Source organism: Pan troglodytes, chromosome 7 (genome assembly GCF_028858775.2).
Source record: "Pan troglodytes isolate AG18354 chromosome 7, NHGRI_mPanTro3-v2.0_pri, whole genome shotgun sequence".
Classification (NCBI taxonomy): Eukaryota; Metazoa; Chordata; class Mammalia; order Primates; family Hominidae; genus Pan; species Pan troglodytes.
The window spans coordinates 62,270,417-62,847,132 of record NC_072405.2 but is presented as its reverse complement, the minus strand read 5'-3'; the positions used below and the strand labels follow the sequence as shown (position 1 = coordinate 62,847,132).

Sequence of the window (576,716 nt, the reverse complement as noted above, 5' to 3'; positions counted from 1 at the left end):
CTGCGCATCTGGCTAACTGGCCAGCCTCCGCTGTTGCCAGAGCAGTTTGGCCCAGGTCTCTCTGGAAATCTCCCACTGTGGTGCCTGCTGGCTGAAACCCCATTTCTGATCCACACCATCAGCCAGAAAGGTGAAGCCTGACCCAGGACTCAGGTGGTGTGTCACCTTGTTGTTTGTGGTATGTTTTAATTGACTAAACCAGGTGACTCGAGCATCTTACATTGGCTGTGAGCCTTTCTGTTGCAAAATCACAGAGAACTTGGCTCATGTAGGTGGTCATTACAGTCTCATTAGTAAATTTTCCAGGCAACATGACTTAAGAGAAGGTACAGCCACAGGTAATGGGTAAACCTTGATTGGGTTCTGAATTGGAAAAAATAGCAGCTTGAAAGGACATTTGGAAGACAAGTGAAGAATTTAAAATATGAATCATAGATTAGATAAGATTGTGGAATGAATGTTTCTTCTCTCAGGTGTAATGATATTGGGGATGGGCGCGGTGGCTCACGCATGTAATCCCAGCACTTTGGGAGGCCAAGGCAGGCAGATCGCCTGAGGTCAGGAGTTTGAGGCCAGCCTGGCCAACATGGTGAAACCTCATCTCTACTAAAAATACAAAAATTAGCCAGGCGCGGTGGCGGGCGCCTGTAATCCTAGCTACTCAGGAGGCTGAGGCAGGAGAATCGCTTGAACCCAGGAGGTAGATGTTGCAGTGAGCCAAGATCGTGCCACTGCACTCCAGCCTGGGCAACAGAGCAAGACTCCGTCTCAAAAAAAAAATGGTATTGGGATTTGCAGGAAATGGACTCATTTCTAGGACATGAATGCTGAAACATTTAGGAGTATGGGAGGGGGAGAGAGAGCAAATGTAACAGGGCATTAACAACTGGCGAATCTGTGTAAGGGGTATACGGATGTTCATTGTATCACTCATGAAAACTTTCGTGTAATTTATGGCTTTCAAAATTAATTTGTAGAAACTGGCCAGGCACGGTGGCTCATGCCTGTAATCCCAGCACTTTGGGAGGCTGAGGCAGGAGGATCACAAGGTCACAAGTTCGAGACCAGCCTGACCAACATGGCGAAACCCCAGCTCTACTAAAAATACAAAACTTAGCTGGGCATGGTGGCTTGCGCCTGTAATCCCAGCTCCTCAGGAGGCTGAGGCAGGAGAATCGCTTGAATCCAGGAGGCAGAGGTTGCAGTGAGCCGAGATTGAGCCACTGCGCTCCAGCCTGGGTGACAGAGCAAGCTCCGTCTCAAAAAATAATAATAATAATAGTAATAATTTGTAGAAACTGTCATCCCAAGGTTTGCGTCCTTCAACCATTCTACCCATGGTTTGTCTTGAGTAAATCTCTAGTTAAGTCTAAACATCTAAGCACTTCTCCTTCTTTCTAATTTCCTGTCCCTTGTAAGAAGTAAAATTTCGGTAATGGCATATTTATGTATAGCTGGGATTAATTCAAGTAGCATCTTTATATATAAGTTCATGGCTTTGGTTTCTCACAAGCTATTCATCAGAAATTTCCCATAGTTTGGAAAATAATGGATTTCTTTGCCAAAGTTGAGCTTTCTTATTTTGATGTTACTCAGTCATTATTATGTCTACAATAGCAATTGGTTCATTTACAAAATTAGAAAATCTTGAAGTCCTTCACTAAATAAGTCTGGCTTACTTTTAGGAAATGTGAAGTGAAAAATGGATCAAAAGACTACTTGAAGTGCTCCCAAAAGAGGCATAGAAGCTAGAGTACTGTCTAAATTCTTTTACTTTATTGGGGCACTGTTGCATCAACCATAGTTCCAAGAAATTAAAACTTTAGAAATTAGAAATTTAACATATAGAAGGTGTGTTGCTGTTAGACTTTGCTGGTATTCTGGCAGCTACAGTTAAGGAACACCTGATAAGTATCATACCACAAGATTTACCAAGCCAAGTGTTGCTCAATGCTGGCAGGGAGACATTGTATGAAAATGTAATGCTAACAGCACTGGGCAGGTCCATTGTTCAGCCCCAGCTGTAACACAGCGGAGAAGCAAACAGCAGGATCAGAGAGCTTTGGAAATGAAATCAAGTGCACAATAGCTGTGAAGATAGGAAAAGTCACAGGAACACATCAGAAAGAAAGAGAGATGATTTCTAGCTCTGGGGAGAAATAAGATGGCTTATTTTTTGAAGTAAGTCTATACTTACTTTGAGTAATTCAAGAGTTGCTAACAGTGGAATGAATGGCTTTTCATGCCCTCTGTTTTAAATTTAATGATTTTAAATGCAATTATTTTAATAGGTAATACTTGCACATAGAACAAAGTTTGAAAGAAAGAGCAAGATAAACTGCGAAAAGTCAGTTTCTTTCCTTTTTTTTTTTTTTCATTGAGACAGGGAGTTTCGCTCTTTTCACCCAGGCTGGAGTGCAATGGCACGATCTCAGCTCACTGCAACCTCCACCTCCAGGGTTCAAGTGATTCTCCTGCCTCAGCCTCCCCAGTAGCTGGGATTACAGGCGCCCACCACCACACCCAGCTAATTTTTGTATTTTTAGCGGAGAAAGGGTTTTGCCATGTAGGCCAGGCTGGTCACGAACTCCTGACTTCAGGTGATCCACCCACCTTGATCTCCCAAAGTGCTGGGTTACAGGCGTGAGCCACCACACCCAGCTGTTTCTTTCTTCTTTCACCTGTCCAAACCCACAGTTCACATGGCTGTGAAGGCAAAAATATGTTTACATCTTTGTAAGTCCTTTGTAAAGTTAAGGAAATTGCCCTTATACATCCTTGCCCTCTCCTCCTCCCTCGGGCCCTATCTGTCTGCCTAAGATCCTCTCTCTCCCTTCCTTTCTCCCTCTCCCTCCTCCTCCCCAACACCTGCCCTAGTGAGTGCGTCTCAACTGAAGCTCCCTCTGGCTCCTCTCCAGCGTACTGAGACCCACTGAGATAAATTAAGGAAGGTGCCAACATTTGTTGAAGTAAGAAAAGGGCTAGGGATAATGCGCATAGTACGTAAAATACACCATGACTAATTTCTTCACAGGTCCTAAGATTTAATCCAAAATCAGGTCGCCCATGGAAGGAGAATAAGACTGAAAATTGTAGACTCTATTTTTAAAGGCTGGGAGGCCTGAAAACCCTTACTCTCCCAGTAAAAAAAACTTTTGGACCCCTTAAGCCTTCAAAAATCAGGTTTTTGTGACATTTTCCTTATTCCCTATGATATATGCATTTTTGTAAGAATTTTGTTCACCCCCAATTGTATTCATTGTATTCCTTTAAATTGCATTCTTTTAAATGGAAAAATGTAGCTTTCTGATTAAAAGAAGAAGGAAAAATAAAAAGAAAGTTGTCAGCTGGGTGCGGTGGCTCACGCCTGTAATCCCAGTACTTTGGGAGGCCGCGTCAGGTGGATCATTTGAGGTCAGGAGTTCAAGACCAGCCTGGCCAACATGATGAAACCCCATCTCTACTAGAAATGCAAAAATTAGCCAGGTGTGGTGGCACACGCCTATATTCCCAGCTGCTCAGGAGGCTGAGGCAGGAGAACCACTTGAGCCTGGGAGGCGGAGGTTGTGGTGAGCCGACATCACGCCACTGCACTCCAGTCTGGGCAAGAGAGTGTCTCAAAAAAAAAGAAAAAAAGAAAATTGTCTTTTAAGCAGAGCTGCCTAACAGACATTTCCTTGATGACAGTGTGTACTATGCTTGTGATGTCTAACATTGTAGCCACTAGCCATGTACAGCTACTGGGCACTTTCAATGTGGCGAGCATGACTGAGGAACTGACTTGTAAATTTTATTAAAATTTAATTATTTACATTTAAAAAGCCATATATGACTAGTGTCTATCATCCTGGACCATGCAGCCTTGGAGTGCTAAGAAAGAGCTACTGGGCATTACAGTTTAACAAGACAACTGGTTTCAGTGGGGAAAAAAATGGCTTAAGAACAGATGAGATATAATTTCCTTGAAATATTGAAGGTCTTTAGTATCAAGGGGAATATGACCCTGGAAAAACTTCTCTTTAAAAATGTTTTTCAAGGCATTTTGCTTAAGTGCCTGGAATACTGCCAGCCTGGTTGACTCCTGCCTGCAAAGGTAGTTGTGTAGAAATTGTTCTGTGAACACACTGGAGATCATTTTGGAAGGCATTGTATACACTGCACAGTTATGATTATCTGTCTGCACCAAAGGCTTCCCAATAAGAGGTTTGCAATTAACACAGGTATGGATTAATACTGTGCAACTGACATTTGGGAATGGTCTCCAGGAAAAGGATTACCCTCTCTCCCAACTCTGTATATGGGTCCAGCAGAGCTCCCCAGATAAACAATAAACAACATAAACGATGTTTCATTCTACTTAGTTTTCTCTACAGCTGTCTCTCTCATCCAGCCTCTAAGATCTTTAAGAACAGGGATCTTAAGTACAAATATTAGCTGGGTATGGTGGTGTGTGCCTGTAGTCTTAGCCACTTGGGAGGCTGAGGCAGGAGGATCACTTGATCCCAAGAGGTTGAGGCTGCAATGAGCCAAGATCGTGCCACTTGCACTCCAGCCTGGGCAACAGAGCAAGACCCTGTCTTAAAAACAACAACAAAAAGCAGAAATCTTATCCCATTGATCATTATAAGCCCAGTAAAGATCAACCAACTATGCCAGCAAGGGAGCAGTAAAGAATCAACCAAGAAACCGACTACATAATTTACTGAACACCTATTTGTGCCAGAAACAGGACCAGTGCTGGATTCTGGAGCAGCAGATTGATTAAAATAATCCAGCCCCACCCTCCAGGAGCTCTTAAGTGGATATTTATTTTCTTAAATCTGATTTAAAGTGTGATAGGAACTCATTTAGTAGGATTCTGCTCTGCTAGGGGAAGGAAGAGCATTCCAAAATAAAAAAGAGTTTTTAAAATTAATATATTGAAAAACAAGAAAAGTCTGAGAAATCGTTACAGCCAAAGGGAGCCTAAGGGGACATGACAACTAAACATAGTGTGAGATCCTGCATGATCCTGGAACCAAGAAAGGATATGAGGAAAAACTAAGGAAATCTGAAGAAAGTATAGACTTCAGTTTGTGATAATGTGTCAATATTAGTTCATTCATTGTGACAAATGCACTCTACTAATGTAAGATGCTAACAATGAGGAAACTGGGGTAGGTGTATATGGGAACTCTCTGCATTATCTTCACAACATTTCTGTAAATTTAAAACTATTCTAAGATTTAAATTTTCTTAAAGAGGCCAGGCGCAGTAGCTCATGCCTGTAATCCCAGCACTTTAGGAGGCTGAGGTGGGTGGATCACAGGAGGTCAGGAGTTCAAGACCATCCTGGCCAACATGCTGAAATACAGTCTCTACTAAAAATACAAAAATTAGCTGGGCGTGGTGGCAGTTGCGTATAATCCCAGCTACTCAGGAAGCTGAGGCAGGAGAATCACTTGAACCCAGGAGGTGGAGGTTGCAGTGAGCCGAGATGGTGCCACTGCACTCCAGCCTGGTGACAGAGCAAGACTCCATCTCAAAAAAATAAAAATAAAAATAAAAGTTTATTAAAGAATAAGTTAATATGCTTATCCCTCAATAAATTCTATTTCATCTTCGTGAGGAAAGATGAAAGACATGGACTGATGCTATTGCAGGAAATTCATGGAGCTAGAAGTCACCAAGGTTTCGTGTCACCAATCGATGCGTGTCCAGATCCTGCCTGTGGACCTTGACCATCCTGTGGTTATACCATGCAGTCCTTCGCAAGGACTCAAGGTGTGGTGTTGAGAAGAGGCTTTGCTTTCTGTGTGGAAATTATTTTCTCGTTTTCAACATTTTTTCAACAATTCACAAGAGGCTATTAGAAATTCAATATTGGGCCTGGCACAGTGGCTCGCACAGCATCTTGGGAGGCCAAGGTGACAGATCACTTGAGCCCAAGAGTTCAAGACCAGCCTGGGCAACATGACAAAACCCTGTCTCTACACAAAATACAAAAATTAGCCAGGTGTTGTGGCGCAGACCTGTGGTCCCAGCTACTTGGGAAACAGGTGGAAGGATCATTTGAGCCCAGGAGGCAGAGGTGGAAGTGAACTGAGATTGCACCACTGCACTCCAGCCTGGGTGACAGAGTGAGACCCTATCTCAAAAAAAAAAAAAAAAAAAAGAAATTCAATCAATGAAAAGGTATTGAGTATTGAAGTAAGGAGTTACTGGACAAAATTTCAAGTAAAGTTAGTAAAATTGGGAAAATCTTGGCATCAAATGAAGCATGCTTCTTACAATTTAAGGTGCTCTTGAATCACCTGGGGAATCTTGGGAAGATGTTGGCTCATCCAGTGGACTTTGGTGGGGCTGAGAGTCTTCAGTTCTAACAACCTCCCAGCTAATGCTGATGCCACGGGTCCTCAGACTACACTTTTCTCAGCAAGGATGGAGGTAGAGGAATTTTAAAGCAAAGGAGCGCCCCCTTAGTCTGCAGGCTGAGACATGCGTTGTCTGCCCTCTTGCCTGTGTCTGCGGGAGCCCAGTACAGCTCACTGGAGTAGTCATTCCCAGTGAACAAGAAGCAAACTTTTTCCTCTCCCCACACACATGCACACACTTGCAAATTCCTTCTGCAAGTTCCTTTTGCTATTCTTCTTGCCTCCCCAGCCACACTCCATCTACAAAAGTGTAAGTGTTCAGTACCAGGTGCTGGGAACACAACTGTCTGCAAGACCTGCCACAAGGAGATACAGTAATGAGGGCTGATTACAAGGCAGGATGCTGAGCCACGCAGTGGGACAAGCAGGGGCTCTAGAAGATTCCATACAAAACTCCCCTGACATTTCAGAGAGTGTTAATCTATGCTAGATGTCATTTCTCACCTTCTCTCACAAAGGTTTACTGGAAATCCATTTCATGTCATGGCTCAGAGCTGTCCCTTCAGCTACACCATGGAGATGCAGTCACCCACGGTAGATAGGGGTTCTGGACACCCCTTACACCACGCATGGTTTACTAAGAGCTGAGGAATCAGCATATCGAGCCTTCCCTTGCATTGCCTCAGTTGTGGGTCTGTAGTTCCATAGTACACTGGCAGATATGGTTGGTTGGTTGGTTGGTTGGTTGGTTGGTTGGTTGGTTTTGAGTCAGAGTCTTGCTCTGTCACCCAGGCTGGATTGCAGTGGCACGATCTCGGCACACTGCAACCTCCACCGCCCTGAGTTCAAGAGAGTCTCGTGCCTCAGCCTCCCGAGTAGCTGGGATTATAGGTGCACTCCACCACACTCGGTTAATTTTGTGTTTTTAGTGGAGATGGGGTTTCACCATGTTGGTCAGGCTGGTCTCAAACTCTTGGCCTCAAGCAATCCACCTGCCCTGGCCTCCCAAAGTGCTGAGATTGCAGGCGCGAGCCACCGCGCTCAGCCTGATATGTTTGAATTGAAGTGAATAAAGATACAAATACTCTATTTGGCTGGCATATGTTAAATTATTTTACAAAATGGGGGAAATGCCCCTCACTAAGTCACAGGTGGTCACAGAGGCCCCCAGAAAAGTTGGCATCAAAGATGTTTAAAGGTTGCAGAGCAACCAGCCATTAGCCACCCAGAGACCTTTCTCTTGGTTGAGGAAGAGCATTCCAAGGAAATGATTTGCTGCTATCAGGCTGCTGGGAGATACAGTGTGACCTGCATGAGGACACATGTATTTCAGCACTGCTACGCATAGAGTCTAGGGTGAGGATGAACCAGCAACCAGGCTCCAGAAGCAGAAAGACCAAGACCCAAAATCGGAGCCTCCCTCCCATATTTTCACTGGCCATCTTCAGCTTATGGTTGTTTCTTCTTCCACTGAATTCTAGAACACCTATTAAAGAGATGGCAGGAGAATGAGGAGGGGGCACTGGGAGTGTGTAGCCTTCCTTGACCCTCATAATAGGATCAAACTTTACTTCTCATCACATGCTACTTTGATGTAGTGATTTTTACAATGTCTCACTTAGATGGAAAACTCTGGAGGAAAAGGGTGGTGCTCGATTTTTCTTTGTAATATTTTAATGCCATCTTTCATAGAGTTGGTGCTCAATAAATATTGAATGAATGGACAAATAAGACAATTAGATCAGGATTTTATAAGAACACTAGGTTTTGTCTTCTATTAAGAGTTCCCTGGGCCAAGAGTGGTGTCTCACGCCTGTAATCCCAGCACCATGAGAGGCTGAGGTGGAAGGATTGCCTCAGCTTAGGAGTTCGAGACCAGCATGGACAATATGGCAAGACCTCATCTTATTAAAAAATATATATGTAAATAAATAAATAAATGAAATATTAAAAATTAAAATTAATAAAAGACTTCCCTGATTTATTTCAAATGCTTGGTACAGCCTACACATGTGTTGATTGATTTTCTCTACATCCTTTTTCCGTGTTTTTCACAGTATTGCTTACAGCAGTATGTCTTTCAAGTGCATCATTATTTCCTATTCCTGCAGTCAGTCTCCTGATGAGTTCTTCCAAGGTATTCTGGGCAGATTCCTATTCTTCCAGGTTGCAATGATGCATAAATTGCATATCCCAGCCTGAGCCCAACCCAGCAGGATGGGAGTGGCTGGTGGGTCAAAGAGGGCTGCACATTCCCAATGCCCCTCCTCCATCTTCTGCCATCTCCCTCTTCTGGCTCCCCAAATCCCTTGCAAGCTTCACACTGTGACCCCAGATGATCTCAGTCCTTGGGCCAGCCAAGCCCCAGCTCCTGGTAGAATCAGCTTCTGGTGGACCCATGCCAAGGAATCTCAGGACCCTATACCAGAGTTCTATTGCTCTCAACAGAGATTTTATTTATTTATTTATTTATTTATTTATTTATTATTTATTTGAGACAGCATCTCATTCTGTTACCCAGGCTGGAGTGCTGTGGCACTATCATACCTCATTGCAACCTCAAACTGTCTCCCGAGTAGCTGGGAATACAGATGCATGCCACTGCACCCGGGTAATTTATTATTATCATTATTATTATATTTTCTAGAGAGGAGGTCTCACTCTGTTGCCTGGGCTGGTCTTGAACTCCTGGGCTCAAGCAATCTTTCTGCCTTGGCCTCCCAAAGTGCTGAGATTATAGGCGCGGGCCACTATGCCCGGCCACAACAGAACATTTTAAAATCAAAGGTGTTGTACTGTCCTTTACAGGTAGTGCTAACTATGTAACCCATGTTGTTTTCAGCACTTTACAGTAACTAATTCAATCTTCCTGGAAATTCTTTAAAGAAAGTGTTATTCTTACACTCTTCTGCTATTTACCAGGAAGGAAATAAAGTCACAAAATGGCTCAGAATCCAAGGGTAGACTATCTCTTACTTTTGCTTACTAAGAAAAAGTTTCTTCTTCTTTTCCTTTGTTCCTAAAAGTAACATGTACACATATTCATCTCTTCTTTTTCTTTTCCTTTTTTTTTTTTTTTTGAGACAGGGTCTTGCTCTATTGCCCAGGCTGGAGTGCAGTGGTGTGATCACAGTTCACAGCAGCCTCAACCTCCTGGGCTCAAGCGATCCTCCCACCTCAGCCTCCCGAGTAGCTGAAACTACAAGCACACACAACCATGCCTGGCTAATTTTTGTATTTTTTGTAGAGACGGGGTTTCATCATGTTGTCCAGGCTGGTCTTGAACTCCTAGGCTCAAGCGATCCTCCTGTCTCAGCCTCCCTCACTAATCCTTCCCAAAGTGCTGGCATTACAGGTGTGAGCCATGGCATCTGGCCACATTCATCTCTTCTTTATTCAAAAACCCTGCCAAAGTGACAGTAAAGGAATAACATAAGATATTGACTCAAAATTATAAAAAGAAGGGAAGATGAGACAATCAAAGTTAAAAAAAAAATTCAGTAAACTGCGTAGGCACAAAGTGGAAGGAGGCACGGTAGCTGACTTAGCCCAATCTAAACATGTGCCTGAGGGAGCTGAGAGGCCAGCAATTCATTCCCAGACTCTCAAGGACAGCGTATCCTGGAAGGAAGGAGGAGGTGCCATACAAACCAGAGAATCGTGTGAAACCGGACAAAGAAGACCTAGATCCTAGGTCAGCCCTGACATCACCCACAGCTGGCAGCAACTTCCTTTCTATCCCCATTCTCATCCCCTCCCTCTTTTCCAAGACCAGAGCCAGAAGAGGGCAGGATTGAGAGGACAACTCACACAGGATACTTCCCTACTGGTCCACCTATGCACCTTTGGAGTCTGGCTCTCTGTCCTGCTCAGAGGTACCAGCAGCCACCTCTACCTCCTCCCCCATCAGGTAGAAAATAGAGCATTATTGTTCACCCAAGAAAGTCCCAGAGAAAATACATCCAGATGGTGACATCTGAGAGTTCCCCAGTGAAGCGATTGTCTGTCCTGCATGTCTTACCGTGAAGCTTGCCAGGTAGCAAGCCCCTGCAACATGCCAGGGTCCCAGTGAGCATTTGACTGCCTCACTCTTAGATGCAAAGACACAGCTGCAGATCATTCTACATTTGAAGAAAGCTTCTTACATGAAAAAGAGTATGAGCTAAGGTTCTGAGAAAAATGGCCGGCATACTAAAACTTGGAAATTTAAAGTCAGTTTACTGGAGGAACAGTCCACAAAAGCAAGCAGTGCTCAGAGGCTAGCAACAAAGTCTGCTGAGCCACAAGGAGCAGCTGCCAACATCTGCAGAATGTCACTGTGGAGAGGCCACTCACCTGGAACACTGGCCTGTCAAGGAAGAATCTAGCTTCCCTGGCTAGGAGGAGCCTGGGGGAACCCATACTCTGATCCCCTCTCCCCTGTCCCACTCTGCCACAGGCACAACCCAAACACACTAGAGGCAAAAGAAGCTGCTAGAGGCAAAAGTCACCATGGCAAAAAGCAGAAGGGTGGGGCCGGCGGGGCTGGAGTGTAGACTGGGAGGACAAATGGAAGATATTCATCAGCAGACCAAAATAAACAGAGAAGCACAGGAAGCGGGGGACAAGAAGAAGCAAAGACAGTGCAGAGAATAGAAGGAACCATAACACCTTCAAAGAAAGACGATGGGAAGTTTGTGTGTGTATATATATATGCACATATACATATCTGAGATATGGAAAGGATTAAAGAAGAAAAAGGCCATGGGTCGCATGAATATCAGATTTGAAATTTTAAAAATCAATGGAATGTTGAATATTAAAATCAAATAAATGTAGATTATAAATAGGAAATAAGTAAAATATTTAATAGGTGGATCCAAAAGTTGTAACATCTGATAAATAGCATTCCATATAAAGAAACCAGAAAAAATGAGGGAGTTTGATCGTAACAAATAATATCTGAATAATTTCCACAATAAGTGGAATTAGATATTATTTAGCAGTTTGAAAAAATCCACCAAATACCCTCCACAATTTTTTTTAATTCATGCAAAGACATATCATTGAAAATTTTGTCTCCCTATATGTGAACAGAAGGAAGAAAAGTAAGCCAGGTGACAAACAAAGGAAAAGGAATCCAAATGCCATCAAATTTCTTAACAGCCAAGCTGGATGTTACAGAACTTTGAAATTCAAAAAGAATTTTATACCCAGTCAAGCAATTAGTGAATTGTGAGGATAGAATAAAAATGTACAAAGAATCAGAAAACTGAGCTCTCATGTAAGCCCTCTTGGTGCTATCAGAGGGTGCGTTATGCAGAAAAACAAGGGGACGAACCAAGAAAAAAGGGCATACGGGAGCCCACTACAATTGAAATGTAATATACACAACGAATCCTTCAAGGAACAGCAGCATGCAGAGCCAAGGGAGGAGGCGGACCATTGCCCCGCCTGGTGTGGCTCGAGTGCCATGGGTAGGGACAGACGCGATTCCCACGTGGTGGCTTTCTCCTGCTAGCCTACCTTGGTCCTCTTTGACTTCCCTGGCTAGTGGGCCCACTTCCTGCAGATGCAGAAGGTCAGGTCGGGGCCATTGGCCGTCACCACAAGCAGCAGGAGCAGAAGAGGAACCAGTCACAGATAGATCATATTTTATTGATGATAAGATGTACACCTTTTCACACCCTAGCATGTCTAGTACTAGACTTCATCTCCCAGCTGATGACATTTACAGTGGATAAGGTGGAGGTGGATGCTGCCCTGATCCCCCTCCAAGTCCGTCTTCCTGGAGTGTTGACAGAGGACAGCTCTTAGCTGGGTGCCGCTTTCAGAGAGTTGCCTGCTGTTGGAGAAATCCGCGCCCCACATCCAGTGACAAGTCTGTGCACGGGTACAAAGTTCTGGCTCCCGAGCCCTCGTGGCAGACATCTTTGAAGCGCTCCGACTGCAGCGTCCCCGTGGCTCTGCTGAGGCCCCTCCCTGTTCAGTGCAGCTCACTCCTCCCGCTGCCCTGCCCTCTGCCCTCACTCCCATCCAGGCATTGTTCTGGGGTGCTCTTCCCTATCAACCTGCACTCAGATCACCTAATCAGAGGAACCGGCTTAAGTCAGCATGTCACAGTTTGATTGGGAGTCCATTTTTCTTTCTTAATTTTCCCTAAAAGAAAGGTGTGACACACCATCAGATTCCATAGAATAAGCCAGGAGTTAGCCAAGAGCAAGGGTCAGGAGGTGGGGAAACAGCCTGGAGCAGCCAGTAGAGACTAGATCACAGCAGCCAATACAGACTAGATTGTAAAAGGCCTTGGATGCTGCTCAATTGAGCTCAGACTTTGTCTTGAAGGAAAGTAATGTAACCAAATTTCGTTTTTGGAAAGATCAGCCTGGTTGAAGGGTGGATTATGCTAGCAGAAGATAAGCTTTGGAGCAGAGGGAAAAGAACAAGGCTGCTGAAATCGCTTGCCGTAGGGAATAGTGGTTGTAGAAATGCAGAGGATTGTGTTATGCAGGTGGAATCTGTAAGATTTGGTGACTATTAGGGCTGTGCAGATTTCTGGAAAGGGCAGGCTCTGGCTTGGGCACCACATTTGAACAAGCCCAAGGTGCATCATTATTTTATGCACCACTGACAAAGAAAAAATGCACCCAGCCACACAATGACTTACCATGCACTGTAAGACACATCCTGATGTCAGAGATGTAAAAAGGTAGAAAAGCATACATATTAGCATTGAAAAAAATACAATACTTGTACTTTTGAGTCAGCTTCAGTCACCTACTTTGGGAAGTTTTCTGGCATCCCTAGGATTGATTCAGATGCACTTTGAGTGCTTTCAGAGCAACCTGGGTGCTCAGTCTTGTCAAAGAATTAGTCCTGTTATCCTCTCAATGCTGTTATTATCTTAATCATTTTTAAGCGTGCAGTTCAGTGGTTTAGTACACTCACATTATTAAGCAACCGTCACCTCTATCCATTTCCAGAACTTTTTCATCTTGCAAAACTGAAGCTCTGTACCCATTAAACAATGACTCCCTGTTCCCCTTCCCCCAGCCCCTGGTAACCAGGAGTCTAGTTTCTGTACCTGTGGAATTGACTGCTCTAGGAACCTCACATACATGGAATCATACAGTATTTGTCTTTTCATGTTTGGCTTATTTCACTTTGCATAATGTCCTCAAGGTTCTTCCAGGTTGCAGCACATGTCAGAATTTTCTTCCTTTTTAAGACTGAATCACATTCCTTTGTATGTCTATACCAGATGTTGCTGATCCATTCATCCATCTACAGACACTTGGGTAACTTCCACCCAGCTCTTGGCAATTGTGAACAGTGCTGCTGTGACCATGGCAAAGATCTCTTCAAGACTCTGCTTTCAGTTCTTTTGGATATATACCCAGAGGCAGGATTGTGGGATCACACAGTGGTTTTATTTTCAATTTTTTGAGGAAACACTGCACCGTTTTCCATAGCTGTTTTCCACCATTTCACAATCCATCAACGGTGTATAAGGGTTCCAATTTCTCCACATTATTGCCAACACTTATTCTCTGTCGTTGTTTTTTAAAGTAGCCATTCTAATGGGTTTGAGGTGATATCTCGCTGGTTTTGATTTGCATTTCCCTGACGATTAATGATGTTGAACATCTTTTCATATGCTTATTGGCCATCTGTATTCTTCTTTGGAGAAATTTCTATGCAAGTCTTTTTCTCTTTTTTTTTTTTTTTAAGAAAATAAACTTGTTCTTTAATGGGGACTGGGAAGGACTGTCCAGACTGGGAATGAGGTTAGGGTATCAGAAGCACAGCCCCCTGAGGGCTGGGTCATCTGGGGCCTCCTGGATCTGTTCTGCAGTTTGAATGTAGCCTTCTCAGCAATTGTGGAAAGTGGTCACATGATAGCACCCAGCGCCCAGGGTACAGCAGCTGGCAGACACCAGCAAGCAGGCAGGCAATTGCCACAGGACCTCCCAGCAGGATGAGGGCAGCTCCAGGCCTAGGGGTCCCATGGTCCGGTCCACCCAGGTGGAGCCCAGGAGTGCCAGTCCCCAAAGCCACTGTGCTAATTTCATCATGGTCACTCTTTGCTCCACGTCTCCCCTTCCCCGTGCAGCCCTGATGTCAGTGTCCAGAAGTCCTCTCTCTTCCCATTTTTTAATTGAGGTTTTTTTTTTAATTGTGGTTGAGTTGTAGGATTCCTTTATATATTCTGGATATAAACCCCTTATGAGATACATGATTTGCAAAAATTTTCTACACTTCTATAAGCTGCCTTTTCTCTCTAGTAATAGCGTCTCTTGATGCACAAAAGGTTTTAAGTTTGATGTAGTGTCATTTATCTATTTTTGCACTTTTTTTTTTTTTTTTTTTTTTTTTGAGGCAGGGTTCACTCTGTCACCCAGGCTGGATTGCAGTGAAGTGAACTCAGCTCACTGTAACCTCTGCCTCTTGGGCTTAAGCAATCCTCCCAGCTCAGCCTCCCGAGTAACTGGGACCTGTCACTATACCCAGCTAATTTTTTGTATTTTTGGTAGAGACCAGGTTTGTCATGTTGTCCAGGCTGGTCTCAAACTCCTAGGCTCAAGCAATCCTCCTGCCTCGGCCTCCCAAAGTGCTGGGATTACAGGCATGAGCCACTGTGCCCTGTCATCTATTTTTGCTTTTTATTGCCTATGCTTTTGGTATCAGATCCAATAACTCATTGCCATATCCAATGTGATGAAGTTTTTTCCTATGTTTTCTTCTAGGAGTTTTATGATTTCAAGTCTAATGCTTAGGTCTTTAATCCATTTTGAGTTCATTTTTACATATGGTGTAAAATAAGGGTCCAACTTCATTCTTTTCCACATGAATATCCTGTTTTCCCAACACCATTTATTGAAGAGACCTTTCTTTCCCCCACTAAGTGGTCTTGGAACCCTTGTTGAAGATCATTTGGCTATATACACGAGAGTTTATTTCTGGGCTCTCTATTCTATTGCATTGGTCTATAGGTCTATTCTTTTGCCAGTACCACACAGTTTTGATTACTGTAGCTTTGTAATATGTAATACGAAATCAGGAAGCATTCACCTCCTTTGTTCTTATTTTTCAAAATTATTTTGGGTATTTAGGGTCCCTTGAGCTCTTATATGAATTTTAGGATGAACTTTTTTCTATTTCTGCAAAAAACACCAAAGGGATTTTGATAGTACACCCAGTTTTTGTGCACATCAAGTTTGCAGTTTCTGTGAGATATCCAAGTCCAGTAGGTAATTTATATAGAACTCACAGGCACCGAGGGCAGAATCGGTCACCTTACATAACAGGTCTGCCTTCCCAAGAAGCTTCAAGTGACTGGTGCCTTTCAAGATGGCAGCAGGAAAATAAATCACAAAAGAAAAGAGGCGTTTTTGTTGTTGATATTTTCTTGCAAGTACTGCATCTCTATTCATCCATGGAGTCTACACACAGTATTTTAAAAATAAAGTAATTTGGCCTGATTCTCCTCAAAGAGAAAAACAAGACTTTCCTAAATTTGAGGGAGGACACACTCTGTAAGCCAAGGAGGAGGCTATCACTCACCCCTCTCCTTTCCTTTGACCCATATGCAGCAGCCCAGTGCCCAGTAACAGCTTGGCAGGGTAGCCCAGTGGCCGGGCAGCCGGCTTGCCCAGGCATTCCCCGTCCCACCCGGCCGGCACCACAGCCCCACCACCACGTGCAACTGCTTGGGAGGATGGACAGCAAGGACACAGAGCTCAACAGGGAAGCGCTCCAGACCAGACGCAGAATCTTGGAGCACACACCTAGATTTGTTCTCAGCAAATTCCAGGCAGGAATTTTTATTATCTGCTAAATGGATTTCCAAATACTTCTAGACAGTATACTAAGCTCTACAAAGAAATCACTATTCCAGGGCTTCCCTTCTCTTGAAACTGTATTTCTCTCTGGGATGCTAGAAGTTGGAGTGAAAAAAAAAGGTTTTTCTGGGCAGGTATTTCATAAAGCTTAATTGCCATAGGCTTTCTTATTTTTCCTTCATTTTCTGTCAGTGCCCAGAGGGTGGCTAAGGAGGCTCCTTCTCCACAACCATCTGCATTGCATTGGAATCGCTGGGAGCGCTTATTTAATTCCTATTCCTGGGGCCCACTCCATACCTACTGAGGTCTGAGGATGTGATCCATGAATTTGCATTATGAACAAGCTCCCCAGGAGATCCTTAGGCATATTAACATTTGAGAAGCACTGAACTAGAGCAAATAAATATCACAATCATAGAATAATAATGATTCTTGCATAGTTTCCAACATAGAGTTGGATATTCATTCAGATGGTAAGGCATTTTATCCATTTGGTGTATGTTGATTCTCCATTAGAACCTATATTTCTGTTTAAATCTTTTAAACTTGAAGCTTTTTATTTAAGAAATACAAAAGTAAAGTTTGCTTTCAGCTGTGTTACTGACTTTCTCTTTAAGATTAAATAAAATCCCAACGCTCCTTCCCATCCTGATTCTCATACTTGGGAAATCCTTTACACTAGCTGTTAAAATCATTAAGCCAATGTCCCCGATTTAATCTTTAAGGTTGACCAGCCAGCATTGAGTCACTGTAATCTTCTGGGTCAGGCAGGAAAAGAATTGACGTCGTTACAAAATACCACTGCGTAAGTGTCTTTGAGAAAATGGCAGCCAAGTGTACACGGCTGGGTAAGGAGAGGCGAAGAGCAGTGGGCCTCGAGCAGGGGAGCAGGGAGGCCCTGGCACTCACGCTGCGCCGCTGAGAGGCCCCGTGGGAGCTGTCGGGGATCCATGGCACACTTTCTCTGACATAACACATCTCAGTGAGTTATCAAGGTGTTTCCTCTCTCCAGAAAGTCAAGCAGCCTGTGAGAAATGATCATTTGGCATGGGTTGTGCTCCCGGGTCAAATGCAGTCAGGGATGTCTCATACAAAGGGGCTTCCACCGTGAGCCAGCAATGTGGATGTGCAGCTAAAAACAGACGCGTAAAAATAAACCTTCAACTCCTCACCCCGTGCACTGAAGATGTTTTCCAGAAAACCACACACAATCTAAATAGCCTTGGACTTAGCCAGCTCCTTTCTCCAGCTTTTACTTTTTAAAAAAGGAAGAATAAAAAAGTGGATCAGCTGACCTCGTTGGTTGATCTCACTAGACTGTAATATCGTCCCAAAGAGAGTGACACAACCATGCCCAGTCTCGCTGGCTTGTTTCTACCTTTCAGAAACAAACAAAAAAGTTATTATTAGCCATTAACCTAATATCTTAAATTAATACAAGTCCTCCCATGCCAGAAATTAATGTTAGCATTGAACTCAACTTTATTTATCTTTTTTTCTTACACTGAGCCTTGCTCTGTCGCCCAGATGGGAGTGCAGTGGACGATCTCAGCTCACTGCAACCTCTGCCTCCTGGGTTCAAGCAATTCTCCTGCCTCAGCCTCCCTAGCAGCTGGGACTACAGCCACCCACCATCACATCCAGCTAATTTTTGTATTTTTAGTAGAGATGGGGTTTCACCATGTTGGCCAGGCTATTCTCGAACTCCTGATCTCAAGTGATCCGCCCCCCTCGGCCTCCCAAAGTGCTGGGATTACAGGCGTGAGCCACCAGCGCATTCAACTCAATTTTAAAGAGATATGGAAAGATCCAATCACACATTCATTCTCTCTCCCTGTTTCTATTTCTCTGTCTTCCCCAGCCCTCTCTCAACTTAAATCAAAGGGAGGAAAAACTCGAGATAATTATCTGAAGATGGAGAGGTAGAAAATGAGGTCAATCAGTTTAAATTGCCCGGGGCCTGTGATGGTGTGGACAAGCAACTTCAGGAACTACTGCACCCTACAAAGAGTCAAGCATTAAAGCAAGGCAAATCTCAAGATAATTCACATCAAAATTAAATTTTTTAAAAATCCTGTGGTTTCCTGGAGCGTTGTGTCTATCGTCTATTTCACTGTCGCCACAGGGTCCTGCTTAGTAAGACAGGACAGCGAAGGCCATGCCAACTCAGTGAGTCTGATTCCCCGGGAGAACCAGAGTTTTGCCCTAGAGATCATCGCATGAGGAAGACTGTAACTGAAGACACTGAGCCTCCCCAGAGCCCGAAAGACCACAGCCAGGAAAGCTAGGGGTGGGGCAGATCAGGACTGAATGTTCAGAGCAGTGGGCCTGTTTATATACTGTCCTTGACCATCTTCCTCTCCCTGCCGCCAGACCAGCCTATTTCCCCAGTCCCTTCTAACTTCTAACATCCTCATTTAAAGGCCTGCAGTTGAAGCTACATTCTACTTGGGTCTTTTTTGAATGACAGCCAATCCAGGCGAGTATACTCAACATTCGAGTCACAGGGATGTATGTGGACATGAAGTCTGTTCAAGCCCTTCCTCTATGACGTGTGTGATTGGCCCCTGGAGGACTCTGCATGTCACTTAGTTCCTCCTGGTCCATGTCTCTCCATCCTGCCCAGTGAGTGCCTCCATCCTGATCTTCAAAGCCCTTTTCAGCCTGGGGGAAAGGCGAAGTAGTTCCTATTTCACTTCCTCCAACCATGAATCCACTTACCCATCCATGCTCCCATACTCATCCCCAATGTAAAAAAACACACACCAGTTCTTCTCACTTCTCCCACCCCCACGGTTGGGCTCTGGCCAGATGTAGGGGGAAGGAATAGAGGAGACAGCAACAATTCAGCCCCATCCTGAGTGTCAACAGAGTGCAAATTCTGGCAACTGCTCAATGGCGCATCTGGACAGGAGAACAAGGGCCTCCCCCAGAGTCATTCATCCGAATGGAACTCCATCTACCCAGCAGCAGACAGCCCTGGTGGAAATCTGAGCACTGCCCAGCTATCAAGGAAGCCAGGAAGGGAAGAAGAGAGGAACAGGGACCCTGCGTGGAAATTCTAGGAGAGCAGGACCTTGGGGCGCCCCTATGCAATGTCCAGTTTGAAACAATGGTTCTCATCATTATCAAGAGCAGTACTCAAATGTTCATGTCAGCTTTCATCCACCCATGTGTCATCCAGAGTGCTTGCTCCAGACCAAATGGGCACTGCACATCCACACAGCACCCCAGGTGGCATCACAAGCCTCCTGTCAGGCACAGCACAGTCAGCACCAAAGATTTGCACCTCTGCAGCCTGAGTGTCAAAAATGGACACTCATTGCCAACACCAGCAACTTATTAATTATCATGATGAATCCTAAAAGTGAGCTCTTACTGGTAAGAATAAAGGCAGTGAAGACAGGGGAAATCGGCCTGGTGTGGTGGCTCATGCCTGTAATCCCAGCACTTTGGGAGGCCAAGACAGGTGGATCCCCTGAGGTCAGGAGTTCCAACATCAACCTGGCCAACATGGTGAAACCCTGTCTCTACTAAAAATACAAAAATTAGCCAGGTGTGGTGGCACATGCCTGTAATCCCAGCTACTTGGGAGGCTGAGGTGGGAGGACTGCTTGAACCTGGGAGGCAGAGGTTGCAATGAGTTGAGAATGCGCCACTGCACTCCAGCCTGGGTGACAGAGCAAGACTGTCTCAAAAAAAAAAAAAAAAAAAGACAGGATAAATGGTTCACAAAGTTCGCAGTTTGAGAAGAGAAAATAGTTCTGGAAGCCAATGGTGGTGGTAATGGTTGCATACAATGTGAATGTACTTGATGCCACTGTCCTGTACACTTGAAAATGGTTAAAATGGTAAAATATGTGTTATGTTTATTGTGGTAAACCACAATTAAAAAATTTTTTTAAGGTTTAGACATGGCCCATCCTTGCACAAACAGGGAATAACAGTAAACCTTGTCCCCAGCACCCTTCAGAATGGCCCCTGAGGCTCCTTCTCTGCTCTGTTCTCCCCTCCCCGTTGCTTTAGATGGATTCCTGAATGCTTCATGTCAACAAGCAGACTCCAAGTTAGGCTCTAGATCAGGGGTTGGCTGACTTTTGCAGTAAAGGCCAGAAAGCAAATATTTTAGGCTTTGTGGACCACACAGTCTCTATTGCAACCACCCAACTCTGCCAGTATGTCAGGAAAGATGTGACAGACAACACCCAAATGTTCCAACATTTCATTTACAAGAATTTGGCCCACAACTTAGTCTGCCATTCCCTGATGCAGATCCTCAGAATGTGCTGTCTCCCTTGAGTAGTCTTCTCAGGCCAGCTGAGGCCAGAGATCTGGAGCTTGCTTTGCTTAACGTCTACATGGGAGACACTCTGGCTAAGGGTCCTTCCCTCACAATCTGGAAATGGAGTGGGGCTGGGGCAGGAGCCCTCACACCTCAGACTTCTGGGTGGTACCAGCATCTGCCTCAAAGAACCCAAGAGCTGTGTGTGGCCACATGGTCTGAGGTCCCTTCACAACACCGAGAAGTAATGGAGAGCAAACCCCACAAAGGTTCTGCCCCCAGCCTGGGATACAGGAGAGAATGCACGCAAAATGTAAATAATTGCTCAAGAACTTATAAAGTAATAACTGTGATAGGGTTATAAAGGAAAGCTATTTGAGACTGGGCAAAAAAGGTAACCTATGGATTAGAATCCCTGGGTGCAGAAACAGATCTCTGACCCAAGCAGGTCTTTAGTGCACTTCAACCAGCACTAACTCAGCAGTGGGCACACCTGTTGGGGGAAAAGACTTGAGGGAGGAACTGAATTGACGTAGGCCTCCAAACCGCGGCTTTCCAGAAGGACACCTTGGCTGCTTATGTCCGTGTGTGTGTGTGTGTGTGTATGAGACTTACCAGGCTTGCCAAGGACTGCCCAAATCTACACAACAAAGCAGTTACCTTTCGCCAGTGACTATGGCAGAGGAAGAGCTCAGGACTCAAGCCGGTACTTCTGAGCAAGGTACTGCAATGCTCAGAGCTTGACTTCACACAATATTTTCTTCCCTCTGCAACCCTTGATCTCTCTTCTGGGTTTGATCTCTCTATGACTATATCAGCACACATCCTGAATAGCTGTATAATATGGAAGGATATGATCAAGTTTTAAAATCAGATGAAACACTCTTCAAATATGAACTTCACTGTTGCCTCAATGTACTCATCAATACAAATTCCTCCCCGACAAGGTTACTATAAAAAGGAAAGAACATATTTGTTAAATAACACATTCTTTTTCCTGTAATTTTCTTGAGTTCTTACTAGGTGGAAGGCACCGTATAAAAAGAGTCGCTGTTTTATTTTTTATGTATTTATTTTTTGAGATGGAGTCTCACTCTGTCACACAGGCTGGAGTACAGTGGCATGATCTTGGCTCATTGCAACCTCTGCCTCCCAGGTTCAAGCAATTCTCCTGCCTCAGCCTCCCAAGTAGCTAGGACTACAGGTTCGCGCCATCATGCCTGGCTAGTTTTTGTATTTTTTTTGGTACAGACGGGGTTTTACCATGTTGGCCAGGCTGGTCTTAAACTCCTGACCTCAGGTGATCCACCTGCCTCGGCCTCCCAAAGTACTGGAATTACAGGCGTAAGACACTGTGCCCCGCCAAGAGTTATTGTTTTAATGTGTTTGCCCTTTTAAATCTCACAGCTCTTCAGGATGGGCTTTTTATCCCATGTCACAGATGAGAAAATTGGGGCTTATGATAGTTTAATTGAAATAAAATTTTAGAGCATTTGGCATCTAGTTGGCATTTAATAAATGGTAACTTCTACTGTTTCCAGAAATAGCCTAATTTCAAATATGCTGTGTTCTTTCTTCATAGAGAGATATGTTGACAGTGGTGAAAGATATGTTATAGCTTCCACCTTGGGTGGTATTTCTTTCCATATACTTAAATTATCTGCCATTTATTTAATATCACTATTTAATGTCTGTTATATATTTAAATACCTGTCATGGTATTTCGCTTCATATAAATTTACATCTTCTTTTCCTTCCGCCAGTAAAATTTTGTTCATTCTTCACATAAGTCTTATGCACTTTTTAGCTTTCTTTTTAGTATTTTACAAGTCTGTGGATATTATTAATGGAGTTTTTAATAATATTTTCTAATCAGTCATTGCTGCTATATAACAAAGCTATAATGTTGGCCTTGAGTCCACTTATTGTGCAGAACTCTTATTAGTTCTAACCATCTTGCAGTTGATGTCTGCAAAAACTTGTATCTCATGTCTTTGTATTGACCAGAACCTCCAGAATAAATATTGAATACGGCGGCAAGAGCAGCATTCTTTCCTTATCTCTATCTTCACCTTAACGATTCTGTCATAGATGCCTCTTATCTGGGTAAGTCAGCTTTTCTGTACTGCCAAATTACTATTTTTTGTTTTTTTGTTGTTTGCTGAATTTTATCAAACACTTTTAAAGCAAAACCTATTGAAATGATTATGGCTGTTTTTCCCTTCAATTCCATGACTAAATTTCTTCATGTTTCCTTCGCCTCATACACTCAGGCCATACGGTATATTTTATTAACGTCACATGGTTGGATTTACTAGTATTTTGCTTAGAAATTTACCACCTATAAATAAGATATTCCTGCAGTTGGCCGGGCGCGCTGGTTCACGCCTGTAATCCCAACACTTTGGGAGGCCGAGGCAGGCGGATCACGAGGTCAGGAGTTCAAGACCAGCCTGGCCAACATGGTGAAACCCCGTCTCCACTAAAAATACAAAAATTAACTGGGCATGGTGGTGCGTGCCTGTAATCCTAGCTACTTAGGAGGCTCAGGCAGGAGACTTGCTTGAACCAGAACCCGGGAGGTGGAGGTCGCAGTAAGCCGAGATCGTACCACTGCACTCCAGCCTGGGCTACAGAGGGAGACTCTGTCTCAAAAAAAAAAAAAAAATCCTGCAGTTTTATTTTTGTGTGCTCTCCTTCCCTTCTTTTAATATCAGGATATGTTAGCCTTGTTGGAACAATTTAAAAGCGTCTCATTTTTTCCCATCCGTTGAAATATTATACATAACATGGGGGTCATCTACCCTTTACAGATTAGCTAGATTCTATCCATAAAACTATGCAGGCTAAATCTTTTGGTGGGGCTGATACTTGATCACCATTTCAAGCTTTTTACCTTTCCATGAGTTAATTTTCCTGGGTGATCACACATTTCATCTATGTTTTCAAATTTAAAGGCATAAAATTTTTACATAGTGTATTAGCTTCCTGGGGCTGTCATAACAAACTGGGTGGCTTAAAACAACAGAAATTCATTCTCTCACAATTTTGGAGGCCAGAAGTCCAAAACCAAGGCGCCCCTTAGAGGCTCTGAAAAACAATCTGCTCGATGTTTCTCTGTAGCTTCCAGTGCTTGGCGGCATCCTTGGTGTTCCTTGGCTTGTAGACTCGTCACATCACTTCCATCCCTGTATCTGTCTCCACATGGTGATGTGTGTGTGTGTGCGTGTGTGTGTGTGTGTGTGTGTTGTCCAAATTTTTCTCTTCTTTTAGGGACACTAGTCACAGTGGATTTAGGACCACTCTAATTTAGTATGACCTCATCTTGATAACATCTGCAAAGATCCTTTTTCCAAAATAAGGTGACATGCATAGCTTCCAGGTGGACATAAATTTGGGGAGGGGGAATATTCTTTGACCTACTGCACTTAGTATTTTAAATAATTTTATAATTTCTTCACTATCTGTATTTGTGTTTCCTGTCTTATTTCTACTGCTGTTCTCTAATGTCTTCTCTCATTTTTTTCTTAATCAAAATTGTCAAATATTTATATTCTTTTTGAACTTGTATTGATCATCTACTTTTTTCTTCTCTATTCATTAATTTCCGCTTATAGCTATAGCAATTCCTCATTCCTCTGTCCTTTGTTTTATTTTGTTGTCCTTTTTCTAGATTGTTTGCCCATTTTAAATGTTTATTGTTTTCCACCAATTGAATTTGAAACCAAAACAATTTCCTCTGGAGCTGCTTTGGTTGAAATTTAATATTAAACCACTCTTTATTATTCATTTGTAAATTGTTTAAATTATATTTTAAAATTTCTTTTTTGACTCAAGAGTGATTCAAGAGTATTTTTGTTTGTTTGTTTGTTTTTCTTTTTTTTTTTTTTTTTGAGACAGAGTCTCACTCTGTTGCCCAAGCTGGACTTCAGTGGTACAATCTCAGCTCACTGCAATCTCCGCCTCCCGGGTGCAAGTGATTCTCCTGCCTCAGCCTACTGAATAGCTAGGACTACAGGCACGTGCCATCACACCCGGCTAATTTTTGTATTTTTAATAGAGACAGAGTTTCACCATGTTGGCCAGGCTGGTCGGGAACTCCTGACCTCGGGAGATCCACCTGCCTCAGCCTCCCAAAGTGCTGGAATTACAGGCGTGAGCTACTGTGCCCAGGCTTAAGAGTATATTTTTTAAATGTCCTAGTGATTGGGTTTTTCTTTTTTTCTCTTAACTTGCTTTTATTGCTCATTTCTAACTTCGTTGCACCATTGATTGATTGTGACCTGCATGGTTTCTGCTTTGGGGTCAAGAATGTCTTCCTGGCCAGACCCAGTGGCTCATGCCTGTAATCCCAGCACTTTGGGAGGCCAAGGTGGATGGATCACCTGAGGTCAAGAGTTCAAGACCAGCCTGGCCAACATGGCGAAACCCCGTCTCTACTAAAAATGCAAAAATTAGCCAAGTGTGGTGGTGCACACCTGTAGTCCCAGCTACTCGGGAGGCTGAGGCAGGAGAATTGCCTGAACCCGGGAGGCAGCGGTTGCAGTGAGCCAAGTTTGTGCCATTGCACACCAGCCTGGGTGACAGCAAGACTCCATCTCAAAAAAAAAAAAAAGTCTTCCATATACTGTACGTCTGTTATATCAAGCATGTCAAGAAGAATTTTCCACTTCTCCACAGTTTTAATTTTTTTATCTGACTAATTTGCCTATTAAGAGATATGTTGGTCTCTCCAAATAATTAGAACTTTGTCCGTTTTCTTCACGTTCTTAGCCATTTTTGCTTTTTATTTTCCAAATGTATGTGACCAGGCACATAAAGATCTATGACACTTCGGCCAGGTGCAGTGGCTCACACCTGTAATCCCAGCACTTTGGGAGGCTGAGGCAGGCAGATCACTTGAGGTCGGGAGTTCGAGACCAGCCTGACCAACATGGAGAAACCCTGTCTCTACTAAAAATACAAAATTAGCTGGGTGTGGTGGCACATGCCTGTAATCCCAGCTACTCAGGAGGCTGAGGCAGGAGAATAACTTGAACCCAGGAGGCTGAGGTTGCAGTGAACTGAGATCACGCCATTGCACTCCAGCCTGGGCAACAAGAGTGAAACTCCATCTCAAAAAAAAATAAAATAAAATCAAAGATCTATGACACTTCTATTTTCTTGGTCACTAGTCCCACTGATCCATATTGTCGAAGGCCCATGGCCCCTGGATGAGAGCACTACCTGGGCCAATGCCTGCGTCTATATGGCTCTGCCACTCATGGCTCTGTGGCAGCTCCTTCCACTCACTGGGCATCGGTGGCTTCATCTCTAAAATGGAGATCCTGGTGACTGTCACCTTCTGGGGTGGTTGGGAGATCAAGTATCATAATGTGTAAGGAGCTGAGACTAGCCTCTGACACATTATACGTTCTCAAAGAAATTATCTAGGATGATGATGTCAACAGCGATGACGATGATGAAAACAAGAAATGCCCATCTTTGATCTGTTTTATACTTTTGGCTACAAAATCTATGTGTTTAATATTTATATTGCTAAATCTGCCTTATTTTTATATGGATTTGCCTGCTGTGTTTTTTTCTATCTCTTTTTTTTTAATGAGTATCTCTTTTTTTTTTCTTGAGACAGGGTCTCACTCTGTCACCCAGGATGGAGTGTGGTGGTGCCATCATACCTGTCTGCAGCCTCCACCTCCTGGGCTCAAGCAATCCTTCCACCTCAGCCTCCAGAGTAACTGCAACTACAGGAGTGCACCACCACACTTGGGTAATTTTTTAAAAATTTTTTGTAGAGACAGGATCTCACTATGTTGCCCAGGCTGGTCTCAAATTCCTGGTCTCAAGCAATCCTCCTACCTCAGCATCCCAAAGTGCTGAGATTGCAGGTGTGAGGCACTGCACCTGGCCAGGAGTGTCTCTAGACAGAAGAATAAAGCTGGGTTGTGCATGATTGTCTCCGTGTCTTGGAAGTGATAGTGTGTCATATTCCATCATTATTACTTCTTAGAAAGTAAACATAAAATGTTTTAGGTTTAATTAAACCCAGTATTTATATGTTTGCAATTCCTGGCTTCACCTACACTTGACATGCTTTTGACTCTCACATCGGTATCTCCAGCCTGCTCTCACCCGGCCCCGTGTGACCCATGTTCCTGAGCATGTTCTACCTCCAGCTGCCTTTGAGCATGTCCACATGATTGTCCTACAGTCACGTCAAACCTAACACACCCAAATCTGACCTTATTAGTCTCCCCCCAAATCTCCCTCCTTGTTCAATTTCTCCTTCTAATTTTGGTTAATTCTGCTTTAATTATCCATCCAGTTTCCCAAATTAGAATTCTCCATGACTCCACCTTCTTCAAAGCTCTCACCCAAATCCTATCAACTCCACCCTGGAAACATCTCCCCAGGCAGTCGTCTCTTTCCAGTCACTACACGCTGCCTTTGATGGGGCCAGCATCGTGATTATCCAGCAACTAATAGTTACAATATCATTGGCCCAGCTGTTCTATACCCCAGGCCAAGGGTCAGCACACTAAGATCCACAGGCCAGATCTGGTCACCTATTGATCATTGTATCACCCACAAGACAGGAATAGTTCTTATATTTTTTTAATGGTTGAAAAAATCAAAAGAAAGCCAGGCACGGTGGCTCACACCTGTAATCCCAGCACTTTGGGAGGCCCAGGAGGGCAGATCACCTGAGGCCAGGAGTTTGAGACCAGCTTGGCCAACATGGCCAAACCCTCTCTCTACTAAAAATACAAAAATTAGCTGGGCGTGGTGGCAGGCGCCTGTAATCCCAGCTACTCAGGAGGCTGAGGCAGGAGAATCACTTGAACCCAGGAGGCAGAGGTTGCAGTGAGCCCAGATTGTGCCATTGCACTCCAGCCTGAGTGACAGAGTAAGACTCTCTCTCAAAAAAAAAAAAGTAATATTTTTGACACATAAAAATCATGTGAAATCAAAATTTCTGCATCTATTAATAAAGTTTTGTTTGTTTGCTTGTCTGTCTTGAACCCAGGAGGCAGAGGCTGCAGAGAGCCAAGATCACGCTACTGCACTCCAGCCTGGGCAACAGAGCGACACTCAGTCTCAAAACAAACAAACAAACAAACAAACAAAACACAGCACACACATTTGCCAATCTTTGTTCAGTAGATCCTTCCACCTTGAATTATCTTTCCCTCTTCTGAACCTCAAAACCTCTGCTTGTTCTCAAAGACCCAATTTACTTTTATTAAAGTAAATTTTCCATACAATAAAATGCACAGATCTTAACTGTACAGGCTGATGGGGTTTGCAAGAGTACACGCTGTGTAACCAACACCCAAATCAAGACATAGGATGTTTCTCATCGCTGAGGAAAGTTCCCTCTGGCTCCTTTCATCCAGCTTCCCTCACCAGGCTGCCACTATGCTGACTTTGATCACTTCTGATTTGTTTTTGTCTCTTTTTGACCTTTGTATATATGAAATCAGGCCATATATATTGTTTTTGTATCTGGTTTCTTAGCTTAACTTAATGTTGTAGGGGCCAAGGAAAAATGCACACATAGGAGACAACAGGGTGCTTCCCTCAACTCCCAATGGGGCGCAGAAGATTACAGGCCACCCCGAGGTTACAGAAGGAATAGGGCCCAGAGCATAGCCAAAAACAGGATATGGTGGAAATCAGGTTATTTTGGCAAGACAGATTATGAGAGGGAGAGAAGAGGAGACCTGGCTAGCAAAGGTGGTCTTGCTACACAAATAAAACCACAGAGGTAGCAGCCCTCAAAGAGAACAGATGGTAAATGTTTCTTTCAGACCTTTAAAAGTATCAGATTCAGCAGGGCGTGGTGGCTCATGCCTGTAATCCCAGCACTTTGGGAGGCCAAGGCGGGAGGATCACCTGAAGTCAGGAGTTCGAGACCAACCTGGCCAACATGGTGAAACCCCCCGTGTACTAAAAATACAGAAATTAGCTGGGCACGGCGGCCGGGGGGCAGGGGTGGGGGTGGGGAGTGGGGTGCCTGTAATCCCAGCTACTCAGGAGGCTGAGGCAGGAGAAGCACTTGAACCTGGGAGGCAGAGTTTGCAGTGAGCCGAGATCATGCCACTGCACTCCAGCCTGGGTGACAGAGTGAGACTCCATCTCAAAAATAAATAATAAATAAATAAAATATCAGACTCTCAGATAATCTTTCCTGGGTCCAGACAATTGAACGCCTGGTTGCCTCAGTACAGATTCGCTACAGATGTAAATCATCCCCTTGAAAAACAGTTTTGAGGGCTCCTCTGTTGGCACTCTGAACAGCCATCTCAAAACATGTCAAAATATGTATTATAAGCTAAAATATTTTAATTTCCTTCAATATTTAAGATATTTGTCCATGCTGTGCTTATAGGTGTAGCTCATTCATTTTCATTGTTGTCTAGTTGAATCATTGTGTGATTAAACTACCATTTGTTTATCCATTCTCTTGTTGCTGGCCATTGGGTTGTCTCTAGCTTGGGGCTATAATGAATGAAGCTGTTATGCACATTCTTGTACAAGTGTTTTTTGTGGACGTAGGTGTTCACAGTTCTTGGGAATTGCTGGGTCATAGTTTGCATGTGCATTTAACTTTATAAGGAGCTGCCGGACAGTTTTCCATAGTGGCTGTACCATTTTACACTCCCACCAGCAATGTCTGAGACATCCAGTCATTCCACACCCTGGCCAACATTTGGCATTTTCATTCTTAATGGGCATGAGGTATACTTCATTGTGGTTTTAATTTGCATTTCCTGATAACTAGTAATGTTTAGTAGGTGCACAAAGCATGTTTATGCGATGAATGAATGAATGAACGAGTTTTCTGGGATATGGCTTAATCCAAATATTCTGTTTCTTGCCCTAATAAGTACACATTCTATGGTCCCATTTTAAAATCAAACAGTGGGCCATGGAGCTGGATATTCTGCCCAGTAACAATAAAGAATTAAAAGTGATCAATTCTGCCTGGAAAGTAGAAGGTTGGTAAGTTTCACATCCTGTATTTTGCAGACGACTTGACAATGTTACATGTATGTGTCTCATACCCAAATTGCACACTTCTTCTTTCCTTCCTTACTCAAAAATAGCTACAACCACAAAAACTTATGTATTAACATACGGCGGGATCCATTATTGACAATGTTGCATTCTTAAGGGGATAATGTGTAGAATCAGGAGAAGTAGAGAATCCAGGGAGTATAGGGAGCGCAGGTAGTGAAAGAACCCATGGTTCTACCAAGACCGGACCTTAGAGAATTTACCCCTGAACTTCAGCTTTCTCATATATAACCCAGGTTTGGGACCAGGAAATTCTCATGGCCAAAAAACCAACTCATTACTTAGCAAATGTTCTGTGTGTCTCTACAATGAAGGAAACTTTCCCTCATAAGCAGGTACTCCCTAAAGACAAGGCAGCTGAGAGGCACCCATCCCCTTGTAGGACATAAGAGCACTAGTCGATGTGATGAATGCTTCCTGTTTCCATCCAAGGAGAGTTTCCACTCTTCTTCCTTGTAGCAGGCCAGAGATAGGTGAGTGTCCTAGCTCATAAAAAGTCTGGGCTGACGTTCTCACACAGTTTGTTTCCCCATTTCCCTGAACATAGGACTTGTGCCTTCAAACAGCTCTGGGTTCTACCAGGATCCTTGTACCTTATTATATCCAACAAGCTCAAAGGCCAGCTAGTCTCACTGAGTGTTTGATAGAGAGAGAAGAGAAAGGAGCCACACACTCTGCAATGCAGAAAGTTCTCACCCAACCTGGTGAAGCTGTCAAAGATATAAGTTATGGTAGAACAGCTCCAGAGCTGAGCACATCTTAACCAATGAATAAACAGCCAGTAGATATGAAAGTGGAGGGGATAGCTCTGGAGATGTGTGTTTGCGGGCACAGCTCTAAAACTTGTCTGTGAGAACCTGAAGTTAAGGTTCCTAACTTGAGTTTTCAATCCATGGATCCTGCAATCAATTTAGAGTTATAAACAGAATTATTTTACTATAAAATAAAAATATATTGGATTGGATAAAGACAGATTGTGTCTTATGAAACTGTGATTTCAACTGTGTGTTTGTTTGTTTATGTTTATAAGGGTTATATAGAAGACAGATTTCAACTGCGGGTCACATGCAAAAGTTTAAATGTCTCTGCCATAGACTATGGTTCTTTTCATTTGAAACTAAAACAAGGCATTCTACTTTAAAAAGGTAACAGCTACATGAAGGGGGAAACAGGAGAATTCGTTTTTCTCAGGGAAAAGTTGAGGGAGGGTTAACCTTGCATTGCTAGTGGTCACTGGCAAATCTAGAGTAGGTAAGCTTCAATCTCAAGGAAAGCCACCATTAGCTTATTTCCCTGATAAGTTCCAGGTACTTCCCTCAGACAAGGGAAGTACTCTTTAACACCTTCTTTGGTGAAACAGAGCTGAAAAAACTAAGGAAGTATATATATTTTGAGATCAGTCTCCCTCTGTTGCCCAGACTGGAGTGCAGTGGCGTAATCTCGTCTCACTGCAACGTCTGCCTCCCGGGTTCAAGCAATTCTCCCTGCCTCAGCCTCCCAAGTAACTGGGATTACAGGCACCTGCCACCAGTCCCTGCTAATTTTTGAATTTTTAGTAGAGACAGGGTTTCGCCATGTTGGCCAGGCTGGTCTCGAACTCCTGACCTCAAGTAATCCACCTGCCTCGGCCTCCCAAAGTGCTGGGATTACAGGCGTGAGCCATCACGTCCGGCTGGAAGTATATATATTTTTAATGTTTCTTGATTATACCTTTCTCCTCTGATTTACCTTAGATCAGATTTGCCTTAGATAGATTGCAGAAAATGTATTTTACAGGTATTTTTTTTAGCACCTCTGGTATTCTGTTTTCAAACATTCAAATCTTGGCTCTGCCATTTATAAGCTCTATAACTCAGCACAAGTTGCTAACTTCTCCTGGAAGAAAACTTCCGGGAGAAGAAAAAAGAAAAAAGAAGGAACTTCTCAGTTTCCACTCTAAAATGAGGACAGCTAAATTGTGAAGACTAAAGGAGGATGCATGTGAAGTTCTTAGAATAGCAAGCACCCTTGATTAGTACTCAGGCTGGCACAGCCCTGGGGCTGGGGAATGTGCTGTTAAAGGAGTCCTCTGTGGTCTAGTGAAGTTACATGCCATTTGGGAAATAGGAAGGCTGCTCTTAGTAAACACCATTTTCAGCAGTATAGTGGTGTCCTGGGAAAGAATAAGGCCTCTGGATCCTACCCCTGGGCTCACACTCAGATCCTATCTATTGACTCTCTGAGTGACCTTGGGCATTTTAATTAACATCTGAATCCCAGTTGCCCCTTCTCTGAAATGAGTATCAAACACTCTTTGGATAGGAGGTTGTGTTTGTAAGGCATTAACTGGGATGGACTGACTCCTGTTAATTTTCTCCTTTCCACTTTATAACAACTTCACAGGAAGGAAAAAGGGTAGCCTGGTTCCAGGGCCCCTCACTGCACACTCCAGGCATCCTTGAGACTACTTCAAAGCCAGAACATAACCCACAGTTCTGACCATCGCTGAGAATACACCACAGGCAAATGTAACTTGTAAGACAAAGTATCTCCATGCAATAAACCACATACGGATCCATGGAACAAACTGTCATTCCCACAGGAATTGTCCTATTATTGTTGGAAAGTTTTCCTTAACAAAATTATTTAAAATGTAAAAATGTGGCCAGGTGCGGTGGCTCACGCCTGTAATCCCAACACTTTGGGAGGTCAAGGCGGGCAGATCATCTGAGGTCAGGAGTTCGAGACCATCCTGGCCAACATGGCAAAACCCCGTCTCTACTAAAAATATAAAAATTAGCCAGGCTTGGTGGCACGAACCTGTAATCCAGCTACTCGGGAAGCTGAGGCAGGAGAATTGCTTGAATCCGGGAGGCAGAGGTTGCAGTGAGCTGAAATCATGCCATTGCACTCCAGGCTGGGTGACAAGAGAGAAACTCCATCTCAATAAATAAATAAATGTAAAGTTTGAAAAATAAAAACTTAGAATAAATAAGAGCTAGTATTTTATAGCACAAGAGGTGTCTAAAGTCAACAATAATGTATTGTACATTTAAAAATAAGTAAAAGAGTAAAATTGGAATGTTTATAACACAAAGAATGATAAATGCTGTAAGGGATAGATACCCCATTTACTCTGATGTTATAATTACATATTGCATGGCTATCAAAATATCTCAAATACCCCATAAATATATACACCTACTGTGTACCCATAAAAATAAAAAAATAGGCCGAACACGATGGCTCATGCCTGTAGTCCCAGCACTTTGGGAGGCCGAGGCAGGTGGATCACTTGAGCTCAGGACTTCGAGGCCAGCCTGGGCAACATGGTGAGATCCCGTCTCTATATAAAAATAAAATTTTAAAAATTTTGAAATAAAATAAAGACTGTAAAGAGCCATACTCTCCCAAATCCCCCAAACATTACAACTATTTTTATTTTTAGTTATTACTTTGCATCATTTGTCCATATGCAGAAATGGTTTCTTATAGTTTTATATTCTACTTTTTTATGCGGCTTTATTTTTTGCCAGTACAGCTCTCATGTTATACTACAAAATGGCTCTAGGATAGATCACATTGTAAAAGTTGTATAACACTGGATATTAATATTCTATTCAGGTTTTTGCTACAACAAGCCTTTTTATTAGCAGGCTTTTATTCTTTTTCACTTTTCTCTTTGGTGGGTTATATCTTTGAAAAAATTATGAAGGCTTCAATGGTTTGTATTTACAATGCATTCCACTATAAAAAATGAGCATGGTCCTTCATTAATAAATAGTAGATTCTTCACCTAAAACACCCAGTGATTTAGCGTAGGGATGGATTACACTCTTGGAGAATTTGGGGTACAGACACATTTGAACGAATGTGTGCTTAAAATCCATTCACGCGATGTGCTCGTCTCATTTTGAAATGGCCAGGAAAAGCAGTGGTGTGGATTTCGGCAGTGGAGAGCCCTGTGGCAAATCCCCAACATTTCCAGAGAGAAAAGCCCTCCTGGACTTACTGGAAGAGTAGAGCAGAAGTTAAGTCATGGGGGAGGGAGAACAGGAAGAGACTTAGGCCAAATAATCTGTAACACACACATTGTGTGCAGCAGTTGCAAATTCAAAGGGAGCTCAGTGGCCCAAGAGCTAGGATGTAAAGCTGACCTCTGAATGGGTATTATGTCCTATCGAAGTCTATTGTTTCATGAAGCCCAGGCCTAACAATGTCCCATTGTGGCAGATGCAAGGGCGAGTTGGTTAAATCCCAGTTTTCCACATTTTCCCTTCATTTTCAGTCTCCAGGTCTGTCCCCCTGAAGATGGTTCCTCTCACCACCTGGGCTGCCACCACGCTGGCCATGTAAGTAAGGATGGTTTACAGGCTCCTCCATCTGATTTGGGGACACTGGAAATCTCTTGTCTTTTCTCTGATTTTTATTAAGTATATATAAAACCTATGGCTCCTATTTCAAGAGAGAAGGCCCAGGACAAACTATCTTTGGAACTGCCAAGCCAGAGCTACTGCCTCCCTGCAAAGCCACCTTTGGAACTACAAGGACACTCTATACACATGGAAGATGCTCTTAAGGCTTTTAAGTATATCAGTGGATGGTTTGATACTTTCATTCTAAAGGGAATATAAAGGCCAACTTCAACTGCAAGAGATTGTTTTGCTGTACATAAGCCTGGAATGGGCATTAATCACTAAGTGGATTTTTAAATCCCTGGAGTAAAACAACAAAAACTCTATGGCTACCAAGGGTTCTTGCTACACACGGATTTCTGGGTCACATGACATCTTTGTATTGGCACTGTCTGCACCAGGATTGAATAACCAGGATTGGAGACAGTTACTAAGAAGGCCCTGGGATGATGGAAAATTACATGGAAATCATCTATTTCACATCTCACCTCCTACACGGAGCTGGTAGGAGGTTTTACATAGCTGGGTGTTTTCTACTGAGCAGCAGGGAAACGAAAACCCAAACCCAGATGTTTCCAAGAAGGAAAATGTGGTGGTTGCCAATCTGTTCTGTGATCAAGTTCTCTGCCTTTCCCTTCCTCCTTGGGTCAGAGGACCTTGATACAGACAGATCTTGGTACTGATGCCCTGAGACAAGAAAGCCTCTGAGGTGGGGGCACTCAGAAGAGAAAAGCTGGGTCTCTTAGGCTGACCCCTTCAAGTAGGTGTCTAAGTACTTGCAGTGTTTAACAAGTACTCCTATGTCTGGACAGGAGCCCATAAAGTGTAACTGGAAGAAAAGAACACCAGCCCTGACATTCACCTTTTGTGGGTGACCCCAGGCCAGCTGCTCAACCCCTCTGTGGTCTCTTCCTCCACCTATGGAATAGGGAAAATAACTGTCTTATTTTTCTCACTGGAATGTCATTGAGGAACAAAGAGACAGACCTATGTAGGTGGGCATACTTTATGCAAGTAAGTTATCTGTATTTTGTGTTGATAACCAGGTATGGAGGGAAGGATGGTACTGAACATGTGCCATAGCCTAGGTCTTTCCGGGCTGTTACTGATAGGTGCACCTCTTCTTGGCCTCTCCTTTTTTTTTTTTTTTTTGAGACAGAGTCTCGCTCTGTCACCAGGCTGGAGTGTGGTGGTGCGATCTCGGCTCACTGCAACCTCCGCTTCCCAGGTTCAAGCGATTCTCCTGCCTCAGCCAACCAAATAGCTGGGACTACAGGCAGGTGCCACCACGCCCAGCTAATTTTTGTATTTTTTTTTTTTTTTAGTAGAGACAGGGTTTCACCATGTTGCCCAGGATGGTCTCAATCTCCTGACCTTGTGATCCGCCCACCTCAGCCTCCCGCAGTGCTGGGATTACAGGTATGAGCCATCGCGCCCGGCCAGGCTCTCCTTTTTACACTGACTAACAGAGAGCTGCTTTCCATATTTGCAAAAGTTGTATTTCTTCCTTTCCTCATTGGGGTGGGGCGCTGGGGACATGCTGATTGCTTACTCCAGCCCAGCAGGGACCTTCTAAGTCTAAGGTCTGGGTAAAAGGTGGAAATAGGCTGAGGGAGGTGGAGCCCTGGTTGGTAAACGAGCCACAGTAAACATCTCTCCTGTTAGGTCTATTCAGTCAAACCTAGTTTTGGAGAAACGAGACTAAGGTGGCATTTTCTAAGTTGTGGTAGGATCTTAACTGAAAGTGTCTGTTTTTTAGGTGTCCAGCTATGTCATGTATTTTTAAGATTCTTTGAGTCCCAATTCTTGAGATCTGGACCCAATCCCCTGATTCATTAAAATGTTATCTTCTTTTCTATCTAATTATAAAATAATAGAAACATGGCCAGGCCTGGCAGCACTCACCACTACTCAGAGGCTGAGGCAGGAGGATTGCTTGAGCCCAGGAGTTCAAGGCTGCAGTGAGCTATGATCGCACCTGTGAATACCCACAGCCCTCCAGCCTGGGTAACACAGTGAGATCCCATCACAGAAAAAAAAAACTAAAAAGAATAGAAATATGTATGCTATCTCTGTAAGCGTGGTGGACATTTAGGTGGTATTCATGGCTGAATGTCACATGGAACGTTCCTCGTGATGTAATCTTTCTGTGTGACCTTGTTCAAGCTCTGTTTCCCCATTGATGAAATAAGAAGTTTGGATGAGATGCTCCCTTCCAGTTCAGCACTGGAGTGAACATCTTTCAGCTGTGAGAATGTTCGCCTCTGCTCTGCCCCACCTGCCTGTCCTCTTCCTCCCCTCCAGGGTTTTAGTAAATAGTCAACCCAGCCTCCTGGGGTCTCATGGATTCCTCTGATCTGCTCAACCCTCACCCACCTTTCCAGTATTCCCCAGTGGGAAAAGCCCAGGTTTCTCTGATCAAGTATGTGGGGGCTGACTCTTAGAAGACAAAATCCATGCTAGGCTCCAGGAACACAAAATAAGCAAGTGCCTGTCTTTCAAGGGTCTTCCAGTCCAGTGGGGAGAGAGGCAGAGAAACAGAATTGTAATGTAATGAAGTCAGTGCTTTGCAAGGCACATGCTTCAGGGAGGAGCACAGAGCAAGCAGTGGAGAATGTGAAGCCAGTCAATGCATCACCATTCGAGCCCTGGGGATGGGTCCCATGCTACTGGAGGTTATTTGTGGGCTCCCAGGCTAGTGTGTAACAAAGGGAATAAATTATAAAGTGTTGAAAGTCTAAGGAAGATGGAGCTACTATGTAAACATTCTAATATAATCAGACTTCATTCTGTTGGAGGCGCAAGACCAGTGGCTAGAAGATCCAGGTCTCTATTAATCTTCATACAATAGGGCTGATAAAGCCCTCTCTTCAAACAATGTCTTGGCAATCACTTTATCAGATGTAATTACATTTCCTAATCTTACAGTGGCTTCTTGCAGGTATGAAGGGAGTCAGGTTAAAGATCTTCCCAAAGCTTATCTGTGTAGGTTCTGTCCAGTTTAGGGTTGCAGGTCTCAGCTTTCCTAAGCATTGTCCCAACTCTGCAGGTGGCATCACAGCAAAGCAACCCTCTAAACCTGGACAGATTGACCCCCAGTGTTAGGGGCCACCTAATCAATGCCTGTCTCTGAACAAAGTCATCACTATGCCTATGTCCCTCCCTCTGCCTGTGAAGCCCGAGACTGATGCAACCTCAAAGGCACTTGGTGAAATTCAGACTGTGAAGGGTGCCTGCATTGTTCACTGTTATCACCCAAGCTCCATTCACCTCCCAGGTGAGGTCTGAATTACATATAGTTACTACACTGATGGTTGCTGCTAGGAGGCTATCAGTGTGATGACATGATTAAAGACAAGTGGCATTCAAACCTACCCTTGTCTGACAATGTGTCCAAAACCCAGAGCTAGATGAGTGACCCCATGCAGGTACATGGAGTGACCCAGTGCAGGTACCTGCCTGGTCGCCTTCCAGCACTTCCTATTGTGAGGTGATTAAAGAGAAGGAAAACCTTGGGGGATGGGGAACATACTGGTATGTATAGCACTAACCCTAAATATCTTAGTTACCCACTTCTTTTGGTGACTTCCTCTCTTTTAATGGACCTATTTTGGATGTTATCTAGCTCTGATCATGCTGCTTGCTTGGCACTAAGTTAATTACAAGAGCTTTTACCCTCTCAGTAAACCACAAGAGACAATACTCTCCACCACACCTGATGCTACGAGCTTTAAATGCTCAGTGTTTCTCTCATTTGAACTAAGAAAGAATACCTGTTTGGTTAAATCCTGTGAACTAGCAGATCTATGCTTTAGAAACAACTGCGATAACTTTCCTTTCTGATGCATGGGTCTCTGTTTTCCACCACGGAGCCATTGTCCTCATCCTTTACTGGCAGAGTTGTTAGGATGGGGGACAGCAAAGGATCCTTAGGAAAAAGTCCCCCTGGGTTTCTGTTACAAATTTGTCTTTTCAGAAATGATCAATGTTTCTGACATCCACTTAATTCGAGGCCCCAGGGGATGATAAAAGGTGATATGGGGTAAGATAGCACCTGGTCTAGTGTGAGCAGGGAAGTCATGCCCAGTGCAGATGGGAAGCCGGGTGTCGTGGGATAACACGGTACCCAAAGAGCCAATCACAGCTCTGCCACCAAGCCAGCTCATGACCCAGAGCCGCTGGACCACTGCTGTCACTCCCGGGTGTAAAATGCATGTTGCAAGGGTCATCTTGGTAAAGCAGAGAGTCCATGTGACACCAGGACTTAGACTTGGACAGGAGACTTTCTGTCTTGTGCCATCACTTTTTTGTTTGTTTTTGAGACAGAGTCTTGCTCTGTGGCCCAGGCTGGAGGGCAGTGCCATGATCATTGTTTACTACAGCCTTGAACTCCTGGGCTCAAGCGATTCTCCCACTTCAGCCTCCCAAGTAGCTGGGATTACACGCACAGGGCACCATGCCTGGCTAATTTATTCATTTTTCTATAGAGACGTGGTCTTGCTGTGTTACCCAGGCTGGTCTTGAACTCCTGTGCTCAAGCAATCCTCCCTCCTCAGCCTCTCAAAGTACTGAGATTACAGGCATGAGCCATTGCACCCGGCCTCTTGTGTCATCTTTGATTTATGAGAACTATTTAGTCTAATCTCTTTAAAAAAAAAAAAAAAGTGGCATTTCTAACATCAAGATGAAGGCCCTGCCAGAAAAAAAAAAATCCTAGCCACTTTTTTAAAGTTAACATTTATTAAGTGCCTATAAAGAGCTAAGAAAGCACTTCACAAGGCACTTAGTTAAATCTCACACCAACCTCTGAGATAGACACTATTATCCTATCCGTTTCTGAGACAAGGAAACAGGGGTACGGAGAGGTGAGGAACGTGCTCAGGTCACACACTAGTCAACAGCAGTGCTGGGATTTGAGTGAATCCAGGTCTTATGTTCATTGCTAGTATTTATGGTGTCTAATAGCCACAGCTGTTTCTATTCCATCTGTACTGTGAGCATCTGGGATTGCACATAGCAATAGATTGTTACGCAGGGCTCACTTTGAGACTGACCTAAAATTCTCCTTTAGTTACATGAATTTGGGTTTTTGTTGATATGTATTTGATAGTCCTCTAAGATAAAATCTGTAAGTTCTTGTACAAATCAGAATAAATAATGTTAAGGATGTTTGTGGGGGAAGGGTGAGCATAAAATATAATTAGAGGGTTGAAGGAAATGATCAGCTTCAAGCTGCTTTGACTAATCAGCTGAACCGCTCTCTATCGGTTATACAAATAGAATGGCGTGATCAAAGCCAATTTGTATTCCTATCTTTGGGGAGTGATCATCGTGATTGGTGCAGTTCCTGAAGAGGTTTTAACAACCCCTCCCTGCCTCCACCCCTTCCACCCCCAATTAGGCAAGTCAGACCTGGAGACCTGAGGCCCCCACCTCTTTGTAATATGTAGAGATGGAAGAAAGTTGCAAGTAAGCAAGGAAGTTATGCCAAGAATGTGTAAGGACACAGAAGTTCACAAATGGAATGGCCTCCAAGGTCCCCAAAGCATCACATTTCCAATCTTTCTTTGTATTAGAGGACATGGTCTGGAACCACAGCCAGCCAGAATGAAAAGACAAAGCCCATTTTCCATGGGGGAGGGTAGCCCTCACTCCTCCATGTAACGCCCTTCCTCTCATATTCTTACAAAATGATGATTTACTGGTCCTGAAAGTGTGGAATCTCCCTTGAACCTCCCTTTAGTCTGCCCTGCCCCACAGCTAACACTGAACTCTTTGATAGCCTCCCCTTTGAGTTCTGTGGACAGGTAGCCAAAAAAAGTAGGTGGGAAAGGACATCCAGGGTGAGAGAGCAGCCCATGCGAAGGCCAGGAGATAAGAAAGCACGCAAGCTTGGGCCACAGTGAGCAGTTCACAAAGGCTAAGCAGAGCTTCTCCACCTTGGCTGCACAATAAAATCCCCATGCTCTTGTGGCACCCAGATTAATGAAATCAGGACCTCTGGAGTTGGGACGCAGCCATCCATGGTCCCGAGCGCAGCCCATGGCCTGGTGGGCAGAGTGAGCACAAAGGAAGGTGGGCAATGAGGCTGGGGGGTGGCATCAGGAAGTATGTTAAAGAGACAGTGGGGCCCCTAAGGAATTGTTTGGTTGGTTGGTTTGTTTTTGGATGGAGTCTCGCTCTGTTGTCCAGGCTGGAGGCAGGAGTGCTGTGGCACAATCTCATCTCACTGCAACCTCCACCTTCCAGGTTCAAGCCATTCTCCTGCCTCAGCCTCCCGAGTAGCTGGGACTACAGGCACGTGCCATCATGTCTGTTTAATTTTTGTATTTTTAGTGGAGACAGGGTTGGGCCATGTTGGCCAGGCTGGTCTTGAACTCCTGTCCTCAAGTGATCTGCCCACGTCGGCCTCCCAAAGTGCTAAGATTACAGGCATGAGCCACCGCGCCCAGCCAGGAATTGTCTGTTTTTTAGTCAGGAGGAGCATGACCAGATGCTGCAGGCGGATGGATAGTGAGTGGGAAGATAGCAAGGGTGAAGCAGGAAAGGCATTGAAGAGGCTGTCAAGGCAGCCAAGAGGGAGACTGCAGAGTCTGCAGGCCTGTGGATACACAGCAAGCATCCAGAGCACACAGCGTGTGGGGCTGAGATAGTAGAGGATGTGACGTGGGAAGTCAGGGAGTCGGGAAGGCTTCATGACCAAAGGCGTGAAGAATGAAGAGCGGGTGATGGCTTGCAAAAGCAGCCTTGTCGGCATCTCCCGCTGCCCTTCAAGATCTGCTAGCCAGGACAAGCTGACAAGACTGACAGGCTGTGAGGCTCTATGCTACACTGTAGCCCTGGCCTCAGGAGCCACTGCCCCCATGTGTGAGGCACAGACCAGAGAGCAGGAGCAAGAGCCCATGCCTGCATCTTAGAGCCCCAGGCAGCCTCCATCAGCATAACGGAAGGGCTGTAGACTGATCATCTTCTCCAAACCAGGAGCTGAAACACAACAGCTGATTGTGCATTTTATCAAATTTTTGCTACAGTCTGGGAGATATCACTTGGATATCAAAGTAGTCAAATTTCTGGGTCCTTTTTATTTTATGTGAATATAAAGATAGGATACATAAAATAGGACTATTGAGCTGGGCAGCATGGCTCCCACCTGTAATCACAGCTACTCAGGAGGCTGCGGCGGGAGGATCCCTTGAGGCCAGGAGTTTGAGATTGGCCTGAGCAACATAGGGAACCCCACCTCAATCTGTAAATAAAGAAATAAAAATAAAATAAGACAGCCAGGCGTGGTGATTCTTGCCTCTAATCTCAGCACTTTAGGAAGCTGAGGCAGACAGACCACCTGAGGTCAGAAGTTCGAGATCAGCCTGGCCAGTATGGTGAAACCCTGTCTCTACTAAAAATACAAAAATTAGCTAGGCACTCTGGAGCATGCCTGTAATCCCAGCTACTCGGGAGACTAAGGCAGGAGGATCGCTTGAACCCGGGAGGCAGAGGTTGCAGTGAGCTGAGATCACGCCACTGCACTCCAGCCTGGGCAACACAGTGAAACTCTGTCTGAAAAAAAAAATAAAATAAGACTACCCCAGAAAATTCCAAATATATAATCTCCATAATCATGTACTGCATGTATTGTGTAGTTGGTTTAAAATGTTTTGAAAACATCCACCAAAAATGCAGGCATCAGAGCAGAGGGAGTAACTGGCTTCCTCATTCTTACAAACAACACCAGAAGTGGCACTTAAGGCAGCCACCAATTTAATTCAGTTCTCTGTGCTATCCCAGCTGGGTCATTTTTAATTGTTGGTTCAGTTTTACAAAGTGAACGTGAGTGTCAATCTTTCTAAAGTCTTTCATGACTCAAATCTACACGAAATTGTTTTGAGTAAAGAAGGAGGATCCAAGAAATAAAGGCATTTTACAGAAATGACACAAAAAAATAAGATCCTTTGATTACGTTGGTAGAAAAAAACTAATTTAAATTATGAGATAAAGCTGAGGAAGAAACCAACCGTGACTGCAAGTAGCACTAAGTACTCAGCATCCAGTGCCTTCTTAGATTTATCTCGGTTAGAGCACCAATAAATCATAGTGTCTAATGCAGATTCCTGAAAGGGGGCTGGAGAGCCCTGGTCCGGTCCTCACACTCTGTGGGAGGCGGCAGCCACTCCTTCCTGCCATCTGTCTAATGAACCATATGAATAAATGGCTGTTTCTCCACTCTGCTGCCCATTAGAATCACCTAGGGAGGTTTATAAACATGCCAATGCCCCAATCCTCACCCCTCAAAAATTCTAGAACAATTAAGCTGGACCCTGGTGGTAGATCTTGGGCATCAGTATTTTTAAAAAGCTCCCCGAGTGACCAAGGTGTTGCCAGAATTGAGAATTCCTAGAGGAGCTCAGTGATTTCTGTGTTCTTTTTTTTTTTTTTTTTTTTTTTTTTTTTTGAGACAGAATCTCGCTCTGTCGCCCAGGCTGGAGTGCAGTGGCATGATCTCAGCTCACTGCAACCTCCGCCTCCCAGGTTTAAGCGATTGTCCTGTCTCAGCCTCCCAAGTAGCTGGGATTACAGGTGCATACCACCACACCCAGCTAATTTTTGTATTTTTAGTAGAGACGGGGTTTCATCATATTGGTCAGGCTGGTCTCAAACTCCTGACCTCAGGTGGTCTGCCCACCTCGGCCTCCCAAAGTGCTGAGATTACAGGCATGAGCTACCGCGTCCAGCACGTTCTTTTTAAAAGTCTTAGATCTCTATTTCATGGGCACCTCTCCCTTGGTCTCCCAGTCCAGAAAGAAACTCCAGAAAGTCAGGAGCCTCCTTTCGTTTTCAACTGTGAAACATACAAGGGCAGAGACACCACATGCGAAGGCAAAACCAACATTGACAAGGGAAAATGTGATGTTTTTGTTTGTTTTAAAGGGGAATTCTAAATTGCCTCTTAAAGTGTGTTTGGGGCTTCAGGTGCACTGGAAGGTCTTCCCTGGAGCAAGGAGCAAGGAGCAGGGACAGAGCCCCTGGGCAGGGGTGAGTGCTCTGCCTGGAGGCAGCCCTCAGCACTCACGTGGGAAACTGCTCAAGGCAGCCCAGAGTCCCTGCAACAAACTTCATGCCCAAGGAGTGAGCAGTTTCTCTAAATACAATAGAACCTCTGCCACTTTGAAGATAAGCTCTCACAGGCTGCTTAAAACAATAATTCTGTACTTTCTTTCCTGTTTCTAGATTTATTTTAAGTATTAGTATAAAATGTCAGAGCAGCTGATAGCAGCCAGATCAGTTTGTATAAAGCCTGACTGCCTGTTTGTAGTATATTACAGCTATATTTGACACAGGAAAGCACTTAATCATGCCTGCTATCAGCACACCACACCCACCTTTGTGAGGACCCTCAGGGGCTGTGAGATTTATCACTGTGAACTTGAACTGGATGGACAGGCCCTAATGGATAATGCAGGCTGCTTCTGAGAACTTCGGGCTAAAAGTGTACCATCCACAACCCCAGTGCCAAGAGAAAGGTCAGGAACACCAAGCACCTCCCAGGACTGGCCTCAATAGATCCAACCTATGCCCTGAATTTTATCTCAAGCAGTTGAAGTCTGACGAGTATAAATCTGATGACATGGTAAGAAACTCCTTCTGCTCCATTTTGCCCCAAAATTGCCTCTCCTGAGGGCCCATTAGCCACGTTTTTGTCTTCACACCAACTGATAAACACTAGTGCTCAGATAGAAAAGGCTAGTAGCATTTCTGCAGGGTTCTTGCAGTTAGCCAACCTCTTCACCAAGTCCCTCTGCACCTCGAGGGGCCCTGGGAGGCTGGTGCAGCAGAAGGGGTGGTGCTGTCCAATTCACATATGGGATATTTAAGGCCCACAGAGCTAAGGGAGCTGACCAAGGGGGACTGCAACCCAGAAGTCCTGTCCCTAAATCCTTCCTCTTAAATGTGATGCCATTGGCCCACTGGGTCTGCTGTCGGCATTTTACTAGAAGTTGAGAAACTTCGGTTCCACTCTTGGTTTCAGCATTCTTTAGTGAATACCTGACCTCTCTAAACTTCTGCTTCCACCTCTGAAGTGGGGATGATGTCGCCCCTGCATATCACAGAGGATTGGTGTAGAAAGGAGAGGTAAGCGTTATCACTTTGCCGTTAATATTAATATTTTAAAATGCCTATTTGGAATTACATTTTGAATTCAGACTGACTGGTCTCAGCTCTTCCAAGGCATTTACCAGACCTCTCTGAGCCCCAGTTTCCACATCTGTAAAACAGCAATAAAAGAATCCCATAGGTTTTCTCATTTTTTATGGAAGCTTTCAAACTTGTTTTTAGTGTGTTTTTTTATTTTAAAATATTTAATTGACAAGGATTATATATATTCAGAGTGCACAACATGATGTTTTTATATGCATACGTACTGTGTAATGATTACCACAATCAAATTAACACATCCGTTACCACTATGCTGTATATTAGAGCCCCAAATCTTTTTCATCCTATAACTGAAAGTTTGGACCCTTTGAACAACACCTCCCCACTCATTTCCCCCTTCTCGAAGCCCCTGGTAACCACGGTTCTACCCTCTGCTTCTATGAGTTAAAGCTTTAGAGCATATTTTTAAAAGTAAGCAGAATAGTAAGCTGCCATGTATACATCACCTGGTCCCAAACACTTTTTTCTAGATTCCTTGAAAAAATTCTCAGGCATCATGCCATTTCACCCATCGCTGATAATTAGGATTGCATTTTTTTTAACGTGACCACCATGCCACTGTCACACCTAGCAAAATTAACAATCATTCTTTAACATCATGTCACATCTAGTCCAAAGCCAATTTCCCCAGTTGTCTCAAAGATGTATTTTTACAGTTGGTTTAGTCACATCAGAACGCAAATAGGGTCTGGATATTGGATGTGGTTATTGTCCCTTTTTTTTTTTTTAAGTCATATCACTGTTTTGTTGGAGAAACCACATCATTTGTCTTGTGGAATGTTCCACATTCTGGATTAGGTTGATTGCTTCCTTCCAGTGGTGTTTAACTTTTTTCTTCCATTTCCATATCTCATAGGTTGAATTGTAAGGATTAAATGAGTTAATACATGTAAAGTGCTCAGCAGGTATATTAATTTGCCAGGGTTGCCAAAACAAAGTACCGCAGACTAGGTGGCTTAAACAACAGAAATGTGTTGTCTCACAGTGCTGGAGGCTGGAAGCCTGAGATCCAGGTGTTGTCAGGGCTGGTGTTGCCAGGGCTGGGAGAGAAAGGTCTGTTCCAGGCCACTCTCCTTGGCTGAAAATGCCCATTGTCTCCCTGTCTTCCTATCATCTTCCCCCTGTCTCTGTGTTGAATTTCCCCTTTTTATGAGGACATCAGTCACATTGAATTAGGACTTACATTAATTAATAACAATTTTATTTCCAAATAAGGTCACATTCTGAGGTACAAAGGGGTAAGAATTCAACAGATGAATGGGGGACAGGTGACAATCCAACCGCCGACAGCACTACACACGTCCCATGGTAAAACTTCTATAAATATTAGCCGTCAGCCTTCAACCATTAACATGTTATATTGTTACTTAAGGATTAAAAGTTAATATATGTAAAACCCTGAGCACAATACCTAGCACTTGGTAAAATTTCTATATAAATATTAGGTATTGGCTGGGCATGGTGCCTCACGCTTGTAATCCCAGCACTTTGGGAGGCTGAGGCAGGTGGATGACTTGAGGTCAGGAGTTCGAGACCAGCCTGGCCAAATGGCGAAACCCTGTCTCTACTAAAAATATAAAAATTAGACAGGTGTGGTGGTGGGCGCCTGTAATCTCAGCTACTTGGGAGGCTGAGGCAGGAGAATCGCTTGAACCTGGAAGGCAGAGGTTGCAGTGAGCTGGGATCGTGTTACTGCACTCCACCCAGCCTGGGCAACAGAGTGAAACTCCATCTCCAAAAAAAAAAAGAAAAAGAAAAAGAAAAAAAATTAGGTATTACATTGTAAAATGTTACAATGCTATTTTGTAATTGTTTTAATACTAATTTATATTCATGTTAGACTTTAGTAATTTTTAAGTACTAATTTAAATTCATAAGACTCCTAAGAAAGAGCCACAGCAGTGATCACTTTTGCTAGGTGGGGAGACAGGAGTAGGTCTGCAGATTGGGAGGCCTAGAGAGAGAGCGGAAGCCTGGGTGGGCGCTGGAGCAGCCCGGAGCCCCAGCTCAGGCAGGGCAGGATCCTGGCTCTCCTGGGTCACCAGCGACACAACACCGGGAAAGTCACTGTTCCAGACTGGGGATTCCTTTTCTCTAAAATGACTATACAATAGGTATTCTCCAGCCCCCTTTTCACAACTAAAATTCTAGGTTCTATAAAGAAAAGGACCATGAAAGGCACAGCATGTGACTATCAGTTAAACAATAAGAAAGTTATTTCACATTATTTGTAGTATGTCCAAAAAACTTACAAAAACATTTACCAAGCAACACATCATTCTTTTTTTTTTTTTTTTTTTTTTTTGAGACAGAGTCTCGCTCTGTCACCCAGGCTGGAGTGCAATGGCACGATCTCAGCTCACTGCAAGTTCCGCCTCCCGGGTTCTGCCATTCTCCTGCCTCAGCCTCCCGAGTAGCTGGGACTACAGGCGCCTGCCACCACACCCAGCTAATTTTTTTTTGTATATTTTTTAGTAGAGACGGGGTTTCACTGTGTAAGTCAGGATGGTCTCAATCTCCTGACCTCATGATCTACCTGCCTCGGCCTCCCAAAGTGCTGGGATTACAGGCGTGAGCCACTGCGCCCGGCCTCATCATTCTTAAAAAGGACTAGGAAAGAAGGATTTTCGTAAAAGCAGCCAGGTTGTCATGTGCCAGCCTTCTCAGATTACACCACTATCTACTTTGATTTATCCCTAACTTTTTTATATATATATTTCATGGACCATTTTGACTTTCTTTTTATATGTGAACTATTTTTTGGTCTCAGAGTTGTTTGTGGTTATTTCTGTCTTCTTGTTTAAGCCTCTTACCAATAGCTTTTTGTTGTTGTTGTTGTTGTTTTGAGACAGGGTCTCACTCTGTCATCCAGGCTGGAGGGCAGTAGCATGATCACAGTTCACTGAAGCCTCGACCTCCCCAGGCTCAAGTGATCCAACTGCCTCAGCCTTCCGAGTAGCTGGGACTATAAGCACACACTGCCATGCTCTGCTAATTTTTGTACTTTTTGTAGACACAAGGTCTTGCCATGTTGCCCAGGCTGGTCTCAAACTTCTGAGTTCAATCGATCTGCCCGCCTCAGCCTCCCAAAGTGCTGGGATTACAAGTGTTAGCCATTGCACCCAGCCCATTTTGTCTTTCTGCTCCAGTTTTTTCACCAAGCACTTTTTCCTGACTTGTTATCTCTTTTATTCCCCTCATGGTACACCTGTTTCTTCCTCTTATTTCTTTTTTCTCGAATCTGGATGGAAAACACAAAATTTCTCAATATGGAGATGGAATCACTTACAGCATCCCAGTGAGGCTTCACCCTGAAAACCCTGCCTACTTTGTTCGGATGAGAACAGCCCCCCAGGGGAGATGTCGTGGCTGGGAATGAAGACAACAGAGCTCAGTGTGGACTCACAGCTTCTCAGAACTCTGCAGGTGCACAAGTCCCCTCTCCAACAGAATGTCACTTGTCCCAGCTGGAACATTTCTCCCTGGGGGCCGCTCTATCAAGAGTGCTCATTGCCCATCAGCGCACTGGGAAGAATGATGATGGAGGGCTGTTAAGGGGGGGAAAGGAGATCCTGTTGTTCGGGGCAGGAGAGAACACAGGCTTTCATGCTGTTGAGCATTGGGAGAAGTGAGCTAATACATTTTCAGATCATCAGAAAGGATTACTAATCATAAAGAAACCCTAGAGTCTGCCAAGGGTCCTTAACATTTTCATGTTGCCCATCATCAGAATGGAGGGTCTGAGAGGGCAGCCACGGCTGGGATGTGGAGAGAAGGGGACACCGGTCTCCAGCAGTAAGGAGGGCAGAGGCCTTCACACCAGAGGATGACGTCTAGAGGACTGGGGACTTGGAGCCAATTTCTATGGTGCCTTCATGTTTTTCCATCCATTCTCCAAGCAGCTTTTTTTAAAAAAAAGCTGTGGGGTCCCCTTCTGTTGCCTGGTCTGGAGTGCAGAGGTACAGTCATACCTCACTGCTGCCCCCAACTGCTGACTGAGTTCAAGCGATCCTCCTGCCTCAGCCTCCCAAAGCACCGAGATTACAAGCATGAGCCACCCTGCCCAACCTAAACAGCTTTTTTATCTTCATATGGCTTTCCTAGTAGACTTCCCTCCTGAAAAGACGCAGTTCCTGTTCAAAAAAATTACATGGCCTTTCTGTCTCAGACCAATGTCATTTGCTTGAACAGTATAAAACAGTTTTCTCCCAGATTTCTCTAATTACTTTGGATAAGCTGAAGAGTCAAGATAATATGACTAGAACTTGGCAACTCTTCGGATATGAGGAGTTGACAATGAGAAAAGAGTCAATGGTAATATCAAATTTTGAGGTCAGAGTTCCCAGAAGAAGGATATACCACATATAGAACACAAAAAGCTAGACTCTATCGCAGTACTGATCATCTTCAGGTCTCCTCTCACCACCAACCCTCTATCTTAAAATCTTGGGGTGGAAGCTCTGTTGGAAGCAAGCTGTCATTTCAAGGGCCATATTTCACTTTCATATATATTTATAAATTCCATGTTAGTGCTTTGTATGTGCAAGATGGTAAACCAGGTGTTAGGAGATTGAACAAGGGAGAAAGATACAGCATACCACCTAAGAAGAACAGAGGGTTGGCTGGGCGTGGTGGCTTATGCCTGAAATCCCAGTACTTTGGGAGGCCAAGGAGGGCAGATCACCTGAGGTCAGGAGTTCAAGACCAGCCTGGCCAACATGGTGAAACCCTGTCTCTACTAAAAGTATAAAAATTAGCCAGGCATGGTGGTGGATGCCTGTAATCCCAGCTACTCGGGAGGCTGAGGCAGGAGAATCACTTGAACCCGGGAGGCGGAGGTTGCAGTGAGCCGAGATCACACCACTGCACTCCAGCCTAGGTGACAAGAGAGAGACTCCATCTCAAAAAAAAAAGAACAGAGGGTTAAGTAGAGAATATAAGACACATATAGAAATAACTAGAATGCAAACATATTGGTTATTTGTATTAGAAATCATTTAGGAGACTGTCAACTATAAATAACAGAAAAATCTTACTTTTAATTGATTTTTTAAATAAAATAAATTTATTATCTCACCAAAAGTCTAGAAATAGAATGATTCTAGGGCTGGTTAACATAACAGCTTGAGGATTTCATGGAGCCAGGTTCTTTCCATCTTTACCCTCTGCCATCTGAGCATGTTGGCCTTGGTCTTCAAGCTTGTCCCCTCATGACACAAAAGGGCCACAGGTTCAGTCATTCCACAGAGGCACAACCACTCTGGGTGAAAGAAGAGGGGCCAATGTCTCCAATTGTTTTTCTTTTATTTTTATGGGCAGGAAATTGTCCTTGGAACTACCCCTCCCCCACTTCCTCTATGTCTCACTTATCACAAGTACATCACGTGACTATTCTTAGATGAATCACAAGCAAGGAGAATATTAACCCAATTGCTTGGACCAATAAAGAGTCAACGTTTCTTTGGACCTGGAGAGGGAGTCCTGGACACCAGACACCTAAACAATCTGGATTCTGTTATAAAGGTAAAGAAGAGGGAATGGCTTTATGGGGATAAAGAAGAGTATTTGTTGCAACATGCCTGTTGTAGCTGGCACATTCACTTGAAGCTGTTTAGTCCCATCTAACAATGTTTAGACAATGAAGTGTCTGAGATCCTTCCATTGTTTTCCAAGGGAAAGGGTAAACACCATGTTCCGCCAGAACTGAGGATGGCTCTTGAATAAACACAACTACTGATTTCTGTGGCACCAGTTGTATGCCAAATGCCACATGCCCGGCACTGCACTGCGCTAAGCATTTTAGCCCATAGCTCATTTTGTAAAGTAGATGCTATTACCCTCATTTATGCAAATGAAAGAAAACAGACAAACACTTGCTTCAAGGAAAGTTAAGTAACTTGTCAAAGTCACAAGCTAAGCCATGACAGAGGTGAGAGCCAGCCCACACCTACTTCAGGCCCAAGCTCCTTCTCTTCCAGCATATATCTCCACTGCTTGATTCCCAAGACAAGCGTGCGGGGAGCAGGAACTTGTGGTGATGGTGATGGAGGGGTGTTAAGGGGGGGAAAGGAGATCCTGCTGTTTGGAGCAGGAGAGAACACAGCCTTTCATGCTGTTGAGCATTGGGAGAAGTGTGCTAACACACTTTCAGATCATCAGAAAGGATTACTAATTGTAAAGAAACCCTAGAGTTTGCCAAGGGTCCTTAACATCTTCATGTGGCCCATGATCAGAATGGAGGGGCTGAGAGGGCAGCCACGGCTGGGATGTGGAGAGAATGGGACAGCGTCTATGTATGACAGCGGGGGCAGAGGAAAGATAGCTTTATGCCCTCCCAAAGGTACTATGCTGCTGTAGAACTGGAGACCGAGAGTCAGGATAAAAAGGAGTCCCTGAGCTTATCCAGGAGGAGGTGTTGATTGATTGAGGACAGTGGGAATCCAGGAGTTAGAGAGGACAAGAATTTTACTCTCTTTCTGCCCAGAAAAGGTGGGTTCTCAGCACTGCTGATTATAATGGAAAAAAAAATAGGGCTGACTTAGAAAACCATTCAACAGATACACCAAAAGATTCAGATTATTTCATAAAGCTTTTCATTAGGAACCTGGAATCCACTTTGCATCCATCCAAATGACAAGTCAAGGCTGACAACAAGGCTTGTGTTGCACCTCATAATATGCAAAGTGTCTGTACGTGCACCATCTCATGCGACATCTGAGGTGCCTGTCACTCCCCTCTCAGATGATGAAATAGGCGCTGATGGAAACATTCTGTATCTGCTTGCTCTATGCCGTAGCCACAGCCACATGTAGCTTTCGGGCACTTGACTGTGACTAGTACAATTAAGGAACTAAATTTTTAATTTTAACTAATTTAAGTTTTAATTGAAGAAGCCACCTGTGGGCCAGGCATGGTGGTTCACACCTGTAATCCCAGCACTCTGGGAGGCTGAGGCAGGTGGATCACCTGAGGTCAGGAGTTCAAGGCCAACCCAGCCAACATGGCAAAACCACATCTCTACTAAAAAGTGTAAAAATTATCTGGGTGTGGTGGTGGGCCTCCGTAGTCCCAGCTACTTGGGAGGCTGAGGCAGGAAAGTCACTTGAATGCAGGAGGCAGAGGTTGCTGTGAGCCAAGATTGTGCCACCGCACTCCAGCCTGGACAACAGAGTGACACTCCGTCTCAAAAAAAAAAAAAGAAGAAGCCACCTGTGGCCTGTGGTTCTGTATTGCCGGTGCACTTGTAGATGTTGAGGACTTGCCCAAGTTCATGGCTCCAGTCAGCTGCAGTGCGTTACTCCTCTATTTCCAATAACAGATTGCAACAGAAATTTTTTCTGGGTTCCTTAAGTTAATCATTAACCTGATTTAAATGTCAGAAATTTGATTCTGTTGTGGAAACTTCTCAAGGATGAATGCTATAAGGGGAAAGGACCAATAATAGTTGAAATGAACATTCCCTTATGTCAGTTAGGTCTGGATTTGATGGGCAATGGGAGCATAGCATATATTCCAGCACCTGAGTGAAGTTTTCCACTCAGGTTGTAGGGAAACAAATGAGCTTCTGCACCCAGTAATGCCGGCAATTGTCTAAAAGAGACTACTCAGTGAGAGGCATGACCATAACTGTCCTTCACCTTCTGGGAGGAAAGTCTCTCTTGTGATTTACTGGTAGCCATAAATCTTGGAAGGTCCTAGGCACCCAACAGAAATCTTACATTATTCCTGACATCATGATCTGACACTATTTCTGCTCATCAACACTGTTAGGGCAATTGAAGGGACATAGCAGCGGCAAGGGCCAAAGAAGGAGTGCAGGAAGGGAGGAGCATTCATCAGTGTAACCTCATGCTTTCATGGAAAAGAGGGACAAGGGGAGTAAGAATTACAGCAAGTTCCCAGGGAAAATATCTAATCTGTTTTGAGGGTGTATGTACAGTCCTCTGTTAATCTAAACAAAGATTCCCATCTGCGCTGGGATGAGGACCATCATCTCACTCTCAGTGTGGCCCCAGGTACTGTTTCCCTATCTCAACTCTTTGCCTACTAAGGGATTTTGGACTTGGTTGGGAAAATGTGCCAATGACAACACTGACCCCTCCCGCCCAAGCCTGACCTTCGGGAGGCTTGGGTTGCCCTGTTGCGTGAAGTCGAGGGATTCCCAGCATGTTGGACATTCCTATCTCCTTAGCCTGCCTCCAGATAGCTCCCTTCCTTCCTGGATAGATAGAAGTATAGGTTAGCCAGGCAGGCAGGTGACCCTCACCTCCACCCCGGATTTAGTCAGAAATTTCATTCCATCATCATTATTAATAGCTGGGTGTGCTAATGTTTCCTGAAGAACATGATAAGAACCACACAAAATCTGAAGGAAACAAATCCATGACTCGGCACTTTCCCTCGTACTCGACAGCAATGGAGAGTTCCTGGTTGACCCAAGAATATCTGTGAGGCCTGGGACTCTTGCCCAATGTCTGCGTGAAAATCTAATCTTATGTGGGATAAGGGTGTGCAGCCACTGAAACTTAGAAAAATCATAGACAGACTCTGTGTAATGTCACCCTCGAGCCCTGCAGCTGCCCGAAGTCAATGAACAGAACCGCCTTCTAACTACAGTGCCAGTTGCTGCTTCCTGAATTCCAATTAGTTTGCTAAAGGGAGGAAACCTAAAGTTTACTGAGAATTGTCTTCAAGGTTTTTATATGCATCTCAGATTAGTCCCTCCATCTCCCTGTGAGATAAGAAATATGGACTGATTGTAGAGGTGGAGAAGCTGAGGTTCAGAGAAGTAAAGTGATTAGCTCAAGATCACACAGCTAATTAGAAGAAGAGCCCAAATCCAAACCTGACCTGTTCGTCTCTCAGCACCGAGCTCCTACCCCAGGCAGCATGATCTGAATGGGGGCTGGGTACCCACTGGTATGGACTGAATTGTGCCTCCAATACAAAATAATTTTATGTTGAAACCGTAACTCCCAATGTGACTGCATTCAGAGGTCAGGCTTTTAGGAAGGTAGTTAAGGTTCAATGAGGTCATAAGGGGGTGCCCAAAGCAATAGAACTGATGTTCTTATAAGCAAAGGAAGCCTGGGCAACACAGTGAGACCCTCTTTCTATAAGATAAAAAAAAAAAATTAGCCAGCCATGGTGGCACACACCTGTGATCCTGGCTACTTGGGAGGCTGAGGTAGGAGAATTGCTTGAACTCAGGAGTTTGAGGCTCCAATGAGCCATGATCACACCACTGCACTCCAGCCTAGGTGACAGAGTGAGGCTCTGTCTCAGAAAAGAAAAAGAACTGGCACCATGACTCTCTCTCCAAGTGAACACAAAAAAGAGTTCATGTGAGCATCCAGTGAGAAGGTGGACATCTGCGAGCCAGGGAGAGAGGCCTCACCAGAAACCTACCCTGCAGGCACCTTGACCTTGGATTTCCAGCCTCCAGAGCTATGAGAAAATAAGTGTCTGTTGTTTGGGCCATCCAGCCTTAGGGATTTTGTGATGGCAGCTTGAGCAGACTAGTACACCCACCTTGGTGCCTTTAAGACTTTCTCTTCAAAACACCTCATATAACACTAAGAAAAATGCCATGCTTACCTAATCCCACATCCCACAGCGCCTTCCTAACCCCTACTACCTCTCCAGCAGGGCCAGGGCTGGGTAAGGTGGGGAGGTACTTTCTTTCCCAGGGCACAAAAATGACAGGGATACCAAAAACTCAGTAATTAAATAACATTTTAATTAAATGTTTTAAAAAATCAAAATTAGGCCGGGCACAGTGACTCATGCCTGTAATCCCCGCACTTTGGGAGGCCAAGGTGGGCAGATCACGAGGTCAAGAAATAGACACCACCCTGGCGAACATGGTGAAACCCTGTCTCTACTAAAAATACAAAAATTAGCTGGGTGTGGTGGCGTGCACCTGTAGTCCCAGCTACTCGGGAGGCTGAGGCAGGAGAATAGCTTGAACCTGGGAGGTTGCAGTGAGCCAAGATCATGCCACCACACTCCAGCTTGGTGACAAAGTGAGACTCCATCTAAAAAAAAAAAAAAAAAAAAAAGTCAAAATTAATGCAAAAACTCCATAAGACTTTGGCTACTTCACAATTTTGCCCACAGCTAGTCATGGTTTATTATAGCTATTTCTCCCTTGGTTTTTTTTTTTTTTTTTTTTTTTTTTGGAGATGGAGTCTCGTTCTGTTGCCCAGGCTAGAGTGCAGTGATGCAATCTCAGCTCACTGCAAACTCCGCCTCCCAGGTTCATGCCATTCTCCTGCCTCAGCCTCCCAAGTAGCTAGGACTGCAGGTGCCCGCCACCATGCCTGGCTAATTTTTTTTGTATTTTTAGTAGAGATGGGCTTTCACCGTGTTAGCCAGGATGGTCTCGATCTCCTGACCTCGTGATCCGCCCGCCTCGGCCTCCCAAAGTGCTGGGATTACAGCACTGTGAGTGGAACCCAAACTTCATGCTTGAGATAAAGGAACTACCCTTTTTTCCTCATTACAGATTATTAAGATGTTAAGGTCAGGCACAGTGGCTCACACTTGTAATCCCAGCACTTTGGGAGGCCGAGACAGGCGGATCATTTGAGGCCAGGAGTTAAAGACCAGCCTGGCCAACATGGCAAAACCCCTTCTCTACTAAAAATACAAATATTAGACAGGCATGGTGGCGCACACCCGTAATCCCGGCTACTTGGGAGGCTGAGACATGAGAATCGCTTGAGCCCAGGAGGCAGAGGTTGCAGTGAGCTAAGATCATGCCATTGCACTCCAGCCTGGGTGACAGAGCCAGACCCTGTCTCAAAAAAAAAAAAAAAAAGATGTTAATAATAATCAACAAGCACGGGCTGGACACTGGCTGTGTTGTAGGCTTTGTCCTGGGTGCAGAGTATTCAGTAGTGAGCAGGGCAGACGAGGCCAGCCTCATGGAGAGGGCAGTCTGCAGGGGAACAGAAACAAGTAAGGGGCTACAAGAGTCCACAGCACTGGGGCCACATGTGGTGCTTGCAAAGGAGAGTGGATGATAGAGGCATATGGAGGACACCTAAGCTTGAGTGAGAGCATCAGGAAGGTGCCCCTGGGGAAAGAGGCATCTTTGGCAGTTTAGCAAGTGACAAAGGTGGGAACACCCAGATCTAGGCAGAGAAGAAACATGTAAGAATCTTCAAATTGCTGCTGTTTACTGAGCACTGACAGATTACAAATATCGTGATGTTGAAAGCTCATGACATCCTGTAGGATAGGTGAGCTGCTTCCTCACACACTCCCATCTGATCCATCGACAAATTCCATTGGTTCCCGTTTCAAAATAGGTAAGAGAGTCCGACCACCTCTCCCCAGATCCATCCCTACCACCCCAGTCTGAGCCTCCTAAATGGTCCCTGGCTCCCACCTTCGGTTCGGTTCGGTTTGGTTCGGTTCGGTTTGGTTTTGAGACAGGGTTACACTCTGTCATCCAGGCTGGAGTGCAGTGGTGTGACCATGGTTCACTGCAGCCACAACCTCCCTGGGCTCAGGTGATCATCCCACCTCAGCCTCCCAAGTAGCTGGGACTACAGGCTTGTGCCACCATGCCCAGCTAATTTTTATATTATTTGTGGAGGTGGGTTTTCACCATGTTGCCCAGACTGGTCTTGAACTCCTGAGCTCAAGTGATCCACTTGCCTCAGCCTCCCAAAGTGCTGGGATTATGAGGATGAACCACCATGTCCACCTCCTGGTTCCCCACCTTTGCTCTCTTCAGTCATTTATCAATGTGGATGCCAGAGTCATCCTGCTAAACGATAAAGCAGATCATGCCACTTCTCTGGCTCAAGCCTTCCAATTGCTTCTCATCCTTACTCAGAGTAAAGTCAAATAAATAAAACAATCTGCCCTGCAAAGCCTCCTCCCCATGAGCCCTCTCCCTTCATCTTGTTATCACAACTCTATAATTTATGTATCTTGTTGATACGGTTTGGCTGTGTCTTCACCCAAATCTCATCTTGAATTCCCATGTGTTGTGGGAGGGACCCACGGGGAGGTAATTGAATCATGGGGGCAGGTCTTTCCCGTGCTGTTCTCATGAGAGTGAATAAGTCTCATGAGATCTGATGGTTCTATAAGGGGGTGTTTCCCTGTACAAGCTTTCTTTTTGCCTGCTGCCATCCATGTAAGATGTGACTTGCTTCTCCTTGCCTTCCGCCATGATTGTGAGGCCTCCCCAGCCATGTGGAACTGTAAGTCCAATAAACCTCTTTCTTTTGCAAATTGCCCAGTTTCAGGTATGTCTTTATCAGCAGCGTGAAAACAGACTAACACACTTGTTTATTGTTGTTGACTACCCAATCACCAGAAAAACCTGTTAGTCAATCAAAACTGGGTTTATGAGATTTCCTGCAATAAAGAAGCAGACCACTTTGACAGAATCTTAGTAGTGTTTCAAAATGAGAAGTTAGAGCAGAGTCTTTGTGGGGATTTAAGGCTTCAGCTAGGTGATGCCAAGGATGATCTTGTAAGGAGGAGAATTGGCTGGAATCAGATGATGTATGACATACCAGCTTTGAATTGGTGGGAGGATTGAGGTGAGGGTCTTGTAGGGTTTAATACGTAAACTGTTAGTCTTGATAAACAAGCACCATTTCCTAGTATTGTTTAATACATCAATTGAGAATTATTTCTGTTTCAGTTCTCACACCACTAGAATGTAAGTTCTACGAGGGCATGGATTACTTTTTCTGTTTTGTTCACCTGTATCCCATCTCATAGAATAATGCAGATATTGAGAGTAGATATCAATAAACATTTGTCAAATAAAATAATTAGTGTGTTATTATTTCCATTTTTTAAATAAGGAAACTGTAACTCAAATAACTTCCCTTAGTCACATACTAGATGAACACAGGGCTATTTGATTCTAAAAACAAACTCTCCAGCACCACTGTGCTGATGGTAACAAATGGTTACAGAGGCACTATGTATTAAGTGCTTTGAATATAGTCATTTAACTCAATAACTCTACAATGAAGGCACTATCATTATCCCCCTATTAAGGATGAGGAAACTGAGGATTACACAAATTAAGTTACCCAAAGTCCAAAAGCTCACAAGTACAGAAACAGTTCTCAAAATCAGGTTTTTGTGACTGAAAACACTGTGCTAATATCCAAAAGGTGGGAGCAACACAAGTGTCCATTGATGGATAAATGGACATAGAAAAAGTGGTCTATACATGCAAAGGAATATTATTCAGCCATAAACAGGAAGGAAAGGCTGATACTTGCTATAACATGGATGAATCTTGAGGACATTATGCTGAGTGAAATAAGCCAGTCACAAAAGGACAAACAGTGGATGATGCCACTTATATGAGGTACCTGGAGTAGTCAAATTCATAGAGATAGAAAGTAGAATGGTGGTTGCCAGGGACTGGGGATAGGGGAAAGTGGGAAATTATTGTTTAACGGGTACAGAGTTTCAGTTTTGCAGGATGAAAGGACTTCTGGAGATGGATGTTGTAGTGGTTCACAACTAAGTATACTTAATGCCAGTGAACTGTACATTTAGAAATGGGTAAGATGGGCCAGGCATGGTGGCTCACGCCTGTAATCCCAACACTTTGGGAGGCCGAGGTGGGTGGATCACCTGAGGTCAGGAGTTCAAGACCAACCTGGCCAACATGGTGAAACCCCATCTCTACTAAAAATACAAAAATTAGACAGGTGTGGTGGTGAGCACCTGTAATCCCAGCTACTTGGGAGGCTGAGGCAGGAGAATCACTTGAACCCAGGAGGTGGAGGTTGCAGTGAGCCGAGATTGGGCCATTGCACTCCAGCCTGGGCAACAAGAATGAAGCTCTGTCTCAAAAAAAAAAAAAAAAAAAAAAAAAAAAAAATATATATATATATATATATATATAAAAGATGGTAAATTTTATGTCATATGTAATTCATCACTATCTTTAAAAGCTATACTAAACAAGCGTATTCTTCAAAATTGGATAACCTAGATGACATGGACAAATTTCTGAAAACACATAATCTATCAAAATTGACTGATAAATAATTAGAAAATCTGAATAGACACAACTAGCAAGGAGATTGAATCAATAATCAAAACCTCTCAACAATATCAACAACAAAAAGCTGAGGAACAGATGGCTTTACTGGTGAATTACACCAAATGCTTTTTTTTTTTTTTCCTGAGATAGAGTCTTGCTCTGTCACCCAGGCTGGAGTGCAGTGGTGTGATCACAACTCACTGCTGCCTTTACTTCCTGGGCCCCAGCAATCCTCCCACTTAAGCCTCCCAAGTAGCTAGGACTACAGACACATGCCACCATGCCCAGCTAATATTTTTAAAAAATTTTTTGTAGAGATAGTGTCTCCCTACATTGCCCAGGCTGGTTTTGAACTGCTGAGCTCAGGCGATCCTCCTACCTTAGCCTCTCAAAATGCTGAGATTACAATCATTAGCCACCATGCCTGGACTATACCAAATACTTAACAATGAATTAACACCAATCCTTCTGAAACTCTTCCAAAAACTTGAAGAGGCAGTAATACTTCTTAAGTTGTTCTCTGAGGCCAGCATGACCCTGATACTGAAGCCAGACAAAGATGTTGCCAAAAAAAGAAAACTGTAGGGTAATAACCCTTGTGAATATTAATGCAAAAATCCTCAAAAAAAATTAGCAAACCAAATTCAACAGCATATTAAAAGGATTAAACACCATGACTAAGTGGGATTTAATCTCGGAAAGCAAGAATGGTTCAATGGAGCAAGATGGCTGACCAGAAGCCTTTAGTGCTTGTCCCCCTCACAAAGACATCCAGAACAATGAATAAACTGCAGTAAAAATAACTGAAGGAGAGTGTCATTGTGCATCAGAGGAGCAGAAATCCGGGTGAGCACAGAAAATTGGAATGGCCACACAGAGAACCAAAGGAAACACTGAGCCTCCACCATCCCATTCCCTAACCAGGATGGGCTGGGAATGAGGAGAGACCTTCTCCTTTGGCAATGAGGTAAGAAAGAGGATCATGCAACCTGCATGAACACCTTGGACACCTACAGGCCTCACCACTGGGGTCTCCTGCAGTCCTCACAGGAACTAAGCCCAGTGAGGGAACTGCCTGGAGACCACATAGCTGTGGTCCCACTAGAGAAGGCACCAACACTGTGCTCCACCTCCTGGGGCCTGCAAAACTACTGTGCTGTGCCATCTTGGATTTGAAACTATGGATGGAGAATGTCTTGTCCAGGAAGTGAGTACCCTTGGCTCGCCTTCATCCTTGAGGCTAAGCCACCACTGAGCTACTCTAGCTCAGTGGCCCAACATCCCCAAGCTCAGCTGTGAGCAGCTATTACACCCTTCCCTACGGAACCAAGCGGGGCAAAGGTCCTCCACCTACTCCTCCTCAGCCCCTCAGGTCAGAGCTGAAGTGGTACCCTGTCTCCTGGGGAAAAGAGTACCTTGTACACGTATGGCACTCATGCTTCTCTGGTACCTAAGTTGAAGCAGCACCCTGCATCCTAGGAAGTGGTGCCCTGACCACCCAGAGCAGTCACACACACACCAGTACCTAAGCCGCAGGGCATCCTGCATTCCAGGGAAATGGTTCCTGGGCCACCCAGAACAGTCCTGCCTTTCCAGGCCTGAGCTGAAGTAGCACATTGCCCCCTAAGGAATTGGTGCCCTGGATGAGCTGAGCAGCTCCACATCCCAAGGTTGAGCTGAAATAGTATCCGGTGTCCCAGAGAAATGGAGCAATGGCTAAGCTGAGACACTCAGCCCTACAGGCCAAACGGATCTAGTATTCTGCTTCCCTGGAGCTGGACTAGCCTACTAAAGTCTTAGCTGCTGAAACACCCCTCTTCCTGGGGAGTAGACTTATCACTGTGCTTTCTTCTGCCCTACTCCTCAGGGCCCAAATGATAGCTGTGCTCTGCCATTCTGGGGTACTTACTGCCACTGCACTTGGCCTCGCTGAGTCTGAGATACTCCCAACCCTGACCATCTCAAGGCCTAGAGTCACTACTACATAGTACCTCATCCAATGAGACCTGAGTTATCACTGAGCCCTACTGGCTCAGCTTCCCAAATTGCAGCCATACCCTGCTTCCCAGGCTCAAACATCTAAAGCATCCCTTCTTCCCCAAACTCAGGCCAGGGTTGTGCCCTCCCCCCAGAGGTATAATCTCAGCAACAATTCCGCCCCTGGGCCTGAGCTACTAGGGGGTGCCATAGAGTCACAGATCCTGGCTCTGTGGGCAACCTACATCCAACCCTGCCACAAAGAGCAAACCTGCACCCCAAGACCCAGGTGCCATGATAAGTTCATGAGACTGTAAACCTAAGACCACAATCCCACAACTGCTTAAAGCACTTGCACCTGTAATCCAGTGCCACTGCAGATGCTTGTAGGCTATGTCAGGCCCAACACCAAGAGAGAGCCCCTCAGCTAAGTCCCCTCATTGACAAGAAAACAATAGGAGGACCACAAAAGTCCTTTATACTGAGGATATTAACAACCAATGCCACCATTGCCCCGTCACAAATTTTTACAGCCTAGGCCACTGAGATGTCCACAGTTATTACTGACATTGAACACAACAGAAGAAGCTGCATAAAGAGTATGCTAATGCACCTATCCAGAAATAGGGTCACCACATCCATCACAAATGGCACTCTAAAATCCAACTGCAGATGAAAGTCTTTCTCTATGAAAGCCACTCTAAAACATTTGGAAGAGGCAATTGTTCTGTCAGATGCATAGACATAAATACAGGGACAGAAGAAACATGAAAAAGTAAGGAAATATCACACCATCAAAGGTACATAATAACTCTAGTAACAGAGTCCAGTGAAAAGAAAATCAATACATTGCAGGAAAATGAATTCAAAATAATGATCTTAAGGAAACTCAATGAAATATAAAAAATACAGATAGACAATTCAACAAAATTAGAAAAACAATTTATGATATGAATGAGATGTAAAACAAAGAGATAGAAATTATTCAAAAGAACAAAACAGAAATCCTGTGGTTGAAGAACTCAATGAATACAATTAAAAATACAATAGCTCAACAGCAAGTCTGCTGCTGAAGCTCAGCAGACTTGATCAAGCAGAAGAATTTCTGAACTTGAAGATGCGTTGTTTGAAATTACTCAGTCAGAGAGCAAACAAATTAGAATGAAAAAGAGTGAATAGAACACAAAGAAGGAAACAATAGACACTGGGGTCTATTTGACAGTGGAAGGTAGCAGGAAGGTGGGGATCAAAAAACTACCTACTGGTTACTATGTTCATTATCTAAGTGACAGAATAATCTATACACTAAGCCCCTACAACATGCAATTTACCATACAACAAACCTGCACATGTACCCACTGAGCCTAAAATAAAAGTCAGAAAGGAAAAAAATAGAGCCAATGAAGCCTACAAGATTCATGGGACACCATTACAAGATTCATGGGACAATTTTTATAGTATGGAAACTCCAGAAGGAGAAGAGAAGGGAACAGGCATAGAAAACATATGTAATGAAATAATAGCTGAAAATTCCCAAGTCTAAGGAAATATACAAACATTCAGATCCAGAAAGCTAAAAAGTCTCCATATAGATGCAACCCAAAAAGATCCTCCTTTAATGAGGCACATTATAGTCAAATTGTCAAAAGTCAAAGACAAATGGAGAGTTCTAAAAATAGCAAGAAAAAAGTGCCAGGAAACATATAAGGGGAATCTTTATCAGACTAATGCAGATTTCTCTGCAAAAACCTTACAGGCCAGGAGAGAATGACATGATATATTCAAATTGCTGAAATTCAATTTAAAAAAATGTCAGCCAAGAATACTATGCAAAGCAAAACTATCCTTCAGAAAGGAAGGAGAAATAAAGTCTTTCCCAGGCAATCAAAAAAGTGAGGGAATTTATCACCACTAGACTAACCTTACAAGAAATGCTCAAGATGTCCTACATCTGGAAGCAAAAAGACAATAATCACTATTATGAAAACACACAGAGGTATAGCACTTACTGGTAGAGAAGATACACAAGATACACAAAAGAGAAAGCGAAAAGAATCAAAACGTATCACTACAGAAAACCACCAAACCACAATAATAACAAGAGAAGAGACAAGAAGAATATACAAAATGACCGACCAGAAAACAATTAACAAAACAACAAGAGTATGTCCTCACCTGTCAAAAATAACTTTGAATGTAAACAGATTAAATTATTAAAGATACAGACTGGTTGAATGCATTTTAAAAATCATGACCCAAATATATGCTGCCTACAAGAAACTCACTTCACTGTAAAGACATACAGACTGAAAATGAAGGGATATTTCATTCAAATTAGAATCAAAAGCACACAGGCATAGCTATACTTATGTTAGGTAAGACAGACTTCAAGTCAAAAACTGTAAAAAGAGACAAAGAAAGTCATTATGTAATGATAAAGCTTTCAATTCACAAGAGAATATAACAATTGTAGGCCAGGTGTGGTGGCTCACACCTGTAATCCCAGCACTTTGGAAGGCTGAGACAGACAGATCTCTCAGAGCTCAGGAGTTCAAGACCAGCCTCGGCAACATGGCAAAACCTTGTCTCTACTAAAAAATACAAAAAATTAGCTGGGCATGTTGGCACATGCCTGCAGTTCCAGCTACTCAGGGGGCCAAAATGAGAGGATCACTTAAGCCTGGGAGGTGGTTGCAGTGAGCTCTGTTTATATGCCACAGCACTCCAGCCTGGGAGACAAAGTGAGACCCTATCTAAAACACAAAACAAAACAAAACAAAAATTGTAAATATACATGTACATTCAATATCGGAACACCCAGATGTATCAACAAATATTATTAGGTCTAAAGGAAGAGATACACTCTAATACAATAAGAGTTGGGGACTTCAACACCCCACTGTCAGCATTGAATAGAGCACCTACACAGAAAATCAACAAAGGAAGATCGAATTTAAACTGCACTCTAGACCAAATGGACCTCACAGACATTTACAGAACGTTTCACCCAATAGCTGCAGAGTAGACATTCTTTTCACCAGCACATGGAACATCGTCCACATATTAGGCCACAGAACAAATCTCAACAAATTTTTAAAATTTTAAATCATATCAAGTATCTTTTCAGATCACAATAGAATAAAACTAGAAATCAATAACAAGAGGAACTTTCAAAATTGTACAAATACATGGTAATTAAACAACATGCTCCTGAATTACCAATAGGTCAGTGAATAAACAAAGAAGAAAATTTAAAAACTATTTGAAACAAATGAAAATAGAAACATAACATACCAAAACCTATGTAATACAGCAAAAGCAGTATTAAGAAGAAAGTTAATAGCAATAACTGCCTGTATCACAAAGGTAGAAAGATTTCATGTAAATAACCTAATGATTCATCAAAGGAACTAAAAAAAGCAAGAAAAACCAAACCCAAACTTAGTAGAAAGAAAGAAATAATAAAGATCAGGGCAGAAGTAAAATTGAGACAAGAAATAAAAAAGATCAACAAAATAAGACATTGACTTTTAAAAAGATAAATCAACAAACCATTAGCTAGGCTAACCAAGAAAAAAAGGAGAAAAGACTCAAATAAATTCAGAAATAAAAAATGAGATGTTTCAACTGATACCTAAGAAATACAAAGGATCATTAGAGATTATTACAACTATACTTCAACAAATTAGAAAGCCTAACAGAAATGGATAAATTCCTAGACACATACAACCCACCAAGGTTGAACCAAGAAGAAATAGAAAACCTGCACATACCAATTACGAGTAATGAGATTGAATCTGTAATAGAAAGTCTCCCATCATCTCTTCACTGCAGAATTCTACTGAACATCTAAAGAACTAATATCAATTTTCCTCAAACTCTTCCAGAAAATTTAAAAGGAGGGAATTCTTCTAAACTCATTTAATCAGGCTAGCATTAAACTTATGCCAAAACCAAACAAAGACACAACAAAAAAGAAAACTATAGACCAATATCCCTGATGAATAAAAATGTAAAAATCCTCAACAAAATACTAGCAAACTGAACCCAGCAGTACATTAAAAAGATCATTCACTGTATTCAAGTGGGATTTATCCCATGGATGCAAGGATGGTTCAACATACTAAAATCTATAAGTGATACATCACATCAACAGGATAAAGGACAAAAAACCATACACTCATAACAACAGATGCAGAAAAAAATTTGATAAAATGTAACATCCCTTCATGATAAAATCTCTTAACAAGTTACATATAGAAGGAACATACTTCAAAATAATAAATGCCATATGTGAAAAACCCACAGCAAACATTATGCTGAATGGGAAAAGTTGAAAGGTTTTCCTCTAAAGACTAGAACAAGACAAAGATATCCACTTTAACCACTTTTATTCAACATGGTACTGAATATCCTAACCAGAAAAATCAGGCAAGAGAAAGAAATAAAGTGTATCCAAATTGGAAAAGAGGAAATCAAATTTTCCTTGGTTGCAGATGACATGATCTTATAGTTTTTAAAAAATTGTAAGTGCTCCACCAAAAATCCCTTAGAACTGACAAACTAAGTTGCAGGATACAAAATCAACATACAAAAATCAGTAATTTTTCTATACACCAACAACAAACTAGTGGGAAAGGAATCAAGAAAGCAATTCTATTTACAATAGCTACAAAAAAGTTAAAAATATCTAGGAATAAATATAACCAAGAAGGTAAACAATCGCTACAAGGAAAACTATAAAACATTGATGAAAGAAATTGAAGAGGACACACATACACACAAAAAAAATAGAATGACATCATTCCATGCTCATGGATTGAAGGAACTGATATTGTGAAAATGACTATACTACCAAAAATGATGAACAGATTCAATGCAATCCCTATCAAAACATCAATTACAGTCTTCACAGAAATGGGAAAAACAATCAGAAAATTCATATGGAACCAGAAAAAACCCAAATAGCCAAAGCTATCCTGAGAAAAAAAGAACAAAGCTGAAAGTATCACATTAAAGACTTCAAAATATACTACAAAGCTATAACAACCAAAACAGCATGGTACTGGTATAAAAAACAGACACATAGACCAATGGAGCAGAATAGAGAACCCAGAAATAAATCCACATATTTACAGCCAACTGATTTTTAACAAAGTTGCCAAGAACATTCACTGAGGAAGGAACAGTCTCTTCAATAAATGGTGCTGGGAAAGCTGATATCCATATGCAGAATGAAACCAGACCCATATCTCTCACTATATACAAAAATCAATGCAAAATGAATTAAAGACATAAACATAAGACCCAAAACTATAAAACTACTAGAAGAAAACATAGAAGCAATGCTCCAGGACATTGGTCTTGGCAAAGTTTGTGGTTAAGACCTCAAAAGCACAAGCAATGGAAACATAAATAGACAAATGGGACTATATTAAACTAAAAAGCTTCTGCACAGCAAAGACAACAATCAACAAAGTGAAGAGACAATCTGATGAAAGGGAGAAAATATTTGCAAACTATTCATTTGACAAGAGGTTAACATCCAAAATATACAAAAAACGCGAACCACTCAACAGCAAGAAACAAAACAAAACAAAAAACTCAAATTATCTGATTTTAAAATGGGCAAATGAGCTAAATAGACATCTCTCAAACAAAGATATACAAATGGCCAACAGGTATATGAAAAAATTGCTCAACATCACTAATCATCAGGGAAATGCAAATTAAAAGCACAATGAGATACCATCTCACTCCAATTAGAATGACTACTCTCAAAAAGACAAAAAAGGCCAGGCACAGTGGCTCATGTCTGTAATCCCAGCACTTTAGGAGGCTGAGGCAGGCAGATCATTTGAAGTCAGGAGTTCAAGACCAGCCTGACCAACATGTGAAACCCAATCTCTACTAAAAATACACACACACACACACACACACACACACACAGCTGGGCACAGTGGTGCACACCTGTAATCCCAGCTACTTGGGAGGCTGAGGTAGGAGAATTGCTTGAACCCGGGAGGCAGAGGTTGCAGTGAGCTGAGATCGCACCACCACACTCCAGCCTGGGTGACAGAGTGAGACACCATTTCAAAAAAAAAAAAGCAACAACAACAACAAAAAAAACAGATGCTGGTGAGGATGCAGAAAAAGGACAATTCTTATGCACTGTTGGTGGGAATGTAAATTAGTACAGCCACTACGGAAAACATTATGGAGGTTTCTCAAAAAACTAAAAATAGAACTACCATGTGACCCAGCAATCCCACTGCTGGGTATGTATCCCAAGGAAAAGAAACAGGTATGTGAAAAAGATATCTGTACCCCCATGTTTACTGCAGTACTATTCACAAGATATGCAGCCAAGATATGGAATCAACCTAAGTTCCATCAACAGATGGATGGATAGTCAGTGGATGAGTGGATAAAGAAAATGTGGTACATATACATAATGGAGTATTATACAGCCAAAAAAATGAAATCCTGTCATTTGCAATGACATGAATGGAACTAGAGGACATTATGTTGAGTGAAATAAGCCAGGCACAGAAAGACAAATATCATATTTCTCACTCATATGTGGGAACTAAAAAAAAACTTAACGCATGGAAACAGAGAGTAGAATGATGATTCCCAGAAGCTGGAAAGGGTGGTCAGGAGGAGGAAACATACAGAGGTTGGTTAATGGGTACAAAAATATAGTTAAATAGAGGCAATGAGATCTAGTGTTCAGTAGCAGAAGAGGGAGACTATAGTTAACAATAATTTACTGTATATTTCAAAATAAGTAAAAGAGTGGCATTAGAATGTTCCTAGCAGTTTGGCAAGGTGGCTTACACCTGTAATCCCAGCACTTTGGGAGGCCAAGGTGGGCAGATTGCTTGAGCCCAGAAGTTTGAGACCAGCTTGGGCAATATGATGAAACCCCATCTCTACAAAAGAAAATTACAAAAATTAACTGGGCATGGTGGTGTGCACCTGCAGTCCCAGCTACTCAGAAGTCTAGGCTGGGGGCTTCCTTTGAGCTGTGAGGTTGAGAGAGCAGTGAGCCACTCCAGCCTGGGCAACAGACTGAGACCTTGTCTCAAAAAAGAAAAAAAAAAGAATGTTTCTAGCACAAAGAAATGATAAATGCTTGAGATGATGGCTATCCTAATTACCCTGATTTAGTCATTACACACTGTGACACTTGGATCAAAATATTACATGTACCCCCATAAATAAGTAAATATGTACAACTATTGTGTATCCCTAAAAATTAAAAATTTTAAAACAGATGAATGCATAAAGAAAATGTGATATGTATACACAATGGAATACTATTTAGTCATAAAAAGGAATGAAATTCTGTCATTAGCGGCTATATAAGTGAGCTTGGAAAATATTAAGTGAAATAAGCCAGGCATAGAAAGATAAGTACTGCATGTTCTCACTCATATGTGAAAGCTAAAAAAAGTTGATCTCATAGAAGTAGAGAGTAGAATAGTAGTCACCAATGCCTGGGAATGGTAGGTGGGAGCAGAGGATAGATAGTAAAGGTCAGTTAATGAATACAAAAGTACAGCTATATAGGAGTAATAAGTTCTAGTGTTCTATAACACTATAGGAAAACTAACAAAAACTTATTGTATATTTTCAAGCATCCAGAAGAGTAGATTTTGAATGTTCTGAACACCAAAAAAAGGAAATTTTTGAGATGATGAATATACTAATTACTATGATTTGATCATTACACATTGTATAAGTGTATCAAAATATCACAATTTACCTCATTAATATGTACAATTATCTATCAATTTAAAATAGAAAAGCAAAAAATGAAATAAGAACAATGAAAAAAGAATGCTTCAACAAAAAAAATCAATCAATATAGTACACTACATTAATAGAATTCAGGGGAGAAAAGCACATGATCAACTCAACTGATGCAGAAAAACACCTGACAAAAATTCAACCACCTTTCACGATAAAAACACTCAATATACTAGGAATAGAAGGAAACTTCCTCAAAATGATAAAGGTCATATATGAAAAATCCACAGCTAACATCATACTCCAAACACCTTTGCATATATGGTCAACTGATTTTTGACAAGAGTGCCAATACCATTCAATGGTGGAAAGACAGTATGAAACCTTTTTCTCTACAATCATTAACAAGACAAGGCTGCCTGCTTTCACTATTTCAATTCAACATAGGATTAGAAATTCTAGCCAGAGCATTTAGGCAAGAAAAAGAACAAAAGTAATCTAAATTAGAAAGGAAAAAGGATAATTAATTATCACTGTTCACAGAGGGCAAGATCTTTTATGTAGAAAACCCCAAAGATTGTGCGACTGCACACACACAAACTTTAGAGCTAATGAATTCAGCAATGTTGCAGGATATAAAATCAACACACAAAAATCAGTTGCATTTCTATATACTGGCAATGAATAGTCTGAAAAGAAAATTAAGAAAAACATTCAATTTACAATAATATCAAAAAGAATAAGTTGACCTCCTGCATAGTCAAAAGTCCACATACAACATTTGACTCTCCAAAAGCTTAAGTACTAATTGCCTACAGTTGACCGGAAAACTTACCGATAACAACCTGTCAATTAATACATATTTAATGTTATATGTATTATATACTATATTCTTAGAATAAAGTAAGATAGAGAAAAGAAAGTGATATTTTAAAAATCAGAAGGAGTCTCAACAATGTCTGGATAATTACAAAAAGAAGGAAAGAAAAAATAAGAACAAAATAAAATCATAAGGAAGAAAAAATATATTTGCAATTCATTAAGTGGAATGAATTATCATAAAAGTCATCATCCTTGTCATCTTCACATTGAGTAGGCTGAAGAGGAGGAGGAGGAGAAAGGATTCGTCTTGCTGTCTCAGGGGTAGCAGAGGTAGAAAAGGTAGAGGAGGTGAAAGGGGAGGCAGGAGAGGCAGGCACACTTGGTGTAACTTTTATTGCAAAAACTGAGTGTAAATGAACCTCACAACTCAAATCTATGTTGTTTAAGGGTCAACTGTACTTAGGAATAGATTTAACTAAGGAGGGAAAAGATTGGTACATTGAAAACTACAAAACATGACTGAAAGAAATCAAAGAAGATAAATTAATGGAAAGACATTTCCATTTTATCTTAATATTGTGAAGAGGACAAAACCACCCGAAACAATCTACAGATTCAGTGAAACTCCTGTCAAAATACCAATGGCATGTTTTGTAGAAATAGAAAAATTGATTCTAAAAGTTATAGGAAATCTCAGGAGATCCTAAATAACCAAAACATCTTGAAAAATAACAAAATTGGAAGATTCACATTTCCTAATTTCAAAACTTACTACAAAGCTACAGTATTCAAAAAAAAAGTGATACTGGCATAAGAACAGCTATATAAACCAATGGAAAAGAACAGAAAGCCCAGAAATAATCCCAGAAATATGGGGTCAAATGATCTTCAACAAGGGTGCCAAGACCACTTAATGGAGAAAGGACATTCTCCTTAATGAATGGTGCTAGAAAAACTGACTATTCACATGCAAACAAGTAAAGTTGGATCCTTACATCATACTTTTTTAAACTCAAAATGAGTCAAAGATCTAAAGTTAAAAGCTAAAACAATAAACTCTCAGAAAAAACGGGGAAATCTTCATGAGATTGGATTTGACAACGATTTCTTGGATACGACACCAACAACACAGTCAACAAAAGTAAATATTAAAGAACCATTTTTTAATGAAAGTTTAAAACTTTTTGCATCAAAGGACACAATCAACAGAGTGAAAAAACAACCCACAGAATGACAGAAAATATTTGCAAATGACATATCTGATAAGGGATTTGTATCCAGAATAAACAACTCCTAAAACTCAGTGACAAAAACAAACAACTCAATTCAAAAATGAGTATTACCAAATGCTGAGCCACCGTGCAGCTAGTATGCCACGTGGAAGCCGAAGCCACACCTCCTACAGGGCCCCTCCCACCAGCCGGGCACCTCAGATGAGAGCTACACCCAGGCTAGCACCAGCAGCTCAGCCGCCAGCAGTGGCACCCCCATCTGCAGTTGGCTCTCCTGCTCCTGCACCCTAGCAGCCAAGTCTGATGGCCCAAATGGCAACCACTGCAGCTGGCGTGCCTGTAGGCTCTGCTGTGGGTCACACACTGGGTTATGCCCTCACTGGGAGCTTCAGTGGAGGAAGTAATGGTGAGCCTGCAAAACCTGACATCACTTACCAGCAGCATCAGGGAACCTGGCCAGCACAGCAGCTGCAGCCTTGTTTCCATGAGATCAAACAGTTTTTGGAGTGTGCCCAGAACCAGGGTGACATCAACAAGCTCTGTGGGGCTTTCAATGAGGTTCTCAAACAGTGCAGACTTGCAAACAGATAGGCCTAATCAAGAAGTTCAAATTGGAGAAATGGAAAATCAGCTCTCCAAGTTAATTCACTATTAAAATAAAATTGATAGTGAAGGTATAAAGTATAACCATCAGTTAAACCTCTCGTGTGTCATCTATAGCTTCCTTGCTTCAGAATTGAAATGGAAGAGGGTGTTCTAACTGTGTAGAATTTCATTAAGATGGTGTAGAATGTGGGGCTGGGCAAATGTTTGTGTGGCCTCCTTAAACTGGCTGTTATGATTTTATTCTTTGTGAGTCAATTAGAATGAGATGATTTTCTTCCAAGAAAATGAATATTTCTCTAGAAGATAAACAAATGGCCAATAAATACATGCCTTAGTCATTTGGAAAATACAAATCAAAACCACAGTGAGGTACCACTTCACACAAATTAGGATGGCTGTTTATTTTTCATGAAAATAACAAGCATTGGTGATGATGTGGAGAAATTGGAACCCTCATGCATTGCTGGTGGAATGTAAGATGGTTCAGCTGCTATGGAAAACAGTTTGGCAGTTCCTCTAAAATTCAAAACATAAAATTACTATATAATCCAGCAATTCCATTCCTCAATATATACTCAAAAGAATTGAAAGCAGGGACTGAAACAGATACTTGTACAACAATATCCCTCAGGTTCTGTAGGGGATTGGTTCCAGGACCCTCTTGGATACCCAGATCTGCGGATGCTCAAGTCCCATATATAAAATGGTGTAGTTTTGCAAAAGCAATCAGTAGATATAAGGGAAAAAATGGTGTAGTATTTATATAAACTGATGCACATCTTCCCATATACCTTAAATCATCTCTAGATTACTTATAATACCTAATATACTGTAAATGCTATGGAAATCATTAATACTATATTTTTAAATTTGTATTATTTTATTATTGTATCTTTTTTCCAATTTTTTTTTTGAGACAGAGTCTCACTTCATAGCCCAGGCTGGAGTTCAGTGGTGTGATCTCAGCTCACTGCAACCTCTGCCTCCCAGGTTCAAGTGATTCTCATGCCTCAGCCTCCCAAGTAGCTGGGATTACAGGCGCGCACCACTATGCCCAACTAATTTTGTATTTTTAGTAGACACAGGGTTTCACCATGTTGGCCAGGCTGGTCCTGAACTCCTGACCTCAGGTGATCCACCTGTCTCGGTTTCCTAAAGTGCTGGGATTACAGGCATGAACCAGCACACCTGGCCATTCCAAGTATTTTTAAATCCATGATTGGTTGAATCCATGGATGCAGAACCCACAAATACAGAGAGACAACTGTATTATTCATAGCAGCCAAAAGGTAGACAGGAATGAAATTTCAATACATGCTACAACATGGATAACGCTTGAAAATATTATGCTAAGTGAAATAAGCAGACACAAGAAAAGACAAATATGGTGTGATTCCACTTGTATGAGGTATATAGAATAGGCAACTTCATAGAGACATAAAGTAGAATGGTGGTTACTAGGGACCTGGGGAGAGGGGAGAATGAGGAGTTACTGTGTAATGGGTAGAGTTTCTGTTTGATGTGATGAAAAACTTCTGAAAACAGATAGTGGTGATGGCTGCACAACATTGTGAATGTACTTAATATCAATGAATTAATCGTATTCTCCAAAATGGTCAAAATGATAAATTCTTGTTATGTTTATTTACCACAGTAAAATAAAATACTCTAAAAGGGATTCAGTCCTTAGCAGAGGCCCTATCTGCATTTTTCCTGGATCAACCATGGCTCAATTGGGTTTCAGAGCCTTATTCATTTTTTTTTTTTTTTTGAGACGGAGTTTCACTCTTGTTGCCCAGGCTGGAGTGCAATGGCACAATCTCGACTCACCATGATCTCAGCTCACCGCAACCTCCGCCTCCTAGGTTCAAGCGATTCTCCTGCTTCAGCCTCCTGAGTAGCTGGGATTACAGGCACCTGCCACCATGCCCGGCTAATTTTGTATTTTTAGTAGAGACAGGGTATCTCCATGTTGGTCAGGCTGGTCTCGAACTCCCGACCTCAGGTGATCAGCCTACCTCGGCCTCCCGAAGTGCTGGGATTACAGGCATGAGCCACCGCACCCGGCCTCAGAGCCCTATTCTTGTATGAATGCTATTCTAGCCTGAAAATAAAATCTTCCTGCAAGTATCAATCACCCTTGAGCCTGTTCACGTGCTGAGAAATAAAGGAGACAAAAAAATAATAGGGAACATAGAAAGATGTAGAGGGAAAATATAAACAACACAGGCAAACAGGCTGTGTTAACCAAACAAACACCTACTGTACTTGTTTCAAGTACTTTGGGAAATTTAAGAAAAATATGTTAAATGCTCAATAAGGACCAGGGGTTTTAAAATTTTTTATGTTACAGAAGAAAGTCCTTGTAGATATGCACTAATTGTTTCCTTCCCTCTCTCCAATCCATGATTTATGGAATACTTAATGGTCATTTACTACTCATCTACTCACAGGAAACTGGCAGATCTGATATTTTAACCTACTTAGAAGCTGATAAATTGGCCTGTTACCGTTTGCTTCATGGATGCTGGCAAAAGACAGGAGACTCATGGGTCAGAGACAAAGAATTTTATTACTTCCTATATAGCAAGCAACATGGGTACCAGAATGTTGCATCTTTCTTGCCCCCAAATCCCGTGGGATGAATGCAGTTGGCCCGGGGGGGCACCTGAACGCACCATGAATTGCCTTACAGTACAGAGGAGGAACTCTGGGCTTCAAAAGCCCAAATCATTCATAACATGCAGTAAGCATACCTGTTCTTTGCTCCAGAGGGAAATATTTCTTTCAAGAAAGTCTGCTATATAAACATCCTTGAAAAGATAGTCTAGGCTGGGCATGGTGGCTCACACCTCTAATCCCAACACTTCAGGAGGCTGAGGTGGGCAGATCACGAGATCAAGAGATTGAGACCATCCTGGCCAACATGGTGAAACCCCGTCTCTACTAAAAATACAAAAATTAGCTGGGCATGGTGGTGTGCACCTGTAGTCCCAGTTACTCGGGAGGCTGAGGCGGGAGAATAGCTTGAACCCGGGAGGTGGAGGTTGCAGTGAGCCGAGATCATGCCCCTGCACTCCAGCTTGGGCAACAGAGTAAGACTCTGTCTCCAAAAAAAAAAAAAAATGAAAGAAAGAAAGAAAAGAAAAGATAGTCTAGAACAAAGGGCTGTCAGTGCCTCTGTTATTAATATTTGCTGGAACTTGAGAGACCCACGGAGAATTGTTTCCCCATAATATCCACTCCTCACTTCTACTTTGTGGCTAAGCTCATCCAATTTGTCTTATATGGCATTTAATTAAGGCTACTGCCTACAGGACTCCAAGCAGCAGGATAGGCCAACCTACAGTAGGGACCTCAGCCACGCCTCTCAGGGTCCTGTATCCAATCAGCAGAACACCTCACAACCCATCAAGGTCTACCTCAGAAATCCAGGTGGCTTTCTCCTTCACTTTCTGTATTGATTTTTTTTTTTTTTTTTTTTTTTTTTTTGGACACGGAGTCTCGCTCTGTCGCCCAGGCTGGCAGTGGTGCGATCTCGGCTCACTGCCACTGCCTCCCAAGTTTAAGCGATTTTCCTGCCTCAGCAGCTGGGATTACAGGCTCCTGCCACCATGCCCAGCTATTTTTTTGTATTTTTAGTAAAGTCAGGGTTTCACCATGTTGGCCAGGCTTGTCTCCAACTTCTGATATCAGGTGATCCGCCTGCCTCGGCCTCCCAAAGCGCTGGGATTACAGGCCTGAGCCAAGGCACCCAGCCTCTGTATTGACTTTTTAACTTCACTCTAGACATTAATCCAGGTACAGAAGGAGGAAGTCTAGGGCAATCCCATCAACCATAACAACCCTAGCCAGTGGGTTTAGACTGACTTAAATGGCTTTAGGGGGAGAATGTCATAGCTGTGATCACTTCAGCTAAAAGCAGTGGCAAATTCCAAACCACCTTTTCTCATTGGATGCTTCCCCTCACAGAAAAAAACTGCCATAGGACTTACATAAATAACAAGTCAGTTATCCTATCCCTCCAAGACACAAGCCACAGAACCAAGAGCAGCTGCTTCTGGAGAACTCTGCACAATCATCTGAGGCTGCATGGTCTCCTGGTGCTGTTTCCTCAAACCCTCAAAGGTCTGTTATGGCCATCCCCGGGGTACAAGTCCCCATGAGAAAGGCTAATTAACACCTGGCTTCCAGACTAAAAGCAAATATCAAGGGTGCACACGCTGCCCCTGGAAAGAGAGCTTACAATTGTTGCAGCCAACAAATGAGGTCTACATCATTCAGCAGGGATGGAGTGCAGAGGGATCTGTGTGAAAAAAAACTGACAATGCCTTAGTGGCCTCCTGGCCAGCTGATACACCTAGGGTTCCTAGCTCAGTTTAAATAATTGAGTCTAGACCTTGATTTGGAATGACGGCCTAAAGGACAGACAATCCACTTATCCTGTCTATACGAGGACTAGTACACCAGGGGAGGAGCATTCATTCACCCCACAAAACGACGGAGCCACAGCTGTGAGAATGGGTGTGGAGAAGGCAGGAGACAAAGGAGAGTCCGCCTTTGCTACTTCCAGCAGATTTATCAGCAAGGGTAAGGGAATGGCAATCAAATCACAGTGAAAGTCATCTGGAGGAGGATGGCAGACCTAGAAGTCTTAAATTTCAGGTACTTGCAACAGCTTAAGAGAGCTACTGTGAGTGATTTTCCTTTTTGAGAAAGGCTGCAAAGAAAGATCACTAATATCGCTCACTCCCCTATACCTCCTGAGGTCTAAGGGGTTCCCTTTCCAAGTGCCAGGGTTGTTCCTTTTCCTCTACTACCATAAAATCATTGTTGTCCATTTCAGTAGCTATAAAGTCACCCTTTGTCCAATTATTCCCTTACCCATACCAAGACCTTTCTTTGGAAGGGTCAAGTACAAGAGGAACAAGGAACTTTTATTAAATGGACAGAGAACACTTCTATTAGTTTGCTTGTGCTGCCATAACAAAGTGCCACAGACTGAGTGAGTGGCTTACACAAAAGAAATTTCATTTCTCACAGTTCTGGCGGCTGGAGGTCCAAGATCAAGGTGCCATGGGTGCTTTCTGATGAGACCACTCTTCCTGGCTTGTAAATGGTGGCTTCTTGCTGTGCTTCACATGGCCTTTCCTCTGTGCTTGAGTGGAGAGAGAGAGATATCTGGTGTCTGCTCCCCTTCTTTTAAGGACACCAGTTTTATTGGATTAGGACTCCTAATTACCTCTCTATTCTATTTCCAAACACAGTTACTTTGGGGATTAGGGCTTCAACATGTGAATTATAGGGGAACACAGTACAACTCACAACAACACTTATTTCCCCACTTTGGCCTGTGCAGACCCCCATAGGAGGACTTGGTAAGCAGTCTATTCAAACATATGTTCACTATTTTTAGGACCTAAGGCCATGTTAATCCAACAAGAAAATCTAGGTGGCTTAACCAGAATGAAGTTTGAATTCCCTAGGGTTCCCTTTTGGCTGGGTTGTTACCCAGAGGGTGCCCCACAAAGCAAACCTGGAACTGCCACTTGAGGAAAGAAGAGAGCATTGTCCCAAGTTTTCATAACAGCAGAAACCCAAATTTTCAAAATAGGTTTGTTGCAAGACCATCCCCCAGGGCTTCTCCCTGCACATTTTAAGGTCAAAGACACTGACTCCCTATGTTTTAGACTCTTTTTTCCAGAATGTTTGTCTGGCAAACAGCCTTGGAGGATAATCATGTCTCCCTCTAGAGCAAAAGCAGTGTTGTTAAATTTTCAGTGTAATAATGTTTTATTCTAGAGCAAAGATCAGACACACTCATTTCCCACTAATGGAGAATTGGGATTCTTAAACTTGGAATTCCTTTCTTGTACACAACCTAATGAATGCTCAGATTTCATCTGCCCCCCATCACATTACCCCATGGGAACTGGGCTTGGGGAACTGGTGTAAATATGCTAAACTCTGGCTACTACCGCTATTCCATGAGACATAAAGTCCTTTGTCTCTGAGCCAAGTGTCTCATGTTTTCTGCCAACACCCTGAAACTATAGCAAGCTCACTTGTTAGCTTGCAAGTAGGATAAAACCTCAGATTTTTCATACTTTTTTTTTTTTTTTTTTGAGCCAGGGTCTTGCTCTGTCACCTAGGCTGCAGAGCAGAGGTGCAATCATAGCTCACTGTAGCCTCAATCTCCAGGCTCAAGTGATCCTCCCACCTCAGCTTCCTAAGTAGCTGGGAGTGTGTCCTGGCATGTCACCATGCCTAGCTAATTTTTTAATTTTTTGTAGAGATAGAGTCTTACCATGTTGTGCAGGCTGGGCTTCTCATTTCTTTTTTTTTTTTTTTCCTACAGAATCTCCCTCTGTCACCCAGGATGGAGTGCAGTGGTGCGATCTTGGTTCACTGCAAGCTCCACCTCCCAGGTTCAAGTGATACTCCTGCCTCAGCCTCCTGAGTAAGTGGGAATACAGGTATGCACCACCACACCCAGCCAATTTTTGTATTTTTGGTAAAGATGGGGTTTTGCCTTGTTAGCCAGGCTGGGTTCAAACTCCTGACCTCAGCTGATCCACCCTCCTTGGCCTCTCAAAGTGCCAGGATTACAGGCATGAGCCACCGCACACAGCCATTTCACACTTCTTGATGATCACTCTCACATCTTTTGTCCTGATCATTACCAAGGAAGCAGCCAAGAGAAGATAATTCCTTTCTGAAGACAACCAAATTCAGTGACCAAACTGCCTTACTACGGTGCATGGACCAGGACAAGGTGAGAGAGTAGAGTGAGAAATATTTTTCAGTCAGTTTTTGAGGAGGCAGTTTCAATACTCAACACAGGAAGCTTGTGAATGGTAGGGAACTGTGCTGGTCCACTTGTGTTGCTACAAAAGAATACCTGAAACTGAGTAATTTATAAAGAAAAGAGGTTTATTTGGCTCGTGGTTCTGCAGGCTGTATAAGAAGCATGGCACCAGCATCTGCTTCTGGTGAGGACTCAGGAAACGTACAAACATGGCCGAAGGCAAAGGGGGAGCCCGTGTATCACATGGTGAGAGACAGCAAGAGAGATAGCAGGAAGCTCCAGGCCCTTTTAAAAACTCAAATCTTGCATGAACTCATGGAGCAAGAACTCACTCATTACTGCAAGGATTGCACCAAGCCATTCATGAAGGATCTGCCCCCATGATCCAAACACTTCCCACCAGACCCTACCTCCAACTTCGGGGATTACGTGTCAACATGAGATTTGGAGGGGACAACATCCAAACCATATCAGGAACACATAAAAACTCCATCAAATACCTTGATTACTAGGCCACGGTTGACTCCCCTTTGAAAAAATGTTCCTCATTGTCAGAATGCAAATGGTCCAGAAAACCAGACACATGACATGGATCAGTTTCACAGGCTACAGTGGTCTGACAGGAGTTGGCTGATCAGACTAGAACAATAACGCTGTAGCCTGAAGGAGTGTCAACAATGGTGAAGTACCACTGATAGCCCTCAGAGGGGTCAGGGATCCAGTGTAGTCAATCCACCAGGAGCAGTCAAGGGCAGTGTCCCATGCAACACGGTTTCCCATTCTGTGAGGGGAGGAAGGTTGGATGGCTGGAGTATGGAGACTACGGAATGTTCTGAAAAAGTTTCAGCAAGGGTAATGGAGGGTCCTAGAGCCAAAGTGACCTGTTAGAGACATCCAAGAACAGATCTTAGGATACCTGCTGTATTCAACCATTCTCTGGAAGCAGCCATGAGCAGTGTGTCCTCTGCATCCACGTAGTGATAGATATCAGAACTTGCCATCTAGAACCGTGTTCAACCACACTCTCTGCAAGTAGAAAACCTAAAAGATTCCTTCTCATGGCCACCACAACCAGCTATGGTTAACAAAAGGATTCCATAAAATGGGTACCAAAAGAAATAGAAAGAATAATAAGACCTACTATTTGATAGCACAATAGGGTGACTAGTTTCAGTAATAGCTTAATTGTATATTTTAAAATAACTTAAAGAATGTAATTGGTTATGTGCAGCTCAAAGGATAAATGCACATTGCATGCCTATATCAAAACATCTCATGTGCCCCATAAATATGTACACTTACTATATACCCACAAACTTTTTTTTAATGTAAAAAAAAGGTACCATAAGAAATTCTATTAAAGGCCAGGCATGGTGACTCACACCTGTAATCTCAGCACTTTGGGAGGCCGAGGCAGGCAGATCACCTAAGGTCAGGAGTTCTAGACCAGCCTAGCCAACATGCCAAAACCCCATCTCTACTATAAATAAAAAAGTAGCTGGGTGTGGTGGTGGGCACCTGTAATCCCAACTACTCGGGAGGCTGAGGCAGAAGAATCACTTGAACCCAGGAGGCAGAGGTTGCAGTGAGCCCCAAGATCGTGCCACTGCAGCCTGGATGACAGAGTAAGACTCCCATCTCAAAAAAAAAAAAAAAAAGAAAAGAAAAAAAAGAAATTCTATTACAAAGAACAAAGCAGGCGTGGTGGCTCACATCTGTAATCCCAGCACTTTGGGAGGCTGTGGCAGGCCATCACTTGAGTCTAGGAGTTCAAGTCCAGCCTGGCCAACATGGCAAAACCCTGTCTCTACCAAAAATACAAAATTTTATACAAAAATTAGCCAGGTGTGTTGGCACACGCCTGTAGTCCCACCTACTCTGGAGGCTGAGGTAGGAGAATCACTTGAGCCCGTAAGGGAGAGGTTGCAGTGAGCCAAGATCGCACCACTGCACTCCAGCCTGGGTGACAGAGTGAGATGCTGTCTCAAAAATAAATAAGTAAAAATAAAAGAACAAAGGAAGTAAGATTCTTTGGAGTCTTATTTAGAATAAGTCTATTTAGAATAATGTGCTAACGGACATTCTATATATATATATACGAGTATTTTAAATATGTAAAAGGAAAGGAACTAAGCAGAGTATCATAGGTAGTGTCAATTTCTAATACAGAAATATTTATAATTTATAAAAAGATTATTTGAGGTACTAAAAACATCTCTAAAGCTCTGGAGAGAAAGGTACAATAAAAGGTATGTAATTTTTTCAATGTGTAGATTATCTTTTTCTTTTCTCTGTAACTAAAAACAGCCTGAAGGATTTTTTGTTGTTGGCCTCTTTTCTGTCTGTGGAAATCAGACAAGTAAGAGGAAGGAGTAGAGAAACAGCTCCCTTCCTATCTCACAGCCCAGATGGACGAGGCCTCCCTTTGACTGTCTGGAACAGGGATCTGGTGAGAGGGAGAAAAGGCAAGTGGGAGTTGCAGCAGGCCTAGTAAGGGCATCATAATGTCTTATTACCCCCCTACCCAAGTGTCAATTCTTCTAAAAGATGTATTTAGATATAAAAACACCCCATTACAGTATACAATTTATTCCCAAAGTATATTCACAGGGTTGTATAACACCATCACCACAATCTGAGTTTAGGATATTCACATCATCCCAAATAGAATCCCACTGGTAATGACTCCCTCAACAACTACATACACACACACACAAACACACACACACCAGCCCTAGAAAACCATTCACTATTTTTTTTTTTGAGACAGGGTCTCCCTCTCACCCAGAATGGAATGCAGTTGTGTGATCTCAGCTCACTGCAACCTCTGCCTCCCGGGTTTAAGCAATTCTCCTGCCTCAGTCTCCCGAGTAGCTGGGAGTATTGGTGTGTGCCACCAGGCCCAGCTAATTTTTGTATTTTTAGTAGAGATGGGGTTTTGCCATGTTGGCCAGGCTGGTCTTGAACTCCTGGCCTCAAGTGATTTGCCCGCCTCAGCCTCCCAAAGTGCTGGGATTACAGGCATGAGCCACTACATCCTGCCATTCATCTACTTGCTATCTCTATAGATTTGCCTATTCTGGACATTCATATAAAGAGAACCATACAATATGTGGTCTTCTGTGGCTGGCTTCACTTACTTAGCTTGTATCAGTACTTCATTCCTTTTCATTGCTGAACTGTACTCCACTGTACTGGTGGATATACCAAATTTTGTCTATTCATTCATCATTTGATGGACATTTGAGCTATTTCCACTTGTTGGCTATTATGAATAATGCCACTAACAACATTCTTGTATAAGTCTTTGCGTGGACATGTGTTTTTAATTTTCTTGGGCCTATATGTAGTCATGAAATCGCAGGCTCATGTGGTAACTCTATGGTTAACATTTTGAGGAACTGCCAAACTGCCTTCCACAGCAGCTGCCCTATCAAAAGTGTGCAAGGGTTCCAATTTCTCCATAACCTGCCCAACACTTGTTATTGTCTTTCTTTAATATAGCCATCCCAGTGGGCTTGCAGTGGCATCTCATTGTGGTTTTGATTTGCATCTCTCTAATAACTAATGATGGTCAGCATCTTTCCGTGTGCTTATTGGCCATTTGTATATCTTCTTTGGATAATTGGCTACTCAAATACTTTCCCATTGTTTAACTGGATTACTTATCTTTTTGTTGTTGACTTGTAAGAGCTCTTTATATATTCTGGATATCAGTTTCTTATCAGGTATATGATTTCCAAATACTTTCTCCCATTCTTTGGGTTATCTTTTCATTTTCCTCATGTACCATTTGTAGCACAAAAGGTTTAAATTTTTATATAGTCTTATTTTTCTATTTTTTACTTGGTTTCTTGCACTTCTGATGTGATAAATAAGCACTGAGTAATCCAAGGTCACATTTACTCTTATGTTTTCTTCTAAGAATGTAATAATTTTTGCTCTTTCATTTAGGTCTATGATCTATTTTGAGTTGCTTTTGTATATAAGAAAGAAGTTCAATTTTATTCCTTTGCATGTGTCCACTTCTTCCAGGACCATATATTGAAAAGGCTAATTTTTCCCTCATTGAACTGCATGCCCATTTTAGCAAAAAAAGATTGTTTTCTATGACTGCAGTCCGAGAGAAGGATAATCAGGCTCATTGACTCAGTCTTCTCACATCCCAGAATTTCTAGCACTTGCTATTTTGTGACATAAACCTCCTCCAAACACATTTGTTACCTAAACAAACACAAGAACTGTACTTAACCTTGCTGAACTACATAAGAATTTGAACCACTTCTGTTTGCTATAAATACGCAGTGCTGTGAAAGAGGCTGTTGGTTTCTATTGAAACTCAATTCTAGAGTATTTGTCTGGGAAGCTAGGGGACTGATTTTCCTGTTTTACCCATGACCTCTCCCAATAAATGCATTTATTAATTTCCATGAATTGTTGTGGCTGGTGGGAGGTATGCAGCAGCCGCCAGTTGTATGGCTAGAACACGCAGGCTGCCAACAGAAGGCCACAAAGACTATTGAATCTCTCTTCCCAATTTCATCACTGCCTTGGCCCCTGTGAATTCATGCCCCTCCTGGGCCTCCCACCTTACTGCAGAGAGAATAACGGGGACATAGAAGGATTCTTCAGGCTAATCCCACTGCAGCAGTTCTAAAACATCAGATGAGATTGTTGCCCTCACAGTGGTTCACTGAAGACCAGAGCTGGACAATAGTTAAATAGAACTGTGCTCAACTCCAAACACAGCAAGAGAAAGTAAGGATTTTATAGCCAAGGACCAGGGTGAGGGTCAGTGGATGGAAAATTATTAAGAGGAAATATCAGAGGTAAGAGGGAATCTGGCTGAACCAACATGAAAGGATTCTGGCCGAAGGCGGGCCAGGGTGATCAGACATCAATGGGACAGTAGGGCGTGAGGAAGCTGATGAGATACTGAGAATGATTAGATATCAACGGTGACCAGATATCGATGCTGGGGGATTCTGGCTAAACCAACTTTAAGGTATTCTCTCTAAAGCTGGGCAATGCAAAAATGGACAAAAAGTCCAAAAGTCAAGGCCTTGTCAGGAATAGGAACCAGAGGAGGCTGAGATGGTCAGGGAGAGACCCTCTGTCAGTGGACCAACTCACACAAGCGACTTGGTGCATTAAAGGCACTCAAAAAACAAAAAAAAACTACGATAGAAAACATTGAAGATTTAACTCAAAGCCTAGATTTGTTGCATGGGACTCCAGAAAAAAAAAATCTATTGAAATGGATTTTTAAAAGCCTACAAACAATCTCAGATGAAGAGTTATCATTATTTTAGAGAAGTCAATCTCTATTTCAACCTCTACTGATCTTTCAGACTGCACTGTTCATTCTAATTCTTATAATACAAAGTCAGAGCAGCAGATACTCTAGGGAAAGAATGCTTGCACCGTGAAATCCACAAGTCCTGGGCATGGCCTGGAGACACAATGTCCAGGTCCCCCACCCAGTCAGGGTGCCAGATGGTGCCTGCTCCTCCCTAGGTAGAGACATGGAAAAACGTAGAATGCCAGGATCTTAAATCTGTAAGAGTAAAGATTCAGGAAATTCCCTTATTTACAGATAAGACAACTAAGGCCCAGCGTATTAAGGGGTTTGACCTATGCCACACAGGGATTTGAAGTTGATGCAGAAATATCTGCAGTGTACTGTTTTTCATTTAAATCACAGATGTAAGATGGTTTTTCATTCAAAATCTGATACTTCAAGCATGCCACTGCCATATCCAAACTTTTAAGCTGACGTTTTGATAATGAATATTAAGTGCTAGGTAAGATGGGGCAGGGTGGTGTTTAGTTACTACAGCTTCAAACCAACCAAATCTAAATATAATTTCTAGCTACCTTGTTGAAACACAAAAGACATCCTCCAGTACCTTTGTCTCTGCATTACATGCATTACAATGAGAGGTCAGTTGACCTTTGTTCCTTGGATTATTCTGACATTGTTCAAAGAGCCTCCCAGTTTGCAGCTCACACAGCCCAGGTGCCAGCCACCCCTGAACACAGATCCCCAGACCTTACTGTCAAATTCGGCAATTATTTTCTGTCTCTCTCTGCAGCTGCACTCAGAAGACTGCTTTTGTGGACCACCAGGAATTTCCTGTGATAGAATATCAGAAAGCTACTGGTGACTCGGAGGAGGTGACTTCACAGGGCAAAAGTTCCCTTTCTACAATAAACATTCTCAGTGTGGCCATGTGGGAGACTTCCTACACAGACCCCACACCTCCCAGCCACTTGTCATCTTGACACCAAATAGCCAGAGAAAGAAATAGAACCATTTGTAAGAGGTCATCTTTTTTTAAAATGAACTTGCCTATGGGTTCTGAGTATGTTATATCATCACCAAAACCCATGGAAAAAGCTTACCTGAAAATGATTTTAAGAAAACATATGGGCTTTTTAGGGGCCGGGCATGGTGGTTCACACCTGTAATCCCAGCACTTTGGAAGGCCAAGGCAGGCAGATCACGAGGTCAGGAGATCAAGACCATCCTGGCTAACATGGTGAAACCCCGTCTCTACTAAAAATACAAAAAATTAGCCGGGCGTGGTGGTGGGTGCCTGTAGTCTCAGCTACTCGGGAGGCTGAGGCAGGAGAATGGCGTGAACCTGGGAGGCAGAGCTTGCAGTAAGCTGAGATTGTGCCACTGCACTCCAGCCTGGGCGACAGAGCGAGACTCCATCTCAAAATAAAGTAAAATAAAATAAAATAAACATATGGGCTTTATAAGGCAAATAAGCAAGCCAATTCACAGTTCTAAGTGAGGGATGAGGCTGCCAAATGATTATAAGGCCCTTAAGCCTCTTGAGGCACCTTGCAAGATGTTTGAGAGAAAGTGAGGCTTTGCTCCCTCCCCAGCACATGGACTTCTCAGTCACAGGACCCCGCAGGAAGCCAGATGCACTCAGCCCTTTACTTCTCCAACAGCCGTTACAAAAGGCACCATTTGGAAGAAAGTCATTGAAGAGAGAAGCCAGGTTGGGCGCGGTGGCTCATGCCTGTAATCCCAGCACTTTGGAAGTCCGAGGCAGGCGGATCACGAGGTCAGGAGATCGAGACCAGTCTGGCCAACATGGTGAAACCCTGTCTCTACTAAAAACACAAAAAATTAGCCGGGCATGGTGGCACACGCCTGTAGTACCAGCTACTCAGGAGGCTGAGGCAGGAGAATTGCTTAAACCCAGGAGGCAGAGGTTGCAGTAAACCAAGATTGCACCACTGCACTCCAGTCTGGGCAACAGAGCAAGACTCTGTCTCAAAAAAAAAAAAAAAGAAACAAAAGAAGAGAGAAGCCAGAGCACGTGGTGATCAACCATCAGAGCTGGTGCACACTTAAGACACCTACAGTCCTCTTGCATCAGGTAAGGGCATGGTCCGGGGGAAGAGGAGCCAGCACCTACACGCACAGACACCATTACCAAAGGAAAGACAGCACAGCTGGCAAAACTTTGACTTTCCTCCTCAGTCTTTTAAATAGAGCATTCTACTCCTTAATTTATCCTGTTTTTGTTGTTGTTGTTTATTTTTGTTTGTTTTTGTTTTTTTGAGATGGAGTTTGCTCTTGTTGCCCAGGCTGGAGTGCACTGGTGCGACCTCAGTTCACTGCAAGCTCTGCCTCTCGGGTTCAAGCGATTCTCCTGCCTCAGCCTCCTGAGTAGCTGGGATTGCAGGCATGCGCCACCATGCCTGGCTAATTTTGTATTTTTAGTAGAGACGGGGTTTCTCCATGCTGGTCAGGCTGGTCTTGAACTCCCGACCTCAGGTGATCCGCCCGCCTCGACCTCCCAAAGTGCTGGGATCACAGGTGTGAATACGCTCATCCATATTCTAAGCAAGGGCTCTTGCCCATACACCTGGCTGCCCCTTCTACCTAGCTTATGGCTTTGACCTCATGACTTTCACTTGTCCCCTTTGGTCAATGTTTCCCATTCATATGATCAGTCTCCCCAAGGAACTAATAAGCTCCTCTCCCTTTTGTAAAACAGGACCTAATGCTTTGGTTAGACTTGAGTTTTCCCAGGTTCGTGTGTGTGTGTCTGTGTGTGTGTGTGTATGTATGTGTCTATGTACGGGTTCTCTCACACACACACCACAGTGGGGGGTCTAGAGCCCTTACCAGGCTTTCTGTAAAAAGCTAATGGCTGACCGGGTGCCGTGGCTCATGCCTGTAATCCCAGCAATTTGGGAGGCTGAAGTGGGCTGATCACCCGAGGTCAGGAGTTCCAGACCAGCCTGGCCAACATGGTGAAACCCCATCTCTACTAAAAATACAAAAATTAGCCGGGTGTGGTGGCACATGCCTATAATCTCAGCTAGTCGGGATGCTGAAGCACGGGAATCGCTTGAACCTGGGAGGTGGAGGTTGCAATGAGCTGAGATGGCGCCACTGTGCTCCAGCCTGGGCAACAGAGCGAGACTCAGTTTCAGTTAAAAAAAAAAAAAAAAAAAAGGTCACGGCAGCTAGGACCAGCTGCAGTTGGAGCAGGCAGCTGCCCTCCCAGGGCCATTCCTGTTCCCTACAGCCCCACAGGCCCTCTCTCCCCTAGGGGTCGAATAGGAGACCAGTGCTATAAGCAGGAAACAGAGTTACACACATCTTTGGCACCACCCATGACAGAGCCCGGACTGGATTCATCACAGTTCTCCTAACGGCTTCCGCGTATGAGGCGTGAACTTCACCATCTCCATCTTGATTCTGACCTGTTTCTACGGGAACTGGGATCACGGGCAGGACTTTGCAGCACAACGCTGGCACCGATTTCACCTTTTCTGGGTGAAATACAGGTTTGGTTGAACGACGGTCGCTTTCACTGCCTCCGGCTGAGGATTTGGCAGGGGCTCCTTTCAAGGCCACAGGTGTGGGTGACCCAGCCCCACCTCAAGCAGGCATGAAAGTACAGGCCGTGGAACGCGTCCGACCAAGGGTGATGAAAAGGGAAGTAGTGGGCACCATAGACACATGATTCCAGACCCCTCTTCATCCAGATTGTGGCTTGAGCCCTCAGTAATGATGTGGTTCCCATTCCTGCATCCCACACCGCAGCCCCAGGGCTCTCCCTGCCCAGGCAGCGCCGTCTGTGGCAAAGGCACACAGCGCAGGGTTTGGGGCTGGGCCAAGACCTACCAGGCTTCGCAACAGCGACTGGCGGCGGCTCCCTGCTACACCGGGCTTACTCCCCCAGCTCTGCCGGGGGCTCCACTCCCGAGCGGCTGCCCGTTTTCCTTCACTCACGGTATCTCCTTTCCCCGGATTCCTGGGTTCAACCTTGATTTTCATCCATTGTCTCGCTTCCTCCTAGCCAGCCTTCTAACCCCGCCGAACTGCTGCGCATTGACATTTACAAACGCACGCTTTAGGTAGAATAAACCGGCACCGCCCTATTCCCTACAGAATGTTCAGGAAGGATCTAGACAAGGGGACCCAGGCAGTCCCCAGGCCTGAAGGACGCAACTGGGAACTGGAGTGGAGTAACCCGGGTGCAGCGCCAGGCCACAGCCTGTAAACCTTTCTAAAATTACTCTCTCATCAAGGGTCTCTGAGGCCCTCACCTTCGAAAATTTCAGGTCAACAAGATGGCGTCTGAGCACTTACTTGGTGCCAGGCATAAAATAGCCCAGATCCCGGCCCTGGTGGACCCCGCATAACGAGGACGGCAGGCAGAAATCAAATAACTATAAAAATAAACTTTAAAGTGTCTGAAGTGCTCCAGAGGAAAACTCAAAGGGCTCTAAAAGCAAATAACACAGCCTGGGTATGTGATGGCATGAACTTTCCCAACAGCCCGGGAGTTTAGCCTGGTTAAGGAAGTGGCACCGTTATGCCTGCGGGGAATCGCCCTGAAGCGTGGGTGCGGGCGCAGCGGGGCTGCGGGAGGCGCCGGCATCACACAGCCCACAGGCTCGGGAAAACGCAAGAGCGGAGGCGACCGCTTAGGCTCCGGCTCTCACCCCTGTCCTGGTAAATTGATGCAGCCCTGCCTGCTGCCACCATTCAATACGCCTGGTGTCTTCCGCAGCAGCAGAAAAACTGACCCTGGAGAATTTAAGCAGAAAAGTATTCCCTGCATTTCTCAAACAACCTGGAAAAACGCGAGAACTGCGCTTAGAAAACTGCAAGAAACGCGGCAGCCCAGGTGGGAGGAGTCCAGCCAAAATCACAGCAGAAGCGGAAGCCGGTGAGTAATGCTCGCGGGGCCCCCTAGCTCAGCGCACAGGCCCCAGGGTCAGCCTGTTTCCTTCACTTCTTAGTTTTTTTGTTTGTTTGTTTTCTTTTGATTCGCTCTGTCGCCCAAGCTGGAGTGCAGTGGCACGATCTCGGCCCACGGCAACCTACGCCTCCTGGATTCAAGCGATTCTCTTGCCTCAGCCTCCCGAGTAGCTGGGATTACAGGCACCCGCCACCACGCCCAGCTAAGTTTTGTATTTTTAGTAGAAAAGGGGCTTCACCACGTTGGCCAGGCTGGTCTGGAACTACTGGCCTCAAATGATCCGCCCGCCTTGGCCTCCCAAAGGCCTGCTGGGATTACAGGCGTGAGCCACCGTGCCCAGCCTTCACTTCTTAGTTCTATCACTTACTGTGAATAGCTGTGCAACCTTGAGCAAGTTTATTAACCTCTCTGTGCCTCAGTTTCCTCATCTCCAAAATTAACCTTTTAAAATGCCTCATTTCAACAAATCTAAAGTGCTGTCAATTTTATGATGTACTAATACTTTATAAGCCACTAAGAAGAAAAACACTGCCAGTTAAACTGTGACACATGCTTTCACATCGCTTCAAATTTTTATCTTATATATCATTAAAAATCCTTAATTAGGCGGGGCACGGTGGCTCACACCTGTAGTCCTAGCACTTTGGGAGGCCGAGGCAGGCAGATCACTTGAAGTCAGAAGTTCAAGACCAGCCTGGCCAACTTGGTGAAACCCGTCTCTACTAAAAATACAAAAAGTAGCTGGGTGTGGTAGTGCACACCTGTAATCCCAGCTACTCAAGAGGCTGAGGTAGGAAGATCACCTGAGCCCAGGAGGTTGAGGCTGCAGTGAGCCGAGATCATACCACTGCACTCCAGCCTGGACAACAGAGCAAGACTCTATCTTAAAAAAAAAAAAGAAAGAAAAACAAAAAAGCCTTAATTAGACTTTATTTAGATACTGGTTTTCATCATGTCATTCTTATACACACACACACAAAGGAGCATATAATTTTTAAAACCAGTTAGGATAGTTCTAGATCTTTTTCAATTCAGAGTCCAAGTATCAAAGGGCGAGAACCGTGTATTAGGTGTCGAGGTCAGAAGCAGAATCCAGCATTCCAAATTCTACCACCTGCGGCCTGTTCATTGCGGTCCATGAGTTTCCACTCAAAGGTCTTTGCTCTGTGCCATGAGGACACCGGCAGCATTTTCTCCTGGACCTTCATCAAGCCTCAGACACCTCTTCTGCAAGTTTTGGTGTGCTGTTTTCTTGACCTTACGTGGGATGTCAAGAAGCTTTCAGAACACAGCCACAGTCCCTTCCAAATGATCCTTCTGGGGTTGTTATCTGAAACAGCGGAGACTGGCATCCTTTTATGCCAACAAGAAGACAACTAAGTGTGTGCATCATGGACAAGGATGACCATGGGGCTGACGGCCATCTGATCACCTAGGAGGATCACAAGATGCTCACTGGGGCTGAGCCCCATCTCAGCACCGACCACAGACAGGCATTCCTACCAGCCCCAGGAAGAGGGCTGCGAGGGGTGAGTTAATTTACATAAAGAACTTAGACCTAGGCCTGGCACACAGAAAGCACTCAATAAATGTCAGTTATGTGTGTGTGTTTGAAGAAATACTGTAGTAAATTATTAGTGTTTTATAAAGTTGAGATTTTCGTTTTGTTTTGTAGATTGAGCAGGGCTTATGCATACCTGCAAGATAAGGAAAATGAGCTCAACTACTACACCATTTACATGCTTTCAAAAGTATTGTATAATTTGGGGAGGGCTATGAGGGAGAGGAATAGATAAGCAAAATAATCTTTCTTTAGTTTTGCCAGACAGCCAGGCTGTCCTGTTGATGAAAATGAAATGTACATAACCACATAGCTAGGATTCAGACCAGCTCGAAGAAGTCACAGCACACAGAGATATTCCTTATGGTTCAGCCCAAGTGTCTAAATAAACTTTGCGGCCATGCGCGGTGGCATACGCCTGTAATCCCAGCACTTTGGGAGGCCGAGGCAGGTGGATCACCTGAGGTCAGGAGTTTGAGACCAGCCTGGTTAACATGGTGTAACCCCATCTCTACTAAAAATACAAAAATTAGCCAAGCATGGTGGTGGGCACCTGGAATCCCAGCTACTTGGGTGGCTGAGGCGGGAGAATCACTTGAACCTGGGAGGCAGAGGTTGCAGTGAGCGGAGATCACGCCATTGCACTCCAACCTGGGCAACAAGAGCGAAACTGTATCGAAAATAAATAAATAAATAAATAACTTTTTCCCCAATTTTCTCCACTTCCAGTGATTTAAATGTATCTCAGTTATCATATAGTGTACTTAGGAACTAAAAACAGCCTTGTTGGTTTTCTTTGTGTTATGATTTGGAACACTGGATTCTGCTTCTGACCTTGACACCCAATACACAGTCCTTGCCCTGCAAGAGCTCATTTAGAGATGGAAAAGATTCTCCCCATGGAGGAGCTGTCAGAATAGGGAGTGGGAACAAAGACCAGGACACCCTCTCCCAGTTCCTGCTGCATGAGTAATCAGAAGCCGCAGAAGGCAGTGTGGCTCAGCTGGCCCAGGCTGGTGCTCTGCTCAACTGGAAAAGCCTTTATTTCACAATCCTTTTTGAGTAATAGAAAATATTTTAACCCTTAAACACCATCACTCCTTTATCCATGCATTTATTTTCAGTGCAATTTGGTATTTTTAAGACTATTTGAAATCTGGATTTGGCAACTCACTGGCTACAGGGATCAAAGTTCTGCTCTCTTTGGGTTTACCTATAAAATAAGAATAAATAACTGGGTGCAGTGGCACATGCCTGTAATCCCAGCTACTCAGAAAGCTAAGGCAGGAGGATTGCTTGAGCACAGGAGTTCAAGACCAGCCTGGGCAACATAGCAAGACCCCATCTCAATTTTAAAAGAAAAGAAAATACTGTTGCATCACGAGGGAAAAAAAGAAAAAAAAAGTTATCTCTTGAGCTGCCAATGTCTGTGACTGATTTCCAATTAGAATCAACTAAAATGGCCAGGCGCGGTGGCTCACGCCTATAATCCCAGCACTTTGGGAGGCCGAGCAGGGCAGATCACTTGAGTTCAGGAGTTCAAGACCAGCCTAGCCAACATGGTGAAACCCCGTCTTTAATAAAAATACAAAAATTAGCCTGGTGTGGTGGCACGTGCCTGTAATCCCAGCTACTCGAGAGGCTGAGGCAGGAGAATCACTTGAATCCAGGAGGCAGAGGTTGCAGTGAGCGAGATCACGCCATTGCTCTCCAGCCTGGGCAACAGAGTGAGACTCCATCTCAAAATAATAATAATAATAATTAACTAAAATGAGAATGAATAGCATAGACCCAGGTGGCAGGTGCACAGGGAGCAGCAGTAGTTTGGGGCATTTGCCAACTCTCCCCATTTGCAGGCCGTTTTGTCAGGCTTCCAACCTTAGAAAACAATTGTTAGCTTAGAACATGGTTTTGGGCCAAAATATAAGGATTTTTTACTTTGACAAACACTGTAAAGTTGCCCTCAAAAAGGATATGCCAAGTATAGTCCCAACGATGGTGTAAGAGGGTACCCAGTTCCAGATATTCTCGCTGACACTGGATTCTGCAATTATGATTTCATTCTTGGTAAGGTTGTGCAGACTCCGTATGCTTATGGACTACTTTTTTGGATTTCTCATTTCCCTGTTGGGGTGTTTCATCCATCCACAGTCTTTGCACCTTACAGCAGTAACCTAACAGGTGGACATCCACTCAGACTGAAGAGGACCATGAGCACATAAGCTGGTGCAGTGGAAAAAAAGGGAACTCCAATTCCCAAGGTCATTAGGCCCATCACAAGCTGGGACCCTCTCCCAGAAGCCTGCTCTCAAAACCTCCAGGCAGAGAGGATAAAAGTGCTTCAAGGAACGCTTACTGTGTTTCGCCCTTCATGAAAAGAGTCAGTGGGCTGTCACTGTGTGGAGACAAAGCCAGGAGGGTGAGGCCTGTGGCGATTTGGTGCAGCCCAGAAGTGCAGGGCGAGCAGCTGCGGCCAGTTCTCCCTCCTGTCACTTAGCCTCTCGCCTTGGAGTTCCCGTAGCTGTAAGCTTGAAGTCTCAATTTATAGATTTCTTTGTTTATTCTAAAGTAAAGCAGCAGGAAGTTCATTTTTACCATGACCTTGACTAGATGTCTTTGATGATCATGTTTAATGGGTTAAAGATTCAACATCGTTTATTTATGTCATTATAACATGACGCCATCCTTGTTGTTATATTTTTCACATTTCTTTAATGAGCGTGCTTCCTGAAATAAAGTATACACACACACACACACACACACACACACACACACATCATGTCCATAGTTTAAAGCAAAAGTTTTTCAACTTAATTTACTTAGTTTTATTGCTGCTGCATCGCAATCTACAATACAAGTAATGTGATCTCATTCTTCAATATTTACCTGGACTTTTAAAATAATTGTTTGAGTCTTTCTAAAACTTTTTAGACTTTAATAGAGAAATTTTTAAATTTTCTTTTCCACAATCATTCATCAGATATAATCTGTATATCAGAATAGCTTTTTTTTTTTTTTTTGACAGAGTCTCACTCTTGTCTCCCAGGCTGGAGGGCAGTGTCATAATCTCGGCTCACTGCAACCTCCACCTCCCGGGTTCAAGCGATTCTCCTGCCTCAGCCTCCCGCGTAGCTGGGACTACAGGCGCGTGCCACCACGCCTAGCTAATTTTTGTATTTTTAGTAGAGATGGAGTTTCACCATCTTGGCCAGGCTGGCCACAAACTCCTGACCTCAGCTGATCCACCCGCCTCGGCCTACCAAAGGGCTGGGATTACAGGCGTGTGTTTTCTCTTCCTTTAAATAGCAAAATGTCATGTCAATGGGAAAAAAAAGAATTGCAAAACAACTTACAGCGGCAGTTCTAAACACCCTTAAGAAGTAGCCAAAATTTGAAGAAATAGCTCCACCTATTGTTCAGGATATGGTACTGCAATAATAATATAGGCTCCTTAACTTCTATCAGTTTTTCAACCTTTTATGTGCCCAGAAATCATCTGGGGATCTTGTTAAAAAGCAGAACCTTGTTCAGAAATTGAAGGGTGAGAACTGAAAATCTAACTGCTAACAAGGTCCCAGGAGGTGCCAATGCTGCTGGTTCGTAAACCACTCTGAGTAGCATGGACTTAGTTTTTATATATGTAGCACATTTTAGTGAGTTTGACTATTAAGCCTAATTGCCTAAAAAGAATTCGAAAGTTTTTATTATGTGTAAAGATCATTTTAGATGCTAACAATCCATAAATCAAACTCATTTTCTCCCTTTCTACAAGGGATTACTTGAGATGAATTGGTGATGTTGAATTAACTATTATTAAAAAAAAATTGCCCAAAATCAATCTACTTGAATATTCAACCCTTACTCTATTTTTTTTTTTTTTTTTTTTTGAGACGGAGTCTCTCTCTGTCACCCAGGCTGGAGTACAGTGGCGCGACCTCGGCTCACTGCAACTTCCATCTCCCAGGTTCAAGCAATTCTCCCGCCTTAGCCTCCCAAGTAGCTGGCATTACAGGCACCTACCACCACACCCAGCTAATTTTTGTATTTTTAGTAGACAGGGTTTCATCATGTTGACCAGGCTGGTCTCAAACTCCTGACCTCAGGTAATCCACCCATCTCAGCCTCCCAAAGTGCTGGGGTTACAGGCGTAAGCCAGCACGCCCGGCCTATGACATTCATTTTAGGTTCAAGGGGTGCATATGCAGGTTTGTTATGTGGGTAAATTACATGTTGCTGTGTTGTGACAGTTCAATATACAGATTATTTTGTCACCCAGATCATCAGCATAATCCACTATAGGTAGTTTTTCTATCCTCTCCCTCCTCTCACCCTCCAGCCTCAAGTAGACACCAGTGTCTGTTGTTCCCTTCTTTGTGTCCACATGTACTCAATGTTTAGCTCCCACATATAAGTGAGAACATGCAGTATTTGGTTTCCTGTTCCTGCATTAATTTGCTGAAGATAATGGCCTCTAGCTCCATCCATGTTGCTGGAAAAAAAAAATAGATTTTCTTTCTTTTTTTTTTTTAATTTATTTGAGACAGTGTCTCTGTCACCCAGGCTTGAGTGCAGTGGCGCAATCATGGCTCACTGCAACCTCTACCTCCTGGGTTCAGACAATCCTCCTGCCTCAGCCTCCCAAGTAGCTAGGACTACGGGCATGCTGCACCATGCCCAGTTAACTTCTGTATTTTTTTGTAGAGACAGGGTTTTGCCATGTTACTCAGGCTGTTCTCCAACCCCTGGTCCAAGTGATCTGCCCACTGTGCGTAGCCTATTCTTTTTTTTTATGACTGTGTAGTATTCCATGGTGTATATGAACCACATTTTCTTTAAGCAATCTACCTTTGATGGGCACTTAGGTTGATTTCATGTCTTTGCTATTGTGACTAGCACAGCTATGAACATATGTGTGTGTGTTTCTTTATGATAGAATGATTTATATTCCTTTGAGTATATACCCAGTAATGGGATTGCTAGGTTGAATGGTAGTTCTATTTTAAGTTATTTGAGAAATCTCCAAACTGCTTTCCACAGTGGCTGAACTAATTTACATTCCCACCAGCAGTGTAGAAGCATTCCCTTTTCTTCACAACCTTGCCAGCATCTGTTTTTCTTTTCTTTTCTTTTCTTTTTTTTCCAGACAGAGTCTAGCTCTGTCACCCAGACTGGAGTGCAGTGGCATGATCTTGACTCACTGCACCCTTTGCCTCCCGGGTTCAAGCGATTCTCCTGCCTCAGCCTCTCGAGTAGCTGGCATTACAGGCACAGGGTACCACACCAGGATAATTTTTTGTATTTTTAGTAGAGATGGGGTTTCACTATGTTGGCCAGGCTGCTGTCAAACTCCTGACCTCAAGTGATCCTCCCGCCTTGGCCTCCCAAAGTGCTGGGATTACAGGTGTGAGCCACCGCACCCGGCCTATTTTTTTATTTTAATCATAGCCATTCTGACTGGTGTGAGATGGTATCTCATTGTGGCTTAGAGTGTTAATAGCCCTCTTGGGTAAGTGGCCAACTTGGAACATAAACCCAGGACCAAGTCATTCCAGAACTCTTTCTTTAAACCACTTTGCTACCTTGCTAGCTTGTGAGTGCACACCTCTTTGGGCTTCTCTTTATTAAATAATATGCAGCTTTCAGATACATATGTATAATATATAGTCGCAAGGGACTTTTTAAAGAGTTTGCCTATTCTGTATTCTTAAGATGCTAGGAGGTACTATAAATGCAAGTTTAGGAGACTTAAGAAAGTCGACATCTAAAAACAGAGAGATAATGGTATCCAACTTTAAAGTGTTTCTGAGAGGGTCAAGTGAACATCACGGTAAAAGGCAGTGTTACTACTTTTGGTTTGGTTGCTTTTTCTTTTTGTTTTTTTTTTCTTTTTTGGTCACCAACTTCTCCCAATAAAGAACTTGGGTTTGTGGTACCCAGATTTAGGTTCCAATACCTTTAAAATTGAAGGTGAACCAGAGTGTTGGGAGGCAGATTACTTATAGCATAGCACCACACTGTATTTTAATGATTTGTTCCTTTAATTACCTGTTCCCTTCTCCTGGTCTCTGTATGCCCATGGGGCAATAACTCTACCTTTCTAATTTTAATATCTCCTGGCCGGGCGCAGTGGCTCACTCCTGTAACCCCAGCACTTTGGGAGACCGAGGTGGGCTGATCACGAGGTCAGAAGTTCGAGAGGAGCCTAGCCAACATGGTGAAACCCTGTCTCTACAAAAATACAAAAATTAGCCAGGCGTGGTGGCGTGCATCTGTAATCCCAGCTACTCAAGAGGATGAGGCCAGAGAATCGCTTCAACCCGGAGGTGGAGGTTGCAGTGAGCTGAGATGGTGCCATTGCACTCCAGCCTGGGCGACAGAGCGAGACTCCGTCTCAAAAAAAAATTTTTTTTTTTATTATCTCCAGTGTCCAGCATTGTGTCCTGTGTGTATTTCAGGTTTGTTGAATTATAAATTCATGAATAACTAATTATCCCAAATAATTGTAGGGCAAAGATCAAACCTAGAAATTCCCTGAGGAATGTTCCCATTTGGTCAGTAGGTGGCAGTCTTGCCTATTTTGAGCCGGCTACATTCACTTTGTGATAACAAAACCTACTTTTCCACTCGAGGGAAAAGGAGGATGATTTGGAGCGCTCCAGAGCTGGAAGGCTTCTCAGGGGTCATTGCTCATGACTTCCGTGGGTCCCTCACTCTAGTCTGTCAAAGCAGAAGTCAGCATTTCACTCTCGATAACTACTGCATACAACTAACCAAGAGACTACTGGCTCAATGAGGAAAAAGGCGTGGACACCCCTTCAACTCAGCATTTGAGAAAAGTGAGACAAGTGCCTGCTCAAAGGCGCTTGGTGTGCAATAGTGTGTCCCAGGCTATCAGCATGCAGGAAGTGATGGCAGATACACGCCCTGAGAGTGAAGCCACAGCGAAGCTTCGACAGCAGGGGCCAGCGGCGAGTCATGAGGGGAATATAATGGCAGCTTCTCTAACTCCGGACAATATCCAGCAGCAGCTAACACTTTCTCATTCTCCAGTTAATGCAATAAAATTGCAGAGATGCTACATACGGTATTAATAGGAAGCAATAAGTATGCATTAGAATAACTCCCTTCCCAGTGTCAGGTTATTCTGACCAATGTGACTCCAGAGAGGAACTAGGCTCGCTATCAGCAACACTGAGCTACAGCTGGCTGGACTGGGCTGTGGCCTAAAATTCTCTGTCACATCTCCCTGTGCAAGACAGCAAATTTCTACCTCTGCCTCCAGCAACTTTTGTACACAGAACAATGACCCAATCCTTCCTGAGAATTGTCCCACCTACATACGGGAGAAGCAATAAAAAGAGACCCAGCCTCCCCAGGAATTTCTCTGGGCCAGAGTCACTCCTTATATTTAAGACAGTCAGCAGTTTATAACACCTGCTGCATTATAAATCTTAGTCCTCCAAACCAGTGGTCTTTCATCTTAAAATCAGTTGAGTGATGATTTGATGTCAATGTAATATTGAAGTCAGGGAAGAGAAATAACCACAAACCTCTGCTTGATATGAGAAGGCACTGTGAAGGAAAATGTTTAGGACTTACAGAAAGTACACAAGAAAAATGTATAGAATCCTTATGTTGGCAGACTAGATGTCAATTTATGGCATTTGCACATAGTATGTCTACTATTCTAGTTTTATTTTAAATGTAAGTTTCTTTACATTAAAAAAATGTTTTGGGGAGGGCACGGTGACTCATGCCTATAATTCCAGCACTTTGGAAGGCCGAGGCAGGCGGATTGCTTGAGGCCAGGAGTTCAAGACCAGCCTGGCCAACATGGAGAAACCCCATCTCTACTAAAAATACAAAAGTTAGCCAGGGGTGGTGGCATGTGCCTGCAATCCCAGCTACTCGAGAGGCTAAGGTGGGAGAATTGCTTGAACTCAGGAGGCAGAGGTTGCAGTAAGCCAAGATCACACCACTGCACTCCAGCTTGGACGACAGAGCGAGACTCTGTCTCAAATTTTAAAAAATTTAAATATTTTAAAGTTTTGGTTTATAAATATTCTCATGGAATATAAAAGGTATCTTTTACCACGTGCAGAGCAAATGACTAAATCAGAAATGAATAAGACAACAGTCCCAACCCAAAATAAAAAAGGCTTATAACAGGCCTGGCATGGTGGCTCACACCTGTAATCCCAGCACCATGAGAGGCCGAGGCTGGTGGATTGCTTGAGTCCAGGAGTTTGAGACCAGCCTGGGACACATTGTGAAACCTCACCTCTATTAAAAATACAAAAAATTAGCAAGTCATGGTGATGCTTGCCCATAGTCCCAGCTACTCGAGAAGCTGAGGTGGGAGGATCACCTGAGCCCAGGAGGTTTAGGCTGCAGTGAGCTGAGATGGCACCACTGCACTCCAGCCTGGACAACCAGAGTGAGATCCTGTCTCAAGAAATATAAAAAATAAATAAAAGAATTATAAGAGAACACTGTGACCAGCCTAACCAACATGGTGAAACTCCATCTCTACTAAAAATACAAAAATTAGCTGGGCATGGTGGTGCATGCATGCAGTCCCAGCTACTCGGGAGGCTGAGGCAGAAGAATGGCTGGAACCCGGGAGGCAGAGGTTGCAGTGATCCCAGATCATGCCACTTGCACTCCAGCCTGGGTGACAGAGCACGTTTCTGTCTCAAAAATAAAATAAAATAATAAAAATAAAGAGAACACTGTGAAAAATTGTGTGCCAACCAATTAGATAACCTAGTTGAAATGGATAAATTACTTGACAGACACAAACTACAAAAACAGACTCAAGAAGAGTAGAAAATCACAGAAAAAAAGAGAAATAAAAAAGAAGAATAGAAAATCTGAAAAGATGTATAACAAGAGAATTATTAATCAAAAACTTCCCACAAAGAATAGCCCAGGGTCAGATGACTTCACTGGTGAATTCTACCAAATATTTAAAGAATTGATGCCAATCCTTCAAAAATTCTTCAAAAAAAAAAAGAGGAGGAAACACTTCGAAATCATTCTATTTGCCTAGTATAACACATACCAAAGACATCACAAAAAACTACAAATATATTTTAAATGATACATGCAAAACTCAACAAAATACAAGCAATCCAAATTCAGCAACATATAAAAGAGGATTATATACTATGACCAAGTGGAATTTATCCCAGGTATACAAGGTTGGTTTAATATCTGAAAATCTGTCAATGTAATACACCAAATTAATAGAATAAAAGACAAAAACACATACTGATAAGAGATAGCCCATGTTCATGGATTAGAAGACTTTTTTTTTGAGACATGGTCTCACTTTGTCACTCAAGCTGGAGTACAGTGGCACAATCATGGCTCACTGCAGCCTCAACCTCCAGGGCTCAAGGGATTCACCTTAGCCTCTGCCTGTCCCTCAGGTACCTGAGACTATAGGCATGTTCCACCAGCTAATTTTTTATTTTTTACTTTTTTGTAAAGATGGGGTTTCACTATGTTGCCTAGGCTGGTCCCAAACCCCTGGGCTCAAGTGATCCTCCCACTTTGGTCTCCCAAAGTGCTGGAATTACAGAAGTGAGCCACCATGTCTGGCTAGAAGACTTAGTATTGTTAAAATAGCCATATTCTCTGAATTGATCTACAAATTTAAAGCTTGCATTTATCAAAATGCAAGCTGCCATTTTTGCAGAAATTGGCAAGGTGATTCTCAAATTTGTATGGAAATTCAAGGGGCCCAGAGGAGTCAAAACCATCTTGAAAAAGAAGAATAAGGCTAAGATTTCTTATTTTCAAAACTTACTACAAAACTACAGTAATCAAGACTGTATAAGACTTTATGTATCAAGTATATAAAGTTAGACATATATAGCTCAATGGCACTTATGGCCAACTGATTTTCTACAAAGATACAAGACAATTCAATGGGAACAGAATATTTCTTTTCAGTAAATGTTGCTGGGACAACTTGATACCACATGCAAAAGAATAAAGTTGGACTCTTGCCTCACATCACATACAAACATTAACTCAAAAGTATTAAATGCTCAAATGAAAAGCTAAAGCTAGAAAACAGAGAATTTTAAGACCTAGGAGTAAATCTGCATGACTTAGCATTAGGTAATCATTACTTAGATGTGACAACAAAACCATAGGCAAAAAAAAAAAAAAGAAAAAATAGATAATTTAGACTTCATTGAAATTAAAAACTTTTGTTTATTAAAAGACACCGTCAAGAAAGTGAAAAGACAATACACAGAATGAGAGAAAATATTTGCAAATAATATATATAATAAGGATCTAGTATCCAGAATACATAAATATTATTATAATTCAATAAAAAGAAAAATGGTACCATTTTAAAATAGGCAAAGGACCTGAAAAAGACATTTATCCAAAGAAAACATACAAGTGGCAAATAAGTTCATGAAAGTGATTATCAATACCGTTAATTACTAGGGAAATGCAAATCAAAACCACAATGAAATACCACTCCACACCCACTAGAAAGGCTACAATCAAAAAGACAGACAATAATAAATCTTGGCAAAGATATGGAAAAATTGGAACCTTCATGAGCGGCTGGCAGGAATGTAAAATGGTGCAGCCACTGTGGAGAACAGTTTGGCTGTTCCTCAAAAAGTTAAACATGGAATTACCATGTGTATTAGTCCGTTTTCACACTGCTGATAAAGACATACCTGAGACTGGGAAGAAAAAGAGGTTTAATTGGACTTACAGTTCCACATGGCTGAGGAGGCCTCAGAATTATGGTGGGAGGCAAAAGGCACTTCTTGCATGGCAAGGGGCAAGAGAAAAATGAGGAAGAAGCAAAAGCGGAAACCCCTGATAAACCCGTCAGATCTTGTGAGACTTATTCACCACCACGAGAATAGCATGGGAAAGACTGGCCCCCATGATTCAATTACCTCCCTCTGGGTCCCTCCCACAATACGTGGGAATTCTGGGAGATACAATTCAAATTGAGATTTTGGTGGGGACACCGCCAAACCATATCGTTCCACCCTTGGCCCCTCCAAATCTTATGTCCTCACATTTCAAAACCAATCATACCTTCCCAACAGTCCCCCAAAGTCTTATTTCAGCATTAACCCGAAAGTCCACAGCCCAAAGTCTCATCTGAGACAAGGCAAGTCCCTTCCGCCTATGAGCCTGTAAAATCAGAAGCAAGCTAGTTACTTCCTAGATACAATGGGGGTACAGGTATTGGGTAAATACAGCCATTCTAAATGGGAGAAATGGGCCAAAACAAAGGGGTTACAGGGCCCATGCAAGTCTGAAATCCAGCAGGGCAGTCACATTTTAAAGCTCCAAAATGATCTCCTTTGACTCCAGGTCTCGCATCCAGGTCACGCTGATGCAAGAGGTGGGTTCCCATGGTCTTGGGCAGCTCCCTCCCTGTGGCTTTGCAGGGTACAGCCTCCCTCCTGGCTGCCTTCATGGGCTGGCGTTGCGTACCTGCATCTTTTCCAGGCACATGGTGCAAGCTGTTGGTGGATCTACCATTCTGGGGTCTAGAGGACGGTGGCTGTCTTCTCACAGTTCCACTAGGCAGTGCCCCAGTATGGACTCTCTGTGGGGGCTCCGATCCCACATTCCCCTTCTGCACTGCCCCAGCAGAGGTTCTCCATAAGGGCTCCACTCCTGCAGCAAACTTTTGCCTGGGCATCCAGGCATTTCCAAACATCTTCTGAAATCTAGGCAGAGGTTCCCAAACCTCAGTTCTTGACTTCTGTGCACCTGTAGGCTCAACACCACGTAGAAGCTGCCAAGGCTTGGAGCTTCCACCCTCTGAAGCCACAGCCCGAGCTCTACGTTGGCCCCTTTCAGCCACAGCTGGAGCGACTGGGACACAGGGCACCAAGTCCCTAGGCTGCACACAGCACGGGGATGCTGGGCCTGGCCCACGAAACCTCTTTTTCCTCCTGGCCTCCAGCCTGTGATGGGAGGGGCTGCCATGAAGGTCTCTGACATGGCCCGGAGACATTTTCCCCATGGTCTTGGAGATTAACATTAGACTCCTTGCTACATATGCAAATTTCTGCAGCCGGCTTGAATTTATCCTCAAAAAATGGGTTTTTCTTTTCTACTTCATCATCAGGCTGCAAATTTTCTGAACTTTTATGTTCTGTTTCCCTTTTAAAATGGAATGCTTTTAACAGTACCCAAGGTACCTTTTGAATGCTTTGCTGCTTAGAAATTTCTTCTGCCTGATACCCTAAATTATCTCTTTCAAATTCAAAGTTCCACAAATCTCTCAGGCAGGGGCAAAATGCTGCCAGTCTCTTTGCTAAAACATAACAAGAGTCACCTTTGCTCCAGTTCCCAACAAGTTCCTCATCTCCATGAGACCACCTCAGCCCGGACTTTATTGTTCATATCACTATCAGCATTTTTGTCAAAGCCATTCAACAAGTCTCTAGGAGGTTCCAAACTTTCCCACATTTTCCTATCTTCTTTTGAACCCTCCAAACTGTTCCAATCTCTCCCTGTTACCCAGTTCCAAGGTCACTTCCACATTTTCAGGTATCTTTTCAGCAACGCCCCACTCTACTGGTACCAATTTACTATATTAGTCCATTTTCACGCTGCTAATAAAGACATACCGAAGACTGAGAAGAAAAACAGGTTTAATTGGACTTAATAGTTCCACATGGCTAGGGAGGCCTCAGAATCATGGCAGGAGGTGAAAGGCACTTTTTACATGGCAGCCACAAGAGAAAAATGAGGAAGAAACAAAAGCAGAAACCCCTGATAAACCCATCAGATCGTGTGAGACTTATTCACTATAATGAGAATATCGTGGGAAAGACTGGTCCCCATGATTCAATTACCTCCCCCTAGGTTCCTCCCACAATGCATGGGAATTCTGGGAGATAAAATTCAAGTTGAGATTTTGGTGGGGACACAGCCAAACCGTATCACCATGTAATTCCATTCCCCAGCATATACCCTAGATAACTGAAACCGGGGACTCATTTCTTGCACTCTAATGTGCACAGCAGCTTTATTCACAATAACTCAAAGGTAGAAACAGGCCAAATGTTCATCAACAAATGAGTGGATAAACAGTTGTGATATATACATGCAATGGAATATTATTTAGCCATCGAAAGGAATGAAGTACTGGTTCATGCTACAACATTGGATGAACCTTGAAAATATATTAAGTGAAGGAAGCCAGACACAAAAGACCACATAGTGTATGATTTCATTTACATAACATATCCAAAATAGATAATTCTGTAGAGATAGAAAGCAGATTAATAGGCCGGGAGTGGTGGCTCATGCCTGTAATCCTAGCACTTTGGGAGGCTGAGGCGGGTGGATCATCTGAGGTCAGGAGTTCGAGACCAAATTGGCCAACATGGTGAAACTCCATCTCTACTAATAATACAAAAATTAGCTGGGCGTGGTGGCAGGCACCTGTAATCCCAGCTACTTGGGAGGCTGAGGCAGGAGGCAGGAGAATTGCTTGAACCCAGGAGGCAGAGGTTGCGGCGAGCTGAGATCACGCCATTGCACTCCAGCCTGGGTGACAAGAGCGAAACTCCGTCTCCAAAAAAAAAAAAAAGAGAGAGAAAGCAGATTAGTAGTTCCCAGGGGCTGGAGGCAGGGAGAGATGAATACAGACTGCTTAATGGGTATTAGTTTCCTTTTGGAGTGATGAAATGCTTTGGAACTAGATGGAGGAGGTGGTTGCACAACACTGAGAATGTATGACATTCTGCTGAATTGTTTTCAGTTGTCAACTTTATGGTATATGAATTTCACCTCAATGTTTAAAAAACTTCTGTGAAGATGAAATGTCTTTTACCTTGTTTCCTGCAGCCTTTCTTTGCTTTTTTGTTCCAAAAAGGTCTTTGAGATCTCTGTAACGCAATGCTTCCTTCAGGCACAGCATCCTGACGCACGCTGCTCCCTTTGCACAGAAGGATTGCTCTCATCGCCTCACTGGGCTCACTCTCAACCCTTGTTTTGTCACTTCTAAAGGAAGCCTTCCCTGATTTCACTTACTAAATCAGATTACCTTCTTGTATGCAGTCATGTCCCACATAAACACCATTTCCAGCACTTATCTTCATTGCAATTTTATATTCATTTGCGTGAACAACTCTGCTTTTAGACTATCAACTGCATGAGGGCAAAGACCATGTATTTTATTCACCATGGAAGACCCAGAGTTTGGGACTTAGGAGGTACTCAATAAACAAGCCTTGGAATGATTAATCAAATAAATATTTGAAAATTATCTGCACAGTGCCTTGTAGGCCAAGCAGGGCAGATAATCTGAGGTCAGGAGTTGGAGATCAGCCTGGCCAACATAGTGAGGCCCTGTCTCTAATAAATATATAAAAATTAGTAGGGTGTGGTGGCACACACCTGTAATCCCAGGTGCTCTGAAGGCTGAGCCAAGAGAACTGCTTGAACTTGGAAGGCAGAGGTTGCAGTGAGCTGAGATCGAGCCACTTGCACTCCAGCCTGGGCAACAGTGTGAGACCCCATCTCAAAAAAAAAAAAACAGTTCAAACATAGAATAACCATATGACCCAGCAATTCCACTCCTAGGTATGTACCCAAAAGAATTGAAAGCAAGAATTCATGGCCAGGTGCGGTGGCTCATGCCTGTAATCCCAACATTTTGGGAGGCCGAGTCAGGGGGATCACCTGAGGTCAGGAGTTCGAGACCAGCCTGGCCAACATGGTAAAACCCTATCTCTACTGGAAAAACACAGAAAATATTAGCCGGGCATGGCAGCACATACCTGTAATCCCAGCTACTCGGGAGGCTGAGGTAGGAGAATCGCTTGAACCTGGGAGCTAGAGGTTGCAGCAAGCCGAGATTGCACCACTGCACTCCAGCCTGGGTGACAGAGTGAGACTCCATCAAAAAAAAAAAAAGCAAGAACTCAAACTTGAAAACCAATGTTCAGGGCAACATCAACCACAGCAGCCAAAAGATGGAAACAACCCAAATGTCCCTCAACAGAGGAGTGAATAAATAGAATCTGGTATATACATACGATGGAATATTATTCAGTCTTAAAACGGAAGGAAATTCTGACAGGTGCTCAAGATGAATGAAGCATGAGACATTATGCTAAATGAAATAAGCCAGTCACAGAAGGACAAATACTTATGATTCCACTTAAATAAGGTATCTAAAGTAGTCAAATTCATTGAAAAGGAAAGATGAATGGTGGTTGCCAGGGACTGGGGGAGGGGAGGAAGAAATAGGGAGTTGTTGGCCGGGTGCGGTGACTCACGCCTGTAATCCCAGCACTTTGGGAGGCTGAGGCAGGTGGATCGCCTGAGGTCAAGAGTTCAAGACCAGCCTGGCCGACATGTTGAGAACCCCGTCTCTACTGAAAATACAAAAAATTAGCCGGGCATGGTGGCAGGCGCCTGTAATCTCAGCTACTAGGAGGATGAGACCAGAGAATCACTTGAACCGGGAGGCGGAGGTTGCAGTGAGCCGAGATCGTGCCATTGCACTCCAGCCTGGGCGACAGGGCGAGAATCCGTCTCAAAAACAAAAAAAAGAAAAAAAAAAAAAAGAAATAGGGAGTTGTTTGTTTAAAGGGGTATAGAGTTTCCATCTTGCAAGATGAAAAAGTTCTGGATATCTACTGCACAACAGTGTGAACATACTTAACACTATTGAACTGCACACTTAAAAATGGTTAAGATGATATTTTTTGTGTGATTTTGTTCGTTTGTTTTGAGACAGAGTCTCCTTCTGTCTCTCAGGCTGGAGTGCAGTGATGCAATCTTGGCTCACTGCAACCTCCACCTCCCAAGTTCAAGGGATTTTCCCGCCTCAGCTTCCCAAGTAGCTGGGATTACAGGCGCCCGCCACCATGCCCAGCTAATTTTTGTATTTATAGTAGAATCGGGGTTTTGCCATGTTGGCCAGGCTGGTTTTGAATTCCTGACCTCAGGTAATCTGCCTGCCTCAGCCTCCCAAAGTGCTGGGATTACAGGCATGAACCACCACATCCGGCCTTGTGTGATATGTATTGTACCATAATTAAAATTTTTTTTAAGAATGAAATTTTGATACATGCTGTCATATGGATGAACCACATGAACTAGGTAAAATAGGCCAGACACAAAAGGACAAATATCATATGGTGCCACTTATATGAGATACATAGAATAGACAAATTCATAGACAGAAAGTAGAATAATAGTTACGAAGGGCTGGGGCAGGAGAAAATGGAGAGTTACAGTTTAATTGAATGGAGTTTAGGTTTGGAATGATGAAAAAGTTCTGGAAATGGATAGCGGTGATTGTTGCATAACCTTGTGAATGCCCTTAATGTATATCATGCACTTAAAGTGACTTAATGTACACTTACGAATGGTTGAAATTGTACATTTTGTGTCATGTAAATGTTACCATAATAAAAACATTTAAATCATTTTAATGTACTATGTGTATATAACAACTGTTTGTCTAGTATCCAAGAACATAGGCCAGGTGCAGTGACTCACACCTGTAATCCCAGCACTTTGGGAGGCTGAGGCGGGCGGATAACTGAGGTCAAGAGTTCGAGACCAGCCTGACCAACAAGGTGAAACCCCCATCTCCACTAAAAATACAAAATTAGCCAGGCATGGTGCATGCCTGTAATCCCAGGTACTTGGGAGGCTGAGGCAGGAGAATCGCTTGAACCTGGGAGGCAGAGGTTGCAGTGAGTGGAGATCGTGCCACTGCACTCCAGCCTGGGCAACAAGAGTGAAACTTCATCTCAAAAAAAAAAAAAAAAAGAACATTGTCTCTGGAGCCAGTTGACTTGGGTTTAAATCTTAGCCCTAATACTTCTTTCGAGCTAGATGTCCTCATACTAAATACTTGACCTCTCCGTGCCTCAATTTTTTTCAACTATAAAATGGCATAAATAAAAGGGTCTGGTGAGGATTGAATAAGATGAACAGATAAAGCTTTTAAAACTTCCTACATATATGGATGCTCGATAATCATCAGAATTATCTTTATAAAATTTCAAGTACATAGAAGAATATGAAGTCTCTTACATACAAATGGCCAAGAAGCTATTCTCATTCCACATGTTCCACATCATTATTAGTGAAATGCAAATCAAACCCACAATGAGAAACCATTTCACGCCCACTAGAATGGTTATCATCAAAAATGCAGATAATAACAAATGTTGGCAAGGATGTAAGAAACAGGAACATTCATTTCTTGTGGGGGAGTAACATGGTGCAGCCACTTAGGAAAACAATTTGGCAGTTTCTTTAAAAGTCAAACATGGGCCAGGCATGGTGGCTCACACCTGTAATCCCAGCACTTTGGGAGGCTGAGGCAGGTGGATCACTTGAGGCCAGGTGTTCGAGACCAGCCTAGGCAACATAGTGAAACCCCATTTCTACTAAAAATACAAAAAAATTACGTGGGCTATGGAGGTGCGCACCTGTAATCCCAGGTACTCAGGAGACTGAGACATGAGAATCGCTTGAACCCGGGAGGCAGAGGTTGCAGTGAGCCAAGATGGTGCCACTGCACTCCAGCCTGGGTGACACAGTGAGACACTGTCTCAAAAAAAAAAAAAAAAAAAAGTTAAACATAAATTTGCTAATCTACTCAGCAATTCCACTGCTAAATATATTCCCAAGAAAAAGAAAAACATGTTCACATAAAGACTTGCAAACATGTGTTTACAGTAGCATTATTTATAATAGCCCCACCATGGAACAATCCACATGTCCACCAACTGATGAATGCATACACACTCCACACGATGGAAAGCTAGTTGGCCATAAAAAAGAATGAGGTACTGGAACATGCCACCACATGGATAACTTTCAAAACATTATGCCAAGTGAGGTCGAGCATGGTGGCTCACGCCCATAATCCCAGCACTTTGGGAGGCTGAGGCAGGTGGATCATCTAAGGTCAGGAGTTCAAGACCAGCCTGACCAAAATGGTGAAACCCTGTCTCTACTAAAAATATAAAATTAGACGGGTGTGGTGGCAGGTGCCTGTAATCCCAGCTACTCAGGAGGCTGAGGCAGGATAATCACTTGAATCCAGGAGGCGGAGCTTGCAGTGAGCTGAGATCACACCACTGCACTCCAGCCTGGCGACAGAGCGAGACTCTGTCTCAAAAAAAAAAAAAAAACTTGATTTATGAACACTTACAGAGGCACTTATGTGTCAGGCATTATGGTAAGTGCTTTACAAATATTGACTTCTTTCAATCTTCATACCCATATGCATTAGGATTAATCATCCCCCATTTTTCAGATGGTGAGACTGAGGCAGAGACATTAAGTAACATATCAAGGTCACACAGCTAGTCTTGGCATCTGAGCCCAAGTAAACTGCTCCAGGTGGCTCTGCAAACTGGCTGAGCTTCGTGTCTCCCCGCAAATAACCTCACTGAGTCTCCCAAACACAGAAGCACAGAGGCGGGTATGATTATCTCCATTTCACATGTGAGATAGATGAGAGCACAGCAGTTATGTGATGTGCCCGAGGTCACACAGCTGCTGTCAGAGCCTGGATTCAAATCCAGGTTTGGTGACATGGAAGCTGTGCTACTTCAACCATGCTATGTCTTTTCAGTAAAGCATCAAAATGCAGCCATTCTGGAATCTGTACGAACATCAGAGAGCGCAATTTTTTCTCTGACACCAACTAAATTGGGTTACACTGCTGTTATCTGACATCTTCCCCGGCTATGGTAGAGCCACTCTCATTGTCAAAGAACAGAGAGTAGCATTTTTAAAAAAGAAAACCCGGGAACTCAATAGACAGGAAATCCCTAGCAATTATTTCTCTAAGGAGTTAAAAAAATATTTTAAAATCCATATTAACTCAATGGATTGGATGCAAACTAGCCACATATACTGGAAGCCACATACCACGAGAGGACTAAAATCTAGACTGAAGCATTCTTACTTTTATTCTTAGATTTCCAAGTAATATGAACCCTTAACAAGATAACAATACCATCTGCTAGCACACTCTCTGCCCCATTATCCTTGTACATGGCAGAAGGGCCATGGTATATCAGCATCATAGAGCCCAGTATTGCTGCGTAGTTACAATGAACTTGAGTCTCCCGGCTATACAGCAATTTGAGGATTAACTTTATTAAACAGAATAGACAGATTTTGTGGAACGTGCCTGTTTTGGCTGAGAACTTATCTGCACGATTCTAATATTGAGACCAGGATACAGCTGTTTGTGACTAAGCCCATGCTCACTGAGTAAGTGCTATCTGAGCATTATTCATCACCAGACATCTGTTTCCTGTTTTCTTTCTTTCCTTTATCATTCTATCCCAATTTCCTTTCACCTGTAGGCCACCTAAGACAACCGTGAAGTAAGTCTAATGTTTGACTGTCTCTTTTCCCTTCCATAACTGTTGTTAGGATAGTGTAGTCATTCTACTTGGAGGATGGGTGAGGGAACCCAAGGGTCACTCTGAGCCTGGAAGGCTGTTGCCTGTGCAGTCTATCTTTAGGTGACTAACTTCCTCCCTTGTTCCCCATTAAGAACTTTTCCTGTTGAGGCAGTACCAGCCCCTCCAAACATACAATTGTGAACTGAATCACAAATGGAAAACCTCCTGTGGCACAAATAAGGCAAGGCAGTAACTTACCTAAAGCAAAGCCAGTACACTCTGATATGAAAAAAATGGAACCTCTTACATGAATACAGAACACAGGATGTGTTTAAATTTAAGGAAGTTCATTTCTATGCAAATAGGTTGAGGTCAGAGAAGTTTTCCTCAGCCCAAGGGAACATCTTTATCATCAGTGTATTACAACAGACTTTAGAGGTCACTTTACACAGTCCTCATATTTTACAAAGCTTGTCATTGTATTTTACAGTCTAAAAGATGAAGTGATTTGTCTAATAGATTCCATTTTAAATGGCTTAAGAATAAGAGAGCTCAATTTAAATACCCCAATAATGAATATTCAGAAAATGTGTTGTACGAAAGGAGAGAAGGTTAGCCCTCCCCTTAACAAAGACAGAAGAGGCCCTCAGGCCTAATAACACAGAGTTCCTGGCATCTCACTATGTTTTTATCTTCATCTCACTGTACTCTAAGAATTCTTCTTTTTTTTTTTAATTTCAGCTCACTGCAACCTCCATCTCCCAAGTTCAAGTGACTCTCCCACCTCAACCTCCCAAAGTAGCTGGGATTATGGGCACGCACCACCACACCCGGCTAATTTTTGTATTTTTAGTAGAGACGGGTGTTTCACCATGTTGGCCAGGCTGGTCTCGAACCCCTGACCTCAGAGGTGATCCGCCCACCTCTGCCTTCCAAAGTGCTGGGATTACAGGCATGAGCCACCACGCCTGGCCAAAAACACATTCTTTGTACCTTGGCGCTTTTCTTAGCAACCTTCTTTGTATCTTATCCTCTCTTTTCCTCCCTATGTTATATGCAAATAGGACTTTTGAAATATTTAAGGCTGGGCATGGTGGCTCACGCCTGTAATCCCAGCACTTTGGGAGGCTGAGGTGGGCGGATTACGAGGTCAGGAAATCGAGACTATCCTGGCTAACATGGTGATACCCCGTCTCTACTAAAAATACAAAAACAAAACAAACAAACAAACAAAAATTAGCCGGGCGTGGTGGCGGGCGCCTATAGTCCCAGCTACTCGGGAGGCTGAGGCAGAATGGCATGAACCTGGGGAGGTGGAGCTTGCAGTGAGCTGAGATTGCGCCACTGCACTCCAGCCTGGGCGACAGAGCGAGACTCCGTCTCAAAAAAAAAAAAAAAAAAAAAAAAAAAAAAAAAAAGACACTTTGTAAGATATTTAACATAGGAAGATGGCTTTATTATTAAAAATGTTTATTAAAAGCAGGCGTAGAACAAAGTGAATGCTTCTTCTCAGATGGTTTCCTGTGCTTTGTCATTGTTACGGGAAAGGGGTCCCGATCCAGACCCCAAGAGGTTCTTGAATCTTGGGCAAGAAAGAATTTGGGGTGAGTCAATCCATAAAGTGAAAGCAAGTTTATTAAGAAAGTAAAGGAGGCTGGGCACGGTGGCTCACGCCTGTAATCCCAGCACTTTGGGAGGCCGAGGCAAGCGGATCACAAGGTCGGGAGATCAAGAAAACATCCTGGCTAGCACCGTGAAACCCTGTCTCCACTAAAAATACAAAAAATTAGCCAGGCGTGGTGGCAGGTGCCTGTAGTCCCAGCTACCAGCTACTCAGGAGGCTGAGGCAGGAGAATTGCTTGAACCTGGGAGGCGGAGAGTGCAGTGAGCTGAGTTCGCGCCACTGCTCTCCAGCCTGGGCAACAGAGCAAGACTCCATCTCAAAAAACAAAAATAATAGTAATAATAATAAAGGAATAAGAGAATGGCTACTCCATAAGCAGAGCAGCAGCATGGGCTGCTAGCTAGCTATTTTTATGGTTGTTGATTATATGCTAAACAAGGGGTGGGTTATTCATGAGTTTTCTGGGAAAGGGGTGACCAATTCCCAGAACTGAGGGCTCCTCCCCTTTTTAGACCATATAGGGTAACTTCCTGACGTTTCCATGGCATTTGTAAACTGTCATGTTGTGGTGGAAGTATCTTTTAGCATGCTAATGCATTATAATTAGTGTATAATGAGCAGTGGAGACGACCAGAGGTCACTTTCATCATCTTGGTTTTGGTGGGATTTCGCCAGCGTCTTTACCACAACGTGTTTTATCAGCAAGGTCTTTGTGACCTGAACCTCGTGCCAACCTCCTATCTCATCCTGTGACTAAGAATGCCTAACCACCTGAGAATGCAGCCTAGTAGGTCTTTTACCCAGCCCCTGTTCAAGATGGAGTCCTGTGGGTCAAATGCCTCTGACATCATCACTCTTCAAAAATACTTTGTAAATCAAGATTAATAATCAACTTATTGGCTGTTATATAACTTAACTGAACCTAGCATTCTAGATGGTATAGAATTAAATAATTCTGCACTTTTCCTGTGTTTGTCTGATGTTAAGTCAATTAACTTCAGAGTTGAGGTTTCAATACCAACACAGGTGACAATTACCTTGCCGGCTGTCTAATACATCTACTCTCTTATGCACCCATTATAATAGAATTTTTCAGTTCAGCTCAGAAGCGGCCAAAGTAAAGGCTTCAACCTCCTTTGAAATAATGGGACTGCATCCAAGTTCTGGCCAATGGTATATAAACAAGAATTTTGTGTGGAAACTTCCTTAGGAAAAGCAGGCTTGCTCTTTGCCTGCTTGGATCATGAAAATGAGTATCTCACTCTAGGAATGAGGGTGCCTCGGGCTGAGACTTTGTGAAGCAGATCCAGCAACCAGCCCTCAACTGATCGCAGCTCTTCGTGCACAAGAGAAAAATAAACTATCTCATTCAAGCACTATGATTTGGGGATCCTATCAATGGATCCAAAATGAATGCTAACATGTTACACCAGCTCCGTCACTTGGGTCTCTGAAAAATAAAAGCATGTTTTAAAATTTTTGCCTGTCCTTTGAAATTCACAGGATTTCGTGTTATTATAGATGGTCGGCTGGGCGCAGTGGCTCACGCCTGCAATCCTAGCACTTTGGGAGGCCGAGGCGGATCACCTGAGGTCAAGAGTTCAAGACCAGCCTGGCCAACATAGTGAAACCCCATCTCTACTAAAAATACAAAACATTAGCCAGGTGTGGTGGCGGGCACCTGTAATCCCAGCTACTCGGGCTGAGGCAGCAGAATCATTTGAACCCGGGAGGTGGAGGTTGCAGTAGCTGAGATCACACCAGTGCACTCTAGCCTGGGCAAAAGGAACAAAACTCTGTCCCCCCCCGCCAAAAAAAAAGATGGTCCCAGTCATGATTCTTTACAAGTCCTAGGTTCTAAGGAATCGTTTAATAACAAGTCAATTATATAATCCTGGATAAAAATTGAAAGACGCCGGGCACTGTGGCTCACGTCTGCAATCCCAGCACTTTGAGAGGCCGAGGCTGAGGTCAGGAGTTCAAGACCAGCCTGGCAAAACACCGTCTCTACTAAAAATACAAAAATTGGCCAGGCGTGGTGGCAAATGCCCATAATCCCAGCTACTCAGGAGGCTGAGGGAGGAGAATCACTTGAACCCAGGAGGCAGAGGTTGCAGTGAGCTGAAATCATGGCATTACTCTCCAGCCTGGACAACAGAGAAACTCCGTCTCAAAAAAAAAAAAAAAAAAATTGAAAGATAATCTTGGTACATAAATTATTTTGTAAATAGAATCTCAGAAGAGCAATATATGAGATCAATAAGCAAACAAAACAAATATTGCATTGTTGAGGTTTTCAAATTTTTTTATTTTTAAGAAAATAACTAGCCAGGAATCATTTTATTTCTACTGTGGAAGAATTATGAATTATTCAAGATCAATCTTTAATTGCTCAATGTAAATTAAGCCTTCATATGATTTGGATATAAAGTATCTTTCAGAAGCTAAATAATCATACTAACTGCTCCCTTGAGCCCAGGATGCAGAGGTTGCAGTGAGCTAAGATTGCACCACTGCACTCCACCCTGGGCAACAGAGGGAGACTGCCTAAAAAAAAAAAAAAAAAAAAACTTACTAACTGCTGAATCTTTTACATTAACTAAGCTTAATTCTCACATTATCAATTGTTTGTATTGCTCATATAATATTTGAACCATTTTTTCAAAATCAGTTGTAATGACTGAAAGATAAAGGTCTCCAATGTCTGAGATAAGTAAAAGTATATCAATTAATACTAGAACACTTACCTTCTTCAAGAAAAATATGTTAATGGCTTAATCATGATTGTCTACTTTTGAGAGACAGGACTCGCTGGATTTCCTAGGCTGACTAGGAATTCCTAAGCCTAGCTGGGGAAGGTGACCACACCTACCCTTAAACACGAGGCTTGTAACTCAGCTCACACCCGACCAATCAGGTAGCAAAGAGGGCTCACTAAAATACAAACTAGGCTAAAAGCAGGAAGTAGAGAAATAGTCAAATCATATATCACCTGAGAGTACAGGGGTAGGGACAATGATCGGGATATAAACCCAGGCATTTGAGCAGGAAGTGGGCAACCCCCTTTGGGTCCCCTCCCATTGTATGGGAGCTGTTTTCATTCTATTAAATCTTGCAACTGCACACTCTTCTGGTCTGTGTTTGTTACAGCTCAAGCTGAGCTTTCGCTCACTGTCCACCACTGCTGTTCACTGCTGTCCCAGACCCACCATTGACTTCCACCCACTGGATCCAGCAGGGTGTCCGCTGTGCTTCTGATCCAGAGAGGTGTCCATTGCCGCTCCCAATCGGGCTAGAGGCTCACCATTGTTCCTGCATGGCTAAGGGCCCAGGGTTCATCCTAATTGAGCTGAACACTAGTCACTGGGTTCCACAGTTCTCTTCCGTGACCCATGACTTCTACTAGAGCTATAACACTGACCACATGGCCCAAGGTTCCATTCTTTGGAATCCGTGAGGCCAAGAACCCCAGGTCAGAGAACAAAAGGCTTGCTGCCATCTTGGGAGTGGCCACCACCATCTTGGGAGCTCTAAGAACAAAGGCCTGCCTGTAACACTTTTACCACAGAATTGAGAAAATAAATTCATTTGTAATTTTTGTTTCTCTCACCTTCAATGTCACTGGCAAACATACTGCCTACCAGCTACTCCTCAGCCTTACACCTTAAGCATACGTCCTGATCTTACTCTTCGAGTTGAGGGTTTACCATCTTGACATTGGGTAGCCGTGTTTCCCTGAGGCTACAGATTAAGAGGGGTCACCAACTCATTCCATCTGCTCTCATCTCGGCAGAGCAGGCCTACAGGTCAATCCCATTCCACTTGTGCATTCATTCTGATCTGTAACAGTAACAAGGCCTGGATGAAAAGATCATTGAAAAAACAAACTAGAAATATTCTAAAATAGTTGTCATTTTCCTTCCACAGACTATCAGGGAGTTTGTATCTTTGAGACAGAACCCACACAGACTCAGTTTCTCTATGCAGTCCTTGTTTCCTGCCATTTAATTTTAGATGAAAATGAGACATATGAGTACACTGAAAAGTAACATCACCATCTGGAAAATTATACATAAGGAAAATGCAATGAGGGAATATAGATCCTTCAGCCCCTATTCCAGTACTCTTTAACAACTCTGCTTCCTTGGGCGGGAATTCATGAGGTATAATACTTAAGGAGATTTTCATCTGTAGGTTTTAGGATTTTCTTATCGGCCATATTCACCACCCATCCTGGAGCAAGACCAAAGAAAATCTGCCTTGGATCCTTCCTAGTACACAGCATTTTGAAGAGTTCATCTTTAGTGATATCAGGTAAGATATAACCATACTTCCTGGCGAGTTCAAGTCGTGCTTCAGGAAATTTGGCAGGATCCGCCAGGTACCCACGGTTCTTTGCATCAGTGTAATATGGTACCAGTTCTTCTGGTGGAAGCATTCTTTTTGGAATGGGTTGTCCACGAAGAAAGAATGGAACAGGTTTGCATACAATGTCTAAAAGAAAATTTAAATTTAAAAAGTGAGATGCAAATATTAGCTCGTAGACATACCTAGAGATGTAACTCTAACATAGAGATGTTACAGAGTTTCTCTTGATTATTAATTTTTATTATTTTTTTTTTGAGACGCAGTTTCACTCTTGTTGCCCAGACTGGAGTACAATGGCACCATCTCGGCTCACTGCAACCTCTGCCTCATGGGTTCAAGCAATTCTCCTGCCTCAGCCTCCCAAGTAGCTGGGATTACAGGCACATGCCGCCACACCCGGATCATTTTGTATTTTTAGTAGAGACGGGGTTTGACCATGTTGGTCAGGCTGGTCTGGAACTCTCGACCTCAGGTGATCCACCCACCTGGGCCTCCCAAAGTGCTGGGATTACAGGCATGAGCAACCATACCTGTATCTGGAAAACCAATTTTACTAAAATGAGTTATCTTAACTAAAGAGCAGGCAAAGAAATCTTATGTGAAACAAACCAAGGAATGCTGCATAACCCCAGTTGTTTTCAAACATTTTAAAGGACCCGAGACACGTGTTCTGAAAGTGAGATAGTGAAAAAAAGGCCTACGCACAAGATATCACAGATGCCACAGGGCCTTTAGATAGCTTAGAAAGCAATTACACAAATAGATAACTGTATGAATACAACTGACACTCTACTCATCGTGTTAGCAATGCAACCTTAACCAAAGCTGGTTACAGAAATCAAAACAGTACTAAGGAAATTACTGAGAACCTCAAAATAATAGTACATATGTCACAGAGCAGTTACAAAGTTTACCTGATGTAATCCACAGAATCCATTCACACATGTATAGTATTTGGTATACAATGAGACAGATGTTAACTATCACCCACCAGGGCATAAGCTCTGTGAAGGAAGGGACTTTTTTTTTTTTTTGAGACAAAGTCTCGCTCTGTCGCCCAGGCTAGAGTACAGTGGCATGATCTCGGCTCACTGCAACCTCTGCCTCCCAGACTCAAGTGATTCTCCTGCTTCAACCTCCCAAGTAGCTGGGATTACAGGCATGCACCACCATGCTCAGGTAATTTTTGTATTTTTAGTAGAGATGGGGTTTTGCCATGTTGGCCAGGCTGGTCTTGAACTCCTGAACTCAGGTGATCCACTTCACTTGGCCTCCCAAAGTGCTGGGATTACAGGCGTGAGGCCACTGCGCCCAGCCAGGAAAGGACTTTTGACTCTTGCACTATCGTGTCTCCATCAGCTGGAACAGTATCTAGCAAACACTAGCCTCTGGCTGTTTGCTGAATGCAAGAATCTGACAGCTGTTTTATACAGCTCTAATATATTGCATTACCTAGCAGTATCTCCACACAGGGCAAATGAGAAATGGTGATTAGGAGGTACTCCAGGCAGGCCACTCACAGAAATGAGAACTGGAAGCTATCTGCTAAGGGTCAAGACCAAGAATTAGAAAGCAGAGCCACCTAAAGCCAGGTCATGCTCTGGATAAACCATCCTACCTACTTCACCTACAACAGAGGGTAAGTAAATAGTGGATGTCCTTGAATCATCAAGAAAGTATCTTCAAAATATATTTAAGAAAGAAATTTGTAGACCAAGCACAATGGCTCATGCTTTTAATGCCAGCACCTTGGGAGGTAGGAGAATTGCTTGAGCACAGGAGTTCAAGACCAGCCTAAGCAACATAGTGAGTCCTCATCTCTACAAAACAGAAAAAAGTTAGCATGGTGACATGCACCTGTAGTCCCAGTTACTCAGGGGGCCTAGGTGGGAGGATTTCTTGAGCTCAGGAGTTTCAGATTGCAGTGAGTGGAACTGCACTCTAGCCTGAGAGAGCAAGACCATCTCAAATGAAAAGAAAAAAAAAAAAAATTTCTGGCCCGGCATGGTGGCTCACACCAAGGATCACTTGAAACCAGGAGTTTGAGACCAGCATGGGCAACACAGTAAGACCCCTATCTTTATAAAAATCAAATTAGCCAGGCATGGTGGCACACACCTGTAGTCCCAGCTACTCATGAGGCTGAGGTGGGAGGATCACTTGAGCCCAGGAGTTGGAGGTTGCAGTCAGCCTTGATCACACCACTACATTCCAGCCTGGGTGACAGAGTGAGACCATGGTGCAAAAAATTTTCTATAACTTGGAAAACTAAAGTATAACAAAGTAAATTATTCAGAGGCAAAATTACTAATAAGTGATAAGCCTGTGATTGGATTTGTTTTATTACTTTTTTAAACAAAAAGCTCCTGGGACAACCTGCAGAGCTGCTGCAGAGAGCCACGCACAAGAGCATCAAGGCTGAGGGTGCCTCTGAAGATGCCAGCTCAGTGTGGCAGAGGGCATCTGGCTAGAGAACAAACTCCACCACCACATTCTGTGGTAACAATCACTGAAAAACACACTAACGCCAAAGTCCTTCCAAAATGTCTGTGACTCTTTTAAAAATGCTGTTTTTCATATTTGAGGCAGCTTACCCTAAAAACTGAGTGATGGACCAAAATAAGAAAAGATGCTCATCTATAATAAACTAGAGGGAAAACGGAATCATCATGTTGGCAAATTTTTTTTGGTTTTTTTTGAGACAGTCTCACTCTGTCACCCAGCCTGGAGTGCAGTGGCGCGATCTCAGCGATCTCAGCTCACTACAACCTCTGCTCCCAGGTTCAAGGGATTCTCCTGCCTTAGTCTCCCGAGTAGTTGGGATTACATGCGCCTGCCACCACACCCCGCTAATTTTTGTATGTTTAGTACAGATGAGGTTTCACCATGTTGGCCACGCTGGTCTAGAACTCCTGACCTCATGTGATCCATCCATCTCGGCTTCCCAAAGTGCTGGGATTACAGGAATGAGCCACTGCGCCCGGCCTTTGATGAATATTTTTTAAAAGCTTTCAATTATGGGAAAAAGGAAATGGTAGTTATTTGTTTCAAACTCTACATACAGACGACACAAATCCTTCCCTTTTTCCCTTTTATATACTAATTTTCAAAGAATTTTCTTCTAATCATGCAATTTGGCCAGGAAATGTTTAACTCCCATTTGAATGTAAAAGCATCAAAGAATCCTTTGTAAAGCATTTAGTCAACAAGTTACATTTGGTTGTCATCTCTGCAACTTGAAAAATCCAATTAATTTATTCAACAAAATTTAAGTGAGCCTCTTCTAGATACCAGGCATCGCTCTATGTGCTGGAGATACAGCAGGAAGCAAAAGGTCTCCATCATCCTGAGAGATGGGAAAGAAAGAATGAACAGAGAAAGAGAAATGAACTTATACTTTGTCAGCTGGTGATAGCTGCCAAGGGCAAACACAATGCAGGGCAAGGGGACAGGATGTGACTGTGCGTGTGTGCGTGTGCACACCATGCATGTGCATGTGTGTACATATGCTCTTTTATTTAGTACAGGTGAGAAAGATCTCCTAATAAGCAGAGACCTGGAACAGTGGGGCCCAAAGCCATGAATATTCCAAGTGGAGGAAGCTCCAGGCAGGAGGAACAGCAGAGGCCGAGACTGAAGTACACAGTACACAGGGCTCGGTGTATGGAGGAAGGCCAAACCAGGTGGCCAGTAAGGGAATGGAGGGAGCAGGGGAACACCAGGAGGGACAAGAGCTGGTGCAGATCACAGCCAGCCTTGCAGGAGCAGCACGAACACCACTGTAGGTTTTGTGCAAAGGAGTGACAGTCCATGCTTTAAAAGGAACCTTGTGCCACGTCACTCCACTGCAGATGGAAGCAAAACAGAGAGGCAACCTGAAGGCCCACAGTCATCCAGGCAAGAGGACAGTGGCTAGGACAGACTGGCAGTAGCTGGAGAAGTGGTCAAATGTGGACACAGTTTGAAGAAACAACTCAAAAGATTTATGAGGGCATAAAAGAAAAAGTTTAGGACTCCAAATTTTGGATGGACTTGTCATTTACTTACATAGGGAAGACTACAAGAAGAGCCAGGCTGAGGTAAAAGAGAAAAGAGGGGCTGGGCGTGGTGGCTCACACCTGTAATCCCAGCACTTTGGGAAGCTGAGAAGGGTGGATCATTTGAGGTCAAGAGTTCAAGACCGCCTTGACAACATGCTGAAACCCGCCTCTAGCCAAAATACAAAAATTGGCTGGGTATGGTGGCAGGCACCTGTAACCCCAGCTACTCCGGTGACTGAGACAGGAGAATCGCTTGAACCTGGGAGGCAGAAGTTGCAGTGAGCAGAGATTGCGCCACTGCACTCCAGCCTGGGCAACAGAGCAAGACTCTGTCTTAAAAAAAAAGAGAGAAAAGAGACATTTCAGACATGCTATATTTGAGGTCCCTGCTAGACATTCAAGAGAATTGGCCAGGCAGGCAGATGCAGGTCTACAGTTCAAGGGAGGGGCTGAGAGCCTTTTTTGCCCTTGGGGTATGTGTCAGCAACAGGCTGTATTCTTTAAATCATAATAATCCATATGGTAGATGTAGATCAATACTACATCCAAACTACTACCAACATTTGCCATTCACTAAGTAATTTAAAAGTAGTAGCCAACATGAGACAAAGAGAGAAAGAAGAAAATGACCGTGGAACAAACTTACCCAGACTTCTTGGATCATAGAAGGCTGTAGTAACAACACCACCATTTTTTTCAATGGCAGCAATAGCTAGTTCTGAAGCCAACTGTACTTCAATATTAACTTTTGCCGTAAAGGTGTCAGCACCCTGAAATATGTCAAAACAGTCTGTTGGTAAACAGCTTGGCTAAAAGTAAATTAATTATGTCAAGCTTCCTTTTTAGACAGTGTTTTTCCCTCCAAAGTGCCTATAACGTAACAATACAGTTAGTCCTCCATATCTGTGGGTTCCACATCTGTGAGTCAACCAACTTGAATGGATAATTTTCGGAAAAAAAGTAATAATAAAAAATAAGGCTGGGCACAGTGGTTCACGCCTGTAATCCCAGCCCTTTGGGAGGCCAAGGTAGGTGGATCACCTGAGGTCAGAAGTTCAAGACCAGCCTGCCCAACATGGAGAAACCCCATCTCTACTAAAAATACAAAAAATTAGCTGGGTGTGGTGCCGCGTGCCTGTAGTCCCAGCTACTCAGGAGGCTGAGGCGGGAGAATCGCTTGAACCCGGGAGGGGAAGGTTGCAGTGAGCCGAGATCACGCCATTGCACTCCAGCCTGGGCTACAAGAGTGAAACTCCGTCTCAAATAAAAATAAAAATAAAATAAGGCCAGGCATGGTGGCTCATGCCTGTAATCCCAGCACTTTGGGAGGCCAAGGCAGGAAGATCACCTGAGGTCAGGAGTTTGAGACCAGCCTGGCCAACATGGTGAAACCCCGTCTCTTAAAATACAAAAATTAGCCGGGCATGATGGCAGGCACCAGTAATCCCAGCTATTTCGAGGCTGAGGCAGGAGAATCACTTGAACTCGGGAGGCAGAGGCTGCAGTGAGCTGAGATCACACCACTGCACTCCAGTCTGGGAGACAGAGCAAGACTCCGTCTCAAAAAAAAAAAAAAAAAAAAAAAAAAATCAATACAACAATAAGAAAGCAATTCTTTTTTAAATACAGTATAACAACTATTTATATAGTATTTACATTACTTTCAATGGCAAAAGCCACAATTACTTGTGCACCAACCTAATATTAGGTATTATAAGTAATCTAGAGATGATTTAAAGTATATGGGAGGATGTGGCAGGTTATATGCAAATACTAGGCCATCTTAGAGACTTGATCATCTGGATTGTAGTGAGAGGAGGCGGTCATGGAACCAATCCTAAGGGACGACTATAATTCCTATTTTAAATATCTCTGCTTTGAGGTCCTATCACTTTTTTTTTAACATTTTATTTAGGCTACCTTGTTTTACTAATTTTCAATCCGTGTAAGTAAGACTGACTACATTTCCATTTTATGTACGCCTACTAAGCATTCATTCCTGACTTCATTAATAGTAGGCTGCTTAATCCTCATAACAACCTTATGATAGGATTATTGCTATCCCGACTTCATAGATGGAAATACCAACTTTCAGAGATCGGAAATACCGACTTTCATAGATGGAAATACCGACTTCATAGATGGAAATACCAACGCACAGAGGTTGCGTTGCCCAAGGTCACAAAGCAAGTATTCTAATCCAGGGAGTTTAGTCACAGCATCTGTATTCTTAACCACAACATTATGCTGTCAAACATAGATTAAAAACTAATCTTCCTTATCCCTAAGTAAGCAAGAGGCCAGCAGGAGGTTAAACAGGGGAATATGCAGGCTGGAGCAGGTGGAAGAACAGAAAATCTGACAAAATCTGAGCTTTGGAGAAGTTGGCCTCACTAGGGAAAAAAAGACAATAGAAATTTCAGTTTGCATTCACTATTGACTTTATTATAGCCTCTAAGCTGGAAAAAAAAAAAAACCTCCAATTTTTCCTAGAATAGTCAACACTAGAAAATGTAGTTCTAGGCCGGGCGCAGTGGCTTATGCCTGTAATCCCAGCATTTTGGGAGGCCAAGGCGGGTGGATCACGAGGTCAGAAGATCAAGACCACCCTGGCTAACACGGTGAAACCCTGTCTCTACTAAAAATACAAAAAAAAATAAATTAGCCGGCCATGGTGGCGGGTGCCTGTAGTCCCAGCTACTCAGGATGCTGAGGCAGGAGAATGGCGTGAACCCAGGGGGCGGAGCTTGCAGTGAGCCGAGATCGCGCCACTGCACTCCAGCCTGGGTGACAGAGCGAGACTCCATCTCAAAAAAAAAAAAGAAAAGAAAAGAAAAGAAAATGTAGTTCTAGGCCGGGTGCGGTGACTCAATCCTAGCACTTCGGGAGGCCAAGGAGGGTGGAGTACTTGATGTCTGGAGTTTGAAACCAGCCTGGCCAACATGGTAAAACCCCATCTCTACTAAAAAATACAAAAAGTAGCCGGGCATGGTGGCATGTGCCTGTAATCCCAGCTACTCGGGAGGCTGAGGCAGGAGAATGGCTTAAACCCAAGGTGGAGGTGAAGGTTGCAGTGAGTCGAGATTGTGCCATTGCACTGCAGCCTGGGCAACAGAGCGAGACTCCATCTCAAAAAAAATAAAAAAGACAGAAAAAAAAGGAAAATGTAGCTCTGAACTCTGAAAAGTTAAATTTTTGGTCACAGTCAGGATGTGCTATATTTTTCTTTAATTTCAAAGCAGATTCTGATAAAAGCAAAAAGATGGCAGCATTACCACTCTATGGCAATAGAAAGCTTTCATGAAGCTGAAAGAAAGTGGCTCCCAGTTTAGCTCCTTCTATTATTAATTTTTCATGTATTTCAAAAATATTCCATCAATTCTAAGATGCATTTTCACACTTTTTTCATATCCAATACTGGTATATGTTTAAAATCAACAGTACCTTTGATTCAATAAAACAGGGTCTTGCTGTATCATTTGTGATTTTTAAGCAATCCATAGTTTGCTTAACCATCTCCCTATTTGGGGGCATTGGTGTCAGTTCCAGTATTTTCAGTAGTATAAATAGCATTTTTAGGACTATCTTTATATCAGGTTTCTTTCATTTTGCTTTTCCTTGAGAACATATGTTTCCAAATTGATAATTTTGTGCTAAAGGATCAAAACTGTCTTATTATTCACTATTTACTGCAAATCTGAAATCACAGAAGTAAATCAGTTAACAGAGCTATAAATAATGTGTCATTGCAATTACTTGACCAGTGCCCTGGGGTAAAGTTTTCAGGGTTATTTTTATTAATCTAATAGACAACACCTAAGGATGTTGGGATGTGCAGTTTAAGGGCTGATAAGGTCATGGATTTCCATATGTTAAGTTACATGTGTATTTCTTTATATACACTCAGGGTAGAATATTGAGGCTTAATCTTGTATTTGGTTTTCTCTTTTCAAATTACTTTATTTGGAAAGTTTTTATCCATACAGTTCACTTTTTCAAAGGAATCTGAAAGGTTTTTTCATAAATATATGCTTCCCTCTAGTGGACACTAACTTACTTATACAACTGTATTATTGGCAAACAGTAGTTGATTAACAATGTACAAAAAATTTGGCCAACGGGTGGCTCATGTCTGTAATCCCAGCACTTTGGGAGGCCGAGGCAGGTGGATCACCTGAGGTCAGGAGTTCAAGACCAGCCTAACCAACAGGTGAAACCCTGTCTCTACTAAAAATACAAAATTAGCCTGGCATGGTGGCACATGCCTGTAATCCCAGCTACTTGGAAGGCTAAGACAAGAGAATCGCTTGAACCCGGGAGGTGGAGATCGCAGTGAGCCGAGATCGTGCCACTGCACTCCAGCCTGGGTGACAGAGTGAGAGTCCATCTCCAAAAACAAAAAAAAAGCAGAAAATTAGCTGGGCCTGGTGGCAGGTGCCTGTAATCCCAGCTACTTGGGAAGCTAAGGCAGAAGAATCACTTGAACTCAGGAGACAAGAGGCTGCAGTGAGCTGAGATGACACCACTGTACTCCAGCCTGGGCCACAGAGTGAGATACTGTCTCAAAAAAAATAAAGAAGAAAGTAAAGCAATGAATCAAAGCACCTGCCCTCAAGGGAGCTTATATTCTAGTGAGGAAGACAATGAAAACAAATGCATAACTTGGTAATAAATGTCAAGTGCTCATATATATTCAAAGAAAAATACTTTGGGCAGAGTAAAGGAAACACTGTGACTCCTGAAGCAGGGCAAGTGCTCTTTTAAAAAGACTCTCAAAAAAGACCTTCCTGGCCAGGCGGGGTGGCTCACATCTGTAATCCCAGCACTTTGGGAAGCTGAGGCGGGCAGATCACCTGAGGTCAGGAGTTCAAGAACAGCCTGGCCAACATAGCAAAACCCCACCTCTACTAAAAATAAAAAAAACTAGCCAGACGTGGTGGCACGCACCTGTAGTCCCACCTACTCGGGAGGCTGAGGCACGAGAAAAGCTTGAACCTGGGCAGCAGAGGTTGGCAGTGAGCTGAGATCACGCCATTGTACTCCAGCCTGGGAGACAGAGTGAGACTCCATCTCTATTTAAAAAAAAAAAAAAAAAAAAAAGATCTTCCTGATATGTTGACATTCAAGCAGAGAACCAAAAGAAGGGGGCGCCGTGGGCGGTGGCTCACGCCTGTAATCCCAGCACTTTGGGAGGCCAAGGTGGGTGGATCACGAGGTCAGGAGTTCAAGACCAGCTTGGCCAATATGGCGAAACCCCATCTCTACTAAAAATATAAAAAATTAGCCGGGTGTGGTGGCGCACGACTATAGTCCCAGCTACTCAGGAGGCTGAGGCAGGAGTATTTCTTGAACCCAGGAGGCAGAGGTTGCAGTGAGCCGAGATCGTGCCACTGCACTCCAGCCTGGGCAACAGAGCGAGACTCCATCTCAAAAACAAAAAAAAAAAAAAAAAAAAAGAAGGCAAGCTTTACAGATATGCAGAAGAGCAGCATTCCAGGACCAAGGGACAGAGCCCTGCCATGATAGCATGACAGCTTTCCAAAACCACAGCAATCACCACTACATAACAGTTACAAACACAAATGGGCTAAAAATAAAGGGGGTAGAGTACTGATTATCTGGAAATCAAAACTATCTCCTACGGGCCAGGCATGGTGGCTCACACCTGTAATTCCAGCACTTTGGGAGGCCGAGGTGAGCAGATCACTTAAGGTCAGGAGTTCAAGATCAGCCTGGCCAACATAGTGAAACCCTGTCTCTACTAAAAATAAATAAAATTAGCTGGGCATGGTGGTGGGTGCCTGTAATCCCAGCTATTCAGGAGACTGAGGCAGGAGAATCACTTGAACTTGTGAGGTGGAGGTTGCAGGAGCCGAGACTGCGCCACTGTACTCCAGCTCAGGCAACAGAGCAAGACTCCGTCTAAAAAAAAAAAAATCCTCCTATATAACACCAAAAGATCTAATCAAGACTTACCTCCTCAACCAGCTGGACACCATAATCCCTTTTAAGTGGCTGGATGGTCACACCTCTCCCATTGACAAGCTGGGTTAAGTCAATAGGTTGACTAGGATCAACACGACCCAAATCAATAAGATACTGCAGTCTATTGAGACTCAAAGGCTTATACTGGCGTCTGAAACTGTAAAACAAGAATGTAAGAGTTGGAAAACTCTCATCTTCCTGTAACTTCTCGAAATCAACTCAAAGCTTTGTCTTGTGTTTTCCTCCACCAATTTTAATTATTTAACTAAACAAAACCCTCTTGAGTGTAACACAAACATGTAATATTGCTTGGTTTCGGGTAATGAAAAGAAACCTGTACCACCTTTGTTCCACTAAAAATTATTTCCCTCTCTAAGCATTTACTTCACTTATTTACACAAATAAATCTGTGGAAAATTTAACTTACTATGGAGCTCAAAGTAATAATGGTAGTTATCATTTATTAGGTGACTACAGTGGGCCAGATTTTTATGTATACTGTCTATTATTGCTCACTCTTTTAATAACCATTAGAGCTGGCATTAGAATCTCCATTTTGCAGGTCTAAGTGCAGTGTCTGGGCCTCTTTTCCTTTTAATAATCCAGGCAAGATTTCATTACCAAAAAATGGTTCAGGGGAACAGTAGCAAAAGTTTGCTTCAAAGTGAATTTACAATTTCCACCAAAATTTCTACCAAACTATTTTTAGGTGCTTTTTAATGGAAATTGGGGACCTGTACTTTAAAAAGCAAAGCAACCTTACCTATGTCCTTCGTTAAACCCGTATTTTGGGATTCGGATGTAAAATGGAGTCTGGCCTCCCTCAAAGCCCAAGCGGGGCCGGGTTCCTCTTTGCCTTTCTCCTTTATGGCCTCTGCCACATTTTCTACCTCTTCTCCGACCTCTTGGTCTTCTCTCCTGCAAGGAAAAAAGAGAATTTTATGAATTTCAGATGCATTTCTAAAAACTGCATTTCAGCTCTTCACTTTTTGTTATGCTGTTCATTCATCCAGCCCACCAGTGCTAGCTAACACTATTGTGTCAAGCATGTCCTAGTTGCTCAAAGGTCCACACACTCTGTTAGCATCTTTGCCTCTAAAGACATAGCTAATTCTTGTAACCAAAGTCCAAGTGTGTTTCAAAAGCAAAAAGTAAAGGTTAGGATGGGGATAAGGTTTTTATAATAGGTTGAAACCGAAAAAAATCCTAGAATTAAATATTCACAACATTTTAAATGATAGGCAAGAATTTATTTTGAAATTAATTGTAAATATGCAAATGTTATTCATAAACCTGTAATTTTATTTGAAAACTGATCTGTTGAAGAAAATCTTTTCCTTAATTTCCTGTCATTTCACGAAAGCAATGAACTGACTGTTAAAATGACAGTACATTGTCAACTAACAGCTTTTCTAGCTCTATTTAGTCAACTGCAGAAGGGACAGCTGCAATTCAGATCTTTCCAATGAACATAGATACACGGGGAAAACATTTCATTTTAAATCCAATTTTGAATGACACAAAGACTTTGTAGTTTCAGCGAGTCGGCTTCTCCGCCTGGTATCTTTACACTTGTAAACATAATCTTATTAAGAACTGGGTGCGGCCGGGGGCGGTGGCTCACGCCTGTAATCCCAGCACTTTGGGAGGCCGAGGCAGGCGGATCGCGAGCTCAGGAGTTCAAAACCAGCCTGGCCAACACGGTGAAACCACGTCTCTACTAAAAATACAAAAATTAGCCGGGCGTGGTGGCGGGCGCCTGTAATCCCAGCTAATCGGGAGGCTGAGGCAGGAGAATTGCTTCTGGGCGACAGAGCAAGCCTCCGTCTCGGAAAAAAAAAAAAAAAAAAAGAACTGGGTGCATGTGGAAAGATTTCCCTCTGGGCAGTAAGGGAGAACAGGCATGAGGCAATCCTATTTTCATCCCAACACCCTCCCAGAAAGGGCAGTTCTCCTAATGACAGGGAGAGAAGGGCCGCTTTCATCGCCCGGGTCCCCAGCGCTTCCCCGCACCGCCACCACCCATTTACCGGTTTCTTGGAGCCGGGATTCGGCTTTAAGTTGGCCAGGCTCACACGCGGCAGGCCCCGGAGTAGGTCCAGGGCCCGGGCCCCACCGCCCTGCAAGGGACCGGCCATAACCCGCAGATCCAAGAACTTTCAAGGGCGCCCTGAGGTGCTCGGAGGCCACGTGGTCTCGGGGGCTGCTTTGTGGCCGTGGCCCCGCCCCTGTCGCGCTGCAGCAGCGCGCGCAAGCCCGGGACTCGGGCAGAGGCGTGGGAGTCTGCAACCATGTCTCGGTTGTCCTTTTAGTTGTTTGGGGATGTGATCTTATTTTCCGAGATCCTGCTTTGTCCTCGGGGTCCCTTTTAATATTCTGAACGTAAAACCTTCTCTTTCGCCAAACGAGAGCATGCACTAAAAACACTGCGTTAAATAAAGGATCTTTTTTGAGTCAGTGTTGGGCCTTGCCTGTTTGTCTAGGCCGTGTCTTCTCTGAGGTCAATGCAGAACCCAGAGTAAAGCAAAGTGAGCTGTCAATTATTAGCTTTTGAGCTTGCGTAATTATATACCGCGAGGTACGAAAATAAAACTGAGTGCACCTATCAAAATGCCTGGCTAATAACCAATCTTTGAATAAGACTCAAAGTGTGAACTCTCATCCGTGTGCATCTGTATTGTTTTGAGTGAATCGCAGTTAGTAACCACCTATTGTTAATGACTGGCGCCATACTGAATGCCTGGTGTATGCCAGACGCTGTATTAAATAAGCCTTACTCGATTTACAGCCATTCTAGAGGTAAATGGTGTTACTACATTTTACAGTTACAACAGGGAAGGCTTAGCAAGGTCCGATAGCTTGACCAACTTCTTGCAACAAGCGGCAGAGCCAGGATTCAAACGTACACTGCTTCCTAATATAAAAGTAGTATTTTTAGAATGTAAAATTGAGTATCTGCATCACAAAATACGAACATTATTACTCGAAAAATACCAGCTCTTCTTTTTTCTCTCAAGTGACTTAAATATAGAAAAGACTGTTCCTTTTTCTTTCTTTTAGTAGTGGTTTGACATTTCACTTGCTGGGGAGTTTTTTCTGCTAGCTCTAACTAGTAATCACAAATAATGAAGGTGAGACAATTTTTGGAGGGCGTCTGTCTCTAGGTTTAACTGCGTCTTTTTTAAGTTCCTTTAAATCAAGTGTAAAATAACCACATAAAGAAAAAGTTGTATTCATTCCTTCAAGTACTATTTATAAGTAAGACACTGAACTTGTTGGAAATACACATGGATGAACTCAAATAGGATTTCATTCCCAAGTTGTTTGAAATCTAGTAGGGAACAGTTTCCAAAAGTGAATTATTATTATTATTATTTTGAGACAGAGTCTCGCTCTGTTGCTTAGGCTAGAGTGCAATGGTTCAATCTCAGCTCACTGCAACCTCTGCCTCTCTGGTTCAAGCAATTGTTCCGCCTCCGCCTCCTGAGTAGGTGGGATTACAGGCGTTCACCAGCACGCCCCGCTAATTTTTTTTTGTATGTTTAGTAGAGACGGGTTTTCGCCATGTTGGCCAGGCTGGTCTCCAACTCCTGGCCTCAGGTGATCCCCCTGCCTCGGCCTCCCAAAGTGCTGGGATTACAGGCGTGAGCCACCGCGCCTGGCCCGTGAATGTTTTTTAAAAGTTAAAGATAAAAGTAGGCCTCTTGTAGACTAATTAGCAAAAACAAAATATGTGAGTTCGATAAAATGATATGATGGTAAAGTCTAGACTCTATTTAGAAGCAAAGAAGAAATAGAATGGGGTGTGGGGGGCAATAGAACCTATTTTCTGCCTTTAATGATTTTTGGTTTGTTTGTTTGAAATGGAATCTCACTCTGTCGCCCAGGCTGGAGTGCAGTAGTGCCGTCTCGGCTCACTGCAGCCTCCTCTCCCAGGTTCAAGCGATTCTCCTGCCTCAGCCTCCCCAGTAGCTGAGATTACAGGCATGCACCACAACGTACAGCTTTTTTAGTTTGTTTGTTTGGTTGGTTTTTTAGTAGAGACTGGGTTTCACCACATTGGCCAGGCTTGTCTGAAACTCCTAACCTCAAATGATCCACCTGCCTTGGCCTCCCAAAGTGCTGGGATTACAGGTGTGAGCCACTGAGTCCAGCCTGCCTTTAGTGATTTTTAATTCAGTAGTTTTCATTGTGTTTTTATTAAACTTTCCTACCTTTGGGAAGAAAATTGCAAAATATAATTGCAAACTGTACCCTAATCTACAGAAAAGTGCACAATTATTTTCAATCCCCAAAAAATCATTGTTTGCATTAAGTAATGAACTTCTTGATTAAGTGTTAATGCCAGTAATGTTTTTTATCATGGAAAATTTTTTTATTGAATAAATAAAATACAAGAAATATGCTGCACTTCTTGGAAGTAGAAGTCGTATGGGTTATATAATGTTATTGGTGGACATCAGTTAATAATAATGGGAATAACAATTGTTGACAGTTAATTGTAGGCTACGTGTTTGTTTATCCCATATCCAACATGTTGATTAAGCATATAAAACTGTCAAAATAATTTGATGAGTTTCGTTTGTGTTGTAAGAATGTAAATTAAGGGTGTGTGGTCAATAAGTCAACAATCCTTACCTTAAGTATATAGTAGTTTTATGTCATCCTCATAATTGCACAAGTCATATTTATTACCCACCTACATGCTTGGGATGTGCTAAATCCTGTTTAAATCAAGTTAACAAGAACTTGTAATAAAAACATTAATATCTCAACAACTATTTAAGGTCCATCCTGATTCCAACCCCAGTTGATAATAACTGCTGAATCATTACATAATAACAATGAAGCCGGGCGCGGTGGCTCACGCCTGTAATCCCAGCACTTTGGGAAGCTAAGGCAGGCGGATCACCTGAGGCTGGGAGTTCGAGACCAGCCTGACCAACATGGAGAAACGCCATCTCTAATAAAAATACAAAATTAGCTGGGAGTGGTAGTGCATGCCTGTAATCCCAGCTACTCATGAGGCTGAGGCAGGAGAATCGCTTGAACCCCGGAGGCGGAAGTTGTGGTGAGCCAAGATCGCGCCATTGCACTCCAGCCTGGGCCACAAGAGCAAAACTCTGTCTGAAAAAAAAAAAAAAAAAAAAGAATGAAATGATACAATTTGAACTGCTTTGGAAGACTTCACACACTGCCACGAAATCTTCCCCAATCTATATATATATCAGCACCTGACAGTGTGTTAACATAGATTAATTCCTTTGAGTTAATTATTTTTCTAAAAAAAATGTTCTTGCCGGGCGCGGTGGCTCATGCCTGTAATCCCAGCTCTTTGGGAGGCCAAGGTGAGCAAATCACGAGATCAGGAGTTCGAGAACAGTGTGACCAACATAGTGAAACCCCATCTCTACTAAAAATACAAAAATTAACCAGGCATGGTGGCATGAGCCTGTAATCCCAGCTACTCCGGAGGCTGAGACAGGAGAATTGCTTGAAATCCCAGGAGGCAGAGGTTGCAGTGAGCCAAGATCAGCCTGGGCAACAGAGTGAAACTCCATCTCAAAAAAAAAAAAGAAAATTTCAGGATTAGCAGAGAACGGGACTGGGAAATGAAAATAAAAGGGAATAGGCTGGACACAGTGGCTCACACCTGTAATCCCAGTAATCACAGAAATTTGGGAGGCCCAGGTGGGTGAATCACTTGAGGTCAGGAGTTTGAGGCAAGCCTGGCCAACATGGTGAAACCCATGTCTACAAAAAATACAAACATTAGCTGGGCATGGTGGCAGGTGTCTGTAGTCCCAGCTACTCAGGAGGCTGAGGCAGGAGAATCACTAGAACCCAGGAGGAGGAGGTCGCAGTGAGCTGAGATTGTGCCACTGTACTCCAGCCTGGGCAACAGGGCAAGACTCCTCTCAAAAAAAAAAAGTTGAGCAGAAAACAACTGGAGAAGCAATATTCCTAAGTGAAGGTGGGAGAAAGCCAGAGGCAGGAGAACAATGAATCCCTTTGATATTGGGAGAAAACTAATATTGAGAGAAGGCTATGAAGAGGGCATGGAAAGGGGCTGGAAATAAATGTCCCCTTGATAAAACTTAACTAATTTTGCCTTGATAAAACTTGGTTCCAACCTAAAGGTCTTTATTCACACCTAAATAGGTTTTAATTTTATTAAAGTATTGTAATGCCTACATATGTTGAAAAAATCAGATAGTACAGAAGGGCTTATAATGAGAAGTAATTGTTTCCTATTCCATTTCTAGTTTCACTCCCATAAGCAATCACTTTTAATGTTGTTTTTGTTTCTTCTAATGATTGCCTCCTTGTTTACAAATTAATAAAATGTCTACTTCACTAATTTTTTTATCATTTCTTTTTTTTTTTTTGAGATGGAGTTTTGCTCTTGTCACCCAGGCTGGAGTCCAATGGCACAATCTCGACTCACTGCAACCTGCGCCTCCTGGGTTCAAGTGATTCTCCTGCCTCAGCCTCCCACGTAGCTGGGATTACAGGCACCTGCCACCATGCCTAGCTAATTTTTGTACTTTTAGTAGAGATGGGGTTTCACCTCGTTAGCCAGGCTGGTCTCCAACTCCTGAGCTCAGGTGATCCACCTGCCTTGGCCTCCCAAAGTGTTGGGATTACAGGCTTGAGCCACTGAGCCTGGCTCATTTTTTTTCCTTGAGACGACAAGTTTCGCCCTATCACCCAGGCTGGAGTGCAGTGACCTGATCACAGCTCACTGCAACCTTGAACTCCTGGGCTCAAGTGATCCTCCCACCTCAGCCACCTGAGTAGCTGGGGCTACAGGTATCCGCCACCATGCCCAACTAATTTTTGTAATTTTTGTAGAGACGGGTTTTTGCCATGTTGCCCAAGCTGGTCTTGAATTCCTGGGCTCAAGCAATCCTCCTGCCTCGGCCTCCCAAAGTGCTGGGATTACATGAATGAGCCACCACACCCAGCCTTTTATCAATTTTTAGCATTGTATATTCACTTGTCTTATGATAAATGAAGATTTAGGTAATTTAAGCTATTTCTTCCTAAAATTTTTCTTCTCTCGTGGTAAACTTTGTAATTTAAATTATGTAATCTAAGTACTTTAAATATCTAATTCTTGGATTTTCAACCTTCAAAAATATACATTAACTCCTCACTCTGGGTAAGATAAAGATATTCACACCCCAACCTCTCATACTTCTTCACTCCTTCTACTTTCCAGTTTTTGTTAGCTGTATCTTTCTTCAACATTGCCATGTATTATATTATAACTATATACTTTAAATGATTATTTAGTGTAAATGAGCTACAACAATTACCATATTTGCTCTCTCTAGGGCAATTTTCAGTGTTTTCCTCTTTACCAGCTAAAACAACTGACTTTCAGGCTGTTAGGCTTACTTTATTTTATATGTGTGTGTATATATATATATATATATATTATTTTTTGAAAAAGGGTCTTGCTCTGTTGCCCAGGCTGAGGTGCAATGGTGTGATCTCAGCTTCATCTGACTCCCAGGGTCAAGCAATCCTCCCACTTCAGCCTCCTGAGTAGCTGGGATTATAGGTGTGCGCCACCACGCCCAGCTAATTTTTGTATTTTTTGTAGAGATGGGGTTTCACCATGTTGTCCAGTCTGGTCTTGAACTCCTGGGCTCAAGTGATCCTCCTGCCTCAGCCTCCCATAGTACTGGGATTACAGGCCTGAGCCACTGCACCCGGCCTGATAGGCTTTAAGTTCATGATTAGGAGTCTCAAATTGGTCATCCTATTCCAGTGTTCAAAGAACTTTGTATTTTCACTCTCCAAGATGACTATTTTGTATCCTCTTTTCTTCAGTTAGTGATTTTTTTCTTATTCTTTTATTTATTTATTTATTTATTTATTTATTTATTTATTTAATGGAAATGGGATCTCACTAAGTTGCCCAGGATGGTCTTGAACTCCTGGGCTCAAACTATCCTCCAGCTTTGGCTTCCCAAAGTGCTGGGATTACAGGAGTGAGCGACTGCAACCAGCCTGACTTTTCCTTATTCTTTTGTTTTATTTTGATTTGTTTTTTGAGATGGGGTCTTGCTCTGTCACCAGGCCAGAGTGCAGTGGCAGGATTTCAGTTCCCTATAACATCCATCTCCCAAGTTAATCCATTATCCTGCCTCAGCCTCCCAAGTAGCTGGGATTAAAGGTGCCTGCCACCACACCCAGCTAATTTTTGTATTTTTAGTAGAGATGGGGTTTCACCATGTTGGCCAGGCTGGTCTTAAACTCCTGATCTCAAGTCATCTGCCCACCTCGGCCTCCCAAAGTGCTGACATTACAGGTGTGAAGCACTGCACCTGCCAAGATTTTGTTGTTTTGGTGATTCCTTCTCTCTCCTGTATCATCCAATCTCTCCTCACGCTGGATGGTCTCATCAGTGTACAAAAATGCTGTAACACAAGCTTGTTCTAATATGATTCATCTTTAAAAAGTAAAAACATCTGTAATCCCAGCACTTTGGGAGGCCGAGGCAGGTGGATCACGAGGTCAGGAGTTCAGGACAAGCCTGGCCAACATGGTGAAACTCCATCTCTACTAAAAATACAAACAAAATAGCTGGGCATGGTGTCATGTGCCTGTAATCCCAGCTACTTGGGAGGCTGAGGCAGGAGAATTGCTTGAACCCAGGAGGCAGAGGTTGCAGTGAGCCAGGAGCATGCCACTGCACTCCAGCCTGGGCAACAGAGCGAGACTCAGTCTCAAAAAAAAAAAACAAAAAGTAAAAACAAAATAACACTTTTCTTACCCCCACCAACTCTGTATCCCTCTAGCTGTGCCCATTTCTCTGCTTGCTTTCACAGTGGGAAAGGAATATAAATCTTGGGACCCCAAAATCACTAAGCCAAAGAAAAAAGTCAAGCTGGGAACTGCTTAGGGCAAACCTGCCTTCCATTCTATTCCTAAAAAAGATGGCTACTAAGATTAAAAAGTTACATACCTGGCTGGGCATGGTGGCTCACGCCTATAATCCCAGCAGTTTGAAAGGCCGAAGTGGTGGATCATTTGAGGCCAGGAGTTCAAGATCAGCCTGACCAACATGGCGAAACCCAGTCTCTACTAAAAACACAAAAATTAGCCGGGTGTGGTGGTGCACATCTGTAGCCCCAGCTACTTGGGTGGCTAAAGCAGGAGAATTGCTTGAACCCGGGAGGCGGAGGTTGCAGTGAGCCGAGATTGCACCGTTGCACTCCAGCCTGGGCAACAGAGCAAGATTCTGTCTCCAGAAAAAAAGCAAAAAAAAAATTCTGTCCTCTTACCTTAGTTCTTAGCAGCATTCAAAACACTTGACCACTCTATCCTTGAAATATTTCCCTTGTTTAGTTTCTGGGATTGCCCACATTTCTGGTTTTCTTCTTCCATCCCTAGTTGATCTTTCTCCGTTACTTTTGGGGGCTCCTCCACACCTGTCTGACCTTTAAATGTTTTTATTTTATTTTTTTGAGATCGAGTTTTGCTCTTGTCATCTAGGCTGGAGTGCAATGGCATGATCTTGGCTCACTGCAACCTCCGCCTCACAGGTTCAAGCAATTCTCCTGCCTCAGCCTCCGAGTAACTGGGATTACGGGTGCCTGCCACCACACCCAGCTAATTTTTGTATATATATATTTTTTTAGTAGAAACAGGGTTTTACCATGTGGGCCAGGCTGGTCTCGAACTCCTGACTTCAGGTGATATGCCTGCCTTGGCCTCCCAGATTGCTGGGATTACAGGCGTGAGCCACCGTGCCCAGCACTAATGTTAAAATGTATTTCGGTATACAGATATTCTCCAAAAGTGATCATAAATGACTTAAAAATTCTCAGATTTATATCTGCTACCCCAAATTGATATACATATATCAGAATGTCTTCTTAATATACTCAAAAGGGAATTCTAGATTTCCAGCCCTTTGCCACAACCTTTCCCCAAACTGTTCGTCCCTTACTATTCCCATCTTAACAAATGGAACCCCTGTTTACCTAGTTATTAAAGAGAGAAATTTGGGAGTCATTCTTGTTTCCTCACTTTCCCCATTTCCCACATCAACAAGACCTATATCTTTGGTCCACAGACACCACCCTAGTTCAAGCCACCATCATCTTGCCTAGGATAATGCAACAGTCTATTGACTGATCTATTTTCACTGTCACTGTTGCCCCATTCCCATGGCCATTCTCTGAAAGTAGTCAGAGCCTCATTGTCCTTCAGTGGCTTCATGTTGCACTTAGAATTAAATGCAAACTTAGGTGCCAGGCACAGTGGCTCACACCTGTAATCCCAGCACTTTGGGAGGCCAAGGCAGGTGGATCACTTGAGGCCAGGAGTTCTAGACCAGCCTAGCCAACATGGTGAAACCCCATCTCTACTAAAAATACAAATGTTAGCCAGGTATAGTGGTGCGTGCCTGTAATCTCAGCTACTTGGGAGACTGAGGCAGGAGAATCACTTGAACCCGGGAGGCGGACTTTGCAGTGAGCCCAGATGGCACCATCGCACTCCAATCTGGGTGACAGAGAGAGACCCTGTCTCACAAATAAAAGAGGAAAAAAAGGAATTAAATGCAAACTTCTTGCCATGGCCTCTAAGTATCTGGCTGATCTGGTCCCTACTTGTCTCTATCCTCAAAGCATTAGGGAGACTTCTGTGAATGAAGTAAGCAGCAAATTTTCTGTTTTAAAGAGGGGAGGCGCACACACACACACACACACACACGAAGTGCTAATAAATAAAAAACTATTTCAGGGAGTAAGGAGTACCATGAAGACAATTAAACATGGGAATGTGTTAAAAAAGTAACCGATATCCTTGAGGACTTTTATCCTGAGTGGTCAAGGATTGCCTTTCCAAAGGGTCATTTAAGCTGAATGATACAAAGGAACTTTTAGCGCTTTCTAAGCAAAGGTTTATTTTGGAATTACATAGTAATCCCATGAAGGATCAGCTGGGGGCTCTGCTCCTTATCTGTCTAATTAAGACTCAAGCTGAGCAAGCAGGCACCCGCTTGAAACTTGCATGTTGTCGTGACAGATGAAAAGAGAATCTGGAGGATCTCACACCAACAATGGAAAGCTCTCAGCCAGGTGCAGTGGCTCATGCCTGTAATCCCAGCACTTCGGGAGGCCAAGGCGGGCGGATCACCTGTGATCAGGAGTTCAAAACCAGCCTGGCCAACATGGTGAAATCCCATCTTTACTAAAAATAGAAAAATTAGCTGGGCATGGTAGCAGGTGCCTGTAATCCCAGCTACTTGGGAGGCTGAGGAAGGAGAATCGCTATAACCCAGGAGGCAGAGGTTGTAGTGAGCCGAGACCGCACCATTGCACTCTAGCCTGGGCAACAAGAGTGAAACTTCGCCTCAAAAAATAAAAATAAAATAAAATAAAATAAAAATAAAAAAGAAAGAAAAGCTCTGGTCTGGAAGTGATGCTTGTCTCTTTCACTTACAACTCACTAACCAGAACTACTCACATGGCTTCATCCAAATCAAGCCTAGGAAATGCAATCCTACCATGTCCTGGAAAACAGAGAATCAGGAATATTTAGAAAACATAATTAATGACTACCACAATCCTTCAAACCAAGAGGAAAAATAAGAGGGAAAGGCCGGGCACCATGGCTCATGCCTGTAATCCCAACACTGTGGGAGGCCAAGGCGAGTGGATCACCTGAGATCAGGAGTTCCACACCAGCCTGACCAACATGGTGAAACCCCACCCTACTAAAAATACAAAATTAGCCAGGGGTGGTGGCACATGCCTGTAATCCCAGCTACTTGGGAGGCTGAGACAGGAGAATCACTTGAACATGGGAGGCAGAGTTTGCAGTGAGCTGAGATTGGACCATTGCACTCCAGCCTGGGTAACAAGAGTGAAACTCCCTTGCAAAAAAAAAAAAAAAAAAAATAGGGAGGGAGGGAAAGACATAGATACATGCTTGGCAGTGGCAAGAGTTCTGTTAACTGTACAGGGGCATCAGTATTGCTAGGTCTGGTCCTTCTGGTAGGCACAGGACAGAAGGTGATCTGGTGAGCTTCCCCAAGTCTTTCTGCTATTTCACTCCTCTAAAATTGGGGAAATGGTTTCCTACTGTTTTACAGAGCTGCAAGAAAGAGCCCTTAAACTGTTACCTCCTTCTCCCTACTAATGATTTCAGTTTCCTAAGCTTCAGCCACACGGCCTTAAAATTCTCTAAAAGTAAAGAATAGTGTGGAGACATGTATATTCTCCATACCAACTTCACAGAGCAAAAATCAAAGAAATGGGCACAAGACTGGCTCAATTATTTCATAAATGGTTGATCATTGTAATTTTTTTTTTTTAAGATGGAGTCTCTCACTGTTGCCCAGGCTGGAGTGCAGTGGCGCAATCTTGGCTCACTGCAACCTTCACCTCCCGGGTTCAAGCGATTCTCTTGCCTCAGCCTCTGGAGTAGCTGGGATTACAGGTGTGCACCACCACACCCAGGTAATTTTTGTATTTTTTGGTAGAGACGGTGTTTCGCCATTTTGGCCAAGCTGGTCTCGAACTCCTGACCTCAAGTGATCTGCCCGCCTGGGCCTCCCAAAGTGCTGGGATTACAGGCGTGAGCCACCACACCCAGCCTGATCATTGTAATTTTAAGACTATTTCTTATATATTACACACACATTTGTTTTTTGTGTTATTGTTGTTGTTTGAGATAGAGTCTCACTCTGTCACCCAGGCTGGAGTGCAATGCCGGGATCTTGGCTCACTGCAGCCTCCACCTCCTGGGTTCAAGCAATTCTCCTGCCTCAGCCTCCCGAGTAGCTGGGATTATAAGCACATGCCATCACACCCTGCTAATTTTTGTATTTTTCCTAGAAACAGGGTTTCACCATGTTGGTCAGGCTGGTCTCGAACTCCTGACCTCATGTGACCCACCCACCTCAGCCTCCCTAAGTGCTGGGATTACAAGCGTGAGCCACCACACCCAGCCTACACACACATTTGAAGGAGAAAGTAAAAGGTTCAGTCAAGGTCATAGATGCTCCTAAGACATACACTTTTTTTCTTTCAGTGTTGTTAGAGTGTCTTTGTCTTTTTAATAACTTAATCTTCTGTTCTTTTGGGAATCTATTTATTGTAAGATATTTTCAGTCTGATTCTGATATTAAATATAACTAATAGTAAACTGAATATCTGTGTGCCCACCACCCAGCTTATGAAAAAAATATTACATATACAATTATAGGCCCTTTTTCACATCTTATCACATTCCTCTTTCTCACAGCTTCCCCAGAAGTAACCAACATTCTGAATTTGGAATTTATCTTTCCCATGCATTTATTCATACTTTTATTATATGTGTATATATATATCCATTAACAATATATTGTTCAGATTTTTGCTTTTATTTATTTATTTATTTTGAGACGGAATCTCATTTTTCACCTAGGGTGGAGTGCAGTGGTGTGGTCTTGGCTCACTGCAACCTCTGCCTCCTGGTTTCAAGCTATTGCTATTCTCCTGCCTCAGCCTCCCCATAACTGGGATTATAGGCATGTGCCACCACACCTGGCTAATTTTTTTATATTTTTAGTAGAGATAGGGTTTCATCACGTTGGCCAGGCTTGTCTCGAACTCCTGACCTCAAGTGATCCATCTGCCTCAGCCTCCCAAAGTGCTGGGATTACAGGCATGAGCCACTGCGCCCACCCAGATTTTTGCTTTTAGTACAGCTGGATTTTCTTTTTTGAAAAAATGAGATTTGGCCGGGCACAGTGGCTCACACCTGTAATCCCAACACTTTGGGAGGCCGAGGCAGGCGGTTCACGAGGTCAGGAGATTGAGACCATCCTGGCTAACACAGTGAAAACCCATCTCTACTAAAAATACAAAAAAAATTAGCCAGGCTTGGTGGCGGGCACCTGTAGTCCCAGCTACTCGGGAGGCTGAGGTAGGAGAATGGCAGGAACCCAGGAGGCAGAGCTTGCAGTGAGCTGAGATAGCGCCACTGCACTCCAGCTTACGGAGAGAGTTTCAAAGGAGAATTGATCAGCACATTGTGTGAGGAAACTACCAAGGCCAGTAAAAGCCCACCAGAAAGATTCTGGCAGAGCCAGTCTCAGAACTCACACAAGGTTGGGAAAACTTCATGTTCCCATCAGCCAAATCAAAAGATCTAACAGAAGGGGCATTATCACAAGGGTGTTGTACCAATACTGAGACCAAATTAGTCCTACACTAAAGGCTGTAGTGGGCCCACCTAACAAAGCAAAAAAGCAAGCCTCAAAATAACAAAGTTGATTTTAAGTGACTTAATTGTATCCCAAAACAAGGCCCCCAAATCAGAAAAAAATACAAAAACTTCATTAATCAACAAAGTAAAATTTACAGTATCTGTCATTTAGTAAAAAGTTGCCACTTATGATCAGGCAGGAAAATAAGATCTATGATGAAAAAAAATCACTCAATATAAACAGACCCAGAAATGGCAGAAGCGATAGAAATTGTTGTCAAGAAAGTTAAAACAGTTAATATATGGGTCATGTGTTCAAGAAGGTAGAAGGATGAGCACTTTAAGGAGAGATATAAAAAAAGTTTTAAGATTCATGACAATGTGAATATACTTAACACTACAGAACTGTATACTTAAAAATGTTTGGTCAAGTGCGGTGGCTTACACCTGTGATCCCAGCACTTTGGGAGGCCAAGGCAGGCAGATCACGAGGTCAGGAGATCGAGACCATCCTGGCCAACATGGTGAAACCCTGTCTCTACAAAAATACAAAAATTAGCTGGGTGTGGTGACATGCACCTGTAATCCCAGCTACTTGGGAGGTTGAGGCAGAAGAATCACTTGAACCCAGGAGGCAGAGATTGCAGTGAGCTGAGATCACACCACTGCACTCCAACCTGGCGACAGAGCGATACTCCATCTTAAAAAAAAAAAAGTTTAAGATGACAACTTTTATGTGACATGTTTTTACCATAATAAAAAGAACACATCTGCTAATTAACAGACAAAAACAAACCTACAAGTAGACATGTAGAGATGAAAAATACGATGTCTGAGAGGAAACATAGTCTGAAAAAGATCATCAGCAGGTTAAACACTGTAGAAGAAATAATTAATACACTTGGGGACAACATAAATCATCTAAAATGAAACAGAGGAAAGACTGGAAAAAATAAACATAACATCAGTGAGCAGTGGAATAACATCAAGTGGCCTAGTACAGGTGTCATTGAATTCCCAAAAATTGTGGAGCAAGAATGGACAAAAAAAATACAAGAAATAAAGGCTAACTTTTTCCAAATTTAATGATAATTATAATGACAATTATAAGCCTACATTTCCAAGGAGATCAATGAACCCCAAGCAGGAGAAATTTTAAAAACTATTCCAAGGCACATGTCTTTGTCAATTTGGGCCAATACACAAATTATCATAGACTGGGTAGTATAAGCAACAAATATCTATTTTCCACAGTTCTGGATGCTGGAAGTCCAGGACCAGGATGCCAGCATAGTCAGGTTCTGGTGAGGGGTCTCTTCCAGGTTGCAGAGAGCTGACTTATTGTTGGCAGAAAGAAGGCTGGAGAGCTCCCTGTGATCTCTTTCAAAAGGGCACTAAGCTCCCTGCAGTCTTTTTTATAAGGGCGCTAATCGCATCCATGAGATCTTCACCCTCATGACATTATGACCTCCCAAAGGCCCCACCTCCTAACAACATCATATTGAGGATTAGGATTTCAACATATGAATTTGGGGGAGAACACGCTACTTTAGTCTACAGTAGCACATCATAATTATACGCCTAAAATCAGTGGTAAAGAAACAATTTTAAAGCAGCCAAAAAATAAAAAAAACACACATGTACAGAGGAACACAGATAAGAATGGCAGCAGACTTTTGTTTCTTTTTTTCTATTCTCAAGCTAACTTGTAATAGACGTCTTGAAATGAATGAAAACCAGAAGACACTGAAGCAACATCTTTAAAGTACTGGAAAAAAAAAAAAGGCTGGGCGTGGTGGCCTACACCTGTAATCCCAGCACTTTGGGAGGCTGAGGCAGGCGGATCACCTGAGGTCGGGAGTTCAAGACCAGCCTGACCAACATGGAGAAATCCCGTCTCTAATAAAAATACAAAATTAGCTGGGCATGGTGGCAGGAGCCTGTAATCCCAGCTATTCAGGAGGCTAAGGCAGGAGAATCACTTGAACCTGGGAGGCAGAGGTTGCAGTGAGCCAAGATCGTGCCATTGCACTCCAGCCTGGGTAACAGAGCAAAACACCATCTCAAAAAAAAGAAAACCACCAGAACGACCACCTAGAATTCTATATATAGTGAATATGTAGTGGCTGAAAACTTCCCACATTTGATGAAAAACATTTATTCACACATCCAAGAAGCTCAATGAATTCTAAGAAGGATAAATCAAAGAAGAGCCACATCTAGACACATCAAAGTCAAATGTCGAGAGCTGAAGGTATATATCCGGATAAATTAATGGCAGGGATCTAAGCACATCCTTGTACTCCAACTATCAATCAACAAATGGATGGATAAATGAAGTATAGTATATACATATGATGGGATATTATTAAGTCTTAAAAAGGAATGACATTTGGGCCGGGCACAGCAGCTCATGCCTGTAATCCCAGCACTCTGGGGGGCTGAGGCAGGCAGATAATGAGGTCAGGAGTTCGAGACCAGCCTGACCAACATAGTGAAACCCCATCTCTACTAAAAATATAAAAATTAGGTGGGCGTGGTGGCACATGCCTGTAATCCCAGCTACTTGGGAGGCTGAGGCAGGAGAATCACTTGAACCCAGGAGACAGAGGTTGCAGTGAGCCAAGATCACACCACTGCACTCCAGCCTGGGTAACAGAGTGAGAGTCCATCTCAAAAAAAAAATACAAAAAAATTATCCAGGTCTGGTTGTATGCACCTGTAATCCCAGCTACTCAGGAGGCTGAGGCAGGAGAATCACTTGAACCCGGGAGGCAGAAGTTGTGGTGAGCCAAGATCGCGCCACTGCACTCCAGCCTTGGTGACAGAGTGAAACTCCATCTCAAAAAAAAAATTGTTACTAAAAATAGAGAAGGACATTGTATAATGATAAAGGGGTCAACCTATGAGGAAAATATAGCAATTATAAACATATATGCACCTAACACCAAAGCACCAAAGTACATAAAGCGAAAACTGACAGAAGTGAAAGAAGATATAGACAATTCAAAAACAGTAGTTGGAGACTTCAATTCCTCAAATTCAATAATGGATTTAAAAAATAGGCAGAAAATGTCTAGGTTATAGAAGATTTGGACAACACTATAAACTAGTTAGACCTAATAGACATCTATTGAATACTCTACCCAAAAACAGCAGAATATATATTATTCTCAAATGCAGATGGAGTATTCTCCATAATAGATCACATGCTAGGCCATTAAACAAGCCTTGATAGATTTTAAGTGACTGAAATAATGTAAAGTACATTTGCTAAAAACACTGGAATTTGTGAAAGAAATTTAGGAAATTCACAAAAATATGGAACTTTAAAAACGCAATCTTAAATACCATTGGGTTAAATAATAAATCACAAAGGAAGTCAAAAAATACTTTGAGATGAATGAAAACAAAAACACAACTAAAACTTACCAGATTCAGGTAAAAGCAGCACTTGCAGGGAAATTCATGGCTATAGTTGCCTATATTAAATGAGAAGACAGCTCTCAAATTAATAACTAACATTCCACTTTGAAAACTGAAGAAGAGCAAACCGAACCTAAAGAATAAAATAGTAAAGATATAATGAAAAGAAATAAAATAGAGGATAGAAAAATAATAACCAAGAACCCAAAAGTTGGTATTTGAAAAGATTAACAATATTGATAAGCATTTAGCTGCATTGACCAAGAAAAAATGGAAACAACTCAAATATCTATCAACTTATTAATGTAAATAAAAGGGTATATCCATACAATGGAACATTACTTGAAAATAAGAAGGAATAAAGTATCAATACATGCTATCACATGGATGAACCTTGAGAACATTGTACTAAGTGAAAGAAAACCACATATGTATGTCTAAAACAGGCAAATCTATAGAGATAGAAAGTAGATTAATTGTTGCCTAGGGGTAGGGTGGGGGAATTGGGAGTGATTGCTAATAGATAGAGTTTCTTTTGTAGGTGATCTAAATACAGTTATGCATCGCTTAACAACCAGGATGCGTTTTGAGAAATACATCATTAGGCAATTTTGTCATTGTGTGAACATCATAGAATGTACTTACACAGACCTAGATGGTATAGCTTGCTATATACCTAAGCTATATGGTATAGACTATTGCTCCTAGGTTACAAACCTATACAGCATGTTACTGTACTAAATACTCTAAGCAACTGTAACATAATGGTATTACAGTCATGCACAGCATACTGACATTTTGGTTAACAATGGACTGCATATACAACAGTGGTCTCATAAGATTATAATGGAGTTGCCCTACACAGGTATACCATTTTTTCACTTTGGGAGGCCATGATGGGCAGATCACTTGAGCCCAGGAATTCAAGACAAGCCTGCACAACATGGAAAATACCTGTCTCTACAAAGAAATAGAAAAATTAGCCAGGTGTGGTGGTGTGTGCCCGTAGTCCCAGATACTAGGGAGGCTGAGGCAGAAGGATCGCTTGAGCATGGGAGGTGGAGGCTGCAGTGAGGTGAGATTGTGCCACTGGACTCCAGCCTGGGCAACAGAGTGAAAGTGTCTCAAAACAAAAAAAAGTATACCATTTTTTAATCTTTTATATTAGGTTGGTGCAAATGTAATTGCAGTTTTTGCATTGTGGAAATTTGCTGTTTGATATTGGAATACATTCTTAAATAAATGTGGTTCTGTTATACATCATTTTCATGAACATTTCTCACTTTATGTATTTTTGCTAATGACTTATTACTTGATGTTTATTTTATATTTATTTTAGAATATGAAAATGATGTTCTACAAAAAGCAAATTCAAACGATTTTCTTATTCAAGTTCAAAATAGGTCGTAAAGCAGTGGAGACAACTTGCAACATCACCAACGCATTTGGCCCAGGAACTGCTAACGAACATACAGTGCAGTGGTGGTTCAAGAAGTTTTGCAAAGGAGATGAGAGCCTTGAAGATGAGGAGCATAGTGGAAGGCCATCAGAAGTTGACAACAACCAATTGAGAGTAATCATTGAAGCTGATCCTCTTACAAGTACACAAGAAGTTGCCGAAGAACTGAACGTCAACCATTCTGCAGTCATGCGGCACTTGAAGCAAATCGAAAAGGTGAAAAAGCTCGATAAGTGGGTGCCACAAGAGCTGAGTGAAAATTAAAAAAGTCGTCTTTCTGAAGTGTCATCTTCTCGTGTTGCAGGCAACAACAATGAACCATTTCTCAATTGGTTTGTGACGGGCGACGAAAAGTGGATTTTGTACAACAATCAGCAATGACTAAGTCAGTGGCTGGACCCAGAAGAAGCTCCAAAGCACTTCCCAAAGCCAGACTTGCACCAAAAAAGGTCATGGTCACTGTTTGGTGGTCTGCTGTCGGTCTGATTCACTGCAGCTTTCTGAATCCTGCTGAAACCACTACATCTGAGAAGTATGCTCAGCAAATTGATGAGATGCATTGAAAACTGCAATGCCTGAAGCCAGCATTGGTCAACAGAAAGGGACCAATTCTTCACAACAACACCCAACCGCACCTCGCACAACCAATGCTTCAAAAGTTGAATGAATTGGGCTACAAAGTTTCGCCTCATCCACCATATTCACCTGATGTCCCGCCAACCAACTACCACTTCTTCAAGCATCTCGACAGTTTTTAGCAGGGAAAATGCTTTCACAACCAGCAGCATGCAGAAAATGCTTTCCAAGAGTTAATCGAATCCTGAAGCATGGATTTTTACACTACAGAAATTAACATACTTATTTATCATTGGCAAAAATGTGTTGATTTTAATGGTTCCTATTTTGATTAACAAAGATGTGTTTGAGCCTAGTTATAATGATTTAAAATTCATGGTCTGAAACCACAATTACTTTTGGACCAATCTAATACCATATTTTGACTGTATCTTTTCTATGCTTAGATACACGAAATACCACAGTGTTACAATTGCATACAATATTCAGTAGAGTGACGTGCTGTACAGGTTTATAACCTAGGAGTCATAGGCTATCCTATATAGCCTATGCGTATAGTAGACTAGAACATCTAGGTTTGTGTAAGCATACTTTATGACAATTGCACAATGACAAAATCATCTAATGATGCATTTTTTAATGTATCCCTACCATTAAGCAATGTACTTGTACTCCACTTGTACATTAAGCAATGTACTTCTACTCCACTTGTACATCTTGTGTATCTTAACATAGTATGTGCTATACTATTATACAGCTGGCAGTAGATTTGTTTACACCAGCATCACCACAAACATGTGAGTAATGTATTGTGGTACAACATTATGACAGCTATGACATTACAAGGCCGTAGGAATTTTTTACCTCCATTATAATCTTACAGGACAACTGCCACATATGTGGTCTGTCATTGACTGAAATGTCATCATGCTGTGCATGACTGTATTTTGAATTAGATGATGGTGATGGTTGTGCAAATTTTAGATCTCACACTTTACATAGGTATACGGTATGTGAATTATAGCTTTATAAAGCTATTTTTAAAAAGATTTTTTAAAAAAGAAGACATAGATAAAATAACTAGCTTTATGCCTAGGAAAAGGAAATTAATTTTAAGTTAAAAACCTTTTCCCACACCAGGTGTAGTAGCCCATGCCTGTAATCCTAGCACTTTGGGAAGCCAAGCAGGAGGATCACTTGAGACCAGGAGTGTGAGACTAGCCTGGCAACGTAGTGAGACCCCATTTCTCCAAAAAAATTAAAGAAAAAAATGAACAGGGCATAGTGGTGCATGCCTGTGTTCCCAGCTACTCAGGAGGCTGAAGTAAGAGAATGGCTTCAGCTTTGGTGGGGGTCAAGGCTGCAGTGAGCTGCGATTGTGCCACTACACTCCAGCCTAGGTGACAGAGTAAGACCCCATCTCAAAAAAGAAAGAAAGAAAAGAAGAACAAACAAGATAAAACAACCCAACCTTTTCCACAAGGAAAACTCCAGGCCTAAATGGCTTTACTGGTAAATTCTAGCAAACATTTAAGAAGAAATAATACGAGTTCCATACACTCTTTCAGACTTTTGAAGAGGGTGGAATACTCCGACTCATTCTGAGGCCAGCACTATCCTGATATCAAAACCAGATAAAGACATTACAATAAAAGAGAACTACAAACCAATATCCTTCATGATAAAAAATTCTTAACAACTTTTAACAAATTAAATCCAACTAAATATATAAAAGACAATAGGTAATGACCAAGTGGGGTTTATCCCAGAAAGGCAAAATTGGCTTAATATTTTAAAAATTAGTCAATATAATTCACCATATTGACAGACTTAAAAATTATTTTAATAAATGTAGAAAAAGCATTTGTCACAAAAGGTTCATTTATTGCAATAATTCTCAGCAAATGAGGAATGAAAGGGAACTTCCTCAACCTGATAAAGTGTATGTACAAAAAACTTACAGGCTGGGGCCGGGTGCAGTGGCTGACGCCTGTAATCCCAGCACTTTGGGAGGCCGAGGCAGGTGGATCACCTGAGGTCAGGAGTTCCAGGCTAGCGTGGCCAACATGGTGAAACCCCACTCTCTACTAAAAATACAAAAAAGTAGCCGGGCGTGGGAGTGGGCATCTGTAATCCCAGCTACTCGGGAGGCTAAGGCAGGAGAATTGCTTGAACCGGGGAGGCGGAGGTTGCCGTGAGACCAGATCATGCCATTGCACTGCAGCCTGCACAAGAGCAAAACTCCATCTCAAAACATGCACACAAACAAAACCTTACAGGCTGGGCACAGTGGCTGTCACCTGTAATCCCAGCACTTTGGGAGGCTGGGGCAGGTGGATCACTTGAGGTGAAGAGTTCGAGACCAGCCTGGGCAACATGGCCAACCCGTCTCTACCAAAAATACAAAAATTAGCTGGGCGTGTCCAGGCGTGGTGGCTCACACCTGGATTCCCAGCACTTTGGGAGGCCGAGGCGGGCAGATCACTTGAGGTCAGCAATTCGAGACCAGCCTGCCCAACCTGGTGAAACCCCGTCTCTACTAAAAATACAAAAATTAGCCGAGTGTGATGGCGGGCACCCGTAATCCCAGCTACTCAGGAGGCTGAGGCGGGAGAATCACTTGAACCCAGGAGGCGGAGGTTGCAGCGAGCTGAGATTGTGCCATTGCACTCCAGCCTGGGCGACAGAGCAAGACTCCATCTCAAAACAAACAACGACAAAAAATTAGCCAGGCGTGGTGGTGGGCGCCTCTAATCCCAGCCACTCAGGAGGCTGAGGCAGGAGAATCGCTTAAATCTGGGAGGCAGAGGTTGCAATGAGCTGAGATCGTGCCACTGCACTCTCAAAATACAAACAAACAACAACAACAAAAAACCTTATAGGCCACGTGAGGTGGCTCACACCTGTAATTCCAGCACTTTGGGAGGCTAAGGTAGGAGAATTGCTTGAGCCCAGAATTTTGAGACCAGCCTGGGCAACATAGTGGAACCCCCATCTCTACAAAACATAAAAAAAATTTGCCGGGGGTGGTGGCTCAGGCCTGTACTCCCAGCTACTCAGGAGGCTGAGGTGGAAGGATCACTTGAGCCCAGGAGGTGGAGGCTGCAGTGAGATGTGATTGTGACACTCTACTACAGCCTGGGCGACAAAGTGAGACCCTGTCTCAAAAAATAAAAAAACTTACACTTAACATTATACTTAAGGGTGAAAGGCTGAATACTTTTGCCCTAATATCTGGAATGAAGCAACGTTCATTCACAACTTCTATTGGAGGTCCTAGATAGTGTGATAAGGCAAAAGAAAACAACAGACATAATCACTAGAAAAAAGGCAAAACTGTTTATTTGCAATTACGTAATTGTCTAAAGAATCCTAAGAAATCTACAAAAAGAGCTACCAGAACTTTTATGTGGGTATAGAAAATTGCAAATACAAAATCAATGTGCAAAGTTCAGTTCAATTTCTATATCTAGCAATAAACAATCAAATTGAAATTTTAAATACCATGTAAAGTAGCATGGAAAATATGGAATTCCTGGGGACAAATTTAACAAAAGATATGCAGACCTATACATTGAAAAGTATAAAATAAAGCTGACAGAAATCCAAGGTGACCTAAATAAATTGGGAGATATACTAGTTCATGGATCAGAAGACTCAGTTTTCTTCAAATTGGTCTATAGATTTAAGGCAATCTCAGTGAAAATCCTAATAGGCTTGTATGGAGGAATAGGCAAGCCAATTCCAAAATGAATGCAGAAATGCTAGAATAGCCAAAGTAACTTCAAGATAGAAAAACAAAGTAGGAGGAGTTACAGTCATTGATTTTAGGCTTATAGAACCAGACCAGTCCAGATGAGGTGGTATTGGCATAGACATACAGATCAATGGAACATCGTAAAGAACTCAGAAGCAGATTCACAAATTTATGGACGACTGATTGTTTAACAGCTTTATTAAGATACAATTCACACATTTAAAATGTGCATTTGAGGGACTTTTAGTACACTCAGAGTTGTGCAACCATCACCACAATCTAATCTTAAAACATTTAGGTTACCCACAAAGAAAACCCTATATTGATTAATAGTCACTCCCCATTTCCTCCCAAATCCCCCCAACCCCCTGTCCCTAGGCAATCACCAATCTACTTTCTGTCACTATGGACTTGCTTGTCTGGACATTTTACATAAATGGTATCATGCAGTATGGGGTCTTTTTCCCTTCTGGAATTGCCCAAAATTTGGTGGGAGGAACCAGCTAAATTGTCTCCCAACTGTAGCCAGTTATTCCAATACCATTTATGGAAAATTTTCTTTTTTTTTTCCCACTGGTTTGAAATGTTAATGAAATACCCTCATCATGTACCTATTTCTCCCTCATATGTGTGTTTTCCTCAGAGTTTAATTCTGTTCTAGAAATAAATCCAAGTCACAAAGAATATTCAGTAAATGATCTGATTTGCTTTTTTCTCTGTGCTGGTAATTTGCTATTGCAATTTCTGTAATTCTAAATGATGTCATACATTTGGGAAGATTAGTGCCACATCAGTACTCTTTTTCATTTGTTTGTTTGTTTTTGAGACGAGTTGCCCAAGCTGGAGTGCAGTGGCACGATCTCGGCTCACTGCAACCTCCGCCTCCAAGGTTCAATTGATTCTCCTGCCTCAGCCTCCTGAGTAGCTGGGATTACAGGCACACGCCATAATGCCCGGTTAATTTGCGTATTTTCAGTAGAGATGGGGTTTCACTGTGTTGTCCAAGCTGGCCTCGAACTCCCGACCTAAGGTGATCTGCCTGCCTCGGCCTCCCAAAGTGCTGGGATTACACGCGTGAGCCACCGCATCGGGCCCTATTTCTATTTTAATATTAATGAATATTCTTCTATGTTTATTCTCCCATGTTAATAAATTTTATAAGTAACTAAATTAAAAAGTCTTATTGGGGTATTTAAATATCATGTTTATTAAAGCATAATATTTTGAGATTTTAATGGGGATTACATTGCATTAGTAGATTAATTCTAAGAAAATTGACAACCTTACAGTATTAGATTTTCCTATCCAATTATGTCTTTTTTTGTACTTTGGTAGCTTTTTACTTTTCCTGATATAGGTCTTGTAAATTCAAGTTTTGCTTGTGTAAAGTAAAACTGTCTCTGTTGACTGATATCATAATCTTATTTATAGAAAATCCTAAAAACTCCACCAAAAAACCTGTTATAACTAATGAACAAATACAGTAAAGTTACAGGATACAAAATCTACATACAAAAATCAGTTGTGTTAGTTACCTTAAGAACAAACTATTCAAAAACATTTTTTTTTTTTTTGAGATGGAGTTTCGCTCTTGTTGCCCAGGCTGGAGTGCAATGGTGCGATCTTGGCTCATCGCAACCTCTGCCTCCCAGGTTCAAGCAATTCTCCTGCCTCCCAGGTTCAAGCAATTCTCCTGCCTCAACCTCCCGAGTAGCTGGGATTACAGGCATGCACCACCATGCCCAGCTAATTTTGTATTTTTAGTAGAGATGGGGTTTCTCCATGTTGAGGCAGGTCTAGAACTCCTGACCTCAGGTGATCCGCCCACCTCAGCCTCCCAAAGTGCGGGATTACAGGCGTGAGCCACCGCGCCCGACCTATTCAAAAAAAATTGTTAATCCCATTTATAATAGTATAAAAAAAATACTTAGGTATAACTTTAACCAAGAAGGTGAAAGCTCTATAAAACTGTAAAAACTGTAAAGCATTGATGAAAAAGATTAGACAACAATAAATGGAAAGGTATCTCATGTTTATGGATCGGAAAAATTAGTATTGTTAAAAATGTCCTTACTACCCATCAATCTATAGATCTACAGATTCAACGCAATCCCTGTCAAAATCCCAATGGCTTTTTTTACAGAAATAGAAAAAAAAAACCTAAAATTCACATGGAACCACAAAGACCCCTAATTGTCAAAAGAATCTTGAGAAAGAACAAAGCTGGAGGCATCACACTTCCTGAATTCAAATTATTGTATCTTACAAAGCTATAGCAATCAAAGCAGTATGGGGTTGGTATAAAAATAAACACATACACAAGTTGAACAGAATACAAAGCCCAGAAATAATTCCATGCATATAAATCAACTAATTTTTAACAAGGGCACCAAGAATACTCAATGGGGAAAGGATAGTCTCTTCAATAAATAGTGTTGGGAAAACTGTTTATCCATGTGCAAAAGAATGAAATTGGACCCTTATCTATACACAATACACAAAAATAAACTCAAAATGGATTAAAGTCTTAAACATGAGACCTGAAACCATAAAACTCCTAGAAAGAAACATAGGAAAAAAATCTCCTTAACGTTGGTCTTGGCAATGATATTTTGGATATGATACCAAAAGCACAGGCAATAAAAGCAAAAATCAACAAGTAGGATTATATCAAATTAAAAAGCTTCTGCACAGCAAAGCAAACAATCAACAAAGTGAAAGGGCAATCAACAGATGGGAGAAAATATCTGCACACCATGTATCTGATAAAAGGTTCATATTCTAAATATACACGGAATTCATACAACTGAATAGCAAAACAAACAAACAACTTGACTAAAATATGGGCAAAGGACCTGAATAGACATTTCACACAAGAGGACATGCAAATGGCCAGCAGAAATATGAAAAGATGCTCAGCATCATTAATCACCAGAGAAATGCAAATCAATACCTCAATGAGACATCATCTTACACCTGTTAAGGTGGCCATTATCAAGAAAGCAGAAGACAACTGCTGGCAAGGATATGGAGAAAAGGGAACCCTTGTACACTGCTGGTAGAAATGCAAATTGCTGTAGCTGTTACGGAAAACAGTATGGAGCTCCCTCCAAAAATTATAAATAGAACTATCAAGTGATCTCACAATCCTATTTATGGGTATATAGCCAAAGGAATTGAAATCAGGAGCTCAAAGATATATTTGCATTCCCATGTTTATTGCAGTATTATTCACAGTAGCCAAGATATGGAGACAACCTAAATGTATACTAAGAAATGAATGAATACAGAAATACAATGGAATATTATTTAGCCTTAAACCAAAAAAAAATCCTGCCATTCAGGACAACATGGTAGGACCTGGAGGACGGTATGTTAAGTGAAATAAACCAGACAAAGAAAGATAAACATAGTATGATTTCACTTGTATGTGGAGTCTCAAATAGTCAAGCTCATAGAAGCAGGGACTAGAATGATGGTTGCCAGAGGCTGAGGAGAGGGGTAAATGGAGAGGTGAAGGATGAGGAGTACAAAGTTTCAGTTATGCAAGATAAATTCTGGAGATCTATACAACACAGTGCCTATAACAATATTGTATACTTAAAATTGCTAAGATGATAGATCTTCTGTTACGTGTTCTTACCAAAACCAACCAACAAAAACAAAAGCCTCCACAATATGTTTATTTTTATTTTTGATACAGGGTCTCGCTCTGTCACCCACCCTGGAGTGCAGTAGCACTATCATGTCTCACTGCAGCCTCAACCTCCTGGGCTCAAGCAACCCCCTGCCTCAGCCTCTCAAGTAGCTGGGACTATAGGTGCACACCACCACACCCAGCTAATTAAACAAATTTTTTTTTTTGTAGAAACAAGGTCTCCCTATGTTGCCCAGGCTGTTTTCTAACTCCTGGGCTCAAGAGATGCTCCTACTTCTGCCTCCCAAAGTGCTGGGATTATAGGCATGAGCCACTGCATCTGGTTAAAGAACCCTACAATAATATTAATAAAGAGGATGGGAGGAAACTTTGGGAGGTGATGGATATGTTTATGACTTTTATAGTGGTGATGGTTTCATGGGTGTATGCTTGTCCCTAGACTTATCAAGATGATGTCAATCATACCTCAATAAAGTGGTTTTTAAAAAGTTTTGCCTGTGTGTGTGTTTATATATATATATATAATATATATATGCCTGTGTGTGTATTTTTATATATATATAACATGTATTTATTTACATACACACACACACACACACACACATATATATATATATATTTTTTTTTTTGAGACGGAGTCTTGCCCTGTTGCCCAGGCTGCAGTGATCTCTGCTCACTGCAACCTCCACGTCCCGGGTTCAAGTGATTCTCCCTGCCTCAGCTTCCCAAGTAGCTGGGATTACAGGCACCTGCCACCATGCCCAGCTAATTTTTGTATTTTTAGTAGAGATGTGGTTTCACCATGTTGGCCAGGCTGGTCTTGAACTCCTGACCTCAGGTGATCTGCCCACCTTGGCCTCCCGAAGTGCTGGGATTACAGACGTGAGCTACTGTGCCTGGCCCTTATTTTTTTTTTTTTTTTTTTTTTTTTTTTTGAGACAGAGTCTCACTCTGTCACTCAGGCTGACCTATGTTGATATTTTTAAATTTCTATTTTGAACATTTTTCTTCCATTTACATATTCTAACCAGCTATTGTTTGTAGCTAGAATAACCATTCCTTTTTGTATGCTGATTTAATAATTGGTTATATTACTGAATTTTCTTGTTAATAATGTTTATTTTGGGGGGGCACAGGTGGGGACAGGGTCTTGCTCTATCATCCAGGATGGAGTGCAGTGGCATGAACACGGCTCACTGCAACCTTGACCTCCTGGACTCAAGCGACGCCCCTGCCACAGCCTCCTGAGCCCAGCTAATTTTTTTCTTTTTAAATTTTTTGTAGACAAGGTCTCGCTGTTGCCTAGGCTGGTCTTGAACTCCTGGGCTCAAGCAATCCTCCCACCTCAGCCTTCCAAAGTGTTGGGATTACAGGTGTGAGTCACCACACCTGGCCTTATTAGTAATTTTTAAATGCTCTTACTGTATTTTTGCTTTGTACAATCATATCCTCTAAAATAAGAATAATTTTGTCTTTTTCAATTATTATATTTATTTCATTCCCTTACCTGGGGAAGAGAGAGATCATTTTCATAGAAAGCTCCTTGGAGGATACATAACTTGGGTAAATGTTGCAGGTATAGTAGCGTAGACACCTCAACCTGAACTGTCCTACTCCCCACTAATGGAGTAAATTAATAAATGATTGGTGGCCCTTAGAATTCTCTACTTCTTACATCATAGAAAAACTCAACATAATAGTGATTTGGAACATGTTCACAGTAAGAACTAGAGAGTTTTATTTTCTCAATTAACGTCAGAAGCATTAGAACCAGAGCGACTTCCTTCTGAATGGAGGAAGGTAAAACGAGGCCGAGACCCGCTGGGCTGCATTCCCACGAGGTTAGGCATTCTTAGTCACAGAATGAGATTGGAGATCACAGGACTGGTATTACAAGACATAGGTTATAAAGACCTTGCTGATGAAACAGGATGCAGTAAAGAATCTGGCCCAAACCCACCAAAACCAAAATGGCAAGGAAAACGACCTCTGGTCATCCTCTCTGCTCATTATACACTTACTATAACGCATTAGCATGTTAAAAGACACTTCCACCAGCTCCATGACAGTTGTAAACTGCTATGGCCAGGTAGGGAATCTACCCTATATGTTCAAAAGAGGAACCCTCAGTTCCAGGAAATCCCTGTCCCTTTACCAGAAAACTCATGAATAATCCACCCCTTGTTTAACATATAAACAAGCAATAACTATTAGTATACTCAGTGGAGCAGCCCCTAGCCCTGCTCTGCCTACGGAGTAGCCATTCTTTTGTTTTTTTGTTTTGTTTTGTTTTGTTTTTGCTTCTCTAATAAAATTGCTTTCACTTTATGGCCCCAAATTCTTTCTCGCCAGAGATCCAAGAATCTTCTCTTGGGACTGGGATCCCTTTCCAGTAACACTGATATCACAACTAAAGGACTTAAAAGCCTGATAAATGTACCCAAGTACATGAAATGTGAATCCCACTATTATCATTTTCAGTAAATTGTCATCAATTTAAAACTTTTGGCGAATCCACAAAATTCTCATTGTCCAAATCCAATCCACAAGAATGATTAAAAACAGTGTGAATAAGACCCCAAATCCTTCAGAACGCTGGTATTACAGGAAAGGGGTCCCAATCCAGACCCCAAGAGAGGGTTCTTGGATCTCACGCAAGAAAGAATTCAGAGCAAGTCCATACAGTAAAGTGAAAGCAAGTTTATCAAGAAAGTAAAGAAATAAAAGAATGGCTACTCCATAGGTGGTTGCCCATTTTTATGGTTATTTCTTGATGTTATGCTAAACAAGGGGTGGATTATTCATGCCTCCCCTCTTTAGACCATATAGGGTAACTTCCTGACATTGCCACGGCACTCGTAAACTGTCATGGCGTTGATGGTGTGTCCAGAATTGGTGGGTTCTTGGTCTCACTGACTTCAAGAATGAAGCTGCGGACCCTCGCGGTGAGTGTTACAGTTCTTAAAGATGGAGTGTCTGGAGTTTATTCTTTCTGGTGGGTTCCTGGTCTCACTGGCTTCAGGAGTGAAGCTGCAGACCTTCGCAGTGAGTGTTATAGCTCTTAAAGGCACTGCGGACCCAAAGAGTGAGCAGCAGCAAGATTTATTGCAAAGAGCAAAAGAACAAAGCTTCCACAGTGTGTAAGGGGACCCGAGTGGGTTGCCACTGCTGGCTCTGGCAGCCTGCTTTTATTCCCTTATCTGGCCCCATCCACATCCTGCCGATTGGTCCATTTTACAGAGAGCTGATTGGTCCATTTTGACAGGGTGCTGACTGGTGCATTTACAATCCCTGAGCTAGACACAAAAGTTCTCCAAGTCCCCACTAGATTAGCTAGACACAGAGCACTGATTGGTGCATTTACAAACCTTGAGCTAGACACAGGGTGCTGATTGGTGTGTTTACAAACCTTGAGCTAGACACAGAGTGCTGATTGGTGTATTTACAATCCCTTAGCTAGACATAAATATTCTCCACGTCCCCACCAGATTAGCTAGATACAGAGTGCTGATCGGTGCATTTACAAACCTTGAGCTAGACACAGAGTGCTGATTGGTGTATTTACAATCCTTTAGCTAGACATAAAGGTTCTTCAAGTCCCCACCAGATTAGCTAGATACAGAGCGCTGATTGGTGCATTTACAAACCTTGAGCTAGACACAGGGTGCTGATTGGTGTGTGTACAATCCTCTAGCTAAACATAAAAGTTCTTCAAGTCCCCACTACACTCAGGAGCCCAGCTGGCTTCACCTAGTGGATCCTGCACTAGGGCCGCAGGCAGAGCTGCTTGCCAGTCCCACGCCATGGGCCCGCACTCCTCAGCCCTTGGGCGGTCGATGGGACCAGGTGCCACCGAGCAAAGGGAGGTGCTGGTCGGGGAGGCTTGGGCCACGCAGGAGCCCATGGCGGGGGCGGGGGAGGCTCAGGTATGGCAGGCTGCAGGTCCCGAGCCCTGCCCTGCGGGGAGGCGGCTGAGGCCTGGGGAGAATTCCAGCACAGTGAGGGCGGGCCCACAGTGCTGGGGGACCCGGTGCCCCCTCCGCAGCTGCTGGCCCAGGTGCTAAGCCCGCCGAGCCCACGCCCACCCAGAACTCGCTCTGGCCCCGGTTCCCACGGACACCTCTCCCTCCACACCTTCCCACAAGCAGAGGGAGCTGGCTCTGGCCTCCGCCAGCACAGAGAGGGGCTCCCACAGTGCAGCGGCAGGCTGAAGGGCTCCTCAAGTGTGGCCACAGCAGACACCGAGGCCGAGGAGGTGCTGAGAATGAGCGAGGACTGCTAGGGCGTTGTTATCTCTCAATGGGAGTGCAGTAGTGAGGACGACCAGAGTTCACTCTCATTGCCATCTTAGTTTTGGTGGGTTTTGGCTGGCTTCTTTACTGCATCCTGGTTTATCAGCAAGATCTTTATAAGCTATATTTTGCGCTGACCTTCTATCTCATCCTGTGACTTAGAATGCCTTAACCGTCTGGGAATGCAGCCCAATAGGTTTCAGCCTTACTTTACTCACCCCCTATTTAAGATGGAGTTGCTGTGGTTCACACGCCTCTGACACTGGTTACCGTGTGAAAGAAATGGAGTGTTGTTTTTTTTACAGCTTCCTTCCCAACCTTACTCTCTAAGGATGGTATCCAGTATGTCCTTTTTTTTTTTTGAGATGGAGTCCTGCTCTGTTGCCCAGGCTGGAGTGCAGTGGCACTATCTTGGCTCACTGCAAGCTCCGCCTCCTGGGTTCATGCCATTCTCCTGCCTCAGCCTCCCGAGTAGCAGGGACTACAGGCAACCACCACCACATCCGGCTAATTTTTTTTTTTTTTTGTATTGTTAGTAGAGACGGGTTTTCACCGTGTGAGCCAGGATGGTCTCAATCTCCTGACCTCGTGATCCGCCCACCTCGGCCTCCCAAAGTGCTGGGATTACAGGCTTGAGCCACTGCGCCCGGCCTCCAGTATATCCTTCACTGAATTGTAAACTTCTGAAGGTCAGGGCATTTTGGCTTTAAGTGTTTCTATCTTGTGCTCTCTTCCAGATTCTACCATGTATTTGATATGCAACACATTTGTTGAGTAACTACATTTCAGGCCATAAAGGCACCTGTGCAGAAAAGGGCAGTCTAGTCTCATGCTTATGTGTCCAGAGTTGATTCCTTCCGGTGGGTTCATGGTCTCGCTGACTTCAAGAATAAAGCTTGTGACCTTCGTGGTGAGTGTTACAGCTTTTTTTTTTTTTTTTTTTTTTTTGAGACAAGGTCTCACTCTGTCTCCCAGGCTGGAGTGCAGTGACGTGATCTCAGGTCACTGCAAGCTCTGCCTCTCGGGTTCATGCCATTCCCAAGTAGCTGGGACTACACGACCAGCCAATTTTTTTTTTGTATTTTTAGTAGAGACGGGGTTTCACCGTCTTAGGCAGGATGGTCTCGATCACCTGACCTCATGATCCACCCGCCTCGGCCTCCCAAAGTGCTGGGAGTGTTACAGCTCTTAAAGGTCCCACAGACCCAAAGAGTGAGCAGCAGCAGCAAGATTTACTGTGAAGAGTGAAAGAACAAATTTTCCACAGCGTGGAAGGGGACCCAGGGCTGCCGCTGCCGGCTAGGGGAGGGGGGGCGTGGCCAGCTTTTATTTCCTTATTTGTCCCTGCCCACGTCCTGCGGATTGGTCCACTTTACAGAACACTGATTAGCCCATTTTACAGGGTACTGATTGGTGCATTTTACAAACCTCTAGCTAGCCACAAAGTGCTGATTGGTGCGTTTTACAATCCTAGCTACAGAGTGCTGTTGGTGCATTTTACAATCCTCTTGTAAGACAGAAAAGTTCTCCAAGTCCCCAACCGACCCAGAAGACCAGCTGGCTTTACCTCTCACTTAAACCTGTACTGTGTCAATATCCGTACATCAATAAGTGTTGTCGATCAAGTTAGGGAAGTAGTGGATTTCTGGTGACAAATGTTACCCTTTCCAACTAAAGTTTAAAGAAGGTAAGTTGAACCCAAATCTACATACTGCTGTAGCCCCAAACGGAAATACTGCAAAAGCTCCATCAACGTCTCCCAGTCCATCCAGACTTTTACAAATGAATAGACCCCGGCCGCAGGAAACCAAGGAGCACCTGGGGTTGGGTGAATTGGCTCTGGGGCTCATTCTTTTCACTACAGCGCCAGAAAAGCAAAAACCTAAACCAAGACCCAAGAGACCAGCCCTCAGCCTGCACCTGAGAGCACATTTTCCCCAGCTAGCACTGAGCATGCGCAGGCTGCGTGGTGTGGCGAAAGCGCAGCCAGGTCCGCGCTGCCGCCGCAGCCAATCGGAGGGAGGGAGCCGCCCGGACATTGTGAGGCGCCGAGGGAGGGGCGGCGGGCGAGGGGCAGGGCAGGGCGGACCCTGGACGCGCGGGCGCGCGCGGAAGGTAGCGCGGGGCCGCGTTGGCGCGCACGCGCCTAAGCGTGCGCCCGGTGGGGCCGGCCGGGACTCGCCGCTCGCACGCCCTTGGGCCGCGGCCGGGCGCCCGCTCTTCCTTCCGCTTGCGCTGTGAGCTGAGGCGGTGTATGTGCGGCAATAACATGTCAACCCCGCTGCCCGCCATCGTGCCCGCCGCCCGGAAGGCCACCGCTGCGGTGAGTGGCGTAGGCGTGGGCTCGGAGGGGTCCACTGGGCCAGCCACCGGTGATTGCCCCTCGCGCGGTGTGGGCGTTGCGGGCGCGTGGCGGCCTGCGGACGAGGACGCTCCTCCCGGCCCGGGTGGGGTGCGAATGGTCCGCGCGGCCGGGTCCGCGGGGGGCGGGGGCATCCGGGGGGTCACAGCCGGCGCGAGGGCCAGTCCCCAGCTCCTTCCTGCATTGCGGAGAAAGTGCGGCCCCGGGACCCCCGCGGGCCGGCCTAGGGCACGGCGTCAGCCTCTGCAGCGTGTTTCTGCCTGGTGTGTGGGTGAGGGAAACCTAAGTCTGCCAGGAAATCGCCTTATTGTCACCTCGCACTCTTATCCTCAATGAAAGAAGTTTGAAGATTGAGTGTCCTACAAGGTCAGACGTACTGTTTTTTAGAAAACTCGTGTATGAAAAGTCAAACTTATTTTTGCCTCCGGAAGCTTGCTTTTGCAATGGAAAAATTCTACAGGATATGTGAGATGTTCCTGATTTGACTTGAAAGAGATAAACTGTTTTTCTTAGAATGTGATCATTTGCACTCAGTGTCTAACTGGGACCTCTCAGTGCTACCCCCCCCCCCATTCATTATCTCAGGAAATAAAGGGAGAAGTTGATCAGAATTTTTGCCATTTAAAAGAGGTCATTAGAGATTAAGTCGCCGAAGATAGTGTTGTGTAATTCTCTCGTAGGTTTCGTTCCGTTTTCCACCTTAAGCAAAGCTAGTGTGTAACAATCCTGTGTGGGCTTATTTAGGCATTGCTTATTAATTTTCCTCTTCTCTTATAGGTGATTTTCCTGCATGGATTGGGAGATACTGGGTAGGTACCACTATTATTAATAGTAACAGTAATGAAACTGGGTCATGCAACTTTTGTTTACGCGTTCAAAGGTTTAATGTTTAAGGGCGCTAAAATGGTATTTTAAAAGATTGCCAGTTAATGTATCTTACAGTGCGGTGATTTTATGTTTTGAAAACCCTCAGAATTTTCCCCTTATCATCGTGGGTTTATTGATTTTTTAACTCTGGTTTCTGGAACATATTAAAATTGCAAATTCCTCATTAGTTGCTTTGGGTATTGGATACCAGAGATCCGTGGAATGTTAGTAGGGACGGTGTGCAATTGAGAGCTCTCCAGAGCAGTTAAAATTTCAGAGCAGATTGAAGAGAAGAACTAGTTGATTTTGATAAGAGAACTAGTGGCAACATAAGGCATGCAGCATTCTGAATAGAGGGATTAGATGTTCACTCTAATGAGTTGAAAGGCAGGGGAGGCAACTCAAAGATTTATTTGGAGGCTTATCAAACAATTTGTTGTACTAACTACTTATTTTTATTTTATTTTTTGTTTGTTTGCTTTTTTCTTTTGTTATTATTTGTAGAGACAAGGGCTCTCTCTGTTGCCCAGGCTGGAGTGCAGTTGCAGGATCTTAGCTCACTGCATCTTTGAACTCCTGGGCTCAAGTGATCCTTCAGCCTCAGCCTCTCAAAGCACAGAGATTAGAGGTGGGAGCTGCCTGAGCCTGGCCTGTTGTACTAACTTTAGATACATGATTTATCTTTTACTCAAACTTTTTCTATATTGAGATGTTTTTGTTTTTATGTTTAAATTGGTGATAATCTGTGAAACTTAAGCAAAATATGAATGTTGTTGAAAAATTGCAGAAATAGAGGAAAACTGAAGATAAATAAATTTTGATAAAGTAGCCCCAGAACGACTAAATTTTCTTTAAAATGAACCATTGGGGCTGGGCGCGGTGGCTCACACCTGTAATCCCAGCACTTTGGGAGGCCGAGGTGGGTAGTTCACTTGATGTCAAGAGTTCAACACCAGCTTGGCCAATATGGTGAAACCCCATCTCTATTAAAAATATAAAAATTACCCGGGTGTGGTGGTGCATGCCTGTAATCCCAGCTGCTAGGGAGGCTGAGAGAAGAGAATCACTTGAACCTGGGAGGCAGAGGCTTCAGTGAGCCAAGATTGCATGACTGCACTCCAGCCTGGGCCACAGAGTGAGACTCAAAAAAAAAAAAAATGCCATTAGGCTAGATTTTTGTTTGTTTGTTTGGAGACAGGGTCTGCTGTGTTGCCCTGGCTGGAGGGCAGTGGTGTGATCTTGACTCACTGCAACCTCCACCTTCTGGGTTCCTGGGCCTCCCGAGTAGCTGGGACTACAGTTGCTTGCCACCATGCCAGCTAATTTTTGGATTTTTAGTAGAGACAGAGTTTTGCCATGTTGGTCACGCTGGTCTCGAACTCCTGACCTCAAATGATCCGCCCGCCTGAGCCTCCCAAAGTGCTGGGATTACAGGCGTGAGCCACCACTTAAAAGTGATTCCTATTTTTTGCCTAATAAGTCGAGTTATGTAATACAAACTTTGTATGGAGTTACAGAAAAGGTTGCAGCACTCTTTCTGGCAATCCAGTGGTCCTGTGAAAATGATGAACTTATTTTACCAAATGAAACTCGAATAGCAGAATCTCTATTTTATGGCCAAACCTTTCTTGATGTTGCAAGTCAGGGAGAAGGTTGCTACCCTCTAACTTTGCCAATAATGAGCACTTCTATGCCTGAATTATTAGTTCAAGCAAAAAAAAACCCTTCAGTCTAGGCAGATTCCACAGACTGAAGCTAAAAGTAAAAATGGTGAAGACTATTAGGATCAAAAATACCAAGAACATCCATTACATCTTGACCAAAAGTTAAGTTTATATTAAAAAAGTATCCTCCTTTTTAACCTGTTGTGATGAAAGAAAAAGGTCTCCAGTTCTGAAATTATTTGGTGGGATAATGCTAAGGAAAGGCTGACTCTAGACTGGTTCCATGAGTGCATGATGAAACTTTGAACCTGTCAGCCTGACAAGTGGCAATTTAATATTTAAGATATTGTAGTCTCCCCTTACCTGCAGTTTTGCTTCCCATGGTTTCAGTTACCCGTGGTTAACTGTGGTTTGAAAATACTAAATGAAAAATTCCAGAAATACTTTATAAGTTTAAAATTATACACCATTCTTTTTTATTTATTTTATTATTATTTTTTGAGATGGAGTCTCACTCTGTCACCCAGGCTGGAGTGCAGTGGCACGATCTCGGCTCCCTTCAACCTCTGCCACTCGGGTTCAAGTGATTCTTGTGCCTCAGCCTCCGGCGTAGCTGAGATTACAGTCGCGTGCTACCACGTCCAGCTAATTTTTTTGTATTTTTAGTAGAGATGGGGTTTTGCCATGTTGGCCAGGGTGGTCTTGAACTCCTGACCTCTAGTGATCCACCTACCTCGGCCTCCCGCAGTGCTGGGATTACAGGCATGAGCCACCATGCCTGGCCTGAATTGTACACCATTCTGAGTATTGTGATGAAATGTCATTCCGTCTCACCCAGGACACGAATCATTCCTTTACCTAGCGTATCCATGCTATATGCATTCACCATCTGTTAGTCACTTGGTAGCCATCTGGGTTATCAGGTCAACTGTTGTGGTATTGTTTTGCTTTTTTTTTTTGAGACAGAGTCTTGCTCTGTCACCCAGGCTGGAATGCAGTGACACGATCATGGCTCACTGCAACCTCCGCTCTCCAGGTTCAAGCAACTCTCCTGCCTCAGCCTCCTGAGTAGCTGGGACTACAGGCGTGCACCACCACACCCGGCTAATTTTTGTATTTTTAGTAGAGACGGGGTTTCATCATGTTGGCCAAGCCAGTCTGGAACTCTTGACCTCAAGCGATCTGCCTGCCTCGGCCTCCCAAAGTGCTGGGAATACAGGCATGAGCCACCTCGCCCAGCCTGTAGTGCTTTTATCCAAATAAGCCTTACATTGCTTAATGATGGCCCCAAAGTGCAAGAGAAGTGATGTTGGCATATTGTTATAATTGTTTTATTATTGTTAATCTCTTCCTATGTCTAATTTACACAATAAACTTTATCACAAGCATTATGTATAGGAAAAAACATAGTATATATAGGGTTTGGTGTTATCCATGGATTCAGGCATCCACTAGGGGTTTTAGAGCATCCCCCACTGTTTATTTCTGGAATTTTCCATGTAATATTTTCGAACCACAGTTGACTGTGGGCAGCTGAAACCATGGAAAACAAAACTGTGGGTGAGAAGGACTAGGGTATTTTAAACATTATATAATCACAGAAAAGTTATCCCATTAAATTTGACGTTTAGTATTATCTAATATATTATGCATTCAACCTTTGCCAGATTGTTCCATTAATATCCTTTATAGCTATCTCCTCCCTAGTCATACATTATATTTAGTTATCACATCTCTTTAGTCTCTTTTGTCTCTTTTAATCTGGAACAATTCCCTAGATTTTCTTTTGTCTTTCACGACATTGACACTTCTGCAGAGAACAGGCTAGTCCTTTAATTTGGGTTTGTGTATTTACTCATGATTAGATTCAGTTTATGCATTTCTGGTATAAATACCATGTAAACAATATGTCCTATTCATTGCACGCATCAGTAGACTAATGATGCTGAGTCCTTTTATTGTTGTAACTTCGATCTTTTGATTAAGGTGGTATCTTCCAGGTCTCGACTGCAGTTACTTTCCTTTGTAATTAAAAAGCAAGTTGCGGGGGGATACTTTGTGACTATGCAAGTTGTTCATCAAGCTTTCACCCAATATTTTTACCATCCATTGATAATTGCTTGAGTCAATCATTTCTACAGTGTGATTTTCCAATTCTGTCATTCCTTTTTTTTTTGTCATTCCATTTTTTTTATTAATCTGCTACTCCCCATTTAGTTAGTATGGACTCAGATTTATTTTCTATTTATTTATTTATTTGTTTGTTTATTTTTTGAGACAGAATCTCGCACTGTCACCCAGCCAGGCTGGAGTGCAGTGGTGCGATCTCGGCTCACTGAACTTCCACCTCCCAGGTTCAAGCAGTTCTGCTGCCTCAGCCTCCCAAGTAGCTGGGACTATAGGTGTGTGCCGCCACGCCCGGCTAATTTTTTTTTTTTTTTTTTTTGAGACCTTGTCTCGCTCTGTCGTCCAGGCTGGAGTGTAGTGGCGTGATCTTGGCTCACTGCAACCTCTGCCTCCTGAGTTCAAGTGATTCTCCTGCCTCAGCCTCATGAGTAGCTGGGATTACAGGCACGCACCACCATGCCTGGCTAATTTTTTTTGTATTTTTAGTAGAGACGGGGGGGTTTCACCATGTTGGTCAGGCTGATCTCAAACTCCTGACCTCATAATCTGCCCTCCTCAGCCTCCCAAAGTGCTGGGATTACAGGCGTGAGCCACAGTGTCCAGTCAGATTTTTGTATTTTTAGTAGAGCGGGGTTTTGCCATGTTGTCCAAGCTGGTCTCGAACTCCTGACCTCAAGTGATTTGCCCACTTTGGCCTCCCAGTCCCTCCCTGGGATTACAGGCATGAACCGCTGTGTCATGCCTGGACTCAGATTTATTTAATAGGTTATGTTCTATTCTGTTATGTTTTAAACTTTTTAACTTTTCATTTTAAATAACTTGAAATTTACATAAAAGTTGCAGAAATAACATTTATAGTTCCTTATACCTTTCACCCAAATTACCCAATTGTTAATATTTCTGAACTATTAAAGAATAAGTTGCAGGCGTGTTGCCTCATTACAGCTTAATTCTTCAGTGTACATTTTTAAGTACGAGGACACTCCAGTACAACCATCATTAAGAAGTTAACACTGATGGGATACTACGGTCTAATCCACCAGCTCCATTCACATTTCATTGGTTTGAGCCAATAATGTCCTTTATCAGTCCAGGATCACATATTGCCTCTACTTATCATTTCTCTTTAGTTTTCTTTATTCTGAAACAGTCCTTGTCTTTCATGACCTTGACACTTTGTCAAGAATACAGGCCGGGTATGGTAATACCAGTGCTTTGGGAAGCTGAGCATGAGAATCGCTTGAGCCCAGCTGTTTGAGACCAGCCTGGGCAACAGCCAGACCCTGTCTCTACCAAAAAAAAAAAAAAAAAGTGTAAGCCAGTTACTTTGTAGAATGTCCCTCAGTTTGGGTTTATCTGATGTTTTGTGATTTATACCTTTTTGACAGTAACACTATAGGGGTGTTGCTGTGTCCATAACAGTGCATCATATTAGGCAGACCTCATGATGATTTTGTTGTTATTGATGTGTTTTATCACTTGGTTAAGATGGTGTCTGCCAGGTTTCTCCACATTAAAATAATAAATATATGAAATATTTAAAATATTGAATATGTAATTAAAATATTAAAAAATATTTTGTGGGGAGATACCTTGATATTATAACATATTCCTGATCCCCACCATATGTTCACCCATGGATTTAGCACCCATTAATGATTATTGCCAGAATCTATTGTTGTGGGAGTTGCCGAATATCTTATGATATTTAAATGTTTAAAGTTAAAATATGGTCTTTTCATTAAATTTCCTTTGTTCTGGCTGGGTGCAGTGGCTCATGCCTGTAATTCCAGCACTTTGGGAGGCTGAGGCAGGAGGATCATCTGAGGTCAGTAGTTCAGTACCAGCCTGGCCAACATGACGAAACCTCGTCTCTACTAAAAATTAAAAAACTAGCTGGACAGGATGGTGCATGCCTGTTGTCCCATCTACTTGGGAGCTGGAGGTTGCAGTGAGCCAAGATGGTGCCACTGTACTCCAGCCTAGGCGACAGTGAGACTCAGTCTCAAAAAAAAAAAAATTCCTTCATTCTGGATTTATTATTTAGCAGTCTACTGTGGGGTAGAGCTTTCCTTTCTCCTTTATTTATTACTTATGTAGATACTCATTTGTTGCAAAATTTTAAATCAGTACAGACTCTTGGATTCCTATTGTATTCAGAGGATAACAATCTAGTTATTTATTTTGATGTCCAAATTGTCCTTTAGTTGGCCACAGTAACCCTTTCAAGCTAGTACTCGGTGTCTTTTGGACATATCCTCATTCTTACTTGATCACTTCCTCACTTTATGGTACAAGATTTTTTCTAGGATTGTGTTATATGTTTCCTGCTCTAGTCCTGGACTCAGCCATTTTTCCAAGAACCCTGGTTCCTTTTAGTAGACAGTGAGATCTGGATGCTATGTGTGCTCCCAGATCTAGACCCTTGCAGTGGACAGAGCTAAGAATATATGCAAATACATACATATGTACACACATATCAGTTTTAGTATTTATAAGTATTCAAAATCTTGAGTTTATAATGATTCTTCCAATTGCAGCCCAGCACCACAGGGTTTATTATAGCCTTCTCCCTTTCCATATTTGTAATTCCGTGAGGAACCTGACTTCTGTTCTTGGGGGGTTCTGGCCAACAGTGCAACTGTGGAGTGCGCCCCTCCAGTTACACCAGCTCACAGCTATGCTTCATTCATGGGACCTCTCCCCATCTGCTGAATATCACACCTGAAAGCTCAGTTCCAATTAAGGGGAAACAAGGAGGAGGAAAGACCTGGTGGAAAGCTTGGTTCTCTTCATGTGTCCCCCTCCCTGCTACTCCCCAGCCCCGATGTATTCCAGGAATTACTTATCTGTATTACCAGTCCCTGTGACATTTCCTAGACCAAGGAGATTATAAAAGTATAGAGAAGAATGTTTGAAAGATAAGTGGTTGACTGGATCAGATTTTACTGAGAGGTCAAACAAGGTGAGGATTTAAAATAAATTGGCAACATGGATATGTTTTGTGACCGTAATAAGTTTGCAAGTCTTCCTGTAATCAAGAACTGTTAATAATAGAATTATAGAATGTGATTTGGAGATCATTTAATTACAAGGAATAGAAAACTGTTCAACTAGCTTAAACAAAAATTAGAATTTGTGGAAGGATAGAAGGGCAGCCCACTGGCATATAAAGTCCATGAAGGCAAAGGTTTCTTTAATAAACTTTCATTAAGATAAAATTCACATACCATAAAATATACCTCAGCACAGGGATTTTTTGTGTTTTGTTTAAATTAATACTGTATTCCCAGTGCTAGAATAGTATAGGACATGTAATAGCACTAAGTATTTGTTGGACAAATAAATGAATAAATAAAGAATTAAAGGGCGAGACATACGAGGAACATCAATCACCACATGTATTAGTCTCCTAAGGCTGCCATTATAAATAACCACAAACTAGATGGATTAAAAACAACAGAAGTTCATTCTCACAGTTAAACAGGCCAAAAGTCCAAAACCAAGCTGTCAACAGGGCCACATACATTCTCTTTAACGGAAGATCCGTCCTTGCCTCTTCAGTTTCTGATAACTCCCGGCTTTCCTTGGCCTCAGGCACCATACCCCCAACCTCTGCCTCTGTCTTCATGTGACCTTTGCTGTGTTTCTGTTCTCTCCTCCTCTTAGGAGGACGCCAGTTATTGGATTTAGGGCTCACCCTAATCAAGTGTGATCTCAACCCTTAACTAAGGAAATCTGCAAAGAGCCTATTTTTAAATAAAGTCACATTCCGAGGTTTCAGGTGGATGTGAATTTGGGGGGAACACTGTTCAACTACACCATTATTCTCACTACGTTTCCCTGGTCTTATGGTCTCTCACTTGCTTCTTTCTGTAGATTTGCATAATTCTCAGTGTGGACACACTCGTGTTATCCAAAAGTGAACGATCCTAGCTCTGACTTATATCAACCCTACTTCTGGTGTTCAGTCAAGAATCTGATCTGTCTTAGGTCATTTTTTTTCTTGTCTAGTTAGTTGGTAAGACTGATTGGGACTGATAGGAGAGTTCATAAGAATAACGTGCTACATGAATGGGGTTGGGGATGAGTGGTGTTTCTTTTACAAACCCAGACAGAATCTCTGTTCTACACCCATATTACTACAGGATAATGAACAAATGGAAATAATATGTGTGCATGCCACCACACAGGTCCTGATTTTGTTTTGTTTTGTTTTGTTTTTAAGTAGAGACAGGGTCTCATTATGTGGCCTAGGCTGGTCTCAAACTCCTGAGCTCAAGCAGTCTGTCCACCTTGGCTTCCCAAAGTGCTGGCATTACAGGTGTGAGCCACTACACCCAGCCAGAATTCTTAAATCTTGAGTTTTTCATTGTCATTGAAAATTATCAAAAGAGTTGGCTACAGCTTGGCCATCCTTTTTATATTAATATGGTTGGAGTCAGATTTTTATAACCTGTATAGACCTTTGAATCATCCAGTACATCTAGCTCCTGATTATGGATGGGAAAACTGAGAACTAGAAAGGCATGATTCTCATACTATAGCATGCATCAAAATCACTTGAAAGACTTGATTCTTGGGCCCCACTGCCAGTTTCTGATTGAGTGGGTCTGGAATGAGACCAAGGAATTTGTCTGCATGCCTCCTCTTCTTCTTTCTTCTTTCTTCCTCCTCTTCCTTCTCTTCTCCTTCTCCTCCTCTTCCTCCTTCTCTCTCTGTCTCCTCCTTCTCCTCCTCCACCTTCTCTTCCCCCTCCTTCTCTTCCTTCTTTCTCCTTCTCCTCCTTCTCCTTCTCTTCCTTCTTTCTCCTTCTCCTCCTTCTCCTTCTCTTCCTTCTTTCTCCTTCTCCTCCTCCTTCTCTTCCGTCTTTCTCCTCCTCCTCCTCCCCCTGACTTCGACAGGGTTCTCCTCCGCCGCCGCCTCTGCCTCTTCCATCTCCTCTGCCGCCGCTGCCTCCCCCTCCTCCTCTTCCTCCTCCTCCTCCTCCTTGCTTCGACAGGGTCTCTCACTCTGTTGCCCAGGCTGGAGTGCAGTGGCGTGAACACAGCTCACTGCAGCCTTGACCTCCTGGGTTCAGCCTCCCAAGTGACTGGAAGTACAGCTGCATGCCACCATGCCTGGCTATTTTTTAAAGTTTTTGTAGAGATGAGGGTCTCAGTATGTTGCCCAGGTTAGTCTAACTCCTGGGCTCAAACTGTCTTCCCATCTGGGCCTCCCAAAGTGCTGGGATTACAGGCATGAGCCAGTGTGCCTGGCCAGAATTTGCATTTCTAACAAGTTCTCATTGGATACTGATAGTACAGGTCTGGGGGTCACACTTCTGAGAACCACCAGACTGACGGAACTGTCTGTGACCACACTTTTAGATAGTGGCTGAGTGGGGACTAGAACCCAAGATTCCTATTTCTTTTTCTCATATAAGGGTTCTTAGTATTTCTCCTTCCTTCCTTCCTTTTCTTTCTTTCCTTCCTTCCTTTCTTCTTTTCTTTTCTTTTCTTTTTCTTTCCTTTCCTTTTCTTTTCTTTTCTTTTTCTTTTTTTGAGACAGTTTTGCTCTTGTTGCCCAGGCTAGAGTGCAGTGGCGTGATCTCGGCTCACTGCAACCTCCGCCTCCTGGGTTCAAGCGATTCTCTGCCTCAGTCTTCTGAGTAGCTGGGATTACAGGTGCCCGCCACTGTGCCCGGCTAATTTTTGTATTTTTAGTAGAAACAGGGTTTCACCGTGTTGGCCAGGTTGGTCTCAAACTCCTGACCTCAGGTGATCCGCCCACCTCGGCCTCCCAAAGTGCTGGGATTACAGGCATGAGCCACCATGCCCTGCCTGGTTCTTAGTATTTCTTATGTAGAATGGAGGTTGGAGCCAGGCATGGTGGCTCACACCTGTAATCCTATCACTTCGGGAGGCTGAGGTGGGAGGATGGCTTGAGCCTAGGAGTTTGAGATCAATCTGGGCAACATGGCAAAACCCTGTGTATTAGTTCTCTTGCTGCTATAAATAATTACCGAAACTGGGTAATTTATAAAGAAAAGAGGTTTAATTCACTCACAGTTCTGCATGGCTGGGGAGGCCTCAGGAAAGGTGGAAGGCACCTCTTCACAGGGTGGCAGGAGAGAGAAATGAGAGCTGAGCGAAGGGGGAAGCCCCTTATAAAACCGTCAGATCAAATGAGAACTCACTGTCATAAGAACAGCATGGGGGAAACCACCCCTGTGATTCAATTATCTCTACCTGATCCCACCCTTGACACATGGGTATTGCGGGATCTGGCCAGCAGCCCGCAATGCAATGGGGCTCTCTCTTTGTTCCCAGGCAGATCGGTAGGTTGAGAAATAATAGACACACACAAGATAGTGAAAGCTGGGTCCAGGGGGGTCACTGTCTTCTGGTCCCGCGGTGCCAACAATGCACTGGATATACCAGCATTTATTAGTTTAGTGAGGGCGGGGGTAGGTTAGTGAGGGATTTAGGGTCATTTGATTATGAGGTGAGATGGTCACATGGGGATGAAATAATTCTTTAGCATAACATTTGTATGTAGAAGTATAGTACATTTGTACGTAGAAGTACAGTATACAGAGATAAGAATTTACAATATAGTGTGTGCATCAGTAATTTCTAATAGAGCCTTAAAACAGAAACACAGTCTTTCCATAACCTATGATTAGCAAGATATTAATCAGCAGTAACAGTTGCAGCAAAAGCTGGTTACAAACAATCCATAGAAACAGGATGTGAAGCTAGACAACTGGTTAGACCAGAAATTCCCAGAAGGGGAGTATGTCTTAACCCTAAAGAGGCCTAGAAGAGCCGTGGCAAGATGAGGGCGTTTATAGCCCTATCTTATCCATGTGGACAGGCATCCCCAATGCGTCCGTTTATAGGCTCTCCACAAGGGTCGCATTCTGTTCCCAGAGCTATGAACATCTGCTTTTCTGGGATAGGAATCTTGGTGATGTGAATCCTCCGTGATTGCACATCCATTCATAGGCTCTTTGCAGGGGGAAGCACATCACACACTGTTGGCTCGTTCTGGCAGTCCAACCTGGCATTGTCTTTACACAATCCTGCATGCAATTTTGTATTTACAATAATCAGGAGCATTTCATCTTTTATTCCGTAGCAATAGTTTCAGGGGGTCTCCCTACACATGGGGATTATTACAATTCGAGGTAAGATTTTGGCAGGGACACAGCCAAACCGTATCATCCACCTTCTACAAAGAATACAAAAAATTGGCCAGCCATGGTAGAGTGTGCCTGTAATCCCAGCTACTTAGGAGGCTGAGGTGGGAGGATCGCCTGAGCCTGGGAGGTCGAGGCTGCAGTGAGCTGAGATGATGCCACTGCACTTCCACCTTGCGCAACAGTGAGACCCTATCTCAAAAAAAAAAAAAAGAGGTTGGCAAACAAGGGCCCATGGTTCAATTCTGGCCTGCCACTTACTTATTATTACAGTATTAGTATATACATTCTAATATATACATATTAGTGTTAGTATTGTTACATATGTTCAAAGACCCCCCCCCCCCCCCGGGGATGTCTGAAACCACAGAGAGTACCAAACCCTATGATACTATGTTTTTTCCTATGCATGCATACCTGTGATAAAGTTTAATTTATAAATTAGGCAAAGAGGTGAACAACAACAATAGAATAATTATAACAACATACTGTAATAAAAGTTATGTGAATGTGATCTCTCTCTCAAAATATATTCTTGTTCTGTACTCACCTATTTTTCGATGGTGGTAACTGAATCCACAGAAAGCAAAACTGTGGTTGATGGGGAACTACTGTACTTATTGAGATATAATTCACATACCAAAAACTTCACTCTTTTAAAGTATACAGTTCAGTAGTTTATTTACAGAGTTGTTCAACTATTACCACTGTCTTAATTCCAGAATATGTTCAACATCCCCAAAAGAAACCCAACATTCATCTGCAGACTACTTATTCCCCTCCCTGGCAACCACTATCTTTTTCTGTTTCTGTGGATTTGCTTATTCTGCGTAGAAATGGAATCAGATAATATTTGGTCTTTTGCATCTGGCTTCTTTCATTTTATAACATAATGTTTTTCAGGCTCATCTATTTTGTAACATGTACCAGTACTGCTTTCTTTCATTGCCAAGTAAATAATTAGCTGAGCATGGTGTCATGCACCTGTAGTCTCAGCTACTTGGGAGGCTGAGTCAGGAGGATCCTTTCAGGCCAGGAGTTCAAGTCTAGCCTGGGCAATATAGTGAGACTCTGTCTCTTAAGAAAATTCACATAAAAATAATTCATTCATCAATTAATGAACATTTGGATTGTTTCTACTTTTTGACTCTAATGAGTAATACTACTCTGCACATTTGTGTACAAGACTTTGTATGGACATATGTTTTTAATTCTCTGGGGTATATACCTGGGAGTCAAATTGCTAAGTCAATGGTAGCTCTATGTTTAACCCTTGAAGAACTCCAGGACAGTTTTCATAGTAGCTGCACTTTTTTACACTTCTGCCAAGATAAATGGCCAGCAGTGTGTGAGTGCTCTGATTTCTCGCCATCCTCGTTAACACTTGTTATTGTCTTTTTGATTATAGCCATCCATTTCTATGTGAAGTGGTGTCTCATTGTGATTTTGATTTGCATTTCCTAATGGTTAATGTTGAGCATCATCTCATGTCCTTGAAAAAAGTAAAATAGACGTCCCTCTTCAAAGATTTTCCTCCCCATCTAATTAGGAATAAATAGTAACTTCTCTTAAAAGCAAAATTTATTCAAAGACCGGTGCTAACATTCTTAAATATCTGCTAGCCGTAATAAAGAAATCAATGTACTTTATGTTCTTAGCTCCCTCAATTTAGCCTAAATATTTGCCCTGGCATGCTTATACTGGTCCAAGCAAGCATTAGGTCGTAGCCTGTTCCTCTTCCTTATTTAAAAGTGTTTTTATCTTTCTCAGCATTCCACAAGTTAACTTCCTCCTTCCTTTGTTCTCCTCTACCTTTGCCTCTTTTAAAAAGTTCTAAGTTGCTAGCCAGTTGGGACAAATAACAGAATGTGAGGTCCCGTTCCAGCCAATGGAAACCAGACACAGCAGTAGGGTGGACTTGTCAGATTATAAATGACTCTGTCTCCTTTGTTCGGTGTACTCTCGTGACACAGCTACTGGCAAGTGTACCCTTTCTGCAGAAAGTAAAAATGGCCTTACTAAATAAATTAAATTTATGTTCAAGTGCTGTTTCTTTACGGCACCAGAGAACAAGCATTTCAAACATCCTTATTGGCCATTTGCATATTTTCTTTGGAGAAATATCTGTTCAGATCCTTTGCCGTTTTAAAAATTGGGTTGCCTTTTTGTTGTTGATTTATAAGAATTGTTTATATTGTCTGGACACTAGACTCCTATCAGATACATTATTTGTAAATATTGTCTCCCATTGCGTGGGCTGTCTTTGCACCCTCTTGGTAGTATGTTTTGCAGCACAACAGTTTTTCATCCTGATGATTTTTATGTTTGTTTGTTTGTTTCAGACAGAGTATTGCCCTGTAGCCCAGGCTGGAATATAGTGGCGCGATCTCGGCTCAGTGTAGTCTCTGCCTCCCCTGGGTTCCAGCGATTCTTCTGCCTCGGCTTCCCGGGTAGCTGGGATTACAGGCATGCCCTGCCATGCCTTGCCCAGTTTTCAAGTCCTTCACTTATTTTGTTAAATTATTCCTCCAAGTATTTTATTCTTTTGTATACTATGACGAATGGAATTGTTGACTTTATTACATTTTTATATTGTTCATTGCTAGTGTATAGAAATATACCTTTTTGATAAGTTTTTTATATCCTGGGATCTTGCTGACCTCATTAGCTCTTAGGATGTTTTTGTAGATTTCATAGGATTTTCTGTATATAAGATCATAAGATACTCAGCTCACAAGATCATGAGAGGGAATTTTACTGATTCCTTTCCTATCTGAATGCCATTTATCTTGCCAGTTTCCCTGGCTACAATCTCTGGTAAAATGGTGTATTGTATTTATTAAATTTTTATGTTGAACCACCCTTGCATTCTAGGGAAGATCTCTCCTGGTCATGGTGTATAATCCTAATTATATGTCGATAGATTTGGTTTGGTAGTTTTTAGGATTTTGTATTTATATTCCTATGGGATAGTCTGTGATTTTCATTTTGAGACAGGGTCTCGCTCTGTCACCCAGGCTAGAGTGCAGTGGAGTGAACACAGCTCACTGCAGCCTCAACCTTCCAGGCTCAAACCATACTCCCAAGTATCTGGGACCACAGGTGCACACCACCATGCCTGGCTAATTTTCTTATTTTTTGTGGAGATGGGGTCTTACTATGCTGCACAGGCTGGTCTTGAACACCTGGGCTCAAGCAATCCCCCCACTTCAGGCTCCTGAAGTGTTGGATGACGAGCGTGAGCCATCACACTTGGCTGTCTTTTTTTTTTTTTTTTTTTTTGGTACCCTTTGGTTTTGATGTCAGAGTAATAATGGCCTTCTAAATGAGTAAATGTTCCTTCTTTTTTGGGGGCGGGGGGGATGAGGAGAAGGATTCTTTTTTTTTTTTTAATTTTTTTAGTATTTATTGATCATTCTTGGGTGTTTCTCGGAGAGGGGGATTTGGCAGGGTCATAGGACAATAGTGGAGGGAAGGTCAGCAGATAAACATGTGAACAAAGGTCTCTAATTTTCCTAGGCAGAGGGCCCTGCTGCCTTCCTCAGTGTTTGTGTCCCTGAGTACTTGAGATTAGGGAGTGGTGATGACTCTCAACGAGTATGCTGCCTTCAAGCATCTGTTTAACAAAGCACATCTTGCACCGCCCTTAATCCATTTAACCCTTAATGGACACAGCACATGTTTCAGAGAGCACGGGGTTGGGGGTAAGGTTATAGATTAACAGCATCCCAAGGCGGAAGAATTTTTCTTAATACAGAACAAAATGGAGTCTCCTATGTCTACTTCTTTGTACACAGACAGTAACAATCTGATCTCTCTTTTCCCCACATTTCCCCCTTTTCTATTCGACAAAACCGCCATTGACATCATGGCCCGTTCTCAATGAGCTGTTGGGTACACCTCCTAGACAGGGTGGAGGCCGGGAGAGGGGCTCCTCACTTCCCAGATGGGGCGGCCGGGCAGAGGCGCCCCCCCCAACCTCGCAGATGGGGCGGCTGGCCGGGCGGGGGCTGCCCCCCCCACCTCCCGGACGGGGTGGCTGGCCGGGCGGGGGCTGCCCCGCCACCTCCCTGACGGGGCGGCTGGCCGAGCGGAGGGGCTCCTCACTTGTCAGACGGGGCGGCTGGTCAGAGATGCTCCTCACCTCCCGGACGGGGTGATGGCGGGGCAGAGACACTCCTCAGTTCCCAGATGGGGTCGCGGCCGGGCAGAGGCGCTCCTCACATCCCAGACGGGGCGGCGGGGCAGAGGCGCTCCCCACATCCCAGACGATGGGCGGCCGGGCAGAGATGCTCCTCACTTCCTAGACGGGATGACGGCCGGGAAGAGGTGCTCCTCACTTCCCAGACTGGGCAGCCAGGCAGAGGGGCTCCTCACATCCCAGACGATGGGCGGCGGGGCAGAGACACTTGTCACTTCCTAGATGGGGTGGCGGCTGGGCAGAGGCTGCAATCTTGGCACTTTGGGAGGCCAAGGCAGGCAGCTGGGAGGTGGAGGTTATAGCGAGCCGAGATCACGCCACTGCACTCCAGCCTGAGCAACATTGAGCACTGAGTGAGCGAGACTCCGTCTGCAATCCCGGCACCTCGGGAGGCCGAGGCTGGCAGATCACTCGTGGTCAGGAGCTGGAGACCAGCCCGGCCAACACGGCGAAACCCCGTCTCAACCAAAAAATGCAAAAACCAGTCAGGTGTGGCAGCGCGCGCCTTTGGCAGGCTGAGGCAGGAGAATCAGGCAGGGAGGTTGCAGTGGACCGAGATGGCGGCAGTACAGTCCAGCCTCGTCTCGGCATCAGAGGGAGACCGTGCAAAGAGGGAGAGGGAGAGGAAGAGGAGGGAGAGGAGGGAGAGGGAGAGGGAGAGGAGGGAGAGGGAGAGGGAGAGGAGGGAGAGGGAGAGGGAGAGGAGGATTCTTTAAACATTGGATTGGTAGACTTCACCTTGAAGCCATGTGGTACTGGGCTTTTCTCTGTGAGACTTTTGATTACTGATTCAATTCCTTGTTACAGGCCTATATAGATTTTGTTTCTTGAATCCGTTTTTGGTAGTTTGTGTCATTCTAGGAATTTGTCTATTTAGTCTAGGTTATCTAATTTATTACCATGTAATTGTTCATACTATTCTCTTATAATCTTTTCTATGTGTCAAGTTAGTAGTAGTCTGTTCTTTGATTCCTGATTGTAATAATTTGAGTCTTCTCTGTTTTTTTTCTTTGGTTGATCTAGCTAAAGGTTTGCCATTTTTGTTGATCTTTTCAAAGAACCAACTTTTGCTTTAGTTGATAGTCTCTCTCTTTTTTTTTGAGATGGACTCTCATTCTTTCTCCCAGGCTGGAGTGCAGTGGCTCAATCTCGGCTCACTGCTACCTCCGCCTCCCAGGTTCAAGCAATTCTCTTGTCTCAGCCTCCTGAGTAGCTGGGACTACAGGCACGTGCCACCACACCCAGCTAGTTTTTGTATTTTGGGTAGAGATGGGGTTTCACCATGTTAGCCAGGCTGGTCTCTAACTCCTGACATCAAGTGATCCACCCGCCTCACCTTCCCAAAGTGCTGGGAATACAGGCGTGAGCCACCGCGCAGGCCTTTGTTGCATTTATTTCCACTCTAGTTTTTATTATTTTCTTCTTTCTGTTTACTGTGGATAAAGTTTTTTGGTTTTGGTTTTTTTTCAGGTAGAAGATTAGGTTGTTAATTTGAGGTCTTTATTTTATATATATATGTGTGTGTGTGTATATATATATATATATATATATATAATTTTTTTTTTTTTGGTCTCCCAGGCTGGAGTGCAGTGGCGTGATCTCAACTCAGTGCAACCTGTGCTTCCGAGGTTCAAGTGATTCCTCTGCCTCAGCCTCCCAAGTAGCTGGGATTACAGGCATTCACTGCCACACCGGGCTAGTTTTTGTATTTTTAGTAGAAACAGGGTTTCACCACATTGGCCAGGCTAGTCTTGAACTCCTGACCTCAGGTGATCTGCCCACCTCAGCCTCCCAAAGTGCTGGGATTACAGGCGTGAGCCACCGTGCCCGGCCTGAGGTCTTTATTTTTAAACACAGATGTCTACAGCTATACATTTCCATTTGAGCATTGCCTTTGCTACATCCTATGCATTTTTGCTGCTGCTTGTTTTTACTTTTTCTAAATGGTTAGGAAAAAACTTAAGACTTAGTGACACATGAAAAGTATATGAAACTCAGATTTTATTGTACATAAATAAGGTTCTGTTGGAACAGAGCCACATCCTTTTGTTTACATGTTGTCTATAGTTAATTTTCATCCTAGAGTGGCTGAGTTGAGTAGTTGCAACAGAGACCTTCTGGCTGGTAAAGCCTAAAATGTTGACTCTTTTGGTCCTTTGCAGAAAACAATTATTGACCACTTTATCTGAGGTGTCTTCAATTTCTATCTCTGATTTTTAAGTATTCTTCTAGACAAATTTAACAGTATATGTGCAAAGGCCTAATTTTTTAAAAGATTTTTGTGACATTAATGTTTTAAAGAATTTTTTCTAAGGAAAAAATGATGTCTGCGAACATTCATTTTATAAGACTGTACGATGAGACCGGGTGCGGTGGCTCATGCCTGTGATCCCAGCACTTTGGGAAGCCGAGGCGGGCGGATCATGAGGTCAGGAGATCGAGACCATCCTGGCTAACATGGGGAAACCCCGTCTCTACTAAAAATACAAAAAATTAGCCAGGCGTAGTGGCGGGTACCTGTAGTCCCAGCTACTTGGGAGGCTGAGGCGGGAGAATGGCGTGAACCTGGGAGGCGGGGCTTGCAGTGAGCCGAGATCGCGCCACTGCACTCTAGCCTGGGCAAGAGAGCGAGACTCCGTCTCAGAAAAAGAAAGAAAGACTGTACAATGAGAAATCTGTGTGAAAAAAATTGAAATGCCAAAATGTTTAGAAAGAAGAATATTTGATAAGTTAGAATTCCAGCAATTTAAGTGGAAAAAGTGTATCCTGGGCAGGTGCAATGGCTCACACCTGTAATTCAAACACTTTGGAAAGCCAAGGCAGGAGGATCACTTGAGGCCAGGAGTTTGATACCAGCCTGGGCAACATAGTGAGATCCTGTCTCTACCAAAAAAAAAGTACATTCTAAAACTGTAGATACAATATAGTCTCATAACAAATAGGAGCTAAGCTGTTAATGATTGTTTCTTTTTTTAAAAAAAGGATTAGTTCTTGATCGCACCAGTCCAAATGCTTTTCATTTTCTACTTTTGTCTTTTCTCCCCTAATTGTAATATGGAATAAAACATACTATGGTGCGTATGTATGTGCGTGTGCGTTGTGGGGAAAACCTGTCCTCTGTCTTACTGCTCCTGCTGTATAAATTCTTTTTGATTTTCGTAGCTGAAACTAATCTTTTCCTTCTCTTCCACATTTTGACATTCTTTGTAACTTGTTTGTAGGGCTTAACTTTTGATCTGTGTGGTGGTATGTTTATATCTTGTTTCTCCTACGGGACTGCAGTTTCGTTGAGGATACAGTCTTTATCTCAATCTTTATCTTTCATGCATGTAGAATGTTTGATTTTTAAATTTCTCTCCTCAGATGCAGTGGCTCATGCCTGTAATCTCAGCACTTTGGGAGGTGGAGGCGGGCGGATCACCTGAGGTCAGGAGTTCAGGACCAGCCTGGTCAACATGGCGAAACCCCGTCTCTACTAAAAATACAAAAATTAGCCAGGTGTGGTGGCACATGCCTGTAATCGCAGCTACTTGGGAGGCTGAGGCAGGAGAATCACTTGAACCTGGGAGGCGGAGATTGCAGTGAGCCAAGATCGCGCCATTGCACTCCAGCCTGGGCAACAAGAGCAGAAGAGCAGAACTCTGTCTCAAAAAAAAAAAAAAGAAAGAAAGAAAGGCTGGGCGCAGTGGTGCACGCCTGTAATCCCAGCACTTTGGGAGGCCAAGGTGGGCAGATCACGAGGTCAGGAGTTTGAGACCAGCCTGACCAGCATGGTGAAACCCTGTCATGGTGGCACGCTTGTAATCCCAGCTACTCGGGAGGCTGAGGTAGGAGAATCGCTTAAACCTGGGATGCGAAGGTTGCAGTGAAGAGATTACAGGCTGCACTCCATCCTGGGTGACCGAGCAAGACTGTGTTTCAGAATAAAATAATCTTCCAGTTGTTTTTTTTTTTTCTTCAACATGTCTTCTGTTATTTAAAAAAGACATTTTCTTGAGCTCTTTCATTGGACGAGAGCTGCTGGCCAAAAACTGTGTATATAGTAGGGAAAACGAGGGTCTATGTGGTTAAGACATAAACACAGTTAAGAGAAGTAGCACAAAATATAAATAAATAATATTAATAATTATAGAATTACAATTTTGAGCACAAATGGGGCAGAGCCACAAATAGTCAAAATTTACTGTGAAATATTGTTGCATTGTCTGTATATTTGGGGTGAATAATTGAGAGGCAACTCTTCAACAGCCTGTTACTCCAGACAGGGGTAGAAACTAGTGAGTACAGCAAAAGGCCTTTGAACTATAAAGTCCATACCTTAAAGCTATTGTACTTTTCTGTGTGAACTCCAGCATTTTTATTCTTTGGCAAATGTCTAATACATACAAAAGATTGTAAGTATTCAAAAAGCCAGTGGTATAGAGTTCTTTGGTATGGAGAAAATAGCCAATGTTTTATTGTATTAATAACAATTCTAAAATTCATGTTAAATTTAAATTTTTGGCCAGGCGCAGTGGCTTACACCTGTAATCCCAACACTTTGGGAGGCCAAGGCAGGTGGATCACTTGAGGTCAGGAGTTTGAGACCAGTCTGGCCAACATGGTGAAACTTTGTCTCTACTAAAAATAAAAAAATTAGTCGGGTATGGTGGCACAGGCCTGTAGTCCCAGCTACTCGAGAGGCTGAGGCAGGAGAATCACTTTTACTCAGGAGGCGGAGGTTGCAGTGAACCGAGATCACCCCACTGCACTCCAGCCTGGGCAACAGAGAGAGGCTCCATCTCAAGAAACGTAATAAATAAATAAATGTATTTACATTTTTTATTCTGTTTCTATAGTCACCATCAATTTACATATTTCTCAATATACTTCATAAGTGTAAAACATAAAGGAATACGGCTGTCATCTGCCTTAGCCAGCCATGATATAGGTCAAGCTTTTATTATATGTAGTAATGTTTTGAGGAACATAATTGAAGCTTTATTTTATTTTGGACTCAAATAGGTGGAAGATTGTTATTACTATGTTTTGAGACAGAGTCTTGCTTTGTTGCCCAGGCTGGAGTGCAGTGGCATAGTACGCTCGTGGCTCAGTACAACTCCCACCTCAGTCTCCCGAGTAGCTTGGACTACAGGTACGTGCCACCACACTTGGCTACTTTTTGTAGAGACAGGGTTTTGCCATTGTTGCCCAGGCTGGTCTTGAACTCCCAAGGTCAAGTGATCCACCCACCTCAGCCTCCCAAAGTGGTGGGATTACAGGTGTGAGCCACCACGCCCAGCCTGAAGATTATTTTATAAGTGTGATTTTTTTTAAGTGGCTGTGTAGTCCCAAAGCTATAATTAGCTGAAATAATACTGTAATGTTTAAAACTTATTTAGTTATCCCTGAGGTCATCAGCACAAATCCTGAAATAGAAAATATAGTAACGATATACTTAGAAATTGAAATAGAAATAGAAAAAGCTTACAGAAAATCAGCATTGGCAATAACCATGGAAAACATTTTATAATGTGGTTATACTGTTATCTTTTGCAGAGATAACAGACAGGTTTAAATTTTATTTATTTATTTATTTATTTATTTCAGGGGGAGACGAGGTCTCAGTCTGTTGCCCAGGCTGGAGTGCGGTGGTGTGATCTCCGCTTACCGCACCCTCTGCCTCCCAGGCTCAATTGATCCTCCCACCTCAGTCTCCTGAGTAACTGAGACTGCAGGAGCGCTCCCAGCTAATTTTGTATTCTCAGTAGATATGGGGGATTCGCCACATTGCCCAGGATGGTCTCGATCTCCTGGACTCAAATGATCCGCCCAACTCAGCCCCCCAAACTGCTGGGGTCAAAGGCTTGAGCCACTGCACCCAGTCTAGTTTTTTATCTTATATGCTGCTTGGATACCTTTGCTGGTCAAGGCTCTGTGACAAAGAGTGCCTTAATTGCTTGGTAATGTCTACTCTGGGCCCACGATCTAGGAATGGTAGCCCATATGCCAGGTATTTATTATTGCTGCAAAATATTGCTTATTATACACATTAAAATCTATTTGCAAAGCTAACTATGCACGTTAAGTTTATTCCTAATTCTACTGAAATTATCAGACAGAAAACTGGACGGGCACGATGGCTTAGGTCTGTAATCCCAGCACTTTTGGAGGCTGATGTAGGTGGATCACTTGAGGTCAGGAGTTCAAGACCAGCCTCGCCAACATGGTGAAACCTCATCTCTGTTGAAAATACAGGAAAAATTAGCCAGCCTTGGTGGTGGGCACCTGTATCCCAACTACTCAGGAGGCTAAGGCATGAGAATTGCTTGGACTCGGGAGTCGGAGGTTGCAGTGAGCCATCCCTGCACTCCAGCCTGGACGACAGAGCAAAACTGTCTCACAAAAAAAGAAGAAAACTTAGTGGCTGTTAACACTGAAAATACGTACATTGAAATAGTGTATCAAATTCAAGTGAATAGCTTGTAATAAAGTGTTAAACATAAAAAGCAAAAAAAAACAAGGGGGGGGGGTTGTTGAACATAGACTTGCATAGACCTGTAATATGTACTTGAATCAATTGATATAGCTCATAACTTACATTTCTCTTAGCAGATGGTAGAAGATGTTTCTATCTACAGAATCTATAATCTTGTCTCAAAATGATTTCCCAAATGTTTTCAGACTTACCTCAGGGCAAACAGCTCATTTCCCTCAACTTCATCTCTCTCTTCCTGCTTATCCCAAAGTCACAAGTCTAGATCAGCAGTGAGCAGCGGGTAGCCCAGAAAAGGCCACACTCAGCCAAATCTGGTGACCTTTAGCTGAATATAGATGCGCCTTGACTTACAATGGGGTTACATCTGGCAGAGCTGGAAAGTTGAGCAGCGTACGGATGTGTTTTGCTTTTGTGCCATTGTAAAGTTGAAAAATCTTGAGTCTAACCGTTGTAAATTGGGGACCATGTATACTTTAGTAGTTGAGTCTGGTGGGTAGAGAATTTATCAGTTGCTTTGCTTTGCAACTATTATGCAGTTCTAAACTCAGATTGGTTTGGTGTAAGAACTTTTTTGAGTTGGATTTGCTATTTTTGAAAATTATTTTGAAAATTGTATTGGATTATGATATAGTCAAGTATTCAAATCTTAAATGTTCAGCCAGGCTGGGTGCGGTGGCTCACACTTGTAATCCTGGCACTTTGGGAGGCTGAGGAGGGCAGATCACTTGAGGTCAGGAGTTGGAGACCAGCCTGGCCAACATAGCAAAACCCCGTCTCTACTAAAAATACAAAAAATTAGCAGGGTGTGGTGGTGCACGCCTGAAATTCCAGCTACTCAGGAGGCTAAGGCACGAGAATTGCTTGAACCTAGAAGGTAAATGTTGCAGTGAGCTGAGATCGTGTCACTGCACTCCAGCCTGGGTGACAGAATAAGACTCTGTCTCAAAAGAATAAAAAATAAATGTTTAGCTGGATAAATTTTTACTTACACCCATGAAACCATCAACCTGATGAAGATAGAGAACATTTCCAGCTCCCCAGGAGTATTTTTCATTCTCCTGGAGTTAGTACCCTCCCATCCCAGAGGCGACCATTATTCCGACTTCTATTGCTATACCATACTTTTGCCTGTTCTAGACCTTCAGATAAATGGTATTATATGTATATCTTCTGTGTCCAGCTCTTTTTAAAAGTTGGAACATACACTTTACTATCTCATAAATCTATTCCTTTTATTTTCAGAAGAATAAACTTTTTATTTATTTATTTATTTATTTTTAGTAGAGACGGGGTTTCGCCATGTTGGCCAGGCTGGTCTGTATCTCCTGACCTCAAGTGATCCGTCTGCCTCGGCCTCCCAAAGTGCTGGGATTACAGGCGTGAGCCACCGTGCCCGGACGGTTATACAAGTTACTTTGTAACTTGTATTTAGATTCAGGAGTACATCTGCAAGGTAAACTGCATGTTCTGAGGGTTTGATGTACAGATAATTTTGTCACCCAGGTAATAAGCATAGTACCTGATAGGTCTTTTTTCTGATCCTTTCCCTCCTTCCACCCTCCACCATCAAGTAGGCCCCAGTGTCTGTTGTTCCTCTCCTAGTATCCATGTGTTCTTGTTATTTAGCTCCTACTTACAAGTGAGAACATGTGGTATTTGGTTTTTGGTTCCTGTGATGGTTTGCTTAGGATAATGGCCTCCAGTTCCATCCATGTTGCTGCAAAGTACATGGTCTCATTCTTTTTTTAATGGCTGCATAACATTTCGTGGTGTATATGTACCACATTTTCTTTATCCGGTTTGCCGCTGATGGGTATCTAGGGTGATTTAATGTCTTTGCTGTTGTGAATAGCAGTGCAATGAAAGTAAGTATGCATGTGTCTTTATGGGAGAACTGCCGAGACCAGCTCTGTCAGGGAGACCCTAACCCAGCGGCGCTAGAGGAATTAAAGACACACACACAGAAATATAGAGGTGTGAAGTGGGAAATCAGGGGTCTCACAGCCTTCAGAGCTGAGAGCCCCGAACAGAGATTTGCCCACATGTTTATTAACAGCAAGCCAGTCATTAGCATTGTTTCTATAGGTGTTAAATTAATTAAAAGTGTCCCTTATGGGAAATGAAGGGATGGGCCAAATTAAAGGAATTGGTTGGGCTAGTTAACTGCAGCAGGAGCATGTCCTTAAGGCACAGATCGCTCATGCTGTTGTTTGTGGCTTAAGAATGCCTTTAAGCGGGGCCAGGTGTTCCTTGCCCTCATTCCGGTAAACCCACAACCTTCCAGCGTGAGCATTAGGGCCATTATGAACATGTTATAGTGCTGCAGAGATTTTGTTTATGGCCAGTTTTGGGGCCAGTTTATAGCCAGATTTCGGGGGGCTTGCTCCCAACATGTCTCCCTTCTTTGATTTGCAAAGAGATAAAAGCAAAGGCAGCTTTGTCATGGTGAGCTACTTCTCGCAGGAGTCAGGATCCGCATCTGCAGAGTATACAAAGACAAATAACATAGATTAAAAGCACAATCATCATTGAAATCACAGAGCTTCCAAGTGTTTTTATCCATTTTAATGGGTTACTAGCTGCTAATTTGTCTGCAGCTCCTTTAAGCACTCCAGTTCCTGGCATTAAGGTCAGGTGTGCCTGGGATGCTTTAAATATTTGTTCTTTTAATTTTGCAATATCCAAAGACAAGTTTGTAGAGTGTCCTAGATGCTTTTTTATTCTTTCCCAAATTTTGATCTTATTAAGAGCATTTAATAGTTTCCACAAATCCTTATGTTAAGCTCCTAGAGCAGGCCATATCATTTGAGGTTGAGATGCCACTATACTGCTGTGGTTCCAGATAATAGGAGCTCTTGCCATACTTCTTAACATTTCTACCATCTGACCGTTTTGTTCAGATCACCTGAACATAGTGTGACCGTGGCACACAGACTGAGAGGTGCAGTTCAAGCTAAACATCCCCTTAGGGGACCAATCAGTAATGATTCCATAGGAATCATTGTGCCGCACCTCTGCCTGTTCTGCAGTGCAATCTTCCTAAACAAGTATGTTCATTATTTCTGGCCAGGTCCAGTCCTTCTTAGAAATAGGTTTTTGAGGGTAGTATGCCTCAATAATAGGAGCAGATTTATTATGGTAAATACTGAGATCAGAAAGCATATGTAACTGTGTCAGAGTGATTACATCTAGGCATTATTGCCAGCCAAGATTGATGAATATGCCTAATAAGTATAATTGTTCTCTGTGTCAGCCCTTATTGAAGGAATACTCAAGGCAGTGGTGATAACCACTATCATAGCTACCTTTAAATTATTCATTGTGACTGGTTGTCCCGCTTTCCTCAGGTTTTCTTCCACCATCTGTGACAGCTTCTTGATCTGTCCCCAGGTGGGTGGCTGTGTTCGGGTGTTGCTCATGACAGTTGGGATCCTCCTCAGCGTCCGTCTCGACATGGCTGCAATCAGGGGGCCCTCGGGATGCTCCTGGGTCTCTTACTCGGCATCTGGCTCATCTGATAAGGTTTCAGGTGTCTTGATGGTATCCAAATCGGCTGTTGATTTTTGCCTGGAGAAACACAAGCATAACCTCTACCCCAAATTATTATTTTACCTATTTACCAACTTATTGTAATCGGATCTCTCCACCAAATCAGTTGTTCTGCTTCTGTCTTTGCAGCTGGTTTCTGTAGATGCTGTTCAGCTGCTGATAACATCTGGCCTTTGGGCAGGCTCAAAAAATTTAAAGTTAATAATGCTAGGTTCAGTTGCATCTGTGGGGTTCCATATTCTCTGTCTCCTTTCTGCTTTTGCAACTGCTGTTTTAGGGAGAGATTCATTCTTTCCACTATGGCTTGTCCTTGAGAATTGTATGGGATACCAGTAATGTGTTTGATATTCCACATACAGAAAAATGTAGCTAGAGCTTGGCTAGTATAGCCTGGGGCATTACCTAATTGTTTTAATAGAAGTTGGAATGCCCATCACCGCAAAACACTGCAAAAGATGATGTTTAACACAGGCAGAAGGCTCTCCTGATTGGCATGTAGCCCAAAGTGAGAAAAGGTGTCCACACATACATGTAATAAGCTAGTCTCCCAAATGAGGGAATATGTGTGACATCCATTTGCCAAAGAGAGTTAGGTTCCAATCCTCGATGATTAACTGCTCCTGTAAAAGATGAGGACTGTACCATTTGGTAAGTTGGGCATCGCTGGATAATAGCTTTAGCTTCTTTCCAGGTAATGCTGTATCTGCGTTTGAGACCAGAGGCATTAACATGGGTTAAATCATGAAAGTGTCTGGCATTAAATAATTGCATTAGCAACTAGGCGATCAGCCATTTGATTCCTTTCAAAGGTCCTGGAAAAGGTGTATGAGCCCTAATGTGGGTGATGTAAAAAGGATGCATTCTACTCTTAACTGCTGTTTGCAGTTGAGTAAATAAAGTCATCAGTTATTCATCTGCATGAAATTGTAAGTGAGCATTTTCAATTAACTGTGTGGAATGAACCACGTATGAAGAACGCTTAGCAGGCTGCAGGTTGTTTACTGCAGGAATTGTAAATGTAAACCTTTCACAGTCTTGCTCAGCTAAGGGGATGGTAAAGAAACAGTTTTTTAAATCTATGACTATTAAAGGCTCTGTCGCCCAGGCTGGAGTGCAGTGGCACGATCTCGGCTCACTGCAAGCTCTGCCTCCCGGGTTCCCGCCATTCTCCTACCTCAGCCTCCCAAGTAGCTGGGACTACAGGCGCCCGCCACCACACCCAGCTAATTTTTGTATTTTTAGTAGAGATGGGGTTTCACCATGTTAGCCAGGATGGTCTCAATCTCCTGACCTCGTGATCCGCCCACCTCGGCCTCCCCAAAGTGCTGGGATTACAAGCATGAGTCACCGCACCCGGCTGCTTTCTTTCCTTTTAAAGAGACTATTTTAATTGATTTTGATCAACTCTACTCAAAACTATCCTAAGGTCCACATTAGGATTAGTCTCTAATAATCTGAAGATATAATTCAATTGTTTAAAAGAACATATTAAGAAGACTTTGGTAGAATTACATGTATCAAGAAACACTGGACTTGGGCACAATGGAGATATGGCTGACTTTTGAAAAAAGAAGTAGTTTTTTGGGGGAGGGCAGGGCAAAGAGGTAGGAAGTAGTTGGTACTATAAGGAAATGTTAGAGACCATTTTGGAAATGTATTCATTATTTTAAGGCAACTAACAAATGATCATCTTTCTGTTAGGACATTGTAGCAGCAGCCTTTACTGGTCATGAAATTTGCATGATATCTAAAATCATATTTCTGTAAATAGGTCAGTGTCGATTAATAGTAACTTTGTATAGAAAAGCAGATGCCAGCTAGCATAGAAGTGGCAGTGTAGATGCTGGTAATTCTGGAGTCCTGGAAGCCATGAGATGCCATACATCACAAGGCCATCACAGCCAGGTAGATAAATGGCTGAGGAAAGCAGGGGAGCTGGCCGTGCCAGCATTTACAAATGGAACACTTCTTGGGCAGCCAGGTGTCATGGGGCACAGACCCACAGTTCTCTTTGCACACATCATGCTCACAGTTCCGTCCATAGAAGGAGAGGGGGCAGGCACAAAAGGACCCCAGCATGCAGGTTCCCCCATTCAGACAGCAGGTTCTGTTTAGTTCCTTACTGTCCTGTATCTCCCTGGGCGGCACAAGTTGGGAAGACCGAGGATGAATTGCAGGCTCCTCCTGGGGCTGAATGCTGTCATCTCTGAAAGCCAGGTCTCCCTGAGATGGACGCGCAAGTTCCTGATGGCCCAACCCTTAACGACCTTTTTTGACTTTTTAATGATAGCCATTCTGCCTGCTGTGAGATGGTATTTTGTTGTGGTTTTGATTTGCATTTCTCTAATCATTAATGATCTTGAGCATGTTTTCATATGCTTCTTGGCCACATGTATGTCTTTTTTTTTTTTTTTTTTTGATTCAGTCTTGCTCTGTCGCCAAGCTGGAGTGCAGTGGTGCGATCTCTGCTCACTGCACCCTCCACCTGTGTTCAAGCAATTCTCCTGCCTCGGCCTCCTGAGTAGCTGGGACTACAGGCACGCACCACCACACCTGGCTAATTTTTTGTATTTTTAGTAGAGGTAGGGTTTCACTATGTTGGCTAGGCTGGTCTCGAACTCCTGACCTCAAGTGATCCGCCCGCCTCGGCTACACAAAGTGCTGGGATTACAGGCGTGAGCCACGACCACGCCCAGCCTGTCTTTTGAAAAGTGTCTGTTCATGTTTTTTGTCTACTTTTCAATGGGGTTGTTTGATTTTTTTTTTTTTTAACAGTAAAGTGGAAGCAAGTTTATTAAGAAAATAAAGGAATAAAAGAATGGCTACACCACAGAACAGCTAGGTGGTTTGTTTTTTACTTGTAAATTTAAGTTCCTTATAGATTCTGGATATTAGACCTTTGTTGGGTGCACAGTTTGCATATATTTTCTTCCATCTGCAGGATGTTTGTTTACTCTGTTGATAGTTTCTTTTGCTGTGCAATAGCTCCTTAGTTTAATTAGATCTCATTTGTCAATTTTTGTTTTTGTTGCAGTTGCTTTTGGCGTCTTCACCATGAAATCTTAGACAAGTCCTATGTCTAAAATGGTATTTCCTAGGTTGTCTTTCGAGTTTTTATAGTTAGGGGTTTTACATTTAAGTCTTGAATCCATCTTGAGTTGATTTTTGTATGTGGTGTTAGGTGGGGGTCCAGTTTCTATCATCTGCATATGGTCACCCAGTTATCCTGGCACTTTTTATTGACTGGGGAGTCCTTTTTCCCATTGCTTGTTTTTGTCGGCTTTGTTGAGTATCAAATAGTTGTAGGTGTGTGACCTTATTTCTGTGCTGTCTATTCTGTTTGATTGGTCTATGTGTCTGTTTTTGTACCAGTACCATGCTGTTTTGGTTATTGTACCCCTGTAGCATAGTTTGAAGTCCAGTAACATGATGCCTCCAGCTTTGTTCTTTTTGCTTAGGATTGCCTTGTCTGTTTGGGCTCTTTTTTTGGTTCCATGTGAATTTTAAAACATTTTTTCCTAATTCCGTGAAGAATGTCATTGGTAGTTTGATAGGAATAGCATTGAATCTGTAGATTGCTTTGGGCAGTATGGCCATTTAACAGTATTGATTCTTCCTATCCATGAGCATGGAATGCATTTCCACTTGTTTGTGTCATCTCTGATTTCTTTGAGCAGCGTTTTGTAATTCTTGTTGTAGAGATCTTTCACCTCCCTGGTTAGCTGTATTCCTAGGTATTTTATTCTTTTTGTGGCAATTGTAACTCACACTTTTAAAATAAAATGTGTGCTTTTTGTACAAAAAAATCTCATATCGCTGTCATGGAGCTTCCTTGGTTCATCTTTTACTGCGTGTGTTCCATTGTGTGTGTACTCAGTCCTGTGTGTGCTTGTCCATGCCCCCACCCTGTATATATATGTATGTATATATAGATAAGTCTTTTTTTAACTCTTGAGATAAACCTGCAAACATGATTTCCTATCACCTCTAAATACTCTCATGTGTATTTCCCATGCACAAGGATACTTGTACATAACCAACATACAACACTCCAAATTAGGAGATGAGCATTGATTAAACACTATATCCAGTCCACAGACTCCATTGAAGTTTTGCCAGCTTTCTCAGCTGTGTCCATTTCCTTCCTGGCCTGAGATCCTTTCCAGGAGTATGTGTTCATTTGAGCTGTCATGTCTTGAGTCTGAAACTGTTTATCAGTTCTTCTTTCATTTCCTTTACAGTTTTAAAGCATATAGCCACAGCCTTCAGTTCTGCATATTCTGCAGAGTGACTCTTCAACTTGAGTCTGTCTAATGGTTCCTCATGACTGGGTCCAGTCATGCATTCTTTGTCTTTATTTTTGGTACCAGTTTTATTGACATATAATTCATATACCACACAATTCACTCATTTAAAGTGTGTAATTCGATGGTTTTAGATGTATTCACCGTAAGTTTTGCAACCATCACCACAGTCAATTTTAGAACATTTTCATTGCCTCAAAAAGAAACCCTATACTCTTTCATTTGTGTTCTATTGTAACTGGCTTCTTTCACTTAACATTGTTTTCAAGCCTTATCCATGCTATAGCATGTCAGTACTTCCTTCTCATTGTTGAATCGTACTCCGTTGTATGGCTGTGCCTCATTTTATTTTATTTTATTTTATTCTTTATTTGAGATGGAGTCTCGCTCTGCTGCCCAGGCTGGAGTACAGTGATGTGATCTCAGCTCACTGCAACCTCCTCCTCCCGGGTTTGAGTGATTCTTCTACCTCAGTCTCCCGAGTCACTGGTACTACAGGCATGCGCCATCAAGCCTGGCTAATTTTTGTATTTTTAGTAGAGACAGGTTTCACCATGTTGACCAGGCTGGTCTCGAACCCCTGACCTCAGGTGATCTGCCAGCCTTGGCCTCCCCAAAGTGCTGGAATTACCGTATGAGCCACCACGCCTGGCCTCATTTTGTTTATTCATCCATCATTTGATGGACATTTGGGTTGTTTGCACCTTGGAGTTGAGTAATACTGCTAAAAAAGAACATTTGTGTACAAGTTTTTTGTTGTTGTGTTTTTGTTTTTGTTTTGAGACGGAGTTTCACTCTTGTTGCCCAGGCTGGACTGCAGTGGCACGATCTCGGCTCACCGCAACTTCCGCCTCCCAGGTTCCAGCAATTCTCCTGCCTCAGCCTCCCGAGTAGCTGGGTTTACAGGCATGAGCCACCACATCTGTACTGGACATATTTTTTCACTATTCTTCGGTATAGACCTAAGAATAGAATTGCTGGATATGGTAACTTCATATTTATCCTTTTGAGAACCTAAAGGTTTTCTAAAGTCGCTGCACCATTTACATTTCTACCAACAGTGTATGAGGGTTCTGATTTCTCACCATACCCTTTAACACTTGGCTATTATTTGTCATTTTTACGATAGCCATTCCGGTAGGTATGAAGTGGTATCTCACAGTGGTTTTGGTTTGCATTTTCTAATGACTAATGATGTTGAGCATCTTTTCATGGTGTATTAACCATTCATTTGTCTTTGGAGAAATGTCTATTCAAGTCTTTTGCCTATTTTTTTATTGAGATGTCTTTTTTGTTTAATTCGAGGTAAAATTCACATGACATAAAACTAACCCTTTTAATGTGAACAATTCATGACATTTAGTATATTCCGTTTTTTTTTTTTAAACGAGACAGAGTCTCACTCTGTTGCCCAGGCTGGAGTGGAGTGGCACAATCTCAGCTCATTGCAACCTCTGCCTCCCAGGTTCAAATGATTCTCCAGCCTCAGCTTCTGAGTAGCTGGGACTACAGGTGCGCACCACGCCCAGCTAATTTTCGTAGATTTAGTAGAGACGGGGTTTCACCATGTTGGCCAAGCAGGTCTTGAACTCCTGGACTCAAGGGATCTGCCTGCCTTGGCCTCCCAAAGTGCTGGGATTACAGGCATGAGCCACCATGCCTGGCCAAAGTTTTTTTTAAAGTATTTTTTCTTTTCCTTTTCCTTTTAGTTGATACATAATTGTTCATATTTATGGGATACTGAGTGATATATTTTGATACATGTATACAACATGTAAGAATCAAATCAGGGTAATTAGCATATCCATCACCTCAAACATTTATCGTTTCTTTGCATTGTGAACATTCAACATCCTTTCTTCTAGCATTTTGAAAATATACACTGAATTGTAGTTAACCATATTCACTCAACAGTGCTACAGAACACCAGAATTTATTCCTTTCATCATTATATTGATAGCCATCCTAGTGAGTATGAAGTGATGTATCATTGGGGCTTTGATTTATGTTTCCTTAATGACTAATGATGTTCAGCATCTTTTCCTGTGCTTTTTGGCCATTTGTATATCTTCTTTGGACAAACATCTCATCAAGTCTTTTGCATATTTTTTAATTGGGTTGTCTTTTTGTTTGTGAGTTGCAAGTTTTTTTTATTATGGATACTAGACACTTTAATTAGATGTGATTTGCAAACATTTTTCCCATTGTGTAAGTTGTCTTTTCATTTTCTTCATAGTGTCCTTTGAAACACAACAGTTAATTTTGATGATTTCTAATTTATCTATTTTTTTCTTGTCGGTTGTGCTTTTGATGTTATATCTAAGAAATTGCCAGATCTGAGGTCACAAAGATGTATGTGTGTTTTCTTCTAGTTTTATAGTTTTGTCTCTTACATTTAGGTATTTGGTCAGTGTTTACATATGGTATGAGGTAGCAGTCCAGCTTCTTTGTATTACATGTGGATATCCACTTGTCCCAGCTACTTTTGTTAAAACGACTATTCCTTCCCTGTTGATTTGTTTCAGAAATAAGATGACAGTAAATGTGAGGTTTTATTTCTGGATTTTCGGTTGATTTATATGTCTGTCTGTACTCTAGTACTAGTCTTTCTGAATGTTACTTGGTAGGAATTTTTGAGATTAAGAAGTGTGAGTCCTCTGATTTTGTTCTTTTTCAAGATTTTTGTTGTTGTTGTTACTCTGGGTCTCTTGAGTTTCCATACAAATTTTAGATCGGGTTCTAATACGTGCAAAGTCAGGTGGTATTCTGTTAAAGATTGCATTGACTCCATAGATCAATTTGAGAGTACTGCCGTCTTTAAAATATTATATCTCCCAGTCCATGAAAGTGGGATATCCTTCCATTTATATAGATTTTCTTTTATTTCTTAATATGTTTTATAGTTTTCAGAAAAAAGTCTTTAACATAGCTATTTACACATATACACATGTGCATATACACAAAACTCCTATATAATATCCTGGTTATAGTTAATGTTATGTAAGTATTGCAGTTAATACTGTTGTTACTAATCTTTTTATATGTCTTTAACACTTTGGGGGAAGTGGGTTGAAACAGAAAAATAGTTAATAGAAAAGTATTTAACAGGGGGCTGGGCATGGTGGCTCACGCCTGTAATTCCAGCACTTTGGGAGGCTGAGGCAGATGGATCATGAGGTCAGGAGATCAAGACCATCCTGGCTAACACAGTAAAACCCCGTCTCTACTAAAAATACAAAAAAAAAATTTAGCTGGTGTGGTGGCGGGCGCCTACTCGGGAGGCTGAGGCAGGAGAATGGTGTGAGCCCGGGAGGCAGGGCTTGCAGTGAGCCGAGATCGCGCCACTGCACTCCAGCCTGGGCAACAGAGCAAGACTCTGTCTCAAAAAAAAAAAAAAAAAATTAACATTCATCTAGACTCTTTGATGTAAGAAAGGCTGAAATTACTGGTACTTTATTCTTTAGTAGAGATAATATGTAAAAAGCATCAAGTATATGGCCAAATGTAAATAAGCAGGAAACTATATGTATAACATGATCCCTGTTTTGTAAAATGTACATCTATTCCTTAATTGACATGCATGGGAAAAATCAGAAGGAAATGCATCAGAAAATTAACTGTTTATTCCTGGCTAGAAGGATTTGATTATTTATAATTTTTCAATTATTCCATATTCTGCTTTGAACGTGTATGTATGTGAACATGTATGCATGAAGAAATATTAAAGTTGCTGGATTAAAAAAATTTTTTTTTCTTAAGTTTTCTGTAGAGTGGGTCTTACTATATTGTTTAGGCTGGTCTTAAACTCCTGGTCTCAAACTGTCCTCCTACCTCAGCCTCTCAAAGTGCTGGTATTATAGACATGAGCCACCATGCTCAGCGAAAGTTGCTGTTTTTATTTTATTTACTCACTTATTTATTTATTTTGAGATGGAGTCTCACTCTGTTGCCCAGGCTGGGGTGCAGTGGTCCAGTCTTGTGGCTCACTGCAACCTCTGCCTCCTGGTTCAAGCGATTCTCCTGCCTCAGCCTCCTGAGTAGCTGGGATTACAGGCAATGCACAAAAACGCCCAGCTAGTTTTTGTATTTTTAGTAGAGACAGGGTTTCACCATGTTGGCCAGGCTGGTCTCGAACTCTGGACTCAAGTGATCCGCATGCTTCAGTCTCCCAAAGTGCTTGTAAGCATGAGCCACTGTGCCCAGGTGAAAGTTACTGTTTTTAAATAGTGTAGTAAGCATGTAGAGATGTTAGACAACTGATTTAGTTTATTTATCTGAGGCTTTTTTCTTTTTCTTTTTTTTCTTTTCTTTTTTTTTGAGATGAAGTCTCGCTCTGTTGCCCAGGCTGGAGTGCAGTGGCGTGATCTCGGCTCACCGCAGCCTCCACCTCCTGGGTTCAAGCAATTCTCCTGCCTCAGCCTCCTGAGTAGCTGGGACTACAGGTGCACACCACCATGCCTGGCTAATTTTTGTATTTTTAGGAGAGATGGGGTTTCACTATGTTGGGCAGGCTTGTCTTGAACTCCCGACCTCAGGTGATCTTCCTACCTCACCCTCCCAAAGTGCTAGGATTACAGGCGTGAGCCACTGCACCCGGCCAAGGCTTTTTTTCTTTGTGTAAAATGTTAATTATTTGTCTTGCCTACTTTATAAACACATCGTATAAAGACATTTTAAAAATATATCTATAGTTTGGAAGTTGTGAAGCCCTGTGGAAATATCTGAAGGGGCACACATTGCTGTTCAGAAATCTGAGAAATCATCCTTATCCCTAGGTAAAACTTAACAGCTGCTGGGTTCTTTTTAGATTCATGGTGTTGTTTTAATAGTATTGAGGGCCCACATTTTAAAGATATTTTTAGGCTGGGTGTGATGGCTCACGCCTGTATTCCCAGCACTTTGGGAGGCCGAGGCGAGCGGATCACGAGGTCAGGAGATCAAGACCATCCTGGCTAACATGGTGAAACCCCGTCTCTACTAAAAAATAGAAAAAATTAGCCGGGCGTGGTAGCGGGCACCTGTAGTCCCGGCTACTTGGGAGGCTGAGGCAGGAGAATGGCGTGAACTCGGGAGACGGAGCTTGCAGTGAGCCGAGATCGCGCCACTGTACTCCAGCCTGGGCGACAGAGCGAGACACCATCTCAAAAAACAAACAAACAAACAAAAAAACCCATATTTTTAGGATTTAACATTTATCTTCACAGTTTTTTAAAGTTACTCTTCTGCTACTTACTTACTGGGATTTAAAACAGTGTCTAATAGCATTATTCAATGATTTTTCCACCAGGCACGGATGGGCAGAAGCCTTTGCAGGTATCAGAAGTTCACATATCAAATATATCTGCCCGCATGCGTGAGTATTTCTGATCTTCAGGCTTGTGATTCAGAGTCTGGAGAGGAGCAATTGTGATTGCTTTACCCTTCCAGAAAAGTATTTGAATACAGTTAATTTTTACTTTTTAAATATTGTTTAAAAATAAAGATTAGTAGAATTCCTTAAAACTAAAATGGTTTCTTAGGTAAATTGATTTTTTTCTCTTTTTCTCTTTCGTTAAGCAATTTAAAATATTGCTGTCTTGGAGGTCAGCTGAACTTAAGACCAGAAAAATTATTTTATTTATTTATTTATTTATTTTTGAGACAGAGTCTCACTCTGCCACCCAGGCTGGAGTGCAGTGGCGTGATCTCGGCTCACTGCAACCTCCACCTCCTGGGTTCAAGCGATTCTCCTGCCTCAGCCTCCAGAGTAGCTGGGATTACAGGTACGTGCCACCACGCCCAGCTAATTTTTGTATGTTTAGTAGAGGTAGGGTTTCACCATGTTGGCCAGGCTATTCTCAAATGCCTGACCTCAAGTGATCGACCTGCCTTGGCCTCCCAGAAAAATTATCTTAGATATACAAATATCTATAAAGTTCTAGGATATCCCTAGGGTATCTCTGAAGGGGATTTACCTGTTAGATTTGTGAGAACTCTTTATTATGTTGAAAACACTCTTTAATTTTATCGTTTGGGGCAATGTTGATGTACTGTGGAAAGAGCACAGACTTTGGAATATGATAGGTCTTGTTTTGAATTCTGGCTCTGAAAGTTTTGAGCAAACTTAGAAGATCAATAAGATTGGCACATTAGGTCAAGCTTATCCAACCTGTGGCCCAGGTCAGTTTGAATGCAGCCCAATACAAATTAGTAAACTTTCTTAAAACATTATGAGATTTTTTTTTTTTTGCGATTTTTAAATATTATTTTATTTTATTTTTTACCTCATCAGCTATTGTTAGTGTTCATGTATTTTTATGTGTGGCCCAAGACAATTCTTCTTCCAATGTAGCCCAGGGAAACCAAATGATGGGACACCCTTGATTTAGGTCAAAAAGTTGCTGAGAAGCAATAACCGTGGAGAAGACAAGAAGGGATTGGACATACTCATGTCTGTTAGTAATTCATCCCCAGAAGTGGTAGTAGCAGTAGAGTTGGGACAGATACATAAACATGAAAGAGGGAATGGGAAGAAGAACAACAGCTGAGAAGATTGGATAAGAAAACATTTCTTCCTCTTTTTATCCTGAAATACAGTCTGTCTTACCTCTAGGCTACAGTGAATACTGTGGCTAGGGTTGCTATGTCCTCTATCATTCTGCTCAAGCAAGAGACAGAATTCTTTTTATTCTTTTTCTTTTTTTTTGAGATGGAGTCTCTCTCTGTTGCTCAAGATGGAGTGCAGTGGCATAATCCTGGTTTACTGCAACCTCTGCCTCCTGGGTTCATGCGATTCTCCTGCCTCAGCCTCCCAAGTAGCTGGAATTACAGGCGCCTGCCACCATGCCCGGCTAATTTTTTGTATTTTTAATAGAGACAGGGTTTCACCGTGTTGGCCGGGCTGGTCTCAAACTCCTGATCTCAGGTGATCCGCCCGCCTCGGCCTCCCAAAGTCCTGGGATTACAGGCGTGACCCACCCCGCCTGGCCCAGAATTCTTAATTACGTTGGAATGGATATTGATATTTGCCCCAAGTTGAACTGCTTTAAAAGGCTGTTGCCCAACCTAGGAAGTTTGTATTTTCAAAGAAATTTTGATACAGTTTGTAACCTCTAAGGTGGACTTACTTCATGAATCAGGAGGAAAGTGGTGAGATGTAGTTAGAGTGTGCTTATTTTTCTTTCCTTTGGATGGAGCTGAATTCAGATTATCTAGCATATTTTTAATCACAGACTTGAATTGGCTATAATGGACACTTAGGCAAATTTTGTGTTTCCCTTATTTATTTAGAGTTCTCTTAAGCAAGTACATAGCTAAGAACTAGAAAATTAGGAAAAGTGTAATCTGAGCATATGAGAATTGATGCTACAGTATCAGTGTAATAAATCACTCATTGTCCTTAACCCTATACCGGAATCTCGTGTTTTATACATTTCCAACTGTCTTGGTTTCTGGTTTCTCTTCTCGTGTCTGAGAAGTCAAAAGTAGTAAGTAAGGGTGTTGAGAAGGGAAAATGTATCTGTCAAGCTTCGTCCTTTGTTGCTGTTGCTCTGTCTTCAGAACACATTTGGAGGGACGTGGAAAGCAGAGTTGTACAGGTGTGGATGAAATAAAACAGTTCATATGTTAAAACTGTAGCATATAGTTTTGTGTAGGTCTCAAGCAATTATCTGTTTTTGATTAATGGAATTTATCAGTTTTTATGCGTTGTTATTCTGATTTTGTTGTTTTTTCTTTTCCATGTAGGCCTGTTAGGCCTGTTACATTAAATATGAACATGGCTATGCCTTCATGGTAAGTAAGAATTTACTTATTGAATAAGAACATTATATTACTTATTTAATGTTATCAGAAATGCTTTTGTGTACAGCAGTTTTTATTTAGCTGTTTTTTAAATTGCAAAGTTGCATAGTTAACCTCTATTTACATTTTTATACTCTAGATTTAGGGGTAAACTTAAGGAGCTGTACATACAGGTAGAGGAAATAGGAGAGAGTGTTTGAATAAAAATCATGTGGGAGAATATCTTCTGCTGCTTGATAAACCTTTGTTGGTTTTAGTAACCCAACATTCGAATGACCCCTATTAAACCACAGCCTCTTCCTCTTTCCAATTTCTTGCCTGTCTGGGTTGTTTTTAAGGAAACCGCTTCCCTTCCAGCCCTCTGAAGATATCCTCACATTCCCTCTGCACTTTACTGTCAGAAAGTAGGGTCAGTTTTTTGTTCCTATATGCTACTTCCAGACTATGATTTTTCCTAACTGTTCTCTGAGACTCCTAACATCAGGTCTGTTAAAAAACGATGACTTTAGCCGGGCATGGTGGCTCACACCTATAATCCCAGCACTTTGGGAGGCAGAGGCAGGCTGATCAACTGAGGTCAGGAGTTCAGGACCAGCCTGGCCAACATAGTGAAACCCCGTGTCTACTAAAAATACAAAAATTAGCCGGGTGTGGTGGCATGCACCTGTAGTACCAGCTACTCAGGAGACTGACACAGGAGAATCGCTTCAACCTGGGAGGGGGAGGCTGCAGTGAGCAGAGATCATGCCACTGCACTTCAGCCTGAGCAACAGAGTGAGACTTCATCTCAAAAAATAAATAAATAAATAAATAAATAAATAGACTTCGTCTCAAAAAATAAATTAATTAAATAGATAAATAAATAAAATAAAATAAAATAATATTTCTGGTTAGCCTTTTAATCCAAGCTACCATGAATGTAGTAAAATATACTTACTACAATAATAGATTTTTCTTAGAATCAAAAGATTTTGCCTTATTTTACAGGTTTGATATTATTGGGCTTTCACCAGATTCACAGGAGGATGAATCTGGGATTAAACAGGCAGCAGAAAATAGTAAGTACAGAAAATGTTTATAAAGCCAAAAGTGTTCTTAAATGTTTTTAGTAGATTTAGTAATCATATCGCTACTGGTTAAAAATTACACATTTGGGCCCGGCACGGTGGCTCACGCCTGTAATCCCAGTACTTTGGGAGGTAGAGGCGGGTGGATCACCTGAAGGTCAGGAGTTCAAGACCAGCTTGGCCAGCATGGTGAAACCCCATCTCTACTGAAAATACAAAAAATTAGCTGGATATGGTGGTGGGCGCCTGTAATCCCAGCCACTTGAGAGGATGAGGCAGGATAGTTGCTTGAACCTGGGAGGTGGAGGTTGCAGTGAGCTGAGATCGCCCCACTGCGCTCCAGCCTGGGCAACCAGAGCGAAACTTCGTCTCAGAAAAACAAAAACAAAAACAAACCAAAAAAAACCACATTTATATAATCTCAGGAGGTACTGCTGTTTCCTTCCTTTTACCCCCTGCCCCCCAGAGAGGGTCTTGCTGTGTCACCTAGCCTGGAATGCAGTGGCGTGATCAAAGCTCACTGCAGCCTTGACCTCCTGAACTCAAGCGACCCTTCCACCTCATCCTCCTGAGTAGGCTGGGACCACGGAGGCGCACACCACCATGCCCCGCCAGGTTTTAATTTTTTCTTTTTGTAGACACAGGGTCTCCCTGTGTTGCCCAGGCTTGTTTTCCTTTCTGGTCACTCTGTTACTTGTTTGCCACAGTGTCCACATGGACTCACTTGAGTATAGGCAATGGAGATGAGGTGGATGGGGACAAATGGCATTTATCAACTTTAAACTCTGTCAGACATATAATAATTTTTCTTTGATTTACATAGGAAAATGGAGAAAACAGCAGAATGTTTATATAGTTTTGGCCAGCCGGGCGTGGTGGCTCACGCCTTTAATCCCAGCACTTTGGGAAGCCGAGGTGGGCAGATCATCTGAGGTCAGGAGTTCGAGACCAGCCTGGCTAACCTAGTGAAACCCCGTTTCTACTAAAAATTAAAAAATTAGCTGGGCGTGGTGGCGCACACCTGTAATTCCAGCTACTTGGGAGGCTGAGGCAGGAGAATCGCTTGAACCCAGGAGGCAGAGGTTTCAGTGAGCCAAGATTGCGCCATTGCACTCCGGCTTGGGCAACAAGAATGAAACTCTGTCTCAAAAAAAAAAAATAGTTTTGGCCAGTTATCTTCATTAAAGAGACTTGGAATAACAGTGAAAATAATGATATAATGAGTATAATGATAAGAAACAGTGAAAATGTGGTCAAGTGCGGTGGCTCACGCCTGTAACCCCAGCACTTTGAGAGGCCAAGGCAGGCAGATCACCTGAGGTCAGGAGTTTGAGACCAGCCTGGCCAACATGGTGAAACCCCGTCTCTACTAAAAATACAAAAAAATTAGCCAGGCATGGTGGCGGGCACCTGTAATCCCAGTTACTCGGGAGGCTGAGGCAGGAGAATCGCTTGAACCCAGTAGGTGGAGGTTGCAGTGAGCTGAGGTTGTGCCATTGCACTCCAGCCTGGGTGACAGAGGGAGACTGTGTCTCTCAAAAAAAAAAAAAAAAAAAAAAAAGGAAGAAAAAAGTTGTTAATGTTAGTGCGGTAATAGTAACAAGTGCCACTGATTGAGCACATAACTGTTTACAAGCTAGGTGTTTCTTACAGGGCACCTCATTTGACACCCCTGTGAAGTATTAGCTCTGCTTTACAAAACCTCGAAAGCCTGGTCTCTGGTTAGGAGTCCATCTTCTTTATGATTATGGTAATTCTAGTTGTTCGGAGGGAGAAACAGAATACTAACTTACTGGGACGTGTCTATTTTTAACAAATGCACAGGAGGCTGGGCACGGTGGCTCACACCTGTAATCCCAGCACTTTGGGAGGCTGAGGCGGGTGGATCGCCTGAGGTCGGGAGTTCGAGATCAGGCTGACCAACATGGAGAAACCCCGTCTCTATTATAAATACAAAATTAGCCGGGCATGGTAGCGCCTGCCTGTAATCCTAGCTACTTGGGAGGCTGAGCCAGGAGAATTGTTTGAACCTGGGAGGCAGAGGCTACAGTGAGCTGAGATCCCACTGTTGCACTCCAGCCTGGGCAACAAGAGTGAAACTCCGTCTCAAAAAAAAAAAAAAAAAGAAAAGAAATGCACAGGTGCACAGGAATGTGCTTTTCTTTTACACATATGTACTGAAATATTGACAAGTATAATAATGTGAGGACTGGGATTGCCTTCAGGAAAATCTGGTTGGTGACTCTTGAGTGTGGGTGGGTGTAGGTGGGTGTGGGCAGCAATGGCAAGGCAGGCTGGCTGTGAATTGTTTTGCTTTTTGGTAATTTTTTATTTACATAGTTACTTAGAGACTGTCGCCCAGGTTAGAGTACAGTTGGTGATCATATCTCACTGCAGCCTCAAATTCCTGGTCTCCAGCAACTCTCCCGCCTCAGCTTCTGAGTAGCTGGGACTACAGGCATGTGCCACCATGCCTGGCTCATTTTTAAACTGTTTTGTAGATATGAATTCTCATTATGTTGTCCAGGCTGGTGGGAAACTCTTGCCCTCAGGTGATCCTCCCCAAAAGTACTGGGATTACAGGCACGAGCCACTGAGCGCAGCCCTTTTGTTTTAAAATAACTCTTTAAGGTCTTTAAAACAGGGAAAATACATTCAAAATATGTGAGATATTTGGGAATGTCAAACCAACAACACTGACTTATGGGATCATCAAAAAGTAGATTAGAGTTAGAATCCTAGAGTTGGGATTTTGTCTGAAAATAATAGATGACAAAAGTATGAGGGTAAGTGTTAGATGCTATGGAAAACAGGGAGGGCCTGGGCCCTGTGAAGAAGATACGTGGGCCTCATGAGGTCCAGAATGAAAGATTCTGTCCTAACAATAGAGTTGGCCTACGAAATACTTGTTACTTCTTTCCTCTCTGAAGTGATGACTTACTGGAGAAAATTAGAATCAGACTCAGCCAGGAAAGAAAAAACAAAAGAGAGTGTGCTACTGAACAAAGAAGACAGTGCTCAGGTTACATAGTTGGGGGTACATAGTGCCCTTACCCTTAGGTGAAAGGTGATTGAGGCCAAGGGATGTTGCTCATACCTGTAATCCTAGCACTTTGAGAGGCTGAGGCAGGAGGATCACTTCAGCCCAGGGGTTCAAAACCAGCCTGGGCAAGAGTCTCTACAAAAAATAAACAAAATTAGCTGGGCGTGGTGGCGCATGTCTGTGGCCCCCTCAGCTGCTTGAGAGTCTGAGGTGGGAGGATTGCTTGAGCCTGGGAGGTCAGCAACAGAGTGAGACCCTGTTTTGAGAGAGAGAGAGAGACAGAGACAGAGACACAGAGAGAGAGTGTGAGCGAGCAAAAGAGATTTATTCTGGGTTTTTTTGTTTGTTTGTTTTTGAGATGGAGTCTTGCTCTCTTGCTCAGGCTGGAGTGCAGTGGCGCGATCTCAGCTCACTGCAACCTCCACCTCCTGGGTTCAAGTGATTCTCCTGTCTCAGCCTCCCAAGTAGCTAGGACTACAGGCCTGTGCCACCATGCCCAGCTACGTTTTGTATTTTTAGTACAGACGGTGTTGCACCATGTTGGCCAGGCTGGTCTCAAACTCCTGGCCTCAAGTTGATCTGCTGGCCTCAGCCTTCCAAAGTGCTGGGATTACAGGCGTGAGCCACTGTGCCTGGCCAATTCTGTGATTTTTTAAAAAACAATAGAATGAATGGTTTTAAACACTTTTTAAACCATTAACTTAAGTACGTACAACACTTAACTACGTACAATTTTAAACACTTAACTACGTACAATTTTAAAATGACAACTTTTAGGTACAAATGCCTATGGTTCATTGAAGAGAGAAACATGGAATATATATGAGCAGAATTAACTATTAATTTTTTAAAAATCCATCTCTTGATGAGAGAAAGAACTGTTGTTAACAAAATATTTAATGGGAAATTATTGAAGTTTTAATTAAAATTTTATTTTTTTATTTTCAATTTTTGTGAGTACATAGTAGGTGTACATATTTATATGTATGTGAGATGTTTTGATACAGGGATGCAATGTGAAATAAGCACATCATGGAGAATGGGGTGTCCATCCCCTCAAGCATTTATCCTTTGAGTTACAAAGAATCCATTTACACTCTTGTAAGTTATTTTAAAATGTATACTAAGTTACTATTGACTATAGTCACCCTATTGTACTGTCAAATAGTAGGTCTTATTCTATTTTTTTTATACCCATTAACTAGCTGCACCTCACCTCCAGCCCCCGACTACCCTTCCAGCCTCTGATAACCATACTTCTACTACTGTCTGTGTCTGTTAGTTCAGTTAGTTTTAGATCCCACAAAAAAGTGAGAACATGCAATGTTTGTCTTTCTGTGTCTGGCTTATTTCCCTTAACATAATGATCTCCAGTTCCACTTGTGTTGTTGCAAATGACTGGATCTCATTCTTTTTTATGGCTGAATAGTACTTCATTGTGTATATGTACCACATTTTCTTCATCCAGTCATCTGTTGATGGACACATAGGTTACTTCCAAATCTTGGCTATTGGGAACAGTGCTACAACAAACATGGGAGTACAGATATCTCTTCAATATACTGATTTCCTTTCTTTTGGGTATATATCCCAAAAGATATATACCCAAATATAGTTAAAAGAAAGATACTTTCTTTTGAGTATATATCCAGTGGGATTGCTGGTTCATATGGTAGCTCAATTTTTAGTTATTTGAGGAACCTCCAAACTGTTCCCCATAGTAGTTGTACTAATTTACATTCCCACCAACAGTGTATGAGGGTTCTCTTTTCTCCACATCCTCGCCAGCATTTGCTATTAACTGTCTTTTGAATAAAAACCATTTTAACTGGGGTGAGACGATATTTCATTGTAGTTTTGATTTGCATTTTGCTGGCGATCAGTGATGTTGGGCACCTTTTCATATGCCTGTTTGCCATTTTTATGTCATCTTTTCGGAAATGTCTATTCAGATCTTTGGCCCGTTTTTTTGTTGTTGTTGTTTGTTTTGAGACAGAGTCTTGCTCTTTCGCCAGGCTGGGGTGCAGTGGTGCAATCTTGGCTCACTGCAACCTCCGTCTCCCGAGTTCAAGTGATTCTCCTGCCTCAGCCTCCCAAGTAGCTGTGACTACAGGTGCGCACCACCATGCCCAGCTAATTTTTTAATCTGTAGTAGATACGGGGTTTCACCACGTTGGGCAGGATGGTCTTGATCACTTGACCTCGTAACCCACCCTCCTCGGTCTCCCAAAGTGCTGGGATTGCAGGCATGAACCACTGTGCCCGGCCTGGCCCATTTTTTGATCAGATTATTAGATTTTTTTCCTACAGAGTTGTTAAAGCTCCTTATATATTCTGGTTATTAATCCCTTGTCAGATGGGTAGTTTCCAAATATTTTCTCCCATTCTGTGGGTTGTCTCCTCACTTTGTTGATTGTATCCTTTGCTGTGCAGAAGCTTTTTAACTTGATGTGATCCCATTTGTCCATTTTTGCTTTGGTTGATATGCTTGTGGGGTATTTCTCAAGAAATTTTTGCCCAGACCAATGTCCTGGAGATTTTCCCCAATTTTTTCTCGTAGTAGTTTCATAGTTTGAGATCTTAGATTTAAGTGTTTATTGTGATTTGATTTTTGTATACAGCAAGAGATAGGGTCTAATTTTATTCTTCTGCATATGGATATCCAGTTTTCCCAGTACCATTTTTATTGAAGAGACTGTCTTTTCCCCAGTGTATGTTCTTGACACTTTGTCAAAAATGAATTCACTGTAGGTGTGTGTGTATAGATTTGTTTCTGGGTTCTCTATTCTGTTCCTTTAGTCTATGTGTCTGTTTTTATGCCAGTACCATGCAGTTTTGGTTACTATAGCTCTGTAGTATAATTTGAAGTAAAGTAATGTGATTCCTCTAATTTTATTCTTTTTGCTTAGGGTAGCTTTGGCTACTCTGAGTCTTTTGTGATTCCATATAAATTTTAGGGGGCCAGGCACGGTGGCTCATGCCTGTAATCCTAGTACTTTGGGAGGCCGAGGCGGGCGGATCTCGAGTTCAGGAGATCGACCATCCTGGCTAACATGGTGAAACCTCGTCTCTACTAAAAATACAAAAAATTAGCCGGGCATGGTGGTGGGCACCTGTAGTCCCAGCTACTTGGGAGGCTGAGGCAGGAGAATGGCATGAATCCAGTAGGCGGAGCTTGCAGTGAGCCAAGATCGCGCCACTGCACTCCAGCCTGGGTGACAGAGCGAGACTTTGTCTCAAAAAAAAAAAAAAAAAAAAAATTAGGATTGTTTTTCTATTTCTGTGAAGATTGTCATTGGTATTTTCATAGAGATTGCATTGAATCTGTAGATTGCTTTGGGTGATTTGGGGAAAATATTCCATGGTCATGGATTAGAAGAATTCATGAACAATAACAATCAATATTGTTATTGGTTCTTCTTATCCATGACCATGGAATCTTTTTTCCATTTTTTGGTGTCCTCTTTCATCAGTGTTTTATAGTTTTCATTATAGAGACCGTTCACTTCTTTGTTTAATTCCTAGGTATTTAATTTTATGTGTGACTATCGGAAATTTTATTTTTTTAAAATTTCCTTTTCACATTGTTCTCCGTTGGCATATGAAAATACATTCTAATTTTGTATTTTAATGAAGTGCTTTGAATTTTTCACTCATTTCCACCTTAAAAGTAATTGCACTTTTCTATTACTAATTTTTTCCTAATTTAAATTTTATCAGTGGGCTTAACTCTGAAAGTATTGCTGACTAACTTTCATGTTGTTTTTAGTAAAAGCTTTGATTGATCAAGAAGTGAAGAATGGCATTCCTTCTAACAGAATTATTTTGGGAGGGTTTTCTCAGGTAAGATAAAATTTGAGTGGAATGTCAGTACCATCAGTATACTTATCTAGAAGTCTGTGCATTAATCCTTTCTATAGAGTAGTCTTTTTTGATGTTATAGAATCTTGACTGATACACTTACCTTTGATGTTTAATTAAGTTTCAGTGTACTGGAACTAATTAATTTCTTCTTGAAAGAACTATAATACACATGTACACATGTAATTAAATTTCTAAGTTAACACAGTGTATCCTTTTAATTAATTAAAACTGATAACACAGGCATGAGTCCCCTCTATAGGAGGAGACTACTGATAGGAACAGTAAAGTGGAAGACAAGAGAATTTCTTCCCTTTACCTTCACGTATTACAGGTTTTAGGTATGAATATGTGGTGTTTATTTTAGGCATTTTTCTTTGTCTCTGTACTTTTTCCCCTGCTTTCTGTACTCCCTCCACAGACATAGCTTCCTCATACGGACCTTTCTTTCATGGCTACTGCGGCATATAAGCTGTTTGCCATGGAACCAGTCCCCAGATGCTCTAACTTATCATCTGTAAATCTTCTAAGTTAGCAACTTAGTGTTTGGATTACCTTAATTAGGGAGATGTTTGGATTACCTTAATTAGGGAGATGTCAGAATTCTGAAATTATTTAGAAGATAGAATTCAGTAGAAAGATTTGTTGATACAATATAGTGAAAAGGTGTTACTGATTTCGTGTTTGTTGAAATTCACAGATAATGTATATTGTAATACACATTGTGACATAAACATAGGGACAGAAATTAATGATCCAGGCCAGGCGCGGTGGCTCACGCCTGTAATCCCAGCACTTTGGGAGGCCAAGGTGGGCGGATCACTTGAGGTCAGGAGTTCGAGACCAGCCCAGCCAACATGGTGAAACCCCGTCTCTACTAAAAATACAAAAATTAGCCGGGCATGGTGGTGCGCGCCTCTGTAACTCCAGCTACTCCAGAGGCTGAGGCAGGAAAATCACTTGAACCCAGGAGCCAGAGGTTGCAGTGAGCCAAGATCGCACCACTATACTCCAGCCTGGGCAACAGAGCTGAGACTCTGTCTCAAAAATAATAATAATAATGATCCAGAATAACAAGTTCATGTGGGAGTCTGTATATTCGATATTCATTCATTACAGTATATAGAAACCAACTCAATACCTCAAGCAAGGAGTAAGCAGTGAGTCTGTGGCATCCTATCAAGGAAACTGAGGAGGAAAATGAGGCAAGGCCTCAGGAAGTAGCTAGGAATTGAAAAGCAGTTGGGCCTTGCTCACCATCTCTCATCTCTTGTTTCTTTGCTTGTCTGTTTCATTTACCTTTCCATAAACAATTGGCCATCTTGGCTTTTGCAGCCTATAGCTTTTCCAGCTCTTGAATTTACATGTTACAGGTGTAGCCACACAGAGAGTGACTGGTGGTTATCGAATCCCATTTCCACAGTGCCAGGAGAAAACATCACTGCCTGGGATGTGAAAGGCTCACGTGTACTCATGTGTTGCAGTAACCCATGGGCATGGTCAGAGTGATGGGGCTCCTGGATGCTGGCAGGAGTACAGCTTCCAGAATGCGGGATGTTGTGAGCTGGGTAGGCAGATACTCTGAAGGTGTCTGCTAAATAGTTATTATTATCTTAAATTCTCATTTAGAAAGTAATACCAATTTAAGGGCCAGGCACGGTGGCTCACACCTGTAATCCCAACACTTTGGGAGGCTGAGGCGGGTGGATCACCTGAGGTTGGGAGTTTGAGACCAGCCTAACCAACATGGAGAAACCCCATCTCTACCAAAAATACAAAATTAGCTGGGTGTGGTGGTGCATGCCTGTAATCCCAGCTACTCGGGAGGCTGAGGCAGGAGAATCGCTTGAACTCAGGAGGCGGAGGTTGTGGTGAGCCAAGATTGCACCATTACTCTCCAGCCTGGGCAACAAGATGGGCAACTCCATCTCAAAAAAAAAAAAAAAAAAAAGTAATACCAATTTAAGACCAGATTGGATTTTATGCCTAAAACTCTGCAAAGGAGAAAATATAAATTCAGAATATTCGTAAGGCATGTTGTAAGTGCAGCAGTTTCCCATGGTACAAACTATGTCTCGTCGGAAAGGAAGTCTGTATGTTCTCTGGTGTAGAGAACCGCATCCTTTAGGACATGGTGGGGTGTGTTTGTATTTCCGCTATTTGCCCGATTTGATTTGACACCAGCCACCGAGTTTGATTTTTTTATGGATATCATTAGTAACAAGAAATTCCCTAAATTGCTGTGGGCAAGCGTGTGTGTTCCATTGACTTTCCCTGCTTGTCTTTTCAGGGAGGAGCTTTATCTTTATATACTGCCCTTACCATGCAGCAGAAACTGGCAGGTGTCACTGCACTCAGTTGCTGGCTTCCACTTCGGGCTTCCTTTCCACAGGTAACTTGGTTGATGCACTCAACATGAGATTACTGAGCTAAAGGTAGCTAGTAGATAATGTTGGAGATAAAGTCATCTTATTTTTTTTTTATTAATAAACTTTATTTTTTGGAGCAGTTTTAAATTCACAGCAAAACTGAGCAGAAGGTACAGAGTTACTATCTACCTCCTGTCCCCACACATGCACAGCCTCCCCACCATCAGCATCCCCACCTCCACAGCCATGTCTTTGCTGCAGTCAGTAATGCTGCACTGACACATCACCATCACCAAGTCCTCCACTTACAGCACTCATCCTTTTTTAAAAATAATTTTCTTAGACTTTTGTGATATATTACTAGGCCTTATTTCTGTACGCTATACTGTCTGTATTGTGGAGTACATAGAATGGAATTAGAAAGAAACCTTATTGTCACAAATCTTATATTAGAAGGATTTGATACATTTTAGGATATATATGAAAATTAGGACTCTTTTTAACATATGGAAATCATACTTATTTTTAGACCAGGTGCGGTGGCTCATGCCTGTAATCCCAGCACTTTGGGAGGCTGAGGCGGGTGGATCACCTCAGGTCAGGAGTTCAAGACCAGCCTGGCCAACATGGTGAAACCCCATAGCTACTAAAAATACAGAAATTAGCTGGGCATGGTGGTGCACACCTATAATCCCAGCTACTCAGGAGGCTGAGGCATGAGAATCACTTGAACCCAGGAGGTGGAAGTTGCAGTGAGCCACGATTGTGCCACTTCACTCCAGCCTGGGTAACAGAGCAAGACTGTCTTTGGGGGAAAAAAAAAAAAAAGACAGCTGAATAAAACAGCAACTCAAAATACTAAAACAACCAACCAAACAAACAAAAAAAAGCTGAAAATATAAAGATGGATTAAAATATAATCTGCTTGGCTGGGTGCAGTGGCTCACGCCTGTAATCCCCGCACTTTCGGAGGCCAAGGCAGGTGGATCACAAGGTCAGGAGATTGAGACCATCCTGGGTAACACAGTGAAACCCTGTCTCTACTAAAAAATACAAAAAAATTAGCTGGGCATGGTGGCACATGCCTGTAATCCCAGCTACTTGGGAGGCTGAGGCAGGAGAATTGCTTGAACCTGGGAGGCAGAGGTTGCAGTGAGCTGAGATCACGCCACTGCACTCCAGCCTGGGCAACAGAGCAAGACTCCGTCTCAAAAAAACTAAACGAAACAAAAAAAGTATATATAATCTGCTTCAAGGAACTCATTCATTGGGAAGATATATATTATAATATGAGGCAAGGTGATCATACATCCTATAGAAGTCAAAGGGATGTGGTGAGTATATGGATGAAGGAATTTTATTTTTTTGGCCAAATATAACTTCTAATATGTTATATATATGCATATTTATGTACAATTTTAAATGCCTGGCATAGTGTCCTATACTTTTACAAAAATAATACTATTTCTTCTTTTGCTTTTTGCAGGGTCCTATCGGTGGTGCTAATAGAGATATTTCTATTCTCCAGTGCCATGGGGATTGTGACCCGTTGGTTCCCCTGATGTTTGGTTCTCTTACGGTTGAAAAACTAAAAACATTGGTGAATCCAGCCAATGTGACCTTTAAAACCTATGAAGGTATGATGCACAGTTCGTGTCAACAGGTAGGTGTCTAGAAGCAGTGATCAGCGCCATATTTGTAACTTTTTTCATGTGATATTTTCAAGAAAAGTAACATTTGAATGGGGATTTAAATGAGTTAATTCATATTGAGTCATAAGTTAGCAGTCATTAGATGAGTGTGTATTCAACTTAATTCAACAAATATTTACTGATTGGCTATTATACATAGCATTGTACATAATTCAAAGATGAATAATAAACATTCCCTTTCATTAAAATTTAAGATAACATTTAATAGAAAGATGCATGTCTAAGTAACTGTATGGATAGCAGAATGTGATATACATTGTATTAGAAGCTTTAAAAAGTTCCCTTGGAAAATAACAAAAGGTGCCCTGAAAAACTGAGAAGAGATTAATTTTATCTTAGGAGGCACTGAGACCATGATGAAACAGCTAGATTTTGAAAAACGGTGGGATTTGGATAGCAAATGTGCAGAGAAAGAACTATAGGACAGGAAAAGCAAGCCATTCAGTCTTAGGAAAAGCTGGGCGTGATAGGACAGAAGACATAGGGAACAGAGACTGTTTGTGCTGAGAAGGGACTTACTGGACTTACTCTCTAGGCAGCAGGAAGCTGTCAGTGTTTTTGGTTGAAGTGAGATGTGATCTGATCTACATTCTAGAGACAGGTGATCCAGTAGGATTTAGAGATTAATTATATGGGGTGTAGTAACCAAGGAAGTATCAAAAGGGCCTGAGATTTCTAGCTCTGATGCCATCATAAAAAGTAGGTGCAAGAAACAGTTTTAGAGTAAAGGAAGGAGATAATACTGAGTTTAATGTATTGAGATCGATGTGCCCCCACAGTATCAAAATAGGATATTGGAAATACTTGTCTGAAGTTCAAGCCTGGAAATGGAGATTTGAAATAATTACTAATATAATTGATCAACGAAGAATTATCTTGAGAAAGCATTATAAGAAAAAAAGCTCAGGGATAGAACTTTGGGGGACACATTACAGTTTAGCCTAATGAGAAAAGGAGTTAGGTGTTGAGAGTATGGGTGGAGAGAATTTCAGAGTGGGAAGGAGATGTGTAATGTGTTCCAGAGAAGGATTAAGGAGAAATAGGAAGAAAGTACCCAATATTAAGCCACCTGTGACCTTGGATGTTTGGGTAGATAAAGCCAAAATGCAAAGGATTGTGTGATAGAGGCATTCTCAGAGGGATCATAGAATAGAATTAAGTCCTGAGATGTATAGTGCTTGCCTTAAAAGAGGAGAAAACCATTTTCAATCAAGATAGAAGAGGACAGGCCGGGTGAGGTGGCGGGCACCTGTGGTTCCAATTACTCTAGAGGCTGAGGCGAGAGGATTACTTGATCTCCAGAGGTTGCTGCTGCAGTGAGCCATGTTGGCACCCTGCACTCCAGCCTGAGTGACAGAGTGAGACCCTAAAAAAAAGAAAAAAAGAAAGGATGGATGAATATAAACAGGAGATGGAGAGAGAAGAGAGTGCTTGGGAGCTCATATTAGATGTGCTTATCTTTTCAGTCAAGTAGAAGGTGCGATCACTTGATAGAATGAAGGAGGCCGGAGGCCTGGATAGGTCTGGCGGCTTGAGAAGACCTAGAGTAAAAATTGATTCCTAGTGAGATAGTCACACTGACAGTTTTACAACCACTCAGCCTGGGTTAAATAATTTAGGGATGGAGAAAGAGGTGGTAATATGATTTATCCAGAAAGACAAGGGTGCCTGGGAACCTGAACCTAGGGTGTTCCCCTACTGATATAGAGTATTACAGTGTTGAATCCAGAAAAGAGAGGGCAGGGGAAGTCCTGGAACCCTTAATGTGTGCAAGAGGGACTGAAGGTCTCTAGAGCAGCTGTTTTCTTCATGGGCTTTGTATCACAAATACCCTGGAGCTTCATAAAAGCTCTATAGATGAGTCTACAACAACTCTGGGCTGAATGAGGAGGAGCAGAAAATGAGGAGAAGTAGGATAGTGGGAGGTGATCTCACAGGAAACTCTTTGGGACTTCAGAGTATTGTGAAATAGAACACTTTCATGCTGGGGCTCTTTTCTGAGTGACTAAATTACAAGGCTGAAAGTTAGCTGCATTGCTACTATTTGGCACTGTGAGGCTAAGTAAGGCCTTGAAATATAAGAGCTGATAGCAGGAAGTGAGTTTGAGGGAGGTGAGAAAACTGAGCCAAATGCAAGAGGCTAAGAGGAGAAAGTTTCTTCTATGATAAATCTTTGGTATATTAATGTTCATATCTTCCCAGGAACATCTTAGGTACATGCTCTCTATCAAATGGTTAGTTGTATGTAATTCTTTATGAAAGACACAACATAGTTAATGCTATGGATTTAGCGCATAATTCAGTTTGAAGAATGGTAGAAGCTCTGCTTTGTCACTCATACTTAGTTGTCAGTAATTGTTCACTTACTGAGACTTCTCAGTGTAGGCACCATCGCTTCTAAACTTCCCTGCTCCCCAGTGTCTTATATTGTTCCAGTATAGGAAGATGCAGAACTAGATACTGGATGGGAGCTGTCATTTCAGTGTACAATAATCATGATAGGAAATGTCCTGAAATTTCTGTTGGAGCCTCATTTCTCTTTTGTCTTATTTAATTTTAGTAAAAATGTGATTTCACCTTTATGCATACCATAGATTTGATTAGTGGCATTTTAGTGGGAATTTAATTTCTGACTTACATAACTACCTACCTATTAAATTACTTTATTCCAAACAGGAAATGATGGATGTCAAGCAATTCATTGATAAACTCCTACCTCCAATTGATTGACGTCACTAAGAGGCCTTGTGTAGAAGTACACCAGCATCATTGTAGTAGAGTATAAACCTTTTCCCATGCCCAGTCTTCAAATTTCTAATGTTTTGCAGTGTTAAAATGTTTTGCAAATACATGCCAATAACACAGATCAAATAATATCTCCTCATGAGAAATTTATGATCTTTTAAGTTTCTATACATGTATTCTTATAAGACGACCCAGGATCTACTATATTAGAATAGATGAAGCAGGTAGCTTCTTTTTTCTCAAATGTAATTCAGCAAAATAATACAGTACTGCCACCAGATTTTTTATTACATCATTTGAAAATTAGCAGTATGCTTAATGAAAATTTGTTCAGGTATAAATGAGCAGTTAAGATATAAACAATTTATGCATGCTGTGACTTAGTCTATGGATTTATTCCAAAATTGCTTAGTCACCATGCAGTGTCTGTATTTTTATATGTGTGTTCATATATACATAATGATTATAATACATAATAAGAATGAGGTGGTATTACATTATTCCTAATAATAGGGATAATGCTGCTTATTGTCAAGAAAAAGTAAAATCGTTCTCTTCAATTAATGGCCCTTTTATTTTGGGACCAGGCTTTTATTTTCCCTGATATTATTTCTATTTAATACTCTTTTCTCTCAAGAAAAAAAAAAAGTTTGTTTTTTCTTTATTGTCCTTCATAGCAGACCAAGTATTGCCTCTCTGCAATAGACAGCTACTGTCAATACATACTGTAATTTGACATTCTGGGTCACAGATATAAGGTATTTAAAATCTATTTATGCTTTATAGAGAAACCAGACATTAAAACTTCATGCACTACTTATTTCGAATTACTGTACCTTATCCAAATTTACACCTAGCTATTAGGATCTTCATCCCAGGTAACAGGAATAATTCTGTGGTTTCATTTTTCTGTAAACAACTGAAAGAATAATTAGATCATATTCTAGTATGTTCTGAAATATCTTTAAGACTGATCTTAAAAACTAACTTCTAAGATGATTTCATCTTCTCATAGCATAGAGTTTACTTTGTACACATTTGAAACCAACTACTGTAGAAGATGAGGAATCTATTGTAATTTTTTGCTTTATTTTCATCTGCCAGTGGACTTATTTGAAATTTTCACTTTAGTCAAATTATTTTTTGTATTAGTTTTTCATGCAAACATAAAAATAGCAATCATTTTAAATTGTCAAAATTTCCAGATTACTGGTAAAAATTATTTGAAAACAAACTTATGGGTAATAAAGGCTAGTCAGAACCCTATACCATAAAGTGTAGTTACCATACAGATTAATATGTAGCAAAAATGTATGCTTGATATTTCTCAACTGTGTTAATTTTTCTGCTGTATTCCAGCTGACCAAAACAATATTAAGAATGCATCTTTATAAATGGGTGCTAATTGATAATGGAAATAATTTAGTAATGGACTATACAGGATGTTAATAATGAAGCCATATGTTTATGTCTGGATTTAAAAATTTTAAACAATCATTTACTATGTCATTTTTCTTTACCTTGAAGAACATAAACTGTTATTTCACTTCTACAAATCAGCAAGATATTATTTATGGCAAGAAATATTCCATTGAAATATTGTGCTGTAACATGGGAAAATGTAAATGTTTTTCATGGTTTCTATCAATGTGAAATAAAATTTAATTCTGACTTTTCTGTGACTTTGAGTATTTTAATATTTGGAATGTTAACATTTGGAATGAATGTCTATAATGCAATGGAGGAAAATAACAATGTACTTAAAAGAATATATATTCAGAGAGAGAAATTTTGATGATGGTGTGGTTGACTTAGAATGGAACCAGGCATAAGAAATAATCTCATGTTATTCAGTTTTAATTGGCTAAAAAAAAATTTCCCAAATTTGGTTTTCAATGTTTCTACCTATTTAAGAAGTTTTATTTGGTGTTTATCTTTTTCTTTTGTCTTTTTCTTAACTCTTTTTAAATTTTATTTTATTTTATTTTATTTTATTTTATTTTATTTTATTTTTTTGAGACAGAGTCCTATTCTGTCACCCAGGCTGGGGTGCAGTGGTGCGATCTCGGCTCACTGCAACCTCTGCCTCCCGGGTTCAAGTGATTCTCCTGCCTCAGCCTCCTAAGTAGCTGGGATTACAGGAGCCCACCACCATGCCCAGCTAATTTTTGTATTTTTAGTAGAGACAGGGTTTTGCCACGTTGGCCAAGCTGGTCTCCAACTCCTGACCTCAGGTGATCCACCCGCTTCAGCCTCCCAAAGTGCTGGGATTATAGGCGTGAGCCACTGTGCCCGGTCTTTTTCTTTAATGTAGTATTCACTGGGTTTTTTAAACTAGTGTCATAAGTCAGTTATCCAAGTAGTTTTTCTCCTTTATTTCAACACTGACTTCTGACTTTTCCGAATATAGGAATTCCTTCTGTTCTGTTAAGCAGTCCTTCGCTTTCTGCTTTTGGATACTTAAGTGACCACCTCACTTTTTTGTGATGCGGCTTGTTCAATTTTTGGATAGTTCTCGTGGTAAGAAAATTCTGGACCAAATATGTTGTCTCTAACTTCAGTTCGTTTTATAAAATGTTCATCTTTCACATCAGCACTGTATTTCATATGATAATCTTTAGTTCATGATCCTTTTAAAAATAATTTTGTTAACTACTAAATGCGGTCAGAGCTTGGTACTGACTGTTATGATCTAATTACCAATGGGTAACAATAGTTGTATCTATATGTAAATAGTTGGGTGATTTGCCTACTGTTGCAGCCACTCTTACTGCTGCATTTTGAAAGTATAGTTTTAAACCCTCTTAACAAGTACCATTTTATTTTGTAGAAATTACTAAAAAATGAAAATGTAATTATTTAATATATGCTGGGCACTATACTAAGCATTTTATATCCTTTAAGCATATAGTCCTCTGATCAACCATCTTGATTTTACAGAAGAGGAAACTCTAGAGAGGGAAACTATTTACTTAGGATTCCAGAGCTATTAATGTGCAAGAGCCAGGATTCAAATTCATGTGCCTAACTTCATGGTCTTTACAACCTTGCTCTGTGCCCCAGTGGGGTAATTTAAATGCTTTGAAACACACAAATGATGTGTATTTCATATAATACAGGACACATGGAAATGCTGAGTGGAACTATGATACAAATCAGCTCACCATAAAGTACAATCTCCAGTGGCCGGAGAGAACTAAAAGGGAACTAAAAACCCGCATGACACAGTTAACTTTGGGGCTTAAGATGAGATAAGGTATGTAAGTAATTCACCCTTATTTTTTTTATTTTAAAATGTTTTTGTAGAGATGGGGTCTTGCTATGTTGCCCAGGATGGTCTCGAACTCCTTGGCTCAAGTGATCTCACCGCAGCGTCCCAAAGTGCTGGGATTACAAACAGCCACCATGCCCAGCCAAGCCAGGACCCTTTTAAGGGCAGTGCACATAGGTGAACTAGGAAAAAAAAAATCTGGCCCCTTCCACCCCGTCACCCCCCAGCATAGGGAAGTGGAGGGAAACTTGCCTGTTTTGGTCTGGGCAGTGGACTGGGAGAGATGAAATCATCCCTCAAAACTTTTTCACCAGGAGTTTGTGTTCATGTGCATTTTGATTTTCAAGGTATATACCATTTATGTGGTCTGTCAACACACGAAGTTAAATATTAACGTCAAGAATCTCCCTGGACTGGCTTTACTCTCAGGTACCTGGAAGAAGCAAACAAATACTTTATGAAGACCGACAGCCTCAGAATTTAAATTCTGAGGTTGCATAAATTTAACCTTGTCAAAAATGAGCTCAGAGCCCCCACATTTCAAATCATAAGAGGGAATGGTTTACCTACAGCTGAATACCAGGTGACCCGAAAGATAAAAGGAAGGCTGGGCACGGTGGCTCCCTCACACCTGTAATACCGGCACTTTGGGAGGCTGAGGCGAGTGGATCAGTTGAAGGTAGGAGTTAGAGACCAGCCTGGTCAACATGGTAAAACCCCATCTCTACTAAAAATGCAAAAATTAGCTGGGCATGGTGGCGTGCACCTGTAATCCCAGCTACTTGGGATGCTGAGGCAAGACAATCACTTGAACCTGGGAGGTGGAGGTTGCAGTGAGCCAAGATCATGCCACTGCACTCCAGCCTGGGTGACAGCAAGACTGTCTCAAAAAAGCGGAAGAGTAAGTGAAAAAGAGTAACAGTATAAAACGCAGATTTGAGGCCGGGTGTGGTGGCTCACACCTGTAATCCCAGCACTTTGAGAGGCCAAGGAGGGTGGATCCCTTGAGGTCAGGAGTTCGAGACCAGCCTAACCAAGGTGGTGAAACCCCGTCTCTACCAAAAATATGAAATTAGCCGGGAGTGATAGCACATGCCTGTAATCCCAGCTACTTGGGAGGCTGAGGCAGGTGAATTGCTTGAACCCAGGAGGCTGTAGTGAACCGATTTTGCACCATTGCACTACAGCCTGGGCAACAAAAGTAAACTTTGCCTAAAAAATAAATAGGGTCAGGTGCAGTGGCTCATGCCTGTTTTCCCAGCACTTTGGGAGGCTGAGGCAGGTGGATCATGAGATCAGGAGTTCAAGACCAGCCTGGCCAGTATGGTGAAACCCCATCTCTACTAAAAATACAAAAATTAGCCAGGTGTGGTGGTGCACGCCTGTAGTCCCAGCTACTCAGGAGGCTGAGGCAGGAGAATCATTTGAATCCGGGAGGCGGAGGTTGCAGTGAGCTGAGATCACACCACTGACTCCAGCCTGGGCGACAGAGCGAGACTCCGTCTCAAAAATAAAAAATGCAGATTTGAAAAAAGGTTCAAAAAATGAAAAACAGCCTTTTCAAATGAAAATTTTCATCTAGGAGTGATGGCGCTTGCCAGTAATCCCAGCTATTCCAGAGGTCAAGCTGGAAGGATCCCTTGAGCCGAGTGCGAGGCTGCATTGAACTATTACCACACCACTGCACTCCAGCCTGGGCAACAGAGTGAGACCTCATCTCTGGACAAGTGTTATTTGTGACAGCACAATGTTTGATGCAACCCAAAGTTGAATGAAAGTGGACCAGCTAAATAAACCATGAACATTTACGCAATGGAATGTTAGGCAGCTATTAAAAAATAAGGTGCACTGAATTCGTTAGGAAAGGATTTAGGTTATCGGATGAAAAAAATGTAAAAAACTGAAAGGGGTGGAGGAAATAAGACCATATACTTGACTTGGCTAGAATTTGCATTTAAAAAAACACTGAAAGGACATTTGAAGAGTGTAATAAAAGTAGTTATATCTATGGAGCGTGAATAGGGAAGGAATGAAGTGAATAAGGATAGGAGTGGGAGAGAGGAATCCTGCCTTTGGGATACATTGTTTATTCTAACACAGATTTAAAAATCTGAATACATAACAAAATTCACCATTTTAACTACTTTTACCTGTATGCTTCAGTAGCATTAAGTACATTCACATTATGCAACCATCACCACCATTCATCTCAAGAACTTCATCTTTCCAAACTGAACCCTGTACCCACGCTTTAGATTTTAAATTGTGTTAACCTGTGACCTATAAACAAGATTCAATGGCCAGGTGTGGTGGCTCACGCCTGTAATCCCAGCACTTTAGGAGACCGAGGTGGGCAGATCACGAGGTCAGGAGTTCGAGACTATCTTGGCCAATATGGTGAAACCCCATCTCTACTAAAATTACAAAAATTAGCTGGGCGTGGTGGCATGCGCTGGTAATCTCAGCTACTCAGGAGGCTGAGGCAGGAGAATCACATGAATCCTGGGGGCAGAGGTTGCAGTAAGCCAAGATTGTGCCACTGCACTCCAGCCTGGGCAACCAAATGAGACTCTGTAAAAAAAAGGAAAAAGAAAAAAGATTCAATGGATGAGTTAAACTATATTAGAGACAACAGATTTTAAAGGTAGTTCTGAGGAATTTACTCAAGCGCAGCAAACAAGGGAGGGTAAGAGACTACAAAAATAAAGTAAAAAGGTCCAATACAGGCTTTAATAGAAGTTGCAGAAGGAGAGAACAGAATGGAGAGAACTATAAAATGGCTGATGTTTGCAGGGTGCGGTGGGTCACGCCTGTAATCCCAGCACTTTGGGAGGCCGAGGTGGGCAGATCACGAGGTCAGGAGTTCGAGACTATCTTGGCCAGTGTGTTGAAACCCCATCTCTACTAAAAATACAAAAATTAGCTGGGCGTGGTGGCGCCTGCCTGTAGTCCCAACCACTCGGGGGGCTGAGGCAGAAGAATCGCTTGACCCCAGGAGGCAGAGGCTGCAGTGAGCTGAGATCCGCGCCACTGCACTCCAGCTTGGGCGACAGAGTGAGACTCTGTCGCAAAAAAAATAAAAATAAAATAAAATGGCTGATATTTTTCCAGACTTCAAGAAAGGTAAGAAACCCCAAATTCAGGAAGCAAAAAATGAGTTACTAACAAGATAAGTAAGTGAAATCTCCACTGAGACACATGATGGTGAAGAGCAAAACAGAATACCATAGAAAAAGAATTTGTTTTCTTTTTTTTTTTTTGAGACGGAGTCTCGCTCTGCCGCCCAGGCTGGAGTGCAGTGGCGCGATCTTGGCCCACTGCAAGCCCCGCCGCCCGGGTTCACGCCATTCTTCTTCTGCCTCAGCCTCCCGAGTAGCTGGGACTACAGGTGCCCGCCACAACGCCCGGCTAATTTTTTGTATTTTTAGTAGAGACGGTTTCACTGTGTTAGCCAGGATGGTCTCGATCTCCTGACCTCATGATCCACCTGCCTTGGCCTCCCAAAGTGCTGGGATTACAGGCGTGAGCCACCGCACCCGACCAGAATTTGTTGTCTTTAGAGATGGTCTCTTGCTCTCTTGCTGGCAGTGCAGTGGTATGATCATAGCTCACCGTAGCCTCGAATTTTAGAAGCTCAAGGAATCCTCCCACCTCAGCCTTCCAAGTAGCTGGGACTACAGGCATGTGCCACCACGCCCAGCTAATTTTAAAATTTTTATAGAAACATGGGGTCTCACTGTGTTGCCCAGGCTGGTCTTGAACTCCTGGCTCTGGCCTCAAACCATCCTCCCATTGTGGCCTCCTAAAACCCTGGGATTAGAGGCATAATCCACCACTCCAGGCCAGAAAAAGATCTTAATGGCAACCAGAGAAAAGGAAACTACTTAAGCTGTCACATTTTTTTTAAAAAAAAATGGCAAAAACCTCAATTACTTTTGCACCAACCTAATATAAAAGTTGAGGAGATGTCAATGTGGAATTTTCTGACTGAAGGCAAAAGAAAACCATTTTTAAATACATAGTTTATGAGAAAATGACTACTGGCAGAACTTTTTAAAGGTGTTTGTTCTATGAGAAAAAGAAAAGTGAATGAGAGGAAAAGAGATTCAGAGAACTGGAAACAGTGATAAGCATTTGGGTAAGTAAACAAGCACTGATGACTGTGAAACTAATAATGCTAATCTGGGGGCTAAAATACTGGATAAAGGTAAAACACACGCAAAAATCAAGTGCATTTTATATACTAGCAGTGAGCACATGGAAATCAAAATTTTAAATGCAATACCATTTTCTCTTGCTAAAAAATAGTACTCTGGGCTAGGCGCAGTGGCTCATGCCTGTAATCCCAGCACTTTGGGAGGCCAAGGCCGGGGGATCACCTGAGGTCAGGAGTTTGAGACCTGCCTGGCCGACATGGTGAAACCCCGTGTCTACTAAAAATACAAAAATTAGCCGGGCATAGTGGTGGGCACCTGTAATCCCAGCTACCTGGGAGGCTGAGACAGGAGAATCACTTGAACCCGGGAGGCAGAGGTTGCAGTGAGCCAAGATCACGCCACTGCACTCCAGCCTAGGCGACAAGAGTGAGACTGTCTCAAAAAACAAACAAAAATAGTACTTTGGGATAAATCTAAAAAATCTTTTTATAGGATTTGGAGGCAGAAAACTACAAAATGATGATGAAAGACATCAAAAAAGATCTGCATAAATGGATACATATACCATGTTCACAGATTAGAAGGTTCAATATAGTAAAGATGTTTATTCTGTCCACACTGATATACTAATTTAATGCAATTCCTATCAGAACCCCAGCAAAATTGTTGTCGTTATACACAAGATGATTCTAAAACATATAGAAAGGCAAAGGAACTACAAAACTTTAATGTTAAAAAAGAAGGCCCAGGCGTGATGGCTCACACGTGTAATCCCATCACTTTGGGAGGCCAAGGTGAGAGGTTGCTTGAGTCCAGGAGTTCAGACCAGCTGGGGCAACATAATGAGATCCCATCTATTATATTAAAAAATAATAATAATTAGAAAAAGAACATGGAGGGGGGTGGTCTCTGTACCAGATTTCAAGATTTACTAAATTGAGACAGTAATCAAAAAGGTGTTGGCAGAAAGACACATAGATGAACAGAACAAAATAACACAGAAATAGTCTCCTCACACAAGTGCAGCCAACTGATTTGAAAAAGTTACAAAACGGTTCAATATGGCAGGGCGAGGTGGTTCACGCCTGTAATCCCAGCGCTTTGGGAGGCTGAGGCGGGTGGATCATGAGGTCAGGAGTTTGACACCAGCCTGGCCAACATAGTGAAACCCCGTCTCTACTAAAACCACAAAATATTAGCCGGGCGTGGTGGCGGGCGCCTGTAATCCCAGCTACTCAGGAGGCTGAGGCAAGAGAATCGCTTGAACCTGGGAAGCGGAGTTTGCAGTGAGCTGAAACCGCACCACTACACTCCAGCCTGGGTGACACAGCGAGACTCTGTCTCAAAACAAAAAACAAAAAAACAGTTCAGTAGAGGAAGGATAGTCTTTTCAGAAATTGTGCTGGAGCAATTGGCTATCCATAGGCAAAAGAAAAAAAACACACGAAAAAATCTCCATCTAAATCTTACGTAGAAACTAGCCTAAAATGGATCATAGATTTAAATGTCAAATGTAAAGCTCTAAAACTTAGATAAGAAAACAGAAATCTTGGGGACCCAGGGCTTGAAATGTTTCCAAATATGACAGCAAAAATGTACTCCTTGCAAGAAAAAAAAATGAATTGGACTTCACTGAAATTAAAAACCTTTGCTGTTTTCAAAGACCCTGTTAAGAGGATGAGAAGACAGCTGAGACGGGGAGGAAATATTTGTAAACTACATATCCTGACAAATGACTAGCATTTAGAATATGTAAAGAGCTCTCAAAATTCAACAGTTACAAAAAAAATCCAATTAGAAAATAGGCAAAAGACATGAAGAGATATTTTGCTGAGGAAGCTATAAGAATGGCAAGCACATGAAAAGATGACCAACATCACTAAGCCATTAAGGAAATGAAACGTAAAACCACAGGCAGGACATCGTGGCCCATGCCTGTAATCCCACCACTCAGAACTTTGGGAGGCTGAGAGGGGGGCGGATTGTTTGAATCTAGGAGTTTGAGCCCAGCCAGGACAACATGGTGAAACCCCGCCTCTACAAAAAAAAGCTACAAAAATTACCCAGCCGTGGTGTCGCATGCCTGTGTTCCCAGCTACTGTGAAGGCTGAGCTGGGAGAATCGCTTGAGCCCGGGAGGCGGAGATTACTTACAGTGAGTTATGATCGCTGCCACTGCACTCCAGCCTGGATGACAAAGTGAGATCCTGTCTCAAAAAAAAAAGTAAAATCACAATAAAATATCACTATATATATATTAGAGAATATCTAAAATAAAAACAGTGACAATGCCAAATGCTGATGAGGATGCAGAGAAATGGAATCTTTCCTTGCTGGTGGGAATGTAAAATGGTACGGCCACTTTGAAAAAGTTTGGCAATTTATTTAAAATCTGACATATGCTGATATAACTTCATAATTGCATTCTTGGGCATTTATTCCAGAGAAACAAAAACATATCTACACAAAAACCTGTACAGGATTATTTGTAACAATTTTATTCATCACAGCCAAAAACTAGAAACAAGCAAAAAGTCCTATGGCTGAAGAATGGTTAAACAAACTGGTGCATCAATACTATGGAATAGTACTTAGGAATAAACAAGAACGATGTACATAATGACTTAGATGAATCTCAAGGGCATTATTCTGTTTTTTTCCTTCTTTTTTCTTTCTTTTATTTAAGAGATGGGGTATCACTCTGTCATCCAGGCCAGAGTGAGCACAGTGGCATGATCATGGCCCAGTGCAGCCTCGAACTCCTGGGCTCAAGTGATCCTCCCACCTCAGCCTCCAGAGTAGCTGGGACTACAGGCACCTGCCACATGCCTGGCTAATTTTTAAATTATTTTTTGTAGAGGTGGGGTCTGGCTTTGTTGCCCAGTCTGATCTCAAGCCCCTGGCTTCAGGCAATACTCCCACGTTGGCCTTCCAAAGTGCTGGGATTACGGGCGTGAGCCACCACATCCCACCTGAAGGGCCTTATTCTGAGTGAAAAAAGCCAGTCTCCAAATGTCATGCACTGTATATAACTTTTTCAAAATAACTAAATTACAGAGATGGAAAATGGATTAGTTGCCAGGGGCTAGAGATGGTGTGGGAGAGGGTAGTAGATGTGACTACAAGGGAATAGCATGACAATGATCTTTGTGGTGACAGAATAGTTCTATATTTGATTGCAGTGGCAGTTATATGAATCTACACATGATAAAATGATAGTGGACTATACATATTTTTAAACGATGTCAATGTCATGGTTGTGATATTGTACTATATGTATGATGTAACCATTGGAGGAAACTGGATGGAAGGGGACACAGGACCTCTATGCTTATCTTGACAATTCCCTGTGAATCTATAAAATATTTCAAGATAAAAAGTTTTTAAAAATGTACAATGGGAGGGCTGATAGAAGTTGAAATATTCTGTGGTTCTTCCATTTTGTGTGAGTAGATAAGAAATATTTATTCCTTTTAAAGCTAAGTGTTCACAGTGTAGGCTAACTAAAAAAATGAGAATAAATAGATGTAAATTCCAAAGTAGTGGGGATGGGGATGTTTTTATTTATTTATTTATTTTGAGATGGAGTCTAGCTCTGTCACCCATACTGGAGTGCAGTGGTGCGATCTCGGCTCACTGCAACCTCCGCCTCCCAGGTTCAAGCGATTCTCCTGCCTCAGCCTCCTGAGTAGCTGGGATTACAGGCGCCTGCCACCACTCCCAACTAATTTTTGTATTTTTAGTAGAGACAGGGTTTCACTATGTTGGCCAGGCTGGTCTCGAACTCCTGACTCGTGATCTGCCTGCCTCAGCCTCCCAAAGGGCTGTGATTATAAGCGTGAGCCACTGTGCCCGGCTGAGGGGATGAAATTTTTAAGGTTCCATTAAAAAAAAAAAAAGATGAGAAAGGAGAAATAAAGCATATAAAACATAGAATAAGACATTTCATACTATGATACATACAAATCCAAAAATAACAGTTATTTCCACTGTGATGGACTAAATTTGTCAGTAAATGACAGAAGCTAGGCTGAACAAAAGAATGATCTAAAGCTACACACTCACACACACACGCACACATTTTGGTTTTTGAGACAGGGTCTCGCTCTGTTACCCAGCCTAGAGTGTAGTGATGTGATCACAGCTCACTGCAGCCTTGAACTGGGCTGAGGCAATCCTCCTGCCTCCGCCTCCCAAGTAACCAGGACTACAGGTGTGCACCACCATGCCCAGCTAATTTTTAAAATTTATTTTTATTGTTTCGTAGAAAGGGTTTTAGTACGTCACCCAGGCTGGTCTCTAACTCTTGGCCTCAAGACATCCTCCCACCTCAGCCACCCAAGTGCTGAGATTACAGGTGTGAGCCACCACACCTGGCCGAAAGCTGTATTTTCATTACAAGCAATATCAAACACATAGGGCACAGAAAGTTTGAAAGGGATGGGAAATTATAAGCAAATACTACCCAAAGTAAGCTGGCTTGGCTATATTTGTATGAGGTGAAATAGACTTTAAGGCAACAAATATACGTCCACACAAAAACTTGTACACAAATGTTCATAGAAGCATTATTCATAGGAGCCACAATGCAGAAATCACCCTGACGTTCATAACCAACAAGTGGATAAATAAGACGTGGCATAGCCATAAAATAGTATTCAGTAATAAAAAAGAATGCTGGCCAAGTGCGGTCACTCACACCTGTAATCCCAGCTCTTTGGGAGGCAGAGGCAGGTGGATCACCTGAGGTCAGAGTTCGAGACCAGCCTGGCCAACATGTGAAACCCTGTCTCTACTAATAATACCAAAATTAGCCAGGTGTGGTGGTGCACGCCTGTAATCCCAGCTACTCGGAGACTGAGGCAGGAGAATTGCTTGAACCTGGGAGGTGGAGGTTGCAGTGAGCTGAGATCACACCATTGTACTCCAGCCTAGGCGAGAAGAGTGAAACTCAGTCTCCAAAAAAAATAAAATTAAATTTAAAAAGCTACCACATGGATGAACCTAATTTTATCTAAATAAAGCTGTTAAAAAAAAAGTTTAATGCCTGGTAGGAAGGCTTTGTGTCATTTTTACTTATGTTTAATTATCCCTTCCAGTCATGGTGATGCTGTTGAAGATAACAGTTCACATTCCTGTGGGTTCCAGATATTGGAGGAACCAAAGTCAATCTTGTTTTCAAAGAATCGTGGTTGTCTCTCAGGTGGCTTTTTGAAGGAGTAATACAAAGACTGCCTTTATCTGCTCTAACTCAGAACTCTCTCAGGGTGAAGAAATAGCTCAGAACTCTCTGAGGGTGGAGAGTTGACCAACACAGAGGGTGTTGGTCAAAAATATTTAAAGTCAAATGAACCACTCACTACCACTTAGGGCAAATGACATAAGTTGGAGCAAACAATAGACACACCAAAAAGCCTGGGAGGAAAGGCTGAGGAGTGAGATGCTTTGGAGAAATAAAGGTTTTCAAGTGCTTTCACGTATTTCTGGATATCCAGACCATGTGTATGAACAGGGCAGGGTGCAGGTTCAGAAAAGTGGCTGAGTGGCTGGTTGTGGTGGCTCACACCTGTAATCTCAGTATTTTAGGAGGCCGAGGTGGGCGGATCACTTGAGGTCAGGAGTTCAAGACCAGCCTGGCCAACATGGCGAAACCCCATCTCTACTAAAAAATACAAAAGTTAGCCAGGCATGGTGGCCCCAGCCTGTAATCCCAACTACTTGGGAGGCTGAGGCAGGAGAATTGCTTGAACCCAGGAGGCAGCGGTTGCAGTGAGCCAAGATTCCACCACTGCAGATTCCAGTCTGGGCGACAGAGAGACTCCCTCTCAAAAAAAAAAAAAAAAAAAAAAAAAAAAAAAGATTTGAGAAATTCCTAAGCTCTCACCTCTGGCTGACCTTGAAGTCCTGGGCCAGCAGGTCATGAAGGTTAAGGCAGAGTTGGAAAGTGACCAGCTGAATATTACAAGTGTGCCCAACACAAAGAGCTCTACTGCAAAGTCTGGGAGATTTTTTTTCTTGCTCCAGGTGTTTAAAAAAATGAAGTATCTGTCAAAACATTAGGTGGACACTGAGCTAACAAAACAGATACTTTAGTGACTACACATGACAGAGTTTAGATATGTCATTAAACATATAAACTAAAAAACTCACATAACTCTAACAATAAGCGGCAACAATTCTGATTTTTAAAGTTACATTATAATCTTCAAAATGTTCAATTTTCAGCAAAAATTATGAGGCATACAAAGAAACAAAGCCTGGCCCATTCATAGGGTGAAAAAAAGAAATGAACAGAAACACTGTCCTTGAGGAAGCTCAGATACTGGACTTACTGAGCAAAGACCTTATTCAGCTGTCTTAAATATACCTCAAAAAGCTAAAGGAAACCATGGAGAAAAAAATTAAAGCAGGAGGACAATATCTCAACAACTAGAGAACATCAATCAATAAATAAAAATTATAAAAAGGAACCAAATACATATCTAGAACTGAAGATAACAATAATTAAAATAAAAAATTCACTAGAATTGCGCAGCAGGTTTGAGCAGGCAGAAGAATCAGCAGACTTCAAGATAGTACAATTGAAATTATCCAGTCTGAGGAATAGAAAGGAAAAAGAAAATAAAAATGAACATAGCCTAAGAAACCTGTGGGTTTCTTAGAGTAGCAACATACACATAATGGAATTCCAGAAGGAGAGAAAAAAGAGGAACAAAAGGAATATTTGAAGAAATAATGGCCAAACCCCAAATTTAGCTGGGTGCAATAGCTCGTGTCTATAATGCTAGCAATGAAAGGCTGAGGCAGGAGGATCACTTGAGGCCAAGAGTTTGAGACCAGCCTGAGCAGTATATTGAGACCCCATCTGATATAGTTTGGATGTTTTCCTCTCCAAATCTTATGTTGAAATGTGATCCCCAATGTTGGTTGTAGGGTCTCATGGGAGGTGTCTGAGTCATGGGGGCAGATCCCTCATGAATAATGGCTTCGTTCCCTCCTCACAGTAATGAGTGAATTCTGGCTTTATTAGTTCATGCAAGAGCTAGTTGTTTAAAGAGCCTGGCACTTCCTCCCTGCCCTGCTTGTTCCCTCTCTCACCATGTGACATGCCAACTCTCCTTCTCCCTTCTGCCATGAATAAAAGTTTCCTGAGGCCCTCATGATGCTTGCACCGTGCTTTTTTTTTTTTTTTTTTTTTTTTTTTTTGCATTTTTTTCTTGAGACAGGCTCTTGCTCTATTGCTCAGGCTGGAGTGCAGTGACATGATCTCAGCTCACTGCAACCTCTGCCTCCCAGACTCAAGCCATCTTCCCATCTCAGCCTTCCAAGTAGCTGGGACTACAGGTGCTCACCACAATGCCTGGCTAATTTTGTGTTTTCTGTAGAGATGGGGTTTCCCCATGTTGTTTGGGCTGGTCTTGAACTCCTGAGCTCAAGCTATCTGCTTGCCTCAGCCTCCCAAAGTGCTGGGATTACAGGTGTGAGCCACCATGCCTACCCACCGTGCTGCTTGTACAGTCTGCAGAACCATGAGCCAAATAACCTTTTTTTTTTTTTTTTTTTTTTTTTTGAGTCGTAGTCTTGCTCCGTTGCCAGACTGGAGTGCAGTAGTGTGATCTCAGCTCACTGCAACCTCCGACTCCCTGGTTCAAGTGATTCTCCTGCCTCAGCCTCCCGAGTAGCTGGAATTACAGGCACCTGCCATCATGTCCAGCTAATTTTGGTATCTTTGTGAAGATGGAGTTTCGCCATGTTGGCCAGGCTGGCCTTCAACTCCTGACCTTAGGTGATCCTCCTACCTCGGCCTCCCAAAGTGCTGGGATTACAGGCGTGAGCCACCATGCCCGGCCGAGACCCAGACTTTTGAAAAAAAATCCCTGACTTTGATGAACAACATAAATCTACACATCAAAGAAGCTCAATGAACTCCAAGTAGAATAAACTTGAATATATTCACACCAATCCAATTATAATCTAACTGTAGAAAGACAAAAAGATTACTGATAGCAGCAAGAGCAAAACAACTCATCACGTCCAAGTGTTTCAATGAGATTAACAGCCAATTTTGCAGCAGAAACCACAGAAGCTAGGAAGTAGTGGGATGATACTATTTAAAATGCTGAAAGAAAAAATACATGTCAATGAACAATTCTGTATCCAACAAAACTATCCTTTACTTGAGCCCGAAGTCTGAGACCAGCCTGGGCAACATGACAAAAATACAAAAATTAGCATGGTGGCATGCACCTGTAGTCACAGCTACTCCAAGGAAGGAGGGTGGCTCAAGACTTGGATTTTGAGGCTATAGTGCACAATCACACCTGTGAATAACCACTGCACTCCAGCCTGGGCAATGCAGCAAGACTTCTTTTTCGATGACTTTGGCTGGATACCACAGGTGGTTTGAGACCTGGATTTTGAGGCTATAGTGCACAGCCACACCTGGGAATAACCACTGCACTCCAGCCTGGGCAACGAGCAAGACTCCTTTCTCGATGACCTTGGCTGGATACCCGTGGGTGCCCTTAGACAAGTGACCAAAACTGAGAGGGCACCAATGGATGTGGAGTAGGAGGCAGCAGGCCCGGGGCAGCCAGAAGTGGGGAGAAGCCTCTGCTGCAGCCAGTTGGTGGGGGTTCATGGCCCCCACAGCATGTGGCAGACCCATACGCTCCCTCCTGTGAACCCAAGCCTTAAGAATCTAGCTTAAATAGGCCGGGTGCAGTGGCTCATGTCTGTAATTCTAGCACTTTGAGAGGCCAGGGCAGGTGGATCACTAGGGGTGAGAAGTTTGAGACCAACCTGGCCAACATGGCGAAACCCCACCTCTACTAAAAGTACAAAAATTAGCTGAGCATGGTGGTGGGCGCCTGTAATCCCAGCTACTCGGGAGGCTATGGCAGGAGAATCGCTTGAACCCGGAAGGCAGAGGTTGCAGTGAGCTGAGACTGTGCCATTGCACTCCAGCCTGGGCGACAAGAGCAAAACTCCATCTCAAAAAAAAAAAAAAGAAAGGAAATAAAAAAGAATCTAGTTTAAATAATCCCAACTTAGCTTCAGCAGTATACAAATGCTGTGTTCCTATTCAATTTCATCCTTCCATCTTCATGTAGTTGTTGTTACAAAGGAAACCTTTACACAATGTATGCCCATTAACATAGATTTATAACTTATGCTTCTATGCACTTGTGTTTTAAATGGCAAATTCAGCTCCTAATAGGATTAAAGTATGCAACCGAAAGAGATTGGTAAAATAAAAATTTAAAAAAGAGATACAACTATATGTCTTGAAGAGACTCATTTTAGATCCAAGACAAATATATTGAATGTAAAAGGATGGAAAAAGGTGTTCCATGAAAACAGTAACTAAAAGAGAGCTGAGGTGGATATACTAGTATAAAAATAGAGTGCAAGTAGGCTGGGCACGGTGGCTCACGCCTGTAATCCCAGCACTTTGGGAGGCTGAGGTGGGCGGATCACAAGGTCAGGAGATTGTGACCATCCCGGCTAACACGGTGAAACCCTGTCTCAACTAAAAATACAAAAAAAATTAGCCAGGTGTGGTGGCGGGCACCTGTAGTCCCAGCTACTGGGGAGGCTGAGGCAGGAGAATTGGTGTGAACCCGGGAGGCGGAGCTTGCAGTGAGCCGAGATCGCGCCACTGCACTCCAGCCCGGGCGACAGAGCGAGACTCTGTCTCAAATTAAAAAAAAAAAAGTGCAAGTCAAAATTTGCTACAATTTGCTACAAAAGAACACTATATATGGATAAAAGGGTTAAACCATCAAGAAGATATAACAATTCTCCCTTTCCCTCTCCCTCTCCCTCTCCCTCTCCCCACGGTCTCCCTCTCCCTCTCTTTCCATGGTCTCCCTCTAATGCCAAGCCGAAGCTGGACTGTACTGCTGCCATCTCGGCTCACTGCAACCTCCCTGCCTGATTCTCCTGCCTCAGCCTGCCGAGTGCCTGCGATTGCAGGCGTGCGCCGCCAGGCCTGACTGGTTTTCGTATTTTTTTGGTGGAGACGGGGTTTTGCTGTGTTGGCCGGGCTGGTCTCCAGCTCCTAACCGAGAGTGATCCGCCAGCCTCGGCATCCCGAGGTGCCGGGATTGCAGACGGAGTCTCGTTCACTCAGTGCTCAATGGTGCCCAGGCTGGAGTGCAGTGGCGTGATCTCGGCTCGCTACAACCTCCACCTCCCAGCAGCCTGCCTTGGCCTCCCAAAGTGCCGAGATTGCAGCCTCTGCCCGGCCGCCACCCCGTCTGGGACGTGAGGAGCCCCTCTGCCTGGCTGCCCAGTCTGGAAAGTGAGGAGCGTCTCTGCCCGGCCGCCATCCCATCTAGGAAGTGAGGAGCGCCTCTTCCCGGCCGCCATCCCATCTAGGAAGTGAGGAGCGTCTCTGCCTGGCTGCCCATCGTCTGAGATGTGGGGAGCGCCACTGCCCTGCCGCCCCATCCGGGATGTGAGGAGCGTCTCTGCCCGGCCGCCCCGTCTGAGAAGTGAGGAGACCCTCTGCCTGGCAACCGCCCCATCTGAGAAGTGAGGAGCCCCTCCGCCCGGCAGCCGCCCCGTCTGGGAAGTGAGGAGCGTCTCCGCCCGGCCAGCCGCCCCGTCCGGGAGGGAGGTGGGGGGGTCAGCCGCCCGCCCGGCCAGCTGCCCCGTCCGGGAGGTGAGGGGCGCCTCTGCCCGGCCGCCCCTACTGGGAAGTGAGGAGCCCCTCTGCCCGGCCACCACCCCGTCTGGGAGGTGTACCCAACAGCTCATTGAGAACTGGCCATGATGACAATGGCGGTTTTGTGGAATAGAAAGGGGGGAAAGGTGGGGAAAAGACTGAGAAATCGGATGGTTGCCATGTCTGTGTAGAAAGAGGTAGACATGGGAGACTTTTCATTTTGTTCTGTACTAAGAAAAATTCTTCTGCCTTGGGATCCTGTTGATCTGTGACCTTACCCCCCAACCCTGTGCTCTCTGAAACATGTGCTGTATCCACTCAGGGTTGAATGGATTAAGGGCGGTGCAAGATGTGCTTTGTTAAACAGATGCTTGAAGGCAGCATGCTCGTTAGGAGTCATCACCACTCCCTAATCTCAAGTTCCCAGGGACACAAACACTGCGGAAGGCCGCAGGGTCCTCTGCCTAGGAAAACCAGAGACCTTTGTTCACTTGTTTATCTGCAGACCTTCCCTCCACTATTGTCCTGTGACCCTGCCAAATCCCCCTCTGCGAGAAACACCCAAGAATGATCAATTAAAATAAATAAATAAATAAATAAAATAAAAGCCCCTTATAAAATCATAAAAAAAAATCATAAACATGTCCATACTTTACAACAGAGCCCCCACATATATGAAGCAAGAACTGACATAGTTTAAGGGTGAAATTGGTGGTTCTATAATAATAATTAGAAACTTAAAAATACACCCCTTTGGCCAGGCGTGGTGGCTCATGCCTGTAATCCCAGCACTTTGGGAGGCCGAAGCAGGTAGATCACCTGAGGTTGGGAGTTCGAGACCAGCCTGACCAACGTGGAGAAACCCTGTCTCTACTAAAAATACAGAATTAGCCGGGTGTGTTGGCCTGTAATCCTAGCTGCTTGGGAAGCTGAGGCAGGAGAATCGCTTGAACCCGGGAGGCGGAGGTTGCAGTGAGCCAAGATCACGCCATTGCACTCCAGCCTGGGCAACAAGAGCAAAACTCCATCTCAAAAAAAAAAAACAACAACAACAAAAAAACAACCCCACGACTTTTATTAATGGATAGAACAGTTAGAGGATCAGTAGGAAATACAGAACTTAAACAACATTATAAACCAACTAGACATAATACATACAGTACACTCCACCCATAAGAATGCATATTTTTCCAAAGTGCACATGGAACATTCTCCAGAATTGGTCATTTGTTAGACAAATTAAATGTCTCAATTTTTTTATTTTCAATTTTTTGGCAGAGTCTCGCTCTGTCACCCAGGCTGGAGTGCAGTGGTGGGTTCTCAACTCAGTGCAAACTCCACCCCCTGGGTCAGATGATTCTCATGTCTTAGCCTCTCAACTAGCTGAGACTACAGGCGCGCCACCATGCATGGCTAATTTTTGTATTAGTAGAGACAGGGTTTTGCTATGTTGGTTGGCCAGGCTGATCTCAAACTCCTGTCCTCAAGTAATCTGCTCGCCTCAGCCTCCCAAACTGTTGGGATTACAGGCATGAGCCACTGCACCTGGCCTCAATAAATTTTTGTTTTTTTCATTATTTATTTATTTATTTATTTATTTATTTTTTCTTGAGACAGAGTCTCACTCTTGTTGCCCAGGCTGGAGAGCAATGGCACGATCTTGGCTCACTGCAACCTCCGCCTCCCGGGTTCAAGCGATTCTACTGCCTCAGCCTCCTGAGTAGCTGGGATTACAGGCGCCCACCACCACAACTGGCTAATTTTTAGTATTTTTAGTAGAGACAGAGTTTCACCATGTTGTCCAGGCTTGTCTCGAACTCCTGATCTCAAGTGATCCACCCGTCTTGGCCTCCCAAAGTGCTGGGATTACAGGCATGAGCCACAGCGCCCGGCCTTGTTTTTCTTTCTTTATTTATTTTGAGACAGGGGTCTCGCTCTGTCGTCCAGGCTGGAGTGTAGTGGCACAATCATAGCTCACTGCAACCTCTGTCTCCCAGACTCAAGTGATCCTCCCACCTCAGCCTCCCCAGTAGCTGGGAGTACAGGTACGTGCCACCATGCTTGGCTATTTTTTTTTTTTTTTTAATTTTTAGTAGAGGTGAGATCTCACTATGTTGCCTCCCTATGGTGTTTGATCTTGAACTCCTGAGCTCAAGCAATCCTCCCAACTCAGCCTTCCAAAATGCTGGGATCACAGGTGTGAGCCACCATGCCCGGCCAAAGAATTTTTAAAAATCATAATCATACAAAGTATTTCTTTAACTATAATGTGATGACGCTAGATATAAATAACAGAAGAAAAAAGTAATTTCACAATTATGTTGAAATAATACATTCACACAACTTCAAAAAGAAATCAGAAAATAGAACAATATTTTGAGACAAATGAAAACAAAGCTACGATATACTAAAATTTATGAAATGCAGTGAAAACAGTGCTCAGAGGGAAATTTATAGCTCAAAAAGAATAATCTCCACCAGGTGCAGTGGCTCATGCCTGTAATCCCAGCACTTTGGGAGGCTGAGGCGGGTGGATCACCTGAGGTCGGGAGTTCAAGACCAGCCTGACCAACATGGAGAAACCCCGTCTCTACTAAAAATACAAAATTAGTTGGGCGTGGTGGCACGTGCCTATAATCCCAGCTACTTGGGAGGCTGAGGCAGGAGAATTGCTTGAACCCGGGAGGTGGAGGTTGCAGTGAGCAGAGATCACGCCATTGCACTCCAGCCTGGGCAACAAGAGTGAAACTCCGTCTCAAAAAAAAAAAAAGAAGAAAAATCTGACATTAATTACCTAACTTTATGGCTTAAGGAATTGGAAAAAGAGAAGAAAAGTAAACTCCAAAATGTCAGAAGGAAATAATAAAGATTAATTAGAGACAAAAGAAAAGATTAGGGCAGGGAACCATGGCTCATCCCTGTAATCCCAGCACTTTGGGAGGCCAAGGTGGGAGGATCTCTTGAGCCCAAGACATTGAGGCTGTAGTGAGGTATGATTGTGCCACTGCACTCCACCTGAGTGACAGAGCAAAACCCTGTCTCAATAAAATAAAAATTAATAAAAGATAATATAATATAAATAAATAACAAAATAAAATACCAAGAATAATTTTAGCCAATAAGGTGAATTTAGCCAAGAGTTGCACACTGAAAATTATGTTATATTGCTTAAAGAAATTAAAATAGATCTAAATAAATGGAAAGATATCCCGTTGTAATGAATTGATAGACTTAATGTTGTTAAAATGGCAATGGTCAATCTTCATGACCTTGGATTTGCAACTCTTTCTGAGATTTGACACCAAAAGCACAAGTAACAAAAGCAATATATGAATTGGACTTTGGTAAAATGTAAAGTTTGTGCATGAAAGGTCAATATCAAGAGACTGAAAAGAGGCTGGGGGAGGTGGCCTACATCTGGAATCCCAGCACTTTGGAAGGCCGAGGTGGGAGGATTGCTTGAGTTCAGGAGTTTGAGACCAGCCAGGGCAACATAGTAAGACCCTCTCTCTACAAATAATCCAGAATTAGCTGGGCATGGTGGTGTGTGCCTGTAGTCCCAGCTACTCAGGAGGCAGAGGCAAGAGAATTGCTTGAACCCAAAAAGTGGAGGCTGCAATGAGCTGTGATCACGCCACAGGACTCAGCTTGGGTGACTGTGAGACCCTGTCTCAAAAAAAAAAAAAAAAAAAAGACTGAAAAGATAACCCACAAAATGGGAAGGGAGACAATGATTGCAAAGCATATTTATCTCAAGGCTCTAGAGTCCAGAATTATATAAGAACGTTTACAACTTAACAACATAAACACAACTCAGTTAAAAATTGGGCAAAAGACTAGAATAGACATTTCTCTAAAGAAACCATAGAAGGCCAGGGGAGGTGGCTCATACTTGTAATCCCAGCACTTTGAGAGGCCGACGTGGGTGGATCACCTGAGGTCAGGAGTTCCAGACCAGCCTGGCCAACATGGTGAAGCCCCATCTCTGCTAAAAGTGCGAAAATTAGCCGGGGGCGTTGGTGCTCCCCAGGAATCCCAGCTACTTAGGAGGCTGAGGTGGGAGAATTGCTTGAATCCGGGAGGTGGAGGCTACAGTGAGCTGAGATTGTGCCACTGTAATCCAGCCTGGACAACAGAGTGAGACCCCATCTCAAAAAAAAAAGAAACCACAGAAATGGCCAACAAGCACATGAAAATATGCTTAACATATTAGGAAAATGCAAATCAAAGCCACAATGAGATACCATTTCATACCTCATCAGATAATTAGAATTCTAAAAATGAACTAAACAGGCTGGGCACAGTGTGTCACTCCTGTAATCTCAGCACTTTGGGAGGCCAAGGTGGGCAGATCACCTGAGGTCAGGAGTTCAAGACCAGTCTGGCCAACATGGTGAAACCCCGTCTCTACTAAAAATACAAACCATTAGCTAGGCATGGTGGCAGGCACCTGTAATCCCAGCTACTCCGGAGGCTGAGGCAGGAGAATCACTTGAATCCGGGAGGTGGAGGTTCCAGTGAGCTGAGGTCACGCTATTGCACTCCAGCCTGGGCAATAAGAGCGAAACACTGTATCAAAAAAGAAATAATAAAAATAAAAATAAAGGACAACAACAATTGTTGACAAAGATGCAGAGAAGTTCGAGCCCAATGACGTTTCCGATGGGTATGTAAAAATGGTGCAGTTGCTGTGGAAAACAGATGGACAGTTCCTCGAATTTAAATGTAGAATTACCATGAAACCCAACAATTCTACTCCTAGGTTCACACCCAAAAGAACTGAAAACAGGTGTTCCCACAAAACTTTGTACAGGCATGTTCATAGCTGCACTATTCACAAGAGTGAAAATGTGGAGTAGTGAAAGGTGGGTTGAAACAATGCTTATGTCCATCATGTGATGAATGAATTTTAAAAATGTTATCTATATGCAATGCATATTATTCAGCCATAAAAAGGAATGAAGTACTGACACGGCTACAACACAGGTGAACCTTGAAAACATGCTAAGTGAAAGAAGCCAGTCAGAAAAGGTCACATATTCTAGGATTCTATTTATTAAATATATAAAATGTTCAGAATATTCAAGACTATAGAGATAGCCAATTAGTAGTTGCCAAGGGTTGAGCGGAGAAAGGAATCAGGAGTGACTGCTTAATTGATACTGGGTTTCTTTTTGAGGTGATGAACATTTTTGGAAAACTTTTGGGAACTATCGAGTGGTGATGGTGGCACTATATTGTTATCATTAGAAATGCCACTGAATTGTACACTTTTTTATTTTATATTTACTTATTTATTTATTTTTGAGACGGAACCTTGCTCTGTCACCCAGGCTGGAGTGCAGTGGCGCAATCTCAGCTCACTGCAACCTCTACCTCCTGGGTTTAAGCGATTCTCCTGCCTCAGCCTCCCGAGTAACTGGGATTACAGGCGGCCACCACCAGGACCAGCTAATTTTTGTATTTTTAGTAGAGACGGGGTTTCACTGTGTTGGCCAGGCTGTTTTCGAACTCCTGACTTCAGGTGACCCGCCCACCTTGGCCTCCCAAAGTGTTGGGATTACAGGCATGAGCCACTGCGCCCAGCCAGAGATCTTTATGTTTAAACATAGGTATCTACAGCTATACATTTCCATCTGAGTGTTGCCTTTGCTGTATCCCATGCACACTGGGTATGCACACACCAGGCCTTTACACTTTAAAATAGCTAAAACAGGCCAGGTGAGGTGGCTCACACCTGCAATCCCAGCACTTTGGGAGGCCGAGGTGGGCAGATCACCTGAAGTCAGGAGTTTGAGAACACCCTGCCTAACATAGTAAAATCCCATCTCTACTAAAAATACAAAAGTTACCAGGGCGTGGTGGTGGGCACCTGTAATCCTAGCTACTTGGGAGGCAGAGGCAGGAGAATTGCCTGAACCTGGGAGGCAAAGGTTGCAGTGAGCCGAGATCACGCCACTGCACTCCAGCCTGGGTGATAAGTCGAGACTCCGTCTAAAAAAAAATAAAAAATAAAATAAAATGAATTAAAATCTAAAAAAATAGTTAAAAATGGTCTTAGACAAGGTAGCATGAAAAAAGAAGAAAAGTAGTTAAATGGATAAATTTTGTGTTATGTGTATTTTACAGTAAAGAAAAAAATCAACTGATTCTTTGGGAAAAAAGAAAAATGACAGAATTATTAGAATAAATGTACAAATCCACATTGTAAAGGGAAATTTTTACATACTCATTAATTGAGGCATGAAGCAGACAGCAAACAGGGATGTGTGTATTTTACAGTAAAAAAAATCAACTGATTCTTTGGGAAAAAAGAAAAATGACAGAATTGTTAGAATAAATGTACAAATCCACATCATAAGGGGAAATTTTTACATACTCATTAATTGAGGCATGAAGCAGACAGCAAACAGGGATGTAAATATTGCAACATTTTCTGTAGAAAACAATTTTTTTCTGTGTGTTCTTTTTTAGAACACATAGATATGCATAAACATTGACAAGACAGGCCGGGCGCAGTGGCTCACGCCTGTAATCCCAGCACTTTGGAAGGCCGAGGTGGGCAGATCACCTGAGGCCAGGAGTTCGAGATCGGCCTGGCCAACATGGAGAAACTTCGTCTCTACTAAAAATACAAAAAATTAGCCGGGTGTGCTGGTGGGCGCCTGTAGTCCCAGCTACTCAGGAGACTGAGGCAGGAAAATCGCTTGAACCCGGGAGGTGGAGGTTGCAGTGAGCCAGCCGAGATGGCACCACTGCACTCCAGCCTGGTCAATAAGAGCAAAACTCCGTCTCAAAAAAAAAAAAAAAAAAAAAAAAAATTGACAAAATAAATCTCAACAAATACTACAATTTAAGCTGGAAATCAATAATAAAAAGATAATTTAAAAATGAAACAAAATAGGGAAACGATCCCAATACTTCTCCCCCAAATGAGTGAGTCATAACCAGGAAAAATCTGTCATCTCAGTATAGAAAGAACATTATTAGGCGGTGTATTTTGATGAATGATAGTTACGTGGTGTGGGAGTTATACCTGCAAATAGCATGAGTTGGTAGTGAAGGGTTTAAGTTGGGAAAGACTTTTTGGAGGAGCCTGCATTCTCCACTATGAACCCTGTCACCACTTAATTCACCTTCCTCTCTGATCCTCAGAAGCTGGTGGGATGCCTTGTGTAATTTCTGACCAGAAGGTTTCCGTCAACTGTTCTTCAACTATTCAAAATGCCATGCCCAAGACTGGTTCTTAGTACTCCAGGAGCTCACGATTTCACCTTTATTTATTTTTTATTTTTTTTGAGACGGAGTTTCGCTCTTGTCGCCCAGGCTAGAGTGCAATGGCAGTCTCGGCTCACCGCAACTTCCGCCTCCCGGGTTCAAGCGATTCTCCTGCCTCAGCCTCCCGAGTGGCTGGGATCACAGGCCACGACGCCCGGCTAATTTTGTATTTTTAGTAGTGACGATGTTTCTCCATGTTGGTCAGGCTGGTCTCGAACTCCTCACCTCAGGTGATCCGCCCGCCTCGGCCTCCCAAAGTGCTGGGATTACAGGCATGAGCCACCGCGCCCGGCCGATTTTTTTTTTTTTAAAAAGGAACGCTTAGCCGGGTGCAGTGGCTCAGGTCTGTAATCCCAGCACTTTGGGAGGCCGAGGCGGGCAGATCACTAGGTCAAGAGATCAAAACCATCCTGGCCAACATGGTGAAACCCTGTCTCTACTAAAAATACAAAAAATTAGCAGGGCGTGGTGGCGGGCGCCTGTAGTCCCAGCTACTCGGGAAGCTAAAGCAGGAGAATCGCTTGAACCCGGGGGGAGGAGGTTGCAGTGAGCCGAGATCGCGCCACTGTACTCCAGCCTGGCGACAGAGCGAGGCTCCGTCTCAAAAAAAAAGGAACTCTTAAAACGAGTAACTCCGTAACCTAATTTAGAGGACGCGGGTTCCATTTTTCCCCGTAGCAGTCTCCTATGGAGAAAGTGCTTGGCTTCCCACAGACTTTAAAACCTGCCAAAGTTCCATGCTCGGTATCTGCCCCCGTTTCGAGATACTTGGGCCTCCGCGAGTTCTAAAACTCCGGGATGTCCCGATGCAACAGGGGGCCGAAAACCCGCCCCGTGAGGGGGCGGGACCGGAGGTGAACGCGCAGCAAAACCGGGCGCCTTCCACGACCCTCTAGCCGGAAGCCACGCCTGCCCACTAGCCCGACGCCCGCCTGGCGGGAACATGGGCTCGCCCCTCACCAGCGATCTGCAGTCAATTGGTAGCGCCTGCACGTCGCGCGCGGTGTTCGATTGTCGCTGCCTGGGGAGGAGGAGCCGGAGGCGGAGCCGGAGCCGCCGCCGCCGCCGCGGGCTTAGTTCGTGAGGAAGGGGGCTTAGGCCCGGGCCTGCGGTGGTGGGGGTTGCCGCGCGCCGGGGGTCTCTCCTGCTGTGTCTTCCGCTCCAGCTTCGCCCACTTCCCCTTGCCAGTGGGGTGGGCGCGGAGAAGACCTGCCGGAGCCATGGAGGACGAAGTGGTCCGCTTTGCCAAGAAGATGGACAAGATGGTGCAGAAGAAGAACGCGGTGAGCGCGGCGAGCGGCGCGGGCCGGGAGGGAGGCCGGGCCGCGGTCCGGCCCGAGGGGGCCGCCCCCCCCTTCTCCCTCCCCTCCCCTTGCAGCCTCCCGTCTGGGAGCCGGGCCCGCCGCGCCCGCGTCCCCGGGGAGGGTGTCCGGGCCCGGGGCGTCGGGTCCCGCGGCCACCCGCGTTAGGACGCGCTCGCTCTTGTATTTCCAGTCCCTGCTCTCTGGTGCCGCGTAATAAACCTAATCGATTTAGGGATTAGGGCACGCTCTCCGTTGACTTTAAACTTTCGTGCTAGTAAAGCCTTGGCAATTTAGCTTAGGAATTGAAGCGTAGAAAGTCCTCAGAACTTGAAAGAATGGAGTCTTCCGTGATCCGTGGCCAACATCTAGAAAGAGCATCAAATAGAGGCTTGTGATCGGTATTAGATATCGGGCTGGTAAAATGTAAAACTTCTGTGTCTTATTTTTGAAGAGGGCTGAACGTCCGCCTGGTTATCTCAACTGTGCTACATGTTTGCTTAGCGATTAAAAAGGTAAAGTGTGCCAGTTTCTTGGCGAGTTGCTAAACGTTTTATAAAAAGCGGGTTTTGTCCTGTCGTAATGTACAGAAGAATTAGGACTAAAGCACGCACACTCACCGGAATGCTGGTAGAGGGATTTGGACAAATTATATTGTTGGGTATTTTCTAAGTGGTTTACAGTTAATACTGGTGGCATTTTCTTGTTATTGATGAATATTTATGTAAGCATATGCTTTTGTGGTTTGTAAGAAATCCTCATACGACCAGTTTCTACAGCTTGCCCATTTGTGTGGCACTTTCAGTCCCTTGCTTCAGACTCATCTGTTCTCAGCTAAACATATTTTTTCGAGACGGAGTTTAACTCTTGTTGCACAAGCTGGAGTGCAATGGCTTGATCTCGGCTCACTGCAATCTCCGCCTCTCGGGTTCAAGTGATTCTCCTGCCTCAGCCTCCCGAGTAGCTGGGATTACAGACGTGCGCCACCACGCCTGGCTATTTTTTTGTATTTTTAGTAGAAACGGGGTTTCACCATCTTAACCAGGCTGGTCTCGAACTCCTGACCTCAGGTGATCCGCCCACCTCGGCCTCCCAAAGTGCTGGGATTACATGCGTGAGGCCACCGCGCCTGGCCTCTCAGGTAAACTTATATAATTGTCCTCACCTAAATTTGTTTAACCACGTTCGGCACATTTTCATCATCAGTGTACCTGAAATAATTTTTCTTCCATCTATAAAGTAAATTCCATGTCAAACTAATGTGAAGAGAAAAGGGATGCTCTGATTTGTACAGCACTTTGGAGTTAAAAAGCATCTGTTCAAAATTCTTTTGTGACTCACACAGAGCTGTGAGTACATAAAGGGTATCCATTTTACAGATTAAGACACTGAGAGAGATTAAGTACTACTACTTAAATTAAGTACTGTGTAGTTTGGAATAAGCCAGGACCCAGGTTTTCTTCTGGACAGCATGCTTTCCACATGACAGCTAGATCAGGAATTAATGTTAACACTAAATACGTAAGACTTCAAACATCCTCTGTTCCCCTTTTTCCTTTAACAGGTGCATTGCCTCGTATTTCATTTCATACCCTGTTAATCTGTATTTGCAAATTTTGGCCTTTTAAAGTATTTCCTGTTTATTTTCTGTTCTAGATATTACCAGTGCCATTTTTCCTCCCCATTGATATGGCCCTTCATTTCCCACTTCAAATTCTGGTTATTTGATAGGTTATCGGAACATTTTCGTTATTTTGTTTAAACTGGACAATTTTTCTCTGGTCTGGAGATCCCCAGACTTGCACAGTAGAAGCTCCCAGGGAAAAAAAGCCATTGTTGGGTAATGTTCTCTCCAACTTAGGCTGTAATATGTATCCTTTAATCATCTAATGCATTAGATGTTTGCTTGATTTTGTTTCTTTCCTTGTAATAATGTTTCTAAGTAATTTTTTAGTGGGCAGGTGTGGAGAAGATAAGTTCATATTTATCTGCAGTTCTCAAATCGTCAACAAATTTTCAGATCTTTTGTAATGAGTCTGGAAGAGAATGAGAATAAACTCCACAAATAATCCTCAAATCTAAGTTTTCTTCTCAAATCTAAGTTTTCAGGTAGTTCAAAACTTTTCCAGTATGAAAACTTGCCTCCCAAAAAGAAAGGTAAAACTGACTGGCTCTTGTACTTTTGTTTTCCCCAGCATTTTCCCTGCCTGTCCTCTGGAAATTCAAACAGGCTGATGAAATACAGAGAAAGAGAAATGGTCAGAATGACACTCCTCTTTTCCCCAACTGCATCATCAGCCTACAGATGGCTTTTTAAGTGTTCAGTAATTCAACAAAATGTGTTTTAGGGGTTGTAGAATTATGGTATATGTGTTTCTCTTTTTTTCTATAGTTTTCAGATTTTTCTCTCAGCTTTTTTAATGTTTTATATTATGAAAAAGTTAACTTTTTTTTTTTTTTTTTGAGACAGTGTCACTCTGTTACCCAGGCTGGAGTGCAGTGGTGCAAACTGCGCCCAGCCTGAAAAAGTTAACTTTGAAGAGTAATAGTTGTCATCAGAATTGACAAATTTAAGTGCAAATTTAGATATCATTTAAAAAAATACTTTAACATACTGCTGCTTTACCTGAATAATTTTGTTTTACTAAAACCATAGGTGTCACACTTAACTAAAAACAGCTTACCATTTATTGAGCTATTACTCTGAGCCAGGTATTCTGCTAAATACTTACCCACCTTATCCCATTTATTCCTCAGGCAACTTTGCAAGATGAGTATTATCCTCATTCTGAAAATGAGGATGCTAAGTATTTAGAATAGTCTTAAGCCAAATAGCTAGTGAATGGCCAAGTGAAGATGTGAATCTAAATCTGTTTTGCTCCGAAGCTAGTACTCCTCTCTTAAGCTACAGTGTCTCTCTAGAAGACCCTTGCATCTGCTCTTGAACCATGCATGGATACAATTAAGTGAATACAAAATCAGGAAGTAAGAGTATGAACTTGCTGTTTTGGGGCAGGTGTGTTTCCCTAGTTACCTAGATCAATATCCTGACCCTAGTTCTACCCAAGATGTTGTCCCACATGTGTACTTGATCTCAAGTGCACATGACCAAGCCACAGTGAACCACAGAAAGTAGTTCGAAATTTTTAGGTATTAGCTGTTTTCTGCTTAAGCTTTTTTCTTGTCACTTTGATTCGATGTCAGTAACCAAGTCTGACTGCTAATGTGGGTTCAAATCCTGGCTTTTCTGAACTTTTCTGAACTTTAGCTGTGTGATTTTAGGCAAGTTCTTTGTCATCACTAAAATGTTTTTCGTCATGGTAAACTGGAGATAATTTAGTAAGGATTAAGTGAATATAAAATGCTTCTAGTGTAGGATTGTGGGCCTAAAGGATGTAATAAGGCCTAAAAAACAATCTGAGGTTGCCTTTCTTTGTAAAGGATTCATTTAGATTATAGAAGGAGGAGTGAGGCAAGGACATAAAGTTTTGAAGTTCATGGAGAGATTTTGTGGGTAGTGCTGAGGTTTATTTATTTATTTCATTGAAGGCTCAAGGTTGAGTGGAATTAAATTGCAGGGAGAGAAATTGAAATTAGATGTTAGAATTTCGTAGGAGCTGGGATACCTGAAATATTGATTTACATTTCCAAGTACCTCAGTTAAAATAACAACTGCAACAAAACTTTGATATCTATATCAGAGTTAGATTAATTAGCATAATTCAAAATTTAGAATGACTATACAATTTTTAATAACAGCTTTATTGAGAAATAGAATTAAATTCATTCTTAAAGTGTAGTTGACTCTTGAACAATGCAAGGGTTGTGGTGCTCACACTATCCCCCCTCCCTACCTGCATGCAGTCAAGTAGTATAACTTTTGTAGTAGTATAACTCATGCAGTCATGTCACTCAGGCTGGAGTGTGGTGGCATGATCTTGGCTCACTGCAACCTCCGCCTCCTGGGTTTAAGCACCTCTCCCACCTCAGCTTCCCGAGTAGCTGGGACTACAAGTGCATGCCACCACACCCAACTAATTTTGTATTTTTAGTAGAGATGGGATTTTACCATTTTTCTCAGGCTGGTCTCCACATCCTGACCTCAAGTGATTCACCTGCCTCGGCCTCCCAAATTGCTGGGATTACAGACGTGAGCCACTGAGCCCAGCCTTTTTTGGGTATTTTTTATAGAGATGGGGTTTCACCATATTGCCCAGGCTGATCTAGAACTCCTGAACTCAAGTGATCTGCCTGCCTTGGCCTCCCAAAATGTTGGGATTATAGGCACTTAGCCCGGGTGACAGAGCAAGACAATGTCTCAAAAAAGAAAAGAAAAGAAATAAAGGAGAGAAAATATGTTTACTGTTCATGAAGTGGAAATGGGTCGTCATAAAGGTCTTCATCCTCCTTGTCTTCACATTGAATAAGCTGAGGAGAAAGGAAGAGTTGGTTTTGTCATCTAGGGTTGCAGAGGTGAAAGAAAATTCTCAGGTGAATCTGTGCAGTTTAAACCCATGTTATTTGAGGGTCAACTGTTAATTTGGTGGCTTTTAGTGTATTTACAGGTTTGTGCAACTATTACTACTGTATAATTTTAGAACATTTTCATCACTCCAAAAAGAAACCCTGTACCTATTAAGCAGTCACTCCTCATTCAGCCCTCATTTGCCCCCACCAATTTCTCACACGCCTCTGACAGCCACTAATATACTTTCTGTCTGTGTGTTTGCCAAATCTGGAAATTTTCTGTCAGTGAAATTATACAGTATGTTGTCTTTTGTAACTGGCCTCTTTTGCTTAGTATAGTCTTTTTTTTTTTTTTTTGAGACGGAGTCTCATCTTGCTCTGTCGCTCAGACTGGAGTGCAGTGGCGCGATCTCGGCTCACTGCAACCTCTGCCTCCGAGGTTCAAGCAGTTCTCCTGTCTCAGCCTCCCGAGTAGCTGGGACTATAGGCGCGCACCACCACGCCTGGCTAATTTTTGTATTTTTAGTAGAGATGGGGTTTCACCATATTGGCCAGGCCGGTCTCAAACTCCTGACCTCATAATCCGCCTGTCTTGGCCTCCCAAAGTGCTGGGTTTTCCACGCGTGAGCCACACCGCCTGGCCTGATTTTTGTATTTTTAGTAGAGACAGGGTTTCACCATGTCAGCCAGGCTGGTCTAGAACTCCTGATCTCAGGTGATCTACCCGCTTCAGCCTCCCAAAGTGCTGGGAGTACAGATGTGAGCCACTGCACCCAACCACGATTTGCTTATTCATTCATCATTTGGTGGACATTTGGGCTGTTTCAGCTTTTTGGCTGTTGTGAATAATACTGTTAAAAACATTCCTGTACAAGTGTCTCGCTCTGTCACCCAGGCTGGAGTGCAGTGGCGTGATCTTGGCTCACTGTAAGCTCCACCTCCCGGGTTCCCACCATTCTCCTGCCTCAGCCTCCCGAGTAGCTGGGGCTACAGGCACCCAGCACCACGCCCGGGTATTGTATTTTTAGTAGAGACTGGGTTTCACTGTATTAGCCAGGATGGTCTCGATCTCCTGACTTCGTGATCTGCCCGCCTCGGCCTCCTAAAGTGCTGGGATTCCAGGTGTGAGCCACCGCGCCCGGCGACATATGTTTTCATTTCTGTTGGGTGAATAATTACTGGGTCATACAGTAACTATGTTTAACCTTTTGAGGAACTGCCAGACCTTTCCAATGTGGCTGCACCATTTTACATTCCAACTAGCAGTGTATGAGGATTCCAGTTTCACCAATATCATTTGTCTTGATTATAGCCTTCCTAGTGGGTGTAAAGTGGTATTTCATTGTGGGTTTGATTTGCATGTCCCTTGTGATTAACAATGTTCAGCATCTTTTCATTGCTTTGTGGCCATTTGCATATCTTCTCTGGAGAAATAAATGTCTATTCAGATCCTTTGCCCATTTTTTAGAAAAGAGTCAGGGTCTGGCTATGTTGCCCAGGCTGGAGTACAAATTGGATTAGTCCATTTTTAAATTGGGTTGTGTTTTTATTATTGAGTTGTAAGAGTTCTTTATATTCTGAATACTAGAACCTTGTTAGATATGCTGATACTGTCTCCCATTCTGTGGGTTGTCTGTCTGCTCTTGGTTGTGGCCTTTGAAGTATAAAATATTCTAATTTTGATGAAGATGAATTTATATATATTTTTCTTTTGTTGCTGGTGCTTTTGGTGTAGTTTAACTGCAAATTTGAGATGACATAGTAATATCATAAGTCCTAGCTTTATAGTGATGTTATTGAGCTACAACTCAAATATCTATAATTCATTGTTTAAGAAAATAGATAATGGGCCAGGCATGGTGGGTCACACCTGTAATCCCAGCACTTTGGGAGGCTGAGGTGGGCAGATCACGAGGTCAGGAGTTCAAGACCAGCCTGGCTAACATAGTGAAACCCCATCTCTACTGAAAATACAAAAATTAGTTGGGCGTGGTGGTGGGCGCCTGTAGTCCCAGCTGCTTGGGAGGCTGAGGCAGGATAATCGCTTGAACCCAGGAGGTAGAGGTTGCAGCGAACTGAGATCACACCACTGCACTCCAGCCTGGGTGACACAGTGAGACTGTCTCAAAAAAAAAAAAAAAAAAAAGGATAATATCTTAATTCTTTAACCTTGAAATCTTATAATAATGCCTATGAAGAAGACATTATTATAGAAGAAGTAACTGTTTTACTTGATTGAGCTTAAATATGATCACTGAAAATGCTGGCTTATGGCCCCTGGAGATTATTGTTATGGTAGAAATAAGTAATTATTTGTATATTTTTGTACTCCTCATCAACCATGCTATGTGTCAGACCCTCTATTTTGATACTTTATCTGTGTAATGTTGCCTCATTTGGCTGTTTTAACTACCCTCAAGGTTGGTGTGTTATGCTCACCTACGTATAAAGAAGCTGAAGCTTGAAAAGGACAAATAACATTACCCAGATCTTATAGTTAGCAAATGTCAGAGCATGGATTTGAATCTAAATCTGTCATATATGTACACCATATTCTTAACTATAAATCCCTATTACTCCCTCCTTTTTACATCTCCTTGAGGAGAGGGATGTTCGTATCCTACATGGTCTTGAGTATACTGAACACATAGTACAAGTATCATGGTTTAGAAAATCACTTGTTTTCTGTTACCAGATAGGAGCACCAACAATGTAATAAAATAGTGTGATAGCTGTAGTTTATCTTTCAGCCAGTAGTGTGAACTAAATTTGGCTCTGGAAATTAAAGACGAGTCTTTCTTTCTGTTGCATCATCTATAGGAGATGCTACAATCTCATAGACTTGGACATGTATTCTTTTCTTTTCTTTTTTTGTTTTTTGTTTTTTTTAAATAGAGGTGGGATGTCATTCTGTTATCCAGGCTGGTCTTGAACCCCTGGGCTCAAGTGATCCTCCTGCCTTAGGCCTCCCAGAGTGCTGGGATTACAGGCTGAGCCATTGTGCCTGGCCTAGGCTTGACATTTAGAGCTAGGTGATGCTTGGGGAAGGCTAAAATGCAGCTTCTTGTTTGGTGATACTAGTCATCTGAGTTCACAAAGGAGTGCTGCCACTGGTGCACTGCTGGGGAAAGGGCAGCAGTATAAGGGTCAGGCGACTAGTTCATGACCTTACTACCCGTCAGTATGACCTTGGGCAAGTCACTTTTCTTTTCTGGGTTTAAGTTTCTTTTTTGTGTGTGTAGTTAAGGGTTTGAAATAGATGATTAAAGATTTCTGTTTGTTTTAAAATTCCCTGATGTCAGAAAGGGTTTCAGTCTTGCTCACTGCTGTATCCCCAGTACAGTAGAGCTTGGTACATTTGACATTACTGGAGTAGATCTTACCTTTTCTAGTTAGTAATCATAGGACCTTGTGCAAGTTTCTTGACATATTTCCTCATCTGTAAAATGGAGATAATACCTGCTTCTATAGGGTTTATGGTGAAGGTGGAATTAAATCTATGTGAAGTATTTAACAATGCCAAGCACATAGCAGCACTCAAAGTTTGTCATCACCGAATTAATGTATGATTATCTGTTTTGCATTTCACTCATTCAGATCATCATAGTTATTTCTTTTTGTTTGTCTGTTTTTTTTTTTTTTGAGATGGAGTTTTGCTCTGTCGTCCAGGTTGGAGTGCAGTGGGACGATCTCGCGGCTCACTGCAACCTCCGCCTCCTGGGTTCAAGTGATTCTCCTGCCTCAGCCTCCTGAGTAGCTGTGGGATTACAGGTGCCCACCACCACGCCTGGCTAATTTTTGTATTTTTAGTAGAGATGGAGTTTCACCATGTTGGCCAGGCTGGTCTCGAACTCCTGAGCTCAGGTTGATCCTCCCACCTCGGTCTCCCAGAGTGCTAGGATTACAGGCGTGAGCCACATGCGTAAGCCACCGTGCCCAGCCCATAGTTATTTCTTAAAGACCCTTCAGTGAAATATTTATTTGAATTAGTTGGAACACAGTGCAGTTTTCAGAAAGGTCATAGTTTTATTCCGTGAGTGTTACTTTTAGCTTTTTATTCCAACCATGGCCTCACCAGAGAGCTGAGCAGAAAAGGAAAGTAACAAAATTAATGCAAATATAGTGCCTCTACTTGGAAAACAATTTAAACCGTATGTCTCATTGCTGATATGTTGGAGGAATCAACTTAATACTTAGGAAACCCTGCTTTTTAAGGAACTTCTAGAAGTGTGATTCTTTACCCTTATTAAGAGATTCTTGGTCAGAAGTGGATCAGAAATCCTGGAAATGTGGATAGAAGAAAAATGTCAATGGTAAATGGAGAATACAGGCCCACAATCTTTTTTTTTTTTTTTTGTCGTCGTCGTTTTTTAATTTTTATTTTAGAAATGGAGTCTCACTGTGTCCACACAGGCTAGACTGCCGTGGCACGATCATGGTTCATGTAATCTCAAGCTTCTGGGCTCGAGCAGTCCTCCCGCCTCAGCTTCTGGAGTAGCTAGGACTACAGGCACTATGGCCAGCTAATTTTTTATTTTTATTTTTTGTAGAGAGGGGGTCATGCTGTGTTGTCCAGACTTCTAGAGTTTGTTAATCAAAACCCTTAGGGTCTGATATATTTGGTAATTCGAGATTTTTCAGATTTGATAAAGATAATTTGGTATATACGTCATATATTACATAATACCCCCAGCAGGATTTGGGCACTTCAGCAACCAGACATTAACATTTCTTTTTTTTTGTTTTGTTTTTTGTTTTTTCGAGACGGAGTCTCGCTCTGTCGCCCAGGCTGGAGTGCAGTGGCGCGATCTCGGCTCACTGCAACCTCCACTTCCTGGGTTCAAGCAGTTCTCTGCCTCAGTCTCCTGAGTAGCTGGGATTACAGGCACCCGCCACCACGCCCAGCTAATTTTTGTATTTTTAGTAGAGACAGGGTTTCACTATCTTGGTTAGGCTGGTCTTGAACTCCTGACCTCGTGATCCATCCACCTCGGCCTCCCAAAGTGTTGGGATTACTGGTGTGAGCCACTGCGCCCGGCCTTAACATTTCTATAGTCAGTTGTAATAGTCACATTACGTGGCATAAATAGAGCACAAATAGCTTTACATGTGTTGTGGTTAGGTTTAGCTGCCAGATGAGTTTACCTATGAGAAATCTAGAAATCTTTTGCTTTTCAAAGGTTTTTGGTCTGGAAATTTGCAGATAAGGGATTGAAGACTTCCTTTACTCACAACAATGTCATACCTGTAGAAATGCTTGTTTAATAATACGTTTTAAGTCAGTGTTAGATTTCTTTTCCGACAACTTTAATGTTTTACTGTTTCTAGATGACTAAATAGGAAGAATTTATAGAATTTTAAGATTAGGAGAGATCTTTAAACAGCAAATAATTAAACATTACTTATAATAACGTGTCATAATTTCTGTTGAACTTAAATTTTTATTTATGAGGTATTGGGTTGAATTGAAATGATGTAACTCCTTGTTACCAGAATAAAAGCTAATGGTTTTATTCTGGAAGGCCAAGCCTAATGTCTGTCACCTTTAAATGAAAAATTACATGACTAGAAGCCTTTGCTTGATTTTATATCTAAGAAATAAAGTGATACTATGAGAGTCTTTGCTCGCTTTTTCCTTTGGCGTGTTGAATGAGGGACGTGCTGTAGTTCTTTCTGTTTTTTGGGGGGGATAGCGTGTATTTCATTGATTTGTAGGGTGCCTGTTTTCATACTTAAACATTTTAGAAAGCAGGATAGGTACACATATCATTGGCCAGATGGCCATTGTAATGTTCTTTCACAGGCAGAATGCTAAACCTAGCATCAGAACTTGTGGAATGAGTGTCATTGGCTTGGAAGGAAATCTGAGAGAGGATTTCTTTCTCTCTTTGAATCCTGAGGAACCAAATGACTGTGAAGAGCATTGGAGGTGAAAAGCAGCTGTGCACACTACTACAAAGCCAGCCCGAGAGCTCACGGCAGTAGCTTTTTTGTGGATTCTTCTATGAAATGCTTTGTAACTTGTGTTCTTAAACAGCTCTTTGTGGGGTAAAAACAGATACTGTTGAATCTGAGTCAAAAAGTTCTGAATGTGAAGTACTTTTAGTAACAGCCAATTTTGTTTTACTTATATGTATGTTTTTACATATGTAAAAGGTGACGTGGTAAAAACTTCAACTCTAAAATAATTCTTTCAATAAGCAAAAGTAGAAATAAGTTATAATGTCAGGCATGGTGGCTCACGCCTGTAATCCCAGCACTTTGGGAGGCCAAGGCAGGCAGATTACCTGAGATCAGAAGTTTGAGACCAGCTTGGCCCCCATCTCTACTAAAAATACAAAAATTAGCCCAGCGTGGTGGTGTGTGGCTGTAATCTCACCTACTCAGGAGGCTGAGGCAGGAGAATCGCTTGAACCCAGGAGGGGAGGCAAAGGTTGCAGTGAGCCGAGATCACACCACTGCACTCCAACCTGGGCAACAGAGTGAGACTCTGTCTTAAAAAAAAAAAAAAGTTATAATAAAACACTGTATCATAGCTTAATCGTTTTTTCTTTATTGATGGTATACAAAGAAATGATTTATCCAGATATAGTACATTAAGTAAACATTAGACTAAATGAAATAGAATGTGAATATATTCGATTAGATGAAATATGATGATTAAATTAATATCAAATTGTAATATTTGGCTGTAAGCTATAGGTGGTGCTGTTGCTCCTTATCTGATTTTATTCCTCTCTAGGTGTTTTCTGTGATTCTCCCATGAACCTTATTTCTGGCTAGTCCCTGTTTTACCATCTTGGGAATTCAATATGAAATTATTTTATTTTATAGGCTGGAGCATTGGATTTGCTAAAGGAGCTTAAGAATATTCCTATGACCCTGGAATTACTGCAGGTATGTGCTTTTATGCATCAAAGTTTTTTTAATAGGTAGTCGTCATAAAATACCAAAACATCTTCAGTACCAATATGTTTTTGTACTGTCTTGATAATGGTGTAAACCATTACTGACTGCTATTTTTTTTTTAAAGATGGCAATATAAATCAATAATCTACTAAGTTGCCATTATAGAGCAATGTCGCCTTTCTTAGGGAGAATAAAACCTGAATCTCTAAAGTTGGCAGTAGCAGTGAAATCTCACTGTGAGAGGAAGTTGGATTCTTGGCCCTGATTTGGTCTCCTAAGATTTCCCTTTCTTGATCTATTATTGATAGCTGCTGCCAGCATGAAGCTAGCTTCAGGGTGAGGATGGCAAGGTGTCGCTCCTCTCCCTTTTTTTTTTTTTTTTTTTTAGCACCAGTCAAGCATGTACACAGTTGATGTCTAGTAGACATTACACAGATTTATTACTGAAGTCTTATTCTTTATTGATAATATTTATAGATGTTTAAGGGGGTATATGTAATATTTGGTTACATGCATAGAATGTATAATGATGAAGTCAGGTTATTTAGGGTATCCCTCACCTTCAGTATTTATCATTTCTCTGTGTTGGGAGCATTTCAAGCCCTCTCTTCTTGCTATTTTGAAATATATAATGTTTTGTTAACTATAGTGACCCTACTCTGCTGTGGAGCTTTAGAACTTATTCCTTCTATCTAACTGTATGTTCGTACCCATGAACAAACCTGTCTTCATTCCCTTGCCTCACTTACGCACCCTTCCCAGTCTCTGGTATCCATCACTCTGCTTTCTATCTTTGTGAGGCTCACTGTTTTAGCTCTCACATAGGAGTGAGAACGTGGTATTTGTCTTTCTCTGCCTGGCTTATTTCAGTTAACATAACTTCAGTTCCGTCCGTGTTTCTGCAAATAGATGATTTCATTCTTTTTTATAACTGATGGTATTTCATTGTGTATATACATTAAATTTTCTTTATCCAGTTATTCATTGATGGGCACTTAGGTTGATTCCATATCTTGGCTATTGTGAATAGTGCTGCAGTAAACATGAGGGGTGCAGATACCCCTTTGTTAAACTGATTTCCTTTGGATAAATATTTGGTAGTGGGATTGCTGGATCATATGGTACTTTAATTTTTAGTTCTTGAGAAATCTCCATACTGTTTTATACAGTGGCTGTGCTAATTTACATTCCCATTAACAGTGTATGAGTTCCCTTTTTTCTGCACCTTCACCAGCATCTGTTTTTTTTTTTTGTCTTTTTAATAGTAGCCATTCTGGGCCAGGTGCTCATGCCTGTAATCCCAGCACTTTGGGAGGCTGAGGCGGGTGGATCACCTGAGGCCAGGAGTTCAAGACCAGCCTGGCCAACATGGTAAAACACCATCACTACTAAAAATACAAAAATTAGCCAGGTGTGGTGGTGCATACCTGTAGTCCCAGCTATTTAGGAGGCTGAGGCACGAGAATCAGTTGAACCCAAGAAGTGGAGGTTGCAGTGAGCTGAGATTGCGCCACTGCACTTCATCCCAAGCCGTAAAGTGAGACTCTGTCTCAAAAAAAAAAAAATAAATAAATAAATAAAAATAAAATAATAGCCATTCTGACTGGAGGAAGATGGTATCTCATGGTGGTTTTTATTTGCATTTCTCCAATGATTAGTGATGTTGAACATTTTTTCTTACACCTGTTGACCACTCGTATGTCTTGTTTTGAGAAATATCTATTCATGTTCTTTGCCCACTTTTTTTTTTTTTTTTTAAGATAAGGTCTCTGTTGCCCAGGTTGTAGTGCAATGGCATGATCATTGGCTGACTGCAGCCTCCACCTCCTGGGCTGAAGTGATCCTCCCACCTCAGCCCCTCCCATCCCTTACCCCCAAGTAACTGGGGACTACAGGAGCATGCTACCATGCTTGGCTAATGAAAAATTTTTTTTTTTTTAGAGACGGGGTTCTCCCTTTGTTGCCCAGGCTGGTCTTGAACTCCAGCCTTGGTCTCCCAAAGTGCTGGGATTGCAGGCATGAGCCACTGCAGCCAGCATTTTGCCTACTTTTTAATGAGATTATTTGTTTCCTGGTTGTTGTTGTTGTTGTCGTTGTTGAATTGTTTGACTTCCTTATTTATTGTTAATATGAGTCCCTTTTCACATGAATAGTTTGCAAATATTTTCTCCTGTTCAGCAGAAGCTTTTTTTTTTTTTTTTTTTTGAGACACAGTTTCACTCTGTGGCCCAGGATGGAGTGCAATGATACGACCTGCGACCTCAGCCTTCTGGATTCAAGCAATTCTCTTGCCTTAGCCTCCCCAGTAGCTGGGATTACGGGCGCCTGCCACCATGCTCAGCTAATTTTTGTATTTTTAGTAGAGACGGGGTTTCACCATGTTGGCCAGGCTGGTCTCAAACTCCTGACCTCGGGTGATCCGCCATCCTTGGCCTCCTGAAGTACTGGGATTACAGGCATGAGTGTATTTTAATGTTCCATCAAGAATGAAATATAAAAATAAAACTTTGATAAAAGTCAAAGTGTTAAAAAGGAAACTTAATATAGCCAATAACATGAATATCGTTATTTTCTGGTTGACGTTTTTTATTATCCACAAGTGCTTTCTTTGATATTTCTATTATATTAATTCAGAATTTAGGGAAAGGTGGTGGGGGTGTGTGAACGTGATTGAGAAAAAAAGTCACATTTATTTTCATTAATGGCTAACTGAAATTGAATATTTCTTTCAGTTGTGAAAACACTAAACCACAGTTGTATTACCAGTATTTATGACTAAAACTAAAATAATTCACAAATGTTTTAACTTCAGTTTACTTATATTGTAAAAGTATTGAAATTGCTCATTATTGTTGCTGTTATACCTTATGCTAGGTCTTAATGTTTTAATAAGGAAGGGCTTGGCACAGTGGCTCGTGCCTGTAATCCCAACACCTTGGGAGATCAAGGCTAGAGGATTGCTTGAGCCCAGCAGTTCAAGACCAGCCTGGGCAACATAGCAAGACTCTGTCTTGATAAAAAAGAAAAAAATACACACACACAAATTAGGGAGCATGAACATTACTATCTTACATTTAAAAATATTTTGTAATTTTATATTATATAATTGTTTTGCTTCGTAATCCTATGTATTTTATTTAATCCATTTTTAACGGATTCTGAGAAGGGGTCCATAAGCTTCACCAGACTGCCAGAAGGATCCATGGTGCAAAAAAAGGGTTAAGAACTCCTCCTCTAGGCCGACCAGGTGGCTCATGCCTGTAATTCCAGCACTTTGGAAGCTGGAGGTGGGTGGATCACTTGAGCTCAGGAGTTTGAGACCAGCCGGCCCACATGGTGAAACCCCATCTCTACTAAAAATACAAAAAAATTAGCTGGGCATGGTGGCATGTGCCTGTAATAATCCCAGCTACTCGGGAGGCTGAGGCAGGAGAACCGCTTGAACCCAGGAGGCAGAGGTTGCAGTGAGTCGAGATTGCGCCACTGCACTCCAGCCTGGGCAACAGAGCAAGACTCTGTATCAAAAAACAAAAAGGAACTCCTCTAGCTCTAGACCCCAGAAAGAGAAAGGAAGAGAAAGGAAGTAAGTCATGACGTCCTACCTTCTGAGTTCAGGTTTCTGTCTAATGATCAGCAACTTCTCTTGCAAGTCAACTCTAAGAATAAACTTTCCTTTGAGATAGTTCCTTACCAAGGCATAACTTTATCCTGACAGACCTATGTGGGGAAAACAACATAATAATCCCATTATTTATTTAACAGGCACGTGTAGAGTTAGAGAGAGTATGGAGGTTGGATAGGGTTAATATTTATGACCATCTCTAATTTTTTCCTGTGCTTCCTTCTTTGGAAAGCCTGTGTATTTATATAACAAACATTCGAGGTTTTTTTTTTTCTTTGAGATGGAGTTTCACTCTTGTTGCCCAGGCTGGAGTGCAATGGCACGATCTCGGCTCACTGCAACCTCCACCTCCTGGGTTCAAGTGATTCTCCTGCCTCAGCCTCCTGAGTAGCTGGGATTACAGGCGTGTATCACCACACCCGGCTAAGAGTTTTTACTATGATTAAGAATTGTGCTGGGTTTATAAAGATGAATAAGATAAGGCCTTTCCCTCCTCATTGAACTTAAATTCTAGTAGAGGAAAACTGACATATAAACAAAGATGTAGGTACCCAAAGAAAAGTCCATACAGTGTTCATCTGGGGGAAAGAAGGAGGGTAGGAAGAAGAATGAAGAAGTTTACTTGTCAATCTAAGTACATAATCTGGGAGGTGCAGAATGCTGTTATGTAGGTGATAAAGCTGAAACCACATCTCAAAAGATGACTAGGTTCTCCCTCAGCAGATAGACAGGGAAAGATATTTCAGCAGAGAAAACAGTATGTGGAAGCAGTGTGGCATTTAGAAGTGAAAATAAAGGAGAGCTAGTTGCATATGGGGTTAAAGACATGGGAAGAGCTAGTTGCATACAGGATTTTAAAGACATAGGTGGTGTGGCACGCAGGGCTTCATATGTGATGCTGAGAGCATTACTACTGAAAGGTGTTAGGCAGGGGAGTATGTGACCAGATTTGCACATTGGAGGAAATGGGAAGCTGGAGCCTGAAAGACCTGTTGACTAATGAAGTTATTCAGGTGAGGAGTGATGAGGGCTTAAACTAAGATAATAGCAATATAAATGGAGAGAAGGGGAATTTGTTAATGAAAGACAGCCTATAAGGATTGGTAGTTGTTTGGATGGAGGTGAAGGAGTGGAGGAATTTAGGATGACTGAGATTTTTGCCATGGCGACTGGGTAGATGGTGCCATTTAGCAATATAAGAATATTCAAGAAAGGTAGTATGAAGGTGAGCTTGGGATGAGAAGAAAATAAAAATGGAGGGGTGAAGAGATAAAGGATAATTTGGATACACTGGATTTTGAGATGCCTATGAAACAAGTATATGCAGGTATCTGGTAGGTAGTTGAGTATGTCCTCCCTAGCAGTGCTGTCAAGTATGACTTTGCAGTGATGGAAATGTTTCTGATGTGAGTGTTGACTGATATGGTAGTGCTTAACTACATGAGGCTATTGAGCACTTGAAATATGACTAAGGAACGGAATTCTAAATTTCATTTAATTTTATCAAATTTTAAATAGCCATATACGTAAACAGCTCTAGAATATAAGAGAAAGGACAGGTTTAGGAAATATTTGAGAAGTAATAGCATAGAGGTGGGTTAGATCCCTTAGGAAAAAGGGAAAACAGAGTTGGGATATAACAGACTGATTAAATCAAATGAGATCTGAAGAGTCCATGGGAGTTTACAATTAGGAGTGCAGGAAACTGAGCAGAGTGAGAGAGTAGAAGGTGGGTATGGGTTGAAGGTGGGGAAGTAAACAGGAAGACAAATATTTGGGCTAGTAATAGATTCGGCTAGTTTTGTAAGTTTTTATATATAGTAGATTAATTTATTCAATCATGATTAAGTGTCTGCTATGTGCTAGATATTATTCCACATGCTGAATATAGTGGCAGACAAGACAAGGTCCCTGCTGTCTTGGAACTTATTAAAAGGATAGTAAACGTAGCTGTATGTTTCTTTTTTTTTTTTTTAAACAGTATTATTGAGATATAATTCACATACCATACAATTCATTCATTTAAAGTGTATGATTCATTGTTTTTTAGTATATTCTGGTACTATCACCACAATTAACTTTAGAACATTTTCATCACCCCAAAAAGTCATTCTCTGTTCCCCCCAACTGGTCTTCCTCCCAGCCTAGGCAACCACTAATCTTTCTGTCTCTATAGGTTTGCCTGTTCTGGAGTTTTCATATAAATGGAATCATACAGTATCTGACCTTTGATGTCTGGCTTCTGTCACTTAGCTTAATGTTTTCAGGATTCATCCATGTTGCAGTTTATGTCAGAATTTTCAGGCCTTTTTATGGCTGAATAATATTCAGTTGCATGGATATTTCACATGTTGTTTATCCATTTGTCAGTTGATGCGTTTAGACTTTTTTGGCTGTTATGTATCACACTGCTATGCGTGTTTATGTACAAGTTTGTGTGAGCATATGTTTTTGTTGTTCTTGTGTAGATACCTGGGAATGGTATTGCTGGTTTATGTGGTAACTGTGTGTTTAACATTTTGAGGACCTGCCAGACTCTTTTCTCTAGCCACGGTACCATTTTATATCCCTAGTAGCAGTAAACGAGGGGTCCAGTTTCTCTGCATCCTTGCAAACACTTGTTGTTGTTTGTTTTTGATTATAGCTATTGTAGTGGGTGTAGTGGTATTTCACTGTAGCTTTAATTTTTATTTCCATAATGTCTAAGGATGTTGAATATCTTTTCATGTGCTTGTTGGTTATTTTTATATCTTATTCGGAGAAATGTCTATCCAGATCCTTTGCCCATTTTTAAATTGGATTGTCTTTTTTTTAATCGAGTTGTAATAGTTCTTTATATATTCCAGATACAAGTCGCTTATCAGACATAGAGTTTGCAAATATTGTCTCTTTTTCTGTGAATTATCTTTTTGCTTTCTCGATGATGTTCATTGAAGCACAAAAGTTTTAAATTTTGATATATTCTATTTTTTCTTTGATTGCTTGCGCCTTAGGTGTCATATCCAAGAAACCATTCCCTAATCCAAGGTCATGAAGCTTTACTCCTGTTCACATTGAGTTAATTTTTATGTGTGGTATAAGGAAGAGGTTCAGCTTTGTTCTTTTACATGTGGATATCTAGTTGTTCCAGCACCATTTGTTGAAAAGAATACTCTTTTCTCCAATGAATTGTCTTGATATCCTTATCTAAAATCAGTTGATGAAAAATGTAGGAGTTTATTTCTGGAGTCTTAAATTTATCCCATTGATCTGCACGTCCATGCTTTTGCCAGTACCATGCTATCTTGGTTACTATAGGGAATTGTGAGTGCTCCAACTTTGTTCTTCTTTTTCAAGATTGTTTTGGCTGTTTTGGGTCCTTTGCATTTCTGTATGGACTTTAGGGTACGCTTATCAATTTCTACACTAAAGGCAGATGGGATTCTGATAGGCATTGCATTGAGTCAGTAGTTCGACTTGATTAGTATTGCAGTCTTAACATTTAAGTCTTCCGGTCTATCAACATGAGATTTCAAAAATTTTGTTTAGGTCATCTTTAATTTCTTTCAAAAATGTTTTATAGTAGCTGTGTGTTTCTTTTATATATGTGTGTTTTAAATGTATGTTTTACATATGTGTTTTATAGTAGCTGTACAGTAGCTATATGTTTTTTACCTTAAGATTTAGTGGCTACCTTGAGATCATCTTGGCAAAAACTCATGAGTGATCACAAAGGAGATTTTTCTTCTGGAGCACACCAAATCTGCTTGTTTCCTGTGATGTTAACAGTGTCTCTTGATCTCAGTACTCATTCCTTTCTGCTTTTCCATCAGTGTGCAGCTGACCCCTAAGGCTGCTTAATGCACTCTCCACCTTTCCAAGGTAATGTCTTTCTTTCTGTATACCTGATGTTCTATAGAAATCATAGGCAAAGGCACATATTTTATCTGCTAGAGTTTCACGATGTATAGTTTGTCCTGAAAGCTTTCATTAGTCCTGCAGTCAAGAAAACAGTTATAATCCCACAATTCCTAAGGTCACTTGAGCACAGAATACTTTCGTATAACCTATCTATTACATCTTGTAAGTCTTAGCATACCAATTTTAGGAAAAATCTCTAGGGAATTGATAGAGGCAACTTCAGACTTGCTAATCCAAGTAAATAGCTTCGTAATCTTTTCCTCTACTTTTTTTTTTTTTTCATTTTTTCCATGGTACCCCCAAAGGAAAAAAGAAAAACTTATTTCAAATCTTTGTTTTTCATTCTACCTCAGCAGTTTCATTTCTTTTTTTTCTTTTTTTTTTTGAGACGGAGTCTCGTTCTGTTACCCAGGCTGGAGTGCAGTGGTGCAATCTCGGCTCACTGCAACCTCTACCTCCCGGGTTCGAGCAATTCTCCTGCCTCAGTCTCCCCAGTAGCTGGGACTACAGGCGCGTGCCACCACGCCTAGCTAATTTTTTGTATTTTTTAAAGATGGGGTTTCACCGTGTTAGCCAGGATGGTCTTAATCTCCCGACCTCGTGATCCACCCACCTCGGCCTCCCAGTGCTGGGATTACAGGCGTGAGCCACTATACCCGCCCTTTTTTTTTCTTTTTGGAGACAGTCTTGCTCTGTCACCCAGGCTGGAAGCTGGAGCGCAGTGGTGTGATCGTGGCTTGCTGCAGCTTCTGCCTTCTGGGTTCAAGTGATTCTTCTGTCTCAGCCTCCTGAGTAGCTGGGACTACAGGCGCTTGCCACCACGCCCAGCTAATTTGTTTTTTGTTTGTTTGTTTGTTTTTTGTTTTTTTGTTTTTTTTTAGTAGAGACAAAGTTTTACTATATTGGCCAGGCTGGTCTCGAACTCCTGACTTCGTGAGCCGCCCGCCTCAGCCTCCCAAAGTGCTGGGATTACAGGTGTGAGCCACCGTGCCCCTCATTTCTTATTATTTTGGCTTGACAATCTCTTCCATAGATAAGCATGTTTATTACAAGATAACTATATTCTCAGTATAGGTTTTGTTTGAGGCTAAGCGGGATAATCATTGACTTTTTAGTAATCAAAACATCCTCTGATAATTAAAAAGCAATCACCCAGCAGTACACAATTCATCATCTCCTTACACCTTTGCTCTCCTGCAAGCCCCTAGTAAAGTGCCATTTTATTTTTTTGCACGTTTGTGTCAGTTCTAAGCTTCAGAACCACACTAATAAGTTATTTCCTCTACACATTGAAAAAGTGGAGTTTTTTTCCTAGTAAACTAGCCTTGTTAACCCCAAATTGTTTGGGGCTTTAAAATTGTGGAGTCCCTTTATCTTTCTGCTGTTCAATCTTGTCTGTTTTGCTCAGCTTTCTAAGAGATATAGGACACTCTAGCCAACCACATATTCTAAATTCTTGAATAAAACTTAGATCCTGAATCTGTTTGTTGAAAGGATTGAATAATTTAGAAGGAAACCTCAAGTACCCGTATATTTTTCTACCATAAAGCTTACAATAGGGTTTCTTTTTTTTTTCACCACTAAGAATTCCTTGTTACTTTTTTCTTCCATAGACCATATGTTTGAAATATTGTCTGTTAACAACCCGAACTTACTAAATAATATACCATTTTTTATGTATCGTTCATATTTGGGCTGTCATAGCTTTTGTGTTCTTTGAGCACAATTTGAAACCATTGATGTGCTAGAAAGACCATGGACTTCGGCAGTGAACAAACCTGGATTAAAATCCCAGTTTTTGGCTGGGCCGGTGGCTCATGCTTGTAATCCCAGCACTTTGGAGGCTGAGGTGTGTGGATCACCTGAGGTCTAGAGTTTGAGACCAGCCTGGCCAACGTGGTGCAATCGTCTCTACTAAAAATACACAAATCAGCCGGGCGAGGTGGCATGTGCCTGTAATCCCAGCTACTCGGGAGGCTGAGGCAGGAGAATTGCTTGAACCAGGAGGTGGAGGTTGCAGTGAGCCAAGATCGTGCCCCACTGCACTCCAGCCTGGGTGACAGAGTGAGATTCCGTCTCAAAAAAAAAAAAAAAAAATCCCAGCTTTGCTGGTTGGTAATGGTGTGATGCTGGGCACGTTATTTATTGGCACTTCCAATCTCTTCATCTTTAAAAATAGGGATGATCTCAACTTTGAAGGGTTGTTAGAAAGATTGATGAATGTGGATGCTCTAAGCATAATTCTAGGCACGTAATTATCACAGGTTAAATTTTACCTGTATTTTGTGAAGTGCATTTTAATGTCTCTGATTATATGCTGGTTCCTGGCAAAATAAAGCCTTTTAAACCTGGATAGGTGGTAGTTTTTGTTTGGATATCCTCATAATAATTTGCAGCTGGTGCTCTATGAAGTAATCCATGTAGAAGAATGTATAGAAACAAAGAAATGCATGTATTAGTCATGATTGCTTCAACCTAACTTATATACAACATTTTATATTTTATCCTCGTTTATCTTCACTTCTCCCTTGTGGAAAGATTGATTGCATTTTTCTAGTTAACCAGACTTATTACAGTAGTGAGTTTTATGCTTCTAGATCTTGATGATAAGAACATTAATGAGTCTAGTGTTTGATCTGAAGATGTATGTATCTTAATATAATTTGCTATTATAAGGATCCAAAAATTGAAGTTTTGAAATTCTAAAATAGAAATAGGAATCTGGGAAAGAAAAGAATATAGGTGAAATACTAATTTGTTTAAAATAAAATTGGTATACATAATTTTTTTGTTATTGCCTTGCAGTCCACAAGAATCGGAATGTCAGTTAATGCTATTCGCAAGCAGAGTACAGATGAGGAAGTTACATCTTTGGCAAAGTCTCTCATCAAATCCTGGAAAAAATTATTAGGTATCATTGATCTTCCCTTACATATATTTATGATGTTGTGATTTATTCAAACAGTTAATGGTTACATTTTATGGTTAGTTAATGGTTACATTTTTTTCCTAGTGAATCTAGATATACTGAAAGCAGTGCCTCGTAATAAAGGCGAGGGGAGTTAATTTGATCTTTAGGGTTTTTTTGCCTTTTAGGCCAGTCAAATTTGGCTTTCTTAACTTTTGACACAACTGGATAAACTCTTTCAGTAAGAAGAATTTTCTCTTAAAGGAAAGGTTGTGGATACCTTTTGAAATGGTTATTGAAATTTTTTGACTTACAGAAAACTTGCGAGGATGATTAAAAGAATGCCGTATCCTTTATCCATATCATCAATTTTTAATATTTGCCATATTTGTTTTATCATATTCTCTCTTTTTCTTTCTCTATTTGCACACACACAAATTATTTTTTTCGGAACCATTTGAAAGTAGGTTGAATATATCATGCTCTTTTACCCTTTAAATACTTGCGTGTATTTCCTTACTGCAAGCTTATTTTTTTATGGAATCATAGTATAAGAAATATAGGAAATTTAACATTGGTATAGTATTTTATGGTTTATGTTCAGGTTTGTCAGTTGTCCCAATAATGTTTTTTTATATTCTTTTGTTTTTCTACCTTCAGGAGAAGATCCAGTTCAGGATCACATAGCTAGTTTTCTTTCTTTCTTTTTTTTTTTTTTTGAGACTGAGTCTCACTCTGTTGCCCAGGCTGGAGTGCAGTGGTGCAATCTCGGCTCACTGCAAGCTCCGCCTCCTGGGTTCATGCCATTCTGCCTCAGCCTCCCGAGTAGCTGGGACTACAGGCGGCTGCCACCACGCCCAGCTAATTTTTTGTATTTTTAGTAGAGACGAGGTTTCACCGTGTTAGCCAGGGTGGTCTCGATCACCTGACCTTGTGATCTGCCCGCCTTGGCCTCCCAAAGTGCTGGGATTACAGGTGTGAGCCACCTTGCCCAGCCTCACATAGCTAGTTTTCTAATTTGAAATCATTCTTAAGCTTTTCTTTATCTTTTATGAAATTGACATTTTGAAGAATACAGGTACCCCTTCTCCTTTGTTTTTCCCCCAAGGCAGAAATGTTCCTTTCTCATTTGAAGACCAACCTGTTTACTTAGGTTCATGATTTTACTTTTTCTTTGTTTTTGGTCTGTGATCTTTCACTATCAATTATCGCCTGTGTAGGAAATGTACATAGGGTCCTAGCCCAACAAATATGAATTCCCTCACCTTAAATTTTATTCTGGGGCTGTCAATTTTTTGTTGATATATTTCCTGAAAGTCAAATTTGGAAGGAAAGAAAATTAAACGCAATTTTGTCTTTCACATTAATTGCACAAACCCAATAAAAAAAATTACTGTTGCGGGCCATGCTTTAAAATTTTATGTGTGTGTGTGTATATCCTGTCCCTTCCCCCTCATTCCTGGTCCCCTGCCTCAAGTAGGGCTAAAAGAAACAAGGTCATTTCCTCTAGAAGAAAGTGTGTATGCCTCCTGAATATGTGGAGTTGAACTTTTTATTTTGACATAATAAGTGACTCACAGAAAATTACCACAAAAAAAAAGTACAGAAAGGTCTCATGTACCCTTTATCCAGCTTCCTCCTATGGTAATATCACATAACTCTCATATACAGAATCTCAACCAGGAAATTGACAGTGATACAGTCTACAGACCTTATTCAGATTTCATCAGTTTTTACTGGCGCTAGTGTATGTGTGGGGGCGTATATGTGTGGGGGCATGTATCCTTCTGAGCAATTTTATCTTACGTATACATTCATGTAACCATCATTAATGTGTATTTTAAAATACTTTCATGCAAATCAGATTTTTATCAAATTCATAATGGGCTTAAAAAATAGAACTTGGATATGTTATACAATATGCAGAAAATGACCAGTTGTAATGAATGCAAAGTGGAATTGGATTTTGGTTTAAAAGTAACCTAGGAAATATATTCAAGGCAGAATTTCCCACATTTTTAAGTTGTATCCTTGAAGCAGGTTTATTCCCCTATCCACCCCCTTTCCCACCACTTTTTTTGTTTTGTGTTGAAATAGGGGTCTTGCTATGTTGCCTAGGCTAACCTCCAACTCCTGGGTTCAAACAATCTTTCACATCAGACTCCTGAGTAGCTGGAACTGCAAGCATCCGCCACTGCCCTCCTTTGTTATTTATTTACTGATTTGAGACAGAGTCTCACTATGTTGCTCAGGCTGGTCCTGGACTCTTGAAGGCTCAAGCGATCCAACCTGCCTTGGCCTCCCAAAGTGTTAGGTTTATAGGCGTGAGCCATCGCGCTTGGCCCCTCCTTTGTTTTTAATAGCATATTCCTTATTTGAGGTGTACCTGCTTTTTTCTCATGATTAGATCAGGTTGTACATCCCCAGTTGGAATACTGTTTAAGCATGTTATGTCCTTCTCAAGGTATCATATCCAGAGTGATTGATGGTAATTTTGAGAATCTAGTCAAAGCTACACTGTATAGTGTATTGTTTTTCCTCTTGTAGCTAATAGCCATTCTGTGGGAGACACTTTTAAGATCCTGAAACTGTCTTACACCTTAACAAATCTTTTTCCTCCCCTCCCAATTTAGGATCCATTGATTTTTTGCTCAAACCAATCTTTGTAGTAGTAGTTGCAAAATTGTGATTTTTCTGACTCCTCTGCTTCAATACTTATAAAATCATCATTCTGTTAGAAGAAGAACCTTCTGGCCAGGCATGGTGGCTCACGCCTGTAATCTCAGCACTTTGGGAGGCTGAGGCAGGCAGATCACGAGGTCAGGAGATCGAGACCATCCTGGCTAACACGGTGAAACCCCATCTCTACTAAAAAAAATACAAAAAAATTAGCTGAGTGTGATGGTGAGCACCTGTAGTCCCAGCTACTGCTACTCGAGAGGCTGAGGCAGGAGAATGGCATGAACCCGGGAGGTGGAGCTTGCACTGAGCCGAGATCGCGCCACTGAACTCCAGCCTGGGCAACAGAGTGAGAGTCTGTCTAAAAAAAAAAAAAAAAAAAAAAGACAACCTTCTTTTTACCCCTTAGCTATTTATCCATTAGTGTAGACTCGCAGGTTCCTTTTCTGTATAATGGATTGTAATACATTACTATTCAAATTTAATTTGCATAAAATTTACCCCTACTATAATTTTACCTATGCTGTGTGTGTACTTAATTTATATTACCTTTTTTAATGAAAATAGTTTATCTATCATAACTATTATTTTTATTGGTTTCAGAATGATTTATTCAGTTGACTATACCATATTTTAGTTGATCACTTGCCAGTTGTTAGATTTGTTGTTTTTAACTTTATGGTGGTTGTAACTAATGTCTTGATGGATATCTTTCTGCCTAAAGCTTTTTCTTTACATTGTTAGCTAGATTTCTACATTTACTACTACTGCTACTAGGTAGCACATTGTTGAATACTTAAGATATGCCAAGCATTGACCTGTATTAATGCATTTAATCCTCACAACAATCCAGTTTGGTAGGTGCTATTATAATCTCCATTTTGTGATGAGGAATCTGAGGCACTGAGCGGTTAAATACCTTGCACACAGTTGAATCAGTGGTGAATAGCCAAGCTGGGACTTCATTGCAGACAGCTGGAGTCCAGAGCTGGAGCACCTCCTTCCCAGCTAGCTGGGCTGTGTTGCCCACAACACTGTATCAGATAGTAGGGATGCTTCTGAGGCTGTTCATGCCTCTTACTGCTCTGCCGTCCAAAAGGATTGTACTAATTCACTGTGCCGGAGCAGTGTGTGAGATAGTTCTGCTGTCCCTTTGGCAGCATTGGATCCTTGCTGGATCATATTTCATTGTTATATCAGTTTTCCCTTTTAAATGCTTTCTACCCTATTACTTTTGGACCATTTCTTAGTCCTTGCCATGTGTCATTATTAATCTTTGTTTTCAGTGTTACAGTACTATAGCATCTTTGGGATTTGAGCCTTCAAGGAAATTATTGAGAATAACAAGGAGCAGTAAAATTATGTGAAGACTAAAGTGTATGTGCGTGTTTTATCAGAGGGCTTGAATTGTGTTTTAGGTTTGACAAACTTCAACTTTACAAGATGAGTTCTACAGTTGTGATTTCAACCATTCTTTTATCAGTGATTCTCATCCAGATAACTATATATTAGAGTTGTCTAAGGAACTTTAAAAAATAATGATGCTTGCGCCTCACTGCCAGAGATTTGGATTGAATGGATCTGGTTTGGAGCTTGGCATGAGGATATGTTTAAAAGCTCCCTAGGTGATTCTGCTATCTAGTTGGATATAGTTTCTTCTATATTCTATACAGAGAGATATGAAGAATTGAAAGAATTCTTTATGTAGCCTTTATTGCTTATGTAGGGAGCAAAATGTACTTAACTGGTATACTTTGTACAGTAGACCCAAACGTTTTCTGAACTTAGCTTCAAGGCTATGTATTTTGTTTTTGTTTTGTTTTTTTTTGAGACAGGTATCACTCTGTCATCCAGGCTGGAGTGCAGTGGTGCAGTTATAGCTCATTGCAGCCTCAAGTTCCTGGGCTCAAGCATTCCTCCTGCCTGGGCTTCCTGAGTGGCTGGGACTACAGGCATGCACTGAATTTTTTTTTTTTTTTTTTTTTTTTGAGACAGAGTCTCACTCTGTCACCCAGGCTGGAGTGCAGTCGCACAATCTCGGCTCACTGCAACCTCCTCCTCCCAGGTTCAAATGATTCTCCTGCCTCAGCGTCAGCTGGGATTGCAGGTGTGCACCACCATGTCCAGCTAATTTTTGTATTTTTAGTAGAGATAGGGTTTCACCATATTGGCTAGGCTGGTCTTGAACTCCTGACCTGAAGTGATCCACCTGCCTCAGCCTCCCAAAGTGTTGGGTTTACAGGTGTCAGCCACCACATTCGGCCCCAGGCAGGCACCAGTTTTAAAATTTAAGACTGTGTTGATTGATTTAAAAGTGAATGTTTCTTTGGGCCGTTGAAATATTGCACTGACTCAACCTATTTTTATGTACCTTATTTCATAATATCTCATTGCTTACCTCTTTTTTTTTTTGAGACAGAGTCTTGTTCTGTCGCCCAGGCTGGAGTGCAGTGGCATGATCTCGGCTCACTGCAACCTCCGCCTCCCGGGTTCAAGCTATTCTTCTGCCTCAGCCTCCTGAGTAGCTGGGACTACAGGCGCGTATCACCACGCCCGGCTAATTTTTTGTATTTTTTTTAGTAGAGACGGGGTTTTACCGTGTTAACCAGGATGATCTTGATCTCCTGACCTCGTGATCTGCCCGCCGTGGCCTTCCAAAGTGCTGGGATTACAGGCATGAACCACTGTGCCTGGCCACCTCTTTAAGTCTTAAAGCTTGTGCACTCTGTATTACTTTATAGTTCATTTAAGATAGAGAAGGTACTGGGTAGGTCTTACTCATCCTGAGGTATTTTCTATGAAAGTGTTTTTTGTTTACCATCCCAGAAATATTTGTTTATATTTTGGATACCACCTTAAATTTTCTAACTTTATGGAAATTTATTAAAAACAATATTGCTGTGTATGCTTTAATTTTTATTTTATTTGACTTTATTTTGAGACAAGGTCTGGCTCTGTTGCCCGGGCTGGCATGCAGTGGTGTGATCTTGGCTCACTGCAGCCTCCACCTGCTGGGCAAAAGCCATCCTCCCACTTCAGCCTCCCGAGTAGCTGAGACTACAGGTGTGCACCACCACGCCCGGCTAATTTTTGTATTTTTTGTAGAGACAGAGTTTTGTCATGTTGCCCAGGCTGGTCTCAAACTCATGAGCTCAAGTGATCCACAGCCTCCCAAACTACTGGAATTACAGGCGTGAGCCACTGCACCGGCCTGTGCTTTCATTTTTAAAGTAACAGTGCAGATATTTCCATATTCTTCCCATCTCTTTGTTCCATATACTTTCCTCCCTTTAGGTTCCCATGGCATGTGAATTTGTAGTTCCCACCAAATGAGGGAATTTATTTGGGAGTGTTGACTGAACTTGCATTGTGAAAAATAGTACATATGCTAATAGCTTATGCAAACTTCATCTACTTGTAGGAAACTTAGGATTTTAGTTCATGTTGTGCAAATAGCCTGTTAACATGCAGTATTTTAGTTTTTAGTTTTTACAAATGCTAGCAACTTAAGAGATTTCATAATTTTCAGATGGGCCATCAACTGAGAAAGACCTTGACGAAAAGAAGAAAGAACCTGCAATTACATCGCAGAACAGCCCTGAGGCAAGAGAAGAAAGGTACTTCACAGTATAGACATATATTTATATTGAAAGTCATAGTTTTACTTCCTGCATCAATTCCCCTGTCTAATGTTCCCCTATTTACACTCCTTTTTTTGTTTTCTAATCAAATGGAAGTAGTAAATGTATGTAGCCATGTATTCTAATTTATTTTTTTTTCAGATTTCTTGAACATTTGAGAGGTAGAAGACATTGAATAAATAAGAAGTTATTTATATTGTACTCAACAAGTTTAATTGAATGGGATTGCTGGGGTAGGCACTGATGGAATTGATAATGGAGGTAGTGATTAGGGATTCAAATGGTTGCTTCCTCTGTTTACCACATTTTTTTTTTTAGATTTATTTTGGCCCTTGATCTCATTCTCCTTTGCATGCTTTTTTTCTTCCTTTCGAATTTAGCAATTTGTGGCCAGGCACGGTGGCTCACTTTGGGAAGCTGAGGTGGGAGGATCACTTGAGGTTAGGAGTTCGAGACCAGCCTGGCCAACACGGTGAAACCCTTTCTCTACCAAAAAAAAAAAAAAAAAAAAATATTAGCCATGTAGCCATGTGTGGTGGCATGTGTCTATAGTCCCAGCTACTTGGGAGGCTGGGGTGGGAGAATTGCTGGAACCCGGGAGGCAGAGGTTGCAGTGAGCCAAGATCATGCCACTGCACTCCAGCCTGAGCAATGGAGTGAGACCTTATCTTAAAAAAAAAAAAATAGCCATTTGTTATAAGAACTTAAAATGTGAAGTTCATTAACGAAGAGTTCAGATTGTCCCTCACCTCCTATGAGGCCTTTGCATGTGTTCTTTCCTGTTACATCTCACGAACTATGCAGTATTGAACATGTTGCTTACTCATAGTTGGTTAAATACAAATCGTTCTTCTGTTCTTGGGAAGCTGGTAGGTTAACAGTCAACATTGATTTAAAGCAATGGTTCTTGAAAGTGTGGTCCCTGGAAGAGGAGAGAACCTGACAGCTTGTTAGAAATACAGATTCTCAGACTTCGTCCTGTAACTACTGAATCAGGAATTCTGGTGGGGAGGGGCCCAGATACCTGTTTTGAGACAGAGTCTTGCTCTGCCGCCCACTCTGGAGTGCAGTGGTGCGATCTTGGCTCACTGCAACCTCCACCTCCCAGGTTCAAAGCAGTTCTCCTGCCTCAGCTTCCCAAGTAGCTGGGATTACAGGCGCCCACCACACCTGGCTAATTTTTGTGTTTTTAGTAGAGATGGGATTCTGCCATGTTGGCCAGGCTGGTCTTGAACTCCTGATTTCAGGTGATCCGCCCTCCTCAGTGTCCCAAAGTGCTGGGATTACAGGCGTGAGCCACTGTGCCTGGGGTTTTTTATTTTTTATTTTTGAGACAGAGTCTTGCTCTGTCACCCAGGCTGGAAGGCAGTGGCACGATCTCGACTCACTGCAACCTCCACCTTCCAAATTCAAATGATTCTCCTGCCTCAGTCTCCTGAGTAGCTGGGATTATGGGTGTATGCCACCACACCTGGCTAATTTTTATATTTTTAATAGAGACGAGGTTTCACCATGTTGGCCAGACTGGTCTTGAACTCTCAACCACAGGTGATCCACCTGCCTCAGCCTCCCAAAGTGCTGGGATTATAGGCGTAAGCCACTGCACCCAGCCCGTGTTGAGGTATTTAGGACATTAAGGCAACTACCGATTTTAACTTTGTTTCTCAATATTTTCCCAAAATTGATCATGTACTCTTCATGTTAATGTTAATGTCTCATACACTGTTTTTTTTGTATTTGTATTAACTATATTAAATATATATATTAAACATATTAACTATATTAACTATATTAAAAGAGGTAAGTCAAAGGTAGGCTTAAACAGCAGTTGTTAATAAAGTTTATGTAATTTTTTCTAACGTTATATCCGTTTAGTTTTCTTAAATCTGGAATGGTTCCTCAGTCTCTCATTGTCTTTGTTTTTATTATTTTATTATTATTATTATTATTTTTTGAGACAGAGTTTCACTCTTGTTGCCCAGGCTGGAGTCCAATGGCACAATCTCAGCTCACCGCAACCTCTGCCTCCTGGGTTCAAGGGATTCTCCTGCCTCAGCCTCCCAAGTAGCTGGGATTACAGGCATGTGCCACCATGCCTGGCTAATTTTGTATTTTTAGTGGAGACGGGGTTTCTCCATTTTGATCAGGCTGGTCTTGAACTCCCGACCTCAGGTGATCCGCCCGCCTTGGCCTCCCAAAGTGCTAGGATTACAGGCCTGAGCCACCGCGCCCAGCCTTGTTTTTATTTTTTTTTTTGAGATGGAGTCTTGCTCTGTTGCCCAGGCTGGAATGCAGTGGCACAATCTTGCCTCACTGCAACCTCTGCCCCCCAGGTTCAAGCGATTCTCCTGTCTTAGCCTCCTGAGTAGCTGGGATTAGAGCTGCACGTCAACACACCCAGCTAATGTTTGTACTTTTAGTAAAGATGGGGTTTCATCTTGTTGACCAGGCTGGTCTCGAACTCCTGACCTCAAGTGATCCACCCACCTTGGCCTCTCAAAGTACTGGGATTACTGTTGTGAGCCACTGTGCCCGGCCTCTCGTTGTCTTTTATCAGTTTTACGTGCTTGACGTGTAGGTATAGAGCCTGTCTGCAAAAGAAAATTACTGTGTGTGAAGTCTGATAAAGTAACTGATTAGTATCTATCTACACCCCATCCCCGCCCCAACACACACAGAAATACAGGAGGATTGAGAAATGAATTTTGAGGAGTCATGTAAAGAAAGATAGAAGGTTAAATCTAAGTTGCTTGTAGCTAAGCAGGATTTTATATTTTGGGTGCAAGAATTTAAGGAGAAAGTAATGTGTTTAAATGCTTAGAAAGGAAGGATCAGAATGTAGGAAGTGGGACCAGCAGTAGTGAAACTAGTGAGGAAAAGTTTCCCTCAGTCCATATGGGCAATTTCCCTTGGTTCCTGTGTAGCATTTGGCTACAGACACAGAAGCAAAAGCATTTAATCAAAGTGTTTAAGAACTGGGTTTTTGGCTGGGTGTGGTGGCTCATACCTGTAATGTCAGCACTTTTGGGAGGTCAAGGTAGGGGGATCACTTGAGCCCAGGAGTTTGAGACTAGCCTGAGCAACATAGGGAGGCCCTGTCTCTACAAGTAATAAAAAGCATTAGACAGGTGTGATGGCACATGCCTGTGGTCCCAGCTACTTGGGAGGCTGAGGCAGGAGAACCGCCTGAGCTTGGGGGTCATGGCTGCAGTAAGCCATGGTTGTTTCACTGCACTCCAGTCTGGGTGACAGCGTAAGACTCTGTCTCAAAAGAAAAAAAAAAAAAAAGAAAAGAAATGAGTTTTGGGGCCTGGCACGGTGGCTCAAGCACTTTAGGAGGCCGAGGCAGAATTATCACTTGAGGTCAGGAGTTCGAGACCAGCCTGGACAACATAGACCCTTTCTCTACCAAAAAAAAAAGGTTTGTTTGTTGGATTATTATTTTTTTTTTTTTGGAGACAGAGTCTTGCTCTTTTACCCAGGATGGAGTGCAGTGGCTTAGTCAAGGCTTTCTGCAGCCTCAACCTTTCAGTCTCAAGCGAGCCCCCCACTTCAGCCCCCAAGTAGCTAGGACCACAGGTGCATACCACCATGTTTGGCAAATTTTTAAAACTCTTTTTGTAGACCCTGGGTCTCACTATTTTGTCCGGGCTGTTCTTGAACTCCTGGGATTACAGGCATGAGCCAGCTTGCCCGGCCAAAAAATATTTTTAAAATTAACTGGGCATGGTGGCATGCACCTGTAGTCCTAGTTACTCAGGAGGCTGAGGCAGGAGGATTGCTTGAGCCCAGGAGTTCAAAGCTGCATGAGCTGTGATGGCACCACTGCACAACTCTTGCTGTCTTCACCACTGTGAAAAGTCTTGCTCAGTTGCTCAGGCTGGAGTCTTAAAAAAAATAAATAAATAAATGGGTTTTTAAGCATTAGTTTGCTCATTCGTTTATCACTGACAGGCATTATGCTACATAATGAAAATACAAAGAAAAGTAAATCCTAGTTTTTGCTCTTGAGAAACTCAGTCTGATAGAGAAGAAAATGTATGAAAAGTTATCATATACAAACCTGTGTGAATCAATATTTTGGGAATACAGGGGGAAATCAGTGAAGGCTTCAAAAAGGAACTGACTAAATTTAAAAGGTACTAATGTCCGTCTTACCCACAGGCACCTGTTTGTGAAGTTTAACAGTGGTTATGTTTTGGAGAGAAGGCAAGGGAGTATGTTCTTGTAGCATTGCAGCAAACCACATCTATGGATGGTGGATGATTTAATCAGTCTTTGAAAAGGGTTATGGCAGCTGTTTTCAATGCGATAAAGCTTAATTGTAATCATGAAGATTATTTTGGAAAGAACCCATTTTAGTGATAATCCAACGTAAGAAGCTACTCAGAAGCAATTGAAAGGATTAGGTTGACTGGAAAATTATAAAACTGCCTAAATGTTCATATCGAGTTGATGTTTCTGGGGAGAAACACACCATTTTGTAGCCTCATGACTCATCAGTACACATGGTATTTGTCTCACTGGGGACCTCACTGTCTAAGTGGAACAAGGTTTTCCTTTTTCTTTTTGTTCTTTTTTTTTTTTTTTTGAGTTGGAGTCTCGCTGTGTCACCCAGGCTGGAGTGCAGTGGTGCAGTCTTGGCTCACTGAAACCTCTGCCTCTGGGTTCAAGCGATTTTCCTGCCTCAGCCTCCCAAGTAGCTGGGATTACAGGCGTGTGCCACCATGCCCAGCTAATTTTTGTATTTTTAATAGAGACGGGGTTTCACCATTTTGCCCAGGCTGGATTTGAACTCTGCTGGCCTCAAGTGATCTGCCTCTCTTGGCCTCCCAAAGTGCTGGGATTACAGCTGTGAGCCACCATGCCTGGCGAAACAGGGTTTTTCAAGCATTCTCTCTCTCTGTCTCTAGTTTTGGTTGAAAGCTGTCATTCTCTGGTGTGATCCTGGGAGGTGGAGCTTGCAGTGAGCCGAGATTGCACCACTGCCCTCCAGCCTGGGTGACAGAGCAAGACTCCGTCTCAAAAAAGAAAGCTGTCATTCTCTGGTCCCATCCCTTCATCCCTCTCCTTATACCAAGATCATTGCTTTTCATTTATTGTACTGAGCTATAATGGGTATTTTCTCTATTAAAAATATTGCTTAATATTTAAAATGAGAATCAAAGATAAAATGTTTAGTTCAAAAAAAGGCATACTTGTCTCTTTACTAAATTGTAAAATTTTTAACTTCTTTTTAATCTGTATGCAGGCAATTTTTTTTCCCCTCACATAAAGGTCACTGAGATACTGTGTCATTTATTTAGACCCCAAATTTTGTTTTTACAGCATGATAGTAATATTGTTACTTTGAAAGGATTGTTCTTGATTTCTTTTTGGGGTGTTTGTGCGTATTTCAGTACTTCCAGCGGCAATGTAAGCAACAGAAAGGATGAGACAAATGCTCGAGATACTTATGTTTCATCCTTTCCTCGGGCACCAAGCACTTCTGATTCTGTGCGGTTGAAGTGTAGGGAGATGCTTGCTGCAGCTCTTCGAACAGGGGGTAAGTCCAGTGCATGTTATTTCTCAGCCCTTTGGTCACCACCCCCAACCACTGCCATCTCCAACTCCATATTGCTGTTTGATGAGTGTTACCCTGTGGATAGCCCACCCACTGCTGCTTAGCTTGGGGAGTTGTTGTTGCTGATACGGGTCTGTTAAGGGGGAGAGGAGGAGGAATACCGGGGCATTTGCTTATTACTGTGTAATTGTAAGAAATAGATTCCCTCTAATACATGGATGTTTTCCCTGATTTCATAGTAATGTACACTTTTTTCTCACAAATCTTTTGTTTCCCCACAATTTAATCTGCAAACTATGTACCCTGATCTTATATTGAGAGTTAACAATACTGAATTGTTGAATAGTATGACATATAGTATGAATGTTTTCCATTTTCTAGTTAGAAAAAGGGAGGGTGAGTCTTGATTTATATATGGGAGCTTAATTTAATTTGAAAGTATCCAGTCTTAACATGTAACATTTGGCTTTAAAGTTTTATATACAGGAATATTTATTATTTTATACGAATTCATCCTTTTTCTTTTCTCTCATTCTGCACCATGGCTAGTTTGACCTGTTTTTCTCCTTACTCTGCCCTTTCTACTTTGATTTCCTGACTGTCTCTTTTATTTTTTCTGCCTAGTTTATTTCCTTCTATCCTCTTGCATATTTGTATAGCAGTCTTCTGAGTGTGTCTGTATATGTGATTGGCAGATTAAATGAATGATTTCTTTGCATTGAAGCCTGAGTCACAGGAGACTAGACAGTTCTTTCTGTAACTTTCTCTACTCTGCTGGAGCAGCCAGAATTTATGGAGTTACGAAAGATGAATTGCCTGCTAGATCAGTTACTTCCTGTGCCTGAGGGATCAGGAGTCATCAGTGCAGGAGCACTGTGGGTATCAGGTGAAGCCCAGAAAAGAAGTCTAGCAGGCAGTGAAGTGATCAGATTCTAACGAACTAAACTGAACGGCTTCTTTATGTCAGGCAAATGGGGTTTAAGAAATAGGAATGCAGTTTAATTACCTGGTATTAGAATTTTCTTTTAATCTGTTACAATAATTTGACAATTCTTTATGCCTGTTTTTAGATGACTACATTGCAATTGGAGCTGATGAGGAAGAATTAGGATCTCAAATTGAAGAAGATATCCTTTGTCTGTATATTCATAATTTTTTTTTTAATAATATTTATTGAACATATGCAAATGCCAGGCACGGTTTTACATGCAGTAGTCCTTCCAATGAATTAGGTGCTCTCATCCCATTTTACAGAGAGAAAACAGAAGCAGAAGAGGATTGGTCATTGTTCTAGATCACACAGCCTGACACTGACAAGGCTGGGATTCCAATGTAGGGAATTTGGCTCCAAGCCCATGACCTTGACCACCACGCTAGACTTTTTCCTTCGTGTTGAAGCTGAATGAACTAGAAACAGCGAAGTTTAAAAGGACCTGGCTCTTTGGAAACTGAAACATATAAATCCCTAGTAAAATTGCTTCAGATAGCAGGAGAGTGAAAATATGATTGAGAACAAGAAAGGCAAACCGATAACATAATTAGAAGAGATTACAAAATACATGAGAACATTGGGTGTATCTCGTTGGCAATTTGAAAACCTAAAGAATTTCGCTTTCCTAGCAAAACATGAGTGTCCAAGATTGACTTTATGTACTTGGCAGGACAGGCTGTGTTATATTATGGTAACAACCTTGAAATTTCAGTGGCTTAACACCACAGAGGTTTCTTTCACAGATTAAACTGGACAAACAGGAATGTATTTGTCCTATATGTTCATCACAGGCTAGCTGAGGACTCTGGGCTTTGGGTCATTGTCCTCTAGGACCAGGCAGGTGGAGTGGCCATTGTGAGTGGTGATGTGGCAGAAGGTAAAATGGATAAATTGCATACTGGCTTTCAAAACTACTGCTGAGGAGTGACATCTGTTACTTCTGCTACCAGCCAGAAAGGTCACTCGGTGTCACACAACTTCAAGGGGTCATAATTGTTTTAAGTAATCTGCTAGCTTAATTTTTCCTGTTGGTATAGAATTCAAAGTCTTATTCTTCACTTTTTATCTTGATTGTATTGTTTTCTTGGAAAGGAGAGGGACATCTATGTCATTTTATTTGTCTTGTTTTTCCTGTTATTGAAAAGGAAAGTACAGTATTGATGGCATTTATGACATTTAAATTTTTCTGCCTTGTAGATTGAGACTGTAGTGTCTGAATTTAAGTTGTGCAAAAGGGCATGGAAAGCACACACATGTAAATGTGAAGACTTCTCAGTTAGGGGGACCTCAGAGCACACACAGTCACCTGAGCTCATTATCCCAGAGGAAGCATGTTCTTGCTAAGCACCGGGAAAGGGCTCCAGGAGAGGGGTACTGTGTGTGAGTAGGGGCAGGGAGCATCTAGGTGGCTGTGTAACATGAGATTGTCCTGGTTGAGGAAATGGCCTTATTAGGAAGGGAGCTGTTCCAGGGTTCAGCTTTGGCAGTGGCCTCTTCTGCAGAGAAGAAGAGCCTGCTGAGGTAGCTCCTGCTGAGCTGGGGGAGGAGATGAACCCTCACGGCCATGCTGAATGGTCTCTTCTCAGAGACCCTGTGGGAACTGTGTGACCAGAGAGACTTTAGGATCCTTAGTAGAATTCGGATTTGGGCAAGTAAAGCTTGAGTAAGTTCAAGCTCCTTTTCAAACATGTGCTTTCTCATGTTGAGTACTTGAGTTACTTTTTGAAACCCTGTTGACTTGCATACTGCTGGCACTAAACATTTAGGAAATAAAACATGACTAGGCCGGGCGCAATGGCTCATGCCTATAATCCCAGCACTTTGAGAGGCCGAGACGGGTGGATCACCTGAGGTCAGGAGTTTGAGACCAGCCTGGCCAACATGGTGAAACCCCGTCTCTACTAAAAATACAAAAATTAGCCGGGCATGGTGGCAGGCGCTTATAATCGCAGCAGCTACTCAGGAGGCTGAGGTAGGAGAATTGCTTGAACCCGGGAGGTGGAGGTTGCAGTGAGCTGAGGTCCAGCCTGGGTGACAGAGTGAGACTCTTTCTACCCACCTTCAAAACAAACAAACAACTACTTTACAGTGTAAAAGTAATATCACTATTATTCGCCAATTACAGCTCAAGGAATTAGATATAGTACCTTGTTTTTAACATACTCTAAATTGGAAACAGTTGTCGTGAATTGCTTAGAAATTTCAGGTTTTTGTTTTTTTTTTTTAAGATGGAGTGTCCCTCTGTCGCCCAGGCTGGAGTGTAGTGACCTGATCTCAGCTCGCTGCAACCTCTGCCTCCCAGGTCAAGTGGTTGTCCTGCCTCAGCCTCCGGAGTAGCTGGGACTGCAGGCACCTGCCACCATGCCTGGTTAATTTTTTGTGTTTTTAATAGAGATGGGGTTTCATCATGTTAGCCAGGATGGTCTCGATCTCCTGACCTCGTGATCCGCCAGCCTCAGCCTCCCAAAGTGCTGGGATTACAGGCATGAGCCACCGTGCCTGGCCTCAGGAATTCTTATTTTGGCAGAATAGGAAAAAAAAGTGATCTTACTTTTGTAATTTTGCCTTTTTTCCTTAACGGCCTGGTACCTATATATCAAGAAATGAGGAATACAGACATGAAATACAAAAATAGAGTACGAAGTAGGATATCAAATCTTAAAGATGCAAAAAATCCAAATTTAAGGAAAAATGTCCTCTGTGGGAATATTCCTCCTGACTTATTTGCTAGAATGACAGCAGAGGTGAGTATGCGTGAATCTGAGGTTTCTATAATGTGATTCTGTGTTGTGAAGTGTAAAGCCTATTATCATCATAGACTACTATATAAATATTGCATATGTAATAAATTTCCGTTATTCTGATATATTTATATACTAGACAAATACTTAAGGTGATTGTGTCTTTTGTCAGTACTTTGCTCCTCCTCCAACTGTTTCCATGCTTTTAATGTGATTACACTAAATTATTTTCTAAAAACAAATGTGTTTTACTTTTTTTTCTTTCGAGACGGAGTTTTGCTTTTGTTGACCAGGCTGGAGTGCAATGGCACGATCTTGGCCCACCGCAACCTCCCCCTCCTGGGTTCAAGCGATTCTCCTGCCTCAGCCTCCCAAGTAGATGGGATTACAGGCGTGCACCACCACACCCAGCTAATTTTTGTATTTTTAGTAGAGACAGGGTTTCTTCATGTTGGTCAGGCTGGTCTCGAACTCCCAACCTCCAGATGATCTGTCCGCCTTGGCCTCCCAAAGTGTTGGAATTACAGGCGTGAGCCACCACGGCTGGCCACCAAGTGTTTTTTACTTTTTATGAATTCGTGTAGAACCAGAGAGTTGAATCTCTTAATTGCAAGTACACTTTGTAAGTGCTAACCTTTTTTGTGGTTAAACACTATAAAATTGGTCACATCATATTGATTATTTCTTTTTTTTTTTGATACGGAATTTTGCCCTTGTTGCCCGGGCTGGGATGCAATGGCATAGTCTTGGCTCAATGCAACCTCTGCCTCCCGGGTTCAAGCGATTCTCCTGCTTCAGATTCTCCTGCTCCTGTAATCTCCTGCTGGGATCACAGGCGTGAGCCACTGTGTCCATCCTATTGATTATTATTATTTTTTTTTTGAGACGGAGTCTTGCTCTGTCACCCAGGCTGGAGTGCAGTGGTGCAATCTTAGCTCACTGCAACCTCCACCTCCCGGGTTCACGCCATTCTCTTGCCTCAGCCTCCCCAGTAGTTGGGACCAAAGGCGCCTGCCACCACGCCTGGCTACTTTTTTTTTTTTTTTTTTTTTTGAGACGGAGTCTCGCTGTGTCACCCAGGCTGGAGTGCATTGGCATGAGCTCTGCTCGCTACAAGCTCTGCCTCCCGGGTTCACACCATTCTCTTGCCTCAGCCTCTCCGAGTAGCTGGGAATACAGGCGCCCGCCACCACGCCTTGCTAATTTTTTGTATTTTCAGTAGAGACGGGGTTTCACCGTGGTCTCGATCTCCTGACCTCGTGATCCGCCCGCCTCGGCCTCCCAAAGTGCTAGGATTACAAGCGTGAGCCACCACGCCCGGCATTGATTATTTCTTAAATTTTTACAGGGAATTATGGAAAAAATGAAATTTGTAGCTTGCTATTTATAGACATGGTTGTTCATAGATATTAGCTATATTGTATCTACAATTTCAACGTTTTAATGAACATTGAAGAGAGTGAATTTTTCTTCTGTACACAAACATACCTCAGATACATTGCAAGTTTGGATTGGACTACTGCAATAAAGTGACACGAGTCACACAAATTTTTTGACTTTCCAGTACATATAAAAGTTATGCTTATACTATAATCTACTAAATGTACAATAGCATTACATCTAAGAAAACAGTGTACACCTTATACCTTGCTAAACAATGTACACCTTGCTAAAAATTGCTCATGATCATCTGAGTCTTCAGCAAGTCATACTATTTTTCTGGAAAAGGGAATTGCCTGGATGTTGACGGCTGCTGACTGATTAGGGTAGTGGTTATTGAAGGTTGAGGTGGCTGTGGTAATTTTGTAAAATAAGACAACAGTGAGATTTGATGCATTGATGGAGCAAATATTCATGAAATATTTCTTGGTAGCCTGTGATGCTGTTTAATAGCATTTATCCATAGTAGATGTTCTTTCAGAATTGGAGTCAGTGCTGTCAAATGCTGCTGCTGCCTTATCAACTAAGTTGACATATTATTCTAAATCCTTTGCTGCCATTTCAACAATGTTCACAGCATCTTCACCAGGAATAGGTTCCATCTCAGGAGATTACTTTTTGCTCCTCCACAAGAAGCATCTCATCTATTCAGCTTTTATTATGAGATTGAAGCAACTCAGTCACATCTTGAAGCTCTACTTCTAATCTTCCTTCCCATGCTTTTCCCATTACATCTGTGGTTACTTTCGTTTGTTTTTTGTTTTTTGGTTTTTTTTGGTGGGGAATGGAGTTTCACTGTTGTCGCCCAGGCTGGAGTGCAGTGGTGTGATCTCTGCTCACTGCAACCTCTGCCTCCTGGGTTCAAGCGATTCTCCTGCCTTAGTCTCCTGAGTAGCTGGGATTACAGGCGCCCGCCACCAAGCCCAGCTAATTTTTGTACTTTTAGTAGAGACAGGGTTTCACCATGTTGGGCAGGCTGGTCTCAAACTCCTGACCTCAGGTGATCCACCCGCCTCGGCCTTCCAAAGTTCTGGGATTACAGGCGTGAGCCACCATGCCTAGCCCCTCTGTGGTTACTTTCTCTGGTGAAGTCAAACCCCTCAAAGTCATCCATGATGACTGGAGTCAACTTTTTTCAAACTCCTCTAAATGTTGATATATTGACCTCTTCTCAATGAATCACTAATGTTCCTAATGGCATCTAGGATGGTTAATCCTTTCCAAAAGGTTTTCAGTTTACTTTATTCAGATCTATCTGAAGAATTACTTTTTGTAGAAGCTACAGCCTTGCAAAAAGTATTTCTGAAATAATAAAACTTGAAAGTCAGTTGGGCATGGTGGCTCACACCTGTAATCAAAGCAGTTTGGGAAGCCGAGATGGGCAGATCACTTGAGTCCAGGAGGTGGAGACTAGCCTGGGCAACATAGCAAGTTCCCATCTCTACAAAAAAAAAAAAAAAAAAATAGAAAAGTTAGCTGGGCATGGTGTGGTGTGTTCCTGTAATCCCAGCTACTCAGGAGGCTGAGGTGGGAGGATCACTTTAGGCTGAGAGGTGGAGGTTTCAGTAAGCTGAGATTGCGCCACTGCACTCCAGCGTGGGTGACAGCGTGAAATCCTGTCTCAAAAAAAAAAAAGTGAGAATTACTCCTTGATCCATGAACTGCAGAATCAATGTTGTTGTTAGCAGGCATGAAAATAACATTAATCTCCTTGTATGTCTCCATCAGAGCTATTGGATGACTAGGCATATTGATGACTAAGTGCATTGTCAATAAGTAGGAATATTTTGAAAGAAATCTTTTTTCTGAGCAGTAGGTCTCAATAGTGGGGTTAAAATATTCAGTAAATCATGCTGTAAATAGATGTGCTGTCATCCAGGCTTTGTTGTTTCATTTATAGAACACAGACAGAGTAGAGGTAGCATAATTCTTAAGGGCTGTAAGATTTTCAAAATGAGCATTGTAAATGAGCATTGGCTTCAACTTGAAGTCACCAGATGCTTTAGCCCCTAACAAGAGAGTCCTTCAAAGTCCTTTGAGGCTTTGAAGGCAGGCGTTGACTTCTTCTCTTTAGCTGTGAAAGTCCTAGATGTCACCCTCTTCCAATATTCATCAACATTGAAAATCTTTGTTTAGAATAGCTACCTTCATCAATGATCTTAGCTAGATCTTTTGGATAACTTGCCGTAGCTTCTCCATCAGCACTTGCTGCTTCACCTTGCATTTTGTACTATGTTATGGAGACAGCTTCTTTCCTTAAACCTCATGAACCAGCTTCTGGTAGCCTCTTGACTTTTCTTCGGCAGCTTCCTCATCTCTCTCAGCATTAAAGAGTTAAGGCCTTGTTCTGGATTAGGCTTTGGCTTAAGGGAATGTTGTGGCTGGTTTGATCTTCTGTCTAGGCCACTGAAACGTTTTCATATCGGCAGTAAGGCTATTTTGATCATTATTCATGTGTTCACTGGAGTAGCACTTTTAATTTCCATCAAGAAATTTTCCTTTGCATTCACAATTTGGCTAACTGGTGTAAGAGACCTAGCTTTTGGCTTATCCCACCTTTCCACATGCCTTCCTCACTAAACTTAGTCTTATTTCTAGGTTTTGATTTAAAGCGAGACATGTTGACTCTTCCTTGTCCTTGAATACTTAGAGGCCATTGTAGGGTTATTAATTGGCCTGATTTCAATATTGTTGTGTCTCAGGGAGTAGGGAGGCCCAAGGAGAGGAAGAGAGACGGGGAAAGAGTGGAGGAGTCGGAACACACACAACATTTGTCAAGTTTACTGGCCTATGTGGTCAAAGTTAGTGGTGCCCCTAAAACAGTGATAGTAACATAAGAAATTACTGATCACAGATCACCTAACAGATATAATAATAGTTAAAATGCTTGGAATATTGTGAGAATTACCAAGATGTGACACAGAGACATGAAATGAGCACATGCTTTTGGAAAAATAGCGCCAATAGATTTGCTCAACACAGCATTGCTGCAGACCTTCAATTTGTAAAAAATGCAGTAACTGCAAAGTGCAATAAAATGAAGCACAATAGCGCAGAGCAAGATAAAGCAAAGTATGACTGTAGCTGGTAAAAACTGGTGAGAAGATGACCCTGGCATATTCTATACATTTCTTGCCTCAAAACTGGAATCAGGCATTCCTCCAGAGATCCCTGACTTCTTTTGGGGGTGGGGTGTAGGCAATGCTATTAGAAACTATAATCTGGATACTAGGGGTACTCGTTGTAAGTTTACATTGTTCATAGTGTAATCACCTGACAGCTTCTTCCTGCCCACTGCACAGACAAAACCAATTCACTGAGACTGCACTATTGCGGTTAAGAAAGAGTTTTATTAACGCAAGGCTGGCCATGCAGGAGACGAAGTTATTACTCACATTAGTCTCCCTGAAGACTTGGAGGTTAGGGTTTTACAAGAATAGTTTGGTGGTGACTATTGCTAGGTGACTAGGGAATGGGTGCTGCTGATTGATTGGGGATGCAATCATAGTGATGTGGGAACTGGTCCTTCTGTACCTCTGGTTGAGGGGCCTGAGTTCTGGAGGGGTCAGTCTGAAAAACATCTCAAAAAACCAATCTCAGGTTCTACAATAATAATGTTACCTATAGGAGCAATTGGGGAAGTCACACACTTTGTGTCCTCTGGCCACATGACTCCTGAGCAGTGAGGGATTATAGAAACTATGTCTACATTTTAGCAGAGTTCAGGCCTGTCCCATAATCCTAATCCTCTGGCATTTCATTAGTCTTACAAAGGTGATCTCAGGCTCTGAACAAGGAGGGATCGATTTTAGGGAAGGACTGTTACCATCTTTGCATCAAAGTTAAACTAAATTCCTTCCATGGTTAACTTGGCCTGTGCCCAGGAAAGAGGGAAGACAGCCAGCCTGTGACACTAGAAGCAAGATGGAGTCAGCCATGTTCAATTTCTCTCACTGTCATAATCTTTGCAAAGGTGGTTTTAGTAGCCTTTAAACAGTACTTAAATCCAATTTTCACATGTAAACTTTTAAGTATTTGAAGAAATTTTTAAAAGGAATTAAACTCTTACAAAGCCTGTGAGGAAAAATATTAATTTAATGCTTTTAAAACCTTAAAGGTTGATATGTGGTTTATTATTATTATTAGGCTAATTGAGCATAAAAGCATTCAGGATATATATAGAAGGTGTGTATAACTGAGTGGTATTGCCCCCTACCTCATAGGAAATGGCTAGTGATGAGCTGAAAGAGATGCGGAAAAACTTGACCAAAGAAGCCATCAGAGAGCATCAGATGGCCAAGACTGGTGGGACCCAGACTGACTTGTTCACATGTGGCAAATGTAAAAAGAAGAATTGCACTTACACACAGGTTTGTGATTGTTTACAGATTCTTATTTTTATATAAAAATGCTTGCAACTCCTGTTTTAAAATAAATAGCAAAGATAATTACCAGTATGATAGTCCCTCACTTATCCATGGAGGGATATGTTCTAAGACCCTGAGTGGATGCCTGAAACCACGGATAGTACCTAACCCTATGTATACCACATTTTTTCCGATACATATGTACTGATAAGTTTTATTTATAAATTAGGCATAGGAAGAGATTAACAATAATAACTTAATCAAATAGAATAATTATAACAAGATACTGTTATGAAAGTAATATGAGTGTAGTCTTTCTGTCTCTCACAGTGTCTGGCACTGTACTCACCCCTGTTCATTTGATGAGATGAGGCGAAGTGAATGATGTAGGCATTGTGACTAAGTGTTAGGCTGCTATTGACCTTCTGATGATCCATCAGAAGGAGGCTCATCTGCTTCAGGTGGTCCTGCCTCATCGAGCCCTGATGATGTCGATGACTAATGGGTAGGTAGCATTGTAGTTACACACACTGGACAAAGGGATGATCCGTATTACAAGTGAGACAGAGTAGGATGGTACAGGCTGTCTTCATGCTACTCAGAACAATGTACAGTTTAAAACTGATGAATTGTTTATTTCTGGAATTTTTCATTTAATATTTTCAGACCATGGATAACTGAAACCATGGAAAGCAAAACCATGGATAACTGGGGACTAGTTCAAGAGGAGATAAGATTTCTTTCTTAAGTGTAAGAATGATTTTTTTAAAAAAAATTATTATTTTTTTGCGGAGATGGGGTCTTGCTGCATTGTCCAGGCTGATCCCAAATTTCCAGACTCAAATGATCCTCTCACCTTGGCCTCCCAAAGTACTGGGAATACAGGCATGAGCCTCTGTGCCTTGTCAGAATGCTTTCTTAATACTGATTCAAGTTAACTAAAACCAAGTTGATATATTTATACTTTAACAGAAATAGTTACTATGAAAGCTATGTCAAAATTTATAAAATATAAGAATTAATAAAATGACCGTGTTCTTTTTTAAAAGTTCATAAGCAATTGTATTGGTTACTAGGTAAATTGGCCATAATCCTTTTTATTTTGCAGGGCTATATAATTTAAGGAAAGTTCTTCACGCTCCTCCACATGGCTTATGAGTACTTTAGGCTTAACTGGCTTCTGGATAATTTGTTCCTTTTTGTAATATTGATAACTTACATTTATGTACGATATGACTAGCCTTTTTATTCTTCAACAGCTGAAAACCGTGTTATAGTTATTTTGGTTGCATGTGCATATGTGAAAATTTTTTTTATCACTGTCTTAATTTCATTTGCCAAATAGGTTTTTGTGCTATGTTATCTGCTGTAGACTCAAGATTGTCTCCTTAAGGGACAACTTACTATGTTTCAGATAGTAGATTTGGGGAATTGATTTTTTTCACTGATAGAACATTAAGCACTTAAAAAATAGCATCACTAAACTCTAAAGGGGCCTTTACTTAAAACAAATTTTGTTGGTAGTTATTTTTGTGGTTAAAAATTCAAAAAGTACAAAAGGTTATGAGTAGGAAATTCCATTCCCACTTTTGCCTGTGGCCACCTCGTTCTCCCTCCCTGAAAGTAAAGCAAGGTTACTAGTTTGTTGTGAAACTTAGGTATTTTATGTGTATACATGCAAATATTTTTGTTTTCCTTTTTTTTTTTTTTTTTTTTTGAGACAGAGTCTCGCTCTATTGCCCAGGCTGGAGTGCAGTGGCGCCATCTCAGCTCACTGCAAACTCCGCCTCCCGGGTTCACGCCATTCTCCTGCCTCAGCCTCCCGAGTAGCTGGGACTACAGGCACCCACCACAACGCCTGGCTAATTTTTTTGTATTTTTAGTAGAGACGGGGTTTCACTGTGTTAGCCAGGATGGTCTCGATCTCCTGACCTCGTGATCTGCCTGTCTCAGCCTCCCAAAGTGCTGGGATTACAGGCGTGAGCCACCACGCCCAGCCTTTGTTTTCCTTTTTCTAAACACATATGGAAAATGTTATATGAGCTTCTGCCTCTTTTCTACTGTTTACAGACATGTAATCTCTATTTTCAGATATACTTAATTTAACTAGTCTGAAGTCCTTTACCTGTTTGAAGCCTCATTAAGTCACAGTTGTGTATTTCCATGTTTCATTTTGTAGCAGTTTTACTACAGTAGATTGTTACTAAAATGCATCAACACTGATAAAAGTGGTCTCAGAAAATTCTGAGTTTGTATTGCTCTATTTTCTTTTAATCAGGTAGAAATATCTTAACAATAAAAATTGTACCCTAAAAAATGCCATCTATTAGAAAGTATTAAGTATAAATAGAAAGTTATTTAAAAGTTAAAGCTTCTTTAAAATGTAAAAAGTAAAAGTGATATACTTACATAATCAAATTATAAATAGCTAAGACAAAAAACATTAATACCAAGTTTGTTTCTTTTAGCAAAAAGAACCCAGCCTAAAGTTGAAGCCAGTATGATTTTCTTAGAATCACAAAGTGTTCGCTTCAGATAGAAAACTCTCAAAGTTCTCATGGAAATAACAGATGTAAAAGAAATAAGTGTAACTCTTGATTACTATGTACCCAAGAGGAGATTAAAATTTTTCCCAGAGAGCAAAAGATTCATGTCCACTTTTGGGGCCCTGGATATCAGAATTAAGTATATATAAAGTATAGCAGGAGTTTTCAAACCATTTTCATCTGAAGGCCTTAAGTGAGCAGAACGCTGCTGTTCTGAGGATGGTGCTGCTTTGTCTTCCTTTGGGCCTTTGAGTTGGAAGGCATGTTAATAGTTTACCGGTGTCATGAACCTTTGATCTTTGAAGTGGTGATAAACTGGTATTTTATCATCCCTTACGGAATTTCAGTATACCTTATTCTAACTGCAACATTATTAGTATTTAGGTTCTTGCCACAACTTAAACTTAAGAATAACATTTAACTTTAATAATGCTTTGTCATCTTCATTCAGAGAAATAACCTTTCTGTTTTTGAGACCTTTGGTTCTGGTAATTCTCTTCAGTTTAGAACTTCAGAAATTTATAATCTTGTATAGATTAAGTTTTTAAAAATCATATTAGCTTTTTTTCTTGCTGAGTTCTCTTTTTAAGTTTTAAAAAAAGTAGTTGTGGTAGAATTTATATGTATCCTAAAATTTCCCAACTTAACCAGTTATTTTTAAGTGTACTGTTCAGTAGTAGAGCATTCACAGTGCTGTACATCCAGTCTCCGGAACACTTTTCCTCTTGCAAAAGTGAAACTCTTTACCCATTAAACAGTAACTCCCCAGTCCCCTCTCCCCAGCCCAACAACCACCATTCTGCTCTCTGACTCTCAGAATTTGACTATACCAAGTACTTCATATAAGTAGAATCATAGAATGTTTGTCTTATTGTGACTGGCCTATTTCACTTAGCATAATATCTGCAAGGTTTATCTGTGTTGTGATATATGTCAGACTTTCCCTACTTTTTACGGCTGGATAATATTCCATTGTATGTTCATACCACATTTTGTATATTCATCTGTTGATGGACACTTGGGTTCCTTCTACTTTTTAGCTATTGTGAATAATGCTACTGTGAACTTAAGTATACAGATACCTCTTTGAGACTCTACTTCCTTTCTTTTGGTTATGTACCCAACAGTGGAATTGCAGTAGTAATGGCTTATAGAAAAATTAGGAAAATACAGAAAAATATGAGTAATAAATTTAAGTCATCCATTAAGCTGCCTTCCAAAGAGAACAATTACCAGTATTTTGTTGTTTGCAATATTTAGTGAATTTTTTTCTGTGTATAGTTGGAATTAAGTACTGTAAAAACTATTTTATGCTCTTCTTTTAACTTAGCTACCATAATGTAAGCATTTCCCTCTCTTTTAAAATTTTTCCAGAGAATAGTTTGAGATGTATAAAATAAATCAGTGCTATACAAAAATAATAAAAATATTTTGCTCTTTTATTTACAAATTAATTTCATAAACAAACTATACTTAGCATGATAAACAACAAAAAGTTCTTCCATCTTTTATAGCTAGAAAAATAAATTATTTTAATAGCTATTTAAATCTGCCTCCTGCTCCCAGAGAAATTAATGTATTATATATATATATATTTCAAATTATCCCTAACCTTTAAACGAACAAGCGTAGATACTGCTCTATTTTTACATAGAATTGTAAACAGCCTTTTAAAGAGCTGGAGTAGGCTGGGTGCGGTGGCTCACATCTGGAATCCCAACACTTTGGGAGGCTGAGGCAGGCGGATCACCTGAGGTCAGGAGCTTGAGAACAGCCTGGCCAACATGGTGAAACCCCCATCTCTACTAAAAATACAAAAAATTAGGCAGGCGTGTTGGCGCATGCCTGTAATCCTAGCTACTTAGGAGGCTGAGGCAGGAGAATTGCTTGAACCCAGGAAGTGGAGGTTGCAGTGAGCTGAGATCATGCCATTGCACTCCAGCCTGGGTGACAAGAATGAAACTCCGTCCCCCCCCACCCCCCAAAAAAACCAGAAAGCTAGAGTAACTTTCCACTAGTTGGAATTGAACTTCATAAAATATAAACATTTTATAAACCCTACAATTCAGGTAATTTGATTTAATTATGACTAATCTATAGGAATATACAATACAAATTTGTCAGTCATCCACAATTAAGAACAACTATTTATGAAGAAAAATTTTACTATGTTCAGAATAAGATTTTATTCATATTCTTGAAAGGTAGCGTTGTTCCCAATAAATATTTCTCCTACTATTTCTGTATATTTTACGGGATGTTTTCAATTCAAAAAGAAATAACATCCAGTTATTTGACTTTTTTTTTTCTTGCTTGAAACTGCTCTGTTTTGGTTTTTACAGATTTAATAAACATTGACAAGGCAGGATCAGTGGACTTCACCGAAACCCCCACCTCCCTGGTTCAAATGATTCTCCTGCCTCAGCCTCCCGAGTAGCTGGGATTACAGGTGCCAGCCACCATGCCTGGCTAATTTTCTTGTATTTTTAGTAGAGACAGGGTTTCACCATGTTGGCCAGGCTGGTCTCGAACTCCTGACCTCAGGTGATCCACCCATCTTGGCCTCCCAAAGTGCTGGGATTATAGGCGTGAGCCACTGTGCCTGGCCCTCTTTTTTCTTTATTGCCTGAGTAAGTTCTTGTTTTTTCTGTTCTCTTTGCCAGGCTTTCTCCTCAAGGGTTTTTTCCACAGCTTTTGTTTTCTTGAAATTGGGATCTGAGGGATGCACATTGAACAAGTGGGAAGTGTACATTGCTTGAAACCATGCATTGCTAACATTTACCTCAAAGTCATCCTCTAATAATTTCTTTTTTTTTTATGAGCTGCTTTTTCTTCTTTTTGCTCAGGTTCTGGTGCTCCACAATCTTGTTGTAATTGAAGTGTTTCTTACTTTCCTCCTCCTCATCCAGTGAGGAAAGCCATTTCAGCCTTTCATCTTTCTATTTTGGTTTCTTCTTCTGGAGATGTGCCATCTTTTGCAGATTTTGTTCACTTTTTTCTTTATACCTATTTTTTTAAACTTCTTTAGCAAAGTACTGGTCATTCATACCGACATCAGAGGGAAGTTAATTTTCACTGGCCTCTTTAGCAAGAGTCTTCTTTTTCTTTTTGTCTTGTTTTCTTTCTTCTTTAAAAATTGTTCCCAAGGGGTCAGTTTATCCTTTCCTTTCAATTTGTTCTTGACCATCTCTTTGCACTTTATTTAAGACCTGGAACCCACTTCGTTTCCATTTCCATATCATTTTCTTTGTCTTTCTTTTCTTTTTCTTGAATAACCTGCAAAAGTTGCCTATATTTAGTGATTTGTTCTTCATTGTCCTTCTGACTTTTCTTTGTTTTCCCATCTTCTTCTACATTGACTTCATCATCACCTTGTAGCTCCTCTTCTATCTCCTCTTCATTTTTGCTAGAGGAAGCTAAGTAGTCTTGAAAATCCATGTCCAAAAGCTCTTCCTTTTAAGCTTCCTGTTGAGTGTTGTAATTCTTTCATGTTCAGTCTCATCCCAAGTGATTTCCACCATCGATGTTCCCATTGCAGCAGATATGATATATATTTAGTTTATATGCTGTTAAATACACCTCTGAGGCTACGTCCTTGGGCTCATCATCAAAAGTAGTATCATCTGGTATAAACCTTAGATCTATGAAAGAACAACTACTTTCAAATTCCAGGCCACCACAATCCTCATAAATTTTACTGGCTGTTTCAGGAGAATCACAGTCTACTACTGCATAATAGTACTTCAGTCATTTGAATTGATAACCTCTTAGTTTTTCTCTAGAGGTCCAGTCCTTTTTTGGGGCATCTTCAGGAACACTTAATAGCTCTACTGGTCCTCAAACTTGCTACTTCCTTCACCCTCTCCTTTCCAAACTCTGAAGAATATATTTTTACAGGAAATATAACACCTCCTTTAGGTTTAAATCAGTTGAACAGAGTCAGCAAATCTTTTGCCTTTAATCTATCCCAGTCCATGTTGCAAACTGCTAATTAATGTGTAATGTCATCAGCACGAGGAGCAGGTTTATCTGATTCTCTCCATGCATGCCCAAAACTTGATTCTTCTGGAAACAAATCTGCCATATCATCTTCATTTTCAGAACTAGTTTCTATATTTCCTTTACCCCTTGCAAGATTAGGGCTGCTGTCACTTGCATCATCATCCTCACCATTCTCTTCATCCTCCTCTTCATTTTCATCATCACTTCCATTGTCATCATCACCTGAAGCTCTACCAATACTTGTAATTTCATTTTTAGATTCCTCATCACTTCCTGTTTTACTAACACTTTCTAAATCTTCCTTTAGAGCATCTTTGTCAAACATTTTACTGTCTGTTGAGTTTTCATAACCATCACTGCCACTTGCCGTTATGGATGGAACCACTGGTTGCATTTCTCTTCTTGTCTTAGAACACTTGATCTTGGGAGATTTCACAGCAGAGGTGCCCAAGTCTAATGTCCTTCATCTTTCTTTGAGAGAAGAGTTGATAGTATGTTGAATAATGTTTTTTTTCTCTTTTGTACTTTTTTGTGTAAATTTTTTGCTCTCCTTCTTTGGACTTATGTTGGGAGCTATCTTAGATTTACATGGTTTTCATTTTTTTAATTCTCTCAGAATTATCTATATCAGTTTTATTTTCAGAATCCTTTTGATTAGCTTTCTTGGTTTCTTTTTCTCAACTAGATTTTTTTGAATATTTCTTCTTTAGTCTGGAGTTTTTTCTTCTGTATTTTCTTTTGATTCATTGCTTTGCTATCTTTATCAGAAAGATCAGAATCAGAATCTGAAAGGTCATAAAAACATTTCAAGTCCTCTGCAGTGCTATGGTTAATGTGGTGCCCTCTTATCCACAGCATAGTTCAACTTGAACTTTTTTTTTTTGAGACGGAATCTTGCTCTGTTGCTGGGCTGGAGTGCAGTGGCGTGACCTCGGCTCACTGCAGCCTCCGCCTCAGGGGTTCAAGTTATTCTTCTGCCTCAGCCTCCCCAGTAGCTGGGATTACAGGTGCCCACCACCACACCCAGCTAATTTTTGTAGTTTTAGTAAAGACGAGGTTTCACCGTGTTGGCCAGGCTGATCTCGAACTCCTGACCTCAAGTGATCCACCTGCCTCAGCCTCCTGAAGTGCTGGGATTACAGGCGTGAGCTACCATGCCCGGCCAATTTTGACTTTTTGATTCTTTTCTGGCATTTCCCAAAATCTCAGGTCCTTTGCAATGTGCCTAAACTGTTGGTCACTGATTATTTCTTGTTTGTTGCCATTTTTAACTTTTGATCTTGCTGAACATTAAATGCTTGAAGAAACCAAACACATCTGGAGTTCTCTCCGTTTTCTTTTAAAAAACCCAAAAACCTTTGTAAGCATCTTACTGGCTGTGTAATATTTCATCAGATGGATATACTCTTACTTTATGTCATTACTTCCCTGTTGGATATTTGTTTTTAGTGTTGTGCTGTTATAAAATTATACTCTTTAAACATCCTTTGTATTTTTGTGTTTTTAATTGCCATCTTAGAAATAGATTAGATATCAAGTTTCTAGGTTACAGACAATGCTGCCTAACTTTTAGAAAGGTTGTTGGAGTTATATTTGTCAGACTGAGATATTCTCAATTTTTACATCTTCTTAATTTGTAAGAGAATATTGACATATGTTTAAATTTATTCATTTCTGTGCTTCTTACTGATGAAATTGTTTTTGAGATCCTTATTTGAAATAACTTACTCATGAATTTTTAAAATATTTATTAGCTATTTATAAAAAATATAAGGTGTGACTTTAGAGGATTTTCCCACTTATCTGGGATATATTAAACAGGAAAGACAAAGAAGGACTTAGGAAAATGAAGTTTGGAAGTGTGTGCTCTGTTGACATTGTTTAGCTTATTTGAACTTGTTTCAGACTTCTATTCATTTTATTGTGGTACCATTATATTTATTAAATATTATATATCTTTATGTATAACATTATTTGGGTTGGGTTTTTTTATAGTACTGCAAAAAGTACATTTAATTTAATTTTGCTGCAGGTACAAACCCGTAGTGCTGATGAACCAATGACAACATTTGTTGTCTGTAATGAATGTGGAAATCGATGGAAGGTATGGACTCTCTTGGATTCATATTATATACTCACTTAAAATAGAAAGATTTCTTCTGGTCTTTTCATAGGTCTGCCTAGATATCTAAATATATACAGATATGCTCACACTATACAGTACTCTTGTACTCCCTGACTACTTGTAATGGAATATACTATCTTGTTACCCTACTAGAAATAAAGAGTATTAACTTGACTTTACCACCTTTATTTGTTTTGGTGCAGGAAATGGGGAGTGAATCTTAACTGTTCAATTATTATATCACTGTCCTATTTATACTATATTCATTAAGTTGTTTTGACTCTTGTACTTCCAGAAAATCTATACGTGTGTATTACTTGTTTTAATAGATTTTGATTTTGGAAAATTTTTTTTCCCTTGTTGAAATCAGACCCAATGATTTTAGTGTTTATTTTAGAAATTACAGATGAGCACTGCTGTCATTTGGTAGGCTTTTCACTAAGCCTTCATATTGCCTGTGTGCTCTTGAAATTAGTCCCCACACAGGCAAGTTTATATTATTTAAATGATTCATTCTTGAGGGATTTTGTGAAACAAAAGCATAAAATTTAAATTTGGGAGCAGAAATACACATCAGTACTAAAAACATTTTAATCATTATTATAGATGAGGATGTTAAGGGTGTGAGTTTGGGAGGCTTACGTGGTAGGAGTTTAGTCTTTGGAATCATACAAACTGATTTTGAACTCCTTTGCCACTTCCCATTACTGAACTATATTGTTCTTATGTATTAAATGTAAATAGTACCTACATTTCGGATTGTGATGAAGAGTAGAGATAATATATTTAGTGTGCCTGATAATTGTTGGTGTTCTAAAAATGCTGGCTATTTTTATTAGTTTTTCTGAAGTTTGTACAAGATTCTTTTTTTTTTTCATTTATACTTACATAGACTTTTCAGTTTAATGCTCATTTTGAATTATTCACTTAGCTTAAAGCACTTTCTGAAAATCAGAAATGAACTAGAAGCCATTTGGGCCAGAGTCCCAAACCATATCGAGGATATCCATTTGGCTTCTTCAACTCCACTTTAAGGGGTTGGGGCCAGTACCTATTTTGTTTTATTTATTCATTAATTTTTTTGAGATAGAGCCTCACTGTGTTGCCCAGGCTGGAGTGCAGTGGTGCTATCTCAGCTCACTGCAACCTTCGCCTCCCAGGTTCAAGCGATTCTCCTGCCTCAGCCTCCCAAGTAGCTGGGATTACAGGAATGTGCCACCATGCCCAGCTAATTTTTGTATTTTTAGTAGAGATGGCATTTCACCATGTTGGCCAGGCTGCTCTTGAACTCCTGACCTCAGGTTATCTGCCTGCCTTGGCCTCCCAAAGTGCTGGGATTACAGGCGTGAGCCACCGTGGCCGGCCCAGTACCCTTATTACATACAAAGATTTAGTTCTGAGCTGGAAAGATTACTGCTACTGAAAGTGTCTTCATGGTTTGAAACAGTATTTCCTACCCATCTCAGGTTGCAGAAGTTGTCATTGGTCTAGGAGAGGGACATTCACCTTCTTTTTCAATCGTGTTGAGAAAATTTGGCCTGTTCTCTTGGATTTGTTTTGCATGATGGATCTTTTTTGTTGTTGTTGTTTTTTGAGATGAAGTCTTGTTCTGTGGCCCCAGGTTCAAGAGATTCCCCTGTCTCAGCCTTCCGAGTACCTGGGACCACCATGCCTGGCTAATTTTTTGTATTTTAGTAGAGACGGGGTTTCACCACGTTGGCCAGGATGGTCTTGATCTCCTGACCTCATGATCTGCCCATCTCGGCCTCCCAAAGTGCTGAGATTACAGGTGTGAGCCACCGTGCCCAGCTGATGGATCATTTTTATTATGGTGATGAGGTGTGCAGTGCAGTTTGCTTTGAATACATGTACTTTGTGACACAAGTTTTGACATAGTACTTAACTGAATTTAAGAAAGTTCAATTTAGGATAGAAAGCTGATGCCTAGAGTGGCATATTTTAGAAGTTCAATTTTGGAATTGTTATTATTTTTTTTTTTTTTACCTTAAAAACATTATAAAGAGGTATTTAATAAAAATGCTGGAATTGTTTTATACAAGTTCTTTAGTTATATGTTCCTAGTAGTTCTAAGTTGGGAAAGTCAGGCACTTAAGACAGGTGATTATTATGTGTGAAAAATACAGCATCTTTTTCAAAAATGCATCTTTTTTAAAAGCAATATCAGGTGTATGCTGTATTAAATGGGGAATGTACCTTATTGGTATTTAAAGGTCTTACAAAATATTTTTTCTTTTTTGACAGTTCTGTTGAGTTGGAAGAATTGGCAAAATATCTGGACCATTAAGAAAACGGATTTTGTAACTAGCTTTAAACTAGGCCAAGCAACTAGTTTTCCTGCAAATCAAATTTTTAAAGCAACTTGGGTTAGACTTTGTTTTTGACCTAACATCCCTTCCTTAAATGCCTTCTGTAGTTTCAGATCAGTAGGGAGACCATATAATAATTTTATGGTACCTGTTTCAAAACATATTTTTTCTGTTTTTATAAGTAAGTTGATATTAATTAAACTCTTGGCAATATTTCTTCTTTCTTAAAGGAAAATATACCTTAACTTTTTTTCTTTTACACTTTGAAACATACACAGTAGAAATTCTGTTACTCTCTGTTATTAATACATAAATGAAAATACATTTTTTTTCCATACTGGCATGTAGCTACAAATATTAAAGGAGGAGAAAAGGTAATATAATTTTAGATTTACCAAATATGGTGTGTATTCAAAAAATACTTGACCAGTTTATCTAAAATGTACATAATTTTGAGGTAGCTTATGAATTTGATTTTAATTATTATGTTCACAAGCTTGGAATATTAGATATTATTTTGCATCTGTAACTAACCGTGATCATCATTTCTTGTAATTTCTTGTACATGTATATTACTTGTTCTTAATAGATTTTTGGAAACAAGACTTTATTGAGATGAGTTTGGTTTTCCTGTTAATTTACCTGTTTGACTTTATAATGTGTTTTAGTTTTGCAGAAGAACACTGTTGTAGTTTAGAAGGCTTTTCATAAATCCCCTCATAGGCAAAGATGAAAACTTCCCACTATTTTTTTCCCCTCTTAGGAAGACATACTGGAAAGAAAATGTTTAGCATCTTAGTGTAGTATAGCTATTGTAAACAGTTCATGACTAGATTTTGATTCGGAAATCTATACTGACCAAGGATTAATCTTAAGGATTGTATAATTCATTAAAGCTGTGGTCTTTCCATGTGGAGACTGATAGAAAATAATTTTGTCCCAAGTCTTATTTGCTGACTTTTTCTGTCAATGAGTGAGATTGTTGAACAAACTGAATATATGGGCTATAGCAAGTAGCTTTACAGTACAGATCTTACAATTAAGTTTTGCTTTTGTTAAAGTGTGTACCATTTTTTCTGTTTGGAGTAAGACAAAAATTGTTTTGACATAGGTTCCCTAGGGTACACTTGCTCTAGCATACTTTAAAGGCCACTGTTGCAAAGTCTACATTTTATGCTGAATCTGCATTCTGTCAGGCACCCGTAGAAAGACCTCAGTACATGCTTTGCACTCTCCTTTGCTCCCTTTTTCCAATTTCTTATTGCATATCATTTTGTTGTAATACAGAAAGCAGCATTTTTAAATGTCCATGTTAAGAATTGGCCCACTGGTACCAACTCACCTCTATTTTGTCAGTTCATAGTTGAAGATTTTGTTTTATTTCAAAAACAAAGTACATTTTTGAAATAATGTTTCAGAATAAAATAATCTCACTTTTAAATTAAGTGATCCATTTTAAAATTTGTAATTCAATAAAGTTTTTTTTGTTGTTAAACATATATCACATTTTGTCATTTTATTTAGACAATGAAGCTTGCTTTACCTTTTGTTTAACCACACACCTGCTGTCCCCTCAACTACTAAGGTATTTCTAAAGTACAGTTTTAATTAAGTGAAGCCTGGTCTTCAGTAAAAACTAGTATTCAGCAGCACTACAGAGCATGTTTTCTTTCTTATCTTTTCCTGGACCTCTGGTGATGGATGGAATGGCAGGTTCTGAGTAAATATGTGAGTGCATCCCATGTGTACACTTAATTTAATGTGAGAGACCAAATAGTGAGTCTTGCTATTGGAAAATACTAGACTTTATTTATTTATTTATTTATTTTTTTGAGATGGAGTCTTGCTCTGTCACCCAGGCTGGAGTGCAATGGTGCAATCTCAGCTCACTGCAACCTATGCCTCCGAGGTTCAAGCGATTTTCCTGCCTCAGCCTCCCAAGTAGCTAGGATTACAGGCGCCCGCCACCATGCCCAGCTAATTTTTGTATTTTTTAGTAGAAACAGGGTTTCACCATGTTGGTCAGGCTGGTCTCGAACTCCTGACCTCAGCTGATCCACCCACCCCGGCCTCCCAAAGTGCTGGGATTATAGGCATGAACCACCATGCCTGGCCCAATACTAGACATTTGTAAAGTAATCAGAAGTAAATATTAAGGGTAATATTTTATGATATTTACTTTGAGGGCAAAGTAACTGTGTTAAATGAACATGCAAAGGAATTAGACAAATATACTGGCAGATAATGAAGAACCATCCTGGGGAAAGCAGAAAATGACAGTCTTGGTTTTCTAGCTTACCTGGATGATGACGAGCATTGGTTTATAAATTTTGCTAAGCTGTGGCAAAAATTCAGAAATATTTATATTCACCCAATCACTTAAACCTATATATAATCTTACAAATGGCAAATATTTTAAGTATTAAGAAGACAGCAAAAGAAATAACAGGCTGTGCTTTGAATTATTATAGCTACATAGTCGTTGTCCTTGTGGGTCAAATTGTAATTTGTGGATTTGAATTGACTTTATTTCTTTTTTCTTTATTTCTTTTTTTTCTTTTTTTGGAGACAGGGTCTCACTCATTCACCCTGACTGGAGTGCAGTGGCACAATCTGCTCACTGCAACCTCCACCTCCTGGGCTCAAGTGATCCTCCCACCTCAGTTTCCCGAGTAGCTGGGATTATAGGTGCACGCCAGCACACCCAGCTATTTTTGTGCTTTTATTAGAGATGGGCCATGTTGCCCAGGCTGGTCTTGAACTCCTGGGCTAATGCAATTTGCCTGCGTCGGCCTCCCAAAGTGCTGGGATTACAGACTTGAGCCACTGTGCCCAGCCATTTCTCAAAATAAAAACTACAGTTAGAGTTGTGATTTAGAGAGTTTCACTCAACAGTTGTTCCCAGGCTGGGCTTGGTGGCTCACACCTGTAATCCCAGCACTTTGGGAGGCTGAGGCAGGAGGATTGCTTCAGCCCAGGAGTTCGAGACCAACCTGGGGAACAAAGCAAGACCCTGTTTCTACAAAAAATAAAAAAAACTAGCTGGGCATGGTGGTGCATACCTGTGGTCTCAGCTATTCAGGGGGCTGAGGCAGGAGGATCCTTTGAGCTCAGAAGATTGAGGCTGCAGTGAGCTGTGTTTGCACCACTGTACAACACCTTGGGCAACAGAATGAGACCCTATCTTAAGAAAACAAAAACAAAAACAAAAAAACAAACCAGACCAGTGAGGTGGCTCATGCCTGTAATCCCAGCACTTTGGGAGGCCAAGGCAAGAGGATTGCTTGAGCTCAGGAGTTTGAAACCAGCCTGGGCAACATAGCGAGACCCTGTCTCTATATAAAATTTTTAAAAAACAAAAAATTGTTTTCTATCTCCCCTTTATTTAGTTGTATTTAGTTGTAGAAAATTAATGATTCAAAAGGAATTGTATATCCCACTGGGAAACCCGATGGGGATAATCACTGAATTACTAGTGAAAGCCACATATGAGGCCAGGCACGGTGCTTCACGCCTGTAATCCCAACACTTTGGGAGGCCGAGGTAGGTGGATCACCTGAGGTCAGGAGTTTGAGACCAGCCTGACCAACATAGTGAAACCCTGTCTCTACTAAAAATACAAAATTAGCTGGGCATGGTGGCACATGCCTGTAATCCCAGCTACTTGGGAGGCTGAGGCAGGAGAATTGCTTGAACCTGGGAGGTGGAGGTTGCAGTGAGCCAAGATCGTGCCACTGCACTCCAGCCTGGGCAACAAGAGCAAAACTCTGTCTCAATAAAAAGAAAAAAAAAAAGCCACATATGAAAAACAAAGGACCAATGTTAAGGATACTACTTCACAGGAAATAGGACAGAGTTACTGACAAATTCCTAGGAAGTAATGGAAGAATTATGTTGAACAATGTTTAAGTAAGTTGAAGTCAATAAAAAGTAATAGTGAAATAGAGTGGAAAAAACAGCTTATAATCATGGCTATATTCAATAATCAACAGCTATAACTTAGTAGAGGTGGAGTTAAGTTCTTGTGGGAAATGTGTTCACTGCTGTCTCTAGCATCCAGAAGAATGCCTGTCACATAGGTGCTCATGAAATAGTTTTTCTTGGATATGTCTTTATCAATGTGTTACATGATGTTCTTGGCTGTTCAAGAGCTAAGATATAAAGAAAGAAAGAATGTTCCATGGGTCGAGGACTTGCAGAGGTAGAGTGGATAACTAATGGTTGGTCATGTTTTAGACTCCAACTTTAAAATAAGGAATGTAAGGAGTTAGAGTGTTGGGAGATCCCTTTTGGTGCTTTATTTCTGCAAAGTGATGCAACAGTTTCAGTGTACTCTTGTACTTGTTTATCCAGCTGGAGGATGGAAATTGAAAGCACAGGGAGCTGTCTCAGGTGACTTACCTTGTTCTGATTCCTCTCCCTGGATGCTATATAAAGATAGCTAATTTTTATTTTTCCCCTTAATGGCCATGATTTCAAAGAGACACATTTCATATGTGATATCCCATACAGTCTGGTTAAATTGGTCCAAGTGTTTTTATAATTGGGTGACTGAACTACTTTGAAGTAAACGTTATTTGTGTGATAATGCCAATGTGAAAGTATAGCAGGTATTAAAAAAGCAAAAACTGAGAGCACTGGAGTTTGGACTGTGATAGGTATAGCTTCTGTCTCAGCATTAGTGAACTCATGAATGAACTCAGCATTAGTTCCCAAATGCTTTCCTAATTTATTTAGGGGCAGCTTCGCCCCTTCTCCTCTCTACATGACTCCGGCAGGTCTCATTCACAGTGTCCCCCCTACCCCATGCCCGTCCTTGAGATTCCCATATGAACAGTGACAGCTAAGCCAGCTTGAGCTGCGTTTGGGGCTCCCTGCAGCTTTTTGCCTACTACATGCAGAGATCCTTTGTGTATGATGAAGCTGAGGGGAGTTGAGATGGAGAGAGTCCTGATAATATCAGACGTCTGGACCCAGCCATGTGGAAGCTGGAACTACTGTAGACTTCCTGCTTATGAGGGGAAAACATTTTCCTTTGTGCTTAAGCTAATTTGAAACAGGTTGCTCTCACAAGCAAGTGAAAAAAAAATCTTAAATTATTTTGGGTGAATATTTGAGTTAAATAAAAGAGCTGATACTAAACATCAAAAGCTGTGAGAATACTGCTAAGATTTCCAGTTAACCTGCAGAAGCAAAAGAGATCTAGGGGAGCATTAAGGTTATGGGTTAATATCAGGCTGACTTATCTTAATGTTTTGCTGATCTGTCCATCTTTTTCAATTTTTTTATTGAGTAAGAACAGGTAACATGAGATCTACCCACTTAACAAATTTTTATATTTATAAGCACAATGTTGTACAGCAGATCTCTAGCACTTACCTTATATAACTGAAACTTTATACCCATTGAACAGCAGCTCCCTACTTCCCCTCTCGCCAGCCCCTGGCAACCACCATTCTATGCTTCTATGAGTTTAACTATTTTATGCAGTATTTGTCTTTCTTTCACTTATCATAATGTCCTCACGATTTGTCCATTATCCTGATTCATCAATTCTGTCACATATGGCAGGAGTTCCTTACTTTTTTTTTTTTTTTTTTTTTTTTTTTTGAGACGGAGTTTCGCTCTTATTGCCCAGGCTGGAGGGCAATGGCACGATCTCAGCTTACCACAACCTCTGCCTCCCGGGTTCAAGCAATGCTCCCGCCTCAGCCTCCCAAGTAGCTGAGATTACAGGCGCACACCACCACACCCAGCTAATTTTTATATTTTTAGTAGAGACGGGGTTTCACCATGTTGGTTAGGCTGGTCTTGAACTCCTGACCTCGTGATCTGCCCGCCTCGGCCTCCCAAAGTGCTGGGATTACAGGCATGAGCCATCATGCCCGGCAGGAGTTCTTTACTTTTATGGCTAATATTTCATTGTATAAACACACATATATATACATATCACTTTTTTTTTGAGATGGGAGTCTCAATTTATAATGACTCAGATGATAAATATTGTGCAGAATATTCCTGCAACATTAAAAAATGGCCCCCAAACACAGGATGTAGGTATGACTTAAGAGGTCAGGTTTCTTGGAGGAGGCAAATCTTATAGAAATGATAGGAGTTCGCTGGGTAAAGAGTGGAACTTTAGAGGGAGCAGGTAAGGGAGAGCAGAAACCAAGTTTTCAGGAACAGTCATGAAGGTCTGAGTGGCATATGCACCTTTTCTACACATCTGTGTTCTAGAGACTAAAACAGAAACAAAGCTGCCTAGGGAGGCAGTAGCCTGACTGCAGAGGGCCTTGCTTATTATGCTGGGCCAAGAACTCAGTATTTGACTCCAGGCAATCAGGAACTACTGAAAGATGTTAAGGAGTGGAGGGATGGTGACAAGCAGAAATTTATGTGAGGATGACCACCTTGTAGGCATTTGAAAGATGGATTTGAATGGGCTGAGACTGGGAGCAGGAGACCAGGAAGCTCTTTTGGCAATGATGCAGATAAGAGATGATGGGGTCGGAAGAAAGAAAGAGACAGGTAAGAAATATTTAGGAGGTAAAATTGGCAAGGCTGGGTGATTATGTGTGGGAAGAGAAAAGGAGGGAAGAGTCACAGTTAACACCAGATAAGAGCTTAGGCGATTGACTAGGTCACTGGGCTGCAGGCAGGGCCAGGCTTGGGGTATGGAGGCAGTGGGGTCATGAGTCACAACCAAGCGGTGGTGTGTTCCACCCTCCGTGGGATACACCGGTGGAGATGGCCAGCTGGGAGCTGATTCTCAAGTTCAGGAGAAAAGTCTTGATCCCAATTTGGTAGCCATCAGTAGATTGGTAGGTATTTTAAACAAGGGGATATGAGGACCAAGGGAGAACATACAGATTGGCAAGAAAAGGAAACCCAAGTCCATGCCTTAGGGGCCACCACATTTAATGGCCAGGTAATAACAGCAGCGACTAACGTGTAGTAAGTGCTTACTGTATTGTACATGGACTCGCTTTAATCCTCAGCAACACCAGGGATTAGCACCATTATTATCCTCAATTTCACTGATGAGGAAGCAGGCCCAGAAAGGCTGAGTTCCCACTGCCACATGGCCAGTAGAGGAGTCCGAGAGTCTGATTCCAGAACCCAAGCCCTTAGCTGCTGTGCTCTTCTGCCTGGGAAGGAAACGAAGAAGAGAGAGAATATGGAGAACTAGGAGAGCACCTCAGAAGCTGAGGGAAGTGCTGTTTCAAGGAAGGAGCCATCCATGATATCAGGAGCTGAGCAGCCCACTGAGAAGGCTGGGAAAACTGCGCTGTAGACTTGGCAGGGAGAGGCCTCCTTGGAGAAGTTGAGGGCACTGGAGCAGCTCAAGGTGAGAATGGGGAGATGAGGAAATGGAGACAGCAAGTGTGGGCTATTGTGAAAGGTCTGATGAGAAAGGGGGCGACAGGAGGCAGCTGTTACAGTGGAACGCGCGTTTGTTGTTAACCGGGAAATCGAGCATGCTTACGGTGCGGGAAAAAGCCAAGGTGAACTCAGTGATACAGGAGGGTGGGGAGAAACTGCTGGAACAAAGCTCTAAGTAAGAGTCTTTCATTTACCACTGTTCACCACCGCCCCTCGAGACACTCCCATGCATTTGCTGCCATATTTCCATATTCCCCGACTCTTCTTACTTTTATTGACAAGGTGAATCCTAAATCTCCTTTGAGGCTCTCAGTTCTGTCTATCCTTGCAATGATTTACCCTCAGCTATCTTTTCATGCATAATTCTCCAGGCAATCTTATTCCCCTATGTGCTGAAAAACCCCAAAATCAGTATGCCAGCCTAGACTCACCCACCCAGATCCCTCCATCCAACTGATTCCAACATGTCCTTTCATGTGTGTCTTCCCTCGTTCTCAGCATGTCGATTCCTTTGGGGTCACTCAGTTATGAATACCATCTCATCCAGTGCCCTCTCTGCCTCCAACACATCCATTCTTCTTGTTCTCTGGATTTTGACTTTGGTGCCATCTCCACCAGAATCTTTCCATAACCCTTCGTGACTCCCACAGCGCTGTTCTTCCCCTGCTGTGGTTCTTACTATATCAGAGTTGCCACTGACATGTCTGTCTGCCTTTACTGAATGTAAACTACTAGAGGGCAGGGTTTATGTCTTATTTGCAATCACATCCTTTTTTTTTTAGTAAGAAATGAGATTGGAAAACTTGGAAGCACATGTAAGGGATTGACACCTCAAAAAGGAGGAGAGCACATTGTTCTCTGGGACTGGACTGAGGGAGATGAGAATAGACACTGATCTATATATATTTATAGGTTGCATGGGAAGTTGAGGGGACTTAGGGACACAATTTGCATAGTAGAGTAGGAGGTAAAATGGTTTCCTGAGAATGAAGGAGAGGGGCTTGGGTTTGGGGCTTGAGTTGAGTCATGAAGATACAGGCAGGCTATGGAGGGGCCAGGGAGGGAGAAGGACCCAGAGGAGAACCATTCCCCTCGAGGGCAGGAGCACGGTGCCGCCTCCTGCAAAGTAGCGTCTTTCCCACTACTCAGAGCGTCCCAGATTTTGAGTGTGTTTCCTATTCTATGTAGAGATGGATTTCTTCAGGATGGTCTAGGTCTACCAACTGGTAGTTTTACCTATGAGAAGTTATTCTTTTTACCTATGATAAAAATAGTGGGATCTAAGGACAGAATCCTCGTCTGGGAGCTAAAAGATAGGCTGCACGTATCCCTACTTTCTTAATCTTCTATTTCCCAAATACGTACATATGGAAAAATAAAGATTGAGATAAAATTCTTGTGCTTTATTTCTTTAAAGAATGAAAATGCCCATATTTCTTTCAGTAATAAAAATGGAAATATGCTTATTTGACAGTTTTGTTGTGAACATGACCAAGTTATGAATTTAAAAATTCATTCTTCAGGTTGGCAAATTCTGATAATAACAGTAACTCTTTTCAACAAAAGAATTTTCTAAGCACTGCTTCTGTTACCAGACACTTGAGACTGATCCACTTCAGAGCACAGTGCTTTCCATTAACCATGTAGACATCCACACGCACACATATGTCTCCATACATACATACATACATACTGTAAGATCAAGTAGAATGCTATTTTTACATGTAGTGGTCACATCTTTTATGAACTGTGAATTTGGGTCCTGTAATGGCACTGGTAAGTGACGTATTCAAACCGAGCTTGATGGACAGAAGATGTCGTTGAGAAACACCTGAATGTCTTTTCTTTGAGGGGAGAGTAATCAGTTACCAAACTCATGCAAAATAAAAGTGGTTCCCTTTGCTCTGGTGGATGTACCTGCTCCGGGCAGCAGGGAGCCTTCTGTGTAGCCTTGGCCACTGACAACATGCTACTGTTATTGTAAATGCAAATACGCTATCTTTCTACAACAGCCATATCCCTTTATTTTTTTTTTTTCAAAAGTATCACTAAAGGTGGCTGCAGTTTACATGGTGAATATATAGCAGTCTGTTGAAGGAATCATCTGTTATTAGAATAGCCTGAGTATTACTCCAGCAGAAGATGCTACAACCTCTAAATTCCCTGTGCTAGATGTAGCCCATGAATTCTTTTATTATTTTATTAATAATAAATATATTTGAAAAATCCTATGCTTCAATAGATTTCTCCGATAAGGACTGAAGCAAGTCCTTATAGACAGCAGAGTTCATGAATCGAGGATATGAGTCTCTGTGCATCAGGGTGTAAATCTGAAGTTGAGCATCATCGAATATGTGTTGGGATGGCTCCACCATGTTTCTGTTGATCACTTCTCTCACCCGGGAGTCTAAGCTCACCTGTCGACAGAAACAAGTAGGAGCTGTATTAGAGACTTTAGTTGTATCTCTATCCCAAACTCCTAGAGCTTGTGGGGATTTTTGTTGTTGTTGTTTTTGTTTTTGGTTTTTGGTTTTTTTGTTGTTTGTTTTGTTTTGAGACAGAGTTACTCTGTCACCCAGGCTGGAGTGCAGTGGCGCGATCTCAGCTCAGTGCAACCTCCGCCTCCTGGGTTCAAGCAATTCTCCTACCTCAGCCTCCCGAGTAGCTGGGATTACAGGCACCCACCACCACACCCAGCTAACTTTTTTAGTAGAGACGGGGTTTCTCCGTGTTGGTTGGTTTCGAACTCCTGACCTCAGGTTATCCGCCCGCCTCGGCCTCTCTAGCTGCTGGGATTACAGGCATGAGCCACTGTGCCCGGCCTTGTTGTTTTTTAAATATCCCAAACCAAACAAGATCATCCAAAAAATCCAAACTGCCAAAAGAGAAACCAAAAGCATAATCAACGCAGTTCTCAAATGTCAGTGGCATCAGCAGGCTCCAGAGGGCTTGTGAGAGCGGTTCCTGGGCCCCACCCCAGACTCAGTAGGTGTAGGGGCCCCTGATGCTTGTTAATTCCCACAAGTTCTAAGTGATGCTGGCGGGGCTCACACTGCTGCTTTGAAGAAAACAGGCAGCACAGACTGCCCCTTGCTCATTTCCTTGTAACGTGGGGGCTGACGCCTGGAGGCCCAGGCTTCCCCTGCTGGCCCACAGTGGCAGGGCTCTGGGGATGAGTGCTGGCCTGCCCGGAGGGTTGGGCACAGGGGTGAAGTGGAAGTTGACTCAAAACCCTGGAAGGTTCCAGTCACAGGGCCTGAGGGCAGACAATGCCTGTGTTTAAATTCCAGCCCTGGCTGGGTACGGCTCACGCCTGTAATCCCAGCGCTGTGGAGTTCGAAACCAGCCTGGCCAACATGGCGAAACCCCATCTCTACTAAAAATAAAAAATACTAGCTGGGCATGGTGGCAGGTGCCTGTAATCCCAGCTACTCGAGAGGCCGAGGCAGGAGAATCGCTTGAACCTGGGAAGCAGAGGTTGCAGTGAGCCGAGACCATGCCGCTGCACTCCAGCCTGGGCAACAGAGCGAGACTCCATCTCAAAAACAAAACAAAACAAAATCCATCCCTGTCACTGCATAGCTGTGGGGCCTCAGGCAAGGTAAACTCTGTGTCCTAGTGAGCTCCTCCCCTGAGGTGGGGATGATGATGATGGTAATGTCTTATGTTTTTGGTGATTTAATGACAATTAAAGTGCTTGGATTTCACTAAGCCCATAGGAGATGTTGATTGCTCTGATGTTTGGCTCTTCCTAGACAAGGTGATCTGCCTGCTTCGGCCTCCCATAGTGCTGGGATTACAGGCGTGAGCCACCGTGCCCGGCCTGTTTTTGGTTGTATAATACTTTAAAAGACTGATGAAAAACCTTGCCTTAAAAAAAATCATGACAAAATAAAAATATGTGGAAGCCATAAATTAAAGGACAAAAATTATCTTGCTCCTTAATAATTCAAAATGAAAATAACTTTTTGGACTCAGTATTCAAACATGTCAACTGAATATTACCAATTTAACAACGCAAACTTAAGAAAGCAAAACGTAACGACGCGAAATTAAGTAAGCCAACGATCCCACCACCTGGTCTGCCTACACCAGACATATGGGAGTCATTTAAGACGGTGGGGTTTGCCTCAAATCCGACTCTTCCTCTCTAGCGTCTTCAGCTGGCCTAGCTAGGCCCTCACCACGTCCCTTTGGACTCCTGAATTAGTTTTCTAACGTCTTCTGCCCCTGGTCTTCTCCAAATTCACTCTGCAGCCCTACTGGTCTTTCAAAAATCAAAATTTGATGATATAAACAGGCTAAAATCCAAGGGCTTCCCAAGATAAAAATCCAGACACTTCGCCATGATGCCCAAACCTCTCCATGCTCTCCGACTACCCCTTCTCTAAGTCTCCTCCTGCTGCCTGCCCCCAGCCCTAATAGTTTGGTAAGCACCCTCCCCTTCCGGCATAATCTATGTATACTTGCAGTGATCACACAACTTCATGCTCTTCCCCTGGGCTCGCCTGGTCCTGTCTCCTGGGATGTCCCCATCCTGCTGTGTTTGTGGAAATTTCCTTTTCACTATCCTTGGTCCATCTGTAGCTTCTTTGAGTATTTTTCTCATTCTCGCCCACCCCTTTGTGGATGGCTCACCCCCGAGCCCCAGTGAGTGCTGAGCGTGTGGCCAGGGGTCCTGGTCTGTCCGCCCACATCTCCAGGAGCTCCATGACAGGAGAGGCCCTGCTTCTTCAACCTGACATTCCTGTCGGCACATAGTAGGAAATAACTAATAGTTTTATAATTAGAGCTACAAGGCACCCAATTTGAGAACAATCTGACCTCCTAAATTTTATTTTATAATTATTTTTTTTTTTGAAATGGAGTTTTGCTCCTGTTGCCCAGGCTGGAGTGCAATGACGCAATCTCTACTCACTGCAACCTCCACCTCCTGGGTTGAAGTGATTCTCCTGCCTCAGCCTCCTGAGTAGCTGGGATTACAGGTGAATGCTACCACACCTGGCTAATTTTTTGTATTTTTAGTAGAGATGGGGTTTCACCATGTTGGCCAGGCTGGTCTCGAACTCCTGACCTCAGGTGATCCACCTGCCTCGGCCTCCCAAAATGCTGGGATTACAGAAGTTGGCCACTGTGCCAGGGCTGGCCTCCTACATTTTAGATTTGAAGAAACTGAAACACTGACAGGTGGAAACTTGCCCAATCTCATTCATCTAATAATTTCTTGAATATGAAAAGGCCAGCCTGGGGAAAACCTTTTCAGCATCAGTATCACATCTGTGATGCTGCTGCTCTATAACATCAAGATACCTAAATACAAGATTTTTCTCAGAATAACAAGATAATTTTATTTAAAGGAATGTCTTAGGGTATAATATTTGTAAACAGTGTTCAGTGTCAAATGGAGACTCCAGGGGATACTTTTTCCAGAAAAATGCACAAAATTTTTCACAGATTTCAGAGGACACTTGGAGCCCTCTGCAGGTCCACAGTCAAAGTGATCTGAAAACCGTGAATGTGGGTGCAGCTGTTTGGTCATGTTCAGCTTGACCCAGAACATCAACTGCAAAATGTAGAAAACAGCTGCACCCGCATTCACGGTATTCAGATCCCTTTGACTGTGGACCTGCAGAGCAGCTCCAAATGTCCTCTGAAATTGGTGAAAAATTTTGTGCATTTTTCTGGAAAAAGTTAAAAGTAATGGCGAGGCTGGGCACAGTGGCTCACGCCTGTAATCCCAGCACTTTGGGAGGCTAAGGCAGGTGGATCACGAGGTCAAGAGATCAAGACCATCCTGGCCAACATGGTGAAACCCTGTCTCTACTAAAAATACAAAAATTAGCCGGGCGTGGTGGTGCGCACCTATAATCCCAGCTACTCTGGAGGCTGAGGCAGGAGAATCGCTTGAACCTGGGAGGCAGAAGTTGCAGTGAGCCGAGATTGCACCATTGCACTCCAGCCTGGGCGACAGAGTGAGACTCCATCTCAAAAAAAAAAAAAAAAAAAAGGCGATTACTGCGATTACTTTTGTTTAGTTTTTTGAGATGGAGTTTCGCTGTTGTCACCCAGGCTGGAGTGCAATGGCACAATCTCGGCTCACTGCAACCTCTGCCTCCTAGGTTCAAGCGATTCTCCTGCCTCAGCCTCCCAAGTAGCTGGGATTACAGGCGCCCATGACCACACCAGGCTAATTTTTGTATTTTTAGTAGAGACGGGGTTTCACCATGTTGGTCAGGCTGGTCTCCAACTCCTCGCCTCAGGTGATCCGCCCGCCTCAGCCTCCCAAAGTGCTGGGATTACAGACGTGAGCCACTGTGCCCGGCCTATGGCAATTACTTTTGCACCAAGTTAATTTTACCAACAGCCTTGGGAAAAGGCATTTCGTGGTCACATACCTCCTTAGGAGAAAGTATAGAAATGTAGTCTTCATAGATTATCCTTGCTTTCTCTTCAATAATGTTTTTATTAGCTTCCTTTTTCAGTTCCTCACAGGCCATCCAGAAGAGCATATTTTCTTCACTGAATTCTGTTCGGAGGAATTCACGGAATGCATTCCTTCCTGCTGGAGTGACCATTAATTTGTCAAATGACTGAGCCCAGGCGTTGACTTCTTCCAGAGTAGGAGCAGGGCTTCGTGGAGACCAAAAGAGAGGGGGCAAAAGGGAACTGTTAGTGGTAGTTAATTGGAATTTCATCATTAGGAACATATCTTTTCCTCCTCCAAGAATGAAACATATATGCATTTAGGCCCTTTTAGGAAGGGAAAGAACTGTTCTCATTTCCTCAAACCTTTGAGAAAAACACATGAATATGATACTTTCAAATTTTTTGCTGGATTGCATACCAAAAGGCTTGCAAACCAAGTTGCTAGAATAAATGCTAAGAACATGCTTGTTTACAAATGGGCACATCTTGAAATATTTTAAAAACTGTAAATGTAAAGAAAAATCCTGCAACCATCTGACCCAAAACTTCCTAATCATCTGTGATGAGTTCTGTACTACGACAGAACTAAGTCAGATTTGACAACATTAAACCTCTGGAACAATAGAGCAAGTGTCTGTTTAATATATTTTTAAATTATATAATATTTGAGGAAGAGAATATATGTAGTATAAATGCAAGTTATAAATGCCACCGCTGTACTGTCCAAAGGTGACAACAAAATGAACACTTTTTTTTTTTGAGACAGAGTCTCACTTTGTTGCTGAGGCTAGAGTGCAGTGGTGTGATCACAGCTTACTGAAGCCTCGACTTACTAGGCTCATATGATTCTCTCTCCTTGGCCTCCCAAGTAGCAGACCCTGCAGGCACGTGCCACCACGCCCAGCTAACTTTTTGTATTCTTTGTAGAGTCAGGTCTTACTATGTTGCCTAGGCTGCTCTCAAACTCTTGGGCTCAAGCGATCCGCCCACCTTGGCCTCCCAGAGTGCTGGGATTACAAGTGTGAGCCACTGCATCTGGCTCACTTTATAAAAAACTTATAAACATTTAAAAAATATAATTAGGGGGTGCAAGTGCACTTTTGTTACATGGATATATTGCACAGTGGTGAAGCCTGTGTTTTTAGTGTAGCCATCAATGGGATAGTGTACATTGTACTCATTAGGTAATTTGTCATCCCTTACCTATCTCCCACCCTCCCATCCACCTTTCCGAGTCTCTAGTGTAAATGAACACTTATGAATGCGCCATTTTCCTTAAGAACCAGAACAGCACTGATAATGTTGCATTTATTTTCGTGCTACTTCTACTTGCTACTGTCTCTTGGCTTTGTCCTCTAGGGAACTGCTATACTTGATTTTGGGCTTACCCCTTTGAGTTAATTCTTACTTCTGTCATAATTATATTGAGATCAGAAAACATAGCTTAATAATGATCCTTAATATCTCTTTTATCTTGTTTCCATAGTTTCAAATGTATGTATGTAATCCTGAAAAATGCAGTCTTTAGTTTTTATTTCTTTATTTTATTTTCTTGAGACAGAGTCTCTCTTTGTTGCCCAGGCTGGAGTACAATGGCATGATCTCGGCTCACTGCAACCTCCGCCTTCCGGGTTCAAGTGATTCTCCTGCCTCAGCCTCCCAAGTAGTTGGGATTACAGGTGCTTACCACCACACCCGGGTAATTTTTTGTATTTTTAGTAGAGATGGGATTTCACCATGTTGGCCAGGCTGTCTGGGACTCCTGACCTCAGGTGATCTACCCACCTTGGCCTCCCAAAGTGCTGGGATTATAGGTGTGAGCCACTGTGCCCAGCCAGTATTTTTTTTTAAGTTTATCAAAATGGTTGACTATATGTTGTCTTCTGCAACTTGCTTTTTCCACCCAACATTAAGTTTCTTTTTTCTTTTTTGAGACAGAGTATTGCTCTGTTGCCCAGGCTGGAGTGCAGTGGTGTGATCTTGGCTCACCACAACCTCTGCAATACTCTGTCTCAAAAAAAAAAAAAAAAAAATTAGCTGGGCATGGTGGCATGTGCCTGTAATCCCAGCTACTCGGGAGGCTGAGCCAGGAGAATCACTTGAACCTGGGAGGCAGATGTTGCAGTGAGCCGAGATTGCACCACTGCACTCCAGCCTGGGTGACAGAGTAAGACTCTGTCTCAAAAAAATAATAATGATGTAAAATAAAATAAAATAAAATAAATGTCAAACATATGAGGATTTTTAGTTCACTTTTTAATTTCTGTTTTTTTAGTCTTACTCTGTTGCCCAGGCTGGAGTGCAGTGGCGCGATCTCGGCTCACCGTAACCTCTGCCTCCCGGGTTCAAGCCATTCTCCTGCCTCAGCCTCCTGACTAGCTGGGATTACAGGGGCGTGCCACCACCCCCAGCTGATTTTTGTATTTTTAGTAGAGACGGAGTTTCACCATGTTGGCCAGGCTGGCCTCAAACTCCCTACCTCAGGTGATCTGCCTGCCTCGGCCTCCCAAAGTGCTGGGATCACAGGCGTGTGCCACAGTGCTCGGCTTTATTTTTTAATTTCTAACTTCTATTTGAATTGTATTGGTGTCAGTACAGTTTGATTAATTATGTTCCTTGAAATTTATTGAGATACTTTATAAGGTAATGCTTGGTCAGTTATCATAACTGTTTCATGTTTGCTTGAGAAGGATATATATTTTCAAATGTTTAAATCCAAGTTTTTGTAAATGACCAATAAATATAGCTTATTAATTAATTTCTCCCTGTTTCTTTTTTTCTGATACAGGGTATCACTGTGTTGCCCAGGCTGGAGTGTAGTGGTGTGATCATGGCTCACTGCAGCCTCAACCTCCTGGGCTCAATTGACTCTCCCACCTCAGCCTCTAGAGCAGCTGGGACTGCAGGCACACACCATCACAGCCAGCTAATTTTTTTTGTATTTTTTTGTAGAGATGAGATTTTGTCATGTTGCTCAGGCTGGTCTCAAACTCCTGGACTCAAGCTTTCCCCCATCCTTGGTCTCCCAAAGTGCTGGGACTACAGGCAGGAGCCACTGTGCCTGGCCCAAATTTCTATAATTTGTCTAAAATTTCTATCTGTTAGAAATATCAGTAACTAAGAAAGGAATGTGGCAATCTCCCTCTATCGTTAGCAGATTTGTAAATGTCTTGCTCTAGCAATTTTTGCTTTTGATGTTTGAGATTATTTTATTAGGTACATACAAGTTGTTACACTTTCCTAGTAAGCTAAATCCTTTAACGTTCTAGTAGTGACTTGCTCTGTCTCTAAAGTGCTTTAAAATTTTTTAAAGTCTATTTTGTTTACTGCTAGTATGGGGAAGAAGTATAGATTAGTGGATAAAAACAGACTCTGGCCTGTAATCCCAGCACTTTGGGAGGCTGAGGTGGACAGATCACTTGAGCTCAGGAGTTTGAGACCAACCTGGGCAACATGGTGAAACCCCGTCTCTACTAAAAATAGAAAAATTAGCCGAGTGTGGTGGCCCATGCCTGTAATCCCGGGTACTCGGGAGGCTGAGGCAGGAGAATCACTTGAACACAGGAGGCAGAGGTTGCAGTGAGCCAAGATCGTGCCACTGCATGCCAGCCTGGGTGACAGAATGAGACCCTGTCTAAAAAAAAAAAAAACATTAATGTCAATTCTTATCATTCTATCCTCCATTTATTTTAACTTATTTTTATATAGGTTGAACATCCAAAATTCAAAAATCTAAAATCCGTATTGCTCCAAAATCTGAAACTTTTTGAGCATTGACATGACACTCAAAGGAAATGCTCACTGGAATAATTTGAAGTTTTGGATTTGGGATGTTCAACTGGTAAGTATAATGCAAATATTCCGAAATCTGAAAAAATCTGAAATCTGAAACATTTCTAGTTCCAAGCATTTTGGATAAGGGAAACTCAAACTGTATTTCAATCTCCTTGTTACGTGGGTCTTTTTGGATACCTTCAGGTTCACTAATTATTTATTTAGTTGTATCTAATCTTCTATTTCAATCATCAATTTTTTAAAAATTTGAACAATAATATTTGATTTTTAAAACTTCTATTTTATTTCTTTTCAAATCTTCCAGGTCATTTCTTAAAGAAATGTGTTAACACGCTGGGCGCAGTGGCTCACGCTTGTAATCCTAGCACTTTGGGAGAACGAGGTGGGCGAATCACCTGAGGTCAGGAGTTCAAGACCAGCCTGGCCAATATGGCGAAACCCCATCTCTACTAAAAATACAAAAATTAGCTGGGCATGGTGGTGGGCGCCTGTAATCCCAGTTACTTGGGAGGCTGAGGCATGAGAATCGCTTGAACCCAGGAGACAGAGGTTGCAGTGAGTCAAGATTGCACCACTGTACTCCAGCCTGGGGGACAGAGCTAGACTCCATCTCAAAAAAAAAAAAAGAAATGTGTTAACAGTGTTTACTCTCTTAGAGGTTAGATCACTTTCTTTACTTATATACCATTAAATTTTTGGCAAGCATCTATAGCTTTTTCTTTCTCCCTCTCCCTTTATTGATTGATTGATTGATTGAGACGGAGTCTTGCTCTGACTCCTAGGCTGGGGTGCAGTGGTGCAATCTTGGCTCACTGCAACCTCTGCCTCCAGCGTTCAAGCAATTCTCCCTGCCTCAGCCTTCCAAACAGCTGGGATTACAGGCGTGTGCCACCACGCCACGCTAATTTTTGTATTTTAATAGAAGAGGGGTTTCACCATGTTGGCCAGGCTGGTCTCAAACTCCTGACCTCAGGTGATCCGCATGCTTTGACCTTCCAAAGTGCTGGGATTACAGGTGTGAGCCACCGTGCCCAGCCACCATATATTATATAATATACTTTTATTTTTAAAATATAACTGTTTCATGTTTGCTTGAGAAGGATATATATTTTCAAATGTTTAAATCCAAGTTTTTGTAAATGACCAATAAATATATGTACTGTATCTTATATATAGTATATATAAATATATACTGTATCTTATATATAGTATATATAAATATATACTGTATCTTATATATAGTATATAAAATATATACTGTATCTTATATATAGTATATATAAATATATACTGTATCTTATATATAGTATATATAAATATATACTGTATCTTATATATAGTATATATAAATATATACTGTATCTTATATATAGTATATATAAATATATACTGTATCTTATATATAGTATATATAAATATATACTGTATCTTATATATAGTATATATAAATATATACTGTATCTTATATATAGTATATATAAATATATACTGTATCTTATATATAGTATATATAAATATATACTGTATCTTATATATAGTATATATAAATATATACTGTATCTTATATATAGTATATATAAATATATACTGTATCTTATATATAGTATATATAAATATATACTGTATCTTATATATAGTATATATAAATATATACTGTATCTTATATATAGTATATATAAATATATACTGTATCTTATATATAGTATATATAAATATATACTGTATCTTATATATAGTATATATAAATATATACTGTATCTTATATATAGTATATATAAATATATACTGTATCTTATATATAGTATATATAAATATATACTGTATCTTATATATAGTATATATAAATATATACTGTATCTTATATATAGTATATATAAATATATACTGTATCTTATATATAGTATATATAAATATATACTATATTGTATATATAGTATATACTATCATATATAGCATATATAAATATATACACTATATCACATATATAGCATATAAAAATATATATACTATATCTTATATACAGCATATATAAATATATACTATATCTTATATACAGCATATATAAATATATACTATATCTTATATACAGCATATATAAATATATACTACATCTTACATATATAGCATATATAAATATACTACATCTTATATATAGCATATATAAATATATATACATCTTATAGCATATATAAATATATATACTACATCATATATAGCATATATACTATATCATATATATAGCATATATACTGTATCATATATAGCATATATATACTATATCATATATAGCATATATACTATATCATATATAGCATATATACTATATCATATATAGCATATATACTATATCATATATAGCATATATAAATACTATATCATATATAGCATATATAAATACTATATCATATATAGCATATATAAATATATATACTATATCATATATATACTATATCTTATATATAGCATATATAAATATATATGCTATATCTTATATATAGCATATATACGTATATATGCTATATCTTATATATATAGCATATATACGTATATATGCTATATCTTATATATAGCATATATACGTATATATGCTATATCTTATATATATAGCATATATACGTATATATGCTATATCTTATAAAATTATATAATATACTTTTATTTTTAAAAGCATATTATATAAAAATAACATAATATGTTTTGTTAGGAAGCATCTATTTGTATTTGCAATTAGCAAAGGGATTAGACTAATAATGGAACTGATTTCTCTCCCTGTCACACGATGAATTAAATGGAATTCTGCAGGGGAGGAATGTGAGGCCACATAATGATTGGATGTTACTAAACTGCAGTTAGAGAAAGTAAGTGTTCTGTTGAAACATACAAGGCAAAGAAAAGAAAGAGGTTAGTATTTCTGTTAGTTTAGTGAGGTAAAAAAAAAAACGTGTGATTTCACCTTTCTTCCCAGGTTGGAAGATCTGCTCTGAGTTCGTGGGAAGCTATTGTGGGCCTCTGATCTTCCTGGTTTCTAACAGTGAGACTGCAAAAAAAAAGACATTCACATGTTGACAGCTCAGTCCCTGCCAAGAAAATACTTTTTACAAATACTTTAAAGAGAACTTCAGATCCCCAAGTATTAATAGAATTTCTTCCTCTACTTGGAAAAAAAAAATGACCCCAGTTAGTTTTCCCAAGCAAACCAAAAGTGTGACAATAAGGTACTAGAAATATAAATTATTTATAACATTGTGGTTTCTACTATTGAGAAAGAGTTAGAAATTATTGTGTTCAATTATACTTAGAATAATGATTTTTTAAATAAAAACATTCATTAGAAAATAGTAAAAAAGGGTTGGGTGCGGTGGCTCATGCCTGTAACCCCAGCACTTTGGGAGGCCAAGGCAGGAGGATCACTTGAGGCCAGGAGTTTAAGACCAGCCTGGGCATCATAGCGAGACCCTGTCTCTATTTAATACAAAAATTAAAAAAATGAAAATAGTAAAAAAGTAAGACTGTCAGGAATGTATTGGGGTTTCATTTCATTTTCTGCATCTTAAAAAGTATACATCCTCTAGGCTTTGTTTCCAGTCAAAATGGAGGCTTCATATATTTATAGGCAAATATACAAAAGTAGTAGAGAAAAATAAAGTGCAAAATCAAAATCTATTGTATTTCTCTAAAGAGTTTGTTTTCTTATACACATTCTGTACATTTGTCTGTAAACTTATTCCAAGTTTTTTTGTTGTTATCGTAAATGGAATTTGTACTTTTATCTCATCTTCTAACTGGTTATTGTTGTAATATGAATGCTACTTTTTTTTTTTTTTTGAGACCAAGTCTTGCTCTGCTGCCCAGGCTGCAGTGCTGTGGCGCAATCTCAGCTCACTGCAACCAAGCGATTCTTGTGCCTCAGTCTCCTGAGTAGCTGGGACTACAGGCATGTGCCAACACGCCCAGCTACTTTTTGTATTTGGTTTCACCATGTTGGCCAGGCTGGTTTCAAACTCCTAACCTCAAGTGATCCACCCACCTGGACCTCCCAAAGTGCTGGGATTACAGGCATGAGCCACCGTGCCCGGCCACTTTCTTAATCACTTTTTTGAGCTATCATTCATATGCCGTCAAGTTTATCTGTTTAAAGTGTACAATTCAGTGGTTTTTAGTATACTCACAAAGTTGTGCAACCATCCCTACTATCTAATTCCAGAACATTGTCATCACCCCCAAAAGAAACCCCACCAGTAAGCAGTCACTGCTTATCACCTGTATCTCCCCACTCTACCGGCCCTAAGCAAGCACGAATCCGCTTCCTGTCTCTATAGATTTGCCTGTTCTGGAGCATACCGTATGTGATCTTTGCTGGCTGTCTCCTTTCACTTGGCGTAATGTTTTTGCACTTAGCCCATGCCATAGCATGTATCGGCACTTCATTTCATTTTCCAGTTGAATAATATCTCACTGTTTGGATAGACACATCACATTTCGTTTGTCCATTCATCAGCAGATAGACATTCGGGTTGTTTCCACATTTTGGCTGCATGAATCATGCTGCTATGCACATTCCTGTGCAAGTACGTGCGAACATATATTTGTGTTTCTCTCAAGTAGAAACTTCGGAGTAGAATTGCTGAGTCATATGGTAACTTGAGTTTTAACATTTTGAGGAACTCCCAAACTGTTTTACAAAGCAATTGCACCATTTCACATGGTAATATTTGAGGGATCCAATTTCTCCATGTCCTTGCCAACAGTTACTGTTGTCTTTTTTATTCTAGCTTCATAAGTGGGTGAGAAGTGGTATTTCATTGTGGTTTTGATTTGCATCTTGCTAATGACTACTGATGTGGAACACCTTTTCATGCATTTACTAGCTATTTGTACATCTTTGGAGAGATGTGTGTTCAGATCTTTTGACTATTTCTAAATTGATTTATTTGCATTTTATTATTGAAATGGAAGTGTTCTTTATTTTAAGATCTGAGGCCTAAAGAGTATTATTTTAATGATAATTTTATATCCTTCTTATTTCTGAATTCTTCTGTATTTGTATCAGTTATAGCTATAATTCTCTTCGGGTTTCATCTGCAAATAGGAAGAATTTTACCTCTTTATTTCCAATTCTCAGGCCTCTAATTTTCTTGTCTAATTAGCTAACACCTAAAATACTTTTTTTTTTTTTGAGATGGGGTCTCGCTCTGTCTCCCAGGCTGGAGTGCAGTGGCGTGATCTCAGCTCACTACAACCTCCGCCTCCCGGATTTAAGCGATTCTCCTCCCTCGGCCTCCTGAGTAGCTGGGACTACAGGCGCGCACCACCACACCCGGCTAATTTTTGTATTTTTAGTAGAGACGGGGTTTCACTATGTTGGTCCCGCTGGTCTTGAATTGCTGACCTTGTGATCTGCCCGCCTCAGCCTCCCAAAGTGTTGGGATTACAGGCGTGAGCCATGGCGCCTGGCCAAATACATTGTTAAATAGTAGTAGAGATTGTGGACATTTTGCCTTATTCATGATTTTTGCAGGAATGCTTTCAGCATCCCATCAACATAAAAATAGATTTTATCACTGACAATTTGGGTTTTCTTTATCTTGTTGCTACTGTATTTTCTATATTCTTTATTATATCTTTTCTTAACACTCTTTATTTTATAAAAGTTTTTTAGCCTGTTTTTAGCACAACTGTTTTATAAATTTTCAGTGTGTGTGTGTGTGTGTGTAGCTCTATTTTTCTTTAAAGGCAAAATCATTAGAAATGCAGGAACCCTTTTGACTTCTTTCTTTCATGATGTCACGGCTAAATAGTTTCAGTAAATAATGGCTTCTTTAAAAAAAATCCAACCAAAAAAAACTTGAGAGGCATCTGAGTGGTACGCTCTCTGCATGACTTCCGAGGCTTCTTTTGTAAGCAAAACACATTACTGCTCAGTGGGTATGAAAAAGCAGAGGAAAAAAGAGATGAATTTGACAGGAGATTCCTCAGAGAACCAGAAGCTGTACTGCAAACTAAATAATGCAAACTTATTTCAGCTTTGATATACTTTTTCCCTCATTTCAAGTAAGAATGTTTTAAAGAGACAATGTGTTTTTGAAAAAGAGAAGAATTTTTTTTTGTGAAGTTTTCTTTACCTCGGTCCACTGTTATTGTTACAGCAGACCTAGAAGATGTCTATAGTAGCCAAGATAGTTGCTCGCTGTGTTTTAGGAAGTTTCAGTAAAAGAAGACCCATGGCCAGATATATTTTGGTAAAATTTTGAGTGATAAAGAGAAAACTTACTAGAAAGGAAAAAAACTTTATATTCAACTGAACAAGAATCAGCATGCCTTCCCTTATAACACTAAATACCAGAAGGCCTTACAGCAAAATGTTGAGAAAGATTCACAAGTACTTAGAAAAGAAATTGCCATTTACTTTTCTTGAAAATTGACTTGACTATGTATATTAATATGGATAAATCTCAAAAGTGTGGTGAAAAAAAAACAAGGAAATTCACTATTAAAACAGTTGAAGTTTGCTGTGTACTTTTCCCCATCTCATTTCTTCCTCTCTTTACCCTAGCGAGAGCCACCATTTTTAACTTACTGTTTACCATTCCAATTCATAATTATGCTACTATATTATATTCATAAACATATTTTTAAACATAGTATAAATGTAATTATGTAACATGTATTGCTTTATAATTTTTTTTCCCTCTAGCATATGAATTTATTTATTTCTGAGACAAGGTCTCACTCTGTTGCCCAGGCTGGAGTGCAGTAGCATGATCATAGCTCACTGCAGCCTTGAACTCCTGGGTTCAAGTGATCCTTCCACCTCAGCTTCTAGAGTAGCTGGGACTACAGGCACATGCCACCATGCTGGGCTAACTTTTTTTTTTTTTTTTTTTTTTAGTGGAGACATGGTCTTGCTATGTTGCCCCAGCTGGTCTCGAACTCCTGGGCTCAAACAATCCTTCTGCCTTGGCCTCCCAAAGTGCTGGGATTACAGGCGTAAGCCACCACGCCTAACTTATTTATTTGTTTAGTTTTGTTTTTCTAGTATATGAATTTAAGTGCTGTATGGTAGTGGATTGTATAACTATACCACAATATATTCATCCATTCTCCTGTCTATGCCCTTTAGAACCATTTTAAATTTTTCTCACTCAGATGAATGCTGTAGTGAATCTTCTCATACATGTCTCCTTTTTTTGCAGGGGTCTGAGAAGTTTTTCCAGGGTATAGGTTTTTCTTTTCTTTTTTTTTGTTTTTGTTTTTCAGACAGAGTCTCACTCTGTTACACACACTGGAGTGCAACGGCACAATCATAATTCACTGCAGCCTCAACCTCCCTGGGCTCAAGCGATCCTCCCACCTCAGCCTCCTGAGTAGCTGGGACTACAGGTGTGCGCCACCATGCCTGGCTAATTTTTGTGTTTTATTTTTTATTTATTTATTTTTTTGAGATGGAGTTTTGCTCTTGTTGCCCAGGCTGAAGTGCAATGGCGCAATCTCGGCTCACCGAAACCTCCGCCTCCCAGGTTCAAGCAATTCTCCTGCCTCAGCCTCCTGAGTAGCTGGGATTATGGGCATGTGCCACCATGCCTGGCTAATTTTGTATTTTTAGTAGAGACGAGTTTTCTCCATGTTGGTAGGGCTGGTCTCAAACTCCCAACCTCAGGTGATCCACCTGCCTCGGCCTCCCAAAGTGCTGAGATTACAGGTGTGAGCCACCGCGCCCGGCCAATTTTTGTGTTTTTTGTAAAGATGGTGTTTCACCATGTTGCCCAGGCTGATCTTGAGCTCCTGGGCTCAGGTGATCTGCCAGGGTATAGGTTTTAAAAGGGTGTATATTTAACTTTTGTTTTTCTGATCCTTGTTGGTAGGAAATACAAGCAGATTATTTTCTGTTCCATTTCATTTGCTTACTCTTTTGGTTGTTATTTATTAATGTATTTTAATGTTCTTTATCCTGGATATGAATTATTTAATTGCATTGTAACTATCTTATCTGAGTATGTTTTATCTTTTCATTTTATTTTTGGTATCTTTTGTTAAACATATTTTTAAAATAGCTTTATTAAGATATAATTTGGCCGGCCTGATGGCTCACACCTGTAATCCCAGCACTTTGGAAGGCCGAGGCGGGCAGATCACCTGGGGTCAGGAGTTCGAGACCAGTCTGGCCAACATGGTGAAACCCCGTCTCTACTAAAGATACAAAAATTAGCTGGGCATGTTGGTGCACGCCTATAATCCCAGCTACTTAGGAGGCTGAGGCAGGAGAATTGCTGGAACCCGGGAGGCTTAAGTTGCAGTGAGCTGAGATCGCACCACTGCACTCCAGCCTGGGCGATAGAGCGAGATTCCATCTCAAAAAAAAAAAAAAAGATATAAGTTGCACACTGTACAAGTTGCCAAATTGAACCGTATAATTCCATGGCTTTTAGTATATTTACAGAGTGGTATAACTATTGCCATGATTTTAGAACATTTCATCATCTCCAGAAGGAACTCTGTACACATTAGCAGTAACTCTATCTTCCTTATTCCTAGGCAACTGCTAATCTACTTTCTGTCTCTATGGATTTACCTATTCTGGACATTTCATGTAAGTGGAGTAGTAAAATATGTGGTCTTTTGTATCTAGCTTCTTTCACTTAGCACAATGTTTTCACAGTTCATGCTGTATTTTGGTGGTGTCAAGACTTCATTCCTTTCTCTTTTTCGATACAGAGTTTCACTCTTGTTGCCCAGGCTGGAGTGCAATGGTGCAATCTCAGCTCATTGCGGCCTCTGTCTCCTGGGTTCAAGTGATTCTCCTGCCTCAGCCTCCCAAGTAGCTGGGATTACAGGTATGCACAACCACGCCTGGCTAATTTTTTGTATTTTTTTTAGTACAGATGGGGTTTCACCATGTTGACCAGGCTGGTCCCGAACTCCTGACCTCAGGTGATCCGCCCACTTCGGCTTCCCAAAGTGCTGGGATTACAGGCATGAGCCACTGCGCCAGGCCACTCATTCCTTTTTTTTTTTTTTTTTTGAGATGGAGTCTCACTCTGTCGCCCAGGCTGGAGTACAGTGGCGTGATCTTGGCTCACTGCAACCTCCGCCCCCTGGGTTCAAGTAATTCTCCTGCCTCAGCTTCCTGAGTAGCTGGGATTACAGGTGCCTGCCATTGTGCCTGGCTAATTTTTGTATTTTTAGTAGAGACGGGGTTTCACCATGTTGGCCAGGATTGTCTCCCTCTCTTGATCGGCCCGCCTTGTGATCCTCCCACGTCAGCCTCCCACAGGCGTGAGCCACCGCACCCAGCTGATCTTTTTTTTTAAGGTGGGAATTGATTTTTGTATATGGTGCTATGTAGGAATATAAATACATTTTTATATATTTGGATACCAAGCAGGATGACCAATTTTCCTGGTTTGCCTAGGGTTTTCAGGTTTTCTGGGCTATGGGACCTTTCAGTGCTAAAACTGAGAAAGTCCTATCAGTGGGGATGAGTTGGTACCCAAATACCAAGTATCCTGCTATTTACTGAATAGTTCATTTTCTCCTTTGCTGATGTCACTTTTATCACGTGTTGGTAAGGTTTTCTAGATTTATTGTCTTTCACTGATGTTAAAACTATAGGGTGTATTTTTGGACTAATTATGAATAACATTACTTTTGAAAGAAAATTTTCTTTTAATAATTTTTTCTAAGAAAGTCTGAATTATTTGATTGTATGTCATTGACATGAGATTGTTTACAGCTTTGGTTTCACACTTTTTAACACAAAATTCATTGCCACATTTTATATCAATATTTGACCCCATTGTATCTATGATTGTTACTTGTTTCCTGAGTCTTTCCTCTGGGTTCCCTTTTTTTCCTCTGAAGTAGGCCCTTTCTTCGGTTCTTTTAGGTTTGCAGGCAGTAAACTCGGTTGGCCTTCGTATGTCTGAGAATGTCTTATTTTACCCACACTCTTGAATTATGGTTTGACTGAGTTTTCAGTTACTTTTCTCCAGCACTTTGAAGACATTGCTCTATTGTCTCTTCAACACACACCTAAGTGCTACAGAAGTGTTGGCTATGATGGTGATGATAGTGCCTTAGGTACAGATACTTATTTTATTCGTCCTACTTGTTACCTGTAGGAGGAGCCTGCTCTGGGACCTGCCCCGCCCTCTAGCCTTACACTATCCCGGGACAATATGTTGTTCTGGTCAGCATGTCAGCTGCCTCCCACACCCTGCGTGAGGCAGCAGAGAAAGGAGGGAGGGGAAGGTTTGAACGTCAGCTGGAGTCTCACCTGCACCCGGACATCCTGCACATCTCTAGGAGGATGGTCTCATTTCCCCACTGAGACCTACTGGCAGAGTGAGAATATAGGCCCCTAAATGCAGTCTGGCCATCACTGGTGTCTTCCTCCTTTAGGGCAGGCCCTGGACACCCACGTGTTTCCTCTGCCCACCACCAGCGCCTCTCCTCTGGCTTCCTGCAGAGCTGTCCAGATTCCTACCAGGGGCTGAAGTCTCACCTTGACACTGCCTAGCTCTTGTCAGCCCCATGGCCACGTTTCCTCTTGCTGTGGGAATGAAGAGACCATCGGTATCAGGATCCCCTTGGTGGATGTTCTATTGCTGTGTCCCTTCCACCAGATTGGAACTTCTTGGAAATGCATATTAGCCTGAGTTGGGCAGGAGCCACCAAACTTCCCCGGGCATTTCATTTTCAACTCCACTCTCCTCCCCAGGGATCAGTTCTGTTAGTTCCATATCACGGTTCGTGATCAGTCCATTATCAGTTTTTCTTCTCTTCCAGCAGACAGTGAGGTCCTGGTCTAACTTACTGCCAAGCCTACAAAAATTTAGGATGATTTCATTGCTGGAAGTGGTTCACAAACTTGGCTGGCACTAAGCACTTTTCATATCCAAGATTCCAAAGATGTAACCTAAAGTTCCCATGATTTTTAGGTGTAAATTATCTCCTTTTCTCCAGACCTTTAACAGCTACTCAAAGGGTCACAGATGTTTTACATTCAAGTCGTTTCTTTCCTTTTTAAAGCAATGACTGTCTGTGTGTCTTCCTCTACCCGGTAAGTTAGCATATATTTTAATATTTCTCTCTCTTTAAAACACATATTTTGACATTTCTCTTTATTACAAAACAAAATTTATGAAATGGAAGCAGCAGAAGGTAAAATCCAGGCTCCCTCTACTTCATCGCCCTAACCTTTAAGACCTATCTTAGATCCTAAGCCTTCATTACCACAGGAGTGCCTCGAGTCCAATTCTTTCTAACCATTTCTGCCCAAATGTTGATAGTCAATCGTGAACCGCCTGAGGTTGTTCTTTAGTTGTTTAACACACGTTGGCCTGATTTGAGGGATCTGAGCATAAACCCCTTGAGAGCTAGACAGATACAGCCTGTTGTTATTTCTTGGGTGTCCCTGTGTGTCAGGCATATAGTAGTTGCTTAAAAAACACTTATTGAATTAACCGTAAGCTACCACCACTATTCAGGGGTGCCACGTCCCAGTTAGGAGCACATTACACTTCCCAGTCAGGAGCACATTAATTAAAAAGCCCCAAACCTTACCACGAGCAGCTACAACAGCAGCACCAGCAGAAGCAGCATGCGTTGGACCCGCGACTCCCCGCTCCGGGCTGGCCTGGGGCGGCGCCTGGTGTGTCCTGTGCGGCGGGCATCTGCCGCTTCCGCATCTCCATCCGCTCTGATCCCATCTGCTGCAAGAGGGAGAGGAACAAAGCGGGCGGGAGGGGGTTCCAGCGTTATGAAGGCGTAAGCCCAGGGAGTCAGCCGTTTGGATCATTGAAAAGATACAGTGCGACTACATTCAGGTCATTTTTGCTACTTCTCGTAAAATTTAGTGCTTAGAATCTTAGGATCAATTAATGTATCCAACGTGTAACGCTTATCCTCTGCCAAGCATTGAGATACATTCCAGGGATAAATTAGCAGATGGAAGGCCCCTCCTTAGGCGCTCACAGTTCAGTAAAGGAGACAGAGACACACACGCACTGAAGACTCTGCAGTCAGTGCTACGCAGGGCCGTTCCCAGCTCCAGGCATCCCTGTGGCCTGAACGAAAGGGGGACAGGGATGGTGGCAGCTTCATGACGCTGCCTGTGAGGCCAACGCTCAGATATGGGAGGAGGTCAACACGGGAAGGGCGGCCCGGCTAATACAGCAGGCTGACGAGAGGTCAGAAGAGGAGGTAAGTCCTGGATGCCAGAGTGGCCGGAGTCACATCTTTCCTAGCTGCGTCACCTTGCAGAAGTGATTGAAATTGGGACGTGGAAGCATTCAGAACCCCGCCTGGTACAGAGTAATTGCTCAATTATTCCCAGGAAGCCAGGCAGGAGAGCCAGACTGTGGCCTGCCCAGACCTGTCTTTCCGTACCAGGGACGGTCACCCTCACCTACTTCGATGGAGGCCAAGCCATACGACACAAAAGATCTGTGCCCTTCAGCCTCTGCCCTGTTGTTGGGGACTCCAAGAATGTGAAAGAAGAGAGATATAAAAGCAGCATGAGAAGCAAGAAATTGCTAAGCCCATTTTACGTTGGATACTATCACTTGATGGAGCTAATTGCAAGCTAATATCAAGGACATATTAAAGAACCATAAATAAGACTTTAGAATTAATTTCTGGATCTATTATTCTATTTCAACATTAGATTTGTCTGTTCCTATTGATTATTACCTAATTCTCTATACTGCTGGACTTTGTTCTAATTATTTTATTTTTATTTTTTAAATTATACTTTAAGTTCTGGGACACATGTGCAAAACCTGCAGGTTTGTTACATAGGTACATAGGTATACACGTGCCATAGTGGTTTGCTGCACCCATCAATCTGTCATCTACATTAAGTATTTCTCCTAATGCTATCCCTCCCTTAGTCCCCCATCCACTGACAGGCCCCAGTGTGTGATGTTCCTCTCCCTGTGTCCATGTGTTTTCATTGTTTAATTCCCACTTATGAACGAGAACATTCAGTTTTTGGTTTTCTGTTCTTGTGTTAGTTTGCTGAGAATGACGGTTTCCAGCTTCATCCATGTCCCTGCAAAGGACGTGAACTCATCCTGTTTCATGGCTGCATAGAATTCCATGGTGTATATGTGCCACATTTTCTTTATCCAGTCTATCATTGATGGGCATTTGGGTTGGTTCCAAGTCTTTGCTACTGTGAACAGTGCCGCAATAAACATATGCGTACATGTGTCTTTATAGTAGAATGATTTCTAATCCTTTGGGTATATACCCAGTAATGGGATTGCTGGGCCAAATGGTATTTCTGGTTCTAGATCCTTGAGGAATCATCACACTGTCTCCCACAATGATTGAACTAATTTACACTCCCACTAACAGTGTAAAAGCATTCCTATTTCTCCACATCCTCTCCAGCATCTGTTGTTACCTAACTTTTTAATCATTGCCATTCTAAATGGCATGAGATGGTATCTCATTGTGGTTTTGATTTGCATTTCTCTAACGACCAGTGATGATGAGCTTTTTTTCATGTGTCTGTTGGCTGCATAAATGTCTTCTTTTGAGAAGTGTCTCTTCATATCCTTTGCCCACTTTTTGATGGGGTTGTTTGTTTTTTTCTTGTAAATTTGTTTAACTTCCTTGTAGATTCTGGATATTAGCCCTTTGTCAGATGAGTAGATTGCAAAAATTTTCTCCCATTCTGTAGGTTGCCTGTTCACTCTGATGATAGTTTCTTTTGCTGTGCGGAAGTTCTTTAGTTTAATTAGAACCCATTTGTCAATTTTTGCTTTTATTGCCATTGCTTTTGGTGTTTTAGTCATGAAGTCTTTGCTCATGCCTATGTCCTGAATGGTATTGCCTGGGTTTTCTTCTAGGGTTTTTATGGTTTTAGGTCTTACATCTAAGTCTTTAATCCATCTTGATTTAACTTTTGTATAAGGTGTAAGGAAGGGGTCCCATTTCAGTTTTCTTTTTTTATTTTATTTTTATGTTTATTTATTTATTATTATTATACTTTAAGTTCTAGGGTACATGTGCACAACGTGCAGGTTTGTTACATATGTATACATGTGCCATGTTGGTATGCTTCACCCGTTAACTCATCATTTACATTAGGTATATCTCGTAATGCTATCCCTCCCCTCTCCCCCCACTCCATGACAGGCCCTGGTGTGTGATGTTCCCCACCCTGTGTCCAAGTGTTTTCATTGTTCAATTCCCACCTATGAGTGAGAACCCAATTTCAGTTTTCTGCATATGGCTAGCCAGTTTTCCCAACACCATTTATTAGATAGGGAATCCTTTCCCCATGGCTTGTTTTTGTCAAGTTTGTCAAAGATCAGATGGTTGTAGATGTGTGGTGTTATTTCTGAGGCCTCTGTTCTGTTCCATTGGTCTATATATCTGTTTTGGTACCAGTACCATGCTGTTTTGGTTACTACAACATTGTAGTATAGTTTAAAGTCAGGTAGCGTGATGCCTCCAGCTTTGTTCTTTTTGCTTGGGATTGTCTTGGCTATACAAACTCTTTTTTAGTTCCATATGAAATTTAAAGTAGTTTTTTTCCTGTGAAGAAAGTCAGTGGTAGCTTGATGGGGACAGCATTGAATCTATCAATTACTTTGGGCAGTATGGCCATTTTCAGGATATTGATTCTTCCTATCCATGAGCATGGAATGTTTTTCCATTTGTTTGTGTCCTCCCTTATTTCCTTGAGCAGTGGTTTGTAGTTCTCCTTGAAGAGGTCCTTCACATCCCTTGTAAGTTGTATTTCTAGGTATTTTATTCTCTTTGAAGCAATTGTGAATGGAAGTTCACTCATGATTTGGCTCTCTTTTTGTCTGTTCTTGGTGTATAGGAATGCTTGTGATTTTTGCACATTGATTTTGTATCTTGAGACTTTGCTGAAGTTGCTTATCAGCTTAAGGAGATTTTGGGCTGAGATGTTGAGGTTTTCTAAATATACAATCATGTCATCTGCAAACAGAGATAATTTGACTCTCTCTCTTCCTATTTGAATACCATTTATTTCTTTCTCTTGCCTGATTGCCCTGGCCAGAACTTCCAATACTATGTTGAATAGGAGTGGTGAGAGAGGGCATTCTTGTCTTGTGCCAGTTTTCAAAGGGAATGCTTCCAGCTTTTGTCCATTCAACATGATATTGGTTGTGGGTGTGTCATAAATAGATCTTGTTATTTTGAGATACGTTCCATCAATACCTAGTTTATTGAGAGTTTTTAGCATGAAAGGGTGTTGAATTTTATTGAAGGCCTTTTCTGCATCTATTGAGATAATCATGTGGTTTTTGTCATTGGTTCTGTTTATGTGATGGATTATGTTTATTGATTTGCAAATGTTGAACCAGCCTTGCATCCCAAGGATGAAGCCGACTTGATGGTGGTGGATAAGCTTTTTGATGTGCTGCTGGATTCGGTTTGCCAGTATTTTTTTTTTTTTTTTTTTTTTTTTTAACAAAGCACATCTTGCACCGCCCTTAATCCATTCAACCCTGAGTGGATACAGCACATGTTTCAGAGAGCACAGGGTTGGGGGTAAGGTCACAGATCAACAGGATCCCAAGGCAGAAGAATTTTTCTTAGTACAGAACAAAATGAAAAGTCTCCCATGTCTACCTCTTTCTACACAGACACAGCAACCATCCGATTTCTCAATCTTTTCCCCACCTTTCCCCCATTTCTATTCCACAAAACCGCCATTGTCTTCATGGCCCGTTCTCAATGAGCTGTTGAGTACACCTCCCAGATGGGGTGGTGGCCGGGCAGAGGAGCTCCTCACTTCCCAGTAGGGGCGGCCGGGCAGAAGCGCCCCTCACCTCCCGGACGGGGCAGCTGGCCGGGCGGGGGGCTGACCCCCCCCACCTCCCTCCCGGGCGGGGCGGCTGGCCGGGCGGGGGGCTGACCCCCCACCTCCCTCCCGGACAGGGCGGCTGGCCGGGCAGAGGGGCTCCTCACTTCCCGGTAGGGGCGGCCGGGCAGAGGCGCCCCTCACCTCCCGGACAGGGCGGCTGGCCGGGCGGGGGGCTTATCCCCCCACCTCCCTCCCGGACGGGGCGGCTGGGTTTGCCAGTATTTTATTGAGGATGTTTGCATTGATGTTCATCAGGGATATTGGCCTGAAATTTTCTTTTTTTGTTGTGTCTCTGCCAGGTTTTGGTATCAGGATAATGCTGGACTCAAAATGAGTTAGGGAGGAGTCCCTCCTTTTCTATTGTTTCTATTGTTTGGAATGGTGCCAGCTCCTCTTTGTAGCTCTGGTAGAATTAGGCTGTGAATCTGTCTGGTCCTGGGCCTTTTTTTGGTTGGTAGGCTATTAATTACTGCCTCAATTTCAGAACTTGTTATTGTTCTATTCAGGGATTTGACTTCTTCCTGATTTAGTCTTGGGAGGGTGTATGTGTCCAGGAATTTATCTGTTTCTTCTAGATTTTCTAGTTTATTTGTGTAGAGGTGTTTATAATATTCTCTGATGGTAGTTTGTATTTCTGTGGGATCAGTGGTGATATCTGCTTTATAATTTTTTATTGTGTCTATTTGATTCTCCTGTCTTTTCTTCTTTATTAGTCTGGCTAGTGGTCTAGCTATTTTGTTGATCTTTTCAAAGACCAGCTCCTTGATTCATTGATTTTTTGAAGGATTTTTTGGTGTCCTCCTTCAGTTCTGCTCTGATCTTAGTTATCTGTTGTCTTCTGCTGGCTTTTGAATTCGTTTGCTCTCACTTCTCTAGTTCTTTAATTGTGATGTTAGGGTGTCGGTTCTAGATTTTTCCTGCTTTCTCCTTTGGGCATTTAGTGCTATAAATTTCCCTCTAAACGCTGCTTTAGCTGTGTCCCTGGTAGGTTGTGTCTTTGTTCTCATTGGTTTCAAAAAACTTATTTATTTTTGCCTTAATTTCATTATTTACTTAGTAGTCATTCAGGAGCAGGTTGTTCAGTTTCCATGCAGTTTTGCGGTTTTGAGTGAGTTTCTTATTCCTGAGTTCTAATTTGATTGCACTGTGGCCTGAGAGACTGTTTGTTGTGATTTCTGTTCTTTTGCGTTTGCCGAGGAGTGTTTTACTTTCAATTATGTGGTCAATTTTAGAATAAATGTGATGTGGTGCTGAGAAGACTGTATATTCTGTTGGTATGGGGTTGAGAGTTCTGTAGATGTGTATTAGGTCTGCTTGGTCCAGAGCTGAGTTCAAGTCCTGAATATCCTTGTTAATTTTCTGTCTCGTTAATCTGTCTAATATTGACAGTGGGGTGTAAAAGTCTCCAACTATTATTGTGTGGGAGTCTACGTCTCTTTGTAGGTCTCTAAGAACTTGCTTTATGAATATGGATGCTCCTTTATTGGGTGCATATATGTTTAGGATAGTTATCTCTTCTTGTTGTGTTGATCCCTTTACCATTATGTAATGATGCCCTTCTTTGTCTTTTTTGATCATTGTTGGTTTAAAGTCTGTTTTATCAGAGACTAGGATTGCAACCCTTGCTTCTTTTTGCTTTCCATTTGCTTGTAAATATTCCTCCATGCCTTTATTTTGAGTCTATGTGTGTCTCTGCACGTGAGATGGGTCTCCTAAATACAGCACACTGTTGGGTCTTGACCTTTAGCCAAGTTGCCAGTCTGCATCTTTTAACTGGGGCATTTAGCCTGTTTACATTTAAGCTTAATATTGTTATGTGTGAATTTGATCCTGTCATTATGATGCTAGCTGGTTATTTTGCCCATTAGTTGATGCAGTTTCTTCATAGTGTTGATGGTCTTTACAATTTGGTATGTTTTTGTAGTGGCTGATGCTGGTTTTTCCTTTCTGTGTGTAGTATGTCCTTCAGGAGCTCTTGTAGGGCAGGCCTGGTGGTGACAAAATCTCTCAGCATTTGCTTGTCTGTACAGGATTTCATTTCTCCTTTGCTTATGAAGCATAGTTTGGCTGGATATAAAATTCTGGGTTGAAAATTCTTTTCTTTAAGAATGTTGAATATTGGACCCCACTCTCTTCTGGCTTGTAGGGTTTCTGCAGAGAGATCTGCTGTTAGTCTGATGGGCTTCCCTTTGTGGGTAACCCGACCTTTCTCTCTGGCTGCCCTTAACATTTTTTCCTTCATTTCAACCTTGGTGAATCTGATGATTATGAGTCTTGGGTTGCTCTCTATGAGGAATATCTTTGTGGTGTTCTCTGTATTTCCTGAGTTTGAATGTTGGCCTCTCTTGCTAGGTTGGGGAAGTTCTCCCAGATAATATCCTGAAGAGTGTTTTCCAACTTGGTTCCATTCTCCCTGTCACTTTCAGGTACACCAATCAAATGTAGATTTGGTCTTTCTCATAGTCCCATATTTCTTGGAGACTTTGTTCATTCCTTTTCATTCATTTTTCTCTAATCTTGTCTTCACACTTTATTTCATTAAGTTGATCTTCAATCTCTGATATCCTTTCTTCCACTTGATCAATTCGGCTAATGATACTTGTGTATGCTTCAGGAAGTTCTTGTGCTGTGTTTTTCAGCTACATCAGGTCATGTATATTCTTCTCTAACATGGTTATTCTAGATAGCAATTCCTCTAATCTTTTTTCAAGGTTCTTAGCTTCCTTTCATTGGGTTAGAACATGCTCCTTTAGCTCAGAGGAGTTTATTACCTACCTTCTGAAGCCTCCTTCTGTCAATGCGTCAAACTCATTCTCTGTCCTGTTTTGTTCCCTTGCTGGCAACGAGTTGTGATCCTTTGGAGTAGAAGAGACATTCTGGTTTCTGGAATTTTCAGCCTTTTTGCACTGGTTTTTCCTCATCTTCATGGATTTATCTACCTTTGGTTTTTGATGTTGGTGATCTTTGGATGGGGTTTCTGTGTGGACGTCCTTTTTGTTGATGTTGATGCTATTCCTTTCATTTGTTAGCTTTCCTTCTAACAGGCCCCTCTGCTGCAGGTCTGCTGGAGTTTGCTGGAGGTCCATGCCAGACTCTGTTTGCCAGGGTATCACTAGCAAAGGCTGCAGAACAGCTGCCTGTTCATTCCTCTGGAAGCTTCGTCCCAGAGGGGCACCCACCAGATGCCAGTTGGAGCTCTCCTGTATGAGGTGTCTGTCGACCCCTGCTGGGAGGTGTCTCCCAGTCAGGAGGCACAGGGGTCAGGGACCCACCTGAGGAAGCAGTCTGTCCCTTAGCAGAGCTCAAGCACTGTGCTGGGAGATCTGCTGCTCTCTTCAGAGCCGCCAGGCAGTATGTCTGCTGGAGCTGCTCCCATAGTTGCCTCTTCCCCCAGGTGCTTTGTCCCAGGGAGATGAGAGTTTTATCTATAAGCCCCTGACTGGGGCTGCTGCCTTTCTTTCAGAGATGCCCTATCCAGAGAGGAGGAATCTAGAGATACAGTCTGGCTACAGCGACTTTGCTAAGCTGCAGTGTGCTCCTCCTAGTTCGAACTTCCTGGTGGCTTTGTTTACACTGTGTGAGGAGAAAACCGCCTACTCAAGCCTCATTAATGGTGGACACCCCTCCCCCTATCAAGCTCAAGCATCCCAGGTCAACTTCAGACTTCTGTGCTGGCAGCGAGGATTTCAAGCCATTGGATCTTAGCTTGCTGGGTTCCATGGGGGTGGGATCCACTGAGCTAGACCATGGCTCCCTGGCTTTAGCCCCCTTTTCAGGGGTGTGAACGGTTCTGTCTCGCTGGCGTTCCAGGTGAAACTGGGGTATGAAGAACACTCCTGCAGCTAGCTTGGTGTCTGCCCAAATGGCCACCCAGTTTTGTGTTAAGGGCAGCCAGAGAGAAAGGTCGGGTTACCCACAAAGGGAAGCCCATCAGACTAACAGCAGATCTCTCTGCAGAAACCCTACAAGCCAGAAGAGAGTGGGGTCCGATATTCAACATTCTTAAAGAAAAGAATTTTCAACCCAGAATTTTATATCCAGCCAAACTATGCTTCATAAGCAAAGAAGAAATGAAATCCTTTACAGACAAGCAAGTGCTGAGAGATTTTGTCACCACCAGGGCCCTAGTGGTGTAGGCATCAGAGGAAATCTTCTGGTCTGTAGGTTGCAAAGACTGTGGGAAAAGAGTACTGTCTGGGTCGGAGTGCTCTGTCCCTCATGGCACAGTTTCTCATGGTTTCCCTTGGCTAGGGGAGGGAGTTCCCTGACACCTTGCACTTCCTGGGTGAGGCGACGCCCCACGCTGCTTCTGCTCACCCTCCATGGGCTGCACCCACTGTCTAACCCGTCCCAATGAGATTAGCCAGATACCTCCATTGGAAATGCAGAAGTCACCCACCTTCTGCGTTGATCTCATTGGGAGCTACAGACCGGAGCTGTTCCTATTCAGCCAGTTTGCCAGCCACAGGTTGTTTGTTGTTGTTGTTGTTGTTGTTGTTGTTGTTTTGGAGTTTTGCTCTTGTTGCCCAGGCTGGAGTGCAATGGCATGATCTTGGCTCACTGCAACCTCTGCCTCTCAGGTTCAAACGATTTTCCTGCCTCAGCCTCCTGAGTAGCTGGGATTACAGGTGCCCACCACCACGCCCAGCTAATTTTTGTATTTTTAGTAGAGATGGGGTTTCACCATGTTGGCCAGGCTGGTCTCAAACTCCTGACCTCATGATCTGCCCACCTTGGCCTCTCAAAGTGCTGGGATTACAGGCGTGAGCCACTGCACCTGGCCTTAATTAGTCTTGCATGTAAGTTTCAGGACCACAAGAAAGACCCATCAAAGGGCTTTACTGTTTTTTCTTCTTTCATACACTGTGAAAACGATGCTCCCAACATACCCAGAGACCACCCACAGTGCTCTGCTGGGGTTACTGAGTTGGTGTGGCTCACTTAGCCAAAAGGTGGAGGCAGAGACACACGGTCAGCCACAGTCATGCTTTATGGGTACCACAGGGAGACAGCTTCGAAGGCAGAAACTCTAGGCTCAAGTGACTCCAGGGATCACGTCTTCACCTGACCTGTGGAGGAGATAGCCTAACCATGGTTTCACTTCATTCACTCAATTCGGGCACTGAGGCCTCAGGACAAGCCAGCACAATCTCCAAACCAAGATGTTTTGAACAAAAGATGCTCCAGGTAACTATTATTTCCTATGAGATGTTGATGCAACTTGCCTCATGAAAAAAACATATTCCTTGGGAGGCCGAGGCAGGCAGATCACTTGAGGTCAGGAGTTCGAGACCAGCCCGGCCAACATGGTAAAACCCTGTCTCTACCAAAACTACAAAAAAAATTAGCTGAGTGTGGTGGCACACACTTGTAATCTCAGCTACTTGGGAGGCTGAGGCAGGAGAATCACTTGAACCCTGGAGGCAGAGGTTGCAGTGAACTGAGATCGTGCCACTGCACTCCAGCCTCGGCAACAGTGAGACTCTGTCAAAAAACAAAAAACAAAAAACCAAACCATATCCTAATTAATTTCCAGAAGTAGGAAGGACTGTGACATGGTGCTGTCCCAAGGTCTCAGAGGAGTCCTGTTCCAACATCTTGGCCACACTGGGTCTTCCCAATCAGTCCATGAAATATCTATTCACTTAAATCCTCTCTTACATGTGGGGTAAGGGTCTCTTCAAACAGGTCTTGCACATTTTTGATAGGTTTACTCCTGAATATTTTGTAGGCTGATTTTTGCTGCTGTCATAAATGATATCTTCCCCTAGTACCCAACTGTGTTTTCTAAGTAGATATTTTAGCATATAGGAAGGCTAAGAATACTATATTGAATTCTCTTACAGTTCCAGTAATTTTTCTGTTCATTCTTTAATTAGATGATCATACTGTCTCTGCATGATCACCCTAGTCTCTTTGCTTCCTGTACCTTTTTAAGGTATCTGTTCTTACCCTGGTCTTATTTCATTGGCCAGGAAGTTGAGTAAATATTGAAAAGTAGCAATAGTACTAGGCACCTTTGTCTTCCTCAAGACTTTCTTTAATGAGCAGACTGTTAGTGTTTTGCTGACATGTATGCTATGTGTTGGAGGTTTCTGGAAGATAACATTTCAAGTTAAGCAGGCTTTCTTTCACTATTTACGTGGTATAAAATAAGCTGTGCTAACTTATTAACATTAAAAAAAATTTTAATTTTAACTCTCTAGCCCTATGTCATAAGCTAACATATTTGATTTGTTTATACACACCTATCTGTTTGTAAATATCTGGAAGAATTTTAATGACTGAGTGAGCTAACTCTTAGAGAACATCATAAGGTTTCTTAGGACCAAATATAGCCATTAGAAGTCAAAGGTAACTTCTATCAAAGTCTGTTATTAAACATTTTTTTTGATATGTAGTTTTGCTCTTGTCACCCAGGCTGGAGTGCAATGGTGCGATCTTGGCTCACTGCAACCTCCAACTTTTCGGTTCAAGCAATTCTCCTGCTTCAGCCTCCCGAGTAGCTGGAATTACAGGCGCCCGCCACCACATCCAGCTAATTTTTGTATTTTTAGTAGAGATGGGAGCCAGGCTGATTTTGAACTCCCGACCTTAGGTTATCCACCCGCCTCAGCCTCCCAAAGTGCTGGGATTACAGGCATCAGCCACTGCACCTGGCCTGTTCTTATACATTTAAAAAAAAAATTTTTGAGACTGGAGAGCTCTGGAATTGTATACATTTTTAAAAACAGCTTTATTGAGGTCTAACAGACATCCAATAAACTGCACATGTTTAAGGTATATAATTTGATAAGTTTTGATATGTATACCTGGGAAGCCATCATCACAATTAAGATGGTGAACACATCCTCACCCTCAAAAGTTTTCTCAAAACCCTCCCTCTTGAGAATTTCTCTTTTGTTCCTTCCCTCTTATGCCTCTGCCTTGGGTGCTGACTGATCTGCTTTCTCTCTATATCCATTAATTTGCATTTCTTGATTTTTATATAAAGGGAACCATACAACATCTTTTATTGTGGTCTGGTTTCCTTTGCGTAGCGTAATTGTTTTGAGATTGTTGCATATATCAATAAGTCATTCCTTGTTATTCCTGAGCAGGATTCCACTGTATGGATGTACTACTATTTGTTTATCCATTCACCTGTTGATGGACTTAGACCTTTTTGATGGTTGCTGAAAAGATTAGATATATAAGACATTGTCTTCTTTCGAACATGAAAATCTTTTTTTTTTTTTTGAGACGGAGTTTTACTCTTGTTGCCCAGGCTGGAGTGCAATGGTGCGATCTCAGCTTACCGCAACCTCTGCCTCCCAGGTTCAAGCAATTCTCCTGCCTCGGCCTCCCGAGTAGCTGGGATTACAGGCATGCACCACCACGCCTGGCTAATTTTGTATTTTCAGCAGAGATGGGGTTTCTCCATTTTGGTCAGGCTGGTCTCTAACTCCTGACCTCAGGTGATCTTCCTGCCTCAGCCTCCCAAAGTGTTGGGATTCCACATGTGAGCCACCGCGCCCTGGTGAGCATGAAAGTCTTTTATCAGACTAAATTAGAAGAGACTGTTATTAAGACTGTATTCATGTTTACTGAACTATAATTTTGACATTTTAAATCATTTAAAGATTCGATAAGTAAGTGTACAGAAATACATGCTATTCCTGGAAAAGTTTACTAACAATCTCTCATCTCTATGTACAAAAAAATTCTAAATTAATGGGAATGGCTTTCACTTCCTTGCTAAATGTTGGAGTGTTTGGTGATGGGAGTGATCATTTATACCATAAATGTCTGTGGAGAAATGCAAGAGCCTGAGGAGAACTAAAAGTGTTAATAAAACATGAATATTAAAAAGAAGCAAATGTTGATTTGATAATTATTGAAGTTGACTAACACACAGGGTTTGTTATATACTATCCTCTACATATTTGTGTGGTTGGAAATTTCCTTAATAAAGTTTTTAAAATGTTGAATTCTTTTAGATTAAAAAAAATCTATTTAGATGAGCATATCAATTTCCTCCTTTGAATAGTTAATGAAGTGAATTAATGCATTCTTGATGTTGAGTCACCCTTACCTTACTAAGCAAACTCTTCTCAGGTCTAAAAGATAATTATTCTTTTATTATACCGCTGATATAAATGCTACCTATTTACAAGATTGTAAAAATATGCCATCAATGTATATGTTAATTCCACTAGTCTTTTCAGACATCGGTATAGGATCTAATTAGCCAAACCAGCTTCATACATCTTCTCCTTTGCCTTCATCATATCTGTGGGAGAACTCTATGCACATATCATTTCCATTTGTCCTTTCTAAATAACATGGAATCAATGCCTTTTGACAGTGCTCTTCTCTCCTTTTTTAGTCTGTTTGGCAGAGAATGCTGGGCATCATTTTACTGTCCTTTGGGATGACCATGTAAGTCACACACATCATCCCCCAGGTACTGGCTGTCTTCACCTGATGGTCCTAGGGCTCAGAACTTAGAAGAATGTGAAATCATTGTTAGCAACCTCATATGCTAACATGTGTGGGATTTCAAAACAGCCTGAGGGCTGGACATGGTGCCTTATGCCTGTAATCCCAGCACTTTAGGAGGATGAGGCGGGTGGATCGCTTGAGCTCAGGAGTTTGAGACCAGCCTGGGCAACATGGAGAAACCCCATCTCTACACAAAAATATAAAAATTAGCTGGGTATGGTGGCGCGCGCCTGTAGTCCCAGTTACTTGGTCGGGGGGCTAAGGTGAGAAGATCATTTGAGCCCAGGAGGTTGAGGCTGCAGTGAGCTGTGATTCCGCCACTGCCCCTAGCCTGGGTGACCGAGTGAGACCTTGTCTCAAAAAAAAAAAAAAAAAAACGCCCCAAAAAACAAAAAGAGCATCCTGAGGAAATGGGAATAATACAGGTTGATAGCTTATTAAACATTTCAGATCTCAGTCAAGAGACAATCCTCAAACAAGGCTTTTCCAAATTCCTAGGAACTCAACATTTAAGAGGCCTTTCAAAATTCAACTAAAAGCCAAGGCAAACTCTTAATTTTGATCACAATCTTTTAGTATTTTGGAATTGAAACCAGTAACTAGTTTTTAAAAAAGTTTTAACCTAACTAATTATCTCAGAGAGGTTTTTTCTTTCTTTCTTTCTTTTTTTGAGATGGAGTCTTGCTCTGTCACCCAGGCTGGAGTGCAGTGGTGCGATCTCGGCTCATTGTAACCTCCGCCTCTTGGGTTCAAGTGATTCTCCTGCCTCAGCCTCCCAGAGCAGCTGGGATTACAGGCGCCCACCACCACACGTGGCTAATTTTTGTATTTTTAGTAGAGATGGGGTTTCACCATATTGGCCAGGCTGGTGTCGAATTCCTGACCTCAAGTGATCCGCCTGTCTCAGCCTCCCAAAGTGCTGGGATTAGAGGTGTGAGCCACCATGTCCAACCCAGAGAAGTTCTTTCTTATTTTCTGGTAAACACACTTGGTAGCCAGATTCCTTTAATAGTTATTTATTTTCACTACAGTTCCCAAATCCTGAAGATAGCAATTATTGAATTACATATTGAGAATACAATGAAACACCAAGTATTGTGTTTTAAAAAAATCTCTTATCTCTTAAGGCCTAAGACTCAAGTTCCTGTTCCAGAAAGATATAGAATCATAGATGAGCAACTGATGAAGGAGAACCAAGAATCCAAAAATACATAAATTCAAAGCCTTCTTCAAAGACCCTAAGAAGTAGGATCCTACCATCAGCGGATAGTTTAGGGCCTTGAAAGAGTTAGACAATAATATAAGAAAATTTGAGAGGACACATTCTCCTGGAGGAGACTCAAATCCCAAATCCATTTTCTTTTTTGTTTTTTGAGACAGGATCTCACTCTGTTGCCCAGGCTGCAGTACAGTGGTGTGAACACGGCTCACTGCAGCTTCAACCTCCTGAGTTCAAGCAATCCTCCTGTCCAAGTCTCCCAAGTAGCAGGAACCACAGTGTGTGCCACCATACCCAGCTAATTAAAATTTTTTTCATAGAGGTGGGATCTCACTATGTCTCAAACTCCTGGGCTCAAGTGATGCTCCTGCCTCAGCCTTCCGAAGTGCTGAGATTACAAGTGTGAGCCACTGAGCCCGGCCTACTTTTGCTTTAATAAACCTTGGCTCTTGAAGTATTTTTTCTTTGGGCAGTATGGCTGGGTAGATCATGGCTCCCACAGGGCCTCCGTTAGTAACATCTTTGTCAGAACACAGTGCTAGTAGATTACTCCTTAGTACTAGCTGTTCCCTGCTTTAGACACTGACCTTGAATATCTTACTTCGTTTTAACTTCTTTTTTTTTTGAGATTGAGTTTCGCTCTTGTTGCCCAGGCTAAAGTGCAATGGCACGATCTCAGCTCACCGGCACCTCCACCTCCCGGGTTCAAGTGATTCTCCTGCCTCAGCCTCCTGAGTAGCTGGGATTACAGGCATGTGCCACCATGCCCAGCTAATTTTGTATTTTTACTCCTGACCTGAGGTAATCCGCCCACCTTGGCCTCCCAAAATGCTGGGATTACAGGCATGAGCCACCACATCCAGCCACCTCGTTAACTTCTAACTTTGTTTTCCTGCACAGAATCTTGCCCTGCTGGGAACCCTGCCACAGGCCTCACCATTACCCTACCCAAACTCTGGTTCATATTTTTTTTTTACTCCTGGTTTCTGTGTCTTGCTGATCCATTCCACCCATCACTTCCATCCAGAAAGCTATTGTGAATGTTACAGAGAAGCTAAAGACTACAGCCTAAAATGGCTGACTGCAAATTCAGGATGGGATTGGGACTCTAGGCAAGCTGGGGTAATGATCTCACTTTGATCACTGATTCTGTTCCAAGCAAAAGCAATGACAGATAAGAAAAGTCTAAAAACATGTAGTTGAGTTCAAAACCAAGATAAATATACCTCCAACCAGAAATGCAATGGCAGTGTAAATCAATGGGCAGAGTGGAAGCAGTGGGCCTGCTTGGCTGTAGGTCCAAGTAATGGGCAGAGGCAACATCAGTCCAGAAGCTAAAAGGGACTAAAATTGCTCCAGGTTAAATGTGGGGTTGGAGCTGCAGTCAGTGCTTTAAAAGTTGAGAAGAATCTCCTCTTCCTTATGAAGGAAGCTTATAAAAAACACCAACTGTAGCTGACCTCTGCTGAGGCTAGATGTGGAATATGGGAGCATATAGACATCTCTATGGTCCGGAATGAGCTGGAACTGCTGGTTCTGAAATCTGCCATATTCACAATATCACTTGGGCAGAAATTCTGAATTGTCATCATAACATCTGGCTCTTAGTAGGTTGCCCAGATGATCAGTGAAGGAAATCTTAATGTTTCTAGATGGAGATAAGTAAAAACTAAGGAGGACAGAAAAAAGATCAACAACAAAAAAGAATGAAACAACTGCTTTAAAATGAACTTGCAGCTGGGCATGGTGGCTCATGCCTGTTATCCCAGTGCTTTGGGAGGCAGAGGTAGGAGGATTGCTTGAGGCCAGGAGTTTAAGACCAGCCTGAGCAACATATTAAGCCCCATCTCTACAAAAAAATTAAAAAACTAGGCCAGGCACGGTGGCTCATGCCTGTAATCCTAGCACTTTGGGAGGCCAAGGTGGGTAGATCACTTGAGGTCAGGAGTTAGAGACCAGCCTGGCCAACATGGTGAAACCCTGTCTGTACTAAAAATACAAAAATTAGCCGGGCGTGGTGGTGCACCTGTAATCCCAGCTATCTGGGAGGCTGAGGCAGGAGAATCTCTTGAACCCGGGAGGCGGAGGTTGCTGTGAGCCAACATACACCACTGCACTTCAGCCTGGGTGACAGAGCAAGACTCTGTCTCAAAAAAAATAAAAAATAAAAAAATTAGCTGGGTCTGATGGCACACGTCTGTAGTCCTAGCTACTCAGGAGGCAGAGGTTGGAGGAATGCTTGAGCCCAGGAGGTCAAGGCTGCAGTGAACTATAATCATTCCATTGCACTCCGGCCTGGGCAACAAAGCAAGACACTCTCAAAAAAAAAAAAAAAAGTATTTGCAAACTAAAATTTCAAAACATATGAAGAAAGACAGTCATTAAAATCACCCACTGAAATATGAATTTAATGTTGTAGAAGAAAATGAAAAATAAAAGTTGAGATGCTCAAATAATAATGAAGAAATCATTTACATTTAAAATGTCAAAAAATAGGAAACTAAAACAAATAGAAATAAAATAAGAACAGGTAGTCACGAAAAAGAATCAAGTAGAAAGTTGCGAGGATATTAGAAAATAGTACTGAAGGACTAATTTAGAATGTTCAGAAAGACTAAGAGATAAGAAGACACGGCGCATCATCTGCAGGTTGGTTCCCGAATGGCTACGTGAGGGACGTAGACTCTCTCTCCAGCAAAATATAATCATATAACTAGTGAGTTATTAAAAAACAATCATTTAAAGTCTCTGGAAATTTTTTTTTTTTTGAGACAGAGTCTCGCTCTGTCGCCCAGGCTGGAGTGCAGTGGCGTGATTTTGGCTCACTGCAACCTTTGCCTCCCGGGCTCAAGTGATCCTCCTGCCTCAGCTCCCCAAGTAGCTGGGACTACAGGCACACACCACCATGCCAGGCTAATTTATATATTTTTTGTAAAGACGGGGTCTCAGTATGTTGCCCAGGCTGGTCTCAAACTCTTGAGTTCAAGCAACCTGCCTTCCTTGGCCTCCCAAAGTGCTAGGATAACAAATGTGAGCCACTAGGCCAGGCCTAATATTTTTTAAAGAAGAAACTCTATACATATATTTCTGCTCTTGTTTCTTTTCTTAGCTTCTTTAAAAGACATAGGATTGGCCAGGTTCGGTGGCTCACGCCTGTAATCCCAGCACTTTGGGAGGATTATATAAAGCAGTAATTATAACAATATGTTATTGGATTTGTAATACATATGCACCTTAATATGTATAGCAGTAGTAGCCACAAAACAGTAGGGAGAGAAAGGAGCTATATATAAGAGAAAAGTTTCTATATCTTACTAGAATTAAGGTAGTATACATCTAAAGTTGATTCTGATACATTAAGGTATTATAAGCATTATAGAGGCCATGAAGAAATTACCTCAGGGCCAGGCACATTTTCTCATGCCTGAAATCCCAGCACTTTGGGAGGTCAAGGAAGGAGGCTCACTTGAGACCAGGAGTTCAAGACCAGCCTGGACAACATAGTGAAACCCCATACCTACAAAAAATTTAAAAAATTAGCTGGCATGAGGGTGCACACATGTAGTCCTAGCTACTTGGGAGGCTGAGGCAGGAGGACTGTTGAGCCCAGGAGTTTGAGCTATGATTGCACCACTGCACTCCAGCCTGTGTGACAAAGTGACACCCTGTCTCAAAGAAGGATTAAAAATTAAAATTAAAAAATATACACATACAGTGAAAAAATTACTAAAGAAGTAAAATGGTACACTAGAAAATATCAACATAAAACAAAGGAAGTTAATAAGGGAGGAAAAGAGAACACAGTAGTCATGAAATGTATAGAAAGTGAAAAGAAAAACACAAAGGTAAATCTAAATGGATCAATGACAATGTGAAAAGTGTGCAGATTAAACAATCCAATCAAAAGACAGAGATTGCCAGAATGATTACAAACATAATCCAAGTATATGCTGTCTACAAGAGACATACTTTAGATTCAAAAATGCAAATAGATAGAAAGTAAAAGGATGGAAAAATATATATCTGGCAACAGCAACCATAGAGAGCTGGAATGGCTCTAATAATAGCAAATAAAATACTATTAAACACAAAATGTTACTAGAGATTAATAGGGACATTTTATAATGGTAAAAGAGCTAATGTCTCAGGAAGATAAAACAATTATAAATATATATACACCCAATAACAGAACCACAAAAATACATAAAGCAAAAACTAACAGAATTGAAGGGAAAAACTGACAATTCAATGATAACAGTAATAAAGTTCAATACCTCGCTTTCAATAATGGACAGAACAACTAGATAGAAGATCAACAAGCATATGAATAGAGGACATCAGGACACTATAAACTAACTACACCTAACAGACATCTATAGAGCACTCCACCTGCATCAGTGGAAAACATATTCTTCTCAAATACACATGAAAATTCTCCAGAATAGACCATATAATAGGCCGTAAAACAGCCTCAACAGATTTAAAATCATTATTATGATACAAAGTATGTTTTCCAAACACAATGGAATAGAAAATAGAAATAGAAAAATACAATAGAGAAAATTCATGAAACCATAAGTTAGTTATTTGAAAAGATCAACAAAATTGACAAACCTTAGCTAGTTGATGAAGAAAAATGAAGACTCAAATTACCAAAATCAGGAATGAAATATGGGAAATTACTACTGATCTTACAGAAATAAAAAGAACGATAATGGAATACTATGAACAACTGTATGCCAACTAATTAGAAAACTTAGATGAAATGGAAAAAATCCTGGAAGGTCATAAACTAACAAAATTAACTAAAGAAAAAATCTAAATGGAACTTTTACAAGTAAAGAGATTGGTTAGTTATTTTTAAAAAATCCCACAAAGGAAAGCCCAGATCTGTTCAGGCTGGTGTATTAAAAAAAAAAAAAAAGAAAAGAAAAGCTCAGCTCAGATCAAGTTGGTTTCACCGGTGAATTCTACCAAACATTTAGTGAAGAAGGACTACCAGTTCTTCAAAAACTGTTCCAAAAAATGGAAGGGGAGTGAATACTTCCCAACTTATTCTCTGAGACCGGTATTACTCTGATACCAAAACCAAATAAAGACACCATAATCATCTTTTATGAATACAGTTGCAAAAATCTTAAAATACTAGCAAACGGAATCTAGCAACATGTAAAAAAAGGATTATATGCCATGACTAAGTAGAATTTAATGTAAGAATGCAAGGTTAGTTTAACATAAAAAATAAACGTAATAGCCATATCAATAAAATAATGGACAAAAATCATAATAGACTGAGCAAAATTATTTTGTCAGGCACAGTGGCTCACACCTGTTATCCCAGCACTTTGGGAGGCCGAGGTGGGTGGATCACCTGAGGTCAGGAGTTCAAGACCAGCCTGGCCAACATGGTGAAACCCTATCTCTACTAAAAAATACAAAAATTAGCCAGGCGTGATGGCATGTGCCTGTAATCCCAGCTACTCAGGAGGCTGAGGCAGGAGAATCGCTTAAGCCCAGGAACTGGAGGTTGCAGTGAGCTGAAATTGCACCACTGCACTCCAGCCTGGGCAGCAGAGTGAGACTGCCCGTCTCAAAAAAAAAAATTATTTGACAAAATCTAATGCATTTCATGATAAATAATATTCAACAAAATTGGCATATAAGGAAGCTTCCTAAATCTGACCAAAGTCGCCTATAACACACCTATATCTAAGATCATATTAAACACTGAAAGACTGATGGCTTTCTCTCTAAGATCAGAAATAAGAAAAAAAATCTACTTTTACCACTTCTATTCATACTACATTGGAAGCTCCAGCCTGGCAGTAAGGCCTGGGCAAAAAAAACAAAAAACAAAAAAAAAACATCTAAGTAAGTGGAAAGACATCCCATATTTATAAAATATAAGACAATGCTGTTAGGATGGCAACATTCCTCAAGTTAATGTACAGATTCAATGCAATCCCTATCAAAATCCCAGGTGCCTGTTTTGTTTTCTTTTTAGAGATGGGGTCTTGCTATGTTGCCCAGGCTGGACAACATAACACCTGGGCTCAGGCGATCCTCCTGCCCAGAAGTTGAGGCTGCAGTAAGCCAAGATCGCACCACTGCATTCCAGCCTGGGCAACAGGGCAAGACTGTCTCAAAAAAAAAAAAAAAGAAAAAATGTTATGCTTCAAATGACACCAGACCAGCATGACCAACATGGTGAAACCCTGTCTCTACCAAAAAAATATACAAAAATAAGCAGGGCCTGGTGGCACGTGCCTGTAATCCCAGCTACTCAGGAGGCTGAGGCAGGAGAATCTCTTGAACCTGGGAGGCGGAGGTTGCAGTGAGCCGAGATTGCGCCATTGCACTCCAGCCTGGGTGACAGAGCAAGACTGTCTCAAAAAAAAAAAAAAAAAAAAAAAAAAGTGAAAAAACCCACAGAGTGGGAAAAAATATTTGGAAGTCACATATCAGGTAAGAGACTTGTATCCAGGATGTATAAAGAACTCTTGCAACTTAAGAAAAAGGAGAGAAAACCCAATTTAAAAACGGAGAAAGGATTTGACTAGATACTTCAAATGGCCAATATACACATGAAAAGATGATTAACATAATCAGTCATTAGGGAAATAAAATCTCAACAACAATGAAATACTATTTTATTCCTACTAGGATGGGTAAAATAAAAGTAGACAATTAGTGTTAGGATGTGAAGAAATTAGAATCCTCATATGCTACATGTGAGAATGTAAAATGGGTTGGCCACTTTGGAAAACAGTTTGACAGGTCCTCAAAATGTTAAACATGAAGTTTCCAAATGACCCAGCAATTCTACTCCTATATATGCCCAGAAAACTGAAAACACATGTCCACACAAAAACTTGTAAACAAATGCTGTTTGTTTATTGTTGTAAACATTATACATAATGGTCACAAAGTGGAAAAACACAAATATCTATCAACTGATGGATGAACAAAACATGATATGTCCATACGAGGCAATATTTATTTAGCTATGAAAAGGAATGAAGTACTGGATCCTGCTACAACATGGATGAGCCTTGAAAATATGTTAAGTGAAGTCTGGGCACTGTGGCTCATGCCTGTAATCCTAGCACTTTGGGAAGCTGAGGCAGGTGGATCATTTGAGGTCAGGAGTTCGAGACCAGCCTGACCAACACAGTGAAACCCATCTCTACTAAAAATACAAAAAATTAGCTGGGTGTGGTGGTGGGCACCTGTAGTCCCAGCTACTCAGAGGCTGAGGCAAGAGAATTGCTTGAACCCGGGAGGCACAGGTTGCAGCAAGCTGAGATTGCGCCATTGTACTTCGGCCTGGGCAACAAGAGCAAAGCTCTGTCTCAAAAAAAAAAAAAAAAAAAAAGGAAGAAAGAAAAAAAAGAAAATATGTGAAGTGAACAAAGGCAGACGCAAAAGGCAACATAATGTATGATTCCATTTATAAGAAATTTTCAGACTGGGCAAATCCATAGAGACTGGAAGTAAATTAGTGGTTGCCAGGGGATGGGGTAAGGGGAATGAGGAGTGACTGCTAGTGGGTGTGGGATTTCTTTTCAGAATTATGAAAATATTCAGGAATTAGTGGTGATTGTTGCACAACTTTGTGACTGTACTAAAAACGACTGAACTGTATATTGTAAAATGGTGAGCCTTACGGTATATGATTTATATGACAATTTTATAAAAGGAATGCAGGACTCATACATGCTATGGCATGACTAAGTCTTAAAAACATTCTGTTAATTGAAGGAATCAAGACCCCAAAGTCCACATGTTGTATAATACTTGTATATGAAATGCCCAGAACAGGTATGTCTAGAGAGACAGAAAGTAGAATAGTGGTTGCCTAGGGTTGGGAGCAGGGAGAGAGAACGAATGACTACTAATGGGTACAAGGTTTCTTTTGATGAAAATGTCCTAAAATTAGATTATGATGATGGCTGCACAACTCTGTAAGTATACTAAAAACTACTGATTGTGATTGACTGAGACAGAGTCAGTCTCTGTCACCCAGACTGGAGTGCCGTGGTGTGATCATAGCTCACTGCAGTCTCCAGCTCCTGGGCTCAAGTGATCCTCCTACCTTGGCTTCCCAAAGTGCTGGGACAACAGGTATGAACCACTGTGCCTGGCCTGTGCTCTTTAAATGAATAAACTTTATAGTATGTAAATTTTATCTCAATGTTGTTTAAAGGTGAAAGAGTAAGGGAGTGTAGAGTTACCAGTTTCAATGTACATTTAACAGGAGTTTAATATAAGGAAAATGGAGATAACGATGGGAAAATAACAGTTAAAAAGAAAGTAGGAGGCCAGGCATGGTGGCTCATGCCTATAATCCCTGCACTTTGGAAGGCTGAGGCGGGCGGATCACCTGAGGTCAGGAGTTCCAGACCAGCCTGGCCAACATGGTGAAACTCTGTCTCTACTGAAAATACAAAAACTTAGCCAGGTGTGGTGGCATGTGCCTGTAATCCCAGCTACTCAGGAGGCTGAGGCAGGAGAATCACTTGAACCTGGGAGGCAGAGGTTGCAATGGGCTGAGATCGCACCACTGCACTCCAGCCTGGGCAACAAGAGTGAAATTCCATCTCAAAACAAAAAACAAAAAAAAAACAAAAACCAACCAAACAAAAAGAAAGTAGGTGTTCTGAGAATTTCCAGAACTGAAAAAAACACAAATCCTCAGTGCTACAGACTGAATGTTTATGTCTACCACAAAATTCATTAATTGAAGCCCCAAGGTGATGATATTTGGAAGTGGGGCCCTAGGGAGTGATTAGGTCATGAGAATGGGGCCTTTATGAAAGGGATTCGTGTCCTTATGAAAGAGGCTTCACAGAGCTCTCTCCCTCTTTATCTACCCTGTGAGGGTGCGGTGAGAAGACAGTTCCTGGTTTCTGGCAACCAGGAAGCAGCCCTCACCAGACACCTATCTGCCAGTGCCTTGATCTTGGACTTCCCAGCCTCCAGAACTGTGAGAAACAAATTTGGTCGTTTGAGCCACCCGGCCTATGGAATTCTGTTATAGCAACATGAATTGACTAGACTGTCAGAAAGTCTCTCTCTTTACAAAGCAGGACAAATAAACAAAAATCCACTACTAGAAATACCATGGTAAACTTTAAAACATCAGGAATTGACAGATAAGAAGCTACCAGAGAAAAAAGTTTCCTACAAAAGAATAATTAGGCCAACAACCATACTTCTCTTCAGCAACAACAGATCCCAGAAGAAAACAGATAATATCTTCCTCTGAGATAAGACTCAGAGAGCTTATCTCTCACAGACCTTTGCAAAAAAATTATTAAAGCATATTTTACCAAGAAAAGTACATCCCAAGGGGAAGTATGGAATTCAAGAAACAATAGTAAATCTAGAATTTGATAAAATATGTCAGTAAATTTAATTAAGTACTGTCTGCAAAAATGGGTCTTAGGCTGGGCTCAGTGGCTCCTGCCTGTAATCCCAGCACTTTGGGAGGCTGAGGCAGACAGATCACTTGAGGTCAGGAGTTCAAGACCACCCTGGGCAACACAGTGAAACCTTGTCTCTACGAAAAATAAAAAATTAGCCGGACTTTGTGGTACATGCCTGTAGTCCCAGCTCCTTAGGAGGTTGAGGTGGGAGGATCCCTTGAGCCCAGGAGGTGGAGACTGCAGTGAGCTGTGGTCATACCACCGCAGTTAGCTTGGGCAACAGAGTGAGACCCTGTCTCAAAGAAAAAAAATTGGGTCTTGAGTACTTGTGTACTTAAGTACTTGTTTGAATGTAGGACTCTTTTGAAAGTGATTAGAAAAGTTAGATGAACATTATGTAGCCAAGGAGGGTTACTATAACAGGACACTAAATGGAATGTTTCCTGTCATATCAGGGTTTCCAAAGTCTCTGAGTCTCCAAAGGCAAGGACCGTGAGTGATGTGTGCCCACATATTCTAGAGAGAGCTTCTGACACTTCTATGTAAAACTTAGTAGGAGAATTAATGGAAGTCACATACTGCTAATCTTGAGAATATTTTAGAGATAAAGAGATTTCACAGAAGGAAATTTGTAGTAGAGACTGCCCAGTAGCATGTCTGCTCCTTTGTCTGCCACCATCTGTTGGAGACAGAAGACATCCTGGGGGATCATGCCGGAAGAGACGACTTGAACCATAGTCCTCAGATGAATATTTGCTGATCTCTCACAGACTCTTGCAAAGAAAATTATTAAAGCATATTTTACCAAGAAAAGTAGACCCCAAGGGGAAGTATGGAATACAAGAAACAATAGTGAATCTAGAATTCGATAAAATATGGTAAAATATGTCAGTAAATATGTCAGGTGGGGTGGTTCATGCCTGTAACCACACCTACTTGAGAGGCTTGATTGAGGCCAGGAGTTCGAGACCAGCCTGGGCAACATAGCGAGACTCCAATTCTAAACACATTTTTAAAAAAGAAAGAAACTCAGGCACCAGCACTGTCCTTCTCCTCAGATGATGCAGAAGACTCCTGGGGAGAACCTGGCAAAGCATGAGAGGTACAGAGACTGCAGCTTCCCTCCGGACTGCCTGAGACTGAATGGGAGGGCCTGGTTGGCACAGCCAGGTCTAGGAAAAAGGGAAGTGACCCAGCTGCATGGATGGGTGAGTTTTTCCATGGGAGACATGGAAGGTGGCCAAGCTTGAACCTTCTTGAAGGATCCTGTGCAAAACTGTTGGACTGGGGAGGAGAACCCCAGAGCTGTATGACTGGGACCAAAGCTGAAGAGGTCAGGCAGGAGTGGGGAGATCCCTGTAGAAGAAAAACTGGTCTGAACTCCCATTGACCAATACCACCTCTGTCTTTAACAGTGCTGTATCCAAGGTAGCAGAGCTAGGAAAGGAGAGAAAGCAGAAAGGAACTGGAAGGGCTATCCTCCTCTCCCCTGACACTGTTGGTCTGCGCAACCTCTAGAGAGGCCAAAGCTGGGTGAGGGGAAACTGAAATGGAGGGCACTAAAGTTTGATTTCAAGGGGACTGAACTTTTTTTTTTTTTGAGACAGAGTCACGCTCCGTTGCCCAGGCTGGAAGTTCAGTGGCGCGATCTCGGCTCACTGCAACCTCGCCTCCCAGATTCAAGTGATTCTCCTGCCTCAGCCTCCCGAGTAGCTGGGATTACAGGTGTGCATCACCACACCCAGCTAATTTTTGTAGTTTTAGTAGAGACAGAGTTTCACCATGTTGGCCAGGCTGGCCTCAAACTCCTGACCTCAGGTGATCCACCACCTTGGCCTCCCAGAAGTGCTGGGATTACAGGCATGAGCCACCGTGCCTGGCTGGGACTAAACATTAAAAAAAATTTTTTTTCTTTTTTTTTCTTTTTATGGAATGCTTCATGAATTTGCATGTCATCCTTGCGCAGGGGCCATGCTAATTTCTCTGTATTGTTCCAGTTGTAGTATATGTGCTGCTGAAGCAAGCACTGAACTTTTTTAACACCTGAAAATGAGACTGTTCTAATACTGACATTGACCTGAAAAGCTATAGAATCTGCATGAGATAGAGTTGAGGGGAGAGGAGGGGAAAACCGATACTGTTTGAACGTGGTGATAGGAGAAGAAATTCACTGCCTGTTTACACTCAGTTCAGTCTGGCTTGTTAAATTAGTGAACTACATAAAGAAACTAAGATTATCTAGTGCACAAGAATGGATAAGAGGCGACAGCAAATATCACAAATTACAGTTTGGGGGCAGGGACATGAAGGGAGATCTGTAAGGGATAAGATCAAAAATAGGAAGAGAAAGAAGGAGAGAATGGGGAATCCACAGTGGACCCAAAGTACCAAGGTTAAGAACCTAAAATTGGATTGGCATCAAAGAACTAAGAAGGGCCTGTAATCCCAGCTCCTTGGGAGGCCAAGGTGGGAGGATCACTTGAGGCCAGGAGTTCAAGACCAGCCCAGGCAACATTGCATGACCTCTATCTCTACAAATATTTAAAAATTAGCCAGATGTGGTGATGCATGCCTATAGTACTAGTTACTCAGTAGGCTGAGGCAGGAGGATCACTTTAGCCCAGAAGTTTGAGGCTGCAGTGAGCCATGACGGTGCCACTGCACTCCAGCTTGGCTGACAGAGCGGGACCCTGTTTCAAAAAAAAAAAAGAGAGATTGGAAAAAAGAGAAAAGAAAAGAAGGAAGAGGAAAAAAAGAGAGAAAGGAAAATATAGCCAAGGCCAGAAGTCATGGTGCCAGAGCTCAGTAAGTGATCGAAGTAGCCACATCCACACACCTTTTATTAGAAACCTCAATTTCTATGTAAGAATAAACTTTAACATCTGGATTAGTTTCCTAGAGCTGCCATAACAAATTACCACAAACCCGATGGCTTAAAACAACATAAATTTATTCTTGCACAGTTCTGGAGGCTAAAAGTTCAAAACCAAACCGTCAGCAGGGCCAGGCATCTGCCTCTGAAGGCTCTAGGGGAGGATTCTTCCTTGCCTCTTCTGGCAGCCTCGGTGGCAACAGAAACCCAATCTCTGTCTTCTTTGCCACTTGCCCTTCTTCCCTCTATGACTGCCTGGGTCTTTGAAGCTCTCCCTCCTTATAAGGTCACCAGTCGTTGGATTTCAGGCCCGCCTTCATCCAGTTTGGCCTCATCTTCACTTGATTAGCCAGATGTGGTGGTGCATGCAAAGACCCTGTTTCCAAATAAGGTGATATTCACAGGTATCATGGTTAGAACTTCAACATATATTCTGGGGGGACACAATTCAACCCATAACAATGTCTAATGTGGAGTGAGGAATAGGATCTCCTGTGAAGCCACTTTAATGCTTCTGTCCAGAACTGTCAAGTGCATTAGATGACTGGACATTTTAATCTGCAGCTGAGTTGACTAACCAGTGTGATAATTTATTAATATTATTTTTAGGCTGGGCATGGTGGCTCATGTCTGTAATCCCAGCACTTTGGAGCCCGAGGCGGGTGGATCACCTGAGGTCAGGAGTTTGATACCAGCCTGACCAACATGGAGAAACCCCATCTCTACCAAAAATACAAAAATTAGCCAGGCGTGGTGGCAGGTGCCTGTAATCCCAGCTACTTGGGAGGCTGAGGCAGGAGAATTGCTTGAACCCAGGAGTCGGAGTTTGCAGTGAGCTGAATTTGCACCACTGCACTCCAGCCTGGGCAACAGAGCAAGACTCTGCCTCAAAAAAAAAAAAAAATCAATTGCAGTGCATTGAAACACATAAAATATGTGCAAAACTATGAATTCATAATGATACTAAAAAAACTCACTGACTACTTTTAGACAGTGATAGGGAACAATTTTGAAAACTGATAAATAAGGGGAAGGAATCAAGTTTTTATCCTACTTTTCCTATAAAAATTATACTTCAGGGTAACCTAATAGTTGATAAGGATAAGATTTTCTTTTAAAACATTTTACTCACTAATAAACTAAAAAATCATGGATGAAGAAATCACATATACAAACATACACACGCACACTACATATGTATATATACACAAATAAAATCACCTATGAAAAAATGTTCAGTTTTATCAAAAGTAAATTTAGAAAAATATTGGTATTCTCAATGAAATATCAGAATAGACAGACGAACAGTAGCTGGAAGCCAGTGGGATGAATTCATTTGAGGAATGTAACTAATGAAAGATTTCATAAATACTGAAGATGCAAAATTGAAGTTAAATGTGATTCAAGAATAAATATTAAAATTTATGTGGCAGGAAATCATGCAAAACAAAGAGATGCAAATTAAAACCAGGTATCTTTTTTTGATATTTTTACCTACAAAATTGGCAAAAAAAAAAAAAAAAAAATCAAGATTAACTGTATCCATTGTGAGGACTGGGGGAAATTGGCTTAAATCTCAACTCCATTGTTGATTAGCTGTATAAGCTTAGAGAAGTTATTCCATCTTTTTGAGTCTTGGTTCCTTCATCAATAGAACTGGGATACTGAGTATCCTGGAGGTGAAGATTAAATGAGGCGATACTGGTGAAGCACTTCAAATGTGCTTGCAACACATAGCACTCAATAAATGTTTGCTATGTGGTTATTCCTATGCATAGGAATTTGCAGTCTTGTGATTTATGTTCCTATTATGAATAGGATCTCCCTTCATGAATTTTCCTTTTTTTGGCCATCTTTGTCCAGTTTAAATATTCTTATTTTTCTGCCTTTTAAAACAAAGTTGGAAATGTTCCATCTTTTTATTTTTATGTATTTTTTGACACAGAGTCTCACTCCATCACCCAAGCTGGAGTTAAGTGGCCCAATCTCGGCTAATTGCGACTTCCACCTCCCGGGTTCAAGCGATTCTCATGCCTCAGTCTCCTGAGTAGCTGGGATTACAGGCACACACCACCATGACCAGCTAATTTTTTTGTATTTTTAGTAGAGATGGGGTTTCACCATGTTATGTTGGCCAGGCTGATCTCGAACCCCTGACCTCAAGTGATCCACCCACCTCAGGCTCCCAAAGTGCTGGGATTACAGGCAATGAGCCACCGTGCCTGGCCAGGGCCTGATGCCTTTCTTAGGGACAAATCTCATAACACCTTTTTGATTTTTTCTATGTAGTTTAGGATCTTCTACTACCATATGACTCAATATTTTAAATTTATATTTTTTCAGAAAAGTATCTATCTTACCTAAGATTTTCAAATACATTGGCATTAAACTTGTACATGTTATTTGGTTTTTGTGTAAAAAGGTCTTGATCCGGTTATGCACCGTAACTCATTTCTGATGGTTTGGGCTTTTCTATCCTCTTATCTGAATCAGATTTGCCAAAGGTTAGTCTGTAGTTCTGTTTCCAAAGAATTGGCTTTAGGTTTTATGGATCAATTTTGCTTTCTGTTAACTGTAAATTTCATTAATTTCTGCTTTTATTTTCATTATTCTTCATCTACTTTTAAAAAAATGACTTAATTTTCTCCTGGCCTCTCACATTAAAGTTTTAGTTCATTTACTTTCAGTCACTGCTGGTTTTTAATAAGTGGGTTTAAAAGTACAAATTTTTATCCAGTTACTGCTTTGATCATATCCACTGAGTTTTGCTAGATAGCACTATTTTTATTTCCAAATAGCTCAGATCTAATAGTTCACCTCCAAATACCTCAGATCTAATTGCAGCTCAGATTTTTTATCCACAGCCTTTTTAAAGTTTATTTTTAATTTCTTGACTAGCCTGACTAGTTTGTATGTTTCTTTACATTTTGATCAGAAAATGTGGCCTGTATGATTTTAACATGTTTAGGTATATTATTACTTTGTAGATTGATATGATAGTTTTTCCTTTTCCAAAATATCATACAAATTAAATCATATGGTATGCATTGTTTGGAGTCTGGGCTTCTTTCACTTAGCGTAATACTTTTGAGATTCACCTGGTCGTGTGTATCAGTAGTTCATTCTTGTTTATTGCTGAGTAGTACTCAATTATGTGGTTATAACTGTCTGTCCAGGCACCTAATGATGGACATTTGTGTTATTTCCTGTTTTGGGTGCTTATGAATAAAGCTTCTATAAACATTTGTGCAGAGATTTTTGTGTGGGTGTATGTTTTCATTTTTCTTGGGTAAATACTCACTGGGTCACATAGTAAGTGCATGTTTATTCGCTTTCTAAGAACATGCCAACTTGTCTTTCAAAGGAGTTGTATCTTTTTTCTGTTCCCACCAGCAATGAATGAGAGTTTCAATTGTTCCACATCCTTGTCAGTAGTTGACATTGTCAGATTTTTTTTTTTCCTGGCAATCTTAATAGGCGTAAGTGGCAGCTCATGGTGGGTTTAATTTGCATTTCCCTCTTGACTGATAATGTTGAGCATCTTTTCATGTATTATCTGCTATGGGTACCTCTTCTTTGGTGGAGGGTCTTGGTAATTTTTTTTGGCCCATAGCCTGAAGCAAGAGCCCCTCAAATACCAGCTTTGTGCTCTTGCTGGTACCAGGGCATCTGTACTTTTGCTGGCTACATGGCTTTCTTCATGTTCCTAATAGTGCTTTGATTGATTCTGTTTTATGTAAAGGTGTTTAATACATATGTGATGAATGATTAGAGAACTAATAATGTATCCCTCTGTGTTTTACCTCATGACTCAGTGCATCTTTACCCTTTCTGTTTGATAATGTAACAGGGAATTTAATAAAATGTATGAACCCAGCCCAGGAAGGCATTTGTCCCTGCTCTCTTCAACTATCTACTGGTCACCTTCATTTCCCCAGTCTCAGACACTCTAGATACAAAGGACTCTAGAAGGAAAGAGAGAGAATACACACCCAGCAGACATTTTCCTTCCTCATTAGAGTTTCCATCACCTCTGTCCTTCCACATCAGTCAAAAGTTGTCAAAGACAAGTGTATCACACACATTTAATCCATTCTCAGAAATGGTTCATCATTATTCACATAACAATTCCTTCCCACTGTATTGCTACTTTCTATAATGTTACTCCTCTACCAGAAGCAAGAAACCTCCAATATCAAGTACCAGGACTATGATATCATTCTGCCATAGGAACATTAATATATCTCCAAATTTTTAATATAAGCATGCATTTAAATATCTACCTGTACACTATTATAATAACAGCCTTTAAAAAAAATAGCATAAGGGGTTGGGTGTGGTGGCCCACAGCTGTAATCCCAGCACTTTGGGAGACCAAGGCCATGGGCGGATCACTTCAGCCTAGGAGTTTGAAACCAGCCTGGGCAATATAGGGAGACCCTGTCTCAACAACAACAACAACAAATTAGCCATATATGGTTGTGCGGGCCTATAGTCCCAGCTATTTGGGAGGCTGAGGCTGGAGGATTGCTGGAGCCTGGAAGGCAGAGGCTACAGTGAATTGAGATAACACCACTGCACTCCAGCCTGGGTGACAGAGTAAGACCCTGTCTCAAAAAAAAAAGTATATATATATATATATACCATAATGGATAATAGAGTACTCAGAATCAAATGGACCCAGTACCACCACTACCTGTATGACCACAGGCAGGTCACTCCAACTTCTCTGTGTCAAATCAGGAAAATAATAGTATCTGGCTCATGGGGTTGCTGGGAGGAATAAATATGATAATTCATGTAAAATCCTCACATAGTGCCTGGAATTATTAAATGCTCAACAACTGTTACCAAGTATATTTTTAAAAAGAATAACATGCCATAAATCCATCATGCCAATATTTTAAATTTTATTTTGCATTTCCTTCCCTTTGTTCACAAAAATTATTTACATGATTATGAGAGTATATATATGATTTTGAATGCTGCTTTATAACTTTCTGTGTTGATATGATAGTTTGTTTATTTATTTATTTATTTATCTTGAGACAGGGTCTCACTCTGTCACCCAGGCTGGAGTGTGGTGGTGCAATTATAGCTCACTGCTACCTCCGCCTCCTGGGCCTCAGGTGATCCTCCCACCTCAGCCTCCTGAGTAGCTGGGACCACAGGTGTGAGCCACTGCACCCAGCGAATTTTTTTTTTTTTTTGAGATGGAGTTTCACTCTTGTTGCCCAGGCTGGAGTGCAATGGCATGATCTCAGCTCACTGCAACTTCTGCCTCCCAGGTTGAAGAGATCATCCTGCCTCAGCCTCCCGAGTAGCTGGGATTACAGGCACCTGCCACTATGCCTGGCTAATTTTTGTATTATGAATAGAGGCAGGGTTTCACCATGTGGCCCAGGCTGGTCTCAAACTCCTGGGCTCAAGTAATCAACTCAGCTTGGGCTCCCAAAGTGCTAGGATTACAGGCATGAATCACCGCTCCCAGCAGCAGTCTGTATAAGTTTTAGTAGCTCGGCAAGTCCAGTGTTTTACTTTTCTGTATCTCCTTTATCTATTGCTTTATTCCAACTATTGCTTCTAACTTTCATGACTTCCTTTCCATAGCTGCCTTGTCTGCATGTGCCTGCCTTTATTTTTTGCTTTCAATGTTCTATAAAGAACATTTCTAAGAGTTAATCACCCATTATCCCATCTCCCAACGTTTTCCATCTTTTTGTTCCATATGCATATGCCGTTTTCAATAGTTTCAGTGTCAATGATCTTCAGATTGAGCGCTCTCTGTCAAGCATCATGAATGGGTCAGGCAGCTTTGACCTTTCATCACCTGCCTCACAACTTCATTGAACCCGAGACTCTACCCTGCAGAATGCACTTCTAGATGGATTTTTTCTGGGCTGGCATTGTGAGTATTTCAGGGTCAGGGTGACAGTACCTCCTACCTCTGATGGCTGCACAATGACACAAAGGCAGGAATCCCAAACCTCACCCTTAGACACGGTAGCTGGTAATAACCTTTAAACTTAATCTGTATCCTGGTTAAATCTTTTGGCCCCTCATTTCCTACCCCTCTAAAATGCAAAGCGTAAGCTTGCCATTCATTTTCTGGGATCCTAAGAAGCCATGAGATGCAGGAGCCTGTTAGCCTGGCCTCTGGCCTCCCAGGAGAATCATTACCTGCCCCGCCACTCCTCATCCCCAAGAGCATCTCTCTTACTCTTTAAATATTTTAGAAAGATTCTTTAAATCTTTTTTTTTTTTATTCCTGAGATGGAGTCTTGCTCTGTCGCCCAGAGCTAGAGTGCAATGGGGCAATCTTGGCTCACTGCAACCTCAGCCTCCCGGGTTCAAGCAATTCTCCTGCCTCAGCCTCCTGAGTAGCTGGGATTACAGGCTCGTGCCACCATGCCAAGCTAATGTTTATATTTTCAGTAGAGACGGATTTCACCATGTTGGCCAGGCTGGTCTTGAACTCCTGATCTCGTGATCTGCCCACCTCGGCCTCTCAAAGTGCTGGGATTACAGGCGTGAGCCACCGCGCCCAGCCAAGATTCTTTAAATCTTAATAGATACAGGAAGGCTAACAAGACATAGAAAACATCAAATGCTTCAGAAAAAAATGTGGTTCACAAGCAGGAGGAATCTGCGTGCTTTGTTATCTGAGATAAGGAAGAATGGGACCAGTGGGAAGGCCGCTCTGATACCAAGCCACCCGGCCACTTAGGTCCATTGCTTCTCCCAGATTTTTGTTACGATATGCTACAGAGTTAATTGATGGGACATTTCTTTCTGCTTTCACATTGAAGAAATGACTAATGACATTAAAATGGGGTGGAACATGAAGCCAGAGAGCTATGTCTGGGGATTTTACAGCTTTGGTAATCCCCAATATACCAACTATAGCAGATGGACACAAACAAGGGAGTCTCCCTCCTAACTCTCAGCTGTAAGCCTTCCCCTTGCATTGCACTGGGATGCTATGATTTTACCTTAGTCCCTCAGTTGTGCCCTATACATATCTCTCCCAGTACTTTTTTAAGCCTGTTCAAACGATTGGGTCTTTGTTGCTGTTCCACATTAAGAACAAAACTCCTTTCCTCATGAGCCTCATTCATTTCAATTTCACTGTTTTCTGAGCTCCCACTGACTGTGGTTCCCAGGTGCATGAAAAGCACTGCGATATTCCAGGAATATCCTCCTGTACTGCAGCCTCAAGAGACACTCTCATTTCCTTGTTCTCTGCAGTAATGTTTCTGAGTATTTAACACAACGTGTTTCAATTTACTCCTAATTTTACCTTCCTCTAGGTCGTCCTGCCTTCTAGGTTTCCCCTGCCTGGGAAATCTTTCTCTAATACTATTTTGCCTTGGATGGAGGATGATTTCCCACAGATACCACATTTGCCAGCACACTTAGGGGGCCACTCGATAGTAAAGTAGCAGAGGGTTGAGTGAGTTGGGTTTTTTTTCTTTTTTTGAGATGGAGTCTTGCTCTGTCACCCAGGCTGGAGTGCAGGGGTGCTGTCTCGGCTCACTGCAACCTCCACCTCCCGGTTTCAAGTGATTCTCCTGCTTTAGCCTCCCAAATAGCTAGGACTATAGGCACGTGCCACCATGCTCGGCTAATTTTTTGTATTTTTAGTAGGGACGAGGTCGTGATCCGCCCGCCTCAGCCTCCCAAAGTGCTGGGATTACAGGCATGAACCACCGCGCCTGGCCTGAGTGAGTTTTTTGTAGGGTCCTCTGGTCTTAAATACTTGGTCTTAAAGTTGGATGTTCACTTGTGGGTGGAGGAGGGGGACCCTGTGACCCAGGCCCCTCTCAGCCCCATGCATGCCTCTGACTTCAGACAGAACTGGAAGTCGAATGAATGGGAGGAGGAAAAGGATGGAAAAGCCATTTGGCTGGGGACAGGAGGCATAAAGTGTGTTGGGGAGAGGGACAAATCTCATGTGAAGGGCTCTAGGCTTCCAGAACCTGAAGGAAACAGTTTCTGAACATGTTTGGCTTCGAGGAGAATGAGTTCACAGGAAGTCTTTTTTTGGCCGCTCACTAGATTCTCATTCAAGAATTTACACAATGAAGTTAGAAAAACAGACCTGCTGAATCCACGCTAAACTCTCCTTGGGTTTAGCTGCCTACCTGAAAATAGCAACAGGGGAATGTGGCTTTCTCTGAATCACGTACTGCAAGAGTAACACCGGGTCACCAGATGCTGCTGAAGTCACAAACAGGCCCTGTTACTATTAGCAGCCGAGATGTAAGCTGAATGCTGGTCAACAGTGATGCTCTGTTTAGTAGGATGCTGAGATGAGGCGATTCTAAATTTGAGAGGACGCTGGCCCATTATCCTGCAGTATAGTCATCACCAGACAAAAGTCCATCTCACTGTGGCTCATGAAATATTAATGAAGAGCTAGAATTACTTGCACTGACTTCAGCACAAATAGACCAAAAAATCAAATCAAAGCTCTATCTTCCACTATGTTTGATACAGAAAGCCAACAGTTTAGTAGCTGGTGGATTTTTGTGGAAATTCTAAACTTTGCTTCCACGCAAATCTATGGGTTTTCAAAAATTTCTGTCTTTTGGTTTTATTGTCTGACTATTTGGGTTTTATTGTCTATTTTAAGAAAAAGCTGGTCCATTGTTTTCTAGTAGGGGAAGTCAACTGGAAGCTTAATAGTAACAAAAGACTTTTGAATTATAATTACTTCCAGATGGATGCTTACAGATGTCCTCATCTTTTAAAAAACCACTTAAGCATCTTACCATCTGTTTTTCAGTGACTTATCATGGAAATCTTTACACTTTTGTTTATATAGCCGTTGCCAAATGTGTAAGCCCCAGGAGGTTTTAAGCCAGTGAAGGCTTTAAGACTATAATAAGAGTGTCTTTCTCTTCTCTTCTGCCATTACTAAATGAACATCCTATATAACTCAACTTTTACAATGGCCTTTTGGGAAGTATTAGAAAGAAGAGAGTATGATCTGAAGGAAATAAATAAATTATGTATGTTTTTATTTGTTCTTTCCTAATGTCAGCCAACAACGAAGGAGCATTTTGTAAGTACTGATTGAAATCTTTATTAAGAGCTTTGCTTATCCCAGGAAATAGTGGCATTCTCAAGAAAATTGCAGCTGGGGTGCATTCCCAGTGATAACTTGGCCCAGGGCACCTCTGAAAGTATTAAACACTTGGGAAAATCTTTGTCTGTGGGGCTGCTTTAGGGACTCTTCAAATGGCTGAGGAATGTATGAGGCCATCATTAATGGTTTGCATGAGAATGGCCAGCTATTTACTGTTTCCCAGCAAGGAGCAGGCTCCCTAATGAGAATTTCTGCGTAGTTATTGCAAATTATAGAAAAAAACAGCCAAATTACTTACATCATAGAAAAATTAATGTCGAAAATCAAAGTTGTGGCCAGGCGTGGTGGCTCACGCCTGTAATCCTAGCACTTTGGGAGGCCAAGGCAGAAGGATCACTTGAGGTCAGGAGTTCGAGAACAGCCTGGCCAACATGGCGAAATCCCATCTCTACTAAAAATATAAAAATTAGCCAAGTGTGGTGGCAGGCACCTGTAATCCCAGCTACTTCAGCTACTTGGGAGGGTGAGGCAGGAGAATCACTTGAACCTGGGACGCGGAGGTTGCAGTGAGCAGAGATCACACCACTACACTCCAGCCTGGGTGACAGAGTGAGACTTGGTTAAAAAAAAAAAAAAAAGCAAAGTTATTATCTCCCCAGACAAAGCTACCCCTTCTTGTTTTTTCTCTCTTGGTAAGCAGTGTTACTATCTCTCCAGTTGTTCAAGAAAACTTATCATCCTCAACTCCTCCCAATCCTAACTCCTGGCAAAGGCAAAGGCAATCTGTCTCCCAGCATGCCTCTCACATCTGCCCTGTTCTTCTCCACGTGATATGGCCCTAGTTAACATCTCAGGTCTAGATAATGGTGGAGGTCTCCCAGCCACTCACTCTGCCTCCATTCTCACCTTGGATAAAAGGTAAAATTCTGGTAGGAGCTGTAAGAACACCGCAAATACCCTTCTTCCCTCTGTGGTATTTCTGCTCTGCTTCTCCTTCTGAAGCAGCATCTAGTGCTGAGACTTGGTAGGGAGGGACCTGGCTTTAGGGTGAGTGTGCTTTTCTTGGGAAATACCTTTCATTGTGGAAGGTGGGGTAGGCAAGGCCAAGGGACAGAAGAACAAGTTCCCTGATGCTGCTTGGCTCAGGCTGGGAAGAAGCATGGAGAGTGCTGAGCTGTGTAAGTGACATCACCAAGGCTGCAGAGCTGGCAGAGATCCTGGGCAGAAACCAGTTTGCTCTTTGTGGCTTCCTGGGTGCCGTCTCCTGTCAGGGACTTAACTGCTGTGGAAGGTGGCTGGCTGGGGTGCAGATATAGCCAGATTAGGATCAAAATTAATTTCGGGACTGTGTAACGAGCATTCCAGGTTAGTCAAAGTTGACAACATTTTTCTAAATTGAGATTTCTTATCCTGTAACAAACGTTGTAAGCCTCATTGTTTGTTCACTATTTTCAGAATTTTGTTTTTAATCAACAGTAAAACAGGGCAGTGCTTTTTTAATGATGGTAGAACAGTGTCTAGCATACAGTAGGCACCTAAAATATTATGTGTCCAGCAAAATGTATAGTTATGTATGTACATATACATCTATCTATACAAGCACACACACGTACCATATTGATAACACAGCTGCTTAATAAATTAACCTGTCCATTTTTATTTAGAGGAAATAAAATTAACTGCCAGAGTATGAACTGATCCATCTGATCTCTCTGTCAAAAATATAAGAATCAATCATTTTGGGCTGGGCGCGGGTGGCTGACACCTGTGATCCCAGCACTTTGGGAGGCCGAGGTGGGCAGATCACCTGAGGTCAGAAGTTCGAGCCCAGCCTGGCCAACATGGCGAAATCCTGTCTCTACTAAAAATACAGAAATTAACCGAGCATGGTGGCGAGCGCCTGTAATCCCAGCTACTCGGGAAGCTGAGGCAGGAGAATTACTTGAATCCAGGAGGCAGAGGTTGCTGTGAGCTGAGATCGTGCCACTGCACTCTAGCCTGGGCGACAGAGGGAGACTCCATCTCCAAAAAAAAAAAAGAACCAATCATTTTGTTTTTACATTTAAAAGCTTATCTTTTTCTTCATTTTCACAGCAGTATCCATAACCTATTGGTCAGTGTAATGAGCCAGTGCAAATATTGCAACTATGCATAGACAGGGAATGGCATGCACATCCCCACACAAAAGAGCAGCTAAAATAATGAAGGAAATGCCAAGTGATGAGAAAGATAGAGAGGAAGGATAGAGAGCAACCAGAACTCTCCCGCACCGCTGATGGGAGTGTAAATTGGTGTAACCAGTTAGGAACACTCACAGAATGTGTTTCGGCTGACCCCATACACACCCTCTGACCCAGCCATTCCAGGCCTTGGTATATACTCCCTGAGAACGTTGCACCAAAAGTATGCATTAGGATGTTCTACACATAATAGTCAAAAACTATTCAAATGTTATCAATAGTAGAATGGGGCTAGGCACAGTGGCTCATGCCTGTAATCCCAGCACTTTGGGAGGACACAGCGGGTGGACAGCTTGAGCCCAGGAGTTGAGACCAGCCTGGGCAACATGGCAAAACCCTGTCTCTACAAAAAGAAGCAAAAATTAGCTGGATGTGGTGACACGCGCCTAGTCCCAGCTACTCAGGAGGCTTAGGTGGGAGAATTCCTTGGGTCCAGGAGGCAGAGGTTGTGGTGAGTCCAGGTCGCATCACTGTACTTCAGCCTGGGTGACAGAGCGAGACCCTGACTCAAAGAAAAAAAAATAAAAAGTAGAATGGATAAGTGAATGTGTTTATATAATGGGATATTATTCAGCGATGAGAATGAACAATCTCCAACTACCTCAATACGTGGATTAATCTCACCAATGATGTTGGCAACTGCCATTCTGCATTCTATTCTATCTCTATAATGTTTTCCTTTTTTAAGGGACAGGGTCTCACTCTGTTGCCCACAGTGGAGTGCAGTGGCTATTTGGAGGCATGATCATACCACTGCAGCCTCAAACCCCCGGGTTGGAGCAATTCTCCTGCCTCAGCCTCCCAAGTAGCTCGGACTACAGGTGCGTGCCAGCTCTGTCTCCATAATTTTGACTACTCTAAGTACCTCATATAAGTGAAGTCATATAGTATCTGTCCTTTTGTGTCTGGCTTATTTCCTTCAGCATAATGACCTGAAGGTTCAACCATCTTTGTAGCATGTGTCAGAATTTAAGAGGTGCGGTTTTTCAGAGAAGGAGTGTTTTAGAAGTGGCAATAGACAGCAGAGACACCTACCTTACTTCTAAGCCCTGAAGTGGCAAAATTTCTGTGGGGAAATGTCTCTAACTACCAGGGCCATAGGGAAGGCAATGTTCTCAAAGACTAGCCAGATCCCAGTGAGAGATGAAACAAAAAGAGACATTAAGAGACAAGTATAGGCTGGGCGCGGTGGCTCACGCCTGTAATCCTAACACTTTGGGAGGCCAAGGTGGGTAGATCACTTGAGGTCAGGAGCTCGAGACCAGCCTGACCAACATGGTGAAACCCCATCTCTACTAAAAATACAAAAATTAGCCGGGCGTGGTGACGGGCATCTGTAGTCCCAGCTACTCGGGAGGCTGAAGCAGGAGAATCACTTGAACTTGTAAGGCGGAGGTTGTAGTGAGCTGAGATTGATTGCGCCACTGCACTCCAGCCTGGGTGATAGAGCAAGACTCCATCTCAAAAAAAAAAAAAAAAAAGAGACAAGTATGAAGGCCAGGGCATGTTGCTGTTGGTAGACCGAGGTCAAGAGAGTACAGTGGGATGCTGTGAGGGGCGTGGAGGAGTGTCCCATGGAGCCAGGTCAGGACGTGAGCAGCCCCGCCGTGACTGGGCTCAGAGGGCCGAGTGGGAATATTGGGTTTACTTGGAGGAGTCCTCTGAGTGCTGTGCTGACCTTCTGGCCCACAGCTGGTCCCTAGAGAACACTCGCTTAAAACAGAGAACTGGGCCAGGAATGTCCGGCAGTCTGGTGCGATAGGGGGAGGAGAGCATAGGGTGTCCAGTCAGAGGAGCCCTGCCATCCTGACCTTTGCCACTTGTGAGGCCTGGACCAAATTACTTCACCTTCCTAAGCCTCCACCTCGTCATGTGTATAACATTAGCTGCCTTGAGATTTGTTAAGAGGATTAAATGAGAGAATGTATGTGAAAGGTCTCTGAAAACTAGGTGCTACTCTGGTGCCTTATTTCTTTAAATTTAGTACTTATTGATATTTTATTTTTTGTTTACATTTCTTGCTATATAAACATTGATATTTAATGTAAAAATAGGATGAGTAATATAGAAAGACCTTATAGGTGTTTTAAGATTGTAAACAAGGCTGGGTACAGTGGCTCACAACTGTAATCTCAGCACTTTGGGAGGCTGAGGCAGGTGGATGGCTTAAGTCCAGGAGTTTGAGACCAGCCTGGGCAACATAGTGAGACCCCGTCTCTAAAAAAAATTTAAAAATCAGCCAGGCATGGTGGCACGCACCTGTAGTTCCACCTACTCAGGAGGCTGAGGTGGGAGGATCGTTTGAGCCCAGGAGTTTAAGGCTGCAGTGAGCTATGATTGCACCACTGCATTCTAACCTAGGGGAAAAAAAAGACTGTAAACAAATTGGTCCTGTACCTTTGTGTCTATATTCAGCAGGGACTGAAATAGCAGGGACCCCATTTACCCACCCTCAGACATCTGGCACCTTAACCATTCACAAATCTAGAAGTAACCCAGAATGCCTTCAAGGACATGCAAGCGGTGACAAAAATAGCTGGGCAAAGCTGAGAACAGAAAAACTAGAGGACAGGCATGTAAATCTGCCAGTTCACCAAGCAGAGCACCTTTGCACGCAGGTCAGGGAAGCACCAGGAAGTCTGCTGAGGGCGGTGAGTGGTGAGGGGTCTAGCTGGATCCTCACTCTTCCCCTGTTGGGCTTTGTGACTAGAGCCTGAAGCCACCTCCCTAGGCCTTGGTTTTGTCTTCTGAACTGGAGTCAAAATGACCACCAAGTTTTTCTTCTCTTGCTGACATGCCATGGTTACCTACCACTACATGGCTGAACTGTGCAAACGAGATGCTAAGTGAGAGAAGCCAGCTAGAAAAGGCCACGTATCATATGAACCCATCTATATAAAATGTTCGGAACAGGCAAATCTGTGGAAACAGAAAGTAGTTCAGTGGCTGCCTGGGGCTGCTGGAGGAAGGGACTTGGTGGTTGACGGCTAAGTGGTGCTGGGTCTCTTCTTGGAGTGATGAAAATATTCTAAAATGAATTGCAGTGATGGTTACACATCTCTATGAATGGATGTCATAAAACAGTTTTTAAATGCTGGTATTTTAATTTACCTTAAAGGCAGCATAGAGGATTGAGTACCAAAAAGTACAGAAATGCAGGTTGTGAGTTCTATTCTGTCACTAACTTGTTCGCCTGACATAAGTCAGCTGCCTGCTCTGGGCTGCTGTTGGCTAAGTCGTTCCCCTTTCTGTTCCATAAAGTCATGATTCTGTGACTTAAACCTGAGACACCTGAGAAAAGGAAGGAAAAAATACCCAATAAAGAGAATAGAGAGACAAAAGGCAGTGGACATAGCACATGTAGCATGCTGGTGACAAACATGGTACACAGGCATTGTGGTGCCAGGAGGACAGACACAGGAGCATCGCACAGCATTGTAGTTAGTGCGGGGGCCAGCTGCCTGACTTCTGAAGGAAATGCTATTAACACATCACAGCTGGGAACATAAAGTTCCTAACAGCAGAAATTTTAATATGTATTTGAACAATAATGTGCCATGAAAATAGTTTCCCTGACCATCATGCTACAGTGTGAAATGCAAATGAACATGCCAGTCACGTTACATAGCATTTCAGTGTTTTCTTTCATAGGCATACGTCAGTACAAAGATCAGAAATGCAAACTCTTTCCTTGGTTAAAAGCACCTGCAGTGCTCTTTGGCCTAGAGAATTATTGTATTTATAGTCTTTTCAACATTCACCAGGTGGAAAAGTGGGTTCCCACAGTGCATCTGGAAAAACAGAAATGCACCTGGCTTAACTAATTACAGTTCAGCTTTTATTTAATAGAGAAAACAATAAATATGTGCAATTAATGCCACATAAGCCCTTACTGTATTCAATCTCATACATATTTCATTTCTATCTCTGGTTTTGAAATCTAAGTAATCTAGAGCCCACAGGATATCATGTGTTATGCATGCTTCAATATAACCCTAAAAAATGTGAATTGACATTTGATATGAATTTAAATCCTCCACAAATCCACACTTCTGTTAAAGTGCCACAAGGTTATTATATGGAAGTAATGGTGAAGGCAATGGAGCATTAGGAGGAGGCCAGTTTCTTCTTTGGTTCTGATGTGGTGGAAGGAACACAGCCTCCCAAAAGAAAAAGGGTAACACTCCTTCTGTGCTCCCTAATGGCCACACCTACTTCTAGGTACACTCTGAGTACCCTCAATACCAGGACAGTGGTCTGGGTAACATCTGGTATCCTCTGAAGGTGATGCATTTTCCTCACCTGGAACATTCTCCAAATTAACAGTGCAGAAGGGAAACACAACCTCATCATCATCATCATCATCACCACCACTCCTCAAGTCAGGCAGGGAATTATAGCCAGGGGGAGGCAGAGCAGCAGCTCCTGGTGGTGTAAGGCGAGGGGGTGGGATCTAGCCCCACAGCCATCAAGGAGGCATTCCAGCCCTGCTGAGGAACAGAGCTCCCAAAGTATGGCCCAGAGTGGACACTCAAGCTCTTTCAGCAAGCAGAAGGCAGCTGTAGTAAGAGTAGCACCTGTTGCCTTTGCAGTGTGTGCCCCACATGCCTTGGACCTATCAGCCGCTCTGTATAATTTGGACTGACCTACCAAGCTTTTAGAAATAATGTCCTTTCCATAACTAAAAGTGAGCCAATTTTGCAGACATTGTGTCCCTCTGATGTGATGCAACAGGAATTTATTTGAGCCTTTGAGTCTAACCTCTAGTTTGCAGAAATTTAGGGAATACAGGAACAAGTTAGCAACTTGAGGAAGCAGCAAATCAATTCAATGTGGGACAATCGACGGGGCAGCAGGTCCAATTTCTTCAAGTTGGCGTACGAAAAAGAAGATGGATGATGAGGAAGATTAGTAAAGAGGCTAATGAGAAAGAATGTGCTATGGTTACACATTAGATGATGTGAATTGCTTACTGTTAATTTTGTTGGGTATGACAAATGTATTGTGGTTACTATATGGATATTATAAAGTATGCTTAGTAAAAGATAAGTTCCTTAAAAGTAACATTCATTTTTATTTGAACTGTCTTTAATGAATAACATTTCTACTGATGCTTCGTACCATTGCCCCTAAATTATTAGCTGGAACTAAGGAAACTCTTATGGACAGGGCATCCAAGTTTGACCACAAGTGAGAGCAGGGCCTTACCCAGTGCTGCAGGAATCCACCTCTAGTCTGGTCCAGTCTGCCAGGGCAGCCCTAGACCAGTCTGCTTGTGCTGGGCACAAATCTTAACAGACATTAGGCCTGGATGAATATTTGCTGAAGAACTTCCTCTCCATCAATTACAGCAGATGGGTTATGAAATGTGTCAACGTACATGCAAATTAAGGATAAAAATGTACAAAAGATGTGTTTATAAGTGACTAACTAGCTTTCTCTACTTCTTACAGGAATGTCTGGGCAAATTTTCCCTCTACATTTCTTTTTTCACAAATTCCACTTTTGCCCATAGAAAATTCTCTATGATCCCCTGTGGACAGTAGCATTGGCTCCTCAAACTTTGTCTTGTGTCCATTATTAGAATTTTTTATCCTGGGATGATTCTTCTGTGATAATGGTATGAAATAGCAAGCTCCTATTCTATTTAAAGCTTTCAAGCTGTAAGTAATTTGAAATCTCTGAAAGCCATCTGAGCTCTCTCAGCCACAAAACCTTTGTGCATATTATTTCCCTGTGGTCCTTCTTCATTAGTCCTTTTGGGGCTTGTTAATTGCTGCTAAGTTTTCCTGTTAATATGAAAATGCTGAATGTTGAAATAGTGCATACCCAAAGGAATCTTAAGTTGGGTCCTTTGATTTTATTTCCTATAGGAGATTGCCTTTAATTGGTTTTCTGGTCTGTCTTTTGAAATTTTTTTAAAGAGTAGACTATTCTATAAGAAATAAAACTGTCATTGCTTGAACGTCATATTTACTTTCATACAGATTGTTTCCTACAAAAACTTATATTTGTAGGAAATATACCCCACACTTATATTTATGCTATAGTCCAGAGGTAGACAAATGTTTTCAGTGAGGGACCAGAGCATACATACTGCACACTTTGCAGGCCTCCTGGTCTGTCTGCAACTACTCAATTCTGCCTCTATATCACAAAGGCAGCTCAAACATCAAACAAATGAGCATGGCTGTGCTCCAATAAATCTTTATGAATGCTGAAATCTGAATTCTGTAAAATTTTCATGTGTCACAAAATATTCTTCTTTTTCTGGGGGGGACAGAGTCTCACTCTGTCACACAGGTTGGAGTGCAGTGGTGCAATCCACGGCCCACTGCAGCCTCAACCTCCTGGGCTCAAGTGATCCTCCTGCATCAGCCTCCTGAGTAGCGGGGACTAAGGCTCATGCCACCACACTTGGCTAATTTTTTACTTTTTGCAGAGGCAGGGTCTTGCTTTGTTGCCCAGGCTGGTTTCAAACTCCCAACCTCAAGAGATTCTTTCGCTTTGGCCTCCCAAAGTGCTGGGATTACAGGCATGAGCCATCATGTCTGGCCTTATTCTTCTGACTTTTTCTCCCAACAATTAAAAAATGTAAAAACCATTCTTGGCTGGGCGTGGTGGCTCATGCCTGTAAACCCAGCACTTTGGGAGGCCAAGGTGGGCAGATCATTTGAGGTCAGGAGTTTGAAACAACTCTGACCAACATGGTGAAACCCTATTTCTACTAAAAATACAAGGAAATTAGCCAGGCATGGTTCCGGGTGCCTGTAGTCCCAGCTACTCAAGAGGCTAAGGCAAGAGAACTGCTTGAACCTGGGAGGCAGAGGTTGCAGTGAGCCGAGATCCCGCCACTGCACTCCAGCCTGGGCAACAGAACAAGACCCTGTCTCAAAAAAAAAAAAAGAAATAAAAAGAAAAACTATTATTAGTGTTCAGAGCATACAAAAGCAGGCAGAGGGCTGGAGGTGGCCCTGTGCCTTGTTTGCTGACCCCTGTCATAAACAGAAATTCTTCATAGACTGTTTATGGATAATTGAGAAAAGGAAGCGCAGATTCTAAAGTAGTAAGATCCTACTGATTATTTTCAAGGCTTCCCACCATAACTTCATGATCATTTAGCGTACCACAGCACAGCAGGCTGCACATCATCAGAGCCTAATGAATCCACATTTCTGCCTCTAGCCCAGGCCATTCCCTGGCTGCCATACACACAGATCCAACCAGCTGCCTGGCACCACAGTTGGAGCTCTCCTGGACAACTCTAGGGTCTAACACGGCATCTTGCATCTCCTCCTCCAGCCCCTCTGTTTCACCTCCTGTCTTCTCCATGGCCACACAAGGTGCCACCATCCACCTACATCAAGAAGTCACCTTGATTCCTCATGCATCACTCATTAGCAAGCTCACTGCATCTCCAGGACTCACGCCAGGCCTGCACCGCATCCCCGCTACTTCTCCTAGGCTGGCGGCCCCCATCTCTTGTCTCGATGGCTACAATAAGTCCCATATCCACCTCCTTCCCTCTCCCCGCACAGCTTTCTGCTACAGTAGCAGAGTTGAGTAGTTGCAATGACCCACAAGCCTAAAATATTTACTAACTGTTTTAAAATAGAATCCAGATCCTGTTAGTCCCCTCCTGTGGGCTTCAATGGCAAATCCTGACACTAGAAAAAATCCAAACTCTATCAGGGTCTAAATATTGCACAATTTTCCCTTATGTTTACATGAGCAAATGTATCACATCTTACATTTAATATTTGAAATGATTTTGTGGAGATTTTGAGATCCCATTTATTAATAGGGAAAACTCAGCTTCAGGGAGGTTGCCTAATGTGCCTGACATTCAGTCAGCCCCAAACAGACTTGAATCTAGATCATGTGGTTCAAGGCATGGATGCATCTGTCACCCCACAGAACTGTGCCCCTCACACCACAGCTGCACATGGGCCAGATTCGATGGATTTGGATTATTTGTGTAGGCCCATCAGTGAAGTCTTCTGGAGTCCTTTTCCCAGAAGGTCTGCTGTTGATTCGAGTGGGCTAATAGAAACTCCAGCACATTACTTTGTCCCACAGGGCCTTAGCATTCCCAAGTCAGTTCTCTGGGCTAAGCTGACAGAATGTTTTTGTCTGCATTTCCTAGGATGTGTGTGGGAGAATCTCTGCTCCTCGAGGTTTTAGTTTTCTACAGTTTGCACCAAAATATCTACTGAATTTTAGATCTCCCTCCCCCTTGGTGTGAAGTGTCAAATAGTAGATATGTTGAACAAACAGATCTAAAATTGAAGAAATTTCAGACTTGAAATGTTCAGTGGTTATGCGCTTTGGACTCTTCGCAGGGAACCATAGCAATTTATAACCTTTCAGTGAGACAAAGTAAGGCAGTTGGACACAGAGACCCAGGACAAAAACCTCCATACTAACGTATCGGGTAAAAAGGCACATAGGGGACCTGTTTCAATTAAGAAAATATAAGCTATATGTAGCCTCCTAATTATCAGACCAGATTTGATAGATTTTAACAAATGTTTTATCTAAGTTAGTATTTATACTTTTCATAAACGCCTTCATGATTTTGAACACAGATCACTAGAAGATAAAGAAAAGAAATAAAGCCTTTTGTTTAGTTTATGACATTTGTTTAACATGCTCAGGTGAGTTTTTCGCTTTACTAGATTTTGCATAATTTTATCCTTTTTATACTTCTTAGTACTCTTTCATCCTTTAAGCCAAATTTATTCTATGTGGTCTGGTTATGATGTTCTGGTGTTTTTGTTAATAAGTATTTCATTTTGCCAAAAGAACAGCACGGCCTAACCAGTCACTCAAGGGGCCGAAGGCAACTTATGTGTTTGGCAAAAACTTAGCTCTAGTGAGAATTTGATAAATTTCAGGTTGTTGCATAACTAGATCCCCTCACTCTTGTGCCTTGACTTAAATCTGCCCACAAATGGTAAGGAGAGCAGTCCTCAGAATACGGAGGTCAGAGAGCAAAGCCGGATGTCACTGAAGCTGGCTGTCATCACAGTAAGGAACTAAAGGCTGAGATAATAAGAGTGAGATGACAGGTGAGACTGAGATAAGTCCAAGGCCTTGGGGACACACACATCAGTGCTGTCCTCCTGGCCCAGGTCAGGAGAGTCCTGCTACTCCGCCTCCAGGTTTACTATTTTCATCTCAGCTTTAGAGTAGAATCTAACTATTTCTATATATTAATATAGTATTTTTTTTCAAGAAGCAAATGCCGTAGTCAAAATAAAAGAGCAACTTGGCAACAGGAAATCTAATATGAAAATTAATTATATTTAAATCATTCATGGAGATAATGTTAAAATTACAGTCTCCACATAGACTTTCCTCTGCAAAGGTCAACCAGCTATTCTTTCCAGAAAACACTGTTAGCCTTTTCTTAATATTTTTTAATATTGTTCTCTTATTGCCAATATCTTATTATAAGCCCTACTTGATATAACACGAAGTAGTTAAATGTGGATTTTACTGAGAGTGACTATTCTGAATGCAATTCTTTCTGCAACTAAATTTTATCTAAATTCTTCAGTTTCAGGAGGTCATTTTTTGGAGGTCTATAAGTGACAAAGAGTAGGCCAAATATGAATTCATAAACTTATCAGTAATATTTTTCCTAGATATTAAGTCATGGTACAGGTCTTTTATATTAAGTTTTTTTTTAAAAGAACATTGTTCAAATGGTGAAAATTTTAGAAACTGTACCAAATAGAAATATATCAAAATATAAATGTTTAAAATCAAATTATACATGGTCAGGGGCTTAAAATAATGATAAATATTAGGAGAATATTGGCAAGAGGTACCACTTACTGATACTCTCTTGAACCCTCTGCTGTACATGTATTACATTAAAGCAAGTATTCTTATCACCGCTATACACATTCAAATTCAGAGGCTCACAAAACTAATGATCAAAGTCAAAGTTTGAGCCTAGTTCTCTTTCATTCCAATACTCATGCTTTTTACATTACATAACTGCAATCTGAAGCATAAAGAGTTGCATGATTTATAGTCCTTTGGGTATATACCCAGTAATGGGATGGCTGGGTCAAATGGTATTTCTAGTTCTAGATCCCTGAGGAATCACCACACTGACTTCCACAATGGTTGAACTAGTTTACAGTCCCAACAGTGTAATCATGCTGCTATAAAGACACATGCACATGTATGTTTATTGCGGCACTATTCACAATAGCAAAGAGTTGGAACCAACCCAAATGTCCAACAATGATAGACTGGATTAAGAAAATATAGCACATATACACCATGGAATACTATGCAGCCATAAAAAATGATGAGTTCATGTCCTTTGTAGGGACATGGATGAAATTGGAAATCATCATTCTCAGTAAACTATCGCAAGGACAAAAAACCAAACACTGCATGTTCTCACTCATAGGTGGGAATTGAACAATGAGAACACATGGACACAGGAAGGGGAACATCACACTCTGGGGACTGTTGTGGGGCGGGGGGAGGGGGGAGGGATAGCATTAGGAGATATACCTAATGCTAAATGACGAGTTAATGGGTGCAGCACACCAGCATGGCACATGTATACATATGTAACTAACCTGCACATTGTGCACATGTACCCTAAAACTTAAAGTGTAATAATAATAATAATTAAAAAAAAAATCTGGGCCTAGGCTGCCTAGATGAAGGGACTGACCAAAAAAAAAAAAAAACAAAACAAAACAAAAAAGAGTTGCAAAAATTATAACATACTTCTTTTCTTTCCAGTGTTTTCAAACTGACAAGACATGTGTTACATTTTACACTCACAAATGGCAAATTTTAAAATACACATTTTCTGAATTACATTGGAAACAAATGATATAAAAGAAAGATAACAATGTAATACACAGAAAATTAATTCAAGAAAAATATCAATAGGTCAAGGCAGATCACTTTTTGTTTTAGACAGAGTCCTGCTCTGTCACCCAGGCTGGAGTGCACTGGCATGATCTTGGCTCACTGCAATCTCTGCTTCCTGGGTTCAAGCAATTCTCCTGCCTCAGCCTCCTGAGTAGCTGGGACTACAGGCACATGCCACCACACCCGGCTAATTTTTTTGCATTTTTAGTAGAGATGGGATTTTGCTATGTTGGCCAGGCTGGTCTCGAAATCCTGACCTCAAGTGATCCACCCACCTTGGCCTCCCAAAGTGCTGGAATTAAAGGCATGAGCCACTGCGCCTGGCCCAAATCACTATTCTTATGCAATAACTAAAAAAACTCAGATAAATAAGTGAAATTACATTTCTAAAGTCATCAGAGAACTGTGAAAGCAAAAAGATTATATAAACTAAAATTTCTGAGTAAGAGAGTTCTTCCAAGCTGAGCTGTCTGTCACTAGCTGTTTTTTTTCTGAGGGCTTTTGCTGACCGTTAGCACAAGCTGTGGACATAAAGGGACTCTTTTCTCATGTGGCAGAACAAGTCCCCTTCAGTAACAAGGCCTTCCTCAAACACATGGCTGGGTCCTACAACACATTTATCAAATGTGGCGGCCATATGGGGAAGGTGGAGGCAAAGAACAAACTTAAAACCTCTGAAAGCAAGACTGAGTCTTCCATTCTTTTGAGACCAAGGAGATAGAAGTCCATCAGGCTTTCATTCTGGAATCCAAGAGAAAATTCCCAAGGAACAAGAAAGAACTGGGCATTAGCTAAATCTTATTAAAACTGCAGCCACCAGTCTGGGTAACATAGCGAGACCCCATCTCTACAAAACATTTGTAAAAAATGGTCAGGTGAATTGGCAAGTGCCTGTAATCCCAGCTACTCTGGAGGTTGAAGTGGGAGGACTGCTTGAGCCCAGGAATTCTAGGTTATAATGGTGCCAATGTACTCCATTCTAGGGGTGACAGAGGGAGATTCCATGTCAAAACAAAAAAACCCCCAAAACTGTTACCAGATCTGACCCATTCTAATACCTGCTGGCCTGAAGTGATCAGCCCTTCAGTCCTTCATCCTTAGACAGGAAATCCCTCCAAGGGAGATTCAATCCTTGCTGGTGGAAGAAATTACCAGAACCGACACAGTTTCTTTATATACAATGTCTACATATAATAAAAATTACTAGATATGTGAAGAGAGATAAAAATGTGATGAATAAAAAAATGGATACAGGCACACAGATGATCTCATTGGATTTAGTAGATAAGAATTAGATGGACTAAACTGATGAAAACATGGGAAATTTCATCAGATAATTTAAATGTATTAAAATGAATCAAATTGGCATACTACATTTAGAAGAAAACAAGTTCTGAAATTAATAACTCACTAGATGGTTTGACAGAAGACTTAGGCACAGAGGAAGACAGCTTAATTAACTAAAACACAGGGCAACAGAAAATATTCAAATTGAAGCAGAAAGAGATGAGAAATGAACAAAACAGATAAGACAATAAGAGACATGAAGGAAAAAGTCTAACATATGTATGATTTGGGTCCCAGAAGCAGGAGAGAAAGAAAGAAAACCAGACAAAGCCATATTTGAAGAGATATTGAGTGAAAATTTTCCAAAGTTGATGAAAGACGTCAATCCACAGATACAAGAAGCTCAGTTAACCCAAAGCAGAATAAATAAAATGAAAACCACATATAGGCACATTATATTCACTGTGGTAAGTCAAAAATGAGAGAAAAACTTTATGAGGATAACAATATGCTACCTTCAAAGAAGCGTAACTTTCCAACAGAAACTATGAAAGTCAAAAGATAATGGAATGAGAGTGTAAAGGCAGGCCAGACTGGAAGAAGAGATTTGCAGCGCGTGCACATACACACACACACACACACACAGAATTTTGACAGATGGCTTGTATCCAGAATATATAAAGAACTGTGACAATAATAAAAGATCAGTGGCACAATAGAAAAATGGGCCAAACAGAAGTTCAAGACCAGCCTGGGCAACATGGTGAAACCCCCATCTCTACCCCTTCCCAATACCCAAAATAAAAAAATTAGTTGAGTGTGGTGGTGGACACCTATAGTCTCAGCTTCACGGCTAATTGTGCCACTGCCTTCCAGCCTGGGCAACAGAGTGAGACCCTGTCTCAAAAAAAAAAAAAAAAAGAAAGAGAGAGAAAGAAAGAAAGAAAAAGAAAAATGGGCCAAAGGCTTGTAGAGGCATTTTAAATAGAAAATATACAAATGACTTGACCCAAAAACATATAAGAAGATGCTTAACATCATTAGTAGCCAGGGAAATACAAATTAAAACCATAACGAGATACCACTACACAGCCACCAGAATGACTAAAGTTAAATGGGCAAACAATACTAAGTACTGGTGAGGATGTGAAGCAATACACACTTTGCTGGTGGGGATGGATGTAAACTGATTTGGACTATGAAACAGTTTTGCAGTATCTACTAAAGCTAAACATACACTGGACTTATTACCCAACAATTTTTATCCTGGGCATATACCCAAAGGAAATAAGTTCATCAAAAGACATGAATGAGAATGTTCATATTAGCATTATTCATAATAGCTCCACACTGGAAACAACTAAAATTTCTTCAGTAGTGGAATGGAATACACTGTGGTGTATTCACACAAACGAACGCTGCACAGCATTAAAAAATAATAATACATACAACAACAAATGAATCTCAAAAACATAATGCTGAGCTAAAGAACCAGATGCAAATATTATACACTGTTTAATTCCATATGAAGTTTAAAAGCAGGCACAATTGGTATATGGTGAAAGAAGTTATAAAAGTGGTTACCTGTGGGAGTCCTGAATGGAAGGAAGCGAGATGGAATCTTTGGGAGAGCACAGGGGGCTGAAAATATCCTATATCTTCATCTAGAGCCATGGTGAGTGATTTTGGCCCCAGAGGACACTTGGCAATGTCTAGAGACATTTTTGGTCATGGCATCCAGGGAGGGGTGCTACTGGATCATGCAGTGGGTGGAGATCAGGGATGCTGCTAAACATCCTACAGGGCAATGGACAGCCCCCCTCAATAAGGAGTTGTTCAACCCCAAATTTCCACAGTGCTGAGGTGAGAAACCCTGATCTAAATGGTGGTTCTGTGGGGGTACACTTACATAAAGTTTACTAAGCTGTACTCTTAAGATGTGTAAACTTCACTGTAAGTTATAACTCAAGTAAATGAAGTTAAAAGCTGTCATAAACCTCACAAAAATACCAAATAGCTCCTCACTGAAACCTAACAAACACAGAAAAACTTTGTTTCAGTTTTAGAAATACTCTAATTCATTAAACAGTCCTAACAACTGAAATTTGCTGGGATTATAGTAAGTCAGGAAGAATTAAACTCTGTATGTAAAGTCCCCCTTAAATGCAAATAAATATCTATACCTTTCTTTATGGCAGGAGATATATGAATTATATCTGGGTAGTCACTAGAAATAAATATTTGTAAAAACACAATGAATATATAATGGAAGACCCCATACATGTAAGATTCTTCTGGAGTCATCAAAAGATGAATAGAGAAAAATATACATATACCTTTTTTTTTTTAAGTCAGGGTCTCACTCTGTTGCCCAGGCTGGAGGGCAGAGGCAAGATCATGGCCCACTGCAACCTCAGTGTCCCCAGGCTCAGGTGATTCTCCAGCCTCAGCCTCCCAAGTAGCTGGGACTACAGGTGTGCACCACCACACCCAGCTAACTTTTTGCATTTTTTTAAGAGACAGGGTTTCACTATGTTGCCCAGGCTGGTCTGGAACTCCTGGGCTCAAGTGATCCACCCGTCTTGGCCTCCTAAAGTGTGGGAATTACAGGCGTGAGCCACCACTTTTTAACAGTAGTCTAATCTGAGTTCTCTGGATAATGACTTCCTGTCATTAATTATCAACACGACTTTTATACAAATTAAGAAATCTATGGGCGTGTGTTCTTGGGCTGCTCTCTGGCCAGCACCCTCTCCTGTGTCAGCTCTCTTGTGTCCACAGTCTAACCCATCTCTTCATTTCCCTCAACCTCAGGTGGAGCCTCCACCAAAATGCAGATTTTTCCAAAAATCCTTACAGGGACGATCATCACCCTAGAGGCTGAACCCTTGGATACAACAGAAAAATGTAAAGGCCAATATCCAGGATAAAGAAGGAATTCCTCCTGATCAGCAAAGACAAGTGACTGGAAGCTGGCAAGTAACTGGAAGATGGACGTACTTTCTCTGACTACAACATTCAAAAGGAATGTACTCTTTTTATCTTGTGTTGAGACTTCATGGTAGTGCTAAAACTAGGAAGAAATCTTACACGACTCCCAAGAATAAGCATAAGAGAAAGAAGGTGAAGTGGGTGTCCTGAAATACTATAAGGTGGATGAAAATGGCAGAATTAGTGGCCTTCGCTGGGAGTGCCCTTCAGATGAATGTGGTATTGGAGTTTTTATGGCCAGCCACTCTGACAGGCATTATTGTGGCAAATGTTGTCTGATTTATTGCTTCAACAAACCAGAAGACAAGTCATTGTGTATTAGTTAATAAAAGACATGAAAAGAAAGAAAGAAAGAAATCTACGAGTCCCTTAAATCTCATTATCACCCCACCCTGAGACATAAAAGTCCATTATAAGGGTGAGGTAAGGAGTAGGTTGCATAATTCTTTCCACTGTTGCAAAAATTCAGCAGCTGTATAAGTGTTGATTCTAGCCATTCAGCCCTAAAAGGGTTAAAGTCCCTGGTGTCCTTAGTCTAAGAGCAGCAGTACAAACTTGTGCTCTAGCCTTGAACAACCACAATTCAGTCAGCTTCAGAGGGGCACAAATGTAGACAAACCAGATAGCAGGGCGTTCTCCACTCCTTCACTGTTGGACGGAGGTGCACACTGTACAACCCAGCACCTCAGGAAGCCAAGCTATCAGATAACTTTGCATGAGATGCCTTTGCCTAAAACCCAAATGCTCATATGAAAAGGATTTTACACTTTAGAATAAAATAAATGCGTAACTAGAAATTGAGCTTTGAAAATCAGAAAGGTCAACTGGCTTTAATAACTATTGAAATAACTCATGTAAAATATCACTGCTGGGCAACAGAGCATATTACTCATATTTCACAAGTAATTCCCTATGCAAATAGCTAGACTCTAATCAGCTGGATTAGAATCAAGGTAATCTACTCCATGAATTTATAATCATGTAATATTACTCTGAGCACTCATCCACATCAAACTTGATTGTGAATGGCCTCTCCAAGAGCCCATTCAATTGTACTATGAACTGACTCACTCCAAGCAGCGTCGCCTTAACTCTTGAGCTAGCTGCGCAAAGTAACATTCAGGGACCATTTCAGATGGTGCCGTGTAGTCAGTGACTCCCACTTATTGTACTAAATGCTAAGCTCTGACTCAGAGTGAGCCCTATTAGTTGCTGACTGACACTGTACTTGTTTGAATAGAAGCTCACATTGTGAGTCACCTGGTGGTGCACTGAAAACCAATCTGAAATATTCCCAATTGGACAGTGATTCACATTATAATCATATTGGGACCTAACTTGACACATGTGATTTCAAAACTAAGTTCTGCCAAACTGGCTTGGGAGCATGCTAGAAAGTCACTCCCTTCTTAATGTCCTGTCCTTCTGTCTAAGAACATGTAGTAAGTATCCCAAGATGTAAAGTATTCAAGAGTGGGGTATTCATGCAAGAGGTTTCTTGGAGTCAAAAAAAAAAAAAAAGAAAAAAAAAAGAGTAAGATACTCAGTATCCAGTTCACACACTGGAAAAAACCATGGTTTCCTTTTTCAAGGATGCAGGCATAATTCCTAGAAGTACCTTCCCTGGAAGACACACCATCCCTATAAATAACTTTGTAAGACCAGATGTTCACTAGAAAGTCTCTGCCGTATAATTCATTTTTTTTTTTTTTTTTTGAGACGGAGTCTCCCTCTGTCGCCCAGACTGGAGTGCAGTGGCGCAATCTCGGCTCACTGCAAGCCCCGCCTCCCAGGTTCACGCCATTCTCCTGCTTCAGCCTCCCGAGTAGCTGGTACTACAGACGCCCGCTAATACGCCCAGCTAATTTTTTGTATTTTTTAGTAGAGACGGGGTTTCACCGCGTTAGCCAGGATGGTCTCGATGTCCTGACCTCGTGATCCACCCGCCTCGGCCTCCCAAAGTGCTGGGATTACAGGCGTGAGCCACCGCGCCTGGCCTCTGCCGTATAATTCTTAAACTGTTGATGTGAGGGCTGGACCTTTAAGCCACTATCTGCATCTGTCCATGGAAGGTGAATGTGATTAGATGCCCACATGCGGAAATAAAAGAACAGCAGGATTTCAGGAATTGATACTTAAGTGCCTGGAATGAAACCAGTTACAGGCTACTGCATTAAAATACGAAAGCTTTTCTCTTTTACTCTCACTAGTCCATAAAATCTAGAATAATAAAATCTCCTTCTGTGTAATTTTGAAGGCCTTTTCTAAAAGGCTTTCTTATAGGAAAGACCTTCAAAGCCAGCTGGAAGGATATTTTAAGAATTCAAGAAAAGCTCAAAAATGATTTCTAAAACTGCTACAAGAGATTAATAGAAGATGCAATCAAATGTATACCCAAGTGGGGCCTAAAATGCTAATGCTGGCTCTGACAATAGCTTGATCTGTGACCTTACCTTACCTGAGGCGAGTCATGTGGTCATGTCTTATAATGTGAGGGACCAAGATAAAGCTGTGGGACAACAGTAGCCACGACATGACTGCCTGGTCCTTCTTGGTGCTAGAGATAGCACATGCTCGTACACTTTTTCCTTATTTATACTATCTGTTAACAGTTCATTAATCCGTAGTAAACAGGAAATCAGCAGTGTGGTGTGTAAGAGCCCTGGGGAATGAGTCAGAAGTCTTCATTCTATTTTGGCCCCTAATTAGCTGGAGATCTCTGGCCCAGACCCTTAACCTCTCTGAATGTTTCCTCATCTGTAAAACAAAGGAGGTAGAATAAGTAACCTGATTTTCATCATTCTGTATTTTTGATATAAGGGGTGTTTCAGCTAAAACGTTTACAGTGATCTCAGACAAGTTAGCACTTCAAGCTCCTAAGGTACATTTTCAGATTCTCTTAAACTGGCTGTTCATCAGCCCTGGCAACACAGCGAGATCCTGTCTCTATAAAAAATTAAAAAATTAGCCAGGTGCGGTGGCAGGCACCTTAAGTCTCAGCTACTCCTGAGGCTGAGGTGGGAGGATCCTTTGAATCTGGGAGTTCAAGGGTGCAGTGGGCCTCAGTCGTGCCACTGCACTCCAGCCTGGGTGAGAGAGTGAGACCCAGTATCAAAAAAAAAAAAAAAAAAAAAAAAGACTGTTTTTCTAATTTGGATGACGGACATGTGTTTCATTATGCATACTCTTTATAATATACAAAAATATGCATTGTTACTGATCTTATTTATAGTTTGAAGTCTAGCCAATTTAGCATCAATATAATAATAGTAATAACAGCTTTTGCTTGGTATGTGCCATCCCGTTATAAGAGCTCTATGTTATTAATTTACTGAATGCTGTCAGCTAGCACATTAGGTAGATACTCTTTTTTTTTTTTTTGAGACAGAGTTTTGCTCTTGTTGCCCAGGCTGGAGTGCAGTGGCTCCATCTCGGCTCACTGCAACCTCTGCCTCCTGAGTTCAAGCAATTCTCCTGCCTCAGCCTCCAGAGTAGCTGGGATTACAGGCGCCAGCAACCACACCCGGCTAATTTTTGTATTTTTAGTAGAGATGGGGTTTCACCATGTTGGCCAGGCTGGTCTAGAACTCCTGACCTCAGGTGATCCACCTGCCTCGGCCTCCCAAAGTGCTGAGATTACAGGAGTGAGCCACCGTGCTCTGCTGAGCTGCCGAGGTAGGTGCTCTTATTACCCCCATTTCACAGATGATGAAACTAACGCCCAGAGAGGATAAGTAACTAGTCCAAGGTTATGCAGTTAGGTTGGGATCTGAACCCAGTTACAGAGCTCAAGACTCCCACTGGTTTGGCAACACTGCCTCTCATACGTGATAAGAAAGACGTCACTTATGGCCAGGTGCGGTGGCTCACTCCTGTAATCCCAGAACTTTGGGAGGCGGAGGCAGGCGGATCACCTGAGGCCGGGAGTTCAAGACCAGCCTGACCAACATGGAGAAACCCCGTCTCCACTAAAAATACAAAAAATTAGCCAGGAGTGGTGGCGCATGCCTGTAATCCCAGCCCCAGCTACTTGGGAGGCTGAGGCAGGAAAATCGCTTGAACCCAGGAGGCGGAGGTTGCAGTGAGCTGAGATCGCGCCATTGCACTCCAGCCTGGGCAACAAGAGCGAAACTCAGTCTCAAAGAAAAAAAAAAAAAGAAAGAAAGATGTCACTTAATGAACAGAAGATAAACAGGATGAGACCCCCCCAAAAATTAGGTTTGGAGAAAAAATATTTTAACAAAAATAGTAAATTGCAAACTATGGTTGTGCCAAAAAACTTACAGATAGAGTAATTTCACTAGAAATGTCCTTGTCAAGTTTGGGGAGGAAGTCAGACCGTTTTGCGAATTTGAACATTTGTTTAGTCAATTCCACGGTTTGGAGCCACTAGGAATGAAATGAAGCCAAGCCACGCCAGGGCCCTGCCACTTGTGTCCCAAGGAGGGTGGCTGGAGACTGATGCAGAAGCCCCTTCCTCCCCACACTCCGGGGCAATGAGGAGCCCGCGTGCAGGTGCCTGATTCCGCTAGCCAGTGGGCGAGGGTCCTGCTGGCACCGAGGGCACCAAGGCTGGGGTTTTGACACCAACGAACCCCAGCCAGGTGACTGGGGAACGTGGGGAGTTCAACAAAGAGCGATAGGCTTTTGCCTTTTTTTTTTTTTTTTTTTTTTTTTTTGAGACGGAGTCTTGCTCTGTCGCCCAGGCCGGAGGGCAGTGGCGCGAGCTTTTGCCAAATTACGAGACGGACAGGAATCGAGGAGATTCCCCTGTAGCGCTCTCCACCTTCCGGATAGAAATCCTGTAGACCACGTTCACTTTTCCACTCCGTGCATCGCCCGTGGCCCGTGGGCAGCAGCTGCTCCCCTGGGATCCCCCTCGCCTGTCCGCGAGCTCTCTGCACGGCCGCGTCCCTGCTGCTGGGGTCGCTCGCTGGCCCTGGCTGCTCGCCAGGATCTTCCTTTGATGCTGTCAAGTCCGGGAAGCTCACGATGCACCTCAGTGCCCGCGCGCCGCCTCTCCCAAAGCCCCTTCCCCACTCACTCCCCCACAAGCGTGGAGGGAGATGGGGTAGGTCGCGGCGCCTATAGACCCCCTCCCGGCGCCCACTCTCTCTCGCCCACTTCTCTAGCAGCGGTAGGGCCGCAGCGCACGCAAACCTTTCCCCAAAACGCCCACCCCACTCTCAGCTAGCCGCTTCTCTCAGGGCTCCTCCGCCGGAGCTGGGTGGGGGGATCGCCGAGCACACAGAGACGGGAAAGCCACCCCTGTCCCGGAGCGCCGCTTCCCTAGAGGCCCCTGGCCCGTCCGCTCCCCCAGCGCTGGAGGACAGCCGCGCACACGGACCCTCCCCTCCAACGCCCACCTTGGTCCCCAGCTGCAGCCTGCACCTCCACCTCCCGCCCCCAGTCTCCCGCCCTCCGCCCCCTGCTTTCCAGTCTCCGCAGTCCGGGCGCCCAGACTTGTTTCGACTTCCCAGGGCAGCTCCGAGGGTGCTTAAGATCAAGTGCCCGGGTTTGTTCCAGGAAAATCCCGGCGGCGCCTGCACGTTAACTGCCCTGGCGCAGGCGAAGGGTGGAGGGCACTTCTCTGTTCATTCGGTTTTCAAGAGCGTGAACAGAGGCTCCGAGTAAACGCCCATACCTAGTCGGTCTTCTAGGGTCCACGCGTGGGGCGTCCACTTCCTCACCCTGCCCCTCGGTGCCCCTGCCCTGGTTGCACTTCTCCTAAAAGGAGGCGCTACGATTCCAGGAGGCTCTGTCTCCTTACCCTTCCCAGCGGCGCTCAAACCACCTGCCCCGGGCGCCCAGCCCCTTCCTTGTCCTTTCCCTATCCCGTGAGAACGCCGACGCTTCCACCCGCCTGGTCTTTCCGAAATACGCTTCGGGTGGTCAATGCGATTTCTAGGGTCTAAAGACTAGACTCCCGCGTTCCCCACCAAGACACCGACGCGAGGCCGCAGAGGTGGAATCGCGGACGCCCTGGCAGGCCCGGGACATATTGATCCTGGTGGCGCGATGACCCTCTTCGGACGCGGACGCACTTGCAGCCCCACTCCCCCAAACTCGCACTGCGGGAAGGAACCCCCGACTCGCACCGCCTCCCGCCCCGCAGCAACGGCGACACCCCGAGGTCCGGACGAGCGGCGCGCCCCTCCCAGCCTCGGCCACTTTCCAGCACGAAGCCTCAGGGCGAGCCCGAGACGAAGAAAGAGAGGTCGAGGAACTGGGATACTCACGAGCCCACCGTCCACCCTGCCGGCCGGGGAGGAAGCCCCGGCCGGCTCGCCTCCGTCCGCCGTGCGCATGCGTCCCGCGGGTGCCTTCTCAATATTGCAGCGCCAAGGGCTGCCCTCTCTACGTCGGCGATTGCTCACCGCGCCTTTCGCCTTTCTCCGGCTCTCGGTCTTTGCTCTAGCCCTCTTCTCCCGGCCTCTTCCTCCCCTTGCTCTGCCTCCTCCCCGCCCCCTCACTCCCTTTACCCGGCCGGGCAATCCCACGTCTCGCCTCCCTCCAGCGGCGGCGCACTCCACCGCCGCGGGTGCTAGGGGTACCCCCGAGGCCCCACGCGGGGCGCGACCTCCACCCCGGCCGCAGCCCCACTGCTCCAGCCCCGCATTAGCAAGTCCCAAGAGTGTGGATGCGAAGCCAGGCGCGCGTAGAGGGCGTCCGCGAAGCCCTCTGTGTCATCGCCTCCCCTCGGCGCGCGGGGCCGAGCGAGACTAGAGTGTGCTGGACTGCGTGCTCGGACCTTGTGAATGAACGGAGCGGGAGGAAGGAGCGGGGGTGGGCGGCGGGCACGGAGGGGGCGCTTGGTCCCCAGAGCTTCGCGTCTGTGGACTGCCCGTCTCTGGAGGGCAGCCCCCTACCTTCTCCCCGGCCCGGGGCGCCTCTCTGAGCTCTGTCCCCGCCCCACCCCGGCGCAGCCTAGGCCTCCGGTCTTCCCGCCCTGGAAAGCGGCCCTCGCCCCCTCCCAGCTAGCCAGAGCGCGGAGGCCCCACCCAGCAACCGAGCGGGGGATAAGGGGGGTAACTAACCCCTGACTCCGGATCCCGCTGAGACCCTCGGCAGTCGCCCTCCGCGTCCCCTTCTCCAGGGACTCCGGAGTCCGGGGAGAGGAGTAGACCAGGGGGCAGCGGGAGGGGGAACCCAGCCGCCCAGCTCTCCAGACTCGCAACACCGCGTGTCCCCGTAGCCCGCAGCGTCCCTTCGGGAGTGGGACCCGGTGGGGCCGCGGGGTTAGTTCCCTGAAGCCCGGAGGGCTAAGCTGAAGCTGGAAACTGACCTGACACAAAAATAACATCACGTCATTTCCTCCCTTGCCTGCCGAGAGGGCAGGGGAGTGGGAGAGCGAGCGCTGGGAGCAGGCGGAGGCGCGTCTGGGGGAGGCTCGGAGTAGAGGGAGGAGAGCGACACGCTGAGAGTTTGAAAGGCAGCCTCGGGGAAGAGCGAGGGCTCCCTCCCGTTTTCTTGGACCCTGGAAAGGAAATGGCCCAGGAAAAAGTAGCTTGGAGTGTCTTCCCGCGGGTAGGGGCGGTGTCCCGGGAGCCGCCAGTGTCCCATCCTAGGACTTGCCCAGCCACGTCCCGGCCTTCCCGACCTTGCCACCCTCCCTACTGCTAACCCCAGCGGAGCGGGTCAGTTGGGGTTAGGAAGAATCGGGAGAGGCTGGTGTCCTGGGGAGGCTGGGTGTGGGGCGTAGTGGAGACCAAGGTACTCACCGGCATGGGCGAGCTCTGCCCAGCGGTGGCGTCTTCCTCCCTGGGCTTGGCTACCGGATGGGGGGGCCTCAGCGGACGACCCCCCGAGGGTCGGCCGGGCAGTGCTAGCGCCGCCCCGAGCAGGAGCGAGAGGCGGCCAGGCAGCTCCTCGTGCCCCCTCGAGAGCCGGGCGGCCGGCAGGGCGGGAAGCAGGGGGGAGAAGTCCAGGCGCCTCCGGGGAGCCTCGGGAGGGGGTCGCCGGAGAAGGTGAGAGAAGAACCTTGCGAGGCTGGAAAGCGGGCTAGAAAGGAGGCCGAACAGCTTCGGGGCGGCGGGCGAGTCTGGGAGCTGTGCAGGCGGGAAGGACTGGTGGGGAGAGAGAAACAAAACCAGCATACGGTTACTGTGGTGTCCGGCCGCTTAGATGGGGCTCTTTACTACAGAATTTTGAAGCGTTACTTTGGGGGTGCAAGAGAAGGTCGGTGAAAACAGAAGGAAAGGCCTATAGTTAGATTCTTTCCCCTCCCACTCCTGTATTTCCTAACTCCGTGCTACTTGAAGTGTGGTCCGTAGGCCAGCAGCTTCGCCAACACCTAGGAGCTTGTTAGAAATAAAGACTCTTGAGCCCCACCCAGCCAATGCATCGGAATCTGCATGGTAACATTCCCAGGGGACTACCATGCGCGCTGAATGTGACATGCAGTATGCAGAAGGGTCTGTGTTCACATCGCCTGGTTCTTCAGAATTTGGATGAAAATCTTAGTTCACTTTTGTAACTGTTGCTCTTCCCCTCCCTTCTCTGGTCTTCCCTTGTTCCCCCTGCCCTTTCCCATCTCCCTAAGTGCCCAGGGCTCTGCCTGCCAGAGGCACAGAGTTGGCCTTGGCTACTAGATTCTATTGGGATTGTTGTCTATGGAAGGTCCAGATAGTGGCTGAAGGTGGCTGAAGGGCCTCAGACCCTCCACAGGCTGGTTGGAAAAAGGGACTGGCCAGTGCGGCTGTAGGTATGTTGCGTGGAGCCGGGGACACCGGGATTCCATGTTAGGGCTGCTACTACAAGTGAACCCTCTGCAGACCTCCTTTCCAAACTCCATGTGTCCTTCTTATTCCCGGGAACACCGGCCTTTCCAACTTCCACTTGTTGCTTAGGAGACCTAAGCAATGAAGTATTTTTTTTCTTTCGGAAAGTGGAGGGAAGCACTAGTTTAGAAGTCAGAAACCCACGGTTCTACACTCAACCTTGCCACTAACTTAATGGCTAACCTTGGGAATGTCTCTTTATTTTTTGAGTTCATTTATAAAGGGGTTGAACTCAGTGGCTTTTTTAAGGTCACCTGCCTCGTTCAGACTGTCATCTTTGAGACGCTCTTAGTTTCTTGGTACACTAACGTTTAGTGTAGTTACAAACCGCATTGTAGCTCGGCCAATCCAAACACCCCCTCATGCCAAACAAAAAACAATTTAATCTGTCTGTGAAAAACAAGAGCGGTGGTTGCCAAAAAAAATGAAGGTGGAGGCGGGAAGCAGCGAATAAAGTGCTGGGGTGGTGAGGCGCGGGAGGCGAGCGCGGGTGCTCTGGGTTGGGCGTGGGTCCCAGGGGCGCGGCGGCCGCTCTCCAGGGTCCTGAAGGCGGGAGCGGTCGCGGGCGGCCTCGTGGGCCTGGCGCGGTTCCCTCACTCCGCAGTCACCAGGCCCGGCCTGTATTCTTTCGGCGGTGGAAGTCTTGTGGGAAGCGATTGTCAGGAGAGAGGGAAGGAAACCTAGCAACCCATTCTCATTCATGAGGCCCTTTCTGGGGAGCCGCGAGTGCGGTGGCTGATTTGTCTTGCTGTCGTTTGTTTGCTCCTGGGTGAGTTGAACTCGGTTTGCATTTCCGAGTAAGTTCACACTGTTTCACTTCCCCTCATTACCTTTTCCTGGAGAATGGGGTCGTTCTTCCAGTATTTTCATTCTCCTCGTTCAGCTGCTCCCCTCCCCCGCTCTCTGGCGAGGTGCTTTTATTTTAGGGGCTGGAGCTGGGAGCCGAGGAGGCTTCTGGAGAAGCGCCAACAGCTCCCTCGAGGGGGAAAGTGGGCGACTTGGAAATCGGTCTTGGCGCCCAGGGAACGAGCTGCTGAGCGTTCGTCTCGCTCGGGAGGAGGACAGGGGACGCGCCCCTCCGGCTGGGGCTTGGGGTGGAGGCTCAGCTGCCGCCAAGCGTGCTCGGCCTCCGCCGGGCAGCTAGTCCTGGGCGGCATCTGCGGGGGACTGCGGGCCGGCGGCCGCGTCTGCGCCCCACTCCGGAGCGAGGGCCCTCGGCGAGGGCGGGAACTTCGGCGGCCACGGGCGCCAGGGCCGGCGGGACCCTACGCTAAGAAGTCGAGAGAGGACCAACCGGGTTCCTGGCGACCTAAAGCCTGACTGAGCCCACCCACGGCCTTCCTGACCCTACGCAAGGGCTTGAACAAAGCCGAAAATGCTGAAAGAGAGCTCCCAGCACTGTTCTGCGACGCACGCCCAACTTCGAGGAGCCCGAGCGAGCTCCAAAGGCCTTTCGTGGGTCCCAGAATTTGGCGTCTCCAGCTCATGTTTTCAAATGGTTTTGTGAGAACGTGCGAACTCGTAACCTCCTTTCTCCCTTCGCCCCAGTCCTTTTTCCCAAGTCACTTGCAAGCCCCTGCCCCTTCCTCAGGCACGCTTCATTAGGCATTTTGCTTCGGTCCTGTGCTTCGAGACAGAGACTCTTGTGAGGCAAGTGGTGGAAATGGTCAGACAGAATAAAAGTCCCAAACCTGATCCAAGAAAAACAAGACTCGGCTCCTTTGCTCCTCTGGAGACAGTCTCCGCTTGCCGGCCCCACACTGGCCTCCGGATCAGCCGCCTGCTCCCCTGCTACTCTGAAGCCACCGCGAGCCTGGCGCGGGACCCAGCGGCTTCTCCAGTTAGGGGAGGGGATGAGGGTGAATGAAGCAAGGTGTGGGGCGCTGGAATCCTTCCGAACTTCTGGCAAGGACAGAGCCGAAGAGTATCAATGTAGCCAAAAAATTCGATCTGAGAAAAGTTATCTGCAGAAAGACCTTCAGCTGCCCGAAGGGCTGCACTTCAGAGAGCCTTGTCCTCCTTTTAGGCCAGATTCTATTTGACAGTCTGAGGACTGTCAAAAAATAGCCACAAAATGGAATCATCAGTACCGTATTCCTGGAAGCACTGGTCCTTAGGGATCCAGAATACTTGGGGAATACTTTATTCTGATTGAACCACCACTTCCCTAATCAATCATGTTGGCTACTGAACAGCAACCAGAATGCCTTTATGCAGACGAAAATCGCCACAGCCTAAATCCGTATGAACAATGTCTTGCCCATTTCAAATGGAAGGTTTTCATTCATGCTTAAATAGCAGCATTTCATAAAGGAAATATCCATAGCAGAATAAATGACTCCTGTACCAAAAATTTCTGAGACTCTTTAGAATTAAAGTCACAGTTCAAATAGAATTTGAAGTTAGTCTTATGAAATGACCTATTTTCTCCTGAACTTTATTTTTAAGTTCCACTTTGCTGTAGTTTAGTCACATTATACATTTTAACTTTCTGTTATTTGGAAATGTAATTCTTCCACTTGGATGGAAGAATCTAGCTGACAGTGAAAACTATAAAGGCAAATCTTTCCCTGCATTGACCATAAATTATGCAGATTGAAAGGTGGCAATATAAATAAGCTAACAGATCCTGGCTATTAGAGTCACTGGTTAATATTAACTTGAGGTGAACCCAACTCTTCATAATATGTTTCTATTATTAAGGTTCCTTCAGAATCTTAATGTTCCTTGTGAACATACAACTCTTAAAAAGAATATTTCTGCAGCTCATAATCAGTTCTGACTTGTTCCATTCTTTTAATAACTTTTAAAATGTATTTATGCCTAAGGCTTACATGGAGATGTCATAAGGAGATGTTGTGTAATGGAGGCAATGATAACGAGGGAGGAAGGGCTGGAAAGGGAAGTGGAGTGGGCCAGAAATGAGAGCTACTTAGATGACTTGTATGTCTAGAGAAGGGAAACACTCAAAGGCTCTGTCTGCCCTGCTTCTGCAGAGATAACTGGGTCCTCTGTTCTCGCCATAGGTATTACTAGCCAAGTAAGGGACTTAGGGTAGGAGATGGTGTTTTTTAGTTTTTTTTTGTTTGTTTGTTTGTTTGTTTTTGACAGAGTCTTATTCTGCTGCCCAGGCTGGAGTACAGTGGTGTGATCTCGGCTCACTGCAACCTCCATCTCCTGGGTTCAAGCGATTCTCCTGCCTCAGCCTCCTTAGTAGCTGGGATTACAGGCATGTGCCACCATGCCCAGCTAATTTTTGTATTTTTAGTAGAGATGGGGTTTCACCATGTTGGCCAGGCTGATCTCAAACTTCTGACCTCATGTAATCCTCCCACCTTGGCCTCCCAAAGTGGTGGGATTATAGGTGTGAGCCACTATGCCCTGCTGGAGATGGTGCTTTGAAAACTTATTATATAAAAAACTGAGCCCTTGTTATTCTTCTCCGAACTTTCTCCTCTTGCAGTCTTCACCAGCTCAGCAAATGGGAAGTTTAACTATTTTTGTTTAGGTGAAAAACATCATTGGAGTATCCCAGACTCTCTTTTTAAAATTCTCTGGCCAAATCCAACTACTTCATATTCACAGCTGTTACCCTGTGTTACAGGTTGACTTGCACCTCCCAAAATTTACATATTAAAATTCTAGTCCCTAGTACCTTGGAATATGACCTTACTTGGAAATAGCATTGCAGCAGATGTAATTAGTAAGATGAAGGCCACCCTATTCCAGTATGACTGGTGTCCTTATACAAAGGGGAAATTTCGACACACATATACACACAGAGAGAATGCCATGTAAGGCAGAAATTGGGTTGATGCATCCACAGCCCAAGAAATGCCAGAGATTGACAGCAAACCACCAGAGGCTAAGAAGAGGCATGGAGTAGATTCTACCTCAAAAGGAATTTGGCCTCAAGATTGCAACATGGAAACGCTGAGTGAGTTTCCAACCTTTCTGTCCTGTCCTGTGGACTTCAGAATGAAGACTGCAACATCAGCTCTTACTTGAATTTCCAGCCTGCTGGCTTGCCCTACAGATTTCAGACTTGACACCCTCCGCAATTACATGAGCCAATTCCTTAAAGTATATCTCTCCCCATGTAACACACAGATGCACGCACGCGCGCGCGCGTACACACACACACACACACCCCTTATTGCTTCTGATTCTCTGGGGAACCTTGACTAATGCACACCTTTCACTGATCTTTCTCCTTCCCTTTGCCATATTTCCTGTCATAGTCTCATCTCAACACCGAAGCCAAAGTTATCCTTCAAAACATTTATCCTTGAAAATGTCACTCTACAGGTGCAGACTTTCTTTCTTTCTTTCTTTTTTCTTTTTTCTGAGACAGAGTCTTGCTTTGTTGGATCACCGGGCTCACTGCAGCCTCTACCGCCTGGCTTCAAGCAATTCTTATGCCTCAGCCTCCCTAGTAGCTGGGATTACAGGTGTGTGCCATGATGCCCAACTAATTTTTTGTATTTTTAGTAGAGACAGGGTTTCGTCATGTTGGCCAGGCTGGTCTTGAACTCCTGATCTCAAGTGATCCACCCTCCTCGGCCTCCTAAAGGGCTGGGATTACAGGTGTGAGCCACTGCACCCATCCCAGCTCCAGACTTTCCATTGATTTCTCATTTCAGAGTAAAATCCAAAATCCTTACTCTAGTTCTCAAGGAACTACATGAATGATTCCACCCTGCCTTTGAGATCTCTTCTTCCTCTACAGTTCCTCTCTGCAATACAGCTTTTTTTCTATAGCACTTGTCACCATCTGACATAGTATATATTCACTTGTTTATTTGTAAGAACTAAGCAATACTTTTGTCTCTTTCACTTATTGCTATCTCCATAGAATCTAGAAAAGTGCTTGGGTGGATAAACTACTCAATTAATATGTGTTGGATAGATGAATTAAAAACAAACTCAAATATCATTCAGCCATAAAAAGGAGTGGAATTCTGATACATGCTATGACATAGATGAACCTTAAAAACATGATGTTAAGTGAAAGATGACAGACACAAAAGGACAAACATTGTATGATTCCATTTATATGAGGTGCCAAGAATAGGCAAATTCAAAGAGAGAGAAAATAGAATAGAGGTTACTAGAGGCTGAGAAGAGGGGAGAATGGGGAGTGATTGTTTGGTGGATACATAATTTCTGTTTGAGATGTGTATCAGGCCATTCTTGCATTGCTATAAAGAAATACCTGAGACTGGGTCATTTATCAAGAAAAGCAATTTAATTGGTTCATGGTTCTGCAGGCTGTACAGGAAGCGTGGCACTGGCATCTGTCCAGCTTTTGGAGAGGCCTAAGGGAGGTTTTATTCATGGTAGATGATGAAGTGGGAGCAGGCCTGTCACATGGCAAGAGGGGGAGCAATAAATAGAGTAGAGGAGGGAAGTACTACATATTTTTAAACAACCAGATCTCCTGATAACTCACTTACTATCATGAGGACAGCACCCAGCCACGAGGGATTTGCCCTCGTGACTCAATCGCCTCCCACCAGGTCATGCCTCCAACACTGGGGATTACAATTCCACATGAGATTTAGAGGAGACAACATCTGAACTACATCAGGAAGATAAAAGAGTTCTGGAAATAGATAGTGCCATTGAATTGTATGCCTAAAATGGTGAATTTTATGTTGTTTATATTTTACTAAATTAAAAAAAAAACCCTCAAGATGTGAGCTGAGAGGAGCCCAAGAAGTCCATTCAGGGAGGAAGGACGGCAGAGTTAATTACTCTTTATTCTCTCATTGAGTTTGCAGCTATCTCTTGGGGTTCTCTCACTTGATTTCTGCTGCTGCCACTCAAAGTGCTTGTAAGAGAGACATTGCCTAGTCTCATTCTGCTCCTAGCATTTGATGGAACATATACTGTGACATGGGGGAGTAGAAAGAGAACAGCGGAAACAGAAACCAGATGAGGAAGGGTCTTGTAAGCCACTCACTTACTCATTCTTTCAACAAACATTTATTGTGTGTCTCCTGTGTATGAGGTACTGTCCTAGATGCTTGGGATTCCATGAATGAGAAAGAACGTGACCTGCTCTCATGGTGTGGTGAATGGGAGGGTATTAAGGTTCATATAGCCTGAATAGGGCAACCAAATCATGGTAAGGATTTTGGATGTTATTTTAAAAGCAATGGGAAATCATTGAGAGGTTTTTCAGCAAGAGAGACATCTAGTTTATATCTTTAAAGACTGCTTTGGCTGCTGAGTATTGGAGTGAATTGGGGAGGGGGCAAGGGTAGGAATAAGAAAGAAGATGATGACTTGGACAGGTCATGTAAATAAAAACATAAATAAATGGACAGGTTTGGCAGAAGTTTTAAAGATTGAATTAACAGGACTTCAGATGGATTGTAAGTGCAGGCTGAGAAAAAAGGAATCAAAGATAATTCCTAGTGTTTTTTTTACTTGAGCAGTTGAATGGCTTACTGAACGGAGAGGACTAGGGAGGAAAATCAAGAATCCTGCTAAAGACAGATTTTTGAGATGCCTATGAGTCATTCAAATGGAGATGTCAGACAGGTTGATGTAAAAGAGGCTTGAGCTTAGGGTAGGGAGGTCTGGGTGGGAGTCTAGGAGATGTGAATTTGGAAGCACTAGCATACAAAGGTATTCAAAGCTCCTGGAATTGGATAGGATCCCTAGAGACCAGGAAACAGAGAGACAGAGTCAGAGAGATAGAAGACTGAATCAATTTAAGGAGTTTGAACCATATCTAGGTGGAAAAGGGTATCCCTTGACAACATTTAGTCAGGAAGTCAACACAATCATGTGTGTGTTTTTGAAAGATCTCTCTGTCCTTTAGTGTTATTTAGAAGCAGGCATCACTGGAAAGGAGACCAGGGACAAGCTATTGTAATTATTATTATTATTATTTTTTTGAGATGGACTCTCACTCTGTCACCCAAGCCGGAGTGCAGTGGCATGATCTCAACTCACTGCAACCTCTGCCTCTCAGGGTCAAGCGAGTCTCCTGCCTCAGCTTCCTAAGTAGGTGGGAGTACAGACACCAGCCACCACGCCCAGCTAATTTTTGTGTTTTTAGTAGAGACAGGGTTTCACCAACGTGCTGGGATTACAGGTGTAACCCACCGTGCCTGGCCTGCAATAATGTTTTGAGAAATGATTGTGACTTGATCCAGGAAAGTTTTAAATGGGTTGGAACTAAATGAACAGATCAAGGGATAATTCTGAGTAGTGTGGTCAAAATTTGAGGATTGACTGGAGGTTCAAAATGAGGACAAAAGCAAGGTCAAGAATTATACCTCCAAGTTTCTAGGTTGAAAGGGAACCATTTGCTGAGATAGAAAACTCAGGAAAAGAAGAGTCTGGGGAAAGGGGAAAACATATTGCTAATTTTTTTTTTTTTTTTTTTTTTTTGTGAGATGGAGTCTCACTCTGTCACCCAGGCTGGAATACAGTGGCACGATCTTGGCTCACTGCAACCTCTGCCACCCGGCTTCAAGCAATTCTCCTGTCTCAGCCTCCTGAGTAGCGGGGGTTACAGGCTCCTGCCGCCACACCTGGCTAATTTTTGTAGTTTTAGTAGAGACACAGTTTCTCCATCTTGGCCAGGCTGGTCTTGAACTCCTGAGCTCGTGAACCACCTACCTCAGCCTCCCAAAGTGCTGGGATTACAGGTGTGAGTCACCGCACCTGGCCTATATTGCTAATTTTGAAGTGCTGCTAGACATTTATATCTCGACACTTAGCATATATTTGCAGCTTCTGTGTGGACCTCAGGAGACAAAGCTGAGTGGAATCATCAGTCCACAGGCTGTCTCAAAGCCACCGACACAGCCAAGCTTAGCCAGGGAGAATGAGTCAAGTGAAATGAGAAAAAGACCAAGGAGGAAAGCCTAGAAAATTCCTGGTATTTCAAAGTCAACAAAGGAAGGGGAAATTTCAAATGAGGCTGATGAAGTGCAGCTCAAGAAGTTGAAGAAAAACAAGATAAAAGGGACACCATCTATAATGTTCCTAATACTGTTCCAAAGATGCATCATTTATTCCATACGATAACGATGCATGCAGGCATTAGTCTCATATGCATTTTACAGAAGACTGTAAAGACTTCAGAAACTCATAAAGGTGAAAAAACTTGCCCAATGAATCATATCTAGAAAATAGCAGAGCAGGTTTGAAGAATTATAAACAAACTCTAGTCTAGCTGGTGTCTAACTCTTTGTTCCTTGTAAAGGGAATGATGGGTGTGTGTGTGTGTGTGTACACACATATCTGTGTATACATAGACTATCTCTGTAAGGACGCATGGAGCTTAGGAGCTGAAAAAAGTGAAGAGTGGTTTGGTACCTTGGGTGAGAGAATGGTGGTTGGAAAAGGTGGGATGGAGACTGACTATACTGTATATATTTTATTCTTCATATTGTTGTAATAAAGAGTCTGTGACACAGAATCCATTTTTTTAAATGTTTGGCCATTGGCAGCTTCTAGTTACCATCACTCCTACTCCGCCATCTGCCCAACACCTGGGCAAGCTGACACAAAAGCACAGGTGCTCCCTCCTTGGGCAGCACCTGCAGGAAGTTCAAACCACACAAGTCCTGGCCATTGCAAAGGAGAACCCTCCACTGAATCCCACTATGAACCCCAAGCCACGCTCCTTTCTCTGCTCTCTTGGCCAATTTTGGGCCTGCTTGTGGTCCTGCCCTGTTCTACTCAGAGGGCCTCAATATGTGATCAATAAACCTTTCCATGTTCTCTTGGTGTGTGTAGCCTACCAGTCCTGACAACTGTAAAGCTGTGCTATTTTAATTTTGTGTTGTTTTGTTTTTTTGTTTGTTTGTTTTGAGACTGAGTCTCTCTCGCGCTATCACCTAGGCTGGAGTGTAGTGGCGTGATCTTGGCTCCCTGCAACCTCCAACTCCCAGGTTCAAGCGATTCTCCTGCCTCAGCCTCCCGAGTAGCTGGGACTACAGGCACCTGCCAGCATGCCCGGCTAATTTTTGTATTTTTAGTAGAGACAGGGTTTCACCATGTTGGCCAGGCTGGTCTCGAACTCCTGACCTCAAGTGATCTGCTCACCTCAGCCTATCAAAATGCTGGGATTACATACATAAGCCATCGCACCCAGCCCCTATTTTAATTTTGAATGTTCTAATAAATAAATGTGAATTAACTAAACAACATTTTAAATGACAGGAATATAAAGAGTCCATGTGCCAAAGTCCTAAGATTCCAAGATCTACCTGTGCTTTCTCCCCACTTTTTATATTTGCTAACTAACTAAAAAGAAAAACAAACATGAAATAAACTAAAGCTCCTGCTTCTTTTCTTGTAGCATTCTATATCCCCAAAGAGTAGGACAGGAATTGTTACATTTGATATCAGAAAATTGAAAAGAAACATTTAAAACTCACTTTTGAAGCTTTAGAATGTTTTTCTGGGATCCCCAGCTCTATAAAAATTGCATTTGTTTCCAGGCGCGGTGGCTCATGCCTATAATCTCAGCACTTTGGGAGGCTGAGGTGGGCAGATCACCTGAGGTCAGGAGTTCAAGACCAGCCTGGCCAACATGGTGAAACCCCTTCTCTACTAAAAATACAGAAATTAGCCAGGCGTGGTGGTGCATACCTGTAATCCCAGCTACTTGGGAGACTGAGGCAGAAGAATTGCTTGAACTTGGGAGGTGGAGGTTGCAGTGAGTTGAGATCGCCCCACTGCACTTCAACATGGGTAACAGAGGGAGACTCTGTCTCAAAAAAAAAAAAATGCATTTGTCCAAACTGCTATATTTTCTTATCATGGAGGTTTACAATTTTAAAAATTCAGTATGTATATCTATATCTAATATAGACATATATATATGTATATCTATATCTAATATAGATATACATATATATATATTTACCAAAGAAGCTATTCCTAGAGAATAGTAGAACCCTATAAAAACACATTTTGTATACTTATCTTTATTATAAAAATATTGACTTTTTTTTACCCTGAGGTATACACATTTATAAAATGTTCCTATAAACGTTATGTCAATAACTACTCCCTCCTGCTCCCAGCTATTCAATGAGTAAACTGCAGACCAGTGAGGCCAGATGATTTCTGTCAGCGTGAGTAAGTAGTAGAACTGGCTCCCCAGACCCGCCTCCTGGCTGTCATGCTCCTTGACACCATATCCAGGAGACACAGTCATTGTTAACTGATGCTGATGACTGTAATCTATGAGAGTGATATTCTTGGTTCATATTCTCCCAATGCCTATTTATGATAGTTTCTAGGAGTAATGAAGTACTTTTGACCACATTCATCATCTTAGACCAAAATTTAAATTTGTCATCCTCTCACCCTCAGCAAATAGGAATTCAATGACTAATTGCTAATCCCATATTTCCAAGCCTACACAGGAGGTTGAATTACTGACTTGAATTCTGTAGGTACTAGCTCAGTTAGTCACATGGCTGCTAATTCTCCACTTTACTTAGTAAATTGATTAGTTCTCTGAATAATACAAAAATAATAAAAAGAATGACCCAGCTTTGGCAAGGCCTGTAATCTCAGCACTTTGGGAGGCTGAGGTGGGCAGATCATTTGAGCAGAGGCATTCAAGACCAGCCTGGGCAATGTGGCAAAACCCCGGCTCTACAAAAAATACAAAAAAATTAGACAGGTGTGGTGGTGTGTGCCTGTAGTCCCAGCTACGCGGGAGACTGAGATAGGAGAATCACCTGAGCCCAGGAGGTTTAGGCTGCAGTGAGCTGGGATCACACCACTGCACTGGTGATCGGAGACCCTGTCTTGGGGAAAAGAAAGAAGGAAAGAAAGAAAGAAAGAAGGAAAGAAACAAAGAAAGGAAGGAAGGAAGGAAGAAATACTACTTCCATAATGGTTGGATTTACCTAAGATTTGGAAACAGTATTTTAGATACCAACAGGGCATTAGAAATGACAGATGCCCCTGACATTTTACACAGTAAAGAGTACACACCAAAGTGAAGATATTAGCAGGATCTGCCTCAAGTAATACCAGACACCTTTGATAAATTAAATCCATGGAGTACAGAATATTGTTAGTCTGTAAAACAAGTCAACAAGGTTCATACTGTAATATTTCATCCTAAGGTTTTTTGAAGATGGATGTTAGTAACCATGAGAAATGAAAAACCCTCTCATCCAAATCCCAAGAGCTGGTGGAAGCAAATGCAGGCATGAAAAATGTAGCATGAGAAACGTAGGGGATGGAGTTGCTCAGAATATTTTTTTTAAAAAAACAACTTCTCTTTTTTGAGTGGCGTAAGAGATAAATTTCACACTGCCACCATTTGAGTTGTCACGTTTTCCCAGGCTCTGCTGCTCTCCTGAGGCACTGGTGAAATGAAGGGAGACAGTTGGCTAAAGCACAGACCGATGGAGGAAGGGTCAGGAGAGGGAGACATGACCACAAGTTTCCTTTGTGACTTTGGATCCATCTCTGTACTCGCCTGGGCCTCAGTTTCCTCATCTGTGCCGAAGATGGTCTCTAGGGCTTCTAGCCGAGCCTACGTCTGGGTTCAGCATGGGGCCCATTCTCTGATACATAATCCGTCTCCAATGCCCTCTCTTAGGACACACACACATCCAAACCCCAAACCTTCCACCTTACAGAGGAAGCAGAGCATAATCCCCAGAGAGAGCCAACCTGCCTCCCCAAGCATGCACTTCTCAACATCCCCACAGTTACTTCCCAGCTCTCTTAATTAAATTATAGTGGCCTCCTTAACAGTTCCAGCCTTTGCACCTACACGGCGCCTCTGCCCACCCCACTCCATTCCCCACATTACAGATGAGGGATCTTTCTAAAAGGTAAATGTGAGGCTGGGCTCAGTAGCTCAAGCCTGTAATCCCAGAACTTTGAGAGGCCGAGGCAGGCGGATCACCTAAGGTCAGGAGTTCAAGACCAGTCTGGCCAAAATGGTGAAACCCCGTCTCTACTAAAAATACAAAAATTAGCCAGGCGTGTGATGGTGGGTGCCTCCTGTAATCCCAGCTACTTGGGAGGCTGACGCAGGAGAATTGCTTGAACCTGGGAGGTGGAAGTTGCAGTGAGCCGAGATTGTGCCACTGCACTCTAGCCTGGGTGACAGAGCAAGACTCAAAAAAAAAAAAAGAGGTAAATGTGTCCTTCTCTTTCCTTCCTTTTAGCCTCACAGGGGCTCATCATTTCTCTGCAGGATGAAGTTCAAGTGACTTCACATGGCATAGAAGACCTTCTGCGATTTGCTGATGTGTACTCTGTCTACCCATCTTTCTGTCACCTATTCCTTGGTACTCAAAGCACCATACATTCATGTTCCTTCCATTCCTAAAATTTCCTTGTTCATTCTCATTCCTGGGACTTTGTGTCAGCTGCTTCTTCTGCCTGAATCACTCCCCTCTCCAGTTACCTCTTCTTCTCTCCCAGGGCAATCTCCTCTCCTATTTATCCTTCAAGTCTCAGCTTAGATGTCATTTCCCTCGGGAAATGTCATTTCTCACGTTGGGGTTGCCTGCATGCTCTGTATTGTGATAGTCTGTTTTCCCATCAGGCTCTGAGCTCTGTGAGCCTCAGGACTTTGCAATATTCAGACCTGTGTCTCAAAACCCTAAGCAGTTGGCCAGGCACAATGGTTCACACCTGTAATCCAGTACTTTGGAACGTTGAGGCAGGTAGATCACTTGAGGCCAGGAGTTCAAGACCAGCCTGGCCAAAACAGAGAAGCCCCATCTCCACTAAAAATGGATAAAATTAGCTGGGCATGGTGGTGCACACCTGTCATCTCAGCTACTCAGGAGGCTGAGGCATGAGAACAGCTTGAGCCCAGGAGGTAGAGGTTGCAGTGAGCTGAAATCACGCCGCTGCATGCCAGCCTGAGCGAGAGGGCAAACTCTGTCTCAAAAACAAACAAACAAAAAACCCCCACAAAAAAACCTAAGCAGTACTGGGATATAACATGTACTTAATGAATATCTGTTAAATGAATGAACTTTGAAATGTCATGATCTGGAGTTGATAATTGTTGAAGCTGGGTAATGGGCACATAAGGTTTTATTATGCTATTATGTCTAACAATTTTGTAATAAAAATATTTTTTGATAGATGTGGTTTTACATTTCTAAACAATGCATCTCATCTCTTTCTCAATTACAGAGGCGAGAATCTGTGGGATAGAGGCTGCAGCAATTGCATGAGTAGACCCTGAAGGTATGAGGTTTGTTAAAATGGATGTTCAGAGAAGGCCTGACACAAGAGGGCCACTCCATTTGGCCCCACGGACCTGGGCCGGATCTCTCAATTTCACACTGATGGAGCCTGAAAAATCAACAAACAAGATGGCAAGAACAGGGAAGACATTGTTCTCTCCAAAGTGGACAATTTGTGACAGGCCCAGGAAGGCTGCCTGGGCTTTATAGCTTTTCCAGTGGTTCCTAATAAACCAGGCTTTGTGTGAGCCTCGTTCAGGCCATGCAGGGCCCTGTCATTCTAAGGCTTTCTCCCTCCTCTGGCCCGGCTGCTGGGAGAACTTGTTAGCGGGCATTGATTTCTTTGAGCTGGACGCAACTGAATTAGACTGCTTTGCTTGGCATTTTAAAGGGGATGTTTTCTTGGGGAAGTTGGAGGTTGGCACTGCCTTGATATGAAACATTTTAGGGGCCATTCAGAATTCTTAACTGTCATTAATTTCTTTCAGGGCATATGAAACATTTGTCTGAAGAAAGATTTTAACAATTTCAGTTTGAAGACATCAAGAAATACCATATGATCTCTGACCTTAATCAGATGAAATCTTGTTTCATCCACACGGTGGAAAAAAATTAGGGAAATAATGCATTTCTATATCTACTAATCAACTGGCCAATCAATATTAACTGGGCTCTTACTCTGTGCCCAGTAGGTGTGAGGTCCATCTGCAGATGGAGATAACTAGATAAACAACTATTATGGGAGAAACTGGCTACAAACCCAGCCCATAGGGTTCCAAGGGGTTCCCGGGAGGCAGCACAGGGCTAATGGAAAGCTGGACTCACCGATGCAGGCTTTTAAAAGAAAAACTCAAAGTATCTGAGTTGTTTTTTTTTTTAATGGAGTCTTGCTCTATCACCAGGCTGGAGTGCAATGGCACAATCTCAGCTCACTGCAACCTCCAACTCCTGGGTTCAAGCTATTCTCCTGCCTCAGCCTCCCGAGTAGCTGGGATTACAGGCACCCGCCATCATGCCCAGCTGATTTTTTTTTTTTTTTGTATTTTTGTAGAGACGGGGTTTCACCATGTTGGCCAGGCTGGTCTTGAACTCCTGATCGACCTCAAGTGATCCACCTGCCTTGGCCTCCCAAAGTGCTGGGATTACAGGCATGAGCCACCATGATCTGAGTTTTTTAAAAAAGCCCATGTCTTTATAGTTTACCAGCATTTTTACATGCCTTGTCTCATTTGATTTTTTCAAAGCAACCATTCAAATTGAATGTGAAAAGTATTATTGTCTTGATTTTATAGAAGATAAAATGTCATGCCTGTAATCCCACCACTTTGGGAGGCCGAGGAAGGCAGATCACGAGGTCAAGGAGATTGAGACCATCCTGGCTAACATGGTGAAACCCTGTCTCTACTAAAAATACATACAAATTAGCTGGGTGTGGTGGCATGAGTCTGTAGTCCCAGGTACTTGGGAGGCTGAGACAGGAGAATTGCTTGAACCGGGGAAGCAGAGGTTGCAGTGAGCCGAGTTGGCGCCATTGCACTCCAGCCTGGGTGGCAAAGTGAGACTCTGCCAAAAAAAAAAAAAAAAAAAAAGATAAAGCAAAGACTCAGAGAATGAAATACAACTTAGACCTGAATTCAAAAACCAATTCTTGGCATTTCAAAGACATTTCCCTTTATGTCATCATCCTGCTTGGTGGCAGGGTGTACCTGTGTCAGCCAAAAGGGTGATATCACTGAGCTTTTCACTTGGTAAAAAAGGACATCTTCAAGTACTCAGACTTCAGTTAGTTACAACTGAGCCTCAAGTCGCACTGGTTCGAAGTGCTGCAGTGCTTGGATTTCCACCAGATGTCACCATTCGCCATTGTTCTACTCCCTGCCTTTAAAAAGCATTAGCAAAGAAGAGCCCATCTGCTCTTGGGCCCCTGAGAATGCTTATTGCATCTGGGAGTGAGGTGGAGGGCTGTATTCCAAGAAGGGAGCAATGAGCTCTGAATCTTGACTCAGGGAGAAGGAATTTGATAATGTCATGGCCGGGCGCGGTGGCTCGCACCTGTAATCCCAACACTTTGGGAGGCCGAGGCGGGCGGATCACCTGAGGTCCGGAGTTTGAGACCAGCCTGACCAACATGGAGAGACCCCGTCTCTACTAAAAATACAAAATTAGCCGGGCATGGTGGCACATGCCTGTAATCCCAGCTACTCGGGAGGCTGAGGCAGGAGAATCCCTTGAACTGGGAGGCAGAGATTGCGGTGAGCTGAGATCGTGCCATTGTACTCCAGCCTGAGAAACAAGAGCGAAACTCCATCTCAAAAAGAAAAGAAAAGAAAAGAAAAGAAAAGAAAAGAAAAGAAAAGAAAAGAAAATGTCATGAGCTCTCTGGTTCCCGATTTCCTAAAACCCAAAGGCATTATTTCTCCCTCCCCTTGTGATTTCATGTATCTAAAAACCCAGCCCATTTCTGATGGATAAACCAAGCAGAACTATAACCTGGCTTTTGGCCAAAACTACTTAGAAAAGGAGGAGATTTTCTTTTCTTTTTAGAGATAGGGTCTCACTCCATCACTCAGGCTGGAGTGTAATGGCATGATCATAGCTCACTGCAATCTCTAACTCCTGGGCTCAAGCAATCCTCATGCCTCAGCCTCCTGAGTAGCTAGGACTTAGGGGCATGTGCCACTCACCCAGCTAATTTTTAAATTTTCTTGTGGAGACTGGATCTCTCTTTGTTGTCCAGGCTGGCCCCAAACTACTGGCCTCCTAAAGTGCTGGTATTACAGGGATGAGCCACCATGCCTAGCCCTCCAGCTAATTTTTTATAAAGCAGGAGGTGTTGAAGTGAAGACAGAACCAAGGAACGCTGCACCTTCTCTGTGATCAGAAGTAGAAGCCAGCAGGATCTGCATCACGCTGGAGTGTGGCTTCTGAGGAGGGGCTGGAAGTAGCCCTGAGCCCCAAGTCTCCCACCTGCTCAGATTTTATATGGTCCAAATTACACTACTCAGGTTCATTCTTGTGGATCTAATATGAGTGTTCCCTGTAGATTTCATGAGCAGGAGTGATGTATGAATTCATTTACATCTAAGTGCATTTGAATTTGAACTTTTGTTTCTTTTTTTAAAGGGAGAAACTAGGCCAGAATGAGAGAATGAGGTTCCTAGGGTATGTCTGTGGATGTTGGCGAAGAGTCCAAGGTGAGGGGTGGGTGAGAGAGAGGGGAGGCAAACTTCTCTTAACTTCTAGTTTGGTCCAGGCTAACGACCAGGGGCCTGAGGGACCCTCCTTTGCCTCCTGTTCCTCACACCCTCCCCACCTTCACTCTGCTTATCTTCAGGGTAGCAAAGAATCCATGTGGGGCAATGGTTGGCCCCCCCAAAGCTTGGACTCCCCACGGGCCAACAAATGATGGGAGATGTGTGGCTTCTCCAAAACTGCAGCTCTGGGAAAGGGGAAGCTTACAGATCTTAATGATGCTAATAAGTTGGTAAAAATAATCAGGTGCAGGTATTTTTAAGACAAGGCAAAAACAGAAAAAAGGAAGCAATAGTACCTGGATTTTATTTGCTGATCATAAGCTTACTTTTTAATCCAGCAAACTTGTTCTTCAACAAAACTGTCTGTAAAATTAATTGCGTGTCCTCCTGATACGATGTTGATGGTAATAATACTTTCTCTTCAAATGAAAACTTCAAAAATATATCCTTCAGAACATGATCCTCTGGGCAAATGGTCACAGATGAAAGCCTTAAATGCAACTCACAGAAGCAGAGACAGCAGATTTATTACAGAATTCGGAAATGCAGTGTGACATTGGTAGTATCAACTGCTTTGATCGTTTCTTTCAAGTAATGTTTTATTCATTTCATTTGGTCATATTTTTCTCAACTATTTTTATGTAACTTCACACAATCTATATATTTTGTTGATAACTTACAGGTAAAAATATTCATTTATTAGTGTGGGTGTTTATCCGATGACCCACACTGGGTCACGCTGACTCAAGAGAGGACAGAGGGTCACACAAGAACTTCACGGCTTGTGTCCCCTAGGGGCTGAGGGTCGGCTGACTCTAGTTTTGTGGGGCTTATCCACAGATACTTTGCAGAATGTCTGGTGGTGGGAATAGGAGATAAACAGAGAAGATGTGTAGAATTATCTCTGAGGCGTGATTACAAAGCTTGTGGGTGATAGATATAAAAATGCCAGGCCTCAAATATCTAAATCAGGGCTGTCTACTTCAGGTGTCATCGTTGATTTTGGAATCCCATAAGTTGGTTTAAAGTTGCAATCACTCAAAATATGTGCTGGACAACCCCTTAAGATTGTCTTACAACCTAAAGAACAGCTAGGGCTGATTGATCTTTTTTTTTTTTTGGAGACAGGGTCTCACTCTGTTGCCCAGGCTAGAGTGCAGTGGTGTGATCTTGGCTCACTGTAGTCTCTGCCTCCTGGGTTCAGGCAATTCTCCTGCCTCAGCCTCCTGAGTAGCTGGGATTACAGGCATGTGCCACCACACCCAGCTAATTTTTGTATTTTTTAGTAGAGTTGGGGTTTCACCATGTTGGCCAGGCTGGGCTCGAACTCCTGACGTCAAGTGATCCACCTGTCTTGGCCTCCCAGAGTGCTGGGATTACAGGTGTGACCCACTGCGCTCAGCAGGGCTGATGGATCTTGAGACAGAGACCACATCTATACTGGGCCAGATCCTCTCTCCTGGGAATTTGGAACGAGAACATGGAGCCACAGCTATTAGAGGCAGTTTGCTGGTGTTAAACTATCTTTCTAGCATCTTCCACAGATTCCTGGTCTGAGGTTCCTGGGCTGCTAGCCTCCTGCCTCCTTGCTATTTCCTTTTGTCTTCTAGTCACATGCAATTTGAACAGACAGTTACAAAAACGTGTTGAGACAATGTCTTGCATATTTTAGTTCATTTCCAGTCTTATTTTGAATAAAAGTTCTTAGAATGATCTATCACTTGAATATAAATCCTTACAATTTTTAGTGTTGAGAATTCGAAATCATATAAGCCAAATATAGTCTTATGGGAAAACATATTTGGTTACATAGTTGATGTCAAATCAAATTACTTTTGTAGTCTGTGGGTTTCTTTCTTGAATATTTGAATATATTCCAGTTGTCACTATATGGTTTAAACTATTATCCTTTCAACATATTTGCTTCATCTTAAAATTTCATTTTTCAGTCATTTGAAATGCAGGAGCTGTAAAACCATTCTATAGATGTTTCTAAAATAAACTCTTAAATGACACAAGCTTGATTTGGATCACCTTTTCTCATAGAATGGAAATAAATGGTTTCTAGAGAACCTAGAAAAACAAGTTTACTCCCCGATATGGTTTGGCTGTGTCCCCACCAAAATCTCATCTTGAATTGTAGCTCCCATAATCCCCATATGTCATGGGAGGGACCTGGTGGGAGGTAATTGAATAGTGGGGGTGGGTTTTTCCCATGCTGTTCTCATGATAGTGAATAAGTCTCACAAGATCTGACGGCTTTATAAAGGGCAGTCCCCCTGCACATGCTTTCTTGCCTGCCACCATGTAAGACATGCCTTTGCTCCTCCTTTGCCTTCCACCATGATTGTGAGGGCTCCTCAGCCATGTGGAACTGTGAGTCCATTAAACCTCTTTTTCTTTATATATCAACCAGTCTCGGGTATTTCTTCACAGCAGTATGAAAATGGACTAATACACTCCCTGAGGTTCCCAATGTAGTTTATTCACATCTTTATCTTGCAAGAGGGTAAAACTTTAATGTAAATTTTCTAAAGCATTTGCAGTGATTCTGTGGCTTTGTGAAGACTGGCTTGATTTCAGCAGGGAAGCCAACATGATTTTATGAGACCTTTTGAACAATGGTAATGATACTAGATATATTTTTCCATAACCATTAAAACCATTTAAAATCTGAGAGTTGTAAAATCAATGAAAAGACAAACAAACCAGTATACTAAAGCTAGCCAGGATTTTTGCAGTATGCTTCTTTGATTTTCATATGGGATTTTTTTTGCCATTTAAAATATTCCCCAAAAGGTCAAGATGATTTGTGCAGTTACTGAATGTTTGCTAGACAGCATACACAACAGCTTCCATTGTGGTGTATAAATAGAACATGAAAAGTTTGTTCGTTTGTTATTTAAATTTAAAGGTACATCGTAAGCTCTAGTCTTTGGGATTCTTAAAAACAAATGTATTATGTTAATTTTCAAAATACAAAAAACTGAGTGACTATCTTCATGAACCCTCATGTCCATCACCTAGTTTCAATAATTAACAACACATTGTCAAGTCTGCATTATCTCTTACACTCCTACTTTCCTCCTCCCCTGGATTATTTTAAGGCAAATCAAAGATCACATCTCTTTTCTGAAAACCCTTTCAGTACTTCCCACTTCCTCTGCCCCACCCCCCGCGGTTTTTTTTTTTTTTTTAAAACATAACCCCAGTTCCATTGCTGGATATTTTTCAGACAGTCAAGGAGGCATTGGACATGGCCTACAAGTTAAAAAAAATGGGGCCACATTAACTGCGGCAAATAATCTTTTGAGCTTGCCCCAGCTGATTACCGGAGACCCTTCTCCACCTTCCTTGCTTGGGGGTGTCTCAATTGTTTCTAAAACCTCCAGGGTGAATCAGTATCACGTGCCATCTCCCTTTTCACTCTTCCCTGCCTCTCTTTCTTCAGCAATGCCACCTCTGGCTCTTTGCAATATTACATTGACTTTTTTCAAGCCAATGTATATCTGAAAAGCACAAATACACATTATGCTTTCTTTCGGGTATGTGTACATACAGGTTTTCAAAAGGATGTGTGTGTGTATATATATATATATGTATATATGCATCCATTTCTGATATAAAGAATGCTTTACTTTTTATTTATAGTCACCAGAGTTTTCTAATTATGACCTCTCCTGCGGGCCTTACCGCAGTGAGATACTAGTCTGTTTCATTGATAGAATGGTTTTCCATTTTTCCTGTTCAGATTCTTAATCAGAATTGTAAGTGGAGTGTATAGGTGCTCAGATTAGAGCCCAGTGGATGGTGTGGTGAAGGCTGCCAGTGTAATCCCAAATGCTGGGACTACAGACGTGACCCACCACATCTGGCCGCCATTTACTTTTAAGTTGATCACCATTTCATTTTTTACTTTGAAAGGCATTAGCTGGTATCTTAGGTGCTTAATTAATGTAAGGGATTGTCCAAGTTAGCTATATAAGAATAGTCTCTGGGATGATAATAAGTACCTTTTATGACAAGCTGAAACACTATTTTATTTTATTTTTTTATTTTTATTTTTAATTCACACATAATAATTGCATATATTTATGAGGTACAATGTGATGTTTTAATATTTGTATACATGGTAGAAACCTTAAATAAAGCTAACATATCCATCATCTCATCTATTTTTTTTTTTGTGATGAGACAGTTAAAAATTTGCTTTTTGCAACTTTGAAATATACATGATTACAAGCTGAGTATTCCTTAAACAAAATGTTTGGAACCAGAAGTGTTTTGGATTTCAGATTTTTTTCAGCTTTTGGAATATTTGCATTATATTTACTGGTTCAGCATCCCGAATCTAAAAATCCAAATCTGAAATGCTCCAATGAGCATTCCTTTTGAATGTCATATCTGCACTTAAAAAGTTTCAGATTTTGGAGCATTTTGCATTTTGGACTTTCAGATTAGGGATGCTCAAGCTGTGTTAACTACGGTCACCATACTGTAGAATAGATCACTAAAATTTATTTCTCTCATCTCACTGATACTTTGTGCCCTTTGACCAACATCTTCCCTTTCTCCATCCCCCCTCTTTTTTTGTTCTTAATATCACATGGATTGTCCTGGGTTCTGTGAGCTTAGAGGCTGAATAATTGAAGACCTTTTTTCACTTTCCCAAAGAGCATACCCAGGGTCTTCCTTATGGTCCCCATCAAAGGAAGACCAAGTAAGTACTGCTCACTGAGAACCCAAGGACCTGAGCCACAAGGCCTGTGGAGCCACATCCCCTTGGCCTCACTTGGGAAGACCCTGCAGCAGGTGCCAGAGGAGATGGCCACTGAACATGTGCATGCTAGCCACGGCAGAGAGAAGTATGGCTGACTTCCAAATGAGCCTTTTCCTCAATAGGTTTGTGAACATCTCAAGTGTTAAACTAATTACTATGGAATTATTTTTGGAGCGCCTTCAGGAAAATAAGAAACAACTTTATTCTTCTCAGTGAACTCTTTCACAAATGGAGGCAGGACAGAATAATTCTGTCTTCTGAATACACTAATGGTAAGGTGTTTGGCCAACAGGCATACTTGCTCTCTTACTAAGCTGTTTTTCCTTTCTTCTTTCCTCTATCATTTTCATCACACAAGGCTCCATTGTCTTTGTAGCTGCCCTTTGGTGCCTTGAGATTTATTTTCTCATTTCTGTGTATAAGGTCTCAAAATAAGTGCTTTGATCAGCTGCTCAAGGGATCACATGTCTGGAACAGCAGAGCACTCAGAAGCCCACACTTTCAGAAGGGCATTGACTTTGGAATGGGCTGAAAAATAACCCTGTGGAAACAGCTCTCTTGTCTAAGCTCTGACCATGCTTATTATTGAGAAAGAATGCACACACATAAACATATATATCTATATTGACAGAGTTGACTTCTCACTAGAGCAGCTGTAATGCTTTCTCTTCCTCATGTCGATTGTCTAGAAAAACTGCTGGCCTAGAGTTCACCCGCCCTCCCACTTGCATTCTTGCCCTGAAAGGAAACAAAAATCCTGATGGAAGAAAAAAAAAATCTGATCAGCGGGGCACGGTGGCTCACGCCTGTAATCTCAGCACTTTGGGAGGCCGAGGCAGGTGGATCACATGAGATCAGGAGTTTGTGACCAGCCCAGTCAACATGGTGAAACCCTGTCTGTACTAAAAATACAAAAAAAAGTAGCTGGGGGTAATTGTGGGCGTCTTTAGTCCCAGCTAGTTGGGAGGCTGAGGCAGGAGAATCACTTGAACCTGGGAGGTGGAGGTTGCAGTCAGCTGAGATCACGCCACTGCACTCCAGCCTGGGCAGCGGAGCAAGACTGAGTCTCAAAAAAAAAAAAAAAAAAAATTGAAAAATAAATAAATAAATAATCTGATGAAGACAAGTGTGTGAGTGTATGTGCAGGTGCGTGGGATTTTGTAGATTATTTTGTAGTAAATTAGTGGCCCATGTTGGAGTATTTTGGGCAGAAATCATACAGAAAGTACTATGAAGAAGACTGACTTCAAGCCCAGGAAACTACAGTCCACTTTTTAAATCACTGTCAGAAGCTATCAAATACTTATTGAAATCAGTGTCAGAAAATCCAGATTCAAATCACCTCTCAGCTGACTTCACATATGCAACCAATAATATATCCAAACTTGTTTTCTCTCTCTAAAACAGGTCAGACCACATCAATGCTATTAACCCAAGGAGCCAAATGAAAAGAACAACTGGAATAACCACAACAGTAAATGTAGGTGATTTGTGTGTCATATTGTCAGTTTAACCTGCCTTTAGAGGTTTGCTTTTCAAAATTGTTTATTTTGAAATAATGCTATAGTCATAGGAAATCACGTGCACAGAATGTACAGAGTGGTCCCGTGTACTGATCACCCAGTTTCCCTCAATAGAGACTGCATAACTGAAGAACAATATCAAAACCAGGAAATGACACTGGTACCATTCACAGAGCTTCTTCAGAGTTCACTCATTTCTGTGTGTGCACGTGTATAGTTTCATGCAATGTTAGCACATTACACATGTAATGTGTGTAACTGCCACTGCAGTCAAGACACAGAACTGGTTCATCACCACCAGGCTCCCTTTAAAGTATGACCCCTTTGTAGCTATATCCACCACCCTACCTAATCCCTAATCTTTGGCAACCATGAATCTGTTCTCTATGTCTATAATTTTATTTCAAGAGTGGCTTATATAGGCTGGGCATGGTGACTTATGTCAGTAATCCCAGCACTTTGAGAGGCCGAGGTGGGCGGATGACTTGTGGTCAGGAGTTCAAGATCAGCCTGACCAACATGGTGAAACCCTGTCTCTACTAAAAATACAAAAATTAGCTGGGTGTGGTGGCGCGTGCCTGTAGTCCTAGCTGCTCGGGAGGCAGAGGTGAGAGAATCGCCTGAACCCAGGAGGCAGAGGTTGCAGTGAGCCGAGATTGCCCCACTGCACTCCAGCCTGGGCGACAGAGCAAGACTCTGACTCAAAGAAAAAAAAAGAGTGGCTTATATAGAATCATACACATATATATAGTGTGTGACTTTTTGGAATTGGCTTTTTCTCCCCTACTCAGCACCATTCCCTGAAGTCTATCAAGTTGTTTCGTGTATTAGTAGTTCATTCCTTTTAGTGGCTTCATAGGATTCCATAGTATGGATGGATGTACCACAGTTTGTTTAATCATTCATCCCTTGAAGGGCTTTTGGGTTGTTTCTGGTTTTTGACTATTACAAATAAAGCAGCTGTGGACATTGGCATACAGGGTTGGTGCAAATGTAGGTTTTCATTTCTCTGGGATAAATGCCTAATGGTGAAATTGCTAGACCATATGGCAGTTGTATCTTCAGGTTTATGAGAAACTGCCAAATTGTTTTCCAGATTGGCTGTACTATTTTACATTCCTATCAGCAATGTATTAATGATTCAGTTTCTCTGCATCCTTTCCAGCAGTTGGTGTTGTCACAATTTTAGCCATTTTAGCAATTCTAGCCATTTTTATAGTCACTATTTTTTTCCATTTTAGCTATTCTTCTGGGTGTGTAGTGATATTTCACTGTGACTTTAATTTGCATCTCCTAATGGCTAACAATGTTGACTATCTTTTCATGTATTTATTTGCCATCTGCATATTCTCTTCAGTAAAATGGCTGTTCATGTCTTTTGCCCATATTCTTGTTGGATTATTTGTCTTTTACTCTTGAGTTTTGAGAATTATTCTAGGTTCAAGGTGTTTGGCAGATATGGGGGTGAAAGTATTTTCCTGCCATCTGTATGCTGTCTTTTATCCTCTCAATAGAGTCTTTGGCAGGGCAAAAGTTTTTTAGATTCTAATGAAGTCTTATTTATTGATTTTTTTTCTTGAACGGATCATGATTTTTTGGTGTCTGTGTACTCTTCACCTAGCCCTACCTCATAAAGATTTTCTCCCATTTTTTTCCGAAAAGTTCTATAGTTTTCCATGTAGTTGTAAATTTAAGCCCATGTTATATTTGGGGATAATTTTTGCATGAACTGCAAAGCTTAGGTTGAGGATTTTTGGAGAATTTCTGACTGACCCCTTGACGTCTAGATACATTTTAGCTCACGTTCCCTCTTTCTGCCTCTATATATGTTCTTAGACATTATTTCACGTCTACTTTAGATTTCACTGCTTTCACTCTAACACTGGCTTCTTCAATTGTCTTACCCCATAGTGATCATATTCCTCCCCTAATATCTTACTGATTGAAAGAATATACAATAATTATGTAGGTATCTTATGTTATTGACATGAGTCATGCTGATAATATGCTATATGTTTGTCTTTCTCAATACACAGTAAGTCTCTAGAAAGGAGGGAGCATATCTTGCTCTTTCTTTTTATTCCCTATGGCTCCTAGCCCAAGGTTTTGCAGTTAGTAAGGATTCAATGATATCTGCAGACTCAAAATGAGTTGAGTGTTTCCATCCTTACATTTGCTAGAAGAGGCACATGTCTCCTCTTTCTGTATTCAAATGCAATATAAAAAGATTTTTTCAAAAGGCAAAAACTGAGTGAAGGAGCCAGTAGCATCCCAACTGGATTGCTTCCTTCTACCCTCACCTGCTGCTGTACAGACTGGAACCTGTTAACAGGTTAGTGAGGTTAGGATAGAAGTTAGGCTGCCCAGCACCAGCATGTGTGGTCGATTCCAGGATGCCATGGGAAGGTGTAATACTGATTCTTAATATTTTTGCATTTTATTTGTCTTTGATTCCACTTAGAGCATACTTTCTCAAGACAGTCAGAACTTTGAAATTATATATATGTGTGTGTGGGTGCATATACATACACACATATACAACAGCATACATATGCACCATACAATGGGTATATTTGTTGTTGTTGCTCTCTGTTTCCTCAAAGTAGCCTCCACATTCTGCCTTTTAGAAATATCTTTTGCGTGTGTCGCCTCCATTAAGATGTCCATTAATTCAGGACTCTTGGACACTACATCCCATTTCATTGCAGCTTGCTAAACTCTTAGTGCTTAGATGATAATAGGCGGTGTGGGAATTCATGTGTTATTTGTTCACATATGTCTAAAAGCTCAAAAGAACAGGTCCGTATATTTTTACAGAAAAAGCTTTGTGTTGACCCTTTTTATTTTTTTTTCCCCTCCACTTGTGCCAAATGGTTAAAATAACATTAGGAGAAAGGGCAGACCTAGAGAATTTTGTAAAGAATTTGCAAATAAATAATGATATCAGGATATGAGCCGCGGCAAAAGAACAGGTGAATTTTCTGGTGTTAAAGTATTTCAACAGTTTTATAGTTTTGCAGCATTTAATTTTGAGTGTGCTCATTGCTTGTTAGACATTAACACATGTCCATATTCTATGCCAAGTAACCTTTTATGAGATGGTTCTATTAATAGCTAAGAGGATTTACAGACTCAAACTGTATTTTCTTCAAATATACACACAACATCCAGCAGGAAAATTGTCACTTTTTGGAGAAATAATGTTATTACCTACTGATAGAAACTCATGCTTAGGAAATTCACCTTTGGAAACTTTGAATTTGGAAAAAACACCCCTCAGCTCCTTAATGTTCTTATGTTCTTAGTTTATCAATTTTTTCCCAAGGAATTTTTTTGTAGAAAGCGGTCTATAATTTTTCTTTCATTATTATATGGGATGTAATATTTATATCAGAGAAAGATATCCTAGGGCTAACACTAATAGCCACAAAATCTGTCTAGATTTGTTGAATGTTATCACCTGAAACAAGCAAACAAACAAAAAAGCAATACATAATAATTTATTTTGGTAAAGGGAATCTGTTTAGATTGGAGAAAACTAGATAGATCAGGTAATTATCATCTAGGTTCTAGATTTCCCTTGGGGATGGTTTGAAAACATTTTTGATAAAACAGTAAGATAAGTGAGCAATGGCACTAAAGCTTGAGTATAGTTTTATATTCTTTCTGGGTAAACACTTTCCCTTGACAGGAAAGGATCATGGATTGTGGAGATCATCTTACCTTGATATCAGGAACAGCCCTGGGGTCTCCTTCATTTTCTGTGATTTGGTGAATGTCTGTATTATATCTCTGAGCCCTGAACAGGGGCAGAAACTGTGTCCATATAGACGGCCTGGAGAAATGTTTCTGGAGGCACTCTTGGTTATCTTGGGAAAGCTGGGGCATGTTTTCACAATAAAGGCCCCAAATGAGTCCTGTTGCCTGGTTTTCCCAATATTAGCACAGGATCCACTCTGCTTCTCTTTGTTCGGTTAATGCTGGGCTGGCTCTGAATCTGTGGGGAGCCTTCTCCAAAAGTTATACTAATGAAAGCAAAAGGATTATCTGCTTTGTGGATCAGCAGCTTATCCACAGATCTTTCATGTTCTATTCCTGGTAGAGCTGCTTATTTTGAATGTCTAGGTACTGTATGTTATGAGTGCCCTCTAAAGGTAGAAATGTATTCTTAATTAAAATGTAATCCTAAATCAAAATGGAAAGAAATGATCCAAGTGATATACAGCTTAGCATATAGTGATAAATTAAATAGATTGTTTGGCAAAAATTCTTGTGTTAGTGGTGTGTGATAGCCAATAGTACTTGACAATCTTGGGCTATGCAATTGACAGGCAGATGGTTGGCTTAATCTTTCCAGGTTTCTTAAAAGGTCATCTTAATAGCAGTCATCTTTGTAGCTAGTAACATATGCAAAACTCATACCCAAACTTAAACTCAAGGATTATTATTCTTTTTACATACATCATGTGGAGTAAGTTAAATTGATTTTCTTATGAGATGACTAGGTACCCAATGAGTAAGCCAAGAATTGGCTTCTAACACTATACTTCATATTTATAAACTGCTTTATAAATATAAGATTATTAAACAGAGTGGAAAAGGTAGAATACCTTTCTGTCAAGAGGCAACTAATGCCCAATAGCTTCTCTTGGGTTTGAGGGTGCACAAAGGTAAGGGATGTGTATTACTGGGGTCTATGAACTGGAAAAGTTTCCTTTTGTAAAATTGCTTTACAGATTCAACACACTGTCTATCATATGTCAGCGCCTTTCTTTTGCAGGAGTTGATAGTTGATTCTAAAATTCGTATAAAATTATAAGGGGCCGGGTGCAGTGGCTCACGCCTGTAATCCCAGCACTTTGGGAGGCTGAGGGGGGTGAATCATGAGGTCAGGAGTTCGAGACCAGCCTGACCAACATGGTGAAACCCTGTCTCTACTAAAAAAGGCTGGGCGTGGTGCTCACGTCTGTAATCCCAGCACTTTGGGAGGCTGAGGCAGGTGGATCACGAGGTCAGGAGATCGAGACCACGGTGAAACCCTGTCTCTACTAAAAATACAAAAAATTAGCCGGGCGTGGTGGCAGGTGCCTGTAGTTCCATCTACTCCGGAGGCTGAGGCAGGAGAATGGCGTGAACCCAGGAGACGGAGCTTGCAGTAAGCCGAGATCATGCCACTGCACTCCAGCCAGGGCAACAGAGCAAGACTCCATCTCAAAAAAAAAATAATAAAAATAAAAATACAAAAAAATTAGCTGGGTGTGGTGGCATATGCCTGTAGTCCCAGCTACTCAGGAGGCTGAGGCAGGAGAATCACTTGAACCCAGGAGGTAGAGGTTGCAGTCAGCCGAGATCATGTCACTGCACTCCAGCCTGGGTGACAGAGCAAGACTCTGTCTCAAAAAAAAAAAAAAATTATAAGGGACCCAAAATATCCAAAACAGTCTCGATAAAGAACAAAGTTGAAGGATCACACTTCCCAATTTTAAAACTTACAACAAAGCTACAGTAATTACCATTGACATTCTTCACAGAATTAGAAAAAACCATTTTAAAATTCATATGGAACCAAAAAAGAGCTTGTATAGCCAAGGTGATCCTAAGCAAAAAGAACAAAGCTGGAAGCACCATGCTACCAGACTGCAAACTATACTACAAGGTTACAATAACCAAAACAGCATGGTACTGGTACAAAAACAGACACATAGATCAGTGGAACAGAAAAGAGAACTCAGAAATAAGACCACACATCTACAACCATCTGATCATCAACAAATCTGAAAAAAAAAAAAAAAAGCAACTGGGAAAGGATTCCCTATTTAATAAATGGTGTTGGGAAAACTGGCTAGCCATATACAGAACATTGAAACTGGACCCCTTCCTTACACCTTATACACAAATTAACTCAAGATGGATTAGAGACTTAAATATAAAACCCGAAACTATAAAAACCCTAGAAGAAAATCTAGGCAATACCATTCAGGACATAGGCACAGACAAAGATTTCATGACAAAATCTCCAAAAGCAATTGCAACAGAAGCAAAAATTGACAAATGGGATCTAATTAAACTAAAGAGCTTCTGCACAGCAAAAGAAATTATCATCAGAGTGAACAGGCAACCTACAGAGTGGGAGAACATTTTTGCAGTCTATCCATCTGACAAAGGACTAATATCCAGAATCTACAAGGAACCTAAATAAAGTTACAAGAAAAAAAACAAACAACCGCATTAAAAAGTGGGAAAGGACATGAACAGACACTGTCAAAAGAAAACACTCATGTGGCCAACAAACATATGAAAAAAGCTCGACATCACTGACCATTAGAGAAATGCAAATCAGGCTGGGCATGGTGGCTCAACGCCTGTAATCCCAGCACTTTGGGAGGCCGAGGCAGGTGAGGCCAGGAGGTCAGGAGTTCAAGGCCAGCCTGGCTAACATGGTGAAACACCGTCTCTACTAAAAATACAAAAATGAGCTAGGTGTGGTGGCTCATGCCTGTAGTCCTAGCTACTCAGGATACTGAGGCAGGAGAATCGTTTGAACCAGGGAGGTGGAGATTGCAGTGACCCGAGATTGCGCCACTGCACTCCAGGCTAGGTGATAGAGCAAGACGCTGTCTCAGGGAAAAAAAAAAGAAGAGAGAAATGCAAATCAAAACCACATGAGATACCATCTCTCACAAGTCAGAATGGCAATTTCTTAAAAAGTCAAGAAAAAACAGATGCTGGTGAGGTTGTGGAGAAATAGGAATTCTTTTGTACTGTTGGTGGGAATGTAAATTAGTTCAACCATTGTGGAAGACAGTGTGGCAATTCCTCAAAGATCTAGAACCAGAAATACCATTTGACCCAGCAATCCCATTACCAGGTATATACCCAAAGGAATATAAATCATTCTATTACAAAGATACTTGCAGCACATGTATATTCATTGCAGCACTATTCACAATAGCAAAGACATGTAATCAACCCATATGCCCAACAATGATAGACTGGATAAAGAAAATGTGGTTCATATACACCATGGAATATTATGCAGCCATAAAAAGGAATGAGATCATGTCCTTTGCAGGGATATGGATGGAGTTGGAAGCCATTATCCTCAGCAAACAAATGCAGGAACAGAAAACCAAACACCACATGTTCTCACTTACAGGTGGGAGCTGAACAATGAGAACATGTGGACACAGGAAGGGGAACAACTCACACTGGGACCTGTCGGGGGTGGGGTTGGGGGAGGGAGAGCATTAGGAAAAATAGTTAATGTATGCTAGGCTTAATACCTAGGTGATGGGTTGATAGGTGCCACAAACCACACGTTTACCTATGTAACAAACCTGTACATCCTGCACATGTACCTGAGAACCTAAAAATTAAAATAAAAAAATTTTAAAAAGTGACAGTAATTAAGACTGTGTGGTACTGGTATAAGGATAGGTATGTAGATGTGTAGATGAATGGGACAGAATTGAGAGTCCAGAAATAAACCCATACATTTATGGTCGATTGATTTTTGACAATGTGCCAGAACAATTCAATGGGGAAAGAATTGTTTTTTCAGCAAATGGTGTGGGGACAAGTGGTTATCCACATGCAGAAAAATTACATAGGACCTCTATTTCTCACTCTTTACAAAAACTAATTCAGCATGAATCATAGATCAAATGTAATAGCCAAAACTATGAAACTCTGAGAAGAAAACATAAGGTTAAATCTTTCTGACCTTGGATTAGGCAAAGCCTTCTTAGATACAATATGAAAAGCACAAGAAAATAGGTAAATTAGACTTAATCAAAATTAAAAACTTTTGTGCTTTAAAGTACATCATGAAGAAAGTGAAAAGGCAACCCACAAAATAGGGGAGAATATTGCAGATCATGTAAATAATAAGGGACGTATAATCCAGAATATATACAGAGCTCTTACAATTCAAAAACAAACAAAAAATACCAATTAAAAATGGGTGAAGTGTTTAAATAAACATTTCACCCAAGAAGATGTACAAATTGCTAAATAAGCACATGAAAAGATGTTCAACATTATTAGACATTGGGAAAAGGAAGTCAAAACCGCAGTGAGATACCTATTCATACCCAAATGGATTTGCTTTAACTAAAAAGACAGACAATGACAGTGTTGGTGAGGATGTGGAGAAATGTAGATTTTTCATTCATTACTGGGGTGAATGCAAGTCCTTGCAACCACTTTGGAAAACAATTTGGCAGTTCCTCAAAATGTTAAACATAGAGTTACCACATAAGCCAGCAATTCTACTCCTAGGTATCTACTCAAATAACAGAAATGAAACCTACGATCGCACGAAGACTTGCACACAAATGTCTAAAAAATTGAAACAATTTGCATGCCCATTAACTGGTAAGCAGATAAGCAAAATATGGTACATCATACAATGGAATATTATTCAGCCATAAAAAGGAATGAAGTATAGATACATGTTGCAACATAGATAAACCTTGAAAACTTTATGCTAAGTGAAAGAAGTCATCCACAAAAGACCACATATTGTATGATTACATTTATTAAAGAAATATCCTGGATAGGCAAATCTTGAGATATAAAAAAATTAGTATTTGCCTAGGGCAGGGGGGTTTTTGGAGAGGAAGGAAGTGACTACTAATGGGTAAGAGGTTTCCTTTTAGAGTGACGAAAATGGGCTAAAATTGTGGTGATATTTGTATAGTGCTGTGAATATACTAAAAACCATTGAATTGTACCTTTTAAATGGGTGAGTTACATGGTATGTGAATTATATCTTAATAAAGCTGTTAAATTTTCTAAAAAGAAAGGCAACTTCCTAAACTGACCAAACGTTTTCGAGTGGGGCAATAAATCTCATACATCATTGCAGTTTCAGGAACCAAGCTGCAGTATAGCTGTGTTTTCTGGTGCCAGGTCTCTTGCAAGGCTGCAGTGAAGGTGTTGGCTGCTAACATTTCAAAGCTCAGCTGGGCTCACTTTCAGGCTCACCCATGCAGTTGTCCATATTTGGTTCTTTGAAGCCTGTTGGACTAAGGGCTTCAATTTTCTACTAGTTGTTCACTTGGGGCTATTCTTAGTTTGGCCACATCAGCCTCTTTATGGTTAACAACACAGCACCTTGCTTCATCAGAGTGAGCAAGTGAGAAGAACCTGGGATAATGCAAGCAAGGCAGCTTGCACTGTAACCTGATCTCAGAAGTGACATCCCTTTACTTTTGCCATTTTCTGGTCCTTATAGGAACATCAGTAGATCTAGCCCACACTCAAGAAGAGAGGATTTCACAAGGATATGAGTCATTGGGAGGTGGTGATCATTAAGAGCCATTTCAGAAGCTGTCTACCACATGGACCATATTTTTAAAATGTCAAATTGTGGAGGTTGTCCTTATGGGGCCGATGGTGCAATGCAATGAAATTAACTTACCTGGAAAATCTGAAGCTTGGTTGCCCTGAGTATTCAGGACACTGGTATGGAGTGTAAGTGAAAACCAGCATGATTGATGATAGATGTGCTTTGGCAATATCAAAGCAATCAGAAGTTGTTAGGACAGTTGGTTAGAGCACTTTGTTGAAGGGGTCATGACGTCACTACTCAGTGTTACCATTAGGCCAAACTAGGCCAGCTTCTTGCAAATGCCTATTGTTCCCAAGGAGACTGTGTGAAAGAATGGAAAAACCATTCTTCCATTAAACTAATAATTTATTCAGTCAGCTATAAAAACTTCTCAGAGTCCTTGTGTAACTGAAGGTAGGCTGGTAGCATAATCTTCACTTGGGGGTGGTAAGTTTTCATGACAAATATTTTAGAATAGGATTTTCTTTGACTAGAACTCTTCTGTTTCTGTAGGCAAATATAAGTTCAATTCATACTTGGAAAGAAAAGATTGGAAATGATGGTGTTTATAGCATTCCATATATTTCAGACAGAAGAAATTCCTTTGAAACGTCATATATTTTCTATCCTCTGATGATTCCTAAGTGGTAGATTCCTACTTTACATCTCCAAACATGTAATCCTATTCTAGTGAAGAATTGAACATTAACTTAATAAATACATTATTAATATTATTTTCTCCTGTCCATATAGATTCATCTAACTTCCCCTTATGTCATTTCTAAATAACAAATCTGAAGCTCAATTTCAAAGAAATTACAAAGTAGCTCAAAGGTTATCTTTCTTATGTCATAATACAGCAGTCCCCAACCCTTTTGGTACCAGGGGCCAGTTTCGAGGAAGACAATTCTTCCACAGACAGGGTGGGAGGTGATGCGGCTGGTTTCAGGATGACACTGTTCCACCTCAGCTCATCAGGCATTAGATTCTCATACAGAGTGTGCAACCTAGATCCCTTGCAATGTGCAGTTCACGATAGGGTTCATGCTTCTGTCAAAATCTAATACCGCTGCTGATCTGACAGGAGGCAGAGTTTAGGCGGTAATGGGACTTGCCCGCCGCTCACCTCCTGCTGTGCAGCCGGGTTCCTAACAGGCCATGCACCACACCAGTCTGTGGCCCAGGGTATGGGGACCCCAGGTATGATATATAATTAGGTAACTGAGATCACTGCTATGGTCTGTTTGTGTCTCCCCAAAATTCCTGTGTTGAAATCCTAACTCCCAAGGTGATGATATTAGGAGGTGGGACCTTTGGGAAATGATCAGGTCATGAGGGTGGAGCTCTCATGAATGAAATTAATGTCCTTATGAAAGAGACCCCAGAGAGCTCTCTCACCTCTCCACCATGTGAAGCTACAATGAGAAGACAGCAGTTTGCAACCTGGGACAATCCTTCCCAGAACCTCACCATGATAGCACCCCAATTCTGGACTTTCAACCTCCAGAACTGTGAGAAAATGAATTTCTGTTGTTTATAAGCCACCCAGTCTACAGCACTTTGTTACAGGAGCCTGAATGGACCAAGAAAAATCTCCGATAGAAGTGTTACAGAAATAATGTTAAGAGAGATAATGCCGGGAGTACCTGCCTCTTCTCTTCTCCCTATTCCAGGCAAATTGTCTGGTAATGTTGTGATGCTTGGAGAACGCCAGCCCAGGTGCCTGTGAAGCAGTCCCCTTTGCTCACTGCACTGTTCCTGATTTTGTTCCATATCTTTGTGCCTCCCGGAAAAGAGGAGAGCCTCCCGAAATCTGATGAGACTCGCTGTATCACGCCAGTCTGTGGCTTAGGTGATACAGAAAGGAAATGCGAAGATCAGGCCTCACTGCCAGCTTTGCTCAGTTACACAGAAAACATGCTGTTTCAGCTTTTGGGAGTTTATTAGTACACGATCGGTTTTTCTCTTTTATGAAAGTTTTCCCCCTTAGATTTGCTTTCAAAACAACAGACTTTCACTTCTGGCTAAGACAGAATGAGTGACCTAGTACAATCTTTGACACCGTTATTATATATCTTTATTCACAATCAATGCATGATTTTGATTATTCTGACTTTAATTTTACTAGTAAAAATGGGTTGGTTATAAATCCCTTTCAAAGAATTTTTTTTTTTTTTTTTTTGAGACGGAGTTTTGCTTTTTCTGCCCAGGCTGGAGTACAATGGTGCGATCTTGGCTCACTGCAACCTCTGCCTCCCGGGTTCAAGTGATTCTCCTACCTCAGCCTCCCAAGTAGCTGGGATTACAGGCATGCGCCACCACACCCAGCTAATTTTTTGTATTTTTAGTAGAGATGGGGTTTCACCATGTTGGTCAGCTGGTCTCGAACTCCAGACCTCAGGTGATCCACCGGCCTCGGCCTCCCAAAGTGCTGGGATTACAGGAGTGAGCCACCGCGCCCGGCCCCTTTCATTGCTTTTTAAGGAAAACATGCCATCATATATACCTCACCTCCAGGGCAGTACATTCTTACTTTAAGGCAAAGACAGTTGCTGAGGCCTGGACTAGGGGAAAATTTGGGCTCCAGATGGGACTGTTGGATAAAATACCAGACGTCCTGTAAATGTGAATTTTAGATAAACAACGAATAACTTTTTAGTATAAAAGTAAATACTGCAATGGAATTTATTATTTGCTAAATGTGCAACCCTAGGTTAAGAGAGCTTTTCAGACCCACTTCTCAGCCCCAGTTTTCTATTTAAAATCAGAATAAGAACGTCTGCTTCATGGAGCTGTTAAATCCAAATGGAAATTAATTTGAAAGCGCGAAATCAAACTTTTCAAAAGAATGACGGTTACAATAAGAGAGTTTTGGCCTCTGCTAGCTGCTTCCGGGCGGAGGTCCTCGGCCTCCCCTAGGCGAGGCGCTAGGTCTGGGGGCGGCGGGTCTTAGCTTGCCCGCCACGCTCGCCGCCTCCCACCTGCCCTGGCTGGCTGGGGCCCGACCCTTGCGTCGCTCCGGGGCCCAAGTTACGGACTCGGGAATCCAGTTGTCCGCACCGAACAAGCCCCGCCGCAGCGCCCGCCCCTCCTCTTGCTGCTTTGGAGTCTCCCGGCTTCCGCCTTCCGCAGCAGTCACGTGCCTCCGATCACGTGACCGGCGCCTCTGTCATTCTACTGCGGCCGCCCTGGCTTCCTTCTACCTGTGCGGCCCTCAACGTCTCCTTGGTGCGGGACCCGCTTCACTTTCGGCTCCCGGAGTCTCCCTCCACTGCTCAGACCTCTGGACCTGACAGGAGACGCCTACTTGGCTCTGACGCGGCGCCCCAGCCCGGCTGTGTCCCCGGCGCCCCGGACCACCCTCCCTGCCGGCTTTGGGTGCGTTGTGGGGTCCCGAGGATTCGCGAGGTAAGGCCGCCCTCGCGTTGTTTGGTCTCAGGCTGCAGACCAGGTCAGGCGACTCTTGCAGTTTCTCCAGCTTGCGGTGCGTGCTGGTGTCTTGCCGCTTGGTCCTCTCCTGTTCTTCGGCCCCGGTTGCCAGATTGCTTTTCTTCCAGGCCTCAACCAGGTTTATTAAGCGAAATTCTGGAGCCTTTCTCGCAGGGGGAAGAAACGTCAGGGGCGGGCAGGAGAGTGGAGCGGGAGGGGTAAAAAGTATACCTTCTCCAGGACTGGGCCACGGCCCTGGATCGCTGGGGGTGCGAGTAGTTCAGGGACTTAGGTAATTGTCTAGAGACACCTTGAGCTACCCCAGGACGGGCTGCTGAGGCTGAGCCTCCTTGGCTGCAGAGTTCCAGCCTGGCCCAGTTGAAGCCTGTTTTTTCCTGGGCCCTGTCGTTCCGCGCTGCCCAGGGTTGTTTATACAGCAAATCTTCAGATACAGAGATTAAGTTCCAAATTGATTAAGATCGTTGGAAACCCGGAATATAATTTTGGGTAGGATTTTAACTTCTTTGTGGCCATGGCTGTGAATTTATGTTTTGCAAGTGGCAACCTGTATTTTGCTTTGTGTTAAAATCAGTCGTTTGTATCTGGAAGTTTAGGAGTGAGAATTACATAGAATTTCATTATTGTAGGTTCTTGTCGTCCAGCCAGACCGCCATTGTTGTCTTATCTAAATTGTAATATGTATTTGTTCTAAAACTTTCTCTCCGAATTTTGATTTTGCAAATACTATGAATTTTGTTTGAAAAGGAAAGCACTGTCTTCTAAGAAATTATGTTCCCACTTTGTGTATTTTAATTTGAGTAATTTTCGAAAGGACTTAGAATTTTTAATGTGCCACTTCAAAATGATGCTTAGTAAATGTTTATAAAGCTAGCCTTATCCGTACTATTCATATTCTTATTGTTTCTCTATGAGAAAAGTTAACCACAATTGTATAAATTTACAATTTTTCCCATATTTATACCTATTCTATTTAATCATGATTTCTGATTTCAGTATATTAGGTGATTGCTTTAAAAATCTTACTGCAATGTTAGTGCCAATAATGAAAAAAATTTTTCTAGAAAAGCAAAAGCCTAAAGAACTCTTTTATGGAGCAGTGGACAATATTTGAAATATAATGATACTTTCAGACTTAGGACATTTAATATTTGAGTTGAATGCCTGGGGAGATTAAAGTGATCATGATATTCATAATCATAATATTAATAGTTGTAAAAAAGAGAAACACCTCATATTCTGTTTTTACCTTGCATCAAAATTGAAGATTTGTTGAAAGACATTCAAGATTACGAAGTTTAGATGACCAAAATGGATATCCGAGGTGCTGTGGATGCTGCTGTCCCCACCAATATTATTGCTGCCAAGGCTGCAGAAGTTCGTGCAAACAAAGTGAACTGGCAATCCTATCTTCAGTAAGTACCAATTTGCTGTGAATCATGGACAGTCATATGCTTTTGCATCAGACTTTTTCATGGTCATGCTTCTATGAGAGAAATACGGGGAAAATACTGAAAAATGTGGAAGAAACACTTCCTCTTCAGAATAATTAGCTGTCTTAGGGAGTTAAGTGTAGTGGGGTGGAAACAGCTTGGCGCCCTAGTGGGGAAGCAGAGCGGCTCATGGTGCTTTTGACCTTCCCTGGCTGCCTGGGGAAGTACTTTTGGAATAAGTGGGAAACATAGGAGGAATGTCCTTGGGCTAACGGAGGGAGGAAGGGGATGAGGGGCAAAACCTGCTAGACTGGTCTGATATGCCCTGGCAATCAGCATAGGGGCAGGTGGCCTTTTTAGAGTGGTGCATACAACTAATAAGAAGCACAGATATTTGAGTTGAGAGACTTGGATTTGAGTTTTGGTTCTTGCTATTAGTTTGATGATCTTAAGCAAATCACTTAACTTCTCTGAGGCTCAATAAAGTAAAATGTGAAATGGGGAGACATACCCCACAGGCTTGTTGCTGAAATAATGTATTTATTAGCACAGTAGAATACAAGCATTAGTATGTTGAATACAATAAATTTTAGTTCCCCCTTCTTTCTTGTGTGTATTAATATTTAATGTGCTGATGTTTCAGTATTTTGTATTTATCTGTAAAGTGAGCATTCATGTATTCTTGACCATATTTTATTGACTTCATATTTATTTTGGTATATTTATAACTGAGTTACCAAGGAATTCAGTTCAGATTTGCATATGCATTTTGAAAAACAAATTGAGGAATCTAGTTTTATATTAGTGTTAATTTTATATTAGTATTAATAGTTTGTGTTGTTGTAGGAGGGATCTATAATGTACAAAAATGATCCTTTAATTTCTGTTAATTTAATCACTCATCAAACATTTATTGATTACCTGCCAAGTCTGAGGCATTTTTCCAGGCTTTGAGGCCACAAAAATTCCATACAGAGTACTGTCCCTGAAGGAACTAAAACTCTAGTAGGGAAGTCAGATGTATTAATAGATCATTTTAATTCACTATTTTTTTTTTTTTTTTTTTTTATGACAGAGTCTCACTCTGTTGCCCAGGCTGGAGTACAGTGGGGCAGTCTTGGCTCACTGCATCCTCTGCCTCCCAGGTTCAAGCAATTCTCCTTCCTCAGCCTCCCGAGTAGCTGGGATTACAGGCACCTGACACCTTGCCCGCCTAATTTTTTTGTATTTTTAGTAGAGACAGGGTTTCAGCATGTTGGCCAGGCTGGTCTCGAACTCCTGACCTCGTGATCTGCCCCTCTTGATCTCCCAAAGTGCTGGGATTACAGGCGTGAGCCACCGTGCCCGGCTCTAATTCAGTATGTTAACTGTGGCAATAGAAAGATGCACAGGGTCTGGCAGGTGCACATAAAAAAGACGACTAATTCTACCCCTTGGAAATTTTCCTGAAGGGGCTGGTCCCTGAAGTGAGTTTTTGAGGATGATGGGTATTTAGCCATGTGGCAAGTAGGAGCAGCCTTGGGAATAGAACAGATAATGTGAGCAAAGGCAGGGAAGCAAAAACAGCACACCGGGTGGGAGTCATACATGTTTTGGAGGCAGGCAATGCAGAGAGCTGAGGCTAGAGAGGCAGCCAGGGGCTGATCGTGAAGATGCTGTGTGTGGGTGTGTGGTTGGAAGGAGTTTGGACTTGATCCTATCAGTCAGTGCTTTTCAAGCTGATTTTTAAGCTGTGAAGCCCATGATTGATGTGAAGTTAGCATGTAAAACAGATGAAAATGATAGAATGGAGGTGGGAGTGTGTGTCCCAGAGCCCTCTTTTTGAGACCATTCACCATTTTCCAAGGAGCTGTAGGTGTTGGAAACCAATGAATCTTGTAGCTGGGAGTTAGAAGACCATATCTGCCTCTTGATTGAATTGTTCTACCAGCAGCATGAAGGGTGAGTTTGTAGGTGATAAGTCTAGAGGTAGAGAGAAGCTATAGCAGTAACCAAGGTATTGGAATAGATAGAATTGGTTAGATTTGAGAGAGTCTTAGTGATTGATTTGGTGTGTGGGGGTGAAAGAGAAGTCTTGGATGACTTCTGGATTCCTACTTTAAGGAACTGGGTTATTGTGGGGCCACTGACTGAAGGACAGGAGGAGGGGAGACTTGCTGATGTTTTCTCTGTTCATCAGTGTTTGTGTAATTGTTTAAATTCCCTGTGAAATTAGGATTCTGAGCTCTGTTTCCTAATTTCTTTAGTCCAGAGTGCATTTAGACTAGAGGACAGGGAGTTTTATGTTTATAAAGCCTGGATCTGTTTATAGCCTATATAGAATAATATTGTTGATCATAAAGCACTGGTGGACTGGCCGGAGCTCCGCCTAACATTGGCGTTTGGAATGTTTGTAGTTACGTGGAGCTTTTAAAATTGCTTTATTTCTGTTCTTCGTTACCCATGGTCTATGACATGTTGTGTTTTCCCGTTTTCCTATATATCTGTCTTTTGTTCTGATGTCCATCTCACAAATTTCTTTTGTAAAACCCCTCCACTCCGTAGGCCTGTGGGCAAGTGTTCACCAAATGTTAACTGTGGGCCTGTTGAGCCTGTTGATGTGTGGGCGCTGGTGGGTGTGAAATGTGTCTCATATAAAAGAGCTTACAGATTGTTGGGGGCTGGAACCAACACATGAAGAATCAGTGTATCTTCTATCACATTCTATACTGAGATAATAAGACCTGTGGAAGCGTCCCCCAGTGTCGAGAGCCCAATATGCTTTTGTTCTTCACAAATTAATATGTTATGAAAATACAGTATTTGAAACATGTATTTATATTTGATTAAGCTTTTTCTTAATAAATAGACATACATAAATGAATGGGTATGGCTGTGTTCTAGTCAAACTGGAATCTGTTAAAACTACCTTGAGGATACAAGAATTATAAAATGCCATCCTTGCTCATGAGTTTAAATCTCATGAGGAAACAGACTTTTATCAAATTAAATAACAAATTGTGCTAAATGTTAAGATAGAGAAATATATAAATATATAAAGTGTATATATATTTACAACAAAAGGAAATACACAACAAAAAGTGGGAGCAAATAAATGCTGGGAGTATTGGGGGAGTTTTCACAGAACGCATAAAGACACTCACAGGTGGCCAGGCGCGGTGGCTCACGCCTGTAATCCCAGCCCTTTGCGAGGCCGAGGTGGGTGGATCACCTGAGGTCAGGAGTTTGAGACCAGCCTGGCCAACATGGTGAAGCCTCATCTCTACTAAAAAATTAGCCGTGTGTGGTGGCAGGTGCCTGTAATCCCAGCTACTTGGGAGGCTGAGGCAGGAGAATCGCTTGAACCTAGGAGGCGGAGGTTGCAGTGAGCCGAGGTTGCACCACTGCACTCCAGCCTGGGCAATAGAGCAAGACTCTGACTCAAAGAAAAAAAAAAAAAGACAGTAACAGGAGTTGTCCAGGCCGAGGAACACCTGGAGTTATTTAGGAAGGGAGGTCCAGGCAGGGAGCTGAGGCCTGGGAGGACATGCAGTGCTTGGGAGCTTCAGGTAGTTCAGTGTGGCTCTCTCCAGGCTTCTTCATTTACCAGCTTCGGAGGCCAAAAACCTTGGGGCCATCCTTGCTGCTTCCCTTTTGCTCACAGTCCATGTCCAGCCCATCAACACATTCTTCCAGCTCTACGTCCAAAAGATGCCTCGAATCTGAGTGCGATCCTGTGTCTGCGGCTCCTGCCTCGTGCATGTTGTGTTCCCCTTGCATGTGCTCTGTTGTTATTGCCTGTTGCCTGCTGTCTGTCTCTGCTATCCTTGCTGCCTCAGTAGGAGCAATTCTTCACAGAACTGTGAGAGTGATTTCAAAAAAATACAAGTCTGATCATGCCCCCTCGCTCACTCTCTAGCTCCCGCCTTCTTGATCTTTCTCACATAGCAAACCTCAGCTCCTTGGACCTGTGTATCTGTCTCTCCGGAAGTTCCACCCTTAGATTCTTTGGCCTCTTCATTCACTTCATTTGTGTGGCTGTATAGGTGATCTCACAAGCCCCCTACCCGGACTGGTTTTTTTTTTCCCATAGCATTTACAGCCTTAGCATTATAACATGTGTGTGTGTTTTCAAGATTATTTGTTTTTGTATTTGCGTATTTTCTGTTTTCCTCACTGGAGTGCAGGCTGAAAAGAGGGGTCCCTATTTATTGATGTGTCAACTGTTCTTACAGGTGCCTGGCATGTAGTAGGCTGCCAGTTAATATTAGTTGACTAAATTATGAATGGAGTATTGTGCTTATCAGGAATTGGTGGAGATGAGTATTTGGAAAAGGAAGTAACATGCTTGGTAACTAACATCCTATTTAACATTATTTTCATAGAAATACAGTGACATAGGTTTTTCTATCCTATTCACTCTCTTTTTTTTTTTTTATGAGATGGAGTTTCACTCTTGTCGCCCAGGCTGGAGTGCAATGGTGTGTTCTTGGCTCACTGCAACCTCTGCCTCTTGTGTTCAAGTGATTCTCCTGCCTCAGCCTCCCGAGTAGCTGGGATTACAGGCACCTGCCACCTCGCCTGGCTAATTTTTGTATTTTTAGTGGAGACAGAGTTTCACCATGTTGGCCAGGCTGGTCTCGAACTCTTGACCTCAGGTGATCCACCCGGCTCGGTCTCCCAAAGTGCTGGGATTACAGGCATGAGCCACCATGCCCAGCTTCTATCCTATTCTCTTTTAAAGATGAGTAGATAACTGTTCCGATGGGTTAAGTAACATGTGCATGATTATATAGGTTTTAATGAGTCAATTGATTTTAAATATTTTTACTGAATGCCTCTGCGTATGTGCTAGGTAGAACTCACAGTCCAAGGGAATAATATGACCCCATATGTACTTGAGAAGGCCGCCTGGTAGTAGGTAAGAAGATGGTTTTGAAGAAGGTTGAATTGGACGCGGGGAAATCCACTGGTGGAAGGTTGTCCTAGTGCTGAGCTACTCCAGAGGCAGGGAAATAGAGAGGAGAGTAGTTTTAAGGGGAAGATTGTTAGGTCTGGGGCCTGATTAGCTGTGGGTCATTCTAGAAGACACCAGAGCCCCGAACCTGCTGGATTATGGAAATGTCAAAGGAAGACCCAGAGAGAAAATAACTTAAACAAGGAAAGAAAAAGGTTAGGGAGTGGCTAGACAAATAAGAAACAGTTATTTTAATGGAAAAGAAAGCTGCAAAATTATAAGGTTACCAAGTGTAGCCTTCATGGTATACCTTCTTCATGGTAGAAAAACCACCACCTTTTGACATGATTTTCTTCACAGAGGTTATGACATCCCTTTACATATCAGCATAGCAAAATTTAGGGGTAAAATTATTTTTATCTGGGAAGTTCAGGTTTATGGGTGTGCTCAACATTTCATTTATTTTGGGGCCAGATCTAGACTGGATGACCTTGTTATTTTAGTCTACCCCAGGGTGCAGAGTGCATTTTTTCCTGACCGGTATGTGAAGTGCTTAGCCAGAATGGAAAGTGGGCAAAGTGTCTGTTTTTGCTTCCAACTTCTAGCCTTTGGGATTAACAATCTTAGTTCTGCGCCTGTAGGGTGTGGAGTGCCACTGCCATCTGTGGGAGGATATGAGTGGGGACTGGGGGAGATAATGCCAGAGTTCAGCGCAGGGGGTGTAGTGAGAAATGAAGAGAGCCTTTCATAGTAGCTGAGGCACAGGAGGCAGTGAAGATGAGTGACTTGAGTGGGATGAGAAGAATCTGGAAGCTAAGGAAGAGAGTGTCAAGATGTAGTCATAGTGTCACCTGCCTAAGAGAGATCTAGAAAGACAAAATTCTCCTTTGGGTTGGTAATTAAGAAATTGTTGAAAAAAATAAATGCATGAGAATAGTTTAAAAATGTTAAAAAATGAGCATGTGTGAAAACAAAGTTACAGTGCTTAAAACAGTGTGAAACTGATGTAAGAAGACAGAATAGTGAATTACAAAGTCCAGAAGCAAATTTGAACTATACAAAACAATTTGGCATATAGCAGTAGTATGTACAAAACCCAGAAGGGACACTGATAGATTTTTGAATATGTAATAATCAAGGTCTTCTTTGGAAGAGGGTGGGGTTAAGGGTAGAAGTAGTAGGACGTATGCAAGTTCAGGTCCCTTCTCTTGGGGAGGGGACAGTTCTGAGTGCCTCACCTTCCCAGGCTCTCCTGTGGGCTCAGGGAAAGCTGTCCTGGGTTCTTTGCTTGAATCCTGCTGGACTTTTTTGCTTCAGTGTCCTGAGCCCTCCATGCTATCCCTGGCTTCTCCTGGGAGCTCTTCTTTCATAAGTCACTTGTACATGAATCTTCGTCTCAGGGCCCAGCTGTGGGAGCCTGACCCAAGGCAGCTCTGAAAGTGGGCCATCCTTCTATAACTATGCTTTTTTTTTGTTTGAGACAGGGTCTCACTCTGTCACCCAAACTGGAGTGCAGTGACACAATTTCAGCTCACTGCAACTTCTGCCTCCTGGGTTCAAGTGATCCTCGTGCCTCAGCCTCCCGAGTAGCTGGGACTACAGGAGTGTGCCACCACACCCAACTTATTTTGTTGTTTTATTTTTTGTAGAGATGGGGATCTCACGGTGTTGCCCAGGCTTGTCTTTTTTTTTTTTTTTTAAATTTTATTTTATTTTTATTGATCATTCTTGGGTGTTTCTCACAGAGGGGGATTTGGCAGGGTCATAGGACACTAGTGGAGGGAAGGTCAGCAGACAAACAAGTGAACAAAGGTCTCTGGTTTTCCTAGGCAGAGTGTTTGTGTCCCTGGGTACTTGAGATTAGGGAGTGGTGATGACTCTTAACGAGCATGCTGCCTTCAAGCATCTGTTTAACAAAGCACATCTTGCACCGTCCTTAATCCATTTAACCCTGAGTGGACACAGCACATGTTTCAGAGAGCACAGGGTTGGGGGTAAGGTCATAGATCAACAGGATCCCAAGGCAGAAGAATTTTTCTTAGTACAGAACAAAATGAAAAGTCTCCCATGTCTACTTATTTCTACACAGACACGGCAACCATCTGATTTCTCAATCTTTTCCCCACCTTGCCCCCCTTTCTACTCCAGAAAACCGCCATCGTCATCATGGCCCATTCTCAATGAGCTGTTGGGTACACCTCCCAGACGGGGTGGTGGCCGGGCAGAGGGGCTCCTCACTTCCCAGTAGGGGCGGCCGGGCAGAGGCGCCCCTCAGCTCCCGGACCGGGTGGCTGGCCAGGCAGGGGGCTGACCCCCCCATCTCCCTCCTGGACGGGGCGGCTGGCCGGGCGTGGGGCTGACGCCCCCACCTCCCTCCCGGACGGGGCGGCTGGCTGGGCGTGGGGCTGAGTCCCCCACCTCCCTCCCGGACGGGGCGGCTGGCCGGGCGGGGGGCTGACCCCCCCACCTCCCTCCTGGACGGGGCGGCTGGCCGGGAGGGGGCGCTGACCCCCCCCACCTCCCTCCCGGACGGAGCGGCTGGCCGGGCGGGGGGCTGAGCCCCCCACCTCCCTCCCGGACGGGGCGGCTGGCCGGGCAGAGGGGCTCCTCACTTCCCAGTAGGGGCGGCCGGGCAGAGGCGCCCCTCACCTCCCGGACGGGGCGGCTGGCCAGGCGGGGGGCTGAGCCCCCCACCTCCCTCCCGGATGGGGCGGCTGGCCAGGCGGGGGGCTGAGCCCCCCACCTCCCTCCCGGACGGGGCGGCTGGCCGGGCGGGGGTGCTGACCCCCCCCACCTCCCTCCCGGACAGAGCGGCTGGCCGGGCGGGGGGGCTGACCCCCCCACTTCCCTCCCGGATGGGGCGGCTGGCTGGGCAGAGGGGCTCCTGGCTGGGCAGAGGGGCTCCTCACTTCCCAGTAGGGGCGGCTGGGCAGAGGCGCCCCTCAGCTCCCAGACCCGGTGGCTGGCCAGGCGGGGGGCTGACCCCCCCATCTCCCTCCCAGACGGGGCGGCTGGCCGGGCGGGGGGCTGACCCCCCCACCTCCCTCCCGGACGGGGCGGCTGGCCGGGAGGGGGCGCTGACCCCCCCCACCTCCCTCCCGGACGGAGCGGCTGGCCGGGTGGGGGACTGACCCCCCCACCTCCCTCCCGGACGGGACGGCTGGCTGAGCAGAGGGGCTCCTGGCTGGGCAGAGGGGCTCCTCACTTCCCAGTAGGGGCGGCCGGGCAGAGGCGCCCCTCACCTCCCGGACGGGGCGGCTGGCCGGGCGGGGGGCTGAGCCCCCCACCTCCCTCCCGGACGGGGTGGCTGGCCGGGCGGGGGGCTGACCCCCACCTCCCTCCCGGCCGGAGTGGCTGTGCCCAGGCTTGTCTTAAACTCCTGTGCCCAAGGGGTCCCCCCATCTTGGCCTCTCAAAGTGCTGGGATTACAGGCATGAGCCACTGCACCTAGCCTAACTGTGCATAGTGGGAACCTGCTTTACATTCAGTGTTTCTCTGAGTGGGTTTTGAGAACACCAATTCCTCAACATATTTGGGGTCAGGGGAGGAGGGACAATTTTTTAAACTACTGAGTTAAAAACTATATTGGGGCCAGGCGCAGTGGCTCATGCCTGTAATCCCAGCACTTTGGGAGGCTGAGGCAGGTGGATCACGAGATCAGGAGTTCGAGAGCAGCCCGGCCAATATGGTGAAACCCTGTTTCTACTAAAAATAAAAAAATTAGCTGGGCGTGGTGGCATGGGCCTGTAGTCCCAGCTACTCGGGAGGCTGAGGCAGGAGAATGGCTTGAACCCAGGAGGCAGAGGTTGCATTGAGCTGAGATCGTGCCACTGCACTCCAGCCTGGCAACAGAGTGAGACTCTGTCTCAAAAACAAACAAACAAAAAACCAAAAAAACTATATTGATGTTGTTTGAACAGGAAAATAGATTACAAAAATTTTTAATTTTACACTTGCTTTTACCCATGTTCTAATATGCAGCAAGTGCTTTTTCTTATATTTTTTCATTTAATCTGCGTAACCACCTAGTGGGCTAGAGCAGGTAGTATCATAGTTGCTGTTTTACTGGTGTGAATAGTGGTCAGATGAATAGTGACTTGCTAAGCTTTCACACCTGGAACTGGAACTCTTCCCCATATTGACTCAAATGCTCTGCTTTTCCTACCATACTGGTGGCTTAAAGGAGCTGACTTGAATGAATCCTGAAGTGCCCAGAGTCTTACAGGGGGCTAGCAAGCCTGTTCTGCTGACACATCTTTTAGACAAGGAAGGGTCTGTATTTAGAGATTAGGATGGGGGTTTGCTATATGGTATGATTGAGTCCCTGAGGAGTGGAGAAGTTGGGAAGGTTGAGCTGTGTTTCTTCTACCTCCAGAGATAGTCTTACCATTTTCAAATTCAGCAGCATCACCACCGGGGAAAGTGACAGTGGGATATCATCCTCACTTGGGGATGACAGGGAAGATGACAGGAACATGATGCTGAATTTGAAAATGGTAAGACTATCTCTGGAGGTAGAAGACAGTGGAAATGATTGGGAGGGAGGGAAGATGGGACTCTCGATTGAATCTCTCACAGGAAGGAGTTTGGAAATCAAAAGCAAGATTTCAGTGATTGAGTGCTGGGGAGGAGCCTTGAAGGGCGAAGAGCCAGTGATGAAGCGACCCCTGAAAGAGATGGAGGAAAATAGGAGAGTGTGGGGTCAGGATGGAGAGTTATTTTCCAGAGAGGAGGAAAATCAGTTTGTTTGTTTTTTTTTCTGTCTGGAGGGAAAGAATGTACTAGGGAAAAATGGTCGTAGAAATTCATATAAAGTGGCTTTGGACTTGATAAATTAGATAGCCATGTGAATTGTTTGGCTTGAGAGGGGGAATAAGGGTGAGACACTGGGTAATGCTGAGAGGTGACATTTTACTGAGTGCCTACCATTTGCCACATGCTACTAACCACCTTATGTGAATTTAATTTTATCCTCAGTACAGCCCCTTAGAGGCAATGCGATTATTGTTCGCATTTTGCAGATAAATTAACTCAGGTTCCAGGGAGTTCACACTGTCTTATTTGTGGTGAAACTAAGCGTTGAATCCAGGTCTGTCTGATGCCAGGGCCCTTGCGTCAGCCCTTGTGGTTTGCTGCCAAGGAGAGAAGAGAAAGACTGAAAATTCCTCTATCGCTTGCTTACATATTCAACTCTTACTGAACAAAACATCTTATTCTTACTTTCTAGGGGACAGATGATTTCTGCGGAAGATTGTGAGTTTATTCAGAGATTTGAAATGAAACGAAGCCCTGAAGAGAAGCAAGAGATGCTTCAAACTGAAGGCAGCCAGGTGATCAATAAACATTATATAATGAACACTTCCCCGTGTCATCCAAAAGTTTAGAAAAATCTTAGTGATTATAAGTGACTTCCAGTTTTCTTGCTAATTTGGAAAAAACGTTATATTGAGTATGTTTACCTTCATCCTTTTCTGTATTTCTGAATATTTTCTTAGAATATACACCTGGAAGACAAATTTCTGGAAAAGAAATTACTGTTTCAGAGTATGTTAAGTTTTAAAAGTTGCTTAACTTTTCTTTTTTTAAGAGAATTTTTTCCACTTGGTATTCTTACTAGTAATGTTTGAAATACCTAATATAATTGAAAATGTTTGAATTTGCTAAGTTAAAAGGGATATCACTTTGATGACATGGGATTACATTATTTTCCTGTTGATTTATTAAGTATTTATATGTCCTTTGAAATTTTTTTGGCGGTGGCATTCTTTTTATTTTAATATATAAGGTTTTGTTACTTTTTGATAAACAGTCTTTTTACATACAAAATTTATTACTGTTTGCCATATTTATAGCAAACATAGTTTCCTTTTTTACTATTTATCTTTGAAGGGTTGTAGAGTTTTTTCATATACAGTGGTTTAAAATGTTTAGTTACATATATTGATGTTTTACCTTCTTTCATGGTAAGTTTATTGTAGAAAAATAAAATACTATTAAGCAAAAGAAAAAAGTTATTCTACCTAATATTTCTCTGTTCAAGGTGACTTGTTTACACTTAGTGTATACCTCTCTAGATATTTTTCTGTGCATAAAATAACTTATACACTTATTTCTACAAATGTGAACTTTTTACAAAAAGGGGTGATATGTACATATCTTTGTTCTTTTCATTTAACTGTATATTCTTCCCTTCCCTACCATGGCTGTAAAGATATTTCTGTGGTATTTAAAATAATTTATTATTATTTCCCATTTATGGAAAGTTCCGTTGTGTAATTTTCCATTTAATGGATGAACCATAATGATCTAAACTAATTCTATACTGTTGCATATTTTGGCTACTTCCTTTTTTTTCTGTTTTGAGGCGAACAGTTAGTAATCTCATAATTAATTCGAGAAGTGCAGTTATCTGGCTGGGTGCAGTGGCTCACACTTGTAATCCCAGCACTTTGGGAGACTGAGGCGGGCAGATCACTTGAGGTCAGGAGTTCGAGACCAGCCTGGCCAACATGGTAAAACTTCGTCTCTACTAAAAATACAAAAAAAAAAAAAAAAAAAAAAAAAGAGTGTAATTATTGATTAAACTATTTGAGCGTGTGAGAGTTTTGATATGATGAAAATGCTGTCTTGATAGATTGTACCAGTTTGCAGATCCTGCCAGCAGTATATGAGAGGGCCCATGCCCCTGCTCCAGCACCCCCTCTGGGTCTAGCCATTCATCTTTTGGTCATTTTGATAGGTGAAAGATAGTATCTTAACGTAATAGTGTTACACATTTTCAGATGGTTTTTGGCACCTTTTGTATCCATATCGATTGCTTCTATACTGTCATGCACTGACTACATAAAGATGTTTTGGTAAGTGTTGGACTGTGTATGTAATAGCGGTCTTGTAAGATTATACTACCATGTTTTTACTGCACGTTTTCTATGTTTATGTTTAGACACACACATACTTACTATTGTGTAACAGTTGCCTATAGTATTCAGTATAGTTACATACTGTACAGGTGTGGAGCCATAGGTTCTACCATATAGCCTAGGTATGTAGTAGACACTACCATCTGGGTTTGTGTAAGTACACTCTAGGATGTTCACACAACAAGGAAATTGCCTAATGATGAATTTCTCAGAACTTTCCCCATTGTTAAGCAACACATGGCTGTATGTTTTTTATTTACTTTTCTATGGAAATGTTTATAATCTTATTGATTTGTCAGTTTCCTTTATGTTTTAAGTATACCAGCTTTGTGCATGCCATATTTCCTCAGCTTGTTTGTTGAATTTTTAACTTGGTTTATGGGGTCTTTGCCATATTGAAGTTTAAGTTGTGCGATGAAATCTAGTTCTTCCTTTCCTTTGTGATGTCTGCTGTTGGTGTCATCCTTTGAAAAAGCTTCCCCACCCCAACCGCATGTGCAATGGAACATGCAGCTGATTCACTGTTTGTTCAGCACATACACACTGAGTCCCTGCCATGTGCCTGGTGAGACTGGGGATGTGTGTTAATAAGACAAGACTTTTCCCTTAAGGAGTTAGGAGTTAAAACAGCCCTTTCTTTTCTTTTTTTCTCATTTTTTTTTAAACCTGTTTCTTAGTAAGTGTGCAAAAACAGTTCTTTCTTAGTAGCAGTGTCTGGTGTGATGGGCCTTTTATGGGGCAGTTGCCAGGAAGCTTTTTATCCAAACAATATCTGAAAAAGAGTTCTGACAGAAATACCATGGGCAACTTATATCTTTTTTTTTTTTATTTTGCTTAAATAGGTTAAAGTGTTTCCACTTTAATGTTTTGATTAAAAAACCCAACTATTTGTTACTGTTAACTTTTTACATTCAGTATGGTGAGTGGGCTGTCTATCCATGGAAGACATGATTCATAGATAGGCGTAAGTTCTAGGATAAGTATGATTTTGATAAGGTCTCCATTTTTTTATAGCATGGTTTTTATCACATGCTGTTTGTTACATTGGGGATTTATTGAATGAGTGAATACCAAGTGAAATACACTTTAATTTATACATCCTTAAGGTGGGAAAGTTTTTCAATGTATGACTCCAAACCTATTACTGAATGCTGTTGCATACTTAAAACTATGTTTTTTGGGGGGTGATTTAAGGGATTTTATAGAGTGTTTTGATTTGTACCCTATTTGATTTATATGCTGAGTTTAGAACTTGGCCCCATAATAAGGTTCAATTCTGCTGCCTATCGGGGGGCCTCATTGGCTGAAGGAGCCCATATACAAATTGGTCTGATTCTTACAACAGTCATGGGGAAGTTGGTAGGTAATATATTGTTGGCTCCAGTTTTTATTGAATTATGGAGAGGTTGTCATGTAGTTGATACACTGTAGAATGGAGACTAGTCAGGGCCTTCTGATTCCAATCTCCGGTACTCTTGTTGCTCTTGTCTTCTGTTCCCTTTAAGTACAACAAATAAAATACTCAAAACCAATTGTAATTTTTGATTGCCTATATAACTTTATGCTGTCATCGGTAATCAAGAGTTATTAGTGGCTAAGTATATCTATTTGAAAATAGTAAACATTCTGAAACTTATCACTAGGAATGTTCACAAGCTGATACAAGCCATAGTAAGGTCCTCTCATACTTCATCACAATATTTATAAAAGGTATATGTTTTCTGTAAGTAAAATTTGTTAGTAATATTTGTATCCTAATTTATGAAAGACAATGTTTTACTGAAGTTCCATTGAAATGTGTCTGCAAATAAAAACTAACTTTAATTTCATTTTTTTTTAGTGTGCTAAAACATTTATAAATCTGATGACTCATATCTGCAAAGAACAGACCGTTCAGTATATACTAACTATGGTGGATGATATGCTGCAGGTAGGTATATTCTTTACTTAACACATTTGGTGACTTCATTTTTTTGCATACCTCACAGTAGCAGCATTTTTGGTGAGATTTCACTTAGAACATTTGTTCTCTTCTAGAGCATAATAATATATTTTTCTCATTTATGTGGGTTGTAATTTGCTAATAGAGCTAAAGACAGAGATACCCACACACAGGCTGTTTTTGTTTTTCAGAACACCAAGTAATCAATATGTATATTTTTCTGAGATACCTCAGAGTTTTTTGTTGAACGCCAGCAAAGCTTGCTGTATCACCTGAGGCTTTCTGGATGCTCTGTGTACTTATGGATGATATGGCTCCTTCTCATTCAATCAGTCAACACATTTCAGTGCTCATATGTTCTAGGCCAGTGCCAGGCCCTGGAGGTTCGGTGCTTTTGTTCCTTTTGGGAACAGTTTTGCTTATCATCGAAAACTCTTCCAGTTGCATACAGTTTCTGTTTACTGCGTTACCATCCCTGAACCCAATTATGAATAAAGGAGAGGCCTCCTTTATTCATATTTATGTATTTTACACTAGAGTATAATCTAGGCTTAGATGGTTGGTATGTAGAGCAGTTCTTATGAGATCGGCCTTCCAGCTGCTGAGTGTCTCAGGAGACTTGAAGGAAAGAGTCAGTCTGGGTGTTTAGGGAGGGTTGTTCTATTAACTTATAAGGAAAAAAACATTTATTGATGGCCTAATTTTCACCAAGCACTGTACTATTATTGATAATACAAAGGTTGGGCAGAATGGTGCTGTCTTCCTAGGGGTCATCATGTCCTTTATAGGAATCTAGTGATTTTATAATGTGAGGAAGGATCAATATCAGGACTGTTTGAGAATGACCTCAGTCTCTCTGAGCACTTTTTCATGTAAAACAGTAAAGTTTAGAAAAATGTGAATGTTATGATCTGCCATGGTTATCTTGTTACTGTATGGGACTGTACCTAGAATGAGGGAGCTGTGAGTCGGCATGTGGACCGTGGTTGCTCATATCCTTAATTACTGTCCATATGCTCATATCTATAAATTAACACCATGACATGCTGGTAGCTCCCATTACATTTCAGCGCAGCACCACAGGGTTCTTTGTCTCTCCTTTCCGTATGTGTACCTCTTCTGTAACAGTGAGATTGTGAGTTCCTCTTATCCTCAGTGTGTTTACTTGTTTGTTCTACCCTAAAATACACAGAAAATAGTTTCAGAGTTGTGGACCCATACAACTCAATTATCGAGAAAAGCAGTGTGGTGATTCTTCAAAGAGCTAAAAACAGAACTACCATTTGACCCAGCAATCCCATTGTTGGGTAGATACTCAAAGGAATAGAAATCGTCCTACTGTAAAGACCACACGCATGTGTTTGTTCGTTGCAGCGCCATTCACATTAGCAAAGACATGGAATCAATCTAAGTGCCCATCAATGGCAGATTGGATAAAGAAAACGTACATATACTCCATGGAATACTATACGGCCATAAAACAGAATGAGAGCATGTCCTTTGCAGGAACATGGATGGAGCTGGAGGTCTTTATCCTTAGTAAACTAACACAGGAACTGAACACCAAATACCACATGTTCTCAATTATAAGTGGGAGCTAAATGATAAGAACACATGGACACAAAGAGGGGAACTGCAGAAGCTGGGGTCTACTCAAGGGTGGAGGGTGGGGGGAGAGAGAGGATCAGAAGAAAATAACTATTGGGTACTAGGCTTAGTACCTGGATTATGAAATAATCTGTACAACATACCCCCTTGACATGAGTTTACCAATATAACACACCGGCACATGTACCCCTGAACCTAAAATACGAGTTGAAAAAAACACATACACACAAAAAACAAGTCTTTTACCTGGAGTTCAGTATTTGTTTGCAGTTTTTTGTTTTAAACTCAGGGTATATAGTCAGAATACCGTGTTCAAGTGTCAGAGTGATTATTTTTCATGAAATACTGTAAGAGTCATTTGTTTCTGTTGTATTCTATTTTAGTTTTTTCCTCATCCTTGTGCATTTCATTATTATTATTTTTATTTTATTTATTTTTTTGAGACAGGATCTTGCTCTGTTACCCATGCTGGAGTGTAGTGGCGTGATCTCGGCTCGCTGCAACCTCTGCCCCCTGGGTTCAAGTGATTCTCCTGCCTCAGCCTCCCGAGAAACTGGAATTACAGGTGCCTGTCACCATGCCTGGCTAATTTTTGTGTTTTTAGTAGAGACGAGGTTTCACCATGTTGGCCAGGCTGGTCTCAAAACTCCTGACCTTAGGTGATCTGCCCACCTCTGCCTCCCAAAGTGCTGGGATTACAGGAGTGAGCCACCATGCCCAGCCTGCATTTTATTTTTGAGTATGTAAAACATTAACATGTTTCCAAAAGTCAAAACTATGCAGAAAGGTATACTCAGAGAAATGTCACTAATCCTAGCCCATTCCCACCTCCCTCTCGTAGGTGACCAATATCATAGTTTTTTTTTTTTTTTTTTTTTTTGAGACAGAATTCTGTTCTGTCCTCCAGGCTGGAGTGCAGTGGTGCAACCCCCGCTCACCGCAACCTCTGCCTCCTGGGTTCAAGCAATTCTCCTGCCTCTGCCTCCAGAGTAACTGGGATACAGGCACCCGGCATCATTCCTGGCTAATTTTTGTATTTTTTTTTTTAGTAGAGACGGGGTTTTACCATGTTGGCGAAGGTGGTCTTGAACTCCTGACCTTAAGTGATCTGCCTGCCTCGGCCTCCCAAAGTGCTGGGATTACAAGTGTGAGCCACTGCGCTCAGCCCAATATCATTGGTTTTTAATTTTTTTTTTTCTGTGAACATAGGCAGACACATGTATATTTTTTTATTTCCCCCTCTTATTTCTATAAAACACTTATTAGATATAATCTCTTATTTTTTGCTTGTTTCACTTAACAGAATATGCCAGAAATCATTACATGTCAGTTCATAGAGATCTCATCTCCCTGTTCTGTTTTTGACAGCTACATGGTACCCCATTAGTGGATGTACCATAGTTTACTCAGCCTCTGATGTAATGATGGACATTGTGGTTGGTTCCAAATTTTAGAATTAGAAATCATGAAGCAAAGAATAACCTTGTGCAAATATATTTTTGTGTTGTTGGGTGTATATTTCATGGTAAATTCTTAGAAATGGGATTGCTGGATAAGAGGTAACTCCATATGTAGTTTTTTTTATTAAGATATTGCCAGACATTCCATTTTGCATTTTCATCAGCAGGGTGTGAGTGCCTGGTTCCCTGTAACCTTCTCAACAGAGGGCGTTGTCAAGCTGTTACATTTTTGCCTATCAGAATGGTGTCCGAGGTTGAACATCTTTAGATGACCTTAAAGGTTGCTTTTACATTTTTTCCCCTGAATTATTTGCTCATGTCTTTGCCCATTTTAAAGAGTTCTTTATATATTAGGCATATATCTCTGAACAAAGTGCAAATATTTTCTCCCAGTTTGTTATTTACCTTTTTGTCTTAGCTTATAACATTTTTCACAGGGTAAAACAATTTATTTTTATTTTTTATATAGTCTAATTTATCAAAAAAAATTTTTTTAATCTAGATTTTGAGTAATAGAAAGCTTTTCCTTATACCCAAGTTTACAGTGGAATTCACCAAGGTTTTTTTCTAGTGCTTGTATAGTTTCATCTTTAGTTAGACATTTGGCCTGCTTAGAGTTGGTTCTTGTCTATAGTGTAAGGTATGTGTCTAATTTTATGTTTTCCAAATGGCCATTCAGTTGTTCTAGCACCATTTATTAAAATGTCAGTCTTTGCCATAGTGGTTGGAGATGCTGCCTTTAACATCAAACCTCCCTATATAACTAGATTTATTTCTGTACCTTTTATACTTTGCTTCTGGAATGCGTGTGTATTCATGCTCCAGCACCACCCAGTTTAATGATAGAGGATCTTATGGCTAGTTCCCTTCGCAGTTTTTTTTTTTTCCCCAGTATTTACCTAGGTTTTCTTGAATGTTGTTTTTTTTGTATGAAATGGAATGTCAGCTTATTTCATCTATGAAAAAGTTTGTTGGTGTTTTTACTAAGTTGTGTTAAATCTGTAAGTTACTATTTAAAAAAAAAAATCAAAACAAGGCCTGGCACTAGCTCATGCCTGTAATCCTAGCACCTTGGGAGGCTGAGGTGGGAGGATCGCTTGAAGCCAGGAGTTTGAAACCAGCCTGGGCAACATAGTGAGACCCTGTCTCTATTTAAAAAACTAATAATAAATTTATAAGTTAACTTAGGGAGAAATGACATTATTATATTACTGAATTTTTCTGTCCAAGGACAAGGTATACCTTTCCGTTTGTTAGGTGTGTCTGTGTCTTCAGGAGTGTTGTAATTTTCACATAATGGTTTTGCAACATTTCTTGTTAAGTTTATACCTTCATATTTTATCTTAATTATACTGTTAAAAACAGCATTTCTCTTCCATTTTATCTCTGAACTTTTGTTTGTTAATGTATATGAAAGTCATTGATCTCTGTATATTTTCTGTTTTGGTACCTTAGTGAATTCTTTTATTTGAATTAATTTTGTGATTGAATTTTTCTCTAATTTATAAAAGTTGTAAATTATAAATTTTAATTAAAATTTTATAATTTTCTATTTTTGCAAAAACAGATAATTTTACTTCTTTTTCAATTCTTATGGGTTATAAAACAGATAATTTCACTTTTTAAATTCTTATGGCTTATAAGAACTTGTCAATTCTTAGTTTTTGAGTGCTATTGTTAAGAATAGGTGTTGAGTTTTGTCAAAGGCTGTTATTTTCTGGGCATCTACATAGATAATTGAATGACTTTTTTTCCCCTCTCCTTAGATATATAAATATAGTGAATTATAGTAATGGATTTTATAATACTGAACCAACCTTGCATTCGAGGTTAAATCCCACTTGGTCATGTGTCATATTTTCTTGATATGATATTGAATTCTCTTTTCTGTTATGTAGGATTTTTGCCTCAGTGTTCATATGTGTAATTGGTTTACAATTTTATTTTATTTTTTGTTTTCTTCATTTGGTTTAGGTATCAGCATTATACTTGCTTGATAAAAAGGATTTGGAGGTTTTTCTTTATTTGCTATGCTTTGCAACAATTTATTTAGCATTAGGACTACAAGGGCTAAGTTTTGGTAAAATTCCCTTGTGAATACATCTGAACCTGTTGTTTTTGGTGGGGTAATTATTTGATAGCTTTCTCTATGTCTTCTACAGAAATTGTTCATTTGAAGCTTTCTATCTCAAATGGTGATAATTTTGGTAATCTGTATTTTCTCTGGAAATTATTGTATTGAAGCTTTTACATTTACTTTCATAGAAGACTAATCTTATTAAATCTTATGCTTCAAGTTTTTTTCTCTATTTGCATATTATGTCCCCCATGTCATTTCTTAGTTTATTTGTGCTTTCTGCTTTTTTTTTTCTTGATTAACCAGTGTTTCTCCCCCATTTTGTTAATTTTTTTCAGAGTCAGGATTTTCATATTAATTGATCTATAGTTTTTCTGTTCTCTACCTTAATTTCTGCTTTTGCCTTTATTATATTCTTCCTTTATTCTTTTTTGTTGTTTACTTTGTTCTTTTACTAGCATTTTGAACTGGGAATTTTAATTTATTTCCATTCTTCTATTAACAAGAAATAAATATTGGCCAGGCATGGTGGCTCATGCCTGTAATCCCAGCACTTTGGGAGTCCGAGGTGGGTGGTTCATGAGGTCAAGAGTTTGAGACCAGCCTGGCCAACATGGTGAAACCCCATCTCAACTGAAAATAAAAAAGTAGCCAGGTGTGGTGGCACATGCCTATAATCCCAGCTACTGGGAGGCTGAGGCAGGAGAATCACTTGAACCTGAGAGGTGGAGGTTGCAGTGAGCTGAGATTGTGCCATTGCACTGCAGCCTGGGCAGAAAGAGTGAAACTATCCCCCCCGCCCCCCCAAAAATTAAGTATTTAAATATATGCATTTTCCTTTGATTACTGCTTAAAGTATATCCTTCAGCTCTGATATGTAGTGATTTAGGTTTTTCTTAATTCACTTTCTGTGTTCCCTTTCACAGAGGTTGTTTAATATTTATGTTTTAATTTTCAGGCAGAAATGCTTAAAACATTTTGTTATAGATTTCAAACTATCATGTTTTAAAAACATTTCTACTTTATAGAATTTACTGATACTTTTTTTATAGTATATGATCAATTTTATAAATATACCAGGTGTCCTTGAGAAGATGTATTCTTTCTTAAGGGGTATAAGTTTGATTTATATTTATCAGATCTACTTTATTGATTATGTTATTATTTAGGATACAGGTTTTCTATACCTTTACTTTTTGTCTACTTTTTTCTCGGTCTGGTTTTTTTTGTACTAAGAGTGGTATGTTAAACGTCTCCCCCTTATAAATGCATTTTTTACTATTCTAATATCTTTTGTACTTTTCACTTTATAAAGGTGGATGCTGTATTTGGTGCATATATACACATTAGTGTTATATCTACAGTGAATTGTGGCATTTATCATTAAAAGTGTCCCTTTTATCATACTTAATACATTTTGGCTTAAATTATACTTTAATACTGGTATAGCAACTCATGGCTTCTTGTTGTTTCTGATTGTCTGCATATCTTTGCCTGTCCCTTTTTTAGGTGAATCATTTTGTTTTAGGTAAGTCTTTTGTATACAGTATAGATTCGGGTCTTGTTTGTGAGTTGAAACCCCTTTTTTTAATAGGTGAATTAAACCATCCACATTTATGAATATTACTAAGAAATTTGATCTCAACTGTCATACTGTGTTATAATTACTGTGTGCATTACTATTTTATTCTTCATTATGTGTTTTTTTTGCATTTTTATTAAACTTTTTTGGCATTTAGAAAGTTTTCTGTCTGTTCTGTTGGTTATCTTTGTATTTATATCCCTTTAATGCTGTTAATCCTCTGTTTTATTCATTTATAATTTCACTTGTCATTTTTAATAGTATTTTTTTATTTGCAACAATCAATGAACTTATTCTACTTTTCCTCTCTTCTCATTTTTTAGTGGCTATTTTTTACTTTGTCAGAACATATAACATTTATATATTATTATTCTACACTTGTTCCCACCTTTGTTTTGTTATATTAAATTTTCACCACTGGTTCTTTTGCCAAAGTTTTCCCAGGGATCTCTTAATTAGATGAAGCTTATCTGCTAGTAGGTTCCTCAGGAATGTCTTATGTGTACAGTAGTCTCTAAATTTTTGCATTAAAATTTTTTCCTGTAATCTTCATACTTGAAGAGCAGCTTGGCTGATAGAGGATCTCTGATTCACAGTTCTTTGACTTTTGAGTCTGTTCTCTGTTGAACACCTTATAATAAATTATACTTTTTGAGACCATTTTGCTCTTTTCTTTCATTTCTTTCTTGAACTCAATCAGCTATTTTTAAATTTTCCTTTATTAGGGGCAGATTTCTCAGTTTTGGTTTTGAATTTCTGATTCAAGGTGGTATTTTATTTTTCCAGATGTTTGAGGATATTTAATTCAGTTTGCATTGTTACGTTACAGTTTTGTTTTGCAGTTGTTTTCTTGGGAGAGAAATTTCATCACCTGAGATATTTTGATTTGCATCTTTTGGTTTCTTTTTACGGTAGTTTTGTATCTCTGTGGGGTTCTTTCATCTATTCATATCATGGATTTGGGTGGTTTATAATACTCCTCACTCAAGAGTACCGTTTTTTTTTTCTTCTTTTTTTCTTTGATGCATGGTCTCACTTTGTTGCCTCGGCTAGAGTTCAGTGGTACGATCTCAGCTCATTGCAACCTCCACCTCCCAAGTTCAAGTGATTCTCATGCCTCAGCCTCCAGAGTAGTAGCTGGTATTACAGGCGTGTGCCGCCGTGCCCAGCTAATTTTCGTATTTTTAGTAGAGATGGGATTTCGCCATGTTGCCCAGGCTGGTCTCGAAATACTAGCCTCAAGAAATCTGCCTGCCTTGGCTCCCAGAATTCTGGGATTCAGGTGTGAGCCATCGCACCTGGACTCTCTCTCTCTTTTTTTTTTTTTTGAGATGGAGTCTTGCTCCATTGGCCAGGCTGGAGTGTAGTGGCATGATCTCTGCCCACTGCAACCTCCACCTCCTGGGTTCAAATGAGTCTCCTGCCTCAGCCTCCTGAGTAGCTGGGACTACAGGCATGCACCACCATGCCCAGCTAATTTTGTTGTATTTTTAGTAGAGATGGAGTTTTACCATGTTGGTCAGGGTGGTCTCAAACTCATGACCTCAAATGATCCACCTGCCTCGGCCTCCCAAAGTGCTGGAATTACAGGCGTGAGCTACTGCACCTGGCCTCTCTCTCTTTTTTTTTTTCTGGTGAGATGCAGTTTGTTTGTTTTATTCTCTTTCTCTCCTGTTCCTTCCTTTCTTTTCTTTTTTCTTTTTCTTTTTTTTTTTTTTGAGACAGAGTTTTGCTCTTGTCATCCAGGCTGGAGTGCAGTGGCACAATCTTGGCTCACTGCAACCTCTGCCTCCTGGGCTCAAGCAATCCTCCTGCCTCAGCCTCCTGAGTAGTGGGATTACAAGCGTGCGCTACCACGCCTGGCTAATTTTTGTTTTTTTAGTAGAGACAGGGTTTCATCACATTGGCCAAGCTGGTCTAGAACTCCTGACCTCAGGTGATCTGCCAGCCTTGGCCTCCCAAAGTTGTGGGATTACAGGTGTGAGCCACTGCACCTGGCCTCTTTTGTTTTCTTTTCTTTTTTTTTTTTTTTTGGAGATAAAATCTCACTCTGTCACCCAGGCTGGAGTGCAATGGCGCCATTATAGCTCACTGTAACCTCGAACTCTTGGGTTCAAACAATCCTCGCACCTCAGCATCTTGAGTAGCTGGAACTACAGGCGCTTACCACCACATCTTGCTAATTAAAAAAAATTTTTAATTGTAGAGATTAGGGTCTCATTATATGCCAAGACTGGCAGTTTCTTTAATAGATGACTTTCTTTTGGTGGGGGGCAGATTGTATGCCCTTGGATTTTTTTTTTTTTTGGTCTCATTTTGTCTTGCAGAACCCTAAAGTTTCCTCTTTTGTTCCTTTTTCTTTTTGCCACCCAATCTCCTAAAGATGCTTCTTCTTCTTCTTCTTTTTTTTTTTTTAAACCTTATTATCTCTCAAAAATGATGCCTTTCCAAGACTGCTCCCTGCTCCCTGTAGCTCGTGCTCTGGTCTACCAGTACTCTTTTTCAGTTTCTTCATAGTTAGAGTTTATTTTATTTTATGGTGGCGATTGTAGATCCACCTTAGAACTTCTTCCTTCCTGTGCCCATATCCTTCCTTCTACACACATTTTTCAGATGCACCTTATCATCCACAAAAGCTTGTGATGGAGTATGAGAGATAGCTTTTGCTGGGATTTGGTGTTTCTTTTATTATGGTTAATTATAAATGTGTATTCTCTGTCTTCTTATCCTGAGGGCATGGGTTTTGTGTAGTTTTTAGTTGATCTTTTTGTCGACCTTTATTTATGAAGGATCAGTGGAGAGATTCAGATTTAGGTAGCTGGTATTATTCTCATCCACCAGTTCAATGTATGTATGTATGTGTGTGTGTGTGTATATATATATACACACACACACACATATACTTTGTATACAAAGCATATATATATACTATGTATATACAAATGTGTGTATATATACACACACTATATACTATATATATACAAAGTATATATATGTATATAGGTATATACATATATACATTTGTATATACATATGTATATATGTATATATGTATATACAATGTGTGTATGTGTGTGTATTTTATATATATATATATATATATATATGCTTTTTTTTTTTTGAGATAGAGTCTTGCTCTCTCACTGAGGCTGGAGTGCAGTGGCACGATCTCAGCTCACTATAACCTCCACCCACCAGGTTCAAGCGATTCTCCTGCCTCAGCTTCCGAAGTAGCTGAGACTACAGGCACATGCCACCACACCTGGCTAATTTTTGCATTTTCAGTAGAGATGGGGTTTCACCACGTTGGCCAGGCTGGTCTCGAACTCCTGACCTCAAGTGATCTGCTTGTCTCAGCCTCCCAAAGTGCTGGGACTACAGGCGTGAGCCACTGTGCCTGGCCCAATGTATATATTTTTATTTTTTTAATTTTATTTTTGTTTTCTTGAGACAGGGTCTTGCTCTGTCACCCAGGCTAAAGTGCAGTAGTGTGATCACAGCTCACTGCAGCCTCGAACTCCTGGGCTCAAGTGATCCTCCCACCTCCATCTCTTGAGTAGCTGGGACCATAGGCGTGTGCCACCACACCTGGCTAATTTTTAATTTTTTTGTAGAGATGGGGTATCACTATGTTGCCCAGGCTGGTCTTGAACTCCTGGGCTCAAGCAGCCCTCCCACTTGGCCTCTCAAAGTGCTGGGATTACAAGTGTGAGGCACTGCACCTGGCCCTCATTATAGTTTAGCAGTTGATTTTATTTGTAAAATTTTAGTTGCATGGAAAAGTTTATATATACCTTTATCATAATTCCTTGTGCTATTTATAATAATTTTTTTCTGTTTTTAATCCTATCATTTCATCCTTATCACTTCTGAACAAAATGCTTTTGGACAGAATTGCTTATGTTTCCTCACATGCTTAGTTTTTAGCACCTGATTTTGAGGTTTAAATTGTTTTCTTTGCATGGATATCAACAGCAGTTGCTAAGTGTACCTGACCGGAAGGATTTCTTTATCCTTATTCTCTTAAAGGTCTGTAACCTGGATACCTCTACCAATGAAGCAATGATGGCTCATCTGAATTTTGGATTCCTTGATAAAATCATTATCACAACTATTTCAATTGTTATTCTAAACAATAATGACTCATTACCTAAGGAGACAGTAGGCTATTCCTCGATGGGTAATTATTAGTGTAGACCAATATTAACCAAAAAACCCCACTATATTTAAAAATAATTAAATGTTAATCTGAAAATAGGAATTTTTTGTTTATGTGGTTATTTGTGCTTTTAAAAAGTATTATGACCCACAAATCACCACTAAAGAACTTACATAACAAATACCACCTGTTCTCGAGTAACCTATGGAAATAAAATAAATAAATTAATTAATAAAAGTTTAATCAGAAAAAGTATTACTACTGCTGATATGGTGGTGTAGTAAAAAATTTTTTAAAAAAGTATTGCTGTTTAACAACTATATTCACATAATGAATCAGAAAGTGGATCTCAGCCAGTGATAGAGAAAATTTAGATGAGAGGTGAAGTTGTAATGATTGGAACTAAGAATTTTCTCTTACTCAGATCCTATGTCCACTGGTAGTATATGCTGTTTTCTGCTGTCTTTATCCCAAGTTTTCTACCATGATATGCTAAGAAGTAACTTGAACATTTGCGATTCATTTAATTCCCTGTTTCCCTTGCCTATTTGTTAGTAGTTCGAGGTGCATCTAGACCTAATTTGTGCTCTTCCTGCTCCCTTTCTGATTTTGATTTCCCTCGTGTGGCAGCCAGGTGTTCACACTTGGTTATCGGTGGTGGGTGTAGACCTGTTACATTGGGAGTAGCAGGTCAGAGGTGCAGGCCGAGAAGTGTAACTTGTAGTCTTACACTTTGTGATTTAAAATAATCATAATCATTAAAGGTGATTTTTTTAGTAAAATATCTGTGCCTACTACCATCCCTACCCCCTGCCCCGTAGTAATAATGACAGACAAATCACACATACACACACACTGAAAAAAGAACACAGACTGATGGGAGGTTGAGAAGTGGTGCACAGTCATTACATTCTTTAGCAAAATGTGTTCTGACTGGTGATATCATTTCTTTTCTTTTTTAGGAAAATCATCAGCGTGTTAGCATTTTCTTTGACTATGCAAGATGTAGCAAGAACACTGCGTGGCCCTACTTTCTGCCAATGTTGAATCGCCAGGATCCCTTCACTGTTCATATGGTAAATTTTGAATTGATTGGATTCTTTTTTTAAAATTTTTTTAAAGAGAGAGGGTCTCACTATGTTGCCCAGGCTGGTCTTGAACTTTAGGGCTCAAGCAGTCCGCCTGCCTTGGCCTCCCAAAGTGCTGGGATTACAGGTGTGAGCCACTGCACCCAGCTGGATTTTTTTTTTTTTAATACAAAGAAGAAAGGTTTTTATTTTAAAATTTTTGTTTTATTATTATTTTAAAATTGACAGATAGAATTGTGATTACATTCTCATTCAGGTAAGAAAGAAACCTGGGCCTTTTATGACATAGTAACCTGTCCGTTCCCATAGGAGTAACTACTATGACATAGCTTTCCATATTGGTGTTCAGTAGAGAAAGGACATTGGGAGTTGGAAGGAGATAGGGTTGCTCTGATGCAGTTGAGGTTTTGTAGACTACAAGGAGTGCATCAAAGCCTGTGGAGAATTCTCACATGTAAACAGCTCTACAGTGTTTGTAGTGGGGTTAACTACATTTTACTATATAGAAATTAAATTTTACTTTGAAGCAGCTACTGTGTTTCGTTTTTATTTTAAGTAGTTACCTGATTGCTTTTCAATATCTTAAATACACTCTGGTTTTTTTTTTGAGACGGGGTCTCACTCTGTTGCCAGACTGAAGTGCAGTTGTGCGATCTCGGCTTGCTGCAACCTCCGCCTCCCGGGTTCAAGCGATTCTCCTGCCTCAGCCTCCTGAGTAGCTGGGATTACAGGCATGCGCCACCATGCCCAGCTAATTTTTGTATTTTTAGTAAAGACGGGATTTCACCATGTTGGCCAGGCTGGTCTTGAACTCCTGACTTTGTGATCTGCCTGCCTCGGCCTCCCAGAGTGCTGGGATTACAGGTGTGAGGCACTGCACCCGGCCTACACTCCTGTTTTAAACTTAGGCTATGTTTGGAAGCCCTAGTACTGAAGAATTTTTCATGGAATCTGAAAGCAGGGTTGAGAGAATAAACCTTTGTACAAACAAGACTTCTCTATTTCCACTGGGGAGTGGGCTACGGGTTGGGGATGGCAGGAGCTGTTGGGGGCATGTGGTAGCTCCAGAGGCTGCTTGTTTCAGTAGATGTTTTTAAAGTTTTCAAATCAAGGGCCACTGGCAGTGAAACATTTTTGAACATGTATGTTATCTTGCTCCCTCCCTCCCTCCTTCCACATGTATATGTATTCATACAGTATAGTTATATATTGTATTCATATAGTATATTTATATGTTGTGGACATTATGAAATATCTATAAAAAGAGAAATTAAGGAGGACTGATGAAATAAACTGTATTTTAAAGAATACTTTTCAAAAAGCCAGTAATATATTTCCTTCTTTAAAATTGTAGAGGCTTGTTTTCTTCACTGTTTGGTTTAAATGTCCTCCTAATGGTATAGCAACAAAACTGACAAATATATTAAACAAATATACACTTAGGAAATGGTTCATTATTACTGTGCAGCCAAATCCATGTTAACTTCTTGGTAATTTCATTTACTTTTGGCCAATCTTTCACATTCTGAGGGGCAGACTCCCATTGGTTTACCATGTGCTGATAAAGAGCTTATGCTAGCTTATGCTCTTGTTCCTTTGTCTTGTGCATGCTCTGCTGATAATATTTTCAATCCTTGGCCTCCTAACAGTAATCTTTTTAAGTCAGTTGTCTATTTTGTGACAGTAAGATGAGTTTAAACTAGATAATGTATTTATAAATTCATTTAGCTGGGCATGTGAAAACCTCAGCATGTCACAACTCAATGAGCAAGTAAAGGCGCCCCATTAGTCCCTATGTTGTAGAATTCCAAATACACCAGAACACTTAAGTGTCTGACATTCTGACCTTGGAAGTGTACCTGTCAGACTGGTTTGCTGTATTCAAATGTAAGAACAAACATGAGTCTACCAGCACAGGAAATTATTTTGAGGTTAGCTAGTGTAGCCTTTCATTCTCTACTGGGATGAATTATTGCTGAATGATTTGGAGTTTTAAGACAGTGATTTGCTCTCAGTACTGATAGAATATTTATTAAATTGGTTTGTGTGTGGAGAACTAGTACTTTATATTGCCTATTTAATTTTAAAAATGGTTAGTTTTATAGCTTGAAGAAAATGGAGAAATCTTTCAGGAGAAAGGATATTTGTTTATGTTGGGAGAGACGACTAATACCTAGGATGTATATTATCCTAAGAAATGGATTTTTAAGTATTAGAACTCCCAAGTGGCTTGGAATGAGTGTGGGAGAGGCTGGCAGTTTGTTGAAGAGATTGCTTAGAATTCTGGCAAGTGGTTTGGTGACAGTCTGCTTCTAAGAAAGATTTTTGTGTTCTGTTTTTTGCTGGTCATATAATGAATTCCAATCTTACTTTTGAAACTCAAAATAATACAGGGAGTGTCAAGAAATTCCTAAGACCCAGCTAATTTGGGTTCACTTTGATGGAAATATTTAAAAATATATTTTTAATGTTTGTTTCAAAATATATTTTAAAAAATGAAATATAAACTTATTTTTAGAGGGGTTGAGTGTTAAGAAATTGTGCAGCAAAATTGTTACAAATCCTTTTTTTAAGGTATATGATGTGATTTTTAGAATTAATGTTGCGTTAAATGTATCTCTTATTTGTTTTCAGGCAGCAAGAATTATTGCCAAGTTAGCAGCTTGGGGAAAAGAATTGATGGAAGGCAGTGACTTAAATTACTATTTCAATTGGATAAAAACTCAGCTGAGTTCACAGGTAAAAGAAAATTTTTTAAAGTACCTTTGAAAGGAGTATAACATCCGTGTTCTTTTAAGCTATTTATAGTAAATATGTTAAATTACAAAAATGTTTTATTAAAATAATGCCGTTTTGAACTTGACAAGTAAACCAAACTACTCTCAGATATGGTAGTGTGCTTTGCTTTTTCTTTCTTTGACTGGCTTCATTTCAATCCTTTCTGTCTTTTCTGCCACTTGGGGTTTCTTATTCGTGCTTTTCAGGGGTCAGGGAGTACCTTTCTTCTAGGTGGCTGCCAAGATGATACAGGCCGGAGAACTAAAGGACCCACACAGCTCCAAAGAGCACGTGCGTGTGAGGCTTCGATAAAGGAAAACAAACGGTACAGCAGGAGAGAGCATGCCTCGGGCCGAGAGATTTCCAGGCGCAGCTCCCTTGGCTGCCCCAGGATTGTGAACCACCAAGATTTGTGCGAGAAATCTTGGTTTTTGGAGAGCTCTCTGAAAGATTCGAGTGAGATCTTTTATGCCCTTTTGGTTACATAACCAGGCTAAGCTGTCTAACCGATTACACTAATAAACAAACTGGTCCTGGGTGCCACCAGGGGCATTTCAAACTGCAAACAGCATGTTCTAGATCATTATTAGCTAACCTGCTTGTCCTTGTCTGGCCGAGTCCCTCCCGTGCTTCCAGCTGCCTCTGGGTGAGCCTGGAGCTACCTGGTCCAGCTGCGAAAGGACACTGTCCCACACAGTGGCTCGTTCTCACAGTTTCACAGTTTCAGGGTGGGATTAGTTAGGCCTAACGAACCTACTGGTCATGTTGGTTGCTTGCAGGCCTTTCTAGCTCTATGTCTTCGTGGAGGAAAATAGCCTGCAGGTGTAATGCCTTGGAAAATGGCAAGTTTTCTGTTTTGTCTTCATGTTTCCTCAGAACAGGGCAAAAGATAGGACATGAATGATGGCTCTGTGGAGTGTTAGTTTCAGGCTTACAGGGTTGAAGTGTAGGTATGAAGAGGTTTGGTGGGATTGATACTCAGAAGAGGAGAGAACTGAAGGTGGACAGGGGAGGAGGATTCTGGAGATGAAAAGGTAGAAGGAAATGAGATTTTGATGTGAGGGTGACCTAGAGGAGGAATGGGACCAGGAGAAACAATATTATTAGGTTGTTAGATTACAAATGAATGTCTATTTGAAATTTTTTGAAAGTTGCCATTTAGATTTCAGGTGACTTTATTATTTTAATAGATTTTAGTTTGAGGCATAAGAAAGACACTGTATTTTGCTTACATTTACTTTTTGTCTTGTTGCCTGCCTTTTTTAGGGGAGCCTAATTGCCATTTGTATTTGGATGGTGATATTTTAGAGTTTCTTGATCAAAATCTTTTTTATGTTAATAGCATCAATTTTAACTGGTTTGGGGCTCGGTTTTAAAAAGTGTTTTTACAAGAGCCACCATTTTATTGAGTTTGTGAGATATTTCAAAAACAAGCTATTTAAAACATGTAAGAAACATGCTTGTGAAAGTGAGATTTAAAATTTCTAAATGTAGCATATTGGTTGGGATCAGAATGTTAGTTAAATAGGATACACTTCTCCCTTTTTTCCTGCTTTGAAATGATCTCTCCCTTTAAATAAACTTCATTCCAGGCCTGGTTGGTGGCTTATGCCTGTAATCCTAGCACTTTGGGAGGCTGAGGCAGGCCAATTACTTGAGCCCAGGAGTTTGAGACCAGCCTGGGCAACATAGCAAAACCCTGTCTTTACGAAAAATAGAACAATTAGCCGGGTGTGGTGGTGCACACCTGTAGTTCCAGCTACTCAGCAGGCTGAGGCAGAAGGATCACCTGAGCCTGAGGAGGTTGAGGCTGCAGTGAGCTGTGATCGCACCACTGCACTCCACCCTGAGTGACAGTTTAGACTCGTCTCAAAAAACAAAAAACAAAAAAACAAAAAAAAAACCCCACAAAAACAAAACTTCATTCTGGGTAATGTTAGCTTTCAGGTATAGTGGTAATAAGGCTCTGTAGCTGAATTCATAAAATGAAAATTGGTAGGGAAGAATGGATGCCGTGGCGTGCTACTAGCTTTTTGGGCACTTCTACCTTAGACTTTTCCTCCTAGGAATAACAGATACATTGTGCCTCTCAGGTGACTGTCACTTCTGGAATGATTGACTATGCTTGTAATGATGTCCAACAACTGGGAGGAATATTTCTGTCATCACTAGTGGAAGTAAATATTTCAATGTCTAGAATAGTTTTCATTAGAATTGAACTTTTTATAGATAAATGCTCTTCAAGTATTTTATGCATCTTTTTAGTGCACTCTTTTTTATCACAGAGTCTTTGGCTTTAAGTTGTGGACTTTAAATTGTGCAATGCCTCTGCTTTGCGGGTCCTTCTGCTGCAGGGGACCTCTTCAGGGTACCCAGGCTTAGCCTGGCCTTGCTTCTTAGTCTGGCTACTGCTTCTGCTTGGCTCTCATTGCACTGTCCCTCTTGCTGTGGGCAGGCACTTCTTCATAGCCTTCTATCATGATTAAAATCCAGACTCTTCGTTTTAAAAAGTAACAATTATTTGTGATATTACTTGCTACTTTGCTCAATTGTCATGCGATAGTGCTACATCTAGAGTGTCTCTTTTTTCTCTGTCACAAGTGTTTTTCTCTCTCACAAAAAGTACCACAATTTCATGATTCTAATAGAAATAAACTTTCAAAAGTCCAAGTTAGCTGCAAGTTTAGATGTTTTGTTCTTTGACCTTATAGTGGCCTTTGAAGCCTTTTTGGGTAGTTTGGAGTGTTGCACTTGGGTTGTGGGGACTCATGCCTGCACTTCATAGATAGTAGTTATTGAATGATACAAAGTTAACATTTCCTTTCAGAAATTCATTATTGCTTTTCTCTTGCACTTTCAGCCTCTGACTTTCTTTAAATTTTCTTTGGTCATTTCTATATGACATTTGAGATTTTGATTGTCATTATAATTCATTAGCTTTGCTGTGGATAACCAAGTCACATATTGTACCTTCCTGACATCAGGCACCTATTTTTGAAAGCTTTGCTACAGAATATAGTGTGGATAGTTCAATTTAAGGCAGTCATTTTACTGGAAAAACAATTCAGTAAGTAAATCTTAAGACTTGGAAATTTGCACTAGCTTTACCCATGAAATTTACCTGGAGCTTAGTAGTCAGTTTATTATTGTTCCATTTTTAGCTACTTACTGATTAATATATTATCTGGAAGAATGTAATGATATTTAGAACATTTTGTGTCATCCCCTTGCTTTTTATTTAGTAGGATTAGGAATAAAATTATAGGGGAAAAATTATTACATAGAATTAGGGGAAAAGTTTGCTTAGCTCCCTTTTGTAAGCTGATACATTAGGATAAAATCAAAACAAAACTAAATAATGAGTTATTTATTTCATAATAGAAACTGCGTGGTAGCGGTGTTGCTGTTGAAACAGGAACAGTCTCTTCAAGTGATGTAAGTATATTCCTTCACTGGCCTCCTAAACATCCCCAAAATAAATTATTTTGAGTCATATACACTTAAAATTTTGAAGGTGTTTACTAGTTCCCCAACTATAAATCCATGGTCACCTCCAGTTAGGTTAATTGTATTATAAACTATATATAAATATTGATGGTCTGTGGAGATCATCTTTTCTGTGGTAGACATAAGACTTGTTCTTTCCCGTTGCTCTTTTTTCCAGGTGACTTTTGTTTCAGATCTGAGAAACAAAGCAAAAATCAGAATTCAGAAGCACAACTGGAGCAAATAATCATAAAGTTTTCTCTTTAAACTTCAGTTATCTGATTAAACTGTCTAATATCTGTCTAATCAAAAGGTGAACAAAAGCGTCAAACATTTGAAAGAAATTCAGTTACTTTTATTTATTTATTTATTTTTTGAGACACAGTCTAGCTCTATCCCCCAGGCTGGAGTGCAGTGGCACAATCTCAGCTCACTGCAACCTCTGCCTCCCGGATTCAAGTGATTCTCCTGCCTCAGCCTCCTGAGTAGCTGGGATTACAGGCATGCACCACCACACCTGGCTAATTTTTGTATTTTTAGTAGAGATGGAGTTTCGTCATGTTGGCCAGGCTGGTCTTGAACTCCTGGCCTCAAGTAATCTGCCTGCCTCGGTCTCCCAAAGTGCTGGGATTATAGGTCTGAGCCACCACACCTGGCCAAGAAATTGAGTTCCTTGATGGCACTAAAACTGACTGCTGTACTATGAAGCTCAAGGCTTTATGTGGGGCTACATGGTAGCCAGCCCCTTGCTCGACTTTTTTTCTTTTTTGACTGATCTCTTTCCACATTTTTTATTTTTTATTTTTTTTTGAGATGGAATGTCACTCTGTCACCAGGCTAGAGTGCAGTGGTGTGATCTCAGCTCACTGCAACCTCTGCCTCCCAGGTTCAATTAATTCTCCTGCCTCAGCCTCCTGAGTAGCTGGGACTACAAGCGCCCGCCACCACACCCAGCTAATTTTTGTATTTTTAGTAGAGATGAGGTTTCACCAAGTTGGCCAGAATGGTGTCGATCTCTTGACCTCGTGATCCGCCTGCCTTGGCCTCCCAAAGTGCTGAGATTACAGGCATGAGCCACCACGCCAGGCCTTCTTTCCACATTTTTGTAGAGCCAAAAGGCTCTACATAAATACATAAATAATACATAAATAATCTACATAATTAAGATTAATTATGGCTCCCCAAGTTCCTTTCTTGGCTAAAGTTACGTTTTCCATTTGGGAATGGCTGAACTTTGCTGTGCTCTAGGAATAGCTCAGGAATTGGAAGTAAGTTTGGACAAGTTAACGATGTTCATGATGAGAGCCAGTTGATAGAAAGTTAGGGAAAACGGAGACAGAAACAGAAGTGGGTCAAGCTTCCTTTGTTGAAAGTATCACTAGGAAACTAGGAAGCATCTTTAGAGGGTAGTTTCTGTAACCTGCCTGCAATAGACCCAAGTGAAGCTCTGTAGGAGCCATTTAATATCCATATTGGTTACTGGTACTCCCATAATCTGAATGAATGTCACGGGTATGTATGTTCCAAGACCATAGATGGCAGCAAAATCCATTTTGAAGCTGGGCTTCTCTTGGAGCATGGGTTGAAGTGTTTGATGACTCATATGTTAGGCCAGAAAATGGCTATTAGCCTTCTGAAGTGGAATCAGAACAAGATATAGAACTAGATGCGCGATCCTGGGGCCATGGTGGGCTGAGGAAATGGTAGGTAAGAAGTCTCGTTTCTCAGTCAGAAGCAGATGTTTACATTGAGAATCTTTATTTTGCTTAAATTGAGAGTCTTCATTTCATGTGTCTTGAATTTCTACCGGTTTGAAAAATTATTTAGCTTATTTTAGACTTACAAACTTATTTAAGTGGTTGTCAAAGTATTTTAAGTTATTAAAGCTTAAATAAGGAAATGCAAACTCTGCTGACATGACATCCTTATTTTGCTATTTTCTGTGCAATGTATTAGAAAAACAAAATTAACTGAATTGGTGGTGTGTTGGTCTAAGTGATTTACCTGGTAGATTCATATACATCCCAAATGGAATTCACATCAGGAGTGATTGTGAGTTAGGAAAAGATGGCCTTTGGTTTCCTACCTTCTTCCCTTTAGTGACTCTCAACCCTGAACATATTTTTGGACTCTTCCTGAAGTTCTTACTTTTTTAGATGGCTGTCTACTTGAAAAGCAGACCTCCATGTGTTGAGAGTAGGGTGTCAGCCCTTCCTTTGATTCTTATATTTCCATAGGGGAATCTTAATATAGCAGCTAATATTCATTGAGCACTTAACTATGTGCCTGACGCTTACTCATTTTACATTTACATCTCCTTGAATATTTACACTCCCTGTTCAATGTAGGTCATATCATTAGCCACATTTTATGGATGAGTAGTGAGACCAAACAGAAAAACATACCAACATGCCCGAGGTCACACAGAGACTCTGAAGAAATGGACTGCTTAGAGAATTACTTGTGAGGCAGCTGAGTTAGAATTGCATCTTTAGGCATTCCTCAAGTTGCATTGCTTACTCAGACTTTTAAAGGTATCAGTATCATATCTTTAAATCATATCTTTTCAGAGTGGAGAAAAGCAGCTTGGTAAACTGCATTACAAATTATTGCCACTTGATGTCAGTATAAAACAAGTTTTACACTGCAAAATGTGAAATAAACATGATTCAACAGTCTTACCTTTTTAAAATGGCCTCAGAAGCATCATTTTAAGTTATGAGTGGATCATTAAAAATATTTTGTTTTTTTTTTTTTTGAGATGGAGTCTCACTCTGTCACCCAGGTTGGAGTGCAGTGGCGTGATCTCAGCTCACTGCAACTTCTGCCTCCCAGGCTGAAGCGATCCTCCAGCCTCAGCCCAACCACCACCACCAACCCCCGACCCCCATCCCACCAGTAGCTGGGACTACAAGCACGAGCCACCATGCCCCGCTTATTTTTTTTGTATTTTGGTGGAGACAAGGTCTCGCTATGTTGTCCAGGCTGGCCTTGAACTCCTGAGCTCAGGCAATCTACCCGCCTTGGCCTTCCAAAGTGTTGGGATTATAGGCGTGAGCCACTGTACCCAGTGAAACATTTTTATTTAAATGACATTAGATAAGTGGAATTTCCTTAAAGTGCATTATTTGTCTTCTCCTAATTGTGAAAATAGACATCAGATTATATGTACTTACTTTAGACTGTCTGAGTTGTTTACTGATTCTTAAACATGGATTGTAAGTCTTTTCTTCTGAGGAAGGCAGGACAGCGTGGAAGTGGATTGCTGTGCTGATGCCCTGATGAAAGAATACTGTGACTCCTCCACAAACTTTGGAAGATTTAGAAAGAACCTGGGGATTTGTTTCTTTCTCTGTTTTCGTTTTTCCCCTCCCTAGCTTCATTTTTACAGTACGCATAGGCAAGAGAACGATTCATGAGAGAGCCCACATGTTTCCGTGTCCTGTTCTCTGTGATTTGTGTTGCAGAAGCAGTCTGGAATGAGTAGTTGCTAGATGAATGCTGTGTCACTAGTAGTGACTTAAGTTGCCAGGTCCTTCTTGCTTGTTTCATCTTGCCTCTTGATTTAGTGGAGCAATCCATGTCCAGTAGAAATTTCTGTGATGGTAGAAATGCTCACGATAGCTGTACTGTCCATTGTAGCAGCCCCTAACCATATGTGGTTCTGGAGCCCTTGGAAGTGTTGCCGGTGTGAGTGAGAAAGTAAATTTTCAATTTTATTTAGTTTTAAAAAGAGCCTTATTGAAATATATTTCACATGCTATAAAATGCATCATTTTGCCATTCAGTGATTTTTAATAAATTTACAGAATTGTGCAACCATTACCACAGTCTAACTTCATAACATTTCAACATCTCAGAAAAACAAACCAACCAACCCTGTACACATTAACAGTCTTCCCCATTCCTGTTCTTGCCTCCAAGCCCTGGCAGCCACTAACCTACTTTCTGTCTTGGGATTTGCCTCTTTTGGACATTCCATATAAATGAAATCATACATGGTCTTCTGTGACTGGCTTCCTTCACTTAGCATAATGTTTTCAAGATTCATCCGTGTTTTAGTGTGCAGTAACAGTATTTTAGATTGAGAGGAAAAAGGACTTAGTTTTTTTTTTTTTTTCTAAGTAGAGATGGGGGTTTCGCCATGTTGGCCAGGCTGGTCTCGAACGCCTGACCTCAGGTAATCTGCCCACCTTGGCCTCCCAAAGTGCTGGGATTACAGACGTGAGCCACCACACCTGGCCTAGGACTTAGTTTTTTTTTGGCTTTTGACCAGATTCCTTAAATTGTTTTCTGTGGCAGTTCTAATATTCTTGTTAATGGGAGACTAGTTTCACTGCTTTGGCTTTGTTTTTAATTTAATGCTGTGCTGATGTAATACTTGTCACCCCTTCAGAAGAGGTGGAAGACTTCTTTGCTTTAGTTCTTTACTGCTTTGATTGTAAGTCCATCAAAAGTGCTGATTAAGTGCAGAAATCAGTGGGCCACATCAGTTATTCACGTACTGCAGGCCTGTTATTAAATTGTAGTCTGCTGTAGCTGGTGAGTTGTGAAGTTTGTGGGGACCTGGAGTAACTCACAGGCAATTACAGACAGTCCCTGCCCTACGATGGTCCAACTTATGATTTTTCAACTTTACAGTTGTGTGAAAAGCATATACATTTGGTAGAAATAGTACGTGAAGTATCCATATGACCATTATGATTTTCACTTTCAGCACAGTATTCAGTAAATTACACGAGCTGTTCAACACTTGATTATAAAATGGGCTTTGTGTTGATTTTTGGAAGGATTGCCTGGAGATATATTCTGAAATGCAAAAGAAAATTAACTGGTAAAGTATTTAAATATAAGACTTTCTTTTACATGTCATTTTCAAAGTATAGCACTGATAACAATAATAAGCTAACCTAATACTATGTATTTATCAGTTATGTTCTTGGAAGTTGCATACAAAGCAATAATTTATAAAGAAAATTACGTTTTTTTTAGTTACGCTGACAATTTTTTTTCTGTAATAAAGATTCCCACTAGTCATGTAATTGAATTACTGGATTAAGCACATTAGATTGTAAGCAGTACTTTGAAGATTTATAAATTTGTAAACCAATAGTAAAACTATTTTTTTTTGGTGAAACTATCTTCATTTAGATATTTTATGACTGTTGACTAGAGGATCTCTTTTAATCAGCCAACTTCAAGAGAATTCTTGGGGTATATATGTATTTTAATTCCTGAATATTGATGATAATAGTATATTTTACAATTGTTTAGTGTTTTATAGAAATTGATTTCAGTGTCATGGCAGTTTTTTTTTATTTTTCCCAGTGGTAGAGATATTATTTTTCTTTTTCTTTGCTAACGAGAAAACAATTTTCGAGAAGTTAAGTGATTTGCCCAACGTTATGTGACAAAACTTCTGATTCCTGTTCCAGTTTTCACTCTGTCCTTCTCCCTCTCTATTCCTCTTTTACTTTCTTTTCTCTATTTCTTTTTTTAAATTATGTCATAACTTACATAAAGGAAAATGCACAGATGTTAAATGTTCAGCGAGATAAATGTATACCTCATAATTCCTCCTACTGCCTTCACCTCAACTCGCACAAAGGTTATCATTATTATGACATCTATTACCATAGAGTAGTGTTGTCTGATCTTGAACTCCATTTAATGGAATCATACAGTATAAATTCTTATGTGTCTGAGCTCTCTTGCTTAATATTGTGTCTATGAAATTCATTCATTGCATTTAGCAGTAATTCTTTTTCATTGCAATGTAGTATTTCATTATATGAATATTACTCATTCTCTTATTGATGGATATTTGGGTTGCTTCTAGTTTTTTGACTCTTGTGAATAATTTTGCTGTGAACATTCTTGTACATATCTTTTGGCAGATGTATACCTTTACGTCTGCAGCACCTAATTTTAGAATAGAATTGCTGATTAATGGGATGTATGTAAATTTAGTTTTAGTGGATCTTGCCTGTTTTTTCAGTTTGTGTGCCCTTCAACAAAGCATGAAAATTCCATTTGTTTCAGTTCTTTACTGACACTTGATATTGTCCTGTGTTTTCTAAGTGTCTATATTGAAGCAAAAATCACACATACACACGTATACAATCACCTTTTAGTTTTAAGAGAAAAAGAAAAGTTTAATAGTCATGAAACATATTAATTACTTTTAGAACTTTGATCAGCATCTTTTCATTTCACTTAAAACTGCTTTCTGGGACTTACATTAGTCAATTGTATGTTTGAAAAGTTCATCTTTGTGCTTCACTGATACCAACGTGCTGTGCATTTTCACCATGTATCTGTGGAACAGATGCCTTTTACTCCAAGCAGACTTGTTTTCTCAAGTGCGGACAATTCCAGAATGTAGATGAATACTGTCTTTATTCTTTTTCACTTAGTTTGCACTTAAATCCTAGCATTATGAAGATGAATATTGAAAATTTGTAAACATTTTTATAACATTAGTTTTACTTTGTACATACAGTATCATTGATGTTTTTATGTTTCTTTTATTGCTTACTTATTTTGCAGTTCCTCAATTACTGAATTTGTAATTCTGTAGTATATGGATCTCTGAGACCACATTCACCAGGAAGGTGAATACTGTAGTTGCTATTATCTTTGTGTTGTGACTTTCACTGTAATATAGTACGAGCTTGCATTTTCAGCAACATTGAAGAATTTATTTAAATGACATTCTCTTAAATGTGTTGAGAAGTGAAAATAGTGTTTTTCTCTGCCATTGAGGTTTGCTGTATAGAAAGTGCATGTTGTAGCAAGTTCTTAGCCCAGAATGCTTGGCACAGTACAAAGAATACTAGCTCAAGCATGAAGAGAGTTGACTTCTAGTGCCAATCTAAGATTAACTCGCTATTTTCTTTTTTTTGAGACAGGGTGTCACTTTGTTGCCCAGGCTGGAGTTCAGTGATGCCATCTCTGCTCACTGCAACTTCCACCTCCTGGGTTCAAGCGATTTTCCTGCCTGACCCTCTTGAGTAACTGAGACTACAGGTGCATGCCACCTGCCCAGCTATTTTTTGTATGTTTAGTAGAGACAGGACTTTGCCATGTTGGCCAGGCTGGTCTCAAACTTCTGACCTCAAGTGATCTACCCTCCTCGGCCTCCGAAAGTGCTGGGGTTACAGGTGTGAGCCACTGTGCCTGGCCAACTCAGTATTTTCATTTCAGCAAATTATATCACCTTTTTATGTCTTGGATTCCTCTTCTGAAAAAATGAGTATCATAATAATACGCTGTTGGTATCATAAAAGGGGAAATTTTTATTTCATCTTTAACTTCAATTTAAGTGAAAGACCAGGAAGTAACGCACTCTACTTTGCGTAATTGAAGGCAATAATTTAATCATTTACCAGTGCTGTTTCTCTCTATACTATGAAAGTAATCTCTGGAATGGTATGGCTACTGCCTGATAGTGTGCAATAGGAGAGAGTATGTCAGATTTAGGACCAGCACTTTTTATATGCTCATTTGTAATGGGAATACTGAAGCTATAAATAACAACCAAGAATCCATCCTTGTAGTGTGTTATGTATTTCAACATAGCATGGTGAGTAGCCACAGAAAAGAAACACTTACCCTGAAACAAAGAATTTTTGTGATGAGAGGAAACTGATGGTAAATGGAAGAGAAGAGGGTGCTCTCTGTTGCCTTTTTATTCATTTGTCTAGAAATCTTGCTTGGTTATCTCTCTAAGCAGGGAAGATGGGATTCCTCTTCTTTAGAAAAAGTTTCTACCTGATGACTTAATTGGAAAAAAAATATTTTTTCATTATGGAATATTGTTTTAGAACTGAAAATGCACTATTTATCTGTCTTTAATTTTTGCTAATGTTTCGAGTTTTCAGGCTAATTATATTACTAGATATATTGTGTTTTTGTGGAACTAAATTAACTGCTTTTTAGGTACAACCCAAGATCACCTTTTCTTGATACATTTGACTATTCCACCAAATGTACTTATATTGTTTTGTTTTTGTATTAAAGTGCCTGGAATTTCTCTGAAGTGTTAGGTTTTTATGAACGGTATTTAAATTGGAACAAAGTTTAGTAGCATCATGTATGTTAGGTTCTGTGAATTTATATAACACCTGTGATTCTTTCCTTAAAAAATTCTTTTTGAAATTAGCATGTTCATTTTGAAGGCTGTTGTCTGAAATTTCTTTTCCTTTCTCTTCTTCTTCTTCTGTTTTTATTTTTTTTTTGAGATAGAGTCTCACTCTGTCAACCAGGCTGGAGTGCAGTGGCGTGATCTTGGCTCACTGCAACCTCTGCCTCCTGGGTTCAAGTGACTCTTCTGCCTCAGCCTCCTGAGTAGCTGGGATTGCAGGTGCACGCCACCACACCTGGCTAATTTTTGTATTTTTAGTAGAGATGGAGTTTCGCCATGTTGGCCAGGCTGGTTTTGAACTCCTGAGCTCAAGTGATCCACCCGCCTTGGCCTCCCAAAGTGCTGGGATCACAGGCATGAGCCACCGCACCCAGCCTCCTTTCTCTACTTCTTAAAGTCTTAAGGCTTATTGTACATATTTAAGGAAAAGCCCAGGTCAGATGTTCCCACTAGCTTTGGTAAAATGAAGGGGCTTGCAACTTTCTGGGAGTATTACTCCTGTTTATTTTAAGTTTCAGGTTTAAGCACAATTTCTAAGGGACAGTGTTATTGAACTGATGGTTTTAAAAATCATAGTCTTTTTCAAGTGTTTAATCAGACTTTTTATATGCCATATGGGTTTTTAAATAAAGTTTTTATTTATTGAGTTCCTATGTTTGTCTAGCTGTGTTGTAAAATGAATTATTATTTATTTATTTATTTACTTTTTTTGAGACAGAGTCTCACTCTGTCGTCCAGGCTGGAGTGCAGTGGTGTGATCTCAGCTCACTGCAACCTCTGCCTCCTGGATTCCAGCAATTCTCATGCCTCAGCCTTCCAAGTAGCTGGGATTACAGGTGTGCGCCACCAGGCCCAGCTAATTTTTTGTATTTTTAGTAGAAATGGGGTTTCACCAGGTTGCCCGGGCTAGCCTCGAGCTCCTGAGCTCAGGAAATCCGCCCGCCTCAGCCTCCCAAAGTGGTAGGATTACAGGCATGAACCACTGTGCATAGCCTAAATTATTTTTCTTAAATCTAACAATATTCAGGGTGCTTGGCAGTGTTTTTCTCATAAGGATGAAGAAATTTCATATTGAAAAAGTTCAGGAACTTGTCCAAGGTCATTTACATATAGGCCTATCTTGAAGTATTTACTCTTCTTTTTGTTAATTTTATTGTTCTTTGATAGTTCTGTAATTATGTGCAACAGTATTCTCTATACATAGTATCTTTATTCAGGGATATGTGAAACATTGCAAGGCAGTGTGCTTATTTATCAAACTGTATCAAATATAAATTATTTTGTTCCGGATTTCCCTGTGTGTTAAGTAGTCTTGACTTGTGTAGATTTAATTCAGGAGACAAAATCTTGTTCATTTCTAAGAGGTAGAGATTAAAGCAAACATGAGGATTAACTTTTGAAAAGAGATTAGGGAATTTTGGATGCTCAGATGCTAATTCCAGTAGGTAATCAGACTTTTCATTTAGAAATGTGTGTCTGATCGCATGACTTTAAATGCTTCCCATTTAAAAACTCAACACTACTTCTTGTGCAGAGTTCGCAGTATGTGCAGTGCGTGGCCGGGTGTTTGCAGCTGATGCTCCGGGTCAATGAGTACCGCTTTGCTTGGGTGGAAGCAGATGGGGTAAATTGGTGAGTGCCCTTTCCTTTTAATGTAAAATAACATTTACAAGCATCTCTCCTTGACATTTTCAAAGAAATACGTAATCATCTAAAAGAAATATTTTATTTTTTTCATACCTGTTTAACAATTGACTATGCTAAGCTTTTTAGAAGTTAGTAACTATCAAACTGAGCCCCTTTCCTTGCTTGATCTGTGCTTTTATAAGAGGTTAAGGCCTCTTAAGAACCTAATGCTTAACAAGACAGATTCCAGGTACTCAGAATATTAAAAATTTTAGAAAATAATTAATGATGAATGTAGGCAAAAATCAACAAGAAAAGTTCTTACCCAGGAAAGAGTGAATATAAGCCTTTCTTTCTAATGCCATATAATTTAGCCCAATCTTTGTGGGATCCTAATTTGCAGGTATAGAAACTTTGAGGAGCTGCCTGTTCAGGCTTATACAGACAAGCACCTGAAAACCTCCAAAACAATGGAAATCTTGTTTTACCATCAGAAAATCAATTTATTTGTTCATGAGAGATCTAACTGCTTTTAAACTAAATATTCTTTTCATTTAGCAAGGCATTGTTTCTCTGTTAGAAAATCTACAGAGGAGTTTAGGTTATCAACAGTAAGTTGCTTGGTGGGTGAGGATTTAAAGCAAGCATTGGACTCTTACCCTGTATCTCCAGTGTAGGATATACCTGTGAAGGGACCCAAATATTCTAGGTCTTTTCAGTCCGTATTTGTATGCAATGTCTTAGAATGGGTTACTTCTGTGAATAGCTGTTCTTGTGAGTTGTTATTTGAATTGTCACAACTATTCAATATCCATCAATTCAGTAAGTTACTAATTGTTTTTCTATTAATCTATAAAATTTCAGTCCATTCTTGTTTATTTAATCCTCAGTTTGCCAGGAAAAATAGCCATCACAGTTTGTCATCTGGGTCCAACAGACCCTTTAAAAATATATTTTTAGTCATTTTGTGAAAAATTGACGGAACTAAGAATAAAGAGAGTGAAAAACAACTATTAGAAATTTCAATAAAAATTAAAATATAGCAAACCTTTTTGTAGAAAGTACATTTTGATACACAAATATCATAAAAGATTACAGAAAATCATCACATGTCCTTGAGCGAAGTGGTCTAGGTTCTTGCTGCAGAATACTGTCTGGAAGTCTTTCATGTTCAGTGGCTAACTAGTTGAGAATACTACATTTCCTTTTTGTCCTTAGAAATATATTCCTCATTTATCAGTTCCTGAGTTTGAGTAAATTCATTTATGATATAGCTATCTAGAGACTCACAGTTCAAGATTTCACTTATTTGACCCATTTCACCATTATTGTTAGAGAATAGAGTGCAATCTATCTCTTTGTTTTCATCTTCTGAATAATCTAATAATTGTGAAACACTTTCCTCTGTTGGTCATTATTATGGGCAGAAAATAAAAAATTCTGAATTCTCAGCTGTGTTCACACTTGTCAGGAGATTCATTAGAAAGACTCACAGACATAGCATATAGTTCTATTCACAGATAAGATTTATTACAGAGATACAGTGAGGATGCACAGCTGTATCATAAGGGACAAAGGCACAGGCTGAGTATGGAGGAATCCACGTGCAGGCTCCCTTATGCTCTCTTCCTCCCAGAGGGGTCGCACAGGGTATCTTCTCCCAGCATTGAAAATGCAGCAACATTTGTGTGAGGTTTCTGTCCCGGAAACCCATCAGAGACTCAGCTCTGAAGATTTTATTAGAAGTTAGTTATGTAGACACACTGTGCCTAAAACACACCAAAATTTCAGACTCCTGAAAGAAAGTAGGTGTCTTAATCTATTTGGGCTGCTTTAACAAAATACTGGGTGGCTTATAAACAATGGAAACTTACTTCTCACATTTCTGGAGGCCAGGAAGTCCAAGATGAAGGCACTAGCAGATTTGGTGTCTGGTGAGGGCCTGTTTCCTCATTCATAAATGGCCATCTTTTCACTGTAAACTCAGATGGCAGAGGGGACAGGGGTCTTTTTCAGGACCCTTTTAGAAGGGTACTAATCCCATTCATGAGTGCTCTGCCCTCATGACCTAATCACCTCCCAAAGGCCCCACCTCCTAATACCATCACCTTGGGTGTTAGTCTTTGAACATGTGAATTTTGGAGGGACACAGACATTTAGACAATAGCAGTAGGAATTCAGCATAAGCCACATGTTTGTACAAATGGTTTAGTTTGATCAATTTAGGAAACTTTACCAGCCAAATTCCCAGAAGCCAGCCAAAGGCCAACCTTGTAAGCAGTTCTTTCTGAGGCTAGCAGCCTTAGGACTTTGCTGTTAACTCTTTTCTGCACAGAAACTTAAAGGTGAACTACAAAAATGGTGTTACCAGTCTTTTTACCTCCATAAAAGATAATGCAGTATTTTGGGCAGTGCAATAAAGGGTAATTATTTGTTTCACTATTATATCATTTTCCTAGGTGATTCCATCAATCTCTAACTTTCTTATTATTTTAGTCTTTGATTTCTTAGTATAATTGGTTATAATCAATGAATAATGATAAAATAATATATAGGATGATAAAACAGCATAAGACAACTAAAATTCAATAATATGTGGTTTATAAAAGAGTCCAGTAGAATTGTTTGGCAGAATTAAAATTCATTTTATCTTACAATTAGGGTTATTGTAAGATAAAATGAATTTTAATTCTACTAACCAAAAATTAGATTTTTTTCCCCCTATGGAGGACCTGTAAGAAAGAATCAAAGTCATGAAATAGCAATCTCTACAAATAGTTATAATTGCTTATAAAATAAACTCAAATACCAAAATTTGGTCCCTTTGAACTCTCATGGTATACTGAGTACAACAAATTCTGCTGTTCTGATGGCTAGTACCTTAGTATTTTAGAGACCATTCAGCAATGTTAACCATTTAGCAGCAAAAAGATCAGGCATAAATATAATCTAGACTATTTCATGTTCAACCAATATATTTTGATATGCTAATGACCACTAATAAGATTAGCAGTAATCAGATAAACCTTTAGGTGGAGAAATGGGCATTAATAAAAGTATAATAACTTGCTGAAAGTATAGCAATTTCAAAAAGTCATTTAATCTTTTCATTTTTTCAGAAATATGTACTTTCTACTTTTTGAGTTTTTGCTTAGCATTGAATTTGTGTGTGTGTGTGTTTCTCACATTGCAAATAGGAATAATGTGAGGAGAAAAATTTTCAAGTATAGCCCATTTGAAGAGAGGAAGATAACTGAGGTCTTTTTTTTTCCTTTCTGAGACAGAGTCTCACTCAGGCTGGAGTGCAGTGGTGCAATCTCAGCTCACTGCAACCTCCGCCTCCTGGGTTCAAGTAATTCTGCCTCAGCCTCCTGAGTAGCTAGGATTACAAGTGTGCGTCACCACACCCAGCTAATTTTTGTATTTTTAGTAGAGATGGGGTTTCACCATGTTGGCCAGGCTGGTCTTGAACTCCTGACCTCATAATCCACCTGCCTCGGCCTCCCAAAGTGCTGGGATTATAGGCATGAGCCACCTTGCCTGGCCGATAACTGAGGTCTTAAAAAAACCCAGCACATTTTAATCTATATAGTTTGCTGACTTTTTTGTTGTTGTTAAAAAGCCTATTATATACATAATACAACACCGTTTATTTGTATACCTATGTAAGATAGAAAAATTTACATTATATTGTGCTATATATTGTTAGCCTCACAAGAAAGTCTGAAGGTTAACATTAACTTCCTAAATATTGGAGCTATAAGTGGGCCTTTGCTGGGGGTAATTGCCTCTACTGCCCAAAGTAATTTATAGATGCAGTGCTATTCCCATTAAACTACCATTGGCATTCTTTTTTATTTTAACATAATTTGATATGAAGAATTATTAACTAAGTACACATTTGCCCTTTTTGTATTTTTTTGGGAAATTTTTTGGTATTGTTATGTTTTTTTGATAGAGATGGGGTTTTGCCATGTTGCCCAGGCTAGCCTCAAATTCCTGGCTCAAGAGATCCGCCCACCCTGGCCTCCCAAAATGCTAGGATTAGCAGCTTGAGCCACCATGCCCAACCACTAATTTTGTTTAAAACGAAAAAAAAAAAAATGACTCTTGAGTGTCGGAAAGGTAGCGAGTGCAGATACCACCCATAAGGTGGGGTGGGGGATGTAAAATAGGTGGGCAATGGTAAGAGACTGGAATCATTAAAATTTGCATGCTTGGAGGAGGGGCTGAGTACAGCTGAAATTTAGACATTTGAGGAGGAGGTTTTGCCCAGCTGATATTGGTGTCTCTGAACTCCGAGGAAAAGCCTCATGGATTTGGAACCCAGGACTCTGGGGAGGGGAGCCAGTTGGCTAGTGCTGATGTCTCTGAGGAAATGTGATGAGGCTTGTTCTGCTAGAGCTGGAAAAACTGCAAACTGAATTTGGCTGCTGCTGTAGGAAAGAACTGCTGCTGCCGGGTTGAAGGAGTGTTACTGGGGTAATGCTCTCAGGATCAGGAAGCCAACAGGAGGAAGTCTGTTCTTCCTTCCTTGAAGTCAGCCTCTAGCTCCTGTTCTTGGCATAGCCTAACATGGAGCCAACTGGTAGAACAGAAATGTGGTTTTCAGGGTCTCAGCCACAGCATCACAAAGCCAAGTACAGAAGGCTTGGCTTAATAACTGGAACAGAGAGCAAAGGAAACCAGGGACTAGGGTGTTTACAGTATAAAGTGACATGATTTTATAGCAGTTTATGTACTGATATCAATATTAATTAAAAAGCAAGTTTTACATAACATCCAAAAATAGAGAAGACAAGGCAAAAGCCATGCATGAGAACATTAAAAACAATTAGTGAACTGAACTATATACAAATCATACAAATGAAGAAATGACACAGATAAAAGCCTTTCAGTAAGTTACAGTAGGTTTAGGTTGTAAAATCAGGCTTAGCATTTTAAACAGTTATATTATTAGAGCAGCTTTAGTTTTACAGAAAAACCAAAAGTGCAGAGAGTTCCCATTACATCCTCTCCTCTCCCGCCTCAAATTTCCATTATCATTAACATCTTGCATTAGTATGGTATATTTGTTCCAAATGATGATCCAATGTTAATAGATTTTTATTAGTAAGTTTCCATAGCTTACATTAGGGCTCACTCTTTGTGTTGTACATTCTGTGGTTTTGGAGCTCTTAACCCCTTTGGTCTTTTTTTCTTTTTAAATGGTAGGCTCTGCTCCAATATGAAGGTCACTTTTAATGGTCTTATTTGATGATTTCTGTTTTTTTTTTTATTTGATGATTTCTGAACTCTATTCTTTGAATGTGGGTATTCCCCAGGGCAATTTCCTTAGCTTTTCTTCTATTGTATATATTCTGTCTCTTGGTGTAACCTCCTTCATGTCCATGTCATTTTCCTAGTTTCCTTATCAGTAAAGTAAGAGATCAAACTAGAAATTTGATCAAACAGGTTTTTGATCTCTTGATCAAACTGAGGTTTTTCCTGACCCCCGAATTCAGTAATTGGCTATGTCAAATTTGAACCCATCACAGGTTTTCACCAAGCGCATCCCTTCTTTTCTCTGTTTCCTTTATTTTAAAGCTATCGGTGGTCTTATTGGTTGCCCAGACTCAAAATCTCCATGTAACATTTGGCTCTATTGTCTGTCCGATTGCTCTTTCCATTCCCGTTGCCATATTACAAGTCTTTGTTCCCTTTCTTCTTGCCGCACAGCAGGAGCTCCTGCTTCCTGAGATCCTGTGACTTTTGGAGAGAGGGTTAAGTGGAGCTGTACTGGAAATGGTTCTCTGTGAGTAGCAATCTAGCTGCTTGTTATTGCTGGCAGAAAAGAAACAGGACATAATTCAGAGAGACCTGTTCCATTAGTGCAAAAAGAGAATAATTGCTTATTTCTTCTTTCTAAATGTTTTGTAAATGTGTTTTTTTTGTTTGTTTGTTTTTCAGCATAATGGGAGTGTTGAGTAACAAGTGTGGCTTTCAGCTCCAGTATCAAATGATTTTTTCAATATGGCTCCTGGCATTCAGTCCTCAAATGTGTGAACACCTGCGGCGCTATAATATCATTCCAGTTCTGTCTGATATCCTTCAGGAGTCTGTCAAAGAGAAAGTAACAAGAATCATTCTTGCAGCATTTCGTGTAAGTGTTTTATGTTGGTTTGTGTGTATGTGAGGCATTTTTCACTGTGCAGTATATTTGAGTTTTTAGCAGGCGGGAAAAAATTACTTGTTCTTCTTGTGGTTATGAAACCATAGAGTCTTGGTGAATATAGAGTAAAATATCACTAATTTGTATTTATGGTGTGGGCAGTGGGATAGGTGAGAGGAAACTATGAATGAAATCTGTGAGTTACAGTATGCTTGTAGGGAAATGCAATTGGATTATGTTCAGATGGAGGAAGTCCTTTTCTGTTGCAGTGTATTCCAAGAGACTGTTTTTGAAGGAGTTTCTGTCTTATGGAGCATGTATGTTAGTATGGAGTTGTGTTTCAGGTTCTGGATCTACTGACTGGAGTACATTTTTGAGGCAACTATAAAGATCTATCATTATTTAAACAGTAAAGTTATCCTATTAGGATATTAGATTTGTCAGTTACCTAAGTCATCTTCCTCCTTTGAACAGATGAGGAAGTTGAGGACTAGAGAAAGCCTAGCTAGAATCGAAATCCTAGGTTGCCAGGTGGTTTTAATACTTCACATTGCTAATTGGCTACCGAGAGCCAGTGTATTTGCTGTGCCAATTGTCTACTGATAATTTTGTTGGTCACTTTAGATGGGCTTCTATGGGATGGCTTGGTTGAAGTAATCTCTCTAAGAATGCTATTCAAGGTTAGTAACAGTGGACATGTCCCATATAGTGCCTACCCTCTGCTATACATCGTTCTAAGATTTTTCTGTTTAATTCATTTAATGCTCACCAGAGCTCTATAACATGTTATTGTTGTTACTGTTAGTATATAGGTATCTTTGCTATACGTTGGGAATACTGAGGCGTAGAGGTCACATTGCTGATAGGTAGCAGACATACAAATCCAGAATGTTGGCTGTAGAATCTGTGCTTTTAACCATTTTTGTTCTTATACTTTCTTTAAAAAACAAGTAAAAAATAAAAAGTGGGGCTGGGTGTGGTGGTTCACACCTGTAATCCCAGCACTTTGGGAGGCCGAGGTGGGCGGATCACCTGAGGTCAGGAGATCGAGACCATCCTGGCCAACACAGTGAAACCCCGTCCCTACTAAAAACACAAAAATTAGCTGGGCGTGGTGTCATGTGCCTGTAATCCCAGCTGCTCAGGAGGCTGAGACAGGAGAATCGCTTGAACCAGGGAGTCGGAGGTTGCAGTGAGCCGAGATCGCGCCACTGCACTCCAGCCTGGGCGACAGAGTGAGACTCCATATCAAAAAAAATGAAGTAAAATGAAAATAAAAAGTGGTACAGATGTATTGCAAAATTTAATGTAGATAACACATTTGCCAAATATAGTTACTAGCATCTTTCAGATGTTTGCAAGCACAGAGATAAATAAATAGATGTATAATTTTGTTTTGTATTTAAAAATAAAAATGACATATTATACTGGTCTATAACTTTATTCTTAATATATAGTGAATATGTTTTCATTTCTGTATATGTGGATATTCAGTATTTTTTTTAATGGCTATTTTCTGCTGTGTTGGTGTAAAGCTATTTATTTAACCAGTGCTCTATTGATGGCCATGTGGTGGTGTTTCTAGTTTCTTTTACATATGTTTGCCCACTTTGATGAATATTTCTTTTGGATTTAGTTCTGAAGATGGAACTGCTGAGTCAAATGAATGTGTTTGTACACTTTTTTTTGTTTTTTTAAAGACAGTCAGTCTCACTGTGTTGCCCAAGCTGGAGTGCAGTGGTGCAATCTCGGCTCACTGTAACCTCCACCTCCTGGATTCAAGCGTTTCTCGTGCCTCAGCCTCCTGAGTAGCTGGGATCACAGGCATGCACCACCACATTCAACTAATTTTTGTGTTTTTAGTAGAGATGGGGTTTTACCATGTTTCCCAGGCTGGTCTCGAACTCCTGACCTCAAGTGATCCACCTGCCTCGGCCTCCCAAAGTGCTGAGATTACAGGCATGAGCCACTGTACCCCACCATTTTTTTTTTGAGATAGGGTTTTTACTCTGTCATCCAGGCTGGAGTGGAGTGGCGTGATCATAGCTTACTGCAACCTCGGACTCCTCAGCTTGAGGGATACTCCTGCCTCAGCCTCCCAAGTAGCTGGGACTATAGGTGCATGCCACCGAGCCTGGCTAATTTAAAAAATAAAATCTTTTGTAGAGACGGGATCTTGTTTTGTTGCCCAAGATGATGTTGAACTCCTGGGCTCAAGCAGTCCTCCTCCCTCAGCCTCCCAAAAATTGTGGGATTACAGGTGTTAGCCACAGCACCTGGCCTGCACTTTTGGTAGATAATGTCATGCACTTTTCAAAAATGTGCAGATTTACATTTCCATCACCTATATATTGGGAGTGCATATTTTTATGCTCACTATAATATTACCCTTCTTTTAATTTTTACAAAATCTTGGTTGAAAAACTAAATCATTGTTTTAAATTTGCATTCCGTTAATGAATGAGGCTGAGCATCTTTTAATATTATTGGCTATTTATATTCTTTCTATAAATTGCTTATTCATAGCATTTGTCACCTTCCAAATTTTAAAATTTGATGTGTAGGAACTCTTTTCTAGGTGTCGGTAGTTAATAACTGCTAATGTCTATTGAGAGCTTATTCTGTGTCAGGCACTGTCCTAATTACTTCAAATGTATTCCACATATAATTGTCCCAGGAACTCCATTTAGTGGTCACTAGGACACGAGAGGTTAAGTAATTTGCCAAAATAGCTAGGAAGTGGCAGACCAGGGATTTAAACTCAGGCAATATGATGCATGCTTTTAACCATCATGCTAATCTGTCTTTGATGCCGAGAATAATAATTGTTAAAATTTATTAAGTAATTTTTATGCATTGCCTTATTTAAGCTTCATGATTACCCAGTAAGTTCTATTACTATTTTTATTGATAAGGAAACCAAGACTCGGAGATAATTCCCCAGTAAGTGAAGAGATTGGAATTTCACTGAGATCTGCCAGCTCCAAAGCTGTCCTCTTAACCACCCTGCCATCTCCTTTTTTTCTTGTCTCGATGCATTTTCTCAGGAACCTTAAGACTGGCATTAAAAAGAGGGAAACGTGAAAAGGAAAACCAAAGCTAACATCAGGGGAAGATTTCTTTGCTTAAAATACCAGCTGGATGTGTTAAGCCCCGTGTATTTCCTGGCTACCTGGCAAGGGCTGAGTGAGTGAGGGATGGCATGGAGGAGTGGTGTTCAGTGTGGATTCTGGGAGAGTGTACAGTGAGATCCAGGTGTGGCCTGCTGGGTGTGATAAACACCGACCAGCTATTGACCAGGTGTTGGGCTGGGCATTAGATGTTCTTTTGATTATGTTTATTTATGAAAGTAACAGTCTTTTTCATGTAAAAATCATTCTGTGGTCCTTGAAGTTCACTCTTGAGAAACAGGCAAATGCGGAGCCTCCTCACTTCTCTCCGTCACCATGGTGGCTCTGCTCTTCATGTTTCCTGCACACTCTGTCCACATGAGTTGTCACAGTAAATTTCAGTCCAGCTAAAATAATAATCAGTTCTTAAGTCAAAGTAGGTTGTATTAATGAGGCTTTACTTTGGAGTATTTTAGTAGGTAAACTGAATGTATTTTTTTCTTCTACTTAAGTGCTTCATTATCCATATTCTTATTTATTTAGTAAAAGCAAAAATTTTCAGAAGTGGAGTCTTTTGCCAATCTCTCTTAAATCACAAAACAGTTGTGGGTTCCATGTATGTGCCAGGGGCTGTGCTAATTATTCGGGGACACAGATGACCAACATAGAGCTGGACATCGAAGGTCTTATGGTTTGGTGAAGACAGTCGACGTGAATAAGCAATGCCAGCGCAATGCAGTGATGAGTGACGAAGGGAGGAAAGGCAGTAGAAGAGAGGCGGACAGCCAGAGGAGGGGTGTGAGGAGGAGACAGGGCCCGAGGGGCCTTTTGAACGGGGGTGTGAGGAGAAGAGAGGGCTCAAGGGGCCTTTTGAACCAGGAATAGTTATCTTGGAAGTGCAACGGTGGGGAGAGGTTGAATGTTAACAAGTGAAGAAAGAATCTTCTGGAATCATCAGTAATTTGTTCTTGTAGGACTTGTTATTCCTTTCCCTGACCCAGGTGACTTCTGAGAGAGTAAATGGAGCACATAAATCTGGCTCTTGAAGATGCAATCCTGGGATTTGTGGCTGTTTACTTTCTGAAGGCACAGACTTGTTCTGTGAATGGATCTTTTGCCCCTACCACTCTGGGCATAGAACTAGTGGGGCCAACATGAATATTTCAGTCATCCTGGTTATCACCTGACACTAACTTGTGCTCACACTCTTGGGCATCACTCACTGAAGCATGGCACCTTCTAATAAGACCCTTTGTCAGATCTACTTTTAGCACTTTATTCTGTGCTCTCCTGCTCTGAGGGAACATGGAATAAGAACTGATTCCTCTTTTAAATTTGTTCACTGTGGCAAAATAGATATTGCATCTTTTCAACTCAATAAATTTATTCTCTGAGGGCTTAATGCTCCTTCTGTTCCATTTGTCTTAGTTTTGAGTTTCTCCCTTGTCTTTCCTTTTTTTTAATTCTACCATTGTCACAGGAGCCTTTATTTTGCCAAAATCTTTTAGTGTAAATTAAACATCTACCATTTGCAAAAATAGAGCTAGTTTGATCTTTTACTGTTATAAAAATAATGTGGTTTTATGGTTAAAAAGATACAATAGAAAAATATTAAGTAAAATTGTAAATTACCCACAATATCACTCCCACATACGGAGCCCCCTTGACGTTTTAAAACCTGCAGTTTATAATCTCTGTTCCTTTACTACAACTAGGCTTCAACTCTGGATGAATTACGATAGGCACTGAATAGCTGAAGGAGTCTTTGAAATCTCATCTCTTCATGATTTGGGTGGATCATGCTTGGCCCTCCTCACTACAAAGTCTGTATGCACTCAGGCCTGTAGTGAGTGTGCTGGCATGTGCAGTGGCAGTCAGGTTCGCTGGGCTCTTGGGCTGGCCTCCAGGCTTTTGGCCAAGTTGCTTAGCCTCTCCGTGCTTTAGTTTTTTTCATGTGTCCTATGAGAGTAATATCATCTCTCCTACGTCTATTACTTTGTTGATGCTCACATGATAATACCCTCCGAAAAATGTGCTAAATGAACCTTTGGTGCCTAATGGACCCTCAATAAATGTTTGTGACGGTATAAAGGGCTGGTCATGGGGTGGTTGTTGGCTCCAGGGCTACAGCAGTCATGGTAAACTTACTTCAGGTTATGTGAACACTGGGTTCATATAGTTGTCTCTGTGGGGTTTGTCTTTGGATGTTACCTAGACAGAAAGAATAGTGAAAAGCCTTTTGGAACGCAAGTGTGTTATTTACAAGGGAATTGCGATCCAATGAAAAAGTTAACCTGGAGGTAAAGACTGGCCCAGTTACTGAATGTTCACATTTTAAAAATTAAGAGAGAAGTAAAAACATGTTTACTTAATTAGATGAACATATAACAGAAAGCAAGACTAGAGAGAGAGGGTCCCTGTTTTCTGTTAGTACGTGGACTTTTGTCTAAATTGGAAGTTGTTAATAAACTTGGTACCGAAAGCTTTTTTCAGAAAAGGAGATATATTTTGTAATTGCTAAACTGTTAGGAAAGATGGTCACCTTTGACTCAATGTCTTTGCTATTAGATTATCCTAGAAAGATGAATTATTATTGTTTTTATTATCTTTTGTGTGACTTTCTCTTACGGGCAATGGAAAGGTCAGCAGTTTCCTAATTAATGTGGAAGTGAATAGTACTATTTTTCCATTTACCTCTACCTGTTCTTTTCTGTATGTTATATATTTTTTGAAATGAAAATATCTATTTTTCAAATTGTAAAAGATTGTAAAAATTTATAATTATTTCTTGTTATAGGCTTTTAATAATTTGTTAATAACTTGTCTATTTAAGGTGAAATAGACGTGTGGGAAAGAGCTGTAATAGAAGTCAGGGTCTTATTTTAGCTGTCCTGTTGTTTCAAAGAATGTATCTTTCCCTTATATCTTTTCCTCTCAGTTTCAAGAGACTACATGGCTTTTAAAGGTATTATTTAGATAATATTTTAAGTGCTGCAAGTTTCTATGAAAAACCAGGTACTAATAATTTTTTTTCTTTTTGAGACAGAGTCTTGCTCTATTGCCCAGGCTAGAGTGCAGTGACATGATCTTGGCTCACTGCAACCTCTGCCTCCCGGGTTCAAGCAATTCTCCTGCCTCACCCCTCCAGAGTAGCTGGGACTACAGGCATGTGCCACCACACCCACCTAATTTTTGTATTTTTGGTAGAGACGGGGTTTTGTCATGTTGGCCAGGCTGCTCTCAAACTCCTGACCTCAAGTGATCTGCCTGCTTCGGCCTCCCAAAGTGCTGGGATTACAGGTGTGAGCCACCGTGCCTGGCCCAGGTACTAATTTTTAATAATGGGCTGAGATTTAATCTAAAGCCCAGCAAAAGCTGCTTTAATCATTATATGATGTTCTATCCAAGCTTCCCACATACCCTACTTTTTTGTCCCCACTTAGTTCCTCCTCTCTTCCATTATTTTTCACTGAATCATTAGGTAAAATAAAAAGGTTATTGGAAGCATGTATCTAATACTGTAATATCACAGAAGAGAGATATTAGTTGATATTAATTGAATCCTGCCTTTAAGTTCTTCCTTCTCCTTTTCTCTCCCATTCTTCCTCTTGTATTTGTTCATCTATCAGTGCATCAGATGTTTATTGAAGACCAAATATATGTAAGGCAATTTGTTGGTTACTGAGTGTATGGAAAGATGCGTAAGATAGAATACCTTTTCTCAGAACCTTTGCATTTTGTTTAAACCTTTGTTTTGATAGCGTAACTTGATGAAGTCACTGTGTTTACGATATACAAAGCTCAAAAAGTCACCATAAGTGTAGAGCCAGAGTGAGATTCCTAAGTTTTTTCTTTTGACCTCATTTGGGAGCTTTCTGAATTAATTATGTACCTTTATAGAAATTTGAGAAATAGAGTAGTGTAGCTGTTTCATAATGGCGCAGTAGAAGGATAGACAAGAGTCTCTCTGGAGTGGATAGACCTAGGTGTGAATTCCAGCACTTGATTGTTTAGTGTTGGGAGAGTGGCTTGAACTCCCAGAGCTAGTTCTTTATGGTGAGAGGTGGTAGATGGTACTTAACTCATTTAAACATTAGGTAAGGAATCCATGAAATAACAGTTAAAGTGTCTGCAATAGTAAATATACAGTATGTATTTATTTCCCTGCCCTTTTTCTCCATAAAATCATGGAATAATAGCAGTTTTCCTCTTTATCTCTGTAAGTTAGATTCTTGCTAAGTTAATATTAAGCCCAGGTAAAGATCTAGTGCTGTTTTGTTTGGTTTAAAAGAGACAGCGTGAATATGTTACTAATATTTAGCAAGATTTAAAAATCTTATTTAAACTATATTTATAATTTCAAATTTTTACTTATAATGCGTAGAATTTAATAATTTATGGGCTTCTATTGTCTAATTTTGGGTTTCAGAATATTTAAAATAGACCCAGTCCAATGGCAGAAATATTAGTTTTTTTTAGATTCTCATACGCTAAATTTGGGGTAATGCAATTATTATGTGAATATGCTGAGAGCAGAAAGAAGAACATCTTTAGACATCCACAATTTTGATATGTACAGTGGAACTAAAATTGAGCCATTGATAAAGACATAGTAAAGCCATTTGATTTATACCATCAAACTGATTTTAACAATGATGATTTTTAAAGTAATTTTCAAATTCCTGTAACCTTTAAAAAAGATTTTACTGATGAGGTTATTTGAAGATAGTATAGACACATCCTAAAACTCAGGGAAATTTTTTTTGTGGGAGGCTTTAGAAAGCTTGCTGAGCTACTGTGAGCTGAACAAATCTAGCAGCTGCAAATGATTGTTATTATTTTTCCATTTGGCTGGATGAATTTTATTTTTGAAAATGTCAATCTCAATTATTCATAGTGCATGCTGTACTCCAGGTCTCTGCATATATTACTGCTGTTGGTTAAACTGATTTGTCAATCTTTAGGTCCTAAAATAAATTAGGATGTTTTGGGGCTGTGACTGATAAAGACATTGAAGATCATCTTTGTTGCCTAGAGTTTTACATCTGTTTGTTGTGCATTTGATTTCTCTTTTGGGCTCTGCTTAGTCAAAAGCCTACATTATATGTCAGATAAAGTGAATTGTATTTTTACAGTGATATGCTTTTCATCAGAAAGGCTTAGGAATTACAGCCAAATTGAGTTGTTCTTCTCATTAGATAGATTAATCATGATGTTTAATTCACATCTACACATGTATACTCACGAGACATAAACATGCACATGCATGTACATGTATTTTTCCATGCAGGCAGTTCATAGTCATAACCCTTTCAAAGAGGCTAGCTCTAGTCTGAGTGTGTGGGGCTGTTCTGACCACTGCTATGGCATGGAAGTATTGCCATGAAGAAATTTTATTCTGGAGTCTATCCCTTATCCCCTGTTTCAGGAATTCTGCCTCAACGTCTTTTTATTCTTCTCCTTGGATAATTTTAACCTATTTTCAAGTTCACTTACTCTTTTTCTGTTTTATCTCCACTTGGTTCTTAAGTCCATCAGCTGATTTTTTTTATTTCAGAAATTGTAGTTTTACTTCTAGGATTTCTGTTTCTTTTTAAATAATTTATAAGTTTTTTGTTTGAAATTTTTCATGTATTGAAAGCATTTTATTTCATTGAGGATTTTTATAATAATTGCTTTGAGGTCTTTGTGTGTTCTAGTATCTGGTTCATTCTGGAGCTGTATTCAGATAGGATTTGGGTCTCCTTTCTTGCTCTTTGTTTTCTGGGGCTCCTCCCAGCCTTACCCCTCAGTGTTCATGGTTTTCCAGCTTCACTTTTCTGGTTCCCCAGGCCAGAAAGACTATTTTTGGCTTTTCTGTGGCTTCTTTGCCACTGTGCCTTAGCTTCAGGATAAAAATTGCAGTGACAGGAACGTACTTGTATTGTTCCTTGACTTCCCTACTGTATGTGAGTATGAACTTCATACCAGAGTCTGTCTGCTTCTATTTACTGTTTTTTTAAGTAGTTGCCTTTTCAGTCTGTTCAGGTTTTATAGTTGTTTTCTGCCAGAGAGAGGTTGGTTCAGTAGGTTCTTAAATCCATCATACCTGAGTGGACATTCATGTTTTAGTTTTGAAGTAATTTTAAAAGCAAATTAATTTAGTTATACTGTTGCTGCTACTCTACTCATTATCTATTCATAATAAGGAGGCTTGCAAGTAATTTCTGATATCTATAGATGTAAGCACTGAGTAGGAATATTAGGTTCACAAATATTTTATTATTGAATATCAACTCTGAGCCAAGCACTTGTGATAGAAAAATAAGGCAAACTACTCTCAGGGTACTTAAAATCTGGTAGAAACATAAAGGGAAGATTGGTGGGCATTGATTTCACTGACTTCCACATGCTAAGCTAAATCACTTTTTGCATTTGTTCAGTCTTATTATTAGGGATAGAACTTACTTGTAAAAAGAAAAAAAATTCAAATTTTTTTACAATTGGAGTTAATTGTTACTGTTTTGTTTTTTGTTTTTTGTTTTTTGCATTTGACAGGCTTTTTAAACTAGCTTGGTGAAAGTAGCTTTTTTTTAAAACAGAGGTCTGTCTTGTTGCTTCTTGTTCCAAGAGTTTAGCCTGGTCCTTACTCAGAAACATTGCTTAATTCCATGACAGCTTATTGTTATAAATTTGTGGATTATTTTGCCGTTTTCTTAAGTACTCTTAAAAATAGAAAATCCTAGAAGAGAACTCGGGAATTTGCCCGAATGTCGCAAAACTTTTCTGATAATTGTTCAAACAAGGGAGTTTTAAAAATTGTTGTCCCTTGTGCTTACAGGTTGATTAGAGATGGGGGAAAATGGTGACAGACTGGGAACTGGAGAACTTGGCTTGATTGCAAACTTGAAGAAACACTTTCTCTTAGTATTGTATGTGCTCTAGGTGGGCAACAAATGAGAGCTCACAGCCAGAGCAAGTCCATGAAAAAGGATTGTGGTGGATTTCATTGTAAACGTGTTCAGTGTTGTAGGGCTCATCTGGGTCAATAATTAAAGATGTTTAGTAATCCAGGAAATACAAAAATGATCAGAAGTAGGCTTCTGATATGGGACAGACACTCAGGAGCGAAGTAAGGATTTGAGATAGAGTCATCCACTTAAAGGTGATAGTTAAACTTGAGAATAGGAGGAGGAGAGAGACTATAAAAGAATGTGCAGAGGTCTCTGAACATCACATGACAAATTGTATAGTTTCTCACTATCACTTTGTCTAACCCAGAACTTTTTAGAAAAATCAACTGAAAGAGAAACTCGCCAAGAATATGCCCTGGCTATGATTCAGTGCAAAGTTCTGAAACAGTTGGAGAACTTGGAACAGCAGAAGTACGATGATGAAGATATCAGCGAAGACATCAAATTTCTTTTGGAAAAACTTGGAGAGAGTGTCCAGGACCTTAGGTGTGTTATTCTTTTTAATTCTCATGTGCTGCATCTGTTGGACTTTGTTTGACTTGCATAGCATTTTAAGAAAACCTGATTTGTTGTCACCTATACAAATCAAGAGAGTTCACTAAAATACGTTAATGTCTCCTGTGAAGACATCATTCTGACATGGCAACAATTGGTCAGAACTGTGTGTTATCTCTTCTTATTTACGGAGATTCCCACTGTTTTCTGCTGTCTAAACTCTGACCGGCTTTACTCCCTCAGGATGTGACTCCACCCTGGAGCTCCTCGAGTCTCCTCTTAGAGTCTTTTTAAGCACAAAGGTAGTTTGTTAATTAGTGGAGGAGGTTTGCCTGTATATGGAGAAAGTATTTGTTTTCCTGCTTTTTGAAGGCCTTTTGGCTCATTTTTTGATATTAAAAATAATGTAAATAATGTATATACAGTAAAGAATTAGCCACTATGGAAGGGACTCCATGCCACTCCCACCATCTTCACTGCCTCGCCTCACTCTCCCTCGGGTCTCTTGTGTTTGCTTCCAAAAAGCCTTCTAGCCCCTCTCTGCCTGCCCCCTACAACCCACAAATTGGGCTCTGCATATTCTTTTGGATCTTGTTCTTTTTCTGTTTCGTACATAATATCTTGATGATCTTTTCCATTAACACTCATATTCTTTGTTTTTAAATTACCACTGGCATGTTTTTAAAAGAGTTACTCTCTGGAAATAGATCCTTCTCTTAGGTGGATTGGGGTTTGGAGCCAGGCTGATTCTTGGAATTGTTTGGCTACTTTTTCCCTGTGTGGCCTTGCACAAGTGTCTTGACTTTTTCAAGTCTGTTTTCCTTTTGGTAAAACAGTAATAAAAATGCTAACCTTGCAGGATTTGTTGTGAGGTTCCGTCTGCCCTGCAAATGCCTTCAGCATAGTATGTGCTCCAGAAATGTATTTAGCAGATGAGATGCTTCAGTACAGCCATAATCCCAAGGCCCAAAGATTTCCCAGAGATGGGAGGTGTTATCTGTATCAGTGGTTTGTAATGGATTTTGTGGAGGAAGAAAAATGATTTTTATTATTCTAGATTTTCAAATATTTCAAATATGGATACATTGATTATAATAGGCAGGCCAGGAATAGGCTTCACAGCTATACATTCTGTTCCTATGTTTATTAAAAACTGATGACTGGTTCTCCGTAATAATCATTTAGGGCCTGTTTTTGTAAAAAATAAGATTAATGATAGCTTTCTAAATGATTTAATCAAATTTAGCTAATTATTATTGATTTTTTATCTTGAATTTGGTAATTTGAAAAATACTATTTACATAAAGCTAATAGGGTGATGGGTGCAGCTAAAAGAGGCTTTTCTCTGTTTTTGCTGTTACAGGATTAGGATATGAATATTAAAAATACTTATTTACTTCTTATACTAACTGGCCCTACATTAAAGTATTGTACTACTTTATTCAAATGGTACCCTCTGATCAACTTATCTAATACATCCTGGTTATACCGAATTACTAGTAGTATTTGAATGGTTACATCTTTTATGAATTTTTACTTCAGAGAAAGTCCAAGTATGTTCTGACTGTGTTTGTCTACTGGCTAACCACGTTAAACATTTTCCTACTGTAAAGCTTGGAATAATCAAGTTACTGTCCAGTGAATGGTTTTTAAATTAAGGTGAATTGCAGTTTGTTATATGTACAGAGGCTTTTGCATTTAGTCTGTAATGGATTAATTCAGTTAATTATGTCTACACTCTTTGTAATCACGTTGTAAAATATTGTGCCAATAAGTGTGATTTTGTTTTTGTGATGTATTATTACAGTTCATGATATTTATAGTATAATATGAGTTTATTATGTTAAAGTACTATGCTTTTACATAACATATTATTTTGCCTGTTGGTCTGGGAAACACAGTATTTCAAGTGTCATGGTAGAAATTCTGATAGATTATCAATTTTTTTGCTTATACACATTCATGTATATATTGGAGTAAGGATTTTGAAAGCAAGTGCTGATTTTTATGTCTCATACCCAGCATTCAAATTTGACAGGAGGGTTGGACCTTACTACACTGAATAAAATTTCACATGATTTATTAAAGATTATTTAAACTGTTTAAAGTTCGTTTGGTGGTAGTTTGTTAATGTACAAAGGATGGGCAGTCTTTGTAATTAAATAATAAGTGAAGACATTTTATTTTGCTTAATTTTGGAGTACTGTCAGATTCTTATAAACCTTGAATTCTTTGAACATTTTTATAGTTCATTTGATGAATACAGTTCAGAACTTAAATCTGGAAGGTTGGAATGGAGTCCTGTGCACAAATCTGAGAAATTTTGGAGAGAGAATGCCGTGAGGTTAAATGAGAAGAATTATGAACTCTTGAAGTAAGTTTTTTGTTCTACTTTACACTCTTAATATCTGTTATCCCAAATCCTCACCAACACTCGTTTTTGTCACTCTAAATTTTAGATATTCTATGGTTTTAATTTGTATTTTCTTGCTGACTAATGTGGTTGAATGCCTTTTCATATCCTTTTGACCATCTGGACATCTTTTCTTGGAGAAGTGCCTGTTCAAGTCTATTTTCTTTCCTTCTACAGGAGTTCTATATGTATTCTGAACATGAAGTTGTTGTCTCATATATATATTTTCATCACAGCCATTTTGTCCCCACTCTGTTGCATGCCATTTTGCTTTTTAATGGTGTCTTGATGAAGAGATGCTCTAAATTTCGATGTAGGTCAATTCATCAGTCTTTCCCTGTATGGCTAGTGCTTTTCTGTGTCCTGGTTAGGAAGGTTTTGCCTACTCAAGGTCATGAAGATGTCTTTATATGATATTTCCTAGAAGCTTTATTGTTTAACTTCTTATATTTAGATACCCAGTCCATCTGGAATTGATTTTTGGGTAAGGGATAAAGTAGGAAACAGGATTTATTTTTTTCTTTCCATAGATATCTAATTGAACCAGCTGCATTTATTGAAAACACTTCCACCAGTGCTCTCCAGGTTTACCTTTGTCATAATAAGATGACTAATATGTGTAGGTTTCTTTCTTTTTTTAGTGAGATATAATTTATATAGCATACAATTCATCTGTTTAAACCGTAGAATTCAGTGGTTTTTAATATATTCAGATATTTGTACCCATTGACAAAATCAGTTTAGAACATTTTCATTGCTTCAAAAAGAAACCGCATATCCTTTGGCCATCACCTCTCTATCCACCCATCTACCTAGCCCTAAGCAACCACCAATACCTCGATTTGCCTGTTACAGAAATTTCATGTAAATGGAATCATATAATATATATTTTTTTGTGACTGGCTTCTTTCATGTACTGTAATGTGTTCAGGGTTCATCCATGTTGTGGAATTTATCACTACTTCATTCCTTTTTATGGTTGAATGATTTTCCATTATGTGGATAAGACCACATTTTATTTATTCACTCATCAGTTCATGGACTTTTGGGTTGTTTCTACCTTTTGGTTATTATAAATATTGCCAATAATACTTGTGGTATGAGTTGTTGTGTGGGCATATGTTTTCATTTGTCTTGCTGTTAGATACTTGGGTGTGAAATTGCTGAGTCATATGTTAGCTCTGTGATTAACCATTTGAGGAACTGCCAGACTGTTTTCCAAAGTGGCTACACAATTTTCTGTTCCCACCAACAGTGAATGAGGGTTCTGATATCTCCACATCTTTGCCAACATTTATTGTGACCTTTTTGATTCTAGCCACTCACTGAGTGAGTGTGCAGTGATATCTCATTGTGGTGTCTATTTGTATTTCCTGATGGCTGATAATGTTAAGCATCTTTTCATGTGCTTATTGGCCATTTGTATATCTACTTTGGAGAAATGTCTGTTCAGATGCTTGGCTCATTTTTTAGTTGGATTGTCTTTTTATTACTTAGTTGTAGGGGTTCTTCATATATTCTGGATACAGGTCCAAGATCAGATATGTGATTTGCAAATATTTTGTCTCATTTTGTGGGTTATCTTATCACTTTCTTGATAGTGTCCTTTGAAGCACAAAAGTTTTAAAATTTCAATCAAGTCTAATTTATTGTTTCCTTAGTTTCTCATGCTTTTGGTGTGTTGCCAAAACTGATTTACTCCCATGTTTTCACAATATTTTTATAGATTTGGTTCTTACATTTGGGTTCTTGATCCATTTTGAGTTAATTTTTGTATATGGTATGAAGTCAGGTTCCAACTTCTTTCTTTTGCATGTGGCTATCCAGTTGTCCTAAGTACTATTTGTTGAAAAGATTATTCTTTACCTATTGAATTATCTTGGCATCCTTGTGGAAAATCAGTTGACTATAGACATGGGTTTATTTCTGAACTCTCTGTTGGTCAGTAAGATTACTGTGATAGTAGTACCACACTGTTTTGATTGCTGTTGCTTTATAGTCAGTTTGGAAAACAGGAAGTATGACTCTTCTACCTTTTTTCTTTTTATAAAAAAAAAAGAGTGTATCTTTATTTAATGAGTCTCTAATTGGTAGATATTTTAAATTGTTACTAGAGTTTGCTGTCACACACAGTGTGAGAATTACTAATATATACTACAACTTTTAAAATTGACTTTAATTTTTAGAACAATTTTAGATTCACAGAAAAATTGAGCAAAAAGTAGAGTGCTTTCATATGCTACCTCTACCTCCACCAACACACAGTTTCCTGTTTCTAACATCCTGTTTTTAGCATTAGTGTGGTACATTTGTTACAATTGATGAACTAATATTGATATGTTATTATTAACTAAAGTTCATACATAGTTTGCATTAGGATTCTTTCAGGGAACCTGCCCCGAAAATCACGTAGGTTCTTTTCTATTTTCCTAAGCGTCAGCTGGCTTGAGAAATAAAGGGACAGAGTACAAAAGAGAGAAATTCTCAAGCTGGGTGTCCGGGGAAGACATCACACGTTGGTAGGATCCGTGATGCCCCACAAGCCACAAAAACCAGCAAGTTTTTATTAGGGAGTTTCAAAAGGGGAGGGAGTGTGCGAATAGGTGTGGGTGACAGACATCAAGTTCTTAACAGGGATAGAATATCGCAAGGCCAGTGGAGGCAGGGCGAGATCACTGGACCACAGGACTGAGGCGAAATTAAAATTGCTAATGAAGTTTCGGGCACCATTGTCATTGATAACATCAGGAGGCAGGGTTTTGAGATCAACCGGTCTGACCAAAATTTATTAGGCGGGAATTTCCTCTTCCTAATAAGCCTGGGAGTGCTATGGGAGACTGGAGTTTATTTCACCTCTACAGTCTCAACCATAAGAGACAGGTACACCCTGGGGGGGCCAGTTCAGAGACCTACCCCTAGGTGCACATTCTCTTTCTCAGGGATATCCCATGCTGAGAAAAAGAATTCAGTGATATTTCTCCCATTTGCTTTTGAAAGAGGAGAAATACGGCTCTGTTCTGCCCGGCTCACCGGTGGTCAGAGTTTAAGGTTATCTCTCTTATTCCCTGAACAATTGCTATTATCCTGTTCTTTTTTCAGGGTGCCCACATTTCATATTGCTCAAACACACATGCTGTACAATTTGTGTAGTTAACGCAATTATTACAGGGTCCTGAGACGATATACATCCTCCTCAACTGACAGGATTAAGAGATTAAAGGCAGGCATAGGAAATCACAAGGGTATTGATTGGGGAAGTGATAAGTGTCCATGAAATCTTTACAATTTATGTTTAGAAATTGCAGTAAAGACAAGCATAAGAAATTACAAAAGTATTAATTTGGGGAACTAATAAATGTCCATAAAATCTTCACAATCCACGTTCTTCTGCCATGGCTTCAGCCGGTCCCTCCGTTTGGGGTCCCTGACTTCCCGCAACAGGATTCACTCTTTGTATTGTGTAGTTTCCTCATTATGAACTTTTCAACTTTGTGTATAGCTCTGTGGGTTTTGACAAGACTATCTTTGCTCCAATGAATTGCCCTTGCTCTGTTGTCAAAAGATCAGTTGACTATATTTGTGTGGGTCTATTTCTGGGCTCTCTGTTCTGTTTCAGCGATCTATTTGTCTATTCTTTTACCAATACCACATTCTTTTGAGTACTGTGGCTTTATAGTAAATCTTGAAGTTGGTAGTGTCAGTCCTCTGACTTTGTTGTTCTTTAATATTGTGTTGGCCATTCTGAGTCTTTTGCTTTTCCATAACTTTAGAATATATGGAAACAAACATTAGTTTGTCAGTATCTACAAAATAACTTGCCAGGATTTTGATTGGGATTGCATTGAATCTGTAAATCAAGTTGGGAACAGTTGATATCTTGACAGTATAGAGTCTTTCTACTTGTGAACGTGGAATATCTGTTTATTTGTTTCAATTTTCTTTGATTTCTTTCATTTGGCTTTTGTTTTCCTCTTATAGATCTTGCACATATTTTGTTACATTCATACCTAAGTATTTCTCTTTCTTTCTTTTTTTTTTTTTTTTTGGTGCTAATGCTGATGGTCTTGTGTGTGTGTGTGTGTTGTTGTTGTTGTCCACCACCCTCCCCCCCACCTTTTTTTTTTTTTTTTTTTTTGAGACAGAGTCTCACTCTGTTGTCCAGGCTGGAGTGCAGTAGCGCAATCTCAGCTTACTGCAGCCTCCGCCTCCTGGGTGCAAGATTCTCCATCCTCAGCCTCCTAAGTAGCTGGGATTACAGGCGTGCACCACCACGCCCAGCTCATTTTTGTATTTTTAGTAGAGACGGGGTTTCACCATGTTGGCCAGGCCGGTCTCTAACTCCTGACCTCGTGATCTGCCCACCTCAGCCTCCCAAAGTCCTGGGATTACAGGCGGGAGCCACCGTGCCTGGCCTTCCCCCCCCCTTTTTAAGAGGCAGGATGTAGCTCTGTCACCCAGATTGGAGTGAAGTGGTGCGATCATAGCTAACTGTAACATCAAACTTCTGGGCTCAAGAGATCCTCCCATCTCAGCCTCTTGAGCAGCTAGGACTACAGGCACATACCACCATGCCCGGCTATTTTGCTTTTGTTAAATTTTTGTGGAGATGGGATGTCACTCTGTTGCACAGGTTGGTTTCGAACTCCTGGCCTCACAGCAGTCCTCCCATCTCTGCCTTCCAAAATGCTAGGATTGTAGGCATGAGCCACCATGCTTGGCCTAGTGCTGTGTTTTTAATTTGAAATTCCAGTTGTTCAGAGATAGTGTATGGGAAAACAACTGACTCATAGATGTACCTTGTATCCTGCGACTTTGCTGTAATTATTTCTTTTATTTCCTTTTTTGTCTTATTACACTTAATGATACTTCCAATATGATGGTGAATAGAGTGATGAGAGGGTACATCCTTGCCTTGCTTCTGATCTTAGGGAGGAAAGCTTCTAGTTTCTCATTATTCAGTATGATATTAACTATAGATTTTTTTTTTTGCACATCATCTTTATCTGATAAAGTTGAGAATGTTTCCCTCTATTCCTAATTTGCTGAGAGTTTTTATCATGAATGGATGTTAAATTTGTCAAATAATTTTCCTGACTCTATTGATATGATCTTTCTTTTTTAGCCTGTTGATGTGATGGGCTGCATTAATTGATTTCTCAAATATTACGCTAGCCTTGCATACCCGGACTCAATCCTGTTTGGTCATAGTTTATAATTCGTTTTATATGTTATTAGATTTGATTTGCCAATATTTTTGTTGAGGATTTTTGCATCTATGTTCATGAGAGATAGTGCTCTGTAAATTTCCTTTCTTGTGATGTCTTTTTCTGATTTTGGGATTATGGTAATGTTGGTCTCATAGAATGAGTTAAGAGGTGTTCCCTCTGCTTCTTTTTCTGGAAGAGACTGTAGAGAATTGGTATTGTTTCCTTCTTAAATGTTTGACGTAATTTACCAGTGAGAACATGTGGGCCTGTTGCTTTCTGTTTTGTAAGGTTATTAATTACTCATTTCTTTAATAGATATAGGCCTATTCAGATTATCCACTTCTCCTTAGGTGAGCACTGTGAAGGCCACCTAACTTCCATAAGACTGGACTCCTTGGGGTTTTTATTTCTCTAGCTAGTTCTTGTTAAATCTTTAGCAATTAGTCAGTTACCCTTTAAGTGTTTCTACCAGTTGATAGATCCAACAGCAGTTTCTGCTGCCAATAAGCTTTGATTCTCTGTCACCCATCTCTCTAGCTTCCAGGGAGATGGTTTGTCCTGGGACCTCAGTTCTCTGATGGATACTGATGGATCTAAGAAGACTTGTTTTGTTCAGCATTTTTTTTTTCCTGCTGTGAGGTTTGGAGTGATGATTTCCAAGCTCTTTACATGCTGTACCAGAAACTGGAAGTCTGCTTTTTTGTTTCCAAGATGATTTTGGCTATCTGGGTCCCTTAACATTTTATATGAATTTTAGAATCACCTTGTTAAAATCTACAAAGAACCCAGTTTGGACTAATAGGGATTCTGTTGAAGCTGTAAATCAGTTTGAGGAGTATTTGGTATTCAGATCCATGAACCTGGGATGTTTTCTGATTTGTTTAGATCATATTTAATTTCTTTCAACAGTGTTTTGTAGATTTCGGAATATAAGTTTTGCATGTCTTTTGTTAAATTTATTTCTAAATATTTTGTCCTTTTGATGCTATTGTAAATGAAGTTGTTTTCTTCTTTTTCAATTATTTATTGCAAGTTTATAGAAAAACAGTTGAGTTTTGTAGATTGAACTTATAAAACCTTTGTCTTTATTGGATTCCTTTGCATATTCTGTCTGCTGTTGGCCCTTGAAAATGCAGGAATTAGGGATGCCGACCCTCCTCCCCCACAGTCAAAAAGCCATGTATAACTTTTAGCTTCCCCAAAACTTAACTACTAATAACTTCCTGTTGACTAGAAGCCTCACTGATAACAAACAGTTGATTAACACATATTTTGAATGTTACATGTATTATATACTGTATTCTTACAATAAAGTAAACTAGAGAAAAAACGTTATTAAGAAAATCATAAGAAAGAGAAGATACATTTACTGTCCATTAAGTGGAAGTGGATCGTTGTAAAGGTCTTCATCCTCCTTGTCGTCATGTTGAGTAAGCTGAGAAAGAGAAGATGTTGATGTTGCTGTTTCAGGGGTGGCAAAGGTGTAAGAAAATCCATGTGTAAGTGGACCTGTGCAGTTCAGATTTATGCTGTTCAATGGTCAGCTGTACAAGATTATGTCATCTGTGAATAGAGAGTTTTACTTCTCACTTTTTCAATCTGAGTGCCTTTTATTTCTGTTTTTTGCCCAGTCGCCTTGGTTAGAACCTCTCCTATGCAAATGTGTTTATGAATTCTTTGTTCTATTCCATCATCTATTTGTCTATTCTTACTCCAATACTATGTTATATTAATTGCTGTTCATTATTTTCTGTCTTGGTGTCTGATAGTATGAGCATGAGCATGCCTGTTCTTCCAAGGTGTCTTGGTGCTTTCTGGACTCCTGCATTTCTGTATGCATTTTAGAATCAGCTTGTCAAACAAATGGTTTGACGGGTATTTCGATTGGGATTGAAGCCATAGTTTATTCTAGGGGGAATTGATATTATTTTAATTTGGAAGGAGGGTCCTCCAATCCATGAACGTGGTAGTATATCCCTTCATTCATGTAGAATTTCCTTTGGATAATGTTACACTGTTGTCTTTCATTAAATTTATTCCTTTGTGTGTGATATTTTTTTTTTAGTGTTCCTATAGATCTTGTATTACAGTTTTTCACCTTCTACCTCAACTTCAATGGAACTTTTTGTGGTGATGGAAGTAGTTTATATCTGTGCTGCTCAGTACAATAGTTTGTCACTAAAGAGCACTGGAAATGTTCTTGGTAGCTGAGAAACTAAATTTTTATCAATTTAACTTTAAAACAAACCACATGTGGCTAATGGTTGTCATATGAGGCAGCAAAGTTTGAGTCTGGTATCTAAAAATACCGGTATAAATAGTTGTGTGTTGTAAATCAGGTTGCTCCTTGGCTTACGTCCCTGCCAGCTTGGTATTTGGTTTTCTCATGTTTAACATTTGTTCTTCTGACTTTCCGCTTCAATATTTTATTGTTTTTGTTTCACTTCCCATTTTGTCCTTCCTTATAGATTTATACTTTTAAGAAATCCTCTTATTGTCATTTAAACGAGGCATCCAGATGGAGCATTTTTAGGCCCACCTATCTCTGTTGTTTAGACTCCATTTTCTGTGTATTACTGAAAATGATACATTATTCTCATTTAAACAAAATGGCAAATCAAAGTGAGTGGTTGATGTCAGCAAGACTGACGGAATAGGAAGTGGGAAGGAGTGGATTAGTTTTTCACTGTTACCTTATGACTTTGAGTTTTAACAACAGAAAGAGCTTGGAGTTTTTTTTAAATCTAGTGTTTAGAAAACTTGAATATAGTGGAGGGGAATGTTTACAAGTTATTACAAAAGCATTATGTATATCTTTATTATGATACACTTAAAGAGACTTTTGAAAAGGGTACTTTCTATTTTCTGGTGTTAGGTTTTAATTTTTGTGGCTTCTTCAGATTACTCCCTTTACCTTTGTATGACACTGTGATTTTTCTGAATAACCAGGAACAATGGTATATGGTATTTTTCTTTTCTTTTTTTTTTGAGACGGAGTCTCGCTCTGTTGCCCAGGCTGGAGTGCAGTGGCGTGATCTCGGCTCACTGCAAGCTCCGCCTCCTGGGTTCACGCCATTCTCCTGCCTCAGCCTCCAGAGTACCTGGGACTACAGGTGCCCACCACCACGCCCGGCTGATTTTTTCTATTTTTTTTGTAGAGACAGGGTTTCACCGTGTTAGCCAGGATGGTCTCGATCTCCTGACCTCGTGATCTGCCCACCTTGGCCTCCCAAAGTGCTGGGATTACAGGCGTGAGCCACTGCACCTGGCTGGTATATGGTCATTTTTCTTTTATGTTTATATGATGATGAGAAATTTGAAATTATTGTTTGTTTGTCTTTAGTTTTTATTCTTGTTAATGGAGAAACCAAACTCTGTGAAATATTTTAAAGAGGTTTCTTCTGAGCCAATATGAGTGACCACCATCTTGGGAAAAACAGTCTTAAGGAGCCCTGAGAAAGTGTAGCTGATTTCTATTTTACATTAATGGTGGCCAGTTGTGCCTAAACTCCAAAAGGGAAGGGGTATTGTGAGTTTTTTCTGATCTCTCTTCCCATCATAGCCTGAAACTCAGTTTTTGAGGTTTCTCTGGGGTCGCCTTGGCCCAGAAGGGAGTCTGTTCTGTCAGTAGGGTTGTTACCAGTTGTGAATCTGTATGGGTCTGCAGCAATGTGATCCTTGCCTCCTTGGAGGAAATAATTCTGCTGAGGGGCAGAAATAGGTTTAAGGCAGAGTGAGAGACCAGGGCAAATTTTAGAGCAGAAGTGAAGGCTTATTAAAAAAGTTTTAGAACAGAAATGTAAGGAAATAAAGTACACTTGGAAGAGGGCCAAGTGGATGACTTGGGAGATCCAAGTGCCCTGTTCTGCCCTTGACTTGGGGTTTTATACATTGGCATGGTTCCAGGGTTTCCATTTCTCTTCCCTTGATGTTTCCCTTGGGCTGGGCTGTCATGTTCAGTGTGCTGCCAGCACTTGGGAGGGGCCACATGCGCACAGTATGTTTACTGAAGTTGTGTGCATGCTTACTTGAGGCATTTTTCCCTTATCAGTTGAGCATTCCTAGAGGAAGGTCATATACTGGTTAAACTCTGCCACTTTGCACCTTACTGTGCATGCTTGAGCCTGCCCACCCCACTCTTGAGATATTATTGGGAAGCTGCTGATCACCTGCTTCAGGTGTTTTCTATCTGTTGGGAGACTGTCTTTCCCTGGTGCCAGCTGCAACCAATTATTATCTTAGAGCGGCAGCTTAACAACCCCCTGACTTGATGGTCACCTGACATTCTTTACATTCTTGTAAATTATCTGCATGAGATGAATGACAGGTACTAGTGCTGCCCAATAAGATAGATCTGGATGAAATCTTTATTTGATTCTGCTGTTTAAAAAGCATCATGCATACTGGTCTTCCTTTTATCTGTGGATAACCACACTTACGTCAGGTAATTCCAGACTTAGCAAGTATAAAAGTTAATTTTTCCCTCTCACTTTTGAAGTATACAGAAAATACCTTGTAGCTTGTATGTTAGTAGTTTTGAAATAAATATATATTTTGAGTAAGAAAATATTCTGAAATATAAGAAGCCATGGAGATAGAAGAAAAACAAAAGCTGAGAGAGAAAACAAGTTTCTAAAACTGAGGGAAAACATTGTGAAAGAGAATGAACATATTTGTTGAATGATCAATTAGAATAATAATGTAAATTCTAATTTGATTTGAACAGATGCTTTTCAAGATTACATTTCTAGCTAATGTCGAGGCAGAATTCACATTTGGTCTAACTACAGAGCTGTGGTGTGTTGCTGCCTGGATCCATTGGACTATTTGATAGAATCATGGGTTGTGGTTAACGTGGCAATAGAGGTTTGGATTGTGATTGATGAATCTATTGTTGACTTAACTGTATTCAGAGACATCTTGGAGGGAGTTCTCTCATTGCATACCATAAAATGTCGTTTTTTGAACCTGTTCTTTTGAAGAACATTTTAATTGACGATTTGACACAGAAATAGCATGCTCAGCAGGTTTACAGCTAATAATACAAAGATGTTTTCATTGTTGCTGAAGATATTCAGCGGACTTAATGGTCCTGAAGGGTAACAATTAAAATCATGTCCACATTTTGCAGATTTGACTAGAAAGTCTGTGATTCCTTCCAGTTCTAACATTATCTGACTCTAAGACTGTGCTTCTCAAATGTTAATGGAGATCTTGTTAAAATGCAGATTCTAATTCAGTAGTCCTAGATTAGGGTCTGTGATCAGCATTTCTAAGTAACCAGGTGATGCCCATGCTGCTGGTGTGTACACCGTATTTTGGGTATCAGGGTCTCAGCCATGTGGAGAATGGCTTAAGTCACTGAGAATAGTGTAAGGCAGGGATTGGCAACGTGATTTGGGAAAGACCCAGGTAGTAAATATTTTAGACTTTTTGAACCATTTTGTTTCTGTCCCAAATTACTCAACTCTGCCATTGCAGTGCCAGCTATGGACACCAAGTAAACTAATGAGCCTGGCTGTGTTCCAGTAAAACATTTACAAAAACAGATGGCATCTGGGTTTGGACTTGAGCTGTTATTTCCTGACTTCTGGTTTGATGTATTCAGAATGTCAGTCTTAAATAACGAAATTCAGAAAATAAGATTAAATACAGAGATTGTTCAAGCTCAAAGCTTGAAGATGGCTACATGGGAGCATAGATTCAACTTGCCTTGAATATGCACTCCAATTAGTAGCAGTTACAAGTGGGCTTTTGAGGGAAAAAGAAGAGGCACTTCCTAAGTCGTTTGCCAAGAATTTACATTAAAATGACATAAACTGTTGATTAGCTGTACATTGATCTTTGTATCACAAATTCCAGGAACACGAGGGTAATGAGTGGGATAGTTAGGGACAAAATGCCTTTAAATAATTGCCCTTGGACCCACACTCTTGTTTCTGGGTGTGAAAAATTTTATGTATTTCACTAGCTCTGATGGCTCTGAGCTATTTTTCTTTTCTTGAGAACAAATGTTATATTTTAAATAATTTTCATTAATGCAATTTGCTTATAATTTCATAAAATTTCTTAATATTTAAATTATTGAAGTAAAAACATAGAAGTAATTTTTTGAAATTATCAATATGTTTCAGTTGAATTAAATTTAATGTAATTTTAGAATAATTTGCAAGTTAGCCTTTTAAAAACACACATAATTTGAAATGTTAAAAATATAAATAGATATATGAAAAACTGAATATGTCTTGTTTCATCTTGAAGGCAGAGAGAACTAAAGTGGAAAGGTTTCTTCACTGCTCTTCAATCTCAGACTCTTCCTGAGGAGGAACTGGGGTCAGCAGGCCATAGTCTCTTCCGGTGCCTAGACATACCTTACCTACATCTTTATATACCTTTACTTATACATGTTATCAGACTAAATGTATTAATTTGTGACCTGTCATTTTTACTTCCTATGGCTTGAAGTCATTTAACATGACTGTCTTAATACATATTACAATGGCAGGTGGTGATTAGTACTATGAAGAACAGTGGAGTAGGAAAGGAGAATGGTGGGGAGAGTACTGCCTTAGGGTAATCGTGGGCTCTTATGCAAGAGATGACATTTGAGCTGAAAACTGAATATTGTCTCTCAGTGTACTAGTGGGTTCAGTTGGCTAATTTGTTAAAGTTTGTGTGTATCTATTTCTGAGTTGCTGGAGTATTAGAAAGAGTTGTTTTTATATATTGGTCTTCTACCAAGCCGTTTAAAAAACATTCATTCTGACTGGTTATCACAGTTATGCTCTGCTTTTAGAATGAATTGAGAAGTTTTCCATCTATTTCTAGGCCCTAGAGCATTAAAATAACAGAGGAGCAACCTATTCCTTGAACGATCTCTGCTTGCACACATGAGGAAGGTAGTCCTTTCCAAGCTCCTTGGATTCTGAGCAGCACCATCTCTCTCCCCTTTCACTCCCAAGGGCACATGCACATCTTGGGTAGCTGCACACACCCTCAGTGGTCCTTGAGGAGGGTAGCAGAAGCCAGGGCAGGGGGAGCCTTCTTTGCTACTGGTTCCTGGCTCCTGTTCTCAGAAGTACCCGTCAGGCTCCAGTGACAATTTACTTTATGTGGTTGTATTGGAGAAAGTACCAGAAGGGCAAGGTGACAGGATGGTGGATTTGGGCTGCCATCTTTTCTCTTGCTGTTATGGACTTCACTGTTTGGAAAGTATATGTTCCACTCTTCTGTTAGAGTTGGGGCAAGAGAGAGGGGAAGACGTGTGTGCTTAGTGCTCAGTCCACCCTCATCATCGAGCACTGAAAGTCACTTGTCCCAGTAGTACCAGTAGGTCCTAGGGTTTATAAATGGCTTATGAAAATATATATAATTGGAAAAGATCTATTGGTAGTTTTGTGTTAAAATAACTTTTATTCATATTCTAGTTTTCTTGAGGGGGGAGTCCCTGATATTTTGGAAATTGTGCATGGTGTACATTGTGAATCTGAAAGAAACTTGTTATATATGTATGAAGGTTTGAAGGTTTGAAAACTGCAAACTTATGTCTAATAGTGAAATCCTTAGAAGAATATGAATATATTAATAAATGTCTATTTTCAGGAAGATATCTTCATTATACCTGTGCTCTGTTGTAGTCTATAGAAAAATTAGAACTTGATCTCTCTTTGGATAAAATTTATTTCAGAATCTTGACAAAACTTTTGGAAGTGTCAGATGATCCCCAAGTCTTAGCTGTTGCTGCTCACGATGTTGGAGAATATGTGCGGCATTATCCACGAGGCAAACGGTAAGAGAAAGCCATTCATTTCATTTGGTTTCTTGAAACCTTCAGTGTAGAGTCCTAAATAATGTACTTATCTAAAATGGAGTAGGTTAGCAAAGGAACTAACAAAGCAAATGAAATCAAGATTGCCACAATAGTGAGAATTATGATAAACCCAGTTAAAAATGAGTAGTATAGGCCGGTTGCGGTGGCTCACGCCTGTAATACCACCACTTTGGGAGGCCGAGGCAGGCAGATCTCAAGGTCAGGAGACCATCCTGGCTAAGATGGTGAAACCCCTTCTCTACTAAAAATACAAAAAAAAAAAAAAGAAAAAAATTAACTGGGCATGGTGGCACGCGCCTGTAGTCCCAGCTACTCAGGAGGCTGAGGCAGAAGAACTGCTTGAACCCAGGAGGCGGAGGTTGCAGTGAGCTGAGATCGTGCCACTGCACTCCAGCCTGGGTGACAGAGCAAGATTGTGTCTCAAAAAAAAAAAAAAAAGAAAAGAAAAAGAATAGTATAAAAATATAAGTACGCTGGCATAATACTACTGTGTAGATCACATTAGATATTTCATGTTAAAGATTTGGTAGCCATTTTGCGAGCACTGGCCATTTTTTGTCTACTATTTGTACTTACAGAGATGAATGAAGCATAAAATATTTACTTATCTGGCCCTTAGGAAAAGAATCGCCACTCCCACCCCCACCCCCCGTAACCTAATCATAAGGGAAAGGGCTGCTTGGTTAGTGCTTGCCAAGTCTCTCTTTAGTGACTCAGGCACACTAAAGACGGAAACTTAATGGATTTCTGTTAAGTTTTGCGGAAGTGCGCTTGTCCCTTTTGTACTTGGCCCTTTCAGACCAAATACCTCGTTACAATTAAGGGATGGTTAAAAAATAGTGAAGTTAGCTATTGGAATGGGGCACATAGATTTTGTAGCAGTGGAAGGATAACAGCAACCTCAGCATCTGAAGAATACCTCAGACCCTGGAGATACAGGGGAGGTAGGGACATCAATGATCTTTGTTTCCAGTGAACTGCCTCTAGAGCTTTCCTCAAAGGAAAACACAGAGATCTCCCAAGCTGTTGCCAGTGGCTTCTGTTTAATTGAGTGCTGGGCCTGTCACCTACTGCGAGGCAGCTCTCACTGCTATACCATGGCCACTCCCTTTAACCTTACTGAAAAATTTATTGGGAACAGAAGAGATAATGGTAGCCCCTGCACCCCCTAAGCAAAATGCCAGTCAACGGCTCTGTACTTCCCCAATTCCAAAGCTATCCCTCAGCCATTCCATGGTACGGACAAATGTCCTCTGGCTGGTGGCATAGACAAATAGGCCAGTCTCGCCTTAAAATAAGGACTCAATTATTTGAACTGAACTCAGACTCCTAAGGTTTATCATCCAGCTAGGAGGCCACCCAGCCTGTTTCACTAACCCATGAAGGTCCCACTTGGGTGGCCCCAGCAATGATAAACCACTTTCCAGGGGCACAATGAGCACCCTGGTATTGTACTTTATGGAAGCCAGGCATTAACTCTTCTTCTCAAAGAGACAATAACTTGCGCTTTAGGGGTGTGGTCATAAGGAACCTTCAAGTATTTCAGGAAACGCTACCAGTAGATTATGTAGTCCTCAGACAAGTGTAGAGAGCTCTGTAAAAGGAGGCTGTCCTTGTAGACTCTGATGATTCATTCCATTTGTCTAGGTGGTTGAGTCCAGGGCCCTGGGGGACATGGGTGGTGAGGTCAGTGCTGCAGGTTGGCCTTATCCTGGTGCTTGGAGTCTTGTAGGTAGTAGCCTTAATGAAATGGCATATAAAACTAATTAAGTGGACTTGGTTCCAGCCTGTGCCAGCCAGATTCATCAGAACCACCCACAAGTGTTGTGTTTATAGATACATTTTTTGGAAGGCAAGATGTTGTAGAAATGAGGGGTTGATACTGTAGGAAGACATTTCTCATGCCTTCCTTTTTTCTTTGTTTCCCAATAAGCCTTTTGCACTCCTGTCTCTCATCTTTCTGAACTTCTTGCAAGACAAGGCACTGAATGCCCTTTACAGAGAGGTTTGTCTGCTTAAGAGCAATGGGCAGATGTGCTTACTGCCATATGAGAGATTAGGGTTTCTCTAAGTTCAGGGTTCCTCTTATGCACAGTGTGCAGGGCTCATCTGGCTTCCTTTATGTTCGCTTGTGGAAATTGAGGCTTGGGGGACTAGCACTAAAATGCTAGTATCTTGCTATTTCTGTTGCTGTGAGCAATAAACTATCCTTTGTCTCGGACCCAGGAGTCTCATGTGTTCTACCGGGATCCATGAAACTGTGGCAGGCTAACTTGTTAGCTGCAAGTAGGGTAAAAACTAAGACCCTCATAGTTGTTGACACTGTGATATCAAGAGCTGTCCAAAATTAATATCATTAAAAAATAATTGGTTTTACTATGGAAAATTAAAGATCTTTAGATAAGGCAAATATAAATTTAGCTAATAATAGCCAAGGTCTATAACTCATCTAAAATGTGTTAAATATGAAAAACAGATGGATAGATGGTATATAGAGCCCTCTTAGATTTATAACTGCTAAAAAGCGAATGCAGATAAAAATATGATAGTTTTAAAACGCTGAAAGTGAAAAGCATGTTGAAGAATTCATCTTCTCACAGCACTGCCTCAGCTGGTGTTTCAAATGTTTCTTTTGGATATGTTGTGCACACCTGACCTGCTGCCAAGGCAGAAGCCTGCTGTTCCTTCACGTAATTCTGCTCTACTGCCCCGTTCCTTTCTTTCTCCCTGCCTTACTGTCTCTGCCTAAGAAGGATGATCTCTCCCAGCATGCTGTACCTTCGTTTGACTTCCTGTCACCAATATCTGCTGCAGTCGATCCTCCGTGCTTTTCCTAAAATAGTCTTTTTTGGCCCAAAACTGTGGCCATGCTAATTCTTTTCTATGTCCTTCCAGTGGCTTATATTTACATCATGGACCAATATAGTCATTCTTTATTCTGAAACCTCTCACCAGCATAACTTATTTTCTGTGCAAGCTCTGGATCCTTCTGCTTTGAGATATGTTTTCGAATTATTTTCTCCTCATTAAGACTCTGCTTTTTGAAACTTCTCAGAAAAAAAAAAAAAGGCATGGTTTCTCTCATGGTTATAGGGTTGTTGTTTTTTTTTTTCCCCCCAAACTTTATGGGTGTTCAGTGGATTTGCAGATCAACAATTTGAACTAAGTTTTCTAAAAGATTAATCATAATACTCAAACATTTTAAATTACATAATTCTTTCATGTCAAGTTTTGGAATTATTTTATTTTTGATCTTTTACCAGGTTATCTAGAATAGACTTATTGAGTCATAAGAAAGGATCGCTGGGTGCGGTAGCTCACGCCTGTAATCCCAGCACTTTGGGAGGCTGAGGGGGTGCAGATCAGGAGGTCAAGAGATCGAGACCATCCTTGGCCAACATGGTAAAACCCCGTCTCTACTAAAAATAGAAAAATCAGCTGGGCGTGGTGGCACGTGCCTCTAGTCCCAGCTACTTGGGAGGCTGAGGCAGGAGAATCGCTTGAACCCAGGAGGCGGAGGTTGCAGTGAGCTGAGATTGTGCCACTGCACTCCAGCCTGGCAACAGAGCAAGACTCCATCTCAAAAAAAAAGAAAAAAAAGAAAGTATCTATACTCAGTTTCTTTTCTTACCCTTTATTGCTACTGAATTAGAAAATGCTAAGTTACTACTATCATTTGGCAGGAATGGCTACAAGAGTTAGAAGCTTGGCCAGAGAGTTTGGGATATTCAGGTTACATGTGGATTTCTCACAGAAGCCCAGCTCAGCACTTCATCAGACACTCAGTTGACCAGCCCATTCAAACAAAAGCAAGAAAATAGAGTGTTGCCTCTAGTGAGATATCAGGAGAAGGATTCCCAGCCTACTTGTTGGTCGCATTCAGTAATATAAAAGCATTTCTTCATATTCAAAAGTTGTAGCTTTTGGATATGATTTTTTACTATAGCCCTCATTAATTTTTTTTCCTTATGAGTAAAAATAAAACTTCAACACTTGGAAAAATTCACATGCTTTGTGATAGATCCATTTTCACCACAAGTCAGTTATCTTAAAAAAATAACTGTGGTATCTCAAATTTGAGGTTGATATTTGGAACTTAAATGATAGGTTTAACCTATTCAAGATAGCAACTGTTGCTAAGATATGCCACTTAAAGTCACTTAAGGTGATAGAAATGATCTTTATTGGTCGGGCAGAGTGGCTCACACCTGTAATCCCAGCACTTTGGGAGGCCAAGGTGGGCAGATCACGAGGTCAGGAGTTCAAGAACAGCCTGACCAATATGGTGAAACCCCGTCTCTACTAAAAATACAAAAATTAGCCAAGCATGGTGGCATGAGCCTGTAGTCCCAGCTACTCAGGAGGCTGAGGCAGGAGAATCGCTTGAGCCCAGGAGGCGGAGGTTGCAGTGAGCCTAGGCTGCGCGACTGTACTCTAATCTGGGTGACACAGCGAGACTCCATCTCAAGAAAAAAAAAAAAGAAATTATCTTTATTGGCATTATCAGTAAAAGTCTGTCTCCTGCATTATATTCTCGTAAAGCTAACAGTGACCATTTTCTATTACCTCAGTAAAAATAATGCCAGTGAAGAAGTTGAGTTTCAAGTTCTTATTTAAAAAAAGTCGTGCACTTCTGATTGGAAAAGCAGTTTTATACTCCCTATTCCTTCCTTCAAACAGCTTCTCATGTGCTTCTAATGTCATATTTGCACTTTGGACTATTTCAACAGTAGCATGGTGAATAGGCACATCATGGACTTCCAATTCAGTTAGTACAGCCTTTTTATCCACATAGCCATAACTCTGCTGCACCTAGCTAGTCCTTTGTCAGTGCCAAGTTCAAAAAACTGTTTCCAGTCCAGATCATGCAAGAGTTAGAAACTTGTCCAGAGTTTGAGATATTCAGATTATATGTGGACTTGTCATGGAAGTCTACCTCAGCACTTCATCAGACATATTTTTTTTCATGTTTACACAGTACATATATGGATAGTTACTTAGCAACACGGACACCAATGCAGAGTCATGCAGTGGGTAAGTGCCCAGACTAAACTTGCCTGCTTGGTTTTCAGATCCCAGCTCAGCCACCTAGTAACTGTGAGATTGGGCAAGTCCCTTTACCTCTCTGTGCCTTGGTTTCCTCCTCTGTGAATGTGAAGAGTGAGTGAGTTAATACTCATTGATAATAATAATGTAAAACACTTAGAGTCATGCTTGCTACATAGTAAGCACTCTTTAGGTGTTTGCTGAAGCAAGTAAATCAGTAGATTGTTCAATTGTTAAGTAAAGTGTCTGCTACTTCAAGCAATAGCAGTTGTTCTTCTACACTCTTTTTGTTATCATGGGATTTTTCACATTAAATTTTGCTTCTCTAAGAACATGTTTGTCATTAACTTCTTGGTGGACTTTTTTGTTTTTACAAGTTTCTCAGGAATGAAGTGTCAGAATGTTGTCTCTTGCAGTTTTGTCCTTTTCTCCCATCTCCATCTCCATCAAACAGTAACCTTTGTCGGTTGACAACATTTTATAACAGAAATATTCTGGAGATGCAAGTAAATGTTTTGCTGGTCCACTGATACATTTTTAGATACAGTAAGCCCTCACTTAACATCATCCATAGGTTCTTGGAAACTGAGACTTTAAGTGACAGCAGGTCCTCGGATAATGTCCTTTGCTTGTTTTATGTCGTTTTGCTTGAAGTCAGTTTCCAAGAACCTATTGCTGTTAAGTGAGGATTTAATGTACTGAATATCACATTTCCTATCCATCCTTTTCTTTGATCACTATCAGGTTTTTCTCAGTGTGCAGGTTTACATCTACTTTTTAACGTGGAACCCTTTTCACTCTTGTTTTACATGTGTGTTATTTTCATGACTGCTTTTGTAGTTTTAAGAAACACTTTTGATCCAATTACTTGTTTTCATAAGATTGGGTGGAGAGCATAACGTGACAGTTAATTGCCCCACAGTTGCAAATTTAATACTTGTCCTCAATAAATGCAATAACACAAAAATAAAACGAATTTACCTTATCAACTGTACTGGCCAGTTGAGTTCTTTTAACGGACTTGTAACCTTTAATATGGTAACATGATTCTGAGAATCAAACACAATTTAGCATTAATCTTACTTTTCAAAAATGCATGATGTTCAGGAATGAAACTGTTCCATTGCTTTTTCTTCAGGAGGCACAAAACACCTGTGGCCCCTGATAGAAGTCCAGAAATCACACCCTGATGATTAATGCCCGACACTCACCCTTAGGGAATGTGCTCCCTCTGCATGTATGACTTAATAGCACAAGTCTGGTATAATGAATGTTGTTCTAATAATTAAAACATTATGACAATATCAAAGCTCTGTCAGACTCTCTTACATGGCTTGTACAGCTACACTTTTTTTTTTTTTTTTAAAGGAGTCTGGCATCTAAACCACCTTCCTATATTCCAGGAATTCCCCATTTTACAAGGCTTGTAATCCCTCCCATTATAGAAGATTAAAAATGACACAAATTCACTTTGCTCTTCTCCCTTACATTTAGCCACCTGCCTGTGGCCTAAAAGCTCAGTTATAAGCCGATGTAGCTACCCCAGACCTCCAGCAGGAACGAGAGACTGGGGGGAAGCAGGGATAGCCAGCTCCATGAGGAGGAGAAGAGGTGGCAGCTCTGGGTAGCTGGGTGTGAACAAAGTAAGTTGTGGAGTCAAGGGCCGAGCTGAAACAGCACCCTCACTGAACTACTTGATTTTGATGGTGATTCAGCCTGGCCAGCCCTCGAGTACAATTGTCCAGTCTTCCAAGCCATATGCAGTTACCTTTCAATAAATTATTTTGCTGGAGAATTATCAGGCAGGGTAAAGTTTTTGTTACTTGTAACTAAACATATTCACTGATATAAGAGATTCTTCTCTGTTTAATCTGACAAACTGTACTGCCTTTGAATCTAAATACAAATGTCCAATTTTCTGTGCTCCCACAGGATTCTGAATATATTAATGCTTCCATTATGTAACACTTTTCAGTTTGTACAGTGATAATGTGATGATGTCTGTTTATCTCACTAGACTGTGAACTTCTCAAAAGAGCCACCTGTATCTGACTAGACATAGTGTTCACCACACAGTAGGGCATAATACTTGCTGAGGGAAAGAGCTACCAAAAGAATCATGTTTGTTCTGTTAAAATACAGACTTTTTTATCTGGTCAATATCTCTGTGTTCCTTTGTTCAAAGCCTAGCACAGCATGTGTAAATACAAATTAAATTGTTTTGATAGTGGCACAAACCTTTTATTGACCAAACTGGATTAATTTTTCTATTTTAACTTATAGTCATCATGAAAAGTAACAAACTCTCATTATAGAAAACTTGAAAAATACAGAAAAGAATAAAGAGGAAAAAGCAACACCCTTAATACTACAAAGTATGAGATAAAAAAGATTTTTTAGTTTTTTCCCCATGCATATATAGTATGTATTTTTTCTTCTGAAACTGTGATATGTGACATCTCCTATTTTATCTCCTGCATTTCCTCATTTATCATGGGTATTTTCCATCTACAGAGTTTTAAAAATATGGTTTAATGCTATGTATAGGTACACATGCTCTAGTTCACTCAAATCTTACTACTGGGCATGCAATTAGTTTCCAAATTTTCATTATTAAGAAAACAGAATTAACATCTGTGTGAACATTTCTGGTTGTTTGCTGGCCCCTTCAAATAGATTTAATGAGATGATATGAGTACTTTTGAGATTGTAATAAACATTATTGAATATAGACTAATTCAGAGTCCCCCTGGCAGTATATAGGAATACCATTTTCACCACCTTTTCAGCAGCACTGAATACTATCATTCTCTTTAACCTCTTTATGGCATCTGGTGCTTTTAGTTTATATTTTAATCGCTTACATGATCTGTAGGAATATTTGTTGAGTCTTGCCCCATGGAGCTTACATTTTACTGAAACCTTTGCTGTCTCTCCCACCACTTTTTTTTTTTTTTTTGAGATGGAGTCTCACTCTGTTGCCCAGGCTGGAGTGCAATGGCGTGATCTCGGCTCACTGCAACCTCCACCTCCTCGGTTCAAGCAGTTCTCCTGCCTCAGCCTCTGAGTAGCTGGGATTACAGGCGCCCACCACCACACCCAGCTAATTTTTAGTAGAGATGGGGTTTTACCGTGTTGGTCAGGCTGGTCTCAAACTCCTGACCTCAGGTGATCCACCCACCTTGGCCTCCCAAAGTGCTGGGATTACAGGCGTGAGCTCTGTAATCCCACAGAGCCTGGCATCTCCCACCACTTCTGTGCTTAGAGCTTTCTTGGCCGGATGCAGTGGCTCACACCTGTAATCCCAGCACTTTGGGAGGCTGAGGCAGGGGGAATCACGAGGTCAGGAGTTTGAGACAAGCCTGGCCAGTGTGGTGGAACCCTGTCTCTACTAAAAAAATACAAAAATTAGCCAGGCATGGTGGCGTGCACCTGTAATCCCAGCTACTCGGGAGGCTTGGGCAGGAGAATTGCTTGAACCCAGGAGGCAGAGGTTGCAGTGTGCTGAGATCATGCCACTGCACTCCAGCCTGGGCGATGGAGCGAGTCTCCATCTCAAAAAAAGAAAAAAAAGGGGAAAAAAAAAAAAGAGCTTTCTCTTTCTTCCTCCTTTAGTCAGGTAAGTAAAAAAATAAAAAAGAGTGAGAAGAGTGAGCTTCCTCACTTAGAAATCTGATAAATATTCTCCAAAATTATCTTTTTATTTTTAAAAACGGTAATGACCTTCCTAATTAAGGAAACGAAAATAGGCATGGTTTCTGTGCTCATTGAATTTATAACTCTAGAGGGTATAGTGCTTTACAGATTAAAAAATATTGACTTTCATATAAGTAGCATTGTGCAACTTAACCATTTTTAGCAATATGAGTGGAATCATAATATGTTATAGTGTGATATCATTTTATTAGCTTCTAAACAGCCATGTTTAGAATACTAAACAAATAGAATTCTTATGAGGATATTTTATGTAAACTCATCTGAATTATTTATATTAAGATAGAAAAAGACCTTTAGAACAAACAAAAATAGTTCCGTATGTTTTAGAATATTTAAAAGTTTACTCTCAAATTACATTTTTTGGTTTCATCAGCTGCTGCATTCTTTAAATGTATGTACCAGTGCTGAACTTGTTAATCATATTTCAGAATATTCCAAGTTCTTAAAGCTTAACATGCTATTGACTTAACTTGTTTTGAAATATGGTTAGCAAGATTACCCCTATTAGACAATAGCTCATAAATGAAGTACTTGACTCTAGTTCTAAAAAATCATCAAATATCTTGTCTTTTTAATGATATTTTGTAATCCACCAGCTGGAAAGATTCTTTTCTCACCTTTTTTTCAAGCATTCATGATATTGGGCATTTGTATAATCTGAAAATAATTGGTGCTTCAATTGCATCTTGAGAAGATGAGAAATGTCTGTTTATTTCAATAGCAGTGTGAGTTTCAGTGGGGCGAGATCATCCACTTGGTATGAGACCCACTGGGCTCTGGGGTGGAGAGTAATAAAATGTAGTTTACTAAATGCTTAAGAAATAAACATAATAGGATGGGCGCGGTGGTTCATGCCTGTAATCCCAGCACTTTGGGAGGCTGAGGCGGGTGGATTACCTGAGATCAGGAGTTTGAGACCAGCCTGGCCAACATGGTGAAACCCCGTCTCTACTAAAAATACAAAAATGAGCTGGGCGTGGTGGTGAGCACCTGTAATCCCAGCTACTCGGGAGACTGAGGCAGGAGAATTGCTTGAACCTGGAAGGTGGAGGTTGCAGTGAGCCGAAATCCTGCCACTGCATTCCAGCCTGGCTGACAAAGCAAGATTCTTGTCTCAAAAAAAAAAAAAAAAGAAATAAACATAATAATATCAATCATTAAAAGCTTTTCAAAATTTTATTGGCTGGTGATAATAAGAACAAGGGTTTAGAATGTCAAAAACACTGCTTTTGCTAGGCAGTATTATTTGTTGTGAGAATTACATGAGATGAAAAATATGAACATTTAGCACAGTGCCCAACGTGGGGGAAAGTGCTCACATTTGATATTACTGTAAGTGGTGTGTGAGCTGTATGTTTTTAATCAGTCCTGTTTTGCTCACAACATGGCAGTTTTCTGAGATTGTATTTTGATCGTCATTATTCACAGGTTCCAGAATTGTGAATTTGCCCACCTACTAAAAAGTTTATTTTCAACAGCTGTGTCAATACTAGAGGCGCTTTTGTAGTTATCCATGGACATGTGTAGAGTGGTGAATAATTGGAGTCGCTAATGGACACATCCCCAGCTGTGGGGGAACAAGGCAGCGTTCTGCCATCCCGTGTTGTCTCTTACGCTAGAAACAAGCGTCCTTTATGTGGTCTGTTTAGTGCCATATTTTTTTTTTTTGTATTTTTGTGGGGTTTTTGTGTGTGTGTGTGTGGTGATTTTCCTGTTTAAAATGGCCCCCAAACCTTCTGGAGTGCTGTGTAATGTTCCTAAGCACAAGAAGGGGCTGTTACGTGCCTATGGAGAAAACTCGTGTGTTAGAGAAGCTTCCTTCAGCCGGGAGCTATGGTGCTGTTGGCTGCTAGCTCAGGCCTCAGAGGCAGTCTAGAGAACAAGCAGCCTGTGACCGTGCTCTGTGAAGCTCAGTGGGGCTCCAAAGCTGACTGTGAAAGGACCTTGTCAGCTATTTTAAGGATTTGGGTCCTTTGTTTTATTTTTTTTTTTTTTTTTAAGAAACAGGGTCTTACCCTGTTGCTCCAGCTGGAGTGCAGTGGTGCAATCATAGCTCACTGTAACCTTGAACTGGGCTCAAGCAATCTTCCCACCTCAGCCTCTCAAGTAGCTGGTTCTACAGGTACACACCACCATGCCTGGCTAATTTTTTATTTTAATTTTTTTGTGGGGACAGTATCTCATTGTGTTGTCCAGGCTAGTCTCGAACTCCTGGGCTCAAGCAGTTGTCCCAGCTTGGTCTCCCAAAGTGCTGGGATTACAGGCATGAGCCACTGTGCCTGGCCTGGGTCCTTTTGTTAAGACAAGTAGAAGCCACTGAATTGTTTTAAGTAGTAAAAATCATATGCAGAGTTTTGCCAAGATTCCTTTGACTACAGTGAGAATGGGAGGCGGGAGAGCAGCCTGTATCATCATCGCTGCACAGCTGGGCTTAGTGTCCTGCAGGGACATAGGCTTTATGTCCTTTAATCATCACAGCAACGCTGTGAAGATGTCCTTGTCTTCCCTATTTGTCAGGGAGGAATTTACCAGGTAAAGGACTTGTCTAATTAACATGTTTGATAAATGGCTGAGCTGATATATTAGATAATGTTTTAAAGTACAGTGCCTGGCCTGCAGTAAGCACTCAGTTAATGTTTGATGATAGTTACATTATGTTCTTTTTTTTCCCCTCAGTTCAGTGCATTTTTTTTAAAACCATGCTTTAAAGAATAAAATATGAAAAGGTATGCAGATAAAAGCTTCCCTCTCACTCCGACCCCCATCTACTTATTTCTTCCTGACCCCAGAAACATTACTGATCTGTGAGATTGTCTTAAACCACCAAACACTGTACTGCATTAAGGTGCCGCTTGTCACTGACTATATCGTAGGTATCCTCCACTAGACAGGACTGGTGGCTGAAGAATGGACAGGGCAGTCCACACTGTTGTGTGGAAGCTGAGACTCCACAGCTCTGTCTGTAACCACACCTTTGCAAAGAAACAGAGGACCAATTTCTATGCATGAAGAAATAGCCATTTTTACTTTCCTTTGTGTTTATAATAAGTGGATTTTCAGGATGTCGGAAGTGTGGTGATAGAAAGCAGTGTCGGTTGTCAGTCATCTCGGTGGTCTCGAAGATATGAATGTTCTCCTTCATCTCACTGCCCAAGTCACATGGCATATCGCATTGTTATTACAAAGGGGTGGATATCTTAAAATCAGTAGTCTTTTCCAGGAAATTAGCATGGGTGCTCTTTAACCCCCTGTTCCCTGCTGTCTACATCTAAGCCCCTATCTTCACACAGCACGGTCACTGGTGGGCTTGATATTGATTGTATGTTGTTATGAAAATTAGATGGTGTTCAATACTGATATTAAACAAGCAAGAAATACTGATAATAAAAACGTTAATACTCAGCCACTTAGAAAACCATGATCTAAAATACTAGTGCCTGGGTGGTATCTAGGCAGATCATATGTTTCTGGATTAGAGATGAGAAATGAGAACAACTGTTGGATTTATCATTAGGAATTCAAAAAAGAAAGTATTTGAATACTGTAAATCTATGGTTCAGGCAAAATGATGTAAAAAAGACACGTTTGGTTTATTTACGTACATTGTTACTTTCCTTTTTAGCGTGTTGGTATTTGAGCTGCCTGCTTACAAACTGTGAATTTGAGAGTAATTGCATCTTCCTCACCACATCTCTCCCGTTTGCAGGGTCATCGAGCAGCTCGGTGGGAAGCAGCTGGTCATGAACCACATGCATCATGAAGACCAGCAGGTCCGCTATAATGCTCTGCTGGCTGTGCAGAAGCTCATGGTGCACAACTGGTATGCCACGGCTTTTTGCTGACACTTGCACATTAGTCTGCAAACTCTCACTTGCCATTCTAAAAGTTCTTATGCAAATGCTTTGAATGATCATTTTTAAAATCAGTGATTTTGATTCAAAATTTAGAAATATATTTTAGTAATTCAGAGCAATGACACATTAGTTTTATAAAGACGGACTGCACTAAAGGTCTCAAGGAGTGTATATTCAAAATAATAATTTCAAAAACGACTCCAGAAGTAACTAAAAGGACCCTGTGACATAAGTCAGTCAGTCCTTTTTGGAGCTGAATGCAGTTGGACTACTGATTCCTTTAGAGACGCCACAATTTTGCAAGGCTTACCTATTCAGCATATGGTAAACTGGATGAATTTTACCAATTCACATAAAAACACTAAAAGCTGATAAATCAACTTAGATTCAGCTCTCACATTTCATTCACTATAGTTTTTGCTTTTGAAGTAACTAAAGTTATGCTTCTTTATTGCCTGTTTTTATTTTTAAAATAAAAATTAGTGACTTTTTTGTACCCACTTAAAACAAGATCAATTAAAGAGTAACTACTTAGACATGGTGAGCCCTTTGTGTACATAATAGAAGAAATGAAGATTCCCCTTGGCATAGCTGCTTTTAGCTGTAGATTGGGTGTTCAGTGCCTTCAGCAGTATCCTAAACAGTTCAAATGCCTCTCCATTCCCCAGCCTCTGGAAGGATGCTCTGTTTTTTTGTTAAGGCATCAGGAACAAATATACATTGCTTGTAACTGACAGTAATGCTACCAGCACTTCCAAAGGAGAGGGTTAGTGATGCACTAGCATGGGTGCGTTTGAAGATGCAGGCACATACAGTGTAGGAGAATATCCAGGAGTGCTGCTGTGGTATCATGTTTTAAATATTATGTTCCTGCCACTTAACACTTTTATCATAAATCATGACATTTATGTAAATTCTTACAAGTGCTTTTTGAGTGCTAGCTTTGTACCCTGATAAGTGTACAAATCTGTACCCTGATAAGTTAAATGATGTTAGGTATGATGAAAGTGGGTGCAACTTTACATAGGATGATTAGAGAAAGCCTCCCTGAGTAGGCTACATAGCTAAGTTGACAATAATGATAAGGAACCAGCCATACAGCTCTACTACTGGAGTGAAAAAGCATTTTAGGTGGAGGGAATGAGAGGTGAAAAGGCCGTGAAGTAGTAACGAACTTGGCTTGTTTAAAGCAATGTACAGGGAATTATGTGGTTGTGACACTCAGGGGTGGAGGTGCTACTGGCACCTAGTGGATAGACACCTGGAGTGCTGGTAATATCCTGTAATGCAGACAGTCCCTAGAATTAAAGAAGTATATGTGAGTGCCGATGTTGGGAAACTCTGATATGAAGGATGGTCAAGGGCAAACTCTGACATGAAGGATGGCACGAGGGGAAAAACATGGTTCAGGAGAGGTAGGCAGAGACCTGATCATGTAGGGCCTTGTAGGCTGTAATTTGACTCCTGTAAGATGAGTTGAAAACCATTGCAAGGATATTAAATAGTGGAATGACAAGATGTGGTTTATGTTTCGAAAGGGTCACTTTGGCTACTCCCTGGAGAACGGATTGTGCAAGGGTAAGTGAGAAAGCATGAAGAGCATTTGAGCTAGTTCTCATGGTAGTCTGGGGCTGAGGTAGTTGGTGGCTTGGCCTAGACGATAAACATTGAGATAAGAAGTAGATGGACTTGGGGTAGATTCAGAGCTAGTGTGGACAGCACTTGATGGGCTGAAAATGTTTTTACTTTTTTCCATAACTTCAGTGCAAGAAGAGTGGGATCAAAACAGAAGGTGAAAACCCCAGAATGGTTTTTATCAGTTTAGCAGGAGGAAAAACTTCAGATCTGTCAGTAAAACATAGGATACACCACTGGATTTCTCTCCTTACTTCACTTTTACCCCAAGCTAGATTTTTCAACATAAATCAATTATTTAGTAATTTCATATCTTATGGTTTGTTCATATCTCTTTCAGGAATTTAATTTAAAGGATGTTGGCATTTAATAGAATTTCAGGCCATTGCAACCAGTGAGCTTATAGTTGCCAGATTTTTTTTAAAGTTTCTGTGAAAGTCAAAGTTTTATTTTCCCATTGTGTTGAAATTAGGGCTATTGAAATACAGTTATTATTTTATTAGCTTATTTCTCTTGAAGTCTTTCTTGTTGGGTTAGTGGTTTTCTTGTTTTAAAAAATGTATATTCCTAATATGAAAGGCAAGATGTGTGTGAAATAGGATGTTGACCTTTTCCCTTTGCCAGTGGAGGAAATTTTTTAGTTGAGAATTTTTGTTGTTCAGATCATGTATCGAAGATGAAATTTTTAAATTTGACTTTTTTCTTGAATTTAGGAACTTGATGTAGTCTCATAGTACATTTCTCTGTGTGTGATTATAAGAGGAAGTGTATTCTGTCTTTACAGGGAAATGCTGGTTTATTTGCTCTTTATGAGAGAGTAGTATTTTTTCCTCTCTTTCTAATTATATGGCAGACTTTTAAAATTTTAATGTTTTAACTATGATTATCTCCTTTGCATTTAATGGAGAAGCTTAGTATTTTTCCACACTTCCTTCATAGAGAAATTTTTGTATGAAGGAAGATTAAAATTCACCTGTGATCTCTGTATTTGATTGTGACTTATAAATTTCTGTGGCTCCCTGTGCCAGAGAATGAAAGTTGCTCAAGTAATAACAATTTATTACAATACCAGTTTAATATGAGACTAAATAGAATACCACTTGGAAAGTAATCTTTTGCAAAGTATATCCCCAAATGTAAAAGAGGTTTGGATCAATACCTTTTTTCAGGTAACCTAGTTGTCTATACTAAACTCATAAAGACTACCTTTCTACCTGCCTAAAATAGGGGCTTTTTAACCTAAAATATGCTACTGGTGTTCTAAAGAATCTTATACATTTCTCTAAATTGTTTTCTTTTATACCAAGTGAAAACTTGAAAATACAGTGGAGTTTTTCTTTTAGCATTGGCTCGATTTAAATGGAAACGAGTTATTATAAATGGTATATTTTAGCCCTCCATAGTGAAATAATTATTTGAACATAATTAAAATGCAAGCACAGATGAAAGCATGAAGGTCTGCGTGACAGGCAGCAGCAGCGGCGTTTTGCCTGCATCCCTGGGTTTTTCTGCCCTAAAGGATTTTTAGATTTTGATATTGCATTATTCCTGAAGTTTTTGTTTATCAGATTAAATTATAACTTTGGATACAATAAAATTAACATTTATTACTTTCTGCCATGAATTAAAAAAATTTTAAGTATAATTTCAAAATTACATTTTAAGTGTAATTTATGTTACTTATGAAATCATAGAACTGGGTCAGATATGGATTTTGATTTTGATTCTGTTATAAGGAGTTAAATATTAAGTTTCTTGATAATGTAGAGATACATTTGAGTTTATATCATATGGAGTATGGAGTTATATAATGGGAAAATACTTATTTATTTTATGATTGATTTCAAAACTGTATCCTTGAATTGTAGGTGTTAGAATACCAGCGTTTCTCCCCTTCCACATCACATCTGTATTTCTGTGGAACAATGGATTATAAATAACCCTGACTGAGAGTGGGTGAGGAGCGGTGGAGGAGGAATAGAGTTGCCGGGGAGGGAGGGGACAGTGGCACCCACTGGGCGCCCTCAGCTGGGAGGCCTGAGCAGGCCAGTCGTACTCGCGGGCCTCTGCAGCTCTTATCTTTTTGTGCCCACCATGGCATTCCTGGTGCGCCCTTTGTTCTTTTGTGCAGTGCTGGATTTTTATATTCATAAATTTGGCAGAATATATAAACAGTGACAACTTAGAGAACTTGTGTATATACACCTAATTCATCCGTTTCACATCATAAGATGTCATCGTTTTTCTCCTACAGAGTGATTTTAAATGTAATCAGCCTCTAATGCAGAAGCAACGATATGTGCGTATGGACAGCTCAGGACTTCAGGAAAGAAACACTGACTTTTGTAGGTAGAGGATCTCACGTAGAATTTTCTATTTTTGTCTCTAGATTCTTGTTCAGCCCTTTCTTAAGCAGCATAATAAGTTATAAGAGTGTTACCATCTAGATTTTTTATGCTTAGGTAAATTAATATAACAGAAAAACTCACCAGGCCAAGGGTATGGATGATATTACTTTGTTCTCTGGTGTTTCTATCACTTTGCATATTTTAGTTATTCTGTAAGTGCAGAGCCATAAATACAGTGATTAAAATAGTTACTTATGAACTAAAGAAAAAAAAACCTCTTATGTGTTTTAGCTAATTTTTAGGATAATAATCAAGTTACCAAAACAGTCCACATGATTTTTAATAAACATAACATTTCTAGATTTAACGTTTTCCAGAACTAATTTCTAATTTCTAAGTTAATTTCTAGATTCTCTTTCTGGGTCTCTGGAATTTTCTAGGTACCTGAAATTTTCTGGGTACCTGGTCTCTTTCTGGGTACCTGGAATTTTCCACATTATTATGACATTTTTATTGGAGGAACATTTGAAAATGTCTTTAATGTCATATGTTTTCTGTATTTGAAAAAAACAAATATAACTGGATTTTTAAAAATATGAAAACCCATTCCAGGTAAAGAGGAATTTTTTACAGCTGTTATCTCACTATCAACTGGTAATTCAGCCTCCCAATCGAAGGTTGCTGCTTCTTTGCAAGTTAGAAATGTTTCCTAAGACTGTATTAACTTTTCTGGACACTATGCACCACTGAATTACAGTTGAATTGCAAATGCCAGCATAACATAAATCTCAGATTGTTGCAAAGTATCAGCCTAAATAAATATTCAGAAGAGTTGGAAAATAAGCATTTTGACAGTAAAGAAAACCCCTGATGGATAATGTAGTCTGTGGACTTTATAATTAAACATAAAATCAATTACAGGTTTCACACATACGTGCACATGACTAAGTGTGGGGATCTGTGGATCTAGTTCATGTTTTGGTTTTGTTTGCTTACGATTGGCTTTGTAGACAAACAGGTACCTAAAGTGGGATTTAAAGGATCAATAAAGCGTAGACGAAAGAAAAGCCTGGTCTAGTAAGGAGAGGTAGAGAAAAATGAATTAACTTGCTTTGGTTTTCATTGCTTTCTCTTCCTTCTGTGGGTGGGGCAGTTACATCTGTGATCACTTGGCATATTTCATTTCATGGGCTTTGTGTGTGTGTGTGCACGTGCACGCATTTTTTTTTTTTTTTGAGGCAGAGTCTCGCACTGTCACCTGGGCTGGAGTGCAGTGGCGTGATCTTGGCTCACTGCAACTTCCACCTCCCGGGTTCAGGCAATTCTCCTGCCTCAGCCTCCCAAGTAGCTGGGATTACAAGTGCCCGCCACCACACCCAGCTAATTTTTTATATTTTTAGTAGAGATGGCACATCTTTTAAATCCAATAAACTCAATAGAATGGTTGGCAGAGTATACTAAAAATTTAATTAAGATTAAGCAAACTTTATATTCACTCTCTAAGATATTTAAGTTTTTGAATTATTTTCTCAGTTTCCCTTTATGTATGTCACCCAGATGTTAAGTCTTGATGGGGGAAAAAATGTTTTATAGCTAATGGAAATGAATTGACAGGTTTTTGTCACTAGTAAAAACCTGAGGAATTGACCAAAAAGAGGAGGAGGAGTATCAGCCTATTGTCTTAAGAGAGGTACCTTTTGATGTAAATATTCTTTAATTGAATTTTTATTCCATTTAAATTTTAAAAGAATTGTGCAGCAGTGCAGCAGTTACATTTTTAAATCTAAATCCTCTTAGATGAATTAGATGAAGTTTATCATCTGTTTTTACTTACATTTTAAAAAAGGAATTCAGCATAAAGGTGCCAAAGTGTTAGTACAGGGCCAGAGGTTTTCCTAAAAGACCAGATTTCTCCCACCACACTGTATCAGATCTGTACTGCATTCTCCTAGACGCACCTCTCACACTGGTAGGAGCTGTGCTCTTCTTGCCTTATTTTCCTTAAGGGCTAGGCATTTAGAAGCCTGAAATGAAAACAGTCTCTTGGATGACAGTTTTTCCTGCCTTGCTAAATATCCCAGAAATGTATTCTGAGAAAACATTTCAGTGTCTGGTTTGAACACTATGCTGTTCCATTTGTATCCAGCTCTTTTCTCAGTTAAGAGAGTTATGGGAGTGTTTACTTTTATCTCTGTAATTGTCTCTAATTACAGACAAGAATACTTGTTAGAAAATTCAATTTGTGCTAAAGTAGAGAAATACAAAGTAGAAAATAAATGCGTAGCACACAATTTCAGTGCACTGTCATAGCAGGACGAGCCGCAGACAAAACCCCTTAGATACCAGGTTAAAGAAGGAAGTGGCTGTATTCGGCTGGGAGCTTTGGCAGACTTGTGTCCCGAAAACCAAGCTCCCTGAGAGAGAAATGCCTGCCCTTTTAAGGGCTTACAGCTCTAAGGGGGTCCATGTGAAAGGGTTGTGATCAATTGAGCAAGCAAGGGGTATGTGTCTGGGGCTGCATGCATCAGTAATCAAGACAGAACAGAACAGAAAGTTTCACAATGCTTCCTTATACAGTGCCTGGAATCTACAGATAATTCAAGTGGTTACGTCAGGGGTTGATTTTTAACTACCAGACCAGGCCTGGGGTGTGGCGCTGGGCTGTCTGACTATTGATTTCATTTTTGCCTTTCTTTAACTTTTACTTCCTCTTTCTTTTTCTGAGGTATGAGACAATAAGAGAGGTGGTCTCCTTCCTTATTCCCCCCTGTGAGAATCTCACTTATTAGTGGGAGTTCTCATTCTCATTTTCACTACTTAGGTCTTCCTGCAAGACAGATGGATAATGATTCATGTAATACATTTGTGCCGAGGTTTTCTGATGAACTAAGGTAGCAACAAAACTTTTTATTATTTGAAGGAGCAAGGGTAATACAGCAGCAAGCAAGTTCTTATTACCAGCAATATACTTACAATGAGGATTTTAAATTCTCCTATAGCTGGAAACTATTTTTTAAATAAAGACTTAGGATTAAACTTGTGCCAAAGCTGTACAGGCACATGTGCCAACTTTGTCATGTCTCTAACTATATTTTCGACTACTTGCCCTTGATCATCTATGTGCAGACAGCAATTGGTTAGGTTGAATTTTCCACAAATTTCTCCTTCAGCTGCTAGTAAATAGTCTAGGGCCAATCTGTTCTGATAGATGGCATTTTTCATTTGAGTTTCTTGCCAGGCTAAAATGGTCAAAGCTCTGCCAGTTTTATTAGTGATTATTTCTAAGATGGCTTGCAACTGTATGATTTGATTGAGCATGTAGATGGGGGTTTGGTTTTTAATAATGGAAGTTTTTAACAGCTAGACGCTTGAACTTGTGGGCATCTGTTTGGGGAAAGAATTAGTCAGAGTAAAGTTATTTTGAGGCATTAACTTTTTTGCTTCCTAAGGCCATTGGTCTCCTATGTTAGTCTTTCCACAAACATAACATGGCCTAGGCTGCCGGCAATGTTTTCAGCTAAGGGAGGAGGCTCTGGTAACTTTTGGTTTATATGCTTAAAGAATGATTTAAAGGCTTGGAAATGCTGCTGGGCCAGACAGGTCTGGGTTCTTTGACTAAGTAGTATGTGTACAGTGGGGACACTTTTATATAAGTGCTAGCAAGGACAAAAGAGGTCCTTACCTAGGAAAAAGATTGAGTACAGTGACAGAACAATAGTAAAACAGTATACAAGAATACTACTAGGCCTAAAATTTCTAACTATATTACTTGTTTGACGAGTCCTAAAGCTTCGGCCGTGGGTAGACTAGTCAGCTTCTGGTGTGTGACTAGAGCAGGGCTTGTTGTTTCCTCAGCAGCTCAGTCTCATCTTAGGATTAGCTGGGTTGGATGATCTGAGTCCTACTGGCTGGTTCACTTGTCCTGAGATGCCAGTGTTAGCCGACTGTGGTGGATCCAAGAAACAACACCTGCAACTTTAGCAGCAGTGGGAGTGGACAAGATTACAGTATAGGGCCTATCTTAGATGGATTCTAGAGAGATTAGATTTTACTTTTTAACCTAAACAGAGTCACCAGTTTTAAAGGAGTGTCAGGCTTATAGGCATTTTTGTGTGCTTAATTATGAACACTTTGTATGGCTATTCCTAAAGCCTGCATTTGCTTTTTTTAAGGTTAATTCCCCTAGTTCCTGGAGGTTACTTTTAATTTGGGGGACTTATGATTTGCGGGGTGGCCGACTGAACAAAATCTTACAGGGCAAATACCTAGTTTGTTTGGTGGGGGTGCACCTGACTTAGAGGAGGACCATAGGCAAAAACTTGATTTTATTTTAAATGAATTTCCTGGCAATATTTCTTCAGTAGCTGCTTGAGTGTCCAGTTTATGTGTTTTACCTTTTTCTGAACTTTGTGGCTGGTAGGCAGCATGTAGTTTTCATGTGATCTTTAATACCTTTGCTGTTTTCTGTACCAAGTCAGCTACAGACGCCAGCCCGTTATCTGAGGGGATTCGTAAGGGTGGTCCAAATCTAGGAATAAGATCTCGGAGAAGCACACGGGTTACTTTACGAGCTTTTTCAGTTTGTATTGGATAAGCCTCCACCCACCCAGAGTAGGTACACACAAGAACTAGTAAATACTTGTTACCTCCACATTTTGGCATTTCTGTGAAGTCCACCTGGAGATCTTCAAAGGGGGCTGTTCCATAAGCTAGTATACCGGGCAGAACGGCTGGACCTTGCCTCGCATTGTGCTGCTGGCAGGTAATACATCGCTGTGCCACTGTTTTGGCAAGGGCTGATAAATGTGAGATGTAGAATAACTGGCCTAACAACTTTTTAAGTGACTCTTGGCCTAGGTGGGTGGTCTCATGCACAGCCAGTACAACTGTGGCTCCTCACAGTTGTGGCACAGCTATCCTTTTATCCGGTAACTGGATCTATCCTTCTTCTATTATTTGTCCTCCTTCTGTCTGGCAAAAGCCCTTTTTTTTTCATTATAATAAGCAGGTACAAGGTCAGGTGCTTGAGGGAGAAGGGGGGCTGTGACTGACACCCAGTAGCGGGTGGATGCAGCTTTCCGAGCCTCTGAGTCAGCCCAGGAGTTCCCTAAAGCAACTGTAGTGGGAGCTCGCTGGTGTTCCCTGCAGTGCATGACTGCCACCTTTTGGGGCCTCTACGCTGCTTCTAATAGTTGCAAGATTTCTTGCTGATGTTTTATGTTTTTTCCTCTGGAGTTTAACAAGCCTTTTTCCTTGTATAATGCCCCATTTACTTGGAGGGTTAAGAAGGCATACCAAGAGTCAGTGTAGATGTTCACAGTCTTACCTACACTTGTTCTAAAGCCTGAATTAAAGCAATGAGTTCATCCTTCTGGGCTGAAGTACCCTGGGGCAATGATTGGGCTTCAATGACAGTATCCAGGGTTACCACTCAATATCCTGCACATTTTTCTCCTTGTGGGTTGATGAAGCTGCTCCCGTCCACATACAGCTCCCAGTCCACTGATGCCTAAGGCTGGTCCCAGAGGTCAGGTCTGCTAGAGTAAACTGAGTCTAGCACCTCTACACAGTTATGCTCGACAGGGCTTTCTGATACTGAGAGCAAGGTGATGGGGTTCAGGGTGTTACAAACTTCAATGGTTATGTGGGGATTTTCACAGAGCAAACCTTGGTACTTGGTTAGTCTAGCATTCGTTAGCCAGTGATGTCCTTTGGTATTCATTAAAGTCACCACAGCATTGGGGGGCTTTTATGTTCAGGTTTTGCCCAAGAGTCAGTTTATCTGCTTTTTGTTCTAGCAGGGCAGTTGCTGTTAAGGCCCTCAAACATGGGGGGCAACCTTTAGAAACCCCGTCTAGTTGTTTAGAGAGGTAGGCCACCAGCCTTGGCCAGGGTCCCACAGTCTGGGTCAAAACCTCAACTGCCATTTTTTCTCTCTCTGATGCATATAGTGTAAATGGCTTTGTCAGGTCAGGCAGACCCAGGGCTGGGGCTGACATGAGTTTTTCTTTTAACTCACAGAAGGCTTGCTGCTGTTGAGACCACTATTCAAAAGGTTCGTGGTCGCCTCCCTTTGTGACTTGGTACAGAGGTTTGGCCAGTACTGCCAAGTTTGGGATCCATAACCTGCAGAACCCCACAGCTCCTAAGAATTTTCTCACCTGCTGTCTGGTCTTAGGCTCCGGTAGGTTGCAAATGACCTGCTTTCTTTCTGATCCTAGGCTGCGCTCCCCCTGTCGGATAGTAAATCCTAGGTAGTGTACCTGCTGTCTGCAGATCTGAGCTTTCTTTTTGGACACCTTATACCCACAGTCCTCCAGGTGCTGGAGCAGGCCATCTGTTCCTTTGGCACACCCAGCTGCTGTGGGGTGTCCCAGCAGGAGGTCGTCGACACACTGGAGCAACACACAGCCTAGGTCTCTGGCGGGAAACTTTTGCAGGTCTTGAGCCAGGGCCTCCCTGAAGATAGTGGGGGAGTTCTTGAACCTTTGGGGAAGCCAGGTCCAAGTGTACTGAGTGGTGACACCTGACCCCGGATCTTCCCACTGGAAAGCAGACAATTTCTGGCTCTCAGGAGCTAGTCTGATGCTAAAGAAAGCGTCCTTCAAGTCCAGGCGGGTGAACCAGCTGTCCTCAGTACATGAGCAGCTCGTGGCACTTAGCCTAAGTAGGGTTATGAGTCTGGATAATAGTTTAGAGCAAATTAATTAAGGCTTGAGGCTTTTTAGTATAAGCTGGGGTATTCTTTCAGTTGAGGAGATCAGCAGAGGTGAAGGGTTGATACACAAAGGCACACCTTTCTACCATATGCCCGTCCTTGTCTACCCCAGTATATCGCTGCTCCGTCAGGGGCATTTGCATAGCTCGAGCATGGCCAGATTTGAGACTGCCCGCTTGACTATCTTGACTTCCTTCCCTGGCCTCTCGCGGCTCTGATCCTCCCCTTCGAGGTGAGACCTGGGGCATGTTAGCTCCTGAACCTGGTTTCTGGGGGAGCTGCTGGCCTCAGTAAAGCGGGGGTAGGCTGGGACATATGGAGGGAGAATTTCTGTCACCTCTGGCGGCTCCTGCAAAACTGGTTTCTCTTGTTGTTTCTGGGATTTCTTCTTTTAATTCTGTGTCTGCTGGCGAAGCTGCTCTTACTGTTACTTTTTTTTTTCTTTTTTTTTTTTTTGCAATAAGCTGCTAAACAGGGCTGGATCTATGCTGGTTTTGTCTATATTATGTTTAACTATGAGTCACTCTAAAGGAATTTGGTCTGGGTACACTGGCTCCGACCCCTGTCACCACCTGAAATACATGGCCAATTGTTCCCTGTCTGTAGTTCTTTCTGTTGGCCATCCAACACCAAAAGAGGGCAATTCTAATTTACATTCACAGAGAGTTCTCACCTGTGGGGGGTTAGCTTAACTCTGTAATCCCCTGCACAACCTTTTTTAAGGTTCTGTAACATGCACTTTAATAGAGTAAGTTTTGGATGTTTTGATGACTTTTTTCTTATTTTTTATATATGTATATTTTTAACATAGTTCCTAGCAGAGTGGGCTTACTTTCTGTCTAACTTATTTTTTATTTTTATTTTTTGAGACAAAACAACACTCACACTACAAGAAGGAAAGGGTAAAAGGTCACTCACTTGTCTAATTCACACTAAATCAAAATTAAAACCAAAGCCAAAGTGTCGATAAAGGCACACCTGTTCATCAAGCAATTCAAGCCAAGTCAAAATCAAAACCAAAACCAAAGTGCCAATAAAGGCACACTGTGGGTAATCAGGCCACGCTTCCACTCAGATGGAGTGGGCAAGTTCCTAAGACCAGTCTTACCATATTCCAGATGTCCAACTCCAAGCGTCAGTTCCTTCGCAGTGTTCAGCCACTGCATTGATCCTCCGTGGGGGACTGCCATGCACCGCTCTGATGAGGTGTTCCACCAGGACAAATGCCTACCCCGGAGCGCTTTCAGGATCTGCGTCGCTCAAGCTGGCTGGATTCCCCCCCAGGGATGCTCCAGAGGGCAGGCCTAAGCCACCTAAGGGGCTACCTCTACCATCTGTTAATTACCTTGCTTCCCAGTCAGGGAACCAAGAAATGTAGCAGGACGAGCTGCAGACAAAACCCCTCTGACACCAGGTTAAAGAAGGAAGTGGCTTTATTTGGCCAGGAGCTTCAGCAGACTTGCGTCCCAAAACCGAGCTCCCCGAGAGAGAAATGCCTGCCCTTTTAAGGGCTTACAGCTCTAAGGGGGTCCATGTGAAAGGGTCATGATCAATTGAGCAAGCATGGGGTACGTGGCTGGGGCTGCATGCATCAGCAATCAAGACAGAACAGAACAGAACAGAAAGTTTCACAATGCTTCCTTATACAATGCCTGGAATCTATAGATAATACAGTGGTTCGGTCAGGGGTTGATTTTTAACTACCAGACCAGGCCTGGGGTGTGGTGCCAGGCTGTCTGACTATTGATTTCATTTTTGCCTTTCTTTAGCTTTTACTTCCTCTTTCTTTTTCTGAGGTATGAGACAATAAGAGAGGTGGTCTCCTTCCTTATCGTGAGAGCTGTGACAGAAGTGTATGTAGGTGTCACAGGAGCTTGGGAACAGGCAGGATCAGGCAGTGCTAGAGGTGTTAAGGGTTAAGGAGTGAGTTGGTGGAGATGTGGCTGGGGCACCAGGAGGACTTCAGGCAAAGGCACCCTGTGAGCCTGCTGCGTGTCGGGAGTCACAGCAGTGTTGTCAGAAGTGGAACTGGGATTCTAGCAGTAGCGGAACTAACACCAGAAGGCATCCTTTGAAGTCGCGTGAAGGCTTAATAAGATTACAGTCACCTGAATGTTAATTTTACTTCTTTTTGGATTTTTATTTTAATAAGTAAGGGGTTTATCTTTCTCATGTCACGTGGACTGTGGATGTTTGTGAGTCCAGAGCCCAACAAAATCATGAAAGAGCCAGAGCCCTTCATCCTGCTGCTCCCCTTCCCACAGTATGGTGCTTTCATCCTCCTGGTTGAGGTGGAAAAGGGAAGAGTGGAAAGAAAAAATGTTCTCATGAGTCTTTGTTTTTGATTTTTTTAATTGGAAAGAATTTTAACTACTGAAAAGCTGCTTTCATCTGTAGTCACCAGCTTTGACATTATGCTGCATTTGTATGTGTTCTCTTTCTCTCTCTTTCTGAGCTGCTTGAGAATAAGTGGCAGACATTATGACCCTGCAGCCCTGAATACGTGGGCACAGATCTCCTCAGAGGTAGGATGTTCTCTTACGTAACTGAGGTCCATTGATGCAATATATAGTGCGTACTCAGACTCATGGTTTTGGTAAAATTGATTCTTAAATGATAATCTAAAAAATCTTTGCAATATTTTAATAAATTCAAGAAGCTGTACCTTAAGAAATAATGTAAATGATGTATTATAGAAACAAGTTAGCCACTAGAAGATCCATCAGAACAAAACAGGAATGTAATTGATACTGCTAGTGAGAATATCTTAGTTGAACTAAGTCTAGACATGTTTTTCTTGTTCTTCTCCAAGAACATTTTGTTTACAAGAAACAAATACCTACCGAAGTTAGCTTAAATATAAGGAGACATGTGACAAGGGTATCAGGTGGCTCACAGAATCTAAGTTAAGTGAAGTCACACAGTCCACTGAAACTGGAGACCAGAAAGCTGGCGGGAAGTGAGCCAGGCAGTAGTGTTTTCCACCTCCCATTCTCGCGTGGTTTCTACATTCATAGCCAGGCTGTTCACTTCTTCTCTGTAGACTGCTTTTCCTGCCCAAGACCCTGTCATGATTGCTCTAGAGGCATAGGCTGAGCTATGTCATCATGATGTTCTAGCTCAGCTTTCCGCATCAGCTGACATGGTTTGGGTATGCCCTTCCAAATTCCTGGGTGCAGGAAGCTCCCTTGCTTCCTGCCTGGCCTGTTCATTGGCCAGTTGTCTCTCCTTTACCTGCTGAGTGAAGCCAGAGTGGGAGGATGACCTGGGCTAGTACAGTACCTGAGGCCCATTCCTCAGAGGACTTTGAAGGACTTCCACAGAGCTGCGGCTGGACTTTCTGCCCTGTCTGCAGGGCAGTTCTCCTGGTGGCCTTGGACAGACCCAATTCTGTCTCCTTTCTCACTTGTAGTTTACAAGAATAACTGTAGATATGCCGGGAATGTAATATCCCCAGATAGGGAAGGACAGCCTGGAATAGCCTGGGCTCCATTCCACACTCCCTTCCTCCCCACAGCAGGGTGAGCTTCAGCACATTAGCCCAGCACATCATGTGGCCCCCAGGGTGTAAAACTCAGGGTGGGCTACTTCCTGGGGTCCTTCAGCTGCCTTGGAAGTGAGGCATGCACAGATGAGACTTCATCTGCCCTGGGCTGCTTTCTTGCACGTTGGGGGACTGGCTTGCCATGGATCCCAGGCCTCTGTTGTCCCTTGCTTCCTATCTGTAAGTAATAAATCTGCTTCATATAGCCTCTTGTGTGTGGGTGTTCTGTTTCTCCAAATTCAGCCAAGTTGGTAACCAGTGCACAGTGAACCTGTTTCATATTTTCTTCTTCCTCTCTTCCAAAATATCAACTTCACTTTTTTCTGGTCTGGTCATCCTAATTTTAAAGACAAAAAGTATAACTTAAAAAAAAAACAACAAAAACTGGGCTGGCCAAAAAAAACATGTGGTGCTAGTCTCTTATGTTTGGTGTGGGGAGGTTTGAGGAGGGCAGCTGCTCTAGCCCAAAGGTTTTCAGCGTCTGCCCTCAAATCTCCAGCTGTCAGTCATCAGCCAAGAGCGGAACTGGAACAACAAGACTAATTGTATTAATTATTAATTTGTTCATTAAAGGTTTATTGAGCATTTGTTTTGTGTCCGGTCCTGTTCTAGGCTATGGTGATGTACGTTTCTGCCCTCATGGAGCTAGAATCTGTTAGTGGGAGGACCGACAAGTACAGAAAATGACAGCACAGTGTGTTGCATGCTTAGATAGGACCGAGCTCTGCATCCGTTGGGGAAAGATGAGTGAAGTGTTTATCTTGGTTGTGGTGAAATCAGGACTGTCTTCCTGGAGGCAGGCGGCCTGTGCTGAGGCCTTAAGCAGGAGCTGACCCATGTGATGAGGAGGAGGAGGGCGGGGCTTTGTGCTTTGCTGGCCTTCTGTTAGCTCACATTTGGTGCCCACCTCAAGGTAGCACCTAACAAATGCCGTCGAGTGGATGGCGTTGCCAGAAGGGACAAAGCAGGGGATCTGCATGGAATTCTGTTGCCTAGAGGAGCACAGCCCAGTGAAATTGTAATGCGAGCAACACAGGAGAAATGTAAAAATTTCAAGTAGCCATATTTTGAAAAGTTAAAAAAAGTGAAGTTAATTTTAATAATATTTTATTTCACCCAATATTTCTACATTATTTCGAGTAATCAGTGTAAAATTTTCTAATGAGATATTTTCCATTTTTTTCACACTGAGTCTGAAAAATCTGGCAAGTGTTTCACACTCAGCACAACTGAGTCTGCATGTGCCCCCTTCCTGGGGCTCAGTAGCCACCCATGCCGAGTGGCTCTTGGCCCCTGTAAGGCTGAGGATGGAGGCTGAAGGGGTGAGTTGGGAGAGATGTGGCTGCTGAGGTAGGGGAATGTGACAAGGAAGCTTGTCACATTAAGGAGTGAGGACATTTTCCCGGAATAATGGAAGCAGAGGACTGAACAGGCAGCTACCGTGAGAAGGCTTGTGTTTGACGTCACCCTGCCTGCTGTGTGGCAAGTTCAAAGGCAAGGAAACCAGGTGGGAACTCTTAGATCACTCTAGAGATGAGGCAGTTGTTCCCTAGGTAATAATGGTGATAGCAAGGACAGAGGAAAGAAGACCAGTTTTTTTAGTTATTAAAAATATGGAAGTGACAGGACTTAATGATTGCATGGAGCTGGTGGCGAATGAGTCACATCAAGATTGGCAGTCTGGCTTCCGAACTGCAGCTGGATGTGTTCCATTGACTCACACAGGAATGTAGATGGAGGAACAGGATTGGGGTGGCACTGAGGAGTTCATTTTTTAGACACATTGAATTTTATGTTTCTGCGTTCTAGCCAAGGAGAAATTCAAAAGCTAGAAATATAGGTTTGGAGTTCAGGAGTAAGATGTAAGCTAGAGCGAGATATTTAAAGTAATCAGTGGAATGAGAGTGGAAGTCGTGGAAGGGGATGAGATTACCTGAAAAAGTGTATAGAACAGGAGCTCTTCACTGGGGAGGTTTTGGATTAACTCCCTGCAATTGTATGCAGTAGGGGAAGAGCGCATGCTTTCCACAGGAGTCTCAAAGAGCTGTGTGATCCAAGAAAGGCTGAGAACCACCTGCTGCCATGGACTCTGACAAAACATGGAATGGGCTGACAGAAGAGGAGTAGATTTTACCCAGGGAGGGTGGGGTGGTAGCAGTTAAGACCTTAACTGCTTAACTCTAGGGAGAACTGGCTGGAAAATTAGGTGAAAACCAGGAACATGTGCTGTTAGGGAAGGAAAGGAAAACAAGTATATTTCAGGAAGGATGGAGTAGTGGTGAGCAGTGTAAAATAAGCCGAGAGGATGAGGAAGGAAGGACTGAAAAGTATGCAGTGGGTGCAGCAGCGAGAAGGCCATTGGCCACCTGGGCCAGGTAATTGATGGAGGCAAGGCCCTGAAGAGCCAGGATGGGATGGTTACTTAGGGAAAGTAACCAGGTGGGACTGTCTACCACTAAAAGCATGGAAAACTTTCCTGCCGATACTCCTTCTACTAGTGAGACTAAAACATCTGTCCAGACTAGCTCAGATCAACTAACTTAGCAAATACATGTTTATTGAAAGGAATTGCTAATTCAGGGGTGGGGTGAGGTGTCCAATTCATGCCGAATAAGTGTTTTCCTCTTAACTAAAGATTTGACTTGTTATGGTCCAAACTTGTGATTTGGGAGTGGAAGTGGGGCTAGATAGTGGGGACGAAGCGGAACCATTCTTTAAACATGGTCAGAGTATTCCCTGGTCTTTCTCCATGATCTTGTGTGCCACAGATAGCAGGAGGGAGCAGAGGGAGACAGTCCTATTTCAGATGATGGAGGGAAGAGAATTAGCATTATTGAGGCACTAACAAGGGATGTTATCTTTTGAATCTTTACACATCTCTACAGTAGATGGGTAGATGTTCTCCTGTTTAGAGATACTTCTCTTTTTTATGCCTTAGGGCTTCAAATATACAGAACTAACTTGGCGGTGATAGAATGCATTTGTTGTTTGAATCTCTGTTCTTCAAATAATGTTCTGAAGTTCCTCTGGGTAGCAGGGTAGAATAGTATCTATTCAGAACTTGATAGTCATGATTTACTTTAATCTTGTTGAAACCTTGTTGAAATCTCTGTCAAAATCAAAAATTTTAAGTACCTTAGATTTAAAATATTATATACTTAAAAAAATTGTTACTGTATAAGAATAGTCTTTTCATAATGTGGCAGCTAAGGACCAGTTAGTTTCCCGAAATAAATTTTTAATTTGAAGCTTTAAGGGAAAAAAGCTTCCAATTTGGAAAAAATTGCTAGAAATTATTTTGCCATTATGTCATGTTAAATGAGAGCAAATATAAAGTATGGGTATATAATCAAGGTTGATTATTAAATATAAAAGTAGATGTAAAGGGATGTCTATACAGCAGTTTACTGTTGTTGAAAGTGTTCTTATTTGTGGCATAGCACTAGAAAGAGTAACAACTTTTTCAAAGAATAGGCAACTATTAGAGTGGCTTGTATTAATGTTTTTTAATGGAATAATCTTTGGATGGTTTTGAGTATAAGTTGTGGTCTAAAATGTTTAAAACAGAGTTTTGATTTATTTTACGTTTTGCTAATTAAAAATTTTGCCTAGTTTTTTCCCACTAAATGATTTCTTGTCAATGGTCAGTGCCCTTCAGACCAAATTGTTCATATATTATGCTTTTAGGAACATCATTAACATGCAGTTTGAAACTTAGAACTCTTTATAAAGGAGAACATACAAGCAAGTCATCATACTCTGGCATTTTTCTCCCAGCTGTTTTTGTCTGTCTCCCTCTCCTTTCTTCCTTCTCTTTGTTTAAATTGTGCTAATCTCCCAGTTGGGGTAGATGATAGTATTATGTGGTCCTAATGTGTTTTAACCTTGCTGACTGTCTTTTTGGGCACTCAAGATTTTCTCTGTCATATGTTGTTAAACTTTATTTTGTTGGTTCTGGCCTGATATCACAATCTGCCTTTCCACTCTTCTTTGTGTAAGGGAATTAGATGGGGCATCCTAGATGACAGATTAGCTGTCAGGTGGAAATTGAGTCAAGACTGCTGCATGCTCAGACAAACCACAGACAAACCACTGAGCAAAGTGTGTCTATTTTCTGATGCTTGTAATAGAATACCTGAAACTGGGTAATGTCTAAAGAAATGGAATTTATTTCTTACAGTTATGGAGTTTGAGAAGTCAAGGTTGAGGGGCTGCATCTGTTGAGGGCCTTCTTGTTGGTGAGGACTCTGTAGAGTCCCACGGTGGCACAGGCGTCACATGGCCAGGGGGCTGAGTGCCCGCTCATGCTAGCTCAGGTCTCTCTTCCTCTTCTAATAAAGCCACAGTCCCACTCTCATGATAACTCGTTAATCTATTAATTCATGAATGGATTAATCCGATCATGAGGGCAGAGCTCTCATGACCCAGTCACCTCTTTAAGGCCCCTCCTCTCAATACTCCCACATTGGGGATTAAATTTCAACATGAGGTTTGAAGGGGACAGATACTCAAACCATAGCAGAAAGTTTCAGAATTCCAATATTTGGGAAAATATATTAGTTCTATTGTCATATGTCTAGATTTATTTAAGTTTGTAGGTAAGCTGTTACCTAAATATATTTTAAATCCAGGTTGACTGATCTAGTCACATATACACTGGCTTTAATGCAAGTATATCTAGTATAGGTGCTGTTATTTTTTTTTTTTCTTGCAGACAAGGTTATGTCTCAAGGATAGTTATTTTTGTTCAAGAGAACAGTAATCGGAAGGATAGGTTCATCTAATGATGTAACAGAAACCCCAAATACCATGACTTAAATGAGAGAGAGATTTGTTTTTATCTTACATCCAGGGGTGGGCTGGGCAGACCAGAACTAGACATGCGCAGAGATCCAGGCTTCTTCAGCTCAGCGCACTGCGGTCCCTGAGGCGTGGCCTCGTCCTCTTGGCTGTCGGGGTGGGGCGGGGAGGAAGGGGGGGAGGAGGGGGGAGGAGGGGGGAGGGGGGAGGAGGGAGGGGTGTTCCAGGCCGTGGGGAGGCTCCTGGAAGTTGCCCCTCAACACTTCCATCTTATATCGTATGGCCCTTACTCAGTCTTCTGGCCATATGTAGCTGCAAAGGAACTGGGAAATGAAATCTTTCCTCTGATAGGCTATGTGGCCTACTAAGATGAAAGGGTTCTGTTATTGAGGAAGAAGGAGAGAAAAAGGATATTAGGGAACATTAGCAATCTCTTCCCCAGGAGTTATAAATCTATACTCATCTGTACTACATTATAAATAATTGCTTTGATTTTAATTCTTAGGTTTTGGGGGGCCATATGACCTACCCCACTGGCAGATAATTCAGAATGCTGTGGTTGTGCTTGGGTTTCCGGACCTTTTAATGCCCTTCCTCCTTTCAGAGTTTGAGAAAAGTCTTGTAATCCCTTGTTTGTAGGTTTTTGAAAGTTAATATTTGATAATTCGGATGGCATAGGCATTGCCCAGGATTTTTGTTTTAATGTTTGAAATGTTTAAGAAAATGAAACAACTGAAGTAGTTATACTACTTTTGTTAGCTTACTTAGAAAATAGTAAATTGTAGATTGCATTTAAATGAAATTTAATTTAATTTAAAAACTGGTTTTTGACAGAGGGGGTTGGTGATAGTAGGTCCATTCATCACCTACTTGTGAAGTTTATATTGGATTTACAAATTTAAACAAGTCTAACTTTTCTGTTTACTGTTTTGAGTAAAGCTAGAGCTAGATGGTTCATCCCACGGTGAGGCAGCAAGCACATACTGCGTTGTGACCCCATGGGAAGGACTCACGGCCACATGACCACGTGGAGAGCAGGCTTAGGCCTAGGAGGGTTCTGGGCAGAGAGGAGATGGGGACTGTGAACAGAAGGAGGAAGTGTGGGGGAGAGTTGTGCATGCAAACACATCCAGGTAGGGAGATCCTCACCCAGCAGGGGAATTACCAGACAGCTGGAGTCTGTTATGAAGCCAAAATAAAGTTGGAGACATGCATAGTGGCCACATCACGATAAACCATCTTTGCCTTGATGTTCTGAATTCTTTCCTGAAGGCTGTGGAAAACCACTGAGGGGTAAAATAACAGTGTCATTTTAGCAAGGCCATTTTAGAGACAGTGGTTGTGGGGAGGGTACTGGATTTTGGATTGTAAAAGACTAGAGGGAAAAGACCAGTAAGGAGGCTGCAGATCCCATCCAGCCATGGCGAGAGGTGGGATCAGGGGTGAGGAGGGTGGGAGAGATTCAGTATATGGAGGAGAGAGGATCTGTGAGACCTGTATACCAGTTGGATGTGGAGGAGAAATCAGAGGGAGGAGGCCAACAACTTCCCAGGTTTATCCTTGACATTCTTAGTTACCAAACAAAATCACACACACAAATTAAAAACCTCTGTCACCTTCTATGTAGTGTGCCAAAGTTGTATAATCTGCTTTATTCTTTTAAGTAGCTCTGAGACTCATTTCAGGTGATTATAATTCATATTGAAGAAACATCTGGCCCACGTGTTGTGGTTTGTTTTAGTTTTTGCATATCTCGTGGGAAAATGGATTCTCTAAAGAATAATTTTGTAGGCTAGGAGATTCTTCAAGTATAATTATAAAGCTGATTTAATTCACTTTCTACTACATATCATTAAAACATTGAACTCGTCTTCTAAAATATTGTTTCTTCACTGTGGATTTAGTTGAGCTTTCTTATGTTATACGCAGATTCTAATTAAAAATAACTTTAAATTTTGTTTGAGCAATTCCGCAGTTAGATTATGGAGTAGTTGGTAGGTTTAACTGCTGAAGACTTTGTCTCTACTGCTGTTGCAGCACATTTTCCTTTAGGAGAAAGATGCATCCTTTTCCAGGTCTAACTCTCCTGTAGGACTCTTCAACTACCGTTTATTCAACAATCATCGATTTCTTAGTTTATACAAGGAACTGATCTGAAAAGTGGAAGATGATATAAATGGGACACCGTCTCCACTGTCATACGCTCTCAGTCTTTCTAAATATAATTCAAGAAAAAGAGGTCTGCAATAAGTCTTAAATGTGGACTTTGCTTACGTGCTATCTTTGTAATAAATAGAAAATAAACGTTCTTATTAGAAGTCCTCATAACTGCACAGGCATTTCTCCCACACTGCACGTTGCGTAACTGGATCTGTATGTAGTGCAGTTGGCTAGAGTCATGCCCTGTGTTGTGCAGGCTGCTTTTGATTATAACTACTTGCTGATCAGGAACCAGCATTTAAAAGGTAAAGGAGTGTTTGCTGCCAACTCCAATGCTTTGAGTGGCTCAGTGCGTTGCCTGCCCATCATAACCACATGTTGGAAAAGCCATGAAGCACAGAAGATGCTGCCGATCTGTGACAGAGCTGGTAGTAGCAGGGGAAGAGGACAACTCTTGAGCATAGCCAGAGATAAAGAAACGCACACTTTGTTTAGTGGCATTTAGATTTTACAGCTTGTTAAAAAGAAAAAGATTTGATTAGTGGAATTCCTGTAGGAAAAAATAACTTTGTTATTGCAAATTTTACATAAATTGCTTTTAGAATACACTCTTTAATGCAATTTCTTTTAAAATGTACATTTTTGTTTCTTAGGACTACAACTCCTATAAATAGACTCTAGAATAGACGTTTAGAATCACTGATCTCTTTTTTTTTCCTTTTTAATTTCATGGATCACCTCTTTAGGGAGACTGCTAATCTATTAGTCTTTGAATTCAGATGCTGTTAGAAGGTGAAGTGTCTAGTGATTATGAAAATATGTTTGAGAAAATAAATTGAGGATTTGCACTGTGATGTTCTTAATCTTTTTTATTCTCCCAGCTATACAATAATATGTCTCCAGCCAGTGAGAGGTAGAATAATGTACCATGAGGTAGTACTATTAGTCGTTAAAACTGTGAATTTTGAAATTAGACTTGGTACCAGTACACTCCCCACTAATCTAGTTGTCCTAACCTTACAACATGTCAGTTATCATTGCTAAACTCGAGTTACGTATCTATAAATTGGGCTCATCTGTACCTTTATGGGTATTCTTGTGAAGAGTACATAAGAAAATGTATGTCAAGCAGCTAGTGCAGTGCTTAGTAACTAGCAGGCACTAAAAAATGGTACATATTGTGATGTTAAATACTGTTTTTCCTAGGCTGAGATAAAAATACTGTAGAAAGAGTTGGACTATATAGTACTTACTCTTGGAATTTAAATGTTTTTGTAAATTAGATACAGATGAGAGAGGGCACTGTGGTTTTTATATGGTTCAGTTGTTATGTAGGAAAAACAAAATTTGTTTTTTTTCAGTTCATAAAAACAAAGTTTGCTTTGAGTTCAAAATCATGATAAAAGCCAGAGGAATCGCTAAATTTATAACTAAACTATAGTGAGTTAGCATTAAAGAAAGCAGAGCTATGTAAAATTATTGATGATTTATTTTTCCCCTTTACCAAATATAAATCTGTATTATAAACAACTATAAAGTTTATATTTTCTAAGATAAATTGTGTTTATATATTTAGAAAAGAATAGTTTGTTAATGATTTATATTATACCAGCTTGTTTTCCAAAACAGGATAGGTAAAGATTAAGAAACGTAATTATGACTCTGTTGTAGTTTTAATGATCGTTATGACAAACCCACAGAAGTAGGCTATAGAATTCCAAGAACATTATGATTTTAATTATGAAAAATTTGCACACTAAAGGAAGACTAGAGAAAACAGTACAAAAATGCTGCTAACAGTGGGTTTTCTACTTGGCTTTGTGGACAGGCAAGGCCAAAAAAGGAAAATAAAAGAGACTTAGTAGTTTTCATTGATTAATATATTTGTCAGTAGAAAATCACTTTTTTCCTATCACTAAGTTACACAGCTGAAGTTACCATGTGTCAAGTTATATAGGTAAAGTTAGCATGTTGAAACACTATTATAGTCAGTGTCTTCAATTATAGTTTTAAAGAAACATTTGTAATGTTTGAGTCTTTAAGCAACTAAATACACTGTGAAGGTAAGGCATTTGATTAGAATGGGTAATGGTCTTCCTGTTGTTTGAAGAGTTACTATAGCTAAGTAAGTGCTTCCTGGTGCCCTAGCTCCTAGCAGAATAGAAGCTAGATAGTCAGTCACCTTCAGAATGCCCCTGTCAAGCCTCAGGCACCTTGTGCCTTGTGGGAAGTGGAAGTCAGTTTTTCAGTGTTTCTTCATCAGATGTAAACTCTTTTGCAGCAGTATGATCTCTTTTGTGAGCCGTTTATGTACTTGGGTTTTTAAAAAGGGGAGTAGGTTTTCAGACTGCCCTTTTTTCAGTTTCAGAGATGTTGAGATCCCAGGAGATTTCAGGTGTGGATGAAGTTAAAGAGAAGAAAAATATTGCACCTCACAAATTTTGCATCTTAGGTAGCAGAAGCAAAGATTTAATGTCACATTCCTATAGATTGCTTGTATAAGTCAGGCACCTTTTGACTGAATTATAAGTTGAAATTTTATTGTATTGATCTTCATGTATTGAGGATGACTCAATACCCAGATTAATTCACAAAAGATCTCCTTGCATCCTTTGTTCTAGATATATTATTATCCCCTGAGGTAAAATCTATACTAGTTTTTCCTTTTGCCTGACAGTAGTGTAATTTTAACCTGAAGAAATTTTTCACACCCACTTGTTGTTTTCTAATTTATGAAAAAGGAAGTGTCTGCCTTCTGCACCTTTCTGAGCTCTTACTGGAAGCCAGGCAGCCCTGGAATAGAATAGGACCGGAGCCCTGAGTAGGCGCTTTGCTCACTTAGCTCTTGGGCAAGTTAATGAAGTTTTCTGAGGCCCTGTTTCCTCTTTTGTAAAAGGGAGAAGATATTAATAATACCCAGCTTACAGGGTGCTCTAAAATGAGAGGGGAGAATGTGTGGGCATACCTGTGATAAAGCTTCCATGGTGGCTCGGAACGCGGTCCAGATGGCAACAGCCATCCTGAGTTCCCAGCTTCAGGCCCTCGATGCCAGGACCCCCTGTGCCTGGCACAGAGGATTCAGAGGGAGGCTTGTGTCCCCCAGTCTTGGGAATGTTTTCATTGACTACATAATGTCATTCAACATTCAGGGGAGCAAGCTATAGTATTTTATAAGCTGGCCAGGTGCAGTGATCCTAGCACTTTGGGAGGCCAAGGCAGGCAGATCACGAGGTCAGGAGTTCGAGACCAGCCTGGCCAACATGGCAGAACCCCATCTCTACTAAAAATACAAAAATTAGCCAGGCGTGGTGGTGCGTGCCTGTAATCCCAGCTACTCGGGGGGCCAAGGCAGGAGAATCACTTGAACCTGGGAGGTGGAGATTGCAGTGAGCTGAGATCACACCATTGCACTCCAGCCTGGGCAATAAAGTGAGACTCAGTCTCTAAAAAAATAAAAATAGAATAAAATACATAAAAGCCAAGTTCAAAGGAGTGGATTTTCCCCAAAGTTTGTATAGGTTAGGTGTTTTTAGTACCCTTTTCAGTGGAGCCACAGTTCAGTTCCTCCTGGTATGTTAGAAAGCCATCTAACACCCCACATGCCATAACAAACAACAATTTCAAGAAAGCTTGAGGAGGAAATTGTATTCTTCTTTCCATGAATCCTGTCTGGGCTCTTCTCTTGCTGGGCTTTTGGCATTTTGACCTACAATACTCAAACCAGGCTCACAAAGTTCCACCTGGGGCCCCTGATGTGCAGGTTCTTAGTTGGACCCTTTTTCATCTATATGAGTCCTTGTTCTTCCCCCAAATCCAAATTACATGAACTGTCAACTAGGCAGAAGAAAGGAGGTGCTGATTTTTCTATGTGTCACATACTTAGGTCAGGAAGAAGTAGATGCCTCCGGGCTACCTTGTATGTACGAATAAACAAGAGTGAGCCTGGCCGGGTATGGTGGCTCACGCCTGTAACCCCAGCACTTTAGGGGCTGAGGCAGGCATATCGCTAAAGCCCAGGAGTTAGCATCCAGCCTGGACAACATGACGAAACCCTGTCTCTACAAAATATACAAAAATTAGCCAGGCATGGTGGTGAGCACCTGTAGTTCCAGCTTCTCAAGAGGCTGGGGTGGGAGGATGGCTTGAACCCAGGAGGTCAAGGCTGCAGTGAGCTGTGACTGCACCACTGCACTCCAGCCTGGGCAATGGAGCAAAACCCTGTCTCAAAAAAAAAAAAAAAAATTGTGTAGGAGAGGATGTTACCTGTAATTTATATCTTTGACCAGGAAGAAAAAAATGAATGGAAGATGGTGCGGTGGAAGCCGTGGCTGCATGTGTCTTTACGTTCTCTGCTGGAACAGCGCACCTGTGCTGGGTTTTACTGTCCTACTTTGGCCCCACTTCAAGAGTGTTTCTTTTGTGAAGAAATCAATTATCTTCACCACTTGTTGTCTGCTAAGTATTAGTGAAGTCTGATATGGGGAATGAACTACCCTCAGGCCTCTGGAAGGGATGGAGCAGGTGGGAGCCTGTCTGTGACCAGACGCACAGGACCCTTTGTGATAACTTAACCAGTTCCCTGCCTGAGCTCCTGGAGGCTTTCCCATAGATTCTTACTAGTCATTTTTGGAAACTTACATTTAGAAGTTGGTCCTTGACATCGGTGCTTTAGGGAGAGAACCATGTCTTACTGTCATTGGAGAGTGGCACAGTGTCTTTGAGTACACTTTTAAAATGTTTTCTAAGGCTCCACACTAAAGAGTCTAAAATTGAAATATTTGAAGACCTCCTTAAAATGAAGCATATCTAACTTCAGGCTTGATTTCTCACATATATGTAGGAAAAATATATTTATAAGTTCTGGAAATTTGCCATAAATATTATTACCTCCACCACCAAGAAAACAAATCTGTGTGACCACAAATGCTCCCAAGTTGCAGGCATTCCCAGAGGAGCAGCATTGATAGTGACTGTAAACTCTTGTTTTTCCTGTCTAACAAAGATGATAGGATGGCTTCCCTTTCAGCCTTTGCGTGAACTTAACTTCTGGTTGGAAATAAGATCCCATTGTCTAAATTATGTCAGCGTAGTTCCTGGTAGCACAAGAATATTAAACACTTTAATGTGACATCCAAAATTAATGAGTCAGTTATAAGAACTTTCCTTGAAGGATGGAAAAGATCATAACCCATTTTCATGTCCTGGGATGCTTCATTCAGTCTCATGGTATTAAAAAATGAACAGCCTTTGGATTGGGGGGAGTGGTGCGTGACACTTTACATGCTCTGGGCCACCAGTGCCTCCTCCCTGCTGCTCTGCCACTGCGTGACATTTCCTTCTCATCCTCATTCCCAGTGCTTCTGTCTTTCCTGTCTTAAAATCTTTGCTGCTTTGGCCTAGGCGGCAGTAGCAGGGGGAGAGCAGCTCAGGTGAAATGCTTGCCCTCTTCTGGACCACTGTGGAGAGAGGCGGAGTCATTTACCTGTGTACATCGGTGGCCCCCAAAGGTGGTTTCTTGGCGATGCTCACACAGTTAATAGGCGATAGGCAAGAGACGATGGCATTGACAGTGTACCTGATGCTTGCAGCCCAGCCAGGGCCTCCATACCCAGTGCCTCCTAGAGCCCCCATGGGAATACCCAGGAGGTTATGGAGCTGGAATGTAAACCCACGTCTCTATTCCAAAACTCATGCTTTTTTATAAGAGGAAAACTTTTAAATAGTTTTTTCTTAAAAAGCCTCTTTTTCTTCTTCCTAATTGGTTCTAAAACAAAAGTTTGGGCAAGTGCCTCAAAGGAAAATAGGGACAAGATTGTTTTCTGTCCTGGAATTCACAGTGGTGTCTGTGTGTACTTTAGAGCTAAGTATGCACATACTGTGGGCACATGCTTATTTTCTGAATGAGAGTGCTCTAAAAGGATTGGGGACCACTGCTCTGAGCCCCATTGCCCCATCTGTGGAGTGAATGCTGCTACTCAGCTCCTGGGATTGTTCTGTGGTTCTGGGCTGACCGTCTCTGTGTGGGCTTTAGACTGTGCTGGTGCAGAGTGAGTGCCCCAGACCAGTAGCTCCTGATGGTGTGGGGACTCCCAATGCTACTTTTGGTGATTTATTTTCACGTACTCTTGTGTCATCCCAGGGTGAAGATACACATATTCTCTAATAGCAGGACATTTGTTTTTCGTTTATGAGGTCATTCAGAATCGTAATTGAGGTGATGTTGAACTTCTTAGATTGCAGAAGTGGCAGTAGCAGTAAACAAGACCTTTATCTGAACAGGAAAGTAGTCTTTCCCCAGGAAGTAATTACATTTCCTTGTAATCACCTGTTTGTGTAATCGTAATAACTTTACAAGTTATTCATAAAAATACGAGAATGACTAGTTTGTCTTTGTCATAACTTGTTTGTGTATGATACATGAAGTAGAATTCATACAGCACAAGTACTTTTGAAATTTGGAAAAGTTTAATTTTCTAGGACTTTTAAGTTATTTTTGGATGTTAAAGTAAGTATATATGACAGTGCATAATGTGTTTCAATTTTGGAAGTGATTCTTTGCTATTGAAATTCTCATTCTCCTTACTTCATTCTTTTTTTTTTAGGGAATACCTTGGCAAGCAGCTCCAATCCGAGCAGCCCCAGACTGCTGCCGCCCGAAGCTAAGCCTGCCTCTGGCCTTCCCCTCCGCCTCAATGCAGAACCAGTAGTGGGAGCACTGTGTTTAGAGTTAAGAGTGAACACTGTTTGATTTTACTTGGAATTTCCTCTGTTATATAGCTTTTCCCAATGCTAATTTCCAAACAACAACAACAACAACAAAATAACATGTTTGCCTGTTAAGTTGTATAAAAGTAGGTGATTCTGTATTTAAAGAAAATATTATTGTTACATATACTGCTTGCAATCTCTGTATTTATTGTTCTCTGGAAATAAATATAGTTATTAAAGGATTCTCACTCCAAACATGGCCTCTCTCTTTACTTGGACTTTGAACAAAAGTCAACTGTTGTCTCTTTTCAAACCAAATTGGGAGAATTGTTGCAAAGTAGTGAATGGCAAATAAATGTTTTAAAATCTATCAATCTATCGATCTCTATCAATCTATGTCTCTATGCAGCTCTCTGTTCATCTATATATCATCTGTGTATCTACACACACAGACATGCAGCTATTAGTAGTAGCACAGCTTTAAAATCTTAGTTTTTAACATGATACTGTGGTTCAAAAGATTTGCTTTTGGAGTTCAGTGAGAAGTTTTAGCGTTAGATTTATTTTCAGTACTTTTATCCTTGGTTTTTAGTGCCTTAAGTTTGTTTTGTCTTAATACATTTTGGTTTAAGCACTGCCAATATATATTTTATTCTCTCCCCTTTTGTTTCTAGAACCACATCCCTTTAGCAGTACATACATGGCATGCAGGCCTCCTCTGAGGCTTTTGTTTTTGAACCACGTCAGCTAATCTCTCTGAGTCTCATTTTTCATTCATTTTCATGTTTTTTCACTTTTTATTCCTAGCAGTTCTATGAATGTTGAGTAGATATGCTAAAGCTAATAAAACATTTATTCTAGTAAGTTTTTTCTCCTATAGAAAGCCACTCGTAGAATCCATCTCCTGTTTAAGAATCGAAGATTGTTTCATTTTCAACATAGAAATCCTATGGAAGAAATTAGTTAAAATGATGCATAAATTAGTCAATGGGTTCATATGGCTTGAATGATTTTCCTTAAAGGGGTTCATGTTTGCCAGAATAGAGGTAGTGTGATCAAACCAATTGTTTCTTTTACTAAAAGTTTAAAAATTGCTTATGTGTAGTTTACTTTTAGAAACATGGAAAATCATTAAATAGAACGTTTCTCATAGTAATTACAGATACTACATTAGCAGAAGATCAGTTTTCATGTTAATATATTAATGGTCTGTAAAATTTTTAGGATTTTAAGGCACTCAATTTCTAGAAGTCCTAGTAACCAGAGACACGGCCATCTTCGGAATTTCATAAGAATACATGGATTGTTTGGTGTCATAGTTTCTGATTTTAGTTTCATTTTGCACAGCCCTATAGTTCTAAAGTAGAAATCAGTGACAATTGTTCTTGCAGAAAGTATTAGTGCTTTAGTTCCTAAGAAGTGCTTTTGTACATGGGAAGCAACACTCCCATGTAATCATGCTTTAATTTTTTTTTTTTTTTTTTACCTTACAGCTTGCATATTTATTGAACAAATACTACTAAAATAGCTAAAATACATTGGGTACTTGTCATGAGTGCGTCAGTAAAGATCACACTGTTACAAAAGCCTGCATTTTCAGCAGTATACAACTGCAACTCTACATAAATGCCACAGATGCAGAATACTGTTTTCTTGCTCTATTTACACAGCTGGTACACCTATTCTAACAAAGGAGGGAGAGGAGTAATGCACAAGAAACTCAGGCCAATGGGGGAGCAAGAAGAAAACAAAGAAGTGCAGTGCATGCATCATCGGTGTTTAACAGAAGCGAAACAGTTCAGAAGAAGGCCTGCCCTGTCAAAAGAAGAGCTAAAAGACAGTTATATAAAAATTAAGGTGGGCTTTCAGACTGGCTAACACAACATTCCATGAGTAGACGGTAATTTATTTTTGTTTATCCATTTCGTTGAGAGCAAGGACAAAAATGTAAATCTACACCTTGCTTATCAAAATTGCCAAAAAAGAATGCTCTGCCTTTTAAAAAAGTATCATGATTTTGTAGACATTGTTTTCCAATTTAATATTTGGAAAAAGTGTCATTTTCATATTCCTACTCAGATGCCAGTGTTTTGGGTTTTTTTCAGGGGGAATTTATTTAAAAAGGTTTTGCTCTTTTTTTCCACAAATACCCTTTCAAACAGAAAGAACCCAGAGAGACACCTCAAAATGCCTGTAAAATTATTGCTTTTCTTTCTCTTAAGTCAGGCAGGCGAGGCAACGGAAAGGAAGAGATTTGCTAAGTAAATTACAGTTTTGTGATTGCTCCCGCTACCGTGACTGCATGTCAGTGGGTGCCAGCCAACGAGACAATCGTCTCTCACACACTGGTAGCATTCACTCAACCTACAACACTGAGGAAGAAAGCCACACTGAAGACACAAGGAAAACAAGTCAATCCAGTCTAGAGAACAACATTCAGGGAAACAGAGTACCAACACCTTCTTAGAACATGGAAATAAAAAATAACTCCATCAGAGCTACCTCGCCAAGGAGCATGTTGAAAGTCCAAAATAGCACCATTCATCAGTGTCTCAGGTCCTGTGGCAGCATCTCGGTCAGTTACCACAAGGAAACAATGAGTTTCAAACTACTTCTATACATCAAAAGAGTACATGGATAAAATACAGAGATATACAGACAATTGATGAACATAAACTAGGTTTGTTACATCTAAATGAAAAAAAAGGGGGGGACTCAGGAGTGGACCAGTTGTGTGAGCACGGTGGGAGTTTGAGTTGTGGAAGACGTTGTAGCGAACCAGGCCTGAAGGCCCACCTGTAAGGGTTGTAAACGTGGATTCACGGTGTGAAATTCTGAACATTTTCACTTGAGTCAGAATGATTAAAAACTGGTTTGATGATACCTATTTGTCCACTGTAAATTCTCTAAAGCAAGGCTCAGAGTCACATAGTTTCTTCTCATACTTGATGATTTACACAGAAAAAAATCCCATATATAATACCATGACCTCATCAATACCCATACACCATGTGTAATACAAATGGAGGTGTTAGGATTTTAAAAAGTAGAGGTAACTGATTCTTGAGGAGCGGACTTCACTGCTGCCCAGTGGAGTCAGGGCGGCAGCGTTTGTCTCATTGTTCTTCTTGCGGTTCACTTCCTTTGGGACAGGAAGTCTTCCCTTAGGAAACCTTCCCTCCGTGTCCTTGTTTGGAAATGGTTCTTGACTGACCCAGACAAAGAGTTCTGGGTAATAAACCATTTTGAGAATCTTAGTCTTGGGCTTCTATTCTCCCTGTTTTCAGTCCAGAGAGACCAACAGACAAAAGCCCCGCTCCCTGTTCACTCTCTCCTCTCTACACTTGGCAGGAATCGGCGAGCGGCCAACAGGCGCGCGCGCCCGGACACCCCGCACCCGCGCCCCGGGCGCCCCGCTCGCCGCGCCGCCCCAACTGCACCGCGCGGCGCCCCGGGGAGACAAAGCGGACCTGCAGCTCTGCGCCCCGGCCAATCATGCTTTAATTATTATCTCGTATATTAAAATTAATTCCCTCGAGGTACGTTTTTTCCACCTTAAACCTTTACACCCAACTTACAGAGCATACAACAATCATGAAAGGAGTCACTTTCATTTTTCCTTTGCTTATCAATGTTTTTGATTAACATTCAATGCTTAAACCCTCCTTAAACTATAATACCACCTACATGTTCAATTAAACTGCAGACACCTAATGGAGCAGACTTATAATATGACAAACCAAATCTTAGAAATTGCTTATGAGTCAAATACAGGTAACTCGACCTAGGGATACAGGTGGTAAAAATACTGTTAAGCATTTTTAAGCATCTTTAAATCAGCCTAAACAAAGAGCCCAGTTATTACAAAATGTGTTATTACACCTGTGTAAACACAATTTACACAATGTGATCAGTATAGGATTATTGAGTTTCATTTTCTCTGTACTTATTTTGACATTTTCCTTGGTTTCATAAGTCCTCATCTAAGCAAGACCAGGACCGGGCATTTCAGGCCAGCCACGGTTAATGGAGTAAAACTGCTATGGATCACAGAACTGAGGTGACACTTTGTGGCGACCGTGTGAGGCTTTCAGAGGGGCTAAACAACAAACCTTGAGACTGGCAGTCTTAGGACCTGGGTGTGACAATGCAGATGCTGGTGGGGTACATTTCTTTTTGTGGTCAGTCTCCACCCGCGCCCGCTTTTTTTTTTTTTTTTTTTTTTTTTTGTCAGTTGAGTTAAAAGTCCATGCTCTTCGACTGGGTTTGAATCCGTCACCTACGTGTCTCTTTTTTGCAAGCCGGTATATGAGGGAGCTTTCTAAGTTGTTGGATATTGCTCATCTCAGTGACATATAAAACCCTGAGTTAAGTATCGTATGCCTTCTCCAATAGGAGGCGATTTCTCCCCTTTCTGTCTTAAAATCCTATTGTGTCTCATTGACCCTCTGTTCTCAATTTGTCAGGAATAATGTCACTAAAAATACACTGGGAAAAAAAACGATGTAGAGTTGAGGTATTGTTTTATTGGGTTTTTTTTGTTGACGGCATAATAGGTTATACAAAGTTTACCAGAAACCAAACTAAATAAACCAATTGCTAAAATATCCAGTCTCAGCAGGTATACATAGTACCTTTTAAAAAGAAAACTTGATTTTTAGATTTTGAGAAGCATACAGACATTCTCATAAAAGGGAGAATAAAATTATATCTTGCTTTCTTAGAAAACTCTTATTTTGGGTCTTGTTGACTTTAATTCTTATTTTGGGTCTTGTTGACTCTAATTTTTAAAAAGATGCATGTTTTAAAAAGATGCACCTCCTGTTCGCAGGTGAAGCTCATTCCCACACGTCATTCCTAGCCAGGCACAAATATTAAATTTACAGAATGTCTCCAGTTAAATTTTTTTTCTACTTTCTATTTAGCCGCATCAGAGTAATTGGTGTTAATTTTCATATAATTAAAATTTAAATAATTTCTAACCTCTAGCTCTTAAATCTTGGAAAGCACAGATCCAAATTTTGATGCATTTGATTTATCTGAAAATTAAAAGTTCTCTGTTCTCATTCTTTGCCTTTGAAAATGAGAATATTTTAGACTAAATTTTGAAACCACTCAAAGTTGGTAGGTGGCAAAGTTACTTCCCAACTACGAACCTTGTGATGAAATCTCTTTTTGGTTTGAAATTTCTCTCTTGTTTTGCTGTACAAAATGTTCTGTTCTGGTTAAGAGATGTGCCTTTAACTTTGTGAACAAATTTCCAATGAAAAAGTCAGTTGGAAAGAAGAAGGAGCTATAAATAATTTTAAATTCCTTCAACATTGTATGCAAATCTGACACGAGTTCCCTTCTCTTTTAGTTCTTAGAGTGTTGATTACTCTTCCAAAAATAGGATAAAAGTGGAAGAAACACTTCCGTGATTGAAGGAATACTAGTCTGAGATGCTTTTATCTTTCAGTACTATGTAGACCTGTGTCTTTTTCCCTTTGCAAAGGAAGAAAAAATATATCCAGGAAGTTGGTTGAAAGAACCAATCTACAAAGAACACCAAATAATAATGTTTGTAACATGTAGAAATAAAATATTTGAAACAATAGCACAAAGGTTGCATGGTGAGGCAACGAACTTCTGCTCTTGTTAAGACAGCAGATTACATTAGATAGGAAGTGATATAACAGGAATATGAAGTAGACTGTGATAAGGATATGTATTTAATTCCCTAGAGCAATCACTGAAATGATAAACAAACTGAAATTGCAAGGTATAGCTAGCTAAAGAGCCATTGATGGAGATAAAATTGAATACAAAGAATACTTGATTAACCCAAAAGAGTGCAGGAGAAGAACATGGGAGAGAGAAGACACACAGAAAATGAGTAGCAAGGAGGCTGGGCATGGTGGCTCACGCCTGTAATCCCAGCACTGTGGGAGGCTGAGATGGGTGGATCACCTGAGGTCAGGAGTTCGAGACCAGCCTGGCCAATGTGGTGAAACCCTGTCTCTACTAAAAATACAAAAATTAGCCGAGCGAGGTGGCATGTGCCTGTAATTCCAGCTACTTGGGAGGCTAAGGCATGAGAATCGCTTGAACCCAGGAGGCGGAGGTTGCAGTGAGCCAAGATCGCGCCACTGCACTCCAGCCTAGGCAACAGAACAAGACTCAGTCTCAAAAAAAAAAAAAAAAAAAAAAAAAGAAAAGACAAAAAGTAAGTAGCAACAAAGTAGACTTTAAGCCCACCAATAACAATAGCTACAGTAACTGGTAACTGGCAAGGATCCAGGACTCCTGCCCTTAGGCATCCAGAATTGTAAGTGTTTCAGCATGGCCACCTCCAGGAAACTCATTATTTCTAGGTCTCAGATTTGTGGAGAGGACGTTTTCTGGCGTGCTACGTGGCTTATTTCTGTCACCACTCCCAAACACCCAGCTCTTCACAGGCTGCTAATAGAGTGGAAAAAGCAGAAACCTGTTATCATTTGTTCACCAACTCTCCTGCTATCAAAATTTTCCTGAGAGTATTTGCTGTCATCTTGTTTTCTTTGTCCTCACGGGCTTATTCCTTTTGTTTTTCTTTTGTTTGTTCCACCCAACCTTTTTTTAAAAATCCCTTCTAGCCTTTCAAGTGGGGTTGCCGAGGAAGCAGAAATGAGTATGTGTGTTTAGTTCATCATGATTAAACTGAAATCCCAAAGGATTTTTTGTTGTTTTTGTTGTTTTTGAGATGGAATTTCGCTCTTGCCACTCAGGCTGGAGTGCAGTGGCACGATCTCGGCTCACTGCAACCTCCACCTTCCAGATTCAAGTGATTGTCCTGCCTCAGCCTTCTGAGTAGCTGGGATTACAAGTGCCTGCCACCACGCCCAGCTAATTTTTGTATTTTTAGTAGAGATGGGGTTTTGCCATGTTGGCTAGGCTGGTCTCAAACTCCTGACCTCAGGTGATCCACACACCTCAGCCTTCCAAAGTGCTGGGATTACAGGCGTGAGCCACCGGGCCCAGCCTCTAAGGTGGTATTTTTAATCATTGTTGATGTATAAGGTCCATATTAGAATAAGCATAGATTAAATTTGGGAATAAGAGGGGCAGATGTACCAGAGTATATGGACTCGCAGTTGAAAAGATTATAAAGGCCATTCATTCCAACAATGCTTAGCATCTGCAGTTGTGAGAATTAAAATTAGTGTGAGTTGAGGATTACAAACAATTTGTAACCATTATATGTAGTTTAATATGATAATTTCATGTAGCAGGTGAATATCCTGCTTCTACTTGATTGATGCCAGCAACAGGCAACCTGTCCAGTTAGAATGTTTCTCATTTTGAACCAGCATCACTTTCTGGTAATTTTCAATATTTGAGCCAAATCCTACCTTTGGAATATAGAACAAGGTTAAATTTAACAGTCTACTTTTAAAAATGTTTATTCTAAAACCATAATTGTTTATTTTTGTCATGTAAAATATTTCTATTTCAATGCTAAATATTTTAGGTCACATTTTAGGTTAAGGATGCATATTTAATTATCTACAGCAACCATTAAACAATAAACTGCAATTACAAGGTATAGCTAAAGAGCCATTAGTGGAGATAAAACTGAATATGCCTTATTTTGGCATAAGGAGGTGAGGCAAATGTGTGTCATGTGATGTCAATCAGACCGTGTGGCTGTGACCCGCCTCCTGAAGTGTTTGGAGAAATGATCACACAAGTGAGGTTTTGAGTTGGCTGGTTGCTGCAAAACGATCATACAACACAACGTCTGTGTGTGCTGGACTTGACCCTCTGAGGGCCAGCCCTCTGGGGGGCAGCCATGCCCTTCACTGCCCTTGAAGGAGTGGGCTTGGCTGGGCTTTGTGTGGCGCTGTCACCCAGGTTGCTCTGTGACCCTCCGTGCCAGCACTGCTGGCTGGATCCTGACCCACAGGGATCAAACAGGGCATGACCCACAGGCAGGGCCTGACCCACAGGCAGCAAACAGGAGATGCTGACTGTCGTCTCGGGTGGCCTGCTGAAAGATACACACGGAGTGCATTTTGTATGGAGTTAATTCCCACTGGCAGAGGAGAAGGTGCTGCAGTGAAGCTTGCATGATGAAAGAAGAGACAAGCTTGTCTGGGAAAAACATTTTTGGTATTTGTAAATGGAAGGGTCGGGCCAGTTATGAAGGAGAGTGAACTATGCAAGGTCAGAGTAGAAAGAGTTCCAAATCCTTTCTGGCCATCCAGGTAGGTTTATTCCCTTGTCAATCCACCCTTCTTTCTACAGGCCCATCTGCCCGTCCATCTGTCCATTCACTCATCCTTCCCCTGCATCATCTTATCATAGTTCTGTTTTATTGCTACTGAGACCTCAGTGCTTCAGAGACATTTCAGTGATTGTGAAGATGAACTTGTTGGTCTCCAGTCTTCTTAGGCTGATTAAAAGGTGGACTTTCTGACCTAACTCCTGAATACAGTGCTTTATCCCAGTGAGTGTCCAGTCAGCCTTGCCTGGTTGAACTGACTTCCAGGTCCCTCTCTCCAGGAGCCCTCCCCACCTGAGACAGAAACCCTGGCCTCCCAGAGCCTGCCACCCTGCCCAGAGGTGACTGAGCCTCAGTGGACTCTCTTCCAGGGACTTGCAGTTGGGATCTATTCAGAGATATAAGTCTCTGTGCTGTAATACAGTGGTCCCCAACCTTTTTGGCACCAGGGACTGGTTTTGTGGAAGACAATTTTTCCATGAACTGGCCAGGAGGGGGATGGTTTGGGATGATTCAAGCACATTACGTTTCTTGTACACTTTATTTCCATTGTTTTTACCTCGTAATACATAATGAAATAATTACACAACTCACCATAATGTAGAATCAGTGGGAGCCCTGAGCTTGTTTTCCTGAAACTAGATGGTCTCATCTGGGGGTGATGGGAGACAGTGACAGATCATCAGGCATTAGATTCTCATAAGGAGCATGCAACCTGCATCCCTCACATACAGTTCACAATAGGGTTTGCGCTCCTGTGAGAATCTAATGCTGCCACTGAGCTGAGAGGAGGTGAGGCTCAGGCAGTAATGTGAGCAATGGGAAGTGCTTGTAAATACAGATGAAGCTTTGCTCACTCACTGCTCACCTCCTGCAGTGCAACATGGTTCCTAACAGGCCACGGTCCGTGGTTGGGGCGGGGGTGGGGACCCCTGGTGTAATAGACTCAGGTGCTGTGGGTGCCCATATTGACTTTGATACAATGTCATTCCTTATTTTGATGTAATTTCACACATGCAGAAAAGTAGCAAGAAGAGTAAGAAGAGCACCCGTGTGCCTCTACTTGGGCCCATGCTGGCTTTATTGCTGATGTTTTATGATAACTTGTAAGATCTGGTAGGCCCATCTCTGATAACTTTTTTCCCCTTAACACTTTTTAGAATTTTTATTTTTTGTCGGTTCCTTTTTCTAGATGAGATTTGAATTATTTTTTCAGGTCTTAAAACATTCCATTGAGATTTTGATGTGATTTATTTTAATCTGTACATTAATTTGGGAAGATTTTTATAGTACCAACTTTTCCCATCCAAAAAAATTGAATGTGTCTCCATTTAGTCAATGTGTCTGAAGTTATTGGAGTTTCAACATATAAATTCCATGAATTCTTGTTAAAGTGATTTCTACTTGTATTTTAATTTTTTTGTCATTGTGAAAGGAGTTTTCAATATATTTTCTAACCACTATTGCTAGCATATAGGAACATTATTTATAATTATATGTAAATAGTTATCCTGTATCTAGTCATTTTTCCATATTATTATTAACTTTAACAGTTTTTAGTCTTTTTTTTTCTGGGTATAAAATTACATATTCTATAAGTAATGACAGTCTCATTTCCTTTCCAATAGGAATGCAATTCACTTCTGTTTTATGTTAGTAACAGAGAGATCTAGGCTCAGTAAGCTCTGCCTCATACTGTGATTTCGATATTATCAGATTTGTTTAGACTTCAGCTTCATTGACTGTAAAATAGAAAAATGACAGTACCTATGTCATAGAGTTGTGAAGTTTAAGGAACACTCTGTACATAAATAACAAGCACTTGAAATGTTCCTTATTAGTTATCGTATTGGTCTGAATTCACAGGACATTGCTGCTTAGTGGGGCATCTTTTGTGGGGTTTAATTTTAAAGGTGATGCCCATGGTGTTTCACTGTTATGCAAGATACAACTGTCGGTCTGAGATATTTATGTGAAGGAGGGATACAGCTGCTCCTGGTCTACTTTGAGTTGAGTTTTCTCCCCATCAGTGATAGATGTTGAATTATCTCCATGCCCTTGTGGCATCTATTGAAATAATTCTGTAGACGTTCATATTTGACTTATCGATGTAATCTCCTAAGGTGACCTCCAAATTAATCTATGAGTTTCCTAATACTAAGATACCTTTACAATTGTTGAATACATTATATTTGCTCATGGAAAATTATTATTATAATATACAAATAAATTCTGTTCATATTTTCAAATCCTTAATCTATGATTAGTTTATTGTCAATGCCTCTCAGCTTTGGCCACTTGCCCATTTATTTTATTTTATGTTTTACTCTTTTGAGACATGGTCTTGCTCTGCTGCCAAGGCTGGAGTGCAGTGGCACAATCATAGCTCACCACAGTTTCAAACTCCTGGGCTCATGCAATCCTCCTGCCTCAGCTTTCTGAGTAGCTAGGATGACAGGTGTGTACCACCATGCCTGGCTAATTTTTAAAAATTTTGTTGTAGAAATAGGGTCTTGCTGTATTGCCCAGGCTAGTCTCAAACTCCTGGCCTCAAGCTATCCTCCTTCCACAGCCTCCCAAAGCACTGGGGTTACAGGCGTGAATCACTGCACCTGGCCAATCTGCATTGTACTTAATAACTATAACTTTTATGTCCTTATCCAAGTAGTTGATTAAAATACCAGACCATGAACATATAAATAGATGAAGGGAACACAAACATTCAGGTTAGAACTTCAATTCTATGATTCATCTCACTTTTTATTGTACAATTCATTATTGGTAAGGCTATAGTAAACAGAATCGGAATTTTGGGTTTGTTATAACAGCTTTGGCCTGCAGAGTATTTAGTGTTGAGTGATGAGGTCTAGTCCTCTAAGTCTTACAAAAGTGTATCCTTTAAGATACTTTTGGTTGCAAGCAGTAGGAAACTTGACTGAAAATAACTTAAAGACAATACCTGAGTCCCCTACAAGAAGCCCAGGTATGTCAGTCTCTGGACTCTCAACTGGGCCCACAGCCCTGTGACTGCGTGCTGCAGCCAACTCCCCTCTGGCCCAGACACCAGGTTTCAGCCTCTCTCCATGTCTTTTATCTACAGGTCCCTACAGGAAACCACTTGCTTCTCATGGGTGGAAAGCAGTGCGCAGTCAATGGCAGGGCAGTGAGGTTAAATAGGAAGGCCTTGCACACTTTTACAGTTGGTGGGTTAGTCTGTTTTGTGTTACCATCAACTAATATCTGAGGCTGGGTAATTTATAAAGAGAAGAGTTTTGTCTGACTCTGAGTTCTGCAGTCTGTACAGGCAAATTCTGCAGGCACCAGCATCATCTTGGCTTTTGGTGAGGCCTCAGGAAGCTTTTACTCTTGGTGGAAGGCAAACAGGGAGCAGGTGTGTCACATGGCAAGAGAGAGAGGAGGAGGTGTCAGACTCCTTTTAACAATCAGCCCTCGTGGTAACTAATAGAGCAAGAACTCACTTATTACCAAGAGGACAGCACCATCCCATTCCTGAGGGACCCATCGCCCCCCCGACCCAGACACCTTCCACTGGGCCCACCTCTAACACTGGGGATCACATTTCAACGTGAGATTTGAGGGGGACACACATTCAAACCATATCAGTCGGGATCTGGTCAAGCACCACCTTCCTCTGAAGCAGGTGGAGGAGCAGAGGTGTCTGAACGTAGCAGGGTTCCACCGGCAAAGAAGCCCAAGGCAGCAGAGCTGGATCCAGAAGCCCCTCTGACTCTGGGGTTGCGCAGAGGGCAACCTCCCAGAGACCTTGGAGGACTGGAAGGAACCGGAGCCTCTGTCAGGGTTCTGCATGAGGCCTGGATTGGGATGTACACCATTGCCAGTGTAAGAAAAGCACCAAAACAATCCCTACTTAAAGGGAATGCCATTGTGCTCTCCAGCCCTTCTCCAGCAAGCCTATGTTGGCAGCAAGTCAGATGAAATCGCTATTCTGTAGAGATGCTTATTATCATTCAGTACATGCTGTATTCATCTCGGGCAAGAAATCCCATGGGATTTTCAGTGTGAGTCTGCCTGTTTGGCTCTGTTGGGCTCCCCTAAAGTACCTCCTCGGTTTCTCTGTCGGGGTGGCTTGTTGGGGAGCCAGGGGTTAGGAGAGTGATGTGTGGGTGTCCAGGAGGAAGGTGCTCTGGAAGGAGAGCCCTGCAATGGGCATGGGTCCAGCACATCAGCTCACCCTGAAGATGACTGCACCTGCCCTGGGCCTTGGAAGACTGAGTCCCTTTGTGAGCACAGTCCGAAGCTGATGCTGGTGCCCTAGAAGCAGATTCCATAGGCCCTGCCTGCTTTTCCTAAGCCTGTCACAAACAGGCGGCCCCAAGAAGGGTGCTCCTTGAATGCCCCTGCTGGGCGGGGGCTGCGTGTCTCCAGGCTGGAGGCTTTGTTTTTTAAAATGCTAGTCTGAACTTTTGAAGTCTTTTACAAAGTGCACTTAAATGAGGAAAATCGGTTCCCAGGTTTCTGGGAAGCAACTCAGTGGTACATTTCAGGCTAGAGGAATATAACCCATCAATGTTAAACGTTTCACTGGACTAGGCTCTTAACATTCTTTTCTGCAAAGAGGACACATACTGTCCTTGGCAGGTGTGACTCCAGTGGCTTTCTCAAGGACAATCCCCCCATCACTGGCCTGGATTCCATTCTGGAATGCTCATTTCGCACCATTGTGAGCACAGCATGGGGAAAGAGGGGACACCAGATGGAGGCAAATATTATTAGAGATAAAGAGAGAGATAGACCCTGGTACAATAATATCTGGAGACTTCAACACCCCACTTTCAGCATTAGACAGATTGCAAATACAGAAATTTGACAAAGAAGCATCAGCTTCTTAATATGCAATATTAGGTCCTTTTGGTCTATAGTGCAGATGAAAAAACATCAGATGCTGTTTCTTCTTCTGCACTATAGACCAGATGGACCTAATAGATATTTACAGAACATTTCATCCAATAACTGCAGAATACACATTCTTCTCCTGAGCATATGGACCATTCTCAATGACAGACCACATGTCAGGCCACAAAACAAGTCTTAAGACATTCAGAGAAACTGAAGTTCATATCAAGTATCTTCTCTGACCTCAATGGGATAAAAGTAGAAATCATAAAAAAAGGCCAGGTGCAGTGGCTCATGCCTGTAATCCCAGCAGTTTGGGAGGCCAAGGTGGTTGGATCACTTGAGGTCAGGAGTTTGAGACCAGCCTGGCCAATGTGGTGAAACCCTGTCTCTACTAAAAGTACAAAAATTAGCCGGGTGTGATCATGGGCACCTGTAATCCCATCTACACGGGAGGCTGAGGTAGAAGAATTGCTTGAGCCTGGGAGGCAGAGGTTGCAGTTAGCTGAGATCATGCCACTGCACTCCAGCCTGGGTGATAGAGTGAGACTCTGTCCAAAAAAAAAAAAAAAAGAGAGAAAAAGAAACTTGGGAAACTACACAAACAGTATGCTCCTGAATGACCAAAGGGTCAATAAAGAAATTAAGAAGGAAATTTAAAAATTTCTTAAAACAAAGGAAAATGGAAACACAACATACCAAACCCTGTGGGATACAGCAAAAGCAGTAATAAGAGGAAAGTTTATAGCAATAAGTGCCTACATCAAAAAGCAGAAAAACTTCAAATAAACAACCTAACAATACATCTTAAAGAACTAGAAAAGCAAGAGCAAATTAAACCCAAAATTAGTGGAAAAAAAGAAATAGTAAAGATGAGAATAGAAATAAATGAAATTGAAACGAAATAAACCCAAAAGATGAATAAAATGAAAAGTTGTTTTTTTGAAAAGATAAAATGGACAAACCTTTAGCCAGACCAAGAAAAAAAGAGAGAATACCCAAATGAAATCAGACATGAAAAATGAGACATTACAATGGATGCCACAGAAATTCAAAGGATCATTAGAGACTACTATGAGCAACTATATGCCAATACATCGGAAAACCTGGAAAAATGGATAAACTCCTAGACACATACAATCTTCAAAATTGAATCAAGAAGAAATTAAAAACTTGAACAGACCAATAACAAGTAATGAGATTGGAGACATAATAAAAAGTCTTTCAGCAAAGAAAGGCCTGGGACCTGATGGCTTCACTGCCAAATTTTACCAAACATTTAAAGAAGAACTAATACCAATTTTCTGCAAACTATTCCAAAAAACAGAGGAGGAGAGAATATTTCTAAACTCACTCTCGGAGGCCAGTATTACCCTGATAACAAAACCAGACAAAGACACATCAAAAAACAAAAACAATGACAAAAAACAAACAAAAAAGCAAAACAAAAAAATGGAAATACAGGCCAATATCCCTAATGAAAATTGATATAAAAGTGCTCAAAAAAATCCCAGCAAACTGAATCAACAACACATTAATAAGTTCATTTATCATGACCAAGTGGGATTTATCCCAGAAATGCAGGAAGGGTTCAACATACACAAATCAATCAATGTGATACATTGTATTAACAGAATGAAGGACAAAAACTGTATGATCATTTCAGTTGATGCTGAAAAAGCATTTGATAAAACTCATTATAAAAACCCTTGGGGCGGTTCCAAGATGGCCGAATAGGAACAGCTCCAGTCTACAGCTCCCAGTATGAGTGACGCAGAAGATGGGTGATTTCTGCATTTCCAACAGGTACTGGGTTTATCTCACTGGGGCTTGTCGGACAGTGGGTGCAGGACAGTGGGTGCAGTGCACCCAGCGTGAAGCAGGGCGAGGCATCGGAGGATCCCACGCCCAGGGAGCCTTGCTCATTGCTAGCACAGCAGTCTGAGATGGAACTGCAAGGCAGCAGCAAGGCTGGGGGAGGGGCACCCGCTATTGCTGAGGCTTGAGTAGGTAAACAAAGTGGCCAGGAAGCTCGAACTGAGTGGAGCCCACCGCAGCCCAAGGAGGCCTGCCTGCCTCTTTAGACTCCACCTCTGGGGGCAGGGCATAGCTGAACAAAAGGTGCAGAAACCTCTGCAGACTTAAATGTCCCTGTCTGACAGCTTTGAAGAGAGTAGTGGTTCTCCCAGCATGGAGTTTGAGATCTGAGAATTGACAGACTGCCTCTTCAAATGGGTCCCTGATTCCCGAGTAGCCTAAATGGGAGGCACCTCCCAGTAGGGGCAGACTGACACCTCACATGGCTGGGTAGCCCTCTGAGATGAAACTTCCAGAGGAACAATCAGGCAGGAACATTTGCTGTTCAGCAATATTCGCTATTTTGCAGCCTCTGATGCTGATACCCAGGCAAACAGGGTCTGGAGTGGACCTCCAGCAAACTCCAACACATCTGCAGCTGAGGGTCATGACTGTTAGAAGGAAAACTAACAAACAGAAAGGACATTCACACCAAAACCCCATCTGTATATCACCATCATCAAAGACCAAAGGTAGATAAAACCACAAAGATGGGGAAAAAAAAGAGCAGAAAAGCTGAAAATTCTAAAAATCAGAGCGACTCTCCCCCTCCAAAGGAATGCAGCTCCTCACAAGCAATGGAACAAAGCTGGACGGAGAATGACTTTGAAGAGTTGAGAGAAGAAGGCTTCAGATGACCAAACTTCTCCGAGCTAAAGGAAGAAGTTTGAACCCATTGCAAAGAAGCTAAAAACCTTGGGAAAAGATTAGACAAATGGCTAAGTAGAATAACCAGAGTAGAGAAGTCCTTAAATGACCTGATGGAGCTGAAAACCACGGCACGAGAACAACGTGACAAATGCACAAGCTTCAGTAGCCGATTCGATCAACTGGAAGAAAGGGTATCAGTGATTGAAGATCAAATGAATGAAATGAAGGGAGAAGAGAAGATTAGAGAAAAAAGAGTAAAAAGAAATGAACAAAGCCTCCAAGAAATATGGTAATATGTGAAAAGACCAAATCTACATCTGACTGGTGTACCTGAAAGTGCCTGGGAGAATGGAACCAAGTTGGAAAACACTCTGCAGGATATTATCCGGGAGACCTTCCCCAACCTAGCAAGGCAGGCCAACATTCAAATTCAGGAAATACAGAGAACGCCACAAAGATACTCCTCAGGAAGAGCAATTCCAAGACACATAATTGTCAGATTCACCAAAGTTGAAATGAAGGAAAAAATGTTAAGGGCAGCCAGAGAGAAAGGTCAGGTTACCTACAAAGGGAAGCCCATCAGACTAACAGCAGATCTCTTGGCAGAAACTCTACAAGCCAGAAGAGAGTGGGGGCCAATATTCAACATTCTTAAAGAAAAGAATTTTCAACCCAGAATTTCATATCCAGCCAAACTAAGCTTCAGAAGTGAAGGAGAAATAAAATCCTTTGCAGACAAGCAAATGCTGAGAGATTTTGTCACCACCAGACCTGCCCTACAAGAAGCACTAAACATGGAAAGGAACAAGCAGTACCAGCCACTGCAAAAACATGCCAAATTGTAAAGACCATCACTGCTAGGAAGAAACTGCATCAACTAACGAGCAAAATAACCAGCTAACATCATAATGACAGGATCGAATTCACATATAACAATATTAACCTTCAATGTAAATGGCTAAATGCTCCAATTAAAAGACACAGACTGGCAAATTGGATAAAGAGTCAAGACCCATCAGTGTGCTGTATTCAGGAGACCCATCTCACGTGCAGAGACACACATAGGCTCAAAATAAAGGGATGGAGGAAGATGTACCAACCAAATGGAAAACAAAAAAAGGCAGGAGTTGCAATCCTAGTCTCTGATAAAACAGACTTTAAACCAACAAAGATCAAAAGAGACAAAGAAGGCCATTACATAATGGTAAAGGGATCAATTCAACAGGAAGAGCTAACTATCCTAAATATATATGCACCCAGTACAGGAGCACCCAGATTCATAAAGCAAGTCCTTAGAGACTTACTAAGAGAATTAGACTCCCACACAATAATAATGGGAGACTTTAACACCCCACTGTCAACATTAGACAGATCCACGAGACAGAAAGTTAAAAAGGATATTCAGGAATTGAACTCAGTTCTGCACCAAGCAGACCTAATAGACATCTACAGAACTCTCCACCCAAAATCAACAGAATATACATTATTCTCAGCACCACATCGCACTTATTCCAAAATTGACCACATAGTTGGAAGTAAAGCACTCCTCAGCAAATGTAAAAGAACAGAAATTATAACAAACTGTCTCTCAGACCACAATGCAATCAAACTAGAACTCAGGATAAAGAAACTCAATCAAAACCACTCAACTACATGGAAACTGAACAACCTGCTCCTGAATGATTACTGCGTACATAAAGAAATGAAGGCAGAAATAAAGATGTTCTTTGAAACCAACGAGAAAAAAGACACAACATACCAGAATCTCTGGGACAGATTCGAAGCAGTGTGTAGAGGGAAATTTATAGCACTAAATGCCCACAAGAGAAAGCAGGAAAGATCTAAAATTGACACCCTAACATCACAATTGAAATAACTAGAGAAGCAAGAGCAAACACATTCAAAAGCTAACAGAAGGGAAGAAATAACTAAGATCAGAGCAGAACTGAAGGAACTAGAAACACAAAAAACCCTTCAAAAAATCAATGAATCCAGGAGCTGGTTTTTCGAAAAGATCAGCAAAATTGATAGACTGCTAGCAAGACTAATAAAGAAGAAAAGAGAGAAGAATCAAATAGATCCAATAAAAAATGATAAAGGGGTATCACCACCGATCTCACAGAAATACAAACTACCATCAGAGAATACTATAAACACCTCTATGCAAATAAACTAGAAAATCTAGAAGAAATGGATAAATTCTGGGACACATACACCCTCCCAAGACTAAACCAGGAAGAAGTTGAATCTCTGAATAGACCAATAACAGGCTCTGAAATTGAGGCAATGATTAATATCCTACCAACCAAAAAAGTCTAGGACCAGACAGATTCACAGCTGAATTCTATCAGAGGTACAAAGAGGAGCTGGTACCATTCCTTCTGAAACTATTCCAGTCAATAGAAAAAGAGGGAATCCTCCCTAACTCATTTTATGAGGCCAGCATCATCCTGTTACCAAAGCCTGGCAGAGACGCAACAAAATAAGAGAATTTTAGACCAATATCCCTGATGAACATCGATGCAAAAATCCTCAATAAAATACTGGCAAACCGAATCCAGCAGCACATAAAAAAGCTTATCCACCATGATCAAGTGGGCTTCATCCCTGGGATGCAAGGCTGGTTCAACATACGCAAATCAATCAATGTAATCCATCATATTACCAGAACCAAAGACAAAAACCACATGATTATCTCAGTAGATACAGAAAAGGCCTTTGACAAAATTCAACAGTCCTTCATGCTAAAAATTCTCAATCAACTAGGTATTGATGGGACGTATCTCAAAATAATAAGAACTATTTATGACAAACCCACAGACAATATCACACTGAATGGGCAAAAACTGGAAGCATTCCCTTTGAAAACTGGCACAAGACAGGGATGCCCTCTCTCACCACTCCTATTCAACATAGTGTTGGAAGTTCTGGCCAGGGCAATCTGGCGGGAGAAAGAAATAAAGGGTATTCAATTAGGAAAAGAGGAAGTCAAATTGTCCCTGTTTGCAGATGACATGATTGTATATTTAGAAAACCCCATCTTCTCAGCCCAAAATCTCCTTAAGCTGATAAGCAACTTCAGCAAAGTCTCCGGATACAAAATCAATGTGCAAAAATCACAAGCATTCTTATACACCAATAACAGACAAAAAGAAACCCAAATCATGAGTGAACTCCTATTCACAATTACTTCAAAGAGAATAAAATACCTAGGAATCCAACTTACAAGGGATATGAAGGACCTCTTCAAGAACTACAAACCACTGCTCAATGAAATAAAAGAGACACAAACAAATGGAAGAACATTCCGTGCTGATGGATAGGAAGAATTAACATCATGAAAATGGCCATACTGCCCAAGGTAATTTATAGATTCAGTGCTATCCCCATCAAGCTACCAAGACTTTCTTCACAGAATTGGAAAAAAGTACTTTAAAGTTCATATGGAACCAAAACAGACCCCGCATTGTCAAGACAATCCTAAGCCAGAAGAACAAAGCTGGAGGTGTCATGCTACCTGACTTCAAACTATACTACAAGGCTACAGTAACCAAAACAGCATGGTACTGGTACCAAAACAGAGATATAGACCAATGGAACAGAACAGAGCCTTCAGAAATAACACCACGCATCTACAACCATCTGATCTTTGACAAACCTGACAAAAACAAGCAATGGGGAAAGGATTCCCTATTTAATAAATGCTGCTGGGAAAACTGGCAGCCAAATGTAGAAAGCTGAAACTGGATCCCTTCCTTACACCTTATACAAAAATTAATTCAAGATGGATTAAAGACTTAAATGTTAGACCTAAAACCACAAAAACCCTAGAAGAAAACCTAGGCAATACCATTCAGGACATAGGTATGGGCAAGGACTTCATGACTAAAACACAAAAAGCAATGGCAACAAAAGCCAAAACTGACAAATGGGATCTAATTAAACTAAAGAGCTTCTGCACAGCAAAAGAAACTACCATCAGAGTGAACAGGCAACCTACAAAATGGGAGAAAATTTTCGCAACCTACTCATCTGACAAAGGGCTAATATCCAGAATCTACAATGAACTCAAACAAATTTACAAGAAAAAAACAAACAACCCCATCAAAAAGTGGGCAAAGGACATGAACAGACACTTCTTAAAAGAAGACATTTATGCAGCCAAAAAACACATGAAAAAATGCTCATCATCACTGGCCATCAGAGAAATGCAAATGAAAACCACAATGAGATACCATCTCACACCAGTTAGAATGGCGATCATTAAAAAGTCAGGAAACAACAGGTGCTGGAGAGGATGTGGAGAAATAGGAACACTTTTACACTGTTGGTGGGACTGTAAACTAGTTCAACCATTGTGGAGGTCAGTGTGGTGATTCCTCAGGGATCTAGAACTAGAAATACCATTTGACCCAGCCATCCCATTACTGGGTATATACCCAAAGGACTATAAATCATGCTGCTATAAAGACACATGTATGTTTATTGCGGCATTATTCACAATAGCAAAGACTTGGAACCAACCCAAATGTCCAACAATGATAGACTGGATTAAGAAAATGTGGCACATATACACCATGGAATACTATGCAGCCATAAAAAAGGATGAGTTCATGTCCTTTGTAGGGACATGGATGAAATTGGAAACCATCATTCTCAGTAAACTATCACAAGAACAAAAAACCAAACACTGCATGTTCTCACTCATAGGTGGGAATTGAACAATGAGATCACATGGACACAGGAAGGGAAACACCACACTCTGGTGACTGTTGTGGGGTGGGGGGGGTGAGGGATAGCATTGGGAGATATACCTAATGCTAGATGAGGAGTTAGTGGGTGCAGCGCACCAGCATGGCACATGTATACATATGTAACTAACCTGCACAATGTGCACATGTACCCTAAAACTTAAATTATAATTAAAAAAAATTAAAAAGAAAAGAAATGTTTATAATAATTTCTGAATATTTGTCAAATCATATATTAAACAGTTACCAAAAAATAAAAAATAAAAAATAATAATAAATAAAAGAATTTAAACAAATTTACAAGAAAAAGTCAAAGAACCCCATCAAAAAGTAGGCCAAGGATATGAAGAGATGTTATGCCCAGACCGTTTGTTCCCCAAAGAAGACCACCAGAGTCCAGAGTAAAAGCCAAGCGGCAAGGATCTTTACTACAAGTTCGAACCTGGTCCCTCCATTCCACCGCATACAAGAGGGCCCCGAACAATGCGAGTGTTTGCTTTTTTATAGCCTGAAAGTTACAGGGGAACAAAGGAATTCTTTTGGTTCCCGCTCTTTCAGTAAAACTTTGAACGGCTGTCCCCTCATCTGTCCCCTTATCGGAGACTTTCCTGGTGGTGTTTGTACTGGGCTTGTTTGTTTTGAGCCCGGGGGAAGTTTAAGAGATATATGGTGATATGTGGTGGGATGGGAGGATGGGATGTGTTTGTACTGGGCTTGTTTGTTTTGAGCCCGGGGCTGAGGAATGTGCCTGGCTCTTTTCATTCCCCCCCTTTCTTTTCAGGTATTTTTTTAGAGCCAATCTTGGGTCTTATAAGTCTGATTCTGTTTCAGCGTTTACAGGTTGGTATTGGGCTCTGAGGACCATGAGTTGTACAGTGTTAAACCTTTCTTTAACGAACCGCAAAATTCTGTTAACAACACAAGGTCCTACGGTAAGCAGAAATAGTAGACTCAGCAGGGGTCCAAGGAAGGGGGCTAGCAGAGAAAACATAGATGAGTTCCACCATTGGTCTGCAGCTGAAGCAAACTGCCGTGTTCTTACTTCTGTGCTTAACTTGCATAACTGTTGGACTCGGTCTTCCACGAGTCCTGATTCATTTGTGTAGAAACAACAGTCTTCCTTTAGAAACATACACGTTCCCCCTTTTTCAGCAGTGAGTAGGTCTAAGGCCCTCCGGTTCTGCAAGGTTACCTGTGCTAGGGACGTGAGCTGCCGCTGGAGGGAGGCAAGGGACTCAGCTGACTCCTCCATAGCAACGGCAAATTGTTGGTACAGCTTGTTACTTTCTATAAGGGTGTGACCTAGGGCTCCCCCAGCCAGTCCGGCCGCCATGAAGGATGCGGTGAGGGAGATTCCTGCAATGAGGGGGAGAAATATGGCTCGTGCAGGTCTCGGTCTAGGGTCTGGGTGAATAACAGCACTAGTCCAGTTACCGGTATACCCTAGGAACTCGCCGGCAGTAAGTAGAGTTAACTGGGGAACTAATGTGACAGGAAGACACAGTAGGTTGGTAACAGAGGGGCTTGATGGGTTTTTAGATAATGTTCCATTACACCAGAAGAATATGCCTGACGGAGCCCTTAAGGTGATGTTAGGGGGCGTTGCAGTGATGTTGCAGAGGCTGGAATTAGTTCCTGAGAAACAGTAGGGAAACTTCTCTTGACTGGGGTTTAGGCATAGTGGCACGTTAGGGATAGGGGCATATGAGAGGTTTTGGTGGTTGTTAGCTTGGGCAGAGGTGGATGATCCCCATGGCAGGGGGACAGCGGTTAGTGGTGGATGCCCTAGGGTGGCACATAGAAAGCAGCCAGACAGGCTGTGAAGTCCTGTAAGGTTGGCAAGTTCTAATCCTTCTTGCAATAATTTTAACCAGGAAAAAGGACGTAAATCTTGTGTCAGGCGGTTTTCTTGTCACTGGATATTTCCATGGACCAGGGGCCGTACCTGCACTAGACCCTGCCACAGATAGAGGTGACTGCTAGGCCATGTGGAGGCGGAGGAGTAGTATACAGCCCCGTGTTGAGGCGTGGTCCAGCAGGAGTTCCAGGGGTCTCTAACTATCCATGTATATGAAAGGTCTCTATCTCGTCTGCGATGGAAGGGCCATCTGGGATCTATCTCTTCTTCTCCACCCCACCATTGGTATTTATGGATGTTACAATAGTTATAAGGGCAGCCGGCACTTTGATGCCACCAATAGTGCTTACAATTGTATTCGGTCTGATCATACTCAAAGCATATTATTGGTGCCACTGGTTTGGCTACTGGGAAATCGGTAAAATTTAGTAAAATTGGGCTATTGCACCCTGAGGAGGGGCAATCTGCACTGGCCACTAATTTCCCGGGCTTATGAGGTTGCCCAGGGTGGGTTTGGTTTTCATAAAGCCAGAATCTCCAGACAAAGGGATTAGGAGCTGGCTTTATGTTTTCCCCAGCGGCCACTAGGGCGACTAATGTTAGAGTTAGACTACCTAACTGCATGTTTGCAGTGAGTTATGCTGCCGGCGCAGGGCGAGTTTTAAGGGGTTGTTCTTAGCTCTGTCCACAGTCCACATGTCCGGTGCTTCAGCCGCCGCCGCCGTGATTGGCCCCAGAAGGTCGGAGGTTGGGTCCACTGGCTTGACGTGGGTGTAGTGGATCCACGACGCAATGCCTTCTGCCTTCAGGGCGGTGGGTGTGGTCAGGAGTACTTGGAGTGGTCCTTTCCACCTGGGCTCTAGGGTCTCTTGTCGGTGTCGCTTAACCAGGACCCAGTCTCCCGGCTGGTACGGATGGGGTGTCGGTGGGGGACTGGTCTCATATAGCTCTCTCAGCTTGGGCCAGATTTCTTGGTGAATTTTCTGTAAGGCTTGTAAGGAAAATAAGAATTCAGAGACATTTTCTGTTTCAGACTTAAGCAGGTCATCTTTTAAGCTAGGAACCAGGGGTGGAGGTCTGCCATACATGATTTCGTAAGGGGTGAGGCCCAGTTTGTAAGGGGTATTACGGGCCCGGAACAGAGCATAGGGGAGAAGGACTACCCAATTAGCGCCAGTCTCTATAGTCAATTTAGTTAAGGTGTCTTTTAAGGTCCGATTCATCCTTTCTACCTGTCCTGAACTCTGGGGCCTGTAAGCGCAATGTAGTTTCCAATTTGCCCCAAGGATGGAAGCCAAGTCCTGACTTACCTTAGCGATGAAAGCGGGCCCATTATCTGACCCTATCTGGATGGGGAAGCCATACCTGGGAAGGATATCTTCCAGAATTTTTTTTTTGCTACGACCTGAGCAGTTTCTCTTTTGGTTGGGAATGCTTCAGTCCACCCTGAAAAAGTATCTACAAAGACAAGTAAGTACCGGTACCCGTACTTTCCTGGCTTTATTTCAGTAAAATCTACTTCCCAGTAGATACCGGGCCTGGTTCCCCTGAGCCTTGTTCCTGCTGCAGCTTGAGATTGGGGGTATGCGTTGTTAAGCTGGCAGACTTTGCAACTTGTCACGATACTGCTGGCCGTCTCAGCTATATGTCTGATTTTGAGCTTGGAGCGTCTGATCAGGTCTATCATCCGCCGGGCCCCCAGGTGGGTGGTTCGGTGGATGTGTTCTAACACTTGTTGTCCTAATTTTTCTGGTAGGATGGTTTGGTCATTAGTATCAGTCCACCACCCATTCTGGATTTGTTTCAGGGGAAGTTTGTCAATCCACTGGAGATCTTGTTCTGAATATTCAGGGAAATATGGCAAGTCCCGGGGGCCCGGGTCAGGGAGCTGGAGTGCAAGGAGTTGGCTGGGAGCCTTCGCCACATTTCTTGCAGTTTGGTCTGCCAGAAAGTTGCCTTGAGCAGTTGGAGTAGTTAGTTTCTGATGACCTGGGCAATGTACAATGGCTAATTTTTCTGGCCTCCATAGGGCTGTTAGCAGGGCTAGGATCTCTTGCTTGTTTTTTATCTCTTTTCCTTCAGCCGTCAGTAACCCTCGCTCCCTGTAAATGGCCCCATGTATATGCGCCGTTGCAAAAGCATATCGGCTGTCTGTATATACTGTCAGCTTTTTCCCCGCCCCTAAGGTAAGAGCTTGGGTGAGCGCTATCATTTCGGCCTTCTGGGCCGATGTCCCCGGGGGCAGGGGTTCCGCCCAGATTACCTCAGTCTCTGAAGTTACTGCCGCTCCAGCGTACCTCTGGCCTTGATGCATGAAGCTGCTCCCATCAGTGAACCAGACGAGGTCGGCGTCAGGAAGTGGGCGGTCCTGCAGGTCTTCTCGAACTCCGTGCACCTGAGCTAGTATCTTGGTGCAGTCATGGAGTGGGGCATCCAGGTCCGGGTTGGGCAGCAGCGAGGCAGGGTTTAAGGTCGTTGGGGGCAGGAAAATTATCCTGAGAGGATTTAGTAGTAGTCCTTTGTAGTGGGTGAGCCGGGCGTTACTCATCCATCGATTAGGTGGCTGTTTGAGTACACCTTCGATGGCATGTGGAGTAACGACCCGCAATTCTTGCCCCATGACAAGTTTATGAGCATCTTGCACCATGAGAGCCGTGGCCGCAATCGTTCGGAGACAAGGGGGCCACCCAGCAGCTACTGGGTCTAACTTCTTTGACAGGTAGGCAACTGGCCTCCGCCAGGGGCCTAAGTTCTGAGTTATTACCGCCTTGGCGACACCCTTATTCTCATCCACGTATAAGTGGAAGGGCTTGGTAACATCAGGTAGTCCTAGTGCAGGCGCGGAGAGTAGGGCGGTTTTAATCTGTTGGAAGGCCAACTCGGCTTCGTCTGTCCAATTAAATGGCTGTTGCCCCCGTGTTGCCTGATACAAGGGTTTAGCCAGTTCTGCGAACCCAGGTATCCATAGTCTGCAAAATCCCGCTGACCCCAGGAATTCTCTCACTTGTCGGGTGGATTGTGGCCTGGGGATCTGCAGAACAGTTTGTTTCCAGGCATCTGTTAGCCAGCGCTGCCCTCCCTTAAGCAGGTACCCTAGATATGTTACCTCTGGCTGTAGATGCTCTTTCTGTACCACTGCTGCCAGGACCTTGGTCATTTTTTTTTAGTGGCCTTAAATTGCTTTTCCTCCGGAGTATCTCTGTTATTGTAAACCCGCTGGGCTATCTGAAGGAGGTCCTGAATCCGCTTTCCCTCCAAGTCTTCTAATTTCTGGAGTTTTCTCTTAATATCTGGGGCTGCCTGATTTACGAAAGACATTACAACAGCTGCCTGACTTCCTGGAGCCTCTGGATCTATGGGGGTGTACTGTCTAAAAGCTTCCATTAATCTTTCTAAGTAGGTAGCTGGGCTCTCTGTCTTTCCCTGCAGAATAGAATATACTTTAGCCAAATTAGTGGGCTTGTGAGCAGCTGCCCGGAGACCTGCCATTAGAGTCTGGCGATAAAGATGTAGCTGTCCCCTACCTTCTGCCGTGTTGTAGTCCCACGCCAGCCTGGTCAGAGGAAAGGTTGAGTTTATGAGGTCGGGGTTGGCAGTCGGTTGACCGTCGTCCCCCGGGACCAGCTTTCTAGCTTCTATCTGTATTCTCTCTCGCTCTTCCGTGGTGAACAAAATTCGGAGGAGCTGCTGACAATCATCCCAAGTGGGCTGGTGGGTGAACATGACACTATCTGGTAAAGCCGGTAAATCTTTGGGGTTGTCTGAAAACCGAGCACTCTGAGTTTTCCAGTTATACAGATCACTGGTGGAGAATGGCCAGTACTGGAGCCTGGGGATTCCTGTATCATCCGGGGGTCCTATTTCCCGAAGGGGTAAAGCCTCCGTGGAGTCAGGTGGCTGAGGGGGGCTAGTCCGTGAAGTGCGCCCTCGCGTCCTCCCCGCTGGCCCTTCAAAGTTACTTTCCTTTTCAGCGGGCCCGTGAGTGCCAGCCGCCTCCCGTCTGCCTGCTCCCTCCCACAGCTCAGCCAGGGGGGCTGGGGCCTGGGGCCCGGAGGGGTACGGAGGGGGTTCTGTGAACAGTGGGTCCCCGCTGTCAGGTAAAACAGGATGGGGGGGGCAGTTGGTTGCTTGGATTTTAGTGGTCGAGCAACTAGTGCCTTACAGGGTTCAGAGGCCAATTGGAAAGGGGACAGCCAAGGAGGCGGGTTCTCAACAAGGTCCTCCCATATGAGGATATATGGGATATGATCTAAGTGGCCCGCACGCCCAGGTAGGAAAATCTTGGACTTTACCCTAGTGATGACAGCAAGTCGGAAGGTCCCTTCGGGCGGCCACCCCACATCAAAGGCAGGCCATTCGGAGCGACACAGAGTAATTAGCTTTCCTTTCCTGATTTCTATACCAAGATCATGGCCCCTTGCTCTAACTTCTTTGAAATTACTCGTAAGGAGAGATAGAGGAATGCTCTGGGTATTACCCATCCTGTAATAATTTGTAGTCTCTTCCTGTAAAGGAATGTGGGTTTGAATCCCTGTAAAGGAAATCTGATCTGACTTATTAATGATATCTAATCGCAGGCGCACTTTGGCAGCCCTGGTCAGAGGCAGCTAATGCCCGCCAAACCGGGGCAGCTCAGATCAGGCCAAACCGGGGCAGCTCAGATCAGAGACAGATGCTGCCCGCCAAACCGGGGCAGCTCAGATCAGAGACAGCTGCTGCCTGCCCAACCGGGCAGCTCAGATACGGCTGCTGCCCGCCAAACCGGGGCAGCTCAGATCAGAGACAGATGCTGCCCGCCAAACCGGGGCAGCTCAGATCAGAGACAGCTGCTGCCCGCCCAACCGGGCAGCTCAGATACGGCTGCTGCCCGCCAAACCGGGGCAGCTCAGATCAGAGACAGCTGCTGCCCGCCAAACCGGGGCAGCTCAGATCAGAGACAGCTGCTGCCCGCCAAACCGGGGCAGCTTAGATCAGAGACAGCTGCTGCCCGCCCAACCGGGCAGCTCAGATACGGCTGCTGCCCGCCAAACCGGGGCAGCTCAGATCGCAATATAGATCAGATGAGAGCCAGGGGACGTCTCCCACCGGTCTCCGCTGGCCGTCCTATAGCGTGTCCGCCAGGACTGTGCCAGCTCCAGTTTCAGACCTCGCGAGTCACAGATTCGGATTCAGAACAGGCACAGACAGACAAACGGAGACGAGCCAGCTCACCTATCAGTAGATCGATCCTAGCAGATCCGTTGACCAGGGGTCTGGTGGGCTCGGGGAATCCCGGACGGGCCCCCAGATGTTATGCCCAGACCGTTTGTTCCCCAAAGAAGACCACCAGAGTCCAGAGTCAAAGCCAAGCGGCAAGGATCTTTACTACAAGTTCGAACCTGGTCCCTCCATTCCACCGCATACAAGAGGGCCCCGAACAATGCGAGTGTTTGCTTTTTTATAGCCTGAAAGTTACAGGGGAACAAAGGAATTCTTTTGGTTCCCGCTCTTTCAGTAAAACTTTGAACGGCTGTCCCCTCATCTGTCCCCTTATCGGAGACTTTCCTGGTGGTGTTTGTACTGGGCTTGTTTGTTTTGAGCCCGGGGGAAGTTTAAGAGATATATGGTGATATGTGGTGGGATGGGAGGATGGGATGTGTTTGTACTGGGCTTGTTTGTTTTGAGCCCGGGGCTGAGGAATGTGCCTGGCTCTTTTCACAGACACTTCTGAAAAGAAGACATTTATGCAGCCAACAGACATATGAAAAAATGCTCATCATCACTGGCCATCAGAGAAATGCAAATCAAAACCACAATGAGATACCATCTCACACCAGTTAGAATGGCGATCATTAAAAAGTCAGGAAACAACAGGTGCTGGAGAGGATGTGGAGAAATAGGAACACTTTTACACTGTTGGTGGGACTGTAAACTAGTTCAACCATTGTGGAAGACAGTGTGGTGATTCCTTAAAGATCTAGAACTAGAAATACCATTTGACCCAGCCATCCCATTACTGGGTACATACCCAGTGGATTATAAATCAAGCTGCTATAAAGACACATGCACATGTATGTTTATTGTGGCACTATTCACCATAGCAAAGACTTGGAACCAACCCAAATGTCCAAAAATGATAGACTGGATTAAGAAAATGTGGCACATATACACCATGGAATACCATGCAGCCATAAAAAATGATGAGTTCATGTCCTTTGTAGGGACATGGATGAAGCTGGAAACCATCATTCTGAGCAAACTCCATCATTCTGGGCAAACTATCGCAAGGTCAGAAAACCAAACACCGCATGTTCTCACTCATAGGTGGGAATTGAACAATGAGAACACTTGGACACAGGGTGGGGAACATCACACACTGGGGCCTGTTGTGGGGTCGGGGGAGCGGGGAGGGATAGCATTAGGAGATATACCTAAGGTAAATGACAAGTTAACGGGTGCAGCACACCAACATGGCACATGTATACATATGTAACAAACCTCACGTTGTGCACATGTACCCTAGAACTTAAAGTATAATAAAACAAAAACAAATCAAATGCATTTATTTCTGCTAATTAGAAATTGAAATGTAAGAGTGTAAAAAGATGAAATACTCAACTAAATTCAACAAAATAGATGCAAAACCTGTACATTGAAAACCATAAAACATTGCTGAGACAAATTAAAGAAGATGAAATAAATGAAGAGAGATATTATATCATGATCATGGATTGGAAGATGCAGTATGTTTAAGATGTCAATTCTCCCCAATTAATCCATAGATTCAATACAATCTCGGTAGAAATGCATTTTTTTAAAAGAAACTGACAAGCTGATTTAAAAATTTATGTGGAGGCCAGGTGTGGTGGCTCATGCCTGTAATCCCAGCACTTTGGGAGGCCGCGGCAGGAGGATCACTTGAAGTCAGGAGTTCGAGACCAGCCTGGCCAACATGGTGAAACCCCATTTCTACTGAAAATACAAAGATTAGCTGGGCATGGTGGTGTACACCTGTAATCCCAGCTACTTGGGAGGCTGAGGCATGAAAGTCTCTTGAACCTGGGAGGCGGAGGTTGCAGTGAGCCGAGATTGCACCACTGCACTCCAGCTTTGGCAAGGAAGCAAGATTCTGTCAAAAAAAAAAAAAAAAAAAAAAATTCAGACAATCATAGATCAGTTTTCGAGAATTGTGTTCTGACTTTGTGTTCTAAGGTCCTCGCTTTGCTTGGAAGGAGGAAATAAATGTTGCTTAACTTTTGAGTTTTATGTTAAATATTCATGGTGACATATTTAGGGTAATTCTTAAAATAAAAATAAGAGAAAACCAAGCCATGACTGTCGAGGTCAGATAGAGAGAAGCTGAAATTCCAGCTCCCCCGCCCATCAGCTTTGAGACCTGGTCCCCACAACGTGTTCCAATAAGACAGGGCTGGTGACCGCCAGGCAGGAGGAGTTAGCTCAGAGCCTGGCGCATGCGCAGGGAGCGCTGGTCCTTGGCCGCTTCTCTGGTCCACCCTGCGGTGCTCTCTGCTGGAATCCTTCCTGAGCTGCCAAGGCCCTTCCAGGATTTTCTAGTAAATGAAGGAGAGTGCTGATCCTCTGAGCCTTGCACAAGTTTACTCTCCGATGGTGTGTGTGTGTGCGTGTGTGTGTCTGCACGCCTGTCCCTGTCCTCCAGGCCTGACTGTCCAGGCGGGCGGGCAGGCCCTCTGAGCAGGTCTCCTCACAGAGTGTGCACGCCGGACTGTTGAGAGGCCTCGTATTTCCAGCGCCTCGCACGATCTCCTACACGCAGTAGTCGCTTAGTAAATATTGGTGGTTTTTATGAGATGTGTATCTGCAAATCAGCCCTCGGGAAGGATTCTGGAGGATTTGGAAATAAGAAAAAAGAATCGAAGTGCACAAAACAGTTGGGTTTCTATTTAAATAGGTTTTAAAAAGGAAAACCTGACTTAGCCTTTAAATAGAGTGAGTGCAAGGTGCCTTGAGTTGCTTAGTAACCTCACACTGTTCTATTTATACAAGTGTATTGCACAGGAACTTGTGGTTCCGTTTAATTCCTTTAGGATGGAGAACATTTCCCAGGGATTCTGAGTTTATTCAGAGTGAAGAGCTTGACTGATGCAAAGGGGTGTTAAAAATTAACATGAAATTAATTTAAAAAATTGTTTGGAAATAATTTCAAGTTTGCAAAAAACAAAAATAGTACAAAGAACCTTTATACATAGATTCACCTTTTAAAAATATTTTACTCCATTTGCTTAATTATTATTTGCACATTCTCTCTCTTCTCTCTCTCCTTCCCTCCACACAAATTTTTTTTCCTAAACCATTTAATAGTGACCTTTTAGCCCTAAATATTACAATGTGTATTTCCTAAGAATAGAACTGTCCTCTTACGTAACCACAGTACAATGATCAACTAAATAAGTCTGTATTTACTTTTATCTGATTTACTGTCCCTATCTAAGTTTTTTAGTTTGACTTAATATCCCTTATAGCAATATTTCCCCTTCAGTACCGGAGTTAGATTATGATTGGGTATTCCATCCTCAGAAATTCACACTTAATAGATTTGGTCTGAGGCCCAGGAATCCGTTTTTTTTTTTTTAATTTTATTTTTCCAGAAGCTTCCTAGATAATTATGATTATGAGAGGTTCAGGAACACAAGGTGAGATATGCTGCCTGTGTGGCCAGGGTCACGGGCACCATCCTGATGAAGGCCAACCTGTCTGCAGCAGCCAGAGGACAGGCAGAAGAGCAGGGGGATGATGGCTGAAAGCCGTCCACTGGCTCTGTACAGGTTCATTTCCACCTTCGGAATCCCCTAGCCTGAGTTGTTGGGTCCAGGTTTGCAAGACACAGACTTACTGCTGGTGGGTTTGTGGCATCACCTTTGATAAGCAGTGCCACCATGATAGCTGCTTATGACTGTTCTGAGGGTTGAAGGAGATCATACATGCAAAATACCTGGCAGGGAAGAGATAATAAATGCTAGGTTAGTTGGATTTTGAATACATGTTATCAAAAAGATTAATATGGTACTTACACAGCCTTTTGCATAGTACCATGGACTCAAAAGTTCCTTGATATTACTCATGCCAAAGCCTTAGCTATCAATGAAACAAACTCATGTTAAAGTCTTAGCAATCAATGACACACATTCTATATGAAAGGCAGGGTTTGGGAAACAAAATATATTAAGTTAGGAAAAAGAGTGAACTCATAACTACCTGATGCTAAAATTTATAAGGAAATGCAAAGGACCTAGAACAGCCAAAACAATTTTGGGAAGGAAGAACAAAGTTGGAGACTTACAGTACCTGATGTAGGGACTTATTTTAAAGATACAGCAATTGATCAGGGAGGTATTGGCCTAAGAATAAGTATAGAAATCAATGCAATAGAGATTTAAAAATCTCTATTCTTAGGGAGAGTCCAGAGACAGACCCACACAGATATGGCAATTGATTTGTCAAAGTGCAAAGGCAATTCAGTGGAGACATGACAATCTTTTTAACAAATATTGCTGGAGCAATTGGATATTCATTTTTTAAAGAGTAAACTCAAACTAAATTATTGACCTGAATGTGAAATCTGAAACCATCACATTTCTGAGTGAGTACTTAAAGTCTGCTTATTTTCCTCTGACCACAGGCACCATGGCCCTTCCTCTGCATGCCTTTTTCCCTCTCAGCACCTCAAAGGCTAGGCCCGGAGCTTATGTTCCTACATTGGTTCCTATCTTAGTCCATTAATGCTGCTATTACAGAATACCAGAGATGGAGTCATTTATGGAGAAGAGAGATTGATTTCTCACAGCTCTGCAGGCTAGAAGTCCAAGACCAGGCACTGGCATTGGAGTCTGGTGAGGGCTTGGTCTCTGCTTCCAGGATGGAGCCTTGTTGCTGGAACACTGTGTCCTCACACAGCAGCAGAGATGGAAGGGCAAAAGGGGCCTCGTTAGTTCAACCTTTTCATAAGGGTGCTAATCTCATTTGTGAGGGTGCTACCCTCATGCTTAATCACTTCCTAAAATCTCCACCTCTTGATACTATTAGTTACTTAATACTAACAACTCTTAATACTGTTACATTAGAGTTTAGGTTCTAACACATACATTTTGGAGGAAACACATACATTCAAACCACAGCAGCTCCTAACTTTCCCTCTGGAGATTTAGAAGATGGTAAACAGATGAAAAAGAGGGACACTTGACATCTGAAATCTTGAGCATTGGAAGGAGAGATGGTCTAGACACTTTAATATGTATGGACTTCAGATATGGTCTTGGCCCAAGATAGTGTTGTCGTCAATATACTTTCATCCTTTAATGCAGAGTATTACAAAGGAAATGTTTGAATTGTCATTAAATGTTGAAATCAGTTTGTGATTTCTGAGTTTCTGTACTAATTTTACAATCTAATTTGCTGAAAATGACTATTTCCCCTTTCTGAAAACACTTTATCTTTCCTTTTACAGTATATATGATTTTTAACTTAAAGCTTATTCTCTACTCTGTTCTATCTCTCATGTGGATATTTTGTGATCATATTCCAACTTTAAGAGGCAATCTCATTTTTATTCTTTTGAGACAGAGTCTCACTCTGTCACCCAGGCTGTTGTGTAGTGGTGCAATCTTGGCTCACCGCAACCTCCATCTCCCAGGTTTAAGCCATTCTCCTGCCTCAGCCTCCCGAGTAGCTGGGATTACAGGCGCCTGCCACCACGCCTACTAATTTTTGTATTTTTAGTAGAAATGGTGTTTCAGCATGTTGGCCAGGCTGGTCTCGAACTCCTGACCTCAAATGATCTGCCTGCCTTGGCCTCCCAAGGTGCTGGGATTACAGGCTTGAGTCACCACGCCCAGCCAAGGCAATCTCATTTTTGCCATTGATCTAGAACACAATGAACACATGTACAGAGGTTGCATTTCAATGTGGCTTTATTTTTTGACAAACTGGATTAAGCAGGGAGTAGTACCTCAATGACCATTGGAATTGTCATGCATGTAGAATCCTACCTCAACGTTATTTGCCTGCCCTACAATGATGATTCACATTATTTATCACCAGATAATTTAACTGTCACCATCACATATAAATATCTATTTACTTTGTTACCCTTTTCAAAGTGGACACAAGCCCTTCCAAGAAGGGATCTCTTAGGTGGCAAACCTTCTCTCCTTGAGGATGGGGTAGGCTCACCTGGAGAATCCCTGATCTGTATCAGTGAGCAGAGGGTATGGAGACAAATCTCAGTGGGAGGGAATCCAGCCCTGTTTAGCTCGGTAAACCCTTATTGGGCAACTTCCCTGTGTGTGGCCTGCATAGACAATGGACACTGTCTTTCAGTAGCTTACAGTCCATTGAGAAGAGTCAGCTTTAGATGAAAATTTACACTAATTTTTCTAAGAGGAAAACAAGCAAGGTACTTCTTCCAAGTGATAACTCACCTGGCCTCTCTTGGGCCCTTCACTCACTTCACCCAGGAGAGAGGGAGTGATTTAGCTAACAGTGAATTTGGGAGGAGAAACTTGCCATGTGGATCTCAGGTCCTTCCTTTCCAATTAACTGGAGGAAGCTGGGTGCAGGGAAGTTGCCCGTGTTGGGAGGAGTTGGCTTATCACAGCCGTGACTGGGGATGAGCCCGCCAAGTTCTGGAGTTTGGAATTGTGAAACTTCTTGCTCAAAGCCTCCAACAACAGCTTCATTAGTAATAAAGATGATTTTTGGCCTTATTTTCAATGGGTTCAGTATCTGTTAGGGAAAGGAATGTCATTTATCAGGGCCCTCAAAGATACCTACAGTAAGAATACCTACAACGGGAGAACAGAAATGGGACCCCTAACCTAGACTAGGGCTCAGGGAAGGCTTTTTAAAGCATGATCCCAGACCTGAACCTTAATGCATGAGCAGAGATTCACCAGCCAAGAGGAGAGGAGAGAGGGTGTGAGGACTCTTGTTGCCTGAGAGAGCATTATTGTGTAAGGGCCTGGAGTCAAGAAACAGCCCTATTTGTGTGAGGAACAAATAATGCAAGCTTCCTAAGAGGTGAGGTGGACTGGGGGACATGTAAGATGAGGCTGGAGAGATAAGTGTGTGGAGTGGACTTTGTTTTCTACATTCAACTGTGGCCCTCACCTGAGACTCATAGTCCAAGAATTCCCAGCAACTTAAATAACTGGGCTGATGTGTCTTTTTTTTTGAGACGAAGTTTTGTTCTTGTTGCCCAGACTGGAGTGCAATGGCACGATCTCAGCTCACTTGCAACCTCCATCTCCTGGGTTCAAGCGATTCTCCTGCCTCAGCCTCCCCAGTAGCTGGGATTACAGTTGCCTGCCACCACGCCTGGCTAGTTTTTTTGTATTTTCAGTAGAGATGGGGTTTCACCATCTTGGCCAGGCTGGTCTTGAGCTCCTGCCCTCAGGTAATCGACCCCCCATTGGCATCCCAAAGTGCTAGGATTATAGACGTGGGCTGATGTGTCTTGACAGTGAGATGTGGGAAACAGGCTCAGGGACTTTCAAGAAGAGCATTCCTGCCATGAATCAGCGAGTGGCGCGTGGCTGTCAATGACAGTGCCATGTGAGTTACACGAGTGCAGTAGAGCATGCGGATGTAGAAGGAGAGGGAACTGGCATCCTGTAGACTGGCATGGTAACATTGGGAGCACTGTGCTCAGGCTTGGGCATCGTGATTTGTGAGAAACGCTGGAAACCAGAGAACACTGAGTGATGCGAGAGCAGCATTTAAAACTGGGTCATACAAAAGGGGACGAAAGAAATTAGGGAAGGTTGAACTCGTCGGTATTGTCAGGTAATAGATTTTTGGCCCTATGTAAAGAAGGAAATTTCTACTAGAGTTGTGTAGAATAAAGTGGTGCTGAGAGGTAGTATTTCTGAAATTAGCTAGTACACAGTGAGTCCTACTTTGTGGGAGGCAGTGTGTGAAAGGCTTTATATACCTTATCTCACTTAAAGCTCAGAGCAGCTGTATTGTGAGCATATGATTCTGATGTTCTTTTTAGACATTAGGAAATGGGTCTTAGCAAGCTGATGAGACTTACCCAAGCTGACAGGATTTGAATTTAACTTTCACAATTACTTGGTTGGGATCAGGAAAATCAGGGATAGCAACATGTCAAAGATGTTCTAAAGTCAAAATAAATATCAGATTTTATGGAATGAGCAACTTTCAAAGGTTATAGTGCAGTAAAGCCTGACTGAGTGGAATCCCAGTATTTATCACAGATAAGAGTGGACTTGCTCTGTATTAACAGAATATAACAGTGCACCTTCTTCCCCAGCCCCCTATGCTGCCTGAACCTCAAGCACCTTTGAAAATCCTTAGGACTTAACTGTGCAAAGTTTGAAAAACTTCTGAATAGGTGACTTTTAATAATCGTGTGGTTTTTATGGGCATGAGAAGTGGTGCAAGAGGACTCAAGTGGAGAAAGCTAGAAAGCAACCGAGGAGGTCAGAATTCAATGGCCCAGGCTGCTGAAGGATTTTTTTTTTTTAAATTAAACTTCTTTCCCAAGCAATTGTGGATTCATGTGCAATTGTAAGAATACAGAGAGATTATGTGTACAATTTACCCAGTTTTCCCCAAGGATAACACCTTGTAAAATTCTAGTACAATATTAAAACCAGGAGATTGATGTTGATATAGTCAAGAACATTTCCACCATTGAAGGATCCTTCCTTAGGTAGCCACACCCACCTCCTTCCATTCTCCTTCCTTAACCTGTGGTAATCTTTTTTTTTTTTTTTTTTTTTTTTTTTTTGAGACGGAGTCTCGCTCTGTCGCCCAGGCTGGAGTGCAGTGGCGCGATCTCGGCTCACTGCAAGCTCCGCCTCCCGGGTTCACGCCATTCTCCTGCCTCAGCCTCCCGAGTAGCTGGGACTACAGGCGCCCGCTACCACGCCCGGCTAATTTTTTGTATTTTTAGTAGAGACGGGGTTTCACCGTGTTAGCCAGGATGGTCTCGATCTCCTGACCTCGTGATCCGCCCGCCTCGGCCTCCCAAAGTGCTGGGATTACAGGCGTGAGCCACCGCGCCCGGCCAACCTGTGGTAATCTTTAATCTGTTCTCCATTCCTTTTATTTTGCATTTCATGGAGTCATATAATAAGTCGCCTTTCGTGACTGGCTTTTTTTTTTTAAACTCAGCATCATCCTCTGTAGATTCATAAAGGTTGTTGCATGTATCAATAGTTTTGTTTCTTTAACTGTTTACTCATTGAAAGATATCTGGAATGTTTCCAGTTTGGAGCTATTTTGAATAAAACTGCTATAAACATTCATGCAAAGACTTTTGTATGAACATAAGTTTTCATTTCTCAGGGATAATTGTCTAGGAGAGTGCAATTGATAGCTGGATCAAATGGTTGTTGCCTGTTTAGTTTTTTAAAGAAACTTCCAAACTGGCTCCCAGAGTAGCTGCACCATTTTACATTCCCATCAGCAATGTGTGAGTGACCCGGTTTCTCCACATCCTCATCAGCGTTTCGTATTGTCACTGTTTTTGAATTTAGCCACTTTAATAATAGGTGGGTAAGTGGTATCTCATCATGGTTTTAATTTGCATTTCCTTAATGGCTAGTGGTGGTGAACATTTTTCATGTGCTTATTTGCCATCTGTATAGCCTCTCCAGGAGATGTCTTCATGTCTTTTACTGATTTTCTAATTGGATTTTTAAAAACAATTTGAGTTTTAAGAGTTCTCTGTATATTCTAGATACTAGTCCTTTGTCAGGTATATGGTTTGCATGTCTTTTCATCCTCTTAAAAGGGTCTTTCACAGGGCAAATGTTTTACATTGGGACGAAGTCCAATTTATGACTTTTTCCTTTTATAAATTAAGCTATTGGTGTCACGTCTAGGAACTCTTTGCCTAGGCCTAGATCCTGAAGCTGTCTCTTATTTTATTGGGGGCGGGGGGTGGGTTGTTAGGGTGCAATTAAAATACATATAATGTAAAATTTACAATCAGTGACATTTAGTACATTCACAATGTTTTGCAACTGTCACCATTATCCAGTTCCAAAACATTTTCATTGCCCCAAAAGGAAACCCAATGCCCATTAAACAGTCACTCTCCACTGCCATTTCCCCCAGCCTCTGGCAACCACTAATCTTTTATCTGTCTCTATGGATTTGCCAGCTCTGGATACTTATATATAGCCATATGCTATAATTGGAACAATATCATATGTGGCCTTTGTGTCTGGTTTATTTCACCTAGCATAATGTTTTCAAGGTTTATCCATATTGATGTATGTGTCATACTTAATTCCTTTTTATGACCACCATTTTATTGTATGGGTGTACCACATTTTCTTCTTTTTATTATTATACTTTAAGTTCTAGGGTACATGTGCACAATGTGCAGGTTTGTTACATATGTATACATGTGCCATGTTGGTGTTCCACATTTGCTTTCTCCATTTATCAATTGATGGACATTTGGGTTGTTTCTGCATTTGGCTATTGTGAAGAGTGCTGCTATGAACATTTGTGTACAAGTATTTGCTTGAATACCTGCTTTCAATTCATGTACTTATTGGCCATTTTTATAACTTTTCCAGAGAAATGACTACTCAAGTATTTGCCATTTTTAAATTGGATTGTTTGTTATTTTGTTTTTGTGAGAGTTCTTTATATATTCTATACTAGGTCCTTATCAGACATGTGATTTGCAAATATTTTCTTTCATTCTGTGGGTTGTCTTTTCACTTTCTTGAAAGTGTCCTTTGGAGCAAAACAGTTTTTAATTTTAGTGAAGTCCAATTTATCTGTTTTTACTTTTGTTTCTTGTGCTTTTGATGTCATGTCTAAAAAAACCGTTGACAAATTCAAGGTCATGAAGATTTGTCTAATGCTTTCTTCTAAGAGTTTTATGGTTTTACTTTATATTTAGATCTTTGGTACTTTTTGAGTCATTTTGTATGTATCATGTGACATAAGGGTCCAACTTCATTCTTTTGCATGTGGATATATCCAGTTGTCCTAGTACCATTTGTTGGAAAAGTCTATTTTTTCTCCATTGAATGGTGTTGGCACTTTTATTGAAAATCAACTGACCATAGTGTATGGTTTCTGGGCTGTCAATTCTACTCCATTGCTCTATATATCTATATCTATACTAGTACCACATTGTCTTGATTACTGTAGATTTATAGTAAGTTTTGAAAATGTGAAGTGTGAAAACTTCAACTGCATTATTTTTTCAAGGTTCTTTTGGCTACTTAGGGTTTCTTACACACTTACATAAATTTAAAGATCAGCTTTTCCATTTCTGCAAAATGAACTATTAGGATTTTGGTGAGGATTGCATTAACTCTGTAGGGGATTGTTTTGTGGAAGAGTATTGTCAATCTAATAATATTTATTATCTCAATTCATAAACACAAAATGTCTTTCCATTTACTTAGGTCTTTTAAAATTTCTTTTATCAGTGTTTTATAGTTTTCAGTGTATAAGCCTTGCACCTCCTTGGTTAAATTCATTCCTAGGTATTTTATTTTATTTTTGATACTGTATAAAGTAAATGGAATTAATTTTTTTGGAGTAGAATGTTAACTGTTAGTTTTCATAAATGCCCTTTATCATGGTGAGAAAGATCTTCTATATTTCCAGTTTTCTGAGTGCTTTTCCTATGAAAGGCTGTTGACTTTGTCAAATGCCTCTTCTGTGTCATTTGAGATGGTCATGTGTGTTTTTTTAAACCCCTTCATTCTATTAATGTGGTGGTATTACATTGATTTATTTTAGTATGCTGAACCATGTTTGCTTTCTGGGGATAAATCTCACTTAGTCATATTGCATAATCCTTTTAATACGCTGCTGGATTTAGTTTGCTCATATTTTGTTGTGGATTGTTGCATCTATATTCATAAGGGGTATAGGTCTCAGTTTTCTTTTCATGTGGTCTGTTTGCCTGCTTTTGATGTAAGGTTAATATTGGTACCATAGAGTCAGCTAGGAAGTGTTCTCCCTTCTATTTTCTGGAAGAGTTTGAGATGAATTAATTTCAATTCTTCTTGAAAGATTTGGTAGAATTCACAAGAAGCCATCTGGTCCTGCAGTTTTCTTTGTCAGAAGGGTTTTTGACTGACTCAATATCTTTACTTGTTATTGGTTTGCTGAGATCTTCTGTTTCTTCTTGAGTCACTTTTGGCAATTTGTGTGTTTCTAGGAATATGGCTCTTTTATCAAGGTTATCCAATTTGTTGGTGTAGCATTGTTCACAGTATTCTCTTATAATTCTTTTTATTTCTGTAATATTTGTAGTAATGTCCCCATTTTCATTTCTGATTTTAATTATCTGTGTCTTCTTTCTTATTTTTTAAACTAGTCTCATTAAAATTTGTCAATTTTGTTGATCTTTAGGAACCAACTTTTGGTTTCATTGATTCTTTGTGTTGTTTTTCTTTATTATTATACTTTAAGTTTTAGGGTACATGTGCACAATGTGCAGGTTTGTTACATATGTATACATGTGCCATGTTGGTGTGCTGCACCCATTAACTAGTCATTTAGCATTAGGTATATGTCCTAATGCTATCCCTCCCCCCTCCCCACACCCCACAACAGTCCCCAGTGTGTGATGTTCCCCTTCCTGTGTCCATGTGTTCTCATTGTTCAATTCCCACTTATGAGTGAGAACATGCAGTGTTTGGTTTTTTGTCCTTGCGATAGTTTGCTGAGAATGATGGTTTCCAGCTTCATCCATGTCCCTACAAAGAACATGAACTCATCCTTTTTTATGGCTGCATAGTATTCCATGGTGTATATGTGCCACATTTTCTTAATCCAGTCTATCATTGTTGGACATTTGGGTTGGTTCCAAGTCTTTGCTATTGTGAATAGTGCCGCAATAAACATACGTGTGCATGTGTCTTTATAGCAGCATGATTTATAATCCTTTGGTTATATACCCAGTAATGGGATGGCTGAGTCAAATGGTATTTCTAGTTCTAGATCCCTGAGGAATCACCACACTGACCTCCACAATGGTTGAACTAGTTTACAGTCCCACCAACAGTGTAAAAGTGTTCCTATTTCTCCACATCCTCTCCAGCACCTGTTGTTTCCTGACTTTTTAATAATCGCCATTCTAACTAGTGTGAGATGGTATCTCATTGTGCTTTTGATTTGCATTTCTCTGATGGCGATTGATGATGAGCATTTTTTCATGTGTTTTTTGGCTGCATAAATGTCTTCTTTTCAGAAGTGTCTGTTCATGTCCTTCGCCCACTTTTTGATGGGGTTGTTTGATTTTTTCTTGTAAATTTGTTTGAGTTCATTGTAGATTCTGGATATTAGCCCTTTGTCAGATGAGTAGGTTGCAAAAATTTTCTCCCATTTTGTAGGTTGCCTGTTCACTCCGATGGTGGTTTCTTTTGCTGTGCAGAAGTTCTTTAGTTCAATTACATCCCATTTGTCAATTTTGTCTTTTGTTGCCATTGCTTTTGGTGTTTTAGACATGAAGTCCTTGCCCATGCCTATGTCCTGAATGGTATTGCCTAGGTTTTCTTCTAGGGTTTTTGTGGTTTTAGGTCTAACACGTAAGTCTTTAATCCATCTCGAATTAATTTTTGTATAAGGTGTAAGGAAGGGATCCAGTTTCAGCTTTCTACATATGACTAGCCAGTTTTCCCAGCAGCATTTATTAAATAGGGAATCCTTTCCCCATTGCTTGTTTTTCTCAGGTTTGTCAAAGATCAGATAGTTGTAGATGTGTGGCATTATTTCTGAGGGCTCTGTTCTGTTCCATTGGTTTATATCTCTGTTTTGGTACCAGTACCATGCTGTTTTGGTTACTGTAGCCTTGTAGTATAGTTTGAAGTCAGGTAGCGTGATGCCTCCAGCTTTGGTCTTTGGGCTTAGGATTGACTTGGCAATGTGGGCTCTTTTTTGGTTCCATGTGAACTTTAAAGTCGTTTTTTCCAATTCTGTGAAGAAAGTCATTGGTAGCTTGATGGGGATGGCATTGAATCTATAAATTACCTTGGGCAGTATGGCCATTTTCACAATATTGATTCTTCCTACCCATGAGCATGGAATGTTCTTCCATTTGTTTGTATCTTCTTTTATTTCATTGAGCAGTGGTTTGTAGTTCTCCTTGAAGAGGTCCTTCACATCCCTTGTAAGTTGGATTCCTAGGTATTTTATTCTCTTTGAAGCAATTGTGAATGGGAGTTCACTCATGATTTGGCTCTCTGTTTCTCTGTTATTGGTGTATAAGAATGCTTGTGATTTTTGCACATTGATTTTGTATCCGGAGACTTTGCTGAAGTTGCCTATCAGCTTAAGGAGGTTTTGGGCTGAGATAATGGGGTTTTCTAAATATACAATCATGTCATCTGCAAACAGGGACAATTTGACTTCCTCTTTTCCTAATTGAATGCCCTTTATTTTCTTATCCTGCCCGACTGCCTTGGCCAGAACTTCCAACACCATGTTGAATAGGAGTGGTGAGAGAGGGCATCCCTGTCTTGTGCCAGTTTTCAAAGGGAATGCTTCCAGTTTTTGTCCATTCAGTATGATATCGGTTGTGGGTTTGTCATAGATAGCTCTTATTATTTTGAGATATGTCCCATCAATACCTAATTTATTGAGAGTTTTTAGCATGAAGGACTGTTGAATTTTGTCAAAGGCCTTTCCTGCATCTATTGAGATAATCATGTGGTTTTTGTCTTTGGTTCTGTTTATATGCTGGATTACGTTTATTGATTTGCATATGTTGAACCAGCCTTGCATCCCAGGGATGAAGCCCACTTGATCATGGTGGATAAGATTTTTGAT

General features: G+C 41.7%; 6 protein-coding genes, 1 long non-coding RNA gene, 1 other non-coding gene and 6 pseudogenes across 27 annotated transcripts; 8 read left to right on the top strand and 6 right to left on the bottom strand.

Annotated features, from left to right (window-relative positions):
• Positions 1-70,108: 70,108 nt before the first annotated feature.
• Positions 70,109-70,614, top strand: LOC100608956 (coiled-coil-helix-coiled-coil-helix domain-containing protein 2-like; annotated as a pseudogene).
• Positions 70,615-109,193: 38,579 nt separating this feature from the next.
• On the top strand, positions 109,194-109,296 carry LOC112204299 (U6atac minor spliceosomal RNA; annotated as a pseudogene).
• A 4,906-nt stretch (positions 109,297-114,202) lies between these two features.
• MRPL15 (mitochondrial ribosomal protein L15) lies at positions 114,203-126,864 on the bottom strand. Its single transcript, XM_528136.7, has 5 exons — positions 126,652-126,864; positions 125,385-125,539; positions 124,613-124,778; positions 119,283-119,406; positions 114,203-114,722 (listed from the first exon to the last, which is right to left on the bottom strand). The coding sequence occupies exons 1-5, from the start codon at positions 126,757-126,759 to the stop codon at positions 114,385-114,387; spliced, it is 891 nt and encodes a 296-aa protein (XP_528136.1). The 5' UTR covers positions 126,760-126,864; the 3' UTR covers positions 114,203-114,384.
• A 16,745-nt stretch (positions 126,865-143,609) lies between these two features.
• Positions 143,610-144,637, top strand: LOC134810868 (histone-lysine N-methyltransferase SETMAR-like; annotated as a pseudogene).
• A 13,436-nt stretch (positions 144,638-158,073) lies between these two features.
• LYPLA1 (lysophospholipase 1) lies at positions 158,074-212,998 on the top strand. 10 transcript variants are annotated; one of them, XM_063817101.1, is made up of 11 exons: positions 158,118-158,332; positions 159,149-159,180; positions 177,777-177,911; positions 179,471-179,547; positions 194,032-194,097; positions 196,470-196,517; positions 197,514-197,584; positions 204,406-204,479; positions 206,788-206,889; positions 208,353-208,529; positions 211,255-212,998. In XM_063817101.1, exons 3-11 carry the CDS (start codon positions 177,777-177,779, stop codon positions 211,306-211,308), a joined length of 804 nt encoding a protein of 267 aa, XP_063673171.1. In that variant the 5' UTR covers positions 158,118-158,332; positions 159,149-159,180; the 3' UTR covers positions 211,309-212,998. The 10 variants fall into 10 exon arrangements, with proteins under 10 accessions (XP_519760.2, XP_009453674.1, XP_063673173.1 ...); XM_063817102.1 differs by lacking the exon at positions 177,777-177,911 and having other exon boundaries at positions 158,085-158,332; positions 179,418-179,547; XM_063817106.1 differs by lacking the exon at positions 177,777-177,911 and having other exon boundaries at positions 158,090-158,332.
• On the bottom strand, positions 186,223-189,877 carry LOC100614875 (protein Cripto-like; annotated as a pseudogene).
• A 735-nt stretch (positions 212,999-213,733) lies between the features above and the next one.
• On the top strand, positions 213,734-216,405 carry LOC129135714 (uncharacterized). Its single transcript, XR_008536729.2, has 3 exons — positions 213,734-213,843; positions 214,443-214,579; positions 216,177-216,405. It is a non-coding gene; the product is annotated as an uncharacterized LOC129135714 (long non-coding RNA).
• Positions 216,406-237,562: 21,157 nt separating this feature from the next.
• Positions 237,563-293,728, top strand: TCEA1 (transcription elongation factor A1). Of its 4 annotated transcripts, none has more exons than XM_528135.8 (10): positions 237,563-237,983; positions 249,303-249,365; positions 259,705-259,810; positions 266,016-266,103; positions 271,527-271,672; positions 272,761-272,817; positions 275,271-275,425; positions 281,086-281,232; positions 289,810-289,881; positions 292,165-293,728. In XM_528135.8, exons 1-10 carry the CDS (start codon positions 237,921-237,923, stop codon positions 292,171-292,173), a joined length of 906 nt encoding a protein of 301 aa, XP_528135.2. In that variant the 5' UTR covers positions 237,563-237,920; the 3' UTR covers positions 292,174-293,728. The 4 variants fall into 4 exon arrangements, with proteins under 4 accessions (XP_528135.2, XP_001151569.1, XP_016814971.1 ...); XM_016959482.3 differs by lacking the exon at positions 237,563-237,983 and adding an exon at positions 238,042-238,516; XM_001151569.7 differs by lacking the exon at positions 249,303-249,365 and having other exon boundaries at positions 237,595-237,983.
• LOC107976309 (ESF1 homolog) lies at positions 285,896-288,660 on the bottom strand (annotated as a pseudogene).
• Positions 293,729-300,994: 7,266 nt separating the features above from the next.
• On the bottom strand, positions 300,995-409,645 carry RGS20 (regulator of G protein signaling 20). 5 transcript variants are annotated; one of them, XM_009455389.5, is made up of 6 exons: positions 409,481-409,645; positions 381,928-382,272; positions 321,396-321,544; positions 312,787-312,870; positions 306,008-306,242; positions 300,995-302,029 (listed from the first exon to the last, which is right to left on the bottom strand). In XM_009455389.5, exons 1-6 carry the CDS (start codon positions 409,643-409,645, stop codon positions 301,841-301,843), a joined length of 1,167 nt encoding a protein of 388 aa, XP_009453664.2. In that variant the 3' UTR covers positions 300,995-301,840. The 5 variants fall into 5 exon arrangements, with proteins under 5 accessions (XP_009453664.2, XP_009453668.1, XP_009453670.1 ...); XM_009455393.5 differs by lacking the exons at positions 381,928-382,272; positions 409,481-409,645 and adding an exon at positions 381,492-381,653; XM_009455395.4 differs by lacking the exons at positions 381,928-382,272; positions 409,481-409,645 and adding an exon at positions 381,244-381,504.
• LOC112204236 (U6 spliceosomal RNA) lies at positions 346,736-346,841 on the bottom strand. The gene has a single exon (XR_002937814.2). It is a non-coding gene; the product is annotated as a U6 spliceosomal RNA (small nuclear RNA).
• On the top strand, positions 373,980-374,588 carry LOC129135713 (ubiquitin-ribosomal protein eS31 fusion protein-like; annotated as a pseudogene).
• An 8,318-nt stretch (positions 409,646-417,963) lies between the features above and the next one.
• On the top strand, positions 417,964-534,724 carry ATP6V1H (ATPase H+ transporting V1 subunit H). Of its 4 annotated transcripts, none has more exons than XM_016959475.3 (14): positions 417,964-418,499; positions 419,806-419,953; positions 430,135-430,237; positions 433,668-433,757; positions 445,618-445,731; positions 448,378-448,482; positions 451,903-451,956; positions 461,688-461,785; positions 467,729-467,921; positions 478,301-478,479; positions 480,737-480,862; positions 493,796-493,897; positions 506,409-506,522; positions 534,364-534,724. In XM_016959475.3, the coding sequence occupies exons 2-14, from the start codon at positions 419,841-419,843 to the stop codon at positions 534,422-534,424; spliced, it is 1,452 nt and encodes a 483-aa protein (XP_016814964.1). In that variant the 5' UTR covers positions 417,964-418,499; positions 419,806-419,840; the 3' UTR covers positions 534,425-534,724. The 4 variants fall into 4 exon arrangements, with proteins under 4 accessions (XP_016814964.1, XP_016814967.1, XP_016814966.1 ...); XM_016959477.3 differs by having other exon boundaries at positions 418,288-418,659; XM_016959478.4 differs by lacking the exon at positions 451,903-451,956 and having other exon boundaries at positions 418,225-418,499.
• A 2,776-nt stretch (positions 534,725-537,500) lies between these two features.
• On the bottom strand, positions 537,501-537,823 carry LOC100615619 (neuronal regeneration-related protein-like). The gene has a single exon (XM_054656459.2). The coding sequence runs from the start codon at positions 537,711-537,713 to the stop codon at positions 537,501-537,503; it is 213 nt and encodes a 70-aa protein (XP_054512434.1). The 5' UTR covers positions 537,714-537,823.
• Positions 537,824-576,716: the final 38,893 nt, after the last annotated feature.

Bases quoted from the DNA above. Each gene is read 5' to 3' on its own strand.
- TCEA1 (XM_528135.8), top strand. From the start codon at position 237,921: ATGGAGGACGAAGTGGTCCGCTTTGCCAAGAAGATGGACAAGATGGTG. The intron at 237,984-249,302 runs GTGAGCGCGGCG...TTTATTTTATAG, and splicing joins TGGTGCAGAAGAAGAACGCG to GCTGGAGCATTGGATTTGCT. The intron at 272,818-275,270 runs ATATCCTTTGTC...ACGGCCTGGTAC, and splicing joins AGGATCTCAAATTGAAGAAG to CTATATATCAAGAAATGAGG.
- LOC100615619 (XM_054656459.2), bottom strand. From the start codon at position 537,713: ATGGTTTATTACCCAGAACTCTTTGTCTGGGTCAGTCAAGAACCATTT.
- LYPLA1 (XM_063817101.1), top strand. From the start codon at position 177,777: ATGCAGTGGCTCATGCCTGTAATCTCAGCACTTTGGGAGGTGGAGGCG. The intron at 194,098-196,469 runs GTGAGTATTTCT...TTTTCCATGTAG, and splicing joins AAATATATCTGCCCGCATGC to GCCTGTTAGGCCTGTTACAT. The intron at 204,480-206,787 runs GTAAGATAAAAT...TTGTCTTTTCAG, and splicing joins TTTTGGGAGGGTTTTCTCAG to GGAGGAGCTTTATCTTTATA.
- MRPL15 (XM_528136.7), bottom strand. From the start codon at position 126,759: ATGGCCGGTCCCTTGCAGGGCGGTGGGGCCCGGGCCCTGGACCTACTC. The intron at 119,407-124,612 runs GTAAGTCTTGAT...GACATATTTCAG, and splicing joins GTGTCCAGCTGGTTGAGGAG to GGTGCTGACACCTTTACGGC. The intron at 114,723-119,282 runs GTAAGTTTGTTC...ATTTTCTTTTAG, and splicing joins CTATGATCCAAGAAGTCTGG to ACATTGTATGCAAACCTGTT.
- RGS20 (XM_009455389.5), bottom strand. From the start codon at position 409,645: ATGCCCCAGCTTTCCCAAGATAACCAAGAGTGCCTCCAGAAACATTTC. The intron at 382,273-409,480 runs GTAAGATGATCT...TCTCCCCACCAG, and splicing joins GGGCTGTTCCTGATATCAAG to TCCTTCCCGCCTGCACAGCT. The intron at 312,871-321,395 runs GTAAGGTTTGGG...TTTTTTTTGCAG, and splicing joins TGCTGTTGTAGCTGCTCGTG to TCTCACTGTTAGAAACCAGG.
- ATP6V1H (XM_016959475.3), top strand. From the start codon at position 419,841: ATGACCAAAATGGATATCCGAGGTGCTGTGGATGCTGCTGTCCCCACC. The intron at 478,480-480,736 runs GTGTGTTATTCT...ACATTTTTATAG, and splicing joins GAGAGTGTCCAGGACCTTAG to TTCATTTGATGAATACAGTT. The intron at 480,863-493,795 runs GTAAGTTTTTTG...AATTTATTTCAG, and splicing joins AAGAATTATGAACTCTTGAA to AATCTTGACAAAACTTTTGG.